This window comes from Crotalus tigris, unplaced genomic scaffold (assembly GCF_016545835.1).
Source record: "Crotalus tigris isolate CLP2741 ecotype Arizona unplaced genomic scaffold, ASM1654583v1 scf7180000020347.5012614909:4044961, whole genome shotgun sequence".
NCBI classification, from domain to species: Eukaryota; Metazoa; Chordata; class Lepidosauria; order Squamata; family Viperidae; genus Crotalus; species Crotalus tigris.
Window position 1 is genome coordinate 1,744,764 of NW_024097978.1, and position 576,716 is coordinate 2,321,479.

At 40.0% G+C, this 576,716-nt stretch overlaps 9 protein-coding genes and 1 pseudogene across 38 annotated transcripts; 5 read left to right on the top strand and 5 right to left on the bottom strand.

Annotated features, from left to right (window-relative positions):
* The first annotated feature begins 45,357 nt into the window (after nt 1–45,357).
* Nucleotides 45,358–108,723, top strand: SUPT20H (SPT20 homolog, SAGA complex component). 15 transcript variants are annotated; one of them, XM_039366567.1, is made up of 25 exons: nt 45,358–45,424; nt 46,790–46,849; nt 47,585–47,699; nt 48,508–48,543; nt 49,508–49,566; nt 49,643–49,709; nt 50,675–50,804; nt 50,966–51,069; nt 54,233–54,349; nt 54,454–54,507; nt 62,089–62,228; nt 62,878–63,034; nt 63,122–63,178; nt 63,720–63,791; nt 72,387–72,535; nt 74,042–74,074; nt 74,818–74,935; nt 76,114–76,222; nt 76,916–77,107; nt 78,966–79,278; nt 79,800–79,954; nt 80,934–80,992; nt 84,680–84,790; nt 98,899–99,004; nt 108,229–108,723. In XM_039366567.1, the coding sequence occupies exons 3-25, from the start codon at nt 47,694–47,696 to the stop codon at nt 108,243–108,245; spliced, it is 2,361 nt and encodes a 786-aa protein (XP_039222501.1). In that variant the 5' UTR covers nt 45,358–45,424; nt 46,790–46,849; nt 47,585–47,693; the 3' UTR covers nt 108,246–108,723. The 15 variants fall into 15 exon arrangements, with proteins under 15 accessions (XP_039222501.1, XP_039222491.1, XP_039222495.1 ...); XM_039366557.1 differs by lacking the exon at nt 108,229–108,723 and adding an exon at nt 105,308–105,704; XM_039366561.1 differs by lacking the exon at nt 108,229–108,723 and adding an exon at nt 105,308–105,704 and having other exon boundaries at nt 80,937–80,992.
* On the bottom strand, nt 105,638–152,022 carry EXOSC8 (exosome component 8). Of its 2 annotated transcripts, none has more exons than XM_039366577.1 (12): nt 151,988–152,022; nt 150,948–151,162; nt 147,928–147,964; nt 143,499–143,562; nt 135,443–135,516; nt 133,968–134,013; nt 133,675–133,780; nt 133,041–133,086; nt 114,980–115,076; nt 108,874–108,991; nt 106,315–106,421; nt 105,638–105,808 (listed from the first exon to the last, which is right to left on the bottom strand). In XM_039366577.1, the coding sequence occupies exons 2-12, from the start codon at nt 150,974–150,976 to the stop codon at nt 105,702–105,704; spliced, it is 831 nt and encodes a 276-aa protein (XP_039222511.1). In that variant the 5' UTR covers nt 150,977–151,162; nt 151,988–152,022; the 3' UTR covers nt 105,638–105,701. The 2 variants fall into 2 exon arrangements, with proteins under 2 accessions (XP_039222511.1, XP_039222510.1); XM_039366576.1 differs by lacking the exon at nt 151,988–152,022 and adding an exon at nt 151,593–151,982.
* A 77-nt stretch (nt 152,023–152,099) lies between these two features.
* On the top strand, nt 152,100–185,631 carry ALG5 (ALG5 dolichyl-phosphate beta-glucosyltransferase). Of its 2 annotated transcripts, XM_039366574.1 has the most exons (10): nt 152,100–152,258; nt 153,763–153,925; nt 154,035–154,081; nt 154,188–154,256; nt 161,308–161,400; nt 162,371–162,484; nt 163,169–163,228; nt 171,941–172,092; nt 182,860–182,945; nt 185,204–185,631. In XM_039366574.1, exons 1-10 carry the CDS (start codon nt 152,196–152,198, stop codon nt 185,314–185,316), a joined length of 960 nt encoding a protein of 319 aa, XP_039222508.1. In that variant the 5' UTR covers nt 152,100–152,195; the 3' UTR covers nt 185,317–185,631. The 2 variants fall into 2 exon arrangements, with proteins under 2 accessions (XP_039222508.1, XP_039222509.1); XM_039366575.1 differs by lacking the exon at nt 162,371–162,484.
* A 6,288-nt stretch (nt 185,632–191,919) lies between these two features.
* On the top strand, nt 191,920–225,999 carry TMEM39A (transmembrane protein 39A). Of its 2 annotated transcripts, none has more exons than XM_039366552.1 (9): nt 191,920–192,076; nt 199,997–200,190; nt 200,956–201,178; nt 212,436–212,519; nt 214,486–214,640; nt 215,008–215,356; nt 216,398–216,585; nt 223,728–223,848; nt 224,051–224,504. In XM_039366552.1, the coding sequence occupies exons 2-9, from the start codon at nt 200,078–200,080 to the stop codon at nt 224,282–224,284; spliced, it is 1,467 nt and encodes a 488-aa protein (XP_039222486.1). In that variant the 5' UTR covers nt 191,920–192,076; nt 199,997–200,077; the 3' UTR covers nt 224,285–224,504. The 2 variants fall into 2 exon arrangements, with proteins under 2 accessions (XP_039222486.1, XP_039222487.1); XM_039366553.1 differs by lacking the exon at nt 191,920–192,076 and adding an exon at nt 192,121–192,270 and having other exon boundaries at nt 224,051–225,999.
* Nucleotides 192,291–297,333, bottom strand: LOC120318650 (fatty acid amide hydrolase-like). Of its 6 annotated transcripts, none has more exons than XM_039366546.1 (21): nt 297,049–297,333; nt 293,923–293,979; nt 267,149–267,186; nt 261,198–261,338; nt 260,560–260,622; nt 259,579–259,699; nt 259,301–259,393; nt 257,724–257,884; nt 256,942–257,027; nt 256,695–256,778; nt 256,139–256,201; nt 255,005–255,082; nt 254,810–254,898; nt 254,531–254,567; nt 249,374–249,522; nt 247,903–247,965; nt 246,988–247,063; nt 242,450–242,534; nt 234,774–234,861; nt 228,212–228,278; nt 192,291–193,489 (listed from the first exon to the last, which is right to left on the bottom strand). In XM_039366546.1, the coding sequence occupies exons 1-21, from the start codon at nt 297,211–297,213 to the stop codon at nt 193,461–193,463; spliced, it is 1,833 nt and encodes a 610-aa protein (XP_039222480.1). In that variant the 5' UTR covers nt 297,214–297,333; the 3' UTR covers nt 192,291–193,460. The 6 variants fall into 6 exon arrangements, with proteins under 6 accessions (XP_039222480.1, XP_039222481.1, XP_039222479.1 ...); XM_039366547.1 differs by lacking the exon at nt 192,291–193,489 and adding an exon at nt 204,613–205,590; XM_039366545.1 differs by lacking the exon at nt 192,291–193,489 and having other exon boundaries at nt 227,414–228,278.
* A 70-nt stretch (nt 297,334–297,403) lies between these two features.
* CHD1L (chromodomain helicase DNA binding protein 1 like) lies at nt 297,404–395,572 on the top strand. Of its 6 annotated transcripts, none has more exons than XM_039366540.1 (24): nt 297,404–297,530; nt 298,539–298,698; nt 299,422–299,534; nt 299,641–299,744; nt 300,394–300,508; nt 300,977–301,008; nt 301,410–301,491; nt 302,162–302,324; nt 304,624–304,779; nt 306,554–306,646; nt 311,351–311,447; nt 317,801–317,874; nt 320,159–320,269; nt 329,521–329,635; nt 331,285–331,438; nt 332,693–332,858; nt 334,398–334,543; nt 334,972–335,132; nt 335,408–335,601; nt 343,631–343,729; nt 344,213–344,283; nt 344,796–344,910; nt 356,138–356,246; nt 357,148–357,471. In XM_039366540.1, the coding sequence occupies exons 2-24, from the start codon at nt 298,602–298,604 to the stop codon at nt 357,212–357,214; spliced, it is 2,634 nt and encodes an 877-aa protein (XP_039222474.1). In that variant the 5' UTR covers nt 297,404–297,530; nt 298,539–298,601; the 3' UTR covers nt 357,215–357,471. The 6 variants fall into 6 exon arrangements, 5 of the variants coding, with proteins under 5 accessions (XP_039222474.1, XP_039222475.1, XP_039222473.1 ...); XM_039366541.1 differs by having other exon boundaries at nt 297,413–297,530; nt 298,549–298,698; XM_039366539.1 differs by having other exon boundaries at nt 297,421–297,530; nt 298,332–298,698.
* Nucleotides 395,573–398,234: 2,662 nt separating this feature from the next.
* LOC120318652 (calsequestrin-2) lies at nt 398,235–473,875 on the bottom strand. 3 transcript variants are annotated; one of them, XM_039366554.1, is made up of 12 exons: nt 473,750–473,875; nt 473,287–473,544; nt 449,668–449,752; nt 441,233–441,333; nt 432,533–432,644; nt 431,099–431,172; nt 428,405–428,535; nt 424,366–424,411; nt 416,394–416,448; nt 415,507–415,607; nt 411,776–411,850; nt 400,077–400,229 (listed from the first exon to the last, which is right to left on the bottom strand). In XM_039366554.1, the coding sequence occupies exons 2-12, from the start codon at nt 473,518–473,520 to the stop codon at nt 400,077–400,079; spliced, it is 1,167 nt and encodes a 388-aa protein (XP_039222488.1). In that variant the 5' UTR covers nt 473,521–473,544; nt 473,750–473,875. The 3 variants fall into 3 exon arrangements, with proteins under 3 accessions (XP_039222490.1, XP_039222488.1, XP_039222489.1); XM_039366555.1 differs by having other exon boundaries at nt 473,755–473,772; XM_039366556.1 differs by lacking the exon at nt 473,750–473,875 and having other exon boundaries at nt 398,235–400,229; nt 473,287–473,520.
* Nucleotides 473,876–539,983: 66,108 nt separating this feature from the next.
* On the bottom strand, nt 539,984–545,150 carry NHLH2 (nescient helix-loop-helix 2). Its single transcript, XM_039366681.1, has 2 exons — nt 544,516–545,150; nt 539,984–541,665 (listed from the first exon to the last, which is right to left on the bottom strand). The coding sequence occupies exon 2, from the start codon at nt 541,663–541,665 to the stop codon at nt 541,273–541,275; it is 393 nt and encodes a 130-aa protein (XP_039222615.1). The 5' UTR covers nt 544,516–545,150; the 3' UTR covers nt 539,984–541,272.
* Nucleotides 545,151–566,521: 21,371 nt separating this feature from the next.
* On the top strand, nt 566,522–570,774 carry LOC120318702 (annotated as a pseudogene).
* Nucleotides 570,775–573,700: 2,926 nt separating this feature from the next.
* On the bottom strand, nt 573,701–574,998 carry LOC120318676 (insulinoma-associated protein 1-like). Its single transcript, XM_039366637.1, is given in 3 exon segments — nt 573,701–573,970; nt 574,225–574,597; nt 574,663–574,998. Coding segments are annotated over 3 exon segments (729 nt in total). The 5' UTR covers nt 574,749–574,998.
* Between the last annotated feature and the right edge of the window lie 1,718 nt (nt 574,999–576,716).

Here is a 576,716-nt window from a genome sequence, read left to right on the forward strand (position 1 = left end):
GTGAAATGTAAATATTAGATTACTGTTACGTAATTGTTGTAAAAAAAGGAGGTATATATTGTGTGTGTATGTGTATTATGTGTTGCTTTGTTCTGTTTTGTCTTGTTGGTTAAAAATAAAATTTTAAATTAAAAAAAAACACCTTAAGAAGATGCACTTACTTGAAAAAAAAAACAAAAACAAATACCTTTTTGTGCCCTATTATGATGTTTCCTCATGTGAGTTTGTGGATACAGAGACAGCCGTTGTGACATGGAAAACAGCCAAGAACCACCCCACCAAATCCACATGCACTAATGTATTTATCGTCAGCTTTACTACTGCTTATGCCCGGCTGGAATTATACAGACTACTGGATGGGCTGGGCGATAGGTGCCTGTACCATGACACCGATTCAGTCATTTTTGTAAATAGAGAGGGGGCATGGACACCTCCTTTAGGTGATTATTTAGGACAGCTGACAAGTGAGATTCCACCAAACACTACGATAACAGAGTTTGTTGTGGCCGGTCCCAAAACGTATGCTTATGCTTTTTCCAATGGTGAAAAAGTGCTAAAAGTGAAGGGAATCACACTAAACTGTGGTAATAGCAACAAGGTTAATTTTGACAGCTTGAAAGATTTGGTAGATGATTATTGTGTGTCTGGTGCAGAGAAAAAAAAGGAGATCGGGGTAGAACAGTTGGGGATTATTAGGGTTAAGAAACATTGGACCCTAGAAACGTGGGTCCTCCGAAAAACTCTAAATGTAGTGTATAATAAAAGGTTATTAAAGAGTGAGGATTACTGTACGCTGCCTTACGGTTATTAAGGATGGCGGAAAACATTGCACAATTTGTACACCCTTTCTCCTGTATTATAAGCGGGCCGTCCAATTCTGGCAAATCTTTATCAAACAAATGTTAGAACATGGTGATGTTGTGTTGTCTCAAATGCCTCAAAATATTGTATGGTTTTAGAGTTGTTGGCAACCTCTGTACAAAGAACTCCTTAATAAAATCCCTTATATTAAGTTTATGGAGGGGCTTCTGTCTTCTTTTGAAGATGATGATTTGTTTCCGCCAAATCAAATCACTCTAGCTGTGACAGATGATCTCATGGCATCGGCCGGTGACAGCAATCAAATAGAGAAGGCTTTTACACAGTACGTCCATCACAGAAACCTGAGCATTATTCTCATACTACAAAACCTGTTCTTTCAAGATAAGAAAATGAGAACAATAGCTCTGAATTCCAAATATTTGGTTTTGTTCAGCAGCCCCCGTGATCAGATGCAAATTGTCACACTGGCCAGGCAGATGTATCCCACTAACACAAAGTATTTTTAGAAGTATTCCAAGATGCCACTCGCAAATCACATGGGTACCTTTTGGTAGATTTGGCAGCCACCACTCCAGAATCCTACAGGTTGAGAACAAGCCTCTTCCCGCCTGATTGGCCTACTGTTTACAAAATGAAAAAGAAGTGTAAAAAGCAGTAGCTCAGTTACCCTAGCACTAGTTCATTTAAGATGTCAGAGAGGGTACGTAGAAATTGGGGGCTTTTAAAAATCTTAGTAAAGGCTGGACCAAGACAGAGAAAAGCCATCTTATGCAATGCTAACAATGACCTGGTGGGGGCAATAGCAGAAATAGCTCTGAACATCCTAAAAGGAAACCTTCCTCTGAAACCTTCACAATTCCGGTCTCTAAAGAGAAAGAAAGGGGTCATTAAAAAGTTGAGTGATAGAAAGGTCTCACTCAAAAAGAAGAAGATCATACTTCAGTCAGGTGGTTTTATCAGGCCCTTACTAGGGACAGCTATTCCGCTGTTGACTAGCCTGTTAGCTGGATAAACCATGGATCATGCCGAGAAAATGTACCTGGTGTCGCGTCATCAGATGGAGCAACTACAGGGTAGGCCACCTACTATGGGGGCTATAGCCACTAACCGGTTGGATGATGAGATGCGTACTGTTCTTCAGAGAGCTGATTTGTGTGAAGACGACAAAATTAAGCTCTACAATTCTGCACTGCAGAGGTATCTAAGACTGACCAGGCAAAATGAATCTGAAAAGGACAGACTGAATCTCATTTATCCACCGGAAGCACCTTGACCACTTCCAACTTTACCAGAACAGCTGCCACAGCCATCTCCACAGGACACAGCGATGGATGAGATCCTAAGGGGTGTGAGCACCCGTTACAGGAAAAATGCAGAACTTTTGCTGAACAAAATGAAACAGCATCAGGACGTCTCAATCTGGGATGATCGTGGTACCTTTTTATACAAAGGGGTCCCTATTCCTGGTACTAATATTTTAGACTTGGTAAAAGGAGCCTCACAACACCGAGCTCCTACTGAGAAGTGGAAACCTAAAGGCTGGTATGACTTTATGAATGCTATGGCTGAGGTGAATTTTCCAACCTCTGTGTTGGGATCTACAACTGTTAAAGAGCAAATAAAAAAGTTGAAAGATTCTCTGGTTGTTAAGCATGAAACTGCTACTAACCCCGTCTCTGTTATGACACCCCCTTTTGGGACTCAGAAGCCTCTGATTACCGGTACCCCCTCTAGCCCTTGGACATTAAATCCTAGAAGTAGGTTCAAGTTTGGTGACTGGCTCAATTTGTAAAATGAATAAAAACACAGTGAAACAAGTAAAAATGTTTAAGTCTTTTTCTTTATTTTACAATAAGGCATGCATGTCTGCATGCATTAGTGACGGTTACAGGTTCCAAGCCTCCTTCCCACCTGTATAGGTTTTACAAACAGCTTTACCATTTGATCATTTTTAATATCGGCATTGGAGTACATCTTTAAAATATTTTCATAGTCCACTCCTTTAGTCCGGTTCAGTAGAAAAAATGCACAGTGTTGCCCGCAGGTCACAGCGCTGGGGTATTGCAGTTGACGTTGGTGAAATGTGTACTTCTCAGCTTGCTGCTCTAAAAACATCACTTTAGAGCCAGGAAAGTCAGGGCTGTCCGGCGGTCCTCCATAAGAATCAAAAAATTCACCATATTCAGGAGATGGGAAGTAGAGGGCCAGCCAGTGTTCACCAGACAGAATGTGAGGGTGAGTATTTACAATTAATCCGAAAGGTCTTTTGGAGATATGTCTCTGGGGTAGCAGGTCACAAGGGTAGACCCCTAGAAAGGCAGTATTTCCAGAGAACAATTGGAGGAGCTGCAGTGTGTCCATACTCACATATAATCAAAAAGCACATTCCTTGTGTGACTTATTTCAATAAGGTTTTCAAAGATTGCATAGAGAATCATGTTGACGGTGTTGGGGAGGGGTTGTGCAAATCTAATTTCGGCTCTGAGGTTACCATTCCTGATCAAAGAATAGTGCTCAGAGCATCCCTGATCAGGACTCAAGTCAAAACAATACAAAGTATACCCTCGGTTAAACTCTTCCCAGCTGATTATCAGCTGCCTGTCTTTCATGCCTTTGCCTGTGGCTTGCACCATCTGCATGTACTCTCTCACAAAAAGACCGTGTTCATAATCAGGCTGAAGAGGCTTTGCAGGGATCTGCTCGCCATCACAATACAGGACGCAAAAATTGACATTGCAGTGTTGAAAATTGAATGGGTTTCTTTCATAATCCCTACTAAAAGATGCATTGTCCACAAACCCAATCACTAATTGTTTAGGCAGAAATAGATTTTCCTGATTACACACAAGGCTTCCTGCAGGAATGCTGTAAACCTTCATCCCCACTCGATCAATGGGATATTTGGCATTGGAGGTGAGCAAAGCTTCTGCATGGCCAAGGCGCACTCCCGGGGCTACTTTTATACGTTTTACAAAGAGAGAAGCCGCCAGGAGTTGCACTTTATAATTCTCATTGCCATCCTTCATCACACAAAATTCATTTCTGCTTCTTGTGAGTTTGACTTTCACATCAACGCTGTTAATCAGCAGTCTGTCTTGAAAAAACAGATTGCTATGAAGAGGCCCTAACAAATCCCATTTACGACTACCAGCCGTGTGTCTTGCTCTCGCTTTGAAACCGGAGTTCCCAGCAGCTGTCGGTAGAGTACTCTCCATGAGTTCTGAGTCATCTTTGTAAAAACCTCCAGCTGTAAATTGGGTACCCAGTGCATCACTACCAAAGTTCAGAATCAGTTCAATCATGGCCTGATAAGAATAGCAATGATGGCTCTGTGTAATGAGCCAATCTCCCAAAGTAACATCCAGCTGGTTAAATAGTGATGCTATAGGGTAGTTGGTCAGGCCCACCCTTGCCCCATCATCAATATCCGTCCCATCCGCCTTTACAATCTTGCAACTCACATACAGCAGGGTGTTGTTTAAATCCATGTAATGCTCACCATGCTCCGTGATAAAAAATTCCAAGGGAGCGTTGGGAGTTAGCGCTGATAAAGGAGGGATCTCGACATAGATACTGTTTTCAATACTGGTCTGTGTAGGCGCCAGTTGAAAAAGATCCAGTTCTGATTTAACACATTCCTCTGAAACAGAATGAATAAATGACATATTGTATTAGAATATGTCTTCCTTGTCACAGAGCTTCCTCTTCTGCGTATGTCTCCTCTTGGTATGACAGGCCTTTTTCACAAGTCTTCTCTTTTTAAACGGAATAGGCGGGCCCGATGCATAATTCTTCCTGGCTATGAACAACCCTGATCCATCCTGCCCCCTTTCAACAACTTGGGATACAAGATTCCCTGCAACATCTCTGACAATGTTTTTGGCAGCAGATTTCACATGCGGCTTAATGATTTTTAATCCACGCCTCAAAAAAGGCATTGCTTTTTGAAAAAGCCCATGGAACAGATCCCCTAACCCTGTTCCGTACATAATGGGGGCTCCTCGGAAGCCTGGAAGGCCTCCACCGGCTTGTGCCCTGTAGTAAGCCACGTGGTCTTGAGGGTTCCCGTGCTCCTTGATTACAACCATCCTTCACTTTTCCGAGGCCTAAAATGAAGCTTGACAATCACCTTCCCATTATAAAAATGCACGTTTTTGTCCTGATCGGTTTTGATTTCCATAGTAACGGTATCGATGTGATGTTTGCTGACTGGTACATAATGTGGACGGTCATAGGTTATTGTGATGAAATCATTGTCTTGCCCTTGCACAGGCACACAGCGCAGTTATGGCATATAGTAGTCACCCACTATCTGGAGCTCTACAATGACTGAGTAAACATATAAGGTGTTGAATCCAGGGAACGTACTTAACAGATGTCTAAGTTCTCTGCTAACTAGAATGGTATGCGGTTCATCACCTTTAAGGTTAATTTTTCGACCCACTGCATCATACTGTAGGGTTGTCTTAGGGCCGTCCTTGGCATTTGATATAAGCTTGTTCATATTTTCTAAGAGTTGTCGGATGCTGCTACAGTATCCGCTTCTCAAAGAAAAATGCCATCTCTTTCTCTCATTAGCAATTTCAAAATATCCAGGAGAAGTTAATGTGTGCCAACTATGCGGATACTGTATCTCTGCTAGCCCTACTTCCCATGACCCTGGAAGATCCAACGATCTTGCTAATTGTATAGTAAAATTAGAATTTCTGTTTTGGGGGAAAATTGCTGCTGATGCATTGCTGGGAAGGGTGATGTAAAACTCTGCCATATCAAAGATGTTGTACTTCAGTCTCCTTAACCCAACTGTTGAACTTCTCTGGCCATCCAGTCCATTTGACTAGAAATTCTCTGTGTCTCCCCCGCCCTCTTTTTTGGATAATTTTCTCTATTCTGTATATGCGCTGTTGGTCAGCAGGAACCTTTTGGAGCTCCTCAAAGTAAAAAGTCCCCTTTTACAGGGTCACCAGTGTAATCATTTAATCTATACACCACTCTTTCCCCCCTTGTCTGCAGTTCTTTGACGATGAATATCTCATCCATATAGGTTTGCTGATAGCCCTTTTCAAACTTATCCTTCAGTATGGATACCCTGACATGATCTCCCATCTTAAGACATTTTTCCTTTCTTTTCCTTTTTAAAGCTACCCCATAAAGTCTCATCCACACACCTCTTTCATTAGACAAATTTACAGTGTTAGGAGCAGTCCTGATGCTACGATGGTAAGCATTATTGTACCCCTGAATAGTATCTGTTAAAATGTTCACATACCGATGGGTATTTCTAGCTGTGCAATATCTCCAGAGTTTGTTTTTTAGGGTTCTATTAAACCTCTCTATAATGGCTGCTTTAGTTTCACTATGAGTGACAAAATGATGAATGCCGTAATGTGCTAAAAATTTCTTCAGCGGAATATTCAAGAACTCTTTACCTGCATTTGTCTGTAATTTTCGGGGTGCACGTCCTGTTTGAAAGATATTCTGGAAGGCGGATGTAACTTCCCTCCCTGATTTATCAGATAAAGGGGAGGCCCAGCATATTTAGATAACACATCAATAACTGCTAAGATGTACTTTTTTCCATGATTCTCCTTAGAAAATGTGGAGACATCTATGAGGTCAGCTTGCCATTGATGATCTAAGCCAGACACTACTGTTTTATTTCTAGGAAAATTAATTCTTGCAGGCTTATGAAGCGTATAAGCGTCTTCCCCTGACAGCCACGTCTTGACTTGCTTCATGGTCAGATTTTTATCATGTTTTCTAGCTTCCTGAAAAAGGGTATTCATACCTCCATAACTCCCTGCACATCCCGGTGTATAATAAATATGGCTTAAAAACTTTTCATGCATCGTTATACTGAAAGACCACTGACAAATGTTCAAGTGTTGACATTAACACAGTCTTTTATTGGTTATACAGAATTCAGAGGGTGCACGGCTCCGCCATCAGAAAAATATCCCTCATCACCACTATCAGAATCAGAAGATAAAGGACTATAACACACTATTTTACAATACTCTGACCTGCCTGTGCCCCACAAATCACATCCGCAGTCACAAGCAAACCAGTCTTTACACAAATTGCAGCTCACAGGGTAGATAGTGTGGTCTCTGGGATAGCTCATAATCCCTGTTATAGTCTAGATCAGAACAATCTGCAGAAGCTTTGTGACCACAGCGATTACCACAGGAATATAAAAGTGGGGTGTCTTGAAGTGTTTGCTGTCTAGGTATTACTAATTCAGAGTCTGCAAAATATAAAGCACATCCTGTTAGTGGTGTATTCACTCCAGCATCATTTACATTATCATAAATAAAACATATTTACTTACCATTGCTGGGAGATAATGTAGTATCATTCACCATTTTACAGGGTGTCCGGTAAGTACTCTGCATCTCATCATTAAAGTTACAACACACCATATTACAGTCAGGCAACACAGGTCTGAATAAAAAAATTTCTTTATCATAACCCCTGCAACAGATTATGTTGCATTCTGCTGGCTGGGGCCTTGTATCAGAGTGTCCGACGCTATCTTTTGCTGTTGGTGTAAAAACAGCTTTGGAATCAGAGGTTGACATCTTCAAAAGACTGCTGGGTTTAAATCGCTAGCTTTTCAGGCCTGCCCATACAAACTCCCCTGCCCCTTGCAATGACACGCCCTTGAGCATTGCGCATGCCCAGATCACGGGGAGCATGACATGCCCGGGCATGTCCCTGCCTGCACAAACTCCCCTGCCCCTTGCAATGACATGCCCTTGAGCATTGCGCATGCCCAGATCATGGGGAGCATGACGTGCCTGGGCACGTCCCAAACAAGGCCTAACCCCCCTTTTTTACTAGCAGACAGACAGAAACACGCATGCCCGGAATCGCAGTCCTGACATGCTTGAACAAGTTTTAAAACCCTACTGCAAGGCTGCTTGCTTCTTGTGAGCCTGGTTGGCTGCTTGCCTCTTGTGAGCATTTTAATTCCTGTTAATATTCCTTGTCTTTTGCTATAGTGGGGAGGGGGGCAGAATAAATTTTATTCAGGGTGCAAATGGCAAAATATGTGTCTTTAAATTTTTTACAAGGGTAAAAACCAGCTGTGGGTTTTAAAAGGGGCTGTGGTTTGTTTGTTTTTTCCCCTGCATTCGAGGAAATGCTTTTAAAGCTACCTAGAAATAAATACCTTTTAGAAAAAAATATCTTTTAGAAAAAAAGGGGGTAAATGCAGGTTCTGGCTGCCTTTCAGGGGTTTCTTTTTCCCCAGCTTTTGAGGCACTGATTTTTAAAACTCCACAAAAATTAAAAGCATTGTTAGGCTAGAATGATTAGAAATAAAAAGCCTTTTTTATTTTTTATTTCACAGCTCCCCAAAGTAGGGCTTGTTTCCCAAAAACACAGGCCTCTGCTAATTATTCACTTTACTTAGCTCTTTTTGGTTTTGAATGTCCATAGAATTAGTCTAGGGTTAACCTAATCATGTACCCAGAGGATTGACTGCCAATCTTGATGGGATTAGGCCAAAACGTCACATCCGGAGGATGGGGGCTGAGCACGTCACTTCCATTTAGGACCATGACCTGCTGACGTAATCAGCACATGGGTTTGTTTACTTTGATGATGTCACTGATCAAAAGTGCTGATAATTTTCATTAAAAAAAGGTATATGTTGAGTCCTTGGCGAAAAGCAGACGCGAGAAGCAGTTGTAGTTCTCAGGTTTTCTTTTATTCTGTGTTCAGCTTACAGGTGAAGGCTTCAGCAACGCCCAAAAGCTCCCAGCCTCTTATATAGGCAATTCCCGGGTCAATGTGTTACTTTTCCCGCGCCAGCACCCGCGCATGCGCACAGGCGCTGGCGACAGCCTGTCTGGTCCCGGGCAGCTTGCACCTGCCCGGGACTGCCTGCAAACGCCCCGAGCCCGTTTGCAAGGCTCGGGACATAACACCCCTTTCCCCCGGGCTAAGACTACTACCAACATACAATTATTTCTTGATGCAGTGTTCTACTCCCCAGTGCTCCTACTGTTTACTGGCTTTTGTTTGGCCAGCAATGTTATGTAATCCTCTAAGTATTTAGGAGATTTCCTTGCTCTCTGTGACCTTCTCAGCTCTGGGTTTCTGACAGGTGTTCCCTGACTGAGGGGAGACGTGAGCCTGTTCTCCTTATCATGCCTTGGTGCCTTCCAAGGACTGTGCCCCAATGCCTGGCCTGCTTGCTCGCCCACCGGGCTCGTCAGGCCAGGGCTTCTGTCACTTTGTGACCTGGTTGACCTGCCTAGCTGTAGGCCCTCGGGCCCCTTGAAGTGATAGCCACTGCTGGGCGTCTCTGTAGAACCTCCTAGGTCCGTCCAAGACCTGTCAGGAGGCTGTCCATTCCCTAAACCCCGTTCTGTGTCCGGGCTCGTGTGGGTTTCTGTACCTTCCCAAAACTCAGTTACTCCCTGATTTGGGCTAGAGGTGTTGCGGTCGGGACTTGGTTCCTCAACCACCTCCCTGTATGTTTGACCCCCTGTAGGACTTGGGGTAAGGTCAGGCCAACTCTGGGGATTATGTGCCAGCTCTCTTGCGGGGTATGATTTATTGGGATGCTCCCGGGTATCCTCCCTGACTGGAGTACTGTGCTGTGCAGGTGAATAGTGATTGTACCCCCGGGGTGACTCCCTGGCTGGAGTAGGCGTGAATGCCTGGTAGTTGGATAGGCTCTTAGAATTCCTGTTTGGGGCACTCGCGGAATCCTGGAATGGGCCGTTTGTGGCTCCATCATTGGAGGTGGGCAGCAGCTCGTGCCCCTCCCTTTGCTCTAAAGGGTCCCCCTCCCCCCCTGGAAAAGACCCAGGAGTCTCATCTGAAAGATCCCGCCTAGGGCGGAGTTGGTCGATGTGCCGACGCAGGACACGACCGTTGTCCAGGGCTACCTCGTAGGATAGAGGACCTGTGACCCTGGAAATAGAAGCAGGGACCCATGTATGACCAGGCCCGTAATTGCGAGTCCAAACCGGGGCACCCACAAGTAGTTGTCTAGGTGCCCTAGGACGTGAGGTAGATGAAGGCAGTCTGTCCGGATGCAACCGGTCAAGCTTCGTAGTAAGTTTGCGCCCCCAGCGAAGTTCAGCTGGGCTTCTCCCTGTAGAAGTGGACGGTGTGGTGCGGTAAGAAAGGAGAAAGTCAGCCAACCTGTGATGCCAGTCCCCATAGGTGAGTCTTTTCAAGGCATCCTTTGTGATGCGGACCATGCGTTCAGCCATACCGTTGGTGGACGGGTGGAAGGGTGCAGACGTGGCATGACGAATCATGTTAGCCTGTAAGAAAGCTTGGAATTCGGAGGAAGTAAATTGAGGGCCGTTGTCAGACACGATGACATCTGGGAGCCCGTGTGCAGCAAAAATCCCCCTCAGTACCTGAATAGTCTTTGCAGTGGTGGTGGATGAGACAGGTACAACCTCAAGCCATTTTGAATGACTGTCAACGAGGACCAAGAAGAACTGGCCCTGAAAGGGCCCAGCGTAGTCAATGTGCACCCTAGACCATGGGGACTGTGTATCCTCCCATCTATGCACAGGAGCTTGGGGCATCTCTGGGCGAGAGCGCTGGCACAGGTGGCATGCATGCACCTTAGCCTCAATGTCCTTATCTAAACCAGGCCACCACAAGTGGCTGCGCGCAAGGGCCTTCATGCGAACAATGCCAGGATGACCCTCGTGGAGGGACTCTAAGATCCTAGTCCTCATTGAGGTGGGAATGACAACTCTGTTTCCCCAAAGCAGACAACCCTGAGAAGTGGACAACTCGTTCCTTTTGGACCAGAAACTCTGAAACTCAGGACTAGGGCAGTGCTCAGGCCATCCAGACAAAACCCAAGAAAGGACACATGAAAGTGTGTGATCTGTGCCTGTTTCAGCGGCAACATCCCTGGCATTCAGAGGGGACTCGGGCAAGGCTTGGATGGATAGAATGTTGACAGCTGGCGCAGGGTCAGCTTCTACTACTGGCAGGGGCAATCTACTGAGGCCATCAGCATGGCCCATTTCTTTCCCAGGCTTGTGGAGTAAGGAAAAATCATATGCAGACAGAAAAATAGACCACCTAAGCATTCTAGGGGAAATGATTTGGGGAGTTTGTTTACGTGTGGTAAACAGTCCCAGCAGAGGCTTATGGTCAGTGAAGACCATGAAATGCCTGCCATACAAGAAATCATGGAATTTTTTAATTCCAGCAACAACAGCCAGAGCCTCCCTGTCTATCTGAGCATAGTTGTGCTCAGCAGAAGACAGTGTTCTGGAGTAATATGCAACAAGAACCTGAGTTCCATCAGACCTGAGGTGGCTCAGGACGGCTCCTACCCCGTAAGGGGAAGCATCACAAGCGATGCACACAGGAAGGGACTCATTGAAGTGTGCAAGTACACTGTTAGAAGTGAGTAAGGCCTTGACCTCATTGAAACTAGCCTCATGTGTTTGTGACCATTGCCACACTGCTTGTTTGTCTAATAGCCTGTGAAGAGGCTCAGCTACACTAGCTTTATGTGGAAGAAAGGAATTGTAGAAATTCAGGAGGCCCAGAAAGGCCTGAAGTTCGGCCTTAGACTTTGGCCTAGGTGCTTCTAAAATGGCAGTTAGTTTGGATTCAGCAGGGTGAATCCCAGCAGCATCAATTTTGAATCCCAGAAATTCAGTAGAAGGCACCCCAATCTTGCATTTGTCTTTTTTGAGCTTGAGGCCTGTTTTCCTGAATCTATCTTTCAGCTAGAATGTGTGTGGAGTCTCCTGCAATTAAGACATCATCAAAGTAGGGGCAAACCCCCGGTATGCCCCGTAGTGTGTTTTCTATTACGCTTTGGAAAATCCCAGGAGCGACATTCACTCCAAACTGTAGCCTTTTTACCTTAAAGGCTCCCCTGTGGGTCACAATAGTCTGAGCTATAGCAGCATCATCATCAACAGGTAGCTGTTGATATGCTTGAGCTAGGTCAAGCTTTGCAAAAATGTGCCCCCCCTTGAGGGAGGCCAGAATATGACTGACCACAGGAACAGGATAGGCATGTTGCTGCAATGCCTTATTAAGAGTGCATTTGTAGTCAGCACAAATGCGAATGTCCCCATTTGCCTTTAGAGGCGTGACAATGGGGGTCTCCCAAGGGCTGGAATCAACAGGTTCTAGGATTCCCTGTTGGATCAGTTTGTCTAACTCAGTGTCAATTTTACTCTTTAAAGCAAAAGGGACCCTTCTTGCTTTAATTCTAATGGGTGTGACAGCGGGGTCTAGTTTTAAGGATACAGGAGGTCCCTTGAATGTGCCCAGCTGGGGGCTGAAGACATCTGCAAATTCTTTGCAGACTTCCTGTAGGTCGAGTGTTTGTAAGCTGTTGAGCCCCGTGACGTGTATCCCCAAGGCTTCAAACCAATCGAGTCCTATGAGACTCGTTCGTTCACCCCCTACTACTAATATGTCTAGTGGACCTTCAAAATTCTTATACTGTACGTTAAGGGTGGCCTCTCCCTTAACACACACTCTTGAATTTTGAAAGTCTGTTAACACAATGTCAGAAGGCCTTAATTTAGCCTGAGTTCCACTGCCGGAACAAATCTTCCTAAATGTATGTAAGGATATGATTGAAAGGGCAGACCCCGTGTCTAGTTCCATAGTTAATGGAACCCCTTGTAGCTTCACCTTGAGTGACAGCTTTTTCTTGATGGGCTTGTGTGTGCCTGTCCTGAAGATGCTTCTTCGTGAAGCGTAAAAACCTACCCTATTCTGGCTGGGGACCCTGGTACCTTTCAGGCGCAGTTCTTCCTGAGGTTGTACCTTTCGTCGGCCCAGACACACAGCTGCAATATGTCCCTGTTTCCCGCACGCCCGGCAGATAGCGGAGCGGAACTTGCAGTCGGTTCTCCTGTGGCGACCTCCACAGCCGATGCACTTAAGGGGAACTGCAGAGCTTCCTTTCTGATTCCCTTCCTTCGTGGGGTGGAGACAGTCGACTTCCTCGTCCAGATCCTCCTCGGAGTTCCCTTGGACGTCCTCTTGATGCACGGATGCAACATCTGGACTGTTCCTGATCGGCCGCATGTTTTTGACGGTGCCGCCTGCTGCTTCTTCTGCGGTGACCTCTCTTAAGGCATCTTGGAAGGACAATTCTTCTTTGGCGAAAAGCCTCTGTTGTAGATCTCGATGCCTTAAACTGCACACGAATCGGTCCCTCAGTCGTTCTTCGAGGTCCTTGAATTCGCAGTGCTTGGCGGCCTTCCTCAATGTGGCGATGTATTCCTTGGCCGACTCTCCGAATCGTTGATCCCTCTGCTCGAAGGTGTGGTGCCATGCGATGACGGACATCTTGGGCTGGAAGTGCTCCTTCAATAGCTTCTTTAGATCTGCGTAGCTGATAGACTCTAATGGGACAGGTGCTGCAAGGTTCTCTGCGATTTCGAAGGCGTCTTGACCACAGACACAAAGCAGGGTGGCAGCTTTCAAGCTATCTTCCCTCACTTGGTTTACCTTGAGGTAATTTTCCACCCTGGCTACGTAGGACTCCCACCGCTCTGGATGTGAGATGTCGAATTCCGAAAGCCTTCCAACTTTTGCCATTTTCAGGAGACGGGTCTATCAGCCAGCCTACCCCCGAATGCGCACTGGATTGGCGGGTAGCTGCCGAGTCAACGCCGTTCCGCCGCTCAGGACTCACTTGGGTAAGCTTACACCTCTTCCTTTCCAGGCGATGTAAGGCATCCCATCCTCTTCGCCAGTGTTGTGTCCTTGGCGAAAAGCAGACGCGAGAAGCAGTTGTAGTTCTCAGGTTTTCTTTTATTCTGTGTTCAGCTTACAGGTGAAGGCTTCAGCAACGCCCAAAAGCTCCCAGCCTCTTATATAGGCAATTCCCGGGTCAATGTGTTACTTTCCCCGCGCCAGCACCCGCGCATGCGCACAGGCGCTGGCGACAGCCTGTCTGGTCCCGGGCAGCTTGCACCTGCCCGGGACTGCCTGCAAACGCCCCAAGCCCGTTTGCAAGGCTCGGGACATAACAGTATACACTACTTCTACTTATGATGTATTTTTAACAAACCCATGCTGGCTACTAGTTATGACTTTGTTTGTTTTTAGTTGTTCGCAGATCTGTTTTTTTAATTATCTTTTCTAGGATCTTCCCTGGTATTGATGTTAAACTGATTGGTCTGTAGTTTCCTGGTTCCCTTTTTTTTTTCTTGAAGACGGGGACTACATCAGTCCTTTTCCAATCCTCAGGTATTTCCCTGGTGCTCCAGGATTTATGAAAGCTGTGGTATAGCAGTTCTGAGATAATATCTGCCAGCTCCTTCAGAACTCTGGGATGTAATTTATCGGGTCCCAGTGATTTGTATCCGTCAAGATTGTTCCTTTACCATTTTCTTGTTTACTTTAATTTTTTTCTTTTTGGTATGTCTTTTGCAGTGGTTTTTTGGTGTGTTCAGCTATAGTTTCTTTTTGTGTGAAGACTGACGCAAAGTATGCATTAAGCAGCTCTGCTTTCTCCCTATTGCTTGTAATTTCCTTGCCATCTTCTCTCTTTGGTGGGCCTATAGTTTCCTTGATTTTTTTCTTGTTGTTAATGTGTTGGAAGAAACTTTTTTTATTATCCTTGATTTCTGTTGCAAGTCTTTGTTCGTTCTGAGCCTTTGCTCTCCTGACTTCATCTTTGCATGTTCTGGCTGTCTGCTGATAATCGACTTTAGTTATGTGCCCCTCTTTCCATTTTTGTATTTGTCCTTTTTGTCTTTTAGTTTGTTAGAGAAATCTTTGTGCAGCCATGTTGGTTTCTTCTTGGATTTCTTGTTTCTCTAACCCCATCCAAGACCAAAGATTCTCCATGAATCAAAGGACCCCAAACCCAGATCCATTCTGCCTTGCCAAGGTTCAGTTTCAGCTATTGCTTCCTGTCCAATCTTTAACAGCCTCTAGGCCAGGACTTTTCAACTGGTGGTATGCATACCACTGGTGGTATGTCAGCACCTGGCAGGTGATATGCTTATGATGGGTTGAAAAGCACTGTAAAAAAAAGTCTAAAAAATGTGTAAAAGTGTAGCATGGAGATGAACTGAAGCAGTGGCAATGTAGCACAGGCCTGTGGGAAAGTCAGTTGGAGCTGTGGTGTTGCTGGGGCTCTACTGAGAGCCCAGGATCCATGCCAGGCTCCAGCTGACTGATGCTTCCAGAAGCTGTCAACTAGGGCAGGGTTGACCAGGCACCTGGTGCAAGCTGAGTCCAGGAGGGCTACTAAGTCTCCTTTGTGCCCCGAGGATGGTACTATCAGTTCTATAGGGATGGTTACTGGGTAGACTGAGTGAGTTATCAAGGGGTCATTGTCAAAGTCAGTGTTGCTCTCCACTGGGGTTTCCACAGGGCCAATTGGAGTACTCTCAACATCCTTGGGGCATGGGGTGCACTCTCTATGACTTCCACCCCTTCTAGGGCCATCTCATAAGTTCTCTGATGGCTACCCCAGCTTCTTGGCAGGGCTTGGGGGTGCCTTCTGGATTGGGTATGTAGTTTTGCATTTGGTGGCTTGGTGCCCTGGTTGTGTAGCAGTGGCTTGGGGGATTTCTTTGTTTTCTGGGAGGGATCCCTAGGCAGTGTCAGGAATGGGCTGGGTCAATCTCCACTGCCAAGCTATACCAGCCATAGAGGGTGGGAGGACACCCCTGAAAATGTAGGTGTGTAGACTTCATTGTTCAGCCTATCTTGGAAGCACCTGATAAGGATGTCCTGCGGTCAGTCGGTCAACCAGCAGGCCAGGTCACAAAACTCCTGAGTGTATTTTGCTATGCTCTATTGGCTCTGGCTTATGGTCTTTATGCGATCTCTGGCTTTGCAGTCAGCTAGGTCAGGGGTGTCAAACTCACAACATCACGTGACGTGTCCCAATATATCTCAACTTTTTTGCCATTGCCGGCAATGGGATGGGCACAGTTTCAACATGATGCATCTGGCCCGTGGGCTGACAATTTGATAACCCTGAGCTAGGGGGTGTTCAAAGCATTTTCAAAGTGCTGCCATGAATTGATCAAAGTTTCTCAGCTACGAGGCATCATCATTGTAGAGGTTGACCATCCATTCCGCCATGATTCCTTCCAATCACACACTGCATCTTGGTACCTTGGTGGCTATATCAGGACCATATTCTTGCATGTAGGTCCAAACCTGCACCAGGAAGAACCCCAGTTGCTTGGGGTCTCTATTGAATTTCATGCCAAGGGCTGGTGTCTTGTGGCTTCTCCACCTTGCAGGCCCTGCTACTGTTTATGGTACAGGTTGGGCCACAGGGCCAGATGCCAGTTGTGGGGCTGGGTTAATCGATGCTGCTGGATCTGATGCTGCTATGGCCGCAGTGGTGGATGTGGTTGCCCCATCGTTCACCGTGGTTGGAGTCAGTTGGATGGATAGCTGCACTGCTTTGAGCACCTTGGGGTTGCTAAAAGCCCACATCAGGAAGCTTATGGCTTTCTCCAGCATCAAGTCCTCTCAATCTGGTTCCCCAATGAGCGGTTCCTCTTCCAGTTCTTCCAGCTTCACTCGCTGCTCTCACCAACAGCTGCCGCAGCTTCCACATGTAAGATTCAACCCCATAGGCTTTCCCTTCCATTCTTCCTTCCATTGGGTTCTTAGTGGGTCACCACAGCTGCCCACCTCTCCCAGCTATTTGGAAAGATCCAGTCCTGGAGTAGGTTTGTAGATGCCCTTCCCCCAGGTGTCAATCTCTTCCTGATCATTCTCTTGAGCAGACATAATGTGCTTGGTCCCACAGTAGAGGTGGATTCCTCTCTGAGTTGACCATAATTGCAGTTCTAGCCTATTGTCAGACTTGCCCCAGTCCGATCCCTTAGGAAAGAAAGACTCTTGACTCCAATTAGTAGAAGTGATACAGGGAGGGAGGAAAAGAAGGAAGGAAGGAAGGAAGGAAGGAAGGAAGGGAGGGAGGGAGGGAGGGAGGGAGGGAGGGAGGGAGGGAGGGAGGGAGGGAGGGATCAATCAGAATCAAGCTGGAAGGGATCTTGGACATCTTCTGGTCTAGCCCCTGGACTAGCAGAAGTCCCTATATCATTTCAGACAAGTGGTTGTCCAGTCTCTTCTTAAAAATCTTGGGTGATGAAGCACCCATAACATCTGAAGGCAAGCTATTCCACTGGTTAATTGACCTCACTGTCAGGAAGTTTCTCCTTAATTCCAGGTTGCTTCTCTCTTTGATTGGTTTCCATCCATTGTTTCTTGACCTGCCCTCTGGTGCTTTGGAAAATAAATTGACCCTGTCCTCCTTGTGGCAGCCTCTCAAATACTGGAATACTGCTATTATGTCCCCTAGTTTTTCTTTTTTCTAAACTGACCATTCCCAAATCCTGCAACCGTTCTTCATATGTTTTAGTTTCCAGGCCTTTAGTCATCTTAGTTTCTCTTCTTTTCACTTTTTCCAAGGTCTCAATATCTTTTTGGTAATGTCGTGACCAAAACTGGATGCAGTATTCCAGATGTGGCCTTACTAAGGTTTTACAAAGTGGTACTAATACTTCACATGATTTTGATTCTATGCCTCTGTTTATACAACCAAGGATTGTATTAGCTTTTTTGGCTGCTGCTGCACACTGCTGACTCATGTTTAAGTGATCATCCACTAGGACTCCAAGGTCCCTCTCAGAGTTACTGTTTTTGAGCCAGATTTCTCCTAATATGTTCTTGTATCTTTGGTTTTTCCTGTCCGAGTGTAAAACCTTGCTTTTCTCTACATTAATTATCATTTTGTTAGATAGGGCCCATTGTTCAAGATATTTTTGGATTCTGAGCTTGTCTTCTGAGGTATTGGCTGTTCCTACCAACTTGGTGTCATCTGCAAATTTGATGAGATCCCCTTCTATCCCCTCATCTCAGTTATTTATGAAGATATTGAAGAGTACTGGCCATAAGATGGAACCTTGTGGTACTCCACTGCTTACTTCCCTCCATGTGGGTGTAGTACCATTGAGGACTATTTGTTGAATACGGTTTGTTAGCCAGCTACAGATCCATCTGGTGGTGATGTTGTCTATTCCACCTTTTCCTAACTTACCAAGGAGTAGGTTGTGATCTATCTTGTCAAATGCCTTACTGAAATCTAAGTATACTACGTCCACTGCATTTCACTTGTCTACTAGTTTAGGATTAACACTATAAAGGACTACTCGCTGAGTACACTTAGTCAGCCAGTTATGGCATGTCAGAATGGGGAGTGGGATGCAGTTTTCCCTTTGTTCCCTAACCCCTCCTCAGCAAATTGGCAGTCAGTTCTTTTAATCAGCTGACAAGGAGGAAGAGGAAGAAGAAGAGGCTTCATCAGGGCTCTGTTGAGGGTCATGATAAGAGGAAATTGCACTAGCCCCTTTTAAATGTAGAAAGAAGAAAGATCCAAAAGATCACAGGTTTATTATATAAACTATAATTCTACCTCATATATAAATTCAGACCTATAAAATATTTTGAAGGGTGATTACTGATAATGTATTAAACAATTTTAATCTTTTAGCAATCTGTTTATTCAACTGTATGCTATTTAGCACTGAATTTCATTTTAATAATTTTGATATATTGATTAATATACATTTGCATATCTATAAAAAAATTCTGAAACAAATATAATTTTTCCAACTGTTAGCATGGCACCATTATATTTTAAATATGGATGGCTCTTAAGATCTTCTATAGCATTTACATGTACAACTATTAAATGTAATGATTTAGGATTTCTAAATTGTTATCATATAATCCTGTCATATTACAATATTTTCAACAAATTAATTTGAATAACTGATTAAATGTAGCTCTAATTATATTTAACAAATACATTTAGTAAATAATATTTAATTCAAACAGTTTGTTCTTCCAGTGTGGTGTTAGCATTCCAAGCAAATTACTGTATTAAATTGCAGTTTCAGTTAGTGAGAAGTTTGAAGACTAATCAGAACAAGAAAAATAATTTAATTTCCAAATATAACACAGCTTTCTAGTTTGGGTGTTTTGGGGTGTTTTTTTTTTTTTTGAGTGAATGTTGGGGGTGGTGGAAGAAAAGTTCATAATAGCTCCTATTTCATTAGAATTAAGCCAGCTGTGAAACTTGGCAATTGCATACATGATAGATTCCCAATAGACTATCATATCGTATTCCTCTCTGAGGTGTTCTTTTTTGGACTCTGTCATAGCTATCTCTTTTTTTTTAATTAAAAGTTTTAAAAATTTCACACAATATACAGTATATCCCCAATCCCTCCCCCCTCCCCCACTCCCCAGAGCTGATTACAGGGTTACAAATAAGCAAACATAATCTAAATAACATTACCCAACTATACTATTAATCAAATCCATAACATACTTTAACTCTTCTTCAAAATAAATATTAATAAATTGAAAACAAAAATAATTATATGATTCTATAATTATACAATTAAACCATAATACTAAACATAATATAATATAAAATATTATATAAAATAAAATAATATAAATTCAATCATATTAAACTGTTAATAATAATCTAAAAATTACTCATAAACAAGATAATATTTTTCAGTCTGATATTTCTTTTGAATATAATCAATCCATCTTCTCCAAACCAAAATATATTTTCTTGTGAATGGTCCTTTAAATAAGCGGAGATTTTTGCCATTTCTGCTAAATTAGACACCTTAAGTATCCATTCTTCCATAGTAGGCAAAATATTTTTCTTCCAATATTGCCCCACCAGTAATCTTGCAGCTGTTATAAGATTCAACATCAAATTAATTTCTTTAATATCAAAATCTACAATAACACCCAACAAAAATAATTGCAGCGTGAACTTTATCTTTCTCTTAAAAATCTTTTGAATATTCCACCAAATCTTAATCCAAAAAGCTTTTATATCTTTACAAGTCCACCAAATATGAAAATAGGTTGCATCTAAGCTTCCACATCTCCAACATTTATTGTAGGCTGTAAATTAGGATACATACAGGACAGCTTTTGAGGATCCAAATGCCACCTATAAAACATCTTATAAAAATTTTCTCTTAAATTTTGAGCTTGAGTAAATTTTACATTTCTAACCCAAATTGTCTCCCAAGTGTCCAATAGAATCGGCTCTTGAATATTCTGAGCCTATTTTACCATACAATCTTTAACTAACTCTGTTTCAGAATCCAATTCTATTAGAACATTATAGATTCTTTTTATATGGGCTCGAGTTTGATCTTTAATCTGTTTTACCAAATTCACATCCTCTAAAGTAATACCAACCTTTTGATCTATACTCCACCTCACTAACAATTGATTATATTGAAACCAAGAATGTACAATATTTTCTTGCTTCAGCTCAGCTAAAGACTTTAATTGCCAATTCTGCCCTACCAAACTAAGTAATTCCTTATAAGAAATCCTATCCAAATTCACTCCCCTAGATACTCCCTGTATCGCATGTCCAGAAATCCCCCAAATTGGAATTTTATAATTTAACCTATAATAATACTTCTTCCAGACACGTAATAAAGCATTTCTTAAAATATGAGATTTAAAAACTTGATCGACCTTTTTATTATAAATTAAATATGCATGCCATCCATATAATAAATCCCATCCCTCAAGAGAAAGGATACTTTTATTTGTTAAGTTAAGCCAATCACTAATCAATGTTAAAGTCACCGCATCATAATACAATTTTAAATTAGGCACCTTGAGTCCTCCTCTTTCCCTTACATCTTGTATAATCTTAAACTTAACTCTTGGTTTTTTCCCTGCCCAAATAAACTTATTAATCCCCTTCTGTGTCATGGCTATCTCTTATGTAAAGTTTACTCATTTGTTCAGCAGCGGTGAATAATCATTGAATGGTAGCATTTTGTACAGAGAACTAGAATGAAATTTATTGTGTCTTACATTTCCAATCTCATAAAAATGAAGATATTGAGTATATTATGGCTATGAGTCATATTAATTCCATCAGATATTAGGGGTGTTAAACTGCTGGCCCACGGGCCAGTTTCATCATACCGGAGCCATGCCCACCCCATTGCCGGCAATGGCAAAAAACTCCGACACATTGCTCGACGTCACGTGTTTAACATATCCGAGATAAATGAATGAAACATACAGTGATGTCTGCACAAAAGAAGAACTGACTCATTTCTGTTAAATATGCCTTTGCAATCACTCTAATATTTAGTAGTTCTTTATTTATATAACACATACACTTGTGACCTTACTTCATAATTGCAATTATGAAACAATTTCATAAAGGGATTTTTAAAAAGGTTTATTTTAGTTTTATTTTAAAAAATAGGAACCATGATAAATCACACCAATGTTCTTTTAATATAACAAATCCATCTCATACTCATACTATGATGATGTGATGAAAAGAAAATCTATCATGTACTTTTAAAAACATAATAGATATAGGTTAAATTCAGCGTTTAGAGTTGGGATAGATGACCCACATTGTTACTGAAATATGTCTTTCTAGGTTTCCCTTTCATAGGACTAGAAATGACCTTGGAGGTTTTCTAATCCAACCCCCTTGTCAAAGCCTGAAGTCCTTATACCATCCTGGACAAATTATTGTCCAATCTTTTCTTGAAAACCTCCAGTGATGGAGCGCCAACATCTGCAAGTGGTAAGCTGTTGATTTTTTAAAAAAACAAGTTTTATTGATTTTTCACTTTTACATTGTGTTTAGGAAGCAGTGTGGTGGCTGGGTAGTCAATAGTCCAATAAAAAAATCTTTCATACATGTCTCAGGTTATGTCATTAAAAATTCCCTCTCTATTTCCCTTAATTATTATATCATATTCAAGTTAATACAATTCTAGTTATAGCTCAGTCAGTCAATACATTTGTCAATATAATTTTGTATACATATCCAAGTCCTGTTTTAAGTTTGACCTAATTCCAATTACCGTATTCCAATTTAGCCTTTGATAACCGTAATATTTAAACTTCGGGTAACCCAAATTTCCCTAATTTCATTACAAAATAATTGTTGTGTCTAAAATACACATGTTATTCAGATAATTACATTCTGCTTTATTTCACAAGTATATTCTGTTTTTTTGTCCTAGTACCTCATCATTTATTAGTAAAATAACTTTCATTGTCACAAATCCATTTCCATATAACAATTCAAAACTATAATCTAATGGATAATTTTCATTTCCTTTATAGATCTAAGTCCTAGATATTAAATCAATCAGTATCTCTAAAAGTCTCCTTAGCCCATTAAGTAGGATTTTAAGCTGTTCCATCATCAGTCAACAAAAACAGGAAAAAGGAGAAAAAAGATTCCATTTTTAAATCTAGCTTTCTTTTTGTGCTTAAAGGCTTCCACACCAATGCCTTTAAATCCTCAGATGGGTCTCCCTTCATTCCTACACATATTGTTTGAATCAAGGGAGAACATCCAGTTATCAATTTTTCAAAGGAACTGGCCCCTTTGTAGTCATTAGATTGTTGCCCTAATCATTCAAATCTCGATATTTAGTTTGAAGTATTTGTCATCTGCTCAGTCTGATCTTCTTCTTCTTCCATTTTTGTCTGCCTAGAATGAAAGGTCATATCTGGTATTGTAGTTGTTATTTGATTGACTAGATTGTCTAAGTTCTCAGTATGTTGTGTTTGCTGATCTATGGCATCCTCCATCTTAATGTTGCTTTCTTCAGTTTCTGTTGCTTTTGGAGATGCAGGTACTGTGATTAAGGTCAGAGTTCGATTGTCAAAGTCCTCAGTAAATTGTGTTTGCTGTTCTGTAGAATCCTCTTTGATGTTAGTTTGTTCCTTTTCTGTTGTTTTTTGGCTTATAAGTTGATCAGTTGGAGTCTGGGCTTCAATTTGTAATTTGTAGTCCTCTTTGATGTTAGTTTGTTCCTCTTCTGTTATTTTTTGGTTTATAAGTTGATCAGTTGGAATCTGGGCTTCAATTTGTAATTTTAAGGTGAGATCTTTGTTTTTCACTCTGGAGTTCATTAGCTCAATGCCTTCAATAATTTTTTCAAGTATAAGTTTATAGTTAAGTTGTGGTAGGATTCCTCCATTTCTATGGTGATTAGAGATAGTCTTTTAATGGAGGCTATGTTTAGGAAAATCAGCAAATGTCCACCTCCACTGTTCCTAGAAGTTGTTTTCACCAACCAGCTGTTTCAGGTTCTTATCTTTTTTAGATAATGTGAAGGGCAAATCTAGGGAGTAGGCAAGCCTCACAGTCAAAGAAATTCAGTTGCTATACCAGGCTTCACCACAAGATGTCCCCGATAGACTATAGAATCTTTTTTCTAGACATCAGTTTGGCTTTTATCCAGTTAAAAATTTTTTTCGCAACTTAACAAATAGGTAAGATGATAGCTCCCTATAATAGGAACTTTTTGGGACCCCAAAGTGTCCAAAAGATGAAAGTCCAGTTATTTAGTTGTTTAGATTAGTTATTCTTTTCTTTTCTTTTCAAAGCTTAATTTTCCAGAGTAGGCAGACACCGCTGTATTAAGAGCAGGGAAGCAATTTTAGGAGGCTTTCACATGAAGGTAGTTGGGGTAAAAGAAAGGTAAGGGTATGTCTCACCCAAATCCTCCGCGGTGCTTTCGTTGTGCTTGGTGGTAATTTTTGCTTTCGGCTGGCACGGCTTGGTGAAGGACCGTGTTGATGGCCGATCTTTTCTCCAACAGTCCAAAGAAGGTGCCTCGGATCAAACGGAAGGGCTGCCGCCTTTCCGCGATCTGTTGAGGGTCCTCCTCATGGTCGTTGCCCCTCCAAGGCGATTTACAACCCTTTTCAGGGTCACTTGATGAAGGGAAACTGGGAGACAGAGAGAACACTCTCCCCAAGCATTCGCAAGTGCCGCGATCTGGAACTGAAAGCTGTAAGCTGTTGATTGATTAATTGTTTTTAGTGTCATGAAATTCCTCCTTATTTTCACTTTGGAACTCCCTCTGATGGGATTCAACCTTCTTGTCTTGTCTTCAGGTGGCTATGCAGAACCTACTCCCTGTGACAGTCCCTCAACTATTAGAAGACAACTAATCACTCCTAATCCTTCTCTTTGATAGGCTGGACATACCTAGTTCCCTTAGCTGTTCACCTTACGATTTAGCCTCCAGACCCCTTATTGCCTATATTGCTCTTCTCTACACTCTTTCTAGGGCAGGGGTGTCAAACTCATTACATCTCGTGATATAAGGACCCACTTCAATCCCACATCTTAAGAAAGCAGAACTCTTGGAAACAATTTCTTCCAACAGGAACTTTTATTAAGAGTAATTGATAGCAGGCATAATAGACAGGATCTGAGGGATTCTTTACAGATCAATACTTTAAAGGGTCCCTATGCAAACCCCACCCAACAGTTCACCCGGATGGTTCAGACCACCCAATCCCCAGGTGTTGAGTCCATCGTAGGAAAGGGAAGATAATATCAGTCCAGCTCCATTTGTAATACGATGTTCCACAGCTCTTCGCACCTCCTTTTGAGACTGGAGAACTAAGCCAGGTTCCGGATGTTTGTATTCCCCCCCCCCCCTCTTTTCCTACCTGCCAGGTTAGAGAGAAGAAAGTTCAGAGAGATGCATAGTGCAGGAGGCAATTTGTTACATTGTAATGGGCAGCAGACCCAGCAGGCAATAAACAAAAGATTACATTGTGCAAATAGAGGAAGTGAAAGTCATACCCTGCAGGCATATCCCCTCTCCCCCTTGGGAGTATGGCAGAATCCAGGGGAAGGTGAGATTTGGTTTTAGGTCAGAGGAGATAGATAGAAATGAAATATAAATGGATTTTGCCATGTGACATGTTGTGATGTATCATGACTTTTTCCCAATTGCCGGAGCTGGGGTGTGCGCAGTTTCGGGATGATGCATCCGGCCTGTGGGCCAGCAGGTTGACACCCCTGTTCTAGGGCCTCACAATCTTTTATTTTGTAACATACTTTGTCATTGCTGTTAATTTATTGAGATTTGTAAAACAGCAATTGATTGTGCTTTTATTTTGGTTTTTTTAATAAGATGGAGAATTTAATTTTGCATAACTTGGAATTGTCTTATAAACTACAATGCTATTGTTTCTACATATGTTATATTTTTAAGGCAAATTAGAAACATGTGTGATTAAATGTATGAGCATTAGTAGAAAAAGCAAATAGGTTTGGCACACTCTTTCTCAAGCTTTCTCAAACATTCCAGTAGTATTAATTCATCTGGCATTTGGCAACAATAAGGGCTTTTAATTGAAAAAGGTCTCTCTTTAAATTTGAAATGATGTAACTGTAAACATTGTTTTCACTTGATAACTCAGTTTTTGAACTAGAATACCTTTGTACTGAAATGAATAATGGCAGAACACATGAAGCATAGACCTCAGCCCATCAAGCAATGGGCCTATGGTAAAATTCCCTCTAACTTGGCAGAGGGCTGTAGACATCATCAGCTGACATAAGAGGATTTCAGAAAAACATCTTCTATATGCTGCTTGGGTTGTGTCCATTTTACAGTTTTGCCAGACCTGACGTGGTCATCCTTATAGGGGTTTAGCGCCAAAACTCATTGCTAGTAATAAACTTTTTAGTAACCCTTTGCAGTTACTATTGCACATGTTTGTATCATTACTTACCTTTAGGTTTTGAGATGGAGAATGAACTGCTGGAAGAAACGGAAAATGAAATAGGGTCCCCCATAGCAATATTATTTTTATAATTCTCACCACAATGTTGGTCATAAGAAGTTACATTATAAGCCTAAGAAACATGTATAATCTGAGAAAGAATTATAATAATAATAGTAAAGTTGGAAGGGTTATTGAGATCCATTTAAATATTGAGCATATCTTCTGGGGTGTTAGCTATTCCTGGCAACTTTGTGTTGTCTGTGAATTTGATCAGTTCCCCTTCTATTCCCTCATCTAAATCATTTATGAATATATTGAAGAGTACTAGGCCTGAAACAGAACCTCAGAAACAGAACAGAGCTGGACGGGACCTTGGGGGTTCTTCTAGTCCAACCCCTTGCTCAAGCAGGAGACCCTATACCATTTCAGAGAAGTGGCTGTCCAGTCTCTTCTTAAAAACCTTCAGTGATGAAGGACCCCACTGCTTATTTCCCTCCATGTAGATGTAGATTCATTGAGTGCTGTTTGTCAACCAGTTACAATTCCATCTGATGGTGATGCTATCTATCTTACAAAGATATTCTCACAGATAATAATATTTGGCCTATCAATACTTTAGGAAAAAAAATTGTTTTAAATATTTAAGACTTACCAAGCCATGCTATTGCCAACTATGGACAGTGCTAGTCTCCATTTATGCTATGAAGAAAAGCTATATTTTAAAATTTATTTTATTTATATCCTGTCTTCATTATTTTTTTAAATAAACAACTCAAAGTAGCAAACATATCTAATGTTTGGCCTGACTATCACGAAGTTGGGATGCAATTCATTTTGACTTTGGAGTTTTAATTCATTCAAAGTACTAGCATCCCAGCATCCGATCTCATTATTGAGTGTTTCTGGGTGGCATATAAACATCCTTCTACTTTTTTTTAACTTTTATTTTAGATTTTTTTTATCTTGCTTTTATTATGTTTATAAATAACTCAAAGTGGCAAACATACCTAATATTCCTAGATAAACTGGACCGAGAGAGAGTGACTGGTCCAAAAATCACCAAGCTGCCTTTCATGGCTAAAGCAGGACTACAACTCATATTCTCCTGGTTTCTAGCCTGGTTCCTTAATCACCACACTAAATTGGGTCTATATTTTCTATAAGTCTGTAAAATAAAAGGGTAATTAGATATTCCCTGACCATGTTTTGGTCAATAAAATCATAGCATGGTAAGAATTAGAAGGAACCTTGGAGATCATCTGGGGCAGTCTTTCCTCTGCCCAGTGTAGGAATCTATGATTAAAGCATCCCCATTAGACAGCCATCCAGCATTTCCCATGTTGGAAAGTTCTCCACATCCCAGGTCTGTTCCATTACTGAATCAGGAAATTCTTCCTAATGCCTAATCAAAAGCAGTTTCCTTATAATTTAAACCAATTGTTTCTTATCTTGTCTTTAACTTGCCAAAGAAATCGTCTACATAGTAGCTTTTCACATACTTTAAAAAAGCTTTCATATCTCCCCAGTCTTTTCTATTCCAGACAAGATAATTTTAATAGTAATTTTGTTAAAAATTATAGTTAAAAAGATAAAAGCTAATACAAAAAATAAAATACAAAAACAGAAATTTCCAAACAAAAAAGAAAGAATACAGTAAAGAAAAGGAAAATATATAAAGAAAAGACTTCATCACACATATAAATGATTTTAGTGACTTATCACTTCTCTTAAATTATAACAAATGATCTCTTTTTCCCAGATCCCATCTCTTATATATGAACAAATCTAAAACCTCATAATTCAGTTCTGATCAGCAACAGTTGATTAGGAGTTATGAGAATAACACATGGTTTTTAACCTTGATCAAGTAAACCAACATTATAGTTCTTCCTTTTACTTTTAACAATCTTGATCTTCATTCCCTTCAAATAATTTCCTAGAATTTTATTTCTTTTCATTTTTTTTCTTTGTCCTTTTCACAAAACCTTTAAGGGTTTAACAATTACTTTTGTAAATCCAATATACAAAAGTTATCCAGGCAATCTTTTGTTATTTGTATATCCTTTTAATTATTGACATCCAAGAGACTTATCTCCATGCCTTCTGGTTCCACAGGCTCCAAGATGCAATATGGAAGCAAACAGTCTCTCGATGTAAAACTACTTCTATTTAATCAAGTGGCCTTTCAAAAGAATTCAATTCTGATCACATTCTGCTGAAAGACTTTTGAGAATGCTGCCATTTTCTGTCTTTTCATCACATAAGTCAGCTATAAATACTGGTTTGATAAGGGGCTCACAAAAGTACTGATATGTAAGCTATTGATGTAAGGATCTGTTTACTGGGATTTCTGCTGAGCTAACAAATATACTGAGAACGAATTTGTGCTAACTGAATTTAGGGGTGCTACAAGAGTTGTTGTTTCCTCCAGTTTTCCCTTTCTGGTCACCACCTGGAAAACACATCACTACAGAAATGTTTATGATTTGGAAATAGACTAAGAGAAACTCATGAAGTACACCCTGTCCTGAAGGAATCAGAATCTGAATTTTATAGCAGATCCAATTGTATGTGTATGTGTGTATGTTATTTAGAACTACATGTTTTCTTGCCAAATGTCAATCAACCATATAATTAAAAACTCATTTTATGCAGTAAGAGAAATATTTCTTACAATCTACAAATACTTGGCAAACATAGCTTTCTCAATCCATAACGTTAACCCATTCAAAACAAAATAACAAAAGAATTGTGAATTATAAAAAAATATGTGAGGATTGTCACCTGTTTAATATTTATTATTGATTTTTGATGTATGTCCAAACTTTTTGTTTTAAATCAATTATGTCAGTTTGCAATGAAACAATGCACAAAGAAAAACTACATATACAAAGAAATAAAACATGTATCATAGAACCATTGGTATTGAAAGAGATATGCTTTTATAAATTTCTTAAAGGTAGAGAAAGTATGACCCAAAGACAAGTTTGGGCAATGAAACATCTGCAAGAAAACAAACAAGCTCAGAGAGCACCTGGGACCTCCGCCCAACACAACTGCTTAGATAACTAGGGAGTAACAAAAAAGAAGGCTGCCTTCCACTATCCTAATACCATGGGGATACCTTCAAAAGGATCCTTCTCACACACCTTTATATTACTTTGTTATATTTTTGAATAGGTTTATAATAAGAAAGGCAATTTCCAAATAGTCAAACCCTAGACCATTTATGGCTCCACAACTTAACAGTAACACATTTCCCCCACAAAAGGACTGGCACCTTGTCCAGATTTTCCAACTCCAAAACTGTTCCCAATATATTTTGCACCAATAAACAGCTGATTTCTATATCTTTTATTATTTATGTTTTATTATACAAAGAAAAATAATGGACCAAAGTTGTCTATGAACACTAAGTTCCAGGAGCCAATTTCAATAAGCTTCCCAAAGTACTGCATTGAATCCTCTAGACAGAAATCCTCAGACAAACAGCAAAAGTAAGAATCTGGAAACAGAACAGATTTCCAAAAATACAATTAAAAAGTGAAAAGCAGTAACAGTGCACTCTGTGAGTTAGTATGCCATCTTGAAGGTTGAATATAATTTCCTAGTGTAAATAGGGTGAATATGTCTGAGAAAAGAAAAAAATATATATCCAGGGCTGAAAATCATGTGAACTGGAGGGGGCAAGGCTTTTTGAAATTCATATTAAAATTGTAAGATGAGCCAAATCATGGAGGGGGAAAGGCAATAAATAGTGGCTGCTCTGAAATGGTGCCTGCTTTCAGGACAACGCCACACAACTTCTATAGTATAGAGAGGCTGAGCAACCAAGAAGCTGGCTCTCTCTCTCAAATGTGAACTCTGAAGATCTAAAGGTTGTGTTCAGGAAGGAAAGCCAACCAATCCGTTCTTCAGCCTCCCGGTTCTGTTTCAGGAAAAGAGGCATTGAGACAAAGCAATGAGTTCCAACAGTCTCCTTTATTGCAACACCAACAGAACAGCTTTTAAAATGGTGCGGCCCCCTTTTATAGCCCCCCTGCACAATATCTTGCTGGCCAATCATTGCAAAGGTTGGAAGCAGCCTTTCTTGTCCCAGGCAGCACAATACCTTGTTGGCCAATCATTGCAAAGGCTGGAAGCAGCGTTTCTTGTCCCGGGCATCCACATGGTCTGCCCGGGCCAATCGCTGCAGCCTGTGCCTGCCGGCCCAGGACATAACACCCCTCCCCCCTTGGCTAAAATAATAAGGCACACTTATTATTTTAAATACTCTACACTCTATTACATTGCGTACGTTGCATCTATATATACACAATACTACAGTCTTGCTATCGCCATGCTCCCCACATCCCTTGAGCTGCATTACTTAACCCAGACTACCAGGCCTGCCCATGAACTGACAAGGACCATACATAGTCATTTAAGTATTTGGGAGGACTTCTGGCCCGCCCTGATCTTCTCATGGCCGGTATCTGTGCCTGGCCTGCCAGCTCGCCTGCCAGACTAGGCAGACCAGGACTTTGTTGTCCCAAAGACCCAGGGGACCCATCCAGCTGCTGACTGGCTGGATCTGCTAAATCCAAGCCAGGGTTCCTTGGGGAGGGTAGAATTCCCCAAGTCCAGTGGTGGGGTAGAATTCCCCAAGTCCCCACTGGACTCCTCTTGGGAGCACTGTCCCTTGCGCCCTAGACCAGCAGCTGGAGTGGACTGAATGCTGGAGGCCGGAGCTGCCTCCATAGCGAACCCCCTTTCTGTGGACTCCCTGTTTGGAGCAGTAGCTGAAGCCTGGGGATGTTGGAGAGACCATGGTCCACAATCGTAATTGTGGTCCTCCTCCCCCCCGAGAGCAGAGCTAGGAGCGGAAGAGTTGCTGGGAAGCCTCCAGTGCAGTTGGTCAATGTGACGTCGGATCACACGACCATCGTCCAAGGCCACTTCGTATGACAGTGGCCCAGAGACCTTGCATACCATTGCTGTGACCCAGATATGTCCTGGTCCATAGTTCCTTGCCCAGACCGGATCTCCCACTTGTAGTCTCCTAGGTGCCCACGGCTGTGACACCTGTGAAGCTACCCAGTCTGGGTGCAATCTGTCCAGTTTCATGATGAGACGGCGACCCCAGCGGAGTTCAGCTGGGCTCTTTCTAGTAGCTGTGCAAGATGTGGTGCGGTGGCACAGAAGAAAGTCCGCTAGCCTGTGATGCCAGGTCCCGTGAGTGATCCTCTTTAAGTCATCCTTGGTTGTGCTCACCATTCATTCAGCCTGGCTGTTGGAAGCTGGATGGAACGGTGCCAATGTGGCATGCCGGATCATGTTGGCTTGGACGAATGCCTTGAACTCAAACGACGTGAATTGGGGCCCGTTGTCGGAGACAAGGACATCGGGAAGTCCATGTGCAGCAAAGATCCCTCTCAGCACCTGGATGGTCCTAGGAGTGGTAGTGGAGGAGACAGGCACGACCTCTAGCCATTTGGAATGACTGTCCATGAGAATTAAGAAGAATTGCCCCTGAAAGGGTCCAGCGTAGTCGATATGGACCCTCAACCATGGGGTATGAGTCTCTTCCCACCTATGAACTGGGGCCTGGGACATCTCCGGCCTTGACTGTTGACAGACAGTGCACCCGTGGACCTGGGAGTTAGTTAAAGATTGTATGGTAAAATAGGCTCAGATGGCTGCGCGCTAATGCCTTCATCCGGACTATTCCTGGATGTCCCTCATGCAGAGACTGCAGGACTCTAGTCCTCAATGAGGTTGGGATTACTACCCGGCTACCCCATAGGTCACACCCCTTGAAGGTGGAAATCTCATGCTTCCTCTGCCAGAAGCTCTGTAATTCTTAGCCTGGACATGTGTCAGGCCATCCAGACAATGCCCAAGTCAGCATGTGTGTTAGCGTGTGATCGGTGGCTGTTTCTGCAGCCACATCCCTAGCAGTGAGGGGAGATTCAGGCAAGTCCTGAATAGACAGGATGTGATTGGCAGGTGCTGGATCTGCCTCTATCTGCTGTAATGGCAACCTGCTGAGACCATCTGCATGACCCATTTCTTTGCCTGGCTTGTGAACCAGTGTATGGTCATATGCAGACAGGAAGATAGACCACCTCAGCATTCGGGAGGATATTATGTGTGGGGTTTGTTTGTTTGTTGTGAACAACCCCAGCAGTGGCTTATGGTCTGTAAAGACCGTGAAGTGGTGGCCATATACGAAGTCATGGAACTTCTTTATGCCAGCCACTATGGCTAAGGCTTCCCTATCTATCTGTGCATAATTGCGTTCAGCTGATGATAGGGTTCTCGAATAGTATGCTATTGGGACTTGCATTCTATCAGCCTTCAAGTGACTTAACACAGCCCCAATCCCATAAGGGGACGCATCACAGGCAATGCACACTGGCAAGTTCTCATTGAAGTCCATGAGGACCGCATTTGCAGAGAGCAAGGCCTTGACCTCTTTGAAGCTCTTTTCATGTTCTTGTGTCCACTGCCACGGGGACTGTTTGTCCAAGAGCCAGTGTAACAGCTCATCCACTGAAGCCTTGTGAGGAAGGAATGAGTGGTAAAAATTTAGCAGTCCCAGAAACGCCTGAAGTTCGCCCTTGGATTTGGGACTTGGGGCCTGCTGAATTGCTTGCAGCTTGGATTCTGCAGGGTGTATGCCCTGAGCATCAATGTGGAATCCTAGAAACTCCATGGAGGTAACCCCGATCTTGCACTTATCTTGCTTAAGCTTCAGCCCCGCTTGGCGGAAACGTAGCAAAACAGCTCTCAGCCTTTCGGCTAAATTGTCAGCTGAGTCCCCAGCGATGAGGACATCATCAAAGTATGGGCAAATGCCAGGGATATTTCAGAGTGTTCGCTCCATTACACTCTGGAAGATGCCAGGGGCCACGTTTACCCCAAATTGCAATATTCTTACCTTGAATGTCCCCCTGTGAGTCACTATAGTTTGGGCCTCGGCCATTTCCTCATCAACTGCCAATTGTTGATAGGCCTGAGCCAGGTCAAGCTTAGCTTCTTAATCTGTTTGCCTTGAAGGCATCCCACCTTCATCGCCAATGTTCTGTTTCAGGAAAAGAGGCATTGAGACAAAGCAACGAGTTCCAACAGTCTCCTTTATTGCAACACCAATAGAACAGCTTTTAAAATGGTGCAGCCCCCTTTTATAGCCCCTCTGCACAATACCTTGCTGGTCAATCATTGCAAAGGCTGGAAGCAGCCTTTCTTGTCCCGGGCATCCACATGGCCTGCCCAGGCCAATCGCTGCAGCCTGTGCCTGCCGGCCCAGGACATAACTCTCCCGCTCTCAAAATGGTCCCTGTTGTCAAGACAGCCCCCACCCAGCCTCTATGTGGGAAGGCCATGCAGTGGAGCAGCTACTTCCTGAAGGAGATCTACCAAAAAGATAAATGAGCTGTGATGGAAGGATAGAGAGTAGGAGGGGACTGGATGGGATAGGAAGCAGTCCTTACAGGGTTCCAGCGAGTTGGGATGGGAGAAAGATAGATAGAGAGCCAGCTGCAGCATCCCTGTGGTCAGTCATCAGGATGGGTTGGCTTCCAAGTGCCCAAATTTTGTTCATATTACTGTGGGTGGCATTACAGCAGCCATAACTTCGGGCAGGGGTCAAAAGTCTCTTTGTACAGCATTGTCATACTTTTCAGTGAATGGTCCCAAGTTGAGGACTATTTGTAACGCTTAAGTACCAGACAAGAAACCAGGAGATCCTGAGTTCTAGTTCTGCCTTAGGCACAAAGTCAACTGAGTGACCTTGGGACAATCACTCTCAGCCCTGGGAAAGAGGCAAGGGAAACCACTTCCAAAATCCTGCCAGGAAAGCTGCAGGGACTTATCCAGGTAGTTGCCAGGAATCAAGACTGACTTGAATACATCCTTTTCGAAAAAGGTGCCAAGATGTTTAGAGCCAGCCCTGACATAAGGTTTTTAATTTTGATATGTATTTTACTACCCATCTTTCCATTACTGTCCTGATTGGAAGACAGTTTAGTTATTCATGTTTTTGTAATCCATTCTAATCCATTTCCTGCATGGATTCTTTTTTCTTTGCAAAACCTCATAGGCCACATTGGCAGCTCAAAATAAGTTTTGTGCTTTGAGATTTTGAGAAGTTGAATTGGAAGTAATGACCTCCTCCAATATTCCTGATATTTCTAATTCCTCAAATAAATATTCCCTATTAATTAGTTAACTCAGATGACCATCAGGTATACTACTGTGGGCAAGAATCCCTCAGAAGAAATGGAGTAGCTTTCATAGTCAATAAAAGAATAGGAAAAGCAATACTGGGATACAATCCCCAAAAGGACAGAATGATCTCAGTTCGAATCCAAGGCAAACCATTCAATATCACAATAGTCCAAATCTATGCCCCAACCACTGGTGCTGAAGAGGATGAAATTGACCGGTTCTATGAAGCCCTACAGCACCTTATAGAATTAACACCAAAAAATGATGTCCTTATCATCATGGGGGATTGGAATGCTAAGGTAGGAAGCCAAAAGATAACCGGAATAACAGGCAAGTTTGGCCTTGGAGTACAAAATGAAGCAGGGCATAGGCTAATAGAATTTTGTCAAGAGAATACGATGGTCATAACAAACACTCTTTTCCAACAACCCAAGAGACGGCTCTATACATGGACATCACCAGACGGTCAACATAGAAATCAGATTGACTATGTACTCTGCAGCCAAAGATGGAGAAACTCTATACAGTCAGTAAAAACAAGACCAGGAGCTGATTGTGGCTCAGATCATGAGCTTCTCGTTGCAAAATTTAGGCTTAAATTGAAAAAAGTAGGGAAAAGCATTAGGCCACTCAGGAATGAACTAAATCATATTCCTGATGAATATACAGTAGAGGTGACAAATAGATTTAAGGAATTAGATCTGATAGACAGAGTGCCTGAAGAACTATGGATGGAAGTTCGCAACATTGTACAAGAGGTAGCAACTAAAACCATCCCAAAGAAAAAGAAATGCAAGAAAGCAAAATGGCTGTCTGAGGAAGCTTTGCAAATAGCTGAGGAAAGAAGGGAAGCGAAAGGCAAAGGAGTAAGAGAAAGATACACCCAATTGAATGCAGAATTCCAGAGAGTAGCTAGAAGAGATAAGAATGCCTTCTTAAATGAACAGTGCAAAGAAATAGAAGAAAACAACAGAATAGGGAGGACCAGAGATCTCTTCAAGAAAATTGGAGATATGAAGGGAACGTTTCATGCAAAGATGGGCATGATAAAGGACCAAATGGCAGAGACCTAACAGAGGCAGAAGAGATTAAGAAGAGATGGCAAAACTACACAGAAGAACTATACAAGAATGAGCTTAACATCCCAGATAACCACAATGAGATGGTCACTGACCTCGAACCAGACATCCTAGAATGTGAAGTGAAATGGGCCTTAGAAAATCTGAGCAACAACAAAGCTAGTGGAGGTGATAGTATTCCAGCTGAGCTATTCAAAATCTTAAAAGACAATGCAGTAAAAGTGCTACACTCAATTTGCCAGCAAATTTGGAAAACTCAACAGTGGCCACAGGATTGGAAAAGCTCAGTTTACATTCCAATTCCAAAGAAAGGCAATGCCAAAGAATGTTCAAACTATCACACTATTGCACTCATTTCACATGCTAGTAAAGTTATGCTTAAAATCCTACAAGCTAGACTCCAGCAGTATGTGGATTGAGAACTACCAGAAGTACAGGCAGGATTTCGAAGAGGCAGAGGAACTAGAGATCAAATTGCCAACATACACTGGATCATGGAGAAAGCTAGGGAGTTCCAGAAAAACATCTACTTCTGCTTCATTGACTATGCAAAAGCCTTTGATTGTGTGGATCACAACAAATTGTGGCAAGTTCTTAAAGAGATGGGAGTACCAGACCATCTCATTTGTCTCTTGAGAAACCTATATGCGGGTCAAGAAGCAACAATGAGAACCGAAATTGGAAAAGGAGTTTGGCAAGGCTGTATACTGTCGCCCTGCCTATTTAACTTATATGCGGAGCACATCATGAGAAAGGCAGGGCTAGATGAATCAAAAGTTGGAATTAAGATTGCCGGGAGAAATATCAACAACCTAAGATATGCAGATGATACCACTCTAATGGCAGAAAGTGAAGAGGAACTAAAGAGCCTCTTGATGCGGGTGAAGAAGGAGAGTGCAAAAGTTGGCTTGAAACTCAACATTAAGAAAACCAAAATCATGGCATCCGGCCCTCTCAATTCCTGGCAAATAGATGGGGAAGAAATGGAGGTAGTGACAGATTTTATTTTCTGGGCTCCAAGATCACCTCAGATGGGGACTGCAGCCAAGAAATTAAAAGACGCTTGCTCCTGGGGAGGAAAGCTATGGCAAATCTAGACAGCATTCTAAAAAGCAGAGACATCACTCTGTCAACAAAAGTGCATATAGTCCAGGCCATGGTTTTCCCAGTTGCAATGTATGGCTGTGAAAGTTGGACCATAAGAAAGGCTGAGCGCAAAAGAATTGTGGCCTTTGAACTATGGTGCTGGAGAAGACTCCTGCGAGTCCCTTGGACTGCAAGGCGTTCAAACCGGTCAGTCCTAGAAGAGATCAACTCCGACTGCTTTTTAGAAGGCCAGATCCTGAAGTTGAAAGTCAAATACTTTGGCCACCTAATGAGAAGGAAGGACTCACTGGAGAAGGGCCTAATGCTGGGAAAGATTCAGGGCAATAGAAGAATGGGACGACAGAGAATGAGATGGCTGGATGGAGTCACTGAAGCAGTAGGTGTGAATTTAAATGGACTCTAGAAGATGGTAGAGGACAGGAAGACCTGGAGGAACGTTGTCCATGGGGTCGCGATGGGTCGGACACGACTTCGCAATTAACAACAACAAATTAATTAGTATTCATAGCTGATTCTTTGGCTTCTCCCATATTCTGAAGAATACTGTTAGCAAAGCAAGTTAGAGATTTTATAAAGTATTATGTTTGGCAGTGGCTATTTCTGCACTAGTGATTTTCATTCAAAAAATGACTAAATTAGTGGACCGGCAAAATGCTGTGGCCATAGTATATTTGGATTTCAGGAAGGCATTTGACAGACTAGACTACAACCTACTTCTTGGTCAATTAGGAAAATGTGGGACAGACAGCATCACCACCAGATGGATTTGTAACTGGTTGACAAACCACACTCAACATGTAGTCCTTAATGGAACTACATCTACAGGGAGGGATGTAAGCAGTGGGGTACCCCAACATTCTGTCTTAGGAGATAAAAGGGGAACTGATCAAATTTGCAGACCACATCTAACTGGCAGGAATAGTCAACACCCAGAAGATACGCTCAAGATCCAAATGGATCTCTACAGACTTGAACACTGGGCTCTATCTAACAAAATGAAATTCAGTGTGGATAAAAATCAGATTTTACACTTAAGGAAGAAAAACCAAATGTATAGGTACAGATTAGATCATGGGTGTCAAACTCGCCACATCACATGACATGTTGTGACATATCATGGCTCTTTTTGCATTGCCGGCAATGAGGTGGGCGCGGCTTCAGTATGATGAAACCGGCCCATGAGCCGGCAGTTTGACACCCCTGGATTAGATGAAACTTGATTCAATAACAATAATTGCGAAAGGGATCTTGGAATCCTAGTAGACAGTCACTTAAATATGAGCCAGCAATGTGCTGCAGTTGCCAAAAAAAAGCCAATGCAGTCACAGGCATTAACAGAGAAAATGTGCAGAGAAAAGCAACAAAGATGATTAGAAGGCTGGAGGCTAAAACATATGAAGAAGAGTTGCAGGAATTGGGTATGGCTAGTCTAGTGAAAAGAAGGACTGGGGATGACAAGATAGCAGTGTTCCAATATTTGAGGACTGCCACAAAAAACAGGGAGTCAACCTATTTTCCAAAGCACCAGAAGGCAGGACAAGAAGCAATGGATGGAAACTAATCAAGGAGAGAAGCAAACTAGAACTAAGGAAAATTTTCCTGACAGTGAGGACAAGAACCTAGTGGAATGGCCTGCCTTCAGAAGTTGTGCTCCATTAGTGGAAGTTTTTTTAAAAGAGACTGGATAACCACTTATCTGAAATGGTTAGGGTCTCCTGTTTGAGCAGAGGATTGGACTAGAAATCCCCCAAGGTCTCTTCCAAACCTGTTATTCTGTTATTTCTTTCATAGCATCACTCAGATTCACTAAAATGATATAAAGCTATTTTCACTGCTATTATTTTCCACAAGATTCTTGAATTATACATTGCTTCTGGGAAAATAATCAGTGTTTGTCTCCCAACAGATATTAGGCAGTTTAAAATCTGCCACAATGATACAACGGATCTGAAAGACCTGTTATTTGTTTGTGAAAGCTATTATTTAAATTTTCTCCTAGACAGGAGGAGAGCATTACTTTTATTTGTTCCTCCACTTATTTTAAGTCAACAGTAGGGCCTACTTCATTCATTTGGATTTCTGTTTGTATACATTTTTTAACTGTAATGCAATTCTTCCTCCTTTTCTATTGCTTCTGTGCCTTTTAAAAACTGTATATTTTTATCTGCTGTATTCAGTTCATGGGAAATTTTGTGCCATATTCTTCTGGAATATTTATAAAAGAGTTTTCAAAACAAGACAAATATACAACACATTAAATATAAAGATTCGTGTCTCTTACAAGGCACAGCTTCATACAACCAATAAAAAATTATTTTGCAAAGAAGTGAGCAATAGCTCAGGAAAGCTTATGTTTTTTTAATTAAATTTGTTGGTCTGAAAAGGAGCAACCTTTCTGATTTTTGGCAATCACACACTAACATGTCTCTCCTTATTAGAATTTTTGCAAAGGAGATAGGGAAAGGGTTTTAACATGCACTGGGGACAAGAAGGAAAGATAGAAATCACCAAGCAGAATTCTGCATTTTTAGCTATTCTTCTGAGTCTAGAAATGATCCTTGCAAGATAGAAAATGTTTTAAAAATGGTCTTTTTTAAAAAAATGTACATTAAAATATTCCATCACGTAATATCTATTATAGATGCAGCAGGAGCATTTGTAAGAATATTTCAGTCATTTGCCAAAGATAATTTAACTTAGATGAAGAAACAACAATTAGTTTAAATGGCTCAAACACCACCTTCCAATTTTGTGTTTTTATGAAATTTAACTTCATTTGGAATATCTATAATTTAGTAGATTTATTTATTAATTATAATTATAATCTACTCAAAATTAAATTGGTTAGATCAGAACCATAATCTGAGCAGAATTATTTAAACAATTAAAAATATTAAAACATTAAAGAAATTCCATGAATAAATATGTCAAGAAAGATGCAAACATTAAAGCTATAATTCCAGTGTAGAGTTGATACTTAAGTACAGTACAAAATAACAGAAATGCCTGGGAAAAGACATTTCTAGTGTTAAAAAGATATTTAAAAGGCAAAAACCAGAGATAATTTAATTTCTAGTGAAAATGTAAAATTGCTTTTATAGCAACTTCTTCTTGAGTTTCATGAGAATTGGCATATATCCCTAGATGAGAAATTCTCTGGCCCTGTACCTAAGACAACATGATTCAGTTAATAAATGTCCCAGTCAGCTTTATTTACCAGTGATTCTGGCAGTACATAATCGTATACCAGAGTCAAAAATCAGAATTCAGGGAATCCAAAGTCTCTGCCTATCTCATCCAAGAAACACCTAATATCCTTTGCAGTTAAAAAACTAGAAAAGTTTCATGACATAACTGGTCCATTGGCCAATGTTCAGGCAGGTAGCAGGAGATATGGAAGAGAATGAAATGGGAAAATAAGAGACTAGAACAGCGGTTCTCAACCTTTTTAATGCCGCGACCCCAACCAGTCGTACGTCGAGGACTACCCAACCGGTCGTAAGTCGAGGACTTTCCCTGCCCAGGAGCGCCGCGCATGCGTGGTGCCGCCCCCTGAGCCGGCCGAGGCATACTGGAAAGCGGCAGAGACGGAGGAGGCCAACCACTGGCTGGGCCACCAGCTGGCCCAGCCCAAGGGAGGTAAGGCACCCGCCGGGCCCCACGCACGCCAGCAACCCTCCCAGCACCCGCCGGCCTCCCACCTCCCACCCCTGGCCCTCTTTTACTTACATTTTTAGTAGTTGCTCAGCAGGGAGGGGTGGAAACTTCCAGACAGCTCGCCTTTGCTGCAGACAACTTGCAGCACCGTTTGCAGAATGGGACTTTTGGCGGGCTCAGCAGGGCAGAGACAGCCTGGACAATTCCTATTGGCTTTTGAAAGCCAATAGAATTAGACTCTATTCAAGAGAGTTTATTCTATTGGCTTTCAAAAGCCAATAGAATAAAAGGGAGTAGCACAGCTAAGGAAAAGGGGGAAAAAATGGCGGACTGCGTTGTTTGGCGACCCCCGTGAAATGGTCGTTCGACTCCAAATGGGGTCCTGACCCACAGGTTGAGAACCGCTGGACTAGAACAAAAGACCAAGAAATAGCAGCTCACCAACCTCAATTCAAACAAAAACTTAACAGCCTAGTTTTAAATACCGGAAAAACCAAAAGGCAGGCAAGCCACACTTCTCTGTGCATTAATGATTCACCTATGGAGATGGTTACCAGCATCAAATTCCTGGGTGTGCAGCTAACGAGTAGGCTGGCTTGGTTGTTCAACAGCGAGACACTGGTGAAGTGGGCATAGCAGCGCCTGCATTTTCTCCGTCGCATGAGAAAGGCATATCTTCCTTTCCCCTGTCCTTACCACTTTCTACAGGAGGATGATCGAGAGCATCCTGTCATACGGCATCACAGTCTGGTTTGGAAGCATCACTACTTCAGACAGGCAGCAGTGCAGAGAGTGGTGAGGATGGCCAAAAAGATCATTGGCAATTCCCTCCCTCCCATCCAGGACATAGCACAGAAGTGTTGCTTGAGCAGGGTCCGCAAGATTGTCTGGGACACTACACATCCTCTTCTTGAACTGTTTTCCTTTGTTACCTTCTGGGAGGAGGAGGCTTCGTGGTATCCATAGCAGAACATCCAGATTCAGCCATAGTTTCATTCCATACAGCATTAACCTTGTGAACTCTCAAGCTTCTTCCTTCCATTATATATTCAAGATGGACAGTATTTAATATTTATTTGTTACATACTATATATATAGGGGTGTGGGTCTATACATATGTTGTATACAGTATGTTTGGGTGTGTGTCATGTATGTGTTTTACTTTGAGAGCAGGCAACTAAATTTTATTTTTTGATGTGTGCCGTTGTGCCCACAGTAAAAAAATATAACAATAAAGGTTATCTTATCTCAATCACTGCAGGTGCTGCAGCATCCCATCCCACTCTAACCCCTTATATTCCTACTTGACACCTTGTCCCTTCTTCCTTCCCCTATCACCTATCGGGCTAACATTCCAAAAACAATCTAGAGAGAAAAACATTGCAAGCAAACAAAGCATTTAAATGATGAAGAACAGCAACAGTAAAGGAGAAAACCAAACAAGAAGCTAAAAAAAAACCAAGTGGAAGAAAAGTGAGTGAAACATAAACTAGAGGTCATTTCTTGCATCCAGGTTATATCGCAGCATACCTTGGAAAAAGAAGATAGCAATCATTCTGATCCTCCCTTTGTGCATGGAAACAGTGCCCCCAAATCTCCTTGTGATACTGCTATATTTCAACTCACAGCCACATTGGAAGTTGCCTATATTTGTCTTTAGTTATAATGTTTTCAAAATAGTGTTTTCCCTTTCTCACAGGAAAAAGCGTTTGTGTGCAATGCAAAAGACAGGATGTCCCACTACAAAAGACACAACTGAGAGAATTAAAGATATTGTTTCAATATTCACTGAAAAAAACCAATATATAAAAGCAAAAATGGGATACCAATGAATAACCTGGATCTGCAAGGATGGAGTCAGGAAAGCTACGGTTCAGAATGAACTAAGATTGCAACAAATGCCAAAGAAGGAAGCCAAGAAAATGATAGGTCCACTAATGAGAGAAGATGGCAAGACAGTGATGGGAAGCAAGCAGAAAGTAGAACTGCTTAATTCCTTCTTTGCATCTGTTTTCATGTAAAAGGAAAAATAGTCTATCCAATAAAAAAACAGCACTGTAGGAGACAGAACAGGAAAGTAGGCAAAAAATGTAAGCAGGAATAGCCAACATAGGCAAAAATTAGCAAGAGAACACCTTTCCAGGTTTCTGAAGGAGCTGGCAGATGTGATCTCAGAACTAACTGAACAAGATGTTTCAGAGCTTCTAGAGAACCGGGGAAATGCTAGAGTACTGGAAAAAAGCTCAATGTAGTTCCAATCTACAAAAAAAGGGGGGAAAAGCAGATATATATACATTGCTTACTGGTGTACACCGCTTAGAGAGTGCTTGTACTTAAAGCGGTATATAAGTCTCATAAATAAATAAATAAATATCAATACCTTGATATCAAATCCTAGAAAAGCAGCGGATTTCTGAACTTCAGAAACGAACAAGGAGATTAATAGAAGCCACCATGGGTTTGTTAAGAACAGATCATGCGAAACAAACCTTATTGTCTTCTAAATTAGTGGATCAAGGAAATGCTGTGTATACTGTATAGTATACTTAGACTTCAGTAAGGCATCTGACAAAGTAGATCGGAGCCTACTTCTTGGTAAGATAGAACAATGTGGGATAGACACTACCACCATCAGATGGATTTGCAATTAGCTGACCAATAGCCCTCAGCATATAGCCCTCAATGGAACTACATCTATATGAAAGGAAGCAAACAGTGAGGAATCTCAAGGTTCTGTCTTGGGCCCACTGCTCTTGAACATCTTCATAAATTATCTAGAAGAGGGGATAGAAGGGGAACTCCTCAGATTTACAGACAGCACCAGGCCGGGGATGGGGTGGATTGTTAACACTTTGGAAGATACAGTAGATTCAAGATTCAGAAAGATCTTTACAGACTTGAACCCTGGGTCCTATCCAACAAGATGCAGTTCAGTGGTGAGAAAAATAAGGTCCTGCACTTAGGCAGGAAAAACCAAATGCACAATTATAGAATAGGTGATACCTGGCTCATCAGTAATAACTGCGAAAGTAGGTGTCTTAGTCAACCACCACTTAAGGATGAGCCAGCAGTGTGCTGCAGCTGTGAAAAAACTCAGTGCAGTTCTAGGCTACATCAACAGAAGGATAGTATCAAGATTAAGACAGTGATAATATTGCTCTTTACTGGACTAGTGAATCCACACTTGTTACGCATCCAGTTCTGTTCGCCACAATACAAAAAAAATTCTGAGGCTCTATAAACGGTGCAGAGAAGAACAGCAAAGATGACAGTAGGTTTGGAGACTAAACAGTATGATGAATGGTATGGGGAACTAGGTATGATTAGACCAGAGATGAGGAACTATGGTCCCTTGTGAACGTCAATTCCCAGAATTCCTAAGGCAGCATGATCTAGACTAATAAAGAGACAGATTAGGAGTGACATGTTAGCTGTTTCCCAGCGCTTAAGGGTCAGTCACAGAGAGGAGGGGGTTGACTTATTGTCCAAGTCACCTGAGGGTAGAACAAGAAACAATGGATTCATTAAAGAGAGTTCCTACCTGGAACTAAGGAGAAATTTCCTAACAGTGAGAGCAATTGACCAATGGAACAGCTTGCCTCCTGGAGTTGTAAGTGTTCCATTGCTAAACATTTTCAAGAAAAGACTGGACAACCAATGGGATGGCATAAGGATTCCTGCCTTGGACAGGAGGTTGGACTAGAAAACTCTAAGGTTCTTTTTAGCCCTATGATTCTATAACATTTCTTTAACAAAACTTACATGGAGAATGGCACAGATATGGCATAGAAAAAGTTGGCTTCTCTTCACTGGGTAACTTGGCCAAATTAAAAGTAAATGAAAGAATGAGCAGATTCAGATTCTTCTATTCTTAACAACTCCATGAAATTGATATTGAAATTAGCACTTAAAAACTAAATGATACTACTATTCTACTTAGCAATACAATCCTGACCTCTAGTGGAAAATTACATATTGACAAAACAAAATCACACTGAACTACTTCATGTCAGTCACTAAAAAAGAGCTAGAATCATAAGCCATACATACTGACTATATTTGGGGGTATCTAGTGGAAAATACAGATAATGGAATGGAATAGCATAGCATTAGAATAGAATAGAATAGAATAGAATAGAATAGAATAGAATAGAATAGAATAGAATAGAATAGAATAGAATAGAAGCTGGAAGGGATCTTGGAGGTCTTCTACTCCAGCCCCCTGCTTAGGCAGAAGAACCTATACCATTTCAGACAAGTGACTATCTAGTCTCTGCCTTAAAACTTCCAGTGATGGAGCACCCACGATTTCTGAAGGCAAGCTGTTCCACTGGTTAATTGTCCTCACTGTTAGGAAGTTTCTCCTTAATTCCAGATTGCTTCTCTTTGGTCAGTTTCCAACCATTGTTTCTTATCCTGCCCTCTGGTGCTTTGGAGAATAGTTTGATGCCCTCTTCTTTGTGGCAGCCCCCCAAATACTGGAATACTACTATCATGTCACCCCATTTCTTCTTTCCTTTAGACTAGCCAAACCCAAGTCCTGCAGCTGTTCTTCATATGTTTTAGTCTCCAGGCTTTTGACCATTTTAGTTGCTCTTCTCTGAACTTTTTCCAAGTGATTTTATCAATCAACAACTGCAAATCCATTCTGTTTGTTGAAACCTTCTGAGATTATTTGAAACCTTTTGATGTATCACCAGTGTTCAGCAATTTCTCAGGGGTACTGTTTCCCCAAAATAGTAATTTTGAAGTTTACCATATAGTATGCCAAGGTTAAAACTGTCTAATATCACTTTGTCCTGAAGTCAAACTTGTGATTATTAATTTTTTGTATGTGACATTTTTCCTATATAAAATCCAAGGGAAAATTGCTGGAAGATAAGGGCATCAGTCACATTGGAAGAAGAGCATGTAAAGGATTTTAATCTCTACTTCTTGTGGCCTATGATGCTCCTAGTTTAGATGTAAAGACATAACAGATATCTGGATTTTTTACTCAAATCTTTCAAACTTCGTGAAAAAGAATGAACACATACTTTTAAGACAAATCCAGGACAAATAGGTTAGTTATATATCTTTCTACCTTTATTCCAATTTATTTCCTAGTCACTCTGTGTATCTGATGAAATAAGCTGCAACTCACAAAAGCTTGTCTTTTAATAAAATTTCTTAATTAAAAAGAGACTTCTGATTTCTTGCCATTAACATACTTTTCCTCATACAATACTAAGGGGACAGTTAATTTATTGTATAATAAGAAAGATTGTCAGTCAATAATTTATTTCTTTTTCTGAAATTGTTTCCATTTTTTTGAAAGACAGATATGAGGTGGTGTGAATTTGATAAAACACTTCCTGTACGTATCAAATTCACACCTCATATCTGTGTCACTTCGGTCCTTCATGTTAAACAAAACCTGGAGTAAAACTATTAGATATATCACACATATCACTTGATAATGCCCAGTGACATCTATAGCCAGTATCACCGGCCTCATTTTCTATAAAGTTTCAGAAAACTTCCATTCCATTATTTCCTAAAATATTCCTGTCATTTGGTAAAAAGTTCACATCTTTTACCCAATAAAAGAACAACACACAGGAATAGCATCCAATTCCTTTCATCTGTGTACCTTTTGCTTCTGAACGAATATTTTACAGTCAATCTTATCTTAAATAGTGTCAGTTGACTGATAGCAATCATAATAACGTGATTTATTTTGTGTTATTTATTACTATTACCAATTATGATAATTGACTTTATAACGATAACATGGACTTTTAGAGCCTGCCAGATCAACTTAGCTCGAATTAATTTGGTCTCACAAGGTATAATTAAACATTCCTCCGTTCTTATGACGACCGCCGCGGCGTTCCATCCGGCTACGTTATTCCCATCTCAACGACTCCGGAAGTGCTTATAGCGGAAGTTGCAAGAGGGTGAAAAAAAGGGGGATGGTAGGTTTTAATCTTGTCTGCTGTTGCGAAAGGGGTGTCTCTTTGTGTGAATGTTAGGGGTGGGGTGGGGTGGGGGCCTGAGGCTAGTTTTTGCTTTTTTAAAAAAAAACTGCTTAATATTCGGAATTGGGAAGCTACTTACGACTGCGGGATTGTAAAGCATGACGATAATACTCGTAGGCGACCGTTTTGCTATTTGATGTTTATTAATTTATTTCTGAAAAAAAATATGCATTGAGATGGTCCGGTAACCACCTTTTGATTTAATACACGGCCATCCAGTAAATATTTTTTGTTGTTTCCGCATACAGATTTCTAACCGAGATTTCTTAGTTTAACACTTCAATTGCTGTTTTGTGCTGATTGATAAATTCTGCGGCTACGGGACTTGGGTTTGGCTAGACCACTGGTGGGCAACCTGGGCTCTTTTATGACTCATGGACTTTCAGGAATTCTGGGAGTTGAAGTCCATGAGTCATAAAAGAGCCCAGGTTGCCTATCCCTGGGCTAGTCTAAAGAAAAGAAGAAACGGGAGACATGATAGCAGTATTCCAGTATCTGAGGGGCTGCCACAAGGCAGAGGGGGTCAGGTTGTTCACAACAGCACCAGAGGGAAGGACGAGAAACAATGTTTGGAAACTGATCAAAGAGAGAAGTAACCTGGAATTAAGGAGAAACTTCCTGACAGTGAGGACAATCAACCAGTGGAAAGATTACCCCCTGAAATCATGGACACTTCATCACTGGAGATTTTTAAGAAGAGACTAGACATTCACCTGTCTGAGACAGTATAGGTACTCCTGCTTAAGCAGGGGGCTGGACTAGAAGACCTCCAAGGTCCCTTCCAGCTCTATTCTATTCTATAGGGAAAAGAACCCATCAAAACTTGTCAGAAAAGGTAGATACAACAGTCATGTCAGGGTGACAAGAAAAATAACATAGTTCTGTGTGCTTTTCTATAGGAATCAACCATGGTACATATTAAGAGATTTACACATGGATGCATGTGTACAGTAACACAGCCTAAAGTTTATTATGGGAAAAGTTGTCAAGAAATGAAAATAATTGTCTGATTTACTAGACAATTGCTCAAAATGCTCAACATGCTCAAAAATACATAAGATCAAAAGTTAATATATTAATGTTAAACCCATTTTCTTTCCAATTTTGTTTCCTAAAATCAGTTGATCGGTCAGATATTGGAGACTATTTGAGAATCAAATACAGTCAAAATTTTCAAGTATGCCATTCTGTAGAGATGCTAGTTCCTGTTTTAATTTTCCCAAAAATGTAACTTATTAGCAAGGCCAAAAATAAAGCTAATATTTTAGTATAAATTGCTATCTAATGTATTTGATGTTATAGGTTGCGGCAAATACCGAATTAGGGCTCCTGGACAATGCAGAGACCATAATTTCTTCTCAGGTACATCCAAATTTGCAATCTATTTGCATTTTCAGAATTCAGGTGAAGCTGTTGAGAAATGAGTTCAACACATAATCTGCATTCCTAGCTCAGGTTCTGTTTCTTTTAAGATGGAACTCTCTTGAATTAGCTGGTCAGTAAGTTTCTAAAGGTTAACCTCCATGTTCTTGAATGTTAGCCGTTAAGTGCACTGTAAGAACCTATAAGAATTGATAATGCTGTAGGAAGAATAAAAAGTGAATAGTTTCAAGCTTGTCCATATAGAATAGAGACCGTATGAATGTATTTAATGATGTTTGATGTATTCAGTATATACCTCTAATCCTGTAGTTCTGTGGATTTTGTCTAAATCTGAATATGTTACTACGATACTTTATATATCAAAATTGTGTATATTTTGTAATTTAGTATGATAAAAATCTTTGATTATCCCCTCATTTATTTTGCCAATGTTAAATGAATAGACATTTTTATTACTCTGTTCCCTTGTTTGATCCCATATCTCTTCATATGAGCATTCAAAGGATGATGTGAGCATGTAAAAGGTGATGGAATATTAGGAATGCATTCTTCTAGCAGAACACCACTGGATCTAATCCATTTAATATGTCTGTATTTCATTTTTGGAAAATGCATATGTTCCAAATAATTGAAAAATAGTGTGCTAGTATCCTTATTTCTTTTGTATCTTTATTATTATTGTACAATACACTTTTATTTCCTTACTTCTTTCAGTTGTAGAAGTATTAAACATGGACCTTAACAATTCAGACCCTGCTCCTCATTTAAGAATCTAAAAGGTTTTTAAAAAGTCATTGACTTTCTTTATCAATGAACTTCAGACATGATGGTAAGATTTTGTGTATGTTTGTTACTTTCATTCTTTCCAATTTTATGTATGGAACTTCAAGAACTGATTCAGAAAATAATGACCATAACCTTGGTTTATTTCCATGCACAAATATCAATAGCTATATTTTTAGTTTTTCAGTTATTTCAGGTTTTTGACAGCTGCAGCACATTGCTGGCTCATACTCAAGTGGTGGTCTATTAAGACACCTAGGTCTCTCTCAGTTAGTACTGTTAAGTCAGATACTGCATATTCTGTACCTATGCATTTTTTCTGCCTAAATCCATTACCTTAACTTACATTACATTCACTATGATTAATAGCAGAACTGTCCAAAGGATGATGAAATAAAGTGAATGTGTTTGTAACATATATGGATTTTTCCCCCCTCTGGTTTTTGTTTTTTAAAAAATGGTATGCTTTACAGTTTTCTTGCATCAAAATAATAGAAACAATGCCTCTGGCAGTAGTGCTTGGACATTTGACTACTGGCCTCAAGTTATCTGCCCTTGGCAGTGATACTTTGATATATCCTACTTTCCTTCTTTTGTTGTTTTACAACCAAATGTAGATAAACTTTCACATTTAAACCAATATTGTGGTAATGGATTGCTTTCAGTCTAGCCCTAACCTTTTACCCTGAAAACATGCTAAATTCCAGTAGGATTTTCTTCCAGCTTGTTATATGAAGGATTTTTTTAGCCTTAGAATATTAAATAATATATTAGTTTTTGTTGATTACAATGTTTCATTTGCTCAATTATTTATAATACTGATAAGAATAACAATATTGTTTTCATTTTTGCAGCAGCAGATTTTAGAAGTTGCACTGGATCGTGCTGAGGTAAATTATAGATTATCTAACTTATACAGGCGTTTCTGATTATAGTACTAGCAATAGAAAAGACCATTGTTCTCTTCATGATAGTTTCATTTAAAAGTATATGAAAAAGGTACAATTCTTAAACATTTAAACTGCTTTATTGTAAACATTTACAATAACATTTATTCTGGTTCGATAATGCCCACTATATCCTAGAAAGATGCAAGAGATGTAGTTTTGTTACTGATTACTGTAGCTTGAATTTTTTTAGTTTTTTCTGATATTTTTTGATGGCGTTATTGATGGAGAAATAATATATTGCAAAACTCAAAAAATGAAACATTTAATGGTTTCTGGTGAGATCTGTGGGAGGTGTGTGTAGAATGTAATTGAGATGAGGATAATATTAAGAAAATGCTAAGTATATACAAATAATCCTTGACTTACAACCATTTGTTTAGTGACTTCAAAGTTACAACAACATTGGAAACAAGTGACTTATGACCAGTTTTCACACGTACAACTATTACAGCATCCTCATGATCACATGATCAAAATTTGGGTGCTTGGCAACTGGCATGTATTTATGACAGTTGCATATCCTGGAACCATGATCACCATTTGTAACCTTTCCAGCTGGCTTCCAATAAGCAAAGTCAATGGGAGAAGTCAGATTCACTTAATGCTGATTGATTCATTTAATAACTGCATGATTCACTTAATAACCACAGAAGTTGCTTAACTATGACAAAAGTCTTAAATTGAGGCACAACTAACATAACAACTACCTCGCTTAGCAACAGACATTCTGGGCTCAACTGTGGACATAAGTCAAGAACTACCTGTATTCTGTTTCCACTTTCCTCCTCAGTCTTATTTGACATGTCAAAATAAGTGAATTGTGTTTCAAATACTTGAAATTAACTGTGCATTTGTGCATTGATAATATGTTTTTAATATATTAATATTCACACACTTTTTTCAGTATATCATTGAAAGTGCTCGGCAGCGGCCTCCAAAACGAAAGTATTTATCTTGTGGGAGGTAAGAAATATTTAGTGCATTTTTTTTACTTTAACAGATAGAAATGTTTACTCAAGACTTTTTTTTCTAATTCCAGAAAATCAGTATTTCAAAAGCTGTATGAATTGTATCTAGAAGAATGTGATAAGGAGCCTGAAATAAAGGTAAGTGAAATCTCATTGTCAAATGTCTATTTTATGTTTTTCATAGTGGACCAGGAAAGGCCAGTTGCATATAACTATTCTGTTTATAGATTGTAGTAGCATTAAAACATTCTCATGAAGAATTTAAAAGAATTTCTATCCTTGAATGTTGCCTACTGTCCATTGTGGAGGTGTCAGGAATTGGAGAAAGAGCAACCACGTTCTGAGTATAAACTATAGGAGTATTCGTATCTAAATGAGGAGGGTGTATCACACTGTTCTCAGGCTCCTCTTACACAGGACCAGAACTTCCTATAATTCTTCAAAAGTGTCAGTGATTGGACATGAATTTGGTATGTTCAGTTGGTGATTATCAATTTTTCTGTGCAGGGAGCTTTAAACAAAGTTTTTCCCCTTAGTCTTGTTTCAGATTGCTCTAAGCTCCCCAGGGGCCCTCAATAGTAACATATATGGGAAACACAGAGATAAGATGCTGCTTTGGCTGCTGGATAGCAATGTAATTCTCAAGGCAATTTATAGTAATGACAGGAATTAGTCATGAGTTGTTTGATTACATTTCCTGACTAGTTCCTGCTGCAAATAGCAAGTACCTTCAATTTGAACAGTATTGTTAACTATATGGTGAATGTAAATTTACATGAAAATAAACATAGTTGGGTTATTTTGTAAGAAACATTATTTTGGAAAAAACGGTAGCAGCTGTTTTGACAACAAAACTGCCTTTACCGTATCTTGTGAACTTGGTCAGCAAGAATACATTTTCCTAATCAAATAAATAGTCAAGCAGACTACTTGTATTGGCATGAAAGGTAGAGAATAATTAGCAAATAACTTATAAAATAGCTTTTATTTGGGGGCAGTGTTTGTGTGGGTTTTGTCATTGACTTGGAACATTTTAAATATAAATACATAGATTGTGCTAATCTAATTTTGATATCTCATGAATTGTTGCCCCCATTTTAAAGCAGAAGCTGAGACGAAATGTGAACTTGTTGGAGAAGCTAGTTATGCAAGAGACGTTGTCATGCCTAGTAGTGAATCTTTATCCAGGAAATGAAGGCTATTCCTTGATGCTCAGAGGAAAAAATGGCTCAGGTAAAACAAGCATTGTTGACTTTTAAATCTTTCTTTGATCTAAGTAGTTTTTTTAAATAATATTTTGAAGTATTAGGTGGAAGCCTGATTCAAAGCATACCAGAGTTTCTTTTGTTATGAGTAATAGATGCTTGCTGAGCTTTATTCTGTTTTAAATGCAGATTCAGAAACCATTCGGCTTCCTTATGAAGAGGGAGAATTACTTGAATATTTGGATGCTGAGGAGCTGCCCCCTATTTTAGTTGACCTCCTTGAAAAATCTCAGGTTTGAAAAGAATTTGCACGATTGTTTGTGGAATTGTTAATGCATTTTTGGTGGGATATAATAGCAACACTACTTATGCATGTATGATAGAGTCAGTTGGGATATACACCGATACCACTATATAGGTGGTTTGTAGAATACGAGTAATAGCTGTTAATAGACAAAACTGAACAAAGCAAATTTAGATAAGTTGCAACCCCACCAATTGTTCCACATTGCAAGCCAATTACCAAGCAGTTAAACAGGAAAAGAAGATTACTGTTAGTTGTAGCAAGATAGAAGTCCTAGTCTGGATTGGCAGTAAAAAGAGAAATGTCTCTGACAAACTGTGTGTACATAAATCTATATACTGTATGTAAGCGTATGAATGTGTGTGTACATGGATACATATAGGCACAAGTGAATGTGTTTGTTTCTTTGTAAAATCAAAGTTGTAATTCACCATCTTAGGCTCCATATGGCCTTAAGGCAAAAAATGTTACTTAGATTTCTATAGTGGCTTTAGCCTTAAATATTATTTAAATTGCTGGTAATATTAGTAGCAACATTACACTAATTACTTATTTTCACAGACTCATTTTAGAGTTCACATGAAAACACGGCTAAGGCAAACATAATTAACATAATGTTTAACTTAATAAGGTATGTTTTCTGATTCAGTGAGAAAACATGATTTGAACAGTGATTTGGGTAATGCCTCAGTGAGTATGGTTATAGTTATATAAGTTCAATGACAAAACAAAGATAGATCAGCAGTGTACTAAGACTTACTTCCTTATGTTCCCCCTACTAGTTTCTTTTTCTAAGGCAGTGATGGTGAACCTTTTAGAGAACGAGTGCCCAAAAACTGGCCCCGCCCCCGCTCCGCCCCTGTTCTGCCCCACCCTGTCCCCCACCCTACCTGCCCTCAGGGCCACTCACTCCCTCCAGGGCCCACCGCAGATCGCCCAGGCAGCCCAGCAGCGCCATGGCGGCCACGCCCTCTGCCCACGTCCCACAGCATCAACTGTGCGTGATGGGGTGTGAGGGCGGAGTCTTGTCTATGCTGCCTGGCTGCCATCTCCTTGGCTGCACTGCTCCGCATGGGCCACGCTCGGGGGCGACACTCCTCCAGGGGGGCTGCTGGTGAGGGGGTCATGGGGGGAGGGGAGGCTGGGCAACGGCATGCATGCCTACAGAGAGGGCTCCAAATGCCGCCTCTGGCACGTGTGCCATAGGTTCGCCACCACTGTTCTAAGGCATTTCCAAATTAAATATTAGAAATTTGTTTTGAACTATTATTTGTCATATGTTTCAAAACTTATGTCATAATTTTACTATAACTGATCCTTAGTAAATGATTTAGAACTTTGAGATTGTCTAAAAAAAACCCAGTAAAAGCAAGTATCAGTTTTTATATCACATGGTACCATCCTTATTCTCGCTGATGTATTGATAGAAGACACATTTAACAATTGATCCTAAGATGTAATGATCATTTTGGTTCTGCTTAAATATAATCAAACTTCAAAATCGCTGTATGAATGGAATGGAATGGAATGGAATAGAATAGAATAGAATAGAATAGAATAGAATAGAATAGAATAGAATAGAATAGAACTGGAAGGGACCTTGGAGGTCTTCTAGTCCAGCCCTCTGCTCAAGCAGGAGAACTTATACCATCTCAGACAACTGACTGTCTAGACTCTAGCCTCTCGCACATTGCAATGAAGATATAAAAGAAGAAAAATATGTTTTGATACCTTATGATAAAAGAAGTAGTCGTAATCAGGAATTTTCCCATTGTACTGTGATATTTGCAGTTCTGGCTAATTCTTCTTGGTCTCAGTTTTCTTAGCTATGATTAGAAAGTATGAGGTATGTCATTCATCTTAAGTGACTTTTGGTTGATGAAAAGGGTACACATCTTAGAGTTATTCATATGCAGCTAACACACATACTTCATTGTTTCATTATTTATTTATATATTATATTTATTTATTTTTAACATAATAGGCCAATACAGTGTGAAATACATCCACATGGAAAATAATGTTACATATAAGAAGGAAAAACTTCTGGATACTGCTAGGAAGTGGCCATGAAGATACTGAAAGACATTTTGGCCTGAAATGTTGTCATTGTGTCCTGTTCATGGTCAATACTGTCAATACTGTTCAATTACTATGAAAGTAATTTCTACCTAAGCCAGGCAGAAACAAGTAACATACCTCTTCTTAAAGCTGATACTAAAGTTGATACAGCAATACATTTAGCTGTAGGTGTCAACTGTCCAGTTGACATTTCCAGAAAAAGAAACTCCTGAGACATGATTTTACCAAGAGTATAATACTTTACTGAACATTTACATTGGCACAGAAAAAGCAAAACCAGCTCTGGTTTTCCTGTGTGAAAACTTATTTAATTAAACAATAGATTCCCTTGCCCCCACTCAGCGGGTGTTCACATTGTCCAATAGTAATGCTTCTTGTTATGGGAAAAGTCCACTTCTCCATTGAGCACCTGTGTTAGTGATCTTGGCATTCTTGCAGGCTCTGAAAGATGCCTTGGTTGCCTAGATTACCATCCCTCCCACCTTTGCGTTCCATTCCACAATCTTTACTCTGTTTTTGTCAAGCTGTGAGCGAGGGAGAAAATGTAGGTGAAAGGGCGAATCAGTCTTGACAGTAGGAAAATGTTGCTCAGATACCAAACACTACATTATATCATGAGAATAGAATAGGATAGGGTAGTGTAGGGTAGGATAGGATAGGATAGGACGGGACCTTGGAGGTCTTCTAGTCCAGCCCCCTGCTCAAGCAGGAGAACCTATACCATCTCAGACAAGTGACTGTCTAGCCTCTTTTTAAAAATCTCCAGTAATGGAGGGCCCACGATTTCTGGAGGCAAGCTATTCCACTGGTTAATTGTCCTCACTGTCAGGAAGTTTCTCCTTAATTCCAAGTTGCTTCTCTCTTTGATCAGTTTCCAACCATTGTTTCTTGTCCTGCCCTCTGGTGCTTTGGAGAATAATGTCCCCCCCCTCTTTTTTGTGTCAGCCCCTTAAATATTGGAACACTGCTATCATGTCTCCCCTATTTCTTCTTTTCTTTAGACTAGCCAAACCCAAGTATATAGAAAAAAACATAATTGTGTAATTTTATTTATGTTTATTTTTAAACAGATTAATATTTTCCATTGTGGGTGTGTCATAACAGAAATACGTGACTATAGACAGTCTGGCAATCTAAAAACTCCAACATATCAAAGCAAACACATTCTTTTGCGCCCAACAATGCAGGTAAACTCTTCATGCTTTCAAGAATTGCCATTGCTACAGCTTCAATGAATTTTTATTTATATCGTCAGTATTTCATAATAAATGGTTACCCTCCTTTTTTCTAGACCTTGATTTGTGATGTGCATTCCATTACAAGTGACAACCACAAGTGGACACAGGTACAAAGTTATATAAGCCTTGTGATATTATAGGTTGGTAATCCAGAAATTTCTGATCTAAGATTCATTTTTGGTGTAAGCTGTATTTCTGGTGAAAGATCGGTATTAGCTTATCCAATAAATCACTGAACAAATTCTGTTCAAATAGAAAGCTTTTGGACTATGATGGAATGTTCTTCCAATGAAAACTAGCATGTTAGAAAAAAGAACCAATTTTCCAAATATCTACAGTGAAGGAAAAAAGTATTTGATCCCTTGTATCATGGTTCCGATATATGAAACCATTTAAAAGAACTTCAAGGCAAGAATTTCTTCCTTAAAGAACATTTTTATTTGGCTACAACATAACAGCATATACAAAGGTGAACCCAAGACTAAATTCCCCTCCACTGGGTTACAAAATTGCAAGCTACATTTCCCACCCCAAATTGCTGTCATAAATCACATTCACCAATTCCTCCCAAATGCTCCAGCCCACCAAAATGTTATCAGCAATGACCTTGGTTCCCTTACATGTGAATTGTTTGGCTGAGAACTACCCCCCTCCTCCTTTTTCTAACTAATTAAGTAGCAAGACAAAGTGAAAAATGGCTTCAATTCGGATTGTCACAAAGAAATGATCAGTCTATAATTTTAATGGTAGGTTTATTTTAACAGTGAGAGACTTGTTGTCTTGGCCGTGTGTTTTGGGTCATTGCCATGCTGGAATACCCATCCACAATCCATTTTTAATGCCCTGGCTAAGGAAGGGAGGTTCTCACCCAAGATTTGATGGTACATGGCCCCATCCATTGTCCCTTTGATGTGGTGAAGTTGTCCTGTCCCCTTAGCAGAAAAACAGCTCCAAAGCATAATGTTTCCACCTCCATGTTTGACGGTGGGGATGGTGTTCTTGGAGTCATAGGCAGCATTCCTCCTCCTCCAAACACGGCAAGTTGAGTTGATGCCAAAGAGCTCGATTTTGGTCTCACCTGCCCACAACATTTTCACCCAGTTCTCCTGTGAATCATTCAGATGTTTATTAGCAAACTTTAGACGGGCCTGTACATGTGCTTTCTTGAGCAGCAGGTGCTGCAAGATTTCAGTCCTTTATGGCATAGTGTGTTACCAATTGTTTTCTTGGTGACTATGATCCCAGCTGCCTTGAGATCATTGACAAGATCTTCCCATGTAGTTCTGGGCTGATTCCTCAACATTCTCATGATCATTGAAACTCCACGACGTGAGACCTTGCATGGAGCCCCAGACTGAGGGAGATTGACAGTTATTTTGTGTTCCTTTCATTTGCGAATAATTGCACCAACTGTTGTCATCTTCTCACCAAGCTGCTTGGCGATAGTCTTGCAGTCCATTCCAGTCTTGTGTAGGTCTACAATCTTTGGACAGCTCTTTGGTCGTCCCCATGGTGGAGAGGTTGGAATCTGATTGATTGATTACTTCTGTGGACAGATGTCTTTTATACAGGTAACTTTTATACCTGTATAAAAAACACCTGGAAGCAAGAAATCTTGCTGATTCATAGGGGATCAAATACTTATTTCCCTCATTAAAATGCAAATCAATTTATAACTTTTTTGAAATGTATTTTTCTGGACTTTTTTGTTATTCTGTCTCTCACTGTTAAACCTACCTTTAAAATTATAGACTGATCATTTTTTGTCAGTGGGCAAAGCTACAAAATCAGCAGGGGATCAAATAATTTTTTCCCTCACTGTATGTTGAAAAAATATTTTATTCAAAGTAAATTCATTTATGTAAAGAATACAGATAGTCCTTAACTTACAACTGATCATTTTACGACTCTTCAGAGTTAACGACAGACTTGAAAAGGGTGCTTTATGGCCCATAAAGCACTTTCGGTTGCACACATGGCTGTAGCATCCCATGGGCATATGACCATGATTTGAATGGTTTTGCCAGTTTCTGGTGTTATTTGTCAGTTTCCAGCAAAAAATGGGTTGTTGCTTAATGGCTGTTGTAAAAATGATCATAAAATCGGGTTGTGTCATGTGAATGCCTTGACTTATGACCACAACGTACTGTAAGGACCCACCCCACTTTGCATCTTAAGAAGACAGAACTCTTGAAATCTTTCTTCCAACAGGCATCTTTATTAAGAGAAACTGGTTGCAGGCATTCTAGACAGGACTTGGGGTCCAGGTTCTCCCATTCAAGGTTTTAAGGAGTTCCCCAGTAGCCCCCCATCACCCCCTTCTTCCAGCAACAGTCCTAGGCATTACATTCCCACCCCCTTTCTCTCACTGCCGACAGGAGGTAGACTTCAGATAGAAGTACATGAAAGCTAATAGCCCCATTGTTATGGTTAGTCCTTTTGGTGGTATCCACATCCAGTCTCTTTGAAGTGTACTGAAGGAAGTGAGGGCCATAAAGCCCCTTTGTTCACCCCCTTCCCTTCATCATATGACAGAATCCAGGGAAGGCAGGAATGGGGTTTTCCATAGTTAATAACTAGAGATGAAATATGGATTCTGACATCCTGCCCCCTTAAAAATAAGATAGATCCACCTGAAGGAAAACCAGACAGGTATAAAAGTTAGTCAGGCTTGTTAGGATACTCTGTGTGAAACTTCTTTAATAGCTTCGGGGCTCTGACATGACATTTATGGACGCATTCGTTTTGTGAGGCAGGGAGATGTTTCCATGCAACTAGGTACTGAGTCTTCTAGAGTCAAGGATTTCCTTTATTTCAAAGTGTTGTTCGCCCTCCACCATGATTGGAGGTGGCGGTGGGGGGATTTTTGGCCGTAAAGATGACTGATGCTCTCTTTTCAGCAAGCTGCAATGAAAAATTAGGTGTATTTGCCTGAGCTTTTTTGGTAATTCTATTTCTACTGTTACTATTCTTTTAATTGGAAAAGGCCCTATATATTTTGGTCCAAGTTTTTTGCAGAGTTGTAGGACTCTAAGTATTTTGTAGATAAGTACACCATTTCTCCTATAATGAATGGTGTAGGCTCAACCCTTTTTTTATCAGCTTGTGCTTTGTATGCCTGCCTAGCTTCATCTAGTGCTTTTCTAACTATTGGCCAGGTGTTTTGTAGTTTTTCCATCCATTCTTTCAGTGATGGGATTGTTGGTTCGTTTGGGGTTAATTCTGGCATGGGGTTGAAACTTTGACCGGTGGCTATTTGAAAAGGAGTGTAACCTGTGCTGGAGTGGACTGCATTATTGTAGGCAACTTCTGCAAAAGGGAGTAAGTCCGCCCAGTCGGACTGTTGGAAATTAAGAAAACATCTTAAATATTGCTCAAGTACTGAGTTCATTTTTTCAGCCCCCCCCCCCATTCCCTTGTGGATGATGGCTAGATGTCAGTCCCTGAGGATCCCTAAAAGGGATAAAAATTCCTTCCAAAATGCAGACGTAAATTGCACTCCCCTATCAGAGATGATGCGTTGGGGTGCCCCATGCAATCTGTAAATGTGCTGGATGAAAGGTTTCGCTAAGGCTTTTGCAGTGGGAATCTTTTGGTAAGGGATAAAGTGCACATGTTTGGAAAACAAGTCCGTGACCATCCAAACAACAATATTCCAATTGCTTTCTGACAATTCCACTATAAAGTCCATGGCTATTTCTCTCCAGGGGGCTGAGGGACTTGCCACTGTTTGTAATAGTCCTGGTGATTTCCCTTGCAACCTCTTTGCAGTTGCACATTTTGGGCAGCTGGCCACGTAGCGAGGCTTGTGGTCTCGTGTCTCTACCACCTCTTCTCCTGAGGAATCTGACCTCTCAGATCCCGACATCTGGCAGGGTTTCAGTCGGGGAAGCGGCTCCCTTTCCAGGGAGTTTTCTCTCTTCCTTGCTCCATTGTCTGACATGGTAATTTTTGCAAAATCCCCCGGTATGGGTCTTCCTTCCAGGTGGATTAATTTTGCAAGTCCTGTCTAATGTAAGGACCCACCCCACTTTGCATCTTAAGAAGACAGAACTCTTGGAATCTTTCTTCCAACAGGCATCTTTATTAAGAGAAACTGGTTGCAGGCATTCTAGACAGGACTTGGGGTCCAAGTTCTCCCATTCAAGGTTTTAAGGAGTTCCCCAGTAGCCCCCCCATCACCCCCTTCTTCCAGCGACAGTCCCAGGCATTACATTCCCACCCCCTTTCTCTCATTGCCGACAGGAGGTAGACTTCAGAGAGGAGTACATGAAAGCTAATAGCCCCATTGTTATGGTTAGTCCTTTTGGTGGTATCCACATCCAGTCTCTTTGAAGTGTACTGAAGGAAGTGAGGGCCATAAAGCTCCTTTGTTCACCCCCTTCCCTTCATCGTATGACAGAATCCAGGGAAGGCAGGAATGGGGTTTTCCATAGTTAATAACTAGAGATGAAATATAATTGGATTCTGACACTTACCATCCAAATTACTGTCTCAGTTGTGATCATAAGTTGTCAACTACCTGTACAATCTAGGTGCAAGTTTAGCATCTTATTCAGAAACCAAGAATAAAAAAGTGTGGACTTGGTTCCTAGTTGCAATTGTTTCTTATGGCAGAACATTTGAATTATAGAATCAGAAGTTGTGGGTGCTTAAACACTGGAAGTTTTTAAGAAGAGACTGGACAGCAAATTGTCTGAAATTGCATAGGGTTTCCTGCTTGAGCAGGGGGTTGGACTAAATGACCTCCAAAGTCCCTTCCAGCTCTATTCTGATTGATTGAAAGATTGGAAGAAATCTTAGAAGTCTAGTTCATCCCCCTGCCCAGGGCAGAAATTTTTGTACCATTCTAAATATGGTTGTCCAATGTTGGCTGGCAAACCTCCAGAGATGAAGCATTCACAGTTTCAGAAGAAAGGCTGTCTACCACTAAATTCCTTCTTATTTTGAGTTTGGACTTCCTCCTCTAAAGTTTCATCCTTGTTAGTTCTTGTCCTTTTCTTGAAAACTGTTAAATAATGTGAAACAAAATCTCCCAAATTCAGAAAACTTGTAGCAGCCTATATACCGTAACTCTATAGCAAACCTGTTTTGATTATTTTAGATAGACAGACAATTGATCAGTCTTACAACCATAAAAAAAGGACAGAATCTAATTCCAGGATAAAACAAAACAAAAAAAAATACAGCAATAAAATACATGTGTGTATACATTTTATTGTATCGTATCATATCATATCATATATCATATCATATTATATTATATTATATTATATTACATTACATTACATTATATTACATTATATTAGATGAGCGCTACTAGATGCATGGATTAAAATTAAAAAATCTAATTACATGAAAATACCCAATTGGATTTCAACACTGGAGATTTGTTTGCACCCAAAATTTATGAACCTGGCAAAGGTAATTACATATAAAAACATTCTAGATGAGACCGGAGAATTGAAAACAAGAGGGGAACTATTAGAAGATGGCATAGAGTTGGAATGGTGGGCATACTTGCAAATACAAGCACGATATAGAAAAGATAAAGAAGAACCTGAGATTAAACTAGAATATACAGAACTAGACAAAATTCTGCTAGGAACTGAAGACAAAATGATAAAAAAGATTTACCAATATTTATTAGAACAAAGTATGCCAACAGAACTGGTAAAAGATACAATGTTAATTTGGAATAAAAACTTTGGTTATAATATCCAGTTAGATTATTGGCAACTACTATGGGACAGGAATGGGAGATTAACATTAGCTATTACTTACAAAGAAAACTTATACAAGATGTTTTATAGGTGGCACCTCCCCCCCTATAAGGCTAGCAAAAATAGACAAAAAAATCTTCACCATTATGTTGGAAATGTAGGAAAATACCAGGGACTTACTATCATATGTGGTGGGAATGCTCATAAGCTCGAAAATTTTGGCACTTGATAAATAATTGGTTAGAAGAGATACTATCATTAAAAATTGAAGCAAAACCAGAACTCTTTTTATTAGGGATCGCTATTGATAAATTCAGCAAAGGAGCTTTATATTTAATTCTGCACATTTTAACCGCAGCAAGATTAACATATGTTCAAAATTGGAAAAGAAAAGAACCCCCCCCCCCCGAAGAAGAAATACTAAACAAAATTTTATCCTGTGCGGAAATGGACAGACTGACATTAGAGCTCAAAAATAAAACAGAAACAGAGTACTTTGAAATTTGGAATAAAGTGTATAATTGGTTGGATTTAAAGAGATACGCTGGACCAAAGGCTGATGATTAAGTAGATAACCTAGAAATTCTTATTTTAATATTTGTTATATCAGATAGAACCAAAAGTTATTTAACTAGGATGTACTTTATTGAAAGAATGTGCACTGTGTAAAAATGGAATAACTTTAAAGTAATATTAATAGTATCGTTTAATGAGGGAAGTTGTATCATGAAAATAAAATAAAATAAAAATACATGTGTGGTAAACACAAAGAATCAACATTCAGATAAGTACATCACCTTTACAGCATGCCCCAATCTGTTCAATATAACAGGTTCTTAACTGCCTTAACTTAGCAGCTCTGCTTCCAATGCATAGATTAGAATCCAGGAGGAAATATAGGACAATCTGATTCAAATCACAGGGGGCTGTTCCTTCAAGTAAGGATATTAAGTGTCTAGGCCTAAGAGAGCACATGGTTAACAGTCAAACAAAATATGAGCAATATCCTTGATGACTGGGGCACCGCACATCTCTCATGATATGGCATGTTGTAGAAATACCCATATTTGACCTTGTTTTTATTTGCCCATTATAACATTGGGCAAAATTGAGACAGTTTCTCATGTGAATTGAAAATATACCTATTTCCCTCTCCTTTTAGTTACATCTTTTCCATGCTATATTTTATTCTATTCTGGGAGACTTTATGATCTTCCAGGATAACATTTGGGGAGACAACAACAAAAGAGGCTGCAAAGAGAAAAAAGTAGGAAAGCCATGATCAATAAGTACATTCCCATAGAGCCCCATTTGTTATCTGAACTGATATGATGGATGGCAAACAGTGGTTGTGCATGTGCTGCAATTCTTCTGTGTGACCTATATATCTTCATGCACACATTGTGTTAAGCAATATTTTATTTAACAATTCTAAGTTCAACAACTCATCAATAAATTAGTTTTAAATGAATTAATCATACTTATATGACCAATTTCTAGTTTGTTTTCCTTCCCTTTTCTCTCGTTAAGACATACTAATAAATTTGTTAATATTTGATAGTAACTGTAACTCTTAAATTCTAGAAATTGAGCAATTTCTGATTTGCTGTACTTTTTTATTTTGTGTAACTAGAATAAAGATATTAAATGTTATTAAAAGATAATATTAAATATAAATTTATTTACTTCAAAAATGGCAGTACTTACAGACTTGAAGATTATTGGAACTAAAAAGTCAAACTCAATAGGTTCAAAAGGAAAAGTTGTCTATTAATATTCACACATACAGTATGTTTAAGAATCAAGTCACTCTAGTATATTGAAAAGAATGAAACTAATTGTTGTCTACATAAATATTGAAAATGAAATATATTAACCTCAGTGGACTTATTTGTAAAAATGTGCATATAAATGTAGCATTAATGAATTATTGCCCTTTTAGAATCTTCTGAATTTGTGTTTTAGGAAGACAAACTTCTATTAGAAAGTCAACTTATACTGGCAACAGCAGAACCTCTGTGTCTAGATCCATCAGTTGCTGTTACATGCACAGCAAACCGGCTTTTGTATAATAAGCAGAAAATGAACACTCAGCCAATGAAACGGTACTGGAAAATATTCATCTTTAGAGGATCCTTGCAAAAAAATTGCTTTATTTTATACTAGGAAAAAAAGTGGATTACATTCAAATTAGATAACTTTTAAAGCCAATAACCTAGACCAGTGAATGCAAATATATTTCAGGGGGAAAAATTGGATGAAATCCAATACAATTGTAAACTTATATTTGTTAATAAAAGTTTTTTTTTTCTTCTGTTCAGTCATATCCAATTCTTGGAGACTGCCTGGACTAGTCCCTGAAGTTTTCTTGACAAGCTTTTTCAGTAGTCACTTGCCATTGCCTCCTTTCTAGGACTGAGAGAAAGTGTCTGATCAAAAGTCATCCAGCTACCTTTGTGTCTAAGGCAGGACTAGAACTCACGGTCACCTGGTTTCTAGCCTGGTATCTCAACCACTATACAAAAGGAGTTGTAAATAGAATATATTTACAAATTCAATAGATATTTATAAAATTAAATACAAATATGTTTTACACATTGAAGATATAAACTTGCAATTAACTTACTTTTCTTGACTTAAAAGGAATTGCACAGCAGCTTTACAACTACATTATTAAATCATGGTTATAAATGCTTGTATAAATATGTTCCAGAATATTAGTTTTCTTTATATTAATCTTGCAATATCTTACAGATGTTTCAAGAGATATTCCAAGCCATCTCTGAATCACCAGCAGGAGGTGTCTCAAAGTACTGTTCCACCACAGTTCAAGCTGTTTGATTATTTACAAAAAAGAAAGGAAAGGAGAGGAAGCCAACAGTATGATCTCAAAATTTCCAAAGCTGGAAATGTATGCTTATTTTAAGAAACTTTTAAAGTAATACATTTGTGAAATGTTTTTATCCTGATGGCTGTTTGTATATTTTTGTCCCCTTAGTGTGTTGATATGTGGAAACAGAACCCCTGCTATTTGACTGTACCATCTGAAGTAGATGTAAGTTTACAGATTTAGCAAGCTTTCCTTCTATCATCCAAGTTGGTGGAGGAGTTTGAGTGAAATCCTAAATCTGCTTGCTATTTTGAGACACTTTAATTTATTCTAATAAAAACACTGCCTAATTATGTCGCTATTTAAAATAGTGTATATTTTTAATATTTAGAAATGAAGGATTCTTTTGATGACCTTGGTAAATTTGTTGTGACAGTTTTTCTGGGAATGTTTTATCGTCCCTATTTCTAAAGATCTATGTAATTACAAGTAACTTTAAAAAATCTTCATTAGAGTTATACGTAATCAACTGGTTAATCCAGGGTAGATAGTCTTTTGGATTGAAAGGCCCAGCTAGAATAGGGCTACATGTCTGCCAGGTTCCAAAGGAGATTGAACTCTGTTGATTAGATATCTTTAAATAACCAGTATGATACTATTTTTTTTTTTAAAAAAAAAAACCTAGGCATAATTTATTAACTTTATACTTTATTCAAGTGTTGCTTTTATTAATTTGCACTTTAATTTGGTTTTTTTATTTCTCAAGGTGGAAAAATATGCTAAAGTGGAAAAATCTATCAAAGCTGATGACTCACAACCAAGCGTCTGGCCGATTCATGTGAGTAGTAGTAGATTTTTAGTTAATTTCCAAGAACTATTTCTTTAGAAAAAATGGAAATGCAGTATAATGAATAATTAGTTCATAATTATATTTAGGTGATTAAAGAAAAATTCTTAAGATCATTTTCAGTTATTCATTAAAATAGAAAACGGACCTTGTGAATTTTTCAAGTATGCAACTTCCTAGCAATAGAATGTAATTTTGTAGGAGCTGCTGTTGAGTGTGTGAATAAACCAGTTTATTGTGTTTAGAATTCTATTGCCTCTGAACTATAGATACTGTACAGTCAAAGAATAAAGAGTCAGTTGTCCAACAGTGATAATTCCTATCTTTTGTAATTAACAGCTTTATGTTTGAATAAAAAATAAAAATAAAATAAAAAAGTACTTGTAACATAGATGATTGTGCGGGTAAGAATATCAATTTTGCTGTCAAGGAAAATCAAGCTTTTGATAGAGTGTACCAAACCATGTGCACTAATCAAACAGGTGGTAAGGAAGTAGGGGAACTCAAAACACAAAACAGGTTATGTAGAAAGTAAACACAGGGTCAGTCAAAAAGGACTCAAATGTCTATACACCAATGCACAGAGTATGAGGTATAAACGGGGTGAATTAAAAATTAAATTATATGAAGACAGAGATGATATTGTTGCCATTACAGAAACTTGATAGGTTGAAATCCACAAATGGAATATAAACTAAATAAATTTAAATTATTTAAAAGAAACATACCAAATAAAAGAGGAGATAGAGTTGCATTTTATATAAGAAATAACTATCATGTTTCCCCTGAAAATAAGCCGTAGCTTGCTTTTTGGGGGTGGGCCTAATATAAGCCCTACCCCAATAATAAGCCCTAGTTTTGGAGTGAGGCACACACCTAAAGATCAAGCTAGGGTGGGAATATGGGTCTGGAGCTGCCCCACATGCTCTGCACCCACTTACCTTGCAGCCAGGTCTCCTTGCCGGCCCACTTCTTCTGCAGCCAGGCCTGCATTTCTCAGTCACAGGCCTTTCTGCAGCCAAGAACCCAGCTATGGATTCAACCCATAGCTCGGTTCTGCAAGAGACCTTTGCAGGTGAGAACCGAGCTATGAATTGAATCCATAGCTTGGTACTTGTCTCAGAGGCCTTCTGGAAAGGCCTCACTTTGAGATGCAGGCCAGAATGCAGCTGCAGAATGAAGCTGCTCCTTCGGTCGCAGAAGAAGTGGACTGGCTAGGCGGGGCTATCGATGCTGGAGGTGAGTATAAAAGAACACACACACACACACACACAGAAAATAAGACCTGGTGCCTCTTTTGGAGGCAAAAAATAATAATAATAAGACCCAGTCTTATTTTTGGGGAAACACAGGTATATCTATACAGAAATAGAGTACAATGATGAAAACTGTCTTGAATGCATTTGGGTCAATATAAAACGGGGGGGGGATGACATTGGCATAGGTATATACCCAATCAAACAGGAAATAGATGAACTTTTTGCTAGCCAGTTAACTAAGGTATGTAGGAAGCACTTCACAATAATAATGGGGAACATTAACTACCCTGATATAACTAGGAGAGACAAACTCTGCACCAAGTGGAAGATCAAACAGGTTCCTGACAAACCTAGCAGACAACTTGGTTTCCCAAAATATATAGAAGGGATTTCCTGCCTGAGCAGGGGGTTGGACTAGAAGACCTCCAAGGACCCTTCCAACTCTGCTATTCTGTTAAAAAGGAGTAAGCTGACACCTTAGTATTTTGAAATATTTGGCTGTGACCAATTGTCAGTGTAAGGACCCACCCCACTTTGCATCTTAAGAAGACAGAACTCTTGGAATAATTCTTCCAACAGGAATCCTTTATTAAGAGAAAGTGGTTGCAGGCGTTCTAGACAGGACTTGGGGTCCAAGCTCTCCAATTCAAGGTTTTAAGGGGTTCTCCAGTAGCCCCACCCAATCAACCCCCTCTTTCAGCGACAATCTCGGGCATTACACTTCCACTCCTTTTTCATTACTGCCCAGCTGGATGGAGACTTCAAAGAAACTACATGAAAGGAAATGGTTCCATTCTTATGGTTAGTTCTTTTGCAATACACACATTCAGTTCCTTTGAAGTATACTGAAGGAAGTGAGGGCCATAAAGCCCCTTTGTTCACCCCCTTCTCTCCCTCTTATGGCAGAATCCAGAGAAGGCAGAATTGGGGTTTTCTATATTTGATAACTAGAGATGAAATATAATTGGATTCTGACATCCGGCCCCCTCAAAAATAAGAGAGATCCACCTGAAAGAAAACAAAACAGATGTAAAAGTTACTCAGGCTTGTTAGGATACTCTGTGTGAAACTTTTTTAATAGCTTCGGGGCTCTGACATGATGCTTATGGACCCACTCGTTTTGTGAGGCAGGGAGGTGTTTCCAGGCAACTAGGCACTGAGTCGTTCCATGATATCTTCTAGAGTCTAGGATTTCCTTTATTTCGAAGTGTTGTTCGCCCTCTACCATGAGTGGAGGTGGTGGTGGGGGGATTTTTGGTCGTAAAGCTGACTGATGCTCTCTTTTCAGCAAGCTGCAATGAAAAATTGGGTGTATTTGCCTGAGATTTTTTGGTAATTCTAATTCTACTGTTACTGGGTTTATGACCCTTTTAATTGGAAAAGACCCTATATATTTTGGTCCAAGTTTTTTAAATGGTTGTAGGGACTTTAGGTATTTTGTAGATAGGTACACCATTTCACCTATAATGAAAGGTGTAGGCTCAATCCTTTTTTTATCGGCTTGTGCTTTGTATGCCTGCCTAGCTTCATCTAGTGCTTTTCTAATTATTGGCCAGGTGTTTTGTAGTTTTTCCATCCATTCTTTCAGTGATGGGATCGTTGGTTCGTTCGGGGTTAATTCTGGCATGGGGTTGAAACTTTGACCGGTGGCTATTTGAAAAGGAGTGTAACCTGTGCTGGAGTGGACTGCATTATTGTAGGCAACTTCTGCAAAAGTGAGTAAGTCCGCCCACTCGGTCTGCTGGAAACTAAGAAAACATCTTAAATATTGCTTAAGTACGGAGTTCATTTTTTCAGCCCCCCCATTTCCTTGTGGGTGGTGGCTAGATGTCAGTCCCTGAGTGGTTCCTCAGAGGGATAAAAATTCCTTCCAAAATGCAGACGTAAATTGCACCCCCCTGTCAGAGATGATGCGTTGGGGTGCCCCATGCACTCTGTAAATGTGTTGGATGAAAAGTTTTGCTAAGGCTTTTGCAGTGGGAATCTTTTGGCAAGGGATAAAGTGCACCTGTTTGGAAAACAAGTCCGTGACCGTCCAGACAACAATATTCCCATTGCTTTCTGGCAATTCCACTATAAAATCCATGGCTATTTCTTTCCAGGGGGCTGAGGGACTTGCCACTGTTTGTAGTAGTCCTGGCGATTTCCCTTGCAACCTCTTTGCAGTGGCACATTTTGGACAACTGGCTATATAACTTTCAATGTCCTTTTTCATGGATGGCCACCAAAATTACAGTTTAATTAAGTGTAAAGTTTTTACAAATCCAAAATGCCCTGCTGATTTTGTGTCATGGCAAAGCTGCATGAAAGTGACTCTTTGGGTTGTTGGTATGTATAACTTTTCCCCTACCCAAGGCAACCCGTCTCTCATTGTGCACACATTTTTGTTTTTCTGGAACCATCCATCTGTTTCCAAACTTTTTCTGAATTCAATTCCAGTTTGACTGTCCAGTTGTGGTTTTAATTTGGCTTGGGTTCTTGTGGTTACTGGTGCTGCCAGTTGTGACTCTGCCATTATTGGTCTAGAGTCTGTGGTTCGTGCGCTGTTATATTGAGGCATGCGAGATGTGCATCTGCCAGGAATTTTTTTCTTCCTGGTAAATGTTTGAGCTTAAATTGGAACTGGTGAAAATGCTGGGACCAGCGGGCTTGTTTGGGATTGAGTTTCCTGGACGTTTCCAGGGCTTCCAAATTTTTGTGATCAGTCCACACCTGGAAAGGGATTTTGTTGCCTTCCAGGAACTATCGCCACGTGAGTAATGCCCAACATATCCCATAAGCCTCCTTCTCCCATACGGGCCAGCGCTGTTCTGTTTCCGTGAGTTTCTTGGATGTATATGCACATGGTTGCAATACTCCATCATCATTTTCTTGTAATAGAACAGCCCCCACTGCCACATCGCTTGCATCTGCCTGTATTACGAAGGGCTTGTCCATGTCTGGGTGTCTTAGTATTGGTTCGGCAGAAAAAAGTAGTCTCTCAAACGCTGCTTGGCACTCCATTGTCCATGTTAGTGGCTGGCTAGGTTTTACTGAGGGTGCTCCCTTCATTTTCAGTAAGTTAGTGAGGGGCAAGGCTATCTGGGCAAATGAGGGGATGAATTGGCGGTAAAAGTTTGCAAAGCCCAGGAAACTTTGTAGTTGCTTTCTTGTGCGGGGTGGTGCCCAATCTAATACTGCTTTGACCTTCTCTGGGTCCATTTCAATGCCCTGTGGGGATATGCGATAACCTAGGTAGTCTATCCTTTCCTGGTGGAATTCGCATTTTGAGAGTTTGGCATATAGGAGGGCAGCTTGCAGTTTCTTTAAAACCGCTCTGACTAGGTTGACATGTTCCTCTTTTGTTTCAGTAAAGATAAGAATGTCGTCCAAGTAAACAAGGACCCCCTTAAACAGGTGCTCCCTTAGAACGTCATTGATTAATTGCATAAAGACTGCAGGACCCCCTTGTAATCCAAATGGCAAGACTTTGAATTGATAGCACCCCATGGGGCAGTTAAATGCAGTCTTCCATTCATCCCCTTCCTTAATTCTCACGTGATAGTAAGCTTCCCTTAGGTCTAGTTTAGAAAATTTTTTCCCTTTCAATAGGTGTGACAGCATGTCTTTCCTGAGGGGCAGAGGGTATAGGTTGTTTTCACTGATTGTATTCAGGGCCCTATAATCCACGCATAAACGTAAAGAGCCATCCTTCTTCTCTCTAAAAAGGACCGGGGCAGCCACTTTAGGCTTGGCTGGCTCAATGAAACCTCTCTCTAGGTTTTTTTTTATGAATCTTTCCATTTCCTCCTTCTCCTTTGGGCTCATGGAGTATAATATGGGCTTCGGGAGTTTTGCCCCAAGCTTGAATTCAATGGTACAGTCTGTGGGTCGGTGGGGGGGGGAACTCATTCGCCCTCTCCTCACTGAAAACTTCAGCAAGGTCTCTGTATTCCTCTGGCATTTCTGTTAGTCTCTTTTCCTCTCCTATGGATGCTTTTTCTATTCTTCATTCTGGTAGCCTCCCTTGGGGTTTTAAGTCCATAGGGTCCCCCTTCGGGAATTTGATTTCTGTCGTCCTCCAATTTACCCAGGGGTTCCATTTTTTTAACCATTCCATCCCTAGGATCATTGGGCATTCCATGCCTGGGGTCACCACAAATGTTATGTCCTCCTCATGTTTGCCCAGGGAGAGGTGTATTGGTAGAGTGGCTAGGGTAGCTGGCACCCCCCCTGCTATGGATCCATCTAACTGGCCAAAGGAGATTGGTTGTTCTAGTCTCCTCGATGGGATGCCCAGATTCCCCACTAGTGTCTGGCTAATGAGGCAGTGGGTGCAGCCAGAGTCTATTAAGGCTTTCACCTTCACAGCTTCGGGCATGGGGGGAATTACTATAGTCACTGTCTTGAGGATGGGTGCGATGTGTCCACTTACCAGGGGTTCACCTTCCGAGATGTCATCTGAGGCATCCACCGGCCCTGTGGTGTAGGCTGGAGTTCTTTCCCCCTGATGAGCAGAAGTGGGGGGTTCCGCAATTTCCATCATTCTCATGGCAGTTTCTTTTGGCTTAGCTGAAGACTTTCCGGATTTGCTGATTGGGGATCTGTCTGGATTGTGCTGGGGGGCTTTGGAGCGGCATTCTACAGCTCGATGCCCTTCTCTTCCGCACTTGAAACACCCCATTTGCTTCTTGGCTTTAGCCGGTAGTTTCACTGGTTCGTGTGTCAACTCAGACGGGGAGCGGCTCCATTGTTTTCTTCGGCGGTGTCTTTTCAATATGTCGATCTCTGCTTCCTCTGCCAAGATGTACCATTCCTCAAGTTGGTGTGGGTCCCCTCGGGGCAGGCAAGCGTCATATAGATCATAATTTAGTCCGTCTTTGAAATGGCTAAGGAGGATGTCTTCTGGCCAGTTCAGTTTGCTGGCAATGGCCCGGAATTCTTGTGTATATTCAGCCACCGGGCGTTTGCCTTACCTCATCGTTTTTATCCTTTCACGGGCTTTGTGATCAGCCGGGGGGGGGTCTTCAAATCGTCTTCTCAGAGAGGACATGAAATGGTTGAAGTTGCTGAGTTCTGGGGCATTGGAGTCATGCAAGTTCATCACCCAATCTGCAGCCGGTCCATCCAGGGCAGACTGCACGATCCGGATGCGAGCTTTGTCGCTGGGGATGTCCTGCCCGTATTCCTCCATGTAGCTGAGGACTTGGGTTAGGAAAAACCCCAAGCGTGTTGGCTCCCCTTTGAATTTCACCTCCAACGGCGGACGTCTTGGAATGGATCGATGCCTCCGTTGTTGGTGGTAGTGTCTTCCGTCCAGATCGTCATCTGTGGTCCGGTAGGGGGTGGGGACTACTGGATCAGCAGATGTCCCTGGGGTTGTAGGTTCCATGTCCCCCTCGGTGTCTCTCCCTTTGCGGCTCCAGGAGCTGGGGCGGCCGTAGGGCTCAGGATTCTCCTCTCCTAGGGAGCTGAGAGTTCTCTTCATCAGGTCGATAGCTTTCTCTAGGATCCAGTCTGAGTACGGTGCCCAGCTTTCTCCCTCTTCACTTGTGTGCAGGGATTTCTCCATCTCCTGCTTCCATTCTGGTTGCTTGGGCCCCCGTCTCAGGGTAACCTTTCTTGATTCCTTTCCCCACTCACTTTTCTTTCCAACGCCCATTGACCAGCAAGGCTTGTGGTCCCGTGTCTCCACCACTTCTTCTCCTGAGGAATCTGACCTCTCGGACCCCAACATCTGGCAAGGTTCCAGTTGGGTCAGCGACTCTCTTTCCAGGGAGTTCTCCCCTTTCCTTGCTCCATTGTCTGATATGGTAATTTTTTTGCAAAATCCCCAGGCAAGGGTCTCCCTTCCAGGTGAATTAATTTTGCAAGTCCTGTCTAATGTAAGGACCCACCCCACTTTGCATCTTAAGAAGACAGAACTCTTGGAATAATTCTTCCAACAGGAATCCTTTATTAAGAGAAAGTGGTTGCAGGCGTTCTAGACAGGACTTGGGGTCCAAGCTCTCCCATTCAAGGTTTTAAGGGGTTCCCCAGTAGCCCCACCCAATCAACCCCCTCTTTCAGCGACAGTCTCAGGCATTACACTTCCACCCCCTTTTCATTACTGCCCGGCTGGATGGAGACTTCAAATAAACTACATGAAAGGAAATGGCCCCATTCTTATGGTTAGTTCTTTTGCAATACACACATTCAGTTCCTTTGAAGTATACTGAAGGAAGTGAGGGCCATAAAGCCCCTTTGTTCACCCCCTTCTCTCCCTCTTATGGCAGAATCCAGAGAAGGCAGAATTGGGGTTTTCTATATTTGATAACTAGAGATGAAATATAATTGGACTCTGACAGTCAGTTTGAATATTGGTGTTCTTGGCTACTTGTTTGCTGATAATTCTGTGTTGGCTAGAGCTATGAAGGGTAGTGGAAGGCTCTTATTTTAAAAACAATACATTTATGTACAAATCAACGATACAACCTTTTGATTTTAGTCATTAATATTAGTACAGAAACACTTATAAATATAAAAAGAATTAGTGTGTTGAAATTATTAACTTACCTTATATATAAGATGAAACCCCATTCAAGTAATCACTACTTAGAATTATTCAACTTGAAAATCCAGCAGCATAGCGAGGATGAGTTTGTTGAACAAGATACTGGTAGAATTAGAATGAGAACCATCTAGATTAAAATTTAACATTTGAACTTCATCAGAAGAAACAACTGCTTTCTCTGTTGAATTCCACTATGCCAGATAGATCCCATATATAATATGGGGGTCCTCCAGGACTCATGGCTTTTGTTCAAAGAGCAGGTGGCAACTGTGACTAGGAGACCCTTTGCTCAACTTTGTTTTGTGACCAGTTATGCTCTTTCCTAGATAGGGAGATTCTCTGGATGACTGTAATGTGCTCTACCTGGGGCTACCCTTAAAAAGTGTCTGGAAGGTTCAATTGGTTTAAAATATGGTGGTCCTCATGGTTTTGTGCAGGTCTAGGTTTGAACATGTGCCATCTCTCTTGAGGGAATTACAATCATTGTTTATTTGCTTCCAAGTTCAATTCAAGGTCCTGTTATTATCTTTAAAGCCCTACATGGTGTGGGATGAGGTTATCTTGGAGGGGGACATAAGAGAATACATACATAATAGGATGTTGGATTTAGTTTTTTACATAACACAGTAATCCTATCCATTACCAAATTAAACATGTCCAAGCAGCGTTTCTGAAGACTGTTGTATTCTCAAGAGTCCCAAGTTTGTTGTTCTCTGTACAACTGTATAACAGACTAAGTATGTCATAAATATGTTGTTTAATAGCTTTTATAAATGTTCTTTTTCTATTTGATAGGAAATGAAAGATGATTATGTCTTTGAATGTGAAAGTGGCAATCATTTTCAGAAAACAAAATTGACAATTTTTCAGTCACTTGGAAATCCATTGTACTATGGTAAAATACAAACTCTTAAGAATGATGAGGATAATGAAAGTCCATCACAGTAAGTGGCATTAATCTTTCTGTTTTAGAGAAAAGCATTGATGTTAACTTTAGAACATTTTTGCTGATATGAGCTGAAAGAACTTTGTATGTCTAGCAGGTAAAGAAAGGACTTGTAAATATGGAGTATCTTTATTACTGTGCAGATTATTGAAAAAAATCCAATGTAAACATTGACAATGTTGGACATAATAATATATTATAGTTTGTGTATGAATACCAATAAAGTATATGATTAGTTGAATGAGCTTAGGTGACCTGAATCGCACATATTGCCTTCCAGAATGAAGATTGCTTCCATTTCATTCCATGTGTTTTACTGTAGGAGTGGATATCTTTTTCACCTTGTGGATCACAACAGATGAGATGTTGTGTGCATGTATATCTATATACTTGCTAGTATTTGCATTTACATAGTATCACAGAATAGTGGAATTATAGAGTTGGAAGGAACCATTTAAGTCACCAAGCTCAACACCATATCAGTACTGAAATCCAATTTAAAGCAGCACAAACTGATGTCTGCCTTGAACATATGCATAGTTTTGGAATCTACCATCTACCCAATTAATTCATTCCAGGATTGGACAGCATTTAGTATTATGACCCTCTTCTTAGCATTGAATTGGAATCTGCTTTGTAATAACTAAAATCCATTATTCCTTGTGTAAGGACCTGCCTCAATTAAACCTTCCAAGAAAGCAGAACTCTTGAAACGAAAATCATTCCAAAAGAAACTTTTATTGGAAGGTGTTAACAGTGGTAGTAGAAGCAGGATCTGAGAATTTCTTGCACAAATCAATAGTTTAAAAGAGACAATGACAACCCCACCCCAACTGTCCCTCCAGACGATTCAAACAGACAACTCCACAGGTGTGAAAATGTTGTGGAAATGGAAGATAAAGCCACTTCCAGGGTTGTTTGGTCTCCAAACTTTTTCTCGTCCAGAGATAAGGCAGATGGCCAGAGGCACATTCCATTCTCTTCCCTCACGAAAGAAACATCAAAGAGGATAGAGCAAGGAACAAAGCAAAGGAAATACACTGTAGCAGCCCGAGCTCCCCTTCCCTCTCCCAGAAGACTGGCAGAACCCGAAAAGAAACAGAAACTCCAATGCATATAAAGTGACAGGTTCTGACATGCCGCCCCCAACCCAACTGCTTGAAGTTGGGTTTTCGTGTTAAGCAAACATCATATATGTTCAGCTTAATTGATGTGGCATATATAATCTATATTGTGATCACCAGGAAGAATTATAAAACTGTAAAAGTTTTAATAAAAATACCAAGCTTTCGTTGGCCACTGCCAACATCGTCAGGGCCAACGAAAGGTTGGTGTTTTTATTTAATTAAAACTTTTACAGTTTTATAATTCTTCCTGGTGATCACGTTTGTTTGTTGTTTGATATGAATACACCCAGGAATCATTCTTTTGTTTTTAATATTGTTATTAATAATCTATATTGTATATTTACTTAACTTTAATTAGTGTATTATATTGTTTACAGTTTTCTTATTGGCTCAAAATCAGAAGCAGAAAGGTAAGTACCTGATTACTATTTGCATGATTCTACAGATAGTTAGGTTTTGCTTTTGCAAAAATTCCCCAGATTGTCCTTATGTTTTCTTTGTTCTTTTCCTTGGAAATGAAATTTATCTTAAAACCCGTGATCTTTGTGTAGTAGGAATATACCTTTCTCATCTATCAAATGCATACATCCTCAGAATAGGATAGTGTGTCTCTTATTCTGTGTTTTGCTCGGGAGTTAACACCCAATGTTAGGGTGAAATGTTAGGATGTTATCCACTAGTGTGGTACGGAATGTTTTGCAGAAAACTTAGCAAAAGAACTGGAGTGTAGTTCTAAAAGAAAGGTATAATCTTTTTATTGATTAAATTGCACATTTTGTATTTCAAACTGCCTATTTCTTTCTTAATTACTTTCATTTGTTATTCATGCTTTTCTTGCCATTATATAATAACAACAGAAACTTAGGAACTATTCTTGGAATACACTCAAATACTGAACTCAGAATAAAGAGAAGTGATGAATTAGAATTTGTTTCTAAAATATGATTGTGTAGAAAAGTAGAATATATTTCATAGATAATACTTTTAGTAAGCATTTTATGTTAAATACATTGTTTTCATTCAGTTCCTTAATTTATGAATATATAAAAATTAAGTCAGCAGAAATATAAAAATAAGCAGATCTCTGCTATTGTTCATTATCTAGATAGAATTTCTGCAATTTCATGAAATACATATTAATCTCATGTTATAGAGTAGTGAACCAATACCAGGAGCTGGTTCAAAATGAAGCTAAATGTCCTGTGAAGATTTTTCATAACTCAAGTGGATCAATCCATGTCAGTCAACTTTCTCCTGGGAAGGAACTAGAAGTAAGTTATTTTTAGGATTAGAGGATAACTTTGCACTCTTAAAAATATCACAGTTTCATTTAAGCCCTGTCTGAAAAAACATGCAAATTCACTTTTTATTAGTGACTTAATTACTTGACTTTTGCCTATTTATTTTTTATAGATGAATTATTATCATCTGGTGCTAGAATGTAACAAATTTAGCAAGTAAATCATAATAGCAATAAGACTTATATATATAAGGCTCCATAGTGCTTTACAACACCCTCTGAGCAGTTTACAGTCAGTAAATTGTCACCAAAAGTCTGGGTCCTCATTTTACCGACCTTGGAAGGACTGAGCTGTGGGCAAGCCATTACGATTTTTGGTTATTGAGGTGAGGGTTAGGGCTAGGGCTTGAGGAGAAACCTATGCAAAGTTAAGGAGGTTGTTCATTTTTCCTTTCAGAAATTAATCTTCTTTCCTAATCTTTTATGCTGTATGCATCTTAACAAATAAAGAAAGCATTTGCAAATATGAACATCATCTTCCTTAATAGAAAACAATCTTAAAAATGTTCATCTAGAAGAGAAAATTATGTGATGGGAAAATAATGAAGATATTCCAGAATTCCCAAGCAGCAACACTGGCTGGGGAATTCTGGGAGTTGAAATCCAGGGGTTAATTGATTAAAACAATTGGGATAGTTTTAAAGCTGGGAGGATTCTGTTTATATTTTCTTTTAGTAACTTGGAAAACAAGTTCATATTCCATTTTTGATCAAAATAATATGACAACCTGTATCTTAACTTATTTAATATCATTAGATAAATCGGTAAATGCTTCAGAATTGAATTAATTATGTAAAATTAAACTTTTAAAAATATTCTAGGTGATCATTCTATGGATCTGAACTAAATTCTAGGCTCAGGATCAACGTTTAAATGATGATAAAATGTGAGATGAAAGTGTTTGGCAGTATAGAGACACGTTTCTTGGCTCGACTGGTTTGATTAAAAATAACTTGTTTTGAAAAAGTGAGCTCTTTTTAGGAATACAATAAACAACTAAAGGAAACTTTTTCTACTAATAGTGTTTATTCCCATTCCTGAAAAAATGCAAATATGCTGATTTTGACTGGCATATCAGTTTCCATATTTATTTGTTAGTATTACCTCTGTAGATTTCTTCTGATTCCAAGGGTGTATGCTTGCTTTTAGCAGGCTGAGGGTGTGGCAGGTTATATTCAGTCTTCAGTGTTGGGAAAAGGTGTGAAACACAGACCACCTCCCATCAAGCTACCTTCAAGTTCAGCAAGCAGTTCTTCAGGTAAATACCGTTTCAAAGCACTTTACTTTATATTGAGAAGATATTTGTGGAATAAGTTGTGCTTTGCTTTTTTGAATTTGTTAGTGAATCTTTCAGGGAATTGAACGTACATTTATAACCTTATTGATAGGAAAAGTTGCAAGCAAGCTACTCAGAACACATTCCCCTAGCACAGACATGTCAAACTCGCAACGTTACATGATGTCGCGCGACATATCGAAACTTTTTTCCCATTGCCAGCAATGGGGTGGGCGTGGTTTCCTCGTGATGTGTTCCCCAGCCGGCAGTTTGACACCCCTGCCCTAGCATAATAAATTATATGCCTTCTCCAATGTCCTGTCACTCACTTGATAAGATAAACAGACTGGAAGCTAGAAAAACAGGACTGCATAACAGCTTTCCAGAAAGCTGTGGCAGATAATTTCTCATAGTAGTAACATTGCTTGGAAGAAAGAGAAAAAGACATATTCAGCTTCCTTCCAGTAGGAATAGTGAAACTGCAGTCTAAAGAAGTTACTTACATTTCAAACAAGTGCAAAAAAGTGAGGTGGTTGCATCATTTTTTATAAGCAAGTATTGGATTGCATAACTAATATGTACTGTAGCAAAACTGGGGAAACAACTTTAGAAAATGAAATAATCTTTCTGATGTTGGTTCACAGAACAAATCCATCTATTAATTATGCTTTTCAGGTAATATTTTTAGTCCACAGCAATCAAGCAGTCATCTCAAATCCCCAACTCCTCCTCCTCCTCCTCCTCCTCCTCTTCCTTCTGCTCTTCCTCCTCCTAAGCCTCCCTGTGTATCTCGGAAGCAATCTCTGGATCTGAACCAACTGAGCCTGCTTTCTTCGGCTTCTGGGTCTCCTGCAAGTGCTTCACAAAGTGAGTCTCGCCCTAAATTCTCCATTAAATCTCCATAGGCTTCTCATGGTAAACTTCCTAATCGGCTGATCTGGAGAAACTAAATAGCACATGTCCTAAATTGTGTATTAATTGTGCAGCACAAAGCAGGCCTCTTGTTCACTGTATGTACTCTGTTTGCTGTAATTGTATTTGGTTCTTCTGTATAATTATATATGTATGCACCCTCTGTGTATACATTTTGACTCGTTTTATGCAACCAACCTAGGTCTGTCTTTCATATAGCCTGATGATTAATGTAACCATAGAAGTTTCCAAAATACATATCTTCACTAATATGTCAATAATAGCTCATTAAGACCAATTTACTTTGCATATTTTAAGAAAGTAAAATTATTTGAATGTCATCAATTATGGTGCAGATGTATCTCTATGTGTATATAACATGATCAAGTCTCAATATGGTAATAAAATAAAGTTTATAAATTGATTTTTTAAAACACTCCTATACTGTTTTACAAATCATTGCTGATGACAAAAATTATAGGAATAGTTTCCGGATATTAGTGCAATTTCTTAGATATCTTCTGAGCTGATAGAAAGCTGGTTTGGATTTTTCAGCAGCATCAGTTTGATAAATCTCACAATAAAAATAACGGCTGTGGGTTTTTAACCATCCTTTGAAATTGTGGGAGATGGGGAAAAATCCCTTAGAGCAAGGGTCTTCAAACTTGGCCCTTTTATGATTTTGTGGACTCCAACTCCCAGAATTTCTCAGCCAGCCAGGGCTGGCTGAGGAATTCTGTGAGTTGAAGTCCACAAGTCATAAAAGGGCCAAGTTTGAAGACCCCTGCCTTAGAGTATCTTTTAGACATTTGTCTATTCAGTTCTTTGTCTACTGCATAATGTAGTCTTGTGATTTGCTTGTTGCATAATCTAAAATTGTCAGAAAGGGACTTAACAGATGTCATTTTTATGCCTTCCTGTTTTGCACAAAGAAACTTAAAAGGAGCTTTGGTAAATTTTTCCCAACTATCTGATTAACTTAATTCTCATTCCACTCCTTATATGTAGCTGGGAAATCCCAGGGACTAGATTGGAAGTCAAAAAAGTTTCCTGGAAGAAGGCAATGTCAAGAAAATTTCATGGGTATATCCACGTATTCATCAGGAACCAAACTCAACTTGTGGGAGTGTTTTTTTCTAGATGTATAAGTGTTATTGTATACCCCAGCTTTTAAACATTCACATTTCTTTCCTTTCTTTCTGCAAGACATGAATGCTTAAAAAAAAACCAGAACAAAATTAAAATAGCTTTAGAACTTTTATTGTCTTAATTCCATTGATATTGCTTCGTGCCAACTTTACATTTTAAATGCAATCATTGATTGTTGCTTTCTTTCTGTCTGCAAGTTAAGCAAACCAGTGATGGATAATTATTTGTATTTTCTTTTTCACTGTCCAGATTTTTATTCAAGCTGCTTTTCTAATGTTACATTATTGTGCAGATGTTAAAAGATGTATATGTTACAATGTTAGATTGTTTATTGTTTATAGCATTTTAATGCTTTATTTAAAGAAAATACTGAAATTGACATGAGATAGTTAATAGCAGAGGAGTGATGTAAATGTGTCAACAATGTTAGAATGATTTAATGGAATAAATAGAACTCGAGTTGCAGATTAAGCATAGTGATATTTTTGTGCCATATGCTTCATTCATCAGAAACAGCAATTATTAACCAAGTTGGCTGGGCTGTTGGTGGTGTTTTTTAAGTGGAGTAAAATATCAAGCTAAGTAAGAGTCCACTAACCTTAGTTTTAAAAAAGGACTGGCCTTTTATAACAAACGAGTGCTTTTTATTTTTCTCAATGAGCAGGGTCTGGAACTCCTAAGCCAGCTATTCCTACTCCAACCAACACCCTTTCATCGACCCCACACCCTGCTGATGCTCAGAGCTCAACTCTGATCATCCATTCTGCTACCCTTATTCCCCAAGATTCAGGCTTCACCCCTCAGCCCACTTTACTTACCCCGTTTGCTCAGCAGCAAATGTCTCTGGGCCAGACATTGCCTGTAATGACCATTCCTCTTTCCACCATGGTAACTTCCGTTACTACAGGAACATCTTCCAACCAGGTCATGACAAACACTGCAGGACTTAACTTCATCAATGTAGTGGGCTCTGTGAGGTAAGTTGGTTATTTTATAGCTTATAGTTATTTTCCATCATGTTCCATGTTGCTTTGAGCCCACTGATGAGTGATGAACTTGAGATGGGTTAACCAATTAATGAAATTTAACATATTTTAGTGCATTTATTTCATTCCATGTTCTTAAACATTAGCTGATGATCATAATTATGTGGACATACAAAAAGTAAAGCTTTAGAGTAAGTTTTAGAAAACTGGTTAAGATTAGTGTTATTTTTATTATTTATTGTATTATTTCTATGTGTGTGTAATCTGTCCTCCATTCTTACCATTATTGGAGGTAGAATTAAGAATAAGGAGAGCATCTGGCATTCTGTTCATTCCTTGAGCACTGTTCACATGTTATGTTGTTTAGTTGGCTTTGGGATGGAATATGAGGAACTATAGATATGAAGAGATTTATTCAAGTGAAGCAAAATATTTTGTTGTAACTTGATTAGTAAAACTGCATATTATTTCATGCCATATTAGTCTAATTCTTGCCTATTCCTTTTGTACAGTGGAACACAAACATTAATGAGTGGTTCAAATCCCATGTTGGGGGGTAATACTGGTGCAGCCCCCCCTGCAGGTATAAACCTGAGTAATATTTTACCATCAGGAAATCTGGTGCCAAATGCACTCCCTGCTGCAATGCAGCATACCTCTCAGCCAGGTTAGTATGAAAATCAGACATGCTGTAATGGGATGATGATGATGATGATGATGCCTATTGAAAGTGCAAATTGGGAAAAGAATCTAGAAGGATACTAACTAGTAAATTGCATAGTATATAGTGATGGGCATTAACGCCATCTTAATTATTGCCCTAGGTGGCAGTCTCCCAGAGTTTTTTAAGTTTTGTAGGCATATGCAACTAAATTTTCTAATGTGACACAGACCCAGACAAATTTTAGGAATCATTCTATAAGATAGTGTAGCTTCTGGTAGCTCTACTTTCTTCTCAATCATCTCATAATATTGGAGTAATCATTTTATATAATGGCACTGATCTTCCAAATAACCTGCTGTTAATCAAGTTTTTGATTTAAAATTATTTATGTAAGCATTTTAATTTCATTGGTTTCATAATTTTAGCATTTTGTGATATATTTTTATCTGCTATTATATTTTCAATTTGTGCTTTTAATCAGTTATTTTGTGTGCATTGTATTTAAGCAATTCTTGTGAGGTATTATAAATATAGTAAAGTATTTTTTTTCTATTTCACGTATATTCCTTCCTGTACCCTGATGTGGCAGTAGAGAAAAACTACAATACTCTGAAAGCTTGAATCATTACTAGGATTCAAGAATTAAGGTGTTTTAATTCAGTTTATTGAAACAAGATACATTGTACAGTTTCAGTGCAAATGAACTCTTAAATTTTAAAGTTCATAAATTTCTTTATGAGTTTTAAATACTAAAATATTCCAAATTTTAAAGCTGAGCTTTAAAGTTGGAATATTTTAGCATTTAAAACTCTTTTTTTTTTCTTTTTTACTAGAAGAGGTATTTTGGGGGAAAATAGTTGCTTCTGTTGAAATGGCCAAAATAGTTTTTGCCAATATTAATGGTTAGCTACACTGTTCACTTCCACTTTAGATGTAATTAAAGAAAAAAACCACAACATTTTCTTACCTAAATTAATCTCAGCAGGTGTTCCTTTTGGTTTAAAAAATGCTCCAGGCCTTCGCCCATTGAATCTTCTACAGGTATGATAATATACTTGGGCCTGTTTTCTGTGTGATTTCGCAAGACATTGAGTGGGGAAATTAGATGCAAATACAAACACTCTTATATCCATTGACTAATTAGTAAAACATATTATCCTGTCAAAAATATAGAAGGATATATATATTTCTCTTGACATGAGGTTGGAAAAAAATGTGAAAATAAAAAGTTTTCATTGCCAAACATTGAGGCAAGGACATTGTGGATCTGGAAAGCCAATTGTCTATTTCAAATCTGCAAATATGTGGAGATTTTACAACTAGGGTTAGGAGAAGCTCCCTCTGCTCAACTATCTCACTGCCCATGTTATTATTTTAATTAATTAGCATATTTTTCCATCTATAAGATGCATCCTTGTATAAGACGCTCTGGCATGCGAGCTTCTCTGTGCTGATCAGCTGTTCGGCAGAGTGCTGAACAGCTGAGCTGGCAAACCAAGGAGTTTGGCTGGCTGATGATCTTGCCCCTTCCCGTTAGTGGCAAGCCCACAGGGGCTTGACACCTGCACCAGGTGGCATGGCAACCCACACAGGCATGCCCTGGGCTGCAGAGGTTACCATTATTTTTCTGTGTATAAGACACACCTGATTTTTGAAGAGGGTGTTTGCAGGAAAAAATAGTGTCTTATACACGGAAAAATATGGTAGTTTAAATTTATTGACTGCCCAACGCCAATGACTCCAATGTTGGGATTCTCATTGAATTATTCAAGCTTATTTATAATGACTTTGGAATTTCATTATTAGATAGACTGTCTAATTCAGTGGTTCTTAACCTTTTTGAACAAATCGCCCCCTTGAGCCAATAAGGAAGTTGTCATCGCCCCCCCTCCCCCAACATAACCTCTCAATCACAATATAGGAAATAATTCTTTAATTTATGCAAACCCTTTTTTTGTTTTCTTTAAAATTGTCATTAGGACATATGATGCAAATAATTTATTTCCAGTCTTTTCCCCATATCTCAACTGCGTGAAAAAGTTTGGTGCCACCTGTCACTTTATCCCAAACTTAGCGATACATGTATTTCATTATTATCTTATTTATTCAAGACACTTAAATGTAATGACCACTGAAAACAAAACACTGGGAGCCACAAAACCCTTTTGATATCTAAAATGAAGATAACACTGCATATATCCTTTTTTACCTTTATTATATATATATATCTTCAGTGTTATCTTCATTTTAGATGTCAAAAGGGTCTTTCTCCCTCCCTCCCTCCCTCTCTCTCCCTCTTTCTGCCCTTGGTCTGCTAGTCCTCTTCCTCCACTCAGTGTGTGTGTGTGTGTGTGAGAGAGAGAGAGAGAGAGAGGGGGGGGGGAGAGAGGGAGAGAGAGAGAGGCACTTGTGCTTCCTCTCTCTTTCCTCTCTCTTTCTCTCTCTCTTTTTCTCAGTCCCTTCTCCCTCTCTCTTTATCTCTTTTCTCTCCCTTCCTCCCCCCTTCTTTCTCCAGGTGAGGAGAGAGAGAGAGAGAGAGAGAACGAAAGGCAGAGGGTGCCAAAGGGGCGGGGAGGGGGTGCAGGAGGTAACAGAAGACCCCCTGTCGCAGCTGGAGGCACCCAGCTCCGCTGCCCGCTGGGCCTGCGGGGAGACCCTGGCTCACGGTCACATTGGCAGGCCATCCTACATGCTGCTGGCGTCCCTGGGCTCAATTCAGGGCCATGGGGCATCTGCGGAATGCCCCGCCCGTCGACTGCATCGCCAAGCCTCCCCTTGCGCTGCCGGCATCCCTGGGCTTAAGTCACAGGGCATCCGCGGAATGCCCCCGTCAGCTGCGCCGCCAAACCTCCCGCGCCGCCAGCGTCCTCGGTTGGAACCGGAGCAATGATCCGCCTCCCACCAGGACCAATGCTGGAGCCTCCCATGCTGCTGGAGGTCCGTCGTGCTGGAGGAGCTGGGGCCACTTCGCATCATGCGGCCCTCCTGACAATCCACGACCCACCAGCATTGCCCAGGGAGCAATGCCCCCGCCAGCCGCCGTCCCATCTGGGATTGCCACCTGGGGGGCAGGAGGAGGAAGAAGGGGAGGAGGAGGAGGAGGGCAAGGAAGCCGGCGCCGGGCCCCAGGAGGAGGCGCTCCCACGGGTCCGGCCAGGCTCTTCTGCTGCTGGTTGGAAAATGCCTCCTCCTCCCTTTCTCTCCCCCCCCCATCTTCTGCTCACCTCACATTCTTCACCGATAAAGCAGCTGGGACTCCGGCATGCCTTCCCGGCCAGCTGGGACAACGGTCCGGTCCTGTGGCTGGGGATCGCAGGGGCTGCTCTCCCTCAGGGCCGCAGCTTGCGGGAAGGCTTGCCTGCTCAGCTGAGGCTCTGGCAGGCTGCTCCCAGCGGGAATCCCCGGGCTTCCCTGCGCGGTTCTCCAGCCACATGCACCTCGGACGGGGCCAGCTAGGAAAAGGGACTTCTGGCCGCGCTTCTCCCAGGGGGCAGGGCACCCAGGCACAGAGCCAATCAGGAGCCCTGCGAGGGGGCAAATCCGAGAGAGAGAGAGAGAGAGAGAGAGAGAGAGAGAGAGAGAGAGAGAGAGAGAGAGAGAGAGAGAGAAGTACAAGTGCCTCTCTCTGTCTCTGTCTCTCTCTGCAAATGGCAGAGGAGGCTCGGAGCCGCAGGGGAAGGCTCAAAAGTGTCCCCAAAACTTCTTGCTCCATTGCCCCATATCGCCCCCTTTTCATTCCTTCGCCCCCCCCCGTCTCCCCTTTTTGTTCCATCACCCCCCTGAAAAATGAAATCGCCCCCTGGGGGGCAATATCGCCCAGGTTAAGAACCACTGGTCTAATTGATATTATTTTATTTGGACATTGAGGTCATGAGGATTGGGCTCTTAAAATTTCCTTACTTTCTGAGATACAACTTTGGTCACAAAGAGAATGCTTTCTCCTGTATTGCTGTCAAGCAATGACATGTACTCCCTTCAGAACTGCACTCAGACTTAACTCTGCTTTTAGAAAATATTGAAACACATTCCTCTGAGTTAGATAATTGCCTTTAACTGTTTTTATAAAATTGTGTATGTTACTTTTAGTCTCCTAAGGTAAGGTAAAAGATGGAACATAAATAAAGTATGCAATTTCACAAAGAGATAGTTCTATGGGACATCCAACAAACTAGCTTAAAAGCTCTGCTCAGCACTTGTTCAGTTACATCTCTTACTCCTCCTTCCAGCTGTAACAGATTCCAGGCTTTGGTCTCATTGGAAGTAAACATGTTTTACCTAATGGGAAATAGAATTAGTTCATGTAGGTCAGACATGTCAAACTCGCGACATCGTGTGACATCACGCAACGTATTGGGACTGTTTTGCCATTGCCGGCAATGGGGTGGGCGCAGCTTTTGCATGATGTGTCCAGCCCGTGGGCCAGCAGTTTGACACCCCTGATGTAGGTGATATGAATTCTGCATGCATGTACATCTATTGTTGCATAAAATGATACTTGCTGTGGAAACAACAAAACAACAAAAGTGCTGTGGTCACTTTGATTTAGGTTTACTTTTTAGTGTGATTTTACTCTGTGTAAAATATCTGAATCCTAATTTTCTTGAAGTGGAAAGGGACTAAGGATATTGGGTGCTCACAAATATAAATTCTAAATTCTGTATATTTGAGTGCATCACAAATAAAATACGCAACCCTGCCAACACCTAATATCTCTTTAAACTTGAACAGCTTGCAGGTGGCTCACTGATATTCAACCCTGTCCAACAGCAGCAACAACAACTCTCCCAGTTTTCATCTCAGCTGCCTACAACTTCTAGTCCTCAGCCACAGGGAGATCAGGTAGGCATACCCACTGAGAATAATATGATAAAAAATAAGCCATATGTTTGCATGTAGATATCAACATGATTCCTTTATGTTGATGATATCACTGGGGAGCTAATCTCCACAACACAATGGAGCTGTCTTCAAAGAAAAGTTATTGTGTATGTGTAAAAGTTTCTGTATGGCCTGGAATCCTGGTAATGTAATTTCAGCTCATAGGGAATGTTGTCTGCCACAGGGAGCCTTCCCATATCTGCAGTTACATTGTACCCTTAGACAACCAGCTGGTTTTCTGACATTGATAACCCATCATTCCAAAGAGGGAAGGGCTGCTTAACATTGTTCATATCAGCTTCCGCCGGGGAGCGACGTTGATGGCGGCTGCCTTGTAGCCGTCCTCCTGGGACGGCGTTAGATCCGTGGTGTGCAGCGAAAATCAACTGGCCCGCGGCTCGGAATCCCCTTCCCGGGCGAAGGGAAGGGGCAGAGATTGCAAGAATAGAGGTAGAACCTCTTAGCCCCCTCTGGATTTTTCTTTTGAGGGGACAGAAAGAGCGTTCCCTCGGAGTTCCTGCTTTCTCCGCCTCCCAGCTGTTTTTGCCTCTTCGGAGGCAAAAGGAAACGCCGCTACCAGCTCCGTGTTTAAAGTCTTCTGGTGAGTAATTTTTAAAGCGGACAGAGCAGTTTAAAGGATTTCTTTTTAGTTTAGTACAAATTTCAGACATAAATAAATATTTAAGTGAGGCTAACTTTCCTAAATTGACAGAAGATCAGAAGCAAGAAATTAATGGTCCAATTACCAATGAGGAGATTGTGACGGTTATTAAGCAATTAAAATTAGGTAAAGCGCCAGGTACGGATGGCTTGACATCTATTTATTATAAAACTTTAGTTGAAGAGATGACTCAACCTTTTGTTGAGCTTTTTAATAATATATTGCAGGGTGCAGAGATCCCTCCATCATGGCGCAGTGCTTTTATATCCTTGATTCCAAAAGAGGATCAAGATCTTACTTTACCAAGGAATTATAGACCTATATCTCTTTTAAATGTAGATTATAAGATTTTTGCAAAAATTTTAGCTAATAGGCTTATGAAGGTTGTGCATCAGCTTATACATAAGGATCAATCGGGTTTTATAACTGGCAGGTACATGAAAAATAATGCTAGACAAATTATTAACATATTAGAATATTTAGATAAGAACAACCAAGTCCCTGCAGGGCTGATATTCTTAGATGCTGAAAAAGCTTTTGATCAATTGAACTGGTATTTTATGTTAAGAGCAATTGAGGAGATGAACTTTGGAGGGAAAATATTACAAGCTTTTACTGCTATATATCAAAAGCAAACGGCACAACTTATTGTTAATGGGGGTTTGTCAGAGGTTTTTACAATAGAAAAAGGTACTAGACAGGGATGTCCTCTGTCACCTTTGCTGTTTGTTTTAACATTGGAAATTTTGTTGATTAAAATCCGAGAATCGCAGGAAATAAGAGGAATAGAAGTTAATAAAAAAGAGTACAAGTTAAGAGCTTTTGCAGATGACTTGGTGGTTACTTTATCTCAACCTACCCATTCTGTAGTTAACTTACTACAGCTGATTCGTCAATATGGACTTGTTTCGGGCTTTAAAATTAATAATAATAAGACTAAAATATTAGCTAAAAATATGACTATTCAGGACAAACAGACTTTGCTGAGTTGACTGGTTTTGAAATTGTTGATAAGACAAAATATTTGGGGGTCACTTTATCTGTTTCTAATGCAAAATTGTTTAAGAATAATTATGAAAGGCTGTGGGCCAGTATACAGAAGGACTTGAGGAATTGGGAGAAGTTACAGTTATCTCTCATGGGACGAATTGCAGTGATTAAAATGAACGTCCTGCCCAAATTTCTCTTTTTGTTTCAAATGTTACCTATTTTAAAGAATGAGGTTAATTTGAATGAATGGCAGAAAGGTATTAACAAATTTATTTGGGCAGGGAAAAAACCAAGGGTAAAATTTAAAATTATGCAGGACTTCCGTGAGAGAGGTGGACTCAAGGTACCGAATTTGAAATTATATTATGAACTTAACAAATTCAGAGATACTCCATTTGGAGGGATGGGATTTACTCTTTGGTTGGCATGCCTATTTAATATTTAATAAAAAAGTGGATCGGGCTTTTAAATCTCATATTTTAAGGATTTCTCTACTTAGAGTCTGGAGGAAATATTATAAAAGTGATTTTAAAATACCATTATGTGCCATACCTTGGCATGCGATAGAGGGGATAAAGAGAGGTGTTAAAATGGATACGGTGTCTTATACACAATTACTTAGATGGGATGGTCTAAATTGGCAGTTAAAATCTCTGGAAGATTTGTTACATGAAAATATTACCTATTCTTGGTTTCAATATAGACAACTATTAGATAGATGGAAGATGGATCGTAATTTAGGTTTGCTTAGAGAAGATCAAAATCTTTTCAAGCAAGTAAAGGATCAAAGACAAACTCATATTAAAAGAATTTATGGGGTGCTAGTGGAACTGGATTCAGAATCAGAATTAATTAAAGATTGTATGATTAAATGGGCGCAGAATTTTGGTGAACCAGTTCTACTGGATACTTGGGAAACTATCTGGGTGAGAAATGTTAAATTTACACAAGCCCAGAATTTAAGGGAGAATTTTTATAAAATGTTTTATAGATGGCACCTTGATCCACAAAAGATGTCTCTCATGTATCCTGACTTACAGCCTAAATGTTGGAGATGTGGCTGTTTGGATGCCACTTATTATCATATTTGGTGGTCGTGTAACTCTACTTTTTTTTTCTTTGCTTTGCTTTTTTTTAAAATATTTTTTCTTTTTAAGGTTTATAATTCTTTATTCATATATATTTTGTTCTTAATTATCTTATAATTTTGTTAATTTCTTTTAATTAAGCCTATATTCTGCTCTGGGAAGCTGGGGGGGGGGAGGGAGGGGGTGATTTGGGAGGGGTTGGGGGAGGGTTGTATTGTTTTGTTTTTTGTTTTTTTGTCTTATTGTAGTTGTCATTGTTTTTCTGTCTTTGTAAAAGTTTTTAAAAAAATTTTCAATAAAAAAAAACATTGTTCATATGTTCAGTTGCACATGCAATAGCATTTAGCAATATAAGCTATTTAGCAGTAGCTTATATAAAGCCCCATAGTGCTTTTGTCATGCCCCTGTTGGAGCCTGAATCTGCTAAGGAAGATGAGCTGGAACTGGAGCCGATGGAGATCAAGATCGAGGGGGAAGCATCATTGGCTTTGGAGGAATATGGGGAGGAGCAGGCCGAGGCAGGACAGGGCCTTTCAGGATTGGGACTGCTTGAAGGCAGGGAGGAACAGAGGCAGGATGAACATGAGAGACAGAGCTCAGAGGATGAGCAAGGGCCACCCCCTCCTGATCCTAGAGAGTGGAGAGGAGGGAACAACGCAGGCAGGCCCGACTACTTGGGAGGAGAGCGCCCTGCCCCTCTCCACAAGGCACACCTGGGGATGAGACTTAAGGAGACACTGTGGGGAGGGGCATTTGTTGGGAACAAATGCTGAATTATTGGAGGTTTGTGTGCTATTGCTGACGTTGGAAACAATTCTCTGATCTCTTGTTCTGTGTTGTGATTTCTACTTGTAAACCCTGAAACTCTGACCATTGGACTGGCTGACAAACTTGATTTGGTGCTCCAAACCTCAGATTGAATTTTGGCTTCTCTTCTGAAACTACTCAGGCAAGCTTGTATTTTCACAGACTCTTAGATTTTGATGTGGATTCCTTTCTTTGTTATCTACTTGGCCTTGAATAAATTGCTGTTCTAAACTAGCCACTGTGTGTGAGTCGAAAACCTGAAAAAAGACTGCTTGTTCCATACAGTTTTCCTGCCTGAGAGACTTGAAAAACTTTTGAAACTATTTGCAGCCAGAGGCTGCTGAAGGTGTGTGTATATTTACTTGTTCTGGGACTTGCCAGAAACATGGGAGCATTTGAGGAACATTTGGAGCAATAAAGGGGTAGTTTGAACTGCCAGCTGACTGTGTTGCCTCTGTGCTGTGCCCTGGGTCATCACAGCTTTATAGCACTATCTGCGTGGTTTACAATATAGAAGCTTTATTTTCATATTGCCCCCACAATCTTGGTCCTCATTTTACTGACCTCAAAAGGATGGAAGGTGTCAGAATCCAATTATATTTCATCTTTATTATCAAACATAGAAACTCCCAATTCTGCCTTCTCTGGATTCTGCCATAAGAGGGAGAAAAGGGGGAGAGCAAGGGGCTTTATGCCCTCACTTCCTTCAGCACACTTCAAGGACTGAATGTGTGTTATTGTGGCCTCTAAGCTTTAACATATCAAAGAAGAGTAATTGCCTTTCATGTAGTTATCTGAAGTCTCCATCCAGACGGAAGAAGAAAGGGGATGGAATTGTGATACTTGAAACTATCACTGGAAGGGGGGTTGATTGGGTGGGACTACTGGGGAACCCCTTAAAACCTTGAATGGGAGAGCTTGGACCCCAAGTCCTGTCTAGCATGCCTGCAACCATTTTCTCTTAATAAAGGATTCCTGTTGGAAGAATTATTCCAAGAGTTCTGTCTTCTTAAGATGCAAAGTGGGTGGGTCCTTACATTAGACAGGACTTGCAAAATTAATCCACCTGGAAGGAAGACCCTTGCCGGGGGATTTTGCAAAAATTTACCATGTCAGACAATGGAGCAAAAGAGGGGGAAACTCCCTGGAAAGAGAGCCGCTGACCCAGTTGGAACCTTGCCAGATGTTGGGATCCGAGAGGCCAGATTCCTCAGGAGAAGAAGTGGTGGAGACACAGGACCACAAGCCTCGCTGGTCGATGGGCGTTGGAAAGAAAAGTGAGTGGGGAAAGGAATCAAGAAAGGTGACCCTGAGACGGGGGACCAAGCAACCAGAATGGAAGCAGGAGATGGAGAAATCCCTGCACGCAAGTGAAGAGGGAGGAAGCTGGGCACCGTACTCAGACTGGATCCTAGAGAAAGCTATTGACCTGATGAAGAGAACTCTCAGCTCCCTAGGAGAGGAGAATACTGAACCCTACGGCCGCCCCAGTTCCTGGAGCCGCAAAGGGAGAGACACCGAGGGGGACATGGAACCTGCAACCCCAGGGACATCTACTGATCCAGGAGCTCCCACCCCCTACCGGACCACAGATGGCAATCTGGACGGAAGGCACTACCACCCACAACAGAGGCACCGATCCATTCCAAGACGTCCACCGTTGGAAGTGAAATTCAAAGGGAGCCAACACGCTTGGGGTTTTTCCTAACCCAAGTCCTCAGCTACATGGAGGAATATGGGCAGGATATTCCCAGCGACAAAGCCCGCATCCGGATCGTGCAATCTGCCCTGGATGGACCAGCTGCGGATTGGGTAGTGAACTTGCATGACTCCAATGCCCCAGAACTCAGTAACTTCAACCGTTTCATGTCCTCTTTGAGAAGACGATTTGAAGACCCCCTGGCTGATCGCAAAGCCCGTGAAAAAATAACAACGATGAGGCAGGGCAAACGCCCAGTGGCTGAGTATACACAAGAATTCCGGGCCATTGCCAGCAAACTGAATTGGCCAGAAGACATCCTCCTTGGCCATTTCAAAGACGGACTAAACTATGATCTATATGATGCTTGCCTACCCCGGGGGGACCCACATCGACTTGAGGAATGGTACGTCTTGGCAGAGGAAGCAGAGATCGACATATTGAAGAGGCACCGCCGAGGAAAACAATGGAGCCGCCCCCCGCCTGAGCTGACACACCAACCGGTGAAATCATCAGATACAGCCAAGAAGCAAATGAGATGTTTCAAGTGCGGAAGAGAAGGGCATCGAGCTGTAGAATGCCGCTCAAAGGCCCCCCAGCACAACCCAGACAGATCCCCAATCAACAAACCCGGAAAGTATTCAGCTAAGCCAAAAGAAACGGCCATGAGAATGATGGAAATTGCAGAAACCCCCACCTCTGCTCACCAAGGGGAAAGGACTCCAGCCTACACCACAGGGCCGGTGGATGCCTCAGATGACAGCTCGGAGGGCGAACCCCTGGTAAGTGGATGCATCACACCCATCTTCAAAACAGTGACTATATTAATCCCCCCCATGCCCGAAGCTGTGAAGGTGAAAGCCTTAATAGACTCTGGCTGTACCCGCTGCCTCATTAGCCCAACACTAGTGGGGAATCTGGGCATCCCATCCAGGAGACTGGAACAACCAATCTCATTTGGCCAGCTAGATGGATCCATAGCAGGGGGGGTGCCAGCTACCCTAGCCACTTTGCCAATACATCTCTCCCTGGGCAACCATGAAGAGGACTTAACGTTTGTGGTGACCCCAGGTATGGAATGCCCAATGATTCTAGGGATGGAATGGTTGAAAAAATGGAACCCCTGGGTAAATTGGAGGACGACAGAAATCAAATTCCCGAAGGGGGACCCTATGGACTTAAAACCCCAAGGGAGGCTACCAGAATCAAGAATAGAAAAAGCATCCATAGGAGAGGAAAAAAGATTAACAGAAATACCAGAGGAATATAGGGACCTTGCTGAAGTCTTCAGTGAGGAGAGGGCGAATGAGCTTCCCCCCCACCGACCCACAGACTGTACCATTGAATTCAAGCCTGGGGCAAACTCCCGAAGCCCAGATTATACTCCATGAGCCCAAAGGAGAAGGAGGAAATGGAAAGATTTATAAAAAAAAACCTGGAGAGAGGTTTCATTGAGCCAGCCAAGCCTAAAGTGGCTGCCCCGGTCCTTTTTAGAGAGAAGAAGGATGGCTCCTTACGTTTATGCGTGGATTATAGGGCCCTGAATACAATCAGTGAAAGCAACCTATACCCGCTGCCCCTCATGAAAGACATGCTGTCACACCTATCGAAAGGGAAAATTTTTTCTAAACTAGACTTAAGGGAAGCTTACTATCGCGTGAGAATCAAGGAAGGGGACGAATGGAAGACTGCATTTAACTGCCCCATGGGTGCTATCAATTCAAAGTCTTGCCATTTGGATTACAAGGGGGCCCTGCAGTCTTTATGCAATTAATCAATGACGTTCTAAGGGAGCACCTGTTTAAGGGGGTCCTTGTTTACTTGGACGACATTCTTATCTTTACCGAAACAAAAGAAGAACACGTCAAACTTGTCAGAGCGGTTTTAAAGAAGCTGCGAGCCGCTCACCTATATGCCAAACTCTCAAAATGCGAATTCCACCAGGAAAGGATAGACTACCTAGGCTATCGCATATCCCCACAGGGCATTGAAATGGACCCAGAGAAGGTCAGAGCAGTATTAGAATTGGGCACCACCCCGCACAAGAAAGCAACTACAAAGTTTCCTGGGCTTTGCAAATTTTTACCGCCAATTCATCCCCTCATTTGCACAGATAGCCTTGCCCCTCACTAACTTACTAAAAACGAAGGGAACATCCTCAGTAAAACCTAGCCAGCCACTAACATGGACAATGGAGTGCCAAGCAGCGTTTGAGAGACTAAAGAGACTTTTTTCTGCCGAACCAGTACTAAGGCACCCAGACATGGACAAACCCTTCATAATACAGGCAGATGCAAGTGATGTGGCAGTGGGGGCTGTGCTATTACAAGAAAATGATGATGCAGTATTGCAACCCTGTGCATATACATCTAAGAAACTCACGGAAACAGAACAGCGCTGGCCCGTATGGGAGAAGGAGGCTTATGGGATACGTTGGGCATTACTCACGTGGCGACAGTTCCTGGAAGGCAACAAAATCCCCTTCCAGGTATGGACTGATCACAAAAATTTAGAAGCCCTGAAAACTTCCAGGAAACTCAATCCCAAACAAGCCCGCTGGTCCCAGCATTTTCACCAATTCCAATTTAAGCTCAAACATTTACCAGGAAGAAAGAACTTCCTGGCAGATGCACTATCTCGCATGCCCCAATATAACAGCGCACGAACCACAGACTCTAGACCAATAATGGCAGAGTCACAACTGGCAGCGCCAGTAACCACAAGAACCCAAGCCAAAATAAAACCACAACTGGACAGCCAAACTGGGATTGAATTCAGAAAAAGTTTGGAAACAGATGATTGGTTCCAGAAAAACAAACATGTGTGCACAATGAGAGACGGATTGCCTTGGGTAGGGGAAAAGTTATATATACCAACAACTCAAAGACTAACTTTCATGCAACTTTGCCATGACACAAAATCAGCAGGGCATTTTGGATTTGTAAAAACTTTACACTTAATTAAACGGCAATTTTGGTGGCCATCAATAAAAAAGGACATAGAAAGTTATGTTGCCAGCTGCCCAACCTGTGCATCAGCAAAGAGGTTGCAAGGGAAATCGCCAGGGCTGTTACAACCAGTGGCAAGTCCCTCAGCCCCCTGGAGGGAAATAGCCATGGATTTTATAGTGGAATTGCCTGAAAGCAATGGGAATACTGTTATCTGGACAGTCACGGACCTATTTTCCAAACAGGTGCACTTTATCCCTTGCCAAAAAATTCCCACTGCAAAGGCCTTAGCAAAACTTTTTATCCAGCACATTTACAGATTGCACGGGGCACCCCAACGCATCATCTCTGATAGGGGAGTGCAATTTACGTCTACATTTTGGAAGGAATTTTTATCCCTCTTAGGGACCACTCAGGGACTGACATCTAGCCATCACCCTCAGACAGATGGACAAGCGGAACGCTGCCAGTCGGTACTTGAGCAATATTTGAGATGTTTTTTAAATTTCCAACAGAGTGATTGGACGGACTTACTTCCTTTTGCAGAAGTTGCCTACAATAATGCAGTCCACTCCAGCACAGGCTACACTCCTTTTCAAATAGCCAACGGCCAAAGTTTCAACCCTATGCCAGAGTTAACCCCAAAAGAACCAACGATCCCTTCACTGAAAGAATGGATGGAAAGCCTACAAAACACCTGGCCAATAGTCAGAAAATCACTAGATGAAGCTAGGCGGGCATACAAAGCACAAGCCGATAAAAAAAGGGTTGAGCCTACACCATTCATTATAGGAGAAATGGTGTACTTATCTACAAAATACCTAAAGTCCCTACAGCCCTGTAAAAAACTTGGACCAAAATATATAGGACCTTTTCCAATTAAAAGGATCATAAATCCAGTAACAGTAGAATTAGAATTACCCAAAAACCTCAGGCAAATACACCCAGTTTTTCATTGCAGCTTGCTGAAAAGAGAGCATCAGTCACCTCTACGGCCAAAAATCCCCCCCCCACCACCTCCAATCATGGTGGAGGGGGAACAACACTTCGAAATAAAAGAGATCCTTGACTCTAGGAGATATCGTGGAACAACTCAGTACCTAGTTGCCTGGAAACACCTCCCTGCCTCACAAAATGAGTGGGTCCATAAACGTCACGTCAGAGCCCCGAAGCTATTGAAGAAGTTTCACACAGAGTATCCTAACAAGCCTAACTAAATTTTTTACTTGTGTTTTCTTTCAGGTGGATCTCTCTTATTGTTAAGAGGGGCCGGATGTCAGAATCCAATTATATTTCATCTTTAATTATCAAACATAGAAACTCCCAATTCTGCCTTCTCTGGATTCTGCCATAAGAGGGAGAAAAGGGGGAGAGCAAAGGGGCTTTATGGCCCTCACTTCCTTCAGCACACTTCAAAGGACTGAATGTGTGTTTATTGTGGCCTCTAAGCTTTAACATATCAAAGAAGAGTAATTGCCTTTCATGTAGTTATCTGAAGTCTCCATCCAGACGGAAGAAGAAAGGGGATGGAATTGTGATACTTGAAACTATCACTGGAAGGGGGGTTGATTGGGTGGGACTACTGGGGAACCCCTTAAAACCTTGAATGGGAGAGCTTGAACCCCAAGTCCTGTCTAGCATGCCTGCAACCATTTTCTCTTAATAAAGGATTCCTGTTGGAAGAATTATTCCAAGAGTTCTGTCTTCTTAAGATGCAAAGTGGGGTGGGTCCTCACAGAAGGCTAAGTCCACTCTGAGCCCCATCAGGATTGAACTGGTGGGGGCAGGACAAAGGTAGTACATCCATCCTGGTTGTTGATCTCTCAACAGCCTTTTAATACCATTAACAGAACCTTGCAAGTTTGATAGTACAAATCTCCCACTGAGGTTCTTTCTGTGTTTCTTTCTCTGCCCATTATGCAGTTGTGGGCTATGCCTTCTCTTATCTGATCTAGGCAGCATCTCTCCTCCATCTCCCAAGATCAGTCCTACATACCATTACAGGTTGGCTTTGAAGAGCATTCAGAAACTGCAGCTGGTGTAGAATGAAATGGCATGGATAGTTTTTTTTATATAATATATTTTATTTATTTTTTTATAAGTTTACATTTCATAAGTGCTTAACAAACAACATGTTGTCTGGATCTTATTTTAATAACATGTAATAAGATCCTAATCTCTACCCCATTTTGCCAGCTATTGGTAAAATACATCCAATGTTTGAAAATACTCTATCTTCCTTTTCTTTAATCTTCAATGTGAGTCTGTCCATTTCTGCACATTCCAGTATTTTCTTGATTATGTCATCTTCATCTCCCAAGATCAGTCCCACATACCATTACAGGTTGGCTTTGAGGAGCATTCAGAAACTGCAGCTGGTGTAGAATGCAGTGGCATGGATAGTTAATGGTACTGGTTTGTTTCTTACATGCAACACCATTACTTCATGAGCTATGTTAGTTGTCAGTGTGCTTCCAAGTGCAATTCAAGTTGCTGGTTGTCATCTTTAAAGCTCTTCATGGCTTGGAGCTGAATTAATTAAGAGTCTACCTCTTCTAGTTGTTCCTAACTGTCCCATCAGTCCTACAAGATAGTCATTCTTCTGGATCCTGTTGGCTAAGGAATACAGGCTTGTGGGGCCCAGAAGATAAGTTTTTTCTGCATAGTGCACTCTGGAACATTCTCCCTCCAAGATTATGTTGGTCTTAACTTGCTTGCATTTTGTAAAGCTAAAGATATGGCTGCGTATTTGGGCTTGGGGCCTTAAGCATATGAAGAGGCCTGTCTTTTGGCCATGTGGATGATAACTTGTTTTGTTTTTTTTTACTTCTGTGAATTATAATTTTTTTATATGTATTTGTTTTATTTTTATTATTATTTACTTCCCAGAGATGTTGAGATGGATAGCAATGTAAATTAATAAATAAATAAAAATATTTCACTAATCATCATGGCTTTGTTCAGTTGAGACTTTCATTAAGTTGCCAGCCTAACTCATACCCTTGCCACAGGAAGTATTCCCATTACTGGAAGGGCAAAATAAAATATTACAATATTACTTAAAATATTACAGATGCAGCAATATGTTTCACTATAGCAGAATGGATCAAGAGATTCTGTAATATTTTAAGTAATATTGTAATATTTTATTGTTTATTTTAGAGCAGTGAATTCATTGGTAAACCAGTGACTTTTGATAAATATAAAATATAAGATAGATTTTTCCTTTTTTTCTTAGTTTGTATTTTTAGAGATGGGAGTACCAGACCATCTCATCTGTCTCTTGAGAAACCTATATGCGGGTCAAGAAGCAACAGTGAGAACCGAACACGGAACCACTGATTGGTTCAAAATTGGAAAAGGAGTCCGGCAAGGCTGTATACTATCACCCTGCCTATTTAACTTATATGCAGAGCACATCATGAGAAAGGCAGGGCTAGATGAATCAAAAGTTGGAATTAAGATTGCCGGGAGAAATATCAACAACCTAAGATATGCAGATGATACCACTCTAATGGCAGAAAGTGAAGAGGAACTAAAGAGCCTCTTGATGCGGGTGAAGAAGGAGAGTGCAAAAGTTGGCTTGAAACTCAACATTAAGAAAACCAAAATCATGGCATCCGGCCCTCTCAATTCCTGGCAAATAGATGGGGAAGAAATGGAGGTAGTGACAGATTTTATTTTTCTGGGCTCCAAGATCACCTCAGATGGGGACTGCAGCCAAGAAATTAAAAGACGCTTGCTCCTGGGGAGGAAAGCTATGGCAAATCTAGACAGCATTCTAAAAAGCAGAGACATCACCCTGCCAACAAAAGTGCGTATAGTCCAGGCCATGGTTTTCCCAGTTGCAATGTATGGCTGTGAAAGTTGGACCATAAGAAAGGCTGAGCGCAAAAGAATTGAGGCCTTTGAACTATGGTGCTGGAGAAGACTCCTGCGAGTCCCTTGGACTGCAAGGCGTTCAAACCGGTCAGTCCTAGAAGAGATCAACCCCGACTGCTCTTTAGAAGGCCAGATCCTGAAGTTGAAACTCAAATACTTTGGCCACCTAATGAGAAGGAAGGACTCACTGGAGAAGAGCCTAATGCTGGGAAAGATTGAGGGCAATAGAAGAAGGGGACGACAGAGAATGAGATGGCTGGATGGAGTCACTGAAGCAGTAGGTGTGAATTTAAATGGACTCCAGAAGATGGTAGAGGACAGGAAGACCTGGAGGAACATTGTCCATGGGGTCGCGACGGGTCGGACACGACTTCGCAATTAACAACAACAACAATTTTTAGTTTGTACTTTTAATTTTTTTTAAAAATCGTCTTTTTGGTGTTAGGTGTTGCGGTTAAGGTGCTGGTTCAGAAACCTGGAGACTGTGAGTTTTAGGGCTCCCTTAGGCATAAAATCCATTTGGGTGATTTGGGGCCAGTTACTCTCTGTCAGCCCAAACCTTTTCAGAGTGTTGTTGTAGGGAAAATAGGATGCAGGAATATGTTGTTTTTCTCTCAGGATAGTTGTGATGTGATTGGGTTTTGGAGAACATTGTCATTAGTCTGTGGCCATAGTTGGAACATCTGATTGCATTTCGGTCTGCTGAAGTTACCCCAGGTCAAAAGGGAATAGAGCTTGTTAGGACAGTTCACCCTAAGCACCTGATAGACCCAGCTGGTTTCCAGAAATAGCTTGAGGTGTTCCATGAGTCCAGCTAATGGGCAGCCCAGCTGCGAGCTTGGCCACAGCCTGGAATGGGTGAGTGTCAGAGGTTTAGATTGCCTCTAAGTAGCCTCTTCCTGTGCATTGATATAAGGACATTATGAAGAATTCCAGGAAATGAAGCACCAGAAGAATCATCTAGTGTCCTTGGAGGAAGATGAAGAGTGAAATTGACCAAACATGAATAAGAACCCACATTAGGAATTATATTGTGGTGATAAGGATGGTGAAATGACATGATTTCTTTATCCTTATTGCATCTTCTGAGAGCTCCTTACTGGCTCTATTTAACCCTGTCCCCATTTGGGAGGAATGAATCACTAGGATCATGTGCAGGCCCACTGTGAGAAATATTTCTCCTATGTGGCAGATAAATTTGCTCCAGAACAATGACTCAACAGATGCCAAGGCAGGGGCTCGCAAGGTTAACTAGAATTAACCTTTAGAGTCTGTAACTTCTAAAGAAGTGGACAGGGGTTCTCTAGTGTGGGAGCTCATCCACCTGTTTGTTTGATCCAGGTCCCCCATGGTTGGATCAAGGCCATCCAGGAGATGATTTGTGATTGTAAGTGGTATCCACCTTAGTCTTGAAAGAGGCTGTCTTCTTAAGAGTCCATTACTCTACCCAATGATCGTGGATATTTCCATTCAGTCTTCACCCTCCATTTTCTGGGGAAGTTGGTGCAACCAATGGTCTGGCTCCAGCTCTAGATTATCTGGATGAAATAAATTATCTGGATCTGTTTCAGTTCAGCTTTAGACATATATTAGAGGAGAGTTATTTCTGACTAAGGGTTAGCTTTGGTACCTTCTAGAACTATGTTGTGCATTGCTGTAGCCTCATTAGTATGAATACACAGATGACAAACTGAACTACAGTTAAAAGTAAAGAATTTCTGTTTGAGGTATGTTTATAAAATAACTATAAGAATTCATGGTGTATGACATCCATCACAGTTAATAAAATAAAGTTTGTGCAGTAAAATGGCAAAATCACTAAGAAGTATAACTGAAGCTGTTTCCTCATTTAAAGAATCTTGTTTTCAGATGAAACTCACTATTTATGTATCAAACTAAAAAAAGCTTTGAAATGTATTTCTTCCTAAAGGAAAATAAATACATTAACTATACAGATCATGAATATTTTTTGATATATCAATTTTTTTTGCTAGGGTTCTGAGGAAGTCCCCCCAAACCAAGATCAATCCTTATCTGCTCAGCAAACTGCTGTTGTTAACTTGACTGGAGTAGGGAATTTTATGCAACCTCAGGCAGCAGGTACGTGTATTCAAGAATGAGCTTTATGGAATGTTCCTGTGCAAATTCATTTTTTAAATCATGTTTCCTATTATAAGAGAATTCTAGCAGTAAATATACAACTCCAAACACATCTGCCCTTATATGAGTTTTTTTTACTGTGTTCAGTATATACACTTTATTAAAACACTTAAGAAATGAATAAATGGGTAGCTTTGTTTTATCATTGAACAAACAAAAGCCAGACTTCCAGGTTTAATGTTTTCACTGGTTCCTTATAGAACGAATCATAACCAAACAAGGACTAGAAGGGATCTTAGAAGTATTTTAGTCCAGCCACCTGCCCGTGGCAGGAGACCTTATATCATCCTCGACAAATGGTTGTCCAGTCCTTTCCTAAAAACTTCCAGTGATGATGTACCCACAACTCTAGGATGCAAGCTATTCCATTGGTTAATTATTCCATCAGGAAGTTTATCCTTAGTTCCAGGTTGGATTTCTCTATAACTAACTACTACTCATTGCTTCTTGTCTTGCCCTCAGGTGCTTTGGAAAATAAGTTGATTCTGTCTTCTCTGTAACAACCCCTCAAGTACTGGAAGACAGCTGTCATGCCATACCTAATTCTTGTCTTTATTAGGCTAGCCTAAGGGTAGGCAACCTTGGCTCTTTTATAACTCGTGGACTTCAACTCCCAGAATTCGTGAGCCAGCATCTCTTTTTATATTGAGATAGCCAAAACTGTATGCAGTATTGCAAGTGTGGCCCCACTAGTGCAGTAAAAAGTGACATTATCATTTCATGTGATTTTTTTTTATAAATGTTTTATTAATTTTCTGTTTTCACAATGTGATAAGAGCCCATTAGTGATTCCATGGTACATGTAAGCTTCTTCAAACTAAGTCAGATATTACACCCTCCAGTACATCCACTCTTCTTCTGGTAATAACCATTTTTCCACACTAAGCAAATACAATTCTTATTGTTGTTAGTATATATACAATTGCATATCAACATCTGTTACATTTTTTTAATAGTGTCAATAATATCAGTTTAGAATGTTTTTCCAACCAAAGCATATTGTAAGGACCCACCCCACTTTGCATCTTAAGAAGACAGAACTCTTGGAATAATTCTTCCAACAGCTTGAATTCAATGGCACAGTCTGTGGGTGGGTGGGTGGGGGTGCTCATCCGCCCTCTTCTCACTGAAAACTTCAGCAAGGTCTCTGTATTCCTCTGGTATTTCTGTTAGTCCCTTTTCCTCTCCCATGGATGCACTTTGCATCTTAAGAAGACAGAACTCTTGGAATAATTCTTCCAACAGGCATCTTTTATTAAGAGAAAATGATTGCAGGCGTTCTAGACAGGACTTGGGGTCCAAGCTCTCCCATTCAAGGTTTTAAGGGGTTCCCCAGTAGCCCCACCCAATCATCCTCTTCTTCCAGCGACAGTCTCAGGCATTACACTCCCACCCCCTTTTCCTTACTGCCGGCTGGATGGAGACTTCAGAGAGAACTACATGAAAGGTAATAGCCCCATTCTTATGGTTAGTCCTTTTGGTGATATCCACATTCAGTCCCTTTGAAGTGTACTGAAGGAAATGAGGGCCATAAAGCCCCTTTGTTCACCCCCTTCCCTTCATCATATGACAGAATCCAGAGAAGGTAGAAATGGGGTTTTCTATAGTTGATAACTAGAGATGAAATATAATTGGATTCTGACATCCTGCCCCCTTAAAAAAAAAGACAGATCCACCTGAAAGAAAACAAAACAGGTATAAAAGTTAGTCAGGTTTGTTAGGATATTCTGTGTGAAACTTCTTTAATAGCTTCGGGGCTCTGACATGACGTTTATGGACCCACTCGTTTTGTGAGGCAGGGAGGTGTTTCCAGGCAACTAGGTACTGAGTCGCTCCATGATATCTCCTAGAGTCAAGGATTTCCTTTATTTTGAAGTGTTGTTCGCCCTCCACCATGATTGGAGGTGGGGGGGGGATTTTTGGCCGTAAAGGTGACTGGTGCTCTCTTTTCAGCAAGCTGCAATGAAAAATTGGGTGTATTTGCCTGAGATTTTTGGTAATTCTAATTCTACTGTTACTGGGTTTATGATTCTTTTAATTGGAAAAGGCCCTATATATTTTGGTCCAAGTTTTTTACAGGGCTGTAGGGACTTTAGGTATTTTGTAGATAAGTACACCATTTCTCCTATAATGAATGGTGTAGGCTCAACCCTTTTTTTATCGGCTTGTGCTTTGTATGCCTGCCTAGCTTCATCTAGTGCTTTTCTAACTATTGGCCAGGTGTTTTGTAGTTTTTCCATCCATTCTTTCAGTGATGGGATCATTGGTTCGTTTGGGGTTAATTCTGGCATGGGGTTGAAACTTTGACCGGTGGCTATTTGAAAAGGAGTGTAACCTGTGCTGGAGTGGACTGCATTATTGTAGGCAACTTCTGCAAAAGGGAGTAAGTCGGCCCACCCGGTCTGTTGGAAATTAAGAAAACATCTTAGATATTGCTCAAGTACTGAGTTCATTTTTTCAGTCCCCCCCCTTCCCCTGTGGGTGGTGGCTAGATGTAAGTCCCTGAGTGGTTCCTAAAAGGGATAAAAATTCCTTCCAAAATGCAGATGAAAATTGCACTCCCCTATCAGAGATGATGCATTGGGGTGCCCCGTGCAATCTGTAAATGTGCTGGATGAAAAGATTCGCTAAGGCTTTTGCGGAGGGAATCTTTTGGCAAGGGATAAAGTGCACCTGTTTGGAAAACAAGTCCGTGACCGTCCAGACAACAGTATTCCCATTACTTTCTGGCAATTCCATTATAAAATCCATGGCTATTTCCCTCCAGGAGGCTGAGGGATTTGCCACTGTTTGTAATAGTCCAGGCGATTTCCCTTGCAAACTCTTTGCAGTAGCACATTTTGGGCAGCTGGCTACGTAGCTTTCTATGTCCTTTTTTATGGATGGCCACCAAAATTGCCGTTTAATTAAGTGTAAAATTTTTACAAATCCAAAATGCCCTGCTGATTTTGTGTCATGGCAAAGCTGCATGAATGTGACTCTTTGGGTTGTTGATATATATAACTTTTCCCCTACCCAAGTCAACCCGTCTCTCATTGTGCACACATTTTTGTTAGGTGGGCGGCTCGCAGTTTCTTTAAAACCGCTCTGACAAGGTTGACATGTTCTTCTTTTGTTTCAGTGAAGATAAGAATGTCGTCCAAGTAAACAAGGACCCCCTTAAACAGGTGCTCCCTTAGAACGTCATTGATTAATTGCATAAAGACTGCAGGGCCCCCTTGTAATCCAAATGGCAAGACTTCGAATTGATAGCACCCCATGGGGCAGTTAAATGCAGTCTTCCATTCGTCCCCTTCCTTAATTCTCACGCGATAGTAAGCTTCCCTTAGGTCTAGTTTAGAAAAAAATTTCCCTTTCGAGAGGTGTTACAGCATGTCTTTCATGAGGGCTAGAGGGTATAGGTTGCTTTCACTGATTGTATTCAGGGCCCTATAATCCACGCATAAGCATAAAGAGCCATCCTTCTTCTCTCTAAAGAGGACCGGGGCAGCCACTTTAGGCTTGGCTGGCTCAATGAACCCTCTCTCTAGGTTTTTTTTAATGAATCTTTCCATTTCCTCCTTCTCCTTTCGGCTCATGGAGTATAATCTGGGCTTCGAGAGTTTTGCCCCAGGCTTGAATTCAAAGGCACAGTCTGTAGGTCGGTGTGGGGGGGGAGCTCATCCGCCCTCTTCTCACTGAAAACTTCAACAAGGTCTCTGTATTCCTCTGGTATTTCTGTTAGTCCCTTTTCCTCTCCCATGGATGCACTTTGCATCTTAAGAAGACAGAACTCTTGGAATAATTCTTCCAACAGGCATCTTTTATTAAGAGAAAATGATTGCAGGTGTTCTAGACAGGACTTGGGGTCCAAGTTCTCCCATTCAAGGTTTTAAGGGGTTCCCCAGTAGCCCCACCCAATCACCCTCTTCTTCCAGCGACAGTCTCAGGCATTACACTCCCACTTCCTTTTCCTTACTGCCGGCTGGATGGAGACTTCAGAGAGAACTACATGAAAGGTAATAGCCCCATTCTTATGGTTAGTCCTTTTGGTGATATCCACATTCAGTCCCTTTGAAGTGTACTGAAGGAAATGAGGGCCATAAAGCCCCTTTGTTCACCCCCTTCCCTTCATCATATGACAGAATCCAAAGAAGGTAGAAATGGGGTTTTCTATAGTTGATAACTAGAGATGAAATATAATTGGATTCTGACACATATCTTAATTGCATTTGCACTCAATTCCATTTATTTAGTCCATATCCTATTTTCACTTTTTTCAATTTTAATTTCCCATCATGTTCAAAGTATCCCAATCATTTATAATTTCAGAAGAAGTTATATTTGGGTAACCAAAAGCTTCCCTTATTCAAAGTTTTTAGCATATTCTTACTTTCCTTTTCATACCAAGATTTGATATTCTGAGTACAAATCCTATCTATATAGTTATAAAATTATACTTCTATTTCTAACAATCTATTCTTAATCATATTCAAATATCTAATTAGTAATCTAGCATCCCCTTTAATAGGTCAAAGCTTCTGTTTCCTTCAATCTTACTCTAGCTTTGTTCCTTTGCCAACTAACTTTCCAAGTCAGTGCATTTGGATCATCAAATAATTCTTCCTCTATTTTTGTATATATTATTTGAAACAAGAGAAACAATTTAATTAAATTATTTTTGGAAGAATTAGCCCATTGATATTCATTAAACAGCCTCCCCCCTTCTTCAGTTCTCCACAATTCTGTTAACGACTTTATCTTTCATTCCATCAACTCTCCTTCCTTATCCTCCAGTATGTTTTGAAACCTTGATTTGTAAAATGTCTTTTCCATTTCCAATATTATCGTTGTGTCTTCTAAGTTTTCATTTATTTGAGTCTGGTTGTTAGTTTCTTCCTTTGGATCCTCAGTGTTTGTGTCAGCATTCCCTAGTTTTCCTTCTATTTTCTGGACTGCTAGTTCCTTCTCTGCAGTTGTTTTCTGAATTTGTAGATTTAAATTAGAAAATTGCTCTTTTGTCTCCTTTGTGTTTAATTTACAAACTCAGAAAACAGCTACAGAGAAGGAACTAGCAGCCCAGAGGGAAGTATGTAGTGGGGTGCCCCAAGGCTCTGTTCTGGGCCCAGTGCTCTTCAACATCTTCATCAACGATTTGAACGAGAGGATAGATGGGGAACTCATCAAATTTGTGGATGACACCAGGCTGGCAGGAATAGCCAACACTCCAGAAGACAGGCTTAAGACCTGGACAGACTTGAACACTGGGCGGTATATAACAAAATGAAATTCAGTGGTGAAAAAAGTAAGGTTCTACATTTAGGCAAGAAAAACCAAATGTACAGATATAGTATAGGGGGTACCTTCCTCAATAGTAGTAACTGTGAGAGGGATCTCGGAGTCCTAGTGGACAATCACTTAAATATGAGCCAGCAGTGTGCTGCCAAAAAAGCCAACACAGTGCTGGGCTGCATTAACAGAGGAATAGAATCAAGATCACATGAAGTATTAATGCCACTTTACAATGCCTTGGTAAGGCCACACTTGGAATACTGCATCCAGTTTTGGTCACCACAGTGTAAAAAAGATGCTGAGACTCTAGAAAGAGTACAGAGAAGAGCAACAAAGATGATTAGGGGACTGGAGGCTAAAACATATAAGGAACGGCTGCTGGAATTGGGTATGTCTAGTTTAACGAAGAGAAGGAGGAGGAGGGACATGATAGCAGTGTTCCAATATCTCGGGCTGCCACAAAGAAGAGGGAGTCAAGCTATTCTCCAAAGCGCCTGAAGGCAGGACAAGAAGCAACGGATGGAAACTAATCAAGGAGAGAAGTAACCTAGAACTAAGGAGAAACTTCCTGACAGTTAGAACAATTAACCAATGGAACAACCTACCTCCAGAAGTGGTGAATGCTCCAACACTGGAAGTTTTTAAGAAGAGACTGGACAGCCATTTGTCCGAAATGGTGTAGGGTTTCCTGCCTGAGCAGGGGGTTTGATTTGATGACCTCCAAAGTCCCTTCCAACTTTTTATTATTATTATTGTTATTGTTATTATTGTTACTTGGAATGTTTTAATATACCTTAATATCCATACCATTTAATAACTAAGTAAACCATTTCTGCGAATTATTACATAGAGAAGGCATTCTCTAAATTGTAGTTTTTAATATTGCATTATTTATTTTATTCTTTTGAAGATAAAAATGAAAGTTAAAAAAAATAAAACATTTTTTTCTTTTTTTCTTGGCAACCATCACAGTTCTTTCCCCATCAAATGGTTATGGCACTGGCAGCATAAGCAGCTCTACTACATCATCATCTAGGCACCCAGTCAAAAAGTAAAAGGAAAAAAAAGCTTCACTGATATCAAAACTTGCATTTGAGAGAGATATATGTATTCAATAACCATCTTTTTTTAAAAAAAATGAAACTGAATTTGTAGCTACACTGAAGCATAGCAATCAACTGAAATTTGTAAGAAAACCTGAGACTGGTATTTGTAAGAAAACTGTTTTAAAATGAAATTATTCATCTGGAAATGTTATACAAATTTCAAGCTGAAATGGCATTATGAAATAATGGAACTTCATAAATGTAGCATGTTTATTGAGGTAATGGTTTTGTGAGCAAATAGTAAATACACTTTTTACTAATTATACATTTTTGATTATTTTATCCATTAGTTTTTGTACTTCTTTATGTCGTGTTTTTGCCCGACTGATACAGTCTTGAAGCTTTGCTTCTGTTATTGTCCTTCCACCTTAAAAAGAAACAGAAAACAAGGAAACAATGCATTTAATATTATCCAAGCTTTTGAATTGCCCATTAAATTACATTCATATATTTGTGATTAACCAAATATTTTATTAGAATTAACTTCAACAAGACATTCTCATGGAAAAATCCCTTTTAATGACCCTGTAATCCCTTAATTTGGGGTAGAATCAGGGCGACTGGATGGTGCTAAGTATTTACTGGCCAAATGCCTTTCCTGATGCCACACACAGTTTGAGGGGGTTTTTTTGCGCCCTAGGAGAGAAACATCTGCTGCTGCCTAGGAATGAACTCTCAACCTTCCAAGTAGGAGGCAAGCATCTTCACCACTAGGCCATCACGCCACTCAATTTTCATGACTGAAACACATAATTTCTGTAGTGTAGCAATGGAAAATGAAGTATCACTGATACTCCTAAATGGCATCTACAAAATTAAAACTAAATTAGAGAATTTTGGAAATACTAATCCTTAATAATTTAGTATTAGTACCTGGTTTATGAACAGAACACAGTTTGTCATTTTCAATAATCACAATAGTTAAAGTCCCAGATGCCAAGTCTTCTTCTTCTGCAGTTGGGTCAACTACCACTAATGTGCTGTTGAAGATATATACACATAAGTGCCAAAATTAAACTTCTGAGATTCTTTTAATCCAAAACAATTATATATATATTTACTGTTCAGTTAGACCAGGGGTCCCCAACCTCCAAGCCATAGCCTACTACTGGGCTGTGGCCTATTCAGAACCAGGCCACACAAGCAGTGGGCCTGCGAGCACAGCAATGCATGCAGCTCAACTTGTACGAGCAGCAGGTTGGTGTGTATGGACACACATGCAGCTTGACTTACGCAAGTCGAGCTGCATGCGCATACACATGCATGCTGGCCTGCTGCTTGCACAAGTTGAACTCTGTGCCCGCATGTGTGTGCCAGCCTGCTGCTCATACGGCCTGGTTCCCCTCTACCTTCCCCCAGCCAAGCCGCAACCACAAAGGTTGGGGACCAGTGAATTAGACAATACAAAGAACAACATTAAAAAAGCACCATCAGATTCTTTTGCTCATTTATGTACTTTCCAGACCACTTGGATTGTTATTATTAGCATAAGCATCAATGCTGAAGCCATTTTAAATTTAATTCAAAGACTTACAAAGAAATTAATTTAAGAGACATATTGTTAACTTTAGGCAATAAGGATTTCTTTAGTCTGCCTGACTCTGAGTGAAAAATAACTAAACTGATTCTCTCAGAAAAATAGCTGGAAGCTTATCAGAGCAACTATCTTATCCATATTCACTATTCTGCATGGACCCATTTTCATTTATATAAATTTCTTCTGACCATTAGTGAGAAAGATTTCATTTAAATGCAGGCATATAATATTTTCCACTTCATCCTCTCCATGACATTCAGACAACCTTCCTGAATTGAATACAAGACAAGAAGACCAGAAGACAAGCTCAGGATCCAAAAAGATCTTGACAGACTTGAACAATGGGCTCTATCCAACAAAATGAAATTTAGTGTGGCGAAAAACAACGTTTTACACTTAGGCTAGAAAACCAAAGGTACAAGTACAGAGTAGACGAAATCTGGCTCAAAAAACAGTAACTGTGAGAGGGCCTTGGAGTCCTAGTGGACAATCATTTAAATACAAGCTAGCAGTGGCAGCCAAAAAAGCTAATACAATACTTGGTTGCATAAACAGAGGCATAGAATCAAAATTACATGGAAGTATTAGTACCATTTTATAAAACCTTAGTAAGGCTACATTTGGAATACTGCATTTAGTTTTGGTCACCAGATTACAAAAATGATGTTGAGACTGTGGAAAAAGTGCAGAGAGGAGCAACTAGGATGATTAAGCAACTAAGATGCCTGGAGATAACAATATATGAAGAGTGGTTGCAGAAATTGGGTATGGCTAGTCTAGAGAAAAGGACTAGGGATGACATTATAGCAGTATTCTAGTATTTGGGGGGCTGTCACAAAGATGAGTGGCTCAACAGCTTGCCTTCAAAAGTTGTGGGTGCTTCATCATTGGAGGTCTATAAGAAGAGACTGCGCAGCCATTTGTCTGAAATGGTATAGTCTCCTGTTTGAGCAAAGGATTGGACTAGATAATCTCTAAGGTCCTTTCAGCTCTATTCTGATTGATTGATTGAATAGGCTCTATAGGATGTGTGCTTTATTTGATGAATTTCCAGATCACAGATCTTGCTTTGTAACTACCTTGAGCAGTGACTGTTTAAAATTATGACACTGATGAAAAAAATTACTTGGCAACAAATGCCCGTATTTAATTCCTTTCCAGCATCTATCTCTGTCATGTGTTCACTATTACAGTGAATCAGTATGCATTGTCCTGTGCCTGACTCATTTTCATTTTTTTCTCCCCCACAGATTGCTTAAACAAATAATATTTTCCTGAACTGCTTTTTTATTGCAGTGCCACGCTATCCCTGAAAAATGCTAACCAAAGCTAAGGTCAGCTCTGTGACTTTAGTTGCTGCCTGTAAATGAAAAGACTTTAATTACTTTCACATCTTCAGCTTTTCTTTGCCTCCTAATCAGCCTCAGTGGACTAGGCATACAGCTGGTACTAGGGTATTCTTTTTGATGTGTATTCCCTGCTTACTCTCTTGTAATCCCTTCCTTTCCAAAGAATGTAAATACAAAGATTAATCCCCTTCTTGCTAATTATCCTAGCACCAGGGTGCATGCTTCAAAGGGGGAGGGGGGATGCTAAGGTAACATTGTAAGCATGATTTTTCACTTGGTGACTGCATCACTTGATGACTAAATTGCTGGCCCCAATTGTAGTTGCTAAATGAGGAATATCTGGACAGCAAAAACAATTTTTATGGATGTTTAAATAAATCTCCCTCCCTCTGCTCACATCATGTTTTTTGGAAGTACTTGAGAGCTCCAAAAGGAAGAGGTAACCAAGTATTCTTTGCTAGTATACCTGCTCATAAATCTGGGATTATCTAGTAAAATGGTATTGTCTATTGTAATCTACACATACACTTTTTGATCTCTACTTACTCAAACAACACAAATGACGTTGCCACTGGTTGCTTTTTAATAGTCAAAGGATTTTTCTCTTTCAAATTAACTTCCACCAAACCAGTTTCTGCATTTATTGCAACAACAGGCAAAAGAACTGAAATAACAAAGGATAAATATGGAAAAAGCAAGACTGGAAAATTGTTTCATACAGCACATTTGTATAAAGAAAAATAGAGGCATCCTCAAAAAAACACAAGAAAGTGATGGGAATGTAATAAATAGCTTTTGATTTTAAAGCGTTCAGAACAAGGAAATCCTTCTGTGAATTGAGTCCTTTCTAACAACAAAATTTAGAAAGTATTTGGCCATTTGGGCAAATTGTTCAAAAAATTGATAAGGAAAAAACAGCACTGATTGTAGCAGTGGTGGGCCCTTAGTAGCTATCAGTAAGGCTTTTTATCCCAGACCTGATTCATAACTCATAACTCAAAAATTTGTAGGAGTGAATCTCATGCCTCGAATGAGATCACTTCCTGCTTTCGCCCACAGATTTGCTAATTGAATGTATGGGCGAATGTGCAGTTTGCTAAGTGCACATGAGGTATTTCAGGGTGGGAAGGCCATGGTGGGTCTAGTGATACAAAAGGCCCCCAAGGCCTCTCCAACCTACTAAGGTACCTCATGTATTCCCCTCCCTACCATGACAGACTCACCTTGCAAAATCTGTCTCCTCTCTGCCATGGTTTCTTTCCCTTTGAGGGAAAGAAGAGTCAGCTTGGAAATGTTTTTCACGCTGATAATGGAAGCTCCTGGGTGCCATAATATCACGCGAGTTCAAACACCCATTCAATGAAAAAGAGATCATGGCCCCCAGAAGCTTCCATTCTGGGGGGGGGGAGTGTTTGCTTCATTTGCATGCCTATGGGGCAAAGCGTGCAATTGGAGTTGGCTGCATGCAGGAACCAATGCTGTCCATGGCCCAGATGCACTGCTTGCTGGTGTGTGTGGGCCTTAGTTTGAGGGCAGGAACCAAGTGTTCAATTTAGCAGGGAGGCATCGTGGGGCAGACCCCTTGCACCCACGTCCAAGGTGCTGGCAGCAGCGGTAGCCACTTGAGTGGCCATGATCAGCTGGCACAAATCCTCACCACTCTTCTCATCCTCAAGGGCTCTGCTCAAGTGGAGGCACAGAAGCAGGATTGTTCTCAAACAAGGCCCATGTGCGCTGCTCGCTTGCGTGCACCAGCCTTATTGAGAGCAATCCTGCTGCTGCAACTTTGCTTTCTTCCACTTGGACGAAGCTGAGAAACCCAAGCCGCTGCCGCTCAAACACTTTTTATCTGGAGAACTTGGAGAAACTGGAAGGTCCGTTTGCCTGCCTATGCATGCTTAGAAACAGAATGGAACACTGTGTTTTCAATTGTCCCATTTGTTCACAGACAGACCTTCCAGTTTCCTCAAGATCTCCGTTCAGATAAAAAGTGCTTGAGTGGCAGCAGCCTGAGTTTCTCCACTCTGAGTGTAAAGAAGCGGATGCACAGAGCAGGACTGCTCTCAATAAAGCCAGCGCACGTGAGCAAGCAGCACACCCGCATCTTCAGAGCAATCCTGCTCTATGCCTCCACTTCTTTGCATTCAGACGGAGCCCTTGAGTGGAGAGGACGAGGAGGAGAAGAGCAGTGAGGATTTGTGTCAGCTGGCTAGGCAGATGAGGAGTAGGTCGGGTAGGTGGGGTGGCTGGTTGGGGATAGGGGGGATCATGGCCACTCAGGTGGCTGCTGCTGCTGGCACCTTGGATGTGGGTATAAGGGGCCTGGCCCAGTGATGCCTCCCCACTAAATGGAAGGCTTCGTTCCTGCCCTTAAATTAAGGTTTATTTATTTATTTACAAATATTTATATGCCGCCCAATCCCAGAGGACTCAGGGCGGCATACAAGGTTAAAAACAGTCATAACAGAATAAAATAATCCAGTCATACCGCGAGTCTGATCATATCCCGGCCCCCCGGGGACATCAGCCCCAGGCCTGCCGGACCAGGAGAGTTTTAACGGCTTTCTTAAAGGCCGGCAGGGTGGGAGTAGTTCGAGCATCGGGGGGAAGTTGATTCCACCAGGTCGGAGCCACCACAGAAAAGGCCCTTCCCCGAGGGCCCACCAGCCGACATTGTCTGGCCGACGGGACCTGAAGGAGGCTCAATCTATGGGACCTCACCCGGTCTCTGGGAGCTGTGCGGCAGAATGCGGTCCTGTAAGTAACCTGGCCCTATGCCATGAAGGGCTTTGAAGGTGATAACCAACACCTTGAATTGCATCCGGAGACCCACAGGAAGCCAGTGCAGCTCGCGGAGGATAGCTGAGACTTGGGCGTACCTTGGCGCGCCCACAATCGCTCTCGCGGCTGCGTTCTGAACCAACTGCAGCCTCCGAACGCCCTTCAAGGGTAGCCCCATGTACAGCGCGTTACAGTAATCCAGTCTTGAGGTGACAAGGGCATGAGTGACTGTGAGTAAAGCCTCCCGGTCCAAATAAGGCCGCAACTGGTGCACTAGGCGAACCTGTGCAAAGGTCCCCCTGGCCACAGCCGCTAGATGTTGTTCCAGATTTAGCTGTGAGTCCAGGAGGACACCCAAGTTGCGTGCCTGCACTGAGGGAGATAAATTTGCCCCCCCCAGGACTAAAGATGGACCATCCAGTTGGCCTTTGGGAGGCAAGACCCAGAGCCACTCAGTCTTGTCAGGGTTGAGTCTAAGCCTGTTCACCCCCATCCAGACCCTCACATCTTCCAGGCACCGGCACATCATGTCGACTGCTTCACTGAAAGGACACGGGGTGGAGATATACAATTGGGTATCATCCGCGTACTGATGATACCTTACCCCGTGTCGCCGAATGATCTCACCCAGCGGTTTCATGTAGATGTTAAAAAGGAGGGGGGACAGGACCGAGCCCTGAGGCACCCCATAATCGAGGCGCCTAAGGGTCGATCTCTGTCCGCCCACCAGCATCGACTGCGACCTGTCAGAGAGGTAGGAGGAGAACCACTGCAATACGGTGCCGCCCACCCCCACCTCTCCGAGACGACGCAGAAGGATACCATGGTTGATGGTATCGAAAGCCGCTGAGAGGTCAAGAAGCACCAGGATAGAGGAATAACCCCTATCCCGGGCTCGCCAGAGGTCATCGGTCAGTGCGACCAAAGCAGTCTCAGTGCTGTAGCCGGGCCTGAAACCAGATTGAAACGGGTCCAGATAATTAGTTTCATCCAAGGATCGCAAGAGTTGGGACGCCACCACCTTCTCTACAACCTTCCCCACAAAGGGGAGGTTGGAGACGGGACGAAAGTTCTTCAAAACAGCTGGGTCCAGGGAAGGCTTCTTGAGGAGGGGCCTCACCAGGTTGCGGGAAAGACCCCTCCATCAAGGAGGCGTTGATTATCGCCTGGAGCCAGCCTCGTGTCACCTCCCTACTGGCAGAAACCAGCCAGGAGGGGCACGGGTCCAATAAACAGTTGGCGGCATTCATTGCCCTCACGGCCTTGTCCACTTCATCAGGGGTCACAGGCTCAAACTCGCTCCAGATAACATGACTAAGACCAGCCCCTGGCAACTCGGCTGGCACTGCCCAATCGGAGTCCAGGTCTCTCTGAATCTGAGCGATTTTGTCCGAAAGAAACTGAACAAACTCCTCAGCTCTCCCTGCAAGGGTTCCTCCGCCTCCTCCACTTTAAGAAGGGAGCGGGTCACCCTAAATAAGGCGGCCGGGCGAGATTCTGCGGACGCAATAAGTGCGGAAAAGTGAACACGCTTTGCCGCTCTTATCGCCACTAAATAAGTCCTAAGATAGGCTCTTAATAGTGATCGGTCAGATTCATAGTTACTGGCCCTCCAACGTCGCTCTAGACGTCTCTTGTGGCGCTTCATCTCCCGGAGCTCCTCAGTAAACCAAGGGGCCCTCCAGGGACTACCACCACAGAGAGGTCGCAAAGGCGCAATTCGATCCAGGGCCCCGGACGCCGCCTCATTCCAGGCCGCAACCAGGGACCCGGACGAGTTGTGGACAAGGGAGTCAGGTATTTCCCCAAGCTCCTCCTGGAACCGATCTGGGTCCCTTCGGCGCCTGGGGCGGAACCACCTAGTCGGCTCCCTCTCCCTGCGATGGGGGAGTGATGCTCTGAAGTCCAGCCTCAATAGGAAATGATCTGTCCATGACAAGGGCGAGATCTCTATTCCCCTTAATTCCAGATCATGTCTCCATTGCCCCGAGAGAGACACAAGGTCGAGTGTGTGACCACCCCTATGAGTTGTGTCCTGAATTACCTGGGTCAGGTCCATGGTTGCCATGGAAGCCATGAACTCCTGCGCCGCCTCTGAGCGATCGCCGAGTGATGGCAGATTAAAGTCCCCCAGTACTATAAGTCTGGGGAACTCCACCGCCAACCCGGCTACTGACTCCAGCAACGCAGGCAGGGCTGTTGCAACACAGCTGGGAGGTAGGTACGTCAGCAGCAAGCCCAACTGAACCCGTGAACCCAACTTCAATAGGAGGGACTCACACCCAACAACCTCCGGGGCAGGAATCCCACGAGGGCTCAAGGACTTCCAAGCGATGACTGCCACTCCCCCACCCCTGCCCTGATGTCGAGGCTGATGAAGCACCACAAACCTGTCCGGGCACATCTCCGAGAGGGAAACACCCCCCTCAGGGCCCAGCCAGGTTTCGGTTATACATGCCAGGTCCGCCCCGCTGTCCAATATTAAATCATGGACAAGGGGGGCTTTGCTGACAACGGACCTGGCATTAAGCAACAGCAGCCTGCAATCAGGGCCCTGTACTCCCCTGTCACCAGTACTACAGGATGAGCCTTTTGAGGGGCCGGAACAAGGAATCGCTCTAACATAGCGAGTCCTCGTTCCCCAAAGATGGCCTGCCCCTCGGCTCCCGCCATATCTGCCCATCCCAGTCATGACCCGGATGCTCCGACCTTCACCCCTCCCCGGAATACCTCCACCCTCACCAGCCTTCTCCCTTCCTGACCGGACTCGCTTTCCATACAAACCAAGCCCAAGGGTAAGTCCTGCCCCCCCCTACTTTTGCTATTGCACTCAGCAGAGGGGGTACCAGGCTCCACCCCCGACTCCACCATTCTCATACCCCAAACACTCAATACACATTCACACTCAATTTATATACATAAAAAGTAAAAAAATTCCGCATTCATACACCCTAAATACAATAATAAATTTTTAGCATTATTAACCAATAATAAATTTATATATAATAGGGCCACTATTCATCTACATGCATACTCACACCCACAGCAAACATTCTCTAAAAAAAATAGTATTGCCCCTCTGTGTCCCAGGCTGGTCCAATGTGGCCAGCTAGATGATCATTAAGTACTTGTCTTGGGGCAGACCGTACTTGGCCTTATGCTCCTCAAAGAGCTGGGTCAACTTCTCCAAGTTGTTACTGGCCGTCACCGCAACGGCGGCAATTGCTGCCAAGGCAACGGGCGAAGTCACACGGGGTTGGCGCATGCCAGTGAGCAACAGACCTGGGCATTGGTTCCTGTGCCCGGCTGACACCATTTGCACGCTTTGCCCCACAGGCATGCAAATGAAGCAAACACTTCTCTCCCCCCCCCGGAATAGAAGCTTCCGGGGGCCATGATCTCTTTCACAGAGAATGGGTGTTTGAACTTGTGCAATATTACAGCACCCAGGAGCTTCCATTGGCGCGAAAAGCATTTCCAAGCCAACTCTCCTCTCCCTCAAAGGGAAAGATACCATGGCAGAGGAGACAGATTTTGCAAGGTGAGTCCAGCAAGGTAGGAAGGGAGGGGGAAGCAATTGGGAGGGAATAGGGTAAATGTTGCAGAGCCTCTGCGATTGTTCGTAAGGGCAAACAATTGCCATGGTGCTGCAATATTTGTAATTTTGGGACTTGCTCATAAACACAAGGGGGCACTTATTGTGTAATTTCAAACAACGCTAAGTGAACGCTTATAACTCAGGGATTGCCTGTACTTTTGTCAAACCCTGTTTGCCATTACAATTGCTGTTTTCTTTCAATCCAATTTAGAGCTAAATCTGCATTGCATTTAAATTTTAAAGTAAATCTCAAAATACATCAACACAACTTACCATTTTTCAGAGCTGCTAAAAAAGCACATATGCAGGCATCAAGAAGGTTTCCATCATAGTCTAAGCATATAATGTCACAATATAGAACCCATACAATCTAAAGAAATAAGACCTGCTGATGTAAATACTGGAAAAGCTTTCACACACATAAAAAATAACTTTGAAATATTTGTCTTAAGTCAGCATGTTATTTCACATCACGTTTGTAATCTGTTATCAATAAGACAGAAATGATTGATCATTCTAGCTAAATAACAGAAAGGGAAAATGGGGTGAAATAAATAATGGCCAATTTATACATGTACATACTGGATCATAACTACACTAGAACAGCTTAATATTACCAAATCATACATAAACCAATAACTTTAAAATATTGTTGTTCATTAAGACTCAACAACTATAATCTTGTTAAAACTAAATGCAGTGTGCCCAAAAATAACTGTTCAGGCCAATTTGGGCACAGAATATCCTGGCACATATTGAGCAAACATGTAGTTTGCAGTTGTTGCATTGACAGCTCTAGACTTGTGCATTTCATATTTACGTTGTGCTTGCACTTACTTTACATTCTGGACAACCCCCTATGAATGAGGCCATGCCAGGTACAGCAATTTTGTTTTTGTATTATTTTTTCTGCCCTCCATGTGTTTTGCAGCATAGAGTTTCCCAAAAATTGCTTGGATATGCACTTATCTAGCTTAAGGATGACACAACCTACCATCAGGTCTGTGCTCAGTTTGAACTCACAATCTAGCAGTACATCGATTAATGGTAGACTTGCTCTAGAGAGAACTCAGTATCTGGTATTTCATCTAGCCATCTGATGCCTAATATTCTGCAAAGACTAGTCATGTAGAAATGGTTAAGCTATTTTGCTTGCCTCTAATAAATAGTCCACAGTTTACAGGCATATCAAAGGGCAGTGAGCACCACAGCTCTGCACACCTTCAATTTTAATGTTGCACTAATTCCTTGATGTTTCCATACAATGGAACACAATCTATCGACAGCAGAACTTTCCTTTGTTATTCTGCAGTTGATTTTTTTTATCAAGGGTCACTATGTGGGAAAGGGCATTGTCAAGGTAATTGAAATGAAGTAGTCCCTTTCTTTGTGATTGGGTTCAATGCATGGTGCATGACAGGGTCTTTTGAATATTTTTTATTTAATTACTTATTTATTTTCAGGTTATCCTCGACTTACAACCACAACTGAACCGAACATTTCTGTTGCTAAGTGAGACATATACATGTATTCTGTTCTGTTTAACAACCTTTCTTGCTACAGTTATTAAGTGAATCGTTGCAATTGTCTTTGCTTGTCAGAGGGTCGCAAAAAGTGATTGCATGTCATAAATATGAACCAGTTGTCATACATCTGAATTTTGATCAGGTAACCATGGGGATGCTGCAAAGGTTGTAAGTGTGAACAATTGTCATAAGTCACTTTTTTCAGTGCCATTGTAATTTTGAATGGACACTAAATGCATGTCAGATGCCGGGGAAATCAAATGAGTATAAAAAATTATTGCAAGCTTAAGTTCTCTACAAGAATCTGATCAACTAGCAGTCAAGGTAAATGAGTAGGAGATAAGAGAAGCATTCAAGGTGGGCTTTGTGACTTATGATGCGTTTGACCCCTCCCTTGGGCTCAGCCTGTATCTCCTACAATGAAGTCCAAGACTATCTGTATTAGATTTGTGTGCTACCTATCTTATCTAGAGACAACTCTGGGCAGCTTACAAGCAAAAAACAGGTAAGCATTAAAATGATAAAACAATTTCAATAATAACTTGAAGTCACCTCAGGTTGAGTGTTTTCCCATCCATTCTGTAATTAAGACGGATTTCAACATCATTCAGCATGACAATAAACATCATGCTGAATAGCATGGGTGCAAGCAAACAGCCCTCTTTAAAACAACTGGTGACTGGGAATGTCTTAGACTTAGAGGATTATACACCTCTGCCCATGATGGAACTGGCCTATCATCTGAATGAATTTGGCAGGGCAGCTAAGCTTTGACATTATTCTCCACAGGCCTTGATGATTGACAATATTGAAGGCTTATATGAGGTCAACAAAGGGTTGTATAGAATTCACAATTCTGCTCCTGAGATTTGTCCTGAAGTTAGTGCATGGCAAAAATGTTAATAGAGTCATGACCTATGGAAGCCACACTGCGACTCTTGCAGCAAGCCCAATGCCAGATGAGCAACCAGATAATTTAGCAGAATTCTTGCAAGGACTTTTCCTGCAATACAGAGAAGAAAAATTCTTCAGTAGTTGTTGCATATATGCTGATTGCCCTTCTTATAGACATATATAATGGATGCATCATTCCTGAGAAATGGATTCTTGCTTCCATAAAGACTGGAACAACTCAGTGATTTTTCTAAAAGTACAGGACTTTGTACATCACTGCAGGTATGGTGTCTGCCCCTGGGTCTTTGTCATGCTGCTTGCTGAATAGAGAGCCCTAGCATCTTCAGTCACAGTTTCTGTGATTTCAACTAGGAATCCTATCTGTTGCCACATCGTTAATAGATGATGCTAATAGATGTTAACAGATGCTCCCGGTGGACGAATGGATGTTCTGTGTTTTGCAGAGAACATAGTGGCTGAAAGGCAGCTGAATATGAGATCCAGACTGCTGATAATTCTAAAGTAAAGAGAGATCTTGAGATTGCTCTCACATATTTTAAATAGCTGGGAATGGGTGGGTTTGTCAACACTGTGACAAACCGAACTGAAGCCATTTTCATTTTGTCTTCATTGCCACATATTTAGTTTAGAAGAAAGGGGGAGGGTGTAATTTTCAGACAAAACAATTCAAATGTATGGGAACCCAGGTCATTGCTGATAACATTTTGGCGGGCTGGAGAGCTGGAAGGAGTGCCCACATTTTCTAATAATTGGTGAATGTGATATATTTTTTGATCCTCTCTTCTTCCTGTAATATTCTCCTTTTGTCTACATTAAACAAATATAATCTTAATATTTTCAGTACAAACCAAGTTGAATATAAACATGTTTTAGTATTTATGCATATAATAATATCAACATATAACCTATTTTTAATCAGCTTATTTCCATTGAATTTATAAAAGTCATTTTATTAAATCATTATATGTCCTGTTTTCAAGATTCTTATTGAAACTTAGTTTCCCCTCAGTATTCAGACCACTCTTACCAATCATAATTTTCTCAAAATTCATTACCTTTAAATATCCAAACTTTTCATTTAAATAGACCCTCTCAATGTTTTAACATTTCATATATTCTAAAAGTGTTATACTACTTATATATCTTATTCCTCTTTACTATAGGGCCTCTTTATAAGCTTTATCTATTCTTTTGGCTATATTCCAACAATATTTAATCCTATAATACACCATCTAATAATCTTTCTCTAGGGTCTGTTTATATCCAAACTTTATATCAATAAAATATAGAAAAAATGAACACCAGAATAAAAATAAAACAAACCACCAAGGGTGGCCGCCTTTTTAAAGAAGCCTGGCTTTCGGATGAAAACTCCATCAACCGGCACATAGACCTCCTACCGGCATACCAGACCCTTAGAAAGTGGGAGAGTCAACGTTGCAATCCACAGAGTAGATGGCCATCCCTCACGGTGCAAAAGCAAGATCATGATTTTAAAAATGGGGAAACTGCGATCCCTAGGGAAGACAGTGAACTGGAAAAAGGAGAGGGAGGCCAGGGAACATTACAATGAGAGAGCAACAGGCAAGACTGGAGTGACGGCTATGGGTGAGGCAGTAACAGCTGCTATGGGAGGGGACGAGAAACTAACGATGTGTCAAGATTGGGTGTGGAAAACAGACGCATGGAAGCAGCTTGGAAGGAGAGACAAATGGGGGGGCAGAATAGTGAGCAGGAAGATCTTAACAGCTGCTCCTTGCAGGATTGGGGAGAGAGAGCTACAGGCAAGACAACGGCGGTCGTAGGGGAAGATGACAGCCCTACAGGGCATTTGAAATGCAGATTGAGAGATCGCTCCAAAATGAGAGGGGGGGAGATAGGGGGCAGAGACAGCTTGACAGCTGTCCCCCAGACGCTCGTACGCGCGCTAGAAAAGTCATGGAGGATCTGGGCATAACCACCAGGTCCACCAACAGGATGCCGGATGTGAATCAACTTAGCACGTTGCAGATTAATACAACTAATGGGCCGATTATGCACTTGAGAAGCCGGGCACAGAGACAGGTAGCTATATAGGCAAGCTTCCTAATCACCTAGCATTCCAACCCTGATGACGTTGGCAGTCAGGCCAATGAAAGCTTGATAACTCTTTTACTTACAAACTTGTTTGTATTAAACAGGTTTGTTTTATTTTTATCCTGGTGTTTGTTTTTTCTATATTTTATTGATATGTTTTTGCCCAGGATTCACATTTTTAATGTTATTAAGGACATATATATTTGGGTCCGGTATGTGGACGATACATTTGTAATTATTAAGAAACAACATAAGGCTGATTTTATGGAGGCGTTAAACTCTGTGTACCCAGACATCTGCTTCACAGCAGAGGAAGAGAACCAGGGTACTTTAGCCTTTCTGGATGTGTTGGTCCATCGCCAACCGGATGGGACCCTACATTAAAAGTATATCATAAACCGACCCATACTAACAGGACCCTCCATTATGGGATCAACCATCCAGTGACCCATAAAATCAGCTGTGTAAGAACATTGTTCAAACGTATCGATTCACACTGTAATACAACTAGGACCAAAACTGAAGAAAGAAATCACCTCTTTCGAACCTGCAAGTACAATGGTTAGGAAGTACAGCAAACCATACAGATCCTGCAAAAACTTGCAAGAAACTGACAGGACGACAACACAAAATGCGCACGTATCCCTGCCATACATTAATGGGGTATCAGAGGCAACAGCCAAACTACTGGCCCCCTTCAATGTAAAAGTTGCCCATAAACCAGATCAAACTCTACGGTCTAAGATCATGCACCCGAAAGATCCACTCCCCAATGAAGAAAAATCTTTGTTAATTTATAACAGTGGTTCTTAACCTTTTTGAATGAATCGCCCCCTTGAGCCAACGAGGAAGTTGTCATCGCCCCCCCTCCCCCAACATAACCTCTCAATCAGGAAGGCTTCATCGCTTCATTTGAAAATGTTTTCTCACAAAGAAGACAAAATGGAAGCTGTACGTTAGAAGGACAATTTTAGGTATTCTGTCGAATATTGGCAACACTTCCTCTTCTCGGCCATGTTGAGAGGTCTTTGAAATGAAAGGCACTACCTGCAAATTAAATTTTCGACTGCACTGGAACACTAGAAAAACGCACGTGGACGTTGATAAACTTAGTTTCAACAGTTACGTTGACATTACAGCTGACGTTACATTGACATTACAGCTGACGTCACAGGGGACAGCCACTCAGCATACAATGTTTTGAAAGAAGCACTCCCCCCTCCATCACTGCCCATTCTGGCCAATGGCGCACCACTGTATGGGTAGAGGCTGCTGCGCAATGCGCATTAAGATAAGCAATGCGTATTCACATATGTATGGCATTCTGCACTGAAGCTAGCTGGAGAAACATTTGAAAACAATTCAATCCACTAATAGCAAGCGATCTGATGTTTTTGTACGACAAATATACAGCGATTCACTGTTCGAAGAAGTCTCAAAAGTGTCCCCAAAACGTCTTGCTCCATCGCCCCCATATCGCCCCCTTTTCGTTCCTTCACCCCCGTGTTGCCCCTTTTCGTTCCATCGCCCCCCTGAAAAATGAAATTGCTCCCTGGGGGGCGATATCGCCCAGGTTAAGAACCACTGACTTATAAGATCAGGTGTAAGGACTGTTCCTGTAACTATGTTGGGGAGACCACAAAAAGGTTAAAAACTAGGGTGCATGAGCATGCACTAGCGTTAGAAGAAAGGAACAGCACTCACAGATTTGGACCCATATGAGCAATCATGGGCATGAATTTGACCTTAATAGTGCACAGCCCATATCTAGGGCTACTAAGGGAGGTCGCTTACTTAAAGAAACCTGGCTTTCTGATGGCGACTCTATTAATCACCATATAGAGCTGTGCCCGGCATACCAAACATTTAAGGTATGGGAACAACAACATTGGAATCCACAACAAAGGCAATTGGCACACCCCTCACAAAATCAGAGGGAAGGAAGAATGGAGGAGATAGCCCATCTATGTGACAAGGAACCTATGGGAAATAGAGAAGGAACAAGAAATACCGCCCTGTAGGTATCCCAGATAGGTATGTTTTAACTTACCCCACAAAAAGGGGAAATAACGATGGTGAACAACAAGGATGGCTGGACGACAACCCACTGGATACCCACTCTACAATCCCCGCTAACATGAGGGGAGAAACGAGCTACTCTACCGATGTGAATAAGAAAGGAAAACATAGATCTATGTGGACCCTCTATGCGCGCAAAAAGGGCAAAAGAATTGATGAACGGTGAAGGAGGATTGAAAAGCCCAATGTGTGATCAAATAATGAAGAACCTCAAGAGGAGGGGGACAACTAGAAGCGTTACAGCATACTCACGGACACCCGTGGAGGAAGGCAGCGTCCCTAGTTGGAAGAATATATGCAGGAATGCAGCCACCGGAGATTGCGCCAATAGACGTCTGGATCCACTTAATACACCTCCTCCCCCAAACATACACAAGCACAGTCTAATCAAGGAAGGTCGGACAGACCCCGGAACAGAACTAGAAAGGGATGAAAGACGTGGGAGTAAGCGAGCAGAAACAGAAGTGGTTGGATCCAGGAAAAAGGAAACAGCAACCTCGGAGGGCGCCAATATAATAAAGGACGTGGGCCGTTTAAGAAACCAGATAGAGAGAACGGACCGGTAACTAGGTCAAAGAGCCGAGTGCAAAGCCGCCCGCCAGCATAAGAAGGACTCCCAGTAATCTTGCATTGCATTCTGAAGATGTCAGTAGTGTTGACCGACGAAAGGCTTGGTTTTTATATTAAACAGTTTTGTTTTTAGTATTATCCAGGTGTTCAGATTATTTTATGGTATGGATTTACCCAGGATTCGCATTTTTAGCATAATTAGAGACTGACGAGGACTCCATAAACCGCCACGTAGAACTCTGCCCAGCACATCAAACGCTGAGAACATGGGATAAACAATGCCATGATTCCCAACGAAAGCAATCCACTCACCTATCACAAGGTCAGAGATATGGTAATAGAGAAAAAAAACTTGCCGAAGTAACAACAGATCAACAGCATATACCATAGGTGGAATGGGAAAAGGGGGATGAGAAATGCACTCCATAATGCCTTAGGTATACATAATCTAACCCACCCCACGAAGTTAGGAGAAGATGGGATGAAAGTAATGCCACAGCTCACTGACAACCTTGCAATGGGTACCCGCGAGCGACCAACAGGAGACCCCCCCTTTGGGAGCTTGCACACGAGCAAAAAAAGCAAGAGATCTATCAAATGTTGGAGCAGAATCCAATGTACATCTTGCAGACGGTTTGGTGATGCAGGCGTGAGGCCTACGAATGATGGATAGGAGAAAAGAAGATCGGAGCGAAGGAGGTCCTCAGAATACCCTGGAATACCCCCCGAGTGGGGTAATGCTCCCCAATAAAGGAGCGAATGCAAGGACGTATCTGCCGGAGGCTTTCTGGACAGACATTCAGATCCTTTCAACAGACTACTTTGGAAACGCCCACACACGCACAGGAACAAGAGGGTGAAAGAGCAAGAGGACCAGGTAGGGTACACAGCCTGCTGATAGCCCTATACAGAAAGAACAGATGCGCTCTGGGATGGGGATGAGGAGAGGGAATGAGCAAAAATGTTTAGCACAATGTGATAGTTGGAGGCATACGAACAAAGCAACTACCAAGAAAAAGGCGGAGAGAGCAGTGAGTTTAAAAACTAGTGGAGATACTGCGGACAACCGTAGGTACATGAGGAAAACGATCAAAAGAAAAAAGGGGGAGGAGGGAGCAGCAAGCCCAGAAATCAATGGGGTGGAAACAGGCAACTGGATACACAAGTAGAAAGCGATCGGCAAAAAGAGGGGTGAAGGGAGAACAGCAGCTTTAGAAATTAATGGTGGGATAGCAGACAGTGGTGTATGCACGAGGGAAGTGATTGGAGGAAGGAAAGTGGATAATGGAACAGCAGCCTTAAAAACTACCAAGGGAACAGCTAACGCGTGCCTTTTAAGAGTAAAACAATTAGGAACATTGGATGGACTGATGACTAGGTCCAGGAGCCGTGCCCAAAACCGGACGGTATCATAAAAAGGGGACTCCCATTGACTTGCTCCCATGCTCTGATGATGTCGGTAGTGCTGGCCGACGAAAGTTCAGCATTTTTATTAAACGATTTCTAGTTTGATATTATCCTGGTGTTCATATTTATTTGTTTTTTACTCCATGGTTTTACCCAGGATTCAAATTTTTAATATAATTAGAGACATACACACACACACATACACACACACACATATATATACCATATTCAAAGAAAATCTTAAGGTCATATAATATTCCATCTGATAAGTTGAATCACATCTCTTGACTCCAACTTTGATCTTCTTTTGCCAAATCGCTTTCCAGATCAGTAAGTTTGGCTTGCTAGGTTGTATTTTTTGTAAGTTATTGGGGACAAAAAAGACAAAGCAAGTAAGATATCAGATTTTTGTCTCCTACATTTTGATTCTTCTGACAGTCCTTTAATCCATTTTATTTGTTCTTTTTTATCCTCAAATTTGTTTTGAAGTCCTGGGGGGATAAGGCATCTTTTTTGTCTTCTTTATTATAGTAAGCTTTTACAAAAAAAATTGTATTAAATTGTAGTTTTCTTCCATTTGTAGCTTTTCTATTTAAGTTACTTTCATTTAATTTATATTCTGTTGTCTTATTTGTTTGTTCATTCTTTGTTGTCATTTTTTGAGTGTCATTTAGTTGTAGGTTTAAGTTAGAGATATGTTCGTTTATATTGTCAAACTGATTTCTAATCTCATCATGGTTTGAAACAATTATTGTTTGAATCTGTCTCAGCATTGTGTATATTTTCTCCCGGAATGTATTTGTATTGGCTTGAGTCATTGTTCTTGCAGAACTTTGAAGCGCCAAACTGGGTTCTTCAGGAAGAGATGTTAGGTATGGTTTTATGTTGCTTTTAGATAGGTATATAATATCCATTTTATCTCTCCCCTCTAAGTAGTTTTCCATCGCTGTCATAAACTTTTTAATTAGTTTTATCAAGCAGTTCATCTTAAAATCCAAACAGCCAAATCTTACGTAGTTTTTGTCTTTACATAAAAGTTTTATAATCCAGTATGTTTCCAATTGTCAAGGCACCACTGGAAACAATATTTTGTGGCAGTTTTCTTTTCAGGGGTCTTATAATTATCAGCCAGTCAGGATTCAGTGCAAAGTATTTGAGCTTCTACAAGTTTTCCAGTAATTTCTCCTTTAGAAGATTAGCCAAAGACCAAAATTACTCTTTCTTTGCAAACGTTAAGATTTAAGAATGTGTGTTTATAATTCCAGGTCAGCAGTTTTTAAACATATGTAGTTTTACTCAGTAGTAGATAACTGAATGCTTTGTTCCCAGCTGTTTTTTTATTGTTTCTAGGCATCTTGCCAAATTTTGGGTCAGTGCTGCTATAATTTTCTCTAATCCTCCACCAGAATGCTTTTTCAGGTATAGTTTTAACAATTTTCTTACCTTTCAAAATTATCCAAACTGTGGTAATGTTTATTCCCCATAAGGGATTAATTCACCGCTTCCATCTATAGAAGGGTGAGGCAATGCCCCCTTTGGGAGGCTTTTTGCTTCTTGGGGATCTTTTCCAAAAAATTAGGTATAAAATAGGAGAGACAAGATCAAATTCCTCACCCAGTTTCAAGCATGCTGTTCACTGTTGTGCTGGTTAGTACCTTTGGCCTTTGGCTGCAAGTAGCTTGGGCTGGTCAGTAAGGTGTGGCCAGCCTTTCTCCTGTCAGGTTAGAAGGCTTTTCCCGATCCAAACGAAACAACCACCGTTGTCCAAGAGTCGTTGAGGTACCCTTCTTTCTTCGCCAGTTCTCCGGGGTGACTTAGACCCATTTAGGGTCCCGACAGGGCGAAACTAACCATGGGGTGTGGAGGTCCGCAATCCCGTGACTGATCGCTATGGCCTAAGTCCAACTTTCTTCTTGAAAAGTGCGCTCCCACATGAACAGGAATGCCAACGCCTATCCAGGCCCTGCCACTATGGTCGATGTGATAGCAGCAAACCTAGAGGGGGAGGCAGCAGAGTACAACAAACAAGCACCTGAGCTATGGGACTACAACCTGTTCATCTAAGGTTTAAGGACCAGGTTCGAGGATGGTTCCATAGCCCTGCAAGCTGAAAAAGACATTCATGAAGTGAAACAGAGGGGTCGGCCAGCGAAGGAATACGTGCATGAATTCCGGAGAGTGGCTGGCAGAATTGTGCAGTGGCCTGAAGAGATCACTAGTTCATCATTTCAAGTCCGGTCTGGACCCAGATCTATTCCAGGCATACATCTACAGAGGGATCCCTGATCAACTCCACGAGTGGTATTGCTTGGCTGTGAACTTAGATATCGAACTAAAGCTGTGAACTAAAGATATCGAACTACAAGAAGCCACTGATCCTTGGACCTGGACCGAGGCCAGATCCAACGAGGTGTCTGCTTCCCCAACGAACCCCACCGACTGGGACGACTGGAGCTTCAAAGGCATTGTCTGGACCACCAATCAAGTGTTTTAGATGTGGCCAACCGGACCACCAAGCAGCTGTTTGTCCAGTTCCTTTCCCTCAGCAAAAAAGCATTTCAACCCCACCAGAAAAGCAAAAAGGAAGCTTGCAGTCCACCAGAGAAAAATTGAGCTGTATTAACCAGGAGCAAGCCACTCAAGTCACCTCCCCTACTCAAGAAAAGTTCGAGGCCCCGACTGAAGCCACCATTTCACCCGCTCCGTATGACAGCGATGATGAGGGAGAAAACGACCCGATGATGAGTCAGCCTGTCCACCTTTTTCCCTCTCTCCTAAACTCTTAGTCCCTATGAGAGGCGCCCGTTTGGACTTACATGTGTTGATAGACTCTGGGTGTTCACAATGCCTGATCAGCCTCCCTACCATTCTCAGATTGGGCATCAGACCAAAAAAGCTTTCCTCCCCCATGAGGTTTGAACAGGCAGATGGATCCTTAATGGGCAGAGCTTTAGTCACCCACCTAACAGAGCCAGTGTAACTAAAGATGGAGGGACATTGGGAGTTTATCCGATTTGTGGTGGCCCCAAGCAGTGATTTTGGATTAGCTTGGTTGGACAAGTGGAAACCTCTAATATGGTGGGAGAACGGGATAAGAACTCCGAGGTTACCCATAGGACCATCACCCCCCAACCCCTCTAATGTCACCAACAGGATCTCAACACAGCCATCTGAAACTTTAAAAACGGCGGCAGATCCTCTGCCAGGAATGCCTCTCATTCCCAGTGAATACTGAGACTTGGTTGAAGTGTTTACCACCCCATAGAACTAATGACTGTGCCATTGAGATTCTACCAGGGGCTAAATTGCCAAAGCCAAAGATGTATGCAATGACCCCTCCAAAGTGGAAGAAGCCGAGGTGGCGCAGCAGTTAGAGTGCAGTAATGCAGGCCACTTTAGATGACTGTGTTTAGCAGGTCACCGGTTCAAATCTCACCGGCTCAAGGTTGACTCAGCCTTCCATCCTTCCGAGATAGGTAAAATGAGGACCCAGATTGTAGGGGGCAATGTAAATATATATATACACATTGCTTACTGGTGTACACTGCTTAGAGAGTGCTTGCACTTAAAGCGGTATATAAGTCTCATAAATAAATAAATAAATAAATAAATTGAGGGAATACATTGATAAAAATTTGGCAAGGGGTTTTATTGAACCCGCAAAATCCAAAGTGGCTGCCCCTGTACTTTTTAAAGAAAAAAAAGATAGATTGCTTAGACTCTGCGTTGATTTGAAAGGTCTGAATGCTGTTAGCATGGAGAATATGTACTCTCTCCCCTTAATGAAGGACATGTTACCCGACCTGGTGAAAGGATGAATTTTTACCAAATTAGACCTAAGAGAGGCATATTATCGTGTGAGAATAAGAAAAGGTGATGAATGGAAAACTGCCTTCAACAGCCCCCTGGGTAGTTATCAGTTCAAAGTCATGCCTTTTGGATTACAAGGAGCTCCTGTTGTGTTTATGCAGCTAATCAACCAGGTGCTGCATGATCATTTATATAAAGGGGTTTTGGTGTATCTTGATGACATCTTAATCTATACCGAGACTATGGAACAATATACAGTTTTAGTACGAGAAGTACTAAAAAAAACCTGCTGAGTGCTAAACTCTACGCCAAACTCAAAGTACGAGTTCCATCAGGCATGTTTGGATTATCTGGATAACAGAATTTCCAGTGAAGGCATTGAAATGGATCCAGTTAAGGTAAAAGCGATGATTGAATGGCAGCCCCCACAAACTCAGAAACAACTCCAAAGTTTTTTGGGATTTGCTAATTTCTACCGCCAATTTATCCCTTCATTTGCTGAGATTGCGTTGTCCCTTACAGAACTATTAAAAACTGACAAAGATGGGGGTAAACCATGACCAGGTCAACCCCTACACTGGTCATTAGAGTGTCAAGCAGCTTTTGAGAATTTAAAAAGACTCTTTGCTGCAGAACCAATTCTCAAACACCCTCATCCTGAGGAGCAATTTGTTATTCAAGCTGATGCCAGCGATGTGGTTCTGGGGCAGTGCTGTTACAAAAAAAACATGAAGGAAATGAACAACCCTGCGCTTACACTTCAAAAAAACTCACTGACAGAGTGGAGGTGGGCCGTTTGGGAGAAGGAAACTATTGCAATCAGATGGGCTTTATTGACTTGGCATCATTTCCTAGAGGAGTGCAAGATGCCTTTTGAAGTATGGACTGATCACAACAATTTAGAGGCACTGAAAGCTGTCTCCCAAACAAGTACGCTGGGCACAATATTTTAATCATTTTAAATTTACCCTCAAATACATACCGGATGGAAGAAATTTCTTAGCTGATGCCCTCTCTAGACTGCCTCAATATAAAAGCCAACATGAACAAGTCATAGATTCTATTATGCCACCACCTCACGTTATTTCTCAAATAACCCCTGGGAAACAATGACACGAGAAGTCCCCTAACCCAGGCAACCCATTGACAATGAAATTAAAGCAAGAACTGAAAAATGAGAAGTGGCTCAAGGAAAATCAAACCATCCTAACCCATAGGGATGAGTTAGCTTGGTAAGAGGGGGAATTATATTTGCCTGAATCGCTCCAACTCAGTCATGACATTAAACAAGCTTTGGATATTTGAAGACACTACACTTAGTTTGGAGGCAATTTTGGTGGCCAGGCTTAAAGAAAGATGTGGAAAGCTATGTAAAAAACTGTGCAGTCTGTGCTACCATGAAGAGAATCCCAGGAAAGCCCCCTGGACTGTTACAGCCTGTCGCAGATCCTTCTCAGCCATGGGAAGAGACAGCTATGGACTTTATTGTTGAATTACCGGAGAGTAGAGGAAATACGCCAATATGGACTTTGATTAACCTTTTTACAAAGCAAGCTCACTTTATAGCATGCTCGGGTCTCCCACCTGCCCAGAAATTAGCCAATTTTTTTCTCAAGCATATTTACCGATTGCACGGCACATCAAAATGAATAATTTCTGACAGGGGAGTTCAATTTATGGCCAGATTTTGGAGGGATTTCCTCAAGCTGATTGGATCTACATAAGCACTGTCATCGGCTTTTCATCTCTCTACAAATAGAGCGGTTGAAAAAGCGAACGCAATGGTGGACAGTATCTTAGATGCTACGTAGATTTATCAATAGACAAATTGGACTGATCTCCTCCCTTTGTTGAAGTGGCTTACAACAACATGATGCACAGCAGCACTGTTCAAGATAGCTACTGGAAGGGATTATATTCCAATGCCTGAATATCCCCAGGACCCCCCTACCTCTCAAACATTAAATCAGTGGGTGTCTGCTTGGAGGGGTATTTGGGACAATACAAAGAAGGCTTTTACAAAAGCCTCAGAGGTTTACAAAAAGCAAGCTGTGTGAGGGAAAAGGTTTATCTTTCTACAAAGTACTTAAGACTTAGGTTACCTAGCAAAAAAATGGGACCAAAATACCTGGGACCATTTCCCATAGTGCAAATCTTAAATCCAGTCACTGTAGAATTAAACTCCCTCGTCTTTTAGGAAAGATCCACCCAGTGTTTCACTGCAATCTGTTAAAACCTTTCAGAGAATCAACTCTGAGACCCCCTCCTAAGAAAACACCTGGCCCACATGTTGTGGCTAGAGAGACTCATTACGAAGTAAAGCGTATTCTTGATGCTAATTATACAAGGGTAAATTGCAATATTTAGTGCAGTGGAAGGGATATCTGTTATCAGAAACCACCTGGGTGAGGAGTACTGATGTGAAAGCTGATAGGCTTATACACAAATTCTATGATAAACATCCAAGTACACCAAGAGGGGATTCTTAACTTTTATTATTGTTTAATTTGCAGGATTTCTTCTTTCTTTTAATGGGAGCCAAATGTCAACACTGTGACAAACCGAACTGAATCCGTTTTCATTTTGTCTTCGTTGCCACATATTTAGTTTAGAAGGAGGACGGGAGTGTAGTTCTCAGTTAGCCAAAACAATTCAAATGTATGGAAACCAAAGTCATTGCTGATAATATTTTGGCAGGCTGGAGAGCTGGGAGGAGTGCCCGCATTTTCTAACAATTGGTGAATGTGATTTATGATAGCAAATTTGGGTGAGAATTGCAACTTGCAACTTTGTAACCAAGGGGAGGGGAATTTACTCTTGGGTTCACCTGTGTATGTGCTGTTATTTTGCAGCCAAATAAAAATGTTCTTTGAGGAAGAATTCCTTGTCTTGAAGTTCTTTTAATTGGTCTCATCTACTGGAACCATGAGTTGTGACATAACAGAAACAGGATTTTGCAGCTGCTCACAATCAGCTAGGAATCAGATCCTATTATGTTCTGAGCCATTAATGTAGCCATTTTAAAGGACTCAAAGTTCAACCTAGCCTCACTTTTTGGATCATCTTGAAATTTAATTTTCTTTTTATTACCTCTTTAAGACTGAAAAGTCTTCAGAACTTGCAAGCTTCGCAGGGTAACAAGAACTTTGAGAGAAGACATAGAAGAAAGTAGATGTTAGAACTCTATGTATGGGATTTAAAGATTGCTGGGAAGAAGAAAACTTTTTGCTTTGTAAATTAGTGGGTATAATGGGCGTATCTATGTTAGTACTTCTGCCATATAAATAAGGGTTTATTATTTCTGGTAATGTTTAATTTTTGCAAGGTTTAGTTGTTAATTGAAATTAGATTTTGATTATTGTAGAGAGGAATTGGGGATTAGGTTTTAAATAGAAATGGGGATATATATTCATACTGTTAGATGTTTGTTGTTTAACTTGTTAGCTATTCTTGTATTTCCTCTGCTTTGGCATTCAGTCAGGCATTGGCATTTACGCAGCTTATTTTGGACTATCCTATGTGCACTGTTAAAGCCATTTTCTTCAAAACAGTTCTGGTGGACATGATAAAGGTGATGCTTTTCAACAACTCTCTTATCTCATCATTCTCCTTGAATTGTCATGCTGCTTGCTGAATAGAGAGCCCTAGCATCTTCAGTGCAGATGAATGGATAGGATCACTGAAACATTTATAGTTGTCCTCAGCACTGCCAGCATGATGTAAGTCAGCAAACTTAACCTCTAAGCCAGTGCTGAAGCTGTGTTGGGGTTCTTCAGCCTGGCTACATTAATTCTTTTCAAAGCTTTGTGGTCATCTCTTGGGCCTGATATGGAACTTCATTTTGGAGACAATGAGCCTGAGATCTACCCAAAAGTCAGCAATATACATGGCCTTGGTCACTCTGATATCCTGTCTTTTTTTCTGACAATGATGTAGTCAACTAGACGCCAATGCTTAGAGTGGGAGTGCAACTAGGAGGTCTGGTTACAGGTAGTCAGGCAGAAAGTTATATTGGTACTGAGGAGGTCATGTGCTGCAATGTTGTTCAGTAAGAATAGACCGTTAGTGTTCCATTTGCCTACTCCATATCTCCCAATGACTTCCTGCCAGGCTGCAGAATCACATCCTACTCGTGTTAAAGTTGCCAAGCAAGATCAGCTTGTTGATTCTGCTCACTGCTGATAGCAGGGCATCTAATTCTTCATCGTATCCACCTTTCATCTCATAAGGGTTGGTCATTGTGGGGGCATAGGTACTGATCAGGGTGACTTGACTTTTATTCTGTAGCAGAAGCTGCAGTATCATGAGCCAGTTGTTCACACCCTTGGAGAAACTAATAGGTTTCCAAACAAGGTAATTCCTGATGGTAAATCCAATTCCAGCATTGCGACCATAATCACAATCACAAAAAATATATCCACCACCATAATCACATAATCACAATCACAAAAAATATATCCACCACCAATTTCAGTCAGCTGACCTTTATTGGCAAGACAAATCTCACTCAGGCCTGCAATGTCAATGTTGTATCTTACAAGTTCTTTGGCAATTAAAGCTGTTCTTCTCTCTGGTGCGTCAAGTTGGTTCAAAAGTGTGCACATGCTCCAAGTGCCGATAAGCAGCATCACCTTGCATTTTTGTGTTTTGACTGCCAAAGTGAGATCCTGCCAGCCATAGTAAACTGGCCAGGATGTAGTGAAGCAAGCAATGTTTAGGATACTTTTCTAGACACTTCCTCATACTGCAGGGATGATGAATGCATTCCTAGGCAGGGCTGCTCAGTCCCCTGGATAGATGCTATGTTCAAAAACTGGCCATTAGACCTGAGTTGCCAGATCTATGATCAGATCTATGATCACAGATCTATGATCACAGCTTCTAATGTATCCACACCTACTATTCTGTCATTCACCCATTGTCACCCATTTGATTTTTTAAAGAGTGATGACAACAATGGTGTTCAGACTGGCACATAATATGGATTAAAATGAGGGAGAGTTGTGCAGCATCAGCTTCATTCTCTCTTCTCAATTCCCATCTATGTGGCAAGATACAGTTGAGAACTGGAAATGGGATTAGGTATAATGGGTGACCAGAATATCTTCTATGCCTTATCCTATTCTTCATGTTCCACAATACTTGCAGAGACCACCTTCGTGACAAATAGTACTTCCAGTGGTCTCATCAGCATAATCTGGAGTTTGTCTTCACATGCTGGGATAGGCAGCTCTCCGTCTCACTGAGGGCTTAATCGGGTTTAACCAATTTATCAAAGCTGTTGCCAGAATGTTCAAAAGAGGAAATCAGCCAAGGAAGCGGTTGGACCAATGGACCAAAAAGGATGTTCAAGAAGTAAAACATAACAAATTGTTGCTCTCACTGAGAAAAGATACTGAGTTTATCAGGAAGTAGAGCAGAATAGCAGCACTAAAATAATGAGAAGTTATTCTATGATATCTTAAGGCAGGGTTCCTCAACCCTTAGTTTGTGGACAGGCACCAGTCCGCAGCATGCCAGAAACCGGTCCGTGCAAACAAGCGAAGCCCCATCTGCAGGATGCAGGCAGCACGCAAAACCATGCCCCCCCATCCACAAAAAAAACCTCTCTCCAAGGAACCAGCCCCTAGTGTCAAAAAGGTTGGGGACCTCTGTCTTAAGGAACTACACAGTGCCAAATCACCACTGCAATGCCCTTATCCAGCTACTGCACATTTACATCTGTAGTAATGTGTATGTTTCTATTTACCATATTTGAAAGATGTCTTCTGTGCTCAACAAAACATATTCAGTCCAAGCAAAGTGTTAGCTGCAGTCAACCTTGTTCAGAAACAAAGAGTGCTTCATAGCATGCATGATAAAATAAAATCACATTTCATACCTTCTGCTTGTTGGAATTTGTTAGTTTAGGAACATCTTAGCATCTCACAATTCTTAAAATGCTTACTCACCTTTCCATCTAAAATGCATAGATCTTCTTTCATTATCATCTGTGAACTGAAACAATGGCATAATGAACAGGACATTCCATTTATCCCCAATTCTGCTTCTTTATCATCATTTTTTTATATTACTACTACTACTACTACTACTACTACTACTACTACTATTATATACAGCAATGTGAAAATTCAGTTTACACTTCTTTAGCTGGTGTTGGCTTTCATTCGTATTGAATTCTTCCCCAGAACCTAGGATGTCATAATGTATCAACACAGTATAAGTATGCATCCACACACTGTAGTCTGTTGTAATTGATGTAATTGAAATGTTATCAATGCACAGATTTTTTAAGTATCATCCAAGGCTTTTGGGCATGGCACCCAGTAATAATAATAATAATAAGTGGACAAAAATACCAAATCTAGCCTAAACCTCTGACTGTGCAATGAACCGTAATAATTAACATCTTGAAAACCAGCATGCTATCTCTCCACTTTTTCAACCCAGGTTCTCTACAGACTACAACTGGCAGCTTCCCCAGCTGTCCTACCACTTTTAGACAGAAAGGCAAACAGTTAGACAGCTCTATTTATTACAGCTTCCCCACCCCAAAAGACTGATACTGAAGTATAAATTTCTTACTTTTCAATGACATCAGCAATAAACTGACTAGCTGCCTGAGCCTCTTCGCATGGAGGTCCAGGTCGAAATCTTGATGAACAAAGTGGAGGAAGATCTACATTGGGAACTAGATAAGAAGAGAAATAATCATGAATATTATTTTATTTTTATTTATTTTATTTTTAAAATTTATAAGCTGCCCCACTCCCGAAGGACTCTGGGCGGCTAACAATAAAAAAAACACATAAAACATAACATTATCTGCATGATAGTAATGTCATATTTAAAGAAAAAAGTGAATAAAGAAAGCTTACTGATATATCCTTTGTTACTGGAATCAACGGTGGGTGTTGCAAATTCCTGTACACAATGCATAATTTGGGAAAGGCAAAATATAAGAATTAGAAATTAGTTTAGAAATAATATTTCTGCAACCTGTAAAGTAAACACACATATTTTGCCTGAATCTTATTATTTATTAAAAGAAAATATTAACTGAATACATTACACAACTCAGTTTCTAAGGTTGAATGTGGCAGGAAGTTGGTGGTATGGTCAAAGCCTAAACCACTGGGGATAAGGGCTGAATTCCTATTTTGTTTTGTGCATGCTCACTCTTGCTTTCTCTCAAATCTTTCCTTTCTCATATACTACAGAGTGACTATTGAAACATAAATCTGTATCAAAGTAAAATATTTTATATCTGAAGAGTCAATTCTTGAAATACAGATAGCATATTATCCAGCAACACTGCAAAGTACAAACATGAGTAAACTGGTCAGTCTGCTACTTCATAGCTTCAGAATAAAGAATATTTCATATAATATTTAACAATATCAGAGTTTGGAATATCCCATTGTAAAAATTTCTACAGTTGCCATACTGATTAGTGCATCCTTATTTTAGAATAAAGAAGTTACTTTCTATTTGAATTGTTTCCTTTATTTTTTGTTTTATTTTCTTTTATTTTTCCCTATATTTTCCCCCTCAGTGTTTTCCTTACTAGTTCTTGCAATAGGCAGAGAATTAAGCTCCAAAGGAAGAAGGTTTTTTTCAAATACTTTAGAGACTAGGATTTCTTATTAGAGCTGAACAAGAGAATCTTTCGAAAAAGACACTTGCTTAACAACCAGGATCTGAATTTCCAATGCAGTCAAAGAGTAACTACACTGCTTAGAGATGGCAATCCCAGCAGTTTCTGTTACTATCATTAAGTGAAAATTGCAAGTCATTAAGCAAGAACCTCAAATAACTGACTTGTGACTTCCTGTCCACTTTCCAGAAGCAAAGTCAATGGGAAAGCCAACTGGAAGTTGCAAGTCCCAGATGGCTTGCACGCTGCAGGATGGGCAAGTACTATAAAGTGAGGTCATGGAGTTCCTGCCAGGAATGCCTGTGGGCTGATGAAGTACAAACATATTCTGGAGGACAAGATCCCTGGTATTTCATCTTCTGTAGTGGGCTCCTCAGGAGAAAAAGTGCTGGGAGCAACTTGCAACCTTTCCTGCTGGCTTCTCCATTGACTTGTTTGTGGGAAGCTGGCAAGAACAGTAACAAATGGTGATTATGTGACTGCAGGATGCTGCAAATGTTGTTGAAGGGAGATGGTTGCTGAGTATCTGGATTGTGATCATATGACTGAGGAGGTGATGCGATGGCTGGAACTTTGAGGGCTGGTCGTAAATATCACTCATTTAGCACCTGTGCAACTTTGAATGGGGGTTGAACTAGTGGTCAGTAATACAGGACAACCTGTATTAGCTTTAAAAATATATATCCATGAACCTACTGCTTTTATGCCGCATATCACTGTAGTATTCCCTAACTTCACAAGTGCAGAGCCATCTGCAGTTGTAATTGAACCTAAAGAAAGAAAGAAAAACATCATAAAATCTATTTAAGAAAATGTGTAAATGCTACAGTGAAGCATTCAAAATAAGAGCCAGTGGTTACATACAGATATCAGTTTTTCAGAATCATAATAATTTGGTGAGATTGAATTGTGTATTTTTTCCTAGACAGTTTTTTAAAATCTTGTCTTTCTAAACACAAGATGTCATAATAGCAATAGCAATAGCACTTAAGACTTATATAGTGCTTCACAGTGCTTTACAGCCCTCTCTAAGCAAAGTTTGCAAAGTCAGCATATTGCCCCCAACAATCTGGGTCCTCAATTTTACCCACCTCAGGATAGAACGCTAAGTCAATCTTGAGCCCGTGAGAATCAAACTGCCAAACTGCTGGCAGCTGGCAATCAGCACAAATAACCTGCAGTACTGCACTCTAACCACTGTACCACCACGGCTCTAAAATATAGATTGTGAGGATTTATAATCCAAATGCAGGCATCATTTTCTTTCTTTCTGAACTTAATATTTCATGCTATTATAATCCTAATTTGGGCACCGCTATTCAAATTAGTAGAAAAACAGATTAAAATAGAGGGGGAAAATCCTTAAAGAATTCAGAAGGCTTTGAGAAAATTATAGAAAAAAAGGGAGAACTGCAGAAGAATGGGAATGCATTGGTAAGATTCATAATTCGAACTGTTTCAAATCATAACATCACTTAAAATCAATTTCAATTTCAAACTAGGTTACCTATAAACTTGGAAGACTATTTGGAAGGGAAAATTAATATTTTATTAGCCCTATACATTATATATAACATTTATATAATAAGCCTATAAGAACTATCAAAACGTTAAGGCCTTAGTTCAGATACCTGTGAATTATATGGGGAGGTGCAGACAGAGTCCACAGGAGCCATGAAGAAACTTTTAGTTGTATATTGTTGCAATAAATCTACACTTCCCAAAGTTTCATCGCATTGTTTTCATTGTTTATTTGTGTTCATTTCAATGTTAGAATTTTTAGGGGAAATGTGCACATCAAGATTATACTAAAGGGACGTGCGATGCAAAAGATTAGGAACCCCTGCCTTACATTTACTCTTTATTTCAGCAGAAGAGCCAAGCTACTCCCATGGACAGGCATAAAAGTCTTAAATGCTTATACACAAACGCTCAAAGCATGGGAAACAAACAGGGCGAACCAGAAGCAATAGTACACAAGGGAAGGTATGACATAGTTGGCATCACAGAAACCTGGTGGGAGGAAACCCATGAATGGAATAGACTGATGGATGGATACAAATTGTTTAAAAGAAACAGGTCTACAAAAAGAGGAGGGGGAGTTGCAATATATGTAAGAGAACACTACATATCTGCAGAAATGCATATGATCAAAGATACAATCTCTCCAGAATGTATATGGGTCAATATAAAAGAAAAAAAAAGTGACATTGCCATAGGTGTATATTACAAGCCACCCAACCAACCAGAAGAAATAGACGAATTCTTTGCCAGCTAGTTAACAAATGCATGTAGGAAGCATACTACAGTAGTAATGGGAGACTTCAACTATCCAGATATCAGCTGGAAGACAAACTCTGCAGTGAGCGGGAGATCAAACAGATTCCTAACCAACCTAGCCGACAACTTTATCACCCAAAAGGTGGAGGAGGGAACTAGATGTAAAGCTATACTGGACTTAATCCTTACAAACAGAGAAGAAGTGATAGAGTGAATCAAAATTACCAGAACCTTGGGCAAAAGTGACCATGTCATACTGGAATTTAATATAATGCAAATACCAGCAATTGAAAACAATCTATCCAATGTCCTAAACTTCAAAAGAGCCGACTTTAACAAACTCAGAGAGATCCTAGGAAAGATCCCATGGATGAAAATCCTAAAGGGGAAACCCAAGAAGTGTGGGAAACCCTGAAAAATGTGATCACAAATACCACTGAGAAAGAAGAACAAGAAATCCAAGAAGAAACCAGCATGGCTGCACAAAGATCTCTCTGACAAACTGAAAGACAAAAAATGCAAAATACAAAATAGAAAGCGGCCCACATAACTAAAGCCGATTATCAGCAGGCAGCCAGAACATGCAAAGATGAAATCAGGAAAGCAAAGGATCAGAACGAACAAAGAAATCAACAAAAATCATGGACAATAAAAAAAGTTTCTTCCAACATATTAACAAGAAAAAAAATCAAGGAAACTGTAGGCCCACTAAAGAGAGAAGATGGCAAGGAAATTACAGACAACAGGGAGAAAGCAGAGCTACTTAACTCACTCTTTGCGTCAGTCTTCACACAAAAAGAAACTATAGCCCAACACACCAAAAAACCACTGCAAAAGAGATACTAGAAACAAAAATCAAAATAAGCAAGAAAATGGTAAGGGAACACCTATCCAACCTTGACGAATATAAATCACTGGGACCCAACACCCTACATCCAGAGTTCTGAAAGAACTGGCAGATGTTATCTCAGAACCATTGCACCACATCTTTCACAAATCCTGGAGCACCGGAGAAGTACCTGAGGACTGGAAAGGGGCTGATGTCCCCATCTTCAAGAAAGGGGAAAAAACAGACCCAGGAAATTACGATCAGCTTAACATCAATACCTGGGAAGATCCTAGAAAAGATCATCAAAAAAACAGATCTGCGAACAACTAGAAGCAAACAAAGTCATAACTAGTAGCCAGCATGGGTTAAAAACAGATCATGCTAAACCAATCTTATCTCATTCTTAGATAAAGTGACTAAACGCAGTGGATGTAGTATACTTAGATTTCAGTAAGGCATTTTACAAGGTAGATCGCAACCTACTCCTTAGTAAGCTAGGAAAAGGTGGAATAGACAACATCACCACCAGATGGATCTGTAGCTGGGTAGTCCTCAATGGCAGTACATCCACATGGAGAGAAGTAAGCAGTGGGATACCACAAGGCCCAGTGCTCTTCCACTGAAGCACTTGATCGCCGGTCCGGTAGATAGCTTAAGAGATTCCGCGGCTGTGATTGCTGGGGTTCTCTGTGGTGGTGGCCATCTGGCTTGTTCTGACTTCGGCCCGATTTCTGGAAAAGTTGGCTTCTTATAGCGAGCAAGTTCGATGTCTAGCTTTATTGCCACTCGGTATCACTCCTGTAGTTGATCAGGTACGCACCTAGTGATACAGGCCTGGGATAGATGGTCATCTAGCCCCTCTTTGAAGTGCTGCACCAAGGAGTGTTCCGGCCCCCTCTCCATTCGAGCTGCCACTCTCCAAAATTCTCGTACATATTCCAATGTGGGCCTGCTGGCTTGCTTCACCTTCTGAATGTATTTCTCAGCCTTGAGAGCTATGGATTCGTCCTTGAATCTGGTTCTAAAAGCTCGGATGCAGAGATGGAGGTTCCCTAGTTCAGGCGCTTGTTCAGTGTAAGGACCCACCCCACTTTGCATCTTAAGAAGACAGAACTCTTGGAATAATTCTTCCAACAAGCATCCTTTATTAAGAGAAAATGGTTGCAGGCGTTCTAGACAGGACTTGGGGTCCAAGCTCTCCCATTCAAGGTTTTAAGGGGTTCCCCAGTAGCCCCACCCAATCACCCCCTTCTTCCAGCGACAGTCTCAGGCATTACGCTCCCACCCCCTTTTCCTTAAGAACTGCCGGCTGGATGGAGACTTCAGAGAGAACTACATGAAAGGTAATAGCCCCATTCTTATGGTTAGTCCTTTTGGCGATATCCACATTCAGTCTCTTTGAAGTGTACTGAAGGAAGTGAGGGCCATAAAGCCCTTTGTTCACCCCCTTCCCTTCACCGTATGGCAGAATCCAGGGAAGGCAGAAATGGGGTTTTCTATAGTTGATAACTAGAGATGAAATATAATTGGATTCTGACATTCGTTGTATAAGTTATTCAGCCACTAAGCTGCCTCCCCCTCTAAATTGGCTGCGACAACATTGACCATGGCAGCGGGATCGGAGTAAAAATTGGCATTTCGGTTCATATGGGAACACACCTGATTGAGGAAGAAAATCAACTTTTCTGGGTCACCATCAAAAGTGGCCTTAAGAGGTGGCGCCATTACGGGTTGCTGTCTGCCTAATTGCTGTTGTCCCCCCAGTTGCGGTTGTACGCCCAACTGCTGCTAGGCCCCCAGAGGCTGCTGTGTGCCTAGTGGTTGCTCTCTGTCCAACAGATTGCGCAGTCACCCCAGCTGTTGAACCAAGTCACGTTGTACCCTCACGTTCAGGTCTGCTCCTCGCATAGGCCCTGGGCTCGAGTGATGATGGTGGTGGTAATCGGGGCTGCATGATGACCGCCTGTAGTAACGGTCAGAACTCTCAAGATACCGGTAGTGATCAGGGCTCTGACAGTATTGCTGACGGTCTCGGCTTCGGTAGCGTGGGCGTCTCTTGGGGTTGTTGTCACAATCCCGCCATCTGGAGCTTTTCTGGCGGTGATGCTTGTCAGGAGACTGTGAGGAACGACGCTGATCAGGGCTTCTCCAATAGCCAAGGCGGTCATGTTGCGAGTGGTGTTCTGGACTCGACGCTTGATGATGGCCCAGACTGTCACCCCAGGATAGACGGTCAGGGCTCTTCCTTCCCACTGGGCTTGAGGTCAATGCTGATGGCTCTGAGCATGGAGTTGCTTCCCGAGCTCCATCACTGGAGCTAAGGCTTCTTCTGGGCATAGATTGGTGCTGACCTCATTGGTCATCATGCTCAGGGTGACCTGTCCCTTGCTTCCCACCTCTAGCCCATCGAATTTCTCCACCAACTTCTCCACCGATTGGCTACGGACTGCAAACAGATACCTCCACTCATCCAAATCTTCCACCACCGGCAACCTTTTTGTTCTTTTCCATTCGGGGGAGCATGATTCCTGTAAGGCATTCACTTGCAACTCTGACTCAGCCACTCTTGAAGAACTCTTCTTTGATTGGGCTGCCTTGGGATGCTTAGGGTCTTCACTGGCCAGGATCCATTCCAAGGACAATAGCTCCCGCATTTTGGGTCTTGCTCCCACTGCCAGAAGTTCCAAACTCACTTTCTCCAATGATGCAAGGGCTTGCGCTCCCTCCGCTAAGGCAGTTACTGTGGTCTGGGTGCTGGCTGTGGGTGCATCTTTTTTCTCCATACTGAGATCTTCCCTGAATTTTTGTCAACCTCCCCTCTGATTTGAGACAGTGACTGGAGCTCAGGACCCCAAGGATGTTACAGTAGAATAGATTCATGGGTTAATGTCATGGTTCCAACAGATGAAACGAGTAAAAGAACTTCAAGGCAAGATTTCTTCCTTAAAGAACATTTTATTAGGAAATAAAGTATCAGCACTTACATAGTTGAACCCAAGAATAAGATTCCCTCCTCCCAGATACAAAGTAACAAATTGAAATTCCCACCCCACAAGAGCTATCATAAATCACATTCCCCAATTAGCACAAAATGCGGGCTTTTCTCTCCAGCCTCTCAGCCCGCCAAAAGCTTATCAGAACACGTCCTTTAGTTCCCACACTTCTACAGTTATGGCTAGCTAAACCTTCAGGCATTTACCCCTTCCCCCCTCCTCTATCCGAACTGCAAAAGAATAGAAAGGCACATTAAAAGCAAGAGAAAAAATGGCTGCTGGTTTTTCAGTTGTCAGAGCGACGACGTCCACTGCCACAGCGTTGACAAACACTTTATAAAACCCTAGTAAGACCACATCTGGAATTCTGCAGCCAATATTAGGTCACCATATCACAAAAAAGCTGTTGAGAATTTGGAAAAAATTCAGAGAAGAGCAACTAAGATGATTAAAGACCTGGAGACTAAAACATATGAAGAACGGCTACAGGACTTGGGTTAGGCTAGTCTAAAGAAAAGAAGAAATAGGGGAGACATGATAGCAGTGTTCCAGTATCTGAGGGGCTCCTACAAGGCAGAGGGGGCCAGGTTGTTCACCAAAGCACCAGCGGGAAGGACAAGAAACAATGGTTGGAAATTGATCAAAGAGAGAAGCAACCTGGAATTAAGGAGAAACTTCCTGATAGTGACAATCAACTAGTGGAACAGCTTACCCCCAGAAATCATGGGCACTCCATCACTGGAGATTTTTAAGAAGAGACTAGACATTCACCTGTCTGAGATGGTATAGGATCTCCTGCTTGAGCAGGGGGCTGGACTAGAAGATCACATTCCATTCTATTTAGTTAAACCAACTAAAGGTATTTTGACTAACTGAAAAGGTATCTCAATGTAAGTGGGGTATACATCTAAGCAGTACCATAATAGATTATTTTTATTCTGCCCAGAAAAGGATATGTCTCTAAGCCTGAAAAGGCAATCTGCAACCCCCTATGGTCTTCTAACTCAGGGGTCCCCAACCTCCAGGCCTCAGCCGACTACTGGGCCGTGAGCCATACGGAACCAGGCTGTTCACGCATGCATCTCCACTTGCGCAAACATGTGTGCGTACTCAGTTTGCATAAATGGAGCTGCACATACATGCAACCATTTTTCCATCCCCTCCCCCCCTCACCGGTCAGCGAAGCCAGAAAGGTTGGGGAACTTGGTTCTAGCTAATTTTTTTTACAATGGTTTCATTTCACCAGTAGAAAATGAAAACAAAGACAGTGCAATTACAATCCTACAATGTTGCACTGTGATGGTTCAAGCTTAGCTCATTTTTGCTGTTTCTCATCATACCCACTGTGAATGTACAGCACAGTAAAACATTTTACCACTGCTGCTGCAAGATAGTGATTCTAAAAGCAAGCTTTTTTCCTCCATTTTTTTTCTTGTGAGCAATTCAAGCAGATTTGTTTTTATTAAAATGTATGTCCATACAATTGGATATATAACAAGAGCTGAATCAGATATCTACTTACTAAAAGTAGGTAGAAGCTGACTTCTCTGCACACTGTTCTCATCAGTCTTTAAATGCTTCTGAAAGATTGGCAAACCTGCTGAGCAGGGTGCTAGCCCTCCATAAGAGATCAAATGATAGCCTTTCAATTTATCTATAATCCTGCAGTCTTATGCCCTATATAATGATGCTTCATCTAAATCCTATTTAAAAAAGGCTAACATGCCAAATAGTTTACATTTTATCATTATCGCACATATCATGGCAAATTTTACTGTCTTTGTTGGAAAAAGTACATGAAGCTTTAGCAGCAATGAATGCTTAGGGACATTCTGCTATAGAATTAATTGGTACAATCCAGAATCCACTGTTCTGTCAAGAGAAATTTCAATGCTCACAAATGAAGTGCTAGAAATTACTAAAACTTCATGTACATTTTCCAACAAAGCAGTGAATGATGCTTAGTATACTAGCATGATATAAAACACTACTGTAGGTGTTATTTGTTTAATGAGAATCCTTGTATTGATTAATAAGATTTATATGAAGCTCTAATCACATTCAGAGAGTACAATACAATAGGATTACAAATAGTTCTATAAGATTCACAAAATTTCTCTCACCACTGCAGAAAATGGAAGAGGAATAGTATGTTCATGGAATATCAATAAAAGACATATTTTATGAGTGGAACATAAAATGTATCTAACTAACTTTCCATGAACAGCTCATTCCATCACTGACCACACAATTCAGCAAGATATTTAGCATTCTAGGAATCTTTTTGGGGACTGGCAAGGAGAAGATGATGTGGGACGTGCCAATTTCTGTTTACATTCTTCTGCTAGCTAGCAGATAAAAACACACTCAGATGTATTGACTTTCAAATTATATACATTAGTAATCTGTTGTAAATATGGGAAAATTAGTTAAACCAGATATTGTGATTAATATGAATCATTTCAACATATGACCATAGTGATTAGTCTTGTCTCTTTCATATCCTTGCTTAATCAGAATACGTTCTCTATGCTATTCTTTCCATTATTTCTCAAAACAAATTTCCAACTACATACTGAAGACTAGAGTATCTCACAATTAATTTGGAATACTATAAGCAAGGATAGTTGTTCAATAGTAAAGCATTTACCTATGTTGATAGTTGTGGTCCTAAATTCACCAAGGTCCCTTCCGTCAGGCCGACAATTTTCTTTCTATAAGGATTACCCAATCAGGCATACATAATTAATCTTATTAGATTACAGTATATGAATTTGAGTTTTAAAAAATCAGCATTTGATAAGCAAACTGGTATGATATGAATGATCTAAAAACAAAGGTATAATTATTTGGACTCAAATACAAATATATACAGATTTAAATAGACCTGCTAAATAAGTCAGTCACTGATAACCAAAAATTGAATCTTCAATGCTAAACTTTTGACAGGAAAAATTTTTTGTGTTTATTGAGGACAATTATGAAAATACCCATTTAAAGACTGTGGGGACTGGGAAAATCCTGAATACATCTTGCTTTATTTTGTTCATATCAGATCCTATTCTTCCTCCATGATCCACCCACTTTATAATGATGAGAAAATCCATAATATTCAGTGGTGTGAATCTTGTCTTCAGAGATTCATTTTTTAAATGATAACGATTCTATTTAAACAAACAACAATATGCTATGTTGTGTCTTATTGACACAATTAACACAAATTCCTAGGATAATGAGGCCTGTTAAGGGGATTAATTCAGACAGATATTCCAATCAATGGGTTGATAATAAAGCTGAATCTGAGGAGCACTTTCTCTATAAAATACACACTTCAGCTGCTACCATCAGAATCTGCTTTTATGAAAATGACTTAAAATTCTCTGCAGATCTCAGAAAAGAAGTTTTCAACATTCACAATGGGACTATGAAACTATTGTTAAAAATATCAGCTTTCATCAATTCCCTATCAGGAAAACATAAAAATGTAACAACATTTTCCAGGAATGGTCATCCAACAAAAATCACTCCAAGAACAAGTTATACATATAATATCTGAAAGATTGCAGGGAATCACAGCATAATAGCAAGGAATTGGCAGTTGTTTTTTTGAATTGTCCAATGACAATGTTACACTATCTAACATAAGAAAAACAAGAGTAACTGTCCATAGGGACTACCATAGATATCACTGTTTTCTAGAACAGGGGTCCCCAACTTCCGGTCCATAGACTGGCACCAGGCCGCGGCATACCAGAAACCGGGCTCCGCAAACAAGCAAACTCCATCCTTGGGATGCAGGCAGCATGCGAAACCATGCTCCCTTCGGCCATGGAAAAACCTCTCTCCATGGAACCAGTCCCTGGTGCCCAAAAGGTTGGAGACTGCTGTTCTAGAAGGACAGCTCTTCTCTCAAGTTTTTACTAGACCATCTGGATGATCTAACAGGCTATTGGAACAATGTCTGTGGACATATCAGATCAAAATTATTATTATTATTATTTTTGCATTAATGAGAAACATATTAGGAGAGAATAAAATAAAGAAACCCTTCTCAACTATGAAACATGGTAGGAATGTCATTTTATTTTATTTTTAAATTTTTGTTGCTGGGGCTGCTAAGTCATAATGTATACAGATAGTCCTTGAATTATAACCATTTGTTTAGTGACTGTTCGAAAGTACAATGGCACTGAAAAAAGTGACATGACTGTTTTTCGCATTTACAACCATTGCAGCATCTTAACAACTGTAATGATTAACAACAACTGTGGCAATAAAAGTCGTAAAATGGGGCAAAACTCACTTAACAACTGTCTCACTTAGCAACAGAAATTTTGGCTCAATCGTGATCATACATCGAGGACTACTATATCATTATAATGTTATTTGCAGATACAATATAGGTAGTCCTCAACTTATGATTACAATTGAGCCCAACATTTCTATTGTAAAGTGAGACATTTGTTAAGTGAATTTTGCCCCATTTTTCTTGTCACAGTTGTTAAGTCAATCACTGCAGTTGTTAAATTAGGAACATGGTTTTTAAGTGAATCTCGCTTCCCCATTGACAATGTTTGTCAGAAGGTTGCAAAAGGTGATCACATAACTCCGGCACACTGCAACAGTCATAAATATGATTCAGTTGCCAAGCATCTGAATTTTGATCACATGATCATGGGGTCATAAATGTGAAAACGTGTCATAAGTCACTTTTTTCAGTGCCGTTGTAATGTCAAATGGTCACTAAATGAACTGTCGTAAGTCGAGGACTACTTATATAGGATTTTTAGTCTATCTTTTCTACATTTGGAGAATTGGGAAGATTTTGATAAGTGTTTCAAGTTTTTTTATTATTTTCCTCCAAAATTAGCAGGAAATTAAGACTTAGGAATTTGCCAGTGAATTTCAGCAGCACAAACATGGAGCTCTTCAAGGCTGCAGAAATATGTGGAGAACACTGAAGCCATAGACTCCCAAGGAAAGGCTGTTAAAACTGCTAATGCTTTCTAATATCCAAACTGACAAGGATGTTCCTTGGCCATGTGCACATAGGCAATATGGGAGCCAAAAGTATAAATAAAATAAGATAAACTATTTTATTTATTAAAAAATATAAACTACCCAATAACTGCAGCTCTCTGGACAGTTACTATAAAATATTTGCTTAAGGTCCAGGTAGGTACCCATATTTCTCCGAAAATAAGACCGGGTCTTATATTTTTGGGGGGGAACAAAAGACTGTTAGAGCTTATTTTGGGGGGAGGTCTTAATTTGTGGCCACCCACTCACTCCATCCCACTGTCTGCTTGCCCGCGGCCACAACTGCTTACAGGGCTTCCCAGAGCAGATGCTCGGGAGGCGAGGGCAGTGCCAGCACAATGTGCCTTCAGGCAAGGAGAGTGGCACGGATAGGTGGAGGAAGCCGAAGGACCGGGGCGCAAGCCTCCCCTGCCACCTATCTCCGGCTGTCATACCTTTTCTTTTGCAAACAGATGAAGCTTTCAGTCTCCATCAGTTCTCTGTCCAGGCAAAAAGTGTTTGAGTGTCTATGGGGCTCTTGGAAATAGCGAATCATTTTATTTTCATTAAAATCCTGGGTAGCGGGCAAAGATCGAGCTTGGGTGGCCACAACAGGACAGGCGACAAGCGGAGCGCTCTGCCGCCACTGCCACTTACCCCTTGGAGTTGCAAGCATAAGGCAGCACCCATCTCCTTTAAGTCCACTGAGGCTCCGATCTGGGTGCTTAGGTTTAAATAGCGTGCAGCTAGCACTGGAGGGGATTTCGCTGTTGCTGCTGTTGCTGGGCCCTGCCCTGCCACTGCCTCCCAAGCTCCAACTTCGCCCGCTGCCCAGCCAGCAGACACACCGAGACAGTTGCAAGAAGGCCAGGGCTCATTTGTTCGCCTGCTGGGTAGGACCTGCCTCAGTGCCTGGACTAGGAACAGACGGTGCTTGGAGGGGGGCAGTCTGCAAAGGGGGGGAGCAAAGAAGGGATCTGATGTTGCTGCTGTTACTGGCACTGTGGGGAGGGGGCACAGAGGAGACCCTCGGGGACTTTGCAGGAAAATGAGCACCTGCCTGGCCCAGGGGTGCAGAAGGCGCAGGTTGCAGAAACCAGGGTGCTGCACTGGAGAGCTGGGGGTGTCTGGGGAGCCCCTTCTTCCCTGGGCCTCTCCTGATGATGGGTTTGCTTGGGGCAGCCGGGAGTGAACTTCAAAGCAGCACAGAGGAGAGCCGTTGCCACCACCACAAGGTGAGGCAGGGCAGGAGCCCGCATGGCCAGCTGCCCACTCTGTACTACAAGGTGAGGTAAGGCAGGTGGCAGGGCGTGGGTGGCCTGGCTGTGGGGGTCCGGGGCACGTGAGGCAGCTTCACTCCGCCACCTGCCTCGCCTCGTGGCGGCACCAGTGCGACGTGTGATCTCCTGCCCCATTGCGGCAGCAAGCAACCATATGGTGGGACAGAGTGGACAGGCTCTTAACTGGGGCTTATTTTAGGGGTAGGGTTTATATTAGGTGCGCATGTAAAAATCAGGCTAGGGCTTATTTTCAGGATAGGGCTTATTTTCAGGGAAGCATGATACATTATAGGAGAATGTAATTTTTCAGATAACCTGGTCTTAAGCCATTGAAAGTCAAAGCCAGGAGAAGGAAATGGGCTAGGAGTCAGTATAGATGGTGAAGAACTGACATAATTTTTATCATCTAGCCCTAGTGAGTAGCCTAGTTACTCTACTTTGAACTAAGTACATTTCTGAATCACAATAATCTAATGGGAAGTTACAGTTCATGAATAAGTGTTCCAAAGCTGCCTCTGCAGAGAGATGGTTGCAGTTGATAAATCAGCCACAGCTATTAAAAGATACTCTATGGTACCAGGGCCACTTTAGTGACAGTGTGGATCTGGCAGTATCTCTACAATGTGAACTTGTTCCACTGAAATCTTGTAATAGATATTTTTAATGCAATCTGCTTTTATGGAGCAAGAGATGAAAGCCTCCAGATATGGCTATCTTCATACAAGAAGTAGATTTCAAAAACATATTTAATATATACAAATATATACACTTTGTACTTACTAAGAATCTTCTGTAATATTCCAAAGGTTCTACAGTTCTAAAATAAATAGAAATTTAAATATTTTAGAAATAGACAAATCAAGTTGAATGTTTTAGGATAAAAATTACATTCCCAACTGGATAGCAATTTTGAATTTCCAAAGCAGCAGAAACTGTTTGTGGGGATGCCATCTGATTATGATTTGTAGGATTAATAGCAATTACTGCATTCCAAAGGAAGCAAATAAGATGTTTGTGGCTATTAGGCTAACTATTATCTCAACCTTTGTCCGCTGAGGCCATTAAAATCTAGTACAACTGGGTGGGTCATATAACTTCTTTATATGAGCAAATTATACCATTCCAGACAAATGGCTGTCCAGTGTCTGCTGGAAAACTTCCAGTAATGGAGCACCCACAACTTCTGAAGATAAGCCATTCCACTATCCGGAAATTTCACCGTAGTTCTCTTTAATAAGCTTCCACCTATTTGGCAGCTGCAGCACACTGCTAGCTCATATTTAAGTGGTTGTCCACTAGGACACCTAGATCCCTCTCATAGTTATTACTATTGGGCCTGGTACTGCCTTTTCTACATCTGTGTTTTTTCTTGCCTAGCATAGGATTTTACTTTTCTTACCACTGAACTGCATATTGTTGGATAGGGCCCAGTTAAGCCTGTCAAGGTCATTTTGAATCTTAAGTCTATTGCAAATCAGGACTGTTTCCAAAGGAGGCAGAGGAGGAGAGGTCCCGGGGCTTATGGAGCGAAGGAACTGGATGAGGCTGTCGGCAGGCCCAGAGGAAGAGAGAGAGGCTTTTGGAGGAGTTGGTGATGGTGGTAGTGTGCTCCAGAGGCGAAAAGAAGCAAGGCCTCTTTAAGGAAAAGGTGGAAAAGTCAGGATCAGAAAAAGGAAAGGAGGCGAGGTTGTCATGCAGGAATACAAGCTAATTTGAGGGCTAATCCACATGGAGCTCCGTTTCCATCTGTCCTGTTTGCCATCGTTCGCTCCCTAGAGATTAAAATGATCAATCTGAAACTTGAGCTGGCCACGAACAAGGAGTGTATATCGGAGGTGGTGGCCCTTTGAGAGCTGTATGCAATGAAATTTCATTTTGATGTATGCCGATTGGTGTACATTCAAAGTGACAATGAAGTTGTTGTTGTTGTTATCTCTGTTACACACATAGCTTCTAGATGCAAAGCAGGCATTCTTATAAACAAGGGAAGACATAAATGTTTTATAATTGCAATTATCCAGTTTGAGTAACAGTTCACTTTGTAAATAAGGCTATATACCGTTAATTAGCAGCATGTGACCGGGTGGGCCTATCAACTGGGCTCATTTTGGAAGGATGTGGTGTGATGCACAGGATAGGGTATAAAAACCTATGCAAAAAATGATTCAAGTGTGTACTCTGGGATTTGCCATTACCAAGAGTTCCACCAGCTTTTGCAAAAGCTTTAATAAAACTTGTTTTGTTTTCCAACACTCCTGGAGCTGAATTTTTATTCCTCACACAATGACTTAGATTCTCTGAGCAGGGCAGGGTACCACAGGGTTCCGTTTTTTTCCCCTCCCTAGCTATTGGAGTTTGAACTGGGGGAAATTTAAAGATTGGAAACATAGCATCATCAATGTTCTAACAATTATTATTGTTAGAAAACATGACCACCAAATCAGAAAGATTCAAGGCAAAAGTAACCGAAAGTAAGGCCTCCTAAAAGGTGTCACCCCTGGACCCCTCTTGTTAGGGGAAATTCATCTAGCTTTCAAAAATGTTTTATTTTAGAAAAATTAAAGCATGTACCTATTCACCTGTGAAGTAACAAGTTTTTCAACACTAGTCTTTAAGATTACTGTTATATTGCTTTATTATATGAATATTACCTTAATTTTTGTATAGTATATATTTTGACCCTGGAGGAAATATGAGCATTGAAATAACTGAAAAATGAGAACAAAAATTATTTTCAATTGCCCCAAGAATGGTTAGACTCAGTGAAACAGGAAAACACAGGCACAAGTTTTGGTTAAGGATCAGGGGACATTCTTAAACAGCACCCTCTAAAAAAAAGGCAATTTAATTAAGCCAATTTCTTATTCTTTTTCACTACTGCAGGAATGCATAAATTCTGCCAGTTTAAATGTGTCCTAAACTTAGTGAATACAGCAGGCTGAGGGTATAATTCAAAAATACGCATTCGCACAAAGATGAAACTGTCAGTAGAGGGCAATAACAATTCAATAGTTTCTGCAGATCGTTTCCTGGTGAAGAAAACTACACCTTTCTCCCCTTTTAACAGAGTCAGGAAGAGATTAAGGAAGTAAGATAAACCATATAGGCAAAAATAGTTGGGTCTGAGAAAGGAAGAAAAGCTATAAAAATATATAGGAAATGGCTAGCCAGGAAGGTTGAATGGAGAATAGGAAAATAAGCTGAATAAGATAAGAAGAGAGGCACACTGAATTGAAAAGCAGGAAAAGAACTTATTGTTTAAAATGGGGACATAAATATCTACTGAGTTTAAAATAACCATTTATATGTTTATTTTTTCTTATTCTTATTGTATATGTGAATATGATTTAGTATGTTATCAGGAAATGTGTATAGGCGGACGGAAAGAGTGTAACCTCATACTACCTCAGCCAATGGGGAAAGAGGAGGGCTGTAGCGGCCAGTGATAGGGATGAATAAAAGAAGGAATTATTTTGGGTTAAAAATTTGAAGAGAACCAAGCTTAGAAAGCTTCTCTTCCGCTTATTGCAATAAACAAAACAAAAGGCCTTTACTGTGTCTTGGCTGGTTATTGGTCAGGCGAGCTTGCCTCTGGTCACGAAGGAAAGTAGCCAGGAGCACATAACAGCCTCATTATAATGCGTTCAAATTTGATAGAACTTTAAGCAAGACTAGAATTTCCTGAAACGGAAAATATCTGATCGCGAGCGCGGGCGCCCAAGGCCCTCCGGAACGAGGAGTGGTTTAGGCACGAGGGGAAACACTCGGCGCTTCCCGATCGGCGGGAAACAAATATTTACCTGAACGCGGCCGTTATGGTCGCCGTCATCGTCACTTCACTGGTTTCTTCGTTTAGCAACTGAGAGAGACTGAAAACAATCCAGTTGCGGAAGGCGCTACTAAATCGAGTCTGCGATATAACTAAAACTAGGAAAAGGTGATATTGGCACGTTGTCGGCAGTTTCGGCAAAAACCAAAGAGAGCGGTCTCGCAGTCTCCCAAATATTACTGGTAGCTAGAGATTAAAAAAAATAGTTCGCCTAATTTTCTGAATTCAATATTACGAGAGTCTTAGTTTTCCTTATACACATTAGTAAAGAAATACAGGATTTCTCCATAGTTATGGGTAATACTAAAATTAATTTAATAATACTTGGATGGAGAATGATCTCTTGGATGAAAAGCTACTTCCGTGATTGTTGCTAAGATTATTATGCAAAGGAGCCGTAATGTCAAATCACGAATCGATTCGAAGGAAACGTAGTTTGTCTACAGGTAGATCGTCAGTATAAACCGGTCTTCTTTCACATTAGCGATATTCTAGTTCTTAAACAGTTTAAAAATGCCCTGCCACTGCAAATAAAACCGCTACTTATTAAAGTTATTGGCCTTTTACAGGCCAGACTTAAGGTAGTCTGAAAATAGGTGCACAATTAATTTTGTACCTTAGAAAAAGAACCGACGATGAGCTTCAGAATACAAAAGTGTATACAAAACAGCTTCTCCAATACAAAACTGTTCAAAGATTGCTGCCAAATATTTTCATTGCCGTATCAGTACCCACTCAGACTAACTTCAATGCATAGAACATAGAATAACAGAGTTGGAAGGGACCCTGGAGGTCTTCTAGTCCAACTCCCTGCTCAAGCAGGAGACCCTATACCATTTCAGACGAGTAAGTGGCTGTCCAGTGTCTTCTTAAAAGCCTCCAATTTACGGAGCACCCACGACTTTTGCAGGCAAGCTACGCTCGCATGACTCCGGAGGTTTAGGCTCTCTTTTACTATGGCCATATTTATAATAACCCCCTGTGTTTTTCACATGATATGAATGTGTTTACCTCCGTGAACTTCAAAAAAAATATTTTAGTTGCTGTCTTCCTAAATGTCTAATCATCTGAACCAATAGGTTGCTCCACACACCGGAAGCTCAGCCTTTCTCGTCCTCGTCATTGTTTCCTTCCGCTTTCGTGTCTCTTTCGATGAATCGCTCCGAATGCTGGCTGACTGAGTGCGCCTAAGCGAAAAAGCGAAGTGCTAAAGTAGCTGATGATGGAACTGGGGTTGCTGATCGAAGGGATCGTGATATTAGCGACTGCAGGGCTGGCTCTGGTGAGAAGGGATCAGGACTGGCCCTAAAGCATTGCGGGGGCCAAGAGAATGAAGGCAGAATGGCAAACTCTTCCTCCTAGTGGGCTCTGCTTTTTTACAATCTCGGCCCCCAGACTTTTTTGTTCTGTCATTTTCCTGACATTTCAGGAAAATTTGGCGTAGGGGTTTCATTAGATCCGAGGTTCAATTTTATATCAGCAAATTTAACAAAAATGCCTCAGAATGCATGCAATGAGTCCTTCCTAGATTGCGGAATAAGCAGTTCTCCGTCTCATTCCTCACAAGCTTCAGGCGGTTTATAAATATAAAAATAAAATTGCATTGTAAAACTTGAATAATATCAGACGATAAGAGAAATGTGTGAATATGTAAATGCATATGCCTCTGACTACAATTAAATTGAGACATTCGGGTTGAATGGGTGTGAGTGCGGGTTTCCACGTTTAGTTGTGCACCTTTTCTGAGATTTTGCAGTTCAAGTCATATGAATAATTTCACTGAAATTATTTTAATCACTTCTGTTTTTTTTAAAACGGTGTCTTTCTGGTGCATACTGCCCTTTGAGATGTTCTTACTAATCACAGAAGGCTGGGCTGCTGACTTGGCTAGTTTTTACTCAGAAATTAGAAGTATTTTTTTTAAAGGAATAGATCTCAATATTTCCTAAATTAGAAACTAAAACCCAGTTTAGAGGTGGGAGTACCTTTTGTTTAAATGCTAATGTGTTTATACATCAATACCAATCATGCAAAGTGCAGAAAAAAAATATACCAAACAAAATTAAAAGCATGGGACAAAAAAAAAATAAATATGGCTTAATCTAATTCATATCAACACTATTCAATATTCTTATGTGTTCATTTATCTTTACAAATGATCCTGTCATATTTTTGCAATTTATATATTGCCTTTTGTTCTTTTAAACTCTCATCTCTCTTTTTTAGGAGTTTATCAGCATCATAATTCATCTTCCTCTCAATCCACATATTCTCTTTATGTTTGTTTTATGCTTCCGTCTTCATTTATTTTCTCTATACAAAATACTCAGGGTATCACTTTTAGTCCTGGTTACTTTTTTGTCATAACTATTTACTAAGCCATAACATGTAATTATCATCAACCTGTGAATTCCTACTTTCATATGCTCTCACAACAGTTTAAATAACATCAATTCCTAATTTCTCATGTATATTTTCATTCAGAAAGGATTCACATCCTTTTTCTCAACATACAATATATTCCTCTATGTCTTCATTTCATCTATTACACATGAATGTTTAATACTATAATTTATTCTATGTTTACATTTTAGTTAGTGCAGATTCTCCCCCAATGCACACAATCTTGGAGATTGAGATCAAATTTATTTCTTTTTCTTAATTTTATTTACCTGTTCTCTATTCACCTTAAAAACTTTAACATGTTTTAACCTTACAAGAATGGTATTGCGTTATTATTATATTACAGCATATCCGCTACCACTCCTCTTTTATTTCCTTCCCAGATTGCTGTCATTGCACATATAACTGCAAGACAGTCTCCCAGTATTTATGAACATGAAGATGAGAACTTGTTTCTGAATGATAAAAAATCTGTGCCTAGCCTTCATGACCCTGCAACATATGAACTTTCTGTAGTTGTACCTTCATATAATGAAGAAGAACGATGTAAGAATAAATATTTATATATATTTTGCTTTATAAATTATTTTATCCTCAGTGTAGTTTAAATGAAAGAAGATCTGCAGTTTTGATTTTTTTCCACATCTTCTTACAGTACCATCAATGATGAATGAAGCACTAGATTATCTAGAGATGAGACAGGTACCTATTGCAATACTTCCATAACATTTTTGAAAGTAGCATCTTCTGATAGTAAAAAAAAAATAAAACCCTGTGAAATGAAAAATGGTTCTTTTTATTTTTATAGAAGCAAGATCCTTCATTCACATACGAGATCATAGTAGTTGATGATGGCAGCACAGATAAAACCACAAAGGTAGGAGATAAAGGACTCTTTTACAAACTTCAGATACTTGGTCAACAGTGCAGGTGGTCGTCATGCTTATGACCAGTCATTTAGTGACAGATCAAATTTGTGATGGTCCTAAATAAGATGGGGTTACAATGAATCTTTGGAGTTTCGTCTGTTGCAGCATTAAATGACCTGCATAGCCCTCACTTAATGACTGCAACTGAGATTGCCAAAATTGTTGTTGCTAAGCAATGAAGTCACATGACATTTTGTTTTATTATTGCATTGTATAGCAACATTGCATTGTATTGTTAATGTTTAAAATCACAATGCCAGAAACAATACATGCATCAGAAACAATATCAGAAAGGCCATAAAAAGTAATTTTATCTATTCCATATCTGTTATTATTGCTGATGTTGTTATTTTGAGGGTCTGACTCCAAGCTATTTACAGTGTTTATTATTTAGCCAGTGATTGCTTCCTCTTGCAAGCTGCTATTTATATTCAGTGATAGAGAACTGAAAATCTTTCTCTTCAGTGCAAACTCAACTGAGATCATGATTGGCTATGTATGCCCAAGTAGCCTTTCTGTATATACTGCACATATGCATTTTTTTTGTTTCTTGACTTTTCTCTTGTTTATATGTTATATTGTGTTAGCAAAGCCCAAAGAGCAATTCAGTATATGTAAAATAATTCACAGCTAAAATTGATTCTGCCAGAATAAGCATAATATTTGTCAAAACGATGATATATATTTGTCTAAAATAATTATCTCCTTCATTATGTGCATTTGTGTTCAAGTATTACATAGATTTATATGAAGCTCTAGTGTTAATTCACAAAGGGCATTAGAAAATATTTTAAATAACTGACAATCTATTGTGTTCTTACTGGAGATAATTTTCTAAGATGGTACTTCTATGGAAATGAGTAAAGGAAATGATGCATGTATTGTTTGTCAACAATCTTTGAAATAGAAAGTTCTTGGATAGAAAAGTAGTTTTTAGCTAGGCTACAGTTGTACTTGTTTTAAGGACTTGGTTATTCATGATTTGTTTAGTAACAGAAATTAAACACAAGCAAGAATTAAATCATGCAAAATAAATTGGAAGGGAAATAAACTATAGTAATTATTAGTAAACTATTTGACCGGGCTTCCAGTTCATCACGCAGCCGCCATGGATGGCTGGGAGATTTGCTCTCTTTTCCCCCGTTCAATTTCGCATTGCTGGGGGGCCCTGAAAAGGGCCGAAAGTTGCCCCGAAGAGGAGACCAGCAAGGAGGGGCTTTCGCTGGATCGCAGGAGAGTAGCAACTCTCCTGTTAGAACTGGCAATCCCTCCAAACCGGTGGACGAAAGGACCGGCCATAGAAATATGGCTCATCCCTAGGCTGCTAACAGCCGAAGTCACATTACCATCTGGCAATTTCAAAGCAGCATGGAAAGGATTGGGTGAGATCTGCCTCTCTTACATCCTAATTACTTAATTACCTGCATAAGCTGCTAAAGTACTTTCCCCCTGTAGTGAGGGAAGGGGGATTTTAGCCCTCCCTCCAGAAACAGTGGCACTCAATCACTCGGGAATTTAAAACGTTGGAAAAATACTGTGATCCTAATTGGAATTCTATTTCCTAAAACTGGTGGATTATAAGACTTGTAACTTTCTACTCTCTTATTTTTTTTCTTCTCTGATTTTTACTCTAACTGTTATTGAAGATTTGGATTCTTTTTCCCCCCCTTAAATTAGAGGGGGGGGAACTGAAAAGATCTAACTAACTCTGAGATGACATTTGATGGCTAGATTTGAGACTGTAACCTGCTATTCTTTAAGAGAGACTTGTTGACAGCTTTGAAAATAGATAAAATATAAAGCAACCTTGAAGCATCATCTGCAAGAAACTCAGCTCAGCTCCTTGGTGGACTTTCTGATTATAAGTTTTTTTTTAGTTTAATATACTATAATGGAAGAAGAACAGGAATGGATTCCTCCTACAGAGGAAGTACAGGAACAAATTCTTTATATGTTAACAGCATATTCTTTATATATTAAAAGCAAAAACTCTCTGTATAAGTCTGGATATGCAAACTCAAACTATGACTTCAACCAAAGAATCATCTATACCAGTGGTTCTCAACCTTTCTAATGCCGTGACCCCATAATACAGTTCCCCATGTTGTGGTGACCCCCAACCGCTTATACATCACTGGGTGCCAGGAGTGTGGCCAAAGAAAACGGGGAAAAAATGGCGGACAGCCTTGTTTGGCGACCCCCGTGAAATGGTCGTTCGACCCCAAATGGGGTCCCGACCCAGAGGTTGAGAACCACTGATTTATACAGAATTCTATAGAGAAAGTGAAACAACCAAATGCTATGACAGAAGACTTAGATACTCAACAAATACAGACAATGGAAAACAGAAAAAAGAAACTGATAACAGAGAACAAGGAAAGGATTTTTCTTATAAACCAGAAGGAAATTGAAGATAAAAAAGAAAACAGATGAAAGAGAAGATAAATACTTCGAGACAACTGCATCGAATTGGAAAAACAAAGAGACGACCTGCTAAATCAGCTAGCCCTCTCAAGAAAATATCAACTGAATGCCTTTATCAATATCAAACAATAGCCAATACAAGGAGATCTTTTTGATGATTTAAAAGCAAAGATACGAAAGATGACTTGGCAGAGAAAAAAAATAGAATAAGACTGAAAGGGATTGGGATTTTGATTTACATATGACATCTAAAATAGAACATATCTAGATGGATAGAATATGCATTGTGAACACAAGATATTGTAACGATTTGAGATAAAGAAAATTTTGGTTATATAAAATCTAGAAATATAAATATTGAAATAGAATATTATATTGTTTTATTAGTTTATTAAGATAGATGGTAAAATTTATATATAAGATCTGTATTTTAAATATTAGATTGTATGAGGAAATGTAAAAGGAATTGTGCTAAAAGTTTGAATGTTTACAAAGATTTGAATTTATGATATTGTTGGTTAAGTAAAACTTAGAAGTATAAATACTAATAATTAAATTTGTATATTGGTTTGTGGTACAAATGCTGATGGTTTATTTTTATTATTTTTTTTCTGGAAAGAAAGGAAGGAAGGAAGTAGAAGGAAGAAAAGAAAAGAAAAGTCTTAGCCCCAAATATGAGATAGGAGACTTAGAAATTGGGATTATTTAAAATCAAGAAATGATAACGATTAAACGTTAAATTTAAATATCAATGGGAAATTAAAGTTAAGAAAAACTTATTAGGTTATTGTCTAAAAGATAGAATGTCAAATTAATTAAGATATGTATAGATTGAAGATTATTGATGAATACTAGAAAGGTATTTTTTGTTTGATTGATAGAATAAGAACTGTATTGATCTCAATATGACAGTAGATACTATGGGTGAAAGAGAGGGAATTAGTCGTTGTAATACTTTGAGATTTGTACTGATGATATTCAGATGTAATGGAATTACTATGCTCAACCACCACGCTACTTTTCAAATATGTAAATGTAATATTGTAAAATTAATAAAAAACTTGGAAAAAAATAAACTATTTGACCATTACATGCTGAACATTCATTCATATAACTTTGTATAACCACCTATCTCGCATTCCTAATTCTAAGCAGTTTAACAATTAAAATATCCAAAACAATTTAAGAATTACAAAGAAAAAGAATCTAACCACATTAAAACCACTACAATCAGCAGCCAAGATACAAAACATTCATGGCATTCAAAATTGAGCAAGCTCCATTCCATCACATTAGTCCTATTTAAATTATCCAACTGGTTCTAGATACCACTAAAAAATATTTTAAAGGAGGTATCTTTTTTAAGAAAAGATATGCAGCAAAGGGATAGCTGTTTCCTGAGGTTGGGTGGCTCTACCCCTGCAGCTTTTCAAGAAAAAAGTTCCCAATCTTTCCTGTCCTGGACAGGGATTTGGACTAGATGACCTTTAAGATCCCTTCCAACCTTAGGATTCAACTATACTTTGAAAGGGTGCAACAAGGGGCTGAAGAACAGTGTCTCTAATATGATATTTTGTAACATCAAAGTTTCCTAGGGCACCACTAATGCATTAGGGCTTGACTGGATTCTCAGAGCAATGCACATCACCTTCCTAGCTCGGCTCACCACAATCAAGAGGAGGACAGAGGAGGAAGACCTTCCTTGAAATGATGAGGAAAGCCCCCATCCCCAGGAAAAGACTCATCGGTTAATTTTGGTTGTACAAGACCAAGCATTAGGAAATATAATAATAATAATAAAGTTGGAAGGGATCTTGGAGGTCATCTAGTCCAACCCCCTGCTCAGGCAAGAAACCCTATACCATTTCAGACAAATGGCTGTCTAGTCTCTTCTTAAAAACTTCCAGTGTTGGAGCATTCACCACTTCTGGAGGCAAGTTGTTCCACTGGTTAATTGTTCTAACTGTCAGGAAGTTTCTCCTTAGTTCTAGGTTGCTTCTCTCCTTGCTTAGTTTCCACCCGTTGCTTCTTGTCCTGCCTTCAGGCGCTTTGGAAAATAGCTTGACTCCTTCTTTGTGGCAGCCCCTGAGATATTGGAACACTGCTATCATGTCCCCCCTCATCCTTCTTTTCGTTAAACTAGACATACCCAATTCCAGCAGCCTTTCCTTATATGCTTTAGCCTCCAGTCCCCTAATCATCTTTGTTGCTCTTCTCTGTATTCTTTCTAGAGTCTCAACATCTTTATTACATCGTGGTGACCAAAACTGGATGCAGTATTCCAAGTCTGGCCTTACAAAGGCATTGTAAAGTGGTATTAATACTTCACGTGATCTTGATTCTATCCCTCTGTTAATGCAGCCTAGCACTGTGTTGGCCTTTTTGGCAGCTGCAGGACACTGTTGGCTCATATTTAAGTGATTGTCCACTAGGACTCCGAGGTCTCTCTCACAGTTACTACTATTGAGCAAGGTACACCCTATACTATATCTGTATATTTGGTTTTTCTTGCCTAAATGTAGAACCTTATTTCTTTCACCATTGAATTTCATTTTGTTAGATAGTACCCAGTGTTCAAGTCTGTCCAGATCCTCCTGTATCCTAAGCCTGTCTTCTGGAGTGTTGGCTATTCCTGCCAGCTTGGTGTCATCTCCAAATTTGATGATTTCCCCATCTATCCCTTTATTCAAATCATTGATGAAGATGTTGAAGAGCACTGGGCCCAGAACAGAGCCCACTACACACTTCCCTCCATGTAGGTGCAGTTCCATTGAGGACCACATGCTGACTACGGCCCATCACCCAGCTACGGATCCATCTGGTGGTGATGCTGTCTAACCCACATTTTTCTATCTCAACAAGTAGTAGGTTGTGATCTACTTTATCAAATGCCTTACTGAATAAATAAATGCATACCAAAAGCAGAATTGGGAATGGAGCAACAGACAGCAAATGCCACCTCTGCGAAGAAGCTGAACAAATAGTGGACCATTTAGTTAACTGCTTCAAGAAAACTGCACAGATAGATTGACAATGGCATGACAACGTTGCAACAATGGTGCATTGGAATATCTGAAAGAATTACTATTTGCCTGCCAACAACAATTTGTGGGACCATAAAATTGACAAAATAATTGAAAATGAAGAAGCTAAAGTACACTGGGACTTCAGAATTAAAACAGAACACCTTGGATTTAGCAATTGTTGATAGGAAAGATAAAAGGTCTTGACAGTGGACTTTGAGGTACCTGGAGACAGCAGAATGAAAGAGTAGGAACTGGAGAAAATCACAAAATATAAAGACCTGCAAATAGTATAACAACTATAGCAAACGAAACCAAGATAGTACCAATAGGCACCCTGGATGCAATCCCAAAACACGTGGAGCAGCAGTTGAACACCATTGGCATTCACCATTAGTCAATTGCAAAAGGCAGCTTTACTTGCAATAATTTACATCCTATAACACCATCAAACAACATCTGCCTATCTCAGATCCTTGGGAAGGATTTCATTAAATGAATAAAAATGCCAAATCCAGTCTAAACATCTGGCTGATTGATGAATAATAATAATAATAATAATAAATATTGTCTTGAAAAACAGCATGCTGTCTCTCCACTTGCTTTTTCAACCCAGGTTCTCAGGCTACAACTGGCAGCTTCCCAACTCACCTATCACTCTCAGAGCCCTCCTTCTTCTTCTTCTCCTTCTCTTCCTCCTTCTTTTTCTTCTTCATCAATCATCAGTTATTCCTTCCCTGAATGCATAGATGCATTACATTTTTCTTCTCAACAATTCTGCCTTTGTAAATTGTTTTCAATTTATCTTTTACTTTGTGACATGGAAAACAATCACTACTGTACAGCAACTGTAAAATTAAAAGATAAGTAGAAGGTTGCTGGAAGTTATATACTGTTTTACTCTTCAAATGCATATAATCGTGCTTCCCTCTCTTATGTTTAAAAGCTCTCATTTTTAATTAATCATATTTCAGTGTTACCTGAACCCTCCAAACCTGTTAATTTCATTATAGTTGTAATATTTCACAACCTGTTTTATATAAAGTCAATTTAAAGTTACTTACAGTTTAGGATTCACTACATCATTTCCTATGCATTTTAACTTTTTCAGTTTAGAGAATAATATTTTCTCTAAAGTTAAATGTAGTCATTAAATATTTGAACCCTAAAACAAATGTGGCCCCGAGTTGCCTTATTAGTGAGAGGGGTGGTTTATAAATTTAATAAGTAAAACAATAAATGAAAAACACTACAAATGTAAAAACTAAAATATTAACTAAGGGATATTATGTAATTGTTCAGTATATTTCCCTTTGAATATCCAGTTAAGCAAATGCAATTTTTTTGTTTTTAACTTAGGGAATTGAAGGTGAGTTCAATTTCCCGTTTAACAGGAAAAAGATTAGAAAAATTCAAATGGCATTTTCTAAACAAAAAATATTTTTGCCTGATATATGTATATTTGAAACTGTCTTGACCATCAATTAATAGCAAGTATTGCATTCCAAATTGTGATTATTGTTGTTTTATTCTGATGTATTATTTTCTGTAGGTTGCACTGAGGTACGTTAAGAAGTATGGTAGTAACAAAGTGAGAGTACTCACTCTGGTGAGGAATCGTGGAAAAGGCGGAGCTGTTAGAAGGGTAATAAACTCACCTCTTTTCCTTTAAGTTGCATATTTTCTCAGAGAAAACAAATGATTCAATATTTACTTTTTAATTTGAACATTTAAATTAAATTGAAAATTATTGTTGAAGGTACTGCAAACTTAGCTGTTTTTATATTTAGAACATATAGCGCTTATTTTGCTAAGATGGAACATACACTGGTTGCTTCATTTAACGGATTAATAGGATTAATAGGGGAGGGAATCTCTATTAAACCAAATGGGAAAATGAGAGGAATTTCACTCTGTTGAGCTATAAAAATATAATCATAATAATGACTACATAAAATATAGACCTGCTGACTTGATAAATATCCTCATTTTAGTTTCTGATTGAGCTGCCTAGTAGCACTCTTGTCTAGAACCATTGTTATTGTTCTTGACTACAGATTGCCAGGGTTTGTAGCCATAATTCAAACAGAGCTTTGTGAAGTTGACCTTAGTCGAATGTGATGATTGGTACATGAAAAGCTTATTGTATCATGTTAGCTTTTAGGTTTTTTTTAAATAGATTATTCTAATTTTAAAAATAATTAAAAGGAATCTGGCATGATGCAAAGCAAAGCATTAGTCTCCAGAGGTATTGATTTCACATAGGTTATGCAAATAGTCTTACAGAATTAAAATGGTGGCTCACCACAGTTATTTGGGAAAATTCCCAATCAGTATTCTGTTAAGCAGTCTCATCATTTTGCTTTCTGACAAATTGCAGTTAGTGACTGGCCATGTCCATTGTGGCATCCATTTTGTGAACAGGCAGTCCTTCCCCATATCAACAACAATATGGTATTCATGCTATCAAATATGTTCTCTGGTCATAAAGTTTAATACCTGAATTATAATAATTGGGGGAATGGGATTGTTCTATTAAAACAAAATATGACTTTTTTGTCTTTTCATAATAATTGCTGAACTAATTTAGGTCCTTACATATTTCTTAACTGCAGGGTGTATTTTATTCACGAGGCAAAAGAATATTGATGGCAGATGCTGATGGAGCTACAAAATTTAAAGATATTGAAAAAGTAGAAAAAGGTCTTGAGAGTCTCCAACCCTGGCCTGTGAGGTTCTATTTGGCTACTTTTTCTCCTTTTTAAGTCTTAAAACACAATCCAGAGAAAGTTGAACATATTTAATTTCTTAAATTGTGTGGGATTAGAGCAAACAGCTTTTATCAGGTTAGCATACATTTTGGAATGCTGTGTCCTAATCTGAGATCTGTAGTTTGGGAATACTGCAAAATATCCCTTTTTTTCTACATACAAGGGAGTTTGGGCTCAACAAATTCAATGTTGGAGCTGATGGGAAAGTAAAATGAGCATTCTCAGGTGATACTCTATTTTTTCCCTCTGTTGCTATTTGCATGCCCTGCTTTGTTATTTCTTGTTGTGATTATTTTTTTAATTTAGTTTTGATATTATAACTGAGCTGCTTCTTCAAACAATATGCTTTGCATCTCATGGGAGTACAAAGCATCTCCCTTTGAATAATGAAAGCAGTTGCATCATTTTCCAGGCCTAGCCAGCTGCTTTAGAAGCTGCTTCAGGTCTCTCTATATACATATACATGGCAATCACTGTGTTTCAAAGAAACAGAGCAGGAATGGCTTATAAACTTGCCACATGAATCTGGAAGAAGATACAGTGGGTTTTATGAGTTGAAAGGAGTGCTTATGCAAATATAATTTGGAAACTACCTGTTCTTTACTCTAATTCCCTTAAAGCTGTTAATGTTTTTCCTTCTAGGAAATGATGGCTATTGCCTGTGGCTCTCGTGCTCACTTGGAGAAAGATTCCATAGCACAGGTATACTTTTCTTGCCTCTGTTTTTTTTTCTTCTGCACTTACTGTCTGACAGACTATTCTTTATAGACAGACATAATCAAGAGCATGTCTTCTTTTTTAAGATCAAATCTTATCCTCCTTTAGTTTGCATGATGCCTCGTTGGAATGCAGTATGTGGGCTCTTATTCAGCAATATACAGCCAGTCTAAATAACTAACCGAAATAGTCATTACTATTGAGTATTTCTAACATAATTATCAAAGTTTCTGTTTTGTAGTCTTTAAATTTAAGAGAGTTATTTTAAAGTATTTTTATTAGATCAAACTAATTAAGAGAATAAAAAGTATATATACAGCAGTATTAACAATATTGTGTAAGCACTACTATGAAATGATAATGATAAAAAACTTAAAGTAAGAGGGGAATGCCTAGGTTCCTTTTAAATAGAACAAGTTAAAACCCACTCCCTCCACATCTTTTCCTTGCCCTTTGTTGAAAAAAACCCCAAATGTTAACAAACAATACATATCAATAGATCATTATTGTATATTAGGTGCAGATTTATCTTGCCATTTTTTATGGTATTTGTTTTTGTTGATTCCCATACAGAAAAAAATTATAATACCTGATATCTTAGAAGAATACAAGAGATGTGGTAAAAGGGGCGTTGTCTTATCTGAACGCCTTTTCTCAGTACGGAGATGGAGAATCCACCAATGGGTTTTCTCTGTCTGCCTGCTCTTGAGACCAAGTAGCCAAACTTGACACGCCCCCTCTTGCTAGAAGATCCAGTCTTAACGAGGGCGAAGTGGCTGAAGGTGGACGAGGTGTTGGCTCTCAAACCCTAAGATAAGGCCTAATTGACCTAAAGGGTGGGTGTGGATTCTCCATCTCCGTACTGAGAAAAGGCGTTCAGGTAAGACAACTCCCCTTCTCCAGTACAGGAGATGGAGAATCCACCCGTGGGACATACCAAAGCCTCACTGTCCCGATGGGTGGGAAACAGATAAGGCCGGAATAGAGTCCCCGGAGACCACTTGCTGGAGGACCCTCCGACCAAAGGAGGAGTCCGCCGAAGCAAAACGGTCGATCCTGTAATGGCGTACAAACAGGGCGAGGACCATGTTGCAGCCCTGCAAATCTCCTCAATGGACGCCTGAGTGGCCCATGCCGCAGAGGTTGCAGCACTGCGAGTGGAATGGGCAGTAAGATGACTTGGAGCCGGTAGTGAAGAGGACTGGTACGCCTCCGCAATACAGGCCCCGATCCACCTGCCAATAGTGCCAGCGGAAACTTTCTGTCCCAGAGAAGCCGGACGGAAAGAAACAAGTAGGGCCTCAGACCTACGAAAAGGCTCTGTACCCTTCATATAACGCCGCAGTGCCCTGCGGACGTCCAGTGTGTGCCACTGCCGCTCCAAGTCATGGGAAGGATCGGGGCAAAAATTTGGTAAAATAACTTCCTGTGCCCTGTGGAAGAGCGAATTTACTTTGGGCACAAATGTGGGGTCCAGGCGAAGGATCACCCGGTCGCTGTGAAAGATACAAAGATCATCCCTGACCGATAGAGCGGCTAGCTCAGAGATACGCCTGGCTGACATGATAGCTATTAAGAACGCAACCTTAAGAGATAGATTCCGTAACGGAATAGTCATTATGGGCTCAAAGGGTGGTTTTGTTAGAGTGCGAAGGATGCAAGGCAATTCCCAAGAAGGATACCTGTGTACCACAGGAGGCCTGGTGTTGCATGCACCCTTGATAAAGGCTCGAATCCTAGGATGGTGAGCTAGGGGAACAGAATCCGCACAAGTGAGTAGTGTGAACAAGGCTGCCACCTGTCTGCAAATAGTCGCAGGGGCGAGGCCTCTGTCCAGACCATCCAAAATATAATCTATGATCTGATCATTTTGGACATATCCAGGTGTCACCTTCGACACCAATGGCAAAAATTCTTTCAAGTAGAATCATAAATGCGATTGGTCGCTGGACGACGGGAAGCCTGGATCATGGTAATGGCGCAAGGGGAAAATAGTTCTTGTGCCATTATGCTGCGCTCAAGCGCCAGATGGTTAATTGTAACCATTGGGGGTCCGGGTGTTGGAGGGACCCCTGATGTAGAGACACACAATGAGGGGGGATCTTCCATGGAGGAGATTGGGAAAAATTCATCAAATCAGCAAACTACGGCCTCTGTGGCCAGTACGGGACCACAAGGATCACTTCCGCCTGCTCCTGGAGTAGCTTGCAGATGGTCGCCGGTATGAGTGGTGGGGGGGGGGAAGGCGTAAAGGAGACCTTGTGGCCATGGAGTCCACAAGGCGCCCATCCCCTCCGCCCCTGGACGGAGATAGCGGGAGTAGTACCTGGGGAGTTGGGCATTGATCGATGATGCAAACAGGTCAAGGACTGGTTGGCCGAACCTGTGAGAGATTTCGGAGAACAGATCCGGATGTAACCCCCACTCCGAGGGGTCCACCGTAGCGCGACTCAGAAAGTCTGCTTGCTGGTTGTTGACCCCCGAGATGTGTTCGGCCCTGATGGAGGCCAGATTGGACTCTGCCCAGGAACCCAGGAGCCGTGCCTTGGACATGAAGGACCTGGACCTGGTGCCCCCCAGACAGTTGACGTGGGCTTTGGATGCCACATTGTCCGTAAGAACCAGGATGTGGCGACCCTTGATCCTGTGCCTGAATTGGCGAAGAACTAGGTGAATGGCCCTGAGCTCCAGCCAATTGATGTTATGTCTCAAGTCTGCGCAGGACCAACGGCCCTGTGCAAACTGAGACTGTAGATGGGCCCCCCCATCCGAACAGACTCAGGTCTGTCGTGATGGTGATGCGGTCCAGTTCCTTGAAGGGTGATCCTTTGGTCACTGCCCGTGAGCACCACCAGCGAAGTGCTCTGCGAATGTGAACCGGAACCCTGACTTGACGGTTGGATGCACTGACATTCACCCGTTGGAAAGGTAGCAGGAACCATTGGAGGTCCCACAAGTGGAGTCTGGCCCAGGGAACTATGGCTATGCAGGAGACCATCTTTCCTAATAGTTGGGAGAGTAAGACCAATGGAACTGTATGTTCCCTGTACACCTGGCAAGTTAGCTCCCTGATGCTGACCACTCGCTCCTGGGAGAGATAGACTGTACAGTTGGTGGTGTCTATCACGGCTCCCAGGTGTAAGAGCCTGGATGAGGGAACTGTCTGGCTTTTTTGGAAGTTGAATGAGAAGCCATGTTGTTGAAGGACCTGAATGGTGTGTTTCACGTCTGCCTGAGCTGCCTGGAAGGATGATGCCTGAATCAGGATGTTATCCAGGTAACACTGGACGCGTATTGGTATCTTCCTCAGCTGGGCGGCTAGCACAGCCAGGATTTTGGTGAACACCCTGGGTGCTGAAGAAAGGCCGAAGGGAAGGGCCTTGTACTGGAAATGTCTGCCCCTGTAGCAGAACCTTAGGAACCGTCGGTAAGCTGGATGAATGGGGATGTGGAGGTACGCTTCCATGAGGTCTATTGATGCCAGGAAGTCTCCCTGTCTGATGCCTCCCAGGATGGACTGGAGAGATTGCATCTTGAACTTTTTGTAAGTGATATAATGGTTGAGATGCTTGAGATCCAGAATCGCACTCCACCCCCCCGAGGCCTTGGGAACCACAAAGAGGATGGAGTAGAACCCCCTTCCCCTGTGGTCTGTCGGTACTGGTTCTATGGCCTGAATCTCTAAAAGATGTTGGATGGCCTCCTGCATGAGTCCCTGTTTGAGTGGATCCCTGGAAACGGAACAGACAATGAATCAGTCCGGGGTTTGGCTAGAAACTCCAGGGACAGACCGAACTGGATGGTTTGCAGGACCCAGTTGTCCGTGGAGGTGAGTTCCCACTGATGGAAGAAGTGGGCTAGCCTTCCCCCGATGGGAAGGGCAGTGTAGGAGTCACTTGGACTTTCTATATGGACGTCCTGCCCCTCGAAATGGCCGCTTAGTCTGTCCCTGTTGTCTGGGCCGAAACCCTGTCCTGTCATAAGGACAGTCGTACGGCCTTCCCTGTCTGGGAGTGTATGAGCGGGAGGGCTGAGTGACTGTTGTGCCTGCTGTCTGCCGAAAGGACTGTCTACGAAAGTAGGAAGTGGGACGTTTGTCAGACTTCTTGTTTAAGTGAGCCATGACCTTGCGTTTGTCCTTGTTCTCCACAAGGTACGGGGCCAGGGCCTCCCCAAATAAGTTGTTGCCCAGATAAGGAGCAGTTGCTAGACGCCATTTGAGTTTGGTGTCAGCCTGCCAATGTTTTAGCCACAGCATCCTTCTGGCAGTAATATTGGAAGCTATAGACTTAGAGGCAAAGATGGCAGACTGAAGCGTTGCATCTGCAGCGTACTCAGTAGTCACCACCATCCTACTTAGGTCCTGGTGGGTTCGCAAATCCTCAGCAGGTACTCTAGCCTAAAGCTGGCGTAACCATAGAAGGGTGGTTCTGACAAAAAAGGACGCACAGCTGGCCGTTTTAATTGCCCAAGCCGTTGATTGATGGGTCTTCCAAAATGTATGTTCCCATTTCTTGTTGTCTGCTTTAAGCGCCTCCGACAAGTCCCCAGTGCTCGCCATCTGGGTGCCAGAGGGGTCCATGCTTCATCTACCTTGGGGACCTCCAGTGCATTGGTGAGATCTGTGGAGGTGCTCAAGATCTTTTTGTCAGTCCTGCTTATCGGAGGGAATGAGAAAGGGAAGCCCATGGTTTCTTGATCCCTTTCAGGAAGATGGAGGGGCAAGGAACGTGATGTTCGGTTGCCACCGTTTCAAAAAATATCGGATTGGAGCTGGTATCCGATGGAACCTGCGGTTGAGGGAATTGATCTGAGCCTATATTTGCCGTTGCTGTGGCCTTACGTAGGATTGAAAGAAAAAGGGCCGAAATGAAAAGGCCTCCCGAAGGGGAGGGCTCAGGAGGAAGTTCCTCCTCTTCTGACAGAATGAGATCCAGTTGCTCCTCACCTTGAGGGGAAGAGTAACCACTCATGGAAGAATGCGTGGGAGACGTAGGCTCCTGGAGTATGGGGAATTCCGTAGGGGCCCCATAAGGAGGCATGCCTGATGTGGAAGCCCCTTGGTTGGGTGACTGAAAGGAACACTGTGCTAAAGCTCTATCCACTACCTTGGATAGTAAGGCCTCAAGGCGTCCGTCGGAGAAAATATCTCCAAAGTCCGGTCCCCTGAGTCCCGCTGCCGTGGGAGTAAATGTGGCCTCTGGAACTGCGCCTGGAGCTATTGTAGTGTATTGAGTCACTGTGGGGGGTGAACCTAGAGTGACCGGTATCCCTGGGATGGACCATACCCCTTGAGCTGAAGTTGAGGGACCTAAGGGGAGATCAGCTTCGGGGGCCGCCAATTGCATCGTATCTAGCCCGGCCTGCCTCTGTGCTCTGGAGAACTCCTTCTCCAGAGCCTGGTGCCTACTGCTGGCTTGCTTCTCCACCAGCTTGGAAGACTTCTTGATGTGTGCTTAGTCTTGGACTTGGACTTGCCTGCTGCCTCCTGTTCAGAGGATTTATGGCAGCTGTAACTGGAGGATGGAGAGGCGGTGCTCGTGGATTGAGGCAACGAGGAGCCCTCCATCCCAGTGGAGCAGTCTCAGACAAGCTGAGGTGACGCTCTGGCAGGCAAGTAGCTGGCAGTAGCGAGATTGGAACGTAACAAGACTGTTCCCCTGACCACCTGACCAGAAAAAAATTCTCTCTGGGCTTTGGTCACGGCAATTGAGTCAGATACCGAAGGCACGTTTGGAACCACTCTCTGGGCTCTGCCCAGAGGCCTTAGGTGGCCAGGCAGTGTGCACCAGAAAAGGCAAAAACAAAAAATTCCCAATGAAGGGTGCAGAGGACCTGAGACAAGGCCTGGCAAGTAAGGATCAGGTTCAAAATGGCGGCTGGTCAATGTTTTAAATTGCAAGTATTAATTTGTGGTGTTTGGAGACTCTATCCTCTAACAATTTGACCTACTGCCAACAAGACCCTCACTATAGTAAAATGATGAGGCCTGCAGGCAATCACTGGGGCAGGGCTCAATGTGGCCTGGTTAAATAACTGCGTGGCGTGGTTCAAAATGGCGGCCATGGTGGGTCCGTGAAAGGCGCTGTTAAACTAACAGACTATGGTGGGTTGAAAGACCCTGGTCCCCAAGGCACATGCGGCCTATCCCAAAAATAAGAAGGCCCCAAACGAGTGCAAAAGGCAAAGGAAAACTGTTCTTTTACTTTGTTCCCTGGGCAGCGGCCTCAAAATGGCGGCCACAACCTGCTCTCCATTAGGAATGGCACTGAAGGCTTTGCAATTAAGATTGCTGGTGTTGGGGCCTGATGCTGTGGCAGCGCTAATGCTGCGCTGAAAATTAACTCAACTGGCAGCCTCCAAACAGCAGGCAATAAAAACAACTAGTTGTTTTTTTTAAAACTTCGTTGCCTCCGACGGCAACCAAAATGGCGCCCGCGAGTGTTCCTGGTTGTCGGAGATGGTCCAGAGGCCCCGAATTCAATAGAGAATCTCAAGCCAGCAGCACAAGATTCTGTCTGGTTTGGAGAAACGGGGGGGGGGGGGATGAGGAAATCTGAGGCAAGCCTGCAGAATATTTCCCCAGAGCCCTGGGGAAAATAAGAAACGGAGAGCTGCAAAAGTTTCCCCCCACCTCCCACTTCCCAATTCAGAAATTTAAGGTAGCACTGATCCCAGTGCTAAGGAAAATTGAAAGGGAGGATTCCAATTTAGAATTTACAATTAAGGAAGGATTCCAATTAACATTAGTCAATTTAGGGGAAAAAATAAGAATTCACCAATGGATTTCTAACCTGCCATCTGCTGAGAGCCAAACCTGATACGTCTTCAAGAGCTGAGACCAAGTTAAGACTGGGTCTCCTAGCAGGAGGGGGCATGTCAAATTTGGCTACTTGGTATCAAGAGCAGGCAGACAGAGAAAACCCATTGGTGGATTCTCCATCTCCTGTACTGGAGAAGAAGTCAGTTCAGGAATATTGAATGCAGTGTTGATTTCATTACAAAATGGAGTAATAGAATAGGTTTGGACCCAATTAGTTAATGTTCTAGTCCTGACTTGTATCTCTAACAACTGATTTCAGATAGTTCTTCAGTTGTGACTGCAATGGGGCCTATCACAAGTAAAATTATCAAAATAACAGAGTTGGAAGGAACCTTGGAGGTCTTCTGTTCCAACCTCCTGCTCAAGCAGGAGAATCTATATCATTCTGGACAAATGACAGATCTCTTTTTAAAACCTCCACTGATTAATTGTTCTCACTGAAAGGAAATTATAGGTTGGATCTCTTTTTGTTAAGCTTCCATCTGTTACATCTTGTCCTGCTTTCGGGTGCTTTGGAGAATAGGTTGACCCCTGTGAAAGCCCCTCAGATATTAGGAAACTGCTATCATGTTACCCCTAGTACTTCTCTTCCTTAGACTTAGACATATCCAGTTCCTGCAACCATTCATTGTATGGTTTGGCCTCCAGTTCGCTAATCATCTTTGTTATTATTATCTGCACATTTTCTAGAGTCTCAACATCTTTTTCTTTATCGTGGTGACTAAAACTGGATGCAGTATTTCAAGTATGGTCTTATCAAGGCAGTATATAGCAGTACTAACACTTCACGTGATCATGATCCTATCCATCTGTTGATGTAGCCTAGGACTGCACTGGTTTTTTGGCAGCTGCATCACACTAATGGCTCATGCTCAAGGGATTGTCCATGAGGATTTTTAGATCCCTTTCACCGTTACTGCTGTTGAGCCAGGTACCTCTATTCTGTACCTTACATTTGGTTGGGATGGTCAGTCAGCAAGGCACCCATGTGATTGCCACACTTAATGACCCCCACCCCTGCTGTGACAATGGATGTCGCCCCTCTGACAACTGAGAATCAGCAGCCATTTTTACTTTTGCTTTTAACGTGCCTTTTCTATTCTTGTAGAGTTCAAATGTAGAAGGGGGATGGGATGAATGCTTGAGGGTTTAGGTAGCCATAACAATGTAGATCTGAGGGGAGGGTTCAACTATGTAAATGCTGATATTTTGTTTCCAAATAAAATGTTCTTTAAGGAAGAATTCTTGCCTTGAAGTTCTTTTACTGGTTTCATCTATCAGAATCATGACACTCTCCCTGATTTGATCATTGAGCAGAGCAAAATGTGCCTCAGGTGTGAGGCCTAGTAACTTAGTAGTAAACAATTTAAATTTTTATGGTTTAAACATATTATTGATAGTGTATTTTCTGCATTATTGAATAGTATCTCAGATCATTTAGTTCAAGATGGACCACATTGCAAAAGTAGGGTTATAAATACAATATTTCACATTTTATTTGAAATGCCGATCTCTTGTTCAAGTATAATTCTAGAAATATGTTGAACATGAAGTGTTCAATAATACTGGGTGGTACTATAAATTCAAAGAAAGAAAGGTGCTTCAGAGTTTTTGTTGGTACATTCATAACACTGCTGATATATAAATATAAGTGCTGCTCTAGCTATTCTTGCACTTCTGTATATTTGTTTTGTAAAAAATTCTTATTTTTTCTTCTTATACTTGTCACAGAGAATGTAGTTTATATGTGGTTCTGGTGAGATGATCATGGTAAGCTTATTATAGTAAGGTGATTATGGAAATAGAAAAGTTCTGGAATGCATTTAAATGTTTTCTTTATTTCAGACCTAATACTTTGTGTATTTTGTTTTCAGCGTTCATACTTCCGAACCTTTCTAATGCATGGATTCCACTTTCTAGTCAGGTTCCTTTGTGTTAAGGATATCAGAGACACACAATGTGGTTTTAAACTCTTGACCCGGGAGGCTGCTTCTCGGACATTTTCAGCTCTTCATATAGAACGTTGGTTGGTATATTTCTTTCAGTTAATTGGAAACTGGTAATGTATGCAAGATTATGATGCATAATCCAGTATGTACATATATATGCTAAATAATTTTATGACTAGAATGTAAGAGCTTTCAGGCATTTGCAAAGACTTTTGTATATTCAGTGGGGCTTCTTATTTTCAATTTATGAAGTTAGCTCTTCAGGCTTTTATCAAAATTAGAAGATTTACTTTTAGTTTCTAGGACCAATATAATGCATTTAAGGACCACACTGATAAATTAAAAATAATAGCGGGCTGCAATGGAGTAGCTGCTAGGTCTTTTGATGGCAGCAGTCAGTGAGGTTTGGAGGTGCTAAGCAGCATGTCTTTTAGAGGGGAGATGACTACAAAGAGCTAGACATTGACAGTTCTTTTCTTGTGGCAGTGATGCTTAGCAGCAGTGGATTTGTTGACTTTTCCAAAAGTGCCACGGATCTTATGTTATACAGCTCTAGGGAACCATTTAGATTAATAAAAGGGTGCATTCCTGTCTCAGTGAAGTGCAGATCTACTTTTTTTAAAAAAATACTATTTATTTAATCAACAGAAAAAAACAATAGAAAAAGGGTGCCTCTTTTCAAAAATTGTTTTACATATATATTTACACTGGAGGAAATAGATGAATTTTTTTGCTAATCAGTGAACCAAGGTAAGCAGGAAACAACAACACTGCCGTAATGGGAGACTTTAACTACCCTGACATCACCTGGGAAACAAGTGGGAGATCAAACAAGTATCTGACTGCCTAGCTTTGTCACCCAAAAGATGGAAGCGGGAACTAGAGGGTGAGCTATACTGGACATAATCCTAACTAATAGGGATCAAATGGTTAAGGCAGTGGAAGCAGTAGGAACTTGGAGGAGAGTGACCATGTCATACTAGAATTCAGTATAATGCAGGCATAAGTGACTGAACAAAGTCAGACTAGTGTTTTAGATTTTAAGAGAGTTGATTTCAACCAACTAAGACAGATTAGGAAGGATTCCATGGATGGAAATCGTAAAAGGAAAAACATGGAAAACTTTGAAAAATGAAATAATAAAGACTCAAACAAAAATAATACCATAGAGAAAATAAAACAAAAGGTACCAGATGAGACCAGTATGGATGCATAAAGAGCTCTCTGACAAACTGAGAAAACAAGGAGATGTAAAATGGAAACATGGACACGTAACTAAAACAGAATACCAGCAAATAGCTTGTATTTGCAGGGAGGGAACCAAAAGGGATAAGACTCAGAATAAATTAAGACTTGCAACAAATGCCCCCCCCCCCAAAGTTTTAATATGTAAGGAATAAGAAAAAAGTCAAATGATTGTTCCACTAATGGGGAAAAATGGCTAGAAGCTGAAGAACAACAGGACAAAAGCAGAAATACTTAATTCCTTCTTTGCATGTGCCCTTACACAAAAGGAAAAACTTTCCAATCTATTAAAACCAGCATAGTAGGAGACAGAATAGGAACATTGATATAAATAGGTAAAAAACTGATAGAAGAACACCTTTCTACTTTAGAGGACTAGAAGGTTTACTTTCCAGAGTACTGAAGGAGAGGGCAGATGTGATCCCCCGAACCAATGAACAACATCTTTCAGAGCTCCTGGAGGACTGAAGGACTGAAAAAGAACTGATGTGGTTCCAATCTACAAAAAATGGGGAAAAAGTGGATCTAGGAAACTATAGTTGAATCAACTTGATATCAATATCTGGGAAAATCCTTAAAAAGATAAGCAATGGATTTGTGAGCACTTAGAAATTAACAAAACAATCAAACAAGCCAGCATGGTTTGTTAAAAATGGTTCATACCAGGCAAACCTTATTTGCCTTCTTTGATAAAGTGACTACATTAGTGGATCAAGAGAATGCTGTGGATATAGCTTACTTGGACTTCAATAAGGCATTTGACAAAGTAGACCACAGCCTATTTCTTGATAAGAGAGAACAATGTGGAATAGACCGTACTACCACCAAATGGATTCACAATTGACTGACCAACCACACTTGGCGTGTATTCCTCAATGGAATTACATCTAGATAGCGAGAAGCAGGGCTTTTTTTTCTCATAGAATGCCCAGAACGGAGTTCCGGCACCTTTTTTGGATGGAACCTTGTAGGGTAGGCAAGGCGGGTTGTATGATGTGTAAGTTCCGGCACTTTTTTTTTTTTTTTTTAGAAAAAAAGCACTGGTGAGAAGCATGCAGTGGAGTACCTAAAGGCTCTGTCTTGGGCCCAGTTCTTTAACGTCTTCATAAATGATCAGGATGAGGGGATAGAAGGGGAGCTCTACAAGTTTGCAAATGACATCAAGCAGGGGGGAATTGCCAACACTTTTAGAAAATAGACTCAGGATTCAGAAGGATCTTGACAGACTTGACCATTGAATAAAGATGCATTTCAGTGGTGAGAAAAGTAAGATCCTGCACTGAGGCAGGAAAAACCAAAGGCCCAAGTAGAGAATAGGTGGTACTTGGCTCAACAGTAATAACTCTGAGACGGATGTAGGAGTCTTAGTGGACCATCACTTAAATATGAGCCAGCAGTATACTGCAACTCCAAAAATGCTAATACAGTCCTAGGCTGCACCAAGATCACAAGAAGTAACAGTACCATTCTGTACTTCAGCAGTGAGGCCACACTTGGAATACTGCATCTAGTTCTGAACTCCATGATTCGAAAAAGATGCTGAGACCCTGGAAAAAGTGTAGAGAAGAGCAACAAAGATAATAAGAGGTCTGGAGGCTAAACCATATGATGAATAGCTAAGGGAAATAGGTATTTCTAAAAGAGAAGGATTAGGGATGACATGATAGCTGTCTTCCAATATTTGAGGACCTGTCAGAGAGAAGAGGAGGTAGACCTATTCTCTAAAGCGGATCTTTTCAATCTTTTCATCCATTGTACCACTTTTAGGATATGGCAATATCCGAGTACCACCAATTGCCTAGCAAGGTGTCAAAAACTTGATGACCAAAAAAAAAGGAAAAAAGTGATAAAGTACAGGTAGTCCTCGACTTACAACAGTTCGCTTAGTGACTGTTCGAAGTTACAACAGCACAGAAAAAGTAACTTACAATCGTTTTTCACACTTATGACCGTTCCAGCATTCCCAGGGTCATGTGATTTGCATTTAGATGTTTGCTAAATGATTATATTTATGATGGCTGCAGTGTCTCAAGGTCATGTGATCCCCCTTTGCAACCTTTTGACAAGCAAAGTCAATGGGGAAACCAGATTCATTTAACAACCTTTTATACAACTCAATTTCATTGAGGGTCACATTAGCATTGTGGTTACCATGGGGGGGGTTTCCTTCCTTTTTCCCTCCCACCTTGCCTTCTTCCTTCTCATTCCCATCTCCTTCTTCCCTCCCTCCCTCCCTCCCTCCCTCCTTCCTTCTGTCCCTCCTTCTCATTCCCATCTTCTTTCCTTCCTGCCTGCCTGCACTGATCCTGGCACTTGCTGAGCCCTGACACTGATCCGCGCTTCTTCAGGGCTGTCAGGGCTCAGCAGAAGTGCCAGGATCAGTGCCAGGATCAAGCTGATTGGTGCTTCTGTGCAGCTCAGCAGAAGCGCCAAGATCAGTGCCAGGCTCCAACTGATTGGCGCTTTTTGGGGGCTCAGCAGAAGTGCCGATCAGCTGTAGCTGTGTGCACCAATCCTGGGGCTTCCGCTGAACCACCATAGCCCTGCAGAAGTGCATGCCGATCCTGGGGCTCCTGCCCATCTCGCTCAATCACTCACCTTTCCGAAAACACTGCTCGCTCACTCGCCCTTCCGAAAACACACCGCTCACTCACTTGCCTTTCTGAAAACATGCCGCTCGCTCACTTGCTTGCCCTTCCCCTGAAAACACGCTGCTCACTCACCCTTCCCCTGAAAACACGCCACTCGCTCACTCACCCTTCCTCCAAAAACAGGCCGCTCGCTCACTCTTCCTCCAAAAACAGGCCACTCGCTCTGTGTCTCCTCACTGCTTTGTTAAGAAAAAACTCTTCGCTTCTTGCTCTTTCTCTCCCTGTCCTGCCAAAACCTGCCCCTTTTATACTTCTCTCCGCCCTCCTCCTCCTCTTCTCTTCCGGGTGTGCCGGAAGCTCCAATTACTATGTCGCCATGTGCGCCGATCCTGGGGTTTCTGCCAAGCTCTGCAGCTCCAGCTGATCTCCAGGTCTGTGCGGTCCCACTTTAACTGGTTCTGTCCCCCCGCTACACTTGACTAGGGTCACGTACCACCTGTCAGGTGCTAAAGTACCACTGGTAGTACGCGTACCACCAGTTGAAAAGCCCTGCTCTAAAGCACCTGAGGACAGGACAAGAAACAATGAGTGGAAGCTTGTTAAAGAGAGATCTAAAGTGGAACTAAGGAGTAATTTCCTGGCAATGAAAACAATGGAACAGCTCTCTTCCTGGACTTGTAGGTGCTCCATCACTGAAGGTTTTCAAAAAAATATTGGAGATCCATTTCTCCAGGATAGTATAAGATCTACTGCTTTGGGCAGGGGGGTTGAACTAGAAAATCTCCAAGGTCCTTTTTAGCACTATGATTCTGATTCTATATAATGTAAATTCATGTATGAATGGAATGGCCATAAGAGACACTAGTGTTTTTTATATAGCTGCTTGTGAGTTGGGGGGCCAAATGGGATTGCTGCGACTATACTAACCTCCTTGCCTCCCCACTTGAGCTGCTTGAAGCTCTAGCTGGATTGGCATTTGTCTTCCATGGGCACAGACACTTGGGACTTCATGACAACCATGGACTTAACTCAAGTTGTTACAAGCCTAACTCATATCAATGGTCACATATTAGACTTAATTTTTTTCTTGGGATAGTGGCATTATTACCTGGAATTGAGAGAGAATAACCAGATGTTGCCTGTAATGGTTAAATCATTCTGTTAACTCTTGAGTTCCCTGCAGTTCCCAGAAAGAAAGAAAAATTAAAAATATGCAAGTTTTTCTTGGTTTTGTTCTTAAATTTTCCTTTGTACAGCAAAGTTATAAATATAAACAATTGCATTTTTTATGTTTATGGACCTTTTTCAGATTTGTTTCTTTTTTAGGTTTTTTTATATTTTCCTCAGGAAAATATGGTCACTGTAGACATAAATGTAGCTCCTAAACTGCCTCAGTATAAGGGAGGTACATAGTATTGGTATAGGATTACCTTTTTCTTTAACATAGTAATCAGTTACTTCCCTAGCTGGAAGTCTAGGGAAGTAACTGATATCAAGCCCTGAGAACTTTTCCTGTTAAACTGGGTGCTCTTTCAAATGTAGCAAAATAAGCTTTTATATTTTCTTCCAGGGCTAATTTAAGATGTTGATATCTTCTTCTCTGTCTCCCTCCAGATTTGTTGTTCTTCCTCTTTTTTAATTAACCAAAGTCTTTCTTCTCGCTATTGTTTCCACTTTTCAGATATGATATTGACCTGACTATCTGTGCCTAGGCCTTTTTCTGACTGTTCTGACTGCCTTCTTTTACTACAGACTTAGGATGGACACTTGTCTCTACCAGAGTAGAAACCTCCAAAGGAGAAGCAGCCCTTCTACGTTTTCCATATTTTTTGTTTAGTGTAGACTCTAGTGAAGATTGCATATTTGAGCTCCTTTACTACCAAACCTGTGAAATGCCCCTCCCACATATGAGCTGCTTATAATGCCTTTTTAAGAAAATATTCATAGGAAGCTGAATTGATCCTAGATGGCAACAATGGAGTTTTCAGGCACAAACGAGTGGTCTAAGACAGGGCTTTTCAACCGGTGGTATGGATACCACCGGTGGTACTTTAGCACCTGGCAGGTGGTACGAAACCCCTAGCCAAGTGTAGTGGGGGAGGGAAGCGGCCCTGCACAGACCTGAAGGCAATTAGCTGGAGCTGCAGGGCTCGGCAGAAGCCCCAGGATCTGCGTGTGTGTGGCTGCATGCTGATTGGAGCTTCCGGTGCACTGGAAGGAAGAGGAGGGCAGAGAAAGGAGAAGGTATAAAAGGAGCAGGTTTTGGCAGGAGAGGGAAAGAAAAAAAACACGGAGAAAGAGAGAGAATAGAAGGCTTTGTTAGTGAAGCGGTGAGGCAAAAGCGAGAGGGGCCTTTCCAAGTGACAGGGCAGTGAGTGAGTGAGTGAGCAGCCTTTGGAAGCGGCGGCAGTGAGTATGAAAGAGAGAGCAAGTGGCCTTTGGAAGCGACGGCAGTGAGTGAATGAGCAAGCATGCAAGCGGCCTTTGAAAGTGACGGGACAATGAGTGAGCGAGCGAGCAAGTGACCTTTGGAAGCAACGGGGGAGTGAGTGGGGGAGAGACCAAGCAACAGGCCTTTGAAAGAGATGGAGGAGTGAGTGAGTGAGAGACCAAGCAAGAGGCCTTTGAAAGAGACGGGTGAGCGAGTGGGGGAGAGACCAAGCAAGAGGCCTTTGAAAGAGACGGGTGAGCGAGTGAGTGAGTAAGAGACCGAGCAAGAGCCCTTTGAAAGAGACCAAGGAGTTAGTGAGTGAGAAACCAAACAGAGGCCTTTGAAAGAGATGGGAGGACTGACAGAGCAAAAGGCCTTTGAAAGAGACCAGGGAGTGAGAGAGTGAGCGGAGGCTTTTGCAAGCAAAGTGTGAGTGAGTGAGTGAGAGCGAGCAGAGGCTTTTGCGAGCGAAGGGTGAGAGAAAAAGGGAAATGTGAGGGGGAGAAGGGAAAAAGAAAAGAAAAGGCATTGACTTCTGATTTCCTCTGTTGCAGTAGAAGGAAGCATTAATAGTGAACCTCAACTTTTTACTTTTCCATATTATAAACTATTCATTTCTATAACAACAAATGAATCTAACCAGTAAAACCCAAAATCCCCCCCCTTTTTTTTTAGTCATCAAGTTTTTGACACCTTGCTAAGCACTGGTAGTATTCAAATATTGTCATGTCCTAAAAGTGATACAATCTCTGAAAAGGTTGAAAAGCCCTGGTCTAAGAAATCAAATTGTTTGGTTTGACTAAAGATAGCATAGCTAGCATGCAAACCTAGTAGGAAGGGATAATTAGAAGTTTATCTAAAATATTCCAGCATTATATAGTAATTAAAATGTCTTTTCTTTTGTCACTTCTTTGAAAAGTAGTAGACCAAAAATATATCAGTTCTGGTTCTGCTTTTTTCAGCTAACTGCCAGTTCTTTGCAAAAACCCAGTGTACTCTTTAGTTGTTTACATGTTCAATTTTATCTTGAAACTTCAGAATGACTTGGTTGTTTTAAGTGAGCAGGATTTGGCCACTTCCCAGGAACACCCTTCAAAGGTAGTTTTAAAAGCCTGGCTTCTGGGAAATGTAGTGAACTCTGTGAAAGATAACTGCAAAAGCAGAGCCAGTGACTGTGACAAAGAACAAAGAATCAATGAGTAGAACCTCTCTGGATAAGGAGATGACCAGAGATCACCTGCATGTGCTCCAGACAACTGCTTCTTGTGAGGAGACTGCAGGATAGCAGTTTTCTGCAAAGTTGAGTGGTGGGAGATGATGAGATTAGCTATCTTGCTTGCAACAGCAGTGGAGATCTTTAAGACATCAGGTTTGCAAACCTGATTTTGTATTCACATTTGGAAATTGCTTATTAACTACTTCTAAACTATTAGCTTTGGACAACAAGTCTGAAAACACTGGGTGAGTCTGTCTTCAATCCTGAATGAAAGAAAATTTTAATCATAAGCTTAAGAACTTAAGAGTCTTAAATAAACAGCAAAAAGCTAAATAAAATTTTGGTTTTAGAAAATTGTAAACAGACTAAGGATCCAGATATATTTGATATATTGAAACTTTTACAATAAAAATTTGCATTTAATTATAAAAACAGCTTCTCTTGGAAAATAGATTTTGTTTTTATCTTTACAAGACAAAACAAGCAATTTCATTATTTCAAAAACTGGATACCAGGGGACACTAAAGTTTTTAGATAGAGGAAAGATTTACAAAGCTGCAAAATGTTGCCAAATGTTCTAACAATAAAAATACTGAAGGAGGCTTGAAGAATAAAATCAGAAAATAGTAGCCACAATATTGGGCTTCCAGAAGAAGAAATGGTAGACAAGATAATTTTGTGAAAGGCAAAGTCAAACTGCGACAAAGAATAAAGAGCCTCTTTGGACAAAAAGAGATCACGCTCAAGTGCTCCAGAAAGTTGAACATCACAAGGCAGCAGTCTCCCCTGGATTTTGAGTTCTGGGAGATGAGAAAAATGCTATGCAGGTATCAGTGACCCATCTAGGGTCAGTTTCAGAACAAAGGACCTTCCTTTCTTCAGCTAATTTTTTTGCAGCATTTCCTACCAGACACCTTTCCTCTGTTGTTAAAAAGACATCCAGCATGGGCGTGGAGGTCTGCCCAATTGGGTTATGGGTTCGAATAATAGACAGAACCAATTCAGAATATTTATGTGGGGCTGCTGTGTAAGAACCTAATCGGTCGTTCCAAGCATAAAGGTCAGATGTGGAGAAGGGGGTATGAACCAGTACCTTATTAATGTCCCCCCTTCCAATAGCTACCTGCTCTGTGAGGGGGGTAAATTCCGTTATAAGGTGGCGAAGCAGAAGATAAAGCAGGAAAAGATGGTGCTGTGGGAAGTTGCTACAACCCAGTCTTTAAGCATCTGCTTATTTCTTTGTAAAGTCCAAAAAAGTGCATAATAAGCTTGTTGATCATGATCCATGCCACTTTGAGCATAATCTCCCATAGTTTCGACCCCCCCAAATCTATGGACCCCCCCTTTGGGCCAAACAGTAGGCATATCCTGATGCCAGAGGGCATTGTATTTAGAGTTTCAATTTTCATATCCCGACAGGTTTTAAGCTTGTCTAAGTTCCTGATAATACACTTAAGGGGCTGAGGGTACATTCCTTCTTTTTATTCATTCTAACAGGTCTTCCTTGGGCTGAGCCCATGTGTCTAAATCTCTCACACCACTTGCACAGACTGTTGGACCACAAGAGATCCACAGATCCTCCTTGCAATGTAGATACCCCTGGTTAATGGCACAACAGCCTCGCAGGGGGCTACGGGCGGCTAGGATCAGTATCACGCCTAGGCCTGGTCAACAGCGGAAAATATATAAGAAGCAACCACAAAGTTCAACACTCACAACTCATTGGAGCATGAGAGTACAAAGTTAGCCCTCCTTGCTTTCTAAACGCCCCCCCCCCAAACTTGGGGGGGTCTAGGTGCCGCTGAGGCAAACCCTTCCGCCCAGCTCTGGTCAATGGTGGGAAATGATTCAAGGAAACAAACACACTTTTACATACACACACACACATTCCCCTAGGTAAGCCTGTGCAATAAAGCAATATAAGCTTACCTTCAGCCCTCCTGAGTATGCAGGAACCAAGTGAAGGCAACAACAACAAAAAAGAAAAAACTAATTCCTGTTCAAAAACCACACTGAAGAGTCAAGAAAGGGGGGCACCTCCAGTAAACCCCAAAGCGCAGTTGGCACCTTCCCCCTTCCCGAGCCTCCCTAGAACCAAGCATCCCTCCTGCCTGGCTTGCCAGAAATGCTACGCAGGTTCTGAGGTTTTGTTTGGTAAAAAATACAGGAAACCAGAAGATACCTTCAAGCTTTACATTTTTATTCAGCTGAACAAAGACAGGCTTCTCTAAAAGAGAGAAAAAGCCCCAAATATCAAAAAAGCCTTATTCTTATACTTTCTTTGATTACATAAGCAATTCACCCAACAAAGCTGACACACATAAGATAAAGACTTCGCCCTTTAAGGCTGGCACACTGTAGATAAGAAGGAAGAAAGCAGAAGTAGCTAAAAATATGCCTTTTGGGGTATTTCCCCAAGACACCATATGTTCCCTTTTGGGTGGTTTAGGTGTTTCCCTAAGACACCATATGTTCCTGGGTGGGTTAGGATATTTCCTTTGCTGTCCTTTTATGACCTTACATCCATGGTTCTGCAAGTGGCCAGAGATAGCGGGGCCATCTGCACGTATTCACAATTAATACTGTCCTCTAAGTCCGGGTCAACATAATAACTATTGGTTTAAACTGCGGTGCCTTTAAAAGGGCATTAAAAGTTAGCATACGTTTCTAATCACATTTGGAAATTGCTTAACTACTTATTCTCTGCCATCCCCTTCTATTTTTGCTTTCCCAGCATCAGAGTCTTTTACAATGAAATCTCTCTTATTGGTGACCAAAGTATTTGAGCTTCAGTATCTGTTTTTCCAAAGAACAATCAGGGTTGATTTCCTTTAGGATTGGCTGATTTGATCTCCTTAAAAGGAAATAATTGGTTTATTTGATCAAAGTTAAAAGAAGATATGTTATTACCTCTGACAATTTTACTATTATAATCAAAATTCTTAATTAAAAGTATACATAACTTTTGGTTTTAAAGGCCTCAATATCTTAATTAGATATATTCTTAGCTTTATAAGTCTTACTATATAGGTTTACTATGTGGCCCTTTCATTAACTCCTGAGGTAGACAACTGGAATTTTAACTCACAGTTCTTGTTTTTGGCTTCACTGATAAGAGTAATTAAGTTTTTTATTATTACTATTGGTATGTTTTTAATATGGTGTAAGTTGCCTAGTGTTGCTTAGAGGATTAAAATGAATATTCAATTACCTGCTTTTATGGTTGGAAAAATGGGAAACATATATCAAAATTATTTTTTATTTCATAGAAAAATTAAAATTGGCAACATTATTGTCATTTGGTTATGGATATTTATTATACTTAGAAGAATCTTGAAAATATTCTGTTCTTCTGTTTTAGGGCTTTTGATGTGGAACTTCTTTACATAGCTCAAAGCTTTAAAATCCCAATAACAGAGATTGCCGTCAATTGGACAGAAATTGAAGGTCAGTTGAAAATTTTACGTTTTGTATCATTTTAGATCAGTTCTAGAGATCAGGTGAGTTCCACAAGTTCAATGGTCTTATTCCCCATGATAATATACAAAGATTAAATTATTATTCCACAAAACTTTCTAATACAGGTAGTCCTCAACTTATGACCACAATTGAGCCCAAACTTTCTGTTGTTGAGTGAGACATTTGTTGTGAGCTTTGCCCCATTTTATGACCTTTCTTGCCACAGTTGTTAAGTGAATCATTGGAGTTGTTAAGTTAGTAACATGGTTGTCAAGTGAATCTGGCTTCTTCATTGACTTTGCTTGTTAGGTTGCAAAAGGTTATCACATAACTGCGGGATATTGCAACTATCATAAATATGAGTCCAAATTTTGATCATGCAAGCATGGGAATACTGCAGTAGTCATAACTGTGAAAAACAGTCATAAGTTACTTTTTTTAGTGCCGTTGTAACTTTGAACAATCAGTAAATGAACTGTTGTAAATCAAGGCCTACCTGTATAGTTATTAAGAAAATTAAGCCATTTCTCCCACACAAGGTCTTTTGCATATTGCTCTTTAGTTTCCTAATATTTCTCACTGTCAGTATATTACAAAACTGTTTATTTTTCAGTGGATTTCTATCATTTTTTCCTGTAGTTAATAAAGATTATGGTGTGATGGGAGGTAAAAGAATCACTACTGGGTGATGATTCTGAGAGAAACTAATTCCTAAACTATTCCAGAAATTTTACCAACATAAAACAAATTTTGTGTCAATTTCAAAACACTCCATTGTATACTCCAATTTGACTGCATTTCAACACAATACAATTCAAAATAATTTGAAATGATAAAATAAACTGTACTTCACAAAAGTTTAGCCTCTTATTAAAGTTTGTAACTCCTAATTTTTGAAGTAGAAAGAGAGAACTCTGAACTTTAATCCTTAGGCTAACACTAATGTAATGAGTAATGTTCTTATATTCTTTAGTTACCATCTGCTAGTTTGAAGGTGTCACGTACTGTTGTTCTGTGGCGTGACTTGCTTCTGTACTGCTGTATTGGCTGTAAAAAAGAGCTGCTATTTATTGTATCAATAACATATATGGATACTATAACAGCAAAATAAAAGCAAGCACTATTAAGATGTTTATCTATCTATATCTATCTATCTATCTATCTATCTATCTATCTATCTATCTATCTATCTATATAAAACCTTCAACCACCTGATAAAATTAATTTTAATAGTAAAACTTAAAAACAAATTAAACTGGAAAGCTCAATTACATTAAATTGGAAATACATATCTGGAGATTGCTGCAAGGAAGGGATAAGATACATACTTTCCAACTGCAGGAACAAATTCTGGGAGTTTTTTAGCATTTCTTATTTTCCCCTATAATTAGCAGAATCAATTTCACAGTGACTTCTGAATGGGCCAAGAGCTTTGTTTTTTGTGTTGTTCAGATGATTCCAGTCGACAAGTACTCCATCTAACAAGAACAGTTCTGCACAGATAGCCCACTATACATATCACCACTCATTCAGCAATTGTTCGAAGTTATGACACTGCTGCAGGAAGAGACTTACAACTGGCTTTGAAGTTATAAGCATGCCACATGATCGTAATCTGGGCACTTGGCAACCCATTTGCACTTATGACCAATTGCCAAGCACCCTTGATCACATGATTACCATTTGCACCTTTTCCTGCCTGTTTCCCCAGAAAGTCAATGCAAAAGCTAACAGGGCAGATTGCAAGTCCCTGAAGTAAAGTCCACCCACGCACCCTCCCCAGACCCTCTACACTTGTGCTGGCTATTCACACACCTCTGCACAACCTCCCCAACCTATGTGGAACCTCTTGTATCCCCTCTAAGGATACAAAAATTGGTTATTCTATTTTTAGGAAGCAAATGTTGAAAAGATAAAATATGTTTACCATACCTAAGCAGATCTTTGCTTCTACAGCCTCTTCACATTGCCCCATGCATTCCCAGATGTACTTTGGAGCACCCCAACTCTCTGGAGCAAAAGTGCTAGGAAGTGGGAAAACTAGGGAACAATAAACTGCTAGCAAATAATACAACTGAATATTGTCCATTTTCACTTGAGATTATAATTTTGTGTCCTTTTGCTACATTTCACATTAGAACTATAAATTTAATATATTTGAGAGCAAATTAAAAATTAGTGATTCTGAAATAATTGCCTTATATATGTATGTATAACATAATTTTTATTATTTTTAATAATCATAGGTTCTAAGTTGGTTCCCTTCTGGAGTTGGTTGCAGATGGGCAGGGACCTGCTTTTTATACGACTTCGATACCTAACAGGTGCTTGGAAATTTGACACCAGAAAATTGAATTAATTTATTCATCACCAAAGCATTGCTTTGATTAAAAAAAATATGATTTTTTTCAACAGTATAAATTAAGGAGAGAAATGGATGATTCATTACAATTTTTTTTCTGAATTTTCTTCAATGGCCAAAAATTCAGCTTTCTTTCAATCATTTTCTTTTCAAATACTGAAATCAGTCTTTTTTAACGTTTGTTTTCCATTTGTACAAAATACTGTTGGAAATTCAATTTTAAAAACTGGCACTTCACTCTGGATTGCTATTTTCTACAAAATCTACAAAATATTTTCTACAAAAAAAGCAAATATACCATAGCAATATGTGTGTTTTTGCATACATCACATTTCTTTGCATAAATTATAGCATCAGTTTCCTGAGAGTACTGTAATACTGTAGAGTAGTTATTGCAATCAGTCAGTTATTTTGCAGGTTTGTTGATTTTTTTTTTTTTATTTTTTTTTTTTTTTTGAAAAAATATTCAGAAACTGGATGTTTCCATTAAATTCAGTATAAAATTGCTGAACTTAACTGTAAGGTTTTCCACTTAGCCTCACAATTGTCCCAGCATTACTCAGGAATTTAAAAGAGCCAAAGAAACTCCTGAGCCGAGTTTCAGCAAGCAAACAACTTTTATTTTGATCAAAATAGAGTTGGGTGACCCCATCTCTCTTCGTGGCTGGTAGAGAGATGAAGACAACAACCAGGAAGGATGTCTTCCACCTTTTATACCTTTTATACCTTTCCAGAACAAAAAGATCAGGTCTTGGTACCAGGCATAAGATAGCACAAAAAAACAATTCCTAGATGATGACTTATATACAGCAACCCAGGCTCCATCCATAACTCCTTTCTTCCCTCCCCTTACCATGCGCTTTTCATATAAGCAATCACCTGTACCTAAAGCATGAAACATTTGCTTTTATATAACTAATTTCCCAATATAAAACACCTACAAAGCTCCTTGCACATAAACAAAGATTATAGATAGACAGATAGATAGATAGATAGATAGAGAGAGAGAGAGATAGAGATAGAGATATACTGTAGATATAATGATTACAAAGTATCACTACTAATGTCAATATTACTAATACCAAGTTTAAGCATAATAAAATCCCTTCATAACTTATTTACTATGTTTTAGATGGACAAATTCCTAATATGTTGGAATTCTCAGAACAAGAAAGTGTTTATAGAACAGAATATACTGGCAGTTTTCAATATTGTGACCCATTAGTTGTCATCATGGGTCACGACTAATTCTGTGAGATATTCAAGATATTTTTGTGTATCTCTATTGTGGGCAATTTTGTCAACTGTGATAATCATGTTGATGAGCTGGTGTTTAAACGTTCTTATATTGCTGTGTTAGAAGTAAAGTCTTCATCCTGGTTCATCCAAGCCGGGAATAAATAAGCAAACATGGCGACTGCTTTGGGAAGAAGGTTACAGTTTATTGCAGAAAGATGGTTCTTCAGGAAAGTGCAGGAGAGAGAAGAGAAGGAGGGAGATTGAGCACATGGGCAGTAGGTTTTATACCCCCCCTAGCCTTTTGTTTGGAATAGTTTCCTGTTCCTGTGGCATGAACCTTGAGGCTGTTTCTGAGTGTTTGTCTAGGCCTTGATATCTGTGGTTTAATTCTATTATCATATCCTGCTTCCCAGGTGATGGGGCTGACTCCTAGAGTTTGGGTGGGGTATGCAGATCTTCTCTTTTGTCTTCTTGATTGCTCTGGCTTCAACTTTCTGATGGTTTTACATCTGCATTTGTATAGGGCTAAAGTCTTGCTTGGGGCAGAGAGATAGATTTGGGGCCAGGTTTGGTTTTAAAAAGTCCTTTTGAGGAAAAATATATTTTTCTGCCCTTTTTAATATTTCTTCTCTGGGCTAACTTTCATCAATCCCCGCTTTGTGCCTTAAGTGTGAATTTATGACACACTTATTGGCACAACATTAAAATTGATCTGGTCAGGGAGACTTGGTAGGCAAGCTTTTAAACTGTTAAGCAAAATAATAATAATAATAAGACATTAATGGAGGCAGCAGAAAAAGATCCCTTTAGTGGCTCCCAAAAGGGGAGCTTGCACCCATAAAGTTCTAAAAGTCAGGGCAAAATTTTGTTAGGTGGAAAAGAAATTTATAGTATCCAATATTCTGTGCCAATCATTTTCAAATGTTGGATATCACCTTTAGCTTCCAGTCAGGTTTGCATACCTCCCAAAATTCTTCACAGCCATGGTTTTCCTTAGTACATGGTTGCCCGTTTTCAGGGGTTGTTTCCTGCCTTAGCTCTTAGTTCAGTGCATCCAGGTTTGTAATGTCCAATATGCCAGGCTATTAAATTTTTCTTTAAATTGCACATACTGAGCTCTAGGAATCCCAATCTGGGCTCACCAGTGCAAGATATTCAAGGCTGAAGTTTGGGATTTTTCCTGTTGCTTCCTTAGTCAAGGCATATGAATTGCAAATCACCTGAGGGGGCCTAGTTCCCTCCCCCTTGTTATCTGTTGGAAGTTGGTCCCACAAAGCTTTGGTGCAATAGAGCAAAAATCAGCCTGGGGGGAACTTTACTAAAGGTAGGTGGAGGGGATAGACTCAAGTGTAATTCTGAATGGTGTGTATGTGTGCATGTATGTGCAGCTACTTTTACAAAATAGTCAATACAAACATTCTGGAAAAGTTTTCCCTCCCACCAGATAGAAGTCCAAGGTGTTCAGTACTTGTTCTGCCACCTATTCCCAAGTGCCATCTCTCCATTAATACATTCAACTGTCTTGTTACAATACAAATGGGGCAAGAAAGAAAAGTTTACAATGAGTTTCCACCCTCCCCCCACAGTCTAATTTTCTCTTCTGAGGCTTCACATGGCACCAGGAATCTTTCCTTCTGCAGCTCTCACAGGCATCTGGGGAAATGGTAGGACTTGGGAAGATGTTCAACTTAGATTGCATGGTGGCTTTTTAGTGGATGGCTGGATTCAAAACTCAATTCCATGGCTCAAATGGATGGAGGCAGCATCTGGGTCTGTGTGTTCTGCTTCCAAAGGCTTGGGAGAGGGTTTCAGGGCTGAAAGATACAAGAACAAGGTCTCCCCCTTTTCTGGATGGACTCTCCCAGGAGAGGAAGACAAAAGGTATGGAGAACAAAGGGCAGGAAAAACAATTGGAAGGGAGGTAGCTTGCAGACAGTTTGAGAATGCTGAAAACTCCAAATAATTTTAAAAGCCTAATATTTTAAGGTGTGCAACTTTCCAGAGGTAGGAGAACATTTATTCTAAAATAGATCACATCGTTTTAGAGATTGAGAAATGCTTATATATTTGGGATAAGAAAAGTTTCATAGTAGTTTCACCAGTAAGTTTTAGGATATGAAAAGTAACTTAGGAAAATTATTTCCCCACACAAGCAGACTTGAGCTTCAAAAGGCTCTTGTAGATAGACACACATTTTTCAGGAAAAGGATAGATAAAACACATACAGTAAATGCAAGTGAAACTTTTCCAACAGATAAACTTAAAACAATCCCTCCTGGTAACTTAAGGCTGTTCTTGAGAGTACACAGAGAGAAAGAGGAAAACAAACAAACAAACATTTTTTTTTCTTCACTCTGTTTGTTGGCCAGACAAACAGAGTGAGGTATTTCCTTTTTGTGGCTTATTTTTAAGCATAATTTCTAGCAGAATTTAAAATTCTTTTTTCTTTGGATTTGAAACAGTTAACAGTCACATTTACCTCTCACGCACAGACTTTGACAAACATATATACACAAAGACAAGAGAACAGAAGTCTTAGTTTTACACATCCTAGTCATTCCCACCATAAATTTCAGATAACTCAAGTTAGGGAAGGCACACATTTTAAACATACCATGTGGTTGCATAGAGAAGAGAGAGAGAGAGAGAATCACTATTTCTTATTTTCCCTTTTAAGTACCTTTATTTAGCCAAATTAGTTTCCCAGCAAAGCCCTAGGCAAAGTCTATTTTTCTTTCATACACTACACAGTCGAAGTCTCCTTGTGAGACTTCTTTCCTAACACAGTCGAAGTCTCCTTCTGAGACTTCTTTCCTAACTTTGCTTTGCTTACAGGGCCTTACCAGCTAGTTGCCCAAATCCAATTCTTTCATTCACTCATTTCATTTCATTTTCACACAGTCTCTCCCTTTTCCCTAACAAAAGGTTCTGTGCTCTGGCCAACCCCCATGCTGTCCAGGTTCTGCCAATTAAACAGATCCTTTCTGCGGCTAGGAAAGACCAGAAGGAGCAAAATCCAATTGTGATTGGGAAAAAAAAGGTCTTCTCACTCACACAAACAGAAATACACACATTTTCTTTGTTCCCCCGGGGCTTTAAACTTAAAATGTAGAGGTAGTCACCTTCACCTTCTTTCCAAAGCAGCCCTTGAGCTCAAACTCTCAAAACTCCCTTTACTACCCTAGCTCCACATGGGCAAGGCCTGGGAAACCCATCCACACACACAAGGGGGTCTGCTGCCGGCAAGATGGGGCTTACCAGTCTCAGTCCATTGGAGAGGTTAGCTTGGAGTCCCATCTGGGGTGCCAAATTGTTAGAAGTAAAGTCTTCATCCTGGTTCATCCAAGCCGGGAATAAATAAGCAAACATGGTGACTGCTTTGGGAAGGTTACAGTTTATTGCAGAAAGATGGTTCTTCAGGAAAGTGCAGAGGAGAGAGGAGGGAGATTGAGCACATGGGCAGTAGGTTTTATACCCCCCCTAGCCTTTTGTTTGGAATAGTTTCCTGTTCCTGTGGCATGAACCTTGAGGCTGTTTCTGAGTGTTTGTCTAGGCCTTGATATCTGTGGTTTAATTCTATTATCATATCCTGCTTCCCAGGTGATGGGGCTGACTCCTAGAGTTTGGGTGGGGTATGCAGATCTTCTCTTTTGTCTTCTTGATTGCTCTGGCTTCAACTTTCTGATGGTTTTACATCTGCATTTGTATAGGGCTAAAGTCTTGCTTGGGGCAGAGAGATAGATTTGGGGCCAGGTTTGGTTTTAAAAAATCCTTTTGAGGAAAAATATATTTTTCTGCCCTTTTTAATATTTCTTCTCTGGGCTAACTTTCATCAGCTGCTACAATGAGAATAAGTATGGCATAATGGTTTAAGATCTTGCATTGGAACCAGGAAGTTTCAGATTCAAAATCCATTTTCAACAGGAAAACTTCATTTGTTGATTTGGGCAAGTCACTTCTCAGCATAACCTGTTTCCTAGCATTATTGGGAAAAATTGGAAAAGGGAATGTGATGTATATTATTTTGAGTTCCCTAGAGGAAAGGTAGGGTATAAAAAAATAAGACAATGAAATAAATTAAGGATATAAAACGTAAAGACTGAAAACCTTATATAAACTATTTTTTGTTCCTTGAGGATATTTATACAGCAGTATTTCTGTTCGGGTTTCCTTACCTCTTTGTGTAATAACCCAACTGATTGGGAATTAATACATTAATCTATAAAAAAATATTACAAAGTTAACCAAGGAAAGGGATGACTTTTTATTGCCTACTCTTGAATGCAATGAAGAAAGTATTCATTGACTTGCAACATTAATTCTAGTGTGTTTGGCTAGCCAGCTTCATTTTTATATCATACATAAATTATAGAGCACTGAGATTGAACAAGTAACTGTCACATTAAAGAGCAGGTTTCAAGGATCATACTGGCACCTTAACAGTGCCTGAAAGTAAACAATTCCAAAATGAAACAAGAATAGAATGAAAAAAACAGAGTCTCTCTCCCCTCCATCCCCCTCCCCTCCGCTCTCCAACTGGGCGGAAGCGTGGGTTAGTTTATCGCTGCTTTACAGGTAAGCGGACGCCAAGTTGAATCTTCAATAAGCTAACACCGCTTTTGTAAAGGCGTTTCTAAAGCTGTTCTCCCCATGTTGGGGTGAAAAAAATCTGGTGCTCAACTGTTCCATTCCGCTTGCTTTACGTCCGAACGCTTCACTGCAAAAGTAAACCCGAATCGCGACTGCGCTCCATGTAGGTGGGGAAACCGGGGCTCGCGTTTGTCCCTTGGCACCAAGGTGTCTCCGGGTAACGGGTGGGCGCGCACACTAAAAAGTCATTTTTTGAGTCAATTCTCGGCCTCGCAGAGACGAGTACAAGATTGTATATAACAAACTCGTTCCCTCTTGTCGCATTCATTTAGAACCACGGTATAAACACTTCTCTATGAATCGGGAAAGTATCTGGTCCCTTGTGCAATTATGACTTACTCTATTTTTAAATACTTTACGTGAGCGTGAAAAATATTACATAAGTTTCTGAGATACTAGTAGGCAAGGGTACGTTCGTTAAGACACGTTTGGCTTCCGATGAACCACGAACTGGGAACCCCTCGGACTAAGTACTCAAGGAGGACCAGGTTAAATTAGGGTTGGCTGGTTGTAATTTAATGCATCATGAGGACGCAACTACAGTCTCACGATTTCTCGCGTTTCGGAGCTTTTGCCCCTCACGAGATGGCTGCCATAACTCTTACCCCTTTCCCTTTCCCCGGTTGGTCAGCGCGTTTGCAGATACCGCCTTCTCCCTGCCGTCGCGCACTGATGAACGCATCAATCCTCATTGCCACGTCTCTTCAGGACAGCAGCGTTTACACCAGTCGCTGCGGCCACAGCGGAAAAAGGGCGACGCGGAGGGAATTGGGAGGGCTGCGCTAGGCCCCCTCCCCAACCTGGCGGGCTCCCCGACCTGGCGGGCTGGTGGTGAAGGCAAACTGCTCATGGTGCTGTTGGAGAGGCGGTGAGTCGTATTTGAATGGCCGCCTCCTCATCTCTCTCCGTGGTGTATGGTGTGTAACCGAGACACCCCGTTGTAGCCAAGCACGGCCCTGGGGCTTGGAGTAGTGGAGGCCGCCGTCGTGCTTTGCTTCTATCGTTGCTGCTCGGCTAAGAGAGCTGTGCTTTATCCCGCTGCCCCTGTTTCCATCGCGTTGGGTTAGTGAACAGTTCTACTCAGTTACTGGTCCTTCCCACTTTCTTCTTCAGGGCTTTTCCTTTTCTCAAACATTTTAGGATCTTCCTTGCTCTTTCTTCCCCTCTTGTGTTTCATTAGCTCTCATTCAAGCAACTTTTTTGGTTGAGAAGAATAAAATACTTATGTAGGAAATAGACTATCTTATATAGAAACATCTAGCTGCACTTACCTAATTTCAGCAGCTAAGATCGGACCTAGTCACTACTTGGATGGACGACTTCCTGGGAAATCGAGAGCTACGGGCTAAGATTTGGGTTCCATTTGAAGGAGATTTTACTTTCGTTCATTGTTGATAATGAAGAATGTTCCTGTTACTGTATGTCGTTCTTTTGTTGGAGTCTGCTTTAACTTGTTAGAAATCCAAACTTGCAAGATGTGGTTCCACTGAGTAGTGCGACATATGCATTTAATTGTTTCTATAACAGTTATGTGACTTATATAAATTGCACTTCTGTATACATTTGGGCAGGACATATCTTGAGAGTATAACGTTTTCTTTTAAATACAGGCAGTCCTGAAGTTACAACAATTCGTTTAGTGACAATTCAAAGTTACAAGGAGCTATTTATTTTCTGTGGAGAAATATTCATGAGTGCTTTTTAAAATAACATTTACTTTATTGTGAATGATCAACAAATTAACAAAACAGCTATAAATATTTTTATTTTTAGAAGCAAATTCTGTTTGTAATGTGCTTTTTTTTTCAAAAACAAAAGTATAGGCAACTTTTACTACTATTGGCTTAATATAGTTGCTTTCATTATGACTGGAAATGACACTTGAATGTGTATCATATTTAAAAGTATAGAACTGACAAGCAATTGGAGATGGCATATAGATACAGTAGGTGTAGATATAGGTTCTCCTGTTTGAGCAGGAGGTTGGACTAGAAGACCTCCAAGGTCCCTTCCAGATTCTATTCTATTCCATAAGTTTACATAAACAAATCCTCACATGTCAGGAAAGAATTATGGGATTCAGAATATTACAATACAGAATCTTTAAAATTGAGATTGCAATGGATGTGAACGTTGCATATTTGAACATGAACTCCGGATTTCAGTAAAGCCATTTTCAAAGAAAAAAACTAAATGGTTTGCCTTTTGTTCTTTAAATTCCTTAATTTCTTTGAGGATCTCATCAGCTTCATTCAACCATGACTTTCCATCGAGCTCAAGCCTAAGGACAACAGAGTAAAATTCAGTTGAGTCCAATCCTGTATTTGCTTATACTTAACGGATAGATCTTGTCAATATTACAGCTATAACACTCTACCTTAACAGATTTTTTTCTAGGATGTGGCTATCTTGAACTCCTATCTATATCAGGACTGGGCAGTCTTTTGATTTGGGCTTCTCTCTGGAATGTACTACATCCTCCCTAGGATAGCTTCTCCAGGTGCACATTCTGTCACACTTTCTTGATGTTCATTTTTGTCTTACTCCATTTCCACTTCATATTTTCAGTAATTTGTGCCTTAAATCACTTGATTGGACTAATTTATATGAGATTGCTGTAAAGATGATACAGTAGCAGCAGCTGATACAAAATATAGTGGCACAATTATTGGCCCTGCCAATATAGAATTACAGCTACCGTATATGCCGGCGTACAAGGCGACCCGGCGTATAAGACGACCCCCGTCTTTATCACTGAGCTGCATTCCTAGAACGTCGTCTTATACGCCGGAAGCTACCAGTATTTCCGGCGTATAAGACGACTCGGCGTATAAGACGACCCCCGTCTTTGGTGCCGATTTCAGCGCTCGCGGAAGTCGCCTTATACGCCGGCATATACGGTATATTAGTTTTAAATATTGATTGCTGATAGGCTTCTAGGCTTAAAGGTTCAAAGTTATAAAGTTGGGAGGGACTCTAGAGATCTTCTAGTCCAGGGGTAGGCAACTTTGGCTCTTTTATGACTCGTGGACTTCAACTCCCAGAATTCCTGAGCCAGCATGGCTCAGCTTGGAAACCTCTCTCTGTCCCCTCAGCATGGCTGGCTCAGGAATTCTGGGAGTTGAAGTCCATGAGTCATAAAAGAGCCAAGGTTGCCTACCCCTGTTCTAGTCCAACTCATTGCCAAGCAGGAGATCTATACTATTCCAAACAAATAGCTGTCCAATTTCTACTTAACCTCCATCTCAACAAACTATTCCACTGATTGGTCTCATTGACAGGAAATTTCTCCTTAATTCTAGGTTGTATCTCTCTTTTATGATATTCTACCCATTGCATCTTGTGATATTCTGCCCATTGCATCTTCAGGTGCTTTGGAGAATAACTCAACCTCCTCTTCAGTGTGATCCTCTCAAATACTGGAAGACAGCTGTCATATCACCCTTAATTCTTCTCTTTATTGGACTAGACATACCTGGTCCCTTCAATTGTCCTCTAATCATCTTTGTTGGTCTTCTCTGCATTCTTTCTAGAGTCTCAAATTTTTTTTGTATCGTGACCAAAACTGGATGCAGTATTCCACATGTGGTCTTACTAGTGTAGTATAAAACGGTATTAACACTTCACGTGATCTTAATACTGCCCCTCTGTTGATGCAGACTAGGACTGCATTGGCCTTTTTGGCCATTGTGGAACACTTCTGGCTCATACTTAAGTGATTATCCACTAGGACTCCTAGATCCCTTTCACATTACTGCTATTGAGCCAGGCACCACCTATACTATATCTGTGCATTTGGTTTTTCTTTCCAAAGTGTAAAATCTTCCTTTTCACACCACTGATTTGCATTTTGTTGGATAGGGCTCAGTTTTCAAGTCTGTCAATATCCTTTTGGATCTTGATTCTACCTTCTGAAGTGCTGGCTATTCCTTCCCCAGATGTCATCTGCAGATTTGATGAGTTTCCTTTCTATGCCTTTGTGTAAATCATTGATGAAGATGTTGAAGGGTACTGGGCTAAGACAAAGCCTTGTGATACTCCGCTGCATGCTTCCCACCATGTTGATGTAGTTCCATTGAGAACTACAAGTTGAGTGTGATTGGTTAGCCTGTTACGAATCTATCTTGTAATGATGCAATCTATTCCACATTTTTCAATCTTACCGAAGTAGACTACTTTATCAAATGCCTTACTGAGGTCCAAGTGTACTATATCCACAGAATTTTGCCAGTCCTACTAATTTTGTCACTTTGTCAAAAAATGGAATAAGTTTTCTCTGGCATGACAAACCTAGGTTGGCTTTTAGTAATAGCTTTGCTTGTTTTTAGGTGTTTGTAGATTTGTTGCTTGATTATCTTTTCCAGGCTCTTCCCAGGGATTGATATCAGATTGATTGGTCTGTAACTTCCTGAGTCCATTTTTTTCCCTTAGGAAAAAATATTTCAGAGTCAGGCAGCTAGAAAGTGGAAAGTTTAGCCATAAAAGCCAGCTAGATGACTTTGGGCCAGTTATTCTTTCTCAGCCAACTTATCTCACAGGATTGTTGTTCTGGGGACAATAGGAGGAAGATGTGTTGGATATGTTCATTGCCTTGAGCTATTTGTATAAATAATATAAATAAAAAATAAAAAGCACTGGCCATTATCTGTAAAGCTGTAAAATGGTACCAGGATATATGAGGCTCCTTTCCAGAACTGAATCTGCCTGTCCAGTCTGCTCATCAAGAGAGGGCCTAGTAAAAGTTCCCTGCCTTCATGAGGCTTTCAGGTGGTGGCTGACAAAACAGGCCTTTGTCATAACTTCCACCTTGTAAAATGTTTTCTCCCAGAATATATGCAGCCCCCTCCTTGCTGCAATTCTGGAAACATGTTAAAAATTTTATTTCAGTATACTTTTGGTTGGCTGTGAGTACCTATCTTAGATTTTGTTTGAGTTTTTGTGATTATTTGTTGTTTTTGATTGATATTATTTTGATTGACATTATGTTTAGTTTTCTTTTTGATGATATTGTATACAGCCCAGATTCACTTAAGATAGGTTATAAATGCTGTAAAATAAATTCATAAATATTTGCTCATTCCTCATTCATTATTTCTACCTGACCAATTAACTCAATGAACTTTTTGTATTGGTTGCAGTGCATCCTACTTTATTCAGCTTTCAAGTATTTCTCTTGATATACTATCTCTTGTCAACAGATCGAACTGAACAGAAGCACATTCTTATTTAGGGCCATTTTTATTTCTGCTGAGAAACATTCATTGCTTGAAAAAGAGCACTCTGCCATTTACCATCCTATCTTAAACATTCTCATTTTTCTATCTGCCATGGTACCCAAAGTCATCTATTTGTTCTAATTTGTTATTTAAGTTTAGCTTGCAATTGTTTTTTGTTGTTTAATGCAATTTTTCACTAATGTACTAATCGTATGACTTGTACAAACTTTGTTTTATTGCAAAAATAGCCAACCCTACCATTGCTAGTAAGCTGTATGAATGCAAATCTTAAGATCAATGTGCATTTCCAAAATATGCTTTGATTGTAATATGATAAAGCTTGCTTTCAACTCTAAATCTTCAGTTTAAAGTCTGTAAAAAATCTCTTATAATACAGAAATATTTCTATTGTATTAAATAATGCAACTTTAGATTTACAAACTTTGCAATTTGAAATAATTTAAACCTGTGTTCCAAATTATAAATTTTATAATTTAAAACCACTGTTCTAATAGTTCAGTGAAATTTTGATGTATTCCGTTTTTAACAAATTAATATTAAAGCATAATACTTAAAAAATCATGCAACATCTTTTTTTTATTGAAAGTTTTTAAATTTTACAAAACAAATCCCTTCCCCAAACCCCCACCCTCCCGTACCCTCCCCCATCTTCCCCAAACCTCCCATACCCTCCCTCAACCTTTCCAGAGCTGAGTACAGGCTTAATTAAAATTTTCAAAGAAAATAAAAAATAGAAAAAAACTTAAAACACATATAAATCCTAAACAAATCTAAATACCTTAAATTAAACAAATTATCTTCTCTAAAACATAATAGTTGCAAACATTAAACACACATTATAATATACTTTAAACATTTTCTAGTATTGTACTTATAGTATTATCCATCATTCTATATAGAATCCCCAAAACACAAATTTAAACTTTACTTTCTTTAAATATCCATACCTACAATATAAGATCTAATCTCCCTCTTTCTTTACTCTAGAGCACAAAAATAAGCATATAAACATTCATTATACCATTAAGACTGGATACTCTTTTGAATAGTTAAACTAAATACTTATATTTAAACTTCTTATCTAAAATTTTCGTTCAATCTCCATAATCTTCTCTCCTATCAAGAAAAGAAAAAACTTAAAAAACATATAAATCCTAAACAAATCTAAATACGTTTAATTAAACAAATTAGCTTCTCTAAAAGATAATAATAATAATAAATCCCATAAACATAACTTAACACATTAAAATTCCCTTATACCTGTTTAAATCTTTACCAATAACAAATTCCTCCACAGTAAACACATTCCTTCTCTTATCCATAAACCTCTTAAAGGTAATTCCAAAAAGTTTGTAAATCTTAGTTCTCCCGCAATCTCAATAGTCTTCTAAATACTTAAACTAAATACTTAAACTTAAACTTCTTATCTAAAATTTTCATTCGATCTCCATAATCTTCTCTCCAATAGCCAGTTCCATCCACTGTAAACACAATCCTTATCAGTCTCTCTTGTCCATAAATCTCGAAAGAAGTACTTTAAAATCTGCCCTTAAAGGTAGCTCCAAAAAATTTGTAAGTCCTGGTTCTCCCACAAACTCAGGAACCAATACTTGTGAGGCTTCCTTAACCTCCTTCTTCTGTTGGTCTTTCTCTTTACGTTTATATGTTGCACAAGTTGTCCTCTGCTCTTTCATCTCGACTTGTTGAGGCCCCTCAAACTGAAATTTCCCATTTTTAATTAACATAGGCTCTTCACACTGCAATTCTGCCCTTAAAGGTTGCTCCAAAGAGTTTATAAATCCTACTTCTCCCGCAGATTCAGGAACCAATACTTGTGAAACTTCCTTGACCTTCTTCTGTTGATCCTTTTCTTTACAATTGTATGTTACACCAGTTATCTTCTGCTCCTCCATCTCTACTTGTTGAGGCCCCTCAAACTGAAGTTTCCCAATTTTCATAAGTGTAAGCACTTCAGATTGCAATTCTGCCTTTTTATCTTCCAAAGCTTTAAACGTGATAGGTGGCGATGAACATACCCCCAGGACCGAAGTATAAAAGTCTTTTGCTTTAGAAACAGTATTAAGACTATAACGTATCCCCAGGTAATTCACCACCATTCCAGTCGGAACATCCCATCTAAACAAAATTTGTCTCTTTTTAAGTTCGTCTGCTAAAAAAGCAAACTCCTTTCTTCTTCTTAAAATTTTAGATGGGATCTCCTTTAAAATTATAACATTTTGTGAAGCAATTTGAAACCTCTTCTTATAAAAAGCTTGTATAATTTCATTGCGCAGGGATCTTTTCCCAAAGTAAATTACCACATCTCTTGGCAAATTCTTTTGCTCTGCCACCACAGAGTTAACTCTAAATGTCTGTTCAATTTCACTAAGTATTTCCTCTTTTTCTCTATTCAAAATCACAGAAAAGTCCTTTGCAACCATCTCTCTCAGATTTCCTTGCACAGACTCACCCAAACCTCTGATTCTTAAAGCATATTCCATTTGTTTATATTGAAGCATAAGAATCTCATCTTGAAAATTTTTCATCTCTTTTTCCATACTTTCAAATTTTTCCGCCATCAATTCCACTTTTTCTACTACTTCTTCTACGCGAGAATTCAACTTTTCAAGAACAGAGGCAACTCCTTTTAAAGCCAAAACTATCTCTTGCCTCAAAGTCTTATTGTTTTCCTCTAGAATCTCTTTCATTTCTCCCCTGATTTGAAGTATAACATCTCCCATCATATCTTGCAAATCCTTCACCATTGTTGACTATGGCAAAGAAGAAGATGAGGCTATTAATTTAGGTTGTTGCGCTGATGATGACACCGAAGAAGAAGCCACTTTAGAAACTGTAGGATTACTGGACGCTTTGGAGCCATCTTAAAAAAATCTTTACTCCTTCTTAGAAATTGCAAAAATTAAACAAAGGAAAAAAAGAAATTAACTCCATAAAATAAAAAAAAATCCTTCAAGAGGAGATCATTATAATAAAAAAAGGAGTTCAAAAAAAAAGAAAAGAGAGAAAGAAAAAAAATAATTAAATAGAAAAAATCCATTCCATTTTTTTAAAAATACAAACAGTACAAAAAACAAACCAAAAAAGTACAAAAATAATAATACTAACACTCCATTCCAATTATTAAAAAAAAAACAAAAAAAAGGAAAAGGGAAAGGGAAAAAAGAAACCCCAAAAAGCCTGCCGGTCACCATTCTACCTTCCGAAAAAAAAACACCGAAAGGCTTGCCGATCACCATTTTACTTTCCCTTTCAGCAAAAGCACATCTTTTTAAAATTGTTTCTTTATGAATTTTTCTAAAAGTATATTTACCTTTAATTATTGCTTTTGTCTGTGGAAAGTATATATGATATAAGATCATATTCAAATGCATAGACTGATTACCACCACTGTTAATCTTAGTTGATAAACATAATTCATTTTTATTTAATCGTCTTTCAATAAAAACCTTTCAGAAGTTCTTGAGCAGCTGCTGCACTTTCCTTTGTTTTAGAAAGCTTTGTGGCATAATTTGCTTCCTTCTCATTTGTAGATTTGGGAATTTTTTCACGTTGTTACATAAGTATCAGGGCAAGAACTGCCAGAGGTGGAAGAGGTGGATTGCTTCCTGGTCATGCCCGGTGGAAGGAGGGGACCCAGCCGGCAGCAACTAAGCCGTTCAGCTTTGCCTTCTCTTCAGACATTAGTTGGTGGAAACTGTGGCAACGGAACAGGTCTGAGAAATAGGTAAATCTAAGTCTAACATTGTGCTTCTAAATCTATTTATTCACTATTATCATTGGATATTATTACATCCAAAAGAGTACCAGCCGTTGATAATTTCCCATAACCTTGATTTTTAAGGGAGGCTTTTGCCCTGTGTTCAGCGTATTGTTTTGACACCTTATTTATCTCAGTATGACCAGAGCAGGACAGCCTTGATGTCTGGGGTTTAACTTGTATTTTATTGAAGGCTCCAATAGACAGGCAGTAATGTAAGTGGACAGTTTATTTTTTCCAATTATTTCTGTTTTGGGGGGGAGGAAAATTTATATAACTTTCATAGTTTGTTAATCAGTCTTTTAAAACATTTGAAGTTTTGCAAAAATAAATTGGGCTGCCTGCAATTGCCAAATGCCTTTATATTCAGCTAAAGCATCTTCTGACTTAACAGTTGATGCAGTAGAAGCATCTGAAACCTAAACCTAAACTAAGCATCTGAAACCTAGTAACTATTGTTACTAGGAAAAAATGGAATTCCTAAATCTCCAGTTAATGCATTGTGTAATGGAAAACTTAATCAGATGATGTAGTATATCGTCCATAAAAGCTTATACCATAATATTATTAATCTTTACATCTCCATATGAATCTCTGTTGATTGCATAAACCTATGTTATTGAGTTCTAAAAAATCTGTTGCAAATCTATGTTATCAAACTAATAAACAATTTAACATCTAGATGCTAAGTACCATTGTTCAACCAGTGGTAACAATTATTTTTGATTTCAGGAATGGTAGTACTCTCAGTCTTTCTGCTCCTCCTATCACTGCCCTGATTACTCCTGAGCCTGTGAGACACTGCCGAATCCCAGAGCTCCCTGTGGATGGAAACCTTTTATTTGAATTCCTCTTTTTCATCTACTTGCTGGTGTCTCTTTTCATTCAATATATTAATATTTACAAGACCGTCTGGTGGTATCCATATAACCACCCTGCCTCCTGTACATCACTGGTGAGTTCATCTTTGCTTACCCATCCCAGGATTAATGAGTCTCTAGTTAATTAATATATGTATATCATGAAGCACTAATCAATACTGTCAATAATTATATGATAGAAAAAAGAAGGAATTGCAAGGACCTTGTATCTCAGTTTTGCAGACAGCATTTATGGGTTGTTGGTTCTTTCTCTTGAAACACACAACCTTTTTCTTATATTCCACTCTGGGAGAGTTATGGTAAATGTGGCATTTAATGTTAGGATATCAACATACGATATAAAAAGAAAGGTTGCAATCTGTAGACTATCCCTGATACTTTGTAGAATTGAATTCATTTTGATCTGAAAAATACCCCCCTTCCAACATGGGAAAAAATGTCTTGATATTCAGTGTTTTGGATTGTTCTCTCAGATATGCATATTGCAAGAAATTGGGTAAGAGAGTTAATATCTTAAAAAGTAGAAATAAAATTCAAAATGATTTTGTTACAATAGAGAAATTGGTTAAAATTCATAAAGTGAATAAAGAGAGAGAAATCCAAAGTTCCTCCCTTAAGGACTCAAATGTTGGGATATCTGGAGAGTATGTATGACTTGGTAATGTACTTGTAAAAAATGTTCTGGAATAATATTGATTCCTTATTAGTCAGCAATGCAATATAGTTGATAGAAGGCAAATACACTTTTAGGTTGTGTCAGCAGAGAATATTATCATCTCTTGACAGCAGAATATGATCAGGGAAGAAAGATTCACATAAAGTTCCATTAATTAAGTTTAATGTCAATAAATAGTGTTTTGGAATATAGAATCTTAGAAACTGAAGAAGCAAAGTGTTCACCTTCATTTATGAGTGATGAATGGATTTTGTGAGTTGTTTGACTCTTGTTCCCAAAAGGCAAAACTAAAGGGCTAGATATCTTTTTCTCGGATAAGGCTAGCACTGAGACATCCACTGCTCTTGCTTAGTGATGTTTGAAATCATCCCTTTTCTTTCGCAGCCTGAGTTCTTTTAAGCACAATTTCTGTATCACTCTATGTATTGGTGTCCCTTTATCTGATTTAGTCCTGCTCCATATCAAGAACTATGTACAAGTTTGAGCATCACACTTCAATGAAGGACTCAAACAGCAGGGTTCAGAGCAAAAAGACTAAAAGCTAAATCTTTAATCTCATTTAATAAGATTAAAGCATTTGGGCATTTCTAATCTTAAGAAGAAAAAATAATGAAAGGCATGATAGTACTCTTTCAGTTAATTCAAAATCGGTTCTGTCCCTTTTTAGAATGTAAGACACAGAGTAATGAATTTTAGAATAAAGTTCTCAAATTACAACAGTTTATTTAGTGACTGTTCAAAGTTACAATGTCATTGATATATGACTGTTTTTCACACTTAACAACTGTTGCAGCATCCCCATGGTCACGTGATCAAAATTCAGATGCTTGGCAACTGACTCATATTTATGAAATTGCAGTGTCCCAGAGTCATGTAATCACCTTTTGTGACCTGACAAGCAAAATCAATGGGGAAACCAGATTCACTTAACAACCATGTTACTAACATGTTACTAACTTAGCAAGTGCTGTGATTTACTTAACAACTGTGCCAAGAAAAGTCATAAAGTGGGGCAAAACTCACTTAACAAATGTCTCACTTAGTAACAGAAATTTTTGGCTCAATTATGGTCGTAACTCAAGGACTCCCTGTAGTATAAAAATAGACATAAATCAATTTATTAATTAATTTAAATAATAACATACACTCTTGAAAAAAATCATTAAGATCATTATTAACTGGACTTACGGTTAGGCATTGTGGCTTGACGGATGCAGAAAGATGGGCCTCCATCTTCCACGTTCAATTTTGCCCCTCGGGACCCTAAAAAGGGTCGAAAGTCGCCCCAGAGAGGCGACAAAGAAGGAGGGGGCCCTTGTTGATCGCGGAGGGGTGGTAGCCCTTCCGCTGGATCCGAGGAAGCCCTCCAAACCGGCAGGGGAAAGACTGGCTACATTCGTGTGGCCAGTCAGAAGCTGCTGACAACTGAAGATAAGCACTAACTAGCAATTTTTGAGCAATGTGGATGGAACTGGGTGAGACTTTATCCTCTTTTTATGACCTTAATACTACTTTTCTGGAAAAAAAGAATGCCCAAAGCAAAGAATCCTCCCTGATGAAAGAGGGAAGGGAAGTTTTTGCCCCTCTCCCTCAGGAAAAGAAAAGCAGTGAATTAATTGCTTTGGGGGAAAATAGAGAAAACTACAAGATCAATTTGGAATTAATACAGATATATAGCTTTGAAATTTGGGGATTAAAAGTACCTTTGAGACTTTTTTTTAGAAAATATATTTGAAAGTCTATAAAATAGGCTTGGATTTGGAAAGCTGGAAGATGTTGTCAACAACATCTAGTGGCGAATCACGGCACTACAATTTATTATGCTTAAAGGAAATTTGACTTGAAGCCCAGACTCAGATAAGACTCTTTGTTGTTCCTGGACACTTTCACTTTTACAGACTGCAGCTGGGAAAAGGGGGAAAAAAACTCTTGGCCTGCTTATCTGTGTTGGGGACCCTATTGAACTATAAAGACTACATACAAAAACAAAATGGGTGTTCCATACTTAGCCGCAAATGGTAAAAAACCATATTTAACACTTGTCTCCGAAGCCCCCAGCTTGATATGCCAGCAAGAAAATGTTATGAATCTCAGAAAGAAATTCATTCTATGTTGAAATTAATCCAAGAGACAATTGTTTTATTTCATGATGAGGCTAAAAATAATACAAATGAGATAAAAGAACAATTTTCTAACCTAAATTTACAAATCCAGACCATGACTACAAAGAAAGAACTAATAACCCAGAAAACAGAAGGAAAATTATAAGAAATGGATCCAAAGATGCAGGACCTAAAGGAAGGAATTAACAGAGAGATACAGACAAATGAAAAAATTAGAAGATGCAGTGATAACACCGGAAATGGAAAAGATATCTTACTTGTCAAGATCTCAGAACACATTTGAGGATAAGGAAGAAGAGTGATCGAACGGATCATAAAGCTGTTAGAAGAAATGCTGAATATTGACCAACAAGAAATGAAAAGAAAAACTGAAGGACAAAGGCTGTTTAATGAATATAAATGGGCTGAGCGTTCTTCCAAAAATACTTCAGTCAAATTCTCTTCCTCATTCCAAACAATATATACAAAAACAGAGGAAGAATTACTTGATGATTCAAATGCACTGACTTGGAAAGTTATTTGGCAAAGGAAGAAAGCTAGAGTAAGACTGAAGAAAATAGAGGTTTTGACCTATTAGATGGGATATTATACTATTAAACAGATGTTTGAATATGGTTAAGAAAATAGATAACTGTTAGAAATAAAAGTATTATAATTAGAAGGATAGGATTTGTAACTAGAATATTATACTTTGTTATGAGATGGGAAATATAAGAATTTTAAAAGGGTTTGAATAAGGGAAGCTTTTGCTTATCCAAATATAATTTATTATGAGAAAATTATAAGCAATAGAGATATTTTGAACATTGATGGGAAATTAATATTTTTAAAAAGCGGGAAAAATGATATTGATTGAGCAAATGAATTTTAAGTGTAAATACAATTGAGCTATGTTCTGACTAGAAAAGAAACTGACACTATCAATATTATGTATAATACCAGAAAAATGTGATGAAGTCTATATTTAATTGTATATGTATTAACAGTAACAAGAATTGTATTTACCCAGTGTGGAAAAATGCATACCACCAGAAGAAGAGAGGATTAAGGAAGCACTGGATGGTGTAATATTGGAGCTAGACTGAAAAAGTTAATATGTACCACTGAATTACCAATAGACCCTGAAAACATGTCGTTTATTAAGTACTCATGATTGTAAAATTAAAAAATTAATAAAATATTTATATAAAGAAGAACATTATTAACTTGTTGTACCTACATCTTTAAGGAGAGCCATAGAAATGCCTGTAAGCACTGCTACAGGATCCAAGGTCATGTCTCTGAAAGACCATTGTCATTGTCCTTGCCCAGTCAGGTTTTGGTAATAAATGCCAGGTCAGCTTGTTCATAATTTTGTCATGAATTAACACAGTCCTACTACAAATCCTCCTTCAGCTGACTGTTCTTATATAAAACCCAGTACAATCCAATAAAGTTGCCTCCACACAAATTCTGAGAGCATCTCCCAGCTTGAGGTTGGAGATCCTATCGATCCTCATAATGAAGGACAACTTCAGAAAGCCTGCTTATTTCTCATGTGAAAGAGAGATCTTCAACCCATTCCAGTTTTCCTGCAGGCCAACAGTTCCGGCTGGAAACCATACTAACACAGTCCAGCTGATCTTTCTGGACCAACAGTTGGGTATCTAAAACACTACCTGTTGCAGTTGAGCTTACATTTCAGTCCCTGTAAAGAGAAGAAGAGTTAACTTGGAAGAGATAAATGAGATCTATTGCTAAAGCAAGCATGACTTAAGTCAAAGGGTAAAGAAGGTTTGCAAACCTTTTCTTCCTAATGCATATCAGTTTCTCCCTACTGTTTTTATTTCTTCACTGGACAAAAAAGCAGAATACAGAGTCTATATCAGTGATGGCGAACCTTTTAGAGACTGAGTGCCCAAACCACAACCCAAAACCCACATATTTATTGCAAAGTGCCACGGCCGCATCAGCATTGTGGTGCCCTCGGGGGGACATGAAGGCTTGGCCAGGTGGCCCACTGGGTTAGCATAGCTGCGGTTGTCACGGCAGACTGGGTGGGCATGGGGTGGGCATGGCCACCTCGCTCATGGGGGGGATTCCTGTGGGGGCCGTGCAGGGTTGGGGGAGATCCAGGGGGTCTCTGGTGGGTGGGGTGGTAGGCAGGAAGCCCAGCATAAATGGGGGAGGCACGCAATCCTAGGTGGGACTGGGGGGGCCATGGTGCCGATGGGGATGGGTGTGGGCATGCTCTACCACCTCTACTCGAGCTTGCTAGCTGGCCGCTTTGCCTCTTTTGTGCTGGGTGGGGTTGCCGCTCCGGATGGGGGCAGCGGCCTAATGGACCTGCGCAAGCTGCTGGCAGTAGTAGTGCGTGTGCCCACAGAGAGGGCTCTGAGTCCCGCCTCTGGCACACGTGTCATAGGTTCGCCACCACTGGTCTATATATATATATATGTTTTCTGAGGTTTTCGCGGGTATTTGTATATAGGTCTTTGGTTGTTCGGGTTTTCTCCCGCGTAAAATTGGAAGTGTCTTGGCGACGTTTCGACGAAATCACATTCGTCATCTTCAGGCTGGTGTTTTCAGCTTCTTGCTTTGAGCAGCAATGTGTGGTCTTAGCTGTTTCTTCCTTTTAACTGCCAGTGGGGGTATGAACTGATTGGGTGGGAGCTTGGCTGTGTTCTGATTGGGTGGAGGTGTGTTCTGAATGGTTAGGGGCTTGGCTGTGCTCTGATTGGCTGGGGGAGTGTTCTGTTTGGTTGTGCTCAGGTTAGTCTGAGTTGCAGAGGGGTTTAAGATTTTGGGGTTATGGAGTCGTTTGTCAATAAGGGCGGGTTTCCAAATGGCTGGTAGGCGGGAGGTATCATCTCGCTTGTTCATGCTGTGTGGGCGTTTTTCTATCTCGATGGCTTCTCTGATTATTCTGTTATTAAAATGTTCACTTTTGGCAATGGTTCTGGTATTTTTAAAGTCAATTTCATGTCCTGTGGCTTTAAGGTGTTGGACCAGGGAAGGAACCAACATCTTCCCTGGTCCAACACCTTAAAGCCACAGGACATGAAATTGACTTTAAAAATACCAGAACCATTGCCAAAAGTGAACATTTTAATAACAGAATAATCAGAGAAGCCATCGAGATAGAAAAACGCCCACACAGCATGAACAAGCGAGATGATACCTCCCGCCTACCAGCCATTTGGAAACCCGCCCTTATTGACAAACGACTCCATAACCCCAAAATCTTAAACCCCTCTGCAACTCAGACTAACCTGAGCACAACCAAACAGAACACTCCCCCAGCCAATCAGAGCACAGCCAAGCCCCTAACCATTCAGAACACACCTCCACCCAATCAGAACACCGCCAAGCTCCCACCCAATCAGTTCATACCCCCACTGGCAGTTAAAAGGAAGAAACAGCTAAGACCACACATTGCTGCTCAAAGCAAGAAGCTGAAAACACCAGCCTGAAGATGACGAATGTGATTTCGTCGAAACGTCGCCAAGACACTTCCAATTTTACGCGGGAGAAAACCCGAACAACCAAAGACCTACATGCAAATACCCGCGAAAACCTCAGAAAACATATATATATATATATATATATATATATATATATATATATATATATATATATATATATATATATATATATATCTTGTGCTCACACAGACACAGACAGACACACACACACACACTAATTTGTCCTAATTGAAAAACTTCGATTTTGCTTCCAAATTTATTTTATAATAATGTAACATTTTAATTGTTTCTATTTTAGCTTAGTTTATTGGTTCATAAATATTTAAGTCATAATAATAAATAAATAATGAATATTTGTTGCTTTTAAAAGATTTGGGCAATTTGTACAGTTGCAGTTGCTTCTTTGTCTTCCCTGTCACATTAAACAAATTGTTGACATAGCAGACCAGGAAGTATTTCTTTCTTGAAAGTTTCTTCATGTTAAAGTATGCCATATCCTTTCTATTAAGTGTACGTGGTTCAGAAATGTATTTGAATCTGTTGAACTAAATTGAATAAATGATGAGGATTGGCACCTGGAACAACAAACTTCTCTATTTTTTGTATCTTGACATCGGTATAATTCAAAATCTTACAGAAGGAAGTATTTGAAGGAGTTTCACATTTTGGACAGCATGGTTGTAAAATGTATGCAGTATTTTGAGTATACTATATCTCACTTGAGCTAATAGCTTGTTCATTCTCATCCACTTTTAAACTCCTTTACCACTTTAAAAATTGTACAGTGAGACAAATTCAAATCTAATCACTTCACAAAATGCTAACTACATGTATGTGTATAGAAAAAAAGAACACAGAATGCTAACTGTGATTGTGTGTGTGCGTGTATTATATACACACATGCACATAGTTAAGATTTTGTGAAGTGATTAGATTAGAATTTGCCTTGTACTTTTTTTTAATCTCACATTTTGTTTATCAAAATTTAAAATATAAAGAGAAATTCAAAAAAGTAATAAACTAGGAGGGGGAGGGAAAAAGAAAAAAAAACATGGTGTAAAGAAGGAAAAGGAAAGAAAAAGGCACCGACTTCCAACTCTCTTTAGCACAGTAGAAGATAACAACATTATAACCTCACCTTTTTACTTTTACACAGTAATATATACTAGCCATTTCTATAACAACAAACCTATCTAATTAGTAGAAACAAAATCAAAGTTTCATTTTTTTTTTCATTGCAAGCTCAAAATTCAGAAGCCATTTCCAAATGAAAACAAAATTAACTATATTCTCTTCTTTGGATAAAAGAATCAATTTGACCATCTCTGCTTCTCTTTGCTGTGGGGAATAATTTATTCTTCTGTTTACAAATTAATCTTTATCATGATTTATTTTGGAAGAATTCCCTATATTATTTCAAAAAAAAAATTCTAACCCTGAAGGGAGAAGCTTTTTCTAGTTTTGACATTTTACAAACTTTAAAAATTACTCAAATATTATATATAATTATCCTCAAGGGATAAAACTTTTTCTTCTCTTGTTTTCAAATTTGATCAATAGTATTTTATAAACTTTGGGAATTAGTCAGCATTACATAAAATGACAGAAAATATACATTTACAAACTCATTTTATAAATACAAAACAACTTTAAAGTTTTCTTTCAATACATATATTTTAAACATTGGGAAAACTAAAGAGATAATTGTCGATTTCAGAAAAGGCAGACATAGTCACACTTTTCTGTGTATTAATGATTCACCTATAGAGATGGTCAGCAGCCTCAAATTTCTGGGTGTGCAGCTAATGAATAGGCTGGCTTGATCACTCAACAGCGAGATACCAGTGAAGCAGGCACAGCAGCGCCTGCATTTTCTGCATCACATGAGAAAAGTACATCTTCCTTCCCCTATCCTTACCACTTTTTATAGAAAGACGATCAAGAGCATCCTGTCATATTGCATTACAGTCTGGTTTGGAAGCATCATTGCTGCAGACAGAAAGGCAATGCAGAGAGATGTGGAGTTCCTTGGAGCTATTATTTTCATTTCTTCTAATTGTCTGGCATTTAATCTGTTTTCTAGGATATTTGTTGGGATGGATTATTGCTATGAGCGTCAGAGTAATTAGTCACTAGACATTCTTTTATTTATTTTAACCCAGATGCTCTCTACAGTATCACCATACTTTTCTTCTCTAGTCACATTTTATGAACTGGAAAGGTGAGAAGATCTGCAGAACAAAATTTTTGGAAGTTCTCTGTGAGCTCTGCTTCTAGAATACATATTTTTTATGAGCTGATAAGTCCAGTCAGTACACTTTTGACTTTTCTAGAAATCACCTAGCCTTTTTATTGTTCCATATTGTCTCTTTCTTTTGCTAAAGAACCAGAGCTGTTATGTAAACATACAATCTCTAGCCTCTCAGGTTGTGATGGTTTTGCTTGCTTTCAGCTGAAGCTCCCAACAGTGATAGTATATTTACTGGCAGGAGAGATACCATGATCATGATGGTATTCTCTAGGCAATTGGCCATTTGAAAATGAAAATAACTTTTAGAAAGCAGAGGAAGGCTATTAAAAAAGACTCTAAACATTGATCACCAACACAGTGGTGAGAAGACAATCTTTTCTCTAACATCATCACAAACTTTGTCTGCAAAAATAACCCTTGATTAAACTTGAAAGATTTTAGAATAAAGTACTTGGGAGAGGTGAAACAGAAATTGATATATTTGGAGAAATGTATTTGGAAAAAGCAGGGTGAAAGATTTGAAAAAAATGAACCCCTTGCCTAGCTTTATGCATGAAGATGGGAATTTGGGGCTGTATGGTAGTCAGTGTCATAAGAAATACTCTGCAGGAAGAAGGAAGAATACATTCCACCATGGATATCACCACGTCCTAAAAGCTAATAGCTCAGAATCAGAGATTGAAGCTGAAAATAAGTTGGATATTTCAGCAAGACAGTAATCTAAAACATACTATAAAGTATTTACAGGAAAAAAGAGACAGGTCCATAGACTTGAACATAGGGGATTTCAAACATTCAGTGTCAACAAGAAGAACCAAGAGTTTTTCTGAGAAAGAAGAACTCTATAGTGAAGAATGCAATGAAAAATGCTTTTAACTGACTACAGGAAACCTTTGAAAAATGTATTTCTATAAAGGAGGTACCGTATATGCCGGCGTATAAGATGACTTCCATAAGCGCTAAACTCGGTGCCAAATACGGTCGTCTTATACGCCGGAAATACTGGTAGTTTCCGGCGTATAAGACGACGTTCTAGGAATGCGGCTCAGTGACAAAGACGGGGGTCGTCTTATACGCCGGGTCGCCTTGTACGCCGGCATATACGGTATTACAAAGTATTGACTAGAAGATTTCTGAAAACTATCATATTATTTTTAAAGAGTTTGTGAACATATGTACAAGTTATTCAAACAGTGTACACAAAAAATAATGTGCATTCAAATTTGCAGATAAATATATCATGTAATGGTTTTGTTGGTTTTGTTTAGTTAAGGGTTTATTGAAATGTACAGTTTGACTATGGAGTGTCTAAATTTTTGCATAAAATGTTACATCCTGAACATTCCAAATTTCAGTTCATTAGATACTGACACTTTTATCTGCAAATTCTTTCCATTTTTTTATTTTTTTCTAACTGCCCATGGTGCATTGAAATGCTGTATAGAAATCTAATATACCTCTAAAATTTCATTTCATTTTTAAATACAGTATTAGAGATCTTATTACTAATGCAGAAATACATCATAATTTTATGACCCTCTGGAAAAGGAACGTTATTGACTCAGAGAAAAAAAATATATTCATGCCCCAATTTTGCATTCTAAAAGAAACAACCTTATATTTCTTTCTGCTTTTGAATGAGATGGCAGATGCTGAATGGTTTCCAGGTATATAAAGTTGAGTGTATTCCAAGTTTTCTTCCAGCAAAACTGTTTTATTTTTCAAGAATCTGGCTTAGAGCAGAGGGTGACCAAAACTGTAATAGTGAAATCATCATGTAAAACTTTCAGCAATTTGTTAATTCCAGAGGCTTCCTGATTCATTCACCAGGGGAAGGATTGTGTTAATTTCTAGGAGAGGCATTTACAAGAGGAGATATGTTTGTTTGTTATGAATTTGTTTTATGAGATATTATTTTAAAAAACCTTTTTCTTCCTCAAACAGCCTTTGGATAATAACAGGTATGAGGCAGATAATTCTGGAATAATCATTTATTAACGTCCTTTTTTTTAACTTTTTTTTTGCTAAAGGTAAAGTTACCCTTGAATCCCTACCCTTAAATGCACACAGAATTATTATTTATTTATATACACTATAACATTTCAAACAATAGTATAATAAAATGTTTTTATGATAATAAAAAGATGAAATGTGAAATAATGTGTTTGAAACACTTTCTAAAAGCAGAAACAATAAACAAGCAAAGATGACAGCTTTGGAGCAACAGTGAAGCTTTTCTGCAATTTTTCAGTTGGTTTTTTTCTTCTAGATCTGTCAACTTCTATGCTTATCAAAAAAGTAAAGGCAGTTCACTCTGCCTTCAACAAACTTCTTTCCTCACATGCCTGTCCCAAGTTTTCCTGCAGTAGGAATGAGTTCATCAGATTATAGCAGTTTAATGACTCTTTGGGATTTTTTACTTTTTATCTTGGGCAAGTTCACTGTAGCATCTAGAGATTGGGAAGGGGGAATGAGCCCCTTTTCACACAATTACATGAGACTGATATCCTTATCGGGGCATTTTTGTCTGTGCTAGCTATTTTGCTTCTTAAAGAATGGAATTATACATGTAAATATAGAATGCCCATTTCTGTGTTTTCTGTGTGGTATTTGTTAGTCTAATGCTTTCTTTGCATCTGAACATGCTTAACATGACCCTTTCTCTTCCCTGCTTCTCTGGCTGACTGGCAGTTATTCACAATGTTTCCTGATTCTTCCCTATAGGAACTTCCATGCTTCTACTATATCAGCTCAGCATCTCCTGCTTTTCTGGCCTCTCCTTCACACTGGTGAATACCCTCTTCTTTTCTCCTTTAGAACTTTCACCTCATTGATTATCACCTGGCCGCATTCATCACAGTGATGTTGGCACGGAGGCTTGTATGGGCCCTCATCTCTGAGGTAATGATGATGATAATCTTTCTAGTTTCAAGATACTCTGAATGAGTTAGTATGTCCCATTTTTATTCTTTTTTTTTGTAGTTCTTTCATTTATCCACCTTCAATAAAACATCTCTCAGTGTTAAATGTTACAGGTCATCCTTGGGTTATGACAGCAATTGGGACTAAGATTGCTATTGCTGAGCAGTGCAGTCATAAAGCATAACATCATGTGATCTCACCACTTAGTGACAGCAATTCTGGACATTCCTGATTGCTGTCATAACCCCAAGACCCATGGGTTCTTAAAGAGGGAAGAGGCAGGAATCTCAGGTAAGCACACATGCAATGGGTATGGGAGACCTGGAAGAGCCAGTGCAGGACATGCACGAATCAAGGGAGAACCAGCAAAGTCTGCACAGGAGGAGGGGGTTACTCTGGGCAAAAGAAAAGTCAGAGTGACTTACCAGAGTAACTTGTGATCTTTCTTGTCAGTTTCCCCATTGATTTCCTTATGGCAGGGGTGTCAAACTGCCGGCCCGTGGGCCGGGTGTATCATGCACCCACCCCATTGCAGGCAATGGGGAAAAAAAGTTGCAATACGTCACAACATGTCAAATGACATTGCGAGTTTAACACCCCTGCCTTATGGGAAACCAGCAGAGGTCACAAATGGCAGTCACAAGTACAGTTCCCTGTAAAGTTGTAATTGTAGCCCGGCACTTGGATTGTGATTACATCACTGCGAGGGTGCTGCGATAACCAAAACCTCAAGGACTGGTTACATCCATTTTTTTCAGCACCTCTGTAACTCTGAACTGTCAGTGAACAAATGAATACAAGCCAAGGACTACCTATAATAAAATTAGTTACCAGATTACTTGTGAAGCTGCTTTGCTTGGGATAAATGTTTGTAAAGTATCCCAAGTTATAGCTGATTGTAACTTACACAGTACACAATGCCCGTAGGTTCCATTAAAGCAGCATGTAGAGCAAAGTTCAAGTTATTTCAGGCAACATTGATTGTAGGGGCCCTTGGTGCTCTCTGAGCTTGGTTCTTTTCTTAAATATGTTTCATTACCCAAACTAGGTAATATCATCACTGCTAGTAAAGAGTGGGGTTTGTTCTCGGTTTATATTGATTGTGCACAATACTACATTGATCGAAGGAGTAAATGTTTAAGTCTAATCATGTTTACAGAAAGGTAATTTTTTCAAGACTACAAATAAGATGTTTTTCTGGTAAGGATGAAAGTGTTTCCTAGAGGTCTGTATGAAAGGTTATTTCTTTGTGCAAGCATTTTGAGATGGGCTTCATGCCCCCAAATCCAAGCCACTTTGTAATGCAGATAGGATTGAATACACTGTCTATCACAATTGCAGTATTTGAATCTCAGTTTTATTTTATGGCAGAAGTAGGCACTCTTTGCTTGAAGATGATACTTGTGGGATAGGACGGGATACACTGTCCTGCCTTGAATCTGCAGGGCATTTCACTCTAAAGTGTTGACTTCACCAGAGTGAGCAGGACTGAAATGTTTGGAACTCTTTGGGGGTTTTCTGTTTTCTAGTGGAAGAAATTGGCGTGTTTTTTTTTTAAAGCGGTTCTTACGGTACTTATTCTACTAATTAAATTCCCCTCTCATCTCCAACTTTAAAACATGAAATTATTCCAAGTACAGCTGAGGTTCATGTGGTCCATGCCCAAATTCAGAGCATGTATGTTTTGAAAGTTTTGGCCTGCAGATAGAATGAAGTAGGACTGTTCTGCTTCGCATATGAAACAAAGTAGAGGCAAACCTGATTGAGATTTAGTAGTAAAAGAAGGGAAAAGCAAGGAAATTATTGCTGGCAGCTGAAGGAATACATTCCCATGTCCAGCTTTTTTTTTTTTTTTTTTTGGCTCTGAACCAGAACATCTTTGAAACATTTGTGGGATATGAGGGAAGACTGTGGAGCTGATGGAATTCTGGGTTTAACTCTACAGGCCTCGCAGGTGGGTACTTCATCAATGATTCACGATATGGTATTGATTCTGGCACGTCTAGTTCTACTCACCCTTTGTGTATGGGTGCTCTGTTGGACTCTGGTCAACCTCTTCCGCAGCCATTCTGTCCTCAATCTCCTCTTTCTTGGCTACCCGTAAGTATCCTTACCTTTTGTCCTGAATGAACACTTTTGACCAATGAAGTCTGAGTATAGAACAATGGCTTCAAAGCTAGTTCTTGAATTTTTGAGGAAAAATCATAAGGGAAGATTTGCCTGTTTCAGAACAATTTTTCCTGTTAATGTCTATTATACATCAAACTTTAATTAATCAGGAGACACTCAGTCCATCAGCTTCATACAAGATCAAGATAAAGAGGGAGAATACATATCAAATTGAATAGAAAAATGAGATAATTATCTGAGAAGCTACAGTTCTCCTTGATAGAAGATTCTATCTGATATTCATAGATGGGATATGTCACAGATTATAATTTTACCCTGTCATTTTTCCTTTTTTCAGATTTGGTGTCTATGTTCCATTGTGCTGCTTCCACCAAGATAGTAGAAACCAGCCTCTTTCAACAGACTGCAGCTATTTAGTGCAGGATCAACTAGTGGATGATAGTGCCTCAGGGGTTGGCAGTCTTGTGAAGCCCAAAGATCTATTTTCTCTCCTGAGAGAATCAGTCAAAGAACAGTTCAACCCCTCTGTGACCACTCCAACGCACAGCTGTCCCTTGTCCCCAGATCTCATTCGCAATGAAGTGGAGGGCCTCAAAGCAGACTTTAACCGCCGAATCAAGGAAGTTCTATTCAATTCCCTCTTCAGTGCCTACTATGTGGCATTTCTGCCATTATGCTTTGTGAAGGTAGCTGTTCTTGTATTACTTTACTATTATTATTAGTGCCACTCCACCTCCTAAATCTTGCCTGTAGATTGTTGGGGCAATGGACTTCTGGTTAATTCCCCTTTTCTCTGTCTCCCCTTTGGCAGCCTGGATGGCGGAGTGTAGCTGCATCTGGAGTGCCCTAGTATTGCTCCCCGTTGGAGGATAGGTATTGCCATACATGTAGTGCCCCTGTGGTTTTCCCAGTCTTTTTTCCATCCCATTTACTAACCCTGTGCTCTTTTTCAAGACAATTATAACATGATTCTATTTTGTGCCATAATATACACTTGGTGCCCAGTTCAGATCATAATTTGACAATATCCAGATTATCAGCACTAAGACTTTAAATCAATCCAATTAGAATTGGGGAAAATAATGAGATCATTTCATAGATTTCAGAAGCTGTTCAGAATAATTCTAAAGGCAGAAATACAGGACTTACACTGTTTAATTTAATTCTCTATTTTTGAATAACAACGTATTTTGAATATCATTTTACTATGGAATCCATAAGGACACACTTTCTAGAAAGCTCAGGGAATTACATAGGAGTTGTAACACAAGAGTGCAGCCAATGTATATAATCATTAAAATATGCAAGAAAGAAATGCCCAAGCTCCCCTAGTTTACTATCCTTACAGTTGATAAGGAATTGTGTAACTACCACGGCCTGAAAAAGGAATTGGAAGGGATGTTGAAAGGCAAGGCCAAAATGGTCCCAGTGGTGGGTAGGAGGGAGCACTTGGATCTATGACTCAGCTGGGAGAGTGGTTCCAACAAATCCCAGGAACAACATCAGAGCTCTCTCCCCAGAAGAGTATTGTGCTAGGAAGACTTAAGATACTGTGAAGACCCTCACATTCGCAAATCTCTGGTAGAAGACCTGAGATAGAGGAAGATAAATACTGCCCCATAGGAGTGAGAAAGAAATTGTTATATGTGTATTATTGCAGAACATCATCTTACTGCTTCTGAGGTAGTTGGGATGCTCTCATTAATTTATTCTCTGGTTTCTTACAGAGCACTCAGTATTATGATATGCGCTGGTCATGTGAGCACCTCATCATGGTTTGGATCAATGCTTTTGTCATGCTCACCACACAACTGCTTCCTCCCAAGTATTGTGATTTGCTACACAGATCAGCTGCTCACTTGGGCAAGTGGCAGAAGCTGGAACATGGTTCATATAGTAATGCCCCTCAACACATGTGAGTTTGTAGTCATAACACTTTTTTTGAGGGCTGTAGGAATTTTGGAAAGACTCCTCCTTGTAAGTTGCACTTACTGAGGTTTCTGAGACTTATGTTTTCTTATTATAAGTGTTGTATTTTCATTTATAAGATTCACTGTTACCAGAATATGTTTTTGATAAGTTTTTGTGTCAGTCTTCACAAAGTTAGCTAGCTTACCAAAGTTCAAATGCAGAAAGTGACACTCTTCCCAGCAAAAACTTGAGAAGCCCAGTGCCAACTCCAAGAATACTCCTTGGCTCTTGCATTTTGACCATTCAGATACAATTTCAACTTTACCTACCTTCAAATTTGGAGTGATCAGCAATTTTATCCTTGCAATAACTATAAAAGCTTCCAACATTCCATGCAACTGAGTGGAATGGCTCAGTCATCTTCCTGACTGCAAACTGAAGGCAGGCAGGGCTTTTTCTTAGGAAAGAACAGTGTCTTATAAATATTTAAGGTTTGTTGGAAACTAAAGCAAAATATTTTAAGTTAAAAGAAAAACTGGGGAGAAGGGCCGAGGTACATTTTACAGAACAAAAACGTACAAATTCCATTCACCCCTAAATGAAACTCCTAAGGTTTGAATGGATTCCTGAGATGGAAACCATAAATTTGAATATATGGTAGAAGCTTTTAATAAAAAGTAATTGGATTTGCTGATTTTTCCATTGTTTTAAATATTTTTTAAAAATGGAAAATAAATATTAACATTATAAAATGTAACAGGTTACCAAGAACTTTTACATAGTGCAATTGATAGAGAATTTTTATCAAATTTGAATGAGAGAAATAAATTTGAACACTCAAAGAAGGAACAGTCAGTGATTTTTTAACAGTGAACGGGAAGGAGTGGTTACTTCTGGTTTAATTTAATTTGAGTTAGAATTAGGATTTCCATTTCTACTGAAATCTCTGTTATGCTTATCCCAAAGATGCATTTTCATGTGGCAACTGGACTTTTTTGTTTTTCTTTGAAGATGTTTCGCTTCTCATTCAAGAAGCTTCTTCAGCTCTGTTATGCTTGTTGAACAGAGGTAAAAGTTCTAAAACTAGAAAAGTTTGGGGGCTTCCAGTGTGATCAAGCAGCTACGATGGCTGCTTTTCACAAAGCAGCCCGTCCCTGGGTTGTGTAAAAGCCGCAGGACTTTGACAATCAGCTGTTCTGCGGCTTGAATCTCTTCCCTGGGAGAAAGGGAAGAGAAGAGCTGCTCAGGTAGAGGTAAGAGCTCCCCTGGATCCCCATAATTTCAGGGATCGGAGGGTAGAGCTCCCTCGGAGCCTGAGCCAACTCCGCACTCCAGGACGTCTTTGTCCTGAAGTTCTGTGATGAAGCAAGGCGCCGCTCCCACATCTGCTTTTTTGGGAGGCCTGTGAACATTCAAATGCAGACGGAGCAGACCAGGAGAAAGTGGATTTAAGATTGATTGTGACTTTAACTCCTGCAAGCATTTCCCCCCCCCTTTTTTTTTCTTTGTTTACTTTCCCTTTTGAAGAAAGGGAAAGTGAAAGGAAAATGGCGACTGTCTTTCTTGTTTGACTTTGCAACAAAGTTAAAAGTTCATGTTTTAAATATAGAGGCAAGAATTTTGTTCCTCTTTCTCTCTTTTTTTTATTATTATTTAAAGAACTGTTGCTCCTTTGAACTTAACAGAATGGCTTCAAAACGCTTGGTCTCTGTCCCTAAAGCTTCTATTTCCTCCCCAATGACTCAGCCTGCTTTTCAGTCTAAACCAAAATCACCCCCACCCTCTCCTCCTCCTGCAATCTCTCTCAAAGACTTACAAGAGGCTTTAAAAATGACTGCTTTGGATATTAAAGAGGAGGTAAAAGATCTTATAATTGCAGAGAGGGCTATTACAGAAGAATTATTGGAGAAAAAGAACAAGCAAGTCAGAGAAGACATATTATTTGCGTTTTCTGGTCTTGCCCTACATATTGAAAGGATTGACGATAAGATGGAAGAGATTACTGAAAATGCAGCAAAACTGGAATTTAGAATGGAGGAAGTGGAGAATAAGATAGAAGCTACACAGGATGAACAAACTATTTCACAATATAGAGAAATGGAGTTCGCATTGCGTATCCGGGGATTGAAAGAAAATTCCCAGGAAGATTTGAAGATGCTTATTGTTAGAGATATTGCTTTTAATCTTGGATGGAGACCAGAAGAAGTTGGGAATGAGATAGAAAAAATTTTCAGAGTCAACTCACGGGTTGCCAGACAGAGAAATTTACCAAGAGATGTGGTTATTTACTTTTCCAGAAGATCTACTTGTAATGAAATTATATAGGTTTTTTATAAAAAGAGGTTTCAAATTGCAGCTCAATATGTGATAATTTTAAAAGAAATACCTCCAAAAATTTTAAGAGGTAGAAAAGATTTTACTTTTCTGTCTGATGAGTTAAAACGTCGTCAAATCCAGTTCAGATGGGAGATTCCAAGAGGAATAGTAGTGAATTATGATGGAATATGTTACAGATTAATTACAGTTTTAAAGGCAAGAGATTTCTATCACTCTATTCTAAAGGCAAGACCGTCTTCACCTCCACAAACAAGAATAATTGAGCTTCCTCATTGATGATCATGGAACAAGCGGTGTTGTTGCCTGTACAGAATCTTGAGATAAAAGATCAAAGGATGACACGAGCTGCCCATAAATGCAAAGAAAAAGAGCAGCAGCAGAACAGTGGCGATAAAGTAGTAGGAATGGTTACTGCAGAGCCTGTGGGAGGGGCAAGACCTAAAAGATCTTCGACAGTTGATCTTCAGGCTATGCTTCAAAGGCTTCAGGCCGGTGTAGATGGCCAAGTTCCTGACCTGGAATGTTAATGGCTTAAATTCACCTCAGAAATGGAGAAAGGTCTTCTATTATTTAAAACAACATAATAATGACTTGATATGTTTGCAAGAGACTCACATAACTTCAAAGGACTCAAAATATTTGACAAATTCTCATTTGGGATCACATTTTATAGCTCCAGCTCCAGGGAAAAAAGGGGGTGTTGTAATTTATGTGAAGAAAAATTTATCGGCTAAATTAATTGAGGTTGATCTTGAAGGAAGATATGTCTTTGTGGAACTACTGTTACAAGGCAAGAAAGTTCTTATTGTTGGATTATATGCCCCTAATCAACAACAGAAGCAATTCTATAAGCTTTTGCATGGGAAGATAAATCTGTAATTTTGATGGGTGACTGGAATGGAGTTTTGGATATAACTATAGATAAAAAGAGCTCTTCAAAAAATTTTACTCAAACTAAATTACCCAAAACTTTTTTTGATTTGAAAGAAGAGTTGGAACTTATTGATATTTGGCGAGAAAGGAACACAAGTGATAGAGATTTTACCTTCTATTCGGATAGACACCAGTCATTTTCAAGGATTGACTTCTTTTTGATTACTAGTGATTTTCTTTCTAGGGTGAGAAAGGTAAAAATCTTTCCCAGGACCCTTTCAGACCATAGTCCTGTGTGGATGGAGCTATACTTGGAAGATGGGAACAGAAGGCCTTGGAGACTGAATGAGAATTTGTTTACCCGGGGAGAGTTTGTACAAAAATGTAAAGAGTATTTAAAGGAGTTTTTTGCTTTAAATACGAATAAGGGTACATCGATGCCCATGGTTTGGGACACCAAGGCGTATATGAGGGGAATTTTAATTCATTTAAATAAAGTTTCTAGGGATAAAAGGATACAAAGACGTAGAGAAATAGAAGATGAGATTAAAATAAAAGAAGAAGCGCTTGCTCTTAATCCAACTGATAATAACTTAAAGGTTTCTATAAAGATGCTTAGGGAACAATTTAATATGTTGATGGCAGATCAGGTGGCTACCAATTTGCGTTATATGAGACATAATACTTTTTGTAATGTGAATAAGCCTGGGAGGTGGTTAGCTTATCAGTTACGAAAGAAACAGAAGGCTAGGATTATAGAGAAAGTAAAATATAAAGGTACTGAAGTTTTTCAGCAGCATTTGATTAAAAAGAGTTTTTTAGATTTTTACACAAAACTATACTCAAGTGATAATATAAAGGGAATGGATATAGATAAATATTTACAATCAGTACATTTTCCTAAACTTTCTGAGGAACAGCAAAATGGGATGAATTGTTTAATTACTGTGGAGGAAATTGGTTTAGCTATCAAGCAGTTAAAGGTGGGAAAGTCTCTAGGAACAGATGGATTGACGTCGACGTATTATAAAAATTTATATGAAGAAATGTTGGAGCCATTAAAGGAGTTTTTAATAGTATCTTGCTGGGAGCACAAGTTCCTCCTTCTTGGAAAAGAGTGTTTATATCATTGATTCCGAAGGAGGATCAAGATCTTACAGAGCCTAAGAATTATAGGCCGATATCATTATTAAATGTAGATTACAAGATTTTTACAAAAAATTTGGCAAATAGATTAATGCAGGTTATGAAGGATTTGATTCACAGTGATCAATCAGGATTCATAACAGGGCGATACATGAAATATAATGTTAGACAAATTATTAACTTAATTGAGTATTTGGATAAGAACAATCAGATTCCTGTGGCTTTTATATTTTTGGATGCTGAAAAAGCCTTTGATCAATTAGATTGGCAATTCTTATTCTCACTGGTAGAGAAAATGAATTTTGGGGATAATTTTTTACATGCACTTAAAGCTATATATCAGCAACAATCTGCTCAAATTGTTGTTAATGGGGGATTGACTGAGACTTTTAATATTGAAAAAGGGACAAGACAAGGATGTCCATTATCTCCATTGTTATTTGTTTTGACATTGGAGATTTTGTTGATCCAGATTCAGGAATCAACGGTAATCAAGGGTATAAAGATGAGAAAAAATGAGTATAAATTACGGGCTTTTGCGGATGATTTGGTTTTGATTTTGGAACAACCGATTAGAGCGGTTGATTGTCTATTAGAACTTATAACACAGTATGGAAAAGTTTCTGGTTTTAAAGTCAATAACCATAAGATTAAGATATTATCTAAGAATATGTTAGCCAATGACAAGGAAAGTTTGGTTAAAGCCACAGGTTTTCAGATGGTGAAAAAGGTTAAATATCTGGGAGTATATTTAACTGCCTCAAATGGAAAATTGTATAAAAATAATTATGAATTACTATGGGCAAAAGTGCAAAAGGATTTAAATGACTGGAAAAAACAGCAATTGTCATTGCTGGGGAGAATTTCAGCTGTAAAAATGAATGTTCTACCAAAGTTTCTTTTCTTGTTTCAGATGATACCTATTTTAAAAAAAGATGTAAATTTGGAGGAATGGCAGAAGGGTATCAATAAATTCATTTGGGCTGGGAAAAAACCAAGGGTTAAGTTTAAGATTTTGCAAGATGCCCGAGAAAGAGGAGGACTTAAAGCATCTAACTTGAAATTATACTATGATGCAGCCGCCTTAATTTGGATAAGTGATTGGCTTAATTTAACAAATAAGGATATTCTTGTTCTTGAAGGTGGGATTTAATGTATGGTTGGCATGCATATTTAATTTTTAATAAGAAAGTGGACCGGGCTTTCAAATCACATATTTTGAGGAGTGCCTTACTTCGAGTTTGGAAAAAGTATTATTATAGGTTAAACTATAAAATACCTATCTGGGGGATTCCTAGACATGCAATTGAGGGGATTTCTAAGGGGATGAATTTTGATAAAATTTCGTATAAAGAATTATTAACTTGGTCAGGTTCGGATTGGCATTTAAAATCTCTAGATGTATTAAGGCAAGAAAATATTCTACAGTCATGGTTTCAATATTTACAAATAGTGGACAGGTGGACTGTAGATAAAAAAAGGAATAACACTAGAAGATGGAAATCTGTTATTCAGATTAAAGATCAGAGTGAGGTCCATATAAAAAGAATTTACAATGCTTTAATAGAATTAGACTCTGAAACAGAATTGGTTAAAGAGTGTATGATTAAATGGGCTCAGAATATCCAGAATCCGATCCCACTGGACTTATGGGAGACAATTTGGATTAGAAATGTTAGATTTACACAAGCTCAAAATTTGAGGGAAAATTTTTATAAAATGTTTTACAGATGGCATTTAGATCCTAAAAAATTATCTTGTATGTATCCAAATTTACAACCCAAATGTTGGAGATGTGGTAATATGGATGCGACATATTTTCATGTTTGGTGGAATTGTAAAAAGGTAAAGGCTTTTTGGATTATGATTTGGTGGAACATTCAAAAGATTTTTAAAAGGAAGATAAAGTTCACCCCTCAATTATTTTTGTGGATTTAAATGACAAAGAAACTACTTTAGTGTTGAATTTATTAACTGCAACAAGGTTATTAGTAGGCTCCTATTGGAAGAAGGACTCGTTGCCTACTTTAGAAGAATGGATATTTAAAGTTTCTAACTTTGCAGAAATGGCAAAAATTTCTGCTTATTTGAAGGATCATACACAAGAAAGATATATTATTGTATGGAGAAGATGGATAGATTATATTCAGAAAAAATATGGGACTATAAAGTTTCATTTATTTTATGAGTAAATTTTATAGTAACTGTTGTAGAGATTTGTTTATATGACTTAATTTAAGGGGAGTTAAAGGTTAAGTATGATGTTTTTTCTTCTCTTTTTTTCTTTTTTCTTTTTTTCTTTTCTTTTCTTTTCTTATTATTGTTAACTTTCTTAATAATAACCCTGTACTCTGCTCTGGGAAGCGGGGGGGGGGGAGGGTTGAGGGTGGGTGGGTAATGATAATATAGTCATGGTAAACGCTTGGGCATTTCCCCTATGCTGCATTCATGTGTGTGAGAGGGATGAGAGGGGAGGAAGGAGTAGGGAGGAAGTAGGATGGTTAGAGGAGAAGGGGAGGGGAAGAGAGTAGGAGGGGAGGAGAGAAAGAGGAGGGATGTGGGGAAGGTTAGAGAGGGTGGACGCAGCCTGGGGGGAATGGGCAGGCAGTACCAATGGTTAGGAATTTAATTGCATTTTGTATGAATAAATGGAAAATAAAAACTTTTTAATAAAAAAAAACTAGAAAAGTTTAAATATAAGGCATATAAAAGGCATCTACATTTATTTAATGAAATTATTCATCTGGTTTTGCTTTCTGGTAATAATGAAATCTTTTTCTTTGTCCATAGCTGGTCTGAGAGCACAATATGGCCACAAGGAGTGCTGGTACGACATAGTCGATGCTTATATAAAGCAGTGGGACCTTATAATGTAGCTGTGCCTTCAGATGTGTCTCATGCTCGCTTTTATGTAAGTATATAGCGGATTATTGAGGGTCTGGGAATAAAATACTTCCTACCATGAGATTAAAAGATTTTGTTCTTTTACAACAGTTCATTAATAACTAGCATAGGTTGGAGGAATCTTGTTAATAAATTGTGGCTCTTCCTTGCTATTCAGAGATAATGCTGCTAATAAGTTCTATAAACATACATTTTGTTTCCTTTTCTAGTTCCTCTTCCACCATCCCTTACGGCTTCTCAATCTGCTGATTCTCATAGAAGGCAGTGTGGTCTGTTATCAACTCTACTCCTTGCTTCGCTCAGAGAAGTGGAACCATACACTCTCCGTGGCCCTGATACTCTTCTGCAACTATTATGTCCTATTTAAACTTCTGAGGGACCGAATAGTATTGGGCAAGGCCTATTCTTATCCACTCAACAGCTATGGGTTAAAAGCCCATTAGACATCTGAGGAAGGGAAGGATATTTTCATACAGTTATATTTTTTTCCTTGCAACTGTTTATAAATATTTAAAAAAATATTTTATATTTTGTATACTACTGTTTTTTGTGGGGTAGGGAAGGGCCAAGTGGCAGTTAAATGTCGCTTTATAAACAAGGTTATTTTATATAAAGACATCATTGTGTTTATACTGTATATCAACATATATCTATGTGAAGCAAGAGCTTTGTATGTGTGGTCCCTCTATTTACTGTGCATGCAGGTTAGCCATCATAAAACTCAGTTTTACATATAGGACTTGCCTATTTGCTATACATCTAGCCAAAGGTGGCCATTGCTTACAGTTATTGTGGACAAGACATGGGCAGCTTCCTGGGTCCCATTTTAAGGTCACTAACTTTTTAAAAGGTCATGCTATCAAAAACCCTTGCCAAAAGTTTTATATTTAAAGCATTAAAATGGTAATGGTGTGCTTCAGTTTGTTTTAAACTTCTTTACATGATAGAAAACTCCAGCCCCCTCACATTTAAAGAATAATTTTAGTAACACCTTCAAGCAGCATAGAGTAATAAAATAAAATAGTATTCAACATCACATGATGCAATAGGCAAAATCATTGTTTTTGCACATTATTAAACTACATTCTCAAAGTGATGTCCAGCTTGCATGGGATTCCTTAGCAGGCAAGGAAGAAAGATAAACTAATTTAGCACACCTTTTATATTGCTATTTATCAGAATAACGTTGGAAAGGATCTTGGAGGTCTTCTAGTCCAATCCCCTGTTCAAGCAGAAGGCCCTGTATTATTTCAGACAAATGGTTGTCCAATCTCTTCTTAAATCTGCCAGTGTTGGAGTAACCACCATTTCAATGTTAAACTGCATCCTCAAAGTTTTCAATACTTTGTTTTGCAACAGAGTAATCCAACTAGGGTTCATGGTCATCTTCTTTGGCAGTGTTTTTAATTAAAAGGAATTAAATGAGGCTGGCCTCTGCAAACTACTAGACTTGAGTAACATCTAGGAATGTTCAGAGCTCTTAAGGCATCTTAGAAAGAAAGCTTAGTCCCTCTTTTTGAACGTATATCCATAGGCCCAGAAATAAGGATAAATCAAGTACTTGTTCTGGGATCTGAATGTTTTGTGACTAATCATAACAGCTGTTTTGTAAAACATTCTGTGAATTAAGAGTTACCAAATGTGAACAGCACACATCTAGATGGCTACTAGATGGCAACACAAAACTGGATAACGCTCTTACCTCAAGATTTTACAGTCTGGATCAGATAACCTGTCATGGAATGCCGGCTAGACGTTCTACCACATAATAGTTACCTCTCCCTTGCTTTAATGAATATTTTTTTATAGGTCTCTGTTTAAAATACTATACAAAATGATTAGACAGGGTACACAGGAGAAAATATGAGCTCTATAGAATTGCAGAGCAAAATTAAGCACCTTATCATTTTTTTTATAAAGTGAAAAGAATATAGACAAATTGGGAATGAGGATTAAGTCCTCTGTAGTAGTTTATGTATGCAAAATCTTAATTTTATTTATTTTCTCTAATGGAATTACAAGCGTGATAATCACAAACATGATTACTTTTACTTCCTACTTATAGATATTGCTTGTTTTTCTGGGGTATATTCTTGGCCATACTGCATTATGACAAAATGTTTAGTAGCAAAATAAAACCCACATGCACAAACAAACAAAAAAAAAAAACTACAGAAATACCATTTAAAATACATAAAAAACAGGAAAAATAATGTTGTAAGAGATTGAGAATCCTTTTTGGGTGCCCTTGTCCCAGTAGTATTACGAAATTTGACCATAATGAAGAATGATTTTTCTCCATAATACACACACACACACACACACACACACACACACACACACACACACACAAAACTAAACCTTGCAGGGAGAATGGTTTCCATTTTTCCTGTTTATTGGATTAGTCTATGCCATGTTTGATTTTGACAGTTTTTGCAAAGATAAATTCAGGTAGTCCTCAACGTACGACCACAATTGAGCCCAAATTTTTTTGTTGCTAAGTGAAGCATTTGTTAAGTGAATTTTGCCTCATTTTACAGCCTTTTATGCCATTGTTATTAAGTGAATCTGCAGTTGTTAAATTAGTAAAACACTTCTTAAATTAATCTTACTTCCCCATTGACTTTTCTTGTAAGATCACAAAAGGTGATCACATGATCCCAGGACTGCAACCATGATAAATATGAGTCAATTGCCAAGCATCCAAATTTTGATAATGTGACTGTGGAGGTATTGCAGCATTCATAAGTGTGAAAAAATTGTCATGTCACTTTTTTCAGTGCTATTTTAACTTTGAACGGTTACAAATGAACTGTTGTAAGTTGAAGACTACCTATAAACTAAGGGCTTTATATTTACCTTATACTAGAATACTTTATTTAGGTTGAAGAACAGAAAGGCTTTTCTAGGAAACCAGTCTTTCTCTTACAATATTAACAATATATTAAGGAGGACAGAATTGTAACTTTCAATCTGATAGTCACAAATTTTGTGAACATTTACAAAGGAATCGATAAAGGAAAATAGTTGCTTGCTTACAGAGGCTTACTCCCTCATATTGTTCAATTTAACATTAATTTGAGACCACCACTCCTAAATTCAAGGAAACCTCCACTATCTTTGTACTCCCTCCTCCTGTCCATTGAAAACAGCCTATTGTGTAAGGTAAGGCTGAAAAAAAATGCTTCTTTCTTTAAAAAAAATGCTCCTTTCAGTGTAAACATCTACTAAAAATGTGGTGCCAGATCCAACCCAGGGTTTGAATTCTCCCATTTCAATACACCGATAACTTCAAAACCAAAAGTCAGTCTAATCTGATGATTATTATGACAGCACTTGCAACTATCCTAAGATTATTTCTGAAAAATTTATCATATCTTCAGTATTGTTTGCCCTAATGCTAGCTTGATTCAGAATGATAATGTGTATGTTATTTACAGTGGTTTCTTAAGTACAATTTTGAGGCATGTCCAAACTTCAAATTTAAAATATTAATCTTTGGAAAACTGACACACCAATCCTGAGAATGGCCACATTCACATGATCAGGAAAAGAAATGACACTTTCCAGAATTTTCTGAATATTAACTTTATCTCAAACTCTGGGATAAGTGAACAAATCCATTGCATGTAATATTATATTATTGATGGCAATATTTTCAATATTGCCAATAAGCTCAGTATTCTCAATATTTTCCATCATATTTTCTGAATCAATTGCTTTTTGTCACTTTGAAAAGGAACACAGATGCACAAGCCTATAGGAACTGGTAAAATGTTTTCCTTTCATTATGATGCAAGAAATTAATGTTCTGCTGAACTATAAAGAAATACAGTTGTGTGATATCATTAGAGGGTATATATTGTTAGTTTTGTCAGAGTTGGGTTTTTTAAAAAAATCTGTAAATGCCCATCACCCTTTCTAAGAAAGTCTATTTTCCATGCAAGAAACATACCAAGAATAATACTATGCTATTTTATACACACACACACACACACCCTGAATGCAAATGTCACATACAGTATTTAACGTGCGTTCAAACAAATTGTATCTAAATAGAATCTGCTCCATTCCAAAAATCTGCAGCATCTGGATGTTTATAAACAATTGATATCAGTATAAATTGTAAACACTGCAAACACCTATAGAACTCTACATCCTTTAGTAAGTTACCGTTTCTTTTCAATTTAATTTTCTCTGCATTTTTTATGGGAGCTAGTGAATCTGTCCTGAAAACATTTCTAACTCTTCCTTTAAGCCATTCATATTCTAAACAGACAACTGTATTGGAACTGGAAGTGTTAGGGAATTTTGAAGCTAGCCATATTATCTCAGAATATCATAGTAAATTATTGGTTTAACCATTGTACCACGAAATTGCTCCAGTTTCAGGCCTATCTGGAACAGCAATTCTTCATTCCACCACTTTGTCATCACCTGTGAAAGAAGCAGCAAGATACCTATGAGAAACTGCTGAGATACTTTACCTTCTTAGGCTATATCTGGAGGGGGCAGTGATAGTTGCTATAAACTCATTTGATCTCCGGCTGTAAAAAGAGCTTTGAGACATTGGATGTAGAACAATTAGGACCAAAGGAGAACTAGACAAACTTGAAAATCATTACTACAATTATTTGTGCAACAATTACAAAAGTGCTTTCTCTAAGTATAGCTAGTCATCAGCTTACAACAATTCACTTAGTGACTGTTCAAAGTTACAATGGCAGTGAAGAAAGTGACATGACCATTTTTCACACCACCATTACAGCATCCCCACGGTCACATGATTTGCATTTGGATATTTGACAACTGACTCACATTTATGATAGTTACAATGCCCCAGGGTCATGTGATCAGCTTTTGCAACCTGACAAGCAAAGTCAGTGGGGAAATCAGATTAACATAATGGTGTTACTAATTTAACAACTACAGTGATTCATTTAACAAATGTAAGGAAAACGGCTCCTTCATGGATTACTGCCTTGTCGTGGCAAAAGGTCTTGCGCAACTCAATGAAGCTATGAGCTATGCCGTGCAGGGCCACCCAAGACAGACAGGTCATAGCAAAGAGTTCTGACAAAATGTGATCCACTGGAGAAGGAAATGGCAACCCACTCCAGTATCTTTGCCATGAAAACCCTATGGACAGTACCAAAAGGCAAAACGATACGACGCTGGAAGATGAGCCCCTCAGGTCGGAAGGTGTTCAATATGCTACTGGGGAAGAGCAGAGGGCTAGTACTAGTAGCGCCACAAAGAGTGAAGCGACTGGGCCAAAGCCGAAAGGACGCTCATCTGTGGATGCATCTGGTGGTGAAAGGAAAGTCCGATGCTGTAAAGATCTTTTCTCCATAGGAACATGGAATGTAAGATCCATGAATCAAGGCAAACTGGATGTGGTCAAACAAGAGATGACAAGACTGAACATCGACATCTTACGAATCAGCGAACTAAAATGGACAGGAATGGGTGAATTTAATTCAGAGGACCATCAGATATACTACTGTGGGCAAGAATCCCTCAGAAGAAATGGAGTAGCCTTCATGGTCAATAAAAGAGTAGGAAAAGCAATACTGGGATACAATCCCCAAAATGACAGAATGATCTCAGTGCGAATCCAAGGCAAACCATTCAATATCACAGTAGTCCAAGTCTATGCCCCAACTACTGGTGCTGAAGAGAATGAAATTGGCTGGTTCTATGAAGCCCTACAGCACCTTATAGAATCAACACCAAAAAATGATGTTCTTATCATCATGGGGGATTAGAATGCTAAAGTAGGAAGCCAAAAGATAACTGGAATAACAGGCAAGTTTGGCCTTAGAGTACAAAAATGAAGCAGGGCACAGGCTGATATAATTTTGTCAAGAGAATATGATGGTTATAGCAAACACTCTTTTCCAACAACCCAAGAGACGGCTCTACACGTGGACATCACCAGACGGTCAACACAGAAATCAGATTGACCATGTGCTCTGCAGCCAAAGATGGAGAAACTCTATACAGTCAGTAAAAACAAGACCAGGAGCTGACTGTGGCTCAGATCATGAGCTTCTCGTTGCAAAGTTTAGGCTTAAATTGAAGAAAGTAGGGAAAAACACTAGGCCACTCAGGTATGAACTAAATCATATCCCTGATGAATATACAGTAGAGATGACAAATAAATTTAAGGAATTAGATCTGATAGAGTGCCTGAAGAATTATGGATGGAGGTTTGCAACACTGTACAAGAGGTAGCAACTAAAACCATCCCAAAGAAAAAGAAATGCAAGAAAGCAAAATGTCTGTCTGAGGAAGCTTTGCAAATAGCTGAGGAAACAAGGGAAGCGAAAGGCAAGGGAGAAAGAGAAAGATACACCCAACTAATGCAGAATTCCAGAGAATAGCTAGAAGAGAAAAGAATGCCCTCTTCATGCAAAAAAAAAATAGAAGAAAACAATAGAATAGAAAGAACCAGAGATCTCTTCAAGAAAATTGGAGATACGAAGGGAACGTTTTATGCAAAGATGGGCATGACCTAACAGAGGCAGAAGAGATTAAGAAGAGGTGGCAAAATTACACAGAAGAACTATACAAGAACGAGCTTAGTGTCCCTGATAACCACAATGGGGTGGTCACTGACCTCGAACCAGACATCCTAGAATGTGAAGTGAAGTGGGCCTTAGGAAAGCTGAGCAACAACAAAGCTAGTGGAGGTGACAGTATTCCAGCTGAGCTATTCAAAATCTTAAAAGACGATGCAGTAAAAGTGCTACACTCAATTTGTCAGCAAATTTGGAAAACTCAACAGTAGCCACGGGATTGGAAAAGGTCAGTTTACATTCCAATTCCAAAGAAAGGCAATGCCAGAGAATGTTCAAACTATTGCATCATTGCACTCATTTCACATGCAAGTAAAGTTATGCTTAAAATCCTACAAGCTAGACTCCAGCAGTATGTGGATCGAGAACTTCTAGAAGTACAGGCAGAATTTCAAAGAGGCAGAGGAACTAGAGATCAAATTGCCAACATACACTGGATCATGGAGAAAGCTAGGGAGTTCCAGAAAAACATCTACTTCTGCTTCATTGACTATGCTAAAGCCTTTGATTGTGTGGATCACAACAAATTGTGGCAAGTTCTTAAAGAGATGGGAGTACCAGACCATCTCATTTGTCTCTTGAGAAACCTATATGCGGGTCAAGAAGCAACAGTGAGAACTGGACACGGAACCACTGATTGGTTCAAAATTGGAAAAGGAGTCCGGCAAGGCTGTATACTGTCGCCCTGCCTATTTAACTTATATGCAGAGCACATCATGAGAAAGGCAGGGCTAGATGAATCAAAAGTTGGAATTAAGATTGCCGGGAGAAATATCAACAACCTAAGATATGCAGATGATACCACTCTAATGGCAGAAAGTGAAGAGGAACTAAAGAGCCTCTTGATGCAGGTGAAGAAGGAAAGTGCAAAAGTTGGCTTGAAACTCAACATTAAGAAAACCAAGATCATGGCATCCGGCCCTCTCAAGTCCTGGCAAATAGATGGGGAAGAAATGGAGGTAGTGACAGATTTTATCTTCCTGGGCTCCAAGATCACCACAGATAGGGGCTTCAGCCAAGAAATTAAAAGACATTTGCTCCTGGGGAGAAAAGCTATGGCAAATCTAGACAGCATACTAAAAAGCAAAAACAACAAAAACAAAAACACCCTGCCAACAAAAGTACGTATAGTCAAGGCCATGGTTTTCCCTGTTGCAATGTATGGATGTGAAAGTTGGACCATAAGAAAGGCTGAGCGCAAAAGAATTGAGGCCTTTGAACTATGGTGCTTGAGAAGACTCCTTCAAGTCCCCTGGACTGCAAGGCGATCAAACCGGTCAGTCCTAGAGGAGATCAACCCTGACTGCTATTTAGAAGGCCAGATCCTGAAACTGAAACTCAAGTACTTTGGCCACCTAATGAGAAGGAAGGATTCACTGGAGAAGAGCCTAATGCTGGGAAAGATTGAGGGCAATAGAAAAAGGGGACGACAGAGAATGAGGTGGCTGGATAGAGTTACTGAAGCAGTAGGCATGAGCTTAAATGGACTCCAGAAGATGGTTGAGGACAGGAAGGCCTGGAGGAACGTTGTCCATGGGGTCGCGATGGGTCGGACACAACTTCGCAACTAACAACAACAAGGAAAATGGGGCAAAACTCACTTAACAAATTTCTCATTTAGCAACATAAATTTTGGGCTCAATTGTCGTAAGTTGAGGACTACCTGTATTATACATTTTAACCAATAACATACAATTTAAAAATTCACAGGACATACAGTATATTATTAATTACATCAGCATGTACAAGGATTAGGTTTCTCAGTGAAAACCAAAATAAGATTTTTTTCAAAACTGGAAATGCAAAAATAATTGAAAAACGGGTCTTCTATTGAAATAAATGTAAGGCTCATGCAAACTGTCCTAATACGCACAATTCTGGAGGTAGGGATAGAGATCCATTTTTTTTAAAGTCATCTTCCAGGCTCCAGAATAGGGGACATTAAAAATGTTTTTGTGGTGTAAAGAAAAGAAAGGAGGCTTTGCATTAGGAACCAGTGGCCCAGGTTTTCCAAAAATGTATAGATTAAAATCAATGTTTTTCACTGGCTCCAAACCAAACCAGGTCACCAAAATATAATCAGAATACTTTATCTCAATTAGAATTGCCACAGCTATATTTAGAAAACTTAACTTTTGACCATTTTTTAAAGGCATTATAATAATCAAGTACAGAATTACCCTTCCTTACATAATAGATGCAACATTTTTTGCAAAGTTAGAAACCCACTCATTTCCAGGTCAGGATCAATCTTGTAAAAGTCCCATACTCAGGTAGGTCAATTGTATGTTAATTAGTCCCGCTGGGGTTTATCATGCACTCTGAATAGAGAGTTATTTTTCCTGTCCTCTGAGATCAGATACAGAGATAAAAGCATAAAGCGTCCTACAAAATGGGGCTCCTCTAAGTGCTCTAATCTATTTGTCTTCTTTTTTAAAATTCTTACTTCCCAAAGAGTAAACAAGGGATTAAAAAAACAGGAAAGGAAAAGGATGTTTAAGCCTACCACTCTCTTCCAGTCTGATAGGTCTAACCCAGGGGTAGGCAACCTTGGCTCTTTTATGACTCATGGACTTATGGCTCAGGAATTCTGGGAGTTGAAGTCCACGAGTCATAAAAGAGCCAAGGTTGCCTATCCCTGGTCTAATCTGATCAATTCACACACACTTAAAGAATGACAGCTAGCTACCCACTGCAAAGATGGCTGGAATGCTATCAAAAGTGGAAGCCATGATATAATTTTTATTTAGTTATTTATATCCCATCTTTATTATTTTTACAAATAACTCAAGACAGTGAACATAGCCAATATACTTTCCTCCTCCTACTTTCCCAACAACAACCCCATGAGATGAATTGATCTCCAAGATCACACAGTTGGCTTTTGTGGTTAAGGTAAGACTAGAACTCTGACCTCCCACTAGGCCAAATTCACTCTCATTACAATGCAAAGTCATTGGATCCTAGATTATCTGATATTGGAGATTACCAATAGCTCAGACCAAGATGGGCTTTGCTATGCATATATCTACATGTAGTCCTCATCTTACAACCATAATTGAGCCCAGAATTATAGTCGTTAAGTCATGTTGGTAATTAAGTGGATTGCAACATGACCACAACCAATTTTACAATGTTTTTGCAGTGGTCATTAAGTGAATTACATAATTGTTAAGTGAATCCATTGTCCACAATGGGTGTTTTTTGCTGGTAACTGGAAGTATCAGTTTCTGGCAAAAAATATAAACCACAGTAACATAATGCTGCAAATGTGGGCCAGTTGCCGAATACCCAAAGTGCAATTTCTTGATTGCAGGGAGTGGTGAGCAGCCAACTGTCAGAATTTTGAATCCAAGTCGTAAATAGTTTTGGTGAAATTGGTTATAACTTCGAATGGATGCTGAGCGACCTGGTCATTAGTATATGTTTGAAACAAAACTGGTCACAGGTTATTCACAAGTATTTGGGTAGGTGCTTTTGTCAACACGTTAGGAATATCAGGAATGATATGGTATACTAACTCCCTTTCTAGGTGATGGACAACATCCCAATTTCCCTTTTTAAAAATCCATACACATACCTCAATACTGTTTCTGCAAGCTATAAGCTTTTGTAAGAGAAAGCAGATACCTTTCTGTTTTTGAAAAGTTAAGTAAACAAATAGAGCAGTAGAGTCTCATCCTAAATAAAAGGCATTAGCATTTTATATTTGACTAAATAATGCATTTTACTTGCTTCCCTGAATTTGCAAAAGAAGATGGAAGAAGATACAGATAGTCCTCAACTTACAACAGTTTGTTTAGTGACCAATGGACGTTACAACAGCACTAAAAAAAGTCACTTATGACTGTTTCACACAACTGTTTCAGCATCTTCATGACCATGTAATCAACATCCAGATGCTATTTATGACAGTTGCAGTATCTTAGGGTCATATGGTCACGAACTTGTGACAAGCAAAATCAATAGGGAAGCCAGATTCAATTAACAATCATGTTACTAACTTAACAACTACAGTGATTTACTTAACAACTGTGGCAAGAAAGGTTGTAAAATGAGGCAAAACTCAACAAGTGTCTCACTTAGCAACAGAAATTTGGGGCTCAATTGTAGCCGTAAGTTAATCTATGTGAGTTTCAGTAGGATTTCCTAGAAATGCAAAGCATATTTTCACCGTCTGTGATTATTGGCCTAGCAAATGCTAGGAAAGGATATTGCCACATTTGAGGGGGATTCAGAAATTGAAAAAAATGAAACTGCATGAATGTAGATGGATGAATTAATCAGAAAGAAAATTATTCTTAATTGGGTTCACTGAATTCACATCAAAGTACAGAAGGTAATAACTTACCTGAAGGCTAATGGGAAGCCCTGAAATTGTATATCCAACTGGTACCACTAGGGCTGGAATTCCTGTCAAATTCGCCAACTGCATGAATCTGGAAAGATCAATGAAAACAGTATTAATAATGAGAAAAATTTTGGAAAAGAAGTATGTTCTCTCTGCATATTGTAAATCCAAGCCTCTCTGAATGTATTTGGCAAAGCACAAAGAACATGTTTCTTCTTACAATTCTAACTAACAGAGATGGTTTTAATAGCTGCTGTACAGCCAAGCAGGAGCAATCCAAGAGTTAAGTAGTCAACAAATACATTTAAATAAAAAGAATTTTAAAGGATAAATAGGCCAAAATTATGTCATACTTTCCACACATCAAACAGAACAGAAAGGATAATTCTGAGAAGATATCTTTAGAGAAAGATGCAATACAAATGTAATACAATATAAATAAATCATAGAACTAAATATTCCTTTTTCAAATGATGATACTGTTTTTGTGTAACCACAATGGCTTCTCTCTTAACAGAATAGAGTAACAGAATAACAGAGTTGGAAGGGATCTTGGAGGTCTTCTATTCCAACCCTCTGCTCAAGCAGGAGGTCCTATACCATTTCAGACAAATGACTGTCCAATCTCTTTTTAAAAGCCTCCTGTGAGGAAGCACCCACAACTTCTGAAAGCAAGCCATTTCACTGGTTTATTGTTCTCACTGTTCAGGAAATTTCTCCTTAGTTCTAGGCTGTTTCTCTCCTTGATTAGTTTCCATACATAGCTTCTTGTTTTGCCTTCTGGTACTTTGGAAAATAGGTTGACTCCTCTCTTCTTTGTGGCAGCCCCTCAAATATTGGAACACTATCATGTCACCCCTAGTCCTTCATTTCACTAGACTAGACATACCCAATTTCTGCAACCATTCTTCATACATTTTTGCCACCAACCTCCTAATCATCTTTGTTGCTCTTTTCTGAAGTCTTTCCAGAGACTCTATATCTTTTTTATATTGTGGTGGCCAAAACTAGATGCAGTATTCCATGTCTGGTCTTACCAAGCACTTACAAAACGGTACTGACACTTCACCTGATCTTGATTCTATCCCTCTGTTAATGCAACCTAGGATTGCATTGGCTTTTTTTGGAGGCTGCAGCACACTGCTGGCTCATATTAACTGATTGTCCACTAGGATCCCTCTTACAGTTATTGCTATTGAGCAAAGTTTCACCTAATCTGTATTTCCACATTTGGGTTTTTTTGCCTTAGTGTAAAACCTTACTTTTCTCTACACTGAATTTCATTTTATTAAATAGGGCCTAGTGTTCAAGGCTGTTGAGATCCATCTGGATTTTGACCCTATGTTCTGGGGTATTGGCTATTCTTGCCAACTTAGTGTCATTTGAAAATTTGATGAGTTCCCTTTCTATTCCCTCACCTAAATCGTTTACGAAGATATTGAAGACTAGATTTAAGACAGAACTTTTAAGGTACCCTCATGTAGATGCAATTCTATTTAAGACATGTTGAGTGTGATTTGTCAGCTAGTTACAAATCCACCTGGCGATGATGCTGTCTGTCCCATATATTTTTAGTTTACCAATAAGTAGGTTGTGGACTACTTTGTCAAATGCCTTACTAAAATCTAAGTATAGTATGTCCACAACATTTCGCTGGTCCACTAATTTAGTCACTTTGTCAAAGAATGAAATAAAGTTTGTTTGGCTTGATCTGTTTTCGACAAACCCAGCTTGGCTTCTAGTTATAATTTTGCTTGCTTCTAGGTGTTCACAGATCTGTTGCTTGATGTTCCCAGCTATTAATGTCAGGCTGATTGTAGTTTCCTGGATCTGTTTCCCCACTCCCCCCCTTTTTTTTTTTTTTTTTTTTTTGAAGATGGAAACCATATCAGCTTTTTTCCAGTCCTGTGGTAGTTCCCCGATGCTCCAGGATCTTTGAAAAGATATAGTTCAGTGGTTCTGAGATCACGTCTGCCAGCTCCTTCAGAACTCTGGGATGCGATCCATCAGGTCCTGGTGATTTGAACTCGTCTAGGGCAGACGATGTTCTCTTATCATATTTTTTCCTATTTTAATTTGAATTCCTAGTTCTGTTTTTGGTAGGTTGGGCTATTTTTTTCATTTTGTATTATGACAGATGCAAAAAAACTTCCTTGCCATCTTCTCCCATTAGTAGATCGACTGTTTCTTTAATTTTTTCTTGTATTTCTATATGTTGAAATAAATTTTTTAAATCATTTTTGACATTGGTTGCAAGTCTTAGTTCATTCTGAGCCTTAGCTTTCTGTTGCTTGTGTCTGCATTATATTGAATTCTAATATGACATGGTCATTCTCTCCCAAAATTCCTGCAACTTCAATTCCCTCTATCATTTCATCTCTGTTAGTAAATATTAAGTCTAGTATAGCTGACCCTCTAGTTCCCTCCTCTATCTTTTGGATAACAAAATTATTAGCTAGGTTGGTCATGAACCTGTTTGATTTTCTACCTCAGAGGTCACCAACCTTTCTCAATTAGCAGACTGGAGGGAAAAGGAGGGGGAAGCATTTTAGACACGCGCATGTGCACATGCATGCACAGGGCTGCGAGCAGGCATGCAATGCAAACAGGGCGGGGCTAGCCGCCCAAATGATACTCACTAGCCCTGCTCCATTCTTGTGAGGCGCAATGCCTCGTTTTCATGCCGTTTTTGTATCCCACACCAACAGCACTAGGGCGACTGTGTGTGCACACATACGTGCGTACACTGGCCAGCCTGTCCCGCGGCCCACAGGCCATGGCCCACTACCGGGCTGTGGCCCATGGATTGGGGACCCGTTCTACCTGATGCAGAGTTTTTATCCCAGATGATGTCAGGATAGTTAAAGTCCCCCATTACTACTGCGGTGTGTTTCCTACTTGCACTTGTTAGCAAAAATTCATCTACAGATATTCCTTGATGTACAAACATAATTGAGCCCAAAATTTCTGTTGCTAAGTGAGACAGCTGTTAAGTGAATTTTGCCCCATTTTACAATCTTTCTTGCCACAGTTGTTAAGTGAATCACTGCAGTTGTTAAATTAGTAACATGGTTGTTAATCACATGACCATGGGAATGCTGCAATGATCATAGGTTTGAAAACGGTCATAAGTCACTTTTTTCAGTGCTGTTGTCACTTTGAGTGGTCACTAAATGAACTGTTTTAAGTCGAGGACTATCTGTATTTCTACCTGATTCGGTAGTCTGTATGGCAATGTCATTTTTTTTTCTTTTATATTAACCCATATGCATTTTAGAAAGGTTTCACCCTTGGTTTTATGCATTTCTGTAGAGATGTAATGATCTCTTGCATATAATGCAACTCCACCTCTTCTGTTAGGTCTGTTTCTTTTGAACACTTTATATCCTTCCATCAGTCATTTCAACCCACCAAGTTTCAATAATGGCAACTATATCATACCCGCTCTCATGTACTAGTACTTCATGTTCACCCTGTTTGTTCCCCAAATTTTGAGCATTAGCGTATAGCATGAGTCTTTCATGGCCGACCCTGGATATGCTTCCTACATCTCCTAGTTTGTAACTGAGTTTTTATTCCTTCCCATACCTCTCTACCTTGTTTGATTGATTCCCTTGGGGTTTATACTTGGGATTAGGTCCTAAAGATCCTAAAGATTGATCACCCTCCCCCCTCAGTTTTAGTTTAAAGCCCTTCAGATAAGCTGAGCAGTCTTTTTCCAAATACATTCTTCAGAGTTCTTGTGAGGTGCAGTCCACCCCTTGCCAGAAGTCCTTTTCATAGGTAATGCAGACCCTGGTCTAGGAATCCGAAGTTCTCTTGGCAGCATCAACCCTTGATCCAGTGGTTCATTTCTTTTCTTTTAACAAATTTTATTAATTTTTCAAATTTTAACAACCAGGTAATTAGGAAGCAGCGTGGTGATAGAGTAATCAATAATCCAATAACAGAGTGATACATAGATATCTCAGTTTACATCAATAAAGGCTCCCTCTCTATTTCCCTTAGTTATTATAACACATTCATATTAGTACTTTTCTAGCTAAAGTTCAATCAATGTATGCATTTATCAATAACATTTTAGTTATACATATCCAAGTCCTGTTTTTAGATTTTATTTCATTCCAGTTGTCATATTCCAATTTAACCTTTTATAATCACTATTTATAATTCAGATAAGTTTAGTTTCCCTCATTTCATTATAAACTAATTCTTGTGACTGAAATACAAATATTATTCCAAAATTTAAATTCTTTCTTTATTCACCAGTATATTCTATTTCTCATCCTAATAACTCCTCATATACTAATAACATATCTTTCATTATCACAAATCCATTTCCCTATAACCATTAAGGCTATAATTTAACAAATTATTTTAATTTCCATTATAAATCTGAATCCTAAATATCCTTAGTCAATATCTCTAAGATCAGTCAAAATCTCTAAAAGAAAAGCTGCTTAACCCTCAAACAAACTGTTTGTCAAAGTTATCCATAAGTTGTACATGCTGTTGAGTAAAATCCTCTTTGATGTTAAATTGTTCCTCTTCTATTATTTTTTGGCTTGTAAGTCGAACAGTTGGGGTCTGGGATTCAATCTGTAGTTAGGTGAAAACATCTTCGGCTTTCATTCAGGATTTTATTAGCTCGGTGACTTCAAGAATTTTTTGAAGTATAAGTTTATAATTAAGTTGTGGGTAGATTCCCTCCATTTCCATGGTGATTAGTGATAGTCTTTTGATGGAGACTATGTTTAGTAAAGATCAGCCAATGCCCACTTCCACGCTTTCTAAAGCTGTTTTCACCACCCAGCTGTTTCCAAATCTTATCTTTTTTGATAGTATGAAGGGCAAATCAAGAGAGGCAACAGGCCTCACAATTGAAAAAGAGAGAGAGAAAAAAGTCAATTGCTGTGCCAGTTTTCGCCACAAGAGGTCCCCCTTCAACCACAAAATCTTTTCCCAAACACCAATTAGTCTTTTATTTGATTTAAAAAAGCTGAAAAAGAGGATATTTTCCAAAATAAATGGTTAGAGAAATAATAAGTCTCAGTAATTAGATCTTTTAAAATCCCAAAGGTATCCGAAAATCAAAAATCCAGTTATTTAGTTATTAAAATTACTTATTCTTTTCTTTCCTTCAACGTTTAAATTCCCAAGTATAGAAACGCTGCTGCATTGAAAGCAGGGGAGAGGTTTGAAAAGGCTTTCACAAGAAGGTAATTAGGGTAACAAAGAGGAAAGGAAGGCTCTCACCCGAATCCTCCACAGTGCTTCATTGTGCTTAGATCTAAATTTGGCTTTCAGCTGGTGCGACTTAATGAGCAGCCATGTTAATAGACACTCTTTTCTTCTTCGGTCCTGAGGAGCTGCCTCAGATCAAACGGAGGGTGGCTTTCAACTCTTTCCAGGGTCTCCCGAAGAAGGGAAACCGGACGGCGGGGAGAGCAGTCTCTCCGCACGCCTGCTGATGACGCGATCCAGAACCGGAAGCCACCCAGTGGTTCATTTCTAAATCCTTTTTCCCTCATTGGATGTTGACCTTTTGCTGGAAGTACAGATGAAACACTACTTGTGCTCTGAACTCCTTAACTATCTTGCCTAGCTTTAATTAGAATTGTATATGATTTTTTTTAAGGACATACCAATCTTGAGCCACTTTTCTCATTGATATTGCTAAGTGTATTAAAATCAGTTTTCTTGAAGTCCCAAGACATACTGTCATGCACATATGCATACTTCAGGATTAAATCTTCCATATTGATTAGCCAAAGTCAAGGACAGTTTGTATCTTCAACTCTAGGAGGAAACTCTCAGCAAGACTAGTCAGAAATTCCTTGGAAGGATGATGTTTGGCAGACTTTCTCTCCAAACAAAATAGTTTAACTAATGGCAGACTGAAGATGTGAAACCTACAACCACAGTGAAAAATGAACAGTTGTGAGTAGATCAGCTGTTCAAACCTCTCTGGATAAGGAGAAAAATGTGAGAATGCCCACAGCTGCAGAATGACCCAAATATTGTAATATAGGAGATATTGAAAGACATTTGAAAAAATGGAATCAGAACTTAAAACGATCAACTGTGTCCAAAAGAGGTTATGGAAGAAATGGCAGAAGTGGAACAAATTTTATTTGATAAGACAGAAATTAAGTTGGCACTGAAAGTGGATATACAAATGATAAGTTACAAGAATGACATGGAAAAAGATCTTATTAAACATACAAAAGAATTGGTTGATGCTTTAAAAGTCAAAAAGGAATTACAAACAAGGTAACGGTATTGGTTGATGCTTTAAAAATCAAAAGGGAATTACAAATAATAAACTAAGAGAAAGGCCTGGATTAATACTTTTATATTAGATTTACAAAAGAGGTTTGTTAAAGTTGGTTGAACCTTTTCAGAAAGAGTAAAAAAGAAATCAAGCTCTACAATATTACTAAATGGACTAAAGATAAAGTTTGATAGAAGTAAACGGAAATAATATAAAGTTGGTTTATTTGTTTCCCCCAAAATAAGACCCACCCCAAAAATAAGCCCTAACCTTATTTTTTTGGGGTGGGCCTAATATAAGCCCTACCCAAAAATAAGTCCATGGGGTGGGTGTGGCCAGCACAAGCGGTGGCAAGCACGCAGGGCCCAATGGTGCAGAGCAAGTAAGTAAAAAACAGAGGCAGAGGTGGGGGGAGGGGAGGCAGGCAATCCGGATGCGCCGCACACTTTTAAATCCAGAGGGAGATGGAACCTTTGTCTGTTTGCAAACAAGGTGCTTGGAAATCCGAGGCATTTGCTCCATTTTCAACCGCCCTATTTGCAAGCAGTTGAAGCTTCCAGTCTCTGTCATTTCTCCATCCAGGCGAAAAGTATTTGGGTGCCTATGGGGTGGTTGGAAACGGAGTGAATGTCTCGGTTTCCAACTGCCCTGTTTGCAAGTAGACGAAGGTTCCTGTCTCCCTCTGGGAGAAAAGTGTTTGGGCACCTATGGGGTGCTTGGGCAACTCCACCCCCTCCCCCACCTGCCTCGTCTTGTGACAGCAGCACAGTGCAGTGGGTTACACAGCCTCCTGCCATGAGCAGCTGCCAGCAGCCACAGAAGTGGGCCAGCGATCACGCAGGCTGTTGCTGGATGGGGCTGTTGGTGCCACCACTGCAAGGCGAGGCAGGAGTCAGAGGAAAAATAAGACATCCCCCGAAAATAAGACCTGCTGCCTCTTTTGGAGGCAAAAAATATATAAGACCAGGTCTTATTTTCAGAAAATACAATACTGGATTTGTTTATAAGAAACAGTACATGGGATGAAGAAACCATTGATTGTAAACGAACAGCTAAAAACTTACTAAAATTGTTTGTGTTTGTGATAAAGCTTGGAAGTCATTTCTTCCTTTCCTTCTTTCCTTCCTTCCTTTGCATTTGTTATTCTTTCTACTATTCTTTCAGTTTTTACTGTTGCAATTATAGTCTAATAAAGTTATTTTAAAGAAATGGAACTGAAGTGTTTATGACTTCATATCTCTTTGAAGATATGGAATCTGATTTGGAGGTATCATCCACATCTTATACTTGATTGGGGAAAACAAGCAAAAAGATGGCCTAGAAGCTTGATTTCATTCTCTTCTTGTCTTATTATTTTGCAGATGTCATTTTGTTTTTTTATTGCACACAATCTTGTTCTCACCTCATGGTCCGTAGAGTTGTCTGAACATCACTACATCCAGTCAGGAGGTCTGATTCATGGATCACTGGGGCACAACATGCAGTACCTTACACAAAACAAAAATAAATACAGAACTTTTCAATTAGGAATAAAAAATCATACTACTCTATTAAAATAGTTTTTTAACGAAGACATTTTGACTATGTTGTCTTTGGAAATTCAAATATACTGTTTAAAATATACACATCTTTATAAATTTATAATTATTTTATAAATAACTGCATGGCTTTAGTAAATAACTTATTAAATTTATATTCCATCTGACTCCCAATGATGTGAGTTTTCAGCTTTTAAAGAACAATATACCTTCATAAAATCAAATCTAAGTATCTTGAACTGATAGTTATATCACTTCTGCTTGGACATGGCCAATGAGCAGGATCTCATCACTTCTTTATTTTTCTTTTTTTTTTAACTATACATTTTATTGATTTTTTTAATTTTAACATCAAAGTGCTCAGGAAAACATCGTGGTGAAAGGGTAATCAATCATAACAAAACAAGTCATGTATATATAACTAAAATTATTACCTTAAAAAAATCCCCCCCTCTATTTCCTCACATAATATAGCAAATTTAGTTTAATCTATTTCTTCTTAAAATTCAATCAATCCACAAAATCATCCCTACTATTCCATCTACATAAATCACTCTTGCTTTTAAGCTCCACTAATTTCAATTAAAATATTCCAACTGATCTTAAACAAACATATTAATAAAATTTTGGGTATCCCTTCTAAACACATAATATTCCAAGAATAACATTCTAATATTTTCACATATATTCCATCTTTTAATTTGATACATCATTAATTAATACCCTTTCTTCTCTTATCATAGATCTCTCTAATTCTTCTGCTATTACAAAATAGTTTTCTATATAAACAGAGTAAAACAAAAACAAAAAAAGAATCATTTCACCCTGTTAAGTAAAATTTAACTCTCAACCAAATTAAGTATCGTATCTAAGACAGACATATTATTACACCAATTATTATCTTACTGCTTTCATTTACTCAATTAGATTGTCCAATCAGTCCAAATTTCTAAAGCCTTTTTGACCCAATAATTAAAATTTTAAATCACATTTTTAAATCTAACTCTGGCTTTTTTTCTATACCAAACTGGTTTCCATACTGTCGCTTCTATGTCATCAAATCTCAATATTTGAGTACTAATGTTTATCAACAAATCTGATCAAAATTCTCTTCCCCTTCTTCCAGTATCATATACGCAGTATAATCCATTTTATTCCATATTATAATTTCAGCTTGCTTATCCAGGTTGTCATGAATTTCAATCGATCACGTCTGGCTGTCAATTCCTGTTAATTTTGGCAATGGGAGAACTTCACTTATAGTCATTTTTTGATCTTCAAAGTTCTCCATTTGTAGATAGACTTGTGAAATATCCTCCTCTGTAGTAGTTAGTTGATTTATAAAGTTAGTTGATTTATAAAGTTATTTAAGGTCTCAATCTGGGATTTTGGGTCCAGAATTTTTCCAAGGTTCAATTGATCAGTGAGTTCTTCCATCTCAAATTGTGTACACTGTTGCATATAAGCTTCTTCTTGGCCTGTAGATTGGTCTTTTAAAATTTGGGGCTCAGCTTGTGATTCTAGAAGATGATCTTTAGTTTTTCTCCATGACTTCATCTCCTCTGTCATTTCCAATATTTTTTCCAATATCAGCTCATAATCCAGTCCAGAATTCAATTGATCAGTAACTTCTTCTTCCATCTCAGATTGTGTATACTGTTGCATATAGGCTTCTTCTTGGCCTATAGGTTGATCATTTAAAGTTTGAGGCTCAGCTTGTGGTTCTGCAAAATAACCTTTAGTTTTTCTCCATAACTTCATCTCCTCTGTCATTTCCAATATTTTTTCCAATATCAGCTCATAGTCAAGCTGTGGGTAAAAGTCTTCTATTTCCATAGTAAAAGAATCTTTTAAAGTTTTTGTGGAAACTATATTTATTAAGAGTCCATATACATCCGCCTCCACAATTTTTAAATCACAAACACAACCCACAGCTGTTTCCAAGCCTTTATCTTTTCTTCTTATTAATTCCTGAAGTAGTGTTCTCCAACACTATTTTCGCCACAAGATGTCCTCAGTAAGCTATAGAAACCTTTTCTTTGCAGTTAAAAGCCTTTATCTCATTAAGAATGGCAACGAAAGAGACAGGAAAAAGCAAATATCTTCAGTATAGTAAGTAAAATAATGCTCTAAATTGGAAATCTTTCCAGGGATGCCCAATATCCAAAAGGTTCAAAATATAATGAGTACTATTTCTATAGTTGGTTTAAAGTATTATTATTATTTTTCCCCCAAACAGACAGAAGCTGCTTTCTTAAAACAGGGAAGTCATCCAAAAAGCAAGTTTTTTGTAGGAAAAGTAGTTCAGAATGGAGAGAGGGAGGAAAGGTCTCACCCGGATTCACCACGGTGGTTCTTTATGCTTAGATGATTTTCTGACTTCAGCTGGCACAGCGAAGTGATCGGCCATTTTACTGACCGACCTTCTTCTCCTCCTCCCAGAAGGTAACAAGGAAAACAGGTCGTGAAGAGGATATGTATATGCATAATGATTGATCTTAACTTTATAAACCAATTTTCCTTTTTTTCATTGAGTCATTTAGCAAGACCAATTATAGAAACTCTCCTACTTCTTTCTACAACTCTCTACATGTGTCAGTCTAAACACTTGCTAAGCAAACTCATCATGCTTCAACCACAAAGCATCAGCTTTAAGGAGTTTTTCAGTATAGGTAATCTTCAACTTAACAACTGGTTGCTTAGTATCAGTTCAAACCTATGACAAACCCTACATAAATTACTTATGGTCCAGTTTCAAAGTTATAGCTGCTGCAGCGCCCCTGTGGTCATTCATCCTTGCAACCAATTGCAGGGAAACTGACTGCAGGGATGCTAGAGCAGTTCCCCAGCCTATTTCCCTCCATCCTGCCCTAATAGTCCCCACACACCTTAAGCCTGCTTCCTCCCATGATAGGTCCCCACAGGCTTTGAGCCTGCTTCTCACTCCTCTGGGCTCCACCCCCCCTCACCCATCATAAACTTACCTCTGGAAGGGCTCTGGATCTCACGTTGGGAAAGGAGAGCAGGCTACTCCACTTCTCCGCATCCCTAGGCTGCCTAGCTCTGTCCTGGAAGTAGGCCCCATTTTGGAGCGGCTGCAATAAAGTGTGGCCATTGTGAAAATGGCACCTGTTTCCGGGACAAAGCCATGCAACCTAAGGGTGCAACTGCTCCTGTCCTCCTGCAGGGGTGCCAAGGAGGGGAGCAGCATGTCCTTATTCTCATATGACACAAATACTAATGTTCTTGTAATGAACTTCTAATATTTAGCTTAGTGAGATCTTCCAAGTACCAAAAAATGGGAGTCATATCAAGTCTGATGCCACATTTAACTCTCAATAAATTTTTTAAATAAAGTTACCTGAAGATGGAAGCACAGCTTGATTCCACCTCTGCTGGCTAGAAGGAGGGCTTATACCAGACATGTCAAACACAAGGCCCTGTGCTCATATTTAGTCCACAGGGCCACTCCGGAGATGGCAAGAGACTGGCCCCTGCTACCCTGCCCCCACCCAGCTGGAGGCGGTCAGCACGTGGCAGCCAACACTGTCCAGCAGCAGGGGTTCCACAGCCCACTGAGACCACCAGGCCAGTCCTCCAAGCAGAAGGCAGGGCAGCAGCACCACATGCCTCCCCCTCCGACTCCACCTGCTGCTAGTGCTGCCACCCTGCCTGCTGCTTGGAGGGCAGCGGGCTACGGAGCCCCAGAATGCACCGGCCAAGGGACCAGCAGGCTGTGGTTGCTGCCTGACACCGTCGGCCCTGTGAGCTGGCCAGACTCTGTGCATGGGAGCTGATAGTGTCCGGCAGCAGCCATCCCACCTCCTGCCTCTCCTCACCCCATGGGACAAGCCTCCCACCTATTACCCCACCCACCAGAGACCCCTGAATCCCAACCCCGCCCAGCCCCCACAGGCACCCTGACACAAGCGATGTCAAGGTGGCCACGCCCACTCAGTTGGCCACGCCACCAGGGCAACCATAATGCTGATGTGGTTCTCAATGAAATAGAGTTTGACATCCCTGGATTATACTTTTCCCATCTAGTTTAGAATAGCTTTTCCTTTTAGTTTTAGCTCAACCTTGTGCAAAGAGGAAGGTATTCAACCCAGCTCCTTCTTTGTCTATTGAGTGTTCATGTATGAGAGAAAGTGAAAAAGGAAGATGCAAGTAGATGAGACAGGCCAGAACAAATTCTGTTGTATAATGCAGAAGGCATATAAAGACCTCCCGAATCTTATTTTCAGCAGACAGCCACGTGGAGCCCCAGATCAGCCAAAGAACTATTTGCCTTCCCTTCCTCCTCTTCAGAAGAAAACAATGGCAAACAGTGACCACAAAGGCCCTTTTTTTCTTGCACTTTTTTTTTGTTCATTTTGTTCATTTTGTTCATTTTGTTTACCTGGTGTAAGGAGACAATTCACTTTTGAAAATATCTCTTTCAGGGAAGCTATGCTTCGACTCCGCTGCCGATTTGCCTGCAAATAGACAAAACTCAAGCTAGTAAAAACAAACTCAAGTTTTAAAACCTAATACCAAGATTGGGAGAGGGAGAAGAAAGACTTTAATTTGAATGAGCAGTAGTTAAGTCTTTTTTCATTTCTGATCTGAACAAGCTACATTGATCAAGTTATGGTAGTAAATTCCATAAATTTAAGCTTGATTCTAATTTGCTTTTACAAACTAACATTTAAACTATCCTTCCACAAGTAGCATTCTCCAGATGTGTTGAATATAACTCTGAAAATTCCAAGCCAGTCCAAAATTCATTAAGTTAACTATAACAATGTGGTAAGAAATATAGGTTTAAAATAGATACTTCCAATCTTTCCTTCTTGCTTTGTCAAGCGGAAAAATAAAATGGGAAATACATGGAAACATTACACTTCTATTAGTCCAATATAAAAACTACACTGTCTCAGATTGTGAACATTACAGAACTCTCTAATCAAGCAAAGGGACAATGGCTGGGACAGCTATAACATTAAAATATCATGCCTAGTTTATTTTCTATTAGCAAAGATGCTAAACATCAAGATAAAAATAACAGCATATATTTGTCTCATCTGTCTGGCCTTTAAATGAAAGATATGCTTGAAAAAAATGGGTTAATGAAATCCATTCATATTCAATGTTCACTTCAAAAGTTAGTTTTAGTAGTATGCCAGATGATTTATCTGCTTTTTTGAACGGATGGTAATTTAGCCAACATTTTACTATTTTCCCTACTTTTTCTTCCCCTTGTGTACAAGGGGAATGTTATTGACCTAAAATGGCTTTTTACCCCAGCTCTCCTATTCCTGCAGTTTGTTTTCACCTTAATATAATCCACGGCTGTGATTTGAGAAGCAATTGCAAGGTTCAAACGAGTCTCCAAATTCTGAAAAACAAAGACATTACAGTAAGTATTCCATATGGAATGAAAACCAAAACCAAAGTAAAACTATTGTTGAATAGGAAAGCTGTAAAGCAGTGTAGTGAACAATTCTAAAAACACACCCATATTTAGGACACATCTGAGAAAAAGTCAAAAAAAGAAATAAGTGCCAGTTTCTTAGAAAATATTTCTTAGATTTCGCCATTGAAGCTTAAGACAAAATTATACAAATAAATATGCAATCTGTAAGGACCCACCCCACTTTACATCTTAAGAAGACAGAACTCTTGGAATATCTCTTCCAACAGGCATCTTTATTAATCTTAACTGTTAATCTTATTTTCCTATCTTAAATCCTGTCTGATAGATCCCACCTCTTCCCCGTGCATATTTTTCTCCCTTCCCTCTCCATCTTAGTCAACTGGATTTTAACTGAATTTTAAATTTATGATCTTTATTGTTTTAATGTTTTATACTGAATGACCATAAGCTGCCAAGTATCATCTCAGCAAGATGGGTGGCACAGAAGTTTAATATATAAATGTCTAAAGATTGCCATGAGAGAAGAACTGTTTAAAATAACATGCATTTTTGGAAAAGATTTTTTGAAAAATAAATTCTCTTGTACTCACTTAGGAAGCCTCAAAAATAAGCAAGTGAACAAGCCAACACCCCACTTTTTAGTGGAACAAAAGTCCCTACTGATGCTTCAAATCACACATAACAAAGGAAGGTAACATATTAGTGAGGTCTAGTGGGTCTGGAGTCTTGATGAAGAGGGAGGTCCAAGACTCTGGCACTATGCTGTGGCTTTCAAGAATTATACATTCCTTGAATAAAATCATCCTGAGGCCAAAGAGAACTTCATGTTGCTAATTACATCTTAAAATCAATCTGGACAGCAACTGGAATGGTATCTAATGTGAGGTAAAATGTAAAGATTTCCCTGTCAATCGTGTCTGACTCTAGGGCATGGTGCTCATCTCCATTTCTTGGCCAAGGGAACCAGCGTTGTCCGAAGACAAGTTCTGTGGTCATGTGGCTAGCATGGCTATATGCCAAAGGCATATGGAACACTGTTACCTTCCTACCAAAGTGGTACCTATTTATCTACTTGCATTTGCATGCTTTCGAACTGCAAGATGGGCAAGTAACAAGAGCTCACCCTGTTGCATGGAGCTCAGGTCTCGAACCCAGGCTATCAGCTTTCCAGCTGACAAGTTCAGTACTGAGCCATCGTGCCCCAAGCTAATATGAGGGTACATTGCAATACTGATGTAGGCATTTCATATACAGAAGGAACCAGCAACCCAACCACAGATTCTTGTGAATACAAAGGGCAGAAAATTGAGACCCTTGTCATGATTTGTTAAAAATACCAATTGATACAGTGAGTACAACCACTACTTACCATTTGTTCAAACAGATTGTTGAAATCAGACTGCAGAAAATCTCTCATTTCACTGAGAATGCAGATTACATGAGCCACGCGAACCTCTTCTATCTCTGGCAAAGATACTTCAACTACTGAGGCTCCTAAGTCCACTAGGAACTCCACCGCTGAGCATTCAGCAATATCAGGAAGAATGAATGAATGAATGAATGAATGAATTAATTAATTAATTAATTAATTTTGGGAAACCAGGATTCTACAATCTTTGTGCTACAATCCAATCCAGATCCTCTTTTATGGAGCAATTATATTGTTCTTTGATATCAACAATGATGCAAAAATGTAAAAAATAATACAGATAGTCCTTGAGTTGTGAATGTAATGGAGCCTGCCCATTCTATTCGTAACAAGGATTCATAGAAGTAAATCTCGTACCTTGAACACGATTCATTCCCAGCTTTGGCTCACGCATTCACTAATTTAATATGCAGCTTGTTAAGTGAACATGAGGTATCTCAGGATGGGGAAAGCCATGGGGGGCCTAGTGATGGAACAGGCCATCTGCTTCAGACCACCCAAGCCCGCCCCCACCGAGATACCTCATGCTCCCTCCCCTGAGGAACCCACAATTGCTCTCCTATCCATTCCTGCCTCTCCGAGTCACTTACCTTATGAAAATCTGCCTCTTCTCCAGCCTGTTTCTTTTTCTGCTGCTGGCAAGAGCAGAGGGAGGCCTCTGAGGCCCAGAACAGACCTCTGGAAGCACATGGCTGCTGCCCACAGCCTCCATTCTGGGCCTCGAGGCCTGGAGAAGGCCACTGAGGGCCAAAACGGACCTCCGGGCGCATGCAGAAGCCTCCCCAGGCCTGCTTTCTCGGTGGCAGCACCCGAAAAAGGCCTCCAACACCCGGATCAGACCTCCGGAGGCATGCGGAAGCCTGCCCCAGCTTCAGATACATTCTCTGTTGCAGAGAACAGAGGCCTAAAGTACTGTGAGATAACACGAGATCAGTAGCATGAGATCACGTATGTTGCAGGCCGCCAATCTCTGCAACACACCGAAGGCCTGGAGCAGCCAAGAAAGTGAAGGATCTCAATCTTCATAAGGTAAGTATCCATAGGACTAGTGCCTAGAGAGACCCGGGTGGGGAGGGAGGGAGGGAATAGCCAAGGTGAATGTTGCAGTGCCACTGTGGTCATTCGTAAGAGTGAACAACTGCTGTACTGCAGCAACAGTTGTAATTTTGGGAGTTTTTTGTAAACACTAGGGGGCACTTATCATGTAACTTCAAACATTCACTAAGGGAACACTCATAACTCAGGGATTACTTGTGTAGAAAAATCCATACAACTCCTCCTTGACCATCCTAAAACTGTCCAAATAGAACAATTCCAAGCAAAATGCACAATTGTGAAATCATCAAAAAATAATCCATCCTTTGCAACTTAATTAGCTTTCTTCCACGAATATAAAATACATGCATAATACCCTACTAGGTGGTGCTAGCAGTTCATGGTATCAGTTTATATGTGCTCAATGAATTTTTGTTTGCTAGTAAGAGGTCTGTGTTTGTTGTAGTTCATGGATGACTGGTACATAGTACTGACAAGAAGTAAACCTATAAATTAGAAGTCTCCAATAAATATTTCCTCTAAATATGGAAAATCTCTTGCGCTTTTTAAACAATGGCACTGTGAGGAGAAAATGCTTATTTTTTCCCTTCACATCATTTGCTTGAAGAAAATTACCTCCAAATCAAAGTTGCTTTTGCTCTACAAGGAAGAAATTCCAAATTCAAATTTGTTTTGGAGGATCAAAAATTGCACTGAGAATGGAGGCTTATTAACATACCAAAACATAGCTATCCTGGATGGATTTCACTTCAAAAAAGAACATTCAAAAAATATTCTAATCACCTTACCTCTGATGCAGGAGGTTATTTTCCTCTTGCAACCTGAACTCACTGGGCTACCTTCAGTGTGCTATTATCCCAGCCTCCTTTTCACCCATCTGTATTACTGATCTTTTTTTTTATTTTAACTACTTTTTCATGATAAATAGTTAATAGTGAAAAATCCAAAAGCTACATACATATGTTCTATGCCAGTGGTTCTCAACCTTTCTAATGCCACGACCCTTTAATACAGTTCCTCATGTTGTGGTGACCCCCAACCATAAAATTATTTTCGTTGCTACTTCATAATTGTAATTTTGCTACTGTTATGAATATTAATGTAAATATCTGATACGCAGGGTGTATTTTCATTGTTACGAAGTGAACATAATTAAAGCATAGTGATTAATCACAAAAACAATATAGTAATGCTTGATGGAGAAGCTTACTCTTCCTTGCTCAAAAATGTTGGGAGGGAGGGAAGGGGAAGGAAGGAAGGAAGATTGGATGGGGAAGGAAGGAAGGAAGGAAGGAAGGAAGGAAGGAAGGAAGGAAGGAAGGAAGGAAGGAAGGAAGGAGGGAAGATTGAAGGGGAAAGGAAGGAGATGGAGAAGGAAGGAGATTGAGGGGGAAAGGAAGGAAGGAAGGAAGGAAGGAGAGACTGAAGGGGAAGGGAAGGAGATGAAGGAAGGAAGGAAGGAAGGAAGGAAGGAAGGAAGGAAGGAAGGAAGGAAGGAAGAAGAAGAGAGAGAGATTGAAGGGGAAGGGATGGAGATGGAGAAGGAAGGAGATTGAAGGGGAAGGAAGGAGAAAGATTGAAGGGGAAGGGATGGAGATGGAAGGAAGGAAATTGAAGGGGGAAGGAAGAAAGGAAGGAGAGAGAGATTGAAGGGAAAGGGATGGAGATGGAAGGAAGGGAGGAAGGAAGGAAGGAAGGAAGGAAGGAGAAGGAAGGAAGGAAGGAAGGAAGGAAGGGGAAGGAAGGAAGGAAGGAAGGAAGGAAGGAAGGAAGGAAGGAAGGAAGGAAGGAAGGAAGATTGAAGGGGGAAGGAAGGAAGGAGATTGAAGGGGAAGAGATGGAGATGGAAGGAAGGAAGGAAGGAAGGAAGGAAGGAAGGAAGGAAGGAAGGAAGGAAGATTAAAGGGGAAAGAAAGGAGATGGAGAAGGAAGGAGATTGAGGGGGAAAGGAAGGAAGGAAGGAGAGAGAGAGATTAAAAGGGAAGGGATGGAGATGAAAGAAAGGAAGGAAGGTTGAAGGGGAAAGGAAGGAGATGGAGAAGGAAGGAGATTGAGGGGGAAAGAAAGGAAGGAAGCAAGGAGAGATTGAAGGGGAAGGGAAGGAGATGGATGGATGGAAGGAAGAACTGATTGATCTTTGGAGAGTCATGTTTTTCCAGATGGTGATGAACTGCAACTCCCAGCATTCCTCACTCTTTCACAGTGCTTTTTAGGGCTGCTGGGGATGGTAGTCCAGTAAGGTCTGGAAACACACAGAGATGCCCTCCAACGGCAAGGGAGGCAGGCCGGGCGGTGCAGGGAAGGCTCCGGTGCAGCATGGAGGGCGGCCAGCAGCCGAGCATGGCCGGGCAACCAGGAGGTGTGGGGATTGGCTCAGCACCGCAGCTCAACTCAGCTCAGCTAGCAGTAGCAGCAACAGCAGCACGTTGCCCGAGCAGGGCGGGAAGAGAGGGGGTGGTGGTGGCAAATCATGAAAGCAGCGTCCACACATTCAGGGTGCAAACATCTTGGACCATTTGGCTCCCCCACACCTTTATTTACTGATCTGCCACAACTCGTGCAAACAAGCCCCAAGGAGTTCTGAACGAGCGGTCATTTTTTTAAAAAAAAAGCTTTCAGCAACGAGGCAGAAAGGGGAACTCACTCATGGCTCTTTTTTTCCCTTTCTCGGCGACTGGGAAGGCAGTCTCTTTCCTCTCTCTTTCTCTCTTTCCCCTTTCTCTGTTTCCTCCCTTTTTCTCTTTCTCTCTCTCTTTCCTCTTTCTTTTCCTCTGTTTCTCTCTCTTTCCTCTCTCTCTTTCTCTCTCTTACAGCAGTATCGTCAGGGGTCCCCACCGCCCCTGGCCTCTGCGCGTCCCCAGCCGAACGGGCAGGGAGGGGGAGCAGGATGGGAGGCAGTGGCTCCGACAGCAGCGGCAGCAACAGGGCAGCATTGTCGGGGTCCCTGCAGCCCCGGCCTGGCCACCGCCCCCACTGGGATTCCGCGCTGCCCAGCCTCGCCCTCCGCCCATCTATGGAGCTGCGGTGGAGGCAGTGCCTGCCCAAGCCTCCTGGGGGGGCAGCAGGAGGAAGGAGAGGAGGAGGGCAAGGAAGCAGTCGCCCTAGCTGGGACTCCGCACTGCCTGGCCTTGCCCTTCGCCCATCCAATGGAGCCGCGGTGGGGGCTGGTGCTGCACGGCCCCTGCCAGCCCCTCGTCCAGCCCAGCTGCTCCCCCCCCCTAGGCACCCCTCTTGTCCCGGTGCCCACCCGAGCCACTTTGGGGGAAGCAAGAGGAAGAAGGGGAGGAGGAAGTGGAGGGCAAGGAAGCCGCCGCCAGCGCTGGGCCCCAGGAAGCGGCTCTCCTCTCCTACCTTTGCTGCCTCTCCTTCTTCCTTCCCAGCAGCCTGGATTCCGGCGTGCCTTTCTGGCCAGCAGGTCCAATGGTCCGGCTGGCTAGGGATTGCAGGGGCTGGTCTCCCTTGGGTCACGGCTTGTGGGAGGGCTGTCCCGCTCAGCGGAGCCTCCAGCGGGCCGCTCCCAGCAGGGATCCCAGGGCTTCCCTGGGTGGCTCCAAGCCACAAGGCCCTGGTCATGCTTCTCCCAGGGGATGGGGCACCCGGGCGCAGGGCCAATCAGGAGCCCTGCAGGAGGTAAGTCCGCCTGAGAGAAAGAGAGAGAGAGAGAGAGAGAGAGAGAAGGGAAGCGAAAGTGCCTCTCTCTCTCTCTCTCTCTCTCTCTCTGCAAGTGGCAGAGGAGGCTGTGCAGAGACAGATGCGGAGCGGTGTCTCGGTTCCTAAGACCATCGGAAATATATGTTCAACCCCAAAAGGGGTCGCGACCCACAGGTTGAGAACCGCTGTTCTATGCACATATTTGTCCTTACATTACATTTTCTCAGGAACAAAGTACAGCTTTCTGAAACACTTTCACTTTTCAAACATTCATGCAGTGATTTGGAAATTGCAAGGCAGTTTTGATCTTCAAGATGTATAAGCAAGAGATACTCAGCAGGCCAGGATACATCACTTATCAGCAAAAAATAATAATCTTTTGCATGTTACCTTTTTGGCAGACAGCTAAGATTTCAGTATCACATGCCTAGCAGATCAGACAAAACAAAATGGAGTTAGTGTCCTTCCTCATTTTTTCCAGAATCACTGTAAGACATTCACTACCTCCCATGTTTTTCACCATTTCACATAATCACGACACAACTCCCTTTTCTATTGCAAACATGTCTCAAAACTCATATAAGAACCAAAGTCTGTCCCTAAAATATTATAATTGGTTGACCATGTATAAAATGTTAATGCAGAAAAAATAGAAAGACAAACAGACACCTTAAAGAAACTCCAGTCAATTCCCAATTTTAAACCATTCAGATCAGTGCTGAAGTTTTCTGAGAAGGATGGTTCCGGTTGGTGTAATCCTGTAAATGGGTTTAAAGAAGTAAGAACAGGCATAGACTTTTCATATAATAGAAAAAAAACCACCCTCCTTCCTTGTGTTTCAAGTGAGTAAGTAGCAATACACACCATATGGATACTGTAAATCTGGCCCAGCCAAGGTAGCATAAGCAACAGCAGTATCTGCAACTGAAATGCAGAGAGGGCCTGGCAAAATGAAAAACAAAAACAGGTCATTCACTTTTCTAGTGGTCCTATAATTTCTGATCATTTCTGAATTTAAGAAAACTTTATAGTTCCTTAGATTATGGGAGAAAACAAAATAAGTGTTAAAACACTGGTGTCTGTTTTAGAAAATGAAAGAAGGAAGTATTCTACCAGACAACTTATTGTGGATGATATTTCTGATTTTGGTGCAATGGCAACATCCAAGAATAACTCTTTCTTTTGCCCAAGAACAGAATAAAATCAAATAATCTTTCTTTTCAAATAATTATAGTTGTATTTCATTCTTTATCATCTTCAAAGTTTACTATTACTATACAGTAATGCAGCAAACTGCTCTTTTGAAAGGGTTCTAAGCATACCTTACATCTCAATCTTCTTTTCAGTATCAGCTATCAAACACTTAGGCAGTTTCCAAAGATTACATGCATTCCTCCTCATTTCTTCCATCAGATAACGATAAAAACATATGTTGTTATGGAAGATAAAGAGATAAAATGTGGATCGGAAGGAAGGAAACCACTAGCTTTTATTTTTGTCCTGTGAAGGATGATTGTCCTGTGAAGGTGCAGGCCTACATGTCTTCACTGATGTTTTGGAAAAAGCTAGTTACTCAGGCAACACATTGTTTACATAGCAGGGGGAGCAACCAACAGGGTTATGGGGAGATTTCTGATTTCTGCTATCATCAGACAAACAAGAAGTAAATCAGCTCAACTGCCCAAGGAAGAGTTGGATCAAGAGGTTTGGTGCCAATCCAGAATTAACACCAACAGCCAATGTAGAAGTTATGATTTTGCAAAAAATGAAGCATATTGGAAAAGACAAACCAGGACCTGCTATAAAAGTTTTATGTTGCCTGTCATGCATCATTCCCTATGTTTTCTCATATATAACTCACATATCAATTTTTAAACAGTCAAAATATCTCCAAGTCCTTATAATTTCTCATTTAAATTAAATCAATGGCATAGAAACTAGCTTCTCCTTTTTCTCCCAAGGACACTCAATACCTATATACAGCTAGAGACATCTTACCAAGACTAACAGTAGAATATGAGAGAGGAAGACAACCAAATCCACTGATCCGTCCAAATGTACCTGCAGACAACATAGAGCAGAATGATTAAAATTACAAAGTGAATGTCAGACATACTTTAGGCAAATGCCGAGTGATACATCCTAAGAAAAAAAAGTGACCAATCCAGCTGAGTGCTTCCTTGTCTTAGCTCAAACATCAGTCAAGTAAATGAACTCAACTTGAATACAGGAACTAGGTTTGGAAGATTTCAGGTAGCTGTATTGCAGAAGTACCTTCAGGAGCATCCATATGGCAATCAAAACAGACAACACTAAGGCCACAGCATCACAACCAAAGTCCTGTCCATTTTGTACACGTGTCAGCACATATACATAGAGATGGTACTTTGATCACAACACTGCAACCCCCATCTTGCCTGTTTTATTTCTTTCAATTTTTATTCCCTCAGTTTTATATAAGTGATTCTAATAAACTGATATTTATTATTTCATTTTCAAGAATATGGCCATCAGAATTCATTTTTCCTGATATTTCTATCAGCACAGAATTTACCTTTCAGTCCCACAACACCACAGAAAGAAGCTGGGATCCTCACAGAACCACCTCCATCTGTACCAATAGCCAGTGGACAGAGGCCTAAAGAAAAATGGAATTAAGAGAAAATCCCATTGAATAAAATTATTTTCTCCATCATTTTTCTGCACCCGCCTAATCTGAACAAAAACTTGAAATGTTGCTGTAGTTTGGCTTGGTTTTTCCACTCCATTCTCAATATTTTCATCTGCAATACTAGCCTTACCTGCAGCCACTGCTGCTGCTGATCCACTAGAACTACCACCAGTAAAATGGTGGGGATTGTATGGATTTCTAGTTGTACCATGATATCTAGAAATAAAATAAATAGATATTTTGAAGGCTATCAAAATGAAGGCTGGTGAGGAGAGAAGGAAGTATCTTTACATGCTAAAGAAATTACATGCCACAAGCAAAACTAAAATTGCATCTTCTGCCAGGTCTGAGAGAGGCAGGAATAATGGAGACAGGAGATTTAAGGAAAAAGATCATAAGTACAGAATTGAAAGAAGAGCACTGGCAAACCATCAGAGTAGGAGAAGGCAGTCAAGTTTGTACTATTACTGATTGCTCCAAAACCATTGTAATCCCATTCTTTTAGTATTATAAAATCGCTTTTCTCCCTTTTGCTTGCCTAGAGGTACCTAAAAAAAGCTTCTCCAGCCCCACTAGTTTCACACCTGCAATCTAAGACAGCTCAATTCAGAAAGGTACTACTGCTACCAAGAAAGAAGGAAAGTAGTGTTCAGGGAAGTTTATTCAGCACAAAAATTCAGAGAGTTGCCATACTTTTTATTTTTTCTGGAAACAATGTAACTATTCAGTGGTATTTTTAAATCTTTCTTCTCACCTTCCATCCTTCTGTACTCCCACCCTCAATAAGCTTACATTACACTGTTTTAGCATTCAAGATGTCAAAAAGCTTGATTATTTTTCTAACTGTCCATTCTAGCCCTCACAAGAAACAGTTTGAATGAAAATCCATGTAGTGAATACGAACTATTTTACCTATTGGGATTACAGCCAGTGGTCCCAATACCCAATTCATGCATGTTCGAGATGCCTATGATAATGGCACCAGCCTGCCGTAGTTTCTTTGTCACAGTGGCATCTTCAGTTTCTGGCTTTGTGCCCAAGTATACAGTTCCACTTCGATGGTGGTAGGGCACCTTATAAATACCAAAAAATATTCTGTATAAGATTCTTTATAAATACAGCCCAGTACTATAGATCATTTATGGCAATAAATCCAATAGCAATAAACCACACAGAACACAATTTCATAAGAAAATGTGCATCCTTTTTAAATCAAACCCGATTTCTCTCTTTGCCTAATCTCATCAGGCCCAAACTGACACCTGTCCATCTCAACCCCCCTGAAATCACATCTAGACTAAAAAACAGAAACCTCCTTACCACTCACCGCACAGCCCAAGGGCCACCCTTACAAGAAAATTGCAACTTAAAGAAATTCAAACCTTCCATCTTCTAATCAGTTGGTGATCTCATCATTTCACCTCATTCACAATTAATTTCTCCAGCTCTGCTGTCCTCATATAAGGCCCACTTTGCCTAATGGATCTCCCCCCAGATACACCAATGAGGATCCGCATAACTTCCCCAAATTGGCCAACTAATAAGATCTCTAAAATTTCTTGACTTGCATCCAACAATTTCTGTAAAAACCCTTTGTTTTTTCATTGTTCAAAATCCATCTTGTAAAGGAGACACGTAGTGATCATTACAACAAACATGGTTCTTCTCCTCAGTGTTGTGCTCTTTACTTCGCTGAATTCCACAACACAGCAAACTCATTGTAATAAGCAGCATATTGCTTGGACACAGTCTCTAATGTATAACTGTGTATAATCATGATAACTAGCAACCACTGATAGTTTATCCTCCATGAATTCTTCCTATCTTTTTAAAAATATCTTCAAGCTGGTGATTGTCATTACATCTTGTGATAGCAAATTTCACAATATGCCTCAGAGCCTATACAAGCCATAGAACTTCTACAAACATTATATACCCGAAGCAAATGCCTATTAAATGCATTTAATTAAATAAAATTTAGAGGTTTTGTCCTAGCCCTTCTTATCTCTATTCTCTTTTTGAAATATAGCCATTAAGCCAAAATGATTGTGAACCAGTGATTTAAGTACATGCTGCTGTATGAAGAACTTTTTATCTCAGTCTCTCTCTTTTCAGCTTCATTGAATGATACTGAGTTCCGCTATTATAAAACAACATCCTTTCATACATCTGTATCATATTCTTTATTGCCTTAAAATGTACTTTGAAACATTTCTTCATAAGGGACTCATTTTAGATTCCTTTTTCTGCTCCCTTTCTAGTTCTTCAACATATTGAGATGTAGCAAGAACAATATATGGTATTTCAAATGTTCTTGCATTGTATTTTAGTATACAGGTATTAGAATATTGATATTAATGCAAGGTACAATCCATTGATAGTATTAAGGTACTGTTATACTTTCTTAATATTTCTTTCCTATATGCTCAATATGATATTTGTTTTCCTTTTTAACAGCACTGAACAAAAAAAGTGAAATGTGTGTATACCACTTTAATTTCTTCTTTTAAGCACACTGGAATTCCATCCAAGAGTGAGAGGGGCTGCTTGTTTCTGTAACGAGCTGTGGATTCCTCAGCCATCTGAGCAGAGAGATTTGTGAAATAAACCACGTATTATAATTACTCTATAGAAACAGTACTTTAAACAAGTAAACTATGAAGCATCCCACCTGAAATTCAAATCAGAGAGCTTCAGCACCCTGTAATAACATAATTTAGAGAATACCTTTTTCAAGAAACAAGTAAACTCCTCTCACTGAACACACCTTGATTATCTCATCCTCATTCCACTGAACAATTGCCTGGAGGTTAGGACCTGCTTTCCCAACTTCTTTCAGGGCAGCAATAATGTTCTTGGCAACTTGTTGGGGTGTTATTTCCCCAGATCTAGTAAACAGTCAAAATGGAAGTTGTTACATTTCCAGTCTATTGTCAGATTCATCCTGAGGTCACAAGTAATCCTGAACAGTAAGATTTCAATTGCACGACCCCAAGTTCTTTAAAGAAAATGTTTAGTGGATCAAGACTTTCTGAGTCCTATACTACAGCATTTGTGCTTTAATGAAGCAGAATGGTTGCTGCAATTTGAAGAGAGAGAGAGAAAAAAATCACTGTGTTTTCATTCATGCAATATGCTAAGTAAAGCCAAACAATTCGCCTTATGGCTCAGATATTCTGGCTGCAAAGCATTGTTTACTTATGATTCTAAAGATGAATGAACCATGTCAGTTAACAGCTCAGTTATTAGGGAATTGAGCGGCTGAGAAATGTGAGAATTAAATTCCTTCTGATATATATTCTTGTATCCGACAGAGGAAAACATGACGATCTAGTTCCATCTAATGTGATTATGCATAATAATAACTGATAGGCCCCTGTATGAATCACAAAGTCATTCCTTACCACTGGAGTGGTATTCCAAAGTTAAAAAGTAAATTTAAAATCAAGAACCATAGTTTGCCTGAAACATATGAAGCATGGAGAAACTGGGAATGATTATTCAATAATGAAAACGTGCACATGAACAAAGATAAACAGAGTTAATTCCACAACAGAAACATTCACACCTGCTCACGTTAAAGGTATCTTTATGGAAAATACAAACAATGCTTATATTTCTCCATTTGTTCTGGAATGGAGTGAAAAATAGGAGCAAAACTGACCCTTAACCTACTGTTTGTCAATCAAGAGAAAGAAAAATAAACCCATAAACAAACATGGTTTTTTTAAAGTATTGAATTCCTTACCTATAGCATTTCAAGTAATCCTGAATCCCTTTAAATCTGAAATCAGAACTTGCAGAACATGAACTGTGACATAAAAAAGAACAATAAAGATTCATGGATAATTTGAAAAGAGTAAGATGTTAACTGAGAAGCATAAAGGCCCTTTTCTAATCTCCCTTTTAACAGCAACAATCTGAGATTGGTAGTCTTTCACTATTACTCATCCAGTTTGCCTGGATAGGGTTCCATTTCTTTCTCAACTGCCATATTCTACTGCTGAGAACTGCTGTGAAGAGAGGCCGAAGCCCCGCCCATATTACTCAATTTCATTTTTCCTATCATTTCCTTATCATTTATTTTTCATAACAAAAAAAGATAATCACTAGGAAGAACAATGGAAAACATGTCTTCATTTCCAATTCTGAATTAAAATATACAATTTGTTCAACATTAATGACTCTAATAAGGAATTCCAGAGTTCCACTTAATTTTAAAACAATAATGCAGTGGAAATGGGAAACTACGTATCTCCCTTTATGGATTCTCAATACTCGCTATAATTTGTGGATAAATTTCATTCCCACAATGAAAGTTTACAGAACTATTGCTTTCAAGTATTTGCAACTATATCTTTCCTACCCCTTAAATTACACACATACCTTGATTCCATCAAACTTTGGAGAATTGCTGAGACATTTTTTGATTCTGACTTGTGCTCTTTTCTTTCTGAAGCCACCAATGGAATGAAAGTAGGATCTTCAGGAATATCAAGGTAGCGTAGAGCAGTAAAATTGTTCATCCTGCAAAAAGTGTATTATTATTACATTCTTAAGAAAGTTTTTTAAAAATCATTCAAGCACTAATTTAAAATTGTTTTCTAATGAGCTTTTATTTTTTTTATTTATTTTTCACTTTTCTGTACTGCCTATTTCCCTCAAAGTTTTCCAATAATAACATTATTCTAAATCTTGCCAAAAAAGTTGCATTGCTAGAACTGATCAGATATACAAACTCTAGTTTAGACAACAGATTTTCTAATATTGTGCCAGCAACTGTAGCTAGCATCTTCAGAAGAAAGTGGTCTGCTATGCAGACAAAAGGCCATTGTACAGGGAGCAGACCACCTGGAATCTGAAGAAGCCAGTCAAAGCTGCCAGCAAAATGTCAGGAAATCTGTTATTTAGAGCAGGGGTCCCCAACCTATGGTCCACGGCCTACTGGCCACTGGGCTGCAGAATAGGCTGGCCAGTGCACACACATGTGTCCATGCACTTACCTCCACTCGCGCCAGCGCTGCTACACAAGTGGGATGTCACATGGCAAAAATGGGGCGGTGTTAGCAAGTGTCACATGGGCGCTAGCACCACCCTGTTTGCACCATCCATGCTCGCAGCCCCGTTTGTATATGTGTGTTTGTGTGTGTGTGTGTGCGTTCGTGTGTGCGTGCACACACGTAAAATGCTTCCCCCTCCCTTTCCCTCCGGTCCGCCAACCAAGAAAGGTTGGAGATCTCTGGTCTAGAGCAGGGCTTTTCAACCTTTTCACCCATTGTACCACTTTTAGGATAAGGCAATATCCGAGTACCACCAGTCGCCCAGCAAGGTGTCAAAAAATTGATGACCCCAAAAAAAGGAAAAAAATGATAAAGTATAGGTAGTCCTCAACTTACAACAATTCGCTTAGTGACTGTTCGAAGTTACAACGGCACTGAAAAAAGGGACCTATAACCATTTTTCACACTTATGACTGTTGCAGCATCCCCAGGGTCATGTGATCACCTTTTGCAACTTTTTGACAAATGAAGTCAATGGCCGGGGGTGTGTGGCCAGCTCATCACTCAGGTTGCAGGGTGCCTGTGGGGGGTGCGGGCGGGGATGTAGGGGGGATCCGTGGGTCTCTGGTGGAGGGGGTGGGACAGGGATGGGAGCCTTCCTTCCCTCCCTCTCTCCCTCCCATTGTCCCTTCTTTCCTGCTTTCCTTCCTTTCTTCCTTCCCTCCCTCTTTGTCCCTTCCTTCCTTCCCTCCCTCCCTTCCATTGTCCCTTCCTTCTTTCCTTCCTTTTTTCCTTCCCTCCCTGTCTCTTCCTCCTTCCCTCACTCCCTTCCATTGTCCCTCCCTTCCTTCCTTCCTTCCTTCACTTTGTCCCTTCTTTCCTTCCCTCCCTTCCATTGTTCCTTCCTTCCTTACCTCTCTCATTGTCCCTTACTTCCTCCCCCCTCTGTGCCCAGGAAGGGACAAGGGGAGGGGGACAGGCCACCAGCATGGCTGGTGGCTATGCTGCCAGTGGCCATGGCGACATGCCAAACCTGCCTGTGCACACGCAGAGGCAGAGGCAGAGGAGAGCTCTGCCCAGCTCACTTGCATGTGCTTTGCTGGAAAACATGCTACTTACTAATTTAGCAGAAGCACCAGGATCAGCGCCAGGCTACAGCTGATTCGTGCTTCTACTAAATTAGCAAGCGGCATATTTTCCAGCAAAGTCTGAGCAAGTGAGCTGAGCAGGAGCCCAGGAGAGCAGCTACAGCTGATTTGCACTTCTGGGCTGCTCTGCAGAAGCGTGGATCAGCTGTAGCTGCGTGCCCCGATCCTGGGCTCTTGCCCAGCTCACTTGCTTGTGCGAGTGAGAGGATAGGGGCGCGGAATCAGCGTTTCTGAGCACACACCAATTCACACCCCTTCTTTCTTCTGAATGAAGAATGTTAGGGAGTGTTGAAAGCGAGACAGACTTAGGGCTGTATTAAGACCATAGATGTAAGAAGAGTGGAAGGGAGGCGAATTTGGGGTGGAGCAGAAAACACGGGGGGAAGGCATTAGGAAATAAGCACCAAGGTACATGGTGCCTGCAAGGGATTCCTGAGTGTTCCGCAATTGTTTTTCCTCTCTCCTCTGTGCGAGAAAAACTTTTGTGGCGTAAATCTGAAACCAGGTGTTCCTGTGAGGTGGCGCAGGAGGTCCTTGGGAGAGGCGAGGACAAGCTTGGCATTTCCTCTCTCCCAATCCCCTTCCTCTTCTTCACCCCCTTCCCCGGCCTGCCTGCAATCTTAGCTCGTGGCTCTTTGGCTTTTCCTTGCCTAGCCAAGCTTTCTTCCGCCCACCCCGTTCCCGGGAGCACTGAGGAGGTACGGCAGAAACATGTGAAGGTGAGAAGTAAAAAACAAAACAAACGCGGAGTTCCAGCCAGCAGAGGCTTGGCAGCCTGGCTGCCGAGAAACAGGAGAGCACAAAGCCGAGGAGAAGAAGGTGGCGGTTTCCTCCTAAAGGGGGCTCCTTTTCTTTACCCCTTCCCCTGGGTTTGTGGGGAAGTTTCTTGTCTCCGACGCTGACAGGTGCTCCTTCGAGCCCGCCGCAAGCTTTCTCACCCCCTTTGCTTCTCCCCCCGCTTTCATGAGGATTGTGGTGCCCTTGGGAAGCTGATCATGCTTTGAACCTTAGGAGAGGAGGAGGAGTCCCTTCCTCCTTCACTCCCTCTCTCCCTGTCAAGCCCCGTGGCCTTGACATGAATGGGTAGGGGAGGGGTCAAGGACAACGTGTGGGGCGGCAAAGGAGACCAGTTGCCAGCGCCGTTCTACCTGGCAGCGTGGGTGTTGGCTCAGTGGGCGTCCCAATCAACAGCTGAGCAGCTCCGACTTCTGGCCACCGAACAGCTGAGTTCTCTGGGAGGCAACGTGAGGGCCCTGAGGGGTATCGCAAGCTCGCAGGGGGGGGGGAAGGAAAAAAAGATGGAAGAGAGTGAGGCCGCAACAGAGATAGAAGGGGGAAAAGGACAGTTGTGATGTTGGCGCTCAGGGCCATGACGCAAGCGGTCTCAAACCCCTTCCTGCCGAGGGAGTGGACGGCTCTGTCTCCTATCAGGCTAGTGCTTGTTGTGAAGTAAGAAGAGAGAGGGGAAGGGCGATGCGGATCCCGCTGACCTATGTGCACGAGAAGAAGTCAATCCGATTGCTGCATAGTGAGTCCCTGGGGAGGGTGGGGCCTTGCTCTGCACCTGCGCTCTTCACGCGCCCCCTGCAGGGCACATTCGGTAGGGTTCGTGGAGGCTGCAGACAAGCAGCATGTTTTCCACAAACAAGTGAGCTGGGAAAGAGCGCAGCAAGGGGGAGGAAGGCGACTCCGCGGGGGGGAGGCGACGCCGCGTACCACCAGCCAGGTGGTTGCGTACCACCAGTGGTACGCATACCACTGGTTGAAAAGCCCTGGTCTAGAGCATATTTACTAAACCCTGAAACTCAAAACTGCTCAACAGATATCAGCTGTGAAAGCCAGGAGATCAATTTTACAAGCATAGCTTCTGTGTTTTTCTCTGTCAAGAAATGCAGGAAAAAGATCAGCCAGAACATATGCAGGTAGTCCTTGAGTTACCCCAATTGCTAAGTGATGTGCTCATTAAATGTGATTATCACAAGACTATATTGCTTATTGATAATTCAGACAGTCCTGGTTGTCATCACAACCCTAAGATATGTGGGTTATGAAACAGGAAGCAGACAGAGGCCCAGGTAAGGATCACTCTCAGGTCCCGTTGGAGGGGCCTGTTTGCATGCTTTCACTTTCACTGTTTGCATGCTTTTACTTTTGCTGTAACCGCATGGAAATTAGGGAGGGTGATCATCCTCAGAGATGGGATGAACTCCCAGCCGGTTTTAGCCTGACTCCAAGGTCAATGCACCCTGATGACAACCGTTATCCTGTACCTCAACACTCTCAAAACAACCTTGTGGCACTGTATTGGCTGCTGGTGGACTGGTGGGGGGTTGGGTTTCAGAGTGGGAAGAATAGCTTGGCACTTGGCACGGGAATGTCAGATTCCACTTGGCTCTACTACAACTACTGTTTCTCAATAAAAGTTCTTTTGATTAACCACATGGAGTCAAGAGTCGTGCTTTCCTGAGAACGACACTTGGGGCAGGTCCCTACAAGCACAGGGGGGAGGCATGGGGGGAGGAAGACCCCAGGAGGCCCGGTGTAGCACGTTTGGGGTACAGGAACACAGCATAACCTTGAGGAAGCCAGGAAAAGAGGATGTGGGGTGCATACTCATGTGAACACAGGAGGGTGGAGAAAGAGGGCATTACGTCCATGCGTATGAGTGTGTAAGCCTAGGGAGACTGAATAAGGAGGGTGCTGCTTGTTGAATGTCTGTGTGCGAATGTAGGGAGACTGAGGGGAAAGCGCTCTGGTGAGCGTAAGTGAATGAAGGGGAGAAGAAAATGTGGTGTATATGAGTGAAGAAAGGTGGTGGCGAGACTTTCTTAAGTGACTTGTCACCTTTCCTGCTGGCTTCCCCATTGACTTTTGTCTCTGAAGATGCCAGAAGAGACTGGTTGTAAGTCCCTTCATATAGTGCCACTGTAACTTCAAACAGTCATTGAATGAATGGCCCAAACTCTAGTACTCTTGCATTATCTGTAACGCAAGTACTAGAATTTAAGATAATTCTTTGATCAGGCAGACTAAAAGGAGCAAGCTGACCATTTGCCTTCAGCATCCAGGCTACCTTCACACCAGTTTCAAAACTATGGATTAGTAATGAGAAAGAAACAATCCTGGGCTCACTTTCTTCTTTTCTTCCTTTTTCCTTCATATGTAAAAGGTGAGACAGTTCAGATCATGGCTTGATTTAAATAGCCCTGTCAAAGGCATAATTGCACTAGGAAGCTTTTCATCTCTTCAAAGGATGAAAAGAGGAACATAATAACAGCACCAAATCTACCTTTCATGCCCAAACCATATGCTAAGCTTAAGTACAGGTTGTCCTAGACAGGTAGTCCTTGCTGTCCTTCTAATATTAATTGGGACTGGAATTTATGCATGTTGCAGGTCAGAAAGGCTGTGGTGAGGTGTGCAAGAGGTGCCACAAGGGTTGGGAGGATGCTCAGAGATACAGCACAGATGAGGGAAAGTGCATAAGTGGCTTGCATAAGTGCAGAGGGTTGGTGGAGGGTAAAGGGATGGGGGAGATTTATCCCAGTGACGTGATCTTCCCTGCCATCCTCCCCACTGACTTTCTGAACAAATAGCGATCATGTGATTGGAGGATGCTTGGCAACCAATTGTAAGTGTAAACAGGTTGTCAAACTTCCAGACTGTGATCACTGTGGATATGGTGGAACAGCCAGACTCCAAGATCCAGTCATAACCACCATTTGTTCAATGCCATCATAACTTGGAATACTCATAGCTCATACTAGTCATAGCTCAAAGACTATCTATAATATCTTAAACATCTTCCATGTGTTCAAAAGTTTCAAATTAATGGCAAATCATGAATGGACAGTATGTTCAATTATTGAATGTTATGCAAATTTTGAACTTTTTAATATTTAATAGATCTTTAACTCTACACTCCAACACAATACAGAACCACATCAAGAAGCTATTATAGAAACTGCACTGCTTGGTCTATATGTAAAATAGAAACGTTCCCACATTATGTATTATTTAAAAGTATCAGATTGTTAGCCTAGAAGAACTAGTGCTATGGTGAAAAAGCTCTCTGTCTCCCATTACAGTGCATGACTCATTCAATTTGAGTTTGTTTTTCATGTTCTCCATTTTACTCTGCTTGCACTTTGTCTCTATTATGTAATTCAGTTAGTAAAATAGTACTTACTGCATTAAAAATGGCACTAAAAAAAGTTGTCCAAAAGCCTAAAATGAAAAAAAAACAACAAAAAGAAAAAAAATTATTTCTTTTTTCTATATTGATTCTTCTTTCAACAAAGACTGAACATAATTGGGCATTAAAGTGCTAAACACAAACACATGCAAGTAGCATCTTTCTCTAGACTGAATATAAGGGACACTCATTCTGCTTTCACCAAAGCCAGACTGCACAATATTGATCTACTACAGTAATTCAGTTATAGCAAAAATCATTTCCCCTATTCTCAAAAGAAAGTGGTTTCAAACCTATTACACCACACAGGTAGGAAACAGTTGCAGTAATTGTTGTATGCTGCTCAGAGAGATTTCCCATGATATGGCCATATAAATTTGACCAATAAATAAGACAAGCTTTTATTTTACAAAAATAGAGCTTGTACTGGATATGAAATATCTCAGGGAATTATTTCATAGAGTTTAAATCATGCCTGTTTCTTCCTTAGCTAGTGGAGAGAAGTCTGGAATTATTCCTAACTGGAGTCTAACGTGTTGCACAGAAGATGTTACAAAAATGCATGGACTCCATCTGAACTCAATAGTGTGATACAGAAACAATAATCCAAGCAAAACAAAGAGAACACAACAACAAAAGGCATCCAAACAATGCAGGTCTGGCTATGTAAAAATCACAAATTCTAGAATAGGCAGGAAGTTGACCAGTAGCTGAACATCCCATCACATCAGACAGTACCTAGCCCAACAATAATGAATGAGGGTACAGCTGAAGTACTGTAGCGAGTACTGACACATTATAAAAAGAGAGGGACAGATAAGGACTTGATTGGAAGACATTCCATGTACCCATGGGTCACAATCCATCTTCTTCTCTCCCCTCATGTTTCTTGATGGAACTTGGTAAATATTTGACTGAACAAAATGTTGCCATATAGTACTCAATAAAACCATGGATAGCTAAGAATTCTTTGTTTTGTGTCACCATCCAAGATCCCAGAAGAGTATGAGGGCAAAAATGAAACAGAAGCATCCTTTTCTTTAAAACTTAGTTATAACCCTTGAAATGTTTAGATAAAAATAAATTTATCAAATAACATTTTTGATTAGATTTGTTTTCATAACTCAACTTTTATGACTTAACAAAGCAAAACTATACTTTCAAAAGATGAGAGAAAGAATACTGTTCATTAGTCATCAACCAACATGGTCTGACACAGTATCATTATTTTGCAATAACTTGGTTACAAACTCACTTAGGTTGCAAAGAGATGAAACATGTTGGTTTGACAAAGACATACAGTCAAGGAAAAAATTATTTGATCCCCTGCTGATTTTGTACATTTGCCCACCGACAAAGAAATATCGGTCTATAACTTTAATGGTAGGTTTATTTTAAAAGTGAGAGACAGAATAACAACAAAAAAGTTATAAATTGATTTGCATTTTAATGACTGAAATAAGTATTTGATCCCCAATCAATCAGCAAGATTTCTGGCTCCCAGAAATCCTCTTAAAGGGAGTGCTCCCAATCTCAACTTGTTACCTGTATAAAAGACACCTGTCCACAGAAGCAATCAATCAATCAATCCAAATTCTCCTCCATGGCGAAGACCAAAGAGCTGTCCAAGGATGTCAGGGATAAGACTGTAGATCTACTCAAGGCTAGAATGGGCTATAAGACTATCGCCAAGCAGCTTTGTGAGAAGGTGACAACAGTTGGTGTGATTATTCACAAATGGAAGAAACACAAAATAACTGTCAATCTCCCTCGGTCTGGGGCTCCATGCAAGATCTCACCTCGTGGAGTTTCAATGATCATGAGAATAGTGAGGAATCATCCCAGAACTACACGGGAAGATCTTGTCAATGATCTCAAGGCAGCTGGGACCATAGTCACCAAGAAAACAACTGGTAACACATTACGCCGTGAAGGACTGAAATCCTGCAGCACCTGCAAGGTCCCCCTGCTCAAGAAAGCACATGTACAGGCCCATCTGAAGTTTGCCAATGAACATCTGAATGATTCAGAGGAGAACTGGGTGAAAGTGTTGTGGTCAGGTGAGGCCAAAATTGAGCTCTTTGGCATCAGCTCAACTCATTGTGTTTGGAGGAACAAGAATGCTGCCTATGACCCCAAGAACACCATCCCCACCGTCAAACATGGAGGTGAAAACATTATGCTTTGGTGGTGTTTTTCTGCTAAGGGGACAGGACAACTTCACTGCATCAAAGGAATAATGGACAGGACCATGTACCATCAAATCTTGGGTGACAACCTCTTTCTCTCATCCAGGGCATTGAAAATGGGTCGTGGATGGGTATTCCAGCAGGGCAATGACCCAAAACACACAGCCAAGGCAAAAAGAAGTCTTCAGACCTTAATCCCATAGAAAATCTGTGGAGGGAGCTGAAGGTTTGAACTACCAAATATCAGCCTCAAAACCTTAATGACTTGGGAGAGGATCTGCAAGCAGGAGTGGGACAAAATCCCTCCTGAGATATGTTCAAACCTGGTGGCTAACTGCACGAAACATTTGATCTCTGTGATTGCCAATAAGAGTTTTGCCACCAAGTACTAAGTCATATTTTGCGAAGGGGTCAAATACCTATTTCACTCATTAAAATGCAAATGGCTGCACAAAGATCTCTCTGACAAACTGAAAGACAAAAAGGACAAATACAAAAAATGGAAAGACGGGCACATAACTAAGGCCAATTATCAACAGACAGCCAGAACATGCAAAAATGAAGTCAGGAAAGCAAAGGCTTAGAACGAACAAAGACTTGCAACAGAAATCAAGGATAATAAAAAAAGTTTCTTCCAACATATTAACAAGAAAAAAGTCAAGAAAACTGTAGGCCCACTAAAGAGATACTATGGCAAGGAAATAACAGGCAACAGGGAGAAACCAGAGCTGCTTAACTCATACTTTGCATCAGTCTTCACATAAAAAGAAACTATACCTGTAAGAACCCACCCCACTTTGCATCTTAAGAAGACAGAACTCTTGGAATAATTCTTCCAACAGGCATCCTTTATTAAGAGAAAATGGTTGCAGGCATTCTAGACAGGACTTGGGGTCCAAGCTCTCCCATTCAAGGTTTTAAGGGGTTTCCCAGTAGCCCCACCCAATCACCCTCTACTTCCAGCAAGAGTCTCAGGCATTACATTCCCACCCCCTTTTCCTTACTGCCGGCTGGATGGAGACTTCAGAGAAAACTACATGAAAGGTAATAGCCCCCTTTGTTATGATTAGGCCTTTTTGATGCTATCCACATTCAGTCTCTTTGAAGTATGCTGAAGGAAGTGAGAGCCATAAAGCCCCTTTGTTCACCTCCTTCCCTTCATCGTATGACAGAATCCAGGGAAGGCAGAAGTGGGGTTTTCTTTAGTTGATAACTAGAGATGAAATATAATTGGATTCTGACATCCTGCCCCTCAAAAATAAAACAGATCCACCTGAAAGAAAACAAAACAGGTATAAAAGTTAGTCAGGCTTGCTAGGATATTCTGTGTGAAACTTCTTTAAAAGCTTCGGGGCTCTGACACGACGTTTATGGACCCACTCGTTTTTTGAGGCAGGGAGGTGTTTCCAGGCAACTAGGTACTGAGTCGCTCCATGATATCTCCTAGAGTCTAGGATTTCCTTTATTTCGAAGTGTTGTTCGCCCTCTACCATGATTGGAGGTGGTGATGGGAGGGGGGGGGATTTTTGGCCGTAAAGCTGATTGATGCTCTCTTTTTAGCAAGCTGCAATGAAAAATTGGGTGTATTTGCCTGAGATTTTTGGGTAATTCTAATTCTACTGTTACTGGGTTTATGATTCTTTTAATTGGAAAAGGCCCTATATATTTTGGTCCAAGTTTTTTACAGGGTTGTAGGGACTTTAGGTATTTTGTAGATAGGTACACCATTTCACCTATAATGAATGGTGTAGGCTCAACCCTTTTTTTATCGGCTTGTGCTTTGTATGCCTGCCTAGCTTCATCTAGTGCTTTTCTAACTATTGGCCAGGTGTTTTGTAGTTTTTCCATCCATTCTTTCAGTGATGGGATCGTTGGTTCGTTTGGGGTTAATTCTGGCATGGGGTTGAAACTTTGACCGGTGGCTATTTGAAAAGGAGTGTAACCTGTGCTGGAGTGGACTGCATTATTGTAGGCAACTTCTGCAAAAGGGAGTAAGTCCACCCAATAGGTCTGCTGGAAACTAAGAAAACATCTTAAATATTGCTTAAGTATGGAGTTCATTTTTTCAGCCCCCCCCATTTGATTGTGGATGATGGCTAGATGTCAGTCCCTGAGTGGTTCCTAAGAGGATAAAAATTCCTTCCAAAATGCAGACGTAAATTGCACCCCCCTGTCAGAGATGATGCATTGGGGTGCCCCATGCAATCTGTAAATGTGCTGGATGAAAAGTTTTGCTAAGGCTTTTGCGGTGAGAATCTTTTGGCAAGGGATAAAACAAGTCCGTGACCGTCCAGACAACAGTATTCCCATTGCTTTCTGGCAATTCCACTATAAAATCCATGGCTATTTCCCTCCAGGGGGCTGAGGGATTTGCCACTGGTTGTAATAGTCTTGGCGATTTCCCTTGCAACCTCTTTGCAGACGCACATTTTGGGCAGCTGGCCACATAACTTTCTATGTCCTTTTTTATTCATGGCCACCAAAATTGCCGTTTAATTAAGTGTAAAGTTTTTACAAATCCAAAATGCCCTGCTGATTTTGTGTTATGGCAAAGCTACGTGAAAGTGACTCTTGGTATATATAACTTTTCCCCTACCCAAGGCAACCCGCCTCTCATTGTGCACACATTTTTGTTTTTCTGGAACAATTCGTCTGTTTCCAAACTTTTTCTGAATTCAATTCCAGTTTGGCTGTCCAGTTGTGGTTTTAATTTAGCTTGGGTTCTTGTGATTACTGGTGCTGCCAGTTGTGACTCTGCCATCATTGATTTAGAGTCTGTGGCTCGTGCGCTGTTATATTGGGGCATCTGCCAGGAAGTTCTTTCTCCCTGGTAAATGTTTGAGCTTAAATTGGAACTGGTGAAAATGCTGGGACTAGTGGGCTTGTTTGGGATTGAGTTTCCTGGGCATTTTTAGGGCTTCCAAATTTTTGTGATCAGTCCACACCTGGAAGGGGATTTTGTGGCTGGCTAGGTTTTACTGAGGATGCTACCTTCATTTTTAGTAAGTTAGTGAGGGGCAAGGCTATCTGGGCAAATGAGGGGATGAATTGGCAGTAAAAGTTTGCAAAGCCCAGGAAACTTTGTAGTTGCTTTCTTCTGCGGGGTCGTGTCCAATCTAATACTGCTCTGACCTTCTCTGGGTCCATTTCAATGCCCTGGGGGGATATGTGATAACCTAAGTAGTCTATCCTTTCCTGGTGGAATTTGCATTTTGAGAGTTTGGCATATAGGTGGGCGGCTCCCAGTTTCTTTAAAACCGCTCTGACAAGGTTGACATGTTCCTCTTTTGTTTCAGTGAAGAATGTCGTCCAAGTAAACAAGGACCCCCTTGAACAGGTGCTCCCTTAGAATGTCATTGATTAATTGCATAAAGACTTTGAATTGATAGCACCCCATGGGGCAGTTAAATGCGGTCTTCCATTCGTCCCCTTCCTTAATTCTCACGCGATAGTAAGCTTCCCTTAGGTCTAGTTTAGAAAAAAATTTCCCTTTCGAGAGGTGTGACAGCATGTCTTTCATGAGGGGCAGAGGGTATAGGTTGCTTTCACTGATTGTATTCAGGGCCCTATAATCCACGCATAAGTGTAAAGAACCATCCTTCTTCTCTCTAAAAAGGACCGGGGCAGCCACTTTAGGCTTGGCTGGCTCAATGAGCCCTCTCTCTAGGTTTTTTTAATGAATCTTTCCATTTCCTCCTTTTCCTTTGGGCTCATGGAGTATAATCTGGGCTTCGGGAGTTTTGCCCCAGGCTTGAATTCAATGGCACAGTTTGTGAGTCGGGGGGGGGGGAGAGCTCATTCGCCCTCTCTTCATTGAAAATTTCAGCAAGGTCTCTGTATTCCTCTGGTATTTCTGTTAGTCCCTTTTCCTCTCCCATGGATGCTTTTTCTATTCTTGATTCTGGTAGCCCCCCTTGGGATTTTAAGTCCATAGTGTCCCCCTTCGGGAATTTGATTTCTGTCGTCCTCCAATTTACCCAGGGGTTCCATTTTTTTAACCATTCCATCCCTAGGATCATTGGGCATTCCATGCCTGGAGTCACCAGAAATGTTATGTCCCCCTCATGCTTGCCCAGGGAGAGGTGTATTGGTAGAGTGGCTAGGGTAGCTGGCACCCCCCCTGCTATGGATCCATCTAACTGGCCAAATGAGATTGGTTGTTCCAGTCTCCTCGATGGGATGCCCAGATTCCCCACTAGTGTTGGGTTAATGAGGCAGCGGGTGCAGCCATAGTCTATTAAGGCTTTCACCTTCACGGCTTCGGCCATGGGGGGAATTAATATAGTCACTGTCTTGAAGATGGGTGCGATGCATCCACTTACCAGGGGTTTGCCCTCCGAGCTGTCATCTGAGGCGTCCACACGCCCTGTGGTGTAGGCTGGAGTTCTTTCCCCCTGATGAGCAGAGGTGGGGGGTTCCGCAATTTCCATCGTTCTCATGGCAGTTTCTTTTGGCTTAGCTGAAGACTTTCCAGATTTGCTGATTGGGGATCTGTCTGGGTTGTGCTGGGGGGCTTTGGAGCGGCATTCTACAGCTCGATGCCCTTCTCTTCTGCACTTGAAACACCCCATTTGCTTCTTGGCTGTAGCCAATGTTTTCACTTGTTCATGTGTCAACTCAGGCGGGGGGCGGCTCCATTGTTTTCCTCGGTGGTGTCTCTTCAATATGTCGATCTCTGCTTCCTCTGCCAAGATGTACCATTCCTCAAGATGGTGTGGGTCCCCTTGGGGCAGGCAAGCGTCATATAGGTCATAATTTAGTCCGTCTTTGAAATGACTAAGGAGGATGTCTTCTGGCAATGGCCTGGAATTCTTGTGTATATTCAGCCACCGGGCGTTTGCCTTGCCTCATCGTTTTTATCCTTTCGCGGGCTTTGCGATCAGCCAAGGAGTCTTCAAATCGTCTTCTCAGAGAGGACATGAAACGGTTGAAGTTGTTGAGTTCTGGGGCATTGGAGTCGTGCACGTTCACCACCCAATCTGCAGCCAGTCTGTCCAGGGCAGATTGCACGATCCGGATGCGGGCTTTGTCGCTGGGGATGTCCTGCCCGTATTCCTCCATGTAGCTGAGGACTTGGGTTAGGAAAAACCCCAAGCATGTTGGCTCCCCTTTGAATTTCACCTCCAACGGCGGACGTCTTAGAATGGATCGGTACCTCCGTTGTTGGTGGTAGTGTCTTCCATCCAGATCGCCATCTGTGGTTCGGTAGGGGGTGGGGACTACTGGATCAGCAGATGTTTCCAGGGCTGCAAGTTCCACTTCCCCCTCGGTGTCTCTCCTTTTGCGGCTCCAGGAGCTGCGGTGGCCGTAGGGCTCAGGATTCTCCTCTCCTAGGGAGCTGAGAGTTCTTTTCATCAGGTCAATAGCTTTCTCTAGGATCCAGTCTGAGTACGGTGCCCAGCTTTCTCCCTCTTCACTTGCGTGCAGGGATTTCTGCATCTCCTGCTTCCATTCTGGTTGCTTGGGCCCCCGTCTCAGGGTCACCTTTCTTGATTCCTTTCCCCACTCACTTTTCTTTCCAACGCCCATTGACCAGCGAGGCTTGTGGTCCCGTGTCTCCACTTCTTCTCCTGAGGAATCTGACCTCTCGGATCCCAACATCTGGCAAGGTTCCAATTGGGTCAGCGGATCTCTTTCCAGGGAGTTTTCCCCTTTTCTTGCTCCATTGTCTGACATGGTAATTCTTTGCAAAATCCCCCGGCAAGGTGGATTAATTTTGTAAGTCCTGTCTAATGTAAGGACCCACCCCACTTTGCATCTTAAGAAGACAGAACTCTTGGAATAATTCTTCCAACAGGCATCCTTTATTAAGGGGAAATCTTTGCAGGCGTTCTAGACAGGACTTGGGGTCTAAGCTCTCCCATTCAAGGTTTTAAGGGGTTTCCCAGTAGCCCCACCCAATCACCCCCTACTTCCAGCAACAGTCTCAGGCATTACATTCCCACCCCCTTTTTCTTACTGCCGGCTGGATGGAGACTTCAGAGAAAACTACATGAAAGGTAATAGCCCCCTTTGTTATGATTAGGCCTTTTTGGTGCTATCCACATTCAGTCTCTTTGAAGTATGCTGAAGGAAGTGAGAGCCATTAAGCTCCTTTGTTCACCCCTTCCCTTCATCGTATGACAGAATCCAGGGAAGGCAGAAGTGAGGTTTTCTTTAGTTGATAACTAGAGATGAAATATAATTGGATTCTGACAATACCCCGACATACCAAAAAACCCACTGCAAAAAAAATACTAGAAACAAAAATTAAAATAAGCAAGAAAATGGTAACAGAACACCTATCCAACCTTGACAAATGTAAATCACCAGGACCCGACAGATTACATTCCAGAGTTCTGAAGGACCTGGCAGATGTTATCTCAGAACCACTGTACCACATCTTTCAAAAATCCTGGAGCACCAGGGAAGTGCCTGAAGATTGGAAAAGGGCTGATGTGGTTTCCATCTTCAAGAAAGGAAAAAAAAAACAGACCCAGGAAACTATAGACCAATCAATTTAACATCAATACCAGGGAAGATCCTAGAAAAGATAATCAAAAAAACAGATCTAAGAACAGCTAGAAGCAAACAATAACTAATAGCCAGCACGGCTTTGTTAAAAACAGATCATGCCAAACGAATCTTATTTCATTCTTCGATAAAGTGACTAAACTAGTAAACCAGAGAAATGCTGTGGATGTTATATACTTAGATTTCAGTAAGGAATTTGATTAAGTAGACAACAACCTACTCCTTGGTAAGCTAGAAAAAGGTGGAGGGATCTGTAGCTGGCTGACAAACCATCTTCAACAAGTAGTCCTCAATGGCACTACATCCACATGGAGAGAAATAAGCAGTGGGGTACCACAAGGTTCCATTTTAGGCCCAATACTCTTCAATATCTTCATAAATGACTTAGATGAGGGAATTGAAGGGGAACTCATCAAATTTGCAGATGACACCAAACTGACAGAAGTAGCCAACACTCCAGAAGACAAACTCAGGATTCAAAAAGATCTTGACAAACTTGAACAATGGACCCTATCCAGAAAATGAGTTTCAATATGGAGAAAAGCAAAGTTTTACATTTAGGCAGTAAAAATCAAAGGTATAAGTACAGACTGAGCAAGACCTGGCTTAAAAACAGTAACTGTGAGAGGGACCTTGGAGTCCTAGTGGACAATCACTTGAATATCAGCCAACAGTGTTCAGCAGCAGCCAAAAAAGCTAATACAATCCTGGGTTGCCACAGGAAGAGGGGGTCAAGTTGTTCACCAGAACACCAGAGGGAAGGACGAGAAACAATGGTTGGAAACTGATCAAAGAGAGAAGCAACCTGGAATTAAGGAGAAACTTCCTGACAGTGAGGACAATCAACCAGTGGAACAGCTTGCCTCCAGAAATCATGGGCACTCCATTACTGGAGATTTTTAAGAAGAGACTAGACAATCACCTGTCTGAGATGGTATAGGTTCTCCTATACCACTTGAGCAGGTGGCTGGACTAGAAGACCTCCAAGGTCCCTTCCAGCTCTATTCTATTCTGTTCTGTTGTGTTCTGTTCTATTTCTATTCCATTCCATTTATAACTTTTTTGAAATGTGTTTTTCAGGATTTCTTTTGTTGTTATTCTGTCTCTCACTGTTAAAATAAAGCTATCATTAAAATTATAGACTGATCATTTCTTTGTCAGTGGGCAAACATACAAAATCAGCAGGAGTAGAAGTAGTGTATACCTTTTTCTAATGAAAATTATCAACAATTTTGATCAGTGACATCATCAAAGTAAACAAACCCACGTGCTGATTACGTCAACAGGTCATGGCCCTAAACGGAAGTGACGTGCCCAGCCCCCACCCTCCAGATGTGACATTTTGGCCTAATCCCATCAGGATTGGCAGTCAATCCTCTGGGTACATGATTAGGTTAACCTTAGACCAGGGGTAGGCAACCCAAAACACTCAAAGAGCCACTTGGACTCGTTTCCCACCAAAAACAAAACACTGGGAACCGCAAAACCCTTTTGATATTTAAAAGGAAGATAACATTGCATATATCCTTTTTTACCTTTTATATATACACATATACACCTACACACACACACACGCACACACATATATACCATAAAGGTAAAAAAAGGATATATGCAGTGTTATCTTCATTTTAGATATCAAAAGGGTCTCTCTCTCTCTCTGTCTCTCTCTCCCTCCCTCTCTCTCCCTCTCTTTCTTTCTGCCCTTGGTCTGCCAGTCCTCTTCCTCCACTCTTTCTTTCTCTCTCTCTTTCCTCTCTCTCTCTCTCCCTCCCTTCCTCTCTCTCTTTCTCACCCCCTCTCTCTTTCTCTCCCCCTCTCTCCTATCTGCTGCTCACCTTGCAAGCTGGCTTCAAGCTGTTTTCTAACAAGCTCAGGGGTAGGCAACCTCGGCACTTTTATGACTCATGGACTTCAACTCCTAGAATTCCTGAGCCAGCATAGCTGGGCTAGCTAGCTCTCTCCTGCCCTTCCTGCTTCCTGCTTCCTGCAGAGACAGAGCAAAGGGAGGAGCCACGCCCAAAAAGATTTTCAGCTTGTTGGAGAACACAGTGAGTTCACTCTCTGTTACACACACACACACACACACACACACACACACACACACATAAACACAAACAGAGACAGAGAGAGACAGAGAAGCAGGGAAGCGCAAGTGCCTCTCTCTGTCTCTGTCTGCAAATGGCAGAGGAGGCTGGGAGCCACAGGGGAAGGCTCAAAGAGCCGCATGCGGCTCCAGACCCACAGGTTGCTGACCTGTGCCCTAGACTAATTCTATGTACATTCAAAACCAAAAAGAGCTAAGTACAGTGAATAATTAGCAGAGGGCTGTGTTTTTGGGAAACAATCCCTACTTTGGGGAGCTGTGAAATGAAAAATAAAAAAGGCTTTTTATTTCTAATCATTCTAGCCTAACGATGCTTTTAATTTTTGTGGAATTTTAAAAATCAGTGCCTCAAAAGCTGGGGAAAAAGAAGCCCCTGACAGACAGACAAAGCCTGCATTTAATCCCTTTTTTCTAAAAGGTATTTTTTTCTAAAAGGTATTTATTTCTAGGTGGCTTTAAAATCATTTCCTCGAATGCAGGGGAAAAAACAAACAAATCACAGCCCCTTTTAAAACCCACAGCTGGTTTTTACCTTTGTAAAAAATCTAAAGACACATATTTTGCCATTTGCACCCTGAATAAAATGTATTCTGGCCCCACTATAGAAAAAGACAAGGAATATTAACAGGAATTAAAATGCTCACAAGAGGCAAGCAGCCAACCAGGCTCACAAGAGGCAAGCAGCCTTGCAGTAGGGTTTTAAAACTTGTTCAGGCATGTCAGGACCGCGATTATGGGCATGCGTGTTTCTGTCTGTCTGCTAGTAAAAAAGGGTGTTAGGCCTTGTTTGGGACATGCCCGGGCATGTCATGCTCCCCGTGATCTGGGCATGCGCAATGCTCAAGGGCGTGTCATTGCAAGGGGCAGGGGAGCTTGTGCAGGCAGGCCTGAACAGCTAGCAATTTAAACCCAGCAGTCTTTTGAAGATATCAACCTCTAATTCCAAAGCTGTTTTTACACCAACAGCAAAAGATACCGTCGGACACTCTGATACAAGGCCCCAGCCAGCAGAATGCAACAAAATCTGTTGCAGGGGTTATGATAAAGAAATTTTTTTATTCAGACCTGTATTGCATGACTGTAGTATGGTGTGTTGTAACTTTAACGATGAGATGCAGAGTACTTACCGGACAGCCTGTGAAATGGTGAATGATACTATATTATCTCCCAGCAATGGTAAGTAAATATGTTTTTATTTATGATAGCGTAAATGATGCCGGAGCGGATACACCACTAACAGGATGTGCTTTATATTTTGTAGGCTCTGAATTAGTAATACCTAGACAGGAAACACTTCAAGACACCCCGCTTTTATATTCCTGCGGTAATCGCCGTGGTCACAAAGCTTCTGCAGATTTTTCTGATCTAGACTATAACAGGGATTATGAGCTATCCCAGAGACCATGCTATCTACCCTGTGAGTTAAAAAGCTGCAATTTGTGTGAAGACTGGTTTGATTGTGACTGCAGACGTGATTTGTGGGGCACAGGCGGGTCAGAGTATTGTAAAATAGCATGTTATAGTCCTTTATCTTCTGATTCTGATAGTGGTGATGAGGGGTATTTTTCTGATGGCAGAGCCATGCACGCTCTGAATTCTGTATAACCAATAAAAGACTGTGTTAATGTCAACACTTCAACATTTGTCAGTGGTTTTTCAGTATAACGATGCATGAAAAGCTTTTAAGCCGTATTTATTATACACTGGGATGTGTAGGGAGTTATGGAGGTGTGAATACCCTTTTTCAGGAAGCTAGAAAATAGGATAAAAACCTGACCATGAAGCAAGTCAAGACATGGCTGTCAGGAGAAGACGCTTATACGCTTCATAAGCCTGCAAGAATTAATTTTCCTAGAAATAAAACAGTAATGTCTGGCTTAGATCATCAATGGCAGGCTGACCTCATAGATGTCTCCAAATTTTCTAAGGAGAATCATGGAAAAAAGTACATCTTAGCAGTTATCGATGTGTTATTTAAATATGATTGAGCCTCCCCTTTATCTGATAAATCAGGGAGGGAAGTTACATCTGCCTTCCAGAATATCTTTCAAACAGGATGTGCACCCTGAAAAATACAGACAGATGCAGGTAAAGAGTTCTTGAATATTCCACTGAAGAAACTTTTAGCACATTACGGCATTCATTATTTTGTCACTCATAGCGAAACTAAAACAGCCGTTATAGAGAGGTTTAATAGAACCCTAAAAAACAAACTCTGGAGATATTTCACAGCTAAAAATACCCATCGGTATGTGAACATTTTAACAGATACTATTCAGGGGTACAATAACGCTTACCATCGTAGCATCGGGATTGCTCCTAACACCATATATTTGTCTAACGAAAGGGATGTGTGGATGAGACTTTATGGGGTAGCTTTAAAAAGGAAAAGAAAGGAAAAATGTCTTAAGATGGGAGATCGTGTCAGGGTATCCAGACTGAAGGATAAGTTTGAAAAGGGCTATCAGCAAACCTATACAGATGAGATATTCATTGTCAAAGAACTGCAGACAAGAGGGGAAAGAGTGGTGTATAGATTAAATGATTACACTCGTGACCCTGTAAAGGGGACTTTTTACTTTGAGGAGCTCCAAAAGGTTCCTGCTGACCAACAGCGCATATACAGAATAGAGAAAATTATCCAAAAAAGAGGGCGGGGGAGACACAGAGAATTTCTAGTCAAATGGACTGGATGGCCAGAGAAGTTCAACAGTTGGGTTAAGGAGATTGAAGTACAACATCTTTGATATGGCAGAGTTTTACATCACTCTTCCCAGCAATGCGTCAGCAGCAATTTCCTCCCAAAACAGAAATTCTAATTTTACTATACAATTAGCAAGATCGTTGGATCTTCCAGGGTCATGGGAAGTAGGGCTAGCAGAGATACAGTATCCGCATAGTTGGCACACATTAACTTCTCCTGGATATTTTGAAATTGCTAACGAGAGAAAAAGATGGCACTTTTCTTGAGAAGCGGGTACTATAGCAGCATCCGACAACTGTTAGAAAATATGAACAAGCTTATATCAAACGCCAAGGACGGCCCTAAGACAACCCTACAGTATGATTCAGTGGGTCGAAAAATTAACCTTAAAGGGGATGAACCGCATACCATTCTAGTTAGCGGAGAACTTGGACATCTGTTAAGTACGTTCCCTGGATTCAGCACCTTGTATGTTTACACAGACATTGTAGAGCTCCAGATAGTGGATGACTACTATGTGCCATTACTGCGCTGTGTGCCTGTGCAAAGGCAAGACAATGATTTCATCACAATAACCTATGACCGTCCACATTATGTAACAGTCAGCAAACATCACATCGATACCGTTACTTTAGAAATCAAAACCGACCAGGACAAAAACGTGCATTTTTATAATGGGAAGGTGATTGTCACGCTTCATTTTAGGCCTCAGAAAAGTGAAGGATGGTTGTAATCAAGGAGCACGGGAACCCTCAAGACTACATGGCTTACTACAGGGCACAAGCTGGTGGAGGCCTTCCAGGCTTCCGAGGAGCCCCCATTATGTACGGGGCAGGGTTAGGGGGTCTGTTCCGTGGACTTTTTCAAAAAGCAATGCCTTTTTTGAGGCGTGGATTAGAAATCATTAAGCCACATGTGAAATCTGCTGCCAAAAACATTGTCAGAGATGTTGCGGGGGATCTTGTATCCCAAATTGTTGAAAGGGGGCAGGATGGATCAGGGTTGTTCATAGCCAGGAAGAATTATGCATTGGGCCTGCCTATTCCATTTAAAAAGAGAAGTGAAAAAGGCCCGTCATACCAAGAGGAGACGTGCGCAGAAGAGGAAGCCCTGTGACAAGGAAGACATATTCTAATACAATATGTCATTTATTCATTCTGCTTCAGGGGAATGTGTTAAATCAGAACTGGATCTTTTTCAACTGGCAACTACACAGACCAGTATTGAAAACAGTACCTATGTCGAGATCCCTCCTTTATCAGTGCTAACACCCAACGCTCCCCTGGAATTTTTTATCACGGAGCATGGTAAGCATTACATGGATTTAAACAACACCCTGCTGTATGTGAGTTGCAAGATTGTAAAGGGGGATGGGATGGATATTGATGATGGGGCAAGGGTGGGCCTGACCAACTACCCTATAGCATCACTGTTTAACTAGCTGGACGTTACTTTGGGAGATCGGCTCATTACACAGAGCCATCATTGCTATTCTTATCGGGCCATGATTGAACTGATTCTGAATTTTGGTAGTGATGCACTGGGTACCCAATTTACAGCTGGGGTTTTTTACAAAGATGACTCAGAACTCATGGAAAGTACTCTACTGACAGCTGCTGGGGACTCCGGTTTCAAAGCGAGACCAAGACACATGGCCAGTAGTCGTAAATGGGATTTGCTAGGGCCTCTGCATAGCAATCTGATTTTTCAAGACAGACTGCTGATTAACGGCGTTGATGTGAAAGTCAAACTCACAAGAAGCAGAAATGAATTTTGTGTGATGAAGGACAGCAATGAGAATTATAAAGTGCAACTCCTGGTGGCTTCTCTCTTTGTAAAACGTGTAAAAGTAGCCCCGGGAGTGTGCCTTGGCCATGCAGAAGCTTTGCTCACCTCCAATACCAAATACCCCATTGATTGAGTGGGGATGAAGGTTTACAGCATTCCTGCAGGGAGCCTTGTGTGTAATCAGGAAAATCTATTTCTGGGGCAGCTACCTAAACAATTAGTGATTGGGTTTGTGGACAATGAATCTTTTAGTGGGGATTATGAAAGAAACCTGTTCAATTTTCAACATTGCAATGTCAATTTTTGCGCCCTGTATTGTGATGGCGAGCAGATGCCCGCAAAGCCTCTTCAGCCTGATTATGAACAGAGTCTTTTTGTGAGAGAGTACATGCAGATGGTGCAAGCCACAGGCAAAGGCATGAAAGACAGGCCGCTGATAATCAGCCGGAAGAGTTTAACCGAGGGTATACTTTGTATTGTTTTGACTTGAGTCCTGATCAGGGATGCTCTGAGCACTATTATTTGATCAAGAATGGTAACCTCAGAGCCGAAATTAGATTTGCACAACCCCTTCCTAAACACCGTCAACATGATTCTCTATGCAATCTTTGAAAACCTTATTGAAATAAGTCACACAAGGAATGTGCTTTTTGATTACATGTGAGTATGGACACACTGCAGCTCCTCCAATTGTTCTCTGGAAATACTGCCTTTCTAAGGGTCTACCCTTGTGACCTGCTACACCAGAGACATATCTCCAAAAGACCTTTTGGATTAATTGTAAATACTCACCCTCACACTCTGCCTCATGAACACTGGCTGGCCCTCTACTTCCCATCTCCTGGATATGGGGAATTTTTTGATTCTTATGGAAGACCGCTGGATAGCCCTGACTGTCCTGGCTCTATAGTGATGCTTTTAGAGCAGCAAGCTGAGAAGTACACATTTCACCAACGTCAACTGCAACACCCCAGCGCTGTGACCTGAGGGCAACACTGTGCATTTTTTCTACTGAACCAGACTAAAGGAGTGGACTATGAAAATATTTTAAAGATGTACTCCAATGCCGATATAAAAAAATGATCAAATGGTAAAGCTGTTTGTAAAAACTATAAAGGTGGGAAGGGGGCTTGGAACCTGTAACCGTCACCAATGCATGCAGACATGCATGCCTTATTGTAAAATAAAGAAAAAGACTTAAACGGTTTTTTACTTGTTTCACTGTGTTTTTATTCATTTTAGAAATTGAGCCAGTCACCAAACTTGAACCTACTTCTAGGATTTAATGTCCAAGGGCTAGGGGGAGTACTGGTAATCAGAGGCTTCTGAGTCCCAAAAGGGAGTGTCATAACAGAGACGGGGTTAGTAGCAGTTTCATCCTTAACAACCAGAGAATCTTTCAACTTTTCTATTTGCTCTTTAACAGTTGTAGATCCCAACACAGAGGTTGGAACATTTACCTCAGCCATAGCATTCATAAAGTCATCCCAGCCTTTAGGTTTTTGCTTCTCAGTAGGAGCTTAGTGTTGTGAGGCCCTTTTACCAAGTCTAAAATATTAGTACCAGGAATAGGGACCCTTTTGTATAAAAAGGTACCACGATCATCCCAGGTTGAGACGTCCTGATGCTGTTTCATTTTGTTCAGCAAAAGTTCTGCATTTTTCCTGTAACGGGTGCTCACACCCCTTAGGATCTCATCCATCGCGTGTCCTGCGGAGATGGCTGTGGCGGCTGTTCTGGTAAAGTTGGAAGTGGTTGAGGCTCTTCCGGTGGATAAATGAGATTCAGTCTGTCCTTTTCAGATTCATTTTGCCTGGTCAGTCTTAGATACCTCTGCAGTGCAGAATTGTAGAGCTTAATCTTGTCATCCTCACACAAATCAGCTCTCTGAAGAATGGTACGCATCTCATCATCCAACCAGTTAGTGGCTATAGCTCCCATAGTAGGTGGCCTACCCTGTAGTTGCTCCATCTGATGATGCGACACCAGATACATTTTCTCAGCATGATCCATGGTTTATCCAGCTAACAGGCTAGTCAACAGCGGAATAGCTGTCCCTAGGAAGGGCCCGATAAAACCACCTGGCTGAAGTATGATCTTCTTCTTGTTGAGTGAGACTTTTCTATCACTCAACTTTTTAATGACACCTTTCTTTCTCTTTAGAGACCGGAATTGTGAAGGTTTCAGAGGAAGATTTCATTTTAGGATGATCAGAGCTATTTCTGCTATTGCCCCCACCAGGTCATTGTTAGCATTGCATAAGATGGCTTTTCTCTGTCTTGGTCCGGCCTTTACTAAGATTTTTAAAAGCCCCCAATTTCTACGTACCCTCTCTGACATCTTAAATGAACTAGTGCTAAGGTAACTGAGCTACTGCTTTTTACACTTCTTTTTCATTGTGTAAACAGTAGGCCAATCAGGCGGGAAGAGGCCTGTTCTCAACCTATAGGATTCTGGAGTGGTGGCTGCCAAATCTACCAAAAGGTACCCATGTGGTTTGCGAGTGGCATCTTGGAATACTTCTAAAATATACTTTGTCTTAGTGGGGTACATCTACCTGGCCAGTATGACAATTTGCATCTGATCACGGGGGCTGCTGAACAAAACCAAATATTTGGAATTCAGAGCTATTGTTCTCATTTTCTTACCTTGAAAGAACAGGTTTTGTAGTATGAGAATAATGCTCAGGTTTCTGTGATGGACGTACTGTGTAAAAGCCTTCTCTATTTGATCGCTGTCACCGGCCGATGCCATGAGATCATCTATCACAGCTAGAGTGATTTGATTTGGCGGAAACAAATCATCATCTTCAAAAGAAGATGGAAGCCCCTCCATAAACTTAATATAAGGGATTTTATTAAGCAGTTCTTTGTACAGAGGTTGCCAACAACTATAAAACCATACAATATTTTGAGGCATTTGAGACAACACAACATCACCATGTTCTAACATTTGTTTGATAAAAAAAGATTTGGCAGAATTGGATGGCCCGCTTATAATACAGGAGAAAGGGTGTACAAATTGTGCAATGTTTTCCGCCATCCTTAATAACTAAGGCAGCGTACAGTAATCCTCACTCTTTAATAACCTTTTATTATACACTACTTTTAGAGTTTTTCGGAGGACCCGCGTTTCTAGGGTCCAATGTTTCTTAACCCTAACAATCCCCAACTGTTCTACCCTGATCTCCTTTTTTCTCTCTGCACCAGACACACAATAATCATCTACCAAATCTTTCAAGCTGTCAAAATTAACCTTGTTGCTATTACCACAGTTTAGCGTAATTCCCTTCACTTTTAGCACCGTTTCACCGTTGGACAAAGCATAAGCATACGTTTTGGGACCGGCCGCAACAAACTCTGTAATTGTAGTGTTTGGTGGAATCTCACTTGTCAGCTGTCCTAAATAATCACCCAAAGGAGGTGTCCATGCCCCCTCTCTACTTACAAAAATGACTGAATCGGTGTCATGGTACAGGCACCTTCCGCCCAGCGTATCCAGTAGCCTGTATAATTCCAGCCGGGCATAAGCAGCAGTAAAGCTGGCGATAAATACATTAGTGCATGTGGATTTGGTGGGGTGGTTCTTGGCTGTTTTCCATGTCACAATGGCTGTCTCTGTATCCACAAACTCACATGAGGAAACATCATAATAGGGCACAAAAAGGTATTTGAATAAATCCTCAGGGTTTGTCACCACGGATGTGGTCAGGTGATTGGTGCTCTGACCAAATTTTCCCCACAGCGAATTTAAAAACAGCTTGGCAATCTGTCTTTTAGCAGGATTTACTTCAATGTGGTCACATCATAAGCGGACACCTTCCATCTTTTCATAATCCTGAATATATTGCTCTTCATCCTGTTGTTTTGCATCAGTCAGGGTAACCACTGGCCTCCTGTTTCTGTCTGAGATGCGTGTTCATATAACCTGAAAATAGCTTATTTGATGTTCTTTCAAAATGCCAGATCTCATAGATTTCAACAATTCTGTAACCTTTTTCTAAAGCTACATTCAATTCAACGGTACACCATGTCCCAGTCAGAGCTCTTTCCTCATCACTGTGTTTACAGGGGGTGGTTTGCAGTTTTTCTGTGCAGGTTGCGCACAAACTAAACATTAATTTGCCCCGATTTGTGGGGTAGGATTGGGAAATAGAGATTCCTTGGTGGGTACACTTTGACTTTGGCCAACCCAAAATATTGCTTTATGTCCCCAAAGTTTTGATATTTGTGGATGGCCAATTGGGTACTCCTTGGTCTTATTCACAAACAGGTACAAACTGGTGAAATTATAGTATAAGATTTGTTCACCGGGTTTTGGTTTGTAGTACAGGCATGTAGCATTTGTTCTACCATCAAAAAAAGCATCTCGAGGATTCAAAGGAGTTGGGAGCTTATTCTCAACTAGAAACTGCTTCAAAGAGGTGTCATCCTCCACCATGGCCCTCCATTCGTGTTCCCAGATGCAGCGCACAGCATAACCCTGGTCCCTGAGGTACTCTTCTTTAATCTTAGTACAGTTGTGCAGGCCTCCATATGTTGAATCAAGTAATTTGTTGAAGTCTTTTTCAGAGTAGCAGACAGGGCACCCAAGAAAAAAACAACCATGAAATTCAAAAGCTGTGGGAGTTCCATTTATGACAGCAAAACCATCCAAAAAATATTTGCCTACTTGCTTTTCACCCCCCTTCAAAGCATGCTGGATATTGAGATTCTTAGTGTGCTCTATATGCAACAACCATTGAATCGCTGGAGCTGAATACCTTTTCTGTGTCTTGTGATAACTGTCCAAAGGAGCTAATGCAATGGTATAGCTCTTCAAATACATGAACCGATACTGGGCCATACAGACAGATGCCAATGTGATATGTTGGAAGGGGTCAATGCATCGAATCGCTATCTCAACAATATCCCCCCCGACCCCCCTGAAACACTCACGCTCAGTCATGTCCATCACCTGTTCTCTCTCTTAATATATCTACATCTTGTCTGCAATAGTAAGCCAGAGCCTCCTTTAGTTTAAACACAGTACCTGTATTAGCAGAGTGCCATTTCATGAATTCTTCTCTCTCCCCGGGCATCATGGTTTCAGGGCTGTAATACTTGGTTTCAGGGAGTGGTCCCACATAGTCTTGATTGGCCATTGTATTGAACAAGTGGGGGAAATATCCTTTGCTGCCTTGAAACCCCATAGCTTTGGGTAATTTGCTTAATTTAAGGGGCAAAAATGAGAGGCTATCAATAAACCGGATCTTATAATCCGGTAGGGTGATAAACAAAAGTTCCCCCCTCTGACTTATAAGCTGAACCCTAACCTTTACACGGATCAACTGCTTCAGTGCTAGGTACCCGTCATAACCTTTGGAGTTATGAGCGATAAAAGTACATCCTTTAAACTTATGATTTATAAAATTCTTTACAAACTGCTCCAGGCATCTAACACCATAACAATCCTACCTCACAACATCTTTATCATCCTCATCCTTCAACATATCCCTGGCACAGGCATAATTAAGTATATGGATGCCTGTCTCTTGACAGCATTAAAAATCATAAATGATGTATCTTTCGCCAATTCGCAGCCGGTCCAATGAATTTAGAAAGCATAAATGCCCTTCCAAGCTTTCAACCTTCTCAGAGCACTGTCCACGTTTGGTTTCCTTGCACTTTTTGTGGGGGCTAAAGACGTAAACCCCACACATTTCACAATATTCTTTATTCTTACAGTCAACTTTTTCCTCCATAGCGAGCTGTGTGTGTCTTTCAAGACACACCTTAAACTGGCAAAGATCTTTACACCTACAGCAGCGCGCCTTCTCCTCCACCACCTGCTGGCATTCTTGGTTGAGGCAGGCTCTGCAGATATATTGCCATGACTAAATTTGTGGTGGTAGGGTGTGTGGCAGAATTTACAGAAATAGCGTTCACCCAGGAAGTCCTTGATATTTTTGATGCCATAATAATACTTGTCGTGTAACAATATAAACACTATTTTTTCTTGCTGGGGGCTACCTGTGACAAAAAACCGCCAACCGTCCTGCATATAAAACAAGATCTTTATAGTGACCTTTAAAGCTTCTTCAAAGAGGTGTATCTGAGAAAAATCAATTCTGTTTTCTGTGGAAACACCCAGTCTATTGTGAAGTTCCCTGGCCCTGGTAATAATTTCTTGATTTCTAACATCCCCGCCAATCAGCCAGAGCAAACAGCTAGCAAAACACAGAAATTCACCTCCCACATTGAAATCTACTAGGTGCTGTCTTTTTTTCTCCAGCACTCTGGTGAGCAGCACAGTGTTTAACTTCCTAAGACCTCCTGCCTCCTTGTTCTTCAAGACGGTAACCGCTAATTGCAAATTACCCCCCCCACACACACACAATATCTCTGCCTTACTTTGAAGCAGATTTTCAATCATCGGCATTTAAATAATTCATATTCCTCCTAAGAGAAAAGAGAGGATGATTTTACCCCTCTGCATCCAGCCTGAGTTGAACAAAATCGTTTGGTCCTATGTCCCTAGCAACATTATTCAAAAGAGTTTGTATCACATTATGAATAGCTTCTACAGCATCTACAAAAGACTGGATTCGGTCAAGATTAATAAATCTATAGTGTTGATAATATTCCACAGCCCTGAAATTTCTGATAGGCTTCTCCCATTCCTGTACCATATCCAGATAAACATTGTTCATATTCTGAGAGTTTGCAGAGTAAGGGGCTTGTAGCTGTGGCGTAGAATGACATATCTCCCCTTCTGATTGAGATGCAGGTATGGAATCACATTTATGGCTGTCTGCTGGGGATGCGGGAAGTCCACCTCCATGCATTTTTGCTTTTTTGCAGGCCGGCTCTGGTTAAACAAACAAACAAACAAAAGGCTATCACCAACATTCCTAATAATGTAATACCCCCCCTTTTTGTTTCTAAAAAATAATACTAATGGTTTTGTAGTTGGATAAAATGTTAGATATTATACCTCCTAACAGCATTCGTGTTGTGTAGCTTGTGCATGGCTGGGGGCTTTTGTCATGCTGGGCCCCTTGGGGGTATGTAAACTCCACAAAAGGCAAGTCATCCTCCCTTTCTGAAGGAAAAAAAACCCCAATGTTCAGAATTGTTGCAGAAATGTTTACCAGAATCTAAATGTATGAAAATATGAAAGACAAATACCTTCATACACCCTCAAACATTCTGAGTCTGTCAATTCATTGTAGCGAAATAAAACAATCAGTCAAACAAGCAAGCAGACAAGAATATTTTAAAACTCCATTTTGCATCTAAGTGTTTCAAAAATTAGCCATAAAACTACTTACAATAGTGGCTTCCATTCTGAAAAGGGTCTTCTTAGCAGATCAAATGGCTCCGGAGGTACAGATATGCCAGAAACCAGCAAATGTGACTAGACCAGTATGGACCCTGCTTTTGTATACGCTGGTGATGTCACAAATTAATCACATCAGAGGAGGTGTGTTTTTCACAACTTTTGCAAAGCTGCATTTAAACAGCACATAATATTACAAATTAATCACATCAGAGTTGATGAGTTCTTCACAACGTTTGCAAATCTGGCCAGCCCCGTCTCATCAGGAAAACCCAATTGAATAATACCCCTTGAGCTTTGATTAAATTGTGTTTAACATCTGCCAAAGTTAAACAGGGGTCAGCAAAAGAAAAACATAATACATCTTTCATGTGATTTGTAAAGCCCATTTTATTATAAATTTCATAGCATTAAGAGCTTCTTGTAATTAATTTCTGTTACATTTTGGCATATGAATCTCTTCAGAGACAATGGCAATTCAGATTCAATCTTTGACATTAATGACAGTGGTTTACAGCTCTTTTCGATACGCTGTATGAATGTCTTGAGCTCATGAAGGGAACCCTGGGTGAAATATAAGTTATTCATTTTGTCAGAAATACTGATGATGATCCAGAGAACATGAGGCATAGAAAGTCTAAAGCATAAGCTGTTAATATGTTGTTTCACTGGTACCATCCACATGGTCTTTATCTGATTGCAGACATCTCATTAAGCAGTGGTGTAATATTTTAATGATACACGCTTTCAGAATCTGAGGCATGCTGACATTTTGAGACTCCGCCGTTTCTAAAGCAGGAAATAAAGTTAGATTTAGGCTATCTATTTCAACCAATCAAAATACTGTTTTCTTAATGTATGTATGTATGTGTGTGTGTGTGTGTGTGTGTGTGTGTGTGTATATATATATATATATATATATATATATATATATATATATATATATAAAAAATAAATGATGCGCGATCACCGGGAGAGTTAAAAGTAAAAATACTTTATTAAAAATATTTCACTATATTAAAAAGGTGCCAAGCTTTCGTTGGGAAAACTCCCCAACATCTTCAGGGCTGAGAGATCATTTTGACAAGGTGGTTTAAATGGGCTCGGTAGCTGTCCGCGTGCGACTCCTAGATCGTGCTGCCGGCCCTAGTTGATCAGCTGATAAGTGGGGAGAGTAAACGGCGCAATGCTCCCTCTCGTTGCTCTCTCGAGCTGTTCTGTTTACTTCTCCATTGTTGACTTCCGGGGTTATTTGCAAGCTCATGTTCCTCTCTCTCCTGGTGGCAATGGTTCTCGTCGCAGCGGGGGGACTCAGCCCAATGTCATCGTGTATTTCCCAACGAAAGCTTGGCACCTTTTTAATATAGTGAAATACTTTTAATAAAGTATTTTTACTTTTAACTCTCCCGGTGATCGCGCATCATTTATTCTATTTATAATTATGCCCGGGAGTTGCATTTTTAGCATCATTATTGAATAGATAGATAGATAGATAGATAGATAGATAGATAGATAGATAGATAGAGATATAGATAAATACTTACCATTTGATGTTTTGCAGAATCTGGTTATAACTTATAAGGCTTTATAAGTTTGTTCTCTTCAATGAAACTGTATAACTCAGGACCCTTTCTTATTCTGCGCCCACGCTTGGGTGGTTTGGGGGTCAAATTTACATCAAACAAATCTCCATCAGAGGCTGCCATCTTCAAAAGACTGCTGGGATTAAATCGCTAGCTGTTCAGGCCTGCCCACACAAGCTCTCCTGCCCCTTGCAATGACACGCCCTTGAGCATTGTGCATGCCCAGATCACGGGGAGCATGACATGCCCGGGCATGTCCCTGCCCGCACAAACTCCCCTGCCCCTTGCAATGATACACCCTTGACATTGCGCATGCCCAGATCACGGGGAGCATGACATGCCCGGGCTTGTCCCAAACAAGGCCTAACACCCTTTTTTACTAGCAGACAGACAGAAACACGCATGCCCGGAATCGCGGTCCTGACATTCCTGAACAAGTTTTAAAACCCTATTGCAAGGCTGCTTGCCTCTTGTGAGCATGGTTGGCTGCTTGCCTCTTGTGAGCATTTTAATTCCTGTTAATATTCCTTGTCTTTTGCTATAGTGGGGCCAGAATACATTTTATTCAGGGTGCAAATGGCAAAATATGTGTCTTTAGATTTTTTACAAAGGTAAAAACCAGCTGTGGGTTTTAAAAGGGGCGGTGGTTTGTTTGTTTTTTCCCCTGCATTCGAGGAAATGATTTTAAAGCCACCTAGAAATAAATACCTTTTAGAAAAAAATACCTTTTAGAAAAAAGGGATTAAATGCAGGCTCTGGCTGTCTTTCAGGGGCTTCTTTTTCCCCAGCTTTTGAGGCACTGATTTTTAAAATTCCACAAAAATTAAAAGCATCGTTAGGCTAGAATGATTAGAAATAAAAAGCCTTTTTTATTTTTTATTTCACAGCTCCCCAAAGTAGGGATTGTTTCCCAAAAACACAGCCCTCTGCTAATTATTCACTTTACTTAGCTCTTTTTGGTTTTGAATGTACATAGAATTAGTCTAGGGTTAACCTAATCATGTACCCAGAGGATTGACTGCCAATCTTGATGGGATTAGGCCAAAACGTCACAGCCGGAGGGTGGGAGCTGAGCACATCACTTCCGTTTAGGGCCATGACCTGTTGACGTAATCAGCACGTGGGTTTGTTTACTTTGATGACGTCACTGATCAAAAGTGCTGATAATGTTCATTAAAAAAAGGTATACACTACTTCTACTAGCAGGATATCAAATAATTTTTCCCTCACTGTATACAATGTCATAATAATAGAGGGATCAGAATACATAACTCTTGACTCTGCTTGACTCTTTTGGAGGTTGGAAAGTTGTCGTCAATTCTCTGCCATTTGTTCATCTAACCTGCATGAAGCTTCTCACGAAGCATTATAATTAATCACAGAGAATGGTGGTCAACAGGAAAGGCTGCAAATTTCTGTCATAGCCTGTCAAAGAGAATTGCATGAAATAATGCCTTCATTTTTAATGTTACTAATAGAGATGGAATTAAAGATTATCTGGCATTATATTAGACTTGCCACAGTTTAGTCCTTAGGAAAGAATGACCCTTGACTCCATGGATGTCAAAGGAAAGGTACTTTTACTAGAGATACTGAGTGCAGCATGAAAAAGGCAAGCTCTGAGGAAACCCGCGCAAAAATCATATATTGAAAGCGATCCCCGATGTCCAAAGCCCTCTCCCTGGCCAGAGCAGTTCAATCCAGTCCTGGTCCAATGTTTTGGGAACCTGGTGCCTCAGGTGCACTTGTAAATTCCTTTCCCAGGGCTGGTGTCCTTGAGAGTAGGCAGATGCTCAGTTTGGCACCTCTGGTTCCAGTTAGTGTCCATACTCCCCAAATTCTCATAGCATTCTTTCCCAATCCAGCATTCTTCCCCTCCCAAATGCCTCCTCTCCACTCTTTATGGCAGTTGCTGGCAAGCTTCAAAGAAAGCGAAGATAGGCATCTGACAGGTTATTTCACAGATACTGATACATTAATCCACTCTTGAAAAGCCTAATCTAAAACCTGTTTATTCTGCAGCTATTTGTTTCTCTCAGTTCAACCAATCAGCAAGTTTTTGAAACAGGTATTTTGTAAATAATTTACTGATTATACACTACAATTTGGTTGGAAAATAAGATTAAGTTGTTCTTGTTACCTTTTTGCTAACTGGTATTACTTTGCTTTTTGGCCTTAAGATCAAGTGGACAAATTGGAAATTTATGTCCAAATCACCTGGAAACTACCAAGTTGCCTAGCCTTACCTCTGATAATCCTCACTGAAAATCAAGAGATATGCTATAAATGTAGAAGTTGTAGTTTGAAGAGTACAACTTTTAACCATATTGGTCTTGGGATTCTATATTATAAAAGGCATTTACAAAAAGAGGAGAATGCCAAAGAACACAAGGCAGACTCAGAAGAAGAAGAAGAAGAGACAACATCAAAGATACACAACAACAGCATCAAATAACAATGGTTGAGGCCACTAGAAGTGCAAGAACCAGAACTTTGTATCTCCCTCGGCACCCGAAGCAGTAAAAGAAAAAGTAAAAAAGAAGGAGGAAAGGCTGGATACTCACTGTATTGGCCAGGTGCACGCAAAGCTGTAGAGGAAAGCCAGACAGTCTGGGGGACCACTAGAAATAGAGAGAAAACACATACTGGCTACAGAAGTATTGCCTCGATAAATCTATTAGCTAAACTGTTTTGTTTTTAAATCAAATTAATACTGATGCCCCTCCAAAATAATTACCACAGCATATTACTGTAATTTCAAAGATATCTAAATCTAATTAAATCTTAAATACAGTTCAGAGTTAAAAATAATTTGGCACTGATAAGCTAGAAATCACATTTTTTCAGCTCTGTGTATATTTTTAAATAAATCCTTATATATTCATTATTGTTGAATACATTCCTAAATATTTAACCTAATATCTTATTCTATATAAAATAGTGTATTCCCTCTCTGTAAGATATAAGATATCTCCATATATCCAAAAAAGATGACATACAGTCTGAGAGGGAATTTGGAGAGTACAGGGGAATTTACTGGAAATCCTTTTAGATGAAATAGTTATATCTACATGTAGGGGAGGGAAATCATTCATTTCTCCAGGGATAAAGAAATTACCTTTGATGAATTTAAGAAATAATTGAAAAATCTTTTATAGAACGTTGTTAATATAATTTGAGGTAATTGTTATTTTCTCAGATTCAGTCTGAAAGCTTACTATTATGAATCATTTTCCCCTCTGACTTGTTTTTTCTAGCATCTAGGGTAAACTTTTCACATATATTCTTACTCCCTTCCCCCTTGTTAGAAGCCACAATTTTTTGTACAGCTTTCAGTTGTGTTATGCTGTCCGCTTTGATGGTATATACCAGTAATGGCGAACCTTTTAGAGACCGAGTGCCCAAACTGCAACGCAAAACCCACTTATGTATCATCGGGTGCCGGGTGGGTGTGGCCCATTGGGTGGGTGTGGCTTCAGTGGTAATGGCAGACTGGGTGGGACTAAAAAGTTCAATCAATCAATTCCAACTTTGCAAGATTTTTTTTCTCGCCAGAAGTTGAAATTGATTGATTGATTGAACCTTTTTTTTTTTTTTTTTGCACACGGTGGCAGAGGTCTAAAGCGAAAAGGTTATATAAAACCCAACTGAAGGCCTAGGACTGGAGCGAAGGCACCCGTGCCATAGGTTTGCCACCATGGGTATATACCACAGGTCCATATACGGCTCTTTCAGCCGTCTATGGCAGCTCGTCCTCCTCCGCCATTTGCAGAGAGAGAGACAGAGACAGAGAAGGGCACTTTCTCTCTCTCTCTCTCTCTTTCTCTCGTGGGGCTCCTGATTGACCCTGCACCCAGGCACCCCACCCCCTGGGAGAAGCGTGGCCAGGAAGTCCCTTTCTCGGTCTGGCCCCATCCAAGGCGCATGTGGCTGGGAGCCGTGCGGGGCAGCCCCGGGATCCCCCCATGGGAGCGTCCTGCTGGAGCCTCCATTGAGCAGGCCAGTCCTCCTGCAAGCTGCGGCCCCGAGGGAGTGCAACCCCTGCAATCCCCAGCCGGTGTTACTGTTGGCCCCCCTGGCCGGGAAGGTGCGCTGGAGTCCCGGCTGCTGGGAAGGCGATCGGCCCGCTCTTCTCCCATCGCCCGGAAGAGGCAAAAAATTAGTCCCCAGTGCTGGGTTTTCCCCGCATGCAGGGCTTACATTGGTGGCAGAGACACAGCAAGGGAGGGAGTGAGGGAGTGAGGGAGGGAGAGGGGGGAGAGGAAAGAGAAAGAGGGACAGAGAGGGAGGGAGAAGAAAGAGGGAGAGAAAGAGAGGGAGAGAGAAAGAGAGGAATGAGAAAGAGAGAGGGAGAGGAAAGAGGGAGAGAGAGGGAGGGAAAGAGGAAGAAAGAAAGAGAGGGAGAGAGGGGAAGAGAAAGAGAGAGAGAGAGAAGAGAAAGAGGGAGAGAAAGAGAGAGAGAGAAGAAAGAGAAAGAGAGGGGAGGGAGGGAGAGGAAAGAGAGAGAAAATATGAATATATGTTGTCCTTACTGGACTTTTAATAAAGAATGTTTAATGAAATATTTTGATTTTTTTAAAATTAAGAAATGAGGTATGGGGATAACTATGCTGTATTTAAAGATGGTAGATAAGCTACTAAAATTGTTTTCACCTGTTGAAATGGAGAAAGGGTTTTTTCCCCTCTTTCTCCTGCATAAAAATTTGTTTTCTTTATAGCAGTTCATTGATTTCATAAATGCAACACTATAGTTTTTTTATACATAGCATAAAGGTAAAAAAGGATATATGTGGAGTTATCTTAATTTTAGATGTCAAAAGTGTTTTGTGGCTCCCAGTGTTTTCTTTTCTGTGAGAAACGGGTCCAAACACTCTTTGAGTGTTTAAGGTTGCCGACCCCTGGTATATACCCGTCATGTTTTTGGAGGGCTGACCAGTGGTGGGATTCAAATATGTGAACAACCGGTTCTCTGTATAGATGCTGCTTCTTGATGTCCATTCTGGGCCTGGGCCACAAAACATTAGCTACCAGTTCTGCTGAATTGGTGCAAACCAGCTGAATCCTAAAACTGGGGTTGACCCTTCAAAATAAAATTGCCTTTTCCAGTGAGCTTGTTTACATGGCTCAAATAAGTAATGCGGAATTTTGTGACTTTTGCCTTCCAGCTTGGTTTTATATACTCCAGTACTTGTTTGTCATCTTTACTGTCCAAGGAAAGCATTCCAGGGCTCCTTTGTTGAAGAGTTCCTGGGACAGCAAAGGGGCCCCCACATGCTTTATTGCTCATGTTCAAAATGACCTCCAGACATGATGCCCATTTATATCTGTTCTTTTTGTCCTAAAGACAATTTTATAAAAAGGCATAAGCTTTCCTGAGATTCATTATATACTCAGGAAAGCTTGCACGTTTTCATAAAATGGGTTAATTGGAAGTTAACTACACTCCTTCTGATTTTCTGCCACCACAACTCTCCTATAATGTCTACAGCGAAAAGTAACAGCCTGGGTAAGTATACTCCGTTGTCGGCGGCGGCGGCGGCGGCAGACTCTCAAGCCACTATACAGCTCAGCACTCTCCCTGCCCCTCTATCTCGCACTGCCTCCTGCAGATAATCCATCCTACCAGAAATAGCATGGGTGATGCGAATATCGCCCCTCAAACGTGCAATTGTCTTTACAACCTCACTCACCACGTCCACAGGGGGATTCCTAGATTTTTCGAAGCGGCCCCACCGCCGGCGGTAAAAAGCGGTGCCAGCAGCACCAGTAACACGCCGCACAAAACCTAAATAAAGCAGAACGAAAAGCGCGGCTCCCCAGGCCACCGTCGATACTTGCCAGCCTTCGTCCTTCATGGCTCAGATGGCCGGTGCGGCCCGGAAAAGGAGATTAGCAGAAAGCCGAAGGAAGAGAGTTACAAAATGCTTCCCTCCGTCTCTCGCAGCTTTTTACTGGGGTGGAGGCGGAGCTTCAGGAAAGCAGCTATTTTTTTGCCGTTAGTTTAGGGAATCGGAATTTGACGCCTCAGCTTGGTATTTTTCCGTAATTCGATCGCACAACATGCCTGAATAGAAGCATAGCCGCCTGCTGAACCCCTCGATTTCGGTTAATCGCATGTTTGTACCACTGGGGGAGATCTCCACCGACACCACTTTAAAGCTATAAAGGAGAAGTGAGTTGTGTTAACAGAGACGCTGAGAGATTTTAAAAGATATACACAATATACTTATTTTTTTCGATTCTTCCTGGTTCGCCAACATACAAGAGAATAGCGGCAAAAGTTGGATTGTCATAATAAATCATATCTGATTTTTTTTTTTATGGTTTAATGGGAGCAGTATAGCTTGATTTGCTGGGCATTTGTTTTCTGCAGGCACATTCCCTGAGGGGACAAAATTTAAGTGATAGGTAATATCAACCGAGTCCCGCACAATTCCGCTCTGGTCCTGCAGCGAGATGTTGCTATTATAGAAGTCCTTGAATGGCAAAAATCTTTAACGGCGGGGCGGAACGGCCAGAGCAATTATAGTCTTGTATAATTAGGGACTCAGTAGATGGTTCTTAACTTTTAATACGGGGCATTCATTCTTTCCTGTTACACTGCTCCTTTCAAGCTCTTTTCAAGGTGAGTCCCTGCCTAGTTTCACTTGTTCATTTATCGATGACCGATAAATGCCAAACATTTCGCTCCAATTTGGGGTGAGGCGGGAGGGTGTCACAAGATAAATCCATACGGCCTGAATTCACTCGACATAACAGGCTAAAATGTGGTTGGAGAGCTGATTATTTTTACTAAAAAGTTAAAACAACTTTGGGTGCGGATCGATTCAGTACCCTTTGGGTAGGAAATCTGCTAGGACGTGCCGTTGCTCTTGGGAAAACAACCCACAATCTTAATCCTCTTACATTGTTTCAAATAGGGTTAATTTTAAGATTTAGTATTATTCAGTAATGTTATACTGTATATACATAGGCAGAGTCAACAAGAAAATGCAAAGCAGCGTAAAAACAACCCCGCAGATAAAATATCGAAAGGCCCGTGTGAGCAGCGTCACCCTTCCACAGAATGATGCTATTTCTAGAACACGCCCCGGTTCCCGCAAAAGCCAATTACGACGCGAAGTTCTTTCTAACCAGCCAATCCATATAAACCTGCCCATTACTTTCTTTCCGGTAACTGTTTTGGAAAGTAAAAGTTGCTGAAGGAGGAGGGATCGGAGTTTGCTGCTTTGAGGCCTGTGTGATGTCTTCCTTTTTCCAAACTATTTCTAACAAATACGGTTCCAGACAGGGAAGCGAAAGTATTAAAGAGGAGCAATTACTCCAATGGGGTTTGACAGGTAAGTTTCTTTTCGAGCCATTTTTCTTAAAGATGGAATCCATAGATCAACTTAGTTAAACTATATTGACAAGCTAGTTGGTACTCGGGGCAGCCAGGGAATTGAATTAATTCAATAAAATCATGTTTTTATTTAAATGCAAAAGGTATAAAAAGTAAGCAATGGTAATTAAATACTGTATATTAAAAACTAGTTTCAGCCATCCCATCATTTGATGGGATTAATGTACAAAGTACCTTTGTCCATTGCCTGTTCAAAAAGCCAGGTGATGTGAAGATAACCTAAAGTGAATAAGTACCTTGTTAATTCAGTATTAAGTGGTTCAGATACTTCTGTAGTTTTCCAAATCAAGAATTTATTGATTGTCCAGAGGAAAGATGTATAAGTAGTTATCTTCTTAAAAATCCCTTGTCTTAAAAAATAACAAATATGTTGTCAGACTGACATTCCTATGTTTGGAATTTAAAAAGTAAGTTCCTTTGAATAGGTATGTTATTCCATAAATTAGATTGTTTTGCCTTTTGATAGTAAGTAAATTGTAGCTCCTCTCATTTTGCTCCCCTTCTAGTATGTTAGCGAAAATAGCTATGTCGACATAAGTTCTAAGAAAATGACCATGATTGCTTTTGCATAATCAAAGTTTAATGTCTAATTCATTAAATTAATTGTATTTCAAACAAGTTAAGAGTTCCAATGCAATAGTTTTCCTGTCTTATTTTTTAGATATTCATCTGCATCCCTATCAGATAGAAGGTGTAAACTGGATGATACGCTGCTATGAAACTGGGCATGGCTGTATTCTGGGTGATGAAATGGGATTGGGGAAGACTTGCCAGGTATTTGTCTTTCTACATGAAATGTATGACTTCCTAATTGTCAAAAGAAAAATGAGTGTCATTGTGTGTGATAAATAAATTCAAAATATTTTTAATTCTATTTCAGACTATTTCTCTGCTTGTTTTTTTGAGTGGGAAGTTTCATAGGAGACCTTTTTTGATCCTTTGCCCTCTCTCTGTGTTAAACAACTGGAGGGATGAATTAAAAAGGTAAACATTTCAAAAGTTTTTACATTTCTTGAAGCACATTCTGGCAAGTTTCAAATGTAATTTGTGAGCTGCCCAGAGTCAGTTTAGGCAGTGCCTAAATACAGAATTGTTACAAATTATATGCTATGCCTGTTGATAATCAGGAATCTGGTAGCATATTTCCAACTTACATTTTAGTAAAACCTTTTGTGAGCTATAACTCACTTCATCGGATGTATAGATGAAGTGCGTGAGTCTATGAAGAAGTGACTATATGCTGAAGTGAGCTAAGCTTTTTAACATTTGTTAGTTGGAAAAGGTACTCCCTGTACTTTCTCTGATTTTTTTTTTTGTTTGCTTATAAGAAGGAATATAGTAAAATTTACATTGAGAAAAATGATGCAGTGAGGTGCAACACATTTCTTTTAAATGCAGTTGTCTACAAATTTAGTGATAGCATTCCATTACTAGGTCTGTCTCTATAAGATAATTATTTTCAGAAATTTGCTATGTTAGGAAAAGAGGTACTTTGCACACAAAATGTCAAGTTTTGTCTCTGGCATCACAGAATAGAAAGCATTGGAATAAGTAAACCAATGCAGTTTGTACATTTATAATTCTGATTAGAAGAGAGATATTGATCAATAACTCTTTTAAACATCCAAAAAAGGTTTTCTCCATGCCTTTCCACTGTGGTATATTCAGGAGGCAAAGAAGAAAGAGCTGAACTACAGCAGAATTTGAAATCAAAACATGGTTTCCACATTCTGCTGACTACTTATGAGGTATATCATTAGTATTTATGATTACATATTTTAATTAATATTTTGACTGTTTTAATTTGACCAATCTCCATGTCCACTATAATATTCATGATCTGTATTTTTGCTGATCTGCGACCGTATTAAAAAATTAATTGATTGAATCTGTATCTCAAGGTCTGTGAATAGATAAGGTTTCTTTGACCTGTTGGAAGTTTTAGTACTGGAAAGTTTTCTCTCTCTGAGTAGGCTTCTATATAACTAAGTATTGCCTAAGATTATAATTATGCAAGTTTAAATTAAAATGCAAAGGGACAACTATTGGAGGAAATATGTTGCAAAATATGAAAATTTTATAAGAGGAAGGGAGCAAATGATTGGCCCATTCTGTCTTATGAGAATTCTGCTTCCATAGATAAAAATTATTTCTGCAATAATTTCTCTGGAAATTACACTTGTTCTCATTTGAAATTTTCTTTCGCTTGGTTACAGATGTGCCTCAAAGATGCGGCTTTTTTAAAACGGTGAGGACACAGTACAAATATCATGTTTTCAACACAAAGGCTATTTGTGGCCAGTTATAAATGAATAGTTTTAGTTTTTAGAATGAAGGCTGTTATTACAAAGATTGTATCCTTTTTGTGCTTTATTTATTTGAATCAGTTACTGGGGAGAAGGGAAGACAGCTGGTAATTTTTTGCATTAGTTGGTACACATTATTATAACATCTAAGCAATAAAGACAATTATTCAAATATGACTAAGGAGAAGGAAATCTTATATAGTATTTCTCAGAGTTTCTAATTCTGAGTTACTAAATAAAACTTTAATATCTTAAACCTTAATTAATCTCACTCACTATATGAAAAAATTGAGCAAACAATAGATCTGAATGCATTATATTTCTGGTCTTTCTTTATGTTCAGTTTTAACTGGACTTGTCTTGTTGTGGATGAAGCTCAGAGACTGAAGAATCAGGATTCATTGCTTCATAAAACATTATCTGAGGTAAAAGAATAGTACATTTTGTTTTGTTCAAATGTTAGAGGATGAATATTTCCTAATAGCCTTCTTGGTCATTTCGGTGGATTTCAGTTTCTTGGTTATCTTTAAAGGGCTCAACTAAATAACAGTATATTTCTAATTTAATGTGAGGAGAAATCCAATCTGAGTTTAAGATAAATTATTGCCATTTTTATTCAATACGAAAAGAAGCAACATTAATATTAACTTTAAAATATTCAGCTTATGTCTGGAATAAAAACACAATTTTCTCAGAAGACACAAGTTTTCCAACTTTACTAAAAAGGGAATGGATTCTAACCTCTACATTTGATACTAATTGCAAAATAATATTGCAAGATTCCGAATCATGTCCCCACATCCCTTCCTTATATCTACCAACTTGCAATGTGTGGATCGGATAGTCATATACAATTAATTAAATTCTTCCCTTCTGCAGTGTCTAAACTATACACAGACAGAAAATTTATTTTGGTCATTGAGCAATAAAAATATATTTGATAAATACAAAGCAAAATTAACCCTAACATCAATTGGTAATCATTTGTGGGTAAAATTGCACATAATGTAACATAATGCTACTTTTAAACAGATTTATCCCTGGTTGTCTAACAAATAATGCAAAAAGTAAATGCTAAACAACAACATCTTTTAGTATTCAACAGATTTCCATCTCCTGCTGACTGGTACTCCAATTCAGAACAATCTTCAAGAGTTATATTCCATGCTTACTTTTATTGAACCAGTTATATTTCCCAAGGAACTGGCAGAAGAATTTGTTTGCTATTACCATGAAATTGAAAAAGACACTGAAACAGGCAAGTAGAAAGTTGAGATTCATTGCAGAATGTGAACAGTTGGGATTCAGGTTTCTTTTTTGATTATGCTACTGTTGTTCCACTTGAACCAAAAAATATTCAATTTTTAATTAAGAATTCAGTGTCTATGATTTTATGGACCTCATCTTTGTGCTGTTTCTTTTTTTCATTAATGTTGTAAGAGATGTATAGTTATGCTTAGGGTGGGTTTTTTTACTTTTTAATTTATGTAACTACATACAGCTGTATACAGTTGCTGCCCTGGGGAAATGCAAAGTCTCTTAGGCAAGCTTATTTTTAAGTACAGATAGTCCTCAGTTAACAACTCTAATTGGCATTGAATGCTTCATTGCTAAGCAATATAGTCACCATGCTGACTTAATTGCAATTCTGGTTGCAGTAATTAAGCAAATTATGCAGAGTCATTAAGCACACTATTATGTGACCACAACTTGTGACTTCCTGCGGGCTCCCACATTGAATTTGCTTACTGGAAGCCAGCAGTGAAGGTCACAAATGGTCACCACACAACTATAACACACTGCATCTGTTGTAATTTCAATCATATAATTGTGGGGACAATGTGACCAGTGCAATTTTGAGGGCTGGCTATAAGCTTCCTTTTTCAGTACTGTCATAACTTAGTATTTGTCCCAAAGACCACCTAAAAGGTACTGAATTTGTGAGAAAAAGTTCAGTCAAAATTATGGATCATTATTGCATGCATAATTAGTGCTGGGAATTTAAATGACACATTTAATATGTTTTAATATGACACTTGTGTATTAGTAGTAACAACATGCATAGTTCCTCATAGAACAGCTTTCCTCAGCCTTATGTCATGCTTCTGAATCATGGAATTCTTAAATTGAACAGTTGAAATTAGGGAAATTTATACTTGTTAATTTTTGTAACTCTAGCCCTATTAACTTTAGTGGATTTATCCTTAAATGAGACTACTATAGCTTTCAATCACACCAATTATAGCCATAAGTTATATGTTTGCTATATGAAGCTCTTTTTAAAGTATCAAATCACACAATCTCATTTGTTAAGATCAGTAGCCATTAAATAAATAAGCTAAAATCTAAAATAGTCAATTATCTGTAATACTCATGTAATCACACATAACATTACTCAGGAAATGTACTGAAACTAGCTAAAACTTGCCTTAGCCCAGACATGTCAAACTCACGACATCCCATGACATCGCACAATGTATTGGAGCTTTTTTTGCCATTGCTGGCAATGGGATGGGCGTGATTTCTCGATGATGCATTCGGCCCGTGTGCCGGCAGTTTGACACACCTGCCTTAGCCTAATGATACTGGCATTAAAGTGTAGAAAATACGAAGAATAAATACATAGAACACATTATAATACTGGTGCCCTGATTTGTTAATCTAATTATGTGATATGACAGTCTTACAATACTGTACATCTATTTCATTTACTGTACATCTCTCTCGCTTCTGTTTTGTCAATTGAATAAACTGATTGTGGATGATTGATGGCTTATTTGAAATGGCCAGACCTTTTTCACCTTCTACTTCAAGTTGAGAAAGTGTTTCTCACTATGTTTCTTAACTGTCTCTACTAGAATTCATTAAGATATGTATGCCACATAGATTTGCTTTTAGTTAGTGTCTGTTACTTGAAGCTGTGGGAAGATTTACAAGTTGTCCTACAAACATACAGCCAAAGCTTTAACCATCAAAATGGTGAAGTGATTATAAATTAAGCTAATCACATTTTTCTACTTGGAAAAAATCTAGATAGAAACAAACCATTTATTATGATATGCAGAAAAGAAAAAAGGGGGTACTACTTTCTTATGTACTATTTATTTATTATTAAATGTATTTGCCATCCATCTCATGGATCAAGGGACCCTGAGCAGCTGACAATGTGATATCTTACTAAATATTATACAGTAGATATGAAAGTGAAAAATGATGATGCCTGTAGAATGGATATCTTGCTGATAAGGTTATCTAGATCAGGGGTCCCCAACCCCCAGACTGCAGCCCAATACTGGGCCATGGCCTGTTTGGAACTGGGCCATGCAGGCAGCGGGTGAGTGCATGAGTATGTGCGAAGTTGCCCTTGTACAAGCAGCAGCCGCTTGCCCTTGTGCAAAAGCAGAGGCCATCTTGTACTCGCGTGCAAAGCTTCCCTAGATCCCTGATAGATTTCCTTCAGTTTTAACAACCATAACTTGTCCACATTTTTCATCCTGTCTGTATTTAACTGGATTTCTCTGCCTGCATTTAACGGGATTTTTCTGTCTCTCTTTAAGTCAAGGAACTTCACAGTCTGTTGCAGCCTCTGTTACTCAGGAGAGTGAAGGCTGAAGTTTCAGAAGAAATTCCAAAGAAGGTAGAAGTGGTTCTCTACCATGGAATGTCAGCACTGCAGAAAAAAATTTATAAGGCTCTTCTTATGAAAGATCTAGGTAAAAAGAAAAGGAATAAATTTTGGCACTGGCCATCAAGACTGATAATAATTTGTTTGGTAAATTGAGACAGGAAGCTTTAAGGCTGAATTATATTTTAAAATAGAACCACTCAATAATGAAAATTTAGTTAACAAATCCCATTGATTTCAATGTATATACTATTCAATTTTTTTTCTGCATTTTTGCCTTAGTGGGTCACATTTGTGATTTTCCTCCATATTAAGGCTATACTTGGTATGCTAGGAAGAAAAAAATAAACCTCAAACACTATTTGATTTTTCTTACATTTCTTATGTTTAGATCCCTAGCAATTCTGAGGATTTTACTAGTTGATTAGATTAATACTTGAACTTCTCATCATTGATATAAAAAACAGTATTCCATATGTAGTTTTTCTTCTTTCCCCCTTCCAGAGAGTTTTACCTAGTAACAGTTGTATCCCGTTTTTTCTGTTCATGAGATTTTGAATTTTTCAACTAGATATGTTTTCTCAGTTTAGAATTAATGTGATTTGCATTTCATTTTGACTTGAGCAGTTTCTAATATTAGTATGTAAAATATAGTCATTGTGTTTAGGTACATGTATACAGTCAATGAATTAATCCAGATTCAGCCTTATAGAACAGCTGTTTCATTTTCTATAACAAGGCTATGAAGCAATTCCCAGTCCTCTGCTTTATGACAATTCCTCTCTTTTAACTTTGCCCCAGAAATTTATTGTTAAAAATGGTTTTATAGCCTATCAATATTTTATCCATTGCTTTTCAGATAATATTAATTCATTCCATGCAGGCTCAACTGTTCTCTAAATGGCATCTTTGACAGTTGGTGTCTTTTTTTATCAACACTGTCTTATCCATGCATTGGACCATTCAGGCATAAATAGCTAATGCTATTTAACATTCCTGAAAATGCAAATAAGAACTCCAGTCTTAATTACTCATTTCTCTGTAGTCAAGTGTTACAACTTCTGTTTGCTTCCTCATTAGAACTGTAAGCTTTGAGTGTGGCAGGCAAGTTATATTCAGTATAATTGTCACAAAATGTCAAATTATTTGTCAGGAGTACACATCTCCTGGTCACCTGTGTACAGGATTTTGGTTCTGCTAGTTTGTGAAGAGAAACTACTGAAAAACCAATGCATGCTAATATGGGCTATATGATTTGGATGATAGTTAAATGAATCCCAGAATTCTAACACTGTCAGCGTTATTTTTTGTTTATTTGCACTTTCCTTGAAATTGCAAGGAAAGTTAGGCCAGAAATATTGCACAAGAAGGTGCATTTCCTAGGGAGATCAAGAGTTTTATTTGCTGAAAGCCACTAGAAACCTTTATCAATTAACATAGTTCTTTATGAACATCTTGTATATACATTAGTTATTTTTTATATTTAGATCATTTAGATCATTTTGATGGTGCCTAAGTCAAAGATTGCTCATCACTGCAGTAGATGACCAAAGCATTGGCATGAGATTAGAAATTAAATTGTTAGAACTTTTAACTTCAGGATTTTGGTATCACAGGACTCTGTCTGCCATTTAATGTAATTGGTCATAAGAAAGAATACATTTTAAAACTTCGAAGACCTTTAACAATTGTTAGCAATAGCTTTCTCTTTTGCTGTTTCCATCAAAGCATAGATATTGAATTGAAGATACTATAATGTTGACTTTTAATTAAAATGTTTTTTACCTGCTCTTTTGTGTGATTAAATCTTGATATTTAAATGTATCAACAAAAGCAGTAAATGTCTCTAATATTTTTTTCAGATGCATTTGAAAATGAGTCGGGAAAGAAAGCTAACCTGCAAAATATGTTGATTCAACTGCGGAAATGTGTAGCTCACCCATATTTATTCACTGGTAAGAATTATGAACATGAGTATTGCTGAAGCTACTATTTAAGTGAGGTAGGCATAACAATTCTGTTAGTAGGCTAAGTAGATCTATATCTCAGTCAAATAGAAGAAGGAAGAGGGGCACTGACTTAGGTCTTAATGGTTGTTTTGCTTGTCTATCTTTTTAATTATTATTCATAGGCTGAGTTATATGAGGGATGCCTTCAAGTCACTGTTGATCCTAGTAACTGCCTGGACTAGTCCCTGCAGTTTTCTTGGCAAGGTTTTTCAGAAACAGTTTGCCATTGTCTCCTTCCTAGGGCTGGGAGGGAATGACTGGCCCAAGATCACCCAGCTGGCTTCATGCTAGAACTCATGGTGCCCCAGTTTCTAGCCTGATGCCTTAACCACTACACTAAGGGGTTTTTCCACTTAGTTCCATTTGGATCAAGTAGGATGTCAATTGCATCTGTTCCTATGATAGTGAAATTCAAGGATCATGGTGTTGACAGTAGGTTTCATTTGTACATTTAGGCAGTGCGTTTTTTGTAAAAAAAAAAAAAAAAAAAGTGCCGGAACTCACACACGTCATACAACTTGCCTTGCCTACCCTACAAAGTTCCATCCAAAAAAGGTGCCAGAACTCCATTCTGGGTGTTCTATGACAAAAAAAGCCCTGTATTTAGGACTAATCTGAAGATTCCATTTCCACTTGTATTCACAGACGTTACTAAGAAGGAATGGGCTGATCTAACTATAAGACCCTTCCTTCTTTGTCAGTGTCTGTGACATTGAATCTCTTCCCCAGACATCTACAGAATAGCTTGGGATGCCCGTTTGCTTTTAGATTTCACACAAATATCCAATGAGGGAAGTTGGGCTGAAAGTAAAGAGCAACACATTGAAAGTTACCCATTTGGCTTTCACACCTAAAAAAAGGTCTAGAGTTCACAATTTCCGGGTTTCTAGTCCTGCATCTTAACTGCCACATCAAACTGACTCCCAGACAATGAACCTGTTATATCTCTCGTTACCAAGATGGTGGTCAAGAGAGAAAGAGGTAAGATCCAACTGCACATAGGACAGTTGGTTTTCTGAGATAGCAGCCTTGGGCAATTGAGTCTCAGTGCTTGCCTTTGGCACTATGATTTGGGCATGTACATTGTTTAAAGGTTTGTCATATCCTAAACATTTACAGAACCATTTAGCAAGTTTGCCAAAAGAGTACAGTTTATTGTTGATAATATTTTGGGCAGTCGAATTTTTAGAAGGAGGGTAAAATTTACTCCGCAGTTATTTTTGTTGGGTATAGTTACTGATTGTGATACAAAGGAGGTTATATTGATGTTAAATTTGATTACAGCCGCAAGGCTGTTAGTAGGACAATATTGGAAGAAGGAATCCTTGCCTACACTGCGGGAATGGTTTTTTAAAGTGTCTTATTTGGCGGAAATGGCAAAGATTTCGGCTTTCTTAAAGGAACAAACGCAAGAGAAATTTCTTGCTGTTTGGGATAAATGGATAGAATTTATACAATTTAAATTGGATATAAAAAAATATCACATTGCTTTTTCATAATTCTTATTTCTATATACATATATATATATTTCAGTTTTATTTTTTTCTTCTTTTTTATATATAATTTTTTTTTAAATTCTTTTTTAATTAAGCCTATATTCTGCTCTGGGAAGCTCGGGGGGGAAGGGGGGGCGTTTTGGGGGGGGGATGGGGAAGGGGATGTTATGTTTAGTTTTTTGTATATGTTGTTTTCTGTTTTTGTATTGTTATATTTTTTTCTGGTTTTTTTGTAAAAACTTATAAAAATTTTCAATAAAAAAAAAAAATTTGGGCAGTCTTCAGTTTGAACTGGGTGCCTTTTGAAAGTGGGTCTACTGGGGAGGATAGTGGAGACATTCACATGCCCAAGCTAATCAGTTACCCTGGTTCTGTACTTTGAAACAAGCACGTAAGTCCAACTTTAGAGCCCTCCCCTGTTAGAAGGAAGGGGAGCAAAGACAGTATTACCTAATTTATGTTCAAATCCTAGCCATCTCAAGGAGCTCATTTGGAATAAGGAAACCCTTTGGGTTCTCTGCATATCTAACTTATTATGGTAGTTGACTGTTGGCATAAGGGCTTGGGACTTGGGTACTAAACTACCCTCTCCAGTAGGTCCGCCTTTAGAAGGCACCCTTTTCAATCTCATTGTGGGGGATCATAGAACAGGTAAATTATTTGCCTTTAGATCAGTGGTTCTCAACCTTTTTAATGCCGTGACTCCCAACCGGTCGTAAGTCAAGGACTAAACAACCGGTCATAAGTCGAGGACTAAACCGGTTGTAAGTCGAGGACTATCCAACCGGTCGTAAGTCGATGACTTTCCCTGCCCGGGAGCGCCGCGTATGCATGGTGCCGCCCCCTGCGCTGGCCGAGGTGTAGCTGGCAAGCGGCAGAGAGGAGCAGGCCGACCACCGGCTGGGCCACCAGCTGGCCCAGCCCAAAGGAGGTAAGGCATCCGCCGGGCCCCACGCGCACCAGCAACCCTCCCTGCGCCTGCTGGCCTCCCACTTCCCACCCCTGGCCCTCTTTTACTTACATTTTTAGTAGTTGCTCAGCAGGGAGGGGTGGAAACTTCCAGGCAGCTCACCTTCACTGCAAACAACTTACAGCACCGTTTGCAGAATGGGACTTTTGGCGGGCTCAGCAGGGCAGAGACAGCCTGGACAATTTCTGTTGGCTTTTGAAAGCCAATAGAATTAGACTCTATTCAAGAGAGTCTGTTCTATTGGCTTTCAAAAGCCAATAGAATAAAAGGGAGTGGCACAGCTAAGGAAAAGGGGAAAAAATGGCGGACTGCGTTGTTTGGCGACCCCCGTGAAATGGTCGTTCGACCCCAAATGGGGTCCCAACCCACAGGTTGAGAACCGCTGCTTTAGATACAGAGTCCTTCAGAAAATATTATAGTGGCCCACCCAGGATATTAGCTTGGATACATTGTTTTTCTATTGCCCCTTTTCTGTGAAAGAATAGCACTTTCCATGAGATGCCATTCTGGTCACCAGAAGATTGATCTAACAGTTCCACTAAGATTTTTAAGATTAAGATTTTAAGATTGTATTGTTTTTTTAGGACACACATACTTGCTTTTTTATTTATGATTACTAAATGTAATTAGCAAATTGTGTTTTGCAACTGAACTCATCAAAGATGAATAGTTCTAACAGATGCAAAAGTTTAGCCCTTTCTTTTTTTTAACTAGAATTTTTCTGTACAATAAAAGTATACAAAATTGAAAGAAGGGAAAATATAGAAAAAAAGGAAAAGGAAAAAAGAAAACAGACTTAAAACTTCTTCCATTCTTTCTTTGAGTAATTGCCATCTTATTCTTTCCCATCCTCTTTGACCCTTTTTAATCCCCAGATTCATAAATCATAAATTCAGTCTTTTTTCTTTCAACATAAAGTCTGTATGAGACTTCCAGGCTTTTTCACTGACCAAACTGGTCAGCTTTGCCATTTCTACAAGCTCCATCAATTTTATAATCCAGTCTACTGTGGGCATTTTATTATTTTTCCATATTTGTGAGTACAGTAATCTTGCCATCACTACTATATACAGTATTAATTTCATATATATGAAATACACACACACACACACACGTATATATAAACACATACACACACATATATATATATATATTGTGAAAGAGAAGCTTTCCTTTATGATTAGAGGGGGTGCAATTATTTTTCCCCCTCTTTTCTTGTTAGTAGTAGCCAGAATGGTACAGAATCTATTAAGATCATTTTGAGCAGTTCTAGAGAATATTTTCAATTGTTTAGGACCAGATGTTTTTTCCAGATGATGAAAGAGTTCAGTGCAATATGTATTTTCTTCTGCAGATTTAAAAAGGATTTCTTGTGGGATATACAGGTAGCATTCACTGCATTGAGCTTAATATAAGTATGTCTTGGAAATCTGTTTTTCTAATTAAGGTAGCATTTAAGTAAATATCCTGAATGCATCTTTAAAGGTCCAGACAAATATATAGCATTAAATTTTAAGAATAAGCAGTGGTGATTAATTTGCTTCTTAACTTGCTGCAAAATAATGGCATTTTGGTTTTACATCAGCTCAGATTGTTTGAAATATTTCCTCTCTTGTTCTTTTTGGTGGCCTCATATTGTTGTTATTCTGTTTTTTTTCCCCTCATGGGAATAAACTATACATAACATGGCCTTGAATGACTTTGATTGTGCTCTCTTCTCTTTCTCTAGATTTTCTTTCTCAGGGAGATGTTTCGGCATATTACTTCCTAATGTTTTAGCAAATGGCTTAGGATATCTAAACCTGAGAGAAATGAGTGCCACAGTGGATGCAGTATTATTTCTAAGTTTATCTTGAGTTTGTGTATTTTATAGAAATTTTATGTTTTATTACTTTCTTTCTTATTTTTTGGAATAACATTTGAGTAAAAGCCGTACTTACAATGCTATGGTCAATTCAAAGTCTGCCCTCAAGTTAGCTCTAGAACAAGTGTATTTTCATGTCTCTCTGGTAAAGTCTCACATCCACGTCCCCATATGCAAGCCTATTCTAATATGTGAAAGAAGATAATGTGCCCAGGTCCCTTTTGTTTGTTTGGAACCACTGCTAAGTATTGTCTATTACAATGCATATTTAGACACACTCTTTAATAGAGGTGTTTCATAATAATGAATTTTCTTTCTAGGTGTTGAACCAGAGCCCTTTGTCATTGGAGATCATCTCATTGAAGCCAGTGGTAAACTGAACTTGTTGGATAAACTTCTTTCTTTCCTGTATGATAGGTGTGTTTTATAGTTTCTATGAACTGGGACTTTTTTAACTTGAACAATAGCATTTGAGGAAAAAAACACTGGTTAATATAAGGGAATGATTTAGCACAAGAACAATTTTAGAAAAAGAGACTTTCAAAGGCATTATTTGAAGAAAACATAAATTGGAAGTGTTTTCTTTACCTTAATTAAAATGTATATGCATGATTAATTCATGTGCATGGAATCAAGACTTTGGAATTCTTTTGGTTTTTGCTCAATTTTGCCAATGACAAAGATATTCCAGTAATATTTTCTAGCACTTTCAACTCATTCAAACAAGGAATGGTATTGTGTGTCCTCTTCTGAAGTGTTGAAAATGGGTGGGCTGGGCTGACTCTTCCATTACGTGTCAGGCCATACTGGGGATGGGGATGGGGGCTAGGTGGGAAAGGCATTGTATTGTTTTGTGTCATGTCATATTTCTGGTCCAGTACTTTAACCACTATATTAAACTGTGTCCCTAAAACTTATAAAAATCAAAACATTAAAGAACAAGGAAATATTTAAAAATGAGTATGAGACATGTAATATGAGACATGTAATAAGAATAGAAGCTACACTAGATAGCTTCAAGCCAGCTTGAATAGCTTGACCAGATTGCTTGTGCACCAGGCTGTGAATGCAAAATGGGTCTTGAAAGGGAGGACAACAGTGTGGCTCAATTACAGCCTTGCAGCAGTCTCAGCAGACTATAATTGCAAGCACTAGAAGTTGCCTCTGCAGCGAAGGAAGAAATAGAGATAAACAGATCATGGTAGCAACAACAAGGAGAAAATGTGGAAGGAAGGGTTGGTCAGACTGCTGCAAAGGAAGAAAAATGGACAATTTAGTATTGGCCCTTCTGGCCCCACACCTTCAATCCTAAAACCAAAAGGCAGGATTGCTAAACCATACAATTAATGATTAGTGGAACTGGGAATGTCTAGTCTAATGAAGAGAAGGGTAAAGGGGGTACATGATAGTAGTCTTTCAGTGTTTGAGGGGCTGTCACAGAGAGGAGGGGGTCAACCTATTCTCCAAAGCACCTGAAGGCCAGACAAGAAATAACAGAAGTTTATCAAAGAGAGATCCAATCTAGAATTAAGGAGAAATTTCCTGTCAGTGAGAACAATTAACTGTGGAGCAGCTTTCCTCCAGATATTGTGGGTGCTCCATCACTGAAGGTTTTTAAAAAGAGATTGGACAACTATTTCTCCAGAATGGTATAGGATCTCCTGCTTGAACAGGGCATTGGACTACAAGATCTCCAAAGTCCCTTGAGAAGGCCCTACCAACAAATAACTTTCAAACTGACGAAGAAAAATATTAACTTTAGATGGTTGACCCCGGAAGGGATTCTGGTTAAATGGCAAGAGAAAAAGTTCCGCTTAGACTCAATAGATAAAGCAGAGGAATTCTATAGGGAAAATTTTGGTAGTGAGGAAGATCTAGTTGAAAGAGAGGTAAGAGAGGAAGGAGAGACTTTAGCTCAAGCCACCGAATCTAAAGATAAACTAGTCGAGTTCAGAGAGGATATTGATAATGGGAAAAATGAAGGGAACTATGAGAATAGACTTAAAGAAATTAGAGGCTAGACCAACAAGACAGTTAGTGGAAAGAGGAAGGGATTTACAAATTCAAGAGTCTAGACCGGCAATAGTAACCAGATCTAAATATAGATAAAGAGGAGAAAAAAGGTGTTGAATCCATATCCATCAGTATTAATGGCCTCAACTCTCCAACAAAAAGGAAAAAGTTCTTAAATAAGCTTAACAAGATGAACTTAGATATAATTATCCTACAAGAAGTTCATATAAAAACATCAATATTTATTAAATTGCCCTAAATTGGGAAACATGTTTGCAGCTCTTTCGCAATACAAGAAAAGAGGAGTGATAGCATATATTAAACAGGAAATTTCGGCAAAGCAAATTTATAACGACAAAGAGGGTAGAATTTTAATGGTGGAAGCAATTTTGAATAAAATTAAAATTCTCCTGGTGGGAATTTATGCCCCAAATGAGGGGCAAAAACAATTCTATAAAAAATTCCACAACATTATTAATCAATTGGAATATGATAACATTTGTATAATGGGAGATTATAATGCAATTGTGGATAGAAATCTAGATTATAAATGTGGAAAGAGTAGAAAAAGAACTAGAGGAACAATACCTGATACATTCCTAAAAATGGTAGATGAGCTCAATATTCAGGATTCTTGGATAGAGAGGAATTTAGGGAAAAACAGTTTACATTCTACTCTGGATGTCATCAGTCATGGTCCAGAATCGATATGGTGTGGATGTCAGCAGACTTAAATTCAGAGGTAGAGGAGATTGTAATTGCTACAAACTCATGGGCTGACCATAATCCGATTAGAATTAGATGGAAAGGGCAAAAAAATATGAGGAGATGGATCCTGAAAAGGGCAATCCTAAAACATAAAGAATTTAAGTTGAAATTGGAAGAACAAATGGATCTGTTTTTTAAGACAAATAAAAAGGAAGATACGAATTGCCAAAACTTACGGGATACAGCCAAAGCCTTTATGAGAGGCATTGCAATTTCTTACATGGCTAGGGAACATAAAATCAAAACACAACGGCAAAGACATTTAGAAGAAGAATTAGGTAGAGTTGAGGAAAACTTACAAAAGGATCCACAAAGACGCGACTTGAAGCAACAGATAGATTTAATTAAGCATAAGATGAATATTATTGGGAAGGAAGAATTAGGACAGCAGATAAAACATACTAAACAAAATTTCTTCAAAAATGCCAATAAACCAGGGAGATGGCTGGCTTATAAAATTAAAAAACATAATAAGCAGAGGATTACTAAACTTTATAATGCAGAAGGGGATATGATGTACCAGAATGAGGGAAAGAAATTAGAAACACCTTCAGAACTCTTGGAGGCAATTAAGAAACAAAAAAATAATAAAGCACCTGGGCCAGATGGTATACCTGTAGAAATGTATAAAATTGCACAAGAATCTTTAAGCTCAATGTTGTTGGATCTATTCAATGAGATCCTAACTAAAGCGAAAATACCAGCCTCATGGGAAGAAGCCCTTCTCACTTTGATTCCTAAGGAAAATTCAGACTTGGCGCATATCAAGAACTATAGACGTATTTCTCTATTAAATTTGGATTATAAGATCTTCATGGCTATAATGGCGCAAAGGCTTGAAAGATTCCTAGCAGATTTTATTCATTCTGATCAAAATGGCTTTCTATCCAAAAGATACATAAGAAATAATGTCAGGATTGTTTTGGACATATTGGAGTATTATGAAGTGCACAATGAAAAGCAAATGGGTTTAATTTTCCTCGATTCACGAAAAGCATTTGACAATGTGAAATGGGATTTTATGTTCAATCAATTATTGTATATGGGTTTGGGGGAAAATTTTTTAAATATGTTCAAATCAGTTTATTCTAAATAGGCAGCAAAAGTAGCAATTAATGGAGAAATGACCGACAGCTTCCAAATTCAAAAAGACACAAGGCAAGGTTGTCCGTTATCATATTGTTCATATTATCTCTTGAGGTATTAATTAGAGTAATTCGGCAAGATGAACAGATTAAAGGTTTAGAGATCAAGAGAGAAACGTTTAAAACACAAGCTTTTGCAGACGATTTAGTTTTTATAATTGAAGAACCACTACAATCAGGGACAAGATTGATGGAAACACTGAGTAAATACGGGGACATAGCAGGTCTGAAGATAAATAAAGAAAAAACTAAAATGCTCGTCAAAAATATGACCAAAATACAGAAAAATGAACTGGTTGACAGAATAGGTATTCAAATCACGAACAAAATAAGATATCTGGGGATACAATTAACTGCTAGATGCGTTACACTCAAAGAGACAACTATGATAAGTTAATTGAACAGATTAAAAAGGATTTAGATATTTGGACCAACTTACAGCTCTCCTTCATGGACAGAATCGCTGTAATCAAAATGAATGTGCTCCCGAAAATTTTATTCTTGTTCCAATGTATACCCATAAAACTGGATAAGACATTTTTTCAAAACTTTAACAAAATTATACTCAAATTCATCTGGCGAGGAAAAAGAGCAAGGATCAAATTAAAATTACCGCAGGATTCAAAGGAAAGGAGGGGACTTGGCCTCCCTGTCCTGGAAAAATATTATCAGGCCATAGTATTATTATGGGTAAGGGAGTGGATATTATTAAAGAATAGAAGACTATTATGTTTGGAAGATCATGACCTACAAATAGCTTGGAACGCTATGTTGTGGGATCATAAATATAAGACACATAAATATTTCTGAAGGCACTATATCAGACAAGCTTTAATTGATGTATGGGTTAAAATCTGGCAACCAAATTATATCCAAGTTCCCAGTTGGATCTCATCGTTAGAAATGCATGTAACCCAAAGTTTATCCAACTGGGAAAGATTATAACATATAACAATATCCTAGACGAGAGAGGGGAATTGAAACCCAGAAAATTCTTCAAGATGAAGGGATAGAATTAGAATGGTGGGCATACCTCCAATTACAGGCGAGATATTGGAAAGATAAAAAAGAGTTATATTAGAACTGATTGGGCTGGACAAAATATTATTAGGCACGGAGGATAAAATGATTAAAAAACTATATCACTATTTGTTAGATCAGGCAACATATGAGGAACAGGTAAAAGAGACCATGTTAACGTGGAGCAGGGATTTTGATCTCAATGTTGATCTGCACATCTGGCAGGAATTATAAGAAACAGGAAGCTTACTCTGGCCACCTCTTACAAAGAAAATCTCTACAAAATGTTCTACAAGTGGCGCAGCAGTTAGAGTGCAGTACTGCAGGCCACTTTAGCTGATTGTGTTCAGCAGGTCAGCGGTTCAAATCTCACCGGCTCAAGGTTGACTCAGCCTTCCATCCTTCCGGGGTAGGTAAAATGAGGACCCAGATTGTTGGGGGCAATGTAAATATATATATACATTGCTTACTGGTGTACACCGCTTAGAGAGTGCTTGCACTTAAAGCGGTATATAAGTCTCACAAATAAATAAATAAATAAATCTCCCACCTGTAAAATTAGCCAAAATGGGTCCAAATGTTTCCTCCAAATGTTGGAAATGTAAATTGGCAAAAGGGACATACTATCATATGTGGTGGGAGTGCCCACGAGCCCGTGACTTTTGGAATAAGATTAAAAAATGTCTGGAAGAAATATTGAAGTTAGTGGTAGAGTTAAAACCAGAACTCTTTTTACTAGGCATAACCATGCAGAAATACAACAAAGGAGTGTTTTACTTGATGTTACACATTCTCACGGCTGCTAGATTGGTGTATGCTCAAAACCGGAGGAATAAAGGAATTCCAACAGAAGAAGAGATTATATATAAAATTTTATTGTGTGCTGAAATGGATAAGCTCACAATGGAAATGAAGGATAAGACAGAATCAGATTATTTCGAGATCTGGGACAAATTTTATCACTGGTGTGAATCAAGGAGAACTGCTCGGGTTTTAAATTAGTGTTAAGATAGAATTATATATAACTGTATATATAACTGTATTGTATAGAAGAATATGTTTATATAGAGATCAAGAATTATGTATTAACTATATGTATCAAGAGGAACAAATTGTTAGGAATATTTATTTTGGAATGTCACGTTATGTCCATCTTTGTTTTTAACTGTATTATAAATAAAAAACTTTTTAAAAAATTACCTGATCTCTGGCTGCTGCTGCTGCTGCATCTCTCTGTAATGAGGCTGTGTTCATCCATGACTTGCTGAGAGATGAACAAAAGGACTTATTATAGAGTATTCAGCCCTGATTCAGCATGAAGATCTTCTTCTCCTATTAAGTTTTTGGTTTTGCATCAGCTGCCAAGCTGAGAAGAGGGAAAAGGGTATTGCAATAATTTTTACAGGTCTTACCCTCCCTCTAACTCAGTCTCAATGGCTTAAACTTGCCATCCAGTGACAAGGAAAGAATTTGGACCAGTCTCAGTAGTGATATTGGTGCCAGTAAAGCAGAGAAACAGATAAAGGATCAACTCTTTTTCCATTGCAGAGTTAGTAAAACTGTGAAAACAGGTTTATGGCTTAGGCACCTCTCCTCCCCAAGAAATATCTTGACCCAAGTGCCAGTAATAAGGTGCGCTGTCTTCCCTTCCCTCAAATGATTCAACCTGAGCATCTATCTATCTTTAGCATGAGGATAATAGTGTCTCATGTCCTATATCTATTGAATTCAGAGGGTGATATCTATGGAGGTATTATCTATTTTGAATGTGTTTTGTGGGAAACTGGAGCCAAGATCAAAACATTCTTTTTTTTAAAATTGCAGTAAGCATCGTGTTCTGTTGTTTTCACAAATGACCCAAATGTTAGATATTCTTCAAGACTACATGGATTATAGAGGTAAATGTTTTTGATAAAGCTGGATTTTGTTTCAGAGTTCCTATTCTTCAAAATAAAACAATGCTTTGTATAGGAAAATTCTAAAAACAAAAAAACTGATTTCTTACGTATGACTTTGGGTTCTTTGCGTGTTCATTGTTGAATTATGAATTATGCATCCATTTGGAATTTTCTAAAACTTAGAGTATCATTTGGTGGGAACCTTGATCCCACATATAGCATATGACTAGAGATGGCTGTTGCTGAACCCTTCAGTGTCTAAGAGTATCACAATGGGTTTGAGTGACAGAGAAATTATCTGAGATCAAGTAGATAGGCTGCGTGAGTTCACATGTCTACTTAATAACTCCATTTATAGATCTCTTTTAATTTAGATACATGGTTAATACTTCTTTGTGGTTGTCAGATGATAGCCCTTCTAAAGTCTATTAGAGATTCTCAGTCATCCAGCTGTATTTCAAAGGTGCTTTTTTAAAATGCAGCTGGACTGTTTTTTCCCTTGAGGAAGAAGACGTTTTGCTTCTCATCCAAGAAGCTTCATTGGTTCTGGCAGGATGGTGGGAATGATGGAAGGATCTCCCCCCACCATCCAGCCAGAACCGATGAAGCTTCTTGAATGAGAAGCAAAATATCTTCTTCTGCTTCCTCAAAGGAAAGATCAGTCCAGTTGCATTTTTACAAAGCACCTTTGAGACAGCCTTATAAAGATTGCATCCTTTGGGAAACAAAGATTAACTTTATAATGCTGGTATGAAAGTAAAAATCTGAACCTATGTAGCTGTCCAGCATAGCTTGAGGAGGGAATGCAATGGGGGAAGGTTTCCAGCATTGCTACTGTGGAATGAGGACAAATTAGAAGAAGGCCCAACTGTTTGGCCAATTTGCAATAAAACTTGAGGGTTATGATTAATCATTTGAGAAAGTGCTCAAGATAGGCTTTGAAAGCAAAAAATAAACATGGTTTCTATTGTAATAGTATTGTAAGGCCCTGCCTCAGCTGAATCTCTCAAGAAAGCAGAACTTTTGAAACTGGCCTCATTTTAACAGGAACTTTTATTGAGCGTTAATGAAAGCAGGCAGGATCTGAAAAGCCTGTATGAAATTTCTAGATTAAACACCAAAGGTTAAAACCCTTACCAATTGCTCAGTGCATAGGAGCCAATCCAGAGGCGTTAAAATGTTGTAAGAACTCTGGACAGAGACAGTGATAAGATGTTTCCCAGGGGTCTCTTCTGTGGTGTCTGTGGTGAAGTGGAGCAGATGGCCTCGGGCAATACTCTCTCCCCCCTTACATTCCCCAGAAAGATACATCAAAGGGAAGAGGAGCTGAGTAAACAAAGCAAAGCTAAGCACAGTAGAGGAGAGCTCCAAAGGATCCCCCTCCCCTCATAATGGCAGCATCTCAACAGAGATCTGTAGGGACCTGACAAGTATCTTGTGGCCTAGGTGCAAAATCAACAGCCTTTTAACCAATGATGTCAAATTTTGAACAGAACTGAGGTAGGCAGTATTATGTCACAGTTCAAGTAAAAGAAAATAATTTTGGAAGAAAAAAAATTTTGGCAAAAATTTTAATATAAAAAACGGAGAATTTTTTGATAAGACCTGTAGTCCACCAGATTTTCCAAGTCAAGCCATTTTAAAAGGAATAGCTATTTTAGTGTACAGTGATAAAAATCTGGAGAAATCTTGTATACCAAGTAACAAATGTTATTAAAAGCATTAAGTTCATCAGATGCATAGAATATATATACTGATATAGACTTTAAATTGGGATAGGACAGGGATTGTGCAGATTAGGTTAAATATGAGATATATTAAAATTACCTTATTGTAATGTGTTAAAAATGCATTATTGAGACCTTATTTTGATTTTGTTTGATGTGTCTTTTGATGTATATGAATTCAGCAACAAACTTCTCAGTGGAAAAGCACTCTATGCATCTGATGAAATGAATTGCAGCTCACTAATGCTTTATGCCCTTTAATCCAGTTTGATAGTCAGAAAAGGTGCTGCCAGATTCCTTGATTTCAAACTGTAAAGCAGATACTACAAGAAATATTAGAATTTTGTTGATGTAAGCTATAAATAACAGGATATTGAAAGCTGTTTCTCTTTCCCTTCCTCTTATACAAAAGAGAATCAAGATAGGACAATTCTCTTATGCTTTCCCTTTTCCTTGTCTAACCACATGTTTTCTTAATGGTCACTATATACTTTTTTTAAACATAGGAATAATGTATCTTTCATGAATATTTAATGTTTCTTTAAAAAACTAAAAAGGTTACAGCTATGAGCGCCTGGATGGATCTGTCCGAGGTGAAGAGAGACACCTTGCCATTAACAACTTTGGTCAGCAGCCTATTTTTGTTTTCCTTCTGAGTACCAAAGCAGGTGAGCAACCAAGGCTTTTCTATGTACTATGCTAGATATTCTGTTCATTTGAAAGCTAATAATGGGCTACTAGTAGCATTTTGACATGAGTAAAAATACAAAGAAAGAAACAGTTAGAAAAGAAGAAAGAAAGAAAAAAGGAGGGGCTTTCAATCTTCATTACAAATATAAACATGTTTGGTAGCTCTTTATTCCCCATAAGCTTACAAGCAATATTTCTTCTTCCCATAACCCATCTCTTGTTTATAAACAAATCCATAAAACTTCAGTTTTTCAGGCTTGGTGTCAGTAAATAGTCTTAAAGGATTGCCAGAATTTCATTAAAAAAGTCTTATTTTAATCTTGATCAAATAAATCAACTTTATATCCCCTTCTTTTAGTTCCAAAAAATCTTAATCTTTATTTCATTCTCTCTTTAATTATTCTTTGTCCCATCATTTAGATCTTTTTCAAGGTCTTAGCAAGCCTTTTTGCATATCCAGTAAAAAGATATCTATTTCATTCTCTTGGTTTATCATTTATATTTCCCTTTAATGTTTGTTTATTTATTTATTTATCAAATTTATGTAGCTACCCATCTAATCAGAAATATGTCTAAACATTTTTTAAACATATTATTTTAATTTTTAAAATTTCAACCAGCTTCTTTTGTCTATCTATTAAAGACTTGGCCTCTTCTTATATTTCCACTTTAAATATCTTCTCTATTTTGAAACAGATCAGATCTCTTAAGGTTAATAAGGCTCCCAGTGCTGATTGTGTTCTCCCAGAAATAATTTAAAAGAACCTTTAATGGTGGTCACAAAGAAAAAGACAAAAGTGCAAAAAAGAGAAGATTAAAAGAAAGAAAGAAGGTTCCAATTTTCTTTGCAGCAAATTGAAGTATGATTACAAAATTATCTTTTAATTTTACAAAAGAAAAGCTCACCTTTTTCTATTAGTATTCTTTTCTAATCATTGAAACCACAAGTCATAAGTTTCCCTTATGAATAGAGCATTTCCCTCTATTCATTTAAAAAGTCTGCAAGCGATTTCCAGTCAGCTATAAATATAGTTATTGTCTTTATCCATCTCTGCAAGTTTCATCACCTTTACCAACCATTCCTCTATTGTGGGTAGTGTCAGACCTTTCCATTTTTGATGATATAATAGCTCCACTGCAGTTGTCATATATAAGAACTAACCACTGTTAAAAATGATGTGATGAACTCTCTACCCTTCCCCCAAAACACAATATTTTTTTTTTTATTTCAAGCCAGTTTAGTTACATTGATTACTAAGAGGCACCACCTGATCACTTTTGTCCTTGTTGAGACTCCTCAGATGTGGGTAACAATATCTGGCTATTCATATCTTAGGAGGCCCAATAAAACTGGTCTCATCATGTCATCTGGTGGTCAGTGTAATTAAAGATTCCATACAAGATATGTATAGTAAAACTAAAGAAACTTGGAAGTTATGTGAAACTCAGTGTACACTGTGAAACTCAGTGTACTGGGACATGACAGAATTTAACCTGAATTTTTCTGCTCTGAGAACTTAAGAAAAATGGAATGTACATACTGTTCTGATAGCTTTTTGATTAGGTATTAAAATTATTAAGGCAAGATATTTGGAAAGCAATCTTCTATGAAAGGAAAGAGGATTAAAGCTTACTGGAAAAAACAAAGTTGATTGAATAGGTGGGCATCTCCCATAATGAAGATACAATAGAGAAAGAAACTGCTCAATAGAGAAAGAAACAGATGCCTGATATGGGCTTAATTATACATTTGATAAAACAACCAAAAAAAGTGTATGCCAGAGCAAATGAATGAACAATTTTAAAAAATGCTGTGTCAAATAGCAGATAAGAGTTCAATTGTCCAACAAAGCTGGATACAACTGTAAACAATGTTCTTTAGAATATTTCTGAAATTTAGATTGAGTTAGCAGATATAAAAAATCATAATAGCAGAGATAATTTAAAGGGTTAAAGAAGTTCCAGAGACTACAGAAATTACTGTTTATCTTGCTCTGATCCAAAATTATTGTGAAAAGATTAATATCATATAATATTGATACTGTATAGTAATATAAAAAGATCAGCATAAACATCAGATTTATTCATGTGGAATCCTAGAGATGTTTTAATTATGTTTGTTAAGTCCTTTTTTGGGACCCAAACCAGCTATTTTAACAAAAAAGATAAATTATAGAAAAAAGTATGTGAAGATCAAATAGGATGGTTAAAGTCTTTTTCTAAGATATTGGTGTGCTATGCTGTAGCAATAATAATAATGATGATGATGATGATGATGATGATGATGATGTCATAGTTCCGAAAGATGAAACCCATCAAAAGAACTTGTGCATCCTTGTTGGGGACTATGAGTTTGGCTGTGAAAGAAAAAGGTGGAACGGGTCGACTCACCATCGGGTCAGTCTTCCCCTCATCATCGCTGTCCTAGGAGGGCAGAGTGGTGGCAGGTCCAGCTTGGACGTCAGCGCTCTCCTGCGTGGGCGACGTAACCTGGGCGACGGGTTCTTGCGTGATCCAGTTTGACTTCTCTTTTGCTGGCTGCTGGACTGGATTCTTCCTCGCCGGTGGTCCTGATCTGTTGCTGTTGAGGGTATGGGACCAGGCAACTCGCCACTCGGTGTCCTTGTTGCCCACATCTGAAGCATTTGATTGGTGGACCGGCAGGTGGTCTGGGGGGCTCCGTGGCCGCAATGGTTGGAGGCTTACGGGGAGGGTTTGTTGTCTGGTATGTTCTGGTTTCTGCCCGGCTTCCTGAGGTGGTGTCTTCTTATAACGAGCCAGCTCAATGTCCAACCTTACTGCTGCCTGGTACTACTCCTACCATAGGTTAGGGACAGCTCGATAGACACAAGCCTAGAAAAGATGGTCGACTATCCCCTCTTTGAAGTGGTGCACTAGGGACTGTTCAGGCCACCTTTCTATTCAACCTACTGCCTTACAAAACTGTTGCACGTATTCCAGAGCAGGTCTGCCGTCTTGTTTTATCTTACAAATTTGTTTCTCCACTTTGAGGGCTATGTATGGGTCCTCGAACCTGGTTCTTAATCCAAGGAGGAAGAGATGGAAGTTCCCTAACTCAGGCGCTTGTTCATTGTACAAATTGTTTAGCCATTCAGACGCTTCCCCCTCCAAATTGGTCACGACCACATCGACCGTAGCAGCTGGATTTGGGTAGAAATTGGCATTGCTATTCATGTAGGAATGTACTTGATTGAGGAAGAAGATCAGCTTCTCTGGGTTACCATCAAATGTTGCTCTAAGGGTGGTGCCATCATGAGTTGCTTCCCCCCCGCAGTGTTGCTGCATTCCTTTTTTTTTTCAAACTTTTTATTAATTTTCCAATGTTACAACTATATCTTTAAAAAGCAACGTGGTGTTTTGAGTTACAATAATTCCATTACATACAAATATTATTAATATAAACCTCCAACTATTACAGCCAATATTTCCTCTCTCTTTCCCCCCAATGCACACTGTCCCATTTAAATTAGTATCAATAATTTATCAATAATTTTATATATCTTATTTATTTTAACATTCCATCTTTTGGACCATCAATAACCTTATAAATTTTCCCAGCTTTAATTTTGCATTGATATTTAAATTAAATGTTTAATATTTATCATTTCCAATTTTTTAAATGACCCCAATTCCCCCCAACATCTAGTGTTCCAGATACATATCTATCTCACTTCTATATCAGCAGATTAGTAATACAATATAATATTCCAATTTCATTATAATTTCCAAATCTGTTAGATTGAGTAACCAAAATTTCTCCCATTTCAGCATTCTTCCTTATGTCCACTTTCTCATATTTAAGCTTATAATTTTTATGTCATGGTTCCAAAAGATGAAACTCTTCAAAGAATTTTGAGGCATTGTTTACCTTAAAGAATCTTTAATTGAGCAACATAGCTTCGGCACGTACATAGGCGAAGCCAAATCTGAATTCTCCTCCCCTAAACACATAGTATCGTAGCATAATTCCCTCCTCCAATTAATGGTCATAAATCACATTCTCCAATTAGTTTGCGAACTTTCCCTCCAGTTCCATAACCCACCATTTCTTATCTTCTCTTATTTCAAACAACCTTGAAGAATACTCTACTGTGATATTGTTATGTCTAACTAATCCCCATACACATTCTTCCCCCTCCCCTCCAGCACCATTTAATTCTAAATCTTAAAGAAATACACAGGTTAAAGAGAAAATGGCTGCATCTTCATATATTGTCAAAGCAAGAACATCCGATGTTAGCAGTATTCACATTTTATTCTTATCATTACATCAAAACATGTTAATTACATTACATCACTCTTAACATATATATGTCTTAATCACCTTTATCTAACCTTTATAAGCAACTCAATATTTCAATTTTATTGTTGATATTTATGCATCTAGGTTTTAATTAGCCAAGATTTTTCTTTATCTTCACATCATAACAATATCTCGTATTCAAAATACGGATCTTGTCTACTTATGTATATTCTATTTTAAACCTCCTAAATATGTCCACACTCCATTCTTCAGTCTTATTCTGTCCTTTTTTCTTTGCCAAATCATCTTCCATGTCCTTGCTTCAGGCTCCTCGAAGAATTCTTGTATTCTTGTATATATTATGTCATATTGAGATGACCATCCAGTCGCCATTTTTGGAAGGCTGGGGGGGGGGGGAATCTGGCAGGACTACCAGATTGTCTGTTTATTTTCTCCTGCTGACATAGTTGTCCTGAACTGTTTATCTTTTCTTCTATCTGTTTCTCTTCTTGATCTTCAAATTCCTTCTGATTTATATAGCAGGTTTTTTCCTCCATCCAAGTTGTCAGATTTTTTTCTGAATTTTCTATTGTCTGTACTTGTTGGGCAGCTAGGTCTTCTGTAATAATATTTAATTGTTCGTTTTTTTCTGTTGTATTCTGCATAGATAGGTTTTTAGTTATAGTCAAAGTTTGAGTTTGCATATTTAAGATGCTTTCTGGTTTTTTTCCGAAACCTTTTATTTCATCATCAGCTGTAAGAAGAGTTTGGGGAGTTTGGTAAGTTATTTTCAATATAGCAAAAATTTGTTTTTGCATTTCTTCCATAGAAAAGGTCTGTTCCTGGTCTTCCATAGTGATGAGTTGAATTGAAAACTTTTACAGTTTTTTCCCCCAGTAAATAAGAAACAGAGCTAAAATTCTCACAGCTGATGTTCAAGGTCACATGAATCTGATCTTGTTTTCTGAACTGTCAACCTCTTTAAGAATAATAAATTGCAATTTCAGGTTTAGCCACAAGATGTCACCTCACTGTTTAAGGAATTCCTTTAAATCTCAAAGTTATTTTAATCCTTTCAAGTTTTTTCTTCTATTTTAAGAGGAAAAACCCAGACTTTCAAATAAAAATAGAAAGTAAAAAGTAGATAATGAAAAATCTTTTAATCCACAAGCTTTAGGAAATAAAGTTCCAATTGGAATCCAATTATTTTTTCAATGTTTTCATTGAATATTCCCTTGTATATTCAATCGCCGCTGTTTCTGGAGGGAGGGCTAAAATCCCCCTTCTCTCTCCACAGGAGGGAAAGTACTTTAGCAACTTGAATAGGTACAAAAAAGCAATTAGGATTTAAGAGAGGTAGATCTCACCCAGTCTTTTCCATGCTGCTTTGAAGTTGCCAGATGGTGAGTGTGACTTTGGCTGTCTGCAGTCTAGTGATGAGCCATATTTTTGTGGTCAGCCTTTCGTCCACCAATTTGGAGGGTTTCACCGGCTCTACCAGGCCCCTCCTTGCTGGTCACCTCTACAGGGTGACTTTTGACCCTTTTCAGGGCCCCCCAGCATGTGAAACTGGATGGGGGAGATGAAGCTCATCTCCCAGACATCCATGGTGACTGTGGCAAGCCGGAAGTCCTCCCAGTGTGGCTGCATTCCCAGCGGTTGCTGGCCTCCCTGCTGTGGCTGTTGCACGCCCAGTGGATGCCGACCTCCCAGTGGTGGCTGTGGCATCCCCAGTTGCTGCAGCCCCCCCCCAGTGGTTGCTGCACATTCAGGGGCTGTTGCCACCCCCACTGCTGCTGCACTCCCAACGGCTGCTGACTTCCTGGCAGCGGCTGTGGCATCCCCAGTTACTGCAAGCCTCCCAGCGGTCTTGGTGGCGGTTGCAACATCCCCAGTTGCTGCAGGCCCCCCAACAATTGCTGCAGATTCAGAGGTTGCTGCCAGCCCCACTGTTGCTGCGCTTCCACTTGTAGCTGGCCTCCCCATTGGTGGCTGTGGCATCCCCAGTTGATGCAGGCCTCCCAGCGGTTGTTGCACATTCAGGAGCTGGTACCAGCCCCACTACTGTGGCGCTCCCCCCTGTAGCTGACCTCCCAGCAGCGGTGTCTGCAGCATCCCTAATTATTGCAGGGGCCCCAACAGCTGCAGCGCTTTCACTTGTTGCTGCCCGGCCAACAGCTTCCGCAGCTGCTGCATTAAATCATGTTGAACACTCACATCTGAGTCTTCCCTCTGCGTAGGCTTCGGGCTTGGGTGGTGCCGATGGTGAAGCTCTGGGCTATATGACCGATGGTAGCAATGATCAAGGCTTTCACGGTACCTGTGGCGATCTGGGCTTCTAGAGGAGCGATGACATCTCAGGCCACCATTTTCAGAGTGGCGGCTGGGACTGTCCCTCCTTGCAGGGCTGGAGGTTAATGGTGGTGGTTTTGAAGATGGGGAAACTGCTTGTGCTCCATAGGCGGGGCTGGGGCTTCTTTTAGGCACGGATTGGTGTCTGCTCTGCTTATCATTGTGATCACTTGCATGGGAAAAGTGAGAATGTTGTTCCCCACTCGAACTTCTCCACCAACTTCTCCACCGATTGGCTATGGGCTGCAGACAAGTACTTCCACTCTCCGGAGCCCTCAGTAACCATTGATTTCCTGGTTCTCCAGCAGCCTGGGAAACACAATTCTCAAGAGGTTCCCTCTTACAAATTAACTTTGGTCACTTTCGAAGAACTTGCTTTTGGCAGGGTCATCTCGAAGGGCTTGGAGTCTGTACTGGGCAGGGTCCACTCAGATGACTAGATCAGCTCCCGCATTTTGGGTCTTGCCCCCAGTTGTAAGACCTGAGAAGATTCCTTCTCCACTGGTGCTCTGGCTTGCTCTCCCTCCACTGAGGCTGCAGCCATGTTTGGGGTGCTGGATCCAGGCACTTCTTCCTTCTCCATGTTGAGATGTTCCCTGAGTCTTTGTCAGTCTACCCCTCAACTTAGGGATGTGACTGGAGCTCAGGACCCCAAGTCAGTTAAGGTAGAAAATGGTAGTTTTGGGGTTAATGTCATGGTTTCAACAGATGAAACCCATCAAAAGAACTTTGAGGCAAAATTCTTTCTTAAAGAACGTTTATTTGGGAAACAAAGTATCGGCACTACATAGTTGAACCCAAAACTAAATTCCCTTCCCCGGATACAAAGTAACAAAGTACAATTCCCACCCCCAATAAACTGTCATAAAATACATTCCCCAATTAGCTTCAAGCGCGGGCTTTCTCCTCAGCTCCTCAGCCCGCCAAGACATTATCAGCTCGTCCTTGGCTAGCTGAGCTTACATCCCAACACACCCCCCCCCCCGCTGCATCTGATTTCTAAAAGCATGTTAAAGGAATAGGAAATGGCTGCATTTTCATCAGTTGTCAGAGCAGGAACATCCAATGTTAGTAGCGTTGACAAATAATTTAAATCATTTACAGAAAACCTTATGCAGAACAAGATTCAGTAGAAGTTTCCGTTTAAACTAATTATTTTTATGCCAAAAGAAGAAAATTTATTTCAGCTGAATGAAAAGCAGCTTGTTGGCAAAATTCATTAACAGTGTAAAATAAGCAAATAATAAACTGTCCTTGGAACTTGGGAAAGTTGGCTCAAGTATAAACTGAAGATAAGAATGCTATATCAAGCTACAAAGCAAATGAAATTACACTGAATATTTTAACTCTTTGATCTTCCATATTTAGAAGAAGAAAGAAGAAAGCAAAAAAATAAATTATGGGATTAGAAATGTATGACATTTAAAATAATACTTTATTTTTTGTGATTACATACTTTCCATATGAATTTTAAGCAATTCTGTAATTGAAATAGTTAAACAAAGCTAGAAAGATGAAATACTGCACAAATCTTCTGTTGTCGGATGACTTTACATCTTACAGTTATCATCGTGTAAATTAATATAGAATACCCCCAAACAAACTTCAAAATTTATAAATAAAATAGACAACAGCAATCGCCCCAAATACTTTTCTAAATAACTCCATTATGAGCAATTTATGGAATGCTAATAGAATGGGGGGGGGGCTTAACCATATCGCAAAAAGGTGCTATTCCACAGAGCAGATGCAGCAGTAGAGAACAAATTATAAAAATAAGGCCATTAGCATTTTTAATGGACATCTATGTCAGATGAGTCAGGACTGTCTGAAGAAGATATTTTTTGGAGATACTGTATATAAAAGTTATATAAGAGTTGAAGTATAGAGGGTTTTAAAAGTCAGTGTTTCAAAGTTCAGATTATATTTTGAAGCCAAAAGAAAGCCATTACAGGTAGTCCTCGACTTACAACAATTTCTTTAGTGACTGAAGTTACAATAGCACTGAAAAAAATGTTTTAGGATCATTTTTCACATTTATGATCATTGCAGCATCCACATGATCAAAATCCAGATGCTTGGCAATCCAGTCATATTTATGACAGTTGCAGTGTCCTGGGGTTATGTGATCACCTTTTACAACCTTCTGACAAGCAAAGTCAATGGGGAAGCCAGATTCACTTAACAACCATGTTACTAACCTAACACCTGCAGTAATTCACTTAACAACTGAAGCAAGATAGGTCATAAAATTGGGCAAAATTCATTTAACAACTTTACATGCACTGTCTTGCTTAAAACAAAAATTTTGGGTTCAATTATGGCCGTAAGTCAGGGACTACCTGTATTGCCCTAAAGATGCCAGATAGAATGTGCTCATCTAGATATCTGCCCAATACAATCCAGGATAGGATGCCTCCCTTTGAGACATGATAATCTATTTGTCTAATTAAATGGAATTTGAAAATATTATTACCGATTTATAATACAGTCCTGTATATTATTGCTTATCAAATGAAATATTTATCTTTATACTTTTCACTTGATTCAAGGCTACAGAATGGCTAGTTTCTTTTTATTGTAATTTCTAAATATTCTCCTTTATTTTCCTAGGTGGAGTTGGTATCAATCTTACAGCAGCAGATACAGTTATTTTTGTTGACAGTGATTTTAATCCACAAAATGATGTGCAAGCAGCAGCCAGAGCCCATAGAATTGGCCAGAAGAAGTGAGGGAAAATGTGTGGTTTGTGCCTGTAAATGTGTGTTGTTGTTTTTTTAAAAAGGGCATAATTTACCAGTCCTGCTACATTTTGTGGGTCCCTCCCCAGACCGCTAAAATGCACATTTGCAGCTAAGGTATGATTTAGATTCAGAGTATAGCACCAGTTAATGTACAGGTAGTCTTACAGGATTGCTGTTGCTAAGCGATGGAGTCATAAAGTGCAGCATCACATGCTTAGCAATGGCAATCCAGGTAGTCTCTGTTGTCGTAACTCCAAGATACGTGGGTCGCTGTTAAGCAGGAAGTGAAGGTAGTCCCAGGTAAGGAGCATGGGTGTGTACTGGAAGGGGGGTACAACACTAGCTGGGCATGAGTTGAAGGGTGCTATACTGCAGCACAAGCTCAGACAGGCCAAGGAAAGAGCTTGGGCTGCATGTCTACGAGCGCAGGGAGGCTGCGGACAGAGGGTGCATTTGCCGGTATGAGCACAGAGAAGCCCAGGGAAGGAGAGCACTGGTGGGTACGAAGAAAGGAGCAACTTGTGACCTTTCCTGCTGGCTTCCCCATTTACTTTAGGCAGATGGCCGAGAAGGTTGGCAGTGGTGATCACATTGCTATAACCAGTCATAAGTGTGAGCTGGTTGCCAAGCATCTGAATTTTGTTCATGTGATTGTGAGAGCATCACAGCAGCTGGTTGTAAACTCTGTGCCATTCTTATTTGGAACAGCCACTGAATGATCATAACTCGAGGACTACCTGTATTGTATATGGAAACAAAAGAAATTGTTCCAAGTATAGAAAGTGTACTTGAAAGTGATATCCAGAAGCTGTTATGAGCACTCCATCTATTCTAGTAGCATTTATTGAAGCACCTTGTTTCAGAAACAGTGTAGCATTAGTATTTCCATTTAAGTATCCCATACAGTACTCTCTGGTTATCAGCAATATGACCCTGTGCCACAAACTGTTTAGGAGGCTTCACTCATTCTCTTTATAAAATATTTGCTCCAAAAATGGACTTTCCAAGAAAATGGGGGGGAAATGTATGACAGACAAAATTATCTGCTGTGATAAGCTTCAAAGTTTTAAATGTTTGTAAGGATATATGTCCAACAGGATTATTGTTTTCAGTCTTTTACCCTTGTAAATTAACGTTGAATCTTTTGAAAACTATTTTATGAACATTTTTATGAATGGTCTCAATTGGCTTTAAACTTGTGGAAGAAATAAGAAGAAAATCCAGTAGCACTAATGCTTGAAGAAAAGAATGCAGGAACCAGCCATATTTGAGCTACAACTTTTGTAATCCTGTCTCTGGTATATTGGATGGGATAAGTTAAATTCGAAAACACTCAGAAAACATCAACTTGGCAATCCTGTGTTACAGTATTTTAGAATTTACATAAATACATAATTCGTCATCTTACAGTCCAAAATGCTTCAATGTAAACTGAAGTTGGAGTACAAAAATAACTGGAGGGCCCCAGAGTCCCATCTCTTCTTTGGAAACGCTGTTACCTCCATTGTTGTGGAAACAAAATTAAAAATCCTGCAACAATGAGACCCGACAGATATTTGCCATATCCTGCTGCCATATAGACACGATTACAAATGATTATATTAATATACATTTTATTGTACTTTTTTTAAAGACCAGTAAAAATCATCCGCTTGGTTGGGAGAGACACTGTAGAAGAAATTATCTACCGACGAGCAATATCAAAACTCCAGTTAACTAATACTGTTATTGAAGGGGGGCAGTTTGCACTTGGAGCACACAAAACTCAGGATATATCAGATGGTCAGGTAAGAGATGCCAAAAAGCAGCTTCACAAATTTCAGAGAACAGTAGAGGAAATACGGATAGGTAACCTTAAAGATTAAATGGTGTCTCTGTATTTTTTTAATTCTATAAAATATCAAAATTCTGTATATGAAGTATAAAACGTTTGGTTATCATTGGTATATACCACAAACTCTTATTTCTGAATCTAATAGTGATTTAAAGTTGCTTAATTTCCTGTAAAGGTTCTTTTTTCTCATTCCTGTGCAAAATGTGCCTATATAGAATAATTATTCATCTCATCCTAAGCTTGCTCTTTGGAAAGAAATTGTCTCTGTAACCTTCCATTTCTTACTCTAAAGTTGCCATTCTTGATTATCATTTCCTCTGCATCGCAAGCAAGTGAATTTTCCATCCTCTCGGCACAATCCTTACTTAATTTGCCATAGAGACAAGTCATCTTCATCCTGACATGTCCTTTCTTCCTAAATCTGTTTTCTCCAGCATATTTATATTCTAGTTTGTTGTTAAATAAACTTGATGTCCCACAAGATAACAGTACAGTAATATTGTTGTGGTTCCGGCTAATGAAACATTCCAAAGAACTTCCAGGCATTTATTTTCCTAAAAGTCTTTTATTGTTACAAAATGTCGGCACAGGCACAACGGAGGGATGCTAGGATCTAAGTTCTCTTCCTCTGAGCAGTTAAATTATCAGCATGTTCCCTCCCTAAATTAGCCGTCATATCTCACACTATCCAATTAGTGTGACCTCTTTCTTTCCCCAGGCTTTACCCCCAACGCCCCTTCTGCTCTTTATTAACCCCATATTTACCAGACAATTCTGCATATTGTCAAAAGCAAGAATATACAATATTTGCAGCGTTGACAAATATAAGGAATGCTTTGATTTAGTCCATAACAGTGTTTCTTAAACTGTTTTCTTTCAGGACCCCTTTCTACTTTTTGGGAATTATGGGGGACAACAAAATAGTTTTTGTATAGGTTGTATTTATCAGTATTTGCCATATTAAAAATTAAATTTGGTGTATTGCTTCCATTATCACCTCTCATGATTGTTTGAAAGGGTATTAATATATTATTTGTCAACATAAACTGTTAAATAATTTCACAGACTCCTGAGGGGGTCTTAGGAGATCCCCAGGGATCCTCAGATCACACTTTAAGAAACACAGATCTAGCTCAACTTTCTAAAAGAAATGGGGAAGTGAGAGTGAAATCCTTTAAATGTCACTGTATTCTCTTTTTTTAAAAAGCTAAATGAAATCCTGAAGTTTGGTTTGGATAAATTATTGTCATCAGAAGGGAGTACTGTTTATGACATAGACTTGAGAAGTATCCTTGGGGAGACAAAGGGAGGAATATGGTCAATGGATCCAGTGAAATCAGTCACGGAAATAAATGAAGAGCAAGCTTTGGAAAGTAAGTTGATGAGTCTAACATAAATATAAAATACAATAGAAATCAGATTCCTCACTTGGAACTCAGATTTAGTTTTGAGCATTAACATTACATGTATATGCTGTCCATATTTTTCTATTCTCTTTGCTAAAGTTTCTTATGAACATGCACATTGTGCTAAACTATAGTTAGTATTATGTTTTGCTGAATAAACTGTGGTGGTCTGCTTTTCTCATTATTATTTATTTATTTGTATCTCGCCTTTATTATTTTTACAAATAACTCAAGGCGGTGAACATATCCAACACACTCCCTCTTCCTATTTTTCTCACAATGACAAACCTATGAGGTGGGTTGAGTTAAAAGGTAATGACTGGCGCAAAGTCACCTAACTGGCTTTCATGGCTAAGGTGGGACTTATAGTCCCAGTCTCCTTCTTTCTAGCCTTATGCTTTAACTACTAGACCAAGCTAGTTACATGGAGCCTGAGATCTCTGAATTATATGTGGCCTCTGAATGCCTTGGGTGGGGCTATCACAGCTGCTGCTGATATTGTTGCTAAGTAATTTTTATGAAATGCAAGGAGGACATCATTAAGTACATGGAGAGGAAACATATTTGTTTAAATCAATTTAAATCAATCTTAGTATTTATCTTGACAAGATCTACTTTTCAGAGTATGGCCATTCTCGGGCCATTTTAAGACTAAATACTACTTCTGACTTTAAAAATGTTTATAAGAAATTCTGCTTTATAAATAACAGTGGTAGGGTTTGCATATGTCATTAAATATAGCAAACAATATTATAGCCTAGCACAATGGATTAAATACATGGAGTGTCTAACATTTGATGTATATAGAAGAAGTATAGTATAGTGCTTAAAGTTTTGATCTGGGGGCAGGGAGACCTTACCTCACCTGAGCCGTGGATGCTCACTGAGGGATTTGTGGCCAGCCCAACACACTGCATGTGATTATACTGAAGAAAATTGGAAGTGGAAATACTGTGTACACTGCCATTAACTCATAGATGAAAGAGGGGGTGCTAAAACAAAGAATAATTGGAATTGAACAATCTTCATGAGCCCTACTTAAATATGCTTTTTGCAACTTAATTTTTTGCTTGTATTTAAAGTGAACTGGTGGTTGAAATGTAATTTTATCTTTTGAAAAAACCTGTATAATACAACAGCTTCTTCCCCCCCCCCATAAAAAGGGCAGATACAGGAATAAAGAAAATATGTAGGCTGCCCCATCATTTTACAACTAGAAGATAACTGCATGCGCTGAGTATGGAAATAAAATTGGAAGGAAATTCTGCATTCTTTATATTTTCATTGAATTCTTACAATTTAAATATCTAAAATTTCTTTTGATTTATGGATTTATTCAAGTAAAGGATATCAGAATGTCAAATTTGGATAAATAGGGATGTTAACATTTATCAGTAACTGGGGAATTCTTAAATGGCAAAACATTTTAAAAAGAAAAGAAAGAACGTTGGAGCTAATCTTAAAGTTAAAATGTATGTCACATTGGTGGTTCATTTTGTTTTTAAGGCCACATGTACATATTTGAGGGCAAAGACTATTCCAAGGAAACTAGCCAAGGGGACAAGAAGGCATATGATAATTTATTAGAACATCAGAAAACTTTCCTTGAAGACCTCAGTCAAGGAGGAAGCATTCTTCGAAATAAAGAAAATGTAAGAATAATATGACGTTTTGATATTTTGATTAGTGTATCAAAATATATTTGGAGTTTGTATACAAACATAACGGGATATAGGATGGAAAAATAATTTCTACTATCAATTTCCTTTAGATTAAGTTTTATCCTATGTTTGGCTGGATTTACCAGTTTCTATTGATATTCTATCCATCAATTTCTAGTCAATCCTGAATTTTAAAAACTCAGCAAAATTAGGTACTGGGTAGAAAGTTATAATTATTCAGATGAATTTTCAGGCCAGGTAATCTGGAAAATCTTAAGTTAATGCAGTGGTGTGTTCTTGTTTTGATAAATTTTCTGGGAAATTGACCAGAAGAACCTCTCATGGTAGTGCATGAAGAGGAATATAAAAGCAATTTGAGATTTAAAAAAAAGATTATATCTTATAGATTATTTTTTTAGATTCTTATGACTGCTGATATGAGACCTAGTAAAAAAAGGCAAAAACTGAGCCCAGAAGAGCTGAAAGTTCGGCAGAAAAAAATGCAGGAAGGAGTAGCAAAGAGGGCAAGGCTCAGAGAAGAAAAGAGGCAGAGGGCAGCAGAGATTGAACAGCAAAAAAAGTAAGTTTTTTGCATGCTTTGCTTCCTCAGCAGTTGACTCTGTTCCACTGGGCTTCAGTGAAAGAGCATTTGTAAATTAGCCTACTATTACTGGCAGCCGTTCCTTTCTCTGCACTCTTGTTTGTCTGGAATCTCTTTAGAATATGGGCTGCTTTCATGCTACTATTTCAGTGGTACTGAAGAAGATTTGAACTTAGCTGATGTTTAAGCTTACAATAAAATCAACTCTTCATTATTTATACAAAATAAAGGGATTTTTTTCCCATTTAATTCAGGATTGCCTTGTGGGAAGCCAATCACTATCAGTCTTGCTGCCTTAAGTCAGAAGAAAGCAGTGAGGAAGAAGAGGAAAAAAGTCAGTTGCATTTAGAATATACAGACTCTGAGCAGACTTCTATAAAGTATATTATGGGTGATGTTACCCATCCCATAGTAGGAGATGAGGATGCCATAATTGTTCATTGTGTAGGTAAGTTAAGTAAACTTTAGCCTAAAAGCCGATATTTTGTGCATTGTATATTTTTATTGTTTGCTTTATTGAGAGAGAAATTTGCAGGTGGAATCTATCATAATTCCCCTCTATTCCTTCCCAAAGGAAAAGAAGTCTAGATATTTGGAAATGTCTGTCAGAACCCATTCCCTTTTCATTTCTACCTATCCCCTCTGACCTAAAAACAAATCTCACTTTCCCCTGGGTTCTGCCATACTCCCAAGGGGGAGGGGGGATGTGCCTGGGTGTTATTGCTTTCTCTTCTTCTATTCGCTACAATGTAATAATTTGCTTCCTGCACTGCATCTCTCTCTGAACTTTCTTCTCCCTAACCTGTCAGCTAAGAAGAGGGTGGGGAGAGAAAGAAATACAACCTCTGGAACCTGGCTTATTTTTCTGTTCTCAAAAGGAGGTGCAAAGAGCTGCTTGAACATTGCACTATGACCGCAGCTGAACCAATGTTATCTCCTCTTTCCCATGATGGACTTAGCACCTGGGGATTGGCCGGTTTGAACCAACTGGATGAACTGTGGGGTGGGGTTTGCTTGGGAACACTTTAAAGTATCGATCTACAAAGGAATCCCTCAGATCCTGTCTATTATGCCTGCTATCAACTACTTTTAATAAAAGTTCCTATTGGAGGAAGAGTTCTGCTTTCTTAAGATGTGGGATTGAAGTGGGTCCTTATATTAGACAGGACCTGCAGTAATAATCAACCTGGAAGGAAGACCCTTACCAGGGAACTTTGCAAAAACTACAGTGTCGGATGACGGGGCAGGGAAGGAAGAACCCACCGTGAAAGGGGAGCCCTCCCTCCGGCAAAGACCCTGCCAGTTGTCAGGATCCGAGACGTCATGCTCCTCAGAAGAAGAAGTGGTGGAAACGTGTGACCACAAACCTCAGTGGTCCATGGGTGTTGGCAAGAAAGACAAGTGGGAAAAAGTATCAGGGAAAGTGACCCTGAGGCGGGGCAGCCACCAACCCAGATGGAAGCAAGAGATGGAGAAATCCCTGCACTTTAGCGATGAGGAAGGAGGTCGCTCGCAGCACTCGAACTGGATCCTAGAGAAAGCTATTGACCTGATGAAAAGAACCCTCGGCTCTCTCGTGGAGGAGAACCCTGAATCCCAGGGCCGCACCAACACCTTGGGCTACAACCGGAGAGACACTGAGGGGGCATCGGAAACTGTAGCCCCGGGGACGTCTGCGGAGACAGCAGCTATCATTTTGGCAACCCCCACTCCCCGCCAACCCGCAGATGGTGATCAGAATGGGAGACAACACCGTTGGCGAAGGCACCCAATCCATCCAAAGATTCCCGCTGCTGGACGCGAAATTCAGGGGGGAGTCGCAATGCTTGGGGTACTTCTTAACCCAAGTCCTTAGCTACATGGAAGAATACGGGCGAGACATCCCCAGCGACAAAGCCTGTATCCGTATCATGCAATCCGCTTTGGATGGGGCAGCCACAGACTGGATGGTGAACCTGCATGATTCCAACACTCCAGAGCTCTACGACTTCAATCACTTCATGTCCTCCCTGAGAAAGCGATTCGAGGACCTCCTTGCTGATCGAAAAGCCCGTGAGAAAATCAAAACAGTGAGGCAGGGCAGACGCCTGGTAGCTGAATATACACAAGAATTCTGGGCCATCGCCAACAAACTAAACTGGCCGGAAGACATCCTCCTTAGCCATTTCAAAGACAGCCTAAACTACGACCTGTATGATGCCTACCTACCTCTGGGGGACCCACACCGACTCGATGAATAGTATGTCCTGGCAGAGGAAGCAGAGATTGACCTACTGAAGAGGCACTGCCAAGAAAAAACATGGGGCCGCTCACTTCCTGAGATGATGCGCGAGCCAGCGAAACCACCGGCTATGGCCAAGAAGCCAACAGGCTGTTTCAAATGCGGGAGGGGCATTGTGCAGTAGAATGCTGCTCAAAAGCCCCTCGAAAGTGGGCGGTGGACACCTCGGACGACAGCTCGGAGGGCGAACCCCTGATAAGTGGACCCATTGTACCCATCCTCAAGACAGTGACTATATTAGCCCACTCCATACCCAAAACTGTCAAAGTGAAAGCCTTAATAGACTCTGGCTCCACCTGCTGCCTCATTAGCCCGATGCTAGTGGGGAACTTGGGCATCCCTGTGAGGAAGCTAAAACAACCACTCTCATTCGGCCAGTTAGATGGGTCCATAGCAGGGGGGATGCCAGCTACCCTAGCCACTTTACCAGTCCACCTATCCCTGGGGAACCACGAGGAAGACATAATGTTTGTAGTGACCCCAGGCATGGAATGCCCAATGATCCTAGGGCTGGAGTGGCTAAAGAAATGGAACTCCTGGGTAAATTGGAGGATGGCAGAACTCAATTTCCTGAAGGGGGATCGTGCGAACTTAACCCCCCAAGGAGTCCTACCAAACCCAGGAGCGGAGAAAGCATCGGTGGTAGAGGAAAAGGGGCTACCCGAAATCCCAGAGGAATATGGAGACCATGCTGAAGTTTTCAGTGAGAAGCGGGCAGATGAGCTGTCCCATTAGCAACCCACAGATTGTGCCATAGAATTCAAGCCTGGGGTAAAACTCCCGGAGCCAAAACTATACTGTATGAGCCCTAAAGAGAAGGACGAAATGGAAAGATTCATAAATAGAAACCTAGAAAAGGGCTTTATTGAATCTGCCAAGCCTAAGGTAGCCACCCCGGTCCTCTTTAGAGAGAAGAAGGATGGCACTTTGCGCTTGTGCATGGATTACCATGCCCTGAATGCAATCAGTGAAAGTAACCTATACCCCCTACCCCTCATGAAGGACATGTTATCACACCTATCGAAAGGAAGAATTTTCACTAAATTAGACCTAAGGGAAGCGTATTACTGCACTAGGATTAAGGAAGGGGATGAATGGAAAACTGCATTTAATTGCCAAATGAGATGCTACCGATTCAAAGTTTTGCCGTTTGGACTACAAGGGCCCCCCCGCAGTATTTATGCAATTAATCAACGAGGTACTAAGGGAGCACCTATTTAAGGGGGTCCTGGTTTATCTAGATAACATATTTATCTTCACTGAATCCAAAGAGGAGCATGTCAACCTAGTCAGAGCGGTTTTAAAGAAACTGCGAGCTACCCACCTATATGCCAAATTATCGAAATGCGAATTCCACCAGGAAAGAATAGACTACCTGGGTTATCGCATATCCCCGCAGGGCATCAAAATGGACCCCGAGAAGGTCAGGGCAGTACTAGAATGAACACCACCTCGCACAAAGAAGCAGTTGCAAAGTTTCCTGGTTTTCGCACACTTTTACCACCAGTTCATCCCTTCGTTTGCCCAAATAGCCCTGCCCCTCACGAACTTAATAAAAACAAAGGGAGAATCCTCAGTGAAACCCAGCCAGCCACTAAAATGGACAATGGAATTCCAAGCAGCATTCGAGAGGTTAAAGAGACTCTTTTTCGCCGAACCCGTACTGAGGCACCCAGACATGGATAAACCTTTCATAATACAGGCGGACGCAAGCTATGTGGCAGTGGGGGCTGTACTATTACAAGAAAATGACTAAGGGGTATTGCAACTGTGCACATACACATCCAGAAAACTCACCAAACTGGAACAAGGCCGTGTGGGAAAAGGAAGCATACGCTGTGAGATGGTCGTTATTTATGTGGCACCATTTCCTTGAAGGGAATAAAATCCCTTTTCAGGTCTGGATGGACCACAAAATCTTGGAAGCCTTAAAAACACCCAGGAAGCTCACTCCCAAGCAAGCCCGCAGGTCCCAGCATTTTCACCAATTCCGTTTTTTATGCTCAAACACTTGCCGGGGGGAAAGAACTTCCTGGCAGATGCACTGTCTCGCATGCCCCAATATAACAGCATGTAAGCCACTGGTTCTAAGCCACTCACGCCTGAACCAAAACTGGCAGTGCCAGTAACCACCAGAGCCCAAGCTAAAATAAAGCCGCAGCTAGGTAGCCAAACCAGAATCGAATTCTGAAAAACTTCAGAAACAGATGAATGGTTCCAGAAAAATAGACACATGTACACAATCAAGGACGGACTGCCATGGGTGGGGGAGAAGTTATATATACCAACCACCCAGAGGGTCACTTTCATGCAGCTATGCCATGATACAAAATAAGGGCATTTTGGATTTGTAAAACATTACATTTAATTTAAAAGGCAATTTTGGTGGCCATCCATGAAAAAGGACATAGAAAGTTAACGTGGCCAGCTGCCCAACTTGCATAGCTGCTAAGAGGTTGCAAGGGAAATTGCCCGGACTGTTACAACCAGTGGCGAATCACTCAGCCCCCTGGAAAGAAATATCCATGGATTTTATAGTGGAATTACCAGAAAGCAATGGAAACACTGTCATCTGGGTGGTTACAGACCTGTTTTCCAAACAAGTGCATTTTATCCCTTGCCAAAAAATTCCCACCGCAAAAACCTTAACGAAACTATTCATGCAGCACATCTACAGACTGCATGGGGCATCCCAATGCATCATATCTGATAGGGGAGTGCAATTTATTTCAGAACTTTGGAAGGAATTTTTATCCCTCTTAGGAACCACTCAGGAACTGTCATCTAGTCCAGGACTTTTCAACCTTTTCACCCATTGTACCACTTTTAAGATATGGCAATATCCGAGTACCACCAGTCGCCTTGCAAGGTGTCAAAAACTTGATGATTCCCCCCCCCCAAAAGGAAAAAAGTGATAAAGTACAGGTAGTCCTCGACTTACAACAGTTTGCTTAGTGATTGTTTGAAGTTACAATGGCACTGAAAAAAGTGCCCTCCAAGCCACAGCCAAGCAAGACACCTGTCTGCCTACCTGACTGCACTCTTCCTCTTGTCCGATGTTTTCACTGTTGTGAGCATTTCTGTTGAGGATTGGCAGCGGTGGTGGGATGGGGGGGTGTTTGGTTTTTATTCCCCCCATCTGCTGGGTGGTTGCAGCAGGTTTTGGTCACTTCACATGACCCTGGGACACTGTGACCGTCATAAATATGAATCAGTTGCCAAGCTTCTGAATGTAAATCACAAGACCCTGGAGATGCTGCAACATTCCAGCTGATCAACGCTTCTTCTGGGCTCAGCAGAAGCGCCAGGATCAGTGCTGCTTTCCAGCTGATTGGTGCTTCTTCAGGGCTCAGCAGAAGCATCAGGATCAGCGCCGAGCTCCAGCTGGAGCCTGGCACTGATCCTGGCGCTTCCACTGAGCCCTGACAGCCCTGCAGCTCCAGCCATCTCGCACTCAGGCTTGTGCTGTGCTGCCACTGGTTCAGCTCATTCCCCTCCCCCTCTACCACTTTTCTAGGATGGTCGCATATCATCTGCCAGGTGCCAATGTACCACAGGTGGTACCCGTACCACTGGTTGAAAAGCCTTGATCTAGTCATCATCCTCAATGCAAAGGACAGATGGAACGTTCAAACTCAGTACTTGAGCAATACTTAAGATGCTTTATTAATTTCCAGCAAACGAATTGGACGGACCTACTCCCTTTCGCAGAAGTTGCTTACAATAACACAGTCCACTCCAGCATAGGATACACTCCCTTTCAAGTAGTCACCAGTCAACATTTTAACCCTATGCCAGAACTGACTCCAAATGAACCGGCAATCCCATCACTGAAAGAATGGATAGCACAATTACAAAACACCTGGCCAATAGTTAGAAAAGCCTTAGACAAAGCTAGGCAAGCATACAAAGCACAAGCAGATAAAAAGAGAGTAGAACCCACACCATTCATTGTAGAAGAAATGGTATATTTGTCTACAAAATACCTAAAATCCCTACAACCCTGTAAAAAAACTTGGAACAAAATATATAGGATCTTTTCCAATTAAAAGAATCATAAACCCAGTAACAGTAGAATTAGAACTACCCCAAAACCTCAGGCAAATACACTCAATTTTTCACTGCAGTTTGCTGAAACGAGAACAACAATTGCCCTTATGACCAAAAATCCCCCCACCACCACCTCCAATCATGGTTGAAGGAGAACAACACTTCAAGATAAAAGAAATCCTAGATTCTAGGAAGTATCACGGGGCAACTCAATACCTAGTATCATGGAAACACATTCCCTCTTCACAAAACAAATGGGTCTATAAACATCACATCAAAGCACCTAAACTGCTAAAGAAGTTTCATACAGAATATCCGAACAAACCAGACTAACCTCTATACCTGTTTTGTTTTCTCTACAGGTGGATCTCTCTTATTTTTAAGGGGGGCAGGATGTCAGAACCCATTCCTATTTCATTTCTACCTATCCCCTCTGACCTAAAAACAGGGGGAGATGTGCCTGCGGAGTTATTGCTTTCCCTTCCTCTATTCGCTACAATGTAACAATTTGCTTCCTGCACTGTATCTTTCTCTAAACTTGTGGTCACCCCTAATCTAGAGGACATCAGCAAAACATATCAGTTGTATAACATTGTCATGCTTTATCTCATTCAGTTGGACTATTAATTATAATAAAATATATCTGTTCTAAATAGCCAGCTAGCATGATCCGGCTACACATCATTGGTTACTGCAGAATATTAAATTCAGTGGATATCTTCCATTTAAATACTCTACAGAATTCCAGAACATGGAAATACAAATAGTTTATGGAAATATTACCTAATTTACATTTTTAAACTAACAGTTTTCCCCGTCTTAATTAAAGGTTAATATAGATTAGGTTTGCAGAATTGCGAGAGGAGAGGGAAGTGAAATTGTCTCTTGACGCAGAGTGAGGGGATGGCCACAATTACTTTAATTTTTTATTACTATGCTTGGAATGCCAAATACACCGCTTGAGCTTAGCATAAGTTACAGAATAGCCCTATAATTATGGGTAAACCGCACAAGGTTTTTTTTGACTTAAAAATAAATGAAATACTACATTTAATTGTTTTAATTCATTAGGACAACCTATGACCCATTGAGTCGTGTTTTGAGAGAAAGGTAGTACAGATATTCCCCCCTTTTATCACAAAGCCTAATTTGGCTGATGTTATTTTTTTACCCTGATTCTGGATAGCATCATCACCTCAGAAGAATATCTATATCATGTGAGTGCAGAGATGCTGCCATGGCTAGAACTTAATTGGTCTGAACATTGTGGAAATTTCAACTCCACAGAAGTGATGGTTAGTGGATGATTAAGTTAGTGGATATGAGGAGCCTTGATTCAAAAATTGTTGCAATATAATGCACCATGAACAGGAGCAACTTCTAACTTCCTACCAGCTTCTACATAGGCTTTATTGTGGGAAGCTGTCAGGGAGCACTGGAAATCATAATCTCATGAATGCAGGAATGCTGCAACAGTCTAAATTTTGTGAATAAAAGTGTGGTGTGACCATTGTGGAAATTTAAATTCCAGAGGAGTAAATAGGTCCCAGATTTTTTATGCATTCTTATAGTTCAAAAACTGTTCTGGCATAATGCATTATTTGGATTAACTGGAGGGCATAAACAGACAAATAGAGTTTTAGTAGTATATAGATATATTGTCCATTTTTCAGCCCAAACTAGAATAGTTTATAAAAAAAAGATAATCACTATTCTTGCAGTCTAGAAAAAAATATATACAGAAGAAAAAACATGGGAGAGAAAACGCAAATTAAAATAGTCAAACTATATCTTAATATTGGACACAAATTCAAAATGATCAGCTACGTCAGCTAGTGCAGGCAGAAAACTGTGCTATAAAGAGCCAGAATTGGGGATTTACTTATCAAAACTAATTTAAATGAAGACAACTCTAAAATCTAAAATTACTATGCTGTCAGTTTACCAGTATAATGGTTCTGTTTCCTCTCTTCTGAATTCTGAATGGAATGAGGATTGCAACTGTTAACGTGTCTGCATTTGTTGTTGCAATCTCCACGAAGAACAAAAAGACACCATTCTGAAAATACACTCTATTTCTAATAAGTAATGAATACTTTTCCTGAACTTTAAGTGAAACTTCTTAACATACAATTCTTTGTTTCAGATGATTCTGGCCACTGGGGAAGAGGTGGTTTATTCACAGCTCTGGGGAATCGTTCTGACCAATCAAAGAAAATATATGAACTTGCAGGAAAGATGAAAGGTAAGTCTTCTTTCCATTATTTTTGTAGTGACACCCAGCTTTGCAAATCCAAGATATCCAAAGGTTGACTTGCCAACACTCATTCAAATATTAATTCCAGCCAATGCTTTTTTGTCATAGAACGCCCAGAACGGAGTTCCGGCACCTTTTTTGGATAGAACCTTGTAGGTTAGGCAAGGCGAGTTGCATAACGTGTGTGAGTTCCGGCACTTTTTTTTTTTTTTACAAAAAAAGCACTGATTCCAGCCAATCTGTTATACAGGAATGCATTTAAAAGAAGCACACACTCCCTGCCAATATATAATACTGCAGAGAGCTGTTTTCATTTGCCTTTCATTTCCTAAGGAAAGCCATAATAATGCTAAATGAAAAAGAATGTGACACTTTATTCTTCATTAGAGTTCTTCAACTATTCAGAAAAATTTCCCTCAATTTAATTTTAAATGGGACTAAATGTTTCCACCCCTGTCAATTGTTTTGTAGATCTGACGTTAGGAGGAACTCTTTTATTCTGCATTGATGATAAGGAATCCAGGAATAAAGGAACAGATTTGGTAACTACATAACAGTATGTTTTTTTTTAAGTAATTCTAAATTGCATTCTATGTAGATAGAAACCCTATTAAATGCATAGTTGATATTCTGCATTGATAATAAGGAATCCAAGAAAAAAAGAGACAAATTTGGTAGCTGCACAAACATACATTTTCTTTAAGTAACTCTAAATTTTATTCTGTGCAGATATAAACCCTGTAAAATATATAGTTGAATATCAGTATAAATTACAGAATAGATGTAAAACAGTTTTCATCTTACTAAGTAAATTATATGAAAACTACTCTGTTATTGATTTATAGTACAATCTTGGCTAGATTGTCTCTGAATTCCTCCTTTCCCTTACATTTTTACATAATCATACACTAAAGAAAAATAAAAATTAAATTACCAGGATTAGTTCGAAGTTCAGAAGACATAGCATTTGTAAAAAGAGACAAGAATTATTTTTCTTAACAATCCATTCTGTGTACTGAATTTGTTCACTAATCAAAATGGAATATCTTCCTAGTTGGCTCTTATTGTAGCACAGCACCGGGATCATTCAAACAACTTGTCTGGAATTAAGCTTCCTGCATTAGGAAAAGGATTAAAGAAAATTTATCAAGAAGCCAAGAAAAGAAATGGTAAGTATGCCTGTCGCATACTGGAATAAATATGATAGTTCTCTGTAAACAAAATTTTGAATTTTGACAGGGATGATAGATACTGCAAATGAACAGGTTGGGTAAGATTGCTTTATAGCACAGAAGTAAAATTTGCTTCCACCTAGGATTGAACTAATGGAACCACTACTAAAAAAAAACTTGATGAAAAAAACAACTGCTACCCTATATGCTGCCAAATGGCAGTGACCATAGAGACAAATGGTGAGGGGAAAAGAAGATGGATGACTGAATGTATCAGCTGATGACAAACAACTGCAATACATATCTGAAAATAGTAAAAATCAATGTGTAAGGACCCACCCCACTTTGCATCTTAAGAAGACAGAACTCTTGGAATAATTCTTCCAACAGGAATCCTTTATTAAGAGAAAATGGTTGCAGGCGTTCTAGACAGGACTTGGGGTTCAAGCTCTCCCATTCGAGGTTTTAAGGGGTTCCCCAGTAGTCCCATCCAATCACCCCCCTCTTCCAGTGACAGTTTCAGGCATCACAATCCCACCCCTTTTTTCCTTTCTGCTGGCTGGATGGAGACTTCAGATAAACTACATGAAAGGTAAATAGCCTCCTTTGTTATGATAAGGCCTTTTGGTGCTAACCACATTCAATCCCTTTGAAGTTGTACCGAAGGAAGTGAGGGCCATAAAGCCCCTTTCTTTATGACAGAATCCAGAGAGGGCAGAAATGGGGTTTTCTATAATTGATAACTGGAGATGAAATATAATTGGATTCTGACATCCGGCCCCCTTAAAAATAAGAGAGATCCACCTGAAAGAAAACAAAACAAGTATAAAAGTTAGTCAGGCTTGTTAGGATACTCTGTGTGAAACTTCTTCAATAGCTTCGGGGCTCTGACATGACGTTTATGGACCCACTTGTTTTGTGAGGGAGGAAGGTGTTTCCAGGCAACTAGGTACTGAGTTGCTCCATGATATCTCCTAGAGTCAAGGATTTCCTTTATTTCCAAGTGTTGTTCGCCCTCCACCATGATTGGAGGTGGTGGGGGGGGGGATTTTTGGCCGTAGAGGTGACTGATGCTCTCTTTTCAGCAAGCTGCAATGAAAAATTGGGTGTATTTGCCTGAGATTTTTGGGTAATTCTAATTCTACTGTTACTGGATTTATGATTCTTTTAATTGGAAAAGGTCCTATATATTTTGGTCCAAGTTTTTTACAGGGCTGTAGGGACTTTAGGTATTTTGTAGATAAGTACACCATTTCTCCTATAATGAATGGTGTAGGCTCAACCCTTTTTTTTTTATCGGCTTGTGCTTTGTATGCCTGCCTAGCTTCATCTAGTGCTTTTCTAACTATTGGCCAGGTGTTTTGTAGTTTTTCCATCCATTCTTTCAGTGATGGGATCGTTGGTTCGTTTGGGGTTAATTCTGGCATGGGGTTGAAACTTTGACCGGTGGCTATTTGAAAAGGAGTGTAACCTGTGCTGGAGTGGACTGCATTATTGTAGGCAACTTCTGCAAAAGGGAGTAAGTCTGCCCACTCGGTCTGCTGGAAACTAAGAAAACATCTTAAATATTGCTTAAGTACGGAGTTCATTTTTTCAGCCCCCCCCCCATTTCCTTGTGGGTGGTGGCTAGATGTCAGTCCCTGAGTGGTTCCTAAGAGGGATAAAAATTCCTTCCAAAATGCAGATGTAAATTGCACCCCCCTGTCAGAGATGATGCAATCTGTAAATGTGCTGGATGAAAAGTTTTGCTAAGGCTTTTGCAGTGGGAATCTTTTGGCAAGGGATAAAGTGCACCTGTTTGGAAAACAAGTCCGTGACCGTCCAGACCACAGTATTCCCATTGCTTTCTGGCAATTCCACTATAAAATCCATGGCTATTTCTCTCCAAGGGGCTGAGGGACTTGCCACTGTTTGCAATAGTCCTGGCGATTTCCCTTGCAACCTCTTTGCTGTGGCACATTTTGGACAACTGGCCACATAACTTTCTATGTCCTTTTTCATGGATGGCCACCAAAATTGCCATTTAATTAAATGTAAAGTTTTTACAAATCCAAAATGCCCTGCTGATTTTGTGTCATGGCAAAGCTGCATGAAAGTGACTCTTTGGGTTGTTGGTATATATAACTTTTCCCCTACCCAAGGCAACCCGTCTCTCATTGTGCACACATTTTTGTTTTTCTGGAACCATTCATCTGTTTCCAAACTTTTTCGGAATTCAATTCCAGTTTGGCTGTCCAGTTGTGGTTTTAATTTGGCTTGGGTTCTTGTGGTTACTGGTGCTGCCAGTTGTGACTCTGCCATTATTGGTCTAGAGTCTGTGGTTCGTGCGCTGTTATATTGAGGCATGCGAGATAGAGCATCTGCCAGGAAGTTCTTTCTCCCTGGTAAATGTTTGAGCTTAAATTGGAACTGGTGAAAATGCTGGGACCAGCGGGCTTGTTTGGGATTGAGTTTCCTGGACGTTTTCAGGGCTTCCAAATTTTTGTGATCAGTCCACACCTGGAAGGGGATTTTGTTGCCTTCCAGGAACTGTCGCCACGTGGGTAATGCCCAACGTATCCCATAAGCCTCCTTCTCCCATACGGGCCAGCGCTGTTCTGTTTCCGTGAGTTTCTTGGATGTATATGCACAGGGTTGCAATACTCCCATCACCGTTTTCTTGTAATAGAACAGCCCCCACTGCCACATCACTTGCATCTGCCTGTATTACGAAGGGCTTGTCCATGTCTGGGTGCCTTAGTACTGGTTCGGCAGAAAAAAGTCTCTTTAGTCTCTCAAATGCTGCTTGGCACTCCATTGTCCATGTTAGTGGCTGGCTAGGTTTTACTGAGGATGTTCCCTTCATTTTTAGTAAGTTAGTGAGGGGCAAGGCTATCTGGGCAAATGAGGGGATGAATTGGTGGTAAAAGTTTGCAAAGCCCAGGAAACTTTGTAGTTGCTTTCTTGTGCGGGGTGGTGCCCAATCTAATACTGCTCTGACCTTCTCTGGGTCCATTTCAATGCCCTGGGGGGATATGCGATAACCTCTGTAGTCTATCCTTTCCTGGTGGAATTCGCATTTTGAGAGTTTGGCATATAGGTGAGCGGCTCGCAGTTTCTTTAAAAACGCTCTGTCTAGGTTGACATGTTCCTCTTTTGTTTCGGTGAAGATAAGAATGTCATCCAAGTAAACAAGGACCCCCTTAAACAGGTGCTCTCTTAGAACGTCATTGATTAATTGCATAAAGACAGCAGGGCCCCCTTGTAATCCAAATGGCAAGACTTTGAATTGATAGCACCCCATGGGGCAGTTAAATGCAGTCTTCCATTTGTCCCCTTCCTTAATTCTCACGCGATAGTAAGCTTCCCTTAGGTCTAGTTTAGAAAAATTTTTCCCTTTCGATAGGTGTGACAGCATGTCTTTCATGAGGGGTAGAGGGTATAGGTTGCTTTCACTGATTGTATTCAGGGACCTATAATCCATGTAAAGAGCCATCCTTCTTCTCTCTAAAAAGGACCGGGGCAGCCACTTTAGGCTTGGCTGGCTCAATGAGCCCTCTCTCTAGGTTTTTTTAATGAATCTTTCCATTTCCTCCTTTTCCTTTGGGCTCATGGAGTATAATCTGGGCTTCGGGAGTTTTGCCCCAGGCTTGAATTCAATGGTACAGTCTGTGGGTCGGTGGGGGGGGGGAGCTCATTCGCCCTCTCCTCACTGAAGACTTCAGCAAGGTCTCTATATTCCTCTGGTATTTCTGTTAATCTTTTTTCCTCTCCTATGGATGCTTTTTCTATTCTTGATTCTGGTAGCCTCCCTTGGGGTTTTAAGTCCATAGGGTCCCCCTTCGGGAATTTGATTTCTGTCGTCCTCCAATTTACCCAGGGGTTCCATTTTTTCAACCATTCCATCCCTAGAATCATTGGGCATTCCATGCCTGGGGTCACCACAAACGTTATGTCCTCCTCATGTTTGCCCAGGGAGAGGTGTATTGGTAGAGTGGCTAGGGTAGCTGGCACCCCCCTTGCTATGGATCCATCTAACTGGCCAAATGAGATTGGTTGTTCCAGTCTCCTCGATGGGATGCCCAGATTCCCACTAGTGTTGGGCTAATGAGGCAGCGGGTGCAGCCAGAGTCTATTAAGGCTTTCACCTTCACAGCTTCGGGCATGGGGGGAATTAATATAGTCACTGTCTTGAGGATGGGTGTGATGTGTCCACTTACCAGGGGTTCGCCCTCCGAGCTGTCATCTGAGGCATCCACCGGCCCTGTGGTGTAGGCTGGAGTTCTTTCCCCTTGGTGAGCAGAAGTGGGGGGTTCCGCAATTTCCATCATTCTCATGGCAGTTTCTTTTGGCTTAGCTGAAGACTTTCTGGATTTGTTGATTGGGGATCTGTCTGGGTTGTGCTGGGGGGCTTTGGAGCGGCATTCTACAGCTCGATGCCATTCTCTTCCGCACTTGAAACACCCCATTTGCTTCTTGGCTGTAGCCGATGATTTCACCGGTTCGTGTGTCAGCTCCGGTGGGGGGCGGCTCCATTGTTTTCCTCGGCGGTGTCTTTTCAATATGTCGATCTCTGCTTCCTCTGCCAAGATGTACCATTCCTCAAATTGGTGTGGGTCCCCTCGGGGTAGGCAAGCGTCATATAGATCATAATTTAGTTCGTCTTTGAAATGACTAAGGAAGATGTCTTTTGGCCAATTCATTTTGCTGGCAATGGCCCGGAATTCTTGTGTATATTCAGCCAGCGGGCGTTTGCCTTGCCTCATCATTTTTATCCTTTCACGGGCTTTGTGATCAGCCAGGGGGTCTTCAAATCGTCTTCTCAGAGAGGACATGAAACGGTTGAAGTTACTGAGTTCTGGGGCATTGGAGTCATGCAAGTTCACCACCCAATCTGCAGCCGGTCCATCCAGGGCAGATTGCATGATCCAGATGCGGGCTTTGTCACTGGGGATGTCCTGCCCGTATTCCTCCATGTAGCTGAGGACTTGGGTTAGGAAAAACCCCAAGCGTGTTGGCTCCCCTTTGAATTTCACCTCCAATGGCGGACGTCTTAGAATGGATCGGTGCCTCCGTTGTTGGTGGTAGTGTCTTCCGTCCAGATCGCTCTCTGTAGTTCGGTAGGGGGTGGGGCCTACTGGATCATCAGATGTCCCGGGGCTGCAGGTTCCACTTCCCCCTCAGTGTCTCTCCCTTTGCGGCTCCAGGAGCTGGGGCGACCGTAGGGTTCAGGATTCTCCTCTCCTAGGGAGCTGAGAGTTCTCTTCATCAGGTCAATAGCTTTCTCTAGGATCCAGTCTGAGTACGGTGCCCAGCTTTCCCCCTCTTCACTTGTGTGCAGGGATTTCTCCATCTCCTGCTTCCATTCTGGTTGCTTGGTCCCCCGTCTCAGGGTCACCTTCCTTGATTCCTTTCCCCACTCACTTTTTTTTCCAACGCCCATTGACCAGCGAGGCTTGTGGTCCCGTGTCTCCACCAATTCTTCTTCTGAGGACTCTGACTTCTCGGATCCCAACATCTGGCAAGGTTCCAACTGGGTCAGCGGCTCTCTTTCCAGGGAGTTTTCCCCCTCTCTTGCTCCATTGTCTGACATGGTAAATTTTTGCAAAATCTCCCGGCAAGGGTCTCCCTTCCAGGTGGATTAATTTTGCAAGTCCTGTCTAATGTAAGGACCCACCCCATTTTGCATCTTAAAAAGACAGAACTCTTGGAATAATTCTTCCAACAGGAATCCTTTATTAAGAGAAAATGGTTGCAGGCGTTCTAGACAGGACTTGGGGTTCAAGCTCTCCCATTCGAGGTTTTAAGGGGTTCCCCAGTAGTCCCACCCAATCACCCCCCTCTTCCAGTGACAGTTTCAGGCATCACAATCCCACCCCTTTTTTCCTTTCTGCCGGCTGGATGGAGACTTCAGATAAACTACATGAAAGGTATATAGCCTCCTTTGTTATGATAAGGCCTTTTGGTGCTAACCACATTCAATCCCTTTGAAGTTGTACCGAAGGAAGTGAGGGTCATAAAGCCCCTTTGTTCACCCCCTTCTCTTTCTTTATGACAGAATCCAGAGAGGGCAGAAATGGGGTTTTCTATAATTGATAACTGGAGATGAAGTATAATTGGATTCTGACACAATGTCTAGACACCTAACCTTCTCTTCTACCACTATTGCTACTTTTCCATGCCCTGTTCATAGTTTATCATTTAGACAGAGGTGGCATGTTAACATTTGTAATAGCTGATGAATTCTTCAAGAAACTCCAGCTCATATTAAACCTAACTAGGAATGATTAGGAGGGGTATGATTGGTAGCTCAGGCCTGTAAGGATGGAGTCAGGAAGGCTCAAACTGAAAGTGACATGTGCCTGGCAAGGAGCATAAAATATAATAACGTGTCAAATACATCTATAGTAAAGCAAGAGTTATGTAAGCTGTTGATCTATTGCCCAGAGAAGATCCTGAACCATGACAAAGGTTGGAGAAATGTTTCATATCAAGAAAGAAAAGTCAGATTTAATCAAATTTGCAGAAGACATTAAGCTGTGGAAATAGCCAACACCCCAGAAGATAGGCTCAAGATCCAGAAGGTTTTCAGCAGACTAGAACACTGGGTCCTATTTAACAAAATGAAATTCAACAGTGAGAAAAGTAAGGTTTTACACTTAGGAAGAAAAAAAATGCATAGGTATAGAATAGGCAGTACCTGGCTCAACAGTGTGAAAGGAATCTAGGTTTCTAGTGGACCATCACTGACTATCCAGCAGTGTGCTGCAGCCACGAAAAAAACCAACACAGTCCTAGGTTGCATTAAAGAGGGATAGTATCAAAATCACATGAAGAGTTAGTACCACTTTGTAATGCTTTGGTACTTGGAATATTGCGTCCAGTTTTGGTCACCATGATATAAAAAAGATGTTGAGATTCAAGAAAGAATGCAGAAAAAAGATGATTAGGAGGGTGGAGGCTAAAACAAATGAAGAACAGTTGCAGGAATTGGGTATGTCTGGTCTAATGAAAAGAACATGATAGCAGAGTTCCAATACTTGAGATACCATCACAAAGAAGGGGGGGGGCTCCTGAAGATAGGGCAAGAAGCAATGGATGGAAACTAATCAAGGAGAGAACCAACCCTAGAACTAAGGAGAAATTTCCTGATGGTGAGAACAATAAACCAGTGAAAGGGGTTGCTTTCAGAAGTGGGTGCTCCGTAACTGGAGATTTTTAAGAAGAAATTGAACAGCCATTTGTGTGAAATATATAGGGTCTCCTGCTTGAACAGAGGTTGGACTAGAAAACTTCCAAGGTCCCTTCCAACTCTGTATTCTGTTATTTTGTTAAAGTCCCCTAGACCTCAGTGGAGGACAACCCTGGATATGATTGTATTCAATAACATCAATGTGTGAGGACAGCAGAGATATAACTAGAGAGAGAAAAGGGAAAGACCTTCTGCCAGCAAGGGAAGCAGTGGTGGCAGCATGATCTGGCTTGGCTGAAGCAGGAGTCCTGCCATGATGGAAAGCAGCAGCAGTGGCTTGATGTATGCTGTTTGCTTCAAGGTGGCTATGAAAGTGATCCAGAACCAATCTAAAAATGATTTGTTCCAGCCAACAAGTGAAATGATGCTGACATTCTATAGCTTTTATAATAAGCACTTCAAGGACCTTGTAATAGTCCATGACCTGGATTTTGGAATCCTATTGGTAGTTACAAACAGTAAATATGATACAACAAAGATATTTTCAATATAAGTAGTTATGCCTTGTCCGTAGCAGTTGTACATTTTTTTTTCTCAGCATAGAAAGAATCTGGCTTGGTGATACAGCAAATCCTTTGCCACATTCAGTCCTCGTTGGCCCTCCCCTCCTCACAGTGGGCTCTCTGGCTTTCCCAAAGGGGATTTATTCCAGCTCTGTTTCTTCTCCAGAAACAAACCTGGCTTTGCTGAAGAACCCATCTCCTGGCAAGAAGGGGCAGACTTGGGCAATCAGTCGCCTTGTTCCTAAGAAGTTAGGTAGCCCTATGAACCCAACAAAAACCTCACTTCTCTTATCTATTGAGGGCATCTCTCAGAAGGATCTTACTGCCCCACAAATAGAGAAGAGGATGTAAAAGGGAGGGGCTTAAAGAAATAACACCAGAGAAATGGGCCCAAAGGATTTAAGGAAATACCACCACCACCACTACACCTGATTGAGAAGAGAGGAGGGATTTAAATAAATAAAAGAGAAAATAAAAAGGAATAAAGCACCCTCCAGTTCAGGAGCAATGCACATCATGAAAAGGGTGAAACAAAGTTTAAAATTTCTTGGTTGAGTGCAACTCGGGTGAGTGTAAAAGCTCAGATGAATATAGCTGGGACACATGGCTTCCAGATTTTGTTGTTGTTGTTGTTTTCTCTCTCTTTAAACATGTGAAGGACTAATGAAGCTTAGATTTACTTTTCACCATTTACCTGCACATTTTTTACTAAAATAAGTCTGCAAATTTTTTGAGGATTATAAACTGTAATCTGTGGGAGTGAAATATTTTTGGAGAAAGAATTTGCCCTTTCTTTGTTCCATATAAATACTGTTTTAAGATTAGCCACAAGAGGGAGCAAAAGCCACAAGAGGAAAACACTAACCTTGAATTTAATGGAAGCATTTACATGGTCAATAACAAAGTCACGGAGAAAGTGGCTTGCAAGGTCTGTGCCATGTGTGTATTCCTGCTCATGGAGATCTCGAATTATATCTGCATCAAATGTAAATTAGTTGGACTGCTAGAAGAGAAATTAGAGTCTAGAGCAGAGGTCCCCAAACTATGGGCCATGGCTCACTACCGTGCACGTTCTCACACACCCCCGTGCCACCATTGCCACGAGTGTTGTGCGGGCGGTGGCCGCGCTGCTAGTATCACACTGGCGGCAGTGTTGCCACAAACCTTGCAGGGGGGTCAGCAGTACCTCAAGCGGCAGGTGGGCCACAGCATGATCCTCGCGCAGGGGTGTCGGCACGAGCTGGGGTGGGATCACTGCGGGCCGTGGTGTGATCCTTGCGTGGGGGTGGCAGAATGAGCTTCGCACCAGGACAGCATTGCTGTGAGCCATGGTGCGGGGGCGTGAGCCTCGTGCTGGGGCGGCATCACTGCAGGCTGTGGCATAATCCTCACGCAAGGGCAGTAGTACGAACTCACGCCAGAGGCAGCATCACTACGGGCCACAGTGTGAGCCTCGCGCTGGTGGTAGCATCACCACGAGCCTAGCAGCAGCGGTACCACAAACCTTACACAGGCATCGCTGTCACTTAGAGCCTTGTGCGCATGCTCGCAGCCCCGTTTGCGTGCTGCGCATGCTCGCAGCCTGTTTGTACACACGCGCACATGTGACCATATTCATGTTTGCGCATGCGCGCGTAAGGCGCTTGCCCCTCCCTCTTCGACCGGGCCACCAATCCAAAAAGGTTGATGACCCCTGGTCTAGAGGCATGCCTAACCGTTCTGGAACTCCCAGTAAAAGTAGAGGTCTGTATCCAAACTGAACACAGCAATAAGGAAACAGCTATCAGGAAAAATGAACCCCAAGAGCTAGACTGTTGGAAACATGTTACTTGCAGGTCAAAAAAATGACAAAGACTGTCCCCACAATCGCTGGAGCTGAACAATCATTTCATAATCTCCGCCGGGGGGGAAACATGCAAACATTGGCAGAAGAGTTCCCTTCAAGTGTTCCAGTAGCTCAGACGTAAAGTTTTGCTTCCAGTGTTCCAGTAGCTCAGACTTTCCCAGAGAAAAAAAGTCTTATGTTGATGATAGGTGACTCATTTTTTAGAAGAACAGAATCAGCATTCTATAGACCTGATTATTGAGAGAGGTAAGTTGTCTCCCTGGAACTAAGATCAAAGATGTGACAGAGAGCTTACCAAAATAATCAGTTATTATCCCTTTCTTCTCTTTCATGTTGGGATAAACGATACAAGCAGTAAAATAATATCTAAAGGCCATGAACAACTGGGCAGGAAAGCAAAACAATATGGGACACAATAGTCTTCTATACTGCCAACTGTCAACACCCAATGCGGCAATGGAGAGTTTTAGAAGTAAACTGCTGGTTCAAGAGACGATGCCATTGAGAGAACTTTAGATTTTTTTAGACTGTGGTTAACAATACCTAAAGGAAATGCTTCTGGCAAGAGATGGGCTGTACCTCATAAGCACTGTGGAAAACAACAATATGTGGAAAACAACTGCCTCACCTCATCAGAAGGGCTTTAAACTAGAAATGGAAGTGGAGGGTGACCAATCTTTAAGACCAAACCCCAAACATAAATCACAACACAACAAATCAGGCAATAAGGAAGGGAATGGTGAGAAGGAAGGGGAACTTGGGTATAAAACAGTATCCACAGGAAGGCAACATAGGGTTAGCCATACAGAAATACACAGGACTGCATTTTGGTGAATATTAGAGAAAAAAGAAATGACATTTCTGTAGGTATATACTACAGGCCACCCAACCAGGCAGAGGAAATAGATGAACATTTTGCTAATCAGTTAAATAAGGTGAGAAGGAAACACACTATTTTAGTCCTTTAGTTACTCTGATATCAATTGGGAGACTAACTACAGCAAATGGGAGATCAAACAGGCTCCTGACATGCTTAGCTGACAATTTTGTTTCCCAAATGTAGGAAAAGAAACTAGAGGGTCAGCTACATTGGACTTAATTCTTGCTAATAGGAATGAAATAACAAAAAGGGTGGAAGTTGTAAAAACATTGGGAGAGACTGACCATGTCATACTAGAATTCAACATAATGCAGCCGCAAGTAACTGAACAAAGTCAAATTAGTGTTCTAGATTTCAAGAGAGCTGATTTCAACAAACTTAAGGATTAGGAAAAATTCCATGAATGAAAATCCTAAAGGAAAAAACAACTCAAGATGCTTAGGAAACTCTAAAAAATGAGATTATTAACGCCCAATCAAACACAATATCACAGAGAAAAAAGAGAGACCCCAGACAAAACCAGCATGTTTGCTTAGAACTCTGATAAATTGAAGGCCAAAAACATCAAAAGTTCTGCTATTCATTTTAGAATAGATTTTAAATGAACATTAGCCCCTCTTACAGCTTACATAGCAACAAAATGGGCTTCCAAGTGTTTGTCTTTGTAAGATATAATTTGTTTATAACTTCCTAGTTATAAACATTGTTATTGATACTGCATTGGTACTGCATACCAGATATTTTCTCTTTATTCTTTACCTCAGCAAGCATTCATCTTCCTCGCATTGGATATTCAACCAAAGGCTTTAATTGGTATGGAACAGAACGCCTCATTTGCAAATACTTGGGATCTAGAGGAATTCCCACATTTGTGTATCCTTACACATCTTACACTGTTCAAAATAATGGTGGTTATCTGTATTTCACAGTGAATTAAGACTTTCCAAGAACCAGGCTAAAATTAATCGTTTTTGCTTATTCAACTGGCTAAGGAAACCAGACAAAGATGTATATTGAAACAATAGAACTTCTGAGTGAAAACATGAGACACTTATTGAGACCTGAACAACTGGCTATTTTGCTGATATGGACAATCCAAAATGATTCCCTCCCCTTTCAGTTTAGACATTTTTTCATGCAAAAGCATGTTGCATTTCAACTTGTGGTTCTAGAAGAACAGTGTGTTCAGATTCTTTTAATTAGTTTGAAGGAAAGGCTCTTGAAGTCATCCTATAAATGTTAATTACAATTGAGCAAATGTATTCACAGAAGGCTTGTCTGGTTTGATTTTTCTCCTGTTTTCCTGGTAAGAGCAAACATTGAGGTAAAATAGTGGAGCTTATAACAAAAATTGTACTTTAAAACTCGAGCTGCTGGATAACGTAGGTTGCCATACACATTGAACATTCATCCGTCTGGGACCAGCAATACTATGTGATATTATATAGTTGAGGCATTTCCAAAGGGATTTCTGGAAGATAATTTGTTTTCTTGGATGCAAAAAGATAACATGTAAGTTTGCCTCCCAAAATCACTTGATTCTTTATTTTTTTATTTAACGTGGAAATTATCAAAGGTCTTTCTACAACCTTTACTAAGAACAAAGTCTGTGAAAATTTTGTTCTAATATTTGTAACAGTAACAAAAATATTGTAATGTTAAGTGAAGCTTATTTTCAAATTAGTGAAAGAGGCTGTGACAGGCATAGGATATAAGAGAGCAATTGAGTTAAGCTGATAATAACTGTTGGCAATTCCTTAACTATGTTCTTCAGCTACTACTTTCCAAGAATTAAAGCATCATCTTCAAAAGAATCCACAGTAGCGATACTACAATCTTAAAGTTGTTTAGCTATTAAGCAGAAATTGACATTTTCAATGGATAAACTGAATTGAATATTCACTTTTATGTAGTTTTCTTGATTTTTGTTTTTAATCAGAATTGTATTTTATAGTTCTGAGTACTTTCTATATTAATGGGGCAAATTGTGCTTTAGAAAAAATATCCAAAGCTTCAGAGACAATCTGAAAAAATGAAGATTAGGTAAATTTGATTTAAAAAAAAGTGATTGCACAATAAAAGAATTATCTGAAACCAATGTAGAAGTGGCATTTAGATAATTTGCTGGAGTTTTAAGTTTTATTGTTCAAGTGTGTGAGACTATTACTTCAGGGATTTTTTTAAAGCTCTGGCTCATTTGAAATGAAGAATATATATTTAAAATATTTTAAATAAACAATATACATTGTCATAGATTATAAGTGTATTAGGAAGGGCAATATTGTAGTTTACAAGCATCATTCTTTCTGAAGGCTAATTAAAATGCTGTGGGCTTCCGGTTTGAAATCCTGGCAGGACGCATGCAGGAAGATGGGGCTCTGTCTTTCATGTTTGATTTCGCCCCACTCCGGGACTCTGGAAAGAGTCGAAAGTCGCCTTGTAGAGGTGACAAGCAAGGAGGGGACCCATGTTGATCGCAGGAGGGCGGCGGCCCTTTCGTTTGAGCTGAGGAAACCCTCCAAACTGGTGGGGGAAAGTCTAGCTACCTTTGTGTAGCCAGCCAGAAACTGCTGACAATGAAAGACAATAAGCACCAACAAGCAACCTTTTAGCAGCGTGGATGAAACTGGGTGAGACCCTATCCTCTCTTTATGAATCTAAGACTGCTTCCTGGAAAAAGTTGCCCAAAGCACCCTTCCTGATGAGAGAGGGGAGGGGAATTTCCACCCCATTCCTTCAGGAAAAGAAAAGAGGTGAACTAATTACTTGGGGGAAATAGAGAAAATTATAAGATTAATTTGGAATTAATACACATATGGCTTTGAAATTTGGGGACTAAAAATGCTTTTGAGACTTTTTTTTAAAAAATGTTTTGAAAAACTTGTAATATAAGTTTGGATTTAAAAAGCTGGAAAACAGCGCTAATGACATCTAGTGGTGAATTATGGCACTACAATTTGTTATGCCTAAAGGAAACTTGGCTTGAAGCCCAGATTTAGATAAGACTCTTGCTGACCTTGGAAACTTTCACTTTAGAAGACTGCAGCTGGGAAAAGGGAAAAAAAAACTTTGGGGCTGCTTATAGGTATGGCAGAGACGATGAACTACTTTGGAACCGGCCTGCCTGAACTATGAATATAAATATTAACTGACTTTCAGAGCTGTGTTGTGGAACTATTTCCCTGCAGGAGAAACACACATCATTGCTTGATATGATGGAATATTTTGGATTACAAATCTTTGATTGTTGAACAATTTTTATTATAAAAACCACCTACAAAAATGAAATGGATGTCCAATACTCAGCTTTAAATGGTAAAAAAACATCTCTAATACCTATCCCCAAAATCTTCAGTTTGATATACCATCAAGAAAATATGGATGAAGATCAGAAAGAAATTCTCTCCATGTTGAAATCAATATAAGAGACTATTGCTTTAGCTCATGATGAGACTAGAAATAACACAAAGGAGATAAAAGAACAATTTTCTAATCTAAATTTACAAACCCAGAACATGACTACAAAGAAGGAACTAGCAACCCAGAAAATAGAAGGAAAACTAGAGGAAGCAGATCCAAAGATGGGGGACCTAAAGGAAGAAACTAACCAACAGATTCAGACAACTGAAAAACTAGAAGACGGAGAGATAATATTGGAAATGGAAAAGACATCTTACCAATCAAGAATTCAGAACACATTTGAGGAAAAGGAAGAAGAACTGATTGAATGGAAGATAGAGCTGTTAGGAGAACTGTGGGGAATTGGAGAAGGAGGGAGGCTGTTTAATGAATATCAATGGGTTCGTTCTTCCAAAAATATTTTAATCTGGGTGGCTTGGCTTGTTTGGTCTCTACCTCTTTAAAGGTGGAGATAGTGGAGCTGTGGCTTTTTAGCTATGGCGCTCCTAATTAAGAGAGGACGCAGCAAATTGCTAGTGTTTAACGTCTACCTTCCTCCGATGGTGAGGCAAGCCAACATTAAGGCTCAATGGGATGAACTGGAGAACTATATTGTACTGAAACTAAATTTCCAGGGCTATACACCCTTATAGGGGGCGACTTTAATGCCCAGCTAGGAGTCCAAGTTCCTTCATCAATTAAGGCACTTTACTCCCAAGAAATCCTTCAGGCAATAGGTCATCAGATTTCAGCTAGACACTCTAAGGATGAACTAACAAATCTTGCTGGTATTCAGTTAGCACTTTTAGCATCCCAACATGACAAGATAATCCTTAATGGGAGTACCCCAGGCGATCTAGTTGGTGAGTTTACTTTTAGTTCCTCACGTGGGAGTAGCATTATTGATTTTATGCTGGTTTCTCAGTTATTAAGAAAGGCAGTCCATGCTTTCTATGTGGACTGCCGTACGGAGAGCGATCATTACCCCCTGGTTACAATTATTGGGGTTTCCTCAAATATACACTTATCTAAAGGCCCCCAGATATTGGATCCCCATACAGCCTTCTATACAAAGAGGATCAAATGGTCTTCTAATACCGAAAGAAAGTTCCACTCCTTTTTATCATTCTCCAGAATGTCTCAGTCTTTATAATCAGGTTCTAACAAGTAGTGGCTCAGAGACAATCTTGGCCTTTGAATCACTAATTAATAGTGTTCAAAGGCAGCTAGGAGCTGATTATAGGCCAAGGGGTCCATATCACTTAAGAAGCAATTCCTGGTTTGATAAAGAATGTCTGATGCTTAGGAACCAGATTAACTGGGCTTACTTGCTTTACCGTAATCCAGGGGACAAACACCCACCAGAGAACTATTATTGCCTGAAGCAGGAGTATAAAGGGCTAATTGTTAAGAAAAAGAGGGCTAAAGTGAGAGAGAAGTGGGATTTACTTCTCTATCCAGCAGAAGAACACCCGACTATTTTGGCAAATTGTTGCCAGCTCTCTCCCTGGTTACCAAGAACTCCCTCTCTGCTGTATTTCTAACAGAGATTGGGAAAATCATTTTTTGTCAATTTTTCAGTCTTCAATAATTTCGACCGAGCTTGGATCACAACTGCCTCTTGCAATTCCTATATAGCAACCCGTGACTCATGCTGAAATTGCTGAGCTTATCTCAGAAATTAAGTCAGGCAAAGCCCCTGGCCCCGATGCTATACCCCCCATTTTGCTAAAATCTAATCCCGAGTGGTGGATTCCTCTTTTGGCAACACTTTTTACCCATATTAATTCCTCTGGTAGGATTCCTATCTCTTAGAGTCTAGCAATTATTATTCCAGTTTTTAAACGAAACAGGAACAACCCTGCCGATTATCGCCCTATAAACCTGCTTTCCATCATTAGGAAATTGTATGCTAAATATCTTCAACGTAGACTCCTCATTTGGGTTGAGGAGTCTAACATTATTGGTGCAGAACAGATTGGGTTTAAAGCGGGCTGTGCCACATTGGACCACTGTTTTGTCTTAGCACACCTGGTTGACAAATATGCTATTACACCAGGTGGCAAACTCTTCACTGCTTTTATCAATTTAAAGGCAGCATTTGACTCAGTCCCTAGGGAACTGTTGTGGTCAAAATTGCACAAAAGTTCTATTGACAGACGTCTTTTGTTCTTAATCAGATCTTGTATAATCAGACCGCTAGCCAGGTTAGGTGCGGTTTGCAGGAAGAACTTTCAATCCTATCCCGATTGAGAGCAGAGTTAGGCAGGGTTGTGTCCTGGCCCCTCTTCTGTTTAATTTATTCTTATCCGATCTGGCTTCTTACATTGTACGCATTGAGTCCCATGCCCCAAAGTTGTTAAATACGAAGATTCCGCTTCTTTATGCTGATGGCGCGTTCCTTCTATCACAATCAAGGCTTGGTCTAAAAAGATTACTTTCTGCATTTGGGTCCTACTGTGCTGAGAACCATTTGTCTATTAATTATGACAAATCCAAAGTATTGATGTTCTCTAGAGCCCGGAAATCATACAACTGGGCTATCAATGGTAATGTTGTTAGGCAGGTTTTCCATTTTAAGTATTTAGGTATTCAATTTCAGAATACTGGTGCTTGGACTAAACATCGAACCCAGGTGCTGAATTTGGCCTCCTGTAGCCATCAGCAGATTATAAGATTCTTTTTTACCCAAGGAAGCCAGTTTATTCCTTCTGCTCTGCGCATATATAAAGCCAAAACCCTGGCCCAAACTCTTTATGGAATTCCCATATGGATACGAGGCTTCAAGGATTGTATTGAAAGAACCCAGGCTGTTTTTCTTAGGAAACTTCTGGGTCTTCCTCCTTGTGTTGGATTTGCTTCGATGTACCTGGAACTGGGCATTCGTTCAGTCGAATGCATGGGTGGATTAACACCTTTAAATGGTGGTTTCGGGTGCTCTTTTCGGCAGTCCCTGGTAGCTACCTTTCCCTGGTGTTTGCTGACTCTCATACTTCTCGTTGGGAGAGGGAGCTGACAAAGAAACTCCACTTGCTAGGTTTTACAGGGGATGCTCTGGGAGATTATGGTCTCAGGAACGCCCAGTTTGGACATAGATTTGCAATATGTAAGATCCAGAGCCAACAAAACCTGCTCCCCTTTGATCTTCAGCCATTCTAATCATTATGGATTGAGGATGGCTTCATATTTCCATACTCTAACCATCCCCAAGTATAGAAGAGTCTTTTCCTTAGCCTGTTTCAATGTCTTGTCCTACTCGACGGGCGATTCAAGAAGCTCCTGTTTAGTGAGCTACTATGCCCATGTGATAGCGCTGAAGTTGAAACTGTGGAGCATGTCTTATCATACTGCCCTATGTATAACACAGCCAGAATCAAATTACTCCTTGGAATTGATCCCTCTGGTTCTAATGTTAGTAATTTGGTCTTATATTGTCTAGGGGATGACTCCTATATATTACTTCTCAGGTTTCTAAATTTCTTTTAAGAGCTGTAACTATTAGAGGAAAACGTTGTAATTCCCTTTAGCCAAGGTTTCTGGTGTTAACTGTTTGCGATTGTATTTTTCTTGTGTTTTCTTTTGTTGCACTTGCATTTTGGTCTATGACTGTAAAAAAAAATAATCAAATGATCTTTCTTAGTCCAAACAATATAGACAAAACAGGAAAAATTACTTAATGACTCAAATATATTGACTTGAAAAGTTAGTTGGCAAAGGAAGAAAGCTACGTAAGACTGAAGAAAATAGAGGTTTTGATCCATTAGATGGGATATTATATTATTAACTAGATGTTTGAATATGATGGAGAATAAATAATTGCTAAAAATAGAAGTATTATCATAACTAGAAAAATAAGATTTGTAATTATAATATTAGATTTTGGTATGAGAAGGGAAACAGGAAAATGCTAATAAGTTTGAATAAGGGAAGTTTTTGGTTACCCAAATATAACTTACTTTGAAATTATAAACAATAGAGACATTTTGAACACAGATGGGAAATTTAAAAAAATTTTAAAGCAAAAAAAGGATACTGATTGAACATATGGATATTAAGTGGAAATGCAATTAAGGTATGTTTTGGTTAGAAAAGTTATCTAAAACTGACATTGATATGAGAAAAATGTAACAAAGATGTTTATATTCAATTGTATATTTATTAATAACAATAAGAATTGTATTTGCCTGGTGTGGGAAAACAGGTACTATTGGAAGAAGAGAGGAAACATCTGATGGTGTAATATTGGATCTAGACTGAAGAAGGTAATATATACCACTGAATTACTAATGGATCCAGACAACATGTTGTCTATTAAATATTTGACCGTAAAATTAGAAAATTAATAAAATATTTATTTTAAAAAATGCTGTGGACCCACAGCTGTTGCAATATTTGTAAGCACCTACCAGTTAAATGGTTCCAATTATGTGGATTTTTTTGGACACAGCAAGAAAACAAGTGGTGTATCCAGTCTATGTTTGTTTGCATCCAAAATTACCAGACAGTAGCTATAACATCTATTCACTGAAGATGGCACTGAAAGGGAAGGTTTAATTATTTCACATGAATCCAGAAATCTATTTAGAAAGTATAAGCTTATTTTAAGATGCTTTCCTTTTTCTTCCTTCTAACCTCCAAAGAAAAGGAAGTAGCTGGACTCGTTGCCTGGTAGAGAAATGAGCCTTACTTGGATACAAAAAATATAACCCAACACAATACATCTATAATAGTTTCAAGTAACATGCCTACTTGAGATGTTTTAATTTGAATTCCTGCACTAAGCAAGGCCCCATCTACCTCTAGATTGTATGAGATTGTGAATTAGCAAGCACATAAGACAGCAAATGGACCATACTTAGTAATGTTATTTTATTTATATGTAACGTCACATACAACTCTTTCTCCTATCATTACCAAAGCCCCTCTATACTGTACATTTTTTTGTGCAACCTCCTTCCCTGGCAATGATCACCACTCACTCTTTCTTTCCTTTTGAAAGCTGATACCTTAACTTAAATGAGTAAGAAATTTTTTATTAAGTGGTCATTCAGACTAGCAATTTTCCATAATCAATTCATTGATACAACCAAAGCCTTGTTGTTTATGTTACCTGGTCATATCTGTGTTTGGACTGGCCACTGGGAGGGATTTCTGTTTAATTACCAGATTTCCTGGCTACGTGCCAGTAGCAAGGTCTCTATGAAGTCCAGCCATGAGATCTGTTTGCTTCGTTAGCTTGGAAGAAGCTATTCTTTTTTACCTATGTGATGGGCACAGATTATGCAATGAATGTCAGATGTATCTTCAGTAACCATAAGTTAATGTTTTGAGAACTTCTGATGAATTAAAGTAGTCTGCATGAAACCCTTCCGTGGAGTTAATCTGCCTGTATCAAGCAAGATCAAGCAGCACTTTATATTTGTTATTTATATTTACAACATTGGAATTTATATGTTAAATTTGTATTACAGTGTTCACTACATAAAAGATTCAAGATGTTTAAGAATAAAAATATGAATGAAATAGAAAAATATGGAATGTTGGCGGGACTAAAAATAAACAAAGAAAAGACTAAAATACTAGTTAAAAATCTAACTGAAAAACAAAAAGGGATTAGAAGAAAATTTGGGGTTGCAAATTGCAAAAAAGATTAAATATTTAGGAATTTGGCTCACCACAAGATGTTCCTCAATAAAAGAAGATAATTATAAAAAAATTAATACTACAAGTACAAAAAGATTTAGAGATTTGGGGAAAATCACAATTATCATTGCTAGGAAGGATTTCAGCGATTAAAATGAATGTTTTACCAAAATTGTTATACCTCTTTCAAATAGCTCCAATAAAATTGGGGAATTTTTTTTTGATGAATTAAATAAAATGATTAATAGATTTATATGGCTAGGTAAAAAAGCACAAATAAATGTTAAAGCGTTACAGAATAGTAGAAGTAGAGGTGGCCTTGGACTCCCAAAATGGGAAATTTACTATCAAGCAGCGGGATTGCTTTGGAACAGTGACTGGATAAACCTAGAAAACAAAAGGGTCTTAACAATTGAAGATCATGATTTACAGGCTGGATGGCATGCTTTTCTATGGGGAAAAGATAAGAAAACTCATACATGTTTCTTCCAACATCAGATAAGGGATGCATTAATTTGGATATTAAAAAAAATACTATACGAAAATCCCAATTTGGATCTCACTAATGGAGGCAATGATTCATCCAAACACATTAGATAAAACAAAGATGATAAGGTACAAAGGATTATTAGACAACCAAGGGAAGCTAAGATCAAGAGATGAATTAAAAGAACAGGGAGTGACTATTGATTGGTGGCCATATACACAGATAAAATCAAAATACAATAAGGATATGGAGGAGTATGGGATATGTCGGACATTACAACAATTGGATAAAATATTGACAAATAAGGGAGAAAAATTCTTAACAAAAACCTATAAACTCCTATTAGAAATTGAATTGGAAGAAGAAATAGTAAAGGGCCGGAAACATAGGTAGAAATATAGGATTAGAGGAATGGGAAAGAACATGGAACATAAATTACAAATTAACGTTTTCAACTGCATACAAGGAAAACCAATACAAAATACAAAATGTTCTACAGATGGCATTTAGCACCGGCGAGATTGGCTAAAATATACAAAAATATGAATCCGGATTGTTGGAAATGTAAAAACAAAGAAGGAACATTTTATCATATGTGGTGGCAATGCCCCAAAGCAAAGACCTATTGGGAGCAGATAAGAAGATGGTTACAGGAAATAACAAAACAACAAATTGAACTCAAACCCGAAATATTTTTATTAGGCATAATTAACCCAAAAATCGAGAAACGACTCCAATATATCATTATACATATTATAACTGCAGCACGCATTGCACATGCGCAATGTTGGAAAAGGGAGAACATACCAACAAATGCAATGATTGCATATAAGATATTAGACTGCTGAGATGAGCAAACTTTCTTTAGAAATAAAAGACAAAGAAGCTACAGAATTTTAGGAGATATGGGACATGTATTATAACTGGCTAGAATTGCGGAATAAAAATGTATGAGAAGTAATGTAAATAAATGTAAATAAACTTAAGAGCTATAGGACATAGTATTGTTAAGGGAAAAGAAAAAATGCATTGTGTATTATGTTTGTAAAGAAAAAAAAGGAAAAATAAAAATTAAAAAAAAAGAAAGTGACTTGAACACTGGGTGCTATCTAACAAAATGAAATTCAATGGTGAAAAAAGTAAGGTTCTATATTTAGGCAAGAAAAACCAAATGTACAGGTATAGTATAGGGGGTACCTTGCTCAATAGTAGTAACTGTGAGAGGGACCTCGGAGTCCTAGTGGACAATCACTTAAATATGAGCCAGCAGTGTGCTGCAGCTGCCAAAAAGGCCAACACAGTGCTGGGCTGCATTAACAGAGGGATAGAATCAAGATCATGTGAAGTATTAATATCATTTTACAATGCCTTGGTAAGGCCACACTTGGAATACTGCATCCAGTTTTGGTCACCACGATGTAAAAAAGATGTTGAGACTCTAGAAAGAGTACAGAGAAGAGCAACAAAGATAATTAGAGGACTAGAGGCTAAAGCATATAAGGAACGGCTGCTGGAATTGGGTATGTCTAGTTTAACGAAGAGAAGGACGAGGGGGGACATGATAGCAGTGTTTCAATATCTCAGGGGCTGCCCCAAAGAAGATGGAGTCAAGCTATTTTCCAAGGCGCCTGAAGGCAGGACAAGAAGCAACGGATGGAAACTAATCAAGGAGAGAAGGAACATAGAACTAAGGAGAAACTTCCTGACAGAACAATTAACCAGTGGAACAACCTGCCTCCAGAAGTGGTGAATGCTCCAACACTGGAAGTTTTTAAGAAGAGACTGGACAGCCATTTGTCTGAAATAGTATAGGTTTTCCTGCCTGAGAAGCGGGTTGGACTAGATGAACTCCAAGATCCCTTACAACATCATCATCATCATCATCATCATCATTATTATTAAATTGGGAATTTGTAAGAACTGCTTTTTCTTCAAAATAAAACTGGCAGCCCACTTAATAAAACATCTCCTTGGTAAATGGAAAACCAAGGTATAAAATATTAGATTGGATCAGGGTGTTGTTACTGTAGGAGAGGTCTTCATAGCAAATCATCAGTTCGAGTAGTGAATCCTAATCCAATTACTTTATTTGCAGAGGTAAACGATCTAGATCTATATTTTAACCTGCACTGCAGCGAGGAACTAGATTATGAAGCTGCTTGTTTATTCAACACCAACTATTCAGATGACTCATTTTGCAGGACTCCCAGCTGGAGGCAAAACCCAAGCAGCTAGGAGAGCTGATCTGGTCATCAAATTGGGCCCAGCCCAGCAGAGACTCCCGACACCTCAAGACTGCCTTGCCACCCACAAAGGCTTCAAAAGCAGACTGGTGGAGAGCTACCAGGACGTCTGCCACTGAGGACTCGGGTGAGTGGGAATGCCTGTCTGCAGCTCGCAGCCAGCCAGTGGAAAGATTTGAAGGGCTAGAGCAGAGAAGCAGAAATCAACTCCGCTCGAGAGAAACCTCCAGCCGCTGAAATCCCCTGCTACAGCCTCCAGCCCCACAGAGAGAGAGAACCACAGTCTGAGGCCCCTGCAGCAGTGGGGAGTTTGGCAGCCCCCGCAGGTGGATCGTCAGCAACCTCTGAGCTTGCTGCAGCTAATAGAGGCCTTGCAACAGCTGAGGGTGGTGCAGAAGCCAGGAGATCAGCAGCTGATGGGAGGACGACCACAGCAAGGAGGCTGGTCACCACCCCCGAACGTGCAAACCCTGGACATGCAGTGACAGCCAGGATGGGACCAGCAGCAACTGGGGGTGCAACAGCCACAGTGGGGGCCCCAGCAGCCAGTGATTGATCCACCTTTCAGAGCAACCTTCAGTGGGGACCCAGAGAAGCTGATTGTTTTCCTCAACCAAGTGCGCCCTCATTTGAACTGCTGGGCCTATCTCTACCTGGACCCGCTATGGTCGATTTGATTGCGTCCAGTCTAGAAGGAGAGGCATCTGAATGGCTGAATAATTTATATAATGAGCAAGCCCCTGAATTGGAGGACCCCCACCTCTTCCTTCTAGGACTGAGAGAAAGGTTTAAGGACCCATCCATTTCCCTCAAAGCAGAAGAACAAATCCAGAAGATAAAATAAGCTAGCAGGCCTGCTCTGGAGTATGTACGAGAGTTTCGCAAGATAGCTGGTCGCATAGAGAGGTGGCCTGAACAGTCCCTAGTCCATCATTTCCAAGAAGGACTATACGATTACCTCTCTCAGGCCTGCATCTATCAAAGAGTACCTGATCAGCTGCAAGAATGGTACCAGGCAGCGGTAAAGCTAGACGTTCAGCTTGCTCGCTTCAAGAAACCTCTCCCACTTCAAGCCGAGCCGAGGCCAGAGCAACCCAAACGGCAACCATCACCCCAAAAACCTCCAACTGCTACGGCTGTTGAAAGACCCAGGACACCTGCAGGCCCGCCAATCAAGTGCTTCCAATGCGGATAGCAGGGACATCGAGCAGCGTATTCCCAGTCCCCTACCCACAACAGCAGAATAAATCGGAACCAGGACCAGCAGTGAGAAAGAAGCCTGCCCAGCAGCCAACAAGAGAGAAATCCAACTGGAACCTATTGCCCAAGTCACATCACCCACACAGGAGAACACCGGGACTCAGGCTGGATCCACCTCCGCTCTACCTTCTTTCGACAGCGACGACAAAGGAGAGAATGACCCAATGGTGAGCTGATATGTCCCACCTTTTTCACTACCTGCCAAACTCATAATCCCTAAGTCAGGGGCACAAGTAGATTTAAAAGTGCTAATTGATTCTGGATGTTCCCAATGCGTCATTAGTTTGCCATTTACCATGAAATTCGGCGTACGAGCAAAACTGCTCTCCAAACCTGTAAGATTTGAGCAAGCTGATGGCTCCCTGATGGGAGGGACTTTAGTCACTCAATTAACGGAGTCCCTATGCCTAGAAATAGGTGAGCACTGGGAGTTTATTCGCTTCCTGGTGGCTCCAAAAATGACTGAGGCTGTGATCCTAGGATTAGCCTGGTTGGACAAATGGAAGTCGTTTATCTGGTGGGAGAAAGGAATGAGAACTGTGAGATTAGCTATAGGGCCTAAACCTCCCACTGATTCAAAAGACATTGCGGGGCACTTTAGGCCACCTAATGAGCGAGCACACATGGCTGCCTCACTGCCACCAGGTGAGCCACTTATCCCCAGCAAGTACCGGGACCTAGCAGAGGCATTTAGTGAGAAAGAATGTGATGCCCTGCTCTCTCACAGACCCAAAGACTGCTCTATCGAACTGGTGCCAGGAGCCAAACTCCCACGACCAAGAATGTACACTATGTCCTGCCTCAAAATGGAAGAGATGCAGCAATACATGTATAAAAACCTAGTGAGGGGATTCATTGAACGAGTCAAGTCTGTGGTGGGAGCCCCACGCTGATGCACTATTGAGATTGCCCCAGTACAAAAGCGAACATGAAGAAGTTAACACAATTATCTCCAGTCTACAAACTGCTGCTCAACTCACATTTCATCACCTGCAAAGGACTCCCATCGGCCCAACGACTGACTAAATTGTTCCTGAAACATATCTACCAACTGCATGGCGCCCCTAAGCAAATAATTTCAGACGGGGGGTGGGTGGGTGCAGTTCACAGCGAAGTTTTGGAGGAGCTTTCTTAAATTAATTGGATCGTCTCAAGGCCTGTTATCTGCTTTCCATCCAGCTACCAATGGGGCCGCAGAATCCACTAACAAGATGGTAGAGCAATATCTCAGATGTTATGTTTCATACCAACAAACAAACTGGACCGACCTCCTCCCTTTTGCAGAGGTGGCTTACAATAATTCTGTTCACAGCAGCACCAACTACACGCCTTTCAGGGTAGCCACAGGAAAAGAATTCAGCCCAATATTTGAATACCCTCAGTTGCCCTCTGCTTCCTAGAACTTGATCAATGGGTGAGGAGGTGGGAAGAAGTTTGGAGAAACACAAAAACTGCTTTAAAAAAATACTTCTGAGACCTATAAAAAGCAGGCTGATAAAAAGAGGGCCCCCAAAGAAATTCCAAGTTGGGGAAAAGGTTTATCCATCGACTAAATATTTACGCCTCAAATTACCCAGTAAGAAATTAGGACTGAAATTCTTGGGGCTTTTCCCCATTGTAAGGATCATCAACCCGGTCACCATAGAACTAAAACTCCCTAGGCTTTTAGGGAGAATTCACCCTCTCTTCCATTGCAGCTTATTGAAACCTTGTCGGGGCTCCACTTTGAGACTTCCCTCTAAGAAGGTGCCTGGGCCTCTCATAGTGTTGGGTCAGATTCACTATGAAGTGAAACATATTCTTGACGCTAGAATTTTTAAAGGGATGTTGCAGTACCTAGTACAAAGGAAAGGATACTCGTTGTCTGAAGCCACTTGGGTGAAATCTAGCAATGTGAAAGCCGACAGACTCATCAAAAGATTTTATAAGAAACACCCTAACAAACCGAGAGATAGTCCCTAACATATGCTTTTGTTTACACTACCGGGTCTATCCTTTTTTTAAGGGGGGCAGGATGTCAATGCTGCTAACATCGGATGTTCTTGCTTTGACAACATAGGGAGATGCAGCCTTTTTCTTCTCTATGCTCTACTCCTAGAATTAGATAAGGAGAGGAGGAGGTTTGTGATGGTAGTTAGTTAGACATAACAATTCAGAGACTTTTGAAATAAGAGATGATAAAGAAATGGGTTGGAGAACGGGAGGGAAAGCTTGCATTTCAAACTAATTGGAGAATGTGATTTATGACTATAAATTAGAGTGAATTGTGCTTTCATACTATGTGTTTAGGGGAGGGGAATTCAGATTTCAGCTTTGACCATGTATGTGCCAAAGCTATGTTACTCGAATAAAGATTCTTTAAAGTAAGCAATGCCTTGAAGTACTTTGAAGAGTTTCATTTGTTGGAACCATGACACATGGATTCAGTGATGTTTTAAGTATGCTACCCTCTTCCTCTTCCAGTTTGCCTGCTTTGCCATGTTTTCAAACCTTTATTTTGTTAAGAATAATTCCAAATGTGTTTGTTTGGCTACAAAAGTTTCTGCTTTATCACTTCAGTTTGCTGAACAGCTATTGAAAAAACTAGCCTGGAGTACAAGAGAAGGAATTTCCCTCTTCAGGTTGGGAGCAGAGATGACAATAGGGACTGGTTTGATTGCTACTTTCTGTGGTGGGAGAATATCCCTCTGAATTTTTTCTCTTAAAGTCAGTGTCTCCGTGACTCAGATTCTTACAGTGATTATTGTAAATGGCCCCCAAACTATTTCATTCCATTTTCTCATTCCTGGCAGCAACAGATCTGGCCATTTCAGTAAATGTTCATATCTCATCATTTTGTTTTGCTCTCTTTTACTGTTCCTTCTGTTCAGAGGAACAGATTACAGTATGATCCTGTTCAAAGTTAGCCAGTCATTAGAATTACACAGTCTTCAAAATCATTTGAAAAAAGTACCTCAGACTTCAGCCCAAACTTATAGCACTGCCACTCCTATTCATCTTGTGCTTGAGGCTTGCTATCTCCATATGACTGAAAATCTCCATAGACATTCTGGTGTAATGATTTCTATAAAAAACTCACAGAACAAAAAAAAAGATTGTTGGGATCCTCATAATTCTCACATTATTGTTCCATTTCATTTTGTTCACACGTTTGCAGTTCAGTAGTTTAGTTGCTAAGTGTTTGCTGAGACCTTCTTCAGTACTTTCCTATGTTATTAGCTCTGCTCTCTATATCAGCACAAATAAATGATGTTGGCATCAACCATTCTGGCAGTTCCTGATGGTCCCAGGGACCACAAGCCTCACTGGTCAATGGGCGTTGGAAAAAAAAGTGAGTGGGGAAAGGAATCAAGGAAGGTGACCCTGAGATGGGGGACCAAGCAACCAGAATGGAAGTAGGAGATGGAGAAATCCCTGCACGCAAGTGAAGAGGGGGAAATCTGGGCACCGTACTCAGACTGGATCCTAGAGAAAGCTATTGACCTGATGAAGAGAACTCTCAGCTCCCTAGGAGAGGAGAATCCTGAGCCGTATGGCCGCCCCAGCTCCTGGAGTCAGAAAGGGAAAGACACCGAGGGGGAAGTGGAACCTGCAGCCCCGGGGACATCTGCTGATCCAGTAGTCCCCACCCCCTACCGAACCACAGATGGCGATCTGGACGGAAGACACTACCACCAACAACGGAGGCACCGATCCATTCCAAGACGTCCGCCCTTGGAGGTGAAATTCAAAGGGGAGCCAACACGCTTGGGGTTTTTCCTAACCCAAGTCCTCAGTTAAAGGGAGGAATATGGGCGGGACATCCCCAGCAACAAAGCCCGCATCCGGATCGTGCAATCTGCCCTGGACGGACCGGCTGCAGATTGGGTGGTGAACTTGCACGACTCCAATTTCCCAGAACTCAATGACTTCAACTGTTTCATGTCCTCTCTGAGAAGACGATTTGAAGACCCCCTGGCTGATCGCAAAGCCCGCGAAAGGATAAAAACGATGAGGCAAGGCAAATGCCCGGTGGCTGAATATACACAAGAATTCCGGGCCATTGCCAGCAAACTGAACTGGCCAGAAGACATCCTCCTTAGTCATTTCAAAGATGGACTAAATTATGACCTATATGACGCTTGCCTGCCCTGAGGGGACCCACACCTACTTGAGGAATGGTACATCTTGGCAGAGGAAGCAGAGATCGACATATTGAAGAGATACCACTGAGGAAAACAATGGAGCCACCCCCCGCCTGAGTTGACACACGAACCAGTGAAAACATTGGCTACAGCCAAGAAGCAAATGGGGTGTTTCAAGTGCAGAAGAGAAGGGCATCGAGCTGTAGAATGCCGCTCCAAAGCCCCCCAGCACAACCCAGACAGATCCCCAATCAGCAAATCCGGAAAGTCTTCAACTAAGCCAAAAGAAACTGCCATGAGAACGATGGAAATTGCGGAACCCCCCCACCTCTGCTCATCAGGGGGAAAGAACTCCAGCCTACACTGGACGCCTCAGATGACAGCTCGAAGGGCGAAGCCCCTGGTAAGTGGATGCATCGCACCCATCTTCAAGACAGTGACTATATTAATTCCCCCCATGGCCGAAGCCGTGAAGGTGAAAGCCGTAATAGACTCTGGCTGCACCCGCTGCCTCATTAGCCCAACACTAGTGGGGAATCTGGGCATTCCATCGAGGAGACTGGAACAACCAATCTCATTTGGCCAGTTAGATGGATCCATAGCGGGGGGGGGGGTGCCAGCTACCCTAGCCACTCTACCAATACACCTCTCCCTGGGCAAACATGAGGAGGACATAACGTTTGTGGTGACCCCAGGCATGGAATGCCCAATGATCCTAGGGATGGAATGGTTAAGAAAATGGAACCCCTGGGTAAATTGGAGGATGACAAAAATCAAATTCCCGAAGGGGGACCCTATGGACTTAAAATCCCAAGGGGGGCTACCAGAATCAAGAATAGAAAAAGCATCCATGGGAGAGGAAAAGGGACTAACAGAAATACCAGAGGAATACAGAGACCTTGCTGAAGTTTTCAGTGAGGAGAGGGCGAATGAGCTCCCCCCCACCGACCCACAGACTGTGCCATTGACTGTGCAAAACTCCCGAAGCCCAGATTATACTTCATGAGCCCAAAGGAGAAGGAGGAAATGGAAAGATTCATAAAAAAAAAAACCTAGAGAGAGGGTTCATTGAGCCAGCCAAGCCTAAAGTGGCTGCCCCAGTCCTCTTTAGAGAGAAGAAGGACAGCTCTTTATGCTTATGCGTGGATTATAGGGCCCTGAATACAATCAGTGAAAGCAACCTATACCCTCTGCCCCTCATGAAAGACATGCTGTCATACCTCTCGAAAGGGAATTTTTTTTTCTAAACTAGATCTAAGGGAAGCTTACTATCGCGTGAGAATTAAGGAAGGGGACGAATGGAAGACCGCATTTAACTGCCCCATGGGGTGCTATCAATTCAAAGTCTTGCCATTTGGATTACAAGGGGGCCCTGCAGTCTTTATGCAATTAATCAATGACGTTCTAAGAGAGCACCTGTTTAAGGGGGTCCTTGTTTACTTGGATGACATTCTTATCTTCACCGAAACAAAAGAGGAACATGTCAACCTAGACAGAGCGGTTTTAAAGAAACTGCAAGCCGCCCACCTATATGCCAAACTCTCAAAATGCGAATTCCACCAGGAAAGGATAGACTACCTAGGTTATCACATATCCCCCCAGGGCATTGAAATGGACCCAGAGAAGGTCAGAGCAGTATTAGATTGGGCACCACCCCGCACAAGAACGCAACTACAAAGTTTCCTGGGCTTTGCAAACTTTTACCGCCAATTCATCCCCTCATTTGCCCAGATAACCTTGCCCCTCACTAACTTACTAAAAATGAAGGGAGCATCCTCAATAAAACCTAGCCAGCCACTAACATGGGCAATGGAGTGCCAAGCAGCGTTTGAGAGACTAAAGAGACTTTTTTCTGCCGAACCAGTACTAAGGCATCCAGACATGGACAAGCCCTTCGTAATACAGGCAGATGCAAGTGATGTGGCAGTGGGGGCTGTTCTATTACAAGAAAACGATGATGAGAGTATTGCAACCCTGTGCATATACATCCAAGAAACTCACAGAAACAGAACAGCGCTGGCCCGTATGGGAGAAGGAGGCATACGGGATATGTTGGGCATTACTCACGTGGTGACAGTTCCTGGAAGGCAACAAAATCCCCTTCCACGTGTGGACTGATCACAAAAATTTGGAAGCCCTAAAAACGCCCAGGAAACTCAATCCCAAACAAGCCCGCTGGTCCCAGCATTTTCACCAGTTCCAATTTAAGCTCAAACATTTACCAGGGAGAAAGAACTTCCTGGCAGATGCACTATCTGCAACGATCCCATCACTGAAAGAATGGATGGAAAAACTACAAAACACCTGGCCAATAGTTAGAATAGCACTAGATGAAGCTAGGCAGGCATACAAAGCACAAGCCAATAAAAAAAGGGTTGAGCCTACACCATTCATTATAGGTGAAATGGTGTACCTATCTACAAAATACCTAAAGTCCCTACAACCCTGTAAAAAACTTGGACCAAAATATATAGGGCCTTTTCCAATTAAAAGAATCATAAACCCAGTAACAGTAGAATTAGAATTACCAAAAAAATCTCAGGCAAATAGACCCAATTTTTCATTGCAGCTTGCTGAAAAGAGAGCATCAGTCAGCTTTATGGCCAAAAATCCCCCCTCCACCACCTCCAATCGTGGAGGGCGAACAACACTTCGAAATAAAGGAAATCCTAGACTCTAGGAGATATCATGGAGCGACTCAGTACCTAGTTGCCTGGAAACACCTCCCTGCCCCACAAAACGAATGGGTCCATAAACGTCATGTCAGAGCCCCAAAGCTTTTAAAGAAGTTTCACACAGAATATCCTAACAAGCCTGACTAACTTTTATACCTATTTTGTTTTCTTTCAGGTGGATCTGTCTTATTTTTGAGGGGCAGGATGTCAGAATCCAATTATATTTCATCTCTAGTTATCAACTAAAAAAAACCCCACTTCTGCCTTCCCTGGATTCTGTCATACGATGAAGGGAAGGGGGTGAACAAAGGGGCTTTATGGCTCTCACTTCCTTCAGTATACTTCAAAGAGACTGAATGTGGATAGCACCAAAAAGGCCTAATCATAACAAAGGGGGCTATTACCTTTCATGTAGTTTTCTCTGAAGTCTCCATCCAGCCGGCAGTAAGAAAAAGGGGGTGGGAGTGTAATGCCTGAGACTGTCGCTGGAAGTAGGGGGTGATTGGATGGGGCTACTGGGAAACCCCTTAAAACCTTGAATGGGAGAGCTTGGACCCCAAGTCCTGTCTAGAACTCCTGCAACCATTTTCTCTTAATAAAGAATGCCTGTTGGAAGAATTATTCCAAGAGTTCTGTGTTCTTAAGATGCAAAGTGGGGTGGGTCCTTACAGCGATATCGCCCCCCAGGGGGCGATTTTGTTTTTCAAGGGGGCGATGGAACAAAAAGGGGTGACGTGGGGGCAAAGGAACAAAAAGGGGGCAATATGGGGGTGATGGAGCGAGACGTTTTGGGGACACTTTTGAGACTTTTTCATACAGTGAATCGCTCTATATCTGTCGTACAAAAACATCAGATTGCTCACTATTAGTGGATTGAATTGTGTTTTCAAATGTTCCTCCAGCTAGCTTCAGTACAGAACGTCGTACATAGGTGAATACACATTGCTTATCTTCATGTGCATTGTGCAGCAGCCTCTACTCTTTTTATATTTCTTTTTGCGTCTTAAATTTCACTTGTAATTCAATCATTATATGTTACTGTTTTTCTTTCGGGCATTTCACTTTCTTGCAATTGAATTTTGTTTTCAGTGGTCATTACATTTAAGTGTCTTGAATAAATAAGATAATGAAATACATGTATCACAAAGTTTGGGAATAAAGTGATGGGTGGCACCAAAATTTTTCACACAGTTGAGATATGGGAAAAAAGACTGGAAATAAATTATTTGCATCGATATGTCCTGATGACAATTTTAAAGAAAACAAAACAAGTGTTTGCATAAATTGAAGAATTATTTCCTATGTTGTGATTGAGAGGTTATGTTGGGGGAGGGGGCGATGACAACTTCCTTATTGGCTCAAGGGGGCGATTCATTCAAAAAGGTTAAGAACCACTGATCTAGATTGTGTTTTGACTCTTGACTTGAAATCTTGTCACTATAATTCTGGACCCAGACCAGCTGACAACCCTTGTATAACATTTGGACCCTTAGGCTTCGCCTGATCACTTTTGTACATCCTTATGGATTTGGATTCTTTCTTTCAAGACAAGTTTGCTGGATTTTGGGGGATTTGATTTCTCTTGTGTATGTTTGTATATATGCATGTGCATGTATCATTACTTTGCTACCTTTTTATTTGGTTGAAAACTTCCTAGCAAAGTTTGCAAACTTCTCTATGTATTTGTGAGTGCATGCCTGAGATAAGGCTTTCTGTGCTAGCTGCAGGTTCTGAATTGTCTTCAACGACAGTCCTTGTAAATGAATTATAAAAATTAAATCAAAAGGAGGGGGGTGCCCCTCCATCCAAGTCTTATTGTATGTCATGCACAAGAGTAACGAGTGTAGTTTCCTTTCTATACCCAGGCCTTAACCCTAATTGGGAGGAATCCCTGTAACTGAGAACTCGTAATTGTAATTGGAGTATCTCCATTAGTTTGCCTAGAAATAGTAGGTTGGAGACCAGTTGATAATTGTCTTCCCACCATAGTTCAGAATTTGACTACTTGCCGCACAGGAATACCTGCTGGGAAATTACCACATACATATGCGAAACCAGCTGGCTCCATACTGTGCCTGGGATTGACAATATTAAATGGGCCATCCCAGGCCATGAGTGTCAAAGTGGCCAGAAAAAAATGAGACTGTGCCAAAAGAGTGATGTTAGTGTCCACCATTTTTATATTTTGCTCTGAACTGAAAACTAGATACAACGTATGCTCCTCCACACCTCCTGTGAAATGGAATTGATGACTTGGAATAAGTCCATGATTGTCATAATAGCCATATATTCCTAAACCATCTCACTCCAATCTTTAAGAGATAAGCTTGAAATTCCCTCATACACAAAGTTTGAGGGAGTCCACCACCAGCCTGGGCATAAAATTAGGAATCTTCGGAGGACATTAGCTGGGCTGCATGGTTATGCAGTTTAATTTTGTCTGTCTTATTGTTTCTTATGGATATGAAATTTGTAGACAAATTCCAGAAACTTAGTAATATTGTCACTGTAAAATATTTGGGAATGATTAATTCAGTGATCATTATTTTATCATTGTGAGTTTTTATGCTATTATGTAGAAATTGTGTCGCAATGGGGTGGGGAGTGGCCTTAATTCTTCCTTTGGATGAATCTTCTCCAAGTAGCCCCATTAGCAAGCAAAGTAGCTATACACCATTTGATCTTTTTTTTCTAAATACAGTAGATAATTGAGCAGTTGAGACATTTGAGCCTCATCATCTTAATGTAATTAAAATGAAGATTATTTTACCCATGTTTATTTACACTATGTATATTTGACACTTTCACTTGCCTTGGCAGTTTCCAGCCAATTGTTTTTGGCACACCATTCATAAAAAACTTTATATATAATTATTAATAATTTGCTTTAGCAGGTTTCACATTTTAAGAAAATTCAGTCTGTTCTACAAATGCCACCATTCTGTGTTTCAATCCTTGACCTGGTGGAGCCAACTGAATAGTAGGGGCAGTGGTTAGAACTGATTGACATCTGTGGAGAGTGCATGGTGGCCAGAGGTTTTTATATTGCCCAGAATGGTCATGTGATTGAATCAGCAATCATTACAAAAATCCATCTCCACGTATGCATCTGGGTATAACCAGCCTTATTTGTTCTATAAAAAAACTGACACTAAGAGTTTGCACTTTGAGAAAAATAATAATATGAATGCAGTATTTCGTATTTCTGACATACAACAGTTTGCATGAATAAATGAAAGTGTAGATTGCAGGGAGGATAGAATGGAGAAAATTGTTGTTGTTATCATTTTGTCAGGGTTGTCCCGACTTGAGCATTTAAGAAAGAAAGACTCTTAACTCCATTTTGGAAGTGAAAGGTTCACTTTTACTAAAGTCAACCGGTTACAGCATAAGCAAAACTGGATCTGAATATTTCTGCAGAAAGCCTGCATTTTTTGCTCTTCCTTGGCCCTCTCCTTTTGGCCAGTCCACCAATGTCCAATGGTATTCGAATTAGATGTTTTGGGAATGGCTTTGAGGTTTGGCGCCTCTTTGGTGGAGTTTCACATTCCATTCTCATGGCTCCATCCTTGATCAGCCGATCTATTTCAGATTGACACCTCTGGTTCCTGTCATTCTATCATCCCCCCTCCAATCTTCCCAATCCTACTCCCTACTTCCCCAATCTCTCTCCTTGCGTTTTATGGTAGGGTGCCAGCAAAGCAAAATATGCTGAAGATCGCAGACTTGACACACTTTTTCTTTATTTTTTTTAAAGAAATTTTATTGTTTTTTTTTAGTTTTTAAAACAAAATGTTCAAGACACACCATGGTGTTAGGATAGACAAACATCAAAAGACAAAACATATATACACAATTCAATCAATACATCTAATATTCTCTCTCTTTTTCCCTTAGGTAACATAATTTATTTAAAACAGTCCAATTCTAGCTTAAATTTATTCAACCTATACCTGTTTTTAAAGCTTTAGAAATTTACACTACCATAATCAAATTAACTTTAAGTACAAACATTATCAATTCGGGTATCACTTCCAAATATATTCTAGTTGATTTTATCATAAATCTTATTTAATTCTTCTTCCACTAATATCCCTTAGTTAAAATAAAATATTAATCTATCCTCCACGTATCTAGTCTATCAATTAATCAATCTCTTTAAGCTGACAGAAGAAAATCAGACCTTAAGTCATTTCGATCCATTAAACAGAATTCAAATTACATCCAATTAATTGTCATAACTAATAACATCCGTGTTATCAAACAAACAGATCATTTTATTAGATTAACTCAGTATTACATAATAATTTTCTTACAAGTAACCCTATTGTCCTAAAAAAGAAAAAAACACACACTCTTATTCAATTTAATATATATTCCATTAATCACCCCTTTTTCTCTTACTTCTAACTCATAGTCTTAATCCTAAAATGAACCCATAATTCTAGATTACCTTTAATCCATTACCTAAAAATATCTCCTTTTTAAGCTAAAATATTGATCTATCCTAGACCTATCTAATCCATTAATCAATCTCTTTAAGCTGACAAGATAGCATCAAACCTTAAATTATTTCAATTCATTGAACATCAAACAAATAAATCATCTTGTTAAAAATAGTGATTTTCATATAGATAAACTTTATATATCTTCCATTAATCGCCTGTTTCTCTTACATCTAACTCATAATCTTAGTCCTTAAATCAGTCCATAGTTCTGGGTTGCCTTTAGTCCATTACATAAAACTTTAAGTTTCACTTTTTTCAGTCTTAGTCTGGGTTTCCTCTTATGCCAAGTAGGTTTCCATAGCAAAGCTTCCCTTCCAGCTGATAAGTCTCTCTTTATTGCTTGTAGTATCATTTGGGTCAGTGAGAACCATCTTGGCCTCTGCATTGGCTCTCTGATTCTCTTAATCATGAAGTCTTGTTGCTTTAACATTTCAAGTCTCAGACTTTGTTTCTTCTGGTCCTCAGCACCATAAGTGAATTGCTTATAAGACAAAATCAATTTCTCTTTATTCTCAGTTAAGTCCTCTTTTTGTGTAATCAGTTTTATAGAAGAATCAGGTGTAGTCTGAAAGTCAATTGTGAAGTTTGAAGGAGAGATTCTGGCTCTTAATTCTGTAGTAAGCTCTTTCATTGTAGCACATACTTCTTCTTTAGCCTCATAGATCTTTTCCAGAATAAGTTTACAATTTAAATGTGAGTGCAACTCCATTTTAAAAATTGTTCAGGTGGATCAAATTATCTTTCTCTTAAAGAACAGTTTGAAGGCCAAAACCATCTCCAAATAGACAAGAATTACAATATTAGCTTTTAACCAGTGGATGTCCTCAGTGAGCTAAAAAAATCATTTCAAAAGTCATTCATTTTTTTTCTTTTCCCTTTTTTTCTATTTTTTCAGGAAAAGATGGAGGAAGAAATACTCAAAAAAAGACACAGCAGCATAGACTGATAGTAGAATTCTTAGGAAAAAACTTTTTCCAGTACCCCAAAACATATATATATAAAACCATAGTCTTTAAAGCTTTGTTCTATCCTTTTGTTTGCCTTTCTTCCCAAGCATGTAGAAGCTACCTTTCCAAGCCAGGGAAATAATTCCAACAGGGCTCTTACAGGCAAAAAAAAAAAAAAAAAAAAAGCAAAAAGACATAAAGAGAGAAAGAAAAAAAAATCTCACCCAGATTCACCATGGTGGATTTTCAAGCTTAGGTGTTCTTTGACTTGCGATTTCTAGCGGCTAGGTGATCGGCCATTTTACTGGCCGATCTTCTCCGTCGGTCCTCAGAGTTGGCCCGGACAGCTGGAGGAGTCGCCTGTCAAGACTGCTAACATCGTATGTTCTTGCTTGCCATATATGAAGAAGCAAACCTGTTTTATTTAGCCGAGTAGCATTTCTAGAGTTAAGACAGATAGCAGTAGGTTAAGGGGTGGGAAAGTATGCAAGTTAACCATAACAATGTCTGGGCACAGTGTGGCCAAGGTCAGCTCAGCTGCAACGGGAGGGGCACCTCACGGTTCACATTAATTGGAGAATGTGATTGATGACTGTAAAATGAAGGAGTGAGTTATGCTTTGTTACAGATGCTTGGGGGAGGGAGGATTCAGTTTCTGGCTTAACTTTGTTAGTGCCGAAGCTATGCAGAATAATAAAAGATTCTTTTAGAGGAAAAAGCCTCAAAATTCTTTGAAAATCTGCTTTCTTTTGGAACCATGTCATCAAGCCAGAAACCACAAACTTTTAAATTCATTTAGGGGTCCCTTACCCCAGTCACTATCCCTAAGCTAACGGGGACAGCTGACAAAGAGAAGGGGAGGATTTTGCCATGGAAGGGAAAAAAGTGCCTGAGGCCGGCACCCCCCCAGCTGCAGCTTCTCCAGGAGGAACAGCAGCAACAGCTTCTCCAGGAAGGGAGGGGCCAGCTACCCAGACAGTGGAGAAGAAACTCTGGCAAACTCCACAGCTGGGAGCAAGGCCAAAACTATCAGGAGAGCTGATTTGGTCGTCAGACTGGCACAAGCCAAGCAAAGGCTCCGGAAGTTTCCACACAGCCTTGCCAGCAGATGAGCGTGAGTCACGGCGAAGGGATGCTTACATATCACCTTCCTCCCAACAATGGAGAGCTGCCCGGCCATCTATTGCTGAAGACTCGGGTGAGTGGAAATACCCACCTGCAGCTTGCAGTGGGTCATTAGAATACCTAGCAGAAAGATTTGAAGAATTAGAAGTGCAAAGCGAAGAGCAACTCCCATTGAGAGAGGCCCCCAGCCCCTTCCTTGCAGATCAATTGGCTTTTCAACCCCTGGGGACCCCTGCCAGAGCCTCTAGCCCCACACAGAGAGGAGATTCCAGCCTGGGGCCCCTGCTGCAAGGTGAAATTGAGCAAATTCCACAGATAAGTGATCAGCCGTCTCCAAGCCTACAACAAATAATAGAGGCCTTGCAACAGCTCGGGCTAGTGCCAAAGCCAGGGGAGCTACAACCAGTGAGCTTGCAGACGAGGGAGGCCCAACATGTCCAGCAGCCATTGAGGGGCCTACAGCAGCAGAGGGCGTCACCACCCCCGCTTGCACAACCACCATTGGGAGGCCTGCAGCAGCAGGGGGCACCCCCAGCCCCCACTGCCCAGCAGCAGAGGGCCCAGCAACCATTGGATCAGCAGGCAGGGTGGAACCAACTGCAGCAGGGGGCGCCACGCCGACTACTGAGAGCCCCGCAGCCGTTGGATCAGCAGGCTGGGTGGGGCCAACTGCAACTGGGGGCACCACCACGTCAACAGCAGAGAGCCCCACAGCAATGGGGTCAACAGCAACTGGGGGCACCACCAGCTCCCGCTGCCCAGCAGCAGAGAGCCCCGCAGCAACGGGGTCGACAAGCCGGATGGGGCCTACAGCAACTGGGGGCACCACGTCAACAGCAGAGAGCCCAGCAGCAATGGGATCGACAGGCCGGATGGGGCCAACAGCAACCCGAGTGGGGGCCACAGCAGCCTGTGTTTGCACCACCCTTCAATGCAACGTTCGATGGGGACCCAGAGAAGCTGATTTTTTTCCTCAACCAAGTGCGTTCTCACTTAAATCGCTGGGCCTATCTCTATCCGGAACCAGGGGCCATGGTTGACGTCATTGGGGCCAACCTGGAGGGAGAAGCATCTGAATGGCTGAACAATCTATACAGCGAGCAAGCCCTCGAATTGGAGGATCCCCATCTCTTTCTCTTAGGACTGAGACAACGATTTGAAGACCCATCCATCGGCCTCAAAGCAGCAGGACAAATTCACAAAATAAAACAAGCAGGGAGGCCTGCCCTGGAGTACGTGCGAGAGTTCCGCAAGATGGCAGGTCGAATAGAGGGGTGGCCTGAGCAGTCCCTCATCCATCACTTCATCGAGGGATTAGATGATCACCTCTCCCAGGCTTGCATCTATCAAGAAGTGCCTGATCGGCTGCAGGAGTGGTACCAGACGGCCGTGAAGCTGGATGTTAAGCTCTCTCGCTATAAAAAGCCTCCCCCACAGGAACCCGAACAGCAACCAGAGCTACCTGAACAGCAATCACCCCCACGAAAGCCTTCAACCACTGCAAGGGCTGAGAGACCCAGGCCACCTGCACGCCCTTCCTTCGAGTGTTTCCGGTGTGGACAAGGAGGACACCGAGCGGCCACCTGTCCAGTCCCCTACCCTCGACTGCAGAGCAAGCCAGGACCGGCGATACAAAAGAAACCTGCTCAGCGGCTACCAAGAGAAAAATCTAATCGACTCACGCAAGAACCAGTCGCCCAGGTTACACCCCACACACAGGAGGATGCCAAGACTCCAGGTGGACCTGCCCCTGCTCTTCCCTTCTTTGATAGCGACGATGAAGGAGAAAACGACCCAATGGTGAGTCAACAAATCCTGCCTTTTTCACTGCCCGCCAAACTTGTAATCCCTACGTCTGGGGCACAAATAGACTTAAACGTACTAATTGATTCGGGATGTACCCGCTGCATTATTAGTCTGGCGTTTGCCATGAAAATGGGCATAAGGGCAAAACAGCTTTCCAAACCGATGAGATTTGAGCAAGCCGATGGCTCCCTGATGGGAGGGACTCTTATTACACAATTAACGGAGCCCTTACGCCTAGAAATAGGTGCACACTGGGAGTTTATTCGTTTCCTGGTGGCTCCAAAGATGACCGAGGCAGTGATCCTGGGACTAGCCTGGTTGGACAAATGGAAGCCATTTATCTGGTGGGAGAAAGGAATGAGAATTGTGAGACTACCTATAGGGCCTGATCCCCCCATTGATTCAACAGATGTTACCGGGCATCTTAGGCCACCCAATGAGCGAGCGCACATGGCCGTCTCACTGACCCCAGGTGAACCAGTCATCCCCAAAGAATACTTGGACCTGGCGGAGGTGTTCAGTGAAAAAGAATGTGATGCCCTACCCCCTCACAGACCCAATGACTGCTCCATCGAACTGGTGCCCGGAGCCAAACTCCCACGTCCGAAGATGTATGCTAGATGTATGTCACTATCTAGAAGGGAGCAAGGTGCCATTTGAGGTATGGACGGATCACAAGAACCTAGAGGCACTGAAAACTCCTCGCAAATTGTCACCAAAGCAAGTACGGTGGGCACAGTACTTTAACCGCTTCAACTTCACTCTAAAGTACATACCAGGAGGAAAGAACTTTCTAGCTGATGCGCTATCAAATTGCCCAGCAAGAAATTGGGACCAAAATTCTTGGGGCCTTTCCCCATAGTAAAGGTCATCAACCCAGTCACAGTACAACTAAAATTCCCTAAGCTGTTAGGGAAAATTCACCCAGTTTTCCATTGTAGTTTGTTGAAGCCTTATCGGGGCTCTACTTTAAGACCTTCTCCAAAGAAGGCACCTGGACCCCTCGTAGTGGCAGGGCAGACCCACTATGAGGTGAAACGTATACTCGATTCCAGAATCTTTAGAGGGAAATTACAGTACTTAGTACAATGGAAGGGATACCCATTGTCTGAAGCCACCTGGGTGACGTCCAGGGAAGTGAAAGCTGACAGATTGATCAAAAAGTTTCATGTTAAACACCCCAACAAACCGAAAAATAACCCTTAACCTATACTTATGTTTATATTCCAGGGTCTGTTCTTTTTGTAAGGAGGGCCGGATGTCAAGACTGCTAACATCGTATGTTGTTGCTTGCCATATATGAAGAAGCAAACCTGTTTTATTTAGCCGAGTAGCATTTCTAGAGTTAAGACAGATAGCAGTAGGTTAAGGGGTGGGAAAGTATGCAAGTTAACCATAACAATGTCTGGGCACAGTGTGGCCAAGGTCAGCTCAGCTGCAACGGGAGGGGCACCTCACGGTTCACATTAATTGGAGAATGTGATTGATGACTGTAAAATGAAGGAGTGAGTTATGCTTTGTTACAGATGCTTGGGGGAGGGAGGATTCAGTTTCTGGCTTAACTTTGTTAGTGCCGAAGCTATGCAGAATAATAAAAGATTCTTTAGAGGAAAAAGCCTCAAAATTCTTTGAAAATCTGCTTTCTTTCGGAACCATGTCATCGCCGCTCCTCCACAGCCGAGCAAAGCCTCTTCAATGGAAGTCGCACCCTTCAGGGCGACTTTAGACCTGCATAAGGGTCTACCGGCAGAGAGAGGCTAGCCGACGAGGAGACGAGTCTCTTCGTACGACTAAGAGTGCCGGAACCGGAAGTCGACACACTTTTTCTTGACTTCAGAAATGTGAACACACACACATACAGGATATATGGTGGATTCAAGCTTTGTGTATGAGGGGATTTCAAGCTTATCTCTTAAGGATTGGAGTGAGGTGGTTTAGGAATAAATGGCTCTTATGACAACCATGGACTTGTCCCAAACCATTATCTACTTATTGGCTGGGAAGTTGCATCTTGTTGTGATTTCCCTGTTTGCATGTGTTTGTCATATATATTTGCATATATAGGAAATCAGCCTGATGATTATTTCTCATGAAAGTTAGGACTTGGATAAAACAAAAACTTTTGTTTAGTTCTGGTTCTATAGTGAGGTCATTTCCATATTTTGCATGAATATCCCATGCAAGCTAACGCAATGCTTTCTGTTTCTTCTTGGGCACACTACACTGTTGTCATAGAACTTGGGGCAGTACTTATATGGAAGTTTCCACTTAACACAGATGTACCTCTATGCATGCAGCCACTGCATATTCTTGAAATTACTATCATGTATAATAGCTTCAGTTTTGATAATTTTATGTGTTGTTTTCACATGATACTGTAATATTCCCTTTCTTTTATGTGTCTGTCTATTTCATAAAATTATTACAAATTTGGAGTAAACCAACACTCAACTTTCTAACCAAAATTCCATGAAAAATGTGCCATCTGCTCATAAACCAACTGTGTACTTTTTGAGGATCAGCATATCCATGGATGGGCTTGTCTGTAAATATACATGGATACTTAAAAAATGTATTACTGAATATGGTCACATATAAACCCATTGAAGGATAAGCGAAATCCAAGTTTTGCAGTATAATTTGGATCCTAAAATTCTTAGCTTATTCACAAGTATGTACAATATATCAATTATATTCCATCTAGTGATTGAATTATTACTAATATGCAACTAATAGCATTTAAATATGGTGTTTGATCCTAGGAAATTTTTGAATTACAGCAGGTTCTCAAGCACTAGCAATAGTTACATGTGAAGGATTTCATGTTTTGAGCATATCCTAACATTAATCATGGGGATTTGGGGTGTCTAAATGTGTTAGCTGCTCAGTACAATCAAGGAGTCCTCTCCATTTTCAGGAACTCATAATGCGATTTTATCCTGCCTTTTATTCCTCAGTAGATCAGTATTTGAAAAATTCACAATAAAGGTGTTACCAATACAATAGCAAGCTGGGAAGACAGCAAGTTTACCTTTAGCACCCAGAGATGCCAATTGACTCATTATGTTTAAGTCGCTCCTTCTAGCTTATCTTCATAAAATAAAATCTTTTTCTTCTCTGGAATATTTATCAAGTAGTTATAAACTTCTCTTTTTCTCAAGAATTTCTCAACTTGTTAGTGTCCATGAAGAAAAAATTCCAAACTTTTCCTTTTGAAAATTGCAGATTTTATTGGAACTCTTCTTTCAATTGTTTATATTTAAACCATCCTAATAAAGATTGGTGTCAGGTTTATATTCCAAAATTGCAATTGACTCCTCTACATTGTCAGCTACTTGTGAAATTGCTTCAGTGGTTTGGTAACTTTCTACACATAATTGCAATAGTTTGAATAGGTTTTTTTTTACATCTTTGGAGCATAGCCGGTCTATGAACTGTTGGGATTTATTTAAGGATTTTTCAAATACAACTCTAACAGTTGGCTCCTCCATCTTCTTACCTCCCTCTTTAGGCAAAGAGTAGTTTTTTTGTAAGTCACTTATAAATTGCTGGCCAATCAGGAATCATAAAAATCAAAAAGTTTTAGCCATTCACACCAAAGCAGACCAAGCTGCAAATGATTAAAAATATAGAACCACAATTTTCTACCCTTATATTTCTCCATCAATTTGTTTTTTAAAAAGATACTCCACACTTCCTTATTTTAGTTTGCCTTCAGCAGTCTTCTTCCTTGTTGTTTAACAATGAAGAAATCCCCCAAATGCCGCAGATCTTCAAAAAGGAGTAACAGGCTGTGGCTACAGAAAGATTAATAATCCTTAAAAATGATTAAGAAATGAAGGCACAACTTTACAATGAACTGATTGTAACCCTGCCTTCCAGCTGTCAGCAGGCAGGCCTCTTTGAAGCACAGCTCCTGAAGCTATTTGCAGTCCATTACTGAATGGAGGATCTTGTGGGATGCTAATCCAGGAGAGTCATATAAACTAAAGGAATGCTGGTTCCTTCAGTTGGTAAGTGGTAAGTTGAAAAAGTGATAGTCCAGTCCTTCAGGGAGCCCCTTGAGGAAAATTTGGGGTCCAGAACATTTTGGAACTATATATCTAGTCTAACAAAGAGAAGGACTTGGGTGACATGATAGCAGTCTTCCAATATTTAAGTGGCTGTCACTGAGAAAAGAGGGTCAGTCTATTCTCCAAAGCACCTGAGGGCAGGACAAGAAGCAACAGATGAAAACTTACCAAGGAGATATTCTTACTAACTTACTAAGGAGAAATTTTCTGACAGAACAATCAATGAAACAGTCTCTAGAACTTGTGAGTGCTCTATCACTGGAGGCTTTTAAGAAGAGATTGGACAGCCATTTAGCTGAAATAATAGAGGGACTCCTATTTAAGCAGGAGGTTTGAACTAGAAGACCTCCAAGGTCCCTTCCAATTCTGTTATTCTGTTCTGTTAAATGCTATGAGACAAATCAGCTCCCTTCCAACACCAGTTCTGGTATTGTAAGTATTGAAGCAAATCCACTGAAATACAGTATCCCTTAAATCCCGCTGCAGATACCTTCACCTAAATTATCATAATCATTTTTCAGTCATTTAATCCAAAAGCTAATTCAATCCTGGGTTGTATAAACAGAGGCATAGAATCAAGATCACGTGAGGTATTATACCGCTTTATAAAACCCTAGTAAGACCACACCGAGAATACTGCAGCCAATTTTGGTCACCATATCACAAAAAAGATGTTAAGAGGGCTTCCGGTGGATCAGCGCGCGCGATGGTGGCTACTTTGTAGCCGTCCTCCTGAGAAAGCATTAGAACCGCAGAGAACAGCAGGCATCAGCTGTTCCGCGGCTCAAAACCTCCTTCCCGGGCAAAGGGAGGGAGGGGAGTATCACCTGAATAGTGGTAGAACCTCTTGGACCCCCAAAGAATTTTTCTTTTGGGGGTGAAAGGAGTGCTCCCACGGAGTTCAGGCTGCCTCCGCTTCTCAGCTGTCTTTGTCCCTTGGGGACAAAGCAAGACGCTGCTCCCACCTCCGTGCTTAAAGAGATCTGGTGAGCTACTTTAAAAGTGGACAGAGCGGGATAAAGGAGTTTATTTTTCTTGATTTTATCTGGATTTTAAGCTTAAAGATTGATTTTTATTTCCCTTTTTTTTCTTTTTCTTTTATTGAAAGGGAAAGTAAAATGGCGATCGGAAGGGTTTTTTTTGAAGGGAGTGGAACGGAACGGATTAGATTGCTTTTTAAGGGTTTTTTTTTTAAGGTGGACTTAAAGGTGGACTTATTATTATTTTCCCTTTCTGTTAAACTTTTCTTTGCTATCTTTTTAAGGGAATTTTTTTTTTGCTTTTTTTAAATCTTTTTTTAAGAAGGAGGAAAGAAGAAACAAAACTTTTTTTTTTGAAAATGGCTTCAAAGCGGCAAGAAACATCTACAGTACCTAAGGTGGCTTCTTCTCCTGCGATTTTATCAGCTCAACAACCTAAAGCTACACCACCACCTTCTCCCCCTCTGCCATCAGTAACGGTAAAAGATACGCAAGATATAATGGGAAATGGTGTATCTCAAATTAGAGGGGAAGTGAAAGAGCTTTTAGTGGAGAATAATATTATTTTGAGGCAAGATATAGTTATGGCTTTACAAGGACTTGCTTCTGTGGTTGAAAAGTTGGATTCTAGAGTGGAAGAAGTTGCAGACAAAGTGGAGATTTTGGAAGATAAATTTGAAGGCATGGAGAAAAAGATGGAAATTTCACAAGATGATATTGTTATGTCTCAATATAGAGAAATGGAGTTCGCTTTAAGAATCAGAGGCCTGAGAGAAGATATGCAACAAGACTTGAGAGAGATTGTAGTAAATGATTTTGCTGTGATTTTGGACAGAGAAAAAGAGGCTATATCTAGAGAAATTGAAAAAATATTTAGAGTTAACTCTTGGGTTGCAAAGCAAAGAAATTTGCCAAGAGATATGGTGATTTATTTTGGGAAAAGATCTCTGCGTAATGAAATCATACAAGCTTTTTATAATAAGAGGTTTCAGATTGCTGCGCAAGATGTTATAATTTTAAAGGAGATTCCATCTAAAATTTTAAGAAGAAAAAAAGAGTTTGCCTTCTTAGCTGATGAACTTAAAAAAAGGTTGATGCCATTCAGATGGGAGATTCCAATTGGTATTGTGGTGAGTCATGCGGGGACGCGCTATAGACTTAATACTGTTCCTAAAGCTAAAGAGTTTTATATGTCAGTCCTGGGAGCACGCTCATCACCACCTATGATGTTGAAAGTTTTGGATGGCAAGGAGGCAGAACAGCAGTCTGAAGAAGTAGTACTGATGAAAGCTGGAAAATTACAGGCTGACTGGTTGCAACATGCAGAGATGAAAGAGCAAAGAATGACCCGGGCAGCCCACAGACGTAAGAAAAAGGAACAACAGAAGAAAGATGTTAAAGAAGTTTTACAAGAATCTGTTTCTGAGCCTGTGGGAGGAGCAAGACCCAAGAGTTCTGTGGTACATTCCTCAATGGCATATCTTCAAGCAGTCTTCTCTAGGCTTTTGGTCAAGGGAGATGGTAAAGCTCCTGACATGGAATGCTAATGGTCTCAATTCCCCTCAAAAGAGAAAGAAAATATTTCACTACTTAAAGCAACATAACAATGATATTATCTGCTTGCAGGAAACACATATTATTTTTAAGGATCAAAAATATTTAGTTAATACTCGATTGGGATCACATTTTGCATCTTTTGCTCTTGGGAAAAAAGGGGGTGTAGTTATTTATGTCAAGCAAAATTTATCAGCTTGTTTAGTAGATTCTGATCCCCAAGGGAGATATGTTATGATTGAAGTGGGACTGTATGGTAAGAAAGTACTTATAGTAGGTTTATATGCACCAAATCAGCAACAGGAACAATTTTATAGACTGTTACATCAAAAATTAATTTTGCTGGACTACAGATCTGTTATTTTAATGGGAGATTGGAATGGTGTTTTAGATACACAAAGAGATAAAAAAGGACCTTCTATCTCTTTTAAACAGGCTAAATTACCTAAGGCTTTTTTTGATTTGAAAGAGGACTGGGAGTTGCAAGATTATTGGCGTGAACACAATTTGGAGGAGAGAGACTTCACCTTCTTTTCGGACAGACATTAATCTTTTTCAAGAATTGATTTTTTTTTATTACAACGGATTTATATTTTAGAGTAAAGAATGTTAAGATTTTTCCTAGGACATTGACGGATCATAGTCCAGTCTGGATGGAATTGGTTAATGAAAAAGAGGAGAGGAGATCTTGGAGGATGAATGAAAATTTATTTAGACAAGAAAAGAATGTTCAGAAATTAAAGGAGCAATTAAAGGAATATTTTGCTTTAAATATGTATAAGGGAACTTCAATGTCAATGGTTTGGGATGCTGGTAAAGCTTACATGCGGGGGGTCTTGATACAAATGAATAAGGTTTATAGACAGAAGCAGGTGCAGAAACGTAAGGAGTTGGAAAATGAGATTAAATTAAAAGAAAAAGCCTTAATTTTGAATCCTATAGATGAGAAGAATAAAGAATCTATAAAATTGCTTAAATCACAATTTAACATGTTGATGGCTGATCAAACTGCAACCAACTTATTGTACATGAAACATAATACATTTTGCAATGCTAATAAACCAGGGAGATGGTTGGCTTATCAATTGCGAAAGAAGCAGAGGCTGAGAACTATAGATAAAATAAATTATAATGGTAAATTGGTATATCAGAAGGAGTTGATTAAGAAATCTTTTTTAGATTATTACAAAAAATTATATATGGATACGAAAGTACAGGCTTCAGATATAGCTAAATATTTACAAGATGCTCATTTCCCTAAATTAACAGAAGATCAGAAACAAGAAATTAATGGTTTGATTACCATTGAGGAAATTGAGATAGTAATTAAAGAATTAAAATTAGGTAAAGCACCGGGTACTGATGGATTGACATCTATTTATTATAAAACCTTGGCAAGGAGTTGATACAACCTTTAAGGGAACTTTTTAACAATATATTACAGGGTTCAGAGACCCCCTTGTCATGGGGCAGAGCTTTCATATCTTTGATCCCAAAAGAAGACCAAGATCTCACTTTACCAAAGAATTATAGACCCATATCTCTCTTGAATGTAGATTATAAGATTTTTTCAAAAATTTTAGCTAATAGACTTATGAGGGTGTTGAATCAATTAATACATATGGATCAAATGGGTTTTATAACTGGAAGGTATATGAAGAACAATGTTAGACAAATTATTAATTTAATAGAATATTTGGATAAAAACAACCAAGTTTCTGCATGATTTTTTTTTAGATGTTGAAAAAGCTTTTGATCAGTTAAATTGGCAATTTATGTTAAGATTAATTGAGGAAATGAATTTTGGAGAAAAAATTTTACAAGCTCTTCGTGTTATTTATCAAAAACAAACGGCACAACTTATAGTTAATGGAGGTTTATCAGAGGTGTTTTCAATTGAGAAGGGGACTAGACAGGGTTGTCCACTGTCACCATTACTGTTTGTTTTAACTTTGGAAATTTTGCTGATTAAAATTCGGGAATCACAGAAAATAAAAGGAATAGAAGTCAATAAAAAAGAATATAAATTAAGGGCTTTTGCAGATGATTTGGTTGTTACTTTATCCTAACCAACTTATTCTGTAATGGAGTTGCTACAATTGATACATCAGTATGGACAAGTTTCGGGTTTTAAAATTAATAATAATAAGACTAAAATATTGCCTAAAAACATGACCAATTTGGATAAGGAGACCCTAGTTAGGCTGACAGATTTTGAGGTTGTTAATAAGGTAAAATATCTGGGGGTTATTTTATCTGCTTCCAATGCAAAATTGTACAAAAATAATTATGAAAGGCTGTGGGTTAAAATACAAAAGGATTTGGAAAATTGGAAGAAGCTGCAATTATCCCTATTGGGGAGAATTGCAGCGATTAAAATGAATGTTTTGCCAAAGTTTCTTTTTTTATTTCAAATGATACCTATCTTAAAGAATGAGACTAACTTAAATGAATGGCAGAAAGGTATCAATAAATTTATTTGGGCAGGGAAAAAACCAAAAGTAAAACTTAAAATTATACAAGATATTCGTGAGAGAGGTGGACTCAAGGTACCGAACCTGAAATTGTATTATGATGCTGTGGTGTTAACATTAATTAGTGACTGGGTTAACTTAACAAATGTAAATGTACTCCTCCTGGAGGGATGGGATTTACTTTTTGGATGGCATGCCTATTTAACTTTTAATAAAAAGGTTGATAGGGTTTTTAAGTCTCACATTTTAAGAATTTCTTTACTTCGGGTTTGGAAAAAATATTATAGAAGTGATTCTAGAATTCCATTATGGGCTATCCCATGGCATGCGATAGAAGAGATAAGGAGAGGAGTTAAGATGGATAGTATTTCTTATACACAATTACTTAGATGGGATAGCAAAAATTGGCAACTAAAATCTATGGAAGACTTAATACAAGAAAATATTATTTATTCATGGTTTCAGTATAGACAACTATTGGAAAGGTGGAAGATAGATTGCAATGTGAGTTTGCTCAGAGAGGATGAGAATTTGTTAAAACAAATAAAAGATCAAAGACGAACCCATATTAAAAGAATTTATGGGGTGTTAGTGCAATTGGATTCAGAAGCAGAACTAGTTAAAGATTGTATGGTTAAATGGGCACAAAACTTTGATGAATCGGTTCCATTAGATACTTGGGAGACTATTTGGGTGAGGAATGTTAAATTCACACAAGCCCAAAACTTATGGGAAAACTTTTATAAAATGTTTTATAGATGGCACCTTGATCCACAAAAAATGTCTCGTATGTATCCAAACTTGCAGCCTAAATGTTGGAGATGTGGTTGCTTGGATGCTACTTATTATCATATTTGGTGGTCATGTAAAAATATAAAAGCTTTTTGGATTAAGATATGGTGGAATATTCAAACAATTTTTAAAAGAAGGATAAAATTTACTCCACAATTGTTTTTGCTGGGTATTGTTTCTGATTGTGACAGTAGAGAAACTATATTATTGTTAAATTTAATTACAGCGGCTAGGTTGTTAGTAGGGCAATGTTGGAAGAAGGAATCTTTGCCTACTTTGCAAGAATGGTTTCTTAAAGTTTCCTACTTAGCGGAAATGGCAAAGATTTCGGCTTTCTTGAAAGATCAATCGCAAGAGAAGTATCTCTTGGTATGGAAAAGATGGATAAATTTTATACAATATAAATATGATATAAAAATATTATTTAGTTTTTGAATAATTTATATTTAAAGTTTAAGATTTTTTTTTCTTTTTTTCTCCTTTTTCTTGTTTCTTTTCTTTTTCTCTTTTTGTTTTCTAAATATGGGTGTTAAAGTATTTTATAATTTGTTTAATTATTGTAATCAAATTTGTATATGATTTATTTGTGTTTAAAACTTTTTCTTTTAAATTTTAATTAAGCCTGTATTCAGCTCTGGGAAGGTTGGGGGAAGGCTGGTGTGGGTTGGGAGGATCTAGGGAAGGGAAATTTTTTTTGTAAAATTTTAAAAATTTTCAATAAAAAAAAAAAGATGTTAAGAGTTTGGAAAAAATTCAGAGAAGAGCAACTAAGATGATCAAAGGCCTGGAGACTAAAACATATGAAGAACGGCTGCAGGACTTGGGTTTGGCTAGTCTAAAGAAAAGAAGAAATAGGGAAGACATGATAGCAGCATTCCAATATTTGAGGGGCTGCCACAAAGAAGAGGGGGTCACATTATTCACCAAAGAACCAGAGGGCAGGACAAGAAACAATGATTGAAAACTGATCAAAACCAGAAGCAACCTGGAATTAAGGAGAAACATCCTGACAGTGAGGACAATTAACCAGTGGAATAGCTTGCCCTCAGAAATCATGGGTGCTCTATCACTGGAGATTTTTAAAAAGAGGCTAGACAATCACTTCTCTGAGATGGTATAGGTCAGGGGTAGGCAACCTCGGCTCTTTTATGACTCATGGAATTCAACTCCCAGAATTCCTGAGTCAGCATTCTGGGAGTTGAAGTCCATGAGTCATAAAAGAGCCGAGGTTGCCTACCCCTGGTTTAGATTCTCCTGCTTGAGCAGGGAGCTGGACTAGAAGACCTCCAAGGTTCCTTCCAGCTTCTATTCTACTCTGCTCTACTCTACTCTACTCTACTCTACTCTACTCTACTCTACTCTACTCTACTCTACTCTACTCTACTCTACTCTAATCTACTCTATCATGGTATAATGTAGAGTTTGGTATCTGACCAACATTTTCCTACTGTCAAGACTGATTCGCCCTTTCACCTACATTTTTTCCCTCTCTCATAGCTTGACAAAAACAGAGTAAAGATTGTGGAATGGAACGCAAAGGTGAGAGGGATGGTAATCTAGGCAACCAAGGCATCTTTCAGAGCCTGCAAGAATGCCAAGATCACTAACACAGGTGCTCAATGGAGAAGTGGACTTTTCCCATAACAAGAAGAAGCATTACTATTGGACAATGTGAACACCTGGTGGGTGGGGACAAGGGAATCTATTGTTTAATTAAGTAAGCTTTCACACAGGAAAACCTTTGCTTCTTCTGTGCCAATGTAAATTTTCAGTAAAGTATTATACTCTTGGTGAAATCATGTCCCAGGAGTTTCTTTTTTCTGGAAATGTCAACTGGACAGACAAATTTATTGCTGTATCAAACTTTTGTATTCAGCTTAGGTAGAAATTTCTCTCAGAGTAATTGAACAGTATTGACAGTATTGACCATGAAAATATTGCAATCAGGACACAATGACAACATTTCAGGCCAAAATGTCTTTCAGTATCTTCATGGTCACTTCCTAGCAGTATCCAGAAGTTTTTCCTTCTTATATGTAACATTATTTCCCATGTGGATGTATTTTGCATTGTATTGGTCTATTATATTAAAAATAAATGGCAAATAATGAAACAATGAAGTATGTGTGTTAGCTGCATATGAATAACTCTAAGATGTATACCTTCTTCATCAACCAAAAGTCACTTAAGATGAATGACATACTTCATACTTTCCACTCACATCTAAGAAAAATAAGACCAAGAAGAATTATCCGGAACTGCAAATATCACAGTACAATGGGAAAATTCCTGATTACAACTACTTCCTTTATCATAAGGCATCAAAACGTATTTTTCTTCTTTTAGTTCTTCATTGCAATGTGTGAAGTTATAATACTTCAGATTTTTGACAACCATATATCCATATATGAAAATCAGATTCATAGTTCTTATAGCAGCATTATGTTAAGAAAAAATACCTGTGGGAGAACGATGAAATAGCACAAATGCATATGGTTTGCTTAACCCTACATAAGCCACAATTAACTGGACTCAGGTGTTCCCTAATCTGTAACATTGCAATCATTTTATGGCTTAGCACAGTGTGTAACGCTCAACAGAAGTGTATCTGTGTCCAAGTAAATGACATTCAGAGATCATAATATGAACAACACACAGTGCCTCATAAATCAAAATCCAATACAATGGCATTAAATGCAGTACATGCTTATTGTTAATGTTTGGACATCAAAATTACTTAACATTTGCCTGGGACAATAGGACTGTGTTGGATGGATGGAGCTGAGAGCAAGGAATAGCATCACTCTTCTACCCTCACTGCCTAGGTGCTTTTGATATCACTTGTAGAAAAATCAAAGAAAACAAAATGTCAGCAAAAGTAGGATCCTGGTGGAACTTAATCAAAGGCAGTATCAAACCAATTTAAGCAAGGGAACAGGACAAAAAAGCATTACTTTAGTTTTCTCCTTCTTCTGAACAGCCATAACCTCTATCCTTTTGAAGATCTATGGGCACAGTGTCCAATATTTGCTAAACAGCAGTGCTCTTGATTAATAACTGCTGGTAAAAGAAACCACTGAACTGGGCTCTCGCTCATAGGACCTGATTCAACATAGTTCATGGTATGAAAAAAGAGGCTGAAGCTTAGAAATCATAAGCCAGGTGCTGACTCTGTAGAATTAACAATTTCAGGATAATGTTCCAAGAATAATAATGTAAGTAGTCCTTGCTTAATGACCAGTTGCTTAGCAACCATTCAAAGTTAAGACCAACTTCCCCAGAGCTACTTCGAACCCATTTTCGAAGTTACAATCTGCTTCACCCAACACAGCCATGTAATCATATTTGGGGTGTTTAGCAACCAGCTCACATTTTCAGCTGTTTACAGTATCCTGTGATCATATAACTGCAATTTTTGGCAGATTTTGCTGGTTTCTGGCATTTATTTACAGTTTCCAGCAAAATTGCCCATTGGTGAAAATAGGTTTGCTTAACAACTGCCAGGTTTGCTTAATGACTACAGTGTTCATTTAGTAACTGCAGTGTTTGCTTAATAAGTCATAAAATTGGACATGGTGGTGACCCACTTAATGACTACCACAAAATTTGTGGGCGGGGAAGTTGGATCAAACACAGATCCCCCATCCACCTATGGTATGCAGATAGATATTTAATGCAATTGAAATCCCTGCACAATTGGAGATCCAATCACATGGAGAAGCAATACTTAGAGTTGCATTGGGAAAGGTGACCTTTTCTAAACATACAGTACATGAATCAAATAATGGGGACAGCATGGACAGCATGGTCAGCATTACATACCAAGCTGACAATGCAATCCTTCCTCACTTCCCCATTTGGAGAAATTAGAACAGGCCTATGTTATAAAACATTTTGAGTCAAACTCCCAGGCATTTGAAAATAAGTATGAGTTGTTTAGACTGAAATCAAGAAGAAGTTGGGTGGATAAATAACTTCTTTTTGAAGAATCTTTTTTCCCCAGTTCATCTCAGCTAATAATTTCAGTGTATCAAGTAAGAGTGATGAAGAGCTTATATGAAATATACTCTCTGACACTTTATTTGGGACTTTCCCCATTGCTGAATTAAAATAGTATTCACTCATCTACCCAACATGAAATTTACTGTCAATCATAGCACATCACGACATTTTTCTTGGACAGAATAAATGGAGAAACACTATCACTGGTAGAGCAAAGATGACAAACCTGTCTCACTCATGAGAAATATCCAGGATGAGATGAAAGCAACATCATGGAAATATGGCAGATAACAATGTTGCAAGGTCAATTTTTGTAATGTTAGTAGGTGCAAAAAAAAGGAAAGACCTTCAGATAATATATCAGCTGAACATAATTTGAAACATGATTGGTAGTGATATAATCCAGAAATTATAGGTTCCCCATCACTGGAAGTTTTCAACCAGGTCTCCTGCTCAAGCACCTGGTTGGACTAGGAAAACCTCCAAGGTCCCTTCCCAACTTGTATTCTATGTTCTAATTGGATAAATACAGAAGTTATATGTGCATATGAATATACACACAATATGGAGTTTTAATGGAAATGTGAATCCTGATCAATCATCTATACAGAATAGTCTGACACTGGCTAGTCATGTTTTATCACCCTGGGGAAGGAAACTTGGAAATCAGCCTCTAAAAAGCAGGGCAGCGATGGATGGCCCAGATAGCTTTATTGCAGACTGAGTATTGATAAGCACAGAAATGAGGTAAGATGAAATGAAATCCTGAATCAGTCTAATCAAAATTTCTTTTTAATTTCAGTTGGGCAGCATCCAAAAATAAAACATAAGCATTACAAAGTACGGGAAATATATATCCTGAACCGAGCAAATTCAATATCAGTCACTACTGGTGATTCTCAGTTCTTCTGGTGTCTGAAGCAGAACGGGACAATTCACCCCAGCCATCTCTCTGCAGCCATCTCACCACGGCCATGTCATCACAGCCAACATGCCATGGCCATCTCATCATGGACAACTCACCATGAGACAACTCATGGTGAGTTGGGATAACACAATAAATGTTATCTACCACTGTTTCTTCAGCATTATTTCCATTTTTGTCAATAGAAATAATGTCAAAGAAACAATGGCAAATAACATTTATCACACTGAGTTATCCGCCTTGAATTGTCCATGGTGAGTTGTCCCATGGCAAATTGGTCTTGGTGAGTTGTCCCATGGTGAGATGGCTGCATCGAGATGGCTATGGCGAGATGGCTGTGGTGAGATGGCCATGGCAAGTTGGCTGTGGTGAATTTTCCTAGACCTGTATGGGGAATAGATGCAACTCATTCCAAAAGAAAGCCAACTGGACTCTTCCCCACATCCCCCGCCATGTTTTTTCCTCAAGTCTCCAAGAAAGTATGCCACTGGGAAAATGCCACCACACAAGATTCCTCTTACTGAATCTCAGAAATGAGACCATCAAATTTGGGGGATAATTTCTTCTGCTGCTGTCGAGGAAGGAAGAAGCAGGAAAGAGGAAAAGGATTCTGTCTGCTACTTTATCCCACCCCTCCATATGCAGATCTCTTGCCTTCCCTGCTTCTCTTCCTTTTGCTAACTGATTTCTCAGGCCAACAGTGGAGACCTCTGATAGCAGCAGTACAACTACAGCAGGGAAGGAGGCAGGCTATTATGGATCAGGGAACCGAGAGTGGCAGCCCATGGGATAAGCAACGGGGATTACCAATAGGAATAGCCACCACATGCATTACATTCCAAAGGCTGCTATTCTTATCAGATACAACTGGTAGAAGTAACTGGCTGCTGGGTAAGGCTCTATTCTCCCTGGCCACCAAAGCAAAAGTGGCCATGGAGTCACAAAGCACCCCATAATTGGAAGAGAGGGGAAAATTCTGCAATGGGCTATTTGAAGTCCTGCAATCACCACTTTTGGTGATTGACACAGAATGTTTGAATGGAGGAGGGATTGTTCTATCTTCTCCTGATACACAGTCCTGCTGTATCACTTTGATCTACTACAATCAACTCAGTAGCAGTTTGACTCAAAGACTGAAATTCCATTGTAGAGGACATGTCCTCCACAAATAGCTTGCATGCCCATGCAAGCTGTGGTAGGGAGGTGGAGAAAACATGAGCCCATAATCCCAAGCGATAGAAGAACAGGGAGAAAAGGTCTATTGCTCTTCACTATTTCCATTTTCTACACTTTGATTTGGCAAGCCATTCTGTTGGGAGTAGTGTAGCACAGAAATGTCCTTGGTAACTCATGAACTATTATATAATCCTGTATTTTCTCTTATTGTTATGAGTGAACATATCCATAAATTTAAAGTTTCCTGCAGAGACCATAAATGCTTAGCTTACACAATTTAAAAAATAATAATTTCTGACTTACTGTAGGTATAGTGTACACATTGTAGAAGCCAGAAGGGGGAAGATAGTATTTGGGAAGAGGAACAAATAAAAGAGATCAAGACTATGAATTTTCAATGGCCCTTAGAAGTCAAAAAGAACAGTATTTTCCCTTTAGATGGGAAACACTTTAAGGCATAGTATTTTGAGGCACACAGATTTTAGTGTACAGTATACGATGAGCTATAACCTAATCATCATCGTCGTCGTCGTCGTCGTCGTCATCATCATCATCATCTTCTGTGTTTATTTTGCTGGAAAGCACATCTTCTATCCAATCTTCTAATTCCTCAACTGTAGGGAGTTCATCATCATCCCTGATGTCCATCCAGACACTGTCAGCCTGAAAGGAAGGGTGAACATTTTCTTCATGGAGCATTGGGAGTTTTTGGAGCAAACTATGTTTAAATCTTAAATCTTCCCCAATTATTTATAAAGTGAGAGTTTAAGAAACTGGAGCTTAAAGGAAAAATCATTTGTGGATTCCATTCTACACCTCCTCCCAATAAACTGAATACAAAAGCTTTCAAATATAAGTTAGTAACACTACAAACTTTCAAATGTAAGTAGTAATACTACATGATCATATGATATATGTTAACAAATAAAAATTACAAATAATCATTTTTTAAATTATAATATTGTTAAGATATACATGCTAAAATAAAATTCCTTTGAATTATTCCAGAAGTTTGGGATAATCACAACTGTTGATCAACACTAAACAGAAGAAGAATAGAGGATATGTTGCCCATCTGCTTTCTGAGACACCCTTTGCCTTTCCCAACACCTCTCTTTTTGTTTCTCATTCTTATTATCTTGATATTTTTTCCAGAACACTACACAGAGTGAAGATAATCTTCCCAGAAGTTTCACAACAGATCTTCTGAAGAGGGCTTTTAAAATTAAGCCAAGGATTACAAAATGCCTATTTCTATTTCTTGGCAGGCATCCATCACTGGGGAGCTGACTGTCACAACAAAATACAGATAGTCCTCGACTTAACACCCATTCATTTAGGTACCATTCAAGGTTATAATGATGCAGAAAAAAAATGATGTGATCAGTCACATGATCAGAATTCAGGCCCTTGGCAACTGGAACGGATTTTTGATTTGCAGCATCAAAGGCTCATATGATTTCTATTTGCGACCTTTCCAGCTAGCTTCCAATAAACATAGTCAATGGAGGCAGTTAGATTTGTGTAACAACAGTGTGATTCACTTAATGACCATGGTGATTTACTTAATGACCATGACAAAAAGGTCATAAAACTAGATGTGACCCACTTAACAACTGTCTTGTTTAGTGATGGAAGTTTCAGTCCCAATTGTAGTTGTAGGTTGATGACTACCTGTATATGTCAGGGAAGCCCAATTAGTACAATAAGTTAAATGATTATTTCAGTACTAACAATAAGTTAAATGATTATTTTAGTACTAACCTAAATGAAACATTCTCTGAGGTAGCCATTAAATTGACATATTTTGGTTATTATTGTATTAACCAATTTTGAGATTAAAAGCAGCTAATTTCACTGTTTTAGGGCAAATTGCCTCTGGTTTAAAAGGGTAAAACATTCAAGTTCAGTATTTTAAAGGTCATTTAAATAATCATAAATTTTCAGTTCCAATATAGACAAATAGTGGATAGATGGAAGATGGATTGTAAAATGGGCTGGCTCAGAGAAGATGAAATTCTTCTAAAACAAGTAAGAGATCAAAGGCCAACTCATATAAAGAGAGTTTATGGGGTTTTAGTGGAATTGGATTCAGAATCTGAATTAGTTAAAGATTGTATGATTAAATGGGCACAGAATATTGGTGAATCGATTTCAATGGATACTTGGGAACTTATTTGGATAAGAAATGTTAAATTCACACAAGCGCAAAATTTAAGAGAGAATTTTTATAAGATGTTTTATAGATGGCACCTTGATCCAAAGAAAATGTCCATTATGTACCCTAATTTACAGCCGAAATGCTGGAGATGTGGACACTTGGATGCTACTTATTATCATATCTGGTGGACGTGTAAGCATATAAAAGCTTTTTGGATTAAGATATGGTGGAATATTCAAAGAATTTTTAGAAAGAGGGTAAAATTTACTCCGCAATTATTTTTATTAGGTATTGTTATTGATTGTGATGCTAAGGAGGTTATATTGATGTTAAATTTGATTACAGCCGCTAGGCTGTTAATAGGACAATATTGGAAGAAGGAATCCTTGCCTACTTTACAAGAGTGGTTTTATAAAGTTTCGTATTTGGCAGAAATGGCAAAGATTTCGGCTTTTTTAAAGGAGCAATCTCAAGAGAAATTTTTTGCGGTATGGGAAAAATGGATAAATTTTATACAACATAATTTGGATATAGAAAAATATTATTTAGCTTTTCTATAACTTGTAATGATTGTTGTTTTTTTTTCTTTCTTTCTTCTTTTTTTTACGCTTTATGTATTATTATTCATATACTTTTTTATATATGTTTTATTTTTCGTCTACCTTTTTCTTTTTTTCTTTTTCTCTCTCTTTTCTTTTTCCTTTTTTCCTCTTTTTTTTTTCTTCTTTTTTTTTTAGTATATATTATTCACTTTAAAGCTTATGTTATGTATATTATTATTATATATATTATGATTACGATTTTTATTATTATTATTAATTATCTTATAAATTGTAAACGTTATTTTTAAAATTTGTTAAATAATCCTATATTCAGTTCTGGGAAGTCGGGGGGGGGGAGGGTGGGGTGGTTTGGGAGGGGGGGTGGATGTTTATCTGTAAAATTTCTGAAAAAATTCAATAAAAAAAAATAATAATCATAAATTTTCTGAGGTTTTCGCGGGTGTTTGTATGTAGGTCTTTGGTTATTCGGGTTTTCTCCTGCGTAAAATTGGAAGTGTCTTGGCGACGTTTTGACGAAGTCCCATTCGTCATCTTCAGGCTGGTGTTTTCAGCTTCGTGCTTCTAGGAGCAATGTGTGATCGTAGCTGTTTCTTCCTTTTAACTGCCAGTGGGGGTTTGAACTGATTGGATGAGAGCTTGGCTGTGTTCTGATTGGATGGAGGTGTGTTCTGATTGGTTAGGAGCTTGGCTGTGCTCTGATTGGATGGGGGTTGGCTGTGCTCTGATTGGATGGGGGGTTGGCTGTGCTCTGATTGGTTGGGGGAGTGTTCTGTTTGGGTTTGGGTTTCCCTCCCTTTGCTTTGTTGTGCTCAGGTTAGTCTGAGTTGCACGGGGATGTGAGATGGTGCGCTGTATTGCTATTGTTTGGCTTCGTGTTCGTGGTCGTGCCTCATCTTCATGGTGGGTGTCAGTTTGATTCATGTATGGATTGGAGGGGTTTAAAGTGGCTAATGATGCAGCTGTGATCTGGCTTCTGGTTTGTGGTCGTGCCTCATCATCGGTGTGGGTTTGGCTTTGCTTTTTGCGTGGATGTGTGGTGGTGACATCCTGTGTGGCTTTTGTGAGTGTGGGTCTGGTGTCATTCTTTATGTAAGGGACTCGTTTGTCAATAAGGGCGGGTTTCCAAATGGCTGGTAGGTGGGAGGTATCATCTTGTTTGTTCATGCTGTGTGGGCATTTTTCTATCTCGATGGCTTCTCTGATTATTCTGTTATTAAAGGTTCAGTTTTGGCGATAGTTCTGGTCTTTTTAAAGTCAATGATTTAAAGTCCTGTGATTTTAAGGTGTTGGACCAGGGAAGAAGTTGGTTCCTCTTTTTTGACTGAGTTCTTATGTTCTTCAATGCGTGCACTTATTCTTCTGTTGGTTTGTCCGATGTATGTGGTGGGACAAGTGGTGCATGAGATTTCGTATACTCCTTGATTTTCTAATTCAATTTTGTCTTTGGGGTTTCTTAGGATGGTGGATATTTTTCTGTTTCTGTGCAGAATGCTGTCTTAATGTTGTGTTTGTGGAGGATCTTGCTGATTCTGTCTGTGGTGCCTTTTATGTAAGGGAGGAGGGCTTTGCCATTTTCTTGGATTCTGTCTTGGATTTTAGTGGGGATTTCTTTTTGGATTAGTTTGGTAATCTTATTTCTTTGGAATCCATTGGATATAAGTACATTAGTGAGAGTGTGTAGTTCGGTTTTTAGGTGTTGTTCATCAGCTAAGTGTTTTGTTCTAGAGATGAGTGTCTTGGCTACGGAGTTGATCTGTGCTGGGTGGTGGTGTGAGAGAGTGTGCAGATAGCAGTTTGTGTGTGTTTTCTTCTGGTAGATGGTGTGTCCTAGGGAGCCATTGGATTTCTTGTAGACTAAGACATCCAGGAAGGGAAGTTGGTTATTAGCTTCTGTTTCCATGGTGAACTGTATTTTGGGGTGTAGGCTGTTGAGGTGTATGAGGAAGTTGTCCAGTTTTTCTTTCCCATGTGGCCAGATTATGAAGGTGTCGTCTACGTATCTGAGCCAGAGTTTGGGTTTGTGATCCAGATTTTTCTAGAGCTTGGGTTTCAAAGTGTTCCATGTAGAGGTTTGCAATGACAGGTGAGAGGGGTGATCCCATGGGTGCTCCTTCTATTTATTTGTATTTTTGTCCATTATAGATGAAGTATGGATAGGCAGTGGTTGGTCAGATCTAGGATGTGTTTGGGGGGGTTATATTTGTTTTGGATAGCTGTCAAAGCTTTTTTGATAGGCACTTGGGTGAAGAGGGATATGACATTGAAGCTCATGAGTAGGTCGCTGGGCTGTAAGTTTTGTTTCTTTATGATCTCTAAGAAATGGAATGAGTTTTTTACGTGTGAGGTGATGGATTCTGCATAGGACTGTAGCTGTTTGGCGAGAAATTTGGCTAGGTTTTGTAGAGGTGAGCCTATGGAGCTGACTATGGGTCTAAGTGGGGTTCCTTCTTTGTGTATCTTGGGGAGACCATAGAGCTTAAGGCATCTGGATAATTTCTCTCTGGGAATGATTTTTTGCTGGATCTCTTCACTAATGGGGGAGGCTTTTATTTTGGATCTGGTGGTTTTTTATATATAATACATTATAATATATATATGAGGTTCACATAAGGATAACAGACAGGCTAATACAATCAAGACCACATTTCAGAAATTATAACTTCATTAAAACCAGAGCTCTTGAGTTTTATTAAAGCAGGGCTTTTTAACCTCGTTTTCTTGTAATAGTACAGCCCCCACTGCCACATCACTTTCATCCGCCTGTATTACGAAAGGCTTATCCATGTCTGGATGCCTCAGTTTGGCAGAAAAGAGTCTCTTTAATCTCTCAAATGCCGCTTGGCATTCCATTGTCCATTTCAGTGGGTCGCTAGTTTCACTGAGGATTCTGCCTTCGTTTTTAGTAAGTTCGTGAGGGGCAGGGCTATCTGGGCAAATGAGGGGATGAATTGGCAGTAAAAGTTTGCGAAACCCAGGAAACTTTGCAGCTGATTTCTTGTGAGAGGTGGTGCTCATTCTAATACTGCTCTGACTTTCTCTGGGTCCATTTCAATGCCCTGTGTGGATATACGATAACCCAGGTAGTCTATTTTTTCCTGGTGGAATTCACATTTCGATGATTTGGCATATAGGTGGTCAGCTTGCAATTTCTTTAAAACTGCTCTGACTAGATTGACATGTTCCTCTTTGGATTCGGTGAAGATAAGGATGTCATCTAAGTAAACCAGAACCCCCTTAAATAGGTGCTCCTTTAGTACCTCATTGATTAATTGCATAAATACTTCAGGGCCCCCTTGTAGTCCAAATGGCAAAATTTTGAATTGGTAGCACCCCATTGGGCAATTAAACGCAGTTTCCATTCATCCCCTTCCTTAATTCTAACACGGTAATACGCTTCCCTTAGATCTAGTTCAGTAAAAATTCTCCCTTTCGAGAGATGGGATAACATGTCCTTCATGAGGGGGTATAGGTTGTTTTCACTGATTGCATTCAATAGGCAATAGTCCATGCATAAGCGTAAAGTGCCATCCTTCTTCTTTCTAAAGAGGACCAGGGCAGCCACTTTAGGCTTGGCAGTTTCGATGAATCCCCTTTTTAGGTTTTTATTTATGAATCTTTCCATTTCCTCCTTCTCCTTAGGGGTCATGGAGTATAGTCTGGGCTTTGGGAGTTTTGTCCCGGGCTTGAATTCTATGGTGCAATCCGTGGGTCAGTGAGGGGGGAGCTCATCCGCCCTCTCCTCACTGAAAACTTCAGCAAGGTCTCGGTATTCCTCTGGTATTTCAGATAGCCCCTTTTCTTCTCCCATGGATGCTTTTTCCGTTCTTAATTTTGGTAGGTCCCCTTGGTGTTTTAAGTCCATAGGGTCTCCCTTCAGGAAATTGATTTCTGCTGTCCTCCAATTTACCCAGGGGTTCCATTTCTTTAACCATTCCAGCCCTAGGATCACTGGGCATTCCATGCCTGGGGTCACTACAAACGTTATGCCGTCCTCAAGGTTTCCCAGGGATAGGTGGACTGGTAAAGTTGCTAGGGTAGCTGCCCCCCCTGCCCCCGCTATGGACCCATCTAACTGGCCAAATGAGATTGGTTATACAGGAGATTAGCCTCCTCACAGGAATGCCAAAATTTGCCACTAGTGTCGGACTAATGAGGCAGTGGGTGCAGCCAGAGTCTATTAAGGCTTTCACTTTGACAACTTCAGTCATGGAGGGAGCTAATATAGTCACTGTCTTGAGGATGGGTGTGATGAGTCCACTTACCAGGGGTTTGAGGTGTCATCTGAGGTGTCCACTGGCCCTGCGGTGTAGGCTGGAGTTCCCTCCAAACATTGGGCAGAGTTTGGGGACTCCACAGCCTCTATTGCTCTCATGGCGGGTTCTTTTGGCTTGGCTGGGGACTTTCCGGATTTCCTGGTCGGTGATTGGTCTGGGTTGTGCTGAGGGGCTTTCAGGCGGCATTCTATGGCCCAATGCCCCTCTCTCCTGCATTTGAAACAGCCCATTGGCTTCTTGGCCGTAGCCGGTGGCTTCGCTGGCTCATGCGTCGGCTCAGGCGGCGAGTGGCCCAATGGTTTCCTCAGTGGTGCCTCTTCAATAGGTCGATCTCTGCTTCCTCTGCCATGGCGTACCATTTGTTGAGTTGGTGTGGGTCCCCTGGGGCAGGCAAGCATCATACAGGTCGTAATTTAGGCTGTCTTTGAAATGGCTAAGGAGGATGTCTTCCAGTCAGTTCAGCTTGCTGGCAATGGCCCAGAATTCTTGCATATATTCGGCTACCAGGTGTCTGCCTTATCTCACCATTTTTTTTCTTTCACGGGCTTTGCCAGGGGGTCCTCAAATAGCCTCCTCAGAGAGGACATGAAACGGTTGAAATCGTTGAGTTCTGGGACATTAGAATCGTGCAAATTCACCACCCAATCTGAGGCCGGTCTGTCCAGAGCAGATTGCACAATACGGATGCGGGCTTTGTTGCTAGCGATATGCTGCCCGTATTCCTCCATGTAGCTGAGGACTTGGGTTAGGAAAAACCCCAAGTGTGTCGGTTCCCCCTTGAATTTTGCGTCCAGCGGCAGGAGTCTTTGAATGGATCGGTGCCTTCGCCATTGGTAGTATTGTCTTCCACCCGGATCGCCATCTGTGGGTCGGCGAGGAGTGGGGGTTGCTGAAATGATCAGTAGTGGATCAGCAAACGTCCCTGGGACTACAGATTCCAATTCCCCCTCAGTGTCTTTCCAGCTGCAGCTCAAGGTGCTGGTGTGGCCGCGGTGCTCAGAATTCTCCTCCCCTAGAGAGCCGAGGATTCTTTTCATCAGGTTAATAGCTTTCTCTAGGATCCAGTTTGAGTGCTGTGCCCAACTTCCTTCCTCTTCGCTAACATGGAGGGATTTCTTCATCTCCTGCTTCCATTCTGGTTGGTGGGGCCCCCGTCTCAGGGTCACCTTTCTCGATCTCTTTTCCCACTCACCTTTCTTTCCAATGCCCATTGACCATCGAGGTTTGTGGTTATGTGTCTCCACCATCTCTTCTCCTGAAGAGTATGACATTCAGATCCCGACCGTTGGCAGGTTTTTGGTCGGGGGAAAGGCTCCCTCTCCATGGGGTTTCTCCCTTCCCTGCCTTGTTGTCTGACATTGTATTTTTTGCAAAGTCCCCTGGCAAGGTTCTCCCTTCCAGGTTGACTATTACTGCAGATCCTGTCTAATGTAAGGAACCACTTCAATCCACATCTTAAGAAAGCAGAACTCTTGGAAACCATTTCTTCCAACAGGAACTTTTATTAAGAGAAATTGATAGTAGGCATGATAGACAGGACCTGAGGGATTCCCTCACAAATCGATGTTTTAAAGTGTCCCTAAGCAACCCCCATCCCACAGTTCTTCCAGGTGATTTCTAGGTATTAAATCTAGGAAAGATAACATCAATCCAGATCTGTTGTACATGATCATGCAATAGTTCCTCACTTGATGGATAAATAAACCAGATTCCGGAAGCTGTATCTTTTTTTTTAAAAAAAAACCCTTTCCTAGTTGCCTGATAAGGAGGAAAAGTTCAGAGGTGCATAGAATAAAAGGCAAATGGTTACATTGTAATGGTTAGCAGAGGCGAATAAACAAAAGGTTACTTTGTAGTGAATAGAGGAAGTGAAAATAATAAAAACCCCTCCCCCTTGGGAGTATGGCAGGACCCAGGAAAGGGTAAGAATTGGTTTTAGATCAGAGGAAATAGATAGAAAGGAAATATATCTGAATCTTGACACTCTCATTGTCCCTTCCTTCCTTCCTTTCCTTCCATTGTCCCTTCCTTCCTTCCCTCCCTGCCATTGTCCCTTCCTTCCTTCCTTCCTTCCTTCCTTCCTTCCTTCCTTCCTTCCTTCCTTCCTTCCTTCCTTCCTTCCTTCCCTCCCATTGTCCCTTCCTTCCCTCCCTCCCATTGTCCCTCCCTCCCTCCCTCCCTCCCTCCCTCCTTCTTTTCTCCCTCCCTCCCTCCCTCCCTCCCTCCATGCCCAGGAAGGGACAAGGGGAGGGGGACAGGCTGAGGCTGGTGGCTGTGCTGCCGGTGACCATGGCTTGAAAGGCCACTGTAAATTGCTGGACAAGAGCCGCACAGTGTTAAGAACAGAGTGCCACCGCCTTTGCACGCGCCCAGGCAGGTTCGACATGTTGCTGGCTCATCTCGCTCAGCTCAGCCACTCTGCACGGTAAGAGTGCACCGCTTCCCACCAAAACCAGGCTGGGGTCTGGGTGGCATAGCGCAGGTAACGTGAACTCTCATGCCACTCGCAGTGTCCCCTCACCCAGAGTCCACGGTGTGTGAAGTGGGCGAGGGCCATTTGCTGATCTCCTTCAGGGGATGCCTGTTTTTCTCCCTCCCGCATTACAAATATCTTCCCACCACTCTACTCTTAACGCTGTGCGGCTCTTGTCCAGCAATTTACAGTGACCTTTCAAGCCATGGCCACTGGCAGCACAGCCACCAGCTGTGTTTCTTACCTGTTTGTTGCTGTCACCTGTGTGCACACCTGGCCTGTTTTTTGTTCTCTCCTCTCTTGCCCCTCCTCCTCCTCCTCCTTTTCTCTTTGGTGCAGCTCCAGCTGACTCTTCCTCCTCCTTCCAAGGCTGCATCTTTTTTTCTCTCCCTCTCCTGCCCAAACTACCTCCTTTTATATCTCTTCCTTTCTCCGCCCCCTCCTCCTCCTTTCTCTTCTGGAAGTGCCGATCCTAGGGCCTTTGCCTTACCCCAGCAGCCCTGAAGCTCCTGAAGACTCTCTCAGGGCAAGTCCTGCGCTGCACCACTTTGGCTCATTCCCTCTCCCCTCTAACAGTTGGCTGGGCTGGGCAAGGCCATGTACCACCTGCCACGTGCCAATGTACCACAGGTGGTATGCGTACCACTGGTTGAAAAGCCCTGTATTAAAACACATAACTTTTTTCTGAAAAACCTATGAGGAGAGCTGTCTCAGATCTCTCTCTCTCTCTCCCTCTCCCTCCTCCCTCTCCCTTATAAGCAATCCCTCAAATAACTCCATCCTATGCCACATAAGACTTTAAAGGGGAGAATCAGCACCTTCAATTGCATATGGAAGCCTGACTGGTAGCCAATGCAGCTTGCAGAATTACATAGATAATGAGCTATGCCTATAACTTCTCACGCTGCAGCATTTGGAACCAACAGAAGTTTCTCAATTGATTATAAATTTGTTCCCGGTCTAATTCAAGACACTGGTGATAACCTATAAAGCCCTATAAGGGGCCAAGTTATTTGAGGAATGACCTCTCCCCATTGACCTCTACCCACCCATCAGTTCCAGCAGAATGGTGGGTCCATTTTTCTGCTGCTGTTTCCCCTCCTTCCCCATAGAACCCCCCCACCAAGGTCAGGCTGGCTCCAACTTTGCTGGCCTTCTGAAAGGGTCTGAAGGCCTGGTATTGCCATCTGGCTTGGGGATCAGAGAGTACCATTCTTGAATGGCTATGCACTCTCAGTGATTGTACTGTATGATGTTTAATCATTTTTAACATTTGTATTGTCTGTATGGCTGTTTTGTTTTGTTTTGAGGTTTGTTTTGGGGGTTTTGGTATAGTTTAGGTTTTAATTGTGAGCTGCCTAGAGTCATTAATGCACAATGGGAAGCTATGTAAATTAAATAAATAAAATAATAAATGAAATAAAATTCACAAGAAAAGAGTAAAAAACTAGCAGACCTCTTCCTGGATATCCTCATCAGCGGAGGAAATGACAGCACACTAGAAAGCCAAGCCTATCATAGAACAACCTACATCAACTAAGTGTTCTGCTACTAAAGTACCATCTTATATATAATGAACAGGGTACTACAACCACACAGCATCTCTGTAGTACATGAACAAAAGTCCGCCAAAATATCTTAAGCAAACCAAAAGACCCAGTAGCCCAAGAAGAAAAAAAAATAGGCTCATCTATAATGCAAGGACTGTAAAAGCCTCTTCATAGAGCAGACAGGCAGAAGACCAACAAAGTGAATCTATGAACACCAACTCTTTACAACCCTGTAATGCCTTGCTTCGGGGTGGGGTTGAGTGACTGAATGGAGCTGAGTGTTTACTGGCCAGATGTCCTTCCTGATGTCTACTCAGAGTTCGCAGCAGATATTTTCTCTTTGCATCCTAACAAAGAGAAACATCTGTCACTGAGTGGGAGATGAGTGTCTTCACCTCTAGGTGGCTCAATCTATGAATGCCAACTGTCAGAAAAATATGATGAAAACTCAATCTTTTAATGAAAAGATTCCACCACAGTTTCAACTATGAAACTATTAGCAGGTTTTGTGTGCATGCGTGCTCATATGGGCACACATCTTCAAATCAGTGTTGACTTTCTTTGTTTAAGCATTGTTCAGTTGGTATATAGTTATTACTTGAATTTTATAAACAACTGTTAATCTCCAGGGCTATCCTTCCAAAGTAAATTCAATGTGAATACTGCATCCCTCACCCTGCAGAAATACATAAAAAAAACAAAACCCTTTCAAAACACCACACAGTACTGGCTGCAAATATACAGTATATCAGGCCTGGGGAGTTGGCTTGCAAAAAAGCAGCCAAAATTTTCCTTGTGTAGGTTAGGAAGAAAGAAGGAAAGGCCTTCCCTATAAACTGTCTTCAGTTTGTAGAGCAGACAAAACAGGAATATCTGTAGTTCATTATAATGAATCTTATGCTATTAAAATTAACAAGACACAGTAAGTTCTTATGACAATTTATGTGTATACCATGCAAGACAAAGTAACAAGGCTGTGACAATTGTTCTGCTCTACCCCATAATGGAGCAGTTGAACTTATTATTATATCATCTTAATTATGTCCATCATTTATGCAGAGCTGTATTCACACTTCTGTAAGACAGTGGGATGCTTAGAGAACAGACAAGATATGCAAGTAAGCACAAAACCAGATCCAGTAGCCTTGATGTTAAGGCCATTGAAACTATGAGCCAGCTGATACTCACATCGGTGACATTTACCACACCAATTTGTGGCTTGAACAGGTCAATCTTGAATGTCTTTTCCCAGTATGTGATCAGCTGTAGAAGCAAAATAAATAAATAAAGCTTACTTATACTTTCATTCATATTGTGAACTCAAAAAGTTTGAGATTATGACTTCATTTCTACCTAATGGTCAACTACTCACTTGCAGCCAAGTTATAGGGGCAGACCAGTCAGTTTTCAGTTTAAAGTTGCCCTCAAACACAATTTTCAATTTCCTGTGGCTTGGAGGATATATGGAAAAAATATCGCTGGGGGGATTTTGAACTGAGCAATAACAGCTGGAAGCTGAAGATATCATGGTAGGAACAGAATCAGTATCAGTGGGAGGATTGTCTCCTGATGCAAGCAACAAGAAGCTAAGAGGCAGAGGCAAGAGACAATGCAGCAGGTTTCCTCTGGGAGATGGTTTTTTTCAGCATGACTGCCCATCACTGTGCAGGGCTCCATTTCAACAGTGACAAGGGAAGGGAGTAAGCCTTTCCAGGGGCAGAAGAGTGTTGGATAGCAGACATCTAGGCCATTTCCTGGTGAAAGGATATAGCTGCAGCACCATGCTGTAATTTATGCAGTGCAATATTATGGCCTGGTGCACACATAAATGCTGAACCTTTGTGGGCCAGCAATTGTGATTTAGTAGTACTGATGGCTTGTTCAACACTCTGAGTCCTTTGGGATTGGGCGGCATATAAATAAAATTAAATACAAATACAAAATACAAATACTCTTTGGATAAAAACAGACTTGGACTTAACTTTTAATGCAATCGCATACTAAAAGCACACACCTGGCAATGCACTTTCAAGACACTTCTCTCCCATGCTCATGGCAATTTAAGATTGGTTTAAAAAAACCTTCCAGGCCACAACCATTTTGCAACAGATTTTTGTGTTCTAAATATTGAATAGCATTTAAATATTAAATATTTATATAACAACTTTAATAAATTGTGTTATATATCAAATATTTTAATGTATGTATTTAATCATGTTTATCTTCCTTTCTATTTCATTAAATTTCAAAATACATTGAGAAAAATTCAAATGGAATTTTAAAATGTTATGTGCTCTCATGTGGAATACATGAGAAAATGTTTCTAGATTGAGTTATTTGAATATTTCCAAAAAGGAAGATGTGTTGACCAAAGAAAGAAAGCTATTGCATAAATAATTGAAAGTCTAACCCTATTTGAATTTTAATATAAGAAAACTGGTTGTGAATATATACAGTAAAACTGCCTTTAATTTTTAAAACATATTTATAAACAACATTGCTACAGCAATGGAAATCTTATACAGTATTTGCAGCAGTTTGCTTTAAATGAAGAAACAACTGCAGCCTAGAACAACACCGTTTGAGTAGGGCTGTCTTATAAATATGCCTTATGAATGCCTTATAAAAGCTGACTAGAGTAGCCCCACAGTGAGATAGGTGGCAAATAAATTTAACAAATAAACAAACAAACAAACAAACAAATAAAATAAATAAATTTTAATCACTGCAGAAAAAAAGAAAAAGGAGAAATAGGGCTTCCTCACTCATAAAACAGTTATCACAAATTTTGAAAACTGCAGATTTCTACAGATTATAAAGTAGAATTATGTAAAATCAACTGATCCTTGTACTCTTTTTGTGAAATTCAAAAACTTTCTTGAATTGAAAAACACTAGGGGAAAATATTTTATATATGTTTTTAAGTTGTAAGAAATAATAGCATATGGGGGACTTCTGGATGGAAAAAAATGGAGGACTAACACACAACAAATAGCAAAGACACTGTGGTGGTGGAGACTGGTGACCAGGAGACAAACCCTGGCCAGCAGAGCTTCTTGGACAAGGAGAAGCCAGGAGATTACCAGCTTGTGCTTCAGAGGGCAGTTCCTTGTGAGGAAACCCATCAAATTTGCAGATGACACTAAACTGGCAGGAATAGCCAATACCACAGAAGACAAGTTCAGGATCCAAAAAGACCTTGACAAACTTGAAGAATGGGCCCTGTCTAACAAAATGAACTTTAATGTGGAGAAAAGCAAAGTTTTACATTTAGGCAGGAAAAATCAAAGGTACAAGTACACATTAGGTGAGACCTGGCTCAAAAACAGTAACTGTGAGAGGGACCTTGGACTCCTAGTGGACGATCACTTGACTATGAGCCAGCAGAACTTGAACTAAGAAAGTTTAAAACAGATTAAAGGAAGAGCTGAATTTCATATTAGTTTATTAGGATTAATTTAATAAATAATGGATCCCTTCATGGGACTAAGAATTGTTTAAATTTAACATGTGATAATTAAAAGCATTAAGTATGTGATAAAATGGGTTAGGAATTTGGGTTATATCACATGGACCAATGGAAGGGAATGTGGCTAGAAGGATTGAAATTCACATTATATTACAATTTAAGCGAGAACATTTATAAAATGTGTATGACAGCAGAAAAATTATCTAAGATGTATAAAGATACTTATAATCAATACTGGAAGTGTGGAAAACATGAACGGATAGTTACCATGCATGATGGACTTGCAAAAACCAAAAATAATTGGATACAAATACATATGATGATACAAAGAATTTTAAAAACCAATATTCAGATGAAACCAGAACTTTTTAAATTGGGACTAATGGGTAACAACTTAGAAAAGACCTATGGAAGTGTGCTGGTCCAGTATGTAGCCATCTGGTCAGAGTGTATGACTAGCTTAGAAATTAAGAACTGTGTGTAGAGCAAGTAGCATTTTAAGGGTTAGAGTGCTGACCCCTTAAGGATGGCCTTCTGGGAAATGTAGTTTAATTGTTACCTGGTTATATCTGTGTTCTAACTGGTCACTGGGAGGGTCTTGTGTTTTTATTACAAGATATCCTGTGTACATGCCAGTTTTATTGTCTCTCCATAAATCCTAGCCACGAGGCTGGGAGCTCCGTAGAATGGGGAAATCTATTATCCTTTTACTTTCCTGTCTCATGCAAAGAAGATTGCCTGTTTCAAGTGAAATCCAGCAATCTTCTTTGCATGAGACAGGAAAGGAAGACTGATTTTATATATGGTAACTATTGCAAGACTATTATATGCACAAAGTTGGAAAAATACTGAAATATCCACAATGGAGGAGTAGGTTGTGAAGATGGTGGAACATGTAGACATGGAAAAAAATAATCTGTTTGATCACAAGTAAGACAATAAGTACTTTTATAAAAGGCTGGAAAAATGAATTTATCATTTATGGATTTGTTGATTAAAAAGAGATGAATATGGCTAGAAGGGAACCATGTAATTTTAAAGAGGGAGGAGAGATAATAAGTTTGTAACTGTTGTAAAGAAGATCAGAAGTCACTTCTTTATATATTTCCCTTTTTTCTATCTGCATTGTTTCTTATATTTTTTTCTTTTCCTAATGTTACACTATATAATTTTATATTTGCCTTTTACTCTGTAAAATTCTCCAATGATAATTATATATATATATGCGTATATACATGTGTGTGTGTGTATATATATATGTATATGTGTGTATGTACACACACACACATACACACATATACTAGAATATAGGCATTCAAATTAATACTTACAAATCTGAAAGTCATATATTAAATTCATCCTGGAATTTTTTCTTGATGGTAGTATACAATTAATTCAACTGATTGCAATTCTTTGCTCTCTATTATACATGGAATGTCTATGTACTTACCAGAGGAAAATCATCAGGATCAATCCAGACAATGCTTAGATCAGGATTATCAGTGTTGTCTTTGGCAACCTGTTTGACAATTTCCAGGAATTCGAAGCCATCTGAAATTATAACAGTTAAGTGATAGGCTTGTGGGATTGCTCTGCAGAAGAATACTTAGGGTGTTTATAGTAATCAGACAAGAATAGCAAGTTCCAAGCAACTACAATCATATAAGAGAAGGTGATTTCAGTGCACCATTTCTCAGTCCCCCCATTTCACTAGTGGTTCACTGTCTGCTTTCAAATTTGGGTGGTACTTGCCAAGTCCTTTTGAAGACACTAAACTCTGAGTTCAGCCCACTCAGAACTGGAATGGAAGATTTCTGGTGAAGAACTTTTTTTTCCATTTTAATGTTAGACATACTGTATCACAGGGGAGTAAATGACCTCAGAAAGAGAGTGAAGATGGTTCCAGTTACATATGAAACACTGAGGAGGAGAACAGCTAGCAATGAATCAGCGATTGAAGTATTATTGCAAATGAAACATTTCAGAGATTAAGCTGAAAATGCCCAGATAAATGGTTTTTATTTCAAAATCTGATTCCCTAATTAATTTGCTTTTAGCATTTATTTGCATAAAGAAAAATGCAAAAATACATACATCCACCTTCCCTCCTCTAAAAGCATGCGAGTATACTGTATATACTTGTCTTTTGAGCTAATTTCTCCTACATGTGAAGAATGGAACATAGTTCATGGAGGTGAATACCCATAATCAGCATACATTTTTATGTCATTGGACACTTTCTTGTAATAGACAGGTGGCAGACAGAAAGTCATCCCCTGACAGCAATGTCTTATGTTCTTTACACAAAGACCTGCAACAAGCCTATGTGTTTTGTACCTGGATCATCTTTTTCAGCAAATGCCACAATGTGAATTCCATCTAGATCGTCCTCCTGTATGCAAGAAACATGTTTTGATGAGTCCACATCATTAATTACAAAGCATGCAATACCACCAAAACATACATACACCACACACTGCTATTCCATAGTTTCAAATTTTACAAGATAGAGAGACAGACAAACTTAGGAATAGAAAATAGAAATATTATTGGTTATGTTTATCCTGAAAATGAGAAGACCGTAGGGAGAGTTGGAAGGAACCTTTAAGGTCTTCTAGACCAGCCCCCTGTTCAAGCAGGGAAGCCTATACCATTCTAGATAAATGGTTGTCCAATCTATTCTTGGATATCTCCATTGAAGGAGCACTCACAATTTCTGGAGGCAAACCATTCCATTGTTTTCACTGTCAATAAATCTCTCTTCAATAATCGTTCATTACTTACTCCTGTTACTTCTTGCTCTACCCTTAGGTGCTTTGGAGAATCGATTGTTAAGTATTGGAAGACTGTTTCAAGTCAACCCCAGTCGTTCTCTTTGCTAAATTAGACATACCAAGTTCCTGCAACTGTTCATTGTACAATTTAACCTTCAGACCCCCTTATCATCTTCATTGCTTTTCTCTACACTTTTTCTAGAGTTTCAATATCTTTTTTGTATCATGGTGATTAAAACTGGAAGTGTGATCTTACCAGTGCAATATAAAGCAGTACTACATTTCACATGATCTTGATACTATCTCTCTGTTGATGCAGCATACGACTGCATTGACTTTTTTTGGCAGCTGCAGCACACTCATAGTAAAGCAGTTGTCCGCTAGGATTCTTAGATCCATTTCACAGTTACAGCCAAAGACCTTACTTTTCTTCCCTCTGAACACTATTTTCCTGGATAGGGCCTAATTTTGAAGTCTGTCAAGTTCTTTCTGGATCTTGAGTCTATCTTCCAAAGTGTTGGCTATCTCCCCCCCCCCCCCGTCATCAGTAAATTTGATGAGTTCCCCTTCTATCCCCTCATCTAAATCATTTATACAGATGTTGAAGAGTACTGGGCTTAAGACAGAACCTTGAGATACCCACTATATGCTTCCCTTCATTTACAAGACTACATGCTGAGTGCAGTTGATCTACCAGTTGTGAATCCATGTGGTGGTGATGCTGTCTATCCCACATTTTTCTATCTTATCAAGAAGTAGGCTCCGATCTACTTTGTCTTACTTACTTACTGAAGTCTTCGAATATCAGAAAAGCTGTCTTATAGGACATTGAGTAATTGCCCCAGAAGACTGGGCAAGAAACCATGGGTATTTAATTTAAATTACACAGAAGTCAATTTCAATTGGACATTAAAAAATTATTCCTAACAGTGAGAACTGTTTAACAATGCAAAACTTTCTTGGGTGAATTCTCTTCACTGGAGGTTTTAAGCAATAGCAATTGCACTTAGTACTAGCACTCAGACTTATATACCACTTCATAGTGCTTTACAGCCCTCTTTGTAAAGAGTCTGCATATTGTCCCCAATAATCTGAATCCTCATTTTACCGGCCTTGGAAGGATGGAAGGCTGAATCAACCTTGAGCCAGTGAGAATCAAACTGCTGGCAGTCAGCAGAATTAGCCTGCAATACTGCATTCTAACCACTGCACCACCAAGGCTTTGAGGCTCAGCAGAGGCCAGATGGCCATTTCTTTGAGCTGGAGGTTCTTTTGAACCTAGATATTCTGTGGTTTTAAATTACTTAAATCATTGCAACTGGCAATTACAGAAATCAAATGAAGTTTTCTCTTTCTGGATTATTGTTCAGTTACTTTATGGTAAACATAATTTTGTCATTTAAGAGATTTAGAGTTAAAATAATAATAAAAGGAGAAAGAAGAAGTTTCCTGACAGTCAGAAGAATTAATCAATGGAACGGCTTACCTCCATTGATTGTAGATGCTCCATCACTGGAGGTTTTTAACAAGAGACAAGTCAGCTATTTGTCTAGAATAGTATAGTGTCTCCTGCTCCAGCAGGGGGTTGGACTAGAAGATCTCCAAAGCCCTTCCAACCCTGTTATTCTCTTTTCTGTATTCTGTAAAGATGACTTGTGAAAAAATGATATTAAAAATCAAGTCTGGGACAGATTTTCTTCCAAAAAATAGCATCCAAACCTTGGGCAGCTGGGTTCAGTAAAATTATATTGGCAAAAGTCCCCAGAGTTGGCAGAGAGGATGTTTATTGTGCACCTGCTACAAACGTCATCTTGGAATTATACCATGGAAAACCCTCATGTTCCTTGTGTCCCGCCAATCCCAGCTTTCAATTTCAATTGGTATTAATGCAAGAGGAAAAAAAATCCATCTAAATGCTAATGTCTTTCTCCTCTGAGTCCAAAAGTGACAGAACCCCATAAAATGAAGAATTAAAAGAATAAGTGGAAAATATTGGTGGAGGGATGGGAGAGAGAGATTGTAAGACCAAGGCTTCCACAGGGGAATCAGAGTCTGAGAGGGATATTTAAAGTAGATTTATGACTGAAATTGGAGCAAAAGTAGTCCAAGATAGTGTGGCCTTCTGTGCTTCTTTCTTGTTTTCCCCATACTCTCCCACTCAATCTCCAGCTGTCTTAACACAAGCATAATGCCAGAGTCAATAACTCATTAAACAAAAGACCCAGCTCTTCTCTCCAGTGCAGTAGTAGAAGTTTTTCTCCAGGTTCTTGTAGGGTGTATATAATTATGTGCCAGAGATTATAGACTGCTATTCAATTCAGTGGCAACAAAGTGAAACTCTATCTACCACACTGACCTGCACACTCACAGTTGAAATGACATTTTAGTGAGTCAATCTATCCATTCCAATCCCTATGTGATCTACTCTGATTGACAATAGTTCCAGATGTTTTCAGGCAAAAGTCCTATCAAGCCAAAATCACTTAACTGGAAGTGATAAAGTTTCCACCTTAGATCTTTAGTATCCAAAACAGAAATACTTTGCCTGTGAGCTCAAATTACACCTTATGTGAATGGTATAACAGAAATTGTCACATTCTAGAATTGTCTCCTCCTTCCCATTCTCTTCTAGATACAAGTGAGAGGGTAAATTAAGCCATCTCCATCTATGATTTTGGATGAAATGTCTAGCTGCTATTTGTGTTAAGAAAATAATGTGCTCCCATTCTTTGCCATTGGAAGTTTTGCCCTCTCTGTGTGTGGGTTTTCTACTTACCATCTATGCAATGCAATGTGCCAGACCTCTTCAGACAGCCCCTAACAATATCCTCCCCATTGCAAAAGCAATGCAGAGTATTCCCTATAAACTAACCAGTGATTTAACCAACAGAGAAAGAATAAAAGCTGGCAAGAAATCAGTGCTCAGTCCATGTCTTCTGTCCATTTATGAAGTAGTCTGGAGGTGAGAGAAGAAGTAGATCCTTGCCCAGTTTAAGAAGCCTGGCAAAATGGTATCAAGGCATCATAGTTCAAAAGCACTTTTGTGCAGTCCTTTGTTCCATTGATCCAGAAGAGAATCAGCTGGAGTTCCCAAGCTGATTCTCTTCTGGATCAATTGTGAAAAATCTCAAATGTTGATCTAAGATGCCAGAGCAACTTGGAGCTTGTAGACAAGACATAATCCAATTGGTGGGAAGTACTATTTCTCCCTCCCTTCCTCACCATTAACAAGCCATCTCAGGACCCCAGGTGCCCTTGCACTAGATTTCTGAGTGGCAGCCAGCAATGTTTTTGTTTTTTATTTTGTCTCATCCCAAAGCAAGCACAACAGAAAAAGGGCTCAGGGGCACTGACCAGCTCAGGTGAATGCTTGCAACAGCCACAGGAGGGACAATGAAAATGAGGCAACATAAAAGAAATTCTAAGAAATCTGATGAAATGAAAACAGGAGCTGTTGAGCCTTAACTTCAGCAGGGAGAGAAGAAAATTGAAGAGCCAGGGATGTGCAATTTCTTGTGGGAAGTGGAAATATTCTGTGTGTGAAGGGGAGCGTTCTGGAGGGGAGGGAAGCAATTTTGTAACTATAATAAAGCAGAGATGGAAGTTATATCTATCTCTTATCCCAAAGGTGCTTTTTCAAGAGGTAACTGTACTTTGTTTTTCCTTGAAGACGCTTCACTTCTCGTCCAAGAAGCTTCTTCAGTTCCAACTCAAGAGCTGAAGAAGCTTCTTGGATGAGAAGCAAAATGCCTATGAGAAGCACCTTTGGGACAACCGTGGCCTAGATAACTGAGAATCTCCATAGACATTTAACTCTTATATAGAAGTTACAATGCATTTCAGGAATAGGCAAAGCCTGGCACTAGTCTTGCCACATCTCTAGGAGAAAGTCAAAGAGCAAGTAGATGTGAGCTTTGGAAGAAAGGCAGAATGATGATGATCATCATCATTAGGATCCTGGCATTCTGGGAACAACACAAGAGCACAGAGCCAGTTCCTAAACAGCACAAATCAGATGTGTGGCTGGAGCCTCAGACTGACTCTCCCTGCAATTAATTGGTTCACAGAGAATATGCTAAAAGCCTGTTTGGGCTTGAAACAGCTTTTTTTCCTCAGCTTTTAGGAGTTGAGAGATACAGGAGACCTAGGCCTGGATTCAGTCAGTGCTGTCTGTTAAAATGGTTTAAGTAGGGCTTTTTAAATCATAGAACGCACCAAAATGGAGTTCTGGCAACTTTTTTTGACAGATTTTCCAGAATTGTGTTCTTTTCCTATTGTTGCCCTTCCTATCCTCGTTTGCTTTTGAAAATGCCCCGTTGGCAGTACAATCTGAATGGGGTCCCCTCCGGTGCTGTCTGCCTCCTCTAGGAGGAGCTATGAGGCGCCGGAGCACCACAGCCAGAGCGTGGCTTGATTGGCTGGGTTGGACCATGTGATGTGGAAGCCGATGGTGGCGGTAGGAGATACATAAACATGGAGGCCATCTTTCATGAGAGGGCGAGTGAGTCTTTTGCCTTCCCTTACAGAAGGAGGGTTGTGAGGTTAAAAAGAAAGGCAGCTGGCATGGAAGCTTGCCCAACAGCGAAACTTTGCTATTTCAGTTCCTTGGGTAGTTCAAAGGCTGGGATATCTATGAAAATCTTTTTTTAGTCTTTATATTCAAATTGCAGAGGGGAAGAATAAGAATAAAGCCAATGTCTTGTGATCTGGAAGTATTATTATTATTAATAATATATATTAATTATGTACTGGTCAGATGTAAAGGTAAACCTACAGTATGAAGTTTAATCAGATCTATTTATTAAATTGTGTTTAACTTAAAGATAAATTAAAAGTAATCTGTTCACTGACAAAGTTTCAACTTTAATTTGTTTCAAGTCAATATCCATATTAAACTCCAAATGTAAATTTTTCCACCTTGTTTGACAACTTCTTAAAAATAATTCAATCTTTTACAAGCAACCAAATTTTGTTTTATTGGGCCAATTTCATTCCACATAGAAAGCTGCCATTTCCACTCATTAAACTAAATGGGTATGTCAGTGGTAAATGTCCCAAAAGATTAATAAAATGTCTTCTTGTAATTTAAAGCCATACAGTGCATGATAACATTAATAGTATTAACTTACCTTGAACAAAATCCTAGTCTTTTAGATACACTAAAAATTGAAGGTTTTTTTTTTCAACTACAAAGGTAAACCTTGTAGGGTAGGCAAGGCGGGTTTTATGACATGTATGAGTTCTGGCACTTTTTTTGTTTACAAAAAAAGCACTGGGTTTAAATCTCAAACAGAGTTTTAATTAAAGATATAAAGGGCTGACAACGAGATTTCTACAGGCAAAGCATGTATTTTATGAGATGAAAGGCGCTGGGATTGGGAAAGGGGGAATCTTTACTGAGGTTCTCTCAGGTCTGAAGTGTTGTGCTTTGAGGTTTTATTGCTGCTGAACTCTGCCTACCTCCTTCTGAGCCCACTGCTAGGAGTTGCACCTGTGATGACAGAGGGAAGCTTCCTTGATGGATGTTTTCAGTAATTAGGAGTTTTTTTGATTAACGTTTGATTAATTTATGTTTTTTTATTAATGTTTCTAGTTTTTGGAGGAGCAAAGAAAGCTATGTACTACCTGATAAGAAAACTGGTTTAAACCTATCAAGGACACATGTGGCTTAGACATTATAATGTGAGAAACATATCTCTTGAATATGAAGATGAGAGTATGATATTCAAAATCATACTAAGAATATAATGGGATGCTATGGAATGCTACATATTACATACTAGACTTACTGAGTCTTACAGAGACGTGTCAGTTAATGTTAACAAATGAAAGAACAATTCTAAACCTAATATGTATATAAGATGATTTTCTACCTTTCCAAGCTGCTATTCTCTTCTCTTGGGTAAGGTGCCTCTCCTTACTTGTGTACATAAATAAAGAGATTTTAGTCTATCTTTCCAATTCAGGTTATGTTTTGGCAAGGATAACAGCAATCTAACAGATCTATGACATTTACTGCTAACACTGAATGAAGTGGGAGGTGAAGGGTAGGAAGAATATGGCTACAGAACAGCTTTCTATGTTCCCTTTCAATTGCATTATTGCCAAACATCAAAATAAATGAAATTTAAAACTGCCATGCTTAGCTGCTTTTAATGATAAATTATTCAGTACTTCTATGTTCCAAAATCCACTTCTGCTATAAGAAAAAGAGATTCCTCTATAGAGGTATACACTATGTGTGCAGCTTAGAAAAAGTTGTTATCCTTAATTGCTTGATGACAAAAGAAGGTCACTTTGACTTGATCATTATTTTTATTTATATGCTATGGAGTCAATGATCTTGACCTATTCACTGATGTACCATAATTTTATAAAACAATGGAATGTATTCTCTAAATTTATTAAACACAACATAGTACATGCATGTGTCTATCTTTATATGGATAAACTAGACATTGGTTCTCTTAGAAGGAGGTTTCTTAGCAATGATGGCTCATTCTCAGTCGGTCTTCTCATTTGTACACAGTTCTGTTGCTGCCAGAAATTAGCTCTGACATTTGCAGAGTGCCTTGAATTGAGTTTTGTGGATTAGGAGAGGAGGAATTCTAGCCTGAATGTATATTTATTTGTTTGTTTAACTTTTGAGCAGAATATAAATACAGGAAAAGATTTAAAAATTAAAACCATTATGGAAAGCAGCACAATAAAATATAATATTAAGCAACAATAAGATAACAATTGCTATGGAATTAAAATTTCAATAAAAAACTGGCAATATTATACTGGGAAAAATAGTGAAATAATATTTTAAATATAAATATAAAAATATAAAATATAAGATGAAGCAAGGTGCCCCTTCCTCTTCTGGCTATCCTTCTTAACTCATTTGGCCAGAGAAAGACTTCAGAAAGCACCTGTCAGCCCTTTAGGGTAGATACACTTGAATACCCAAATTAAGAATACTAAAATATTCTGCTACTATTACAATAACAGAAGCTTGAGAAGAAAGAAGTTTCTGCCTTTATCCTGAAGAGAATTAAAGACCGTCAAGTCTGAGACACCTTCTCAAATTCCATTCCTCCTTTAGACTCAGATTTCTCTATCTGACCCTTGCTTTAGCTGCAGTTCTTTATCCTCGTTCTTCAAGGTTATTCTCATGGCCCATTTCAACAATCCAAGGATTAATAAGCAGGAACAGATACCATTTTTGATAGTCTGCACTAGGTTCCCTATGGCTTCATAGCCTTGGACTATCACTTTGAATTTGGCCTTGAAATGGCAAAGCATTGGCATAAGATGATCTCATTAACTGTTTGCTGGCACTGTTTGAACCAAATTTCTCAATCATTTCCTAGATTATTCATCTATAAAGACATTGTAAAAGTTGAAACATCAGTTTGGATGAGCATGAATGACTATTGCATGAATAATCGCACATCCAACCTACAAAAGCCTGCAAGATGCTATTTTAGCTTTTCTAACTAACCCAGGGCTTTTTTCAAATGAATATTCCATAAGGTTTACACCCTTACCCAGATCTCAAACATGTCTTCAGGTTGCAACTTGCGCAGTGTGCTTCTGAAAGGGAAACAAATGGTTTTCAGTTCCATTCAATTCTATTTCAATTCATAAGAATATGTGTAGGAAAAGTAGATTAGGAAAGCATGACTGGCAGATCAGAAACCAGTTCCATAAAACATTACAGTCACTCTTCAACAAACACAGAAGGGCTGGAGGATATTCAGAGAAGATGGTATTAACCTGAACAACAGCAGTGTGTGGGGCTGATTCTATCAGATTCAAAGTATTATATTGCCTTTTCCCTTCTTGTTTTCTCTGCTACCCATGTAGATAGAACAGATTCTTTTCCTGAGAGGAGAGTTGAATAGCAAAATCTTTATATGAACTGGACTTTCAAATAAACATTGAAATGAATAAGGTAGGGAATGTAGACAAAGCCTTGTGGATTACAGTGATGTGAGGGGGAAGGCTTTTTGTACTAGTTAATAGATCTTCACTCTTTTGTACTTTTCACAGATACATAGGAACCTTGAAATCATTCAGCCATTTTTTGTAATATATTTTATTGATTTTTTAAAAAACATAAATCACTTAATAATTGGTGAACAGTGTGTTGTCTGGGTTACACTTGTAAAACAATCACTAACAATTGATTTCTATAATCCATAATCCACATAATAGTTTTAGTTGATTTCCTCTTTTCCCAAAATATCCTCTTCTGGAAACATGGAGTTAATACAATTCTTATTGTTTCGATAGATAATTAAATAGATATTTTTCCCAATAGTTCTAAAAATAATAATCACATCAATATAATATTTCTTTTCTATCCAATTATTCTGGTTGCCTTATCATAGATCCTGTTACAGTCCTTATTTTAATTTGTTTCTCCCACCAAATTCTAGATATTCTTACGTTAAGATTTTCTCAAAATTAATTACATTTAAGAATTTAACTCTATTTTTCCATATGAACCATCTCACACTTTTACATTTCTTAAGGAATAGATAAAACAGAAGAAAAAAGGAAAGAAAATCAAGAGTAAAGAAGCATAAAAAATAACATACTGCTCAAAATATATATCCTTCCTATAGATAGATATATCCTATCTATTTATTTCCTAAAGTTCTTATTATTTTTAACCATAATTAAAAATATGTTTAATCTTTAAACTTTCCATTTAATACATCTAGTCATCTAGTCCTTTAATTCTTATTCAAAACATTTTTTATCCTTTATAGTTTTCTTAAATTCAATCACATTTAAACATCGAAAACATTTACTTTATCTAAGTCATTTCAACTCTTTTATATTACTCATATCAAGAAAGGGAACAAAAAAGGGAAAAAAGCATACTATATTATTTAGGGAATTCATTCCTCTTAGAATGACATATATATTCCAAAACTTTTCTATTTCTTTACCCATATTCAAACAAATATTTCTTTTCTAAGTATTCTCGCTGGTAAGTCCCATCATCTATTTTCTTAGTTTCTACTTTAGTCTTTCTTTTGCCCAGTGTCTTTCTTAATCAATGTATTTTGCTGAATCAAAAAGTTTTTCCATATGTTCGTAAATGTTGCTGCAGATATAAAAAGTAAATCAGGAGAAGTGTCTTTGTACGGGACTTCTGCTTTTCCATGTTTGTTGAAAATCTTTTTCTTTTTCTTTCTCGCGCTTCTCTTATCATTTCCTTTCTCTCCAATGTTCCTGATATCTCTATAGTCCATTTTATCTGATCTGTTTTCTTGTCCTCAGATTTATTTTGTAGTCTTAAGGGATAAGTTGTTTTTTTCCAATTCATATGAATTTTTCCCCACTTGGATTAAATCATGTTTCCTTGTTTTGTTAAATTATATCTTTAAGTCTCTCTTCTCAATTCTATATCCATTGATCTGTTTTATCTACTCTTTCTCTGCTGTTGTTTTCTTGGAATTTTTTTGTTGTAGAGTTAACTTGGAAATACATTGATTTATATTTTCAATGTTCTTTTGGATTTCTTTGTGGTTTAAAGTCATTGTTGTTTGAATTAGTCACAGTATACTACATATCTCCTCCTCTGATGTATTTATGTTTTCTTGATATGTTCTTTCTACATGTCTCTGATCCATGACAGCCAAGAATTTGAGTTTTCCTCTTCCTTTCTTTTCTCTGTAAATAGCTTTAGAGTCCCAATTAGATAGATATTTGTAATCCAAATAGTTCAAAAAAGATTTTTTTTCTGAAATTTATAATTTTCTCTTTGTCTACAGTCCAGATTATTGTCTTTTTTTCACAGCTGTTCTTTGTTGTTAAAGCTTTGAAGGTCACAGACACAGATTAGCTTTCCCCAGATTTTACCAAATCTTATATTAAAGTCATAGCTGTCATAGTCTTCATCTGCCACTAGATGTCAGCAACTATTTGTTTTTCAATTCCCAAAATGAACAATTATCTTTAAAATGAGAGTCTTAACCATTAAAACAATTTTAGATTTATCCAGATTTAAGTTTTAAGTTTCAGATTTTATATTTATTTCACTTCCATATATTTTGATCCTCCATAAAAAGATTAATTCACCGCTTCTGTTAGTATAAGGGAAATCCCCCTCCTTCCCTTTCGGAGGTATTTTGCTTCTTGCGGATCTTTTCCAGGAAATTAAATGTAAAATAGAAAAGAGAAGATCAAATTCCTCACCCAGTTTCAAGCACGCTGTTCACAGTTGTGCTGGTTAGTTTAGTGCTTTTGGATTTTGGTTGCAAGTAGCTTGGGCTGGTCAATGCAATACGGCCAGCCTTTCTCCTGTCGGGTTAGAAGGCTTTCCCCAAGTCGAACGGAATGGCCACCACCATTCCAGAATCGCTGGAGCATCCTTCTTCCTTTGTCACCTCTCCAGGGCGACTTAGACCCATTTAGGGTCCCCTGGCAGGGCGAAATTAGCCACAGGGGTGCGGAGAATCCGCAAGCTCATGACCAGTTGCTACCATGCAGAAGTCTCCATTGGATCCTCTTTTTCAGTTACCAAATGTATGGTAATTTGTAATTTTTTCCAAGTTTTAGGAAGAACATGACAGAAATCCTTACAAAACACTAACCATTAACCAGTTCTAGATATAATAACTCTATCAATCTCAGGAGGGAAAAAGTATAAATTCACTATTTTTCTAGGATTGGCACTTGAATTCAACACATGTGGTTTTGTGGAGACCTTAGTGTGCACATGTGTCATCTCTTCTGTGGGAGCTGCATTGGTTGCCAATTTGTTTCTGAGTGCAATCAAAGGTACTAGTTGTCACCTTTAAAGCCCTTCATGGCTTGGGACCAGGTTATCTGAGGGACCACGACTTGCCAGTCACATCCACCCAATTCACTAGACTAGAGTGAGAAAGCAAGGAATATTGTAGGTTCCCATCCCCTAAGGAGGTATATTTGTGGGACCCAGAAGAGCCTTCTCCATGGTGGCTCCGTCCTTTTGGTATATCATCCCTTCAAAATGTAGACTAGCCCCCACTTTGACACTCTTTTGTAAAGCCCTCTTCAGGGTCTTCACCTGGTTCTGCCAGTGGGCCTGGAGAACCCAGAGTGGGATGAAGCCCATCAAATGGCTTATTTAACTGTGTGTTATCACCAGGCAGGAGGTTGTTGGTTTTTTTTCTATATATATATATATATATATATATATATATATATATATATATATATATATATGGTACAAATAAAATACGAACACCAGGAGAGTATAAATATAAAAATATACTTTACTAAAAGCTGCCAAGCTTTTGTTTGGAAACTCCAAACATCATCAGGGCTAAGGAGCCAGTAAACAATGATGACTTAAATATTTGTACCATAGACATGCCCAGGAGTCGTATTTTTATGCAAATTTTCCAGCATATATATATATATATATATATATATATATATATATATATATATGTATGTATGTATGTATGTATATGTATATGTATGTATGTATTTATGTATGTATAGATAGATAGATAGATAGATAGATAGATAGATAGATAGATATTGATAGAAATGTAGGTGAAATGCTCATGCCATTCTCTGTACCTTTTGTGCTCATTCACAAACTCAACCAATTCTTCTTCAGTATATGGCTTGTCAGGAACACGGATGGGATCATCCATAAATGGTTCATAGAAATCCACCTCATTTAGCTTTAGGCCCAATTTCTTGGCCACCTATAAGAAATGGGACATTGGTAAATTATAGCAATTTATTTTGCTGGAAAGTATGGTACGTATAGATATTGTAGACATAACAATAGTAATTTCTGTTTCTGAAAACTACACTTTAAATGTTTAGGACACATTATAGAACATAGAATAACAGAGTTGGAAGGGACTTTGGAGGTCTTCTAGTCCAGCCCCTTGCTCAAAAAGGAGACCCTATACCACTTCAGGCAAAGGGCTGTCCAGTCTCTTCTTTAAAACCTCCAGTGATGGAGCATCCACAACTTCTGAAGGCAGGCTGTTCCGTTGATTAATTATTCTCATTATTAGGAAATTTCTTCTTAGTTTTAGGTTGGTTCTCTCCTTGGTTAGTTTCCATCCATTGTTTCTTGCCTTGACAATATTGATTATTGATATAATCAATATTATATGAATGTTTTTCCAATGTTAAAAATATTCCATCTGGTTTCTAAGTTTAAACTCCATGCCATCAGCAATACTGTTTTGAAAGCTAGAAAGCAAAAATATAGTTTGCACTAACATATAATGCTCAGCATATAATTTTTATCTTTAAAACAAACAAGCACAAGATTTTTTAATATATTTTGTTATGAGCATTTATATTTATTGGCACTAGAAATAGTATTTCTAAAGTCATGATGCTAGAATAGCAGCCTAACCGCATGAAATAAGCTCGGTGGTAAAAATACATAATATATATTTCTTCGATTTTCTCCACAACAAAAACACTATGGGATTTGGGTTGGGTTGAAAGAGAATGACTGGTCCAAGGTCACCCAGCTAGCTTTCATGCCTAAGGTGGAACTAGAACTCACAGTCCCTTGGTTTTTAGACCAGCACCGCTGCAAAGTCATATTTATTAGCCAACAACAGTAATGTAATTGTAAAAATAATCACTACATCCTGGAGAGTCCACTAAAAGTGGTACAATATTTCTATTGTATAAAATAGCCTATAATAATACAGGACTTAAGGATTCTTTTGTATTCGATTTGCAGGGGCGTAACTGATTGTTATAAAGCAGGGGTCCCCAACCACCAGTCTGTGGACCAGTAGTAGGCTGCAGCATGCCAGCAACTGGTCTGCACAAACAAGCAAAGACCCATCCACGAGATGCAGGCAGCTCACAAAACCACACACCCTCCTGTCCATGGAAAAACCTCTCTCCATGGAACTGGTCACTGGTGCCCAAAAGGTTGGGGACCTCTGTTATAAAGGACATTTTGGAATTTTCCTTCACTAAAATGAAAATCATGAATCAAGAATGTGACCACTGTAGAAAGTAAGAATGTTGTTGAAATAGACTCTCTGAAATAAAAAACATTAAAATATTAGCTCATGATTTAATGGCCTTCATTTTCTCTACATTCATATTCAGAATATGGTATATAAATGTTATGAACTTATGCTTTTGGAACAGAAAGCAAATATTATAAATAGGTTTAACAGAGACCTGGGGAGGTGATCCCACAGATGGATTGTAGTAGTTGAAATATATGTGCAAAAGGAACAGAAGATACAGAAAAGGAGAGATTGCATTATAAGTTAAAAATAAGTTTTCCTGCTGAAAAATCCCAACAAATTAACTTAGCGATGCTGCACAAATTAAAGAAATAAATGAAGAAAGTATCATTGTTGGTATCTACTACTGCTGCTGAACCAAAATATCTTCCAAAATAAAATGAAGGAGATCCAATTTTGTCTAGTGGTTAAGGCACCAGGCTAGAAGCCAAGGAGATTATGAATTCTAGTCCCATCTTAAGGCATGAAAGCCAGCAGATGACTTTGTTCCAGTCACTCTCAGCTCAACCCACCAGACAAAGCTGTACTAGGGAAAATAGCAGGGAGAAAGTGCATTGGGTATGTTTGCTGCTTTTAGTTATTCATAAAAATAATAAAGGTGGGATAAAAATAAAATCATACTTATGGGAGACATTAATTGACTTAATATTGATTAGAAGACAAACTCTTGCAAGCATGATCTTTCTGACCTGTCATGTTGATAATTTTCTCTTATAGATAATGGAGGGGGTGGCACAAGAGAACCAGCTAGTCTTAACTTAGTAGGAAGTAAGAAGCAGATTTGGAGAAGTGATCATATATAGCTGAAGTTACAGTTGAACACAACCCTTGGAATTAAGCTCCCCTTGCCTCAGTTTTAATGAACTTAGCAATAAGAAGTATTTCATGGAAGAGAGCTTCAGAGAAAAAAAGAAAAAGATACTAAAAAAACAGTATAAATAATTCCAATGAGGGAAAGAAGAAGATAGCAGGCAAAGTCAGTATGACTGCACAAAAACCTTAGTGAAGATTTGAGAACAGAAAAGGATACATACAAAACATGCCAAGAGGTCCAATAGAACCAGAATGGTCATATTCTTTCTCCTCACCATAATTCAATTTCTGGCATAGTCCATCTACCAAAACAACCCAAACAATACCTTATTCTAGCTCTAAGGCCGACTGAAATGATTCCAGATAATCAGAATCATACAATGCACCTGGAGCTTTCCCAATCACCAGATCAGCATGGGAATCTTTGTGTCCTTACCCCTTTGTCAAATGTGGCAAAGAACCTAACATAAGGCTGGAAATGTTCAGCTGCCTCTTCAAATGCTTTGTAATCTGAGAAGGAGGAAAAAGGAAAAAGAATCACATTTTGTTTAAATTAAGATCAATACAATATTTGGTATCACTGTAGCCTATATACTAGCCATCACCCATTGTGAAATATTGTCAAAATATTATGTATAGGTAAATTATATCAAAATGGTTTACTATAAGCAATACAGGCCTCCGAAAAAACTTAGATGAATAGTTAATGGAATTTTTGGGAGAATTTTTCATACATCAGGACTATAGTGGCTCAAGTTAGCATACTGAATTTATTTATTTATTTGTATCTCACCGTTATTATTTTTACAAATAATCCAAGGCAAATAATTCAACATACCTTCCTCTTCCTATTTTCCCTACAACAACCCTATGAGAAGGCTTTCATGGCTAAGGTGGACTAGAACTCATGGTCTTCTGGTTTCAAGCCTGATGCCTTAACCACTAGACCTAACTATCTCAAACACATACTTTATGTGGTGAAAATGCATTCTAAGTTTAAATAAAAGGTAGGAAAAATAAATTACATTAATGTCATTATATGTTCTCTACTATAAGTTTCTATGACCATTCTATTAGTTCAAGGATTTTATTGAATGAAATTATACTGCACTAGTGAGGCCACACTTGGAATACTGCATCCAATTCTGGTCACCATGATACAAGAAAGAGGCTGAGACCCAGGGGGAAAGACTGCAGAGAAGAGCAACTAAGATGATAAGGGACTGCAGGATAAATTCCACTAGGAATAGCAAAGAGAACTAGGTATGTCTAGCCTAATGAAGAGAACAATTAGAGATGATGTGATAGTTGCCTTCTGGTACATAGGGGGCTGCCACTGAGAAGTGGGGGGTTGACTTATTCTCCAAAACTCCTGATTAATCAGTCTCTTTCATCTAGTGGGTGCATGCCCAATTCCCTCTGGCCCCTGAGTCATTCTGCTTTGGGTTTAATTTTTTTTACTTGTACTACATTTCCAATCCAGCGGAGAGGATCACACTTCAGTATGCTTTTTTTTTTTTTACTACTGCCACACAGAAAATATCTCATTTCTAATTCAGTGTGTACAGAATCACTGTCTCAGAAAACTAAATAAGATTAGAGTAGGTGTAACAGAGCACATCGCCTTGTAATACAAGGAGCTTTTCAAACCTTGGATGAATGTATTGAGGATTGGGCAAGGGCAGAAAATATATACCTATAATATATACCTACTTTGAACATCTATACTATTCTATGCAGGACTACACACAATGCATGTTGTAAAGAATGTACAAATGTTTTAAGAAACATATCAATTCATTTCAACCAATGGAAAAAAATGATACTGCTTTCCAGCTCCCTTCAAATTTCATCATGACTTAGAACATACATTCTGAATCTTCTCCTTTGAAGTAGCCAATAAGTTTGATTTCCTCCTCCATGTGGTCAAAGGCCTGAAGTTCCAGTTTGTTGTTAATGATTTCTACAGGATCTTCCATCAGCTGTCAGGAAGAAAGAATTTTGATAGGAACAACTTAACATAAATGCAGTGATGGAAAACTTCATGCTGAATCCAAGGAGAATCATGGAAAGTTGTATTCTCAGTGTCTATGTCACATTATTTTTTGTCACCAAAAACAGAACAGAAACTTTAAAAAAACTCACTATCACAGCCTAATGAGGGTCAGTGGCTCAAATGGCTTATACATTCACATTATATATTCACAGATAAATCCATTTGTGGCCAAGCTGGCCCTCAACATTTTTATATTCTTTAAAGTGGAGGCAATTTATGTCACAAAATTGTAGTTTTCCCATTTAAACAGTGGGCTTGACTATCAATTTGGGGATCTATAAAAATAGGCTGAATTGGAATAGGCAACCCTTGAAATATCAAATCCTTGAAAAATTGAAATACTAGAGTTTCTGTTTTAAATAAGTGAAATCAAGTGGCTGAAGTTGATCTTTCTCATGAATTTATTGGGAAAATTAATTTGGGCCCATCTAAAAGAAACATTTTGAGAATTATTCATTTTAGTAGATACCATCAGGTTTTTTATAAATATTTTATTAATTTTATAATCGTTTAAGTACTTAATAAGCAACGTGTTGTCTGGGTCTATTAGTAATTCAGTGGTATATATTAACTTTCTCAGTCTAGTCCAATACTACACCATCCAGTGCTTCCTTGGTCTTCTCTTTTTCCAGTAGTATGCATTTTTCCATACTGGGCAAATACAATTCTTGTTACCGTTAATACATATACAATTAAATATAGACATCTTCATCACATTTTTCTGGTATTATACATAATATCGATAGTATCAATTTTTTTTTTTTTTTTTTTTTTTTTTTTTTTTTTTTTTTTTTTTTTTTTTTTTTTTTTTTTTTTTTTTTTTTTTTTTTTTTATTAAAAGTTTTATAAATTTTACAAAAAAGAAAAAAGAATACAAAACAAGAGACAACATATACAAAAAAATAAAACTAAACAATACATATATATAAAAAAAAAACCCCCACCCCTCCCAAAACCCCCCCCTCCCTTCCCCCCCCCCTGAGCTTCCCAGAGCAGAATATAGGCTTAAGAAGTAAAAATAAAAATTAAATTAAGAACTTTATATTTATATATATATAAAGATTATCTATAATATATATGAAAATAAAACTTATGAAAAAACTATATAATATTTTTGTATACCCAATCTAAATTGTATAAATTTTATCCATTTATCCCAAACAGCAAAAAACTTCTCTTGCGTTTGTTGCTTTAAGAAAGCCGAGATCTTTGCCATTTCCGCCAGATAAGCTACTTTAAGAAACCATTCCTGCAATGTAGGCAAAGATTCCTTCTTCCAATATTGTCTACTAACAGCCTAGCGGCTGTAATCAAATTTAACATCAAAACAACCTCCTTTGTATCACAATCTGTAACAATACCTAACAAAAATAATTGCGGAGTAAATTTTACCCTCCTTCTAAAAATTCTCTGGATATTCCACCATATTTTGATCCAAAATGCTTTTTATCTCTCTGCATGACCACCAAATATGATAATAGGAAGCCTCCTTATAACCACATCTCCAACATTTGGGTTGCACGTCAGGGTACATATAAGACATTTTTTGTGGATCAAGGTGCCATCTATAAAAACATTTTATAAAAATTCTCCCTTAAATTCTGTGCTTGTGTAAATTTGACATTTCTCACCCAAATATTTTCCCAGGTGTCCAATGAGACTGGCTCACCAAAATTCTGCGCCCATCTTATCATACAATCTTTAATTAGTTCCATTTCTGAATCCAATTCAACTAAAACCGCATAAATTCTCTTAATGTGGGTTTGTCTTGAATCCTTCACTTGCTTAATAAGATTTTCATCTTCTCTAAGAAAACCCACCTTACAATCCATCTTCCATCTGTCTAATAATTGCCTATATTGGAACCAAGAATAAATAAAGTTTTCTTGCGCTAACTCTTCCCGTGATTTTAATTGCCAGTTTTGTCCATCCCATTTAAGTAACTGTCTGTAAGACACCATATCCATTTTAACCCCTCTTTTTATTGCTTCTATCGCATGCCAAGGTATAGCCCATAATGGTACTTTGAAATCACTTTTATAATATTTTCTCCAAATCCTAAGTAAAGAAATTCTTAAGATATGAGATTTAAAAGCCCAATCCATTTTTTTATTGAATATTAAATAGGCATGCCACCCATAAAGTAAATCCCATCCCTCTAGATAAAGTATCTCAGAATTTGTCAAATTTACCCAATCACTGATTAGTGTTAAAACCACCGCATCATAATATAATTTCAAATTTGGTACCTTAAGTCCACCCCTCTCACGGAAGTCTTGCATAAATTTAAACTTAACCCTTGGCTTTTTCCCTGCCCAGATAAATTTATTAAGACCCTTCTGCCACTCATTTAAATTAATCTCATTTTTCAAAATTGGTAACATTTGAAACAGAAAAAGAAACTTGGGTAAAATATTCATTTTTATCACTGCAATTCTTCCCATGAGGGATAATTGCAACTTTTCCCAGTTCTTCAAGTCCTTCTGTACCCTGACCCACAACCTTTCATAATTATTTTTAAATAATTTTACATTAGAAACAGACAACATCACCCCCAAATATTTTACCTTATTAACAATCTCAAAACCCGTCAGGTTAGTCAAAATCTGCTTCTCCTGACTAGACATATTTTTAGGTAAAATTTTGGTCTTATTTACATTAATCTTGAAACCCGAGACCAAGCCATAATGATGAATCAACTGTAATAAGTTTACTACAGAATAATCAGGTTGCGACAAAGTAACAACCAAGTCATCCGCAAAAGCTCTTAACTTATATTCTTTTTTATTAACATATATTCCTTTAATTTCCTGAGACTCTCGAATTTTGATCAATAATATTTCCAATGTTAAAACAAACAACAATGGCGATAAAGGACACCCCTGTCTAGTACCTTTCTCTATTGTGAAAACCTCCGAAAGACCTCCATTAACAATAAGTTGTGCTGTTTGTTTTTGATATATTACCTTAAGGGCTTGTAATATATTTTCACCAAAATTCATTTCTTCCATTACTCTTAGCATAAAATGCCAATTCAATTGGTCAAATGCTTTTTCAGCATCTAAAAATATGAGCCCTGCAGGAACTTGGTTGTTCTTATCTAAGTATTCTAATAGATTAATAATTTGTCTAACATTGTTTTTCATATACCTTCCTGTTATAAACCCTGATTGATCTTTATGCACAAGATGATGCACCACCCTCATAAGCCTATTTACCAAAATTTTTACAAATATCTTATAATCCACGTTTAAAAGAGATATAGGCCTATAATTTTTTGGTAAAGTAAGATCTTGATCCTCCTTTGGAATCAATGATATAAAGGCACTACGCCATGAAGGAGGAATCTCTAAACCCTGTAAGATACCATTAAAAAGATCATTTAATGGTTGTATCATCTCCTCCATTAAAGCTTTATAATAAACAGCTGTTAACCCATCCGTACCCGGTGCTTTCCCTAATTTCAATTGTTGAATTGCTGAGGCAATTTCCTCCTTAGTAATTAAGCCATTAATTTCATATTTCTGATCCTCAGTCAGTTTAGGAAAACTTGCCTCAGCTAAATATTTATTTATATCTAACAATTGTACATTAGTAGATTTATATAAGTTTTGATAATAATCCAAAAAAGATTTTTTAATTAATTCCTTCTGAGAAACTAGTTTACCCTTGTAATTTATTTTCTCTATTATTCTCTGTCTCTGTTTCTTTCTTAATTGATAAGCCAACCATCTCCCCGGCTTATTAGCATTACAAAATGTATTTGTTTCATAAATAATAAATTGGTTGCAGCTTGATCTGCTATCAACATATTAAATTGTGACCTTAATAACTTTACAGATTCTTTAGTACTTTCATCAGAAGGATTTAGAATCAAAGCCCTTTCTTTTAATTTAATTTCATCTTCAAGTTCTCTACGTTTCTGAATCTGATTTCGCTTATAAAAATTATTCATTTTTATCAAAACACCGCGCATAAATGCTTTACCTGCATCCCATACCATTGACATTGAAGTCCCCTTGTACATATTCAAAGCAAAATAGTCCTTTAAACACTCCTTTAATTTTTGAACATTCTTCTCTTGTCTAAACAAATTTTCATTAACTCTCCAGGATCTTCTTTCCTCTTTCTCTTGAATCAGCTCCATCCAAACTGGACTATGATCCGTCAGTGATCTAGGAAAAATCTTAACATTCTTTACTTTATTATACAAGTCCGTGGTAATCAAGAAAAAGTCAATTCTTGAAAAAGATTGGTGTCTATCAGAAAAAAAAGTAAAGTCTCTCTCCTCTTGGTTACGTTCCCGCCAATAATCCCTTAATTCCCAGTCTTCTTTCATATCAAAAAAGGCTTTAGGTAGCCTTGCTTGTTTAAGAAAAGGAGAGGAACCTTTCTTGTCCTTTTGTATATCTAAGACACCATTCCAATCACCCATTAATACCACTGATCTATAATCAAGCAATGTTATTTTTTGATGTAACTGCTTATAAAATTGTTCCTGTTGTTGATTTGGAGCGTAAAGTCCAACTATAAGTATTTTCTTACCATAAATACCAAGTTCAATCATCACATATCTCCCCTGGGGATCTGATTCTACCAGACAAGCTGGTAGGTTTTGTTTAACATATATAACAACTCCCCCTTTCTTCCCAGGAGCAGAAGATATAAAATGAGATCCCAAACGAGCATTAACTAAATATTTCTGATCTTTAAGTAAAATATGAGTTTCCTGTAAGCAAATAACATCATTAGTATGTTGCTTCAAATAATAAAAGATTTTTTTGCGTTTCTGAGGAGAATTCAATCCATTAACATTCCAGGTCAAAAACTTTGCCATCTCCCTTGGCACGCAGCCTGGAGAAGACACCATCAAACTCTGAAAGAGCTGCGTGTGTTGCATAACTCTTGGGTCTTGCTCCTCCCACCGGCGGTGATGCACTTCCAGGAGAACTCTCTTTAGGCTCTTTTTTACGTTGCTCCTTCTCTTTACGCTTATAGGCTGCACGGGTCATCCTCTGCTCTTTAACCTCCGTCTGGCGTTGCTTTACAGCTTCTATCATCCCAGCGGAAACCAAATCTAATGCCTCAGATTGCTGCTCAACTTCCTTGCCACTCAGAGATTTCCGACCAGATGAGGTTGAGCCTGCACCCAGGACCGAAGTATAAAAATCTCTAGCTTTGTCAACTGTGTTCAATCTGTAGCGTGTCCCAGCATGGCTCAAAACAATACCCATCGGAATTTCCCATCTAAATGGCATCGATCTAGCTTTAAGCTCATTGGTTAAAAAAGCAAAGTCTTTCCTGCTTCTTAAAATTTTGGATGGGATTTCCTTTAGAATGATGACATCTTGGGCAGCAATCTGAAATCTTTTATTGTAAAAAGCTTGTATAATCTCATTCCGCAGGGACTTCTTTGTAAAATAAATCACCACATCTCTAGGCAAGTTCTTCTGCTTAGCAATCCAGGAGTTGAGCCTATAAATTTTTTCCACTTCTCTCTGTAATTCTCCTTTATCCATATCCAAGGCCAGCGCCAGATCAGTAAGGACCACCTCCACCAGATCTTGATTCACATCTTCCTTGAGGCCTCTGATCCTCAGGGCATACTCCATTTGTCTGTACTGAAACATCAAAATATCTTCTTGTGAGGAGTCCACCTTCCTTTCCACATCTTGAATTTTGTCATCCAAAGAGTCAACTTTGTCTTCCACTTCCTCAAGCCTTGCATCGAGCTTAACCACCACAGTAGCCAAACCTGAAACAGCTGCCAGTATATCTTGTCGTAATTCATTATTGTTTTCTTGCAATTTAGTCTTTATCCCCGTTATCTCTTCTTTGAGATCAGATTTAATTTCTGATTTAATCTGTGAGACAAATTGATTCATTTCCTCTCTCATTTGAACTACAATCTCTCCCATTATGCCTCTAACCTCTTGTGCTGAAAGTCCAGATAGAGGAGGGGAGGGTGGTGGCTGAGCCGGTGGTACATGTTTAGAGTGTTGTTGTAGCTGTGCAGTGGAAGTTATAGGAGAAGAAATAACCTTGGGTATTGAGGAAGGCTGCTGCCTCTTTGAAGCCATTTTAAAAAGCACAATTGTCACTTCCCTTTCCCCTCCAGCCAGGAAGGGAGGAGGGAAAAAAAAGAAAAAAATTTTTAAAAAGAGAGAAACTATAGTCCTTGAAAGTCCAGAGTAAATCCAAAGAATAAAAAATAAAAGAGCAAACAATTCAAAAGAAAAAATTCTAAGCCAAAAGCAAAAGTAAAAGCAAAAACCAGTCCTTAAAAAGGGAAAGTAAAACAAAAGAGAAAGGAAAAAAAAACTCCGACACTTTCAAAGCGCCATCTTAAATCCTTTCACTAATATAACAAAAAAAGGAGGAATAATAGTAGAAATCAAAAAATAAAAAAATAAACACCTAAATTATAACAAAAAATCCTTTAAACTGCTCCGTCCGTTTAAAAATTACTCACCAGAATGCTATAAACACGGAGATAGAAGCGGCGGTTTCTTTTGCTTCCTAGGAAGCAAAAACAGCTGGGAGGCGGAGATCAGCAGGAGCTCCGAGGGAACACTCCTTTCACCCCCTCTAGAAACAAATCCAGAGGGGGTTCAGGGGTTCTACCTCTATCCCTGCACTCTCTGTCCCTTCCCTTTGCCCGGGAAGGGATTTTCGAGCCGCGGGCCAGCTGATGCACGCTGCGCTCCGCGGCTCTGACACTTCCCCAGCTGGACGGCTAAAAGCTAGCCGCCATCGCCGTCGCCTCACACCGGAAGCTCCCCGATAGTATCAATTTATAATATCTTTTCTAGCCAAAATATAGCTCAATTGCATTTTCACTTAAAATCTATAACATTCTAATTACAAATCCTATCCTTCTAATTATATTTTTATTTCTAACAGTTTTCTATTTTCTTAGTTATATTCAAACATCTGTTTAGTAGTATAATATCCCATCTAATAGGTCAAAACCTCTGTATTGTTTGGAATGAGGAAAAGAATTTGGTTGAGGTGTTTTTGGAAGAACGCTCAACCCTTTTATATTCATTAAACAGCCTCCATCCTTCTTCAGTTTTTCTTTTCATTTCTTGTTGATCAATATTCAGCATTTCTCCTAACAACTTTATCATCCATTCAATCAGCTCTTCTTCCTTATCCTCAAATGTGTTATGAGATCTTGACAAGTACGATGTGTTTTCCATTTCCAGTGTTATCACTGCATCTTCTAATTTTTCATTTGTCTGTATCTGTCTGTTAATTCCTTCCTTTAGGTTTTCCATCTTTGGATCTGTTTCTTCTAATTTTCCTTCTTTTTGGGGGGGGGGGGTTATTAGTTTTTCTTTGCAGTCATTGTCCAGATTTGTAAGTTTAGGTTAGGAAATTGTTCTTTTATATCATTTACATTATTTTTACTCTCATCATGAAATAAAACAATTATCTCTTGGATTGATTTTAACATGGAAAAAAATTCTTCCTAAGATTCATTAACATTTTCTTGTTGATATATCAAGCTGGGAGCTTCGGAGATAGGGAAATGATTTTTTTACCATTTAAAGCTGAATATGGAACATTCATTTTCTTTTTGTATGTAGTTTTTATAATCCAATTGGGTCCCCAACCCAGATGAGCAGCCCAAGAGTTTTTGTTTTTCCCTTTTCCCAGCTGCAGTTTGAAAAAGTGAAAGTGTCCAGGAACAACAAAGAGTCTTATCTGAGTATGGGCTTCAAGCCAAGTTTCCCTTAAGCATAATAAATTGTAGTGCCATAATTCTTCACTAGATGTCATTGACACCATCTTCCAGCTTTGCAAATCCAAGCTTATTTTGCAAACTTTCAAATATTTTTTCTAAAAAAAAGTCTCAAAGGTACTTTTAGCCCCCAAATTTCAAAGCTATAGATCTGTATTAGTTCCAAATTCATCTTGTAGTTTCCTCTGTTTTCCCCCAAAGCAATTAATTCGCTGATTTTCTTTTCCTGAGGGAGCAGGGCAATAACTTCCCTTCCCTCTCTCATTGTGGAGGATTCTTTGCTTTGGCATTCTTTTTTCCAGGAAAGTAGTGTTAGGGCCATAAAAAAGAGGATAAAGTCTCACCCAATTCCATCCATGTTGCTCAGAAATTTCTAGTTAGTGCTTGTCTTCGGTTGTCAGCAGCTTCTGACTGGCCACATGAATGTAGCCAGTCTTTTCCCTGCTGGTTTGGAGGGTTTCCTCGGATCTAGCAGAAGGGCCGCCACCCCTCTGCGATTGACGAAGGTCCCCTCCTTCTTCATTGCCTCTTTGGGGCAACGTTCAACCCTTTTTAGGGTCTCCAGCAGGGCAAAATCAAATATTATGCCACGACATCAAACTGGAAGCCAATATCATCAGTTTTGAATGGAAATAATGTTGTTTCTTTAACTTAAAATATATGATTTGCATTCCACTATATTATTTGTGTTTCTTGGCAAAAGAACATCCCTGTAACTAGCATTAATAATAATATATTATTCCTACTAGAAAACAGGATGAACTTACATCCAACAGGAATTCAACCAAGACATCTGCTGACATTTGCCCATCAAACTCTATTACATGATCCTCCTTAAAGATATATAAGCTTCCTTCTTCATCCAAACCTGGAAAGAAGACAAAAATACAAGTAAATGCATGATCATTGTTTCAGTGTGAGTGAAGAATAACACAAGTCACTTTTCCTACATAAGATACAATTAAATATTTTAGCTCATTATGGGTTCTGAAGAAACTTACTCATAGAATACATAGTATTGTAAGATCTGGAGTGCAAATCCAAATGGCCACTAGAAAGAAGCAAAGAGTTAGATAAGCAAACATCTCTTTGCTGACATCTAGTGGTCATCTAGATTTTTACAGTGAAAAAGTAGAACTAATTGCATACTGCAGCCCCCCCCCCAAAGAAAGGATAGTGTTGGTAATAGGAGACTCCATCGTCAAAGAAACCGAACCATCCATCTGCAGATCAGGCATACAATCCAGGGAGGTATGCTGTCTCCCTGGAGCAAAAATCAAAGATGTGGCCGAGAACCTAACCAAAATAATTAGGCCCACAGACTACTACCCCCTCCTCCTCCTCCACATTGGAACAAATGACACAACAAACAACCTGAGTGCAATAGTGAAACACTACAAACAACTAGGCAACAAAGTTAAGAAGCTAGGAGCACAAGTAGTGTTGGGGTCAGTGCTCCTAACAAAAGGCCAACACCCATTGAAAGAAAAAAGAATCTCAGAAATAAATCACTGGCTAAAGGGTTGGTGTCGCCAAGAAAACTTTGGTTTCCTGGATCATGGACTGTATTTTCTACATGAGGGACTCTTGGCAAGGGATGGGCCGCATGTTACAAAAACAGGGGAAAATGTACTTGGAAAAAAACTGGCCCAACTCATCAGAAGGGCTTTAAACTAAAACTGAGGGGGGAGGGTGACCAATCTCTAGAATCTCTAGAACCCAAAACTAATCACAAATCCCAAGAAAAGAAAACAAACAATGAGATAGACAGTGATGAGAAAAAAGAAAAATCCAAATAACAATCAGGAGATACAGGAAACATACCCATAGACAGGCATAAAAGCCTAAAATGCTTATACACAAATGCTCAAACTTGGGGAACAAACGGTGAACTTGAAGCAATAGTACAAGAGGGAGGGTATGACATAGTTGGCATAACAGAAACCTGGTGGAATGAAACCCATGAATGGAATGGACAGGTGGATGGATACAAATTGTTCAAAAGAAACAGGTCTACAAAAAAAGGAGGGGGAGTTGCACTATATGTAAGAGAACACTACATATCTGCGGAAATGCACATGACCCAAGACAAAATCTCTCCAGAATGTCTATGTGCCAATATAAAAGAAAAAAATGACATCACCATAGATGTATATTACAGGCCACCCACTCAACCAGAAGAAACAAATGAACTCTTTGCCAATCAGTTAACAAATGTATGCAAGAAGCACACCACAGTAATAATGGGAGACTTCAACTATCCAGGTATCAACTAGGAGACAAACTCTGCAGTGAGTGGGAGATCAAAGAGATTCCTAACCAACCTAGCTGACAACTTTGCCACCCAAAAGGTGGAGGAGGGAACTAGATGCAAAGCTATATTGGATTTAATCCTTACAAATAGAGAAGAAGTGATAGAGGGAATCTAAATTGCCGGAACCTTGGGTGAAAGTGACCATGCCATACTGGAATTTAATAAAAGACAAACACTAGCAATTGAAAACAATCTAACCAATGTCCTAAACTTCAAAAGAGCTGACTTTAACAAACTCAGAGAGAACCTAGGAAAGATCCCATGGATGAAAATCCTAAAGAGGAAAATAACCCAAGAAGCGTGGGAAACCCTGAAAAACACAATCACAAAAGCCCATATCAGCGCAATACCACTGAGAAAGAAAAACAAGAAATCCAGGAAGAAACCAGCAAGGCTGCACAAAGATCTCACTAAACTAAAAAACAAAAAGGACAAACACAAAAAATGTAAAGAGGGGTGCATAATCACGGCCAACTATCAGCAGACAGCCAGAGCATGCAAAGAAGAAGTCAGGAAAGCAAAGGCTTAGTATGAACAAAGACTCACAATGGAAATCAAGGACAATAAAAAAAGTTTCTTCCAACATATTAACAACAAGAAAAAGTCAAAGAAACTGTAGGCCCAGTAAAGAGAGAAGATGGTAAGGAAATAACAGACAACAGGGAGAAAGCAGAGATGCTTAACTCATACTTTGCATCAGTCTTCACACAAAAAGAAACCATAGCCAAACAACCCCCCCCCCAAAAAAAACACTGCAAAGATCATAGTAGAAACAAAAATCAAAATAAGCAAGAAAATAGTAAGAAAACACCCATCCAATCCTGATGAATACAAATCACCAGGACCTGACAGATTATATCCTAGAGTTCTGAAAGAACTCGCAGATGTAATCTCAGAACCATTGCACCACATCTTTCACAAATCCTGGAGCACCAGAGAAATACCCAAGAATTGGAAAAGGGCTGATGTGATCCCCATCTTCAAGAAAGGGGGGGGGAAGCACCCAGGAAGCTACAGACCAATCAGTTTAACATCAATACCTGGGAAGATCCTAGAAAAGATAATCAAAAAACAGATCCGCAAACAACTAGAAGCAAACCAAGTCATAACTAGCAGCCAGCATGGGTTTGTTAAAAACAGATCATGCCAAACCAATCTGATCTCATTCTTTGATAAAGTAACTAAACTAGCAGATCAACGAAATATAGTGGACGTAGTGTACCTAGATTTCAGTAAGGCATTTGACAAAGTAGACCACAATTTACTCCTTGGTAAGCTAGAAAAAGGTGGAATAAACAACATCACCACCAGATGGATCTGTAACTGGCTGACAAACCGTCCTCAATGAGTAGTCCTCAATGGCACTACATCCACATGGAGAGAAGTAAGCAGTGGGCTACCACAAGAATCCATCTTAGGGCTAGTACTCTTCAATATCTTCGTAAATGACTTAGATGAGGGAATTGAAGGGAAACTCATCAAATTCGCAGATGACATCAAACTGTCAGGAGTAGCCAAAAACCCCAAAAGACAAACTCAGGATCCAAAAAGATCTTGACACACTTGAACAATGAGCCCTATCCATCGATCTGCGCGGCGATGGCGGCTACTTTTTAGCCGTCCTCCTGGGTAAGTGTAATGAATCGCTATGAACAGCGTACATCAGCTGTTCAGCGGTTCAAAATCCCCCTCCTGGGCAAAGGGGGGGGAAGAGGGTTGTCTGAATAGTGGTAGAGCCTCTTATGTACCCCCAATTTCTTTTTTGGGGGGGTGACAGAGTGCTCCCACGGAGTTCAGACTGTCTCCGCTTCCCAGCTGCTTTTGTCCCTAGGGACAAAACAAGCCGTTGCAATCACCTCCGCGCTTAAAGGGACCTGGTGAGTTTTTTTTAGAAGCGGACAGAGTTGATTAGAGGATTTACTTTTTGCTTTCTTTGATTTTATATGTATTTTAAGTTTAAAGGTTTATTTTCATATTTATATTCTCTCCTTTTACTTTTTACTTTGTGCTGAAAGGGAAAGTAAAATGGCGATCGGCAGACTTTCTAGCGTTTTTTTTTCTGGGAAGCTAGAATGGCGATCGGCTTCTTTTACTTTCTCTTTTCTTTTCTTTTTAATGATTGGATGGATCTTAGAAGCATTATTATTTTTGTTGTTTAACTTTTTAAACATTATTGTTTTTGTTTGACTTTTTTGCTTTGTCTTTTGTATTTTTAAAATACAAAATTTTTTCTTCCCCCCCCCCTTTTTTTTTTAATGATTGGAACGGATATTTTAATTCCTTTTTTCTTTTTTCTTCTTTTCTAACTCCCTTTTTTTATCATTATAAAAATTTTCTTTTGAGGGAGTTATGATTTTTTTGAAGGAATTTTTGTAATTCTCAAGAAGGAGTAAAGTTTTTTTTTTTTTTTAAGATGGCTCCAAAGCGTCCAGGGACTTTTACAGTTCCTAAATCAATAGTTTCACCCTCTTCTGTGGTCCAACCAGCAATTGTGAAGGATTTGCAAGACATGATGGGAAATGTTACAATTCAAATTAGGGCAGAAATGAAAAAGATTTTAGAGGAAAATAACAAGATTTTGAGGCAAGATATAGTTTTGGCTTTAAAAGGAGTTGCTTCTGTTATTGAAAAGTTGAATTCCCGTGTGGAAGAAGTAGTTAAAAAAGTGGAATTAATGGAGGGAAAAATTGAAAGTATGGAAAAGGAAATGGAAAATGAGATTCTTATGCTTCAATATGGACAAATGGAATATGCCTTAAGAATTAGAGGCTTGGGAGAGTCCTTGCAAGGAGATCTGAAAGAGATGGTTGCAAAGGACTTTGCTGTGATTTTGAATAAAGAAAAAGAGGAAATACTTAGTGAAATTGAAAAATTATTTAGAGTTAATTCTGTGGTGGCAGTGCAAAAGAATTTGCCAAGAGATGTGGTAATTTACTTTGGGAAAAGATCCCTGCGCAATGAAATTATACAAGCTTTTTATAAGAAGAGATTTCAAATTGCTTCACAAGATGTTATAATTTTAAAGGAGATCCCATCTAAAATTTTAAGAAGAAGAAAGGAGTTTGCTTTTTTAGCAAATGAACTTAAAAAGAGACGAATTTCGTTCAGATGGGATGTTCCGATTGGAATGGTGGTGAACTACCTGGGGATATCTTATAGACTTAATACTGCTTCTCAAGCAAAAGATTTTTATACTTCGGTCTTGGGGGTATGTTCATTGTCATCTATTAAGTTTAAAACCTTGGAAGAAAAGAATGTAGAATTACAGTTTGAAGACCCTAAAATTGGGGAACCTTTGCCTGAGAGATCTCAACACGTTCAGATTGAGGAGCAGAAGATAACTTGTGTAGCACATAACTGTAAAGGAAAGCAACAACAGAAGAAGATTAAGGAAGTTTCACATCTAGTGGTTTTTGAATCTGTGGGAGAAGCAAGACTTATAAAGCCTTTGGAGCAATCTTCAAGGATGGAATTGTTGTCTGAAATGAAAAATGGGAAATCTCAGCTTGAGGAGTTTCAACAAGTTGAGAGGAAGGGGCAGAGGACAATTCGTGCAACATATAATTGTAAAGAAAAAGACCAACAGAATAAGGAGTTTAAGGAATCCCCACATGTATTGGCTTCTGAGTTGTTGGGAGATCCAGAAATTTTGGAGCAATCTTTAAAGCCAGATCTCAAAGCACTTCTCTTGAGTTTGATAAGGTTAAAGACGAATATTCAAAATTAGAGAATGATAAGGATGGAGAATGAAAATGGACAATCGAGATTGATAATAATAATATCAGTATGATAATGGATGGAGAATGAAAATGGACAATTGAGACTGATAAGGATTGTGTTTTTTTTGTGGATGGAATTTGTTATTGGTGAAGATTTAAATGTTTAATGTGTTTATTGTGGATGGAATTTCTTATTGATAAAGATTTAAATGTGTATAAGGGATTTTTTAAGTTTTAAGTAATGTTTAAATTTGTGTTTTGGGGGAGTTTATAAAAATGATAATAATATTAGCATGATATTAGAAGGTTTGGAGTATACTATAATGTGTTTAGTGTCTGGGTTTATTTTATTTTTTTTCTAATTATTATTATTACTATTTTTAAGATGGAATTTGATTAAATGTGTATAAGGGGATTCTAATGTTTAAAGTTTTAAGTAATGTTTAAATTTGTGTTTATGTTTAAATTTGTGTTTTGGAGGGAGTATAACTCGTTTAACTAAATGTATTTAGATTTGTTTATGATTTATATTAGATTTTATATTATAGTTATAGATGTTCAAAGAAAGTAGTGCTTAAAATTGTGTTTTGGGAGGAATTTATATAGAATGGTGGATAATATTATAAGCATGATTAGAAGATGTTCAGAGTATATTATAATGTGTTTAATGATTATTATTTTTTAGAGATAATCTATTTAATTTAGAATATTATGATTTGTTTAGGATTTATATGTGTTTTAAGTTTTACATGTGTTTTAAGTTTTTTCTTTTTTTCTTTTTCTTTTTTGAAATATTTTGGATAAGCCCGTAATCAACTCTGGGAGGTCCAGGGGAGGGTTAGGGAGGTTTGGGGAGTTGGGGGAGGGTACGGGAGGCTGGGGGGGTTTGGGGAGGGGATTTGTCTTGTAAAATTTGAAAAATTTTCAATTAAAAAAAAACAAACAAACAATGAGCCCTATCCAACAAAATGGGTTTCAATGTGGAGAAAAGCAAAGTCCTACACTTAGGCAGGAAAAACCAAAGGAACAAATTGGGCGAGACCTGGCTTGGAGGCAGTAACTGTAAGAGGGACCTTGGAATCCTGGTGGACAATCATTTAACTATGAGCCAACAGTGTGCAGCAGCAACCAAAAAAGCTAATACAATCTTGGGTTGTATAAACAGAGGCATAGAATCAAGATCATGCAAAGTATTAGTATCACTTTATAAAGCCCTAGTAAGGCCACACCTTGAATACTGCAGCCAATATCACCATATTACAAAAAAGATGTTCAGAGATTGAAAAAAATTCAGAGAAGAGCAACTAAGATGATCAAAATGTACGAAGACCAAAGATCTGGAGACCAAAATGTACGAAGAATGGCATCGGAACTTGGGTTTGGCTAGTCTAAAGAAAAGAAGAAATAGGGGAGACATGATAGCAGTGTTCCAGTATCTGAGGGGCTGCCACAAGGCAGAGGGGGACAGGTTGTACACCAGAGCACCAAAGGGAAGGACAAGAAACAATGGTTGGAAGCTGATCATGGAGAGAAGCAACCTGGAATTAAGGAGAAACTTCCTGACAGTGAGGACAATTAACCAATGGAAAAGTTTACCCCCAGAAATTGTGGGCCCGCCATCGCTGGAAGTTTTTAAAAAGAGACTGGACAATCATCTGACTGAGATGGTATAGGACAGGGCTTTTCAACCTTTTCACAGATTGTACCACTTTTAGGTCATGACAATATTTGAGTACCACCAGTACTTAGTAAAGTGTCAAAACTTGATGACTAAAAAAAAGGGGAGATTTTGAGTTTTACTGATTAGATTCATTTGTTATTATAGAAATGGCTAGTTTATAATATTATGGAAAAGTAAAAAGTTGAAGTTCAATGTTAATGCTTCCATCTACCACAACAGCGGAAGTATGTTCTTTCCCCCCCCTCACTTTTTCCTCCCTTTTTCCTCCCTACTCTGTCCTACTATTTCCTTTTGTATTTTTGTATTTTATTCTATAATCTAATAAAATATTAGAAACTGTAGAAAAAAAGTAAAAAAGTACCAGTTTTAATTTCTTCGGTGGCTGTTCCTTTGCTGAATCACTTTCCCTTTGCACTGACAAATGTATGAGGAATTTATCCATGTTTATTCTACTAGCTAGTTCAGGGGTCTTCAAACTTGGCACTTGTAAGACTTGTGGACTTCAACTCCCAGAATTCCTCAGCCCTCATGGCTGGTTGAGGAATTCTGGGAGTTGAAGTCCACAGGTCTTAAAGTTGCTAAGTGTAGACTCCTGAGCTAGTTGGTTTGCCCTTCTGAGCTCTTCCACAGTGTAGTAAGAATGTACCCCCCCCCAATCCCTTCCCTGTATCCTTAAAAACACAGGACTCAAGTGCAAAGCAAGAAAATAAAGAAACACAAACTCATTTTTTTCCTCTTTAAGCTGCCTCAGGCATGTCACATGTCACAATGTTGCAATTCTAGACTGAAAGGCTCCGGCAATTGTGAAAAGCTTTAGCTTTAAATTAAGCCTGTTTACCTTCAAAGAAAACTTTCTAAAAGCCACAGACAGACTCAATTAAAGGGGGTAAAACTAATTACATTTGTTTAAAGGGATTAAACCTTTTCTCTTGTCTTTTTCCCCCTCCCCTACCTAAACCACCTCCTTTTATAGGCTCTCCTCTCTTCCCCCCTTTTTCTTCAGTTCATCTCCAGCTCCAATCAGCTGGAGCTCTGCTGGCTCCTGGGGCTTCTGCCAAGCCCAGACAGTCCTGCAGCTGCCTCTCCCTCGGGCTTGGCTCGCTTTGGCTCATTTCCCTCCCCTGCTACACTTGGCTAGCAATCGCGTACCACCTGCTATGTGGCAAAGTACCACAAGTGGTATGCGTACCACCAGTTGAAAAGCCCTGGTATAGGACCTCCTGCTTGAGCAGGGGGCTGGACTAGAAGACCTCCAAGGTCCGTTCCAGTTCTATTCGATTCTATTTATTGAATTCAGCCAGTGACATAAAGAAAAAGTTTGTGCCACAATCACACTGGCTTCATTTAAGCCTGGAAGTTAATAGAAATGCATAAAATACAGTAAGTGCAATGCTAGCTATCCTGCAAATACTGGCTTGGTTTGGGTCATAAAAACATGGTGCTGGAATTTCTCATTACCTTGAAGAATGAAAAATGGATCACACTTACCTAGTTTTTTTGCAAGCTTTGCATCTTTCTTAGAATCCAATAATCCAAAAGCAATGCCTTTCTCCTCTAGGACCTGTGCAGCAAGCTAAAGAAAGACCCAGAAAAATCATAAGTCCAGAAGGATTGTGAAAGGGTCTAAAACAATGACTCAAATGAATGCAGTCCCAATTTCCATTCCACACTATATAAGCACTCTATAAGAACCCTCACTCCAGAATCACACTCTCCGGGTGTTGAGTATTTTAACCTGTAAATGTAAACACATAGATTTAAGTTGTTTGAAGATTTTTGGAAGATCTTTGTTTCCAGTTCTATATTAATTTAGTTCTTTCTTTGTCTATTTCCCAAAACTATTCTATACCAGTTTTGAGAGTTTTCAGAGGAAGAACTTCTAACATTAGGAGTACTCAATGTGGTGCTCACATAGGCCACCCTTCCTGCTATTAGAAATAATAATCTATTTCATTTTTTAAAAGAACAATTAGCATTTCTTAATTTAGAAACATTAAATGGAAAGTCATCATGCTATAACATTTGAGTCTGGAAAGCAGTGTTCTTTCTGAATGTCCACAATCATGTCAACTATATTGAGGCCATTTGTGACATGATCTCAAAATGTCAGATCTGATCATCAGATCTAAAGATAGGAGACCCATGTTGTAGGCACTATCAAACAGCTCATTAAAGCAAGTACTTTAGGTATGGTTTCAACAGTGCTGACTATAGAAAAATAATGTGTCCTTGTTACAATGTTTCTTCTAATGCAATGAATGCAGAAATGAATTATCTATTGTAGTTCAAGGAGATGTTCCTACTGATGGGATACGAACATGGATTCATTACGTTTAAACAACATATTAAAGATCATTAAGTTTATCAGGCTCTATCCGCTCTACCCAAGATTATGTTCTTGAGCAGTAACTCCTGCTTTATAAACTGGCAAGATATCTATTGTCAGCCTGGGCATCATCGCTTTCCTTCAAGCTTGCTGCCAGTTGCCATGGAAACGGGGAGGAGGGAGCAATGGGCATTTTGGAAGGGAAGTGTGCAGGTGGTGGGAGAATGGAACTGCTGAGTACTGATGGGGAAAATTTGACTCAGAGAGGCCAACTTGCCAATAGCCTTTTGCCAACTGGATGGGACAGTAGCTGTGGGGGGAGCTCATTTTATAATGGAGTCAGTGGAAATGAGAATGGGAAAGAAAAGGAGACTCTGAGTTTTATAGTGGTGCTGGGGATGGAGACTGTCCTGGCTCCAGAAATGGAACTTTTATATAAATTAAAGGGGAGGTCTCTTAAAAATCCAGCAAAAGGAGGCCAACAAAGGGGGGGGGAATTCCAATGCCCAAGGACAAGAAAAGCAAAGAAAAGAGGGAGTTAGGTGCAGCCTTGCAGGAGTACCCAAAAGGCAAGTACCCAAGAATCCCCAAGGGATACTGCGATTTGCAGGATGTGTTTAGTGAGAAGGGCTCTGATGTGCTCCTGGTTCATTGCCCCACTGACTGTGGTATTGAAATTCTTCCTGAGGCTAAACTCCCAAAACCTAAATTCTATCTGATGACTCTGCAAGAGCTAGAAGAGCTTTGTGTGTTCATAGATAAAAATTTAAAACATGGATTTATTCAGCTAGACCATGAATGGCAGGCCCGATGTTGTTCCAGGAGAAAAAAGATTGAAATCTTTGTTTATGTGTTGATTATAGAGGGCTTAATGCTGTGTGTGTATAAAATGTTTATCTGCTGCCCCTGATGAGGGACATGCTTGTGCATTTAGACAAAGGCAAAATCTTCACTAAATTAGATTTGTGGGAGGCTTATTATCAGGTTCGAATCAAGGAGGGCAATGAATGGAAAACTGTGTTTGACTGCCCTCTGGGATGCTTTCAGTTCTGAGTACTCCCCTTTGGGTTGCAGGGGGGTCCAGCTGTTTTCATGCAACTGATCAATGAGGTGTTGCATGACTACTTACGTGTGTTGCTGTATTTGGATGATATGTTAATATATACTGAGACTATGGAGGAACATGTGAAATTGGTGCAGGTGGTCCTAAAGAGACTCCAAGTGGCCGAATTGTATGCAAAGTTTTCCAAATGTGAATTTCACCAAAATAAGATTGATTACCTGGGTTACCGTATATCCCATGTAGGAGTAGAGATGTGCCCAGAAAAAGTGTGGGCAGTGTTAGAATGGGCCCCTCCCCGCACCAAGAAGCATTTACAGAGTTTCTTAGGCTTTGCTGATTTCTACCAACAATTCATTCCCTCATTCGTCCAGATCACATTGCCAATTATCAACCTCTTAAAAAGCAAGGGTGAGGGCAAACTGAAGCCAAGTAATCCACTTAAGTAGATTTTGGAATGCGAAGTAGCATTTGGAAAATTCAAGTGGCTGTTTGTGGCAGAGCCCATGCTAAAGCACCCTGACCCAAACTAGCAGATGCTAACGATGTAGCCATGGGGGTTGTAGTAGTACAAGAGAATGCCCAGAACCTGCTGCAACTCTGCAGGTACACCTCTAAAAAAACTTACTGAAACTAAGGAGAGGTGGGCAGTATGGGAGAAGGAGGCATATGCGGTATGGTGAGCTTTGCTTACTTGGCAGCATTTTCTAGAGACAGCAAAAACACAGTTTGAGATGTGGACTGATCATAAATATCATAAAAATATAGAGGCTCTGAAGAACACCCCATAAATTATCCCCTAAGCATGTCCGCAAGGCTCAATGCTTTAACCAGTTCAATTTCACCCTGTGCTATATTCCAGTTGCAAAGAATTTTATGGCAGACGCTTTATCCAGATTGCCTCAATACAATAGTGCTGAAGCCAAAATGATTCAACTAGTCATTCCCTTTAAGCAGCTAGCCACTCCAGTGACCACTAGATCTCAGAGAGAAAGGAGTCTGAGCCGAGGTGGCGCAGCAGTTAGAGTGCAGTACTGCAGGCCACTTTAGCTGACTGTGTTCAGCAGGTCAACAGTTCAAATCTCACCGGCTCAAGGTTGACTCAGCCTTCCATCCTTCCGAGGTAGGTAAAATGAGGACCCAGATTGTTGGGAGCAATGTAATATATATATATACATTGCTTACTGGTGTACACCGCTTAGAGAGTGCTTGCACTTAAAGCGGTATATAAGTCTCATAAATAAATAAATAAATAAATTTCAAATAAATTGTGTAAGAAGCTGAAAGGAGCGCTAAAACTCGATGAGTGGCTTACTGCTCGTAAGAAAGACTTCATTGTGCATGATGGACTGGTCTGGGTTGGAGCTAAATTGTATGTACCCTTGAGCTTGAGGAGCACTATTTTACAGGGCATATAACTCTAAGCCTGCAGAACACTTTGGTTTTGTAAAAACCCTGGATTTGATCAAATGACAGTTTTGGCGGTCTTCTTTGAAAAAATACAGTTAAAGCTATGTGGCCAGCCATCCAGTTTATGCAGCAGCAAAGGGACCACCAGGGAAACCAATGGGACTTTTGCAGGGTGTGTCCATGGAAAGAGATATCAATGGACTTTGTAGTGGAACTACCTGAGAGTGGGGGGAACACTTACTTGAATTGTTATAGATCTTCAAATAGGCGGAGATTTTCGCCATTTCTGCTAAATTAGACACTTTAAGTATCCATTCTTCCATAGTAGGCAATACGTTTTTCTTCCACTATTGCCCCACCAATAATCTTGCAGCAGTTATAAGATTCAACATCAAATTAGTTTCTTTAACATCCAAATCTACAATAATACCTAACAAAAATAATTGCGGAGTAAACGTTATCTTTTTCTTAAAAATCTTTTGAATATTCCACCAAATCTTAATCCAAAAAGCTTTAATATCTCTACAAGTCCACCAAATATGAAAATAAGTTGCATCTAAATTTCCACATCTCCAACATTTGGGCTGTAAATTCGGATACATGCGAGAACTTTTGGGGATCTAAATGCCATCTATAAAACATTTTATAAAAAAATTTCTAAATTTTTAAATTTTGCGCCTGAGTAAATTTTACATTTTTAACCCAAATTGTCTCCCATGTATCCAATAAAATCGGCTCTTGAATATTTTGCGCCCATTTGATCATACAGTCTTTAATTCTGTTCAGAATCTAATTCTATTAAAACATTATAAATTCTTTTTATATGAGTTCGACCTTGATCTTTAATCTGTTTTACCAAATTCACATCCTCTAAGGTGATACCAACCTTTCGATCTAAACTCCACCTCACTAACAATTGATTGTAATGAAACCAAGAGTATACAATATTTTCTTGCTTCAACTCAATCAATGACTTTAATTGCCAATCTTGCCCAACCAAACTAAGTAATTCCTTATCCAAATTCACTCCCCTGGATACTCCCTCTATCACATGTCCAGGAATCCCCCAAATTGGAATTTTATAATTTAACCTATAATAATATTTCTTCCAGACACGCAACAAGGCACTTCTCAAAATATGGGTTTTAAACACCTGATCAACTTTTTTATCATAAATTAAATAAGCGTGCCATCCATATAATAAATCCCATCCCTCAAGAGAAAGAATATTTTTATTTGTTAAGTTGAGCCAATCACTAATCAAGGTTAAAGCCGCCGCATCATAATACAATTTTAAATTAGGCGCTTTAAATCCTCCTCTTTCCCGTATATCTTGTATAATCTTGAATTTAACTCTTGGCTTTTTCCCTGCCCAAATGAACTTATTAATCCCTTTCTGCCATTCCTCCAAATTAACATCTTTCTTCAAAATAGGTATCATTTGAAACAAGAAAAGAAACTTTGGAAGTATATTCATTTTAACTGCTGAAATTCTCCCCAACAAAGAGAATTGTAATTTTTTCCAATCATTTAAGTCCTTTTGCACTTTTGCCCATAGTGTCTCATAATTATTTTTATACAATTTAACGTTAGAAGCTGTGATATATACTCCTAAATATTTAACCTTTCTCACTATTTCAAAACCTTTTCCTTCATAGACATATTTTTCGATAATATTTTAGTCTTATTATTATTTACCTTAAAACCAGAAACCTTCCCATACTGAATTAAAATTTTTACTAAATCCCTAACTGAGTCTGTCAGTTGAGATAATGTCACAACCAAGTCATCGGCAAAAGCTCTCAACCTATAATCATTCTTATTTATTTTTATTCCCTTTATTCTAGGTGACTCCCGAATTTTAATAAGTAAAATCTCCATTGTTAAAACAAATAACAATGGGGATAAAGGACATCCCTGTCTTGTACCCTTTTCGATTTTAAATGCTTCTGTTAAACCCCCATTAACTATGATTTGTGCAGATTGTTGTTGATATATTGCCTTAAGGGCAACTAAAAATTTATCCCCAACATTCATTTCCTCTACTACTTTAAATAAAAATTGCCAATCTAATTGATCAAAAGCTTTTTCAGCATCTAAAAAAATCAACGCCACAGGGATTTGATTGTTCTTATCCAAATACTCAATTAAGTTAATAATTTGTCTAACATTATATTTCATATATCTTCCAGATATAAATCCAGATTGGTCACTATGAACCAATTGTTTCAAAACTTGCATTAATCTATTTGCCAATATTTTTGAAAAAAATTTATAATCTGTATTCAAAAGAGATATGGGCCTACAATTTTTAAGCTGAGTCAAATCTTGATCCTCCTTCGGAATCAATGATATAAAAGCCCTTCTCCATGATGGAGGTACCTCTGCTCCCAATAAAATATTATTAAAAAGTTCCTTCAGTGGTTCTATCATTTCTTCAGATAACATTTTATAATAAATTGCTGTTAATCCATCTGTACCTGGAGCCTTACCAACTTTCAATTGTTTAATAGCCCAAATAACCTCATGCAAAGTAATTAAACCATTAATCTCATCTCTTTGATCAGTAGTAAGTTTAGGAAAATGTGATTCCTGTAAATACTTTTCTATGTCTGAGACTTGTATATTTTCACTAGTGTATAACTTTGAGTAAAAATCTAAAAAACTCTTTTTAATCAAATTTTGTTGGTAAACTTCTTTACCTTTATAATTTATTTTTTCTATAATCCTTGATTTCTGTTTCTTTCATAGCTGGTAAGCCAACCACCTACCAGATTTGTTTGCATTGCAAAATGTATTATGTTGCATATACCTCAAATTAATTGCAATCTGATCAGCTATCAACATATTAAATTGCTCCTTAAGCAAACTAATAGAAGCCTTTAAGTTTTTATCCAATGGATTTAATGTCAGAGCCTTTTCCTTAGCTTTAATCTCTATTTCCAACTCTTTACGTTTCTGCATCTGTTTATGTCTATGCATATTATTCATATAAATCAAAACCCCTTTGATACATGCTTTACTGGCATCCCATACCATTGGCATCGAAGTACCCTTATGCATATTCAAAAGAAAAAATTCCTTTAAATAATCTGTACATCTCTGTAAATTCCCTTCATGTCTAAATAAATTTTCATTCAATCTCCAAGTCCTTCTATTCCCATCTTCAACAGATAACTCCATCCATACAGGACTATGGTCTGATAATATTCTTGGGAATATCTTGGCATTCTTCACCCTAGAAAAGAGATCATTAGTAATTAAGAAAAAGTCAATTCTGGAGTACGACTGATACCTGTCCGAAAAGAAGGTAAAGTCTCTTTCTTCCATATTCCATTCACGCCAAATGTCTCTAAATTCCAAATCATCTTTCAAATCAAAAAAGGCTTTAGATAGTTTTGAATGATTAGGAGATTTAGAAGAACCCTTCTTATCTTTAATGGAATCTAAAACACCATTCCAAACTCCCATCATAATTACTGATTTATAATCCAATTGAATTATTTTCTGATGTATCATCTTATAAAAATATTTTTGTTGCTGATTAGGAGCATATAGTCCAATGACAAGACTTCGCTTGCCATTTAATAATAAATCAATAATAACATATCTTCCTTGTGGATCAAAATCAATTAACTTTGGTAGTAAATCTTTCCTCACATAAATAACTATTCCTGCTTTTTTCTGCGGAGCAGAGGCTGTAAAATGTACTCCCAGCCGGGAGTTAATCAAATATTTTTCATCCTTTAAAGCAGTGGTTCTCAACCTGTGGGTAGGGACCCCATTTGTGGTCGAATGACCATTTCACAGGGGTCGCCAAACAATGCAGTCCGCCATTTTTTCCCCTTTTCCTTAGCTGTGCTACTCCCTTTTATTCTATTGGCTTTTGAAAGCCAATAGAATAGACTCTCTTGAATAGAGTCTAATTCTATTAGCTTTCAAAAGCCAATAGGAATTGTCCAGGCTGTCTCTGCCCTGCTGAGCCCGCCAAAAGTCCCATTCTGCAAACGGTGCTGCACCAGTTGAATAGTCCTCGACTTACGACCAGTTGAGTAGTCCTCAACTTACGACCGGTTGGGGGTCACGGCATTAAAAAGGTTGAGAACCACTGCTTTAAAGCAATACGAGTCTCTTGCAAACATATGACATCATTCTTATGTTGTTTCAAATAATAAAATACTTTCTTTCTTTTCTGTGGTGAATTCAATCCATTAACATTCCATGTCAGGAACTTTGCCATACTTCATGGCTTGAAGCCTTTGGAACACTGCATCTAAATCCTCAGTTGACGACTTCTTCGGTCTTGTTCCTCCCACTGGGTCAGAAGTAACTGCCTGTGTTGTAACTCCAGCATCAAACTTTTGTTGTTGTTTTTCTCTACATTTATGAGCTGCACGAGTCATTCTCTGTTCCATTGGATCTTCTCTTATCTCCAAACACTGTTGCATTGATTCAACCAACAACTCTTCTCCTGTTGGTGACTTTGCTCCTGCAGCCAGTGTTCTTCATTTCTTCTAGATCTTGGAGATGGTGGTGCACCTGCTTTCAAAACAGAAACGTAAAAATCTCTTGCTTTTAAAATTATATTTAGTCTATAATGTGTTCCAAGATAACTCACCACTATGCCAACAGGTACATCCCATCTAAATTGAATCTGACGCTTCTTAAGCTCCTCAGCCAAAAAGGCAAAGCCCTTTCTTCTTCTCAGAATTTTTGAGGGTATTTTCTTTAAAATATTACGTCTTGAGCTGCAATTTGAAATCTTTGTTTGTAAAAAGCCTGTATAATTTCATTACAAAGTGATCTTCTAGAAAAATAGATAACCACATATCTTGGTAGATTTCTCTGCTTTGCAATCCATGAATTAACTCTAAAAAATTTTTCAATATCTCTCAGCATTTCTTCAATTCCACATCCCAAAATGGCTGCTAATTCTGCTGCAATCTCTTCTTTCAAGTCTTCTTTCACATTCTCCTTCAGCCCTCTTATTCTCAAAGCAAACTCCATATCTCTGTATTGTGACATTATAATTTCATTCTGTGCTACATCCACATTATTTTCAATTCTTTCCACTCTTCCTTCCACCTCATCCACCCTGTCATCCAGCCTTTCTACATGGGCCGCAAGCCCCTGAAGAGCCAGCAGAATATCTTCCCTCATCTGTTGATTTTTCTGTTCCAGAAGCTCTACTGTCTCAAATCTGATCTTTTGTATAGCTTTCTCCAAAGAATCCTGAACCACAGTCTGTATATCTTTAAGTATGAATGCTGGAGGTGAGGGGGAGTGTGGTGGAGTCTTAGGCTTAGTTTGTTGTATAGTCTGTGTTACTGGAGAGGAAATTGCAGCTTTAGGCAAATAAGAAATTCCAGGGCAATTTGAAGCCATTATTTTTTTTAAAAAAAAGAGATGAAGAAAGAGAAAAAAGCCACTTCTTATAGTAGAATAAAATAAAGGGGTAATAAAGACAATTCCCCAAAAAAGTAAAAAAAAAAAAGAAACTCTTTAAATAAGCAAAGTCTATTAAATTGTTGAAACTTTGTTATCCAGTAAAAGTGAAAGTCTTCAAACAAAGAAACAAAATTCCTCCGCCATTTCCTTTCACTCCAATCACAAAAATAGTAGCTGAAGAAGACAATATTTCTTCATGAGTTAAAGTTGAAATTCAACCCTGTTCTGTTCTTCCTGAACAGCTCCGTCTGCTTTAAAATTTACTTACAGTTCTTCTTATGTAGCAGATATGGAAGCAGCATCTGGCTTCATTCTCCTTTGGAGAACAAAGGCATCTTGGGATGCAGAGTTAATCCAGACTCCAAAGGAGCTCTCACCCTTTGTCTCCCAGAAAATAATCTCTGGGAGACAAGAGGAGCTCAACTTCTATCTGGAGTGAAGCTCACTTTCTTCCCTTTGCCCGGGAAGAAAATTCCGAGCCACAAAACAGCTGATTGTCGCTGTTTGCCGGCTCTTACACAATCCTGAGATGGGTGGCTAAGGAAAAAGCCGCCATCGGCGCAGCAAACGCCAACGGAAGTGCATTCAGTTCTTTCTTAGTAAAAGTACATTTTCTCTGAATCTATGGGTTTTTCTTCCTATGTATTGATTGGAGGCAGCCTGACATCTATATTATATAACTGTTTCTAAATTTTGAATGGCACTAATTCTAGCACATTGTAATGCTCTTCTCACAGCAGTTCTGGAGGGCTGATACAAAACAGTCCCATTGTAGCTCTTAGGACAAGGATCCATTGAAACCACAGCTCAGGTCCTATTATATTGTTCCTATTATTTGTATAAGGATTCATGGACTCATTTTATAACTCCTTATCTGGTATAAAATATGCAGGAAATTCTGATCTCTTCTATTTACAGCTATTGCTATCAGATCAGTATGATATAGTGTCTTTGAATGTAGCTAAATTCTGCTCTACTGTCTGTAAAATTAGGTAGACTTGGCCATCTATCGATGATCTCACTACTAACTATAATATACTATTAAGTCTTGTTCTATTCTATTCTATTTTTTATTTTATTTTATTTTAATGTTTTAATGTTTAACTCTGGTCTGTGATCATAAAAAAAGATTGATTGATTGAGCTGTTCTAGTAGTTGTCTTACATTGCTGATTTATGCTCAGTTGTCTCAATATCCCAAAGATGCTTTTTCATGAGGCAACTGGACTTTCTTGTTTTTCTTTGAAAACATTTCGTTTCTCATCCAAGAAGCTTCTCCAGCTCTGACTGATGGTGGGTGATTGAAGGATTTATACTCCTTGCAGACAGCTGGTCACTTGCATTCTTTTAGCAAGTTGTTAGTGCTACCTGGAAGCTTATCTGTGTCATCAGAGCCACCTGAATAATAGAAATGGGTATGGAGCCTTTTTGGAACTGTTGAAAGGACTGTGTTGTAGATTGGAGATAGATATCATATCCCTTGCCCTTTGTTGAGAAAGGGCTCTTCAATTTTGATATAGATGGCCTCTCTGACCCCTCTTTCAAACCATCTATGGCCATCTAAGATCGCCAAAGAGGCCATCTATTTTCAAATTGAACAGGCAAAGAGGCCATCTATGTCAAAATTGAAATTCAACAGAGGGACAGGCATCCAACATCATCTATTTCCACTCTACAACACAGTCCTTTCAACAGTTCCAAGAAGGCTCCACACTCATTTGCACTATTCAGGTGACCCTGAAGACACAAATAAGCCTCCAGGTAACATTAACGACTCACTAAAAGAATGCAAATGAATAGCTGTCCTCAAGGAATATAAATCCTTCCATTCCCCACCATCCAGTCAGAGCTGAAGAAGCTTCTTGGATGAGAAGCAAAATGTCTTCAAAGAAAAACAAGAAAATCCAGTTGCCTTGTGAAAAAGCATCTTTGGGACAACTATGACTTGGATGCTGAGAATCTCCATTGACTTGTGTCAATATGTCCACAGCAAAGTTCCTCTCATATGTAGTGTTTTCAAGCAATGACTGCTATATCTTATACATATGTCCTAATTCTTTTCTCCTTGAATGAAATACCTTACATTTCTCCCTTTTAAAGGCTATTTTGCAGTTCTGATTATTTTACAGCATAAAACAAAGATTTTTAGGGTTTAAGAGTCTTCAGTTTGGAAATGCCCTAAAATAATAATAATAATAGTAGTAAAATTGGAAGGGACCTTGGAGGTCATCTAGTCCAACCCCCTGCTCGGGCAGGAAACCCTACACCATTTCGGACAAATGGCTGTCCAGTCTCTTCTTAAAAACTTCCAGTGTTGGAGCATTTACTGCTTCTGGAGGCAAGCTGTTCCACTGATTAATTGTTCTCACTGTCAGGAAGTTTCTCCTTAGTTCTAGGTTGCTTCTCTCCTTGATTAGTTTCCACCCGTTGCTTCTTGCCCTGCCTTCAGGTGCTTTGGAAAATAGCTTAATTCCCTCTTCTTTATGGCAGCCCCTGAGATATTGGAATACTGCTATCATGTCCCCCCTTGTCCTTCTCTTCGTTAAACTAGACATACCCAATTCTCGCAACCGTTCCTTATATGTTTTAGCCTCCAGTCCCTAATCATCTTTGTTGCTCTTCTCTGTACTCTTTCTAGAGTCTCAACATCTTTTTTACATCGTGGTGACCAAAACTGGATGCAGTATTCCAAGTGTGGCCTTACCAAGGCATTGAAGAGTGGTATTAATACTTCACGTGATCTTGATTCTATCCCTCTGTTAATGCAGCCTAGCACTGTGTTGGCCTTTTTGGCAGCTGCCGCACACTGCTGGCTCATATTTAAGTGATTGTCTACTAGGACTCCGAGGTCCCTCTCACAGTTACTACTATTGAGCATGGTGCCACCTATGCTGTACTTGTGCATTTGGTTTTTCTTGCCTAAATGTAGAACCTTGCTTTTTTCACCATTGAATTTCATTTTGTTAGTTAGTGCCCAGTGTTCAAGTCTGTCCAGATCCTTCTGTATCTGAAGCCTGTCTTCTGGAGTGTTGGCTATTCCTGCCAGCTTGGTGTCATCTGCAAATTTGATGAGTTCCCCATCTATCCCTTCATCCAAATCGTTGATGAAGATGTTGAAGAGTACTGGGCCCAGAACAGAGCCCTGGGGCACCCCACTACACACTTCCCTCCATATAGATGCAGTTCCATTGAGGACCACTCGCTGAGTACGGCCGGTCAGCCAGCTACGGATCCATCTGGTGGTGGTTCTGTCTACCCCACATTTTTCTATCTTGTCAAGTAGTAGGTTGTGATCTACTTTATCAAATGCCTTACTGAAGTCCAAGTAAATTATGTCCACAGCATTCCTCTGATCCACTAATTTTGTCACTTGGTCAAAGAATGCAATAAGATTTGTCTGGCATGATCTATTTTTGACAAACCCATGTTGGCTTTTAGTAATGACTTTGTTTGCCTCTAGGTGTTCGTTGATTCGTTGTTTGATTATCTTTTCCAGGATCTTCCCAGGTATTGAGGTCAGGCTGATAGGTCTGTAATTTCCTGGATCCATTTTTTTTCCTTTTTTGAGGATGGGAACTACATCAGCTCTTTTCCAGTCCTCTGGTAGTTCCCCTGTGTTCCAGGATCTTTGAAAAATATAGTTCAGTGGCTCCGATATCACATCTGCCAGTTCCTTGAGAACCTGGGGTGTAATCCATCTGGTCCTGGCGATTTGAACTCATCTAGGCTGGACAGGTGCTCCCTAACGATTTCTTGCCTATCTTAACTTGTGTTTCTGTTTTGTTTTTTATGGCACTATTTTTGATAGGTTGGTCTGTTTTTTCCCTTTGTGTAAAGACAGATGCAAAAATGAGTTAAATAGTTCTGCTTTCTCCCTGTTGCTTGTCACCTTCTTGCCACTTTCACCCACTAATGGACCAATCGTTTCCTTCACTTTTTTCTTGTTTTTTACATGTTGAAAGAAGCTTTTTTTGTTATTTTTGACTTTGGTCGCAAGCCTTAGTTCATTTGAGCCTTGGCTTTCTTCACTTCATCTTTGCAGGCTCGGGCTATTTGCTGATATTCTGACTTAGTTATGTCCCCTCTTTCCACTTTCTATACTTGTCCTTTTTATCTTTCAATTTGTCAGAGAGTTCTTTATGCAGCCATGCTGGTTTCTTTTGAGAGCTGTTATTTTTCCTCTTTGTTGGTATTGTGCTAGACTGTGCTTTTATTATCTCATTTTTCAAAATTTCCCAAGCTTCTTGAGTTGTTTTCCCCTTGAGGATTCTCATCCATGGAATCCTTCCCAAGCCCTCTCTAAGTTTATTGAAATTAGCTCTCTTGAAGTCCAAGACTCTAGTTTGACTGTGTTCTATTGTTGTGCTTCTATAATGTTGAATTCTAATATTGCATGATCACTTCCTCCCAGGGTTCCTATGGCTTCAACACCATCTATCATTTCATCTCTGTTAGTGAGAATTAGATCCAAAATGGCTAATCCCCTAGTTCCCTTCTCTACTTTTTGGGAGACAAAGTTGTCTGCTAGGTTTGCCAGGAACCTGTTTGATCTTCCACTTGGTGCGGAGTTTGTCTCCCAGTTGATGTCAGGGTAGTTAAAGTCCCCCATTACTATTGTGATGTGCTTCCTACATACCTTAGTTAGCTGACTAGCAAAAAGTTCATCTATTTCCTCTGTTTGGTTGGGTGGTCTGTAGTATACACCTATGGCAATGTCATTTCCCCCCCCCCTTTTATATTGACCCAAATGCATTCAAGACAGTTTTTATCATTGTTGTACTCTATTTCTGTGGAGATGTAGTTATTTCTTATATAGAGAGCAACTCCACCTCCTCTTTTATTTGGTCTGTTTCTTTTAAATAATTTAAATCCCTCTAGCTGTGTGTTCCATGTGTGAGTTTCATCCCACCATGTTTCCGTAATGGCAACAATATCGTATCTGCCCTCATTAACCTGAATTTCTAGTTCACCCTGTTTGCTGTTCATACTCTGTGCATTGGTGTATAAACATTTGAGTCCTTTGTGGGTGGCCCTGTGTTTCCTTTCTACATAACCTGTGTGGTGCCTGAGTTCCCCTATTGTCTTACCACCTATTTGGTTAGTGCACTTTATGTGGCACTCGCTATTAGAGGCTTCATTTTGATTGGTAGCAAGGTTGGTATTCTTGTCCACACACACATCTATGCTACATGCACTGATAGCCCTATAGTTTTTAAATTGCCGGGGACAGGGTTGTTCCGTATCAATTAACTCCCTGTCCCCGCTGTTTAGTTTAAATTTCCCTCCAGAAAATCTGTGAATTTATAGCCGAGTAACTCAGTCCCTTTTTTTGATGGATGCAAACCATCTCTTTTGTACATCTTTTGATTGGACCAGCTACTGACATCGTGACTAATATATCCAAAGCCTTCCCCTTTACACCACTCCTTTAGCCACATATTGAATTGTGCTATGCGCTGGCCTTTTCCGTTTTGCTCCTTATACACTGGTAAAACCTCTGAGAAAGTAAGCCTACAGCCTATTCTGCTAAGTTCCTTCCCCAAGCTCTGGAAATCATTCTGCACAGAGAGTACATCTTTTTGGGACAGATCATTAGTGCCAAGATGTACAATAGCCTCCACATCACAGTCCTTGCTGCCATTCTTGATTATTTTAGAAATACGCTTCTTGTCCCTACTGGCAGTAGCACCTGGAAGACACCTGACCTCTTTCAAAGCCTCTGTGTCCTTTCCTAAATTTACATCCCTTATAATTGAATCACCTACCAGAAGGTAGCTTCTCTTTTTGGGAGCCTTTCTATTCTTGCATGACTGATGTGCAATACCTGATTCACACTTCTCCCTGTCAAAATCTAGTTCTTCATCTCGGACCACAATCCCCTGCTTATTTGAGTTATCTTCACAAATACCTTTACCAGTCTCCTTAATGTCCCTATTAAGGTCAGCAAGGGCACTGTAGCTGTTGTGCAGGGACACAGCGAAAGCTTTGTGTTTATGGTTCACAGCTCTCACCCTGCCAGATCCCACGGTTGTCCACACTGCCCTTTTCCTGCAGGATCTTTGTGGTAAAGGGGGCTGATAGCAGGGAGTGGGGGAAAATGGGGGAAAAATGTATAAGAAACACGTCTAAATATAGACACTACCCATGAAACTACGATAAATACTATAACACAAGCACTATAAAAGGTTTATGTGGAAACAGCCCTACTTTCCCTTGTCCTTGCATTGAATTGTGTCATAATATCTGAGCTGAGAGTTTTCTTCTCAACAAAAATAGGGCACAAAACCTCTGGGAAACAGTGATCCTGCAGACCCAGCATTTCTATTTTATGTGTGACCTATTATATGTAAAAAGAACAAAACTGTGATCCTGAGGGCCACTTTGGTAACAATGAAAACTCTAGCAGTACAAAGTCCTTTCCGATGCATATCTCCTTAGAATTATTGAAATGTCATACAACAGCTTAGCTCCTGCTGAAGTGTAGTTGCTTTAAAACTATGCTATAAATAACCTAAACCAGGAAAGTACCAGGAGGTTAAAAGAGATAAGAAACATCAAAATTAATTTTTCTCTGCTGCTATTGAATTGGTCTACAGAGTATTGCTTTCATAGGCAGGAATTCAAACTTTTGTTAAAATATTAGTAATACACTTGGGAAGAGAACAGTAAAAAAAATATTATTCCAGAAAGACATAACAGTATAGGTGGTGACTACACTCCCTAGAGAACTCCATGCCCTCAGTTATACTATATCAAATGGAATGCGTGAGAGAATGTATGACCCATTATGTTTTAGGCCTTGTGTTAAATGTAGGTATGAAAGGTTATGCAAGTATTGTGAGGTAACTGCCATATAATGAGCTATATTTTTAGAATAGAAAGAACCCTGCACCACAGATATAAATATCTATTCAAACCATTTGAAGGTCACATGCTGTACTGATTTGCTGCCTTGAGAGATGAATAGACCATATATTAAAGATTTTTATCCACCCTATGGGGGATTTCCCCATCCCATGGCAAAACCACTGAAAGCACTTGTCTCCTTTCTTTACTTTCTATACCTACCTGCACTGAGTATTTGAAACCTTAGCATACCAGTTTCCATGTGTTTTTACAGTATGAGTTTTAAAGACAGTGTTTGGAAAATTAACTTGTGAAACATCCTTTAGAACCATGCATTGGAAACAAAAATTAATACAGGGTCTATTTGCACACTAAGATAAATTCTATGAATTCTCCATTCTCAACATTTAAGAATAAAATAGAGCAAATTTCTTGAGAAAAGATTTATTGTAATGCTCACTGGATTTATTGTGAATAGAAACGTAATATAATTTGATTCCTAGAGTCTCTTCCTCATGACTACATTATTGTACATTCTTCCAATGTAATTTGGAATGCCTTGATGAGGCAGAAGCCTGGGCTATCCCTAACAAAATCAGATAAATCCATCGAACATATCCTTTAATTTGTCCCATATTAAATGTCCAAAGACAGCATCAGGCTTCTGCACTGCTCCTGAGGCAGAATACAACGTTAACATGCCTAGAAAGCAGAACCTCAAGTCAATGGGAAAGGGAAGCAGACTTTATGGAATAGGAAATCCTAGACTTTATTCACTATGATTATGAATAGTCTAGTCAACTAGTGTGAGCACATTAAAGAGGCATTATCTTCAACATTGTGATCAACAAAGCTAACACAATGAACCTAACCTTTAATTACAACAGCCTTTTTGAGAGAACTAGATAAACATTAGCAATTAATTTGTGTTAATTGAAAGGGCAATGTGCCTATTCTATATTTTTTTCTGCCTGAAATTATTTTAATAAAGCTATTGCACAATTCAGAAATTATTTTGTATAGCATGCCTGATGATCAACAATGAAATCCAATTTATTGCAACATTCTATTCATTCCAGTTTTCTATAACCATCATTGTGTTATTGTTCAGTATCATTAAACAAATAGCATGCTAAAAAAAACACTTCAGATTGCAAAGAAAATTTTGAAAGAATTTTTTTTTACTTAAAATATAGGTCACCATTATTCATAACTTTTAAACACAACTCAGCAGGAAACCTAAAGAAAAATCTAATTCTGTTAATCTTATATTGCTTTGTTTGATTAAGAGGAAGAAAGAAGTTATGAGCACTTTTCTGACCTTATACTATTTACAGAGAAAAGTGTAAATGTGAGGGAGGAAAAATGGGTTTTATCTGATACATAATAATAACAATAGAATCTTCAAATCATATTTTGTGAGATTGAAGTTGGAATACTCAAGAGAAACTACATTTTATTTCAATTTCAGAAAAGTTACTGCTTGTACAACTATTGAGTATATCTAAAAATCTAAGAAATATGGTCTCTTCCATCTTAGAAGACAGAGTTGTATGAATGTGACAAAGGGGAGTAACGTGCAGAGACGTCTATTGTATTGTTAAGTTAAGATCTATGCCCTGTCCTCACTGGCAATTTAGCACACTTCAGCGACCCTTTTAATCACACATTATCTTCATTTCATCCCAATCTTATGTTGTCACTAAAGCCACATCTATTGCATGGCACAAATATGCCCAATCATATATTTTTTTTCTGCTACGTTGCCAGTACATTGCCTTCATCACATCCCTACACATGAATGAGATGGTATTACATTTGTCCTTAATTGCACAAATGTCAGAATACTATTCATTTTCTGCCAGATTTCAACCTTACCCAAGAACATCTTTATAATATATAAAATCTTGCTATTCTTGGGAAGAAATCAAGCGTTGATAGCTAGTACCCTAGCACAATAGTGTGGAAAGGCCCTAAATGTACCAGTGTTAAACCAATATTTTCTCCTTTAAACCAAGATTTTCCCACCATCGGCTTTTCCCTATCAATGATGTTTTTTACCCGTCTTTGAACTGATAGTAACCAACACTAGAATGAAATTTGTACTTCCACTACTGATTCTGCCTTTATTGCCCGTGTTCCCAATTATTATTTGACATCTCCCCAAGAAAATGAATGACAGAAGTGACCAGTTTTATACTTCTTGAGTGTGGAAGGGAATATCACGTTAGTATTGATACACATAATAATCACTTAAGGCTGTTTCACTAATGAGCTGGGGTTGAGATGAAAGCAATATTGTAAAATAGGCATGATGGTGCTACTGGAGATAAGCTCATAGCTTCCAGATATGTAAAACTATAATGATGTTATTTTATCTATTTGTTTGTTTGTTTATACCCTGACTTTATTATTTTAGAAATAATTCAAAATACGAACTTAAGAATTTTTTAAGTGAAATTTACAAGTTCAATTTGTCAGTCAACTAGTCAGTTTCAAAAGCTCATCAAGCTGGTTTCATAGAATCAGAGGGTTGGAAGGGACCTTGGAGGTCTTTTAGTCCAACTCTCTGCCCAAGGCAAGAGACTTTATTCCCTCCCAGACAAATTGCTGTCCAATCTTTTTTGAAGACCTCCAGCGATGGAGCATCTACTACTCGAGGAGATAAGCTGTTCCATTTATTAATTATTCTTATTGTCAGGAAATTTCTCCTTAGTTCCAGATTGGATCTCTCTTTAATAAGCTTTCACCGATTGCATCCTACCCTCAGATGTAATGGAGAATAAGTCGACCCCCTCTTCTCTGTGACAGCCCGTCAAGTACTGGTAGATAGTTAACCCTAATCCTTAACTGTTCTTCATACAGTTTAGCCTCCAGACCCCTTATTATCTTTGTTGCTATTCTCTGCACTCTTTCTAAGGCCTTAGCATCTTTTCTGTATTATGTTGACTAGAACTGGACACAATTGGACCAAGTGTGGCCTCACTAGAGCAGTATGGAGCAAAACTATCACTTCTCATGGTCTTGATTCTACCCCTCTATTGTGCAGCCTAAGACTGCATTGGCTTTTTTGAGGGGGGCACCTGCAGCATACTGCTGACTCATGCCTAAATGGTGGTCCACTAGGACACCTAAATTCCTCTCACCATTACTGCTGTTGAGCCTGCTCCTGCCTATATTTGTGCATTTGGTTTTTCCTGCCTAACTGCAGGAAATTCACAAATTCTGAGAAAATTGCCAGCTTGATGTTTTTCACTTGTATATGCGAGTGTGCACCTTTGTATATGATTATTTTTAATTTCAATCGAAATGTACTGTATGAAAAAAAATCCAGATATGAATTGAGGCCTCATACGGTTTTCCTCATCTCCATTATTTGCACGATAAAATTAAAACGTGCTATTTTTTCCTTTTAGATTTGATGACTAAAAAATGGTTAGTTCAAACTATTATTTTAACAGACAACTTCATCATTTTTCTCCCAGAGCCTGAGCACAAAGCATCCTTTTATATTAATACAAAGGAGAGGGAGAAAAATCTCTCCAATGCTTGTCCCAAAGATGCTTTTTCATGAGACATCTGAACTTTCTTGTTTTTCTTTGAAGACGTTTCACTTCTCATCCAAGAAGCTTCTCCAGCTCTGACTGGATGGTGGGGAATGAACGGATTTATACTCCTTGCAGACAGCTGGTCATTTGCATTCTTTTAGAGAGTTGTTGAGGCCACTTGGAGGTTTATCTGTGTCATCAGAGTCACTTGAGTAGTGCAAATGGAGCCTTCTTGGAACTATTGAAAGGATTGTGTTGTAGACTGGAGATGGATAAAGTCATATCCCTCGCCCTCTGTTGAGAGAGAGTTGTTCAGTTTTGACATAGATGGCCTCTTTGACCCCTTTTTCAAACCAGTGGTCCTCTCTGTCCAAAATGTGGACTTTGCTGTCTTCGAAAGAGTGGCCTTTGTCTTTTAAATGCAGATGGGGTGCTGAATCTTGTCCTGATGGGTTTGTTCTCCTGTGTTGTGCCATACATTTATTATCTAGTGCTTCCATTTTGTTAGGTAATAACAAAGGTGGAGAGGAGAATATGTAAAGGAGAGTACTTACCAATTTTTATCTTTCTGCAGGATAATGCCTCCCCACTATGTTTCAGTTTTTCCTAATTTAAAAAATGCTATTATTCCAATATATGTTTGCAAATAAGAGTTAATTATCAAGTGGCTCCCCATAACATTTCATGAAGAAGTTGCTAGCTGTTGCACAATAAAAAGTTCATCTGAAAATAACATGAGCTATGGATCTCAGAACCTATTTCAATGCAAGTATTTTTATTATCAGTATTTTCTAGATGGATAATTTTTGGCCTTTGGGCCAGTCTCTCTCTTTCAGTCCTAGGAAGAAGGTAATGGCAAACCACTTCCAAAAAACTTGCTAAGAAAACTGTAGGGACTTCTCCAAGTACTCACCAGAATTCAAGAGTCACTTGAGGGCACCAAAGCCCCTCACTCTTATGTATGCTACTGCAAAACCTCTGATTTTAGTTTCTTTTAGCATTTCCATTTTAGGCCTTGGCAATAAAGCTTAAAAAGAAGTTCAAAGTTCAGCATGATCCCCTTTAAGTTTAGAAAGCTGAAACACTTTGCTTAAGGTCATTAAAAATAGGAACACTCTGTCCAAATAAAAATATGATCCAGCTAGGTCATATGAAACCTTTTGTGAGATGCTCCAAGAGACAATCAGCATTCAGATGAGTCCACTACTGTATATGTCACATTCTTACAGCGTGAGTTGAAAAATCTTTTTCCTGTTGATGAAGTAACCAGATAAGATGTAGATGTCCTATGGAAAATTAGCAGTCATGGCTGCCTCCCAATGAACAACAAAAAATGGAATATGAATGTGTTGTTCCACCAGTCCACTGTACAGAAAATATAGTGACTTGCCATAAGGAATTAAATCAGCCTTTATAACTAACATTATTATATCTCTTAGGCATAATGATTTTGTATATTTTACTACTCCATTATTTTTTCATCTGTTAACTGAGGCATTTAATTGGAGGATTCAGGGAGCTACAGATAGGCAGTTATTTTATTCTATTCTCCTTATCAGATTTCCTTGATAAGGGGGGGGGGAGAACTAAAAAGGAACATCCAAAAACCTCCAAATGAATGACATTGATATTTGGATACAAACACCTGTGCCTATACAAAGGTCTTATTAATGTGAGATACTACTACAATTTTCAGTCCCCAAACCATCATCTCTAATAACTGGAAATGTCAAGAACAAGGAATAAAGAATACCATTGTGAATCAAGTTTCTGCAGATTCTTCAGGAACAAAATCCCTCACTCTCACTATACACAAAAGAAAAGGGAAAAGAAAAAGAAATACTCAGTAGCCTGATTCTATATATTTGTTGCTGAAGAAAAATAAGAAATGAAGCAAAACTCATGTCACTTTCAGTTGTTTCCATTTCATCTGGATTCCTGGAGAAACCCATACGGGTTTAGCTCTTAAAGGACCTAAAACTCAGGAGCCAGAAAGAAGGTTAAGGCAAAAATTACTCCCAATGGGATAATGTTATTTAAACCACAAAACAAAAAGAACCTCTAGCTTCTCAGTAGTTTCAACTATACAGTGCAGCTGAACATATGACTTCATGACAAACAACCTGCACCAGTTCTGTGCCATTCCTTGCCTCCTTTTCCCTTCCATTGGCCAACAGTCTGTGAAGCTATCCAATGGGGCGAATGGGAAGTTAAATAGCAATTAGCTGGTATGCTGCCCCTTCCTTGTTCTTCCTTTGCCAAATTTAATCTTAGTAACAAAGGAGAAAAAAGTGAGCTGAAAAAGACAAATGGTCAACCCCCTCCTCAGCACTATGCTGATAAAGCAACCACTCAGAGCACCCAGCAAGTGATAAAGGAATGATAGTAAGGCCCCACAGATGCTTTGCTTCAGAAATGGGGGGTGGGGTGGGAGAGAGAGAAAGATCCAAGAGCCAAAGCAGAACAAGACAGGAATTCCTTCTATTGGGAAATGCCCAGTCCAGCTATGGAGGAGCAGCACTTCAGTTGATTAATTTCAAAAGTTCATTGTTTTAGCTCATGAAGAACCGTGGGAGTGTCATGGCATGATGGGGAAAGGCAAAAGCAGTGCTAAATCTTGAATGACAGGATCAAGAGACCCTTATGGGAACATAATAGTTAGGAACTATTTTTTCATTGCCACAGAAATCTAATGTGGAAGTGACCATAAGCAGCAAGACTTTCTGTTTTTAAATAGAAGGATCATCTCTTGAAGTTTCTAGTTATTTACACTTCTGAGGGGAAACGATACATATTTTATTCACACAGAAAACAAGAACTCCAAGGTACAATTTAAGAAATGGGCAACTGCAAAGTACGTTTGTAGTTTTATAGTCCAAACCCCCAAACATGCTCAGTGGAGAACAGACCATTTTAAGGAGAAAGTAATAGAACATATCACAGATGGGGGTAAAATTGTAGCAAAATGAAATGATGACCAAGAAAGTCATGCCAGCCAATGACCATAGAAGCATCTTCAGACAATGCTGGCTCCCTCGGCTAGGAAACAGAAACGAGCACCATCCCCCAGAGTTGGAGATGATTGGACAGGGAAAACCTTTGCATTTTGCTTTCTTGCTTCCTTTTTTTGATGATTCAAACAAAGCTCAGAGACAAATTGTGACAATTTAAGGTGTGTCACCAATATATTATTGCAATTTCTAATAATTTTGCCACATCCTGGTCATTATCATGAAAGGTGTTCACAACCCACATATCTTTTGGGTTTGTTTTTACTTTGCCTTACTGGCAAATGGATGGCCACAATATTGCTCCTTCTCAGGTGATAAAGAAAGGACCAAATCACAGAGATAGATCACAGATGCTGCATATTCTCTCATTCTGATATTTGCTCTGGGTATTATTGCTGATAAAGAGAGACATTGAAGAAGCAACTTCTTCTATATGCATTGTGATTTCTCACACTGCCTTAGCAATATAGGAAAAAGTTGCTGTATAGTGATTCCTCTGCTGCCAGAACCCAACCTTTAAAGGTGAATAATTGTGTGAATGGAGCTTTTGGGTAGCTATGCACTGTCACAGATATTGTCAATAGGTACTTCTCTCACACAATAGTGAACCATAAGCTAGCTTTCTTTGTGGATAGAAACTATCTCATAGCTTTAGATTCTGTTAATAATTGCACAAAATTCTCTAACCGTATAAGATTCTAGTATCACGTCTTACCAAATCTAGAAGGCGTTATGCTCAAATGAGACCCAATTATGAGTTTTAGTAGAGTACAGGATTCCAAGAAGATGTTTAGAAGACAATATTGTGGGGTAATTCTATATACTTGCTTATTCTGAAAACACAATTGCTATATAGACAAAAACAGACTAACTTCATCAGCTAGTAATATGACCTTGAATCTGCTCTATTTCTATAAAGTAGCTATTGTTTCCCATTAACAGCCTGTAAAAAATATTTCTCTCTCAATTGTAATTAGCTGCTTCTTCTAGAATATTTCTGACAGTAATAGTATTCCATTTTATTAGATTAGCTTCATTAATATTGGAACCATTTCATCTCTAGAATATTAATTAGGTTGGGGTTTTTTTGCTCAGAAATGAATACTTAACCAAGACTGATAAACTGCAAAGAACATGGAACTTGAAGTTGTTTCAGCTTGGCTTACTAAATGTTTTCTAATTTAGTTTGGATGAGAAGGAGAATAACTGTGGATGAAAGAAACTTTTTGCTTAAAATAAGTGAAGCAGTACAGTTTGAGAAGCAGAGTTTTGTTCTTAAAGGTATCGTTAAGATTTAGAAATCAATTGCCAAAGATAATATAAGTCTGCATTAATATTTCTCTCAAATGCCCATTTGAAGAGCTGTATCCTGCTCCAATTTAGGTTCCAAATTATTTCATGCCTATAAAGAGCCAATAGAGATAGATGAACAATTACATAAACCTGTAGTTACACATACCTCAAGCACCATCTCAGTCATTTGAAACCGTCTTTGAGAGCTTTTGTCGGAAGTCACTGGTTCATGGAGCAGCACACCAAACATATCGTACTTCTTTAAGGCCTGCTTGTAGTTTTTCTCACTCAAGTCAACCACACGATCTTTCCCATCATAGGTAGGGAAGTCCAGTCCTTCTTCAGCCCTGTAGCAGGCAAGCACATAAAAAATTGCCAGGAACCAGCAAGCTGCCTTCATACTGCTGTACTTCTGTGGGTTTATCTGGGAGAAGAAAAGGAAATTTTAAGGGAAAAGCCTGGAGAAATTCAGCAACTTTTGTGCACCAGTCTGATCCCCACTTTTTCCAGTAAATTGATCTAGATGGATTCTGGTCACCAGGAAGCATCTGCAGCAAGCAAGTAACCCTTGTTTGAAGAGGCAGAAAGGCAGAAAAATAGGACAAGCTGAGAGACCAAACCCTGGATACCTTACATAGCTCAAGCCAGCTTCTGTGTCATTCAGAACTCCATTTTTAGGAAGCAGTTGTTTAAAGCTATTAATAGATCCTGCAATGAATAAAAAGGAAAGATATGACACGATTGAGGGACTGCTGGCACTCTGCCTCTGAGTGAGAGAAAGGGAAAACGGAGGGTGGGGAAGAAGTCATGGAGATTCTGCATTCTTCCTTATGCAGAAAACTGGCAATCATCAATCATAATGCACAAGTTTATGGCAATTTCCCTTGCAATTATTTTTTTGTATTATTTGTTTTACTAAAAACAATTAGAGTGTTTTAAATGAGATGCTTTTGTTATTCATTTTATGAAGGAAAATCTCCATAAAATGCTTCTAGGATTTGCTTTTTTATGGGGATTTGAAGGGGATCCCATTTGGTTCAGATTACCATCTAATTGTAAGTCATTTCCAGACTGTGAAACTTGCCCTATGGCTTTACAGTTAGCTTGCAGTTTAAGAAAATATATGTAAACAAATGTTCTGCATTTATCTTCTGTGAGCTATTGTTCAGATTGAAATTTAGTCATTCCTATTTTGATTTATCAGATGGTTTAAAAAAAAGCTGGAGGTAACTTAGGAGATAGTCAGGTTGCTGTCAATTCCTTATAAATCAAAAGGGGATTTAAATGCAACATAAGCAGAAGAAGATGAACTCTTGTCTCCTTTCTTATGGTGAACCATTATTTTTAGCTCCTGTTCTCCTGGAAAGGAAAACTGATCTCTCCTCATGTCATCTATTCAAGCTGAACTTTGTGTTACTGCCTAGCTCACCAATTGATATTAATGTTATTAATTTAAGAGCAGGCATCCTTTGCACATAAGAACTGCTGATATTGCTGCTTTCACATAGAGCTGGACATTGAGACAGCATTAGGGGTATTTCAAGGAATTATCATCCTTCTTTACTGAAAACAGAGTTGTCTGCTGATTACTTCTCAAATAGTCTTTATATCAATTTTACATTTGCTTTATATCATTTTTACATTACAGAAGACATTATGAAAACTCTTTAATTTCACAAGACACGGGGAGACATAACCATAATTTCAACTGAGAAGCTGTGAGCATCCCAGACCGAGCTAAATCTAAAAATTTCTAGAGAATTCCCAGAAGCCTAGCACTCAGACAAATCGCCATCAATGGGCATGTAGACATAAACATTTACATATCATTCAAAAGAGACAACCAAAAAGCCAAAAGGGAAGTCAAAAAACCAAAACACCAGCAATGAATACACAAATGAGTAGAGATTAACATCAGTATTAACATTAGATCAACAATCAAGAAGTAAACAATACCCAAATCAAGGAGCTGCCAAACAAACTAATAGTAAACAGCCCAACCAAAGAACCTCCAAGACTACTCCCACCAAAACTGATAGGCCAAACCACTGGTATAAACCTGTGCTGGAGTGGACTGCATTATTGTAGGCAACTTCAGCAAAAGGGAGTAAATCCGCCCAGTCGGTCTGTTGGAAATTAAGAAAACATCTTAGATATTGCTGAAGTACTGAGTTCATTTTTTCACACACACACCCCCATTTCCCTGTGGATGATGGCTAGATATCAGTCCCTGAGTGGTTCCTAAAAGGGATAAAAATTCCTTCCAAAATGCAGACATAAATTGCACTCCCCTATCAGAGATGATGCGTTGGTGTGCCCCATGCAATCTGTAAATGTGCTGGATGAAAAGTTTTGCAAAGGCTTTTGTGGTGGGAATCTTTTGGCAAGGGATAAAGTGCACCTGTTTGGAAAACAAGTCCGTGACCATCCAGACAACAGTATTCCCGTTGCTTTCTGGCAATTCCACTATAAAATCCATGGCTATTTCTCTCCAGGGGGCTGAGGGATTTGCCACTGTTTGTAATAGTCCTGGCAATTTCCTTTGCAACCTCTTTGCAGTTGCACATTTTGGGCAGCCGGCCACGTAGCTTTCTATGTCCTTTTTTATGGATGGCCACCAAAATTGCCATTTAATTAAGTGTAAAGTTTTTACAAATCCAAAATGCCCTCCTGATTTTGTGTCATGGCAAAGCTGCATGAATGTGACTCTTTGGGTTGTTGGTATATATAATTTTTCCCCTACCCAAGGCAACCCGTCTCTCATTGTGCACACATTTTTGTTTTTCTGGAACCATTCATCTGTTTCCAAACTTTTCCAGAATTCAATTCCAGTTTGGCCGTCCAGTTGTGGTTTTAATTTAGCATGGGTTCTGGTGGTTAGTGGTGCTGCCAGTTGTGACTCTGCCATCATTGGTTTAGAGTCTGTGGCTCGCGTGCTGTTATATTTCCCCGGCAAATGTTTGAGCTTAAATTGGAACTGGTGAAAATGCTGGGACCAGCGGACTTGTTTGGGATTGAGCTTCCTGGGTGCTTTCAGGGCTTCCAAATTTTTGTGATCAGTCCACACTTGGAAAGGGATTTTGTTGCCTTCCAGGAACTGTCGCCACGTGAGTAATGCCCAATGTATCCCGTATGCCTCTTTCTCCCATACGGGCCAGCGCTGTTTTGTTTCTGTGAGTTTCTTGGATGTATATGCACAGGGTTGCAATACCCCTTCATCGTTTTCTTGTAATAGAACAGCCCCCACTGCCACATCACTTGCATCCGCCTGTATTACGAAGGGCTTATCCATGTCTGGGTGCCTTAGTACTGGTTCGGCACAAAAAAGGTTCTTTAATCTCTCAAACGCTGCTTGGCACTCCATTGTCCATGTTAGTGGCTGGCTAGGTTTTACTGAGGATGCTCCCTTCATTTTTAGTAAGTTAGTGAGGGGCAAGGCTATCTGGGCAAATGAGGGGATGAATTGTGCGGTAAAAGTTTGCAAAGCCCAGAAACTTTGTAGTTGCTTTCTTGTGCGGGGTGGTGCCCAATCTAATACTGCTCTGACCTTCTCTGGGTCCATTTCAATGCCCTGGGGGGATATGCAATAACCTCTGTAGTCTATCCTTTCCTGGTGGAATTTGCATTTTGAGAGTTTGGCATATAGGTGGGCGGCACACAGTTTCTTTAAAACCGCTCTGACTAGGTTGACATGTTCCTCTTTTGTTTTGGTGAAGATAAGAATGTTGTCCAAGTAAACAAGGACCCCCTTAAATAGGTGCTCCCTTAGAACATCATTGATTAACTATATAAATACTGCAGGGCCCCCTTGTAATCCAAATGGCAAGACTTTGAATTGATAGCACCCCATGGAGCAGTTAAATGCAGTCTTCCATTCATCCCCTTCCTTAATTCTCACATGATAGTAAGTTCCCTTAGGTCTAGTTTAGAAAAAATTTTCCCTTTCGATAGGTGTGACAGCATGTCTTTCATGAGGGGCAGAGGGTATAGGTTGCTTTCACTGATTGTATTCAGGGCCCTATAATCCACACATAAACGTAAAAAGCCATCCTTCTTCTCTCTAAAGAGGACCGGGGCAGCCACTTTAGGCTTGGCTGGCTCAATGAAACCCCTTTCTAGGCTTTTTTAAAATGAATCTTTCCATTTCCTCCTTCTCCTTTGGGCTCATGGAGTATAATCTGGACTTTGGGAGTTTTGCCCCAGGCTTGAATTCAATGGCACAGTCTATGGGTCGGTGGGGGGGAGCTCATCCACCCCCTACTCACTGAAAACTTCAGCAAGATCTCTGTATTCCTCTGGCATTTCCTCTCCCATGGATGCTTTTTCTATTCTTGATTCTGGTAGCCCCCCTTCGGATTTTAAGTCCATAGGGTCCCCCTTCGGGAATTTGATTTCTGACGTCCTCCAATTCACCCAGGGGTTCCATTTTTTTAACCATTCCATCCCTAGGATCATTGGGCATTCCATGCCTTGGGTCACCACAAACATTGTGTCCTCCTCATGTTTGCCCAGGGAGAGGTGTATTGGTAAAGTGGCTAGGGTAGCTGGCACCCCCCCTCTGCTATGGATCCATCTAACTGGCCAAATGAGATTGGTTGTTCCAGTCTCCTCGACGGAATGCCCAGATTCCCCACTAGTGTTGGGCTAAAGAGGCAGCGGGTGCAGCCAGAGTCTATTAAGGCTTTCACCTTCACTGCTTCGGGCATGGGGGGAATTAATATAGTCACTGTCTTGAGGATGGGTGCGATGCGTCCACTTACCAGGGGTTCGCCCTCCGAGCTGTCATCTGAGGCGTCCACACACCTTGCAGTGTAGGCTGGAGTTCTTTCCCCCTGATAAGCAGAAGTGGGGGGTTCCACAATTTCCATCGTTCTCATGGCAGTTTCTTTTGGCTTAGTTGAAGACTTTCCGGATTTGCTGATTGGGGATCTGTCTGGGTTGTGCTGGGGGGGGCTTCTGAGCAGCATTCTACAGCTCAATACCCTTCTCTTCCGCACTTGAAACACCCTATTTGCTTCTTGGCTGTAGCCAATGTTTTCACTGGTTCGTGTGTCAACTCAGCCGGGGAGCGGCTCCATTGTTTTCCTTGGCGGTGTCTCTTCAATATGTCGATCTCTGCTTCCTCTGCCAAGACGTACCATTCCTCAAGTTGGTGTGGGTTCCCTTGGGGCAGGCAAACATCATATAGGTCATAATTTCGTCCGTCTTTGAAATGGCTAAGCAGGATGTCTTCTGGCCAGTTCAGTTTGCTGGCAATGGCCCGGAATTCTTGCATATATTCGGCCACCGGGCGTTTGCCTTGCCTCATCGTTTTTATCCTTTCGCGGGCTTTGCGATCAGCCAGGGAGTCTTCAAATCACCTTCTCAGAGAGGACATGAAACAGTTGAAGTCATTGAGCTTTGGGGCATTGGAGTTGTGCAAGTTCACCACCCAATCTGCAGCCAGTCCGTCCAGGGCAGATTGCACGATCCGGATGCGGGCTTTGTCACTGGGGATGTCCTGCCAGTATTCCTCCATGTAGCTGAGGATTTGGGTTAGGAAAAACCCCAAGCGTGTTGTCTCCCCTTTGAATTTCACATCCAACGGCGGACGTCTTGGAATCGGTGCCTCCGTTGTTGGTGATAGTGTCTTCCGTCCAGATAGCCATCTGTGGTTCAGCAGGGGTGGGGATTACTGAATCAGCAGATGTCCCCGGGGCTGCAGGTTCCACTTCCCCCTCGGTGTCTTTCCTTTTGCGGCTCCAGGAGCTGCGGTGGCCATAGGGCTCAGGATTCTCCTCTCCTAGGGAGCTGAGAGTTCTCTTCATCAGGTCAATAGCTTTCTCTAGGATCCAGTCCAAGTACGGTGCCCAGCTTTCTCCCTCTTCACTTGCGTGCAGGGATTTCTCCATCTCCTGCTTCCATTCTGGTTGCTTGGGCCCCCGTCTCAGGGTCACCTTTCTTGATTTCTTTTCCCACTCGCCTTTCTTTCCAACGCCCATTGACCAGTGAGGCTTGTGGTCCCATGTCTCCACCACTTCTTCTCTTGAGGAATCTGATCTCTTGGATCCCAACATCCAGCAAGGTTTCAGTCGGGGCAGCGGCTCTCTTTCCAGGGAGTTTTCCCCCTTTCTTGCTCCATTGTCTGACATGGTAATTTTTTGCAAAAATCCCCTGGCAAGGGTCTCCCTTCCAGATGGATTAATTTTGCAAGTTCTGTCTAATGTAAGGACCCACCCCACTTTGCATCTTAAGAAGACAGAACTCTTGGTTTTATTACAATCAATTGTTATTGAGGTGGAATATAGATAAAAAGGTTGGTATTACTTTAGAGGATGTGAATTTGGTAAAACAGATTAAAGATCAAAGTCGATTTCATATAAAAAGAATTTATAATGCTTTAATAGAATTGGACTCGGAAACGGGGTTAGTTAAAGATTGTATGATCAAATGGGAGCAAAATATCCAAGAGCCAATTTTATTGGATACATGGGAGACAGTCTGGGTTAGAAATGTAAAATTTATTCAAGCACAAAATTTAAGAGAAATTTTTTATAAAATGTTTTGTAGATGGCATTTGGATCCCCAAAATTGTCCGGCATGTATCCGAAATTACAGCCCAAATGTTGGAGATGTGGAAATTTAGATGCAACTTACTTTCATATTTGGTGGACTTGTAAAGATATTAAAGCTTTTTGGATTAAAATTTGGTGGAATATTCAAAAGATTTTTAAGAAAAAGATAAGATTTACTTCGCAATTATTTTTGTTGGATATTATTGTAGATTTGGATGTTAAAGAAACTAATTTGATGTTGAACCTTATAACTGCTGCAAGATTATTGGTGGGGCAATATTGGAAGAAAAACCTATTGCCTACTTTGGAAGAATGGATATTTAAAGTGTCTAATTTAGCAGAAATGGTGAAAATCTCCACCTATTTGAAGGATCATTCACAAGAAAGATATATTATGGTTTGGAGAAGATGGATTGATTATATTCAGAAGAAGTATGAGACTGAAAAGTATTACCTTGCTTTTGAATAGATTTTAGATAATAATTAACAGTATTAATAGTATTATTATTTTTGTCTTAATTTGTTAATATTTGTTTTGAAAAGGAGTTAAAGTGTATTATGGTTTTAATTGATAGTTTAGTTGGTTTATGTTAGCTAGATTATGTTTGTTTATTTGTTACCCTGTAATCAGCTCTGGGAAATGGGGGAGGGGGGGATGGGTGGGTTTATATTGTAATTTGTAAAACTTTTAATAAAAAAAAGGAGACAGAACTCTTGGAATAGTTCTTCCAACAGGCATCCTTTATTAAGAGAAAATGGTTGCAGGCGTTCTAGACAGGATTTGGGGTCCAAGCTCTCCCATTCAAGGTTTTAAGGGGTTCCCCAGTAGCCCCACCCAATCACCCCCTTCTTCCAGTGACAGTCTCAGGCATTACACGCCCACCCCCTTTTCCTTACTGCCAGCTGGAGGGAGACTTCAGAGAGGATTACATGAAAGGTAATAGCCCCATTGTTATGATTAGGCCTTTTGGTGATATCCACATCCAGTCCCTTTGAAGTGTACTGAAGGAAGTGAGGGCCATAAAGCCCCTTTGTTCACCCCCTTCCCTTCATCGTATGACAGAATCCAGAGAAGGCAGAAATGGGGTTTTCTATAGTTGATAACTAGAGATGAAATATAATTGGATTCTGACAGCAGGATTCGAAGGGGGGGACTTGGCCTCCTTGACCTGGAAAAATATTTTCAGGCCATAGTATTATTATGGGTGAGGGATTGGATACTGTTGAAGAATAGGAAATTGTTATGTCTGGAAGGTCATGACTTACAAATAAGATGGCATGCTATGCTATGGGATCAGAAATATAAGACACACAAATATTTTCTAAGGCATTATATCAGACGAGCTTTAATTGATGTATGGGTTAAAACCTGGCAACCAAATTATACTCAAGACCCTGGCTGGATCTCATTGTTAGAAATGCATGTACATCCAAAATTTATTCAATTAGGGAAGATTATAACAGATAAAAACATTCTAGATGAGAAAGGGGAATTGAAACCCAGGAAAATTCTTCAAGACGAAGGGATAGAACTAGAATGGTGGGCATACCTTCAATTACAGGCAAGATATTGGAAAGATAAAAAAGAGTTAGTCATAAAAATAGAGCCGATAGGGCTGGATAAAATACTACTAGGTACTGAAGATAAAATGATTAAAAAGCTATATCATTATTTGTTAGATCAGGCAATGTATGAGGAACAGGTAAAAGAAACCATGTTAATGTGGAGCAGGGATTTTGATCTCAACTTTGATTTGCACATCTGGCAAGAATTATGGGTAAGAAATAGGAAGTTTACTCTGGCCACCTCCTACAAAGAAAATCTCTACAAAATGTTCTACAGATGGCATCTCCCACTCACAAGATTAGCTAAAATGGGTCCAAATGTTTCTTCCACGTGCTGGAAATGTAAATTGGCAATAGGGACATATTACCATATGTGGTGGAACAAGATAAAAAAATGGCTGGAAGAAATACTAATGATAGAGGTAGAGTTAAAACTAGAACTCTTACTAGGCATAACCATACAGAAATACGACAAAGGGATACTTTACTTGATGTTACACATTCTCACGGTTGCTAGATTGACGTATGCACAAAACTGGAGAAGTAAAGAAATTCCAACAGAAGAAGAGATTTTATATAAAATTTTATCATGTGCTGATATGGATAGACTCACAATGGAAATGAAGGACAAGACAGAGTCAGACTACTTTGAAATCTGGGACAAATTTTATTACTGGTGTGAATCAAGGAGAACTGTTCGGGTTTTAAGTTAGCGTTAAGATATAAATATATATAATTGTATGTTAGTATTTAGATAAACAAATTAGAGACTGTATTGTATAGAAACATATGTATATAGAGAGATTAAGAATTATAAGTATGAAGAGGAAAATTGTTAGGAATATTTACTCTGGAATGTTACGTTATGTCCATCTTTGTTTTAACTGTATTATAAATAAAAAAAACTTTAAAAAAAGAAAGAAAGGCAATAACTGTATTGGTAGTCTTTGGATTGTCAACCACTCTGATTGTTGTATTAGCAGAAATGGATTTAGGATGATACTTAAAACTTCTGTTATGTTCAAACTTGTGAACATGTTTCACTAGCGGTCTTTATTTAGGATTTCATGACTGTTACAACATACAGCTTTTTTCAGCTGTGGCCCTAAATACATTGACAGACCCTTCATATGGATTTTCTGTCCTGGAAAAGAGACGAGCAAGAGGATGGATTCTTTTACAAAGAGATTCTTACCTGGTTAGATGTTTGCTTTTCTTTACCTTAAATGTCATGTTGTTGGCTAGAGCTCATTGTTAAAGTTGGTCAAGATCTTTTGGGATCCTGAGCTTGTCTTCTGGGGTGTTGGCTATTCCTGACAGTTTAGTGTCATCTGCAAATTTGATGAGTTCCCCTTCTATTCCCTCATCTAAGTCATTGATGAAGATATAGAACTGAGGCTAAGATGGAGCCTTGTGGTATGCCCAACTGCTTATTTTCCTCATATAGATGTAATACCATTACTATTTTCCTCATATAGATGTAGTACCATACTCGTTGAGTATGGTTTGTCAGCCAATTACAAATCCAACTGCTGGTTATGTTGTCTATCCTAGCTTACCAAGAAGTAGGTTGTGATCTACTTTGTCAAATGCCTTGCTGAAGTCTAAGTATACTATGTCTACAGCATTTTGCTAGTCTACTAATTCAGACATTTTGTCAAAGAATGAAATAAGATTGGTTTGGCATGATTTGTTTTTAACAAACCTATGCTGGCTTTTAGTTATAATTTTATTTGTTTCTAGATGTTCGCAGATCTGTTTTTTGATTATCTTTTCCAGTATTTTCCCAGGTATTGGTGTTAAGCTGATTGGTCTGTAGTTTCCTGGGTGTCAGATCCCTACCGGAACATTGTCATTCCAAGGGGAAGGGAGAAGTTGCTGCTTGGGGATTGAAGATGTTTCTATATTGTTTCTGCTTTTGCTTTGATGTATCTGCATGGGAATTGGGGGGGGGGGGAATGAGCCCTCTGGGTCATCTGTTTTTTTTAATATTTTATTGTTTTTTTTATAATAATAATCTCCAGTGACTGGTGTACAGCATGTTGTCTTGGTTTATATATTTGAAGAAAAAAAGACAATAATAATTAATTAACAGTCAATAAGGATTGATTTTGATAATTCCATAATTAGTATATTATTTAATAATATATTTCTTTGATCTTCCCTTGTCCCAATTGTATTCTCCTTCTTCAACCTTAAACAGATATAATTCTTGATATTTTCAGTCTATAAATGATTAAATGTAAACATTTTTTCATGTTTATACAGGTAATGATATCATCTATGTATAACATTTTTTACCAGCTTATATTGTTCTTATAGAAATCATCTCATTAGTTCACCATGCATCTTATTTTCGTAGTTTTTGTTTAAGCTTAATTTCCCCTTTATATTCAGTCCATTTTTATCCATCATGATTTTCTCAATGTTAGTCATCTAAATATCCAATTTTTCCATTTAATTGCACCAGCCCAATATTTTCATATTTCATACGTTATAAAAGTACTGTATTTCTTATCTATCTTATAGCATCTGCATATAACATCCTTTTTGATCAGCTTATATTTCATTTATACAAGTTATATCATCCCAATATTTTTACATTTCATATATTGTAAAACATACTATACTATTTAAATCTCTTATCCCTCTTGTTGTAGGGCCCCTTCATGTTCAAAGTTCTCTATTCTTTTAACCATAATCAAACAAGTGTTTGCTCATGTAATACTCCATCTGGTAGGGCGAGTCGAATCTCTTGAATCTGTCTCTAGCCTTCTTCTTTTGCCAGGTAGCTTTACAAGTTGATATATTCCGCTTACCCTGCAGTTCCTGTGTTTTTGTAAGTATTGTTGGGACTAAAGAAGATAGAATAGGTAAAGTCTCCCAAACTCTGATGATTCTCCTGGGAATTCTATAGTTCATTCCATTTTTGTTGTTATATCAAAGTCTTGTAGATTTTCTATTTGTACTGAATTATTTATAGCTTCGTTGATTTGATCATGTTCTTCTAGTTTGTGTTCTATTATCTGATTTGTTTGTTCATTCACAGTCATTTTCTAGATGTTTTTTGATTGTAGATTTAAATTAGAGATGTGCTTATTTATGTCATCAAGGTTGTTTCTGATTTCCTCATGGTTTCAATCTATTGTCATTTGTGTCTGTAGTAACGTTATGTACATTTCCTTCTGGAAATTATTTGTCTTGCCTTGAAATATTGCTTCTGGAAGTCTTTGATGTTCCAACCTAAATCTTTCAGGGGTAAATATTGAGTGTGGTGTCCTGTCATTTTTTGATGTGTATGATATCCATGTTGTCTCTCCCCTTCAAACAGTCTTTCATCAATATTTTAGTCTCTATAATTATTTATCCACCCTATCAGTCTCAAAGTTGCACAACCCAATCTCATATAGCTCTTATGGTTTTTGTAATCCAATATATTTCCAATTATCAAGGCCTCAGTGAAGGCAGTATTTTGTAACAGTTTTTTTTTAATTCAGGGATCAATTATCAATCAGTCAGTTGCAATTCAGTATGTTTAACCACCTTAAGTCCTTCCTGTGAATTCTCCTCTAAAAGATTAACCAAGAGCCGAAGTTTTTCTTTTTCTGTAAACAATTCTTAAATTTAGACAACAGTCCAAGTATTTTTCTTTCAGACACTTTTTTTAAAACAAATTTTATTGGTTTTTTAGTTTCTTAAAGCAACATATTCAAGACACACCATGGTGCTGGGGTAATCAAACATCCTAAAACAAGACATACATACATAATACAATCAATACATCAAGTATTCCCTCTCTTTTTCCCTCAAATAGCATAGTATATTTAAAATATCCAATTCTAGCTTAAATTTATTCAACCTGAACCTGTTTTTAAGCTTCATTAATTTATGATACCATAATCAAATTAACTTTAAATAAAAACATTTTCAATTCAAATATCCCTTCCACATATGTTCTACTTTCTTAATTTTATCAAAGTCTTAATTACTTCTTCTTCCATTAATCTCTCTGATTTAGAGTAAAATATTAATCTATCCTGTACCTATCAGATTCATCAATTAATCAATCTCTTCAAGCTAAAAAAAATAATATCATACCTTAAATCATGTCATTCCATTAAACAGAATTCAAATCTCCAGTTAATTGTCATGACTAATAACATCCATACTGTCAGAAAATCATATCATCTTATTAAATTTCAATCAACTAGTAGTTCACTTCAAATCTGAAACATCTCTTCAGTTTTTGCTTTCAGACACTTTTTAATCTTATGGCTGACCCAGCTCTTTCTTCGTTCTCGGCTGTCTTCTTGAAGGTTATTAAAGTTCAAGGGAACATATTATTCTTTGTTTCTAGGCATCTTGCCAGTTTCTGAGTCATTTATTGTTTTTTTAAAAAATATGTTTTATTGATTTTTTTTACATATCACCATCAATATTTGGCAAACAGTGTGTTGTCTGAGCTTGTATTTACAAATAATCAATAACAATTAATTTCTATAATTCCATATTCCACGCAGTAGCTTTCCCTGATTTTCTCTTCTTCCAGTAATATTCTTTTTTATTAAGCTTGAAGTCTCCAGGACATCTGGTTTGACTCCTTTCCGGCTAACTCTTGCCTGTTACCAAGGTCGCAGCACCAGAGAACAACTTGTTATTACCTTTCAGCTCAGAGTTCTCACAACAACTTCACACAAGTGGATTAGCTCTGGATGGACTGGGACAATGGGGTGGGGCTGGACAATGGGAAATTAACCTAATGTTTTTGGGCAGGAATTTTCAGATTCCACCTGACCTCTCTGCAATCACTTTCTCTCAGTAAAAGATCCTTTTGAAATAATGCTTGTTTCAAGAGTCATGCTTACCGTTTTCTTGCTTATTTTAATTTTTATTTCTAGTCTGTCTTTTACAGTTAGGTTTTTGGTAGGTTGGGCTATAGTTTCTTTTTTACATGAAGAAACTATACTTTTATTGGTGCAAAGAATAAGTTAAGCAGCTCTTCTTTCTCTCTTCTGCCTGTTACTTCCTTGCCATCTTCTTTCTTATGTGGACCAACTGTTTCCTTGACTTTTTTTTGTTATTTATATGTTGAAAGAAACTTTTTAAAATTATCTTTGACTTTTGTTGCAAGTCTTTGTTTAGTCTGAGCCTTAGCTTTCCTGACTTCATTTTTGCAGATTTGGGCTATATGCTGGTATTCTGCCTTAGTTATGTGTCCCTCTTTCCATTTTTTATACTTGTCCTTTCTGTCTTTCCGTTTTCAGAGAGATCTTTGTGCAACCATGCTGGTTTGTTCTTGTATTTCTTGTTTTTTTTTTCAATGGTAATTTGCTGGACTGGGCTTTTAGGATCATATTTTTCAGAATTTCCCATGCTTCTTGAATTATTTTCCCCTTTAAAAATTTCATCCATAGTATTTTCTTAGGCTATCTCTGAGTTTGTTAAAATCAGCTTTTTTAAAGTTTAAGACACTGGCTATATTATGTTCTATTGCTTGTGTTTGCATTATATTGAATTTCAATATGACGTGGTCAATTTTGCCCAAAATTCCAGCCATTTCAATTTCCTCTATCACTTCTTTTCTGTTAGTAGAATTAGGTGTAGTATATCTTTTCCTCTAGTTCCCTCCTCTACCTTTTGGATGACAAAGTTGTCAGCCAGGTTGGTTAGGAATCTATTCAATGTTCCACTTGCTGCAGAGTTTGTCTCCCAGTTGATATCAGGGTACTGATATCTCCCATTACTACTGTGGTATATTTCCTACATTTTTTAGTTGTTTAGCAAAAAGTTCATCTATTTCTTCTGTTGGTTGGATGGCCTATAGTAAATGTCTGGAGCAATATCATTCTTTTTTCCTTTTATATTGATCCATATGGATTCTAGGTTTTCATTCTTGATTTTGTGGATTTCTGTAGAGATGTAGTGATCTTTTATATATAATGCAATCCCACCTCCTCTTTTATTAGGTCTGTTTCTTTTGAATAGTTTGTATCTTTCCACCACTATATTCTAGTCATGAGCTTCATCCCACCATGTTTCAGTAATGGCAACTATATCATATTTACCTTCGTGTACTAATATTTCAAGTTCACCCTGTTTGTTCCCTAAACTTTGAGCATTCATGTATAAGCATTTGAGTCCTTTATGGGTCTTGGATATGTTTCTTATATCTCCTATTTTATATCTGGGTTTTCCATCCTTTCCATCACTTTCTACTTCGTTGTGTTTTTCCTGTTTATTTTATTTTATTTATTTATTTACAAATATTTATATGCTGCCCAATCCCAAAGGACTGTTTTTCTTCTTCTTTCTCTTTATTCCCTATCTCTTTATATAATCGATTATCTAGTGATTTTTATTTGGAATCAGGTTCTAAAGGTCTTGAAGATTGACCCACCTCCCCCCTCAATTATAGTTTAAACCCCTTCTAATAAGATTAGCCAGTTGTTTTCCCAATTATATCATTTCCAGTTCTTGTGAGGTTCACTCCATTCATTACCAGTAGCCCTTCATGTAGGTAATGCAATAATTTTGTCAACATATTGGCTGCTGAAAGACAGGTAGTAAGTGTTACCAGTGCAATTACACCTAGCTGTGTATTTTTGTACCCTGCTTCCCATTATTTCCTTAGTTAAGTGACAAGATAAATTGACAGGTAATGGGAAAGACTGACTAAGGCAGAGGTCCTCAACCTTTTGAGCACCAGTGACCGGTTCTGTAGAGAGTGTTTTTTTCTGCGAACCAGAGGGAGCGTGGTTTCATGTACTGTCCCACTCAGGGGCGGGGCAATGCTAGTGCTGGCAGGATGCTCAGGGAGGCGGGGGGTGCTAGCACCGGCGGGACACTCAGGGGCCGGGTGGCGCTAGTGCTGGCAGGATGCTCAGGGGATGGGGTGGTGCTAGCACCGGCGGGATGCTCAGGAGTGGGGCAGCGCTAGCACCAGCGGGACACAGGGGTGGTGCTAGTGCTGATGGGACGCTCGGGGGCAGCGCTAGTGCCAGTAGGATGCTTGCCGCTAGCGCAAGTATGGGGGTGTGAGTGCACATGCGTGTGCGCGTGCACTGGCCATCCCTTCACACGGCCCGGTGGACATGTGGCCATGGCCTGATAGTTGGGGACCCCTGGACTAAGGAATGGTGCCTGTATTAAGCTCTATATTGTGCTGCTGCAGGGGGCTTTCAGTCTGGAGAGATTTCCACTCACCACTTGATACTTGTCCATCTGCCCGTTAATACTCTCAAAATATTTGTGTGCCTTCTTGTGTGGTTATCTAGATAGTATAGCAGCAAAAATTATTCTGTCAAAAGGCAGAATATTGCCACAGCAAATGTTAGTCCAGTTACGCATTCTGGACTGGACAGTGAGAAAGGGTCCTCAATATCAGAGACTAAAGAGCCAGCCAAAGCAATAATAAAATATTTTCACTTCAAGGTGCTATAAGACTCTTTATTAAGCTCTATATTGTGCTGCTGCAGGGGGCTTTCAGTTACATGCATTAAATGTATCTGCTGCATTTTCCACTTTTTCATATCCAAGCATTTTATTTCTTGACACAGAACTCTCTTGTTTCCAGAAATTAAGCTCCCATCTAGTGGTCACACTCAGCATTACTGTTATTCATTTCAGCAAAAGAAGGTATATTACGTTTTGATCAACAGCTATGTAACAGTTCAGAACTAAGTTAGAATGCCTGAAATGAATGAGCTTTATTGCACAATACTTTGCTATTGTTGCTGCACATCACGACTGTCCAACAGTGCTGACAGCAAACCTGCAGTAACATGATGGGAAGTCTTAAAAACTCTGCTGCGGTATCCTGTATCTGTGAATGCTACCACTTTTGTTTCTAAATGCTGCTTCATACTCAGCAAACTTTGGAAAAGCTCTTTAATGTTTGCCAGCTTGTTATGGTACCAGGATTTGCAATATAAGGCTTGTTATAATAGCACCAAAGCAATCCAAAGGGCTTTCCCTCTTGTTTTCATGGAGTGCTGGAAACTCATTAGGAGTGTAAAGGTTATACTCAGTGCAAGCCGGAAGCAGAAAGAGTGAGCACTGATTGGTTGGCCTTCTCAAAGCTCAATTATTGGCTAGTTTAGATGAGGAATAATCAGCTTAAAATATTCCCTGAAAGTGGTATAATTTAATCCTCAATTAATTGGGAACTTAAACATGGTGAGAACAAAAATTGAGGAATTGTAGATGAAGTTTAAAGTTCATAGGAAATTGAAATGACTAGTGATGAGGCAGAACTTAGAAACTACCATGTTTCCCCAAAAGTAAAACTCGATCTTACTTTCTTTTGGACTCTGAAGTAAGCACTAAAATTTACTTTCAGGGAGGGCTTACTTTTTGCTGATACCAGTAGGCCGCGAGCGAGCATGCAGGGAGCAGGATGGGCCCTGTGCATGGGGTGGAGAAGCAACATGGCAGTGAGAGCATGGCGCCGGACCAGGTACGGTACCGGTGCAAATGGAGCGTGTGCCCTTCCCATGCCAGGCCAGTCCCTGAAGCCCAGGGCGGCCATGCTGGGCAGCAGCCAGGCTAACCAAAGCAGCAGGTAGAGCACCAGAGGCTTGGGGAGGGAGGGTGGTGAAGCGAGCGGGTGGGTGGGTGGGGCATGTGCCCTTCCCATGCCAGGCCAGCCCCTGCAGCCCCAGGGCGGCCATGCTGAGCAGTGGCTGGGCCGACCAAAGCAGCAGGTGGAGTGCTGGAGGCTTGGGGAGGGAGGGGGATGAAGCGGGTGGGCAGGGCGTTGCCCTTCCCATGCCAGGCCAGCCCCTGTAGCCCCGGGGCAGCTGTGCTGGACAGCAGAGGGAAGGGCACCATGGTGGAGGCAGCCAGGCCGATGCTCCTTTGGCCAGAGTGGGGGGGGGCTTTGCCCTGGGGATCCTGGGAGGCCGCCTGCCTGGCCTGGTTGGGCCTGCCTGAGAGGTGAGTGGGGAGGCAGCAGCCCAGGACCAAAGCAGCAGGTGGAGCATGGGAAGCTCGGGGAGGGAGGGTAGTGAAGCGATAGGGCATCCTGCCATCAGCACCAATGCCGGCTTCCCCTTCCCCATGGAGCTGAAGAGCTTGCCACATCACCGCCCAAATGCCCTCACTTCCCCCAGGAACTGCATTCTTTTCTTACCTGACTCCCAGCCCCGTGCCATTTCTCCTTCACGATCTGCAGCTGCTATGTGCAGGGAAACAAAAGAAGTTTATGGGGGGGGGGAAAGGTCAATCAATTCCAACTTTGTGAGATCTTTTTTTTTTGCAAGAAGTTGAAATTGATTGATTGACCTTTCCCCCCCCCCACAAATTTCTTTTGTTTCCCTGCATGCTTAGGTGGCTCTGTGGGCAAAGCTGCGAAGTCGGGCTTGGGAGTGAAAGAGAAGAGGATGAGCAGGTGAGGGGGGAACCTGCCCCACTTGTTATGTGGCCACATTCAGCTGAGCCACATTGTGCTTGCCAATGGCGTGACCATGAGGTCTGGTGGATCCCACCCATCTGACCCATGTGAGGCCGTAGGCAGGCCTACCATACATTTACCCTAACCCCCACTGCCCTCAACCCTAACGGAAGATGGGAAGCCCTGGGGGGAAAAAATGGAAAACCCTAGGTGGGGAAAAAATGGTTTATATTGTTTATATTGTTTTTTTCACAAGTTTTCTGGTTTTTTTCCAGGGCTTCCCATCTCTAGTCCACAGGCCTAACTCCAACTCTAACCCACACTCCACCCAGGGCAATCACAAAGCACCCACACTCCATCCAGGGCAACCACAACCACAATGGTGATGTATAGCAGCCATTTATTTATTCAATTTATTCAAAAACAGTCATGTCATCTTCTTCTGCAACATCTTTACACAGTAACTCTCTCAAACCCCAATTTCTAGACTTCACCTCTTGCGACTCCAGTTCCTTTAGAACTATTGGCCCCAATCCCTCATGTCCAGCAATAGCAATCTCCATGTAGCCTGCTCATAGTGCATTGGCAACACAGCTGTCAGTGATTTTGTCCCACGAATGCTTCACCCAAGTCACGACCTCTGCCAGGCTAGATCTTCACAAAGATCCCACACTTATTTCTCTCTATTCTCTCCCATAAATACTGCAGTTTAATCCATGGCAATCGTGTTTGACAGCTGGTACTTTGAAAAGTTGATGCCATCAACAAAGTGTACGTTTAATAAGTTCAGCATCCTGCAGTTTGAACAGCGTTGTTGATCTTCTTAGAGAAAGTTCATACCGCTGAAGGAAGCCATCTAGCCAATGTTGTGATGCTTTGAATTGTTCTGGGGTTATTTCCAATTGTGCTGCCAGTGCCATTGCAAATGCTTGAATGTCAGCCCTGCGCACAACCAAAGTCTTTCCTCTCCTGTCAGCAATCCAGTCACAGATGTTGTGTTCAAGTTCAGGAAATAATGGCTGTCTACCTGCTTCACACTTTCACTTCTTGGCATTTCCCTCATCCATCTGTTGGCTGAGTTTATTGTACTCTGCTCGCCATTTTTGGACCATACAGAGATCCTGCTTGTTCTCTTTGCAGAAAGCTGTAAGATTCTTGCCCTGAGAGTCCTCCACAATCCCTTTTTGAAGTCGACAGAATAGCTCTTTCTTTTTGAACTCATCTTGTCTGGGGGGGGGGGGCAAAATACGGTACGGTATTACAGTATTACCTTAAAATATGACATTAAATTAAATCACCATTAAACCAAGGGTGTCAAACTTAATTTTATTGACTGTTAGAGTTGGGATTAGGCATTGTGGTTGCCCTAGGTGGAGTGTGGGTGCATTGTGGTTGCCCTGGGTGAAGTGTTGCAGCAGAAATCAAGGATAATAAAAAAAAAAGTTTCTTTCAACATTTTAATAACAAGAAAAAAGGCAAGAAAACTTTAGAGAGAGAAGAGAGGAGATGGCAAGGAAGTAACAGGCAGCAGGGAGAAAGCAGAGCTGTTTAACTCATTCTTTGCATCAGTCTTCACACAAAAAGAAATTATAGCACAACATGCCAAAAAAATACTGCAAAAGACAAAAATTAAAATAAGCAATAAAATGGTAAGAGAACATCTATCCGACTTTGATGAATATAAATCACTAGGACCTGACAGATTACATTCCAGAGTTCTGAAGGAGCTGGCAGATGTTATCTTAGAACCATTGCACCATATCTTTCAAAAATCCTGGAGCACTGGGGAAGTACCTGAGGATTGGAAAAGGGCTGATGTGGTCCCCATCTTCAAGAAAGGAAAAAAAAAACAGACCCGGAAGCTATAGACCAATCACTCTAACATCAATACCTGGGAAGATCCTGGAAAAGATAATCAAAAAACAGATCTGTGAACAACTAGAAGCAAACAAAGTTATAACTGATAGCCAGCACGGGTTTGTTAAAAATAGATCATGCCAAACCAATCTTATTTCATTTTTTGATAAAGTGACCAAATTAGTAGACCAGCGAAGCATTGTGGAGATTCGACAAAGTAGACCACAATCTACTGCTTGGTAAACTAGAAAAAGGTGGAATAGACAACATCACCATCAGATGGATTTGTAGCTAGTTGACAAACTGTACTCAATGAGTAGTCCTCAATGGTACTACATCCACATGGAGACAAGTAAGCAGTGGGGTACCACAAGGCTCTGTCTTAGGCCCAGTACTCTTCAATATCTTCATCAATGACTGAGATGAGAGACTAGAAGGGGAACTCATCAAATTTGCAGATGACACTAAACTGGCAGGAAAAGTCAACACCCCAGAAGATAAACTCAGGATTCAAAAAGATCCTGACAAACTTGAACAATGGGCCTATCCAACAAAATGAGTTTTAATGTGGAAAAAAGCAAAGTTTTACATTTAGGCAGGAAAAACCAAAGATATAAGTACAGATTAGGTAAGACCTGGCTCAAAAACAATAACTGTGAGAGGGACCTTGGAGTCCTAGTGGACGATCACTTGACTATGAGCCAGTAATGTGCAGCAGCAGCCAAAAAAGCTAATACAATCCTGGGTTGTATAAACAGAGGTATAGAATCAAGATCCCACGAAGTATTAGTACCGTTTTATAAAACCCTAGTGAGACCACACCTGGAATATTGCAACCAATTTTGGTCATCATACTACAAAAAAGATGTTGAGACCTTGGAAAAAGTTCAGAGAACAGCAGTTAAGATGATCAAAGGCCTGGAGACTAAAACATATGAAGAACGGTTGCAGGACTTAGGTTTGGCTAGTCTAAAGAAAAGAAGAAATAGGGGTAACATGATAGCAGTATTCCAGTATTTGAGGGGCTGCCACAAAGAAGAGAGCGTCAAATTATTCTCCAAAGCTCCAGAGGGCAGGACAAGAAACAATGGTTGGAAACTGATCAAAGAGAAAAGCAACCTGGAATTAAGGAGAAAATTCCTAACAGTGAGGAAATTAACCAGTGGAACAGCTTGCCTTCAGAAATCATGGGTGCTGCATCATTGGAGGTTTTTTCCCCCCAATATTTTATTAATTTTTTATAGTCACAAATCCTTGATATTTTATCAGCAACATATTGTCTGGGTTCCAATATTTAGTTTACTCATACATGTTAAACTCCTTTCTCTCTATCTCATTTTTCTAGCCATTGATAAAATATATCCCATGTTCTAAAGTAATCTGAATCTTCTTTCCCTTTCACTTTTAGTGTCAGTCTGTTTTCCATTCATCCCCTTCTTTAATCCTGATTCTATAATATGCCTCCCTTAAGTTCAGTTTGAAAAAGATTTTTCCTTTCAATAAGTGTGCTAGCATGTCTTTCATCAGAGGGAGGGGGTAGAGGTTACTCTCACTCACTGCATTGAAAGATCTTTAATCTACACAGAGATGAAGAGACCCATCTTTCTTTTCATGAAATAATACAGGGACTGTGGTTTTGAGCTTTGCCAGTTGGATAAATCCCCTCTCCAGATTTTTGTCTATGAACTTTTGTAACTCCTCTAGTTCCTGTGGGGTCATGGAGTACATTTTTGGCTTAGGTAATTTTGCCCCTGGGAGTATTTCAATAGCACAGTCCATGGGCCGGGGGGGGGGAATTCGTCAGATCTCTCTTCGCTGAATACTTCAGCCAGATCCCGATATTCCTCTAGTATGCCTTGCAATTCCTTCTCCCCCACTGCTGCTGCACTGCCCTCCTTTCTTTTTGTTCTGAGTCAGGACTTCCACCTCTACTGTCCCCTTTGGGAATCTCATTTCTCCTGTCCTCCAGTCTACCCTCAGGTTCCATTTGGTTAGCCATGCCATACCCCATATGAGTGGGCATTCCATTCCAGGGGTCACTACAAATGTTAGAGTTTCTACATGATCCCCTATAATGAGTTGGATGGGTAATAAGGCAAGAGTGGCTGGCGTCCCCCCCTGCAATGGACCCATCTAATTGACCGAATGAAAATGGTTTCTTTAGCCTCCTCACCAGAATCCCTAAATTCCCCATAAGACAGCGAGTACAGCTGGAATCTATCAGGGCTCTAAGTGCAATTTTCTTTGGCATCCCTGGGCTAAACAGTTCTATGGTCCTGGTGAGGGGCATGATGGGTCCACTTACCAAGGGTTCATCTTCCAAGTTATCCTCCGAGGAATCGGATTCTCCTGGCTGGATTGGAGTTCTTCCTGTCTGGCCCAACGGGGTCGGGAACTCAACAACCTCCACACTTTTCATTGCGATCTCCTTCAGTTTCAACGGAGTTTTCCCGGGCTTCCCCCCAGTGGCTCGGTCAGGTTTCCAGATGGGGGTTTTTGAGTGGCACTTGGTGGCGCGATGCCTGTCCTTCTTGCATTTGAAACAGCCCTTGGAGTGGTAGTGGTCTGTTTCGTTGGTTCTTTAGGTGACTCCACTGGTGACTTTCCCCAGGATCTCCCCCGTGTCACTGCCTTCTGGCACGATTGATTCCTACTTCCTCGGCTAAGATGTACCAATCTTGGAGCCGGTCAGGATCTCCCCAAGGAATGCAAGCATAATACAGGTCACTGTTTAGGCCATCTTTGAAATGACCTACCAGGATGTCCTCAGGCCAGTTCAGCTTGCTGGCTAGGGCTCAGAATTTCTGCATGGGCCATTGCCCCTGTCTGACAGTCTTTATGCACTCCCAGGCTTTCCAGTTGGCCAAAGGGTCTTCAAACAGTCTCGGGAGAGCTGCCATGAATTGGTTGAAATTTTGCAGCTCTGGTGCATCAGCATCATGGAGATCCATCACTCATTCAGCAGCATCGCCATCTAGGGCCATCTGTACAATCCTTATTCGGCTGTGGTTGCTGGGTATTTCTCAGCCATATTCTCCCATGTAGTTTAAGACTTGAGTCAAGAAATAGCCCAACTGACGCGGCTCTCCACTATATCACACCCCAGCGAAGGGAAATTTTTGATGGTTCAATGTCCTCTCCATCTCCTGGATCGGTGTCCGTCACCATCAGCTGGTGCAGCCGAACAGGGGGTGGCTGCGGTGGCTGTGGCAACGGTTGCTGCTTCTGTGGTGCCGGCAAAAGTTCTGTCCCCTCAGCTGAGCCTTGGTTGGCGGTGCCCTGGCATGGATTGGCATTCTCTTCCTTCAGGGAATCGAAGGCAACTCTCAGAATGTCAATAGCTTGCCCTATGAACTGGCTGGAATGGGGTGGCCTGTCGTCCTCATCTTCACTGAGGTGAAGTGACCTCTCCATCTCGACTTTCCAACCCAGCTGGTGACTGCTGCATTTGAGGGTCACCTTTTTGGCTTTCTTCTCCCAGTCTTCCTTCTTGCCAACACCGATTGACCACCTTGGTCTGTCTCGGTGTTCAGCAACCACCACCTCATCCGAGGAACTCGAGAACTGAGAGCTGTATTTGCTGGGGCCTGCCTGGTGGGAAAACTCCCCCCCCCAGGGCAGGTTCTTCCCTCTCCGTGCTGATTTCAGACATCGTTTGCACAGTCCCCTGGTAAGGGTCTTCCTTCCGGGCTGACTGTTACTGCAGATCCTGCCTAATGTAAGGACCTGCTTCAAAACATCATCCCAAGAAGGCAGGACTCTTGGAACAGTTTCATTCCAAAAGAAACTTTTGTTAGGCAAAGCTGATAGCAGGCATAGAAGACAGGATTTGAGGGTTTCCTGCTCAGATCAATAGGTTAAAGAGCCTCAAGCAAATCCCACCCCAATAGTTCATCCGGTCAGTTCAAATGACCCAATCCCCAGGTGTTAAGTCCACTGTGGGAACGGGGCTGATAACAGAGTCCATTCCCATGCCTGTGAAGACGTTGTTGGGTCTTCGCACCTTTCTCTTCCGCAGCGAGAGATAAGCCAGATGGCCGGAGGTACATTCCTTTCTCACCCCAGGTTGACATCAAGGGGAAACAGTTCAAAGAGCAAGCAGATAGAAAAGGCAGAGAGGATACATTGTAGTTAAGCGAAAGGAGAAGTAAGGCATCCCAAAGGCCTCCCTCTCAGGAGAATGACAGAACCCACAGAAAGAAACCAGAAAGGGACAGAACCAAACCTCTCAATAGGAAATGGGTTCTGACAGTTGTTCTACCTCAAGTTTCTTATCTATGTCCATTTCTTCAACTGAATCTGAAACTAGTTTATGTCTAATCAAAAAATCCTTGGCTTTTTCTATGGAATTCAATCTAAATCTTTGCTCTTAATAGGTAAATATCACTCCTTCAAATTTATCCTAGTGAAAGGGGATTTTTCTATTCTTCAGGATAAGCTTTCCTTTTTCTCAGAATTCTAACCGGAATTTCCTTCAACACAATTATATCCACATTTTCCATTCTCAGTTTGAGTTTAAGGTGGCAATCCAAGACATAATCTCTTGTTCTTCTTCTTACAAAGTGACCTAAGATATGTCTTAGTAATTTTCTCATAATGGCAAATGTGGAGTTTACTCTATAGATTTTGTCAGTATCCATATTGAGAAGTTTTTCTTCCCAATTAATCAACTGAGCCAAAGCTTTAACCATCCTTAGTCTAATATCTTCTCCTGACTGTTCAGGAATTGCTCGAAATCTTAACTGAAATTCTTTAATCTGAGATTCCAAAATGCATCAATTGCGCTCATTCCTGGATGTGAGGATCCTGTTCACAATCAGGTAGGTAGGTAGGTAGGTAGGTTGATAGATAGATAGATAGATAGATAGATAGATAGATAGATAGATAGATAGATAGATAGATAGATAGATGGGGGGGGAGGGAGAGAGCACTTTCTTAAGATCTTTTTTCAGCTTTCCATTTAGCCTATTGTCCTAGTTTTCCTTGGAAGTCTCCCATTCATGACCAAATCTGCTTGCCAAAGCCAGTCAAGCTCAATCAAATGCTATCACTGTCTATAACAAAGACATCTATAAAGGAAGGAAGAGGGAAAAGACAGCTGCTGGCTGTGCCAGGCCTTCTTCCTGAGGCCATGCACTCTCTTGTCCAAATTGCACATAGCCTTCTTGCAAGGTTCTGAAGGAGGCGGAGGAAGAAGATGGGTAAGGTCAGCATGGGCAAAGGGGCAGAGATTGGGGGAGGAGATGGGGGAAGTTGAAGCTCCTGAATTTAGATCATAGAACTGGGGGGGGGACACCCTTCAATGGCAGTAACCCTGGGGACTGGGCATAACTAATATTTGTTCAGCACTACTATAACTTCAAAGAGTTGCTGAATGTCATTAACCAGGGACTACCTGAACTGTAGCTGTTTTCACAATGCAGATAGAAAAGTTGTTTTCTTTTTCTCTGATGCTTAGTCAGCTTTAAAGTAATAGAATATCACATAATGTCAGAATACAAAGCAGATCCTTTAAAAAATTGTTCCTAATATTTTTATTTCATTAGATGAACACTGCATAAATCATTAAAAAGAAAAATGCATAACAAAGCAAACATATTAGGGAATGAGTAAGCAATGCATAATAATAAATGAACTTTTCATAATTCAAAATAACTGAATAATAAAGCAGTAGGCTTTTTAAAAATGTATTATGGCTTCTTGACCTGAGCACCATTATGTCAAAAATTGGAAGCAAAGGCTAATGCCTTAACAAATATGCTGTGATAAGTAATGGTGTTCAAAATTGTGCACATTTGCTTTTTTTTTTTTATCTTTCAGACCCAAAAGGATGTCATGCTGTTCCACTGCCAGTTTATTGATTTGTTCAATTTATAAGCCACCTAAATCACTTCAATGCCTCTTCATAACATGCAACATAATAAACCAATAAAACAGGTAGAAAATAGTAATAAACAATCTCTCTCTTTCTCTTTCTGTCTCATATGCACACACATACACACGCACACAAATTGGAGATGCCCCCCTTAGGAAACAGCCTTGTTTTAAGAGCTTTCCTAAATGACATCTAAGGTTGGGTTGTGTGAATATCAGTGGAGGGGGATACTCTATCACAGGACAAAGGCAGTCTCAGGTAAGATAAGACAGAGTTCTGTAAACTTCCAGTATGTCTGAATTTTTATGAGACCTAGAGCATATGCATTACACTAAGTCTAATAGAACAAACAAACATAATTAGAGAGAAACTATTCTACAGATTCATGAAGAAGTTTTTAGATGAGGACTAGCATGTAGAATTGCCCTGGAAGTGGGCCAGAAATTGCTTGAGTTTATAGAGCTGATATTAGACCCTGGGAATAGAGTTGTACCCATAAAGACACTTTTGAATAATTCATCTGTTGCTTGATCAGTCCAAACTTCTATGGAATCCAGGATGCCTTTTCTAAAGTACCCAGGCAGATGCTTCCAGGAAGCTTATGTCAAAGCAGTTCCTTGGTTGTGCAATTGTTATTCTGTGCAGCAACTCCATATTAACTGACAACGGGAGCTTGTGGGACAAATCCTTATGTTCTTCTCCTCTTAGCCTTTTCCCCGTATTAAGCTCGTGTTTCTCTGAATAGTGTATAAAACTGTAAGAAAAAATCCTTTTACCTCTTAAGGGAGATTTGATATTATTTGCATAGGAATGCGGAGAGATTTGAATGAGGTTTTTAGTGGTACTGTACTTGCAAATGTCCTCCTCAAACTTTTGGCGGTCAGTTCCACTGATCACAAGGGGGCAGTAGGATGTAGATAGAGAGCTAAGGATTTACTTTGTGTCCCCTCTTCGTCTATCTCTCTATATGCTCTTTCTCTAAGAGACTCCTAATCACAGGTCATTTCCTTCTTCCTTTCTTCTTGGGCACAAGTGCATAGGGCACGTGGACTTTGACTCCCCCGGGAGGATGCAGCTAGATTCGTGGGTTTGTCAATCGATGTGATTAATGCTCTTTAACTAAATCACCTTTCTGACATACTTATAAACCCTGCTTTGCTATTCATTTGCTGACATCAGAATCCTGCTTTCAGAAATGCTTGTGCTCACAATCTCTAACAACCCATCCCATTCCCTATACCAAAAACACATCTGTTTTTTTTTATTTCCTGTGATTACTAGCAATTGGGTGCGATCTAATTTTTAAAAAATTGAAAGAAAGCTTCGCAGCATCATAACCCTTAATTCAAACTGGGGAGGTGCATCTCTTTTTCATGGCAAAAAGTGCACTCAGGAGCAGTTTGCTAAACCACCATTTCATCTGGATATTTTCTCCAGCCGAACCCCGTTCATAGCCCACGCTATCTTTTGGGAAAGCTAAAGTGCAGTGATGCAATTTTTACAGTGTATTTAAATGGTTTAGCTTGTGAGAAAGCCTTTGCACTGCTGCATTTTCCTCATCTAGTTAGGAGATATAGCTAGCGAAGGGCCATTTAATACCTATTATACATCTGCAATTACAGTGAAAGGAACAGTTGTAGATAGTTGTGTAGGGAGAGTCCAGAGAAAGAAATACTTTGGGAAATATTAAAAAGGCAGAATATATTCCCCCAAAGGATTTTAAAGGCAGAAACCAACCCCCAAGTCTCTCTGCCCCAGACAGAAACCAAGTCTGCAGAAATTCAGGTGTGATAATCTTGTCAGAAAGATTGGAGTCAGGAAGCTGGGATTAGAAAGAAAGATCCCTAGAATCAACAATCCCTCACACCAAAAATTCCAACAGTCATCAGCCACAGCCACAGGGAAGCAGGATTGGACCTTTGGAACATAATACGATTAACCTATCACTGTCAGAATACCAGAAGGGCACACTCAGACTCAGGTCAAAGTACATGACAGGAAATACAAAGCCTCGAACAGGAAACAACCTCAAGAGTCCCAGAAGGTATAAAAATCCACTCCCTGCTACATGTGGTCAGGTGTTTTTTTTTCCAGAGCTATCTTTCTGTCTTGCTCTTCTCGTCAATAAATTACAACCTTCTTTCTATAATGTTGTTTATTCCCAGTTTGAACTGGACCCTGATGAAGATTTTTAATTCAACAATTTGGCACCCAGGATGGGACTCCAAGCTAACCTCTCCAATGGACTGAAACTGGTAAGCCCCATCTTGCGGACAGCAGATCCCTTGTGTCTGTGGATGGGTTTCCCAGGCCCTGCCCATGTGGAGCAAGGATAGTAAAGGGGATTTTTGAGTTTGAGCTCAAGGGCTGCTTTGAAAAGAAGCTGGGTACCTCTAAATTTTAACTTTTAAAGCCCAGGGGAGCAAAGGATTTTGCTCTCTCTGGCCTTTCCTAACGGCAGAAAGGATCTGTTCAAGTGACAGACCCTGGAAAGCATGGGAGTTTGGCCAGAGTGCAGTGTGAAAATGGAATGGAACAAATGAATGAGTGGGGATTCGTATTTGGGTAACTGCTAAAGTCTCTGAGCAAAATTCCACTAATCTAGGAGGGACCCTCATACTCTGTGAAAAGGTAATCAGAGTCCTCCCAGATCCCTTTGTGGTATGAAACTGGGACAAGGGGCTAGGGTGGCTTCAAAAGTCGCCAAGGGGCAAGGGCTGAAAGATTGCCTTGTCGGAACAGGGGACTCCAGGAAAGAGCCACTCTGGGAATGCAGGAGAGTAGAGAAAAAGACTCACTGCGGGTAAACGGGTCAGAGTCTTGCCTGAAAATATGGGAAGCTCTGATTCCAAGGTTCTGCCTATGTCTCCTTTAGGGAGACTGCAAAAAGCCTGGGATCTAAAAAAGGTTACCCGTCAATGAAAAAGAACCATGCACGCCAGTTACGTAAAGAGTGGTCTTTGCTCAGAAACCAATTTGGCTAAATAAAGATACTTAAAAGGAAAAATAAAATAAAATATAGGAATAGTTATTATTTCTCTCTCTTTCTATGCAACCACATAATATATTTAAAATTTGTGCCTTCCCTAATTTGAGTTAACTGAGATTTATACTGGGATTGACCAAGGTGTGAAAGCTGAGTGTTCTGTTTTTCCTTCCCTTACTCTTTTCCTTGTCTTTGTGTATATATGTGTGTCAAAGTCTTTGTGTGAGGTAAATGTAACTGTTAATTGTCTCTAATCCAAAAAGAAAAGAAATTTCAAATTCTTCTAGAAATTCTGCTTAAAATAAGCCACCAAAAAGAAAATAGGAGGGATTGTTTTAAAATCATTTAGAGGAAAAAGTTTTATTTGTGCATTTTCTGTATGTGTTGTAAATGGGTTTTATCTGTCTATCCTTTTCCTGAAACATGAGGTATGTCTAGCTATAAGAGCCTCATGAGCTCAAGTTTGCTTGTATAGGGAAATAATCTTCTTAAGTTACTTTTCTTATCCTATCACTAATCAGTGAAACTACTATGGAAATAATCCTGGAACACTTAAGCATTTATTTTCAATCTCTAATGTATTTTTATCTAAATTGTGCATTGGTAATGCTGGGCAAAATGCTGTCAGGATGTTTAAATATTTTGAAAACAGATATAAAAGGTAGACTCTCCTGCCCCTGGCAAATTGCACACTTTAAAATATTAGGCTTTTAAAATTATTTGGCGCTCTCAGCATTCTCAAGCTGCCCAGCATTTTCAAGTTGCAAGTCCTCTTTAACATGTTGCAAATGTTCAGTTTCAGAAGTGAGACTTTTCATTTTTGTTTTAGTTCTTTTACCAGAATCCAGCCTCTCTTTTGTCCTCATCTGTGGTGTCTCCATTTTGTCTGCTTATCTGTTTCTTTAACAACTGTAGCAATGTCTTTTCAAAGTCAGCCTACAAGCTCCCTCCCCACTTCTCCATTTCTTATCTTCTGTTCTCCATACCTTTGTTTAATCAGCAAAGCTTCTCCTGGGAGAGTCCACCCAGAAAGGGGGGAGGGGATCTTGTTCTCATGTCTTTCAGCCCTGCACAGATGACTCAATAACCTGTCAGAATCCAATTATACTTCATCTCCAGTTATCAATTATAGAAAACCCCATTTCTGCCCTCTCTGGATTCTGTCATAAAGAGAGGGGGGTGAACAAAGGGGCTTTATGGCCCTCACTTCCTTCGGTACAACTTCAAAGGGTTTGAATGTGGATAGCACCAAAAGGCCTTATCATAACAAAGGAGGCTATTTACCTTTCATGTAGTTTTCTCTGAAGTCTCCATCCAGCCGGTAGAAAGGAAAGAGGGGTGGGATTGTGATGCCTGAAACTGTCACTGGTAGAGGGGGGTGATTGAGTGTGACTACTGGGAAACCCCTTAAAACCTCAAATGGGATTGCTTGGACCCCAAGTCCTATCTAGAATGCCTGCAACCATTTTCTCTTAATAAAGGATTCCTGTTGAAAGAATTATTCCAAGAGTTCTGTCTTCTTAAGATGCAAAGTGGGGTGGGTCCTTACATTAGACAGGACTTGCAAAATTAATCCACCTGGAAGGGAGACCCTTGCCAGGGGATTTTGCAAAAAATTACCATGTCAGACAATGGAGCAAGAAAGGGGGAAAACTCCCTGGAAAGAGAGCCGCTGACCAAATTGGAACCTTGCCAGATGTTGGGATCCGAGAGGTCAGATTCCTCAGGAGAAGAAGTGGTGGAGACACGGGACCACAAGCCTCGCTGGTCAATGGGCGTTGGAAAGAAAAGTGAGTGGGGAAAGGAATCAAGAAAGGTGACCCTGAGACGGGGGACCAAGCAACCAGAATGGAAGCAGGAGATGGAGAAATCCCTGCACGCAAGTGAAGAGGGAGAAAGCTGGGCACCGTACTCAGACTGGATCCTAGAGAAAGCTATTGACCTGATGAAGAGAACTCTCAGCTCCCTAGGAGAGGAGAATCCTGAGCCCTACGGCCGGCCCAGCTCCTGGAGCCGCAAAGGGAGAGATACCGAGAGGGATGTGGAACCTGCAACCCCGGGGACATCTGCTGATCCAGTAGTCCCCACCCCCGACCGGACCACAGATGGCAATCTGGACGGAAGACACTACTACCAACAACGGAGGCATCGATCCATTCCAAGACGTCCGCCGTTGGAGGCAAAATTCAAAGGGGAGCCAACACGCTTGGGGTTTTTCCTAACCCAAGTCCTCAGCTACATGGAGGAATATGGGCAGGACATCCCCAGCGACAAAGCCCACATCCAGATCGTGCAGTCTGCCCTGGATGGACCGGCTGCAGATTGGGTGATGAACTTGCATGACTACAATGCCCCAGAACTCAGCAACTTCAACCATTTCATGTCCTCTCAGAGAAGACGATTTGAAGACTCCCCGGCTGATCGCAAAGCCCGTGAAAGGATAAAAACGATGAGGCAAGGCAAACGCCCGGTGGCTGAATATACACAAGAATTCCAGGCTATTGCCAGCAAACTGAACTGGCCAGAAGACATCCTCCTTAGCCATTTCAAAGACGGACTAAATTATATGACGCTTGCCTGCCCCGAGGGGATCCACACCAACTTGAGGAATGGTACATCTTGGCAGAGGAAGCAGAGATCGACATATTGAAAAGACACCGCCGAGGAAAACAATGGAGCCGCTCCCCATCTGAGTTGACACACGAACTGGTGAAACCACCGGCTACAGCCAAGAAACAAATGGGGTGTTTCAAGTGCAGAAGAGAAGGGCATCGAGCCGTAGAATGCCGCTCAGAGCCCCCCAGCACAACCCAGACAGATCCCCAATCAGCAAATCTGGAAAGTCTTCAGCTAAGCCAAAAGAAACTGCCATGAGAATGATGGAAATTGCGGAACCCCCCACTTCTGCTCACCAAGGGGAAAGAACTCCAGCCTATACCACAGGGCCGGTGGACGCATCAGATGACAGCTCGGAGGGCGAACCCCTGGTAAGTGGACACATCACACCCATCCTCAAGACAGTGACTATTTTAATTCCCCCCATGCCCGAAGCTGTAAAGGTGAAAGCCTTAATAGACTCTGGCTGCACCCGCTGCCTCTTTAGCCCAACACTAGTGGGGAATCTGGGCATCCCATCGAGGAGACTGGAACAACCAATCTCATTTGGCCAGTTAGATGGATCCATAGCAGGGGGGGTGCCAGCTACCCTAGCCACTCTACCAATACACCTCTCCCTGGGCAAAAATGAGGAGGACATAACGTTTGTGGTGACCCCAGGCATGGAATGCCCAATGATTCTAGGGATGGAATGGTTGAAAAAATGGAACCCCTGGGTAAATTGGAGGACGACAGAAATCAAATTCCCGAAGGGGGACCCTATGGACTTAAAACCCCAAGGGAGGCTACCAGAATCAAGAATAGAAAAAGCATCCATAGGAGAGGAAAAAAGATTAACAGACATACCAGAGGAATATAGAGACCTTGCTGAAGTTTTCAGTGAGGAGAGGGAGAATGAGCTCCCCCCACACCGACCCACAGACTGTACCATTGAATTCAAGCCTGGGGCAAAACTCCCGAAGCCCAGATTATACTCCATGAGCCCAAAGGAGAAGGAGGAAATGGAAAGATTCATAAAAAAAAACCTAGAGAGAGGTTTCATTGAGCCAGCCAAGCCTAAAGTGGCTGCCCCGGTCCTCTTTAGAGAGAAGACGGATGGCTCTTTACGCTTATGCGTGGATTATAGGGCCCTGAATACAATCAGTGAAAGCAACCTATACCCTCTGCCCCTCATGAAAGACATGCTGTCACACCTATCGAAAGGGAAAAATTTTTCTAAACTAGACCTAAGGGAAGCTTACTATCACGTGAGAATTAAGGAAGGGGACGAATGGAAGACTGCATTCAACTGCCCCATGGGGTGCTATCAATTCAAAGTCTTGCCGTTTGGATTACAAGGGGGCCCTGCAGTCTTTATGCAATTAATCAATGACGTTCTAAGGGAGCACCTGTTTAAGGGGGTCCTTGTTTACTTGGATGACATTCTTATCTTCATCGAAACAAAAGAGGAACATGTCAACCTTGTCAGAGTGGTTTTAAAGAAGCTGCGAGCCACCCACCTATATGCCAAACTCTCAAAATGCGAATTCCACCAGGAAAGGATAGACTACCTAGGTTATCGCATATCCCCCCAGGGCATTGAAATGGACCCAGAGAAGGTCAAAGCAGTATTAGATTGGGCACCACCCCGCACAAGAAAGCAACTACAAAGTTTCCTGGGCTTTGCAAACCTTTACCGCCAATTCATCCCCTTATTTGCCCAGATAGCCTTGCCCCTCACTAACTTACTAAGAACGAAGGGAGCATCCTCAGTAAAACCTAGCCAGCCACTAACATTGGCAATGGAGTGCCAAGCAGCATTTGAGAGACTAAAGAGACTTTTTTCTGCCGAACCAGTACTAAGGCACCCAGACATGGACAAGCCCTTTGTAATACAGGCGGATGCAAGTGATGTGGCAGTGGGGGCTGTTCTATTACAAGAAAATGATGATGGAGTATTGTAACCCTGTGCATATACATCCAAGAAACTCACGGAAACAGAACAGTGCTGGCCTGTATGGGAGAAGGAGGCTTATGGGATACGTTGGGCATTACTCACGTGGCGACAGTTCCTGGAAGGCAACAAAATCCCCTTCCAGGTGTGGACTGATCACAAAAATTTGGACGCCCTGAAAATGTCCAGGAAACTCAATCCCAAACAAGCCCGCTGGTCCCAGCATTTTCACCAGTTCCAATTTAAGCTCAAACATTTACCAGGGAGAAAGAACTTCCTGGCAGAAGCACTATCTGCAACGATCCCATCCCATCTCGTATGCCTCAATATAACAGCGCACGAACCACAGACTCTAGACCAATAATGGCAGAGTCACAACTGGCAGCACCAGTAACCACAAGAACCCAAGCCAAATTAAAACCACAACTGGACAACCAAACTGGAACTGAATTCAGAAAAAGTTTGGAAACAGATGAAAGGTTCCAGAAAAACAAAAATGTGTGCACAATGAGAGATGGGTTGCCTTGGGTGGGGGAAAAGTTATATATACCCAAAACCCAAAGACTCACCTTCATGCAGCTTTGCCATGACACAAAATCAGCAGGGCATTTTGGATTTGTAAAAACTTTACATTTAATTAAACGGCAATTTTGGTGGCCATCCATGAAAAAGGACATAGAAAGTTATGTGGCCAGTTGTCCAAATGTGCCACTGCAAAGAGGTTGCAAGGGAAATCGCCAGGACTATTGCAAACAGTGGCAAGTCCCTCAGCCCCCTGGAGAGAAATAGCCGTGGACTTTATAGTGGAATTGCCAGAAAGCAACGGGAACACTGTCGTCTGGACGGTCACGGACTTGTTTTCCAAACAGGTGCACTTTATTCCTTGCCAAAAGATTCCCACTATAAAAGCCTTAGCAAAACCTTTCATCCAGCACATTTACAGATTGCATGGGGCACCCCAACGCATCATCTCTGACAGGGGGGTGCAATTTACATCTGCATTTTGGAAGGAATTTTTATCCCTCTTAGGAACCACTCAGGGACTGACATCTAGCCACCACCCACAAGGAAATGGGGGGGGGCTGAAAAAATGAACTCCGTACTTAAGCAATATTTAAGATGTTTTCTTAGTTTCCAGCAGACCGAGTGGGCGGACTTACTCCCTTTTGCAAAAGTTGCCTACAATAATGCAGTCCACTCCAACACAGGTTACACTCCTTTTCAAATAGCCACCGGTCAAAGTTTCAACCCCATGCCAGAGTTAACCCCAAACGAACCAACGATCCCTTCACTGAAAGAATGGATGGAAAAACTACAAAACACCTGGCCAATAGTTAGAAAAGCACTAGATGAAGCTAGGCAGGCATACAAAGCACAAGCTGATAAAAAAAGGATTGAGCCTACACCATTCATTATAGGTGAAATGGTGTACCTATCTACAAAATACCTAAAGTCCCTACAACCCTGTAAAAAACTTGGACCAAAATATATAGGGCCTTTTCCAATTAAAGAATCATAAACCCAGTAACAGTAGAATTAGAATTACCCAAAAATCTCAGGCAAATACACCCAATTTTTCATTGCAGCTTGCTGAAAAGAGAGCATCAGTCATCATTACGGCCAAAAATCCCCCCACCACCACCACCTCCAATCATGGTGGAGGGCGAACAACACTTCGAAATAAAGGAAATCCTTGACTCTAGGAGATATCATGGAGCAACTCAGTACCTAGTTGCCTGGAAACACCTCCCTCACTCACAAAATGAGTGGGTCCATAAACGTCATGTCAGAGCCCCGAAGCTATTGAAGAAGTTTCACACAGAGTATCCTAACAAGCCTGACTAACCTTTATACCTGTTTTGTTTTCTTTCAGGTGAATCTCTCTTATTTTTAAGGGGGCCGGATGTCAGAATCCAATTATATTTCATCTCCAGTTATCAATTATAGAAAACCCCATTTCTGCTCTCTCTGGATTCTGTCATAAAGAAAGAGAGGGGGGTGAACAAAGGGGCTTTATGGCCCTCACTTCCTTCGGTACAACTTCAAAGGGTTTGAATGTGGATAGCATTAAAAAGGCCTTATCATAACAAAGGAGGCTATTTACCTTTCATGTAGTTTTCTCTGAAGACTCCATCCAGCCGGTAGAAAGGAAAGAGGGGTGGGATTGTGATGCCTGAAACTGTCACTGGTAGAGGGGGGTGATTGGGGGTGATTGGGTGGGAGAGCTTGGGCCCCAAGTCCTGTCTAGAACGCCTGCAACCATTTTCTCTTAATAAAGGATTCCCGTTGGAAGAATTATTCCAAGAGTTCTGTCTTCTTAAGATGCAAAGTGGGGTGAGTCCTTACATAACCTTTTGAAAGCAGAGCACACTGATCTAGACGCTGCCTCCATCCATTTGAGCCAGAGAATTGGGTTTGAATCCAGCCATCCACTAGAACAGGACTTTTCAATCTTTTCACCCATTGTACCACTTTTAGGATATGACAATATCTGAGTACCTCCAGTCATTTAGCAAGGTGTCAAAAACTTGACCAAAAAAAAAGGGAAAAAGTGATAAAGTACAGGTAGTCCTCAACTTACAACAATTCGCTTAGTTTTTATCCCATCTTTATTATTTTCATCAATCACTATAGGTGAAGAACATACAAAGTCTGTAAATCTTAAATTTGCCAAAGTTGAAAAATTGTTCTAATTCCTTACTCTTAGACTATTGACCTCCCACACATATATCATTTTAACCTTGCCCCTGTAGAAAATGTCCAGAGGATTGCAGCCACTTCAGCCTCACATTAGTCCTGCACTTTAGTTGGTTACAACAGTCTCCTTCACTGACAAAGAAGCGACAACTGAGCAAAATAAGCTGTCACTGCATAACATTAATGTGATAAACCTGTCAATCAATGGAAAGAGTTTCAGGCTCAGTTTTTGCTATTTAACTTACTTTTCCTATCCTATTAAGTATTTAACTGAAATTCAGGTTCAGAGTCTTCATGAGAGGCCATTCTCCAGTTTCCAATATGTAGTAAAATCAGATGAAAAAAACTCTTTTAGTAATGACATCCAATTTATGCAACATCCTTCGTCCAAGGTTTTCCTGATACATAAATTGTAGACAAAAGATTTTTTTTCTTTTCTACAGTCGTTTTAACTACTAGTTTTAGTCATAATTACTGCCTTTGCAATACCTGCTGGTTTATTTACATTCTATTTTAATATGTTTGTGGATAATTTACATTGTATTGCATTTATGTTGTATTTTTATTATGTTCTAACAGACCTATATACGATAGGTCCAGCCCTGCTTCACAGATTATATTTTATTCTTGAGTTCCCATTTCAGTTAACATTTTATTAAGATATACAGTTTATTCTACTGGCTCTAATTGTTTATATAATGTAGAATAATTCACTACATACTCTCTCAAACAAAACTACTTTGGTCTCTAATTAATTAATTTTCAAGTCCATGGTCCTTGTGTCATGTAATCTATCTAATATTTCCTGCAAATTAAATTCTCAGACAATAATATGGCACTTTCTATGCACAAAGTACATTCATATCCACAAACTATATCACCACATGCATTTTGTATACATTTATCCATAAACAAGGGAAAATCACACATTTTTGTGTTGTTGAACCATTTGCTAAACATTCTGTTGATTATCTGTAGGCTTCTATCATTTTACTGCATTCAGCAACCAACCTTCAACTCTATATTTGTGCAAAACATTCCATAAGAGCCATTTTGGTGTAGTGGTTAAGGCACCAGGCTAGAGACCAGGAGATCATGGATTCTAGTCCCACCTTAGACATGAAATCCGGCTGGGTGACTTTAGGCCAGTCATTCACTCGCCCAACCTACCTCACAGGGTTTTTGTTGTGGAAAAATTAGGAGGAAGGTGTATTAGGTATGTTCTCCACCTATACTTACTGATGAAAATTATAAAGATGGGATAAAAATAATTCAAACCTATTTACTAGAGTGAATATCTTAAAATATATTTTCTCAAAAGTAACAAATATAAATCCTTTCTCATAGTCACATGTTGCTCAAAGAATAAACAATAAACAAAGACAGTTATGAGACAAATGTTGATACATAGGCTCTAGAGCCGTGGTGGTGAATCTATGGCACGCATGCCATAGGTGGCAAGCAGAGCTCTCTCTGTGGGCATGCGTGCTGTCACCCCATCCTAGGCCTTCAGCTTTTTTATAAAACTCTTTTCGCTTTAGGCCTCTGCCACCGTGTGCAAAAAAAAAAATTCAATCAATCAATTTCAACTTCTCGCAGGAAAAAAAAAGATCTCGCAAAGTTGGAATTGATTGATTGAACTTTTTAGTCCCACCCAGTCTGCCATTACCACTGCAGCCGCACCCACCCAACAGGCCATGCCCACCCAATTGGCCACACCCACTCGGCACCCGACGATACATAAGTGGCTTTTGGGTTGCAGTTTGGGCACTCAGTCTCTAAAAGGTTCGCCATCACTGCCCTAGAGCAGGCCTCCATTACTTCATCTATATTGGAAGGTATAATTTATCTGTCATAGAGAAATGGCCTGCTGACTGGATGGTCCATCCCATAATTTCTATCACTTTCGTTCATAAGGATACAGCTCTTGACTTTAAATATGCAAAGTACCTATACACAAATCCTTGGAGCTCAAGGTTGGCCTCATCATCCAGCCAAGAAATAATCAGTTAGGTAGTCTTATACATAGAGCTTATTTTTATTTCAGAGCTAGATGATTGAGTAAAATGAAATAAATTAATGGTTACCACTTGATATCAAAATAGAGAAGCTCTTTTAGGTAAATGTCTATGTTTTTGTGCATCATGTTCCATTCTTTTGTGCACCCGTACATCTGGCCTCAATTGGTATGGAGTGAAAGCTGGCCTGTTTTCTGGGTCCCCAGTGCTCAGTCTTGTGTTTGTGTACTGGGAGAGTTAATGAGAAGAGACTGCTATTCTTTCTTTCTGTTCCCCAATCCCATCTGTTCAAACAAAAGCCTGAGAGGAAGAGAGATCTGAGACCCTGCTGGTCAAGAGGCGAAGAATAATAACACATATCCTTGGGCCACATTGCAACACATGCAACCCTTTCGTATTCCTGTATGGCTTTTATTCAGGCAAGAGAAAGAACAACTATTCTATAAAGCACCTTCCAAAACTTAACAATAAAAAGATGCATCAGACTTGGCCAACATGTCATCCCTTTATGCCTTTATAATATGCACAAAGCTGGAAAGGAAGAAGACAGACTGCTTGTTTCAATATATATTTGTATATGAGCATGCACATACTGTATATGCATCACATTGTTGATGCATTATTGAATTGGTATTGCTCTACAATCAATGTACATGGTACTTCTCAGAAAAATATATGATAAAGTCAGTTTTGTGCTATTCAGTATCTTTCAATGGTAATGTTAATTACTAGAAAAATAATTTTAGCACACTTGTAAGAAAAAGTTTATGCAGCTCTATCAGCATGCTGCCCTTATTACAGATTTGGCCAAATTCTAAAATATAGGTGTAGCAATTTATATTGTACAGTATATTTTTACTCATGTCCAATAAAACAGTGTCAAAATCTTGGAATTTAAAAGTTTTATTTCGGAAAGAAAAACTTAATACAAGAGTACTTATATTCCTGATTATGAGTTATGCAGAACAGCTGATTATTTCTATAAACAGGCTTCAAATAGGTCTGATGTTTGGTAAAAATGGAGCATTGCTGTCACTGACTGTGAAAAGAGTTATGATATACCCACATTAACCTTTGACCATTATTGTATCAGAACCTTTGGGGATTATAATGGGGTTCACATTAATGTATTATTCCTGTTTTTCCATGGTTAGGGATGATGTTGTAAACATATATTGAGATGCCATCTTGACACTGAAACCAGTTTTATCATATGTTCCATATGATCTGGGCATGATATTGCCATAATAAATGGAATATATCCCAGCTCTGAATATGAGTTAATTATCCATTGTGCCAAGCTATTTCCAAATATAGCATGTGCTTACTTGTAAGATCTTAACCCAACTTCATTTCATATCCTAGTTGCAATTCAATCTATTGTCCCCAGATCCTTTTTTAAGATTAATGTTAATTTAATTAAGCAGAAGTGATCGTAGATAGATTTTTGTTCTTAGTCATTTTACTTACAGGTATACCTAAAATTGTCTCCTTCACATTTTAAAGACTAACAAATTGGTTATATTTTTTAAACTTGAAATTGACTTCTACAATAAAATACAAGCTTACTGTACCAGGAATATTTTTCATTTTGTAAATACATATTAAATGCACAAAACTTTGGTATACAATGTAAGCAATGGAAACTAGAAAGCACCAAAAACTAATGAAGAAAAGTCAGAAAAAATAAAATAAAAAATAAATTTCAACATGATGGCACAACATAACTGCAGTTGTATCATGGCTTGTTACTTATTCATAAAAACAAAAATTTTTAAATTAAGTCTCTTTACCAAGGAAAATTGCTTTAGTTCAACAAATATTGTATGAGGTTTATATGAAGCAGCTTGGTTGTTTGTACCATGTCAGCAGTGTGATTCTGCACTGTCTTGAAATCTCAACAGCTCCAAAAGCCAGAAAAAACTGCATGAATGAGCTACTGGAAATGCTGAATGAGATCCCAGAGTGAAACAACATGGCATCTTCACTTTCTTTGGTACCAACAGGCACCACATTTCCTTACCCAGATCAAAGCTATCAGTGTATTTTACTTAGATTGACCAACCTCCAAATTGCCAGCCCTGTAATTTTTGCTTGCAGCTTCCCACTGTATCTCCTCTATCTGCCATAAGTACTGTAGGATGAAACTGCCTGCCTTCTCTTCTTCTGCAACCTCTTGCCCCCTCCCAGGCTATAAAGTACATCCAGCCTCCCCCACAATAACCTCAGCTCCTCCTGTATGCAGACACTCACAGAGCTATATGTTTTTATTATTATTATTTAATTAATTTATCCATACGTGTAGTCCTCTACTTAGAACAGTTCATTCAGTGACTGTTCAAAATTACAATGACATTGAAAAAGTGACTTATCACTGTTTTTCGTGGTCATTTGATCAAAATTTAGATGCTTGGCAACTGAGTCATTTATGATGGTTGCAATGTCCCAGGGTCATGTGATCTCCTTTAGTAACCATCTGACCAGCAAATTCAACGGGGAAACCAGATTCATTCAACAATCATGCTGCTAACTTAACAAATGCAATGATTCACTTAACAGCTATCGCAAGAAAAATAGTAAAATGGGGCAAACTCACTTAACAAATGTTTCACTTAGCAACATAAATTTTGGGCTGAATTGTAGTTGTAACTCGAGGATTACCTGTACACAATAGCAGAATCTTTAATCTTAAAGGAAAAACTTAAAAATTAAATATGTAAACTAAAAAATTAGACTAAAAAGAAGTCTATAGTTTATACTTATCAGTATGTAGTCATTGGTTTACTCATAAATTCACTATTATAATATGAATGATACAAAATATTATTGTAATATGTCCCCAAATGTCTGCCATCCTTTAATTAGGAGAAAATACTCCGTTTTCCAAAACAGATAGATCACACATTTCTGACAACCATTCTTCAACATCTGAAATAATATTACTTTTCCCATGTCTCATAAAAACAGCCGGGAGTCACCAAACACCTATTGCCTCCAATCTCCTTCCCCCATTCCCAATCACCACCCACTCTTCCTTCACCCCACGGCCCTTGCAGAGTTGTAGTCCAGAATGGCTCATAAAATGAAATGAGATCAGTTCAATTGAGGTATTTTCATTCTGCAGGCAACAAGAGGTAGAAAATACATGAGTTCAAAGAAATCTTAGCAGCAATAAGCTGACTTAGGGATAGGGGGCCAAAAGTCAGAAGCGGCCACAGGGCTCAGGTCAATAGCCAGTCTCAACCCAGCTCTGCTCACAAAAACTCCCCATTATGGGAAACAAAATATCCTGAGAGCAAAAAGTCCACTAAGTCTATTCTGCGTGCGGGGGGGGGGGATCTCTGGTCCATCTCTTCTCAGCCTCTGGCACTCACATAAAAGGGTCAAACTCTGCATTACTCCAGGGACCAACTAAGATCCCGCAGAACCAAATAAAGGGTTGATTTGCCATTACATCTTCAAATTTCACACTCAGAAATTCACACACAGAAAAAATGCTCACTAATTCACTCAGAAACATCCAATTAAGCTTAATTCACCTTAGGTGAGTTGATCTAGATCAGTGGTTCTCAACCTTTCTAATGTCGCGACCCCATAATACATTTCTCCATGTTGTGGTGACCCCCAACCACTTATACATCACCGGGTGCCAAAGAAAAGGGGAAAAAATGGCGGACAGCCTTGTTTGGGGACCCCCGTGAAATGATCGTTCGACCCCAAATGGGGTCCCGACCCACAGGTTGAGAACCACTGACCTAGATCTATGTGTTCTATTTGAATGCTGCTTAAGTATGAGTCAACAGCGTGCTGCAGTTGCCAAAAAAGGCCGATACAATAATAAATTGCCATTTATTGGGGGGATCAAAAAAGACAAAAGTGCTATCTGTAATTGCTTGATCGAAGCTCCCCCCTTTTTAAAAAAAATATGTGCTGCCTATTAAAAAAAGGAAAAACTGATCATGCAGTTATATCTTGACATGTTTTTATCCCAGATAAAAAGTTTCTGTTATTTCTCTTTTCTAGGAAATTAGCAATTTCATCCTTTTTTGGCAATAATCAACTCTAATAACAACTCCCATGACTTTTTCATTCAAACCATGAATAAAAATATGGAGGACTTCAGGTCTAAGACTTGGGGCATCTCACTTGACACATCATTCTTTGAGCCAGCTGTGTATCCACTTAATCACTATACCTTCCAGTTCACATTTAACAAACTTGCTAATCAGAATATTGTTGACATATTTTGTCAAACATTTTGATAAAAACAAGACAGTATCTGCACCATGAAAGAGAGAGTTTGTAAGACAAATCAAGAATTTCTAGAACAACCAAGTTTAGGATAGTAATACTCCATCAGACTGAGAGTTTACTTTTGGAAAATACCACCTTGTCTTCTTGATTAAACAGGCAATTGCTTTTATAAATTTTAATCCAGATGTTCTTCATAATGTTATTACATTCATTCCTTTGGATTCCTAACTACGGTACTATTAATATGAATTGTAGCTCATTCTGCTTTTCAGCTGCTTCTCTCCTGTTTGTGGAATTACTTTGGGGTAATCATGCCCTACGTTTCCATAATACCAATTAAATCAGATTTGTCTGCCTGTACTTAAAGCTCAAACTCAGTTTTGATATATAAACAATTGCATAGCACTTGTGGTATTCTTCCATTTCTGATTTACTTCCATAATGGATGGATGACATTACTACCTGAGCATTGTGGTGAAGAAAAGCCCTTCAGATTCTGGACTTTTAGTTGTTGAAAGGAATGATACTGATGTTGTTCGTCCATCGATTTCGATGAGGACCTTGACATCTTATAGATTATGGGCCATCAACGATGTGTCCGTAGGTGGCTGATAAGACCAATGTTAGCATGGAATGTTTTACCACATACTGAACAAAGAAATGTAGACACTGTTACTTCAGCATTTACAGCTCTGGCTTTGTGGAGTGCTTGCTTGTCTTGTGCCAAGATTGTCCTTCTGTGTTCATATGTCTGGCAGCCCTGGTACACCAAGGTGCGCCATGTCGGTCGATCATGCGCCAGAAGTTCCCAAGAGATGGTGTTAATATCCAGGGACTTGAGAGAGGCTTTGTATTGCTTCTTTTGTCCCCCGTGCGATTGTTTTCCTTGAGACAGCTCACCATAGAAGAGCTGTTTAGGGATGCAATGATCTGGCATCCTTACAACATGGCCTGCCCAGTGCATCTGGGCTTTCATCAACAGAGTGTAAACTGATGATAGGCCTGCTCTGGAGAGGACATCTGTGTCTGGTATCTTATCCTGCCACCGGATCCTCAGAATTCTACGAAGGCAAGTCATGTGGACATAGTTCAGTTGCCTAACGTGCCTCCTGTACACTGTCCAGGTCTCACTAGCATACATCAGGGTAGTTAGCACTACTGCCTGGTAAACTTTAAGCTTAGTAGCAAGGCTTATTCCACAGTGGTCCCACACGTTAGTCCGCAATCTGCCAAATGCAGAACTTGCCTTGGCAATTCTACAGTTGACCTCGTTGTCAATTGTCACTGCACGGGAGAGGGTACTACCAAGATACATAAATTGGTCCACTGCTTGCAGCTTTTGTCCCTTTACTGTGATGGTAGGCTCTTGATATTGGGCTTTTGGAACTGGCTGGTACATCACTTCAGTTTTCTTTGTGTTGATTAAGAGGCCAAAGTTGTCACAAGTGGCTGCGAATTTATCTATGCTGGCTTGCATTTCCTGCTCCGATCCTGCATTAAGGCGCAGTCATCAGCAAAGAGGAGATCTTGTAGCACAGTCTCCTTTACCTTGGTGACAGCCTGAAGTCTTTGCAGGTTGAACAATTTCCCATCGGTTCTGTACCTCAGAATTTAACTCCCACTGAGCTGTTCTGAAAGGCGTCTGACAGCATGGCTGAAAACATCATGCTGAACAGGGTTGGTGCCAGCACGCAGCCTTGCTTAACACCATTAATGACAGGGAAGGCCTCTGAGGCTCCACCGTTACTCAGAACACAAGCCGCCATGCCATCATGGAACTGCCGTACCATCAGAATAAATCTGTCAGGGCACCCAAACTTTGACATAATGCGCCATAATCCTTCATGACTAACTGTGTCAAAAGCCTTGGTGAGATCCACGAAGGTGGTATATAGTTCATGATTCTGCTCCTGACATTTCTCCTGGAGCTGTCGAGCTGCAAAGATCATGTCCACCGTGCCATGCTCTTTGCGGAAACCACACTGTGTCTCAGGTAGTATACCCTGTTCCAGATGGTCAATCAGGCGATTTAGCAACACTCGTGCAAAGATCTTGCCTGCGATGGAGAGAAGTGATATTCCTCTATAGTTATCGCAGACTTGTCGATTTCCTTTCCTCTTGTAGAGGTGCACAATGGATGCGTCTTTCAGTTCCTGGGGAATGGAACCTTGTTTCCAAAAAGATCGGAACAACTGGGTAAGTTTTTCAACAAGCACAGCACCACCAGCCTTATAGACTTCCGCTGGGATTGCGTCAGATCCTGGCCCCTTACCACTGGAACACTGACTGATGGCCTGTGAGGTTTTGGCCTCTGATGGTAGGGCATCCAGGCTATAGTTGATATCTACCTGGGATATCCTGTCAATTGCCTCATTATTGATGGTGGATGGGCGGTTCAGCACAAAGTGGAAATGCTCAGCCCAGCGCTGTAAAATCAGGGTCTTCTCAGTGATAAGAGTTGCACCACTCGAATCCAGTAAGGGAGAACTTCCTAAGGGCTGAGGTCCATACAGGGATCTAAGGGCTTCATAGAATCGTTTGACATCGCCTCTATCAGCAAACTTCTGGATTTCATCTGCTTTGGCACTCAACCAGGAGTCCTGCATCTTGCGGAGCTTGCTCTGTACAATTCTGCGAGTGTTTATAAAAGCATTTTCCTTTGCAATTGACGATGGGTCATTCTGATGAGCACGGTAGAGATGGTGTTTTTCAGCAAGCAAGGCCTTAATCTCTTCATCGTTTTTATCAAACCAGTCCTGCTGCTTCCTATATGAAGGTCCAAGAACCTTAAGTACAGAAGAGTGCAAGATGTCCTGGAAACATTCCCAGTCCTTCTCAGCATTTTCCTGTATTTGCAGCTCCAGGAGTTGATTGTCAAGTTCTTTTATTAGTGAAGCTACTACGTTGGGATTTTCCAATGTACTGATGTTGATTTTTTTCATCACAACTCTGTTTCCCTGTGGACGATTCTTTGGCTTGATGTGAATATTTAACTTGGAAATGATGAGTCTATGGTCAGTCCAGCAGTCAGCACTCGGCATAGTCTTAGTTACTCTTACATGTTGCATGTCTTTCCTCCGCACAATGACATAATCAATGAGATGCCAGTGCCTGGAGCGTGGGTGCATCCAGGATGTCTTTTTATGAGTAGGCAGGCGAAAAATGGTATTTGTAATGACCAGATCATGAGCAGCACATGTCTTCAATAGTAACAAACCATTGCTATTACACATGCCAATTCCATTTTTACCAATAACGCCATCCCAGGTAGAATGATCGGACCCCACTCTCGCGTTGAAATCGCCAAGTAAAATCAGCCTATTGGTGCGCTTCACGGATGAAAGTAGGGCATCAAAATCTTCATAAAACTTGTCCTTTACTTCATCTGGATTTGTCATTGTGGATGCATAGGCACTGATCAATGTGGCTTGCTTTCCACTTAGTAATGGGAGATGCAGTGTCATGATCATTCACACCCTTAGGAAGACTGGCAAGTTGGCGAACAAGATGGTTCTTAACCACTAAGCCAACTCCAGACTCACAATGTTGGTCACTGCTACGTCCACACCAAAAAAATGTGTAATCGCCTCCTGTTTCTGTGAGCTGACCTTCATTGGCTAGACGAGTTTCACACAGGGCCACAATGTCAATGTTAAATCTTGCAAGCTCTCTGGCTACCAGAGCTGTTCTTCTTTCTGGGCAATCTGCTAATGGATTGTCTTGAAGTGTACGTATGTTCCATGTACCAATAATAAGTGGTAACACCTTGCGTTTCATCTTAAATTTTGTATTTCGGCCGCATGAAATGGGATCCCCTCCAACCGCGGTAGGCTGGACAGGGTTTGAAGGAAGCAACAACGTTTAGGGCACATTTTCTAGCCCTTCCTCATACTACAGAGGTGAGCAGTGTGATCCTAAAGAGGGCTGCTCAGTCGCTCAGATAGACGCTGAATCCAGCTGTTGCTTCATCAGCAAGAAGCGACTATTAGACCTGAGCCGCCTGTGTGCAAGTCCGCGTCCACAGCTCCCAGTGATTCCACACCTGCTGCTTCTTCGCTCGCCTATCGCCACAGGACTTTAAGATTTGTCGGAATTAGGGAAAGTCAAGATGTCAAGATTTGTATGTGGATTGGATTTAAGTGAGGGAGAGGTGTGCATAGTCAGCCTCACTCTCTCTTCCCAGATTCCATCTTATTCCAATAGCAGGACAAAAGTCGAGACAGTTGGAAATGGGCTGGGCACAGTGGTTGACCAGGGAATCTTTCGTGTCTTGCCGTGCTCTCAGCGTACCACGTCACTTTGCAGAAACTGTCTTCATGACCATTGGTTCTATTTTAATAGATCTCATCTGCTCAATCCGCCAGAATCTGTCTTCATATGCTCGGGATAGACAAATCCCTTACTCACCGAGTGTTGAAGACACAACGACTACTCTCAACCTGGTTTAGCCAGCCTGTCAAAGCTGTTGCCCGGGGTGTGGCCGCTGCACATGTTACAGCTACTAGGAGCCACAGGTGAGAGCTGAGTGTCAGGTGGGGACCCAGGTGTACGAGCTGCCCTAAAGAGGCACGACATGCCCTACACCAGAGGTATTACCCCTCCCTGACCACCCCATACACTTTTGTATGATACTACCACAGTAAACACTGTGGTATTAAGCTTGGCTATATTTTGGACATATGTTTAAACAGACACACTCTTCTCATCCCACATTCAGACATAACCTGAGCAATGGGTTAGCACTGTGGGAAACATCTAGATTATTGATCTATCATTTGGATAACCTGAAAGGTAGCTAAGGCTATCACCCCAAGCACCAGCCTATAGTCACCTAGGTCCATCCCACCAAATGTTAAAAGTACAGCAACTGAGGTTTTTCTGGCTGGGACCGTGTAGTAGGAATAAATGCAGACAGGAGACCCATCCTTCTGTCCTGCATTAAAACTCTATGCTCAGCACTATTCGTAACCTTGTCAGTGAGGCAAAATAAGTCTCAGCCATTGAGACAGTGCAACTGATGTTGCCATATTTTCTGCCATTCAGAATTGACGGATTCTACATTCATATTGTTGAGATGAAGAATCCAAGGTTTTGTTTCATTTTTTTTTAAATTTTTTTGAAGGTGTAGCAATTTATAATGTTGCTATGATTGGCTATTGAAACAATACCGATATTACAATATGACTGAGACACTAACAAACAAAACAAGTGCAAGCCTAATGTGAAAGAGAGAGAGAAAAAAGTATATTCTTGCTGAGAGAAACTAAAATGTTACTATGTATCCATTAAATTAAAGTCCTGCAAATAAGCTTGTAAAGTTTTTGATGTAAGATAATTAAATCATTTGGAACAACATTATGATCTAACAAAGAATCCAAAACTTGATTAAAATCTCTAGTGACATTTATCTGATCTGCTTGTTAAACTATAAAGATACTCAAAACACCTGTATATAACATCTGGATAGTCCTTAGTAATGCCACATTAATTAATTAGTGCCATGCAATTACCAGTTCATTTTTCTCATGAATATTTTAAAAGTATTTTTGTTTTACAACAGTTTTTAAGACTTATTAGTCAAAGTTAACAATGCATCTAGTAAATTCTGAAGTATCAGTAATATGCATATGACCTACCCATCTTCTAGATTAAATATCCTTACCTAGAATAATAAGAGTGCTTTATAAATAGCTCCAGTTTGAAATTGTTCAGTTTAATTAATACTTGTGTAATAAGGATAATTGTGGCCTTTTACTTTCCAGGTAGCAACTAAAGACAATTTGTGTAAAATTATTGTATAAAAACAGAGCAAGGAAAAAGAAAATAATGCATAGTTAACTGCGATAAAATTAAAAACAAACTTTAAAAACAAGAAAGGAAAAACACTTGATTTACACAATTAAAAATAAAGAATTTGAAGAAAAGATAGTACAAAATCAAAGGAAGGAGGGAGGGAGGGAGGGAGGAAGGGAGGGAAGGAAGGAAGGAAGGACCATAAGAATATACTGAAGCTATAATAAAGAAATATTCCCCATGCCATCTCCCTAAAAATATTTAAATATTAAATATGATAAAAAGATTTCCACTTCTTTGTTTCATCTGATCCCAGCCTAACTTAATCATTGCTTGGTGAATTTAATGTTTGGATGCTTTTAAGACATATTTGTAGTCATATTACTAATTTCCATTCATGGAAAAAAGATTTAAATAATAAAACTAGAAAATTTGGAAAATATTCAGGAAATTTTGAAATCTATGCAAGGTAATCTATGTCTATATCATACAAAGTTTTTATTTTTGTTAGTTCTCTATATCCCTGATCCAGAACACAATACTTTAAATGTGTTCTGTCAAAGATAGAATGGATAAGATTTATCATTTTGTTTTTAATCCAGAGGTCAATAGTTTGGACAATGTAACGATTTCTGATAAAATAAATCTTTTTTTTATGTTTGACTTTACAATACTGAGGAAGAAAGCAATTACTTTTTAAGTAACATAATTTTTTGGGAGATTACACAGTGTTTAAGTTGCTTGTCTAAATAATCTATTATTTCTCCTGGAAATAATAGATACTACTGAATCTGTGAGAACAGTAAAAATTGCTGATCCTATCATCTTATATGAGATGTATATTTATTTTTATTATACTTCACTAACTCTCATATTGCTAGAAGTCTGCAGTGATCCTCTTTGAAAAAAATTTTCTGACTGTATTCAATGAGACTTATATACAGTAACTGATTTTGAAGGTAAATACAACCCACTTAGTACTCATGGTCATTGCAAAATGAACTGTTTCTCTGTCCCAGGCGTCTTCAAACTTGGCCCTTTTATGACTTCTGAACTTCAACTCCCAGAATTCCTCAGCCAGCGACACTGGTTTGAAGACCCCTGCTCTATTCATTTAATTAACATGCAATTTGTCAAGAATAACTCCTATTTCCTCAAATATTTTAACTGATACTAGCAAAACGTGCTGTAATTAACACAAGTTGTTATTATATGGTGATGGTACATTATGTATTATTGACAATTTTTGGTGTTCTGTATCAAAGTTTATTGATGTGGTAAATTTTCAGATTATTTAGTTAATTGAAGTATATCTCATGTACTTCACAATTTGATCCAGATGAGTTAGCAGCACTGAAAACTCCTGAATTGATACTTAGGCGCTCTGGATAATTCTAGCTCTACACTATAATGTTTTTTATACATATTTAAGCAGTGTACTATTAAGGTAGTAATATTACCATGTTTCTTTTGGGCTCTGAAGTAAGCACTAGGTTTTACTTTCGGGGAGGGCTTACTTTTTGCCGGTACTGATACTAGTAGGCTGCAAGCACGCAGGGCTGGGGCGGGGCCTGTACATGGGGTGAAGAAGTAACGCAGCAGTGAGAGCGTGGTGGCAGACCAGGTACGGTACTGGTGCGGCCATGGTGGGTGGTAGAAAGGGCTCCGAGCCTGACATGGGGCACTTTTGGCCTCTACTGGCTGCTCCTGCTGGATCACTCCTGCTTCCACTGCCGCCATGAGGTGAGAAGGCAAGGCAGGTGGCAGGGGGATGGAACTGCTTCCCTCCACCTGCCAGACCCCTGCCGAAGCTGCACAGGGTAAGGTTGTTGCACCCGTCCTCGCCCAGATGCCCTCATCTCCCCCAAGCATTTTTTACTAACCTGCTTCAGCTGCATTGCGTTTCTTCGCGATGGCGCCTGCAGCATCAAGTAGGCATGCAGGCTGGTGTTCAAGCAGCCCAAAGGCGGAGGATGGCCAGCATGGTTCCATCAACGGCTGCTGGCGAAGGGCCCTGGCAGGCCAGTGGTGGGGCGGCACTCCAGATCTGGGCCAACTCATCCTGCGCCAGGCAGGGGCAGCCCAGAGCAGCACGGCCAGGAGGATAAAGAGCCCCGTGAGGCAGAAGCAGCATGGACAGCCACTTGGCTGCCACATGGCACCCGATGCAGCCGAGAAATGTCCCAGCAGCAGTAGGACCAGCAGGCAGGGCGGGCAGAGACCGGGGCTTGCTCAGGGTTTGGTTTGTTGCAGCTGCAGGCAAGCAGATGGTGGGACAGAGAGGGTGGGGCCAGCAGTAGCCAGTTCCACCAGTGGCTGCTGGTGAAGGGCCCTGGTAGGCCAGGGGTGGGGGGGCACTCTAGCTGTCACATGGAAGATCTGGGCCGGCTCGCCCTGCCCCACACTAGGGCTTACTTTTGTGATAGGGCTTACTTTTGGGGTAGGGCTTATATTAGGCCCACCCACCCTGAAAATCAGCTGGGGCTTACTTTTGGAGTAGGGTTTACTTTTGGACAAACATGGTAGTTATTCACAAGAAGTCTGGAACATTTATTAAGCTGTTAATAAATCAACAATTTAGAGAATATTACTGTAATACTACTTTAACATAATTTTCATGTTTTTTGGAAACCACAGAAAATGTTCACAAAAATTGGCTATCAACTTCATTATTCTGGAAGTATATGATATCAAACATAATGTACAGTGTTCAGTTATGTATATACCAAAACTCTGGTTGATCAAATATCAGGTATAGCCAAGAAAATTATTTTGCTACATAAGAACAATTCATCCAAGACGGGACTGGGATTTCAGTCTAGGACTGTAATGTGTTGTTCTCTGTCTATTTATAAAATGGCTCTCTAGTAGCATAACAGAAAGCATGATCAACATTGATCCACATGGTTAAGCATAATGCTGTATTTAAAGACTAGATATATGGATTTTAATATGTTTCTGTCCTCTTTTTATTTCTTTTTTCCTTGTTGCATTTTTAAACATTTTTGTATGATGAAGTGTATACAAACACGCATGTATACAATATACATTCATAATAGTACAAAGGTATATGATTTGCATAACATTCAATACAGTCCCTTTACTTAAAATATTCTGACATATCAGCTGCAAAATTCCTGATGCTGGATTTTTTCTGATGTTGATGGTGGTAGCATAGACATACAAAAAATTCTTAGGTTTTTGGCATCTAGTAATCCTCTGCATTTGGGAAGCTAAAATATGATAGTCCTAAATTTTCATAAGAAGTTAATCTCATCCTGATGAAAATAAAAAGAGTGACATTATCTCAACCGACAGATTCGGTTAGGGATTTGCTTGAAATTTTACTTCAGTATGGGAAGGTTTCTGGGTTTAAGGTAAATAATAATAAGACTAAAATATTATCGAAAAATATGTCTGTGAAGGAAAAGGATATTATAGTTAAATTAACAGGTTTTGAAATAGTGAGAAAGGTCAAATATTTAGGAATTTATTTAACGTCCTCTAATGTTAAATTGTATAAAATAATTATGAGATATTATGGGTAAAAGTGCAAAAGGATTTAAATGATTGGAAAAAATTACAATTATCTTTGTTGGGGAGAATTTCGGCAGTTAAAATGAATATACTTCCAAAGTTTCTTTTTTTATTTCAGATGATACCTATTTTGAAAAAAGATGCCAATTTGGAAGAATGGCAGAAGGGGATTAATAAATTTATTTGGGCAGGGAAAAAGCCGAGAGTTAACTTTAAAATTATGCAGGATACACAGGAAAGAGGAGGATTAAAGGCACCGAATTTAAAATTGTATTACGATGCAGTGGCTTTAACCTTGATTAGTGATTGGCTCAACTTAACAAATAAGAATATCCTATCTCTTGAGAGATGGGATTTATTATATGGATGGCACGCATATTTAATTTATGATAAAAAAGTGGATCAGGTTTTTAAAACCCATATTTTGAGAAGTGCCTTGCTGCGTGTCTGGAAAAAGTATTACTATAGGTTAAATTATAAAATCCCAATTTGGGGGGGTTCCAGGACACGTGATAGAGGGAGTATCTAGGGGAGTAAACTTGGATAAGATTTCTTATAAGGAATTACTTAGTTTGGTTGGGCAGCATTGGCAATTAAAGACTTTAAATGAGTTGAAGCAAGAAAATATTGTATATTCTTGGTTTTATTATAATCAATTGTTATTGAGGTGGAATATAGATAAAAAGGTTGGTATTATTTTAGAGGATGTGAATTTGGTAAAACAGATTAAAGATCAAAGTCGATTTCATATAAAAAGAATTTATAATGCTTTAATAGAATTGGACTCTGAAACGGAGTTAGTTAAAGATTGTATGATTAAATGGGCACAAAATATCCAAGAGCCAATTTTATTGGATACATGGGAGACAATTTGGGTTAGAAATGTAAAATTTACTCAAGCACAAAATTTAAGAGAAAATTTTTATAAAATGTTTTATAGATGGCATTTGGATCCCCAAAAGTTGTCCCGCATGTATCCGAAATTACAGCCCAAATGTTGGAGATGTGGAAATTTAGATGCAACTTATTTTCATATTTGGTGGACTTGTAAAGATATTAAAGCTTTTTGGATTAAGATTTGGTGGAATATTCAAAAGATTTTTAAGAAAAAGATAAAGTTTACTCTGCAATTATTTTTGTTGGGTATTATTGTAGATTTGGATGTTAAAGAAACTAATTTGATGTTGAACTTCATAACTGCTGCAAGATTATTGGTGGGGCAATATTGGAAGAAAAACTTATTGCCTACTTTGGAAGAATGGATACTTAAAGTGTCTAATTTAGCAGAAATGGCGAAAATCTCCGCCTATTTGAAGGATCATTCACAAGAAAGATATATTATGGTTTGGAGAAGATGAATTGATTATATTCAGAAGAAGTATGAGACTGAAAAGTATTTTATTGCTTTTGAATAGATTTTAGATAATTATTAATAGTATTAATGGTATTATTTTTGTCTTAATTTGTTAATATTTGTTTTGAGAAGGAGTTAAAGTGTATTATGGTTTTGATTGATAGTTTAGTTGGTTTATGTTAGCTAGACTATGTTTGTTTATTTGTTACCCTGTAATCAGCTCTGGGAAGTGGGGGAGGGGGGGAGGGGATGGGTGGGTTTATATTGTAATTTGTAAAACTTTTAATAAAAAAAAGAAAATAAAAAGTGTGGCAATTTGTATATGACTTTCCTAAACTAAATAATTAGTGGGTGATTTTTTAAAACCCATTCAGACTATGGATTTGGGCTACATCTCAAATGAACACAAAGTGTGTTGGGCTGCTTTCAGAGCTGCTGGGAAAACCCTAATATGATTTATAGATTCCTTGGTCCTTCATCACAACCACAAAGCAGTTACCAGTATGGGCTAGAATGGATTTTTTCCTCCTCATTGCTTTCAGCAATATCAATTAAATTAAGAATAAAGATCTTCCAGTTTGCTCCTGCAGCCGCTGCGGGCACTTGGAAGCCGAGCTCCATTTTCTGCATCCTTTTTCACTCCGCTGGGGGACCCTGGAATGGGTTGAAAGTCACCCGTAGGGGCAATGAGCAAGGAGGGGACCCTTGCTTGATCACAGGCGGCAGCCCTTCTGCTTGATCTGGGGCAGCCCTCCAAACTGGCAGACGAAAGACTGGCCATTGTAATATGGCCCATCATTAGGCTGGAGACAGCTGAAGTCAAATTTACTACCAAGCACTTCAAAAGCAACACAGATGAAACTGGGTGAGATCTGATCTTCTCTTTACCCTAAATACTTTCTCTTCCTGTAAAAGCTGCCTGAAGTATCTTTCCCCCTGTGAGGAGAGAGGAAAAGGAATTCCTATCCCACCCTCTAAGAATAGCAGCGTCTGACTACCCAGGGGAAATAAAGCATTAAAAGAACAACTTTAATCTAATTGAATTTATATGTTCTTGAAACTTGGGATCAAAAATTTTCCTATTTTTATTGAAGACTCTTGTTTTTATCTACAAAAAAGAAATAAAATTGGAAAAAAAGACTATAAAAAATTTTGGACTAAAAAAACCTTAAATGGCATCAGTGACATCTTGTGGTGAAATTTTGTACTACAACTTGTTATTTCCTAAAAGAGACTTGGCTCAAAGCCCAGACCTTAGATGAGATTTTTCTGACCTTGGCACTACCTGTGAGAGACTTAACTGTAAGAGAACAGCTGGGCGGCATAACTGGGCTACTTGAACTGTGAACATAAACCTTTACTGACTCTCAGAGTTATATGTGGGAATCTTTATTTGAGGAATATTGGTCACTATATGAGATGTTGAAATACTTTGGATTATAAAAACTTGCTTGATAAACAACTTTTACTAGAAAGACTATTTATAAACACATGAAAGAGATGGATGAAGACCAGGAAAAGATTATTTCCATGTTGAAAGCAATACATGAAACCATTCTTTTAGCTTGTGATAACATAAGACTTAACATAAAAGATCAAGATGCCAGTTTAGATACACAAACCCAAACTTTGACTACAAACAAAGAACCTATAATGCAGAAGATAACAGAAGAAGTAGGACAATCAAATATTAAGACAGAGGGCTCAATTGACCAACAAATACAGCTGATGGAAAATCCAGAAAAGGAAGTGACAACACTGAAAATGGAAAAGACTTTCTATGTAAACCAGAAGAAATTTGAAAAAGAAGAAGAACAGATTGAATGGAAGACAAACATATCAGACCAAGCATGGGGAATTGGAATAACAGGGAGACAACCTAATGATTACAAATGGGCTAGTCCTTCCAAAAAAATGGCAATTAAATGGTCTCCTTTATTCCAAATAACATATAAATAATAGAGGGAGATCTATTTGACGATCTAAAAGCACTGATATGGAAGCCTAGTTGGCAAAGGAAGAAAGCCAGAATAAGGTTGAAGAAAATTGGGGTTTTGACTTATTAGAGGGGATTTCACATTATTAATTAGAGGGTTAAAGGGAGAAGTTGAGATAATGGGAATTCTGGCCATTAGATTTAAAATACTTGGAAATTAGTTGAAAATAAGGACTTTATCTGTTTAATATTTAAAAATTAGACCTAAAAGGAAAAAGAAAATATTATGAATATGTTTGATTTATTGATTAACCCAGGTATTATACATAATGGTTTTGATTTATTAAAGGGGATATTATATTATTAAGTAGATGATTTAATATGGTGGGAAATAGATAACTTTTAGGAAATAGAACAAGATTATATTCAAATAAATTAAATGTGTATTTTGGATATTAGATTTTGTTATGAATTGAGATAAGGGAAATTTTGGTTACCTAAGGCTTGAAAATTATAATTATCAAAGATTAAATTGGAATATTGATGAGAAACTAAAAATTGGGTAAAAATTAATAACAGGATATGGATTGTTTATGAAGATTGAATGCAATTAAGATATGTATAAGCTACAAATTTATTGATAAATGTAATAATGATGTTTTTATTGAGTTGATATAATAAGAATTGTACTAGCTTGAATATGAGACAGTAAATGTTAAGGGAAAAAGAGAAGAAATATTTAATGTTGCAACGAGACTTGTACTAAAGATTTTGTTATCGAATTATTGATTAACCCAGTCACCACATTGCTTTTTAAATATCTAAATGTAAAATTGGAAAATTAATAAAATATTTTTTAAAAAAAAAATAAGAAGAAACAAGAAGAAAAACAATGTGGAAATGCTACTCCTCCCTTTCTTTTTTCTCTACTAACATGAGTCTGGCAGTACTTTGCACTTTATGATGTGACCTGTAGAAACATCTACCAAAAATAATAAGATTGTTTGCACATTTTCCCAAGTATATTGAGAACAAAGTGATCAAGCTCTGGTCTACTCACTATACTTGCATGCATTTTTACCCTTTTTCACTGATAAGGTTGGACTTCAGAAAAAATAATTTTTTTAATTAGAAGATAGACTGTTAGTTTGAAATTGAAGACATATTTTATTAAGAAGGGATTGGCTAAAAAAGGGGACTTTTCTCTGAATTATCAGACCAAATCATAGGTACATAATATATTTATAATATTGCTTTTGCAGAAAGGTTGAAATTCGTTTTCTTTGGGCATTTTAAGTCTATTAGAGAGCACAAAGAAATCATGACAAAGGTCAGGCTTTGCTTTCACACATATATGGAAAGGAACATGGGATACAGTCTAACACAAGCTATGTTTTCCTTGACTCAATTCCTCTTCTCAGTTTTCATCTGGCTGTATCAATGATGTTTCTATTTCAGGAAATATTTTGGGGTGGAGCCGATTGTGGATTAAAGAGACTTGTGTTTTCATCCTGCTATCAGCACCAATCTGCTTTTCTTTCTGAAGAAGTGGCTTCCACCCTTCCTCCTCCCCCCCCCCACCTCCCTCTCTTCTTCATTTCCCATAAGAGATGACAGACGGTCCTGTAATTTGGTTGCATGCGCTCGACTGAAGCAACACCTGCCTCCATCCCAAGGGAAGCAGAGAGGTTCATCCCAAGCTAAGGAAGAGCCAAAGACAAATCTGAAACCCAGTGAGAGATTACAGAGAGATTTTTTAAGGAAGGAAGGTAGGAAGGAAGGAAGGAAGGAAGGAAGGAAGGAAGGAAGGAAGGAAGGAAGGAAGGAAGGAAGGAAGGAAGGCTAAAAAAAATTATGTAATAAAAGATCTATATGATCGGGTACCAGGATTATAAAACAGAGAAAGGGTAAGAAAAAGACAAAAGATAGGTAAAATATATTAAAGGAATAATAAGAAATGTATACAATATGGAATTAAAAAATAATATAGTGTAGTCTCAAATATCTACAAGGAATAAACTTGCGATGTCTGTTACCATTGCAAACTGGGGAATTCTGGGAATTGAAGTCCACATATCTTACAGTTGCCAAAGGTGAGAAACACTGCTCTACCATCTTGCTGATTTTAGTAGCATAACTGATTATATGGAAGCTACTGATTTGTCCCCCCAAAATTGATTTCTGGTTTCCCTCACGCCACTACTGTACACGTTTTTAAAGATGCTTGCAGATATTGGTATAAAGGTTTACCTGTAATTTTACAGTACAAAATTATCCAGCTTCTGTTGGTTATGTTATTGTATCTTTTAAAGCAAAATTAATGTTTCAATTGATTAGGTGTTATTCCTAGATAATAGCCTATAAGAGCTGCATTTGCTTTTTGGATCTTCCAGGGATTGTGTTATCATTGGTAGGTAGTCATGACCAGAGCTAAAAGTGGGAAGGGAATAATTTAAATAATAAGTAAACTTGAATGATATTTAATGGGTATTGTTCTGCCAAACCACCACTTAGTAATGTAAATAGAGCCTATTGATGCCAGATAATTCTGAAAAGAAATTGCTTTTTCAAGAAAAACTGATAATTCCTTCCTTTGTTTTGTTGCTTGAAAAATGTTAAGGATTACATGCCAATTTGCCACTCTGTTTTTCCTTTGTCTCCCTCCCTTCACTGCCTTTCCCTCCTCTCTCCCACCTTATCTCCACTTTCAGTTTATGAAATAGGATACAATATTCTAATTGAAGTCACTTCTCTAACCTTAAGATATCCCCATTTAAATTATGCCTTGTTTCCTCCTATCTTCAAAGATGGGGGAAAGGAGAATATCTAATATTGCATCTACCATTCTATATATTTTGTAACAGGACAGAGATTAAACTCTTCCCGGCCCACATTCTCTAGCAGATTCAAGGTTTGATATAGCAAAGAATTTTAAAAAATCACACATAGAAGATGTTTTCCCTCTAACAGCATCCAATAATGTATATCCCGTATATTCGAGATTTATTTCTTCTAAGTTTTTTTTAGTCAATAACCATGTAGCAATTTAACTGTTAATATTTTTACATGTATTTTTACACATAAGCTTTTGCTTATGAACATGGGATAAGATTTTTGCCTAATCAGCTTCATTTTTGATTGCATAATTTCCTGAGAGTGAATGTTGTAAATACTGTATAATATATCTTGATTTCCACAAACTACAAATCATAGGAGCAGGCATTGCTATAAATATTATTCATTCAATAATCTCACATTCAAGAATTAATGACTTGCTGAACAATCTGGATGTGATCCATTGTGCTACAGTCACTTCTGAACCCTGCCTGCTCCTTTGGCTGTGCATCATTTAATTTTCTCAATTTTCTTGTTGTTATTATGTTGGTGAAAAACTTGTAGATGGCTGAAAGAAGGCTTATTGGGCAACAGTTCTTTAAATCATCTTGGGCCCCTTTCTTCAGCATTTTTCCATGCATCAGGTATTTTTTTCTTTTCTGAAGCATCTTGAGTGTAGTTTTGCTAGTATCTTATGTAAATTGTGACCACCAGCTTTCAGCATTTCAACAGTAGCGCAATCATTTTCTGAAGCTTTGCAATTTTTCAATGATTTTATGGCACTTGATGCTTCCTTCACTATAATATCTGGCATTTCCTCTTTTGTGAGTGTTGTTACTTTTGAGTGATCTTGATCTTTTTATAGCTCTGAATAGAATTTTCCAATTATTTCTAAAATTTCCTGTCTTGTTCTACACACGTTTTAATGCAAAAATCTTCTTTTTTTATTTTTAATCCTGTATTTTGCTCTATTAATCCCTTTGTTTTCTTCAACTGCCTTTTTCACAAGCTTCATATTAAACTGACACGTTTCTTCTTGGATACGTTTTTTTATGGTCTTGCAAAGTTCAACGTACTCCAGTTTATTAGTGAAACTTCTGCTATTCTTCATTGTCCATTGTTTTTTCATTAAGTCAATAGTTTCATCAGAGATTTTTGACTGTACAAAGTGTTTTGCCAGCAGTCCTATAGAGGTAGCAGATTTAAGGGCGTTTTTGACTATTTCCTCATCTCTTCCAAATCTTACAATAGAGCAAAGTGATTTGATAGATTAATCTCAGAATTGTTGTTCTCCTCTAACAGCTTATCACTCTTTATTTTTGTTTTTCATGATGTCTTTATCATTTTCCTACGCTCTTTTTGATAGTCTATCTTCACTTTAGTTCATACCATTCTATGATCATTTCCAATGTTAAAATGATTGATGACAGTACAATTACAGAATATGGTTTTATCACTTTACATGATGTGGTCAATTTCGCCTGTGTACCCAGATGGATTCTTCCATGCCCATTTTCTGCTAATGTAGCACAGTGTGATATAAAGTGGTATATTTCTCATGATCTTGATGCTATCCCTCTGCTGATGTAGCTTAGGACTGTATTTATCTTTTTGGCAGCTTCAGCACACTGCTGACTTATACTTAAGTGGTGGTCCACTGGGACACCTAGATCCCTTTCACAGTTACTACTGTTGAGCCAGGTATACCACCTATTCTATACCTATGCATTTGATTTTTTTTTCCTGCCTAAATGCAGGACATTACTTTTCTCACCACTGAATTGCATCTTGTTGGATAGGGTCCAGTGTTCAAATCTGTCAAGATCCTTCTGAATCTTGAGTCTGTTTTCCAAAGTACTAGCAATTCCCCCCAGTTTGGTGTCATTTGCAAATTTGACGAGTTCCCTTTCTATCTCCCCATCAAAATCATTTATGAAGATATTGAAGAGTACTGTGCCTAAGATGGAATCTTGTGGTACCCCACTGCTTCCTTCCTTCCATGTAGATGTAATTCCATTAAGGACTACAAGTTGAGTACAGTTTCTCAGCCAGCTACAAATCCATCTGGTGGTGATGCCGTCTATCCCACATTTTTCTAGGTTACCAAGAAGTAGGTTGTGGTCTACTTTGTCAAATACCTTGCTGAAGTCGAAATATACTATATTCACAGCATTTTCCTGATCCAGGTTCAAATATAGTATGGTGCCATAAGATTCATTTTTGCATACATCAGTATTTTAATTAATGGCTGTGTGAAGTGATAGAAGGAATGATTGTTAAATTTTTAAATGACACAAAATTTATCCAGATAACCCTAGAAGACAGAAATAAAATTTAGGCAATCCTGTTAAATTAGTGAAATAAACTGAAAAATGTCAAAATGAGATTTAACTGAGACAAATGTAAAATTATTTACTTAGGAAACAAAAATCAAATTTATAAATACAGTATGGGGAATATTGGTTTAGTAACAGTATCTATGGAAACATTCTAGGAATAAATTCCACATGGTCTTGTAATAATCTGCAGGGTAGCTCACAGGATTATGTATTTAAAATTATTAGAATCAGAATCAGAATAGAGCTGGAAATGACCTTGGAGGTCTTCTAGTCCAGCCCCCTGCTCAAGCAGGAGACCCTATATCATTTCAGACAAGTGGTTGTCCAGTCTCTTCTTAAAAACCTCGAGTGATGAAGTACCTACAACTTCTGAAGGCAAATTGTTCCACTGGTTAATTGTCCTCACTGTTAGAAAGTTTCTCCTTAATTCCAGGTTGCTTCTCTCCTTGATTAGTTTCCATCCATTGTTCTTGTCTTACCTTCTGGTGGTTTGGAAAATAAACTGACCCGTTCCTCCTTGTGGCAGCCTGTCAAATACTTGAACACTGCTATCATGTCCCCCTAGTCCAGGGGTTGGCAACCATAAACACTCAAAGAGCCACTTGAACCATTTCCCACAGAAAAGAAAACACTGGGAACTGCAAAACTCACATGCGCATATGCGTCTGGAGGTGGGGGCTCGATTGAAGAGTTTAATTAAAAAGAAATAGAGGGTGCTGTGCATGAGTTCTCTCTCTCTCTTTTCTCTCTCTCCCTCCCTCTCCCTCTCTTTCCTCCTCTCTCCTCTCCTTCTCCTCTCCCCCTCTCTTTTTCTATCTCCCCCTCTCTCTCTCTTTCTCTCCCTCCCTCTCTCTCCCCTCTCTCTTTTTATCTCTCCCTCTCTCTCTCTCTTTCCCTCCATCTCTCTCCCCCTCTCTCTTTCTCTTCCTCTCTCTCTTCTCCCTCACTCTCTTTCTCTCTCCCCCCCCTTCCTCTCTCCAATCTTTTGCTCACCTGGCAAGCTGGCTTCACGCTGTTCTCCAACAAGCTGACACACATTCTTATTGGGCTGGCTCTCTCCTGTCCTTCCTGCTTCCTGCTTTCTGCAGAGATGCAGCAAAGGCAGGAGCCCCGTCCAATAAGCTTGTCAGCTCGTCGAACAGCGTGAGGCCACTCTCTTTACACACACACAGAGAGAGAGAGAGAGAGAGAGAGAGAGAGAGAGAGAGAGAAGGGAAGTGCAAGTGCCTCTCTCTGTCTCTCTCTCTCTCTCTGCAAATGGCAAAGGAGGCTGGGAGCCGCAGGAGAAGGCTCAAAGAGCCACATGCAGCTCCAGAGCCATGGGTTGCCAACCCGTGCCCTAGTCCTTCTTTTCTCTGGACTGGCCATCCCCAAATCCTGCAATCATTCTTCATCTTTTCATCTCCAGACCTTTAATTTAATAGTAATGGATTAGATAGAGAATATGAATTAGGAATGGGATGTGTACAAAAAAGATAAATGCAACTTTAGGCTGTGTTAACAGAGTATATTTCTAAATTTACTACTTTATTTTTTGTTAATCCTACTCCATTTTATGTATTGGGTCCAGTTCTAGGTACTATACTCAATGAAGCATTTAAAAAACTGGTTCAAGGAAGACCAAAGAAGATTAAAGGTAAAATGTAAACTTTGTAAAAAAAAAAAAAAAAAGATTGAAGGATCCAAGCAGTTTTATATTTGAGAAGATTGGGGTGGGTAATTATGATAGCACTGTTTAAATGTATGAAAAGATGTCACACTGAAGAAGATCTGTTATCTATTATTTCAGAGTGCAGGATATAAAATAATAGGTTTTAGTAGGCAGAAAAAGTTGGTAACAGTAACAGCAGTTCAACATTGGAACCAATTACTCCACAAGATGTGTTCAAGCGAAAGCTAGACATCCATCCATCTCAGAGGCAATAATTTGGATTTTTACACTGAACAAGGGGTTGGAGTCAAATATTTAAGTGTCTCCTTCCAGATCTTAAGATTTCATTATTTGCTTTTATATTGCTTTTTCCAAACTTTATTTCAGACTGAAATACAGTAATTCTAAGATCATAACAAACTATTTAAAATTAAAGCTTTCAAAGTGTTTTATGTATTCTGAAGCTCCCAAAGTTTCTCAAAAACTTTCCATGAATTAGGGGATCAGCATCACCAAGAGCACTTCCTAAACCTCCAAACACAGACACAAATAAAACATTCCTCTTACTATTTCCATGTGGTAGTAGTCCTCCACCAAGACTTCCCAAGCAGCACACTGGCAAACTATGAAAGGATTTGAGGGTGGCTTTTCTCCAGTTCTTGCATTGGCAACACTTTGTTAGCACACATTGCTCTGCCCTGACTGTCAAGACCTATCAAGATTTAATTCAGGACAACTGAAGGAAGCAGACTGTAATGTATTCCCCAGATTCATTTCCTCTCCTACTGTGTATCACCCACTGGTGGGAAAAATAGTCACTAATTGCTTTCTGTAGCATGTTTGGGTTCAGGGAGATGCATTTTGACAGGTGGTTAAACCCATGAATTTATATCTGGTCAAAACCTGGTACTGAGATGACTGATCAAGTAGTGGGGGGGGGAGATCATCTGCTTTGATAGGAAGACCCTCCAGTTTGTGGATCAGACACCATAGTTGATCTATGGAGGGAGAGTTCCCAGATAGGGATAACCAAGTGGGAAAAATCCCTAATTCTCTAGGCAGACCTCGTCACTACTGATGGTCCACAAAATGAAGAGAGGCTGTGCAGCATTTCTGAATCAGCACAAGAAATGAGTGCTGAAGAATGTGACGAACTAAGAAGGGTTTCTCTTCACTGCATACTCTGCAGAGTTGTGGTGTTTTTAAGCACAGGCTGAGTGTGTTTAAACCCATGTTAAAAAATAGCCTGAAAAACAGATGAAAAGAGCAGTGGGAGCTGAAATATAATCTCTCCTGCTTTCATTTCACTACCCCCTGGGTGATCTTGATTGAAAAATATTTAAAGGAGCAGATTTTTATTTGGAACTCAGACTGTCCACCTTCAGGGTCTAAGGCAAATTACTTTTCCTTTCCTGATTTTTTTTATAAAATAGTTATAAATAACTCTTTTGCATTTTCTCACAATTCTAAATAATATAATTGTTTGTGAATGTTCTAAATGAATTTATCTAATTGAATTCCATTTAAAAGAGGATAAGGTGATAAAAGATTCCTGCCCTCACATTCCATGTGACAAGCCGTAGAAACTTGTAAGCACCAAAATTAATGCTTTATGTATGGGATCTTTTTCTCTCTTTCTCTGAGTAATATACAGGTCAGTATGTAAGTAAGCAAGAGCCCAATGTAGAAGCAAAATAAAAATATAGCCTGTCTTACCCACCAGTTAGGTTTCATGGAACTTTATGAAATGTCTCCTATCAAATATTATTCATAGCAGTCAATCCAGGACAAATAAAAGCTATAGATAGTTCTCCATTTATGACCATAATTGAGTCTAGCAATTATAAATCATGACAGTCAAGTGATCATGGGGTGTGTGTGAATCAACATCAGAACTTTGAAACCATGTCATGATGTTGGAGAGCAGCCCTCCTAATTGGGAGGAAGGATCAAGTAGGGAATTAGTCTGAACTCATTATATAAATACAAGAGGACAAGGTCTGATTCCCCTTGAATGCCTCTGAGCCTTATGCAGTTTTTCCCCAGTGAAAGCTGGCAGTTTGGGGAGATTCCTGTGAAACAGGCATACAACAACAAATTGAACTCTACACATGTAGTTCTGGTTATTTGCACTTTCTGCGTGTGTCCCTTTTGGGGGAGTCTGCTGTAACTTCGAACAGTCGATTTAAGTGACCAGGCATAAATTGAGGACTACTCTCCACAGTGTAATAATTCCTGACCAACTTGGTTCAAAGCGAAAGGCAATTGAAGTGCTGAACTGAACATCTCTGTGCAGAGACAATGAACCACTGATTTCCACTTACTAGAATTCTTCCATAGAAAATGTTGGTAGCTTCAGGCCCAATGGACTGTTGATTTGATCAGATAAGTCTTTCTTTACATAAAGAGAGCTGTACCTATAATTTAAAAGTACAGTTACAGTACCCAGTGCAAATATGAACTTCCCACTTTCAAACTAGTTGACAAAATTGATGACCTGTCAATTTTGTAGTTGTGAAGTTTTGAAGGAGTACAGGTACAGAAATATTTGTCTACATTTTGGTATTTATTGTCTCATTGCTGCATGAAGATCTGAGGATTAGGATATAACCTTGCAATTTTTGTTGAGTAATAACAGCTCTTCCAGTCAAGCAGCTTTCTATTTTCCATGTTTTATTTCTCATTTAAACAAATCAGAGCTTATTCAAATACTTCTATTTCAGGATACCAGACATTATATGAAGCATATTTAAAACAAAGGATATATGAGCTGAAAGGGGTCCCATAGGTCATCTAATTCAAACTTTGTGCAAAAATCTATTAAATTAGTGGTTTCTAAATTTTTTCTTTCATTGCCCAAAATTGCTTGTAGGTAAAATACTTTAAGTCAATTTAAATGTCCCTGTTGTAATTGTGTAATGGATTTGTGCACTGTTAGCAAAAAAAAAAAAACTTTACCAAAGGAGAGAACAATTAGTCAACAAAACAGCATGCCTCCTGAAGTTGTGGTTGCTCCATCACTGGAAGTTTTCAAAAATAGGCTGGCCAACCATTTGACTGGGATGGTATAAGGACTCCTGCTTTGAGCAGAGGGTTGGACTAGAAATCTCCAAGGTCCCTTCCAGTCCTATGATTCTATAAAACAAAATAAAATCCAGAATTTGTTCCTATAATCTTCTTATCTTTCAAGCAAGCCTCAAGCTGTATTTATTTTACAGATGATTGGTAATGATTTTCAAACTATTTATTATTAGTTTAGTTTTAAGATGGTTACCTTATCTCACTTAAGCTTTGCTTACTTACTCATAAATTCAAGAAATTTATGTATTTCGTTATTTTGTTTTGTAATCTTTATGTTTTACTTTTCAGCTCCTCATTTTTGATATTAATTCTATGTAACTTCTCTTTCTGTCCCACACATTCTAAATTGACCGTGGATTTAATTTTAGTTCCCTCTAATTGTGATAGGAAAATGATATGTGAACTACTTTTAATTGACATGTCCATTGCCTCTTTCTCAAATCCAGTCCATAGTGGGGGGAGCTTGAAGTTGAACTTAGCAGTTGCAGATTTAATGTAGTGCTTTTTTTCTCTCCTTCCAAATAATTTTCAATCTGGCCACAATGTAGCCCAAGTAATTAAATAAAATTCCTGGTGCAGTCACAGACTGGAACTAATCCACCTTCTGTTGGACACTTTGGGCTGCTGTGGGCATGCCTTCTCACTTGCATTCTTCAAATATTACTTTCCAAGGCCATTTGCTGATCAAGTATCATACAACTTCCTTATATAAACAAATGCAATGCTCTTTTGATAGCATGCTAGATCTGTGTTTGAAAACAATACTAATATTAGTCCTGTATTGCACAGGTGGTCTGGGAAATAGCTAGCCTCTACAAGCTGTTTACTTCTGGTTCTACCATAATGAATACTACACGTTTTTTTTTAAAACTGGCTTGCTGAGAACGAATTTTGCATGACTACTTTTTCCTGGGTTTTTTCCATTACTGGGAAGAAGAGGATTTTTGCCTATTTCAATACCATTTTGCTTACACCTTAGGCAGTTCTTGGGCTCTGCCAACCATGGCACAGCACATTCCCTTGTAGCACAATGGTTTGGGATACCTGTGTCATATCAATTTCATCAATTACCTGTGTCATATCAATCTATTATTCTTTTATACTTGGAATCTCAATACATTTCATCTTAACATATTACATTCAAACCTCTCCTGATTCTTTGTAATAGTTTGTAAATTATTGCAACCATTCCAGAGTTCACTTCTTCCATTTCACTTTTTATAGAAGTGAAATTAATAAGAGTTCTATGTGCTTCTTCATTTAATTCAGGTAACATGCTTGAACCATGGAGATGCTCCATTCCAATGATCTATCATTTGGGATTCCATTGCTACTTCATGTGCAAAGGTAGCCCACCTGACAGCCACATTTTTCTCATCTGTTTTTAAGACACCTTGGAAGATTGCTAAACTGTTTGTCCAGACACCTGCCTATATTTGCCCAACCCTGCTTCACACCACACTTATTTCCTGCCTGCAAGTAAGACTTGTTGGAAGGGAAAACAGCTGGGGCAATCTGTCAGATACTTTTCTTACTTGTCCCACATTAAATGTGTAAGGATAGCACCAGCCCATAATAAAGGCAAAATAGTGCTCAATTACTGAGGCAGAGCTATTTATCCTTGCATATTTTTCTGCCATATCTAAGACTGGAGGGAACCACATTCCCGCAGCCATGAGGAATAGTCCTGCATCCCATTCCATCCCATTCCTTTTCCTTGTCTCTTTTCATTTTGTGTTATTCCTTCTTTAATAGCAATGATTTGTTGTGCTCCCTGTTTTAATAATTGTCAGGTAAAATGACAGTAGTATTATCCCCATATCTAATTCAGGTTATTGGAAGGACAGTCTCTCAACTTATTTCCCCACTAGTGACCTATACCATCTTTTAGAGTCATCCAATAATGGTGTCAAAATAACAACAGTGAAAACAGGTTTTGTATCTTTTCAATGATGATTACTGGCAGGTAATGCTATGATATATGTGATTAGTGAGAAACAGCCTTGGATACTTAAGAGTTGTTATGAACTTGTGTTTGACATAAAATTGGAACCAAAAGCTTACCAGCTCCAGCACCTCACCTTTAAACATAGTGGTATTTCATTCATCATGGCATTAGAGGTTGAATTCAGGTTTTATTTGAAGAGCATTGACCAAATGTCCCATCTAACCCAACATTGCTTTCTGTTTGTCATATTTTTCCATAGATTGAAAGGATATTAATAGCCTTCAGCAAATACTGTACAGGAAAACCTAGTTTCTAAGTGAAGGAATATAGAAGAAGACAAAAGGGAATATATTTGTATATTGTATAACAATTTCTCTCTCTCCCTCTCTCTCTCATACACACACACACATCTATCTATCTATCTATCTATCTATCTATCTATCTATCTATCTATCTATCTATCTTATCCATCAACTATCTATATGTATTTATCATTGATCAAGTATTATGTGATATTGGATTGAATTCCAGATGTAATAGATTCATTGTCTTTTCTTTTTTGTTTCTTTTACAATAGAAAAAAAAGAAAACCAGTTTTATTGGATACTTTTATTTATATGCAAAACAGTGTACCATTCATGAGAGATATGAAAAAAAGTTTGGATAAAAACCAGTTTTCTCTATTTGCACTACAAAATATTGCTTTATACAAAGCAACATACACACACGCACACGCACACACACACACCAAAAAAACCCTGAAAAATACTAAAATCTTTGGATAACAGATATGTTCTCTCCCCTGACTCAGATGTACTTTTTAAAAATTTCACAGCAAAACAGCATATAACATTTTCTGCTTGCAATTTTTTTGGTTGTCATAAAAGAAAGTACTCCTGTTTTTTCCTTATATGGAAAATTTGTAATACACACACACAAAGACAGACAAACAAAACTATTCCCTTATCAATTATTTCCAAAATACGTCTTTAGACAGAATTACAGATCAGAATAACAACAAACATTTTAATTTCTATTTGAAAATAAAATCTTCAAGTAAACTGCTAGTATTTTCATTCCACACACACAAAATAAATAAAAAGTTATCAAGGACAAGCCCAAATATATAAAATACGTTTAAAAAGAGGGCATTGGTGCAATAAAATCAGAGCAAAATGAAAACCACAATCTGGTTTCCAATGAACACTTCCAGAACCAGACATTTATTCCACAGAAGAAAATGTAAACACTTGACTATAGAAACCCAGTTGGCACAAAGTCTTCAACGCAAAAACTTAATCACCCTCAAAAATTAAAAAATTGTCTTGGGGGAAAAATACTCTACTTTTGCTACTTAAATTAAAAAATAAATTATTTTTAACTGCACTCATGGGCCATACATTAAGGTCACAAGTAAATGAGATCTTTATTATTTTTGGATACAAAGAAAGGGGGCACTTGACAGTCTGTGTTGTCACTCTGTTTGTTTCGTAAAAAAAGAACCCCACCTTCCACACAAGATGTGCTCCTGTTTTGAGCGGCCCGGGGGAAGTCAACTCTCCGTCCAAATCCCCGGAGGGAAAACTTCCATTTCAAGTTTCTCTTTTCGGGCCTGAGTCGGGAAAGCCCTTTAAGGCACGAGCTTAAAGCCAAGGGGTCTCCAGCCGAGCTTCCGCCGGGTTCTCGAAACTTTGCTGAAAGGGGACCCTATCGTGGGGAAACGTTGAGGCGGGAGGGAGGGAGCTGAAGGAAGGGGCAGGTCGAGACCGCCCCTCCCTCCAAGACAAGGAGCCTCGGGGAGGGGGTTGACCTGGGGAAGGAGCGCTGCCTGCAAGGCCCAGCCCCGACGGCCACGGCTCCGGAGGGACCCGGCGGCCTGTCCACCGTGCCTGCCGTCCTTCCCCGCGAGCCCTGGTCCCCCGGCGCTTGCCCTACACGTCTAGGACGTGGTTGAGATAAGATATGTAGCAGATGGCCAAGCGCAGGATCTCGATCTTGGAGAGCTTCTTGTCCGGGGGCAGCGTGGGCAGCAGCTTGCGCAGCTCGGCAAAGGCCAAATTGAAAGCCTCCACGCGGATGCGCTCCCGCGTGGCGTGGGCCGACCGATACTTGGCCGTGGCTCGACGGCGCCGCCGCTTCTCCTCACGGCTCAGCGGCTGCGGCGGATGGGCCGCTGAGCGACCGCCTCCTGCGCCCTCGCCATTTGGCGCCTCCAAGTCGGAGGCGCAGCAGCTCCGCAGCCCCTTGGCCTCCAGGGACTCCGGGTCGGACGGCGCTGACGACGGGTGGTCCGAGTCCACGGCCTGGTCTGGGCTCAGCATCATCTGCCGGGCGAGGAGGCAAATCATCATCATAAAAATAAACACGGGAGGTCAGTCAGTGCTGTCCGCTGTGTGTGCTCCCCCGCCCGGCTCGTGATGGGCGGAAGGGAACCAAACACACCGGCTCGTGCCCTTCGTCCGCCCGCCTTCCCCGCCACCCGTCCGTCCCTCCCTGCCCTGGCCAAGGTAGCGCAGCTTTTGTCCGAAGCTCCCGGCGGGAGTCCGCGGGTGCATCTGGGGAGCCTGGGCCGGGTTGATCGCGTGTGCCTGCCGCTTACTTCGCGCGCATGAGCCGGCAGGGCCGGCTGAAGATTTTGGACGTCGAAGGGAGCTGCTGCTGCTGCTGCTGCAAGCAGGCCTGGCGAGGAGGCTCGCTTGAGCTGCCAAGGCTGGGTGTGAAAAGAGGCTGCTGGCCGCCTTTGACTGGGGTGGCGCGATAGGGAGGGAGGGAGGCTGCTAACTACGGGAAGCCTTGCAAAAGCAGAAGCGGCCGCCTCCCGTCCGGCTACAGCCCGTTCTCATTGTGATTTCCTTTTTATTCCGCTATTAGCTCTCCTCCGAAACGCCATTAACATCCTGGCTTTCGTTAAAAAAGGTTTTCGTTTTCGTAAAAAAAGCTTTTCGTTAAAAAAAAAGGTCTCATTTAATAAAGATATTACGATCTAGTGATTATTACATAGTGATTGGATCAACTGGAGAGCAAATATAGTGGAAAACTTAATTGAAGTGTTTTGTAGGAACTTTTATCCTTATCTGAGAAGGTAGTGCAACGCTGTATTGTTTCTACTGTAATCAACATGACTATTTTTCATTTACACCTCGGTTCAAAACGTTAGGCATTTTCCTAAAAGGACCCCCAGTAGATGTTTTCAACATTCTGGTTTCCTTTAAAGGTCCTGATTGCTTTCCCTGGAAGATAAGCAGCAGTGACTTATCTCAGAGGGGTCTTTTCAGCGAGACCCTTGTGAAACTATGTTTTTCTTGACTCCTCGGCCATTCAAAGGCGACACATCCTGCCGTCGAACTAGTCTTGTCTGGGTTAGGAGATTTTTCCTGCGCCCGGCCGTGTAGCAATCAGTTATTTTCCCAAAGAGCCTCAAGAGAGTTTTGAGCTCTTTCTGATCTCCTGGCTTTGGAGGAACGGGTCCGAACTGCTGCCGGTTGGTTCTTGTTTGCGCCATTTTCACAGGTAGCGTGAGCCCGAATCTGAGGCGGGACCTAAGGACCCTTCATGGGACCCCAGAAAGCAAATTCTCAGCTGCAAGGGAAAACAACCGGACAACAGAATAAGGACTCGGTCTCCAGAATGTGGCTGTCTGGCGCAGCTCTTTCTCCCTCTCTCCTCGTTGGCCAGCGGGCGCCCGGCCAGGGACTGAACAGTACCGGATGTGACAGATCTGAGGATGCCTCTATCCCGCCTAATGGTTCTTCAGTAAAATTTCTGAACAGGGACGTGGAGCCCCTCTAGGTATATCTAAAGCTACCCATCGGAGATCTTTGGGAAATAGACAGAGGCCCTTTGCTGCCTAAGATCTGCCCAGTGGTCCCCGTGCGCCTCCTTTCCGGGCAAATGTCTCTTCAGCTTCAGTCGCGCCTGCTTGGCAGCCGACTCGCCTGGGGGTATCCATCGACCAGAGCGACCGCTCAAGGGACAGGCTGGGGCCAGGGATCCAGGTCCTGAATGCCCGCTGCGCTGCACCATAGTCCCGAGGTTCAAGAGTGTCTCCCCCATAGAACAAGGTTGGGGCGGGGCGGGGATTTACAGCTCGATGCGGGCTCCATCTGTCAGCATAACCAAGCCAGGGAATTTCCTAGACGCTTTGGCGGCTGGCAAAGCCCAAAACAATGCAGCAGCGACAGACAATCAGAGAATAGCCACCTCGGAGACACCCTTATGTGTCTGGGTTGGAGGAGGGGAGGAGTAAGGGCGGAGGGGGGGAGAGGACCTGTGACCAAGAGCGAGTAAAAGGAGGAGGAGAAGCTGAGAAAAGAAAGGGATTAGAAACAGAGAGTCTTACGTGGGAAATATTGGGGTGGAGGTGGTAATGTTGTTGTTGATGATGATGATACTAATGATAGGGAAAATGGATGACAAGAAACCCTTTCAAGATACCTCTATCGAAAATCCAAGTTGGAAAATATACATTTTTGCTTTAAGCCTTTTCATTGTCAAAGGATACGCACACATATAAACCTACTGAAAAGCAAAGCAGGGCGGGATCTATCAAGCATAGAGAGTATTATTTGGCAAACAATAGACTAGAAGGACTTAAAGTCCTGATAGATTTCCCAGCTCCAGTGACTTTTTCCTGTAGACACACTGGATAGTCCAATCTCAGGAGCGCTCCTAGAACGAGAACGAAGAGAGAAGTGTCCTTTTTGTAGCTGCTACCTTTTTTCCTTTGAAGAAACGTCTGTTTAGGATCGTAGTAATAATCAGGAATTTGAAAATCCAGATCAAAACAACATTCCTCTTCGGTGGATAACTTTGAAAGGAAAATGTTCCAACTTGAACGAACATGGGAACTTAAATACTTAAATGAGGAAAACCAATTTGAATGATCAGCTTTTAAATATTTGCATTTAAAATGTTGGTCAGTGGGGATCAGCAGCGAAAAATATTCTAAGCAAACCGAATTTGCCTAATTTTTATCTTGGAAGGAATCTTACGTTTTCAGAATAAATTTCTAATAAATTCCTAATAACTTTGCTTTAGGTGTGAAACCAAAGAACGGAACATGGATTTCATTAAAGTCCGTATTTATGTCTATCTCAAAACAAAACGTTTTCTTGTTTGTTAGATGGAATGCCGCCAATTTTACCCGTACGTATTAATATTTTAAAGGAGTTTACCTTGTAGGAGAATCTTGCCTTAAACGCCTCCAACCCCTTTTGCGCCTGAAATAAAATGCGAGGAGGAGAACATCTTAGACATAAATTAGAGGAGGAAGAGGAGAGGAAGGGATCCGCATATAATAAAAGAAGTAAAAAGTAAAATGTATTATTGCTAGAAATAGTTCTGAGTCCTTTTCAAAACTCGATCGAGTTCTCAAAGATCGAGAAATGGAGGAGGACGGAATAATTGTCAAAAGACCAAAAGATTCCTAGGAAAATTAAAATGCGTTAGAAAAAACACGGTCCCCGGGAGTGGGGAAGAAAACAAAGCTCTGCAGATCTATAGTATATCACGCTAAATTGTGCTGATATTTAAAATTATGCTGGAAAGCCGCGTCCGCCGCTTCCGCCTCCTCCTGCCCGACCTCAATAAATAACAAAAGAGACGCGGCGCTTCAGGAAGGGAAGCTCCGGCCCTTCCAGCCGGCGGCGCGCGGGCAGGATCTTCGGGCCGGGCCTGCCGCTCACACGTCGTCGCCGAGTCAGATCGTTCGGTTGCAGCCAAAGCTTTTGTGCAAACGGAGGGCACCTTCTTGGCTCGCAGGTCTGGCTGGCGGCGTCCAGGTCCCGGGAACAGCTCTAGCTGTACTTCCAGCCCCGACTCTTGGCGGCGGGGGGGGGGGGGAGAAAAGGCACCCAGACTAGATTGCTTCCCCAGGCCCTTCAAGATGCGATCTGCAACATCCCCTGACGCCCTTGGAGCCCGGGAGCAGAAAGAGCGCGAGCAGAAGGCCGCCAGCTGTCTAGAAAAATCAGGGGAGCGCCCTGCAGCGAGAGGCGGCTGGATTGCCGTTTAGTTCCGCTGGGCTTATCCTAGAGAAGTGGCCGGATATAAAGGCAGAGTAAAGGGCCGGCAAAGGGGAGGCGGCATGATTCCCTCCGAAGTTGCTACCCAATGGGCGATCCCATTGGATTGCCAACGAGATGCGAGCGGCTTAATTGGACTTGACATCTGTCACCGTGTGGGAGTTTCACAGTCCAAATATTATCAGTCGGCAAGCTCAGATTCTCCCTCCATCACAACAACTATTACGCTAGCTAAAGAGGAAGAGGAAGCCCATCCTCCATTCCTTTCTCTCCAGGGCAAACGTAGACCTGCACCTGTGGATGGGTTTCCTTAGCGAGCCCTGGAGGCTGTAAGTACTTTCAAAATCCTCAACACCTCCTAGGAACAAACATCTTCAAGACCCATGGATGTGCTAGGGAAACATTTCCAGCCCCTGTCCTCCTAAAGTCCCATTCTCAAAGTGGTGACGCAACCCTTCCAGGTATCTATGTATGCATGAGGCAATTGTTCCGTGCACATATTCTGACATAAGTTCAGAAAGTAGGAGAAAGTGGCAATATGGCCAACAAAGAAGGGCAACACAAAATTGTAATGTGGAAAAGGGAAGTTGTATCACGTACACTGTTCCTCCAACATCTGTGGCCCAGCTGACTTATCACACCATCAGGTTATATCCCTAGGTTCTGTACTGCAGGGAAAAGAGGGAGCACCTAGAAAGCTAAGCTGTACACTGTCGGCCTGTTGTGGTTGTGGCTCAAATCCATGCCCCACTACTTCTCCAAGATCCAGGGGTGGGCAAATCCAAAGGGGACATCCCTAAATCAAGTGTCCGTACAGATTAGTACAGAGGTATTAATGCACCTGTGGGCAGAGTGTCAAACAGATTAGCAAGAGTTGCAGCCTGACAAGCAGGAAGCTGCTGCTACACAGAAAGGAGAGCCAGAAGGCAGAAGCAAAAGAAGAGAGGAACCCCTATGTCCTGAATTATGTGTTACCTCACGAAAGCTGCATCAGAGCCCAACAGGATGATGACAAAAATGGGCATGAAGAGATCAGTACCATGGAGAGTGTCATGGTCCATTTGTGTGGGTAGGCTATAACAGTCAAAATTCACCTTTAGATTTGTGGGTCTTAGGGAAGGAATGGTAGCAGGTTGACAGACAGTGTTCTGGGGCGTGTCAGGAAATGCATGAGTGTTTGTATGCAGGGAACTATGGAAAGAGGCAACTGTGTATCATTTATGGGGCAACTCTTCAAGGGACAGAGTGGTAGACCAGTCCTTCTCAAGCAGAGAACATAGAACAAAACAGCTTATCTGAAGGATGCTATCCAGCCACTTTGGCTGGACACCAGCACCCCAGCATCTAAAGTACCAGGGAGGAAAGAGTGCATTATGGCCAGCCACCTGTGGTAGATGTATTTGTTATCAGTGCCTGATCACCTGCAAAGAGTAGTTTATTGATATTATTTCCATTCTTGAGGTTGGCTTCTTGCTTCAATGTGGGTGATAAACAAGAGTGATAATAGTACAGAACTCCGTTTTACTCTAGACATTACTGTGAAGAGTTCTGATGTTCCTTGGTTTGTTCTGTCTATACTTCTGCAATCACTATATAACTAGATTCATTAAGGTAGTCCTTGACTTACAGCTGTAATTGAGCCTGGGATTATGATAAGTTGTTGCAGTCATAGGTTGAGGGACCTATGTGACCTATGTAATTTTCTGACCATTTTTGTAGTGGCTATTACAGTCATCAAGTGAACCCATTCATTTGAATGGGAATTATTTTGCTGGAACCCAGCAAAAGCCATCTTGAATCATTGTCATGTGACTGCAGAACCATGCAGCTTGTTACTAAATTGATCTGCCCAGCATGTGGTTGTGTGTGTGTGTTGTGTGTTTGTGTGTGTGTATGTATGTATGTATGTAGGGAGCGAGGGAGAGAGAGAGAGAGAGAGAGAGAGAGAGAGAGAGAGAGAGAGAGAGATATGTGTGTTTGTGTGTGTGTGAGAGAGAATGGCTATCGTAACTTCAAATGATTGTAAAACAACTGGTTGTTAAACAAGGACTACCTGTTAATATTCAATGTTATAATTGGGTTAGAATTTCTCCTTCAAAAAAGCACTAAAATATCTATGCAATTGGATATTAAAGTAAATAATTGGAATGTTTTCTAAAATATTATTAGAATATAGACAAAAGCACATATTATATAGTATTTAGTCATCCTGACTAGTCAATGGCATTTGTTGAAACCAAAGTCTATAAGAGATGGCTCTTGTATACATTTTAAATAATACTCATATTCAACTTTGCTTTTATTAAGTGCACATCAAGATATAATGTTAGTTTGTGTGGCTTTAGAAAAACTCCTTTGAGGAAAAACATCCAAGCCCTGATCTTAAAAAGTGAGTTATCAATTAAATTGTTGCATTTTTTAAAGTACTTTGGTGAAAAGCCAAAGGCATACCTATGATATGACCAACAAAGTCAATTTTATTTGCTCCAAAAGTATAAAAGCATTAAATGCTTATATACAAGTGTTCAAAGCCTGGGGAACAAACAAAGCAAACTAGAAGCAATAGTACACGAGGGAAAGTATGACATAGTTGGTATTACAGAAACCTGGTGGGACAAAACCCATGAATAGAATGGACTGATAGATGGATACAAATTGTTCAAAAGAAACAGGTTTACAAAAAGAGGAGGGGGAGTTGCACTTTATGTAATAGAACACTACATATCTATAAAAACGCACACAATCAAAGATAAAAACTCTCCAGAATGCATATGAGTCAATATAAAAAAGAAAAAAAAGTGACATTATCATAGGTGTATATTACAGACTACCCAACCAATCAGAAGAAATAGATGAACTCTTTGCCAACCAGTTAACAAATGTATGTAGGAAGCATGCCACAATAGTAATGGATGACTTCAACTACCCAGATATCAACTGGGAGACAAATTCTGCAACGAGTGATCAAACAGATTCCTAATCAACCTAGCCGACAACTTTGTCATTCAAAAGGTGGAGGAAGGAACTAGCCGTAAAACCATGCTGGACTTTATTCTTACTAACAGAGAAGAAGTGAGAGAGGGAGTTGAACCTTGGGCAACAGTGACCACGTCATACTGGAACTTAATATAACGCTAACACTAGCAACAGAAAACAATCCAACCAGGGTCTTAAACTTCAAAAGAGCTGACTTTAATAAACTCAGAGAGAACCTAGGAAAGATCCCATGGATGAAAATACTAAAGGGGGAAAACAACTCAAGAAGTGTGGGAAACCCTGAAAAATGCGATCATAAAAGCCCAGACCCGCACAATACCACTGAAAAAGAAAAACAAGAAATTCAAGAAGAAACCAATATGGCTGCACAAAGATCTCTCTAACAAATTAAAAGACAAAAAGGACAAGTACAAAAAATGGAAAGAGGGGCACATAACCAAGGCTGATTATCAGCAGACAGCCAGAACATGCAAAGAAGAAATCAGGAAAGCAAAGGTTCAGAACGAACAAAGACTCGCAACAGAAATCAAGGACAAAGAAAGTTTCTTCCAACATATTAACAACAAGAAAAAAGTCAAAGAAACTGTAGGCCCACTAAAGAAAGAAGATGGCAAGGAAATTACAGGCAACAGGGAGAAAGCAGAGCTGCTTAACTCATACTTTGTGTCAGTCTTAACACAAAAAGAAACTATAGCCCAACATACAAAAAAAAAAAAACACTGCAAAAGACACACTAGAAACAAAAATTAAAATAAGCAAGAAAATGGTAAGAGAACTCCTACACAACCTTGACAAGTATAAATCACCGAGACCCGACAGATTACATCCCAGAGTTCTGAAAGAGCTGGCAGATGTTATCTCAGAAATGCTGCACCACATCTTTCATAAATCCTGGAGCACTGGGGAAATGCCCGAGGATTGGAAAAGAGCTGATGTCCCCATTTTCAAGAAAGGAAAAAAAACAGACCCAGGAAACTACAGACCAATCAGTCTAACATCAATACCTGGGAAGATCCTGGAAAAGATAATCAAAAAACAGATCTGTGAACAACTAGAAGCAAACAAAGTCATAACTAGTAGCCAGCACGGCTTTGTTAAAAACAGATCATGCCAAACCAATTTATATCATTCTTTGATAAAGTGACTAAACTAGTAGATCAGAAAAATGCAGTGGACGTAGTATACTTAGATTTCAGTAAGGCATTTTACAAAGTTAGACCACAACCTACTAATTGACAAGCTAGAAAAAGGTGGAATAGACAACCACCAGATGGATCTATAGCTGGCTGACAAACCAAACTCAACGAGTAGTCCTCACCGGCACTATATCCACATGGTGAGAAGTAAGCAGTGGGGTACCACAAGGTTCAGTCTTAGGCCCAGTACTCTTCAACATCTTCATAAATGACTTAGATGAGGGAATTGAAGGGGAACTCATCAAATTTGCAGATGACACCAAACTGTCAGGAATAACCAACACTCCAGAAGACAAACTCAGAATCCAAAAAGATCTTGACAAACTCAAACAATGGGCCGTATCCAACAAAATGAGTTTGAGTGTGGAGAAAAGTAAAGTCCTACACTTAGGCAGGAAAAACCAAAAGCACGAATACAGATTGGGCAGACCCGGCTTAAAAACAGTAATTGTGAGAGGGATCTTGGAGTCCTAGTGGATAATCACTTGACTATCAGCCAGCAGTGTACAGCAGCAACCAAAAAAGCTAATACAATCCTGGGTTGTATAAAAGAGGCATAGAATCAAGATCACGCGAAGTACTAGTACCACTTTACAAAGCCCTAGTAAGACCACACCTGGAATACTGCAGCTAATTTTGGTCACCATATCACAAAAAAGATGTTGAGAGTTTAGAAAAAATTCAGAGAAGAGCAACTAAAATGATCGAAGGCCTGGAGGCTAAAACATAAGAAGAACGTCTACAGGACTTGGGTTTGGCTAATCTAACGAAAAGAAGAAATAGGGGAGACACGATTTGTTGTTGTTAACTGCGAAGTCGTGTCCGACCCATCGCGACCCCATGGACAATGTTCCTCCAGGTCTTCCTGTCCTCTACCATCTTCTGGAGTCCATTTAAGTTCATACCTACTGCTTCAGTGACTCCATCCAGCCACCTCATTCTCTGTCGTCCCCTTCTTCTATTGCCCTCAATCTTTCCCAGCATTAGGCCCTTCTCCAGTGAGTCCTTCCTTCTCATTAGGTGGGCCAAAGTATTTGAGTTTCAACTTCAGGATCTGGCCTTCTAAAGAGCAGTCGGGGTTGATCTCTTCTAGGACTGACCGGTTTGAACGCCTTGCAGTCCAAGGGACTCGCAAGAGTCTTCTCCAGCACCATAGTTCAAAGGCCTCAATTCTTTGGCGCTCAGCCTTTCTTATGGTCCAACTTTCACAGCCATACATTGCAACTGGGAAAACCATGGCCTGGACTATACGCACTTTTGTTGGCAGGGTGATGTCTCTGCTTTTTAGTATGCTGTCTAGATTTGCCATAGCTTTCCTCCCCAGGAGCAAGCGTCTTTTAATTTCTTGGCTGCAGTCCCCATCTGAGGTGATCTTGGAGCCCAGAAAAATAAAATCTGTCACTACCTCCATTTCTTCCCCATCTATTTGCCAGGAATTGAGAGGGCCGGATGCCATGATTTTGGTTTTCTTAATGTTGAGTTTCAAGCCAACTTTTGCACTCTCCTTCTTCACCCGCATCAAGAGGCTCTTTAGTTCCTCTTCACTTTCTGCCATTAGAGTGGTATCATCTGCATATCTTAGGTTGTTGATATTTCTCCCGGCAATCTTAATTCCAACTTTTGATTCATCTAGCCCTGCCTTTCTCATGATTTGCTCTGCATATAAGTTAAATAGGCAGGGCGACAGTATACAGCCTTGCCGGACTCCTTTCCCAATTTTGAACCAATCAGTGGTTCCGTGTCCAGTTCTCACTGTTGCTTCTTGACCGCATATAGGTTTCTCAAGAGACAAATAAGATGGTCTGGTATTCCCATCTCTTTAAGAACTTGCCACAATTTGTTGTGATCCACACAATCAAAGGCTTTAGCATAGTCAATGAAGCAGAAGTAGATGTTTTTTGGAACTCCCTAGCTTTCTCCATGATCCAGCGTATGTTGGCAATTGATCTCTAGTTCCTCTGCCTCTTCGAAATCCTGCCTGTACTTCTGGTAGTTCTCGATCCACATACTGCTGGAGTCTAGCTTGTAGGATTTTAAGCATAACTTTACTAGCATATGAAATGATTGCAATGGTGCGATAGTTTGAACATTCTTTGGCATTGCCTTTCTTTGGAATTGGAATGTAAACTGACCTTTTCCAATCCTGTGGCCACTGTTGAGTTTTCCAAATTTGCTGGCAAATTGAGTGTAGCACTTTTACTGCATCGTCTTTTAAGATTTTGAATAGCTCAGCTGGAATACTGTCACCTCCACTAGCTTTGTTGTTGCTCAGATTTTCTAAGGCCCATTTCACTTCACATTCTAGGATGTCTGGTTCGAGGTCAGTGACCATCTCATTGTGGTTATCTGGGACGTTAAGCTCATTCTTGTATAGTTCTTCTGTGTAGTTTTGCCATCTCTTCTTAATCTCTTCTGCCTCTGTTAGGTCCCTGCCATTTTGGTCCTTTATCATGCCCATCTTTGCATGAACGTTCCCTTCATATCTCCAATTTTCTTGAAGAGATCTCTGGTCCTCCCTATTCTGTTGTTTTCTTCTATTTCTTTGCACTGTTCATTTAAGAAGGCATTCTTATCTCTTCTAGCTACTCTCTGGAATTCTGCATTCAATTGGGTGTATCTTTCTCTTTCTCCTTTGTCTTTCGTTTCCCTTCTTTCCTCAGCTATTTGTCATCTCTTTTTTGACTACGTCTAGCTTGCCTTCATTCATGGATCTTACATTCCAGGTTCCTATGGAGAAAAAATCTTTACAGCATCGGACTTTCCTTTCACCACCAGATATATCCACAGCTGAGCGTCCTTTCGGCTTTGACCCGGTCGCTTCATTCTTTCTGGCGCTACTAGTTCTATCCCTCTGCTCTTCCCCAGTAGCATATTGGACACCTTCCAACCTGAGGGGCTCATCTTCCAGCGTCATATCTTTTTGCCTTTTAGTACTGTCCATGGGGTTTTCATGGCAAAGATACTGGAGTGGTTTGCCATTTCCTTCTCTAGTGGATCACATTTTGTCAGAACTCTCTGCTATGACCTGTCCGTCTTGGGTGGCCCTGCACGGCATAGCTTATAGCTTCATTGAGTTATGCAAGCCCCTTCGCCATGACAAGGCAGTAATCCACGATAACAGGAGACACGATAACTAGCAGTGTTTCAGTATCTAAGGGGCTGCCACAAGGCAGAAGGGGTCAGATTGTTCACCAGAGCACCAGAGGGAAGGATAAGAAACAATAGTTGGAAACTGATCAAGGATAGAAGCAACCTGGATTTAAGGAGAAACCATCACTGGAGATCTTTTTAGACAATCATCTGTCTGAGATGGTGTAGGTTCTCCTGCTTAAGCGGGGGGCTGGACTAAAAAACCTCCAAGGTCACTTCCAGCTCTATTCTATTCTATTCTATTCTATTCTATTCTATTCTATTCTATTCTATTCTATTCTATTTCTATAAGGCAGGGCTTTTCAATCTTTTCACCGATTGTACCACTTTTAGGATATGGCAATATTCGAGTACCATCTATCAAGGTGTCAAAAACCTGATGACCAAAAAAAAAACCTGTCCAAAACCTGTTCAAAAAACCTGTTCAATTGCATTGAAATGACTTATGACCATTTTTCACACTTATGACCATTGCAGCATGCACAGGATCATGTGATTTATATTTGGATGCTTGGCAACTGATTCATATTTATGATGGTCACAATGTCCCAGGGTCATGTGATTCCCTTTTGCAACCTTTTGACAAACAAAGTCAATGGCAGGGCTGCTGGTAGCCAAGTGCTAAGGTGGGACTTCCTTCCCTCCCTCCCTCCTTCCCTGCCTCCCTCTTTCTCATGCCCACCTCCTTCTGAAGGAAGAATTTGAAACCATCCCCCATATTTTCTCTCTTCCATATATTCATCAAACAAGGAAAAGCCTCCAGAGACATTAAAGACAAGCTGCTGAGTGAACTAGCTTAAAAGGCACATTCCCCTTTAAGAATTAGCTACTGGGTAGAAAGGAAAGTTAAGGAGTGCAGTGGGCACTTAAGAAAAAAAATGTAGTAAGTATTGGCTGCCGGCTAAGGCAGCCTCCCCAAATGGCTCCATTCATAAGCAAAGGAATGCTACAGGCAAAATCCATTCAGGAGAAAAATGCTTCAAAATCCCTTGCAGCAAAACATACAGCTAATAGCAGAGCAATAGAAGCTAACACAAGACATCAGCCATCAGCCAAATAGAAATTGCCAAACACTCCTTAAGAACACAAAGCCCACATTGTACAAATTCCAGAACTTCAAAGTCACAAAAGCACATAAGAATCCTTCCAGTCTCCATCTCACTCACTCCCTCGTGCCTCACCTCCAGCCATTGCTGCCTTTTTTCATTCCTCGTGGAGGGCGACCCCTCCCCCACTGCATTTCTTGCCTGTTTGCTGCTGCCAGGACAGGTGGCTGCCACAGCAGTTATAGACCCACTTATGGCTGGCCATCTTGATCACCTCTCCCCCCACCCTTCTCCTCCTTCTTCTTCTTTCCCTTCAGTGCAGCTAGAGCTGACTCGCCTTCCTCCCAAGGCTGCTGCTTTTTTTCTCTCTCCCTCTCCCACCCAAACTGCCTCCTTTTATAGCCTCTCCTGTCTCCAGCCCCCTCCTCCTCCTTTCTCATGGGGGAGGGTGAGCCAGAAGTGAGCCTGAGGCCTTTGCCTCACCCCAGCCACTCTGCAGCTCCAGAGGATTCTCTCACAGTAAGTCCTTGCCTGTGCTGGCTCTTTCCCTCCCCCACTACACTTGGCTAGGTAGGGCTGCGTACCACAGGTTGAAAAGCCCTGCTATAAGGCACCAGTTGACCAGATAGGATTCAGATGGTGAAAACCAGCCTAACACAGTAATTAAAAGCCCTAACCATTGTTTCAGGTTTAATTGGGTCTACACTAGTTTCTGTACACAAAAATCAGGTATACTATTTAAGAAATTTACCCTGTAGTTTGAAAAAACCCTCCAAAAGGAAAAGAGGGGGTTTCTGCCCCACCCTTATACTAACAGAAGCGGCGAATTAATCTTTTTATGGAGGATCAAAATATATGGAAGTGAAATAAATATAAAACCTGAAATTTAAAACTTAAATCTGGATAAATCTAAAATTGTTTTAATGGTTAAGATTCTCATTTTAAAGATAATTGTTCATTTTGGAAATTGAAAAATAAATAGTTGGTAATGGTGGATGAAGACTATGACAGCTATGAATTTAATATAAGACTTGGCAAAACCTGGAAAAAGCTAATCTGTGTTTGTGACCTTCAAAGTTTTAACAATAAAGAACAGCTGTGACAAAAAAGACAATAATCTGGGCTGTAGACAAAGAGAGAATTATAAATTTCAGAAAAAAAATCTTTTTTGAACTGTTTGGATTACAAATATCTATTTAATTGGGACTCTAATGCTATTTGCAGAGAAAAGAAAGGAAGAGAAAAACTCAAATTCTTGGCCATCATGGATCAGAGACATGTAGAAAGAACGTATCAAGAAAACATAAGTACTTTACAGGAGGAGATATATAGTATACTGCAACTAATTCAAACAACAATGACTTTAAACCACAAAGAAATCCAAAATAACTTTGAATATATAAATCAATCTATTTGTAAGTTAACTCTACAACAAAAAAAGTTGAAATGACTTAGATCACGGGATGGCAACCTACGGCTCCAGAGCCACATGTGGCTCTTTGAACCTTCTCCTGCGGCTTCCAGCCTCTGCCATTTGGAGAGAGAGAGAGAGAGAGAGAGAGAGAGAGAGAGAGGCATTTTCGCTTCCCTTCTCTCTCTCTCTCTCTCTCTCTCTCTCTCTCTCTCTGTAAAGAGAGTGGCCTCACGCTGTTCTCTGATGAGCTGACAAGCTTATTGGGCAGGGCTCCTGCCTTGGATGGGTCTCTGCAGGGAGCAGGAAAGGCAGGAGAGACCCAGCCCAATAAGAGTGTGTCTCAGCTTGTTGGAGAGCAGTGTGAAGCCAGCTTGCCAGGTGAGCAGAAGAGGGAGAGAGGGAGAGGGGGGAGAGAGGGAGAGAGAGAGAAAGAGAGGGAGAGGAGGGGGGGAGACAAAGAGAGAGAGAGCAAGAAGAGAGAGGGAGGGAGAGAAAAAGAGAGAGGGAGAGAGAGAGGGAGAGAGAAAAAAGAGAGAGGGAGAGAGAGGGAGAGAGAGAGAAAAAGAGAGAGAGAGAGGGAGAGAAAGAGAGAGGGAGAGAAAGAGAGAAAAGAGAGGGGGGAGAGAGAGAAAGAGAGAGAGGGATAGAAAGAAAAGGGAAAGAGAGAGAGAGAAAGAGAGAGAGGGAGAGAGAGGGAGGGAGAGAGAGAAAGAGGGAGAGAGAGGGAGAGAGAGAGAAAGAGAGAGATGAAGAGGAGAGAGAGAGGGAGAGAGAGAGGGAAAGAAAGAGAGGGAGAGAGAGAGAGAGAGAGAAAAAAAGAGAGATGAAGAGGAGAGAGAGAGGGAGAGAGAGAGGGAAAGAAAGAGAGAGAGGGAGAGAGAGAGAGAGAGAGAGAAAGAGAGGGAGAGAAAGAGAGAGGTAGGGAGAGAAAGAGAAAGAGAGGGGGGAGAAGAAGAGTGAAAGAGGGAGGGAGAGAAAGAAAAAGAGAGAGAGGGAGAGAGAGACAGAGAACTCATGCACAGCACCCTCTATTTCTTTTTAATTAAACTCTTCAATCAAGTGTTTCTGGTGCAGTGTTTTCTTTTCTGTGGGAAATGGGTCCAAGTGGCTCTTTGAGTGCTTATGATTGCCAACCCCTGACTTAGATAAAGGAAATGTTTTAGATACTTAAATGTGATTGAATTTAAGAAAATTATAATGGATAAAAATGTTTTGAATAAGAGTTAAAGCACTAGATGACTAGATGTATTAAATGGAATGTTTAAAGATTAAACATATTTTTAATTATGTTAAAAAGAATAAGAAATTTAGGAAATAAATACATATTAGCTTAGAAGGGATATATATTTTAAATAGTATGGTATTTTTTATGTTTCTTTACTCTTGCTCTCCTTGCTTTTTCTTTTTCTTTTATTGTTTTATCTATTCCTTAAGAAATGTAAAAGTGTGAGATTGTTCATATGGAAAAATAGAGTTAAATTTTTAAATGTAATTAATTTTTGAGAAAATCTTAACCAGTAAGAATATGTAGAATTTGATGGGAGAAACAAATTAAAATAAGGACTGTAACAGGATCTTTGATAAGACAACCATAATGAAATATATTGATATGATTATTTTTAGGAATATTGGGAAAAATATATATTTAATTGTTATCTATCAAAACAGTAAGAATTGTATTAACTCAATGTTTGCAAAAGAGGATATTTTGGGAAAAGAGGAAATCAAATAAAACCATTATGTGGATTATGGATTATAGAAATCAATTGTTAATGATTGTTTTACAAATGTAACCCAGACAACACATTGTTCATCAATTATTAAGTGATTTATGTTTTTAAAAAATCAATATAATATATTACAAAAAAATCCATATTGTGGCGATTTCAATCTCTAATTCTTTGCTGCATGCAGAAAATAAGGGGCTGACTTGCTCCCTAGAAGAGTTAATGGCTCAATTTATATGCCAATTTTTTCATATAGCAGTTAGACATAAGTCATTTTTGATTTTTAGAGGGAATGCCAACTTCCTGAGATATTATAAAGTTGCAATGATAATGGTAAATAGAGGCTTGCTCTATGATATGTTGTCTACCACTTCATTTATGACTCTTTTTTTCCTTTTATTGAATATCATCACCTTTCTCTTTTCAGCATTTATTTTAAAGATTTTTAGAACAATATTTGTCCAATACACATAATAATTTCCTAGCTCCCACTTTAATTGAAATCTTCTCCATTCAGTGCTAAAACAATATCATTAATACATACATTGAACAAGAGTGGCATCAATACGCATCTTTGTTTTACCCCTTTAAAAATTAGAATTGTCTGTTAGATGACCTGCTGGGAGAATCTAATGTGAATTTGAATGTTTATACATAATGCCATAATTAATAGCAATAATCATCTACAGTATCAAAATTTACTCAATCCAATTTGGCTTATAACTCTCTATCAATAAAGTCAACAATAGCATGAAAATCAGCAAAATCTAATAATTTCATTTTGGCATGTTTTACAATGTTACTCATTAAATGATCCCAAAACATGACCAATTGTGGAATATTCAGCTCTAAACCTAATCTCTTCCTCTGTAAGCATCCAATTTTTCTAATTTATTGGCTAAATATTTTGCATGAATGATGGCCATAATATCAAAACTATGTTATTGTTGTTTAACCATTTAATTGTGTCTGACTCTTGCCAACTTACATGCAAGTGCTCTCCATGTCACCCTATCAAGCACAGCTTCTTTCAATTGTTGGATGTTCAACTTTGTATCTTTGTATTTGATTCTAACAAGACTGGCCTTCGGGTGCTTTGGAAAATAGGGGACAACCTATTTTCCAAAGTGCCCAAAGGCCAGACAAGGAACAATGGATGGAAACTGATCAAGGATAGATTTAACCTAGAAATAAGGAGAAATTTTCTGACAGTGAGAACAATCAACCAATGGAACAGATTGCCTACAGAAGTTGTGGGTGCTTCATCAGTGGAGGCTTTCAAGAAGAGACTGGACAGACACTTGTCAGAAATGGTATAGGGTCTCCTTCTTGAGCATGGGGTTGTACTAGATCAGTGGTGCCGACGCATGCCAGAGGCGGCACTCAGAGCGCTCTCTGTGGGCACGCACACCATGCTCGGGAGAGGGCAACCGTTCCTCTTCAACCAGCCACCCGCTAACTCTCTGAGGTCCCATGTGGCTGGATGCATCTCAGCATGGCTGGTTTCCCTCCCCCGTCCCATTCCTCCTGGCCTCGCATACTCTCCTTTTCCCAGGCACGACCCACTGCATCGCCTGAGCTGTCAGCCGGCCATCCAGCTCAGAGGCGGCTTCTCTGAACTGCTGGTGGTGGGCTGCGGAGCCCCAGAGTGCGCCAGTTGAGGGGCCAACAGGCTGTGGCTGCTGACAGACACTATCAGCTCCCATGCGCTCACTGGCCTCTGTGTGCGGGGACCGATTGTGTCAGGCAGCAGCCACCCCGGCCCACTGCCCCACCTGCCAGATCCCCTGGATCTCCCCCAAACCTGCCCGGCCCCCACAGGCGTCCCTCCCCACAAACAGCATCGAGGTGACCATGCCCACCTTGGCCACACCCACCCAGTCTGCCATGACCACCAAAGCCACACCCACCCAGTGGGCCACACCCACCTGGCACTCAGCAATAAATAAGTGGGTTTTGGGTTGCAGTTTGGGCACTCGGTCTCTAAAAGTTTGCCATCACTGTACTAGATGATCTACAAGGTTCCTTCCAACTCTGTTATTCTAAATTATTCTAAGCCAGCATGTTCTTTGCTTACTCCTTCTTCTTGTTTCACTAAACATTCCTAGCATCACTGTCTTCACCAATAAATTTGAATGCATGACATGGCTAAAGTCAGTGCTTTTTTTGTAAAAAAAAAAAAAAAAAAGGTGCTGGAACTCACACATGTCATACAACCCGACTTGCCTACTCTACAAGGTTCCATCCAAAAAAGGTGCCGGAACTCCGTTCTGGGCATTCTATGACAAAAAAAGCCCTTGCTAAAATAAATCAGATGTAGTCTCATGATTTTAGCTTCTAGTGATGTTTCTGATTTTATACAATTTAACACTTCTCTGTTAGTTATTCTGGCTGTCCATGGTATATGCAATAATTTACACCAGCACCACAGTTCAAAGGCATCAATTCTTCAACCATTCTTAGTGTCTAACTATCAAATCTATGGCACTATAGTTTTATGGCAGATATCAATCAATTTTAAAAGTTGGAGTTACTATGTTTTCCACCAACCATTGGAAAATTGGCCTGAAGAATTGATATTAAAAAAAAAGTTTTAACTAAAATGGGCTTCCATTAAACAATGAGTTATTTTAATAGATCTCCGATGCTATAATCATCTCCTGGGGCTTCGCCTGAGGGTAAAACCAAAATCAAAGATTCAACTTGTTTTGCTGAGAAAGAAGGCCAGGGCTCCCCCTGCGTGAGGGGCGGCTGAAGCAAGAGGCGGTCCCTCCGGCGTGCGGCTGGCATGCCTCTGACACCCAGCTGACGGTAGGAACTTCCCCGGCGTCCGTGTCAATGGAGGGAGGCGGCTGCGGTGCAGGGCGGCCTCGCCAACTCCCAGCTGGTCCTTGGAAGTTGGGCAGCACCCCAGGGCGGCATACGGACATCGGCTGGCTGCTGGCTGCTCCTTCCCTGTCCCCCACCAGTTTATGTCAAGCCCAGGGGCTTGACACACCGCTTATAAAGTTTTCAGCAAGCCGTTTCCAAAGCTAGGGACTAAGCTAGAATTCAGAAATAATCGCCCATTCAAAGCCATGCAAGAAATGGGTGGAGGGGGGGGAGAAAAAGAAAGAACGTGTGGAATTAAAAGTGTTTCTCCTCCTCTCCCCCACTGAGGGGGCTTTTTCCTGCGTCCCACGGACATTTTGGAAGGGAATGGGGCATCGGCGCCGAACACGTTCCACTCCGCGCAGTCCCCCAGGCAAATGTGGCAGGTGATGGGCAGCATGAGAGACAATGTAACACTCTGAACGTTCTGAGCCATTGTGACATTTGGAATCCCACGAGCATGAAAGTTCCAACCCACAAAGCTGCAAGAGCCACAGCAGGGATGGAAAGAGGAACCCCTCGCTCTTCCAACTCTCATGCTGCTTAAGGCTTTGCACATGGCGAGCCACCGAGGCCAATTTCCTCCGTGAGAAGAGAACGCTTTCCCTCTGCTCCCCCCCATCCGAACTCTCCTCCTCGAAAGGGGCAGGGCTGAGAGACAGGAGCTCCTCGAGCACCACGGTGGGTGGTTCTTAGGGAAATTACCCTCCTCTCTGACCATTTTGAAATAAAATAATAAAATATACTAAGGGCAATTTGGGATTCATTTCACTCCAAATGCAAAGCTGGGAGATGTAGAGAATGATCGGAAAGTTGTTATTTCTATAACTGAATCTTTTTCGAATAACCAGGAAGAAGACAATCCTAAATTGTCTAAGAATAGAATAGAATAGAATAGAAACCAGAGTAGAGTAGAGTAGAGTAGAGTAGAGTAGAGTAGAGTAGAGTAGAGTAGAGTAGAGTAAAGTAGAATAGAATAGGGATAGGGATAGGATAGGATAGAATATAGACCAGACCAGAATAGAGTAGGCTAGACTAGACTAGACTAGAATAGAATATAGACCAGAATAGAGTAGAGTAGAGTAGAGTAGAGTAGAGTAGAATATAGACCAGACCAGACCAAACTAGACCAGAGTAGAGTAGAATAGAATAGAATAGAATAGAATAGAATAGAATAGAATAGAATAGAATAGAATAGAATAGAATAGAATAGAATAGAATAGACAATATGGAAGAGAGAATAGAATACACAATATGGAGTAGAGTAGAGTAGAGTAGAGTAGAGTAGAGTAGAGTAGAATAGAATAGAATAGAATAGAATAGAATAGAATAGAATAGAATAGAATAGAATAGAATAGACTTTAATTATGTTCAATTTGTAACAATGAAAATACATCCTGCATATCAGATATTTACATTACGATTCATAACAGTAGCAAAATTACAGTTATGAAGTAGCAAGAAAAATAATTTTATGGTTGGGGGTCACCACAACATGAGGAACTGTATTAAAGGGTCGTGGCATTAGGAAGGTTGAGAACCACTGATCTAGATGAATAATATTTTCAGACTATGAGTATAACTAATTGCTCATAAACTCGTAATATTTCTCTGTTACTGTGAGAGTAATCAAAATAACAAATAGAAGGATGATAAGCTAAACATTTGATTGGTTCAACACCAAGAAAAACAAAATATCTGAAATAGGTTTCTGTCCTTGCATCCATCAATGTAATTACATATTCCTTCATCTCATTAGTTCTAGTTGACACCTGAAATTATTGCCTAGGATACATAGTTTAAATTTCTGCATTTTTTCTTACATATTCTGTCAGAAGGCAAATACCAGTTTTATTTATCATGTAGAATTCTGTGGCACAAAAAGGCATACATGTTATCTTGCGAGCTCTGGATTGGACTAATATTTTTATTATTTATCAACAGAAAACCATATAAATAAGAATACTACAAAACTATAAAAACACAGCATACAGTAAGTTTCATATATTACTAATATGGATTTTTGAATTTTCTGTTGAAAGTAACTGAAGCTATATCTTAGAAGGCAACCTTGTTTCAATTATAGCTGTTGTTGTTAAAACAAATTTAATCCATGCCATATAAATACTTCAGAATTTCTTGTTGATTTTCCAATAGATTACGCCCTACGGGCATCGTACGAAAAGAAGCACAAGTGGTTTTCCAAAAAGGTTCATCAGGGAAGAGAACCAAGTTACCGGGATTGCTCTTTAATTCATAGCTTCTTTCCAGTTAGAAAACTATTGGGATGGAGGGGACTGGATCAATCATTACACAGTCTATGCTATAAGGGAATATTGCTTGTTTAATATTTACCATTAAAAGTGAACAATTTGGAAGGAAATTGGGGAAAAAAGACAAGAACAAACATGAAGAAGCTTCAGATTGTACTTTGTAATCCTTTGTTCATGCTCTTCAATCTTTACCTAGCTCTGACTATTGCTTGTTCGTGTTACCGCCTACATGTATTAAAAGATATCTCCTACAGTCTTTAGTGCTGACTTGCTCCGATGCAGTTGACCAGGAAAACAGTGAATTCTCCAGCATGTAGGGAATGTAGAATCCACAAATGGGTTGTTTTAGTCTTCTAGCCCAATCAGACCAAACAATCAAAGTTGCCACCCCCCTGGAGGGTCTGAGCATGCCCCAGTTTTGTTTGGTCTCAGCCCTGAAGAGACGTGAGAATTTGGCTCCCGATTTAGATTCAGAAAGGTAGTTATTGCCATTCGTGGATTCTCTACCCTTTTTTTCCTTCTTTGGGGGGAAATTAGTTCAGCTCTGGGCTCAGTGCTGCACCATTTCCTCTTTATTTAATCAATTCCCTTCTCCGTTGAGTTTTTCAGAGGCAGACAGCTGATCATCGTGATCGCTGCCTCCGCATTGCAATCCACCGCCCCACCCCACCCCCACGATCATCGCTGTGAATATGAAGCTTTAAACTGCTAGTTTTCGGCTGAAAACTTTGATTTCACTTTCCTGGGTTCATTACCTATGGTTCGCGGATCTCGTGAATCTCGCTGTAGCTCCCCCATGGCAGATTCCTCCAGAGACGATAATTCTAACACAAGGGTCCATACGGCTACAACTAGCCGTCTGGCATCTGAACACCAGTTCCTGATGCGCGGATCATACTCTTCAAGAGTGATATCTATGATATAAGCTTCTAGACAGCCGGCGACGAACCGGATTTATGATGCCATTTGGAAAAGCTTCTGTGACTGGTGTACCCGTAAGGGTTTGTCTATATCTTCCATCACTATTCCAGTGATTCTTGAATATCTCATGGATGGTATGGATAAGGGTTTAGCATCCAACACCTTGCATAGGCAGGTGACCGCTCTTTCTACGGTGTTCACCTGTGCCAACTCCACTTCATTGTCCCATCATCCCAGAGTTCAGTCCTTTATGAAAGGAGTCTCCAACACCAGACCTCCAGTAGTACACAGGTATCCCTCTTGGGACCTACCTCACTCACAAGATCTCCCTTTGAACCTATCAGGTCTTGTCCTTTTCGTATTTTGTCACATAAGGTGGCCTTCCTAGTGGCTGCCACGTCAGCGAGGCGCGTATCAGAGCTGGCTGCTCTTTCAGTTAGGGAAGACCTGTGTACCTTCCACCAGGACAGAGTGGTGCTGAGGTTAGATCCCTCATTCATTCCCAAGGTGAATACTCTGTTTTACCGGACTCAGGAGATTGTACTGCCAAACTTTTGCCCTAATCCTTCTCACTAGTTAGAGAAGCAGTGGCATTCTCTACACGTACACAGGGCTCTGCGTCATTACCTTAAGAGGACGGCTCCATTTCGCAAATCGGAGGCGTTATTTGTCTCTTTCCACACACCTTCCAAGGGGCGGAAGATTTCCTCCTCTACTATTGCCAGGTGGATCAAGGCCTGTATCGCCCAATCTTACCAGGCTTCCTCCTTACCTGTCCCTAGTCGCTTGACAGCACGTTCTACTCGTACCGCTTCCACGACAGCGGCATGGCAGACTCAGGTGTCCATAGAGGACATCTGTAGGGCAGCTACGTGGTCGTCCCCTTCACCGTTCATTTGACACTACAAGCTCAACAAGTTTGCTTCCGCAGAGGCCACTTTTGGCCGTCGGGTTTTGGAACAAGTGGTCCATTTCAGCGCCGACACTTAACCTATCTGCGTCCCACCCTTGGGATCATAGGGGCTTTGGTATGTCCCATTTGTGGATTCTACATTCCCTACATGCTGGAGAAGGGGCGTTGTCTTACCTGAACACCTTTTCTCAGCATGAGGAATGTAGAATCCACCCCCTCCCTGATTAATTTTATCGGCAGTTAGGTTAGTGTTGGCATTTCGGGAGCCATCACGTCACACAATCATTAGCTTCACTCTTTTCGAAACTGGGGCATGCTCAGACCCTGCAGAGGCGTGGCAACTTTGATTGTTTGGTCTGATTGGGCTAGAAGACTAAAACAACCCATTCATGGATTCTACATTCCTCATGCTGAGAAAAGGCGTTCAGGTAAGACAACTCCCCATTCAAGTAGACTCTTCATTATCATACGAATAGAGTTTTTTGTCTCCCCTACAATTCACAGATAAAGGAACCACATGTTAATGCAGCAGCAGATTCATTACAACAAGGAATAGGGGTGGGTTTTTTTAAACAGAAGAAATAGGTTTTTTTTAACGCAGTACTAGATTTTATATTCCTATGGCTATTTATATTGGGTGTTCTGCAGGACATGTAGCTCAGTTCTCTTTTAATAAACTTCAAGTGGATTCTTAAAAATAAGTGAAATATTTCCCCAGAACAATTACTTTTGAGAATTTACTATATGCAATATATTTTTTTAAAAAAATCTTAAACACAGATTTCTATTCAATAAAGACTTTCCTTCATTTTTGTTCAGCAAGGAGTTCTAAACACACTCTCTATTTGTTATAACGGATCATACAAAGTCGTGAGATTTGCATAGCATTTCTGTTAATTATTATAAACATGTAGTTTTATGGTATAAGTCAGTGGTTCTCAACTTGTAGTCTGCGGATCCCTGGGGGCCAACGCGATGTCACAGGAGGTCCACCAAGGCTTGAACAAATGTTATGATTTAAATATTGAGTTAATCTTGGGGATAGGTGGCCACAAAAGATATTTAAAGGGGGTCTGTGGTGAAGAAAAGGTTGAGAACCACTGTTATAAGCAATCTTGATTATAAACTGATTCAGCCTTAGATTTCAATAATCTTGCTATTAAGATTCCATGGTTCTTTCAAAGTGGAAGATGAGTTCATTCATTTTATTATTTTATTTTATTATTTGATCTTTATTAGCTAAGAGTTATGGCATTGTGTACTGTCAAATGCTCTTCCTTCCTATTCCCTCAACTATCGATGCTCAACTCACTTAAAGCTGGGAAATATTAAGAGTTGCTGATTGATTGTCTGCTTGTGGAACTTAGAAAACCATCATAATGGATATTTATTTTTAATTTTTTTGCATCCGTGCTTCTATTCTGCTTTTAATATAGGATTATAAATAAAGGCCTTGTAAGGCTGAGCAAAAATATCTGAAATAAATATTATCCCTGTATGGAGATGTGCATATTAAAAGGTTGACCTAAAAATAGTTTATTCAGTAAATCTGGTGAATGCAATGAGATTCTTAATTAGCTGCTTCACAATCTATGCCTCGTATTCTTATGAATTCAGAATAAATATACTATATTTATTCTGAATGGGTCCCTGATTTATCCAAAATTTAAAAAAAACAGAATACTTATGCTTTTGTCATGAATAAGGTGATAAATAACTTATCTTGTGAAGAAACCCTAAGCCAAGAAAGAGCATTTGTGGATTATATATGGCCTCAACCCATATTTGTAACCCAAGTATCCCAGAACTTTATAGCACAATTTCTGTATTTTGTTCAATTTCTCCAATGTACAAAACAGATGCCTCTCTGATCACTAGGAAATGAGAGAAACCCCCCCCCAACCTGATGACAACATAAATGCCACCATCAAAATCTGTGGATTTATCATTTTCGTTTGATTTTTTTTAAAAAAAATACATTAAATTTTGAAAATAAGGACAGTATAATAAAGAAATAAAAAATGAAGTCATTGTAAGTCATCGTGGTCATTAAGAAGGTCAATATGACCTGATTTTACTCACAATTGTTAAACAAAGCCTGAGGTCGAATGAATCCATTCTCCTGAATGGGCATTTTTGACAGAAACTGGGGAAAAAAAAAACCCACTGCAAATTGCAATCATGTGACTTTGGGATGCTGCAATCAGTTATAAATGTGAGCCAGTTGCCAAGTGCCCAAAATGTGATCATGTGACTGTGGGGGAGTTGGCGCAATCATAGCTTTAAGGATGGCTTGCAGATATTTTGGGGGGCTCCGTGTAGCTTCAATCAGTCATTAAGCAACCGGCTGCTGTGCAATTTATTATCATTTAGCAGATTTACATCCCGTCTTTCACTGAGTATTACTTTTTTATAATAAAACTGGCAGGGACAAAAATCCCCATTTGCAGCCTTCCCAAGTGGCTTCCAAAAAGCAATGGGGAAATCGTGCTTTGCTTAACAACCATATGATCCACTTAGCAGCTGCCTCACTTAAGAGCAGAAGTTCCTATCCCAATCGTGGTCAAAAGACGAGGACTGCCTATATTGCTTCAAAGCTGTGCAATTAGTTTCTCATCTAAGTTTCTGTTGTTCGTAAACTGCTCCAGAATGAAACAAGAAATGGAAACAGTCCCAGCAGAAAATGGAACTCTTCTCCAGTTTTATATGGAAAGAAAGATTCCCGAAAAGGTTAGCAAAACAGCAGTTATCAAGAACCAACTAAGAAAAAAATGTTCCTGCAGCTTGAAAACAATGCAAAAGGCCATTCTGGATTTCTTTCCCGTGTTACAATGGCTTCCCAAATAAAACTGCAAAGAATACATCTGGGGAGATGTTATTTCGGGACTGATCATTGGGATCATTTTAATTCCTCAAGCGATAGCCTATTCTCTGTTGGCTGGCCTGAAGCCAATATACAGCCTTTACACCTCGTTCTTTGCCAACATCATCTATTTTCTCATGGGCACCTCCAGACACGTGTCCGTGGGCATTTTCAGCTTGTTAAGCTTAATGGTCGGGCAGGTTGTGGATCGAGAATTGCTGCTGGCAGGATTCAATCTAAATGATGACCCGCAGCCAGCTGTTGGTGACCAGGTCCATTTGAACTTCACCATCTACAATTTTACCCTGGGGATGATGGACCATGAATGTAGGAAAGAATGCTATGCCATTGGGGTAGCTACCGCACTGACCTTCATGGCTGGAGTTTATCAGGTATGGTCTTTTTCGCTTCCATTCCTCAACCCATCTAGTTTTGCAAATGTAAACTTAAAATGTGGCCCCTCTTAAGAGGCAAATATTTCTAAAGAAGCAAGAGCAAACCCCATAAGAACAATGAAAAGCAACCCAATGTCAAACACAAATAAGCAGAGTAAAGATAATGTTGTGTCTCTTGCACAGGTAGTCCTTGACTTACGAACACAAATGAGCCCAAAATTTCTGATGCTAAGGGTGACATTTGTTATGTGAGTTTTGCCCTATTTTACGACCTTTCTTGCCACCATTGTTAAGTGAATCACTGCAGTTGACAAGTTAGTAACACGGTTGTTAAGTGAATCCGGCTTTCCCATTGATTTTGCTTGCCAGAAGGTTACAAAAGGTGGTTGCATCACCCCGGGCCACTGCTAACCTAAATATGAGTCAGTTGCCAAGCGTCCGAATTTTGATCGCATAATCACGGGGATGATGTAACGGTTATAAATGTGAAAAACGGTCATAAGTCACTTTTTTCAGTGCTGTTGTAACTTTGAACGGTCACTGAAATCAAGGACCACCTGTATTATATTTGCTGCAAAGGAAATTGGAAGCTTCTTTCTATTTTTTTGTTATTTTTTTCTTTCTGCATTTTTTTTCTTGGCTGTTTTTACTCTTTATTGATTTATGTTCTCTGTACAACTTTTAATAAAATGTACTTAAAAAGACAGATGTAAGCATAGTGAAACAAATAAATAATAACTAGAGCAATAAAGTGAGTGCTTGAAATTAAAGAGATTCTAGAAAAAAGCCATGGCAGCTCTTTCTGTGAAGATTCAAATTAAATTACTTGGCTGATTTATTTCATGTGTTTATTTAATTCAACTCTGAGCCACCAAATATATATCAATAACCCAACCTAAAACAACAACCAACTCCACATCACAAAAACAAAGAAACATCATAGGAATTTGACCGTGAGAAAGCACAAAATATTTTTTTATCTGCTTTTTTATCTGCTTTATGTTATAATCATGCAATTATTTTGTCTGTTGTTTTTATTTTATCTGAGTCTAATACCTAGAGAATATTAAATGAGCCTTTAATGAAATAAATACAATTTATTTATTTAAATAAAAATTTAACTGCTAAGGAGAAAAGAGACAGGCTGTTTCCCTTATTATTTTACTTATCTAAAACCCACACTTGGAAATGCAAAACTGCTCCCAGCTGCTAAGCTGGAAACAGATAAGCAGGCACTCAAAGATAAAGGAATTTCTGATGAGTAGATTTATAAAGCAGAAAAAGAGAATCAGAGTAATATGAAACAATAACCATATCAAACATAGACCTATTTGTAGTGAAATCAAAGTTGAAATTCCTGTACCTCTTTTTCCTACATGCCCTGTTTGAAATCATTCTTAAAGTCTTTCTCTTCTGAATGGGAAGACACTTATCTCTTGTTTTGCAAATAGACTAATCCAGTGTTTCTCAACCTTGACAATTTTAAGGCATGTGGACTTCAACTTCCAGAATTCCACAGCCAGCATTGCTGGCTGTGGAATTCTGGGAGTTGAAGTCCACATGCCTTAAAATTGTCAAGGTTGAGAAACACTGGACTAATCTGTTTTGAGGCTACATTTGTGGCCTCTTGAAAGCTAGGTCTCACATTGAGAAATAGGGTTGCAAGTTTCTCACTTTGTCCCCCAGGTCCTTCTGAGATTTGCTAAATGTGATCTTAGCAAAACACCTTACATCTGGACTCAGGGATAGTTCTGTGTAATTTCATGCATACATATCACTCTTTTTCAATGACACATCAAACCAGGTCATAAAGAGACCGGGAGGCAAAGCAGGTTGAAGAAACATGGGAGAAAGGGTTAGGCACAGTAGTAACTACTTACATAATTTTCTCAAAGAGTAAAGACAGAGCTGCCCCATATTTGGGGAATGGGTTCCTTTAAAAATGTCAAATGTGTGATGCATAGATAAAGCCCTTTTGAAATTGCATACTCTTATCGTACTAATAATTGACTGGATAATTCTATTATTATTTTTCTGCAAAGTTGTGGGAGAAACTGGGAGAAAAATAAGACATTCTAAAATGCCACCAAGGTAGAAACATCTTCCCGCTGAATATCCAAAGCAGCGTTAACCTGATCTGTTTTTTTCTTGCAGGTTCTGATGGGAATTTTTCACCTCGGGTTTGTATCCGTGTATCTTTCTGAACCGGTGTTGGATGCCTTTGCCACAGGTGCTTCATTAACTATTTTAACAGCTCAAGTTAAATACCTCATTGGAATAAAAATCCCACGCGCCCAGGGATATGGGCTCTTGATTACCACTAATATTTTTCAGAACATTTCTCAAGCAAATCTATGCAATGTGATCACCAGCGCTATCTGCATTGCTGTCCTGGTCACCGCGAAGGAATTGGGAGATAAGTACAAACACAAGCTCAGGATCCCTCTTCCCACAGAGCTGGTGGTAATTGTGATTGCCACCCTGGTGTCCCATTATGGGAAACTGAACGAAGTTTACGCATCCAGCATATCGGGTGAAATTCCAACTGGATTTATAGCACCTAAAGTGCCCCCCTTCCACCTTTTGCAAAGAGTTGCTGTCGATGCTCTCCCACTCACCATTGTTGGCTTTGCTTTCATGGTTTCGATGAAATGTTTGCCAAAAAGTATGCTTATACTGTCAAGGCCAATCAGGAAATGTTTGCCATTGGCTTCTGTAATATCGTTCCAGCTTTCTTCCACTGCTTTGCCTCCAGCGCAGCTCTGGCTAAGACCCTGGTCAAAACGTCCACCGGGTGCCAGACCAGGTCTCCAGCATTGTAAGTGCAGTGGTTGTACTGCTTGTGCTGCTATTTTTTGCTCCCCTCTTCTACAACCTACAGAAATGTGTTTTGGCTTGCATCATAATAGTGAGTCTAAGAGGAGCTCTTAGAAAATTCAAAGATATTCCTTAACGCTACCGCCTGGATAAAGTAGATGCGCTGGTCTGGTGTGTTACCATGCTCTCATCTGCTTTGATCAGCACAGAAATGGGGTTGTTGGTTGGAGTTATTTTTTCAGTCTTCTGCATTATTGGCCGCACCCAGTGCCCACACGCTGCCTTGCTAGGGCAAATCAGAAACACTGTCTTCTATGAAGATGATGAAGAATATAAAGATCTTCTCCCAATTCCGAAGATCAAAATCTTCCGATTTGAAGCACCGCTTTATGATGCGAACAAGGACTTTTTCCTAAAGTGCCTCCACAACAGGACAGGGTTGAACCCTGCACTCAAAGTTGCAAAAAGGAAAAAATCCAGGAGGAAAGGGCAACAAAATCTGGATAATAAACTAGGACAGAAAGAAATGTCGCCATGCTTGGCTGCTGAAGGTGGTGACTTTCATACAATCATCATCAACTGTGCTTCCATTCCTTTTTTGGACACATCTGGGGTGAGCACATTAAAAGAAACATTCAAAGACTATCAGGAACTGGAGATCAGCATGCATTTGGCTTGCTGTAATCCTTCAGTGATATCTTCCCTGGAAAAAGGAGGCTACTTTAAGAGTGCAGACAAAGACATGCACAAATTGCTGTTTCATAGTATATCAAGTGCTGTCCAGTTTGTAAGAGAGGAAAATTACAACTGACGACTCTGTTGTCTAATCCAGTAATTGGCAGTTTGGTGATTCTGGGTTCATTATAGACAGACTGTGGTTTCAACATGCCTGGATTGAATTCTTCCTTGAAACCCATTTGGTAATATGGAACACATTCCCAAAGCCTTTAGTTAAGCAAAACTTAACTAACCCTCTCCCAAATGAAATCTTAATCAAATAAAGTTAGACATTGTCTATGGTTCAATATAACTAGAAACAAAATAAGTTTTGTTCTAACTGATCATTGGATAGTGTTTTGAACCCTGCCACGGGCTCCTGTGTTCCGCATCCTATTCTTCATTTAAAGGAAGGAGACCAAAAGTGTCCATCCTCAGTGCTGAAAAAAGCAATGTTTGCCATTACGTTCAATCTCAAGAAAATATGACTTATTTCAAGTGTTTCTTTAAGCAAATAAAGTTCAAGGTGTTGTTTGCTACATAATTTGTTAACTAGCTACAACTTGTTTTTTTAACACTAAACCATTATTTAGCAGTATATCTGCCTCGAGATATACTGTTCTCTTAAGTCTTCTTTAATGAAGGTGAGGTATTTCTTTTATGGAGTCTTGTACTTCTTTTTCTTTTCAAAGTTTCTTTTCAAGGTTTTATCCAGCATGAGGATGAATGAAAGCTCTATTTCTTGATTTATCTTAAGAGTAGTTAAGATAAAGGAAGAAACATCAGAAGCCGTGTTTAGAAGGGGCAAGCCACACAGAGAAAATAGCTTCACTTACTTATGTCCGAGGTTCTCTGCTTGCTAAATTGCAGAGCATTGTCTCCAAAAGCAGTATTTTAAATGTGTGTCCTATCAACAAGAAACACCTCACAGCATTTTGTGATTAAAGACAAAATTGATGCCTTTCACTGTAGCAGAAATAATCTTGCTATCTAGGGCAGACATGTCAACTTTTCCCCCGTTGCTGGCAATAGGGTGGGCGTGGTTTTCTCGTGATGCGTCTGGCCCGTGGGCCGGCAATTTGACACCCCTGATCTAGGGCATTTTAGTCAATAACAGAGAAGACTTAATTATATATTTTTTTCTAAACCATTATTACAGGTAGTCCTTGACTTAAGACCACAACTGAGCCCAAAATTTATGTTGCTAAGTGTGATAAGTTGTTAAGTAATTTTTATGCCATTTTATGACCTTTCTTGCCACAATTGTTAAGTGAATCAATGCAGTTGTTTAGTAACACAGCTGTTAAATCAGTGGTTCTCAACCTTTCTAATGCCGCGACCCCATAATACAGTTTCCCATGTTGTGGTGATCCCCAACCACTTATACATTGCTGGGTGCCAGGGGCGTGGCCAAGTGGGTGTGGCCACCAAGTGGGTGTGGCCACCAAGTGGGCGTGGCAAGAAAGACAGCCCCGGCCACCATTAATGCTGTGCCACCGCTGCATGTATTTTAATGCATGTTTACCCTGCCTTTAAATGTGGGACCAAAATTTACAGAAAGTTAGTAAATAATAAATAAGAACAGGCTGCTTTCATTTGAACTATAGATTATAGTGGGGACCTGGAGGGATTTTCTTTCAGTGAAGATAAAAGAAAGTATATGAAAGAGAGGGAATAAAAAGCAAAGCATAAAGGAATAAGAAGAGTGAGAAATGGCATGGAGGTTATAGGTTTCGTGGATCAGAAATAAACAAAACAATTAAATCAGATGTAAGAGAATAAATGGCAACAAATGGAAGATTCAAACTAGTTTTAAGGGAATAAAAGGAAATAAATGGAAGTATTAAACCACTTTAAACAATAAATGGAAGAATCAAAGCAGTTTATAAGCAGTTTATGAAGGGGAAGGGATGGAGATGGAGATGGAAGGAAGGAAGAAAGGAAGGAAGATTGAAGGGGAAAGGAAGGAGATGGAGAAGGAAGGAGATTGAAGGGGGAAGGAAGGAAGGAAGGAAGGAGAGAGAGATTGAAGGGGAAGGGATGGAGATGGAAGGAAGGAAGGAAGGAAGGAAGGAAGGAGATTGAAGGGGAAAGGAAGGAGATGAGAAAGGAGATTGAAGGGGAAGGAAGGAAGGAAGGAGAAAGAGATTGAAGGAGAAGGGATGGAGATGGAAGGAAGGAAGGAAGATTGAAGGGGAAAAGAAGGAAATGGAGAAGGAAGGAGATTGAAGGGGAAGGAAGGAGGGAAGGAGAGAGAGATTGAAGGGGAAGGGATGGAGATGGAAGGAAGGAAGGAAGGAAGATTGAAGGGGAAAAGAAGGAAATGGAGAAGGAAGGAGATTGAAGGGGAAGGAAGGAAGGAAGGAGAGAGAGATTGAAGGGGAAGGAATGGAGATGGAAGGAAGGAAGGAAGGAAGGAAGGAAGGAAGGAAGGAAGGATGGAAGATTGAAGGGGAAAAGAAGGAGATGGAGAAGGAAGGAGATTGAAGGGAAGGAAGGAAGGAGAGAGAGATTGAAGGGGAAGGAATGGAGATGGAAGGAAGGAAGGAAGGAAAGAAGGAAGGAAGGAAGGAAAATTGAAGGGGAAAAGAAGGAGATGGAGAAGGAAGGAGATTGAAGGGGAAGGAAGGAAGGAAGGAAAGAGAGATTGAAGGGAAAGGGATGGAGATGGAAGGAAGGAAGGAAGGAAGGAAGGAAGGAAGGAAGGAAGGAAGGAAGGAAGATTGAAGAGGAAAAGAAGGAGATGGAGAAGGAAGGAGATTGAAGGGGAAGGAAGGAAGGAAGGAAGGAGAGATTGAAGGGGAAGGGATGGAGAAGGAAGGAAGGAAGGAAGGAAGGAAGGAAGGAAGGAAGGAAGGAAGGAAGGAAGGAAGGAGAGAAAGATTGAAGGGGGAGGCACTGCGAAGGACACACAAGCAGCTGCGCACAATTGCCCGGGAAGGGGTGAGGCTCTGGAGGAGAGCCAAGCAGCGGCACATCCGGGGCCTCAGAAGCTGCGCAGAGGATCCGCGCGCCTCGGAACCGCCGGCTGCCCTCTCACACCCGCACAGGGACCTGGAGCAAGATGACCTGCCGGTTCTCCGAGGGGTGGCATTTATTGATGTGGCGGGTGAGGCTGGCAAGCTGTAAAATGTCACCGGGGAAGGCCTGGGCGGCATGGAGCACGCGCAGGTGACGCTCCTGACCGCTCTTACTGGGGAAGGTCTCCCCGCACACTGCGCAGAGGTGGCACTCCCCAGACAAGCTCAGCGGGCTGTAGCCGTCCAGCGCCGCCTCTTCCAGACAGGCCTCGGGAAGCGGGCAAGCCTGGGACAAGCTGTCAAGGGGTTCATGGTGGAGCAGCAGGTACTTAAGCAGGGCGCTCTGGTGTCAGAAGCGCTTGGCGCAATGCAGGCAAGTGAATTCCTCGGCTCCGGCGGCCTCCGGTTCTCCGCTGCTGCCGCCCCCACCGCTCCCGGGACTCGGCGTATCCCGCTCGCTGCTGCTACTACTGTTGCCACCGCCGCCACCCCCTCCCTGGGCAGTCTCCTCTGGAACAGGCTTGGCCTTGGTCAGTGCACCGGCGACGTACTCACCTTGTCCTCGAAGTGCAACTTGCGGGCTGCCTTGGCCTTTCTGCCCTGAGACCGCTTCGGTGTGCCTGGGCTTGGCCCATGGCTGCGCTGAGGGGCAAGCGGCGGGCCAGAAGCGATGGCGGTGGCGGCGACTGCCCAAAGCTTGAGGTCTCCTCCAGGGCCCAAGAGTAACGGTTCCAGTGCCAGGAAGGACTCGGCCGAGATGGGCGAGGCCAGGTGGAGGCTACGTTCCTCACTCACCGCTCACGCTGGACTGTGCAGCAGCGCCGGCGAAGAGGGGCCCTCTGGCATCCCAAATTGCGGCACCACAGGTGCAGGCAGAAGCACCGCTTCAGTGGATTCCGAGGCAGAAGCTGCGCTGGGGAAGTGAGGGGTGGGAAAAGGTGGAGGAACCAAGAGCTGCACTGGATCCCTCCTTCCAGCCCAGTGGCCGGGTAGCAGGAGCAACGCATCCGGTAAGAGATGGGCATAGGTCTGCGACTCCTCTTCACCAAAAAGCCCCGGGGCATCCTCGGGCAGCTCCGGAAGGCATCTGCGGCTGGTGATGCTGCTGCCTCAGTCTCTGAACAGCAAGCGCGGTTCTAGCATCCAGCTGGTCCTTCTTCGACCACCCCGCCTTCCCTCCGTCAGCCGAGCCAGGTGGGAGAAACAGAAGTGGTGGTGGAGGAGGAGGAGGCCTCTCTTGCTTTCTGCCTCTTGTTCTCTCTCGCTTTCTGCCACGTGCTCCTTAGTTTATATAGAAAAAAGCTGTGCATGCGCAAAGAGGAGGGAGGCAGGAATGGCACTTTCGAAAGCCAATAAGAGGGAGTAAGATAGCTAGGAAAAAGGGGAAAAAATGGCGGACTGCGTGGTTTGGCAACCCCCGTGAAATGGTCGATCGACCCCAAATAGGGTTGTGACCCACAGGTTGAGAACCGCTGTGTTAAATAAATCTCTCTTCCTCTTTGACTTTGCTTATCAAAAGATTGCAAAAGGTGATCACAAGACCCCAGCATACTGCAACTGACATAAATATGAGACCGTTCCCAAGCGTCTGAATTTTGATCACATAATCATGGGAACGCTGAAACAGTTGTGTGTGTGAAAAATGGCCATAAGTCACTATTTTCAGTGCTGTTGTAACTTTGAATGGTCACTAAATGAATGGTTATAAGTTGAGGACTACTTGGACTTTATTTTCGGGAACTAGGAAGAGCAATGATAGCAGCGTTCCAGTATCTAAATGGCTGCCATAAAGAAGAGGGGGAGGGTCAATCTATTCTCCAAAGCACTGAAAGCAGAACAAGAAGCAACGGATGGAAACTTATCAAGGAGAGCAGCAACCTAGAACTGAGGAGAAACTTCCTGACAGTTAGAACAATTAATCAGTGGAACAACCTGCCTCCAGAGGCTGTGGATGCTCCAACACTGGAAGTTTTTAAGAAGAGACTGGACAGCCATTTGTCAGAAATGGTATAGGGTTTCCTGCCTGAGCAGGGGGTTGGACTAGATGACCTCCAAGGTCCCTTCCAACTCTGTTATTTTGTAATAAAACAGTGTTCCAATCAATCTCATCTCCTGATGACTACATGGCACATCCTTGTGGTTTTCTGGGCACCAATAGAAAAGTTACTCATCACTGCCTTTTTCTGAAAAGTTTATTCAACTTCACAGTGTAGTTTCTAGCCCTGAAAAGTTTTGATGGTTTCTCATCCATATATGAACCGGATCTGACCCTACTTAGCCTGTAAGCCCAAGCCATAGGCCTTCAACAATTGCAGGAGATGCAGTATTCCAAAATTTTTGTTGAAACCCAGTAATTACTCTGAAATACTTTATGCAATAAGTGCCTCTCAGCATACTGAGCTATGTAAGCCATGGATGTCAAACTCGCAACATCACGTGACGTGTCGCGACATATTGCGACTTTTTTTCCATTGCCAGCAATGGGGTGGGCGCGGTTTCGGCATGATGCATCCGGCCCACGGGCCGGCAGTTTGATACCCTTGATGTAGGGAATTCTCAAACACTTAAAATAAAATTTTAAAAAAAGATAGTAAGAGTTCAATTCAGGATCTTTGTAAAAATTAATCTCTGATCAGAAGAAACTGTGTACAATTCTCCTTCCATACAATTGTAAAATTCCTCTTTCCTACATTTTGTCCATTGTGCTTTATTTATTAGTCTCAATTTTCTTCTCTTCCTTTATAGAATTCATTAAAAAGTTTTTATTAAAGGCCCTTTATGTACTTTTACATCTTATGCAATACTCTTCAATAGTACAAAAGGGAAATCACTGAATCACACACCGCAAAGTGTCTGTCCAGTATTTCTATTTTCCCCAATGGATATTCCCAATTGCTTTATAAGAAAATAGTCTTTCATCTTCAAAGGGGCTTCAGCTGACAGAAAACAAAATTTAGTAAGCTGAAAGTGTCCGCTGTAATAGTTGAATTGGTATCTCCTTTGAAAAACACTATGCATAATCATGTACATTT

What these genes read in the sequence shown, in the direction of transcription:
- ALG5 (XM_039366574.1), top strand. Translation starts at nt 152,196, where the DNA reads ATGATGGAACTGGGGTTGCTGATCGAAGGGATCGTGATATTAGCGACT. An exon ending in ATTATCTAGAGATGAGACAG is followed by an intron (nt 154,082 to 154,187) that starts GTACCTATTGCA and finishes TTATTTTTATAG; the next exon opens with AAGCAAGATCCTTCATTCAC. An exon ending in AAGGCGGAGCTGTTAGAAGG is followed by an intron (nt 161,401 to 162,370) that starts GTAATAAACTCA and finishes TCTTAACTGCAG; the next exon opens with GGTGTATTTTATTCACGAGG.
- EXOSC8 (XM_039366577.1), bottom strand. Translation starts at nt 150,976, where the DNA reads ATGACGGCGACCATAACGGCCGCGTTCAG. An exon ending in GACCACAACTATCAACATAG is followed by an intron (nt 135,517 to 143,498) that starts GTAAATGCTTTA and finishes TTCTTTCTTTAG; the next exon opens with GTTCAATTACAACTGCAGAT. An exon ending in TATGCATTTTAGATGGAAAG is followed by an intron (nt 115,077 to 133,040) that starts GTGAGTAAGCAT and finishes TTATTTCTTTAG; the next exon opens with ATTGTATGGGTTCTATATTG.
- LOC120318650 (XM_039366545.1), bottom strand. Translation starts at nt 297,213, where the DNA reads ATGAAGGACGAAGGCTGGCAAGTATCGACGGTGGCCTGGGGAGCCGCG. An exon ending in ATGAGGATGAGATAATCAAG is followed by an intron (nt 259,394 to 259,578) that starts GTGTGTTCAGTG and finishes CTCTCTGCTCAG; the next exon opens with ATGGCTGAGGAATCCACAGC. An exon ending in ACTGGCTGTAATCCCAATAG is followed by an intron (nt 257,028 to 257,723) that starts GTAAAATAGTTC and finishes TTTTATTTCTAG; the next exon opens with ATATCATGGTACAACTAGAA.
- NHLH2 (XM_039366681.1), bottom strand. Translation starts at nt 541,665, where the DNA reads ATGATGCTGAGCCCAGACCAGGCCGTGGACTCGGACCACCCGTCGTCA.
- TMEM39A (XM_039366552.1), top strand. Translation starts at nt 200,078, where the DNA reads ATGCCCGGTGGAAGGAGGGGACCCAGCCGGCAGCAACTAAGCCGTTCA. An exon ending in CTGCCTCCTGTACATCACTG is followed by an intron (nt 201,179 to 212,435) that starts GTGAGTTCATCT and finishes TTTCTCCTTTAG; the next exon opens with AACTTTCACCTCATTGATTA. An exon ending in AGTAATGCCCCTCAACACAT is followed by an intron (nt 216,586 to 223,727) that starts GTGAGTTTGTAG and finishes CTTTGTCCATAG; the next exon opens with CTGGTCTGAGAGCACAATAT.
- SUPT20H (XM_039366557.1), top strand. An exon ending in GCCCATTGAATCTTCTACAG is followed by an intron (nt 80,993 to 84,679) that starts GTATGATAATAT and finishes AAACTTGAACAG; the next exon opens with CTTGCAGGTGGCTCACTGAT. An exon ending in CTCAGCCACAGGGAGATCAG is followed by an intron (nt 84,791 to 98,898) that starts GTAGGCATACCC and finishes TTTTTTTGCTAG; the next exon opens with GGTTCTGAGGAAGTCCCCCC.
- LOC120318652 (XM_039366556.1), bottom strand. Translation starts at nt 473,520, where the DNA reads ATGAAGGCAGCTTGCTGGTTCCTGGCAATTTTTTATGTGCTTGCCTGC. An exon ending in TTGCCACATTTGACAAAGGG is followed by an intron (nt 428,536 to 431,098) that starts GTAAGGACACAA and finishes CATTTCTTATAG; the next exon opens with GTGGCCAAGAAATTGGGCCT. An exon ending in AAGACATGTTTGAGATCTGG is followed by an intron (nt 416,449 to 424,365) that starts GTAAGGGTGTAA and finishes TCTTGCATACAG; the next exon opens with GAGGACGATCTAGATGGAAT.
- CHD1L (XM_039366540.1), top strand. Translation starts at nt 298,602, where the DNA reads ATGTCTTCCTTTTTCCAAACTATTTCTAACAAATACGGTTCCAGACAG. An exon ending in ACTTGCAGGAAAGATGAAAG is followed by an intron (nt 343,730 to 344,212) that starts GTAAGTCTTCTT and finishes ATTGTTTTGTAG; the next exon opens with ATCTGACGTTAGGAGGAACT. An exon ending in AGAGGAATTCCCACATTTGT is followed by an intron (nt 356,247 to 357,147) that starts GTATCCTTACAC and finishes TATGTTCTTCAG; the next exon opens with CTACTACTTTCCAAGAATTA.